The sequence below is a fragment of the Heterodontus francisci genome, chromosome 12, assembly GCF_036365525.1.
Source record: "Heterodontus francisci isolate sHetFra1 chromosome 12, sHetFra1.hap1, whole genome shotgun sequence".
In the NCBI taxonomy this organism is placed as follows: Eukaryota; Metazoa; Chordata; class Chondrichthyes; order Heterodontiformes; family Heterodontidae; genus Heterodontus; species Heterodontus francisci.
Genome location: NC_090382.1, coordinates 14,897,457 through 15,416,335, shown reverse-complemented (window position 1 = coordinate 15,416,335; position 518,879 = coordinate 14,897,457). Strand labels below are relative to the sequence as shown.

General features: G+C 46.6%; 2 protein-coding genes across 3 annotated transcripts; both read right to left on the bottom strand.

Annotated features, from left to right (window-relative positions):
- Positions 1-15,451: 15,451 nt before the first annotated feature.
- Positions 15,452-58,296, bottom strand: LOC137375549 (kazal-type serine protease inhibitor domain-containing protein 1-like). Of its 2 annotated transcripts, none has more exons than XM_068042894.1 (5): positions 58,230-58,296; positions 52,086-52,621; positions 30,109-30,269; positions 25,693-25,840; positions 15,452-17,764 (listed from the first exon to the last, which is right to left on the bottom strand). In XM_068042894.1, exons 2-5 carry the CDS (start codon positions 52,576-52,578, stop codon positions 17,634-17,636), a joined length of 933 nt encoding a protein of 310 aa, XP_067898995.1. In that variant the 5' UTR covers positions 52,579-52,621; positions 58,230-58,296; the 3' UTR covers positions 15,452-17,633. The 2 variants fall into 2 exon arrangements, with proteins under 2 accessions (XP_067898995.1, XP_067898993.1); XM_068042892.1 differs by lacking the exon at positions 58,230-58,296 and adding an exon at positions 52,712-52,922.
- Positions 58,297-214,523: 156,227 nt separating this feature from the next.
- lcp2a (lymphocyte cytosolic protein 2a) lies at positions 214,524-485,246 on the bottom strand. Its single transcript, XM_068043151.1, has 21 exons — positions 484,914-485,246; positions 478,501-478,563; positions 465,330-465,376; positions 289,646-289,711; positions 282,587-282,618; positions 278,312-278,355; positions 277,998-278,199; positions 273,286-273,383; positions 271,547-271,628; positions 267,334-267,414; positions 262,732-262,757; positions 261,300-261,322; positions 256,508-256,606; positions 254,154-254,181; positions 253,989-254,001; positions 243,731-243,866; positions 233,333-233,373; positions 230,772-230,872; positions 224,494-224,568; positions 220,051-220,206; positions 214,524-216,673 (listed from the first exon to the last, which is right to left on the bottom strand). Exons 1-21 carry the CDS (start codon positions 484,989-484,991, stop codon positions 216,548-216,550), a joined length of 1,617 nt encoding a protein of 538 aa, XP_067899252.1. The 5' UTR covers positions 484,992-485,246; the 3' UTR covers positions 214,524-216,547.
- Between the last annotated feature and the right edge of the window lie 33,633 nt (positions 485,247-518,879).

Sequence of the window (518,879 nt, the reverse complement as noted above, 5' to 3'; positions counted from 1 at the left end):
GTGAGAGTGGCCAGATACCTGTACCTGTGTTAGGACACTGAGAGTGGCCAGATACCTGTACCTGTGTTAGTACAGTGAGAGTGCCCAGATACCTGTACCTGTGTTAGGGCAGTGAGAGTGTCCAGATACCTGTACCTGTGTTTGGGCAGTGAGAGTGTCCAGATACCTGTGCCTGTGTTCGGGCAGTGAGAGTGGCCAGATGCCAGTGCCTGTGTTCGGGCAGTAAGATTGCCCAGATACCTGTGCCTGTGTTAGGGCAGTGAGAGTGTCCAGATACCTGTACCTGTGTTTGGGCAGTGAGAGTGTCCAGACACCTGTACCTGTGTTCGGGCAGTGAGAGTGTCCAGATACCTGTGCCTGTGATCGGGCAGTGAGAGTGTCCAGATACCTGTGCCTGTGTTCGGGCAGTGAGAGTGTCCAGATACATGTGCCTGTGTTCGGGCAGTGAGAGTGTCCAGATACCTGTGCCTGTGTTTGGGCAGTGAGAGTGTCCAGATACCTGTACCTGTGTTCGGGCAGTGAGAGTGTCCAGATACCTGTGCCTGTGTTCGGGCAGTGAGATTGCCCAGATACCTGTACCTGTGTTCGGGCAGTGAGAGTGTCCAGTTACCTGTGCCTGTGTTCGGGCAGTGAGATTGCCCAGATACCTGTGCCTGTGTTCGGGCAGTGAGAGTGTCCAGATACCTGTACCTGTGTTCGGGCAGTGAGAGTGCTCAGATGCCCGTAGTTTTGTAAGGACAGTGAGAGTGCTCAGATACCTGTAGCTTTGTAAGGACAGTGAGAGTGTTCAGATACCTGTACCTGTGTTCGGGCAGTGAGAGTGCCCAGACACCTGTACCTGTGTTCGGGCAGTGAGAGTGCCCAGATACCTGTAGCAGTGTTAGGACACTGAGAGTGCTCATATATATGTACCTGTGTTAGGACAGAGAGAGTGGCCAGATACCTGTACCTGTGTTTGGGCAGTGAGAGTGTCCAGATACCTGTACCTGTGTTTGGGCAGTGAGAGTGCCCAGATACCTGTACCTGTGTTAGGGCAGTGAGAGTGCCCAGATACCTGTACCAGTGTTCGGGCAGTGAGAGTACTCAGATACCTGTAGCGTCATTAGGATACTGAGAGTGCCCATATACCTGGAACTTTGTAAGGGCAATGAGAGTGCCCAAATATCTGTACCTTGTGTAACGGCAGTGAGAGTGCCCAGATACCTGTAGCAGTGTTAGGACAGTGAGAGTGCCCATATACCTGTAACTTTGTAAGGACAATGAGTGTGCCCAGATATCTGTACCTTGTGTTAGGGCAGTGAGAGTGCTCAGATACCTGTAGCTGTGTTAGGACACTGAGAGTGCACAGATATCTGTACCTTGTGTTAGGGCAGTGAGAGTGTTCAGATACCTGTGCCTGTGTTTGGGCAGTGAGAGTACCCAGATACCTGTAGCGTCATTAGGATACTGAGAGTGCCCATATACCTGTATCTGTGTTAGGGCAGTGAGAGTGTCCAGATACCTGCACCTGTGTTCGGGCAGTGAGAGTACCCAGATACCTGTAGCGTCATTAGGATACTGAGAGTGCCCATTTACCTGAATCTGTGTTAGGGCAGTGAGAGTGTCCAGATACCTGTACCTGTGTTCGGGCAGTGAGAGTGTCCAGATAACTGTACCTGTGTTCGGGCAGTGAGAGTGTCCAGATTCCTGTACCTGTGTTCGGGCAGTGAGAGTGTCCAGTTACCTGTGCCTGTGTTCGGGCAGTGAGAGTGTCCAGATACCTGCCTGTGTTCGGGCAGTGAGAGTGTCCAGATACCTGTACCTGTGTTCGGGCAGTGAGAGTGTCCAGATTCCTGTACCTGTGTTCGGGCAGTGAGAGTGTCCAGTTACCTGTGCCTGTGTTCGGGCAGTGAGAGTGTCCAGATACCTGCCTGTGTTCGGGCAGTGAGAGTGTCCAGATACCTGTACCTGTGTTCGGGCAGTGAGAGTGTCCAGATAACTGTACCTGTGTTCGGGCAGTGAGAGTACCCAGATACCTGTGGCGTCATTAGGATACTGAGAGTGCCCAGATACCTGTAGCTTGTTAGGACAGTGAGAGTGCTCAGATACCTATAGCTTTGTAAGGACACTGAGAGTGTCCAGATACCTGTAGCTTTGCAAGGACAGTGAGAATGCCCAGATACCTGTACCTGTGTTAGGACAGTGAGAGTGCTCAGATACCTGTAGCTTTGTAAGGACAGTGAGAGTGCCCAGATACCTGTAGCTTTGTAGGGACACTGACTGTGCCCAGATAACTATACCTGTGTTAGGACAGTGAGAGTGCTCATATACCTGTACTTACGTTAGGGCAGTGAGAGTGCCCAGATCCCTGTACCTGTGTTCGGGCAGTGAGAGTGCTCAGATGCCTGTAGTTTTGTAAGGACAGTGAGAGTGCTCAGATACCTGTAGCTTTGTAAGGACAGTGAGAGTGTTCAGATACCTGTAACTGTGTTCGGGCAGTGAGAGTGCCCAGATACCTGTACCTGTGTTCGGGCAGTGAGAGAGCCTAGATACCTGCAGAAGTGTTAGGACACTGAGCGTGGCCAGATACCTGTACCTATGTTAGGGCAGTGAGAGTGCCCAGATACCTGTACCTGAGTTCGGGCAGTGAGAGTGTCCAGATATCTGTACCTGTGTTAGGACAGTGAGAGTGGCCAGATACCAGTGCCTGTGCTCGGGCAGTGAGATTGCCCAGATACCTGTACCTGTGTTCGGGCAGTGAGAGTGTCCAGATTCCTGTACCTGTGTTTGGGCAGTGAGAGTGTCCAGATACCTGTACCTGTGTTCGGGGAGTGAGAGTGTCCAGATACCTGTGCCTGTGTTCGGGCAGTGAGAGTGTCCAGATAACTGTACCTGTGTTCGGGCAGTGAGAGTGTCCAGATTCCTGTACCTGTGTTCGGGCAGTGAGAGTGTCCAGTTACCTGTGCCTGTGTTCGGGCAGTGAGAGTGTCCAGATACCTGCCTGTGTTCGGGCAGTGAGAGTGTCCAGATACCTGTACCTGTGTTCGGGCAGTGAGAGTGTCCAGATAACTGTACCTGTGTTCGGGCAGTGAGAGCGTCCTGATACCTGTACCTGTGTTAGGACAGTGAGAGTGGCCAGATACCAGTGCCTGTGTTCGGGCATTGAGAGTGTCCAGATACCTGTCCCTGTGTTCGGGCAGTGAGAGAGTCCAGATACCTGTACCTGTGTTCGGGCAGTGAGAGTGTCCAGATACCAGTGCCTGTGTTCGGGCAGTGAGATTGCCCAGATACCTGTACCTGTGTTCGGGCAGTGTGATTGTCCAGATACCTGTGCCTGTGTTCGGGAAGTGAGATTGCCCATATACCTGTGCCTGTGTTCGGGCAGTGAGAGTGTCCAGATACCTGTGCCTGTATTCGGGCAGTGAGATTGCCCAGATACCTGTACCTGTGTTCGGGCAGTGAGAGTGTCCAGATACCTGTACCTGTGTTCGGGCAGTGAGAGTGTCCAGATACCTGTGCCTGTGTTTGGGCAGTGAGATTGCCCAGATACCTGTGCCTGTGTTCGGGCAGAGTGTCCAGATACCTGTACCTGTGTTCGGGCATTGAGAGTGCCCATATAACTGCACCTGTGTTCGGAAAGTGAGAGTTTCCAGATATCTGTACCTGGGTTCGGACAGTAAGAGTGTCCAGATACCTGTGCCTGTGTTCGGGCAGTGAGAGTGACCAGATACCTGTACCTGTGTTCGGGCAGTGAGATTGCCCAGATACCTGTACCTGTGTTCTGGCAGTGAGAGTGTCCAGATAACTATACCTGTGTTCGGGTAGTGAGAGGGTCCAGAGACCTGTGCCTGTGTTCGGGCAGTGAGAGTGTCCAGATACCTGTACCTGTGTTCGGGCAGTGAGAGTGCCCAGATACCTGCACCTGTGTTCGGGCAGTGAGAGTTTCCAGATATCTGAACCTGTGTTAGGACGGTAAGAGTGTCCAGATACCTGTCCCTGTGTTAGGACAGTGAGAGTGGCCAGATAACTGTACCTGTGTTCGGGCAGTGAGAGTGCTCATTTAACTGTACCTGTGGTAGGACAGTGAGAGTGGCCAGATACCTGTAAATGTGTTAGGACAGTGAGAGTGCCCAGATACCTGTACCTGTGTTCGTGTAGTGAGAGTGCCCAGATACCTGTACCTGTGTTAGGGCAGTGAGAGTGCTCATATAAACGTACCTGTGTTAGGACAGTGAGAGTGGCCAGATACCAGTGCCTGTGGTCGGGCAGTGAGAGTGTCCAGATACCTGTACCTGTGTTCGGGCAGTGAGAGTGTCCAGATTCCTGTATCTGTGTTCGGGCAGTGAGAGTGTCCAGATACCTGTACCTGTGTTCGGGCAGTGAGAGTGTCCAGATACCTGTACCTGTGTTCGGGCAGTGAGAGTGTCCAGATACCAGTGCCTGTGTTCGGGAAATGAGATTGCCCAGATACCTGTGCCTGTGTTCGGGCAGTGAGAGTGTCCAGATACCTGTGCCTGTATTCGGGCAGTGAGATTGCCCAGATACCTGTACCTGTGTTCGGGCAGTGAGAGTGTCCAGATACCTGTACCTGTGTTCGGGCAGTGAGAGTGTCCAGATACCTGTACCTGTGTTCGGGCAGTGAGATTGTCCAGATACCTGTGCCTGTGTTCGGGAAGTGAGATTGCCCAGATACCTGTGCCTGTGTTCGGGCAGTGAGAGTGTCCAGATACCTGTGCCTGTATTCGGGCAGTGAGATTGCCCAGATACCTATACCTGTGTTCGGGCAGTGAGAGTGTCCAGATACCTGTACCTGTGTTCGGGCAGTGAGAGTGTCCAGATACCTGTGCCTGTGTTCGGGCAGTGAGAGTGTCCAGATACCTGTACCTGTGTCCGGGCAGTGAGAGTGTCCAGATACCTGTGCCTGTGTTCGCGCAGAGAGAGTGTCCAGATACCTGTACCTGTGTTCGGGCAGTGAGAGTGCCTATATAACTGCACCTGTGTTCGGAAAGTGCGAGTTTCCAGATATCTGTACCTGTGTTCGGACAGTAAGAGTGTCCAGATACCTGTGCCTGTGTTCGGGCAGTGAGAGAGTCCAGATACCTGTACCTGTGTTCGGGCAGTGAGATTGCCCAGATACCTGTACCTGTGTTCGGGCACTGAGAGTGTCCAGATACCTATACCTGTGTTCGGGTAGTGAGAGGGTCCAGAGACCTGTGCCTGTGTTCGGGCAGTGAGAGTGTCCAGATACCTGTACCTGTGTTCGGGCAGTGAGAGTACCCAGATACCTGCACCTGTGTTTGGGCAGTGAGAGTTTCCAGATATCTGTACCTGTGTTAAGACGGTAAGAGTGTCCAGATACCTGTACCTGTGTTAGGACAGTGAGAGTGGCCAGATACCTGTACCTGTGTTCGGGCAGTGAGAGTGCTCATATAACTGTACCTGTGTTAGGACAGTGAGAGTGGCCAGATACCTGTAAATGTGTTAGGACAGTGAGAGTGCCCAGATACCTTTACCTGTGTTCGGGCAGTGAGAGTGCCCAGATACCTGTACCTGTGTTAGGGCAGAGAGAGTGCTCATATAACTGTACCTGTGTTAGGACAGTGAGAGTGGCCAGATACCAGTGCCTGTGGTCGGTCAGTGAGATTGCCCAGATACCTGTACCTGTGTTTGGGCAGTGAGAGTGTCCAGATACCTGTACCTGTGTTCGGGCAGTGAGAGTGTCCAGATACCTGTACCTGTGTTCGGGCAGTGAGAGTGCCTATATAACTGCACCTGTGTTCGGAAAGTGCGAGTTTCCAGATATCTGTACCTGTGTTCGGACAGTAAGAGTGTCCAGATACCTGTACCTGTGTTCGGGCAGTGAGATTGCCCAGATACCTGTACCTGTGTTCGGGCAGTGAGAGTGTCCAGATACCTATACCTGTGTTCGGGTAGTGAGTGGGTCCAGAGACCTGTGCCTGTGTTCGGGCAGTGAGAGTGTCCAGATACCTGTACCTGTGTTCGGGCAGTGAGAGTGCCCAGATACCTGCACCTGTGTTTGGGCAGTGAGAGTTTCCAGATATCTGTACCTGTGTTAAGACGGTAAGAGTGTCCAGATACCTGTACCTGTGTTAGGACAGTGAGAGTGCCCAGATACCTGTACCTGTGTTCGGGCAGTGAGAGTGCCCAGATACCTGTACCTGTGTTAGGGCAGAGAGAGTGCTCATATAACTGTACCTGTGTTAGGACAGTGAGAGTGGCCAGATACCAGTGCCTGTGGTCGGGCAGTGAGATTGCCCAGATACCTGTACCTGTGTTTGGGCAGTGAGAGTGTCCAGATACCTGTACCTGTGTTCGGGCAGTGAGAGTGTCCAAAATACCTGTGCCTGTGTTCGGGCAGTGAGAGTGTGCAGACACCTGTACCTGTGTTCGGGCAGTGAGAGTGTCCAGATACCTGCACCTGTGTTTGGGCAGTGAGAGTGTCCAGATACCTGTACCTGTGTTCGGGCAGTGGGAGTGTCCAGATACATGTGCCGGTGTTCGGGCAGTGAGTTTGCCCAAATACCTGTACCTGTGTTCGGGCAGTGAGAGTGTCCAGATACCTGTACCTGTGTTCGGTCAGTGAGAGTGTCCAGATACCTGTGCCTGTGTTTGTGCAGTGAGATTGCCCAGATACCTGTGCCTGTGTTCGGGCAGTGAGATTGTCTAGATACCTGTACCTGTGTTCGGGCAGTGAGATTGCCCAGATGCCTGTGCCTATGTTCGAGCAGTGAGAGTGTCCAGATACCTGTACCTGAGTTCGGGCAGTGAGAGTGCCCAGATACCTGTACTTGTGTTCGGGCAGTGAGAGTGTCCAGATACCTCTACCTGTGTTAGGGCAGTGAGAGTTCCCAGATACCTGCACCTGTGTTCAGGCAGTGAGAGTGTCCAGATACCTGTACCTGTGTTTGGGCAGTGAGAGTGTCCAGATACCTGTACCTGTGTTTGGGCAGTGATAGTGTCCAGATACCTGAGCCTGTGTTTGGGCAGTGAGAGTGTCCAGATACATGTACCTGTGTTCGGGCAGTGACAGTGCCAGATACCTGTACCTGTGTTCGGGCAGTGAGAGTGTCCAGATACCTGTACCTGTGTTCGGGCAGTGAGGTTGTCCAGATACCTGTGCCTGTGTTCGGGCAGTGAGAGTGCCCAGATACCTGTACTTGTGTTCAGGCAGTGAGAGTGCCAGTTACCTGTACCTGTGTTCGGGCAGTGAGAGTGCTCAGATACCTGTGCCTGTGTTCGGGCAGTGAGAGTGTGCAGACACCTGTACCTGTGTTCGGGCAGTGAGAGTGTCCAGATACCTGTACCTGTGTTCGGGCAGTGAGAGTGTCCAGATACCTGTACCTGTGTTCGGGCAGTGAGAGTGTCCAGATACCTGTGCCTGTGTTCGGGCAGTGAGATTGCCCAGATACCTGTACCTGTGTTCGGGGAGTGAGAGTGTCCAGATACCTGTACCTGTGTTACGACAGTGAGAGTGGCCAGATACCAGTGCCTGTGTTCGGGCAGTGAGAGTGTCCAGATACCTGTACCTGTGTTTGGGCAGTGATAGTGTCTAGATACCTGTACCTGTGTTCGGGCTGTGAGAGTGCCCAGATACCTGTACCTGTGTTCGTGCAGTGAGAGTACCCAGATACCTGTACCTGTGTTGGGGCAGTGAGAGTGCCCAGATACCTGTACCTGTGTTCGGGCAGTGAGAGTGCCCAGATACCTGTCCCTTTGTTCGGGCAGTGAGAGTGTCCAGATACCTGTACCTGTGTTCGGGCAGTGAGAGTGTCCAGATACCAGTACCTGTGTTCGGGCATTGAGAGTGTCCAGATACAAGTGCCTGTGTTCGGGCAGTGAGATTGCCCAAATACCTGTACCTGTGTTCGGGCAGTGAGAGTGTCCAGATACCAGTACCTGTGTTCGGGCATTGAGAGTGTCCAGATGCCTGTACCTGTGTTCGGGCAGTGAGAGTGTCCAGATACCTGTACCTGTGTTCGGGCAGTGAGGTTGCCCAGATACCTGTGCCTGTATTCGGGCAGTGCGATTGCCAGATACCTGTACCTGTGTTCGGGCAGTGAGAGTGTCCAGATACCTGTACCTGTGTTCCGTCAGTGAGAGTGTCCAGATACCTGTACCTGTGTTCGGGTAGTGAGAGGGTCCAGAGACCTGTGCCTGTGTTCGGGCAGTGAGATTGACCAGATGCCTGTGCCTGTGTTCGGGCAGTGAGAATGTCCAGATACCTGTACCTGTGTTCGGGCCGTGAGAGTGCCCAGATACCTGCACCTGTGCTCGGACAGTGAGAGTTTCCAAATATCGGTACCTGTGTTAGGACAGTGAGAGTTTCCAGATACCTGTGCTTGTGTTTGGGCAGTGTGATTGCCCAGATACCTGTACCTGTGTTCGGGCTGTGAGAGTGCCCAGATACCTGTACCTGTGTTCGGGCAGTGAGAGTGCCCAGATACCTGTAGCTGTGTTCGGGCAGTGACAGTGCCCACATACCTGTACTTGTGTTCGTGCAGTGAGAGTGTCCAGATACCTTTAACTGTGTTAGGACAGTGAGAGTGGCCAGATACCAGTGCCTGTGTTCGGGCAGTGAGAGAGTCCAGATACCTGTACCTGTGTTCGGGCATTGAGAGTGTCCAGATACCTGTACCTGTGTTCGGGAAGTGAGAGTGTCCAGATACCTGTACCTGTGTTCGGGCATTGAGAGTGCCCAGATACCTGTTCCTGTGTTCGGGCAGTGAGAGTGTCCAGATACCTGTGCCTGTGTTCGGGCAGTGAGAGTGCCCAGATACCTGTACCAGTGTTCGGGCAGTGAGAGTGTCCAGATACCTGTACCTGTGTTCGTGCAGTGAGAGTGCCCTGATACCTGTACTTGTGTTCGGGCAGTGAGAGTGTCCAGATACCTCTACCTGTGTTAGGGCAGTGAGAGTGTCCAGATACCTGTCCCTGTGTTTGGGCACTGAGAGTGTCCAGATACCTGTACCTGCGTTTGGGCAGTGATAGTGTCCAGATACCTGAGCCTGTGTTCGGGCAGTGAGAGTGTCCAGATACCTGTACCTGTGTTCGGGCAGTGAGAGTGCCCAGATACCTATACCTGTGTTCGGGCAGTGAGAGTGTCCACATACCTGTCCCTGTGTTCGGGCAGTGAGAGTGCCCAGATACCTGTACTTGGGTTCGGGCAGTGAGAGTGCCAGTTACCTGTACCTGTATTCGGGCAGTGAGAGTGCGCAGATACCTGTACCTGTGTTCGGGCAGTGAGAGTGTCCAGATACCTGTACCTGTGTTCGGGCAGTGAGAGTATCCAGATACCTGTACCTGTGTTTGGGCAGTTGGAGTGTACAGATACCTGAGCCTGTGTTCCGGCAGTGAGATTGCCCAGATACCTGTACCTGTGTTCGGGCAGTGAGAGTGTCCAGATACCTGTACGTGTGTTCGGGCAGTGAGAGTGTCCAGATACCTGTGCCTGTGTTCGGGCAGTGAGATTGCCCAGATACCTGGACCTGTGTTCGGGCATTGAGAGTGTCCAGATACAAGTGCCTGTGTTCGGGCAGTGAGATTGCCCAAATACCTGTACCTGTGTTAGGACAATGAGAGTGGCCAGATACCAGTGCCTGTGTTCGGGCAGTGTGAGTGTCCAGATACCTGTACCTGTGTTCGGGCAGTGAGAGTGTCCAGATACCTGTACCTGTGTTCGGGCAGTGAGAGTGTCCAGATAGCTGTACCTGTGTTCGGGCAGTGAGTGTGTCCAGATACCTGTGCCTGTGTTCGGGCAGTGAGGTTGCCCAGATACCTGTACCTGTGTTCGGGCAGTGAGTGTGTCCAGATACCTGTGCCTGTGTTCGGGCAGTGAGGTTGCCCAGATACCTGTACCTGTGTTCGGGCAGTGAGAGTGCCCCGATACCTGCACCTGTGTTCGGGCAGTGAGAGTGTCCAGATACCTGTACCTGTGTTCGGGCAGTGAGAGTGTCCAGAGACCTGTGCCTGTGTTCGGGCAGTGAGATTGCCCAGATACCTGAGCCTGTGTTCGGGCAGAGAGTGTCCAGATACCTGTACCTGTGTTCGGGCAGTGAGAGTGCCCAGATACCTGCACCTGTGTTCGGGCAGTGTGAGTTTCCAGATATCTGTACCTGTGTTAGGACAGGAAGAGTGTCCAGATACAAGTGCCTGTGTTTGGGCAGTGAGATTGCCCAGATACCTGTACCTGTGTTCGGGCAGTGAGAGTACCCAGATACCTGTTCCTGTGTTGGGGCAGTCAGAGTGCCCAGATACCTGTACCTGTGTTTGGGCAGTGAGAGTGCCCAGATACCTGTACCTGTGTTCGGGCAGTGAGAGTGTCCAGATACCTGTACCTGTGTTCGGGCAGTGAGAGTGCCCAGATTCCTGTACCTGTGTTCGGGCAGTGAGAGTGCCCCGATACCTGTGCCTGTGTTCGGGCAGTGAGAGTGCCCCGATACCTGTACCTGTGTTCGGGCAGTGAGAGTGTCCAGATACCTGTACCTGTGTTCGGGCAGTGAGAGTGCCCAGATACCTGTACTTGTGTTCGGGCAGTGAGAGTGTCCAGATACCTCTACCTGTGTTCGGGCAGTGAGAGTTCCCAGATACCTGTACCTGTGTTCGGGCAGTGAGAGTGTCCAGATACCTGTACCTGTGTTTGGGCAGTGATAGTGTCCAGATACCTGTACCTGTATTTGGGCAGTGATAGTGTCCAGATACCTGAACCTGTGTTCGGGCAGTGAGAGTGTCCAGATACCTGTACCTGTGTTCGGTCAGTGAGAGTGCCCAGATACCTGTACCTGTGTTCGGGCAGTGAGAGTGTCCAGATACCAGTACCTGTGTTCGGGCAGTGAGAGTGTCCAGATACCTGTCCCTGTGTTCGGGCATTGAGAGTGCCCAGATACCTGTACTTGTGTTCGGGCAGTGAGAGTGCCCAGATACCTGTACTTGTGTTCGGGCAGTGAGAGTTCCCAGATACCTGTACCTTTGTTCAGGTAGTGCGAGTGTCCAGATACCTGTACCTGTGTTTGGGCAGTGAGAGTGTCCAGATACCTGTACCTGTGTTCAGGCAGTGAGAGTGTCCAGATACCTGTACCTGTGTTCGTGCAGTGAGAGTTCCCAGATACCTGTACCTGTGTTCAGGCAGTGCGAGTGTCCTGATACCTGTACTTGTGTTCGGGCAGTGAGAGTGCCAGTTACCTGTACCTGTGTTCGGGCAGTGAGAGTTCCCAGATACCTGTACCTGTGTTCAGGCATTGCGAGTGTCCAGATACATGTACCTGTGTTTGGGCAGTGAGAGTGTCCAGATACCTGTACCTGTGTTGGAGTACCTGCCTCCTGCTGCAGCAAAGTCTGAAATCCTGAAATTTTACACCTTGTGAAAATTCTTGTATGGTTTATGTTTGACTGTGGATAAAGGCATAATTTATGCACGAGGCAAGAGCAAGGCATTTTCCAAATTTCTTGTACTTGCTTGCCGAGTTGAAGATATAGATTCACTGATTCCCCTTCCCCCACCTCCATCCAATACCGTTTGTAGCCAGACTATAACGGCTGAATTTTACGAGGCCTCCGGCATCGTGTGTCGTGGCAGTGAGGCCTTCATTTCAATATGAAAATTATGTTAAAAACATTCAGATGAACCAACCTTGTCTTGGCGGCCGTCCCACCCTGGTATTCCGGCCGCCAGCCAGAATTCCGTTCGGAGTTCCGAGGCGTGACACTGGTGGCGAAGGGGGAGCAGTGAAATCTTCAGGTCGGGAGGGGTGTGGGAGTGGGGTAGACCGCTGCGATTGGTTGTAGGGATGGTGGGAAGGGGCTGAGAGTCAAATGTTCTGAAAGTGGGGGGTTAAAGTTCGTCATTTAAAAATTTGGTTTTCCGGTGGTGTTTTATTTATTGAGAACTCATTTGGGGGGGGTGTGGGGTCGGTGGTCATGGGAGAGGGGATGCAAAGTTTGAATAAAATTTTATTTCTAATATTTGTGTGGCGGGATCTTTAAACATTTAACTTTCCCTGAAGGCTTGAGGTCCTTTAAAAATGGCGCCAGCACCTGCGCAGAGATGCCGGGTGCAGCCGCCCCCTCTACGTCATCTGCCCTCTCCATTTAAATGAGCCCCCATGCGAAATATCGTGGGAGCTCAGCGACAGCACATCTGCGCCTGAAGACCGCTGAGATCAGAGCGTGCCGCTGCGATTTGCGGTTTTCTCCTAAATTTCAGCATTACATATCTGGAAGGTAATAAAAACAGAAAATGTTGGAAATACTCAGCAGGTGTGGTGTGAGAAACAGAATTAACATTTCAGGTCAGTGACCTATTGTCAGAACTTGTTTTGTATCTGCGCAGGAAGGTCACAGTTTGACACAGTCCGTGGAGCAGCAGACTCTGGCCTATGAGCACCCTGATGGTTCAGAAGACAGTGCCAACTGCATGAATTACTACAGCCAACACAATTTACTGAGAGTCATTTTCGTGTTTGTTCATTAGAAATAGTTTTTAATCTGCCACATTTTATTGTAAATGAGGAAAGGGGGGAGTACTTGTGGTTCAATTGTTCTGCATTGCCTCCTGAAGAATTTAGATTCTATGGTCGGAATTTTACGCCACCCCAATGAGCCGGATGGTGGCGGGGAGGTGGCATAAAATGGAGCGAGCAGCTCCGGGAGGCTTTCCCGACCTGCTCCTGCCTCTGTCCCCCTTTACGTAGGGTGGGGGGGTGGTGGTGAAAAACAGCACGTTCGCCCCAGGCCAATCAAGGCCCTTAAGTGGCCACTTTTCCCACCTCCACACAGATTTTATGTGTGGCAAGTTGGCGTCCTGGAGCCGGGATTAGCTGCCAGGGATAAGAAAGCTCGGGGGTGCGGTGGGGGGGGGGGGGGGGGGGCGTGCTTATCGGGCACAGGGGCCCGATGGAGGGCCCACTCCCAAGACCCAACACGCTGACCCTCCCCCCCAAACGACCACTCTTGCCTCACCGGGGCCTGACCGATTATCCTCGGCGAGGCAACCAAAACGTACATGGACTCCCAGATCCATGTCTTCCTCTGCAGTCGGCTGGGCTGCAGTCCCAGCAGTGGCCACCGTTCCCGGCAGGACTAAGAGCTGCTGGTCCACTGATTGGTCGGCAGCTCATTGAGGGAGGACTTCCTCCCTCAAGCGGGTGGAAGTCCTGCCTTGGAACAATTAAAGCCCAGGGACCCACAAAATGCAGTTCGGACCCCCAGGCGAGACGGAAGCGGGTTCGCCACTGACTTTTCAGTCGCTGGCCAGCTCCCATCCGTCCAGCGTGAAATCCTGGCCTATGTTTCAATCCAAATGACATTACCAGGTATTAACTGTTAGATTAGATTAGTTCTTCCTCCTTCGTCCAACTGCTTTTGTTTGGTTTCCATTCATGTACTGACACAAACTCAAACACCGGCATACATTTAAAACTATTCTCAAACATCAGCAATAGCTTTATTACTGTAACCTAACCTTAAATCACTAGAGTAGACCACATTATTAAATTTTAAAAAGTATACACTTGACCCCTTGATACCTTTTTACCATCTGTTCAGTATTATTTATCTGCTCTTTTCTAGTTTAACTTTATTTTTACTAGGTTTTTTTGTTCTACCCATTTAGATGTGAAACACCATCCACTTCTTTTCTTCTGCTCTCCTTCCTGAAATTCCCTGAAAGCTTCACCAGTCTCCAGTTGGAATATTATGGTGGGAGGCCAGGAGAATCTTCATGGAATTTCAGCTTCTATCTGTTTTCGAGATGGAAGCAACTTTGAAACAATTGCTGATTCATAGACCAAATACTGACTCCTGAGGCAGACTCTTACCCCGGCCAAGTGGTGAAGTAGCCAAAAAAAGTCCACATCGGTATTTCAGGCATACACAGAAATACCTAGAAGTTATAACATGGAAACAGGCCATTCGGTCCAACCAGTCCATGTTGGTCATTGCCCTTCACATGTGCTACATTGTTTGGATCGCATTTAACCACCCTGTTCCCAGATCCCTTTTCCTTCATCCATCTATCCAATCTAATCTGGAATGTTGATATAGTTTTTGCCTCAACCACTAATGCTGGAACTGAATATGACAGCCTCACAACTCTGTAAAGAAACTTCTTTTGCCCTCTGTTCTAAAGCTTTTGCATTTAATCTTGTATCAAGGGTTCCTCGTTCTTAAGCCTTCAACTACCCTAGAAACAGACAGCTTCTTCCTACCCAATCCCAACCTTCAATATTTTTAAACACTTCTAGTATATCACCCTGTCATCTACATTGTTTGAATGATAAAAAAACAAATATTTCAAGGCTTTTTTCATATTTGTATTTCCTCCCATCAGCCAGCATCCTACTGAATAGTTTCCCTACAGTGTGAAGTCCAATATGGCTTGCAATACTCCAACTGAGGTCTTATTAAGATTTTCTATAAGCTTATCATTCTCTTGGCATTTCAGTGTATCAAACTGCAGAGGTTGCTGATACATGAGTAATTTTGTCGACAGCCCCTAGAAGAAGATGATGTCCAGATGAATATATTAAAGTGCAGCATGCTATTGGTAAACAAATTGTGGAAAAGGGCACCACAAAATGTATACAGTGTTATGAAAGTGCTTCTGTTTTTTGTTTAAAATATTTTTTGAAGAGGACACTGAAAGAACTTGTTTGGCAACAACATTTACTGGTTGTCACATGACTCAAGTTAAAAATAGAACAGAAACCCCGGTAATTGGGGAAGATGTGTGCAGAGAAGTGACAGGTCAGGAGGTGGACTTCCTGTTTCTGGCTGCACTTTTGAATCGTTTGGAGTTGGGAATGAACTGTTCAAAAGGGGTTGGAGTTTTTTTTAAAAACTAAAGGATAGAACGTCTGCTCAGCCCAGCCTGTTCCATCACTTTAAAAAGCCTGCAGAAAATGGAAGAGAACTTCCCAGAAGAGAAGAGAATTCCCAGGGAAGGAGAGAAGACCACAACCAAGCTCAGCTTTCCAGCACCTCTCTAAAAGACCCTGCGAAATCCACTGTGTCAACTGATCTCGTCTCCTGACTTTGAAAAAAAGCCTGCTAAATTAATTCTCAACACACCTAAAAGATCCCAGTGACCCATCTACATGTACTTGGAGGCCATACTGTATGCCACTTTTGGAACACAATATATCTCATCTGATGAAGGGCCATTGACCTGAAATGTTAACTCTGCTTCTCTCTCCACAGATGTTGCCAGCCCTGCTGAGTATTTCCAGCATTTCTTGTTTTTATTTCAGATTTCCAGCATCTGCAGTATTTTGCTTTTATATTTCATCTGCTGTTTTCTTCAAGAATGAGCAAGTATTCATCCCGTGTTTTTTTTTGTCTGTAACAGAACTCTAAACAAAAATCCATTTTATTTTTCTGGTTAACCAGTGTATGTGTGTGTGCATGTGTGTGTGTATGAGCAGCTAAGGTAAAAAGGGAACTTTAAAATTTCAATCTGTGTGTTTATGCTTTACTTTATTACTGGTTGCAACTTGTTTTACAATAAACTGATAATTTTGTTGTTCATTAAAGAAACCTGGTTAGTGTATTTTAATAGAGTATATGATTGACTGTATCGGTAAGTGGGAAAATTTAAATATATGTTGTGACTTGTGGAGATGCGGAACTAATATAAACAGTGCACTCCTCCCGCCTTGTTCATAACAACAGCGTGAGTGTGGAAATACACTAAGGCTTCACCCTGTATGATTTATTTCTCTTTACAATGTCAACATAAGAGTGGAACTATCACATGGCATTATATTGGTGAACATTTTGAAGGGTTTTGATAATGCTCCACTTGACAAAGAGTTGAACCATTTTATAGAACAAACTGAATATTGGGTTATATAGTGGAAACAGCATAGTGTAAGTTCCAGCAGGTCAAAATAAAGAAAGAATGGGAGAGAAAGAAAGAAATTCCCATTTGCATTGTGCATTATCCTCCTGAACATCCTAAAGCTCTTCATAGTCATTTAATTATCTTTTGAACTGTAGTCACGATTGCAGCAGCCAATTTGCACACAGCAATGTCCCACAAGCATCAAAGAAGATGAATGACCAGCTAATCTATAATTGGTGATGATAGCTGAGGAAGGAACGTTGAGTGTACAGGTCTCTGGAGTACTGTATCTAGTTTTGGATACTGAGAAACAAGGGAGATGTTCAAACCCTGTGGGTAGTGGACGAAAGTGCTGATAAAGAAGGGATCCCTTTGAGTCAGTAGAGTCAGTAAATTGAGAACATACTTCAAGCTAAACCATCATAGTAGGGCAAAGGAAGATAAATTTGGGACTCGTGTCAGGAAGTTCGTCACACAGAGCAATCAAAACTTGGAATGATCTTTGGATAGTTTACTGGGGTGGCACTTGCTCACACTATCTACTCGGACCCAAGTTCTTTGTTCTTGAATGTTTCATATGCAGTGTCATCAGTACAGACCAATAACATATCACCCCAGAGAAGCAATTGCTCAATTTGACAGTATAGAATTATTTGAAGAAAGAACTGTGAGCATTCATAAAAGAATGTGTAATTGATGTGTTTTATGTGACCTCAGTGAAATGGGAAATCCAGCAGGATGTATGACAGGCGGCTGATTCACCCTTGTCTGTTTTCTGTCACCACCAAGAGCTAAAATCAGCCTTATCAGTCAAAATCAGTCATCAAATATCTCAGAGGTTGTGGAGGGTTCCTGATTTGTCAGAGGAGTGGAGGAAAACAAAGTTGTCTGGTGGGCAGCAGGCCAAGATTGAATGGTGAACATGCGAGAATTCTAAATGTTCTGGAGTTTTGCTTCACTACCCTCAAAGATCAAGGGCTGTCCTTCAGAAGGTTGAATGTTTGGGTGTAGAGACCATGATGGGAAGAGTGTACATGGACTGTGGGAGGAGATTAAACGAGTGGGTAGAGTCGAGATAGGGTAGAATGTACATGAACTGAACTGTAGAAGGATATTAAATGAGTCTATGATAGGGTCGAGTGTCCATGGACTGTGGGTTAGGACCTGAGATAGGGTAGAATGTATGTGAACTATGTTAGGAGATTAAATTGATGAGTAGAGTCCATGATAGAATAGCGTGCCTTTGGGTTGTGGGAGGAGATTAAATGTGTGAGTAGAGGTTGTGATAAGGTAGAATGTACATGGACAGTGGAAGGAGATTAGTGGGTGGGTAGAGTCCATGAAAGTATATATGGAGTGTGGAAGAAGCTGGGTTGAAGGCCTAAAAGCCTTCTTGTCATTCTATCTTTCCTTTAGCACTTAGGTTGCCACAGATGATGGTGCCGATTCATTAATCTTACATTAATTGTGAAGGTTTGCACCGATTGAACTATATAGACATTATAGAATTACAGGAAAGTTTACAACAACATTATGTACAATCCAGAGGGAAGGTAAAGTACAGCACATTACTAAGGACTATCAGTGGAACATTTTAAAATTGTTATGTATTGTACAACAATGCAGATAGTGAAATGTTCTACTGATTTCCAGGTACTTTTGAATGACAGTGTTTTAACTATATACAGCTCAAAGCTTTACTCATAGGCCACATGTTATTGTCAAATGGTTAAATGGTTATATAATTATGCTCCACCGCCATTCTGCAAGGCACATTTTCAAGGGATGTTCATGTTTTTCAGTATTCGTAGTCACCAGAGATCTCATCATCATCATCTTCATCATCATAATCCTCCTCATCCTCCTCTTCGCCTGTGTTATATTTTCTACCTTTGCTATGCAAACTCATTTCTGCTGCTAATGGTGAATCTGTAGGTAAAATCACATATAGATTAAACCCATATGAGACTATGAAGAAAGAAACTGCATTTATGTAGGCCCCGATATTAACCCGAGCTGGGATCAGTGCTTGTGAGGGGCTGGGGAGAGTGATAGACTCAATGCCAAGGCCCAGTGGGATTTCACTACTTGACCAGTGGGAGGGAATGGGAATTCACGTGGCAGCAGACAGTCAAATAAGTCTCAGGGAGGGGAATCTCATCAGGGGGCTGTAGGAGAGGTTTGGGGCAGAGGACACCCAAGGTTTCCTTGTGGGGCTCAAAGGAATTCTCCTGTCCTTCCTGGACCACATGGAAACTAATAACAATTGATAAAAGCACACCTTGCTGGGCCTCTGCAGGCTTGGGTAAGGATTGGGTAAGTTCTCACTCCAAGCTTGGGGAGTTAAGATCGAGACCATGATGTTTAAACTCTTCAGGATGTTCCGAAAGTACTTTAAAGATACTCTGGATGTGGTTTTTCAACTTGCCGCCAAAGTGTAAAGCTGATGACGTTGATCAGATGCCTGTTGAAACCGCTCAATTTTGCTTTCCATTTTGGAAGATTATTATTAAAGGAAGCTAATTTGCAATTCGAATCTTATACCCAGGTGACAAGTTAAATATCTACCTCCTGCAGAGCCGTCACTGTTGTTAATGTGGCAACCAAGTTCTGCACAGCAAGATCCTCCAAACCTCCAGTGAATGAATGCCTTCACAGACCTGATGGGAGATGGGACCTCAATTTGATAAATGACAGCACCTGTGACAAAGTAGCACTCCCCAGTACTGCACTGAAGTGTCAGCCTGGTGCTACGACTTCAGTGAAATTGTTAAAAAAAAATATATAGTGAAAAATATGAGATATGAACCCTCAGAACACTTTCAAGAATTACACAAAATTTCATGTTTTAAGACTTTTATTATAACAACTAAGCTAAAAGAAATCCCAAGTTAACTAAATAATATTTTGTAAGTAGCTGAGACTCCAAATTACAAAGGAAGGCATTTTCTTTACCTATTCTTCACATCACACTTATACGTTAATCCTTTGCGGTTAAAAGTCCCAAGCTCTTCCCAGTAGAAATGAGTTGGATTTCTCAGTCCTTTTCAAAAAAATCAATGTCCTCTTTGCTCACGTCTCCAAGCACTTCCAATCTGGATGTCTGTGAATAATGTGTTTCCTGCGAGCTTCAACTTTCAAAACAGGTTCAAGGCTTTGCAACCTTTTGCTGTATCGAGTTTCTGAGAGCAGGTGTTCCCTCCCTCTCTCTCTCTCTCCCTCTCTCGAGCTGCCACTGCTGATTAACTTTCTTTCTCACAGCCTGTAGTGAGGCTGCAACCACTGGGTTCCCTTCTTACAGCCTATCTGCCTTCAAAAAGTCTGTTAAATTTATCTGGACTCAAAAGTCAATAGTTTATTGTTCTATTCCAATATGCAGAGTCCAGAAGTCTGGTTTCATAGAGCCACTTGGGCCCTCTATTGTTCCCAGGTTTAACTGCTGCCTGGTATATTTACATCTGTGGAATTACTGACATCTTGTTTACAACCCGAAAATCTGGGAGGGCAAAATCCATTGTTCTTCAGGTATTAGTCCTGCAGTCTCTGCTTTTCAAAAGAAATTCTTTGATCTCTGTTTGCTGTTGTCCTGGTAACCAATATCTCTGTTTTGTCCTTTTGCAGAGCGTAGGTGAGGTCATCTGACCACCCGGACTCCATCTTGAACTTTTAAAAATCACAATTTTTTAAACATAATCGTGCTACAAAGTCCAGCATTTATAACATTTGGAATGTGCTTGAGTTAGTAGTGGGACCTGAACCCATGACCTTTGGGCTCAGAAGTCAGAGTGCGACCAACTCAAGCAAGCTGACACAATGTAGAACAAAACTTCCACACTAAATTATCACCAGAGTTTAGCCAGTTCTCAAGGATGTCTGATGGCTGGCTGCCCAAGATTAAAGAAGTACTCAATCCATGGCGGTCAGTTCACTTCTGGGGGGAGTCCAAAACCATGGGGTCATATATATGAAAGTCACTAATAAATTCAATAAGGAATTCAGGAAAAACTTCACTCACAGAATGGTGAGAATACAGAGCTTGCTACCACATGGAGTAGTTGAGGCAAAAAGTATAGATGCATTTAAGGAGAAGCTAAATATGTATATGAGGGAGAAAGGAATAGAAACATATACTGATAGAGTTAGTGCTGTAGAGAGAGAGGAGGCTGGTAAGGATCATAAATATTGGCACAGACCTGTTGGGCCAAAGGGCCTGTCTCTGTGCTGTAAATTCTGTGTAAGGTCTAATTGAAAAGGAACCTGAAGAAGTGGAGATCAATATGAATCAAACAATTAGGCAGCAGAACTTTAATAGCCAGTCTAGATGTCACTTTGAGAGACAGTATGCTGAAAGTGCACGGACAAAGACAAAACAAATTCTGACATCAGCTGCCCATTTGACTCTTGCATGTTGGAGCAATAGAGCCACATAAGAACTCTTGAGAGGAGGCACCTAATTTAATATTATGACCTGTCTAAGAATGCATTCAGTTCTGGGCATCACAGCTCAGGAAGGATATATTAGCCCTGGAGTGGGTGCAGCACAGATTCACCAGAACAATACTGGGGGCTAAAAGGATTAAATTATGACGACAGGTTGCATAGACAATGCTTGTATTCCCTTAAGCATAGAAGTGTAAGGGGTGATCTAATTGAAGTATTTAAGATGATTAAAGGATTTGATAGGGGAAATAGAGAGAAGCTATGTCCTCTGTGGTGGGAGAGTCCAAACAAATGGACATAATCTCAAAATTAGAGCTAGGTCATTGAGGGTGAGGTCAGAAAGCACTTCTTCACATAGAAGGCTGGTGGAAATCTGGAACTCTCCCAAAAAAGCTGTTGAGGCTGGGGGTCAATTGAAAACTTCAAAACTGAGATTGATAAAATTTTTGTTAGGTATAGGTATTAAGGGTTACAAAACCGAGATGGATAGATGGAATTAAGATTCAGATTAGCCATGATCTAATAGAATGGCGGAATAGAATCAAGGGGCTAACTGGCTTACAGCTGTTCCTATGTTTCTTCCTATGTTCCTAAGTCATTGCTATTCTGATGGATAGCCAACCATCTTGAGAATGTAGTGGATATTTAGTAGAATGGTGAGGGACTTTAATTACCTGGACAAACTAGAGAAGCTGGGGTTGTTCTCCTTAGAGCAGAGAAGGCTAAGCATAGATTTAATACTGATGTTCAAAATTATGAAGGGCTTTGATAGAGTAAATAAGGAGAAACTGTTTCCACTAGAAGGGATTGGTAACCAGATGACTGAGATTTAAGATAATTGGCAAAAGAACCAGAGGGGAGATGAGGAGAATTTTTTTTATGCAAAGAGTTGTTACAATTTAAAGTGCATGGCTTGAGGGGGTGATGGAAGCAGACTGTTAATTTTAAATTTCAGACTGATGGAAGCAGATTCTATAACAACTTTCAAAAGGTATTGATATATAATGGAAAAGGATAAATTTGCAGGGCTATGCAGAAAGAGTAAGTAGGTAGAGGTTATGCTTCAGCTATACAAATCCCTAGTTAGACCATGCCTGGAGTACTGTGAACAGTTCTGAGCACCACACATTAAGAAGGATATATTAGTCTTGGAGAGAGTGCAGTGTAGATTTACCAGAATGATACCTGAACTCTAAGAGTTAAATTATGAGGAGAAATTATACCAACTTTATTGCAAGGGGAATTGAGTACAAATGTCGGGAGGTTTTACTGCAGCTGTACAGGGCCTTGGTGAGACCACATCTAGAGTACTGTGTACATTTTTGGTCTTCTTATTTGTAAAAGGATATAATGGCATGAGAAGCAGTTCAAAGTAGGTTCACTCGACTAATTCCAGGGATGAAGGGCTTATCTTATGAAGAAAAGTTGAACAGATTGGGCCTATACACATTGGAGTTTAGAAGAATGAGAGGTGATCTTATTGAAACATATAAGATCCTTAGGACACTTGATAGATTGGATAGCAGGAGGTTGTTTCCTCTTGTGGGGGAGACGAGAACTAGGGGACACAGTTTAAGAATGAGGTCTCCCTTTTAAGATGGAGATGAGGAGAATTTTTTTCTCTCAGAGGGTCGTGAGTCTGTGGAATTCTCTTCCACAGAAAGCAGTGGAGGCTGGGTCATTGAATTTATTCATGGCTGAGTAAGATAGATTTTTGATAGACAAAGGAACCAAGGGTTATGGGGGGCAGACAGAAAAGTGGAGTTGAGGCAACAATCAGATCAGCCATGATCTTACCAAATGGTGGAGCAAGCTCGAAGTGCTGAATGGCCTACTCCTGCTCCTAGGTCCTATGTTCCTAGGGTTGTATTCTCTGGAATTTGGAAGGTTGAGGGATGATTTGAGCAAAGTTTTCAAGATACTAAGGGGAACTGATATGTTAGATAAAGAGAAAATATTTCCGGTGGTTGGAGAATTTATGACCGGAGCATAACCTGAAAATTAGAGAAGCCAGTTAGGAAATAGTTCTACGTGCAAAGAGTGGGAGAATTTTGAAACTCTCTTCCACAAACTGCAGTTGATGCTACGTCAGTTGTTAATTTTAAATTTCAGACTGATAGATTTTTATTAACCATAGGTATTAAGGGATGTGGGGCAAAGGTGGGCATATGAGTTAGGTTACAGATGAACCATGAATTCATTGAATGGGCAGAACAGGCTCCAGGGTCTAAATGGCCTCCTTCTTGCTCCTATTTTCCTATGTTTATGAAAGCAGAGAAGTGGGACCAATTGTATAGTTCTTTCAAAGAACTGGCACAGACATGATGGGCTGATATCTTCTGTTGTGTGTGCCCTTTAGTTGCAAGCAGATAGAAAAGGCCACCTGAGTGCCCAGGACAGTGGACATCTCATGTGAGGCTGTGTAGCATGCAGCTACTTGTGTAGCAGGATAATTGTTTGCTGTCACTTGCTATAGGGCAACTGCATTTCCACAGCAACAATGCTGGGTGCCCTTTTAAAATATGTGTTTTCCTTTTTTTGTTCTGGAGATGTGAGTGTTGCTGGTAAGGCCGGCACTTATTTCCTAGTTTCTGTGAGAAGGTAATAGTGAGCTTCCAGCTTGAACTGTGTAAGTGCTTGTGGTGATATGAGATTGGCAATTCCAGGATATTGAGTCAATCATAATGAAGAACTGGCAATAAATAGCCAAGTCAGGATGGTCTGAGCGATGGAGGAAAACTTGTAGGTATTCCGATAACATTGCTTTCCCATCTTTCTTGGTGATAGAGGTGGCAGGAGAGGGAGATGCGTGTGTAACGTTGACGAATTGCTGCAGTGCATCTTTTCTCAGTGCATACTGAAGCCACAGTGAGGTGAAAATACATGAACATTTTTAATGTGCTAAGCATTCTTCCTCTGTGGCGCTGCACCAAGCTTGTAGTGAAGACCTGTTGAGATATCTTATAGTCATAGCATTCTTGCCTCAGATGGTTGTGGGATTGATTCCCATGGCAGTGCTGAGAGAGTGCTGCCCTGCCAGGGGTGCTGTCTTTCAAATAAGACATTAAACTAAAGTGCCATCAGCTCTTTCAGGTGGATATAAAGGAACCCATGGCACTATTGTAAGAAGAGAAAGAGAGTTCACCCTGGTGTCCTGGCCAATACTTCTCAAACAACATCACTAAAAACTAAATAAAAGCAACCTACTGCGGAAGCTGGAAATCTGAAATAAAAACAGGAAACGCTGGAAATACTCAGCAGGTCGGGCAGCATCTGTGGAGAAAGAAACAGAGTTAACGTTTCATGTCAGTGACCTTTCATCAGAACATGATGAAGGGTCACTGACCTGAAACGTTAACTCTGCTTCTCTCTCCACAGATGCTGCCCGACCTGCTGAGTATTTTCAGAGTTTCCTGTTTTTATCACAATAAACAGGTTGTCTTGTCATTATCACACTGCTGTTTGTGGGAGTTTATTGTGTGAAAATTGGCTTCTGTTTTCCTACATTACAACAATGACTACACTTCAAAAGTACATCATTGGTTGGAAAGCGATTTGGGATGTTGAGAGATCGTGAAGGCACTATAGAAATGCAAGTCTTTCTTTTCTTTGTTTTAAGGCAGCACTGTTGGATTAAAAACAATGTGAGCAGCACTTGCTTCTGCTATCTTCCTCAGAGCAGTAGATTTCTTCCTCATCTGATCCAGGTTTGGCATATGGGCGAGTCAGCATTGATTCTGCCACCTCCCTCCAGACTGCAAGATTCAAAAGGAGCTGCCTTTCCTTCTAGTATCTCCCACAGAAATGCCTCTAAAGCAGCTTTGTTGAAAACAACTGTTTGGATTCTACAACTTTTTCCAGATATTTCTCCCCCAGGAAATTTTTTTTGCTGCATCCCCTATTCCCCTCCCACCTCTATCTGCTCCTTTGGACGTTGGGTGCCTTATGCTGTGAGTGCCTAGTTGGGGAGGGCACGTGCACACAGCTCTGGACGAGTAGTGTTCCTGCAGCTTGGACAGTATTAATAACACCCTCTCTTTCAGAAAGCATTTGGCAAGGTGCCTCACTTAGGGAGACCTTGGAGTGGAAATCTAGAAAAAAGGGGGCACGATGTGAAAATAAGTGAAATCAGGAAGCACTCTTTCACACAAAGGGTCATGGAAGTTTGGAACTCTATCCCCCAAAAGGATCTGGATACTGAGACAATTTGAGGTGGGTAGATTTTTATTGGGTAAGAGTATCAAGGTGACATGGAGTTTGGGTACAGAACAGCCATGATCTAATTAAATGGGCTCGAGGGACTGAATGGCCTATTTCTGTTCCTATGTTCTTATATTCCAGGCATGCGATTAAAATGAAAGCTTTGAAAACCCAGTGAGGATTTATTAAGGCAAATCATGTTTGACTAACTTGATCGTGTTTTTGATGGGGTAACAGAAAGGATGGATGATGGCAGTGCAGTTGATGCTGTGTATATAGACTTTCAAAGATGTTTGATACAGTACCACAGGATAGGCTTTCAGCAAAATTGAGCTCTTCTTGTCTTAATAAAATTATCTCATATGGGATCTTTGGCTTTATAATAGAGGAATAGAGTACAAAAGTCAGCAAGTTATGCAAAACCTATATAGAACATTTGTTCAGCCCCAGCTGGAGTATTGTGTCCAATTGTGGGCACAACATTTTAGGAAGGATGTGAAGGCTTTGCATAGGATACTGAAGAGATTTATTAGAATGATTCCAGGGATGAGGGATTACAATTACGTGGATAGATGGAAAAGTTGGGGTTGTTCTCCTTAGAGCAAAGAGGTTAGGAGGAGATTTAATAGAGGCATTTAAAATCACGTAGAGTTTAGACTGAGTAAATAAAGAGAAACTGTTTCCGATGGCTGAAGGGTCAATAACAAGAGGGCACAGATTTAAGTTGATTGGCATAGGAACCAGAAGTGACATGAGGATAAACTTCTTTAGCAGTGAGTGGTTAGGATTTGGAATGCACTACCTGATAGGGTGTTGGAAACAGATTCAATAGTGACTTTCAAAAAGGAATTGGATAAACGCTCAAAGAAAAATAAATTGCAGGGATTTGGGGAAAGTGCCAAGGGATGGGACTAACTAGATTGCTCTTCAAAAGAGTTTGCACAGACTCGATGGTATGAGTGGCCTCTATATGACTTGTAGTATTCTAAGATTCTAGGATTCTTTGATATAGGAAGGAATAATAAGTTGGCGAAAAAAAACAGGAATCAAGGGGGAGTGATTAATGTTCGTGCTAAAGTTCTAATTTGGATAGCAATGATCTGCAGACACCCTAGATTTAGATCTGACAGTTAAATATTCTGTCAAGGATGTTTAAAACTTTAGTAACTGGAAAACTCTTTTGTTAGACTGAATTGGATTCCGTTTCTCCATCTTACCAGGATCGTAGACACTCAAACTTGCAGATGCGAATGCTTCTCCGTATTTGTTCCTTGTGTAACAGGTATAGATTCCCTCATCAGACTTCTTCAGACCCTGAATCTGCAGCCACCCTGTGATACCATATCGTTCCGGCCCACCTCGAGCCTGGAGAAAGAAAGAAAACACGGAATGTGGTACATGTTGTCCTGTGTGGAAATTTGCCTTCCACTGCACTGGCTGCTAAACTACCTCTTCCCTTTGCCTGCTTCCTTCTTCAGTCTTGTGGGTTTTACCAGGCTGGATGCACACTTTGTTGTTTGTGGTCCAGATACTCTGTGATTTTCCTATAGTGAGTGTATTCTACATGACAGGAGGTATTACTGTAGAATGTTTTAGGCATTGTTTTTATGATAATGTTAAGAGTGACACAAGGCCCGTGAGGTATATTTACTGCCTCTCTGTGGAAAATGGAGCTGACTGCCATCTGAGTGCATGTTACAACTCCCCCGAGAACTCTGTGTTCCCCAACTCTGCCCTCTTGTGCAGCTTCCATTCACTTCACCCCAACTTCAACAACCGTGCCATCTGCTGTCTAGGCCATAAGCTTTGGAATTCCTTCCCTAAATTTCTCCACCCTTCTCTCCTTTAAGACCCTCCTTAAAACCTAACTCTTTGACCAAGCTTTTGGTCACCCATCCTCATAGTTCATTCTTTGGTTCAATGCCAATTTTTGTCTGTTTATGCTCCTGTGAAATGCCTTGCAATATTTTACTACATTAAAGGTGCTATATACGTGCAAGTTGTTGTTGCTGTTGCAATTTATTATGGTGTCAGCCTTGGCTCAGTGCTGGCCCTCCACTTTAAGTCAGTAGATCATGAGTTCAAAACCCATTCTAGAGACTTGGGCACATAATCCAGGCTGGCACTCCCAAAAACATAAGAACAGAAGAAATAGGAGCAGGAGCAGACCATATAGCCTATCAAACCTGCTCCGCCATCCAATATGATGATAGATGATCTTAGGCTTCACCTCCACTTTGCCACCTGCTCCCCATATCCCTTGATTCCCTGAGAGACCAAAAATCTGTTTATCTCAGCCTTAAATGTATTTAATGATGGAGTATTAACAACCCTCTGGGGTAGAGAATTCCAAAAATTCACAATCCTTTGAGTGTAGTAATTTCTCCTCATCTCAATCCTAAATGATTAACCCCTTATCCTGAGACTGTACCCCCATGTTTTAGATATCTTGACCAGCAGAAACAATCTCTCAGTGTCTACCTGATCCAGCCCCTTTATGTATGTTTCAATGAGATTGCCTCTCATTCTTCTAAACTCCAGAGAATATAGGCCCAATTTACTCAGCCTCTCATCACAGGACAACCCTCTCATCCCAGGGACCAATTTACCAATTTAGTGAACATTCGCTGTATTGCCTCCAATGCAAGTATATCCTGTCTTAAATGTGGAGACCAAAACTGCACACAATACTCCAGAGGTGGTCTCATCAAAACCCTATACAATTGTAGAAAGACTTCTTTATTCCTGTACTCCAATCCCCTTGCAATAAAGGCCAACATGCCATTTGCCTTCCTAATTGCTTGCGGTACCTGCATGCTAACTTTCTGCATTCCTTGTACAAGCACACCCAAGTCTCATTGAACATCAACTTACAAGTTTCACACCTTTCAAAAAATATTCTGCTTTTCTATTCTTAGGACTAAAGTGCATAATGTCACACTTCCTTAAATTATACTCTATCTGCCATCTTGTTGCCCAATCACTTAACCTGTCTATAGCTCTTTTCAGTCTTGCTGTGTCCACCTCACAGTTTACCTTTCCAGCGACCTTTGTATCATCAGCAAACTTAGATACATTACTCTCTGTCTCTTCATCTAAGTCATTAATATAGAGTGTAAATAGCTGAGGCCCCAGCACTGATCCTTGCAGCACTCCACTATTTACTGCCTGCCAACTTGAAATGCCCTGTTTATGCCCACTGTTTGCATCCTGATCATTAACCAATCCTCTATCCATGCTAATATATTATCCACAACTCTACGAACCCATATTTTGCCTATTAACCTTTTGTGTGGCACCTTATCGAATGCCTTTTGGAAATCCAGGTATACTATATCTACTGGTTTCCCTTCATCTACCCTACCAGTTACATCTTCAAAAAACTCTAATAAATTTGACAAACAGAATATTCCTTGAGTAAAACCATGTTGACTTGTTCTAATCATACTATGCTTTTCCAAGTGCATTGTTAAGACTTCCTTAATAATAGATCCCAGCATTTTCCCAATGACTGATGTTAGGCTAACTGGCCTATAGTTACCTGTTTTCTCTCTCCCTCATTTTTTGAAAAGCAGTGTAACATTTGCCAACTTCCAATCTGATGGGACCATTCTTGAACCTAAGGAATTTTGGAAAGTTATAGCTAATGCATCCACTATCTCTGCAGCTATCTCTTTTAGAACACTAGGATGTAGGGCATCAGGTCCTGGGGATTTGTCAGATTTTAGTTCATTAAGTTTCTCCAATACTTTTTCTCTGCTGATATGAATTTCCTTAATTTCCTCACTCTTTTAGCCCCTAGGTTACCATCTATTTCTGGTATGGAACTTGTGTCTTCTATTGTGAAGACAGACACAAAATAGTTGTTTAACACCTCTGCTATTTCCTCATTCCCCATGATAATTTCTCCTGTCTCTGCTTCCAGGGGACCAATGTTTACTTTAGCTACTCCCTTCCTTTTGATATACCTATAAAAGCTCTTACAATCTGTTTTTATATTACTGGCTAGTTTACTCTCATATTCGATTTTTTCCTTTTTTTATCAACTTTTTGGTGGCACTTTGCTGGTTTCTAAAACACTCCCAATCCTCAGACTTGCTACTCTTTTTTGCAACATTGTAAGCCTCTTTTTTTAATCTAATACTATACTTAACTTCCTGAGTGAGCCACGGATGGGTCTTTCTTGCTGAGTTTTTGTTTTTCAATGGAATGCATTTTTATTGAACATCTTGAATTGTTTCTTTAAATGTTTCCCATTGTTTATTTACCGCCATACGTTTTAGTCTATTTGCCCAATTTACCTTAGCCAGTTCTCCTCTCATACCTAATTGGGTTTGTTTAAGATTCATGTTTGTGATTGGAGTATGTCACTTTCAAACTTAACATGGAATTCAATGGTATTATGATCATTATTTCCCAGTGAATTTTTTTACCATGACATTACTAATTAACCCTACTTCATTACACAATACTAGATTTAAGATAGCTTTATCCCTAATTGGTTCCACAATGTATTGCTCCAAGAAACTGTCCTGAAAACATTCTACAAACTCTTCTAGACCACTTGTGCCAATTTCATTGTCCCAGTCTATATGAAGATTACAGGCCCCCACAAGTATTAAATTGCCTTTGTACTAAGGGAGTGCTGCACTGTGCAAGGTGCTGTCTTTCAGATATGATGTTAAACCGAATTCCTGTCTGCCCTCTAAGGTGAATGCAAAAGATCTTAAGACACAATTTGAAAAAAATCAGGTGTTGGGTGTGGGGCAGGGAGTGTTAGGCATCTTCCAGTGTCCTGACCAACTATTATCCCTCAATTAATATAATTCAAACAGATTATTTGGTCATTTACTCATTGCTGTTTGTGGAATCTTGCTGTGTGCAAATTGGATTTTGTTACAAGCAGTGCACAGAGGAACTCTCTCTGCGTAGTTTGTTCATTTTCCTTTCTCCTTAAGGCCTCCTATCACCCAACCCAATCAGCCCACACACTCAACTTGCGCTCCGAATGTCAGGAAAGATATATTGGGATTCAAGAGGGTACAACACAGATTTACCAGAATGATACGAGGACTTAAAGGCTTTAATTATAAAGACAGGTTGCAAAAATTTGGCTTGTATTCCCTTGAGTTTAGAATCTTTAGAGGTGATATGATACAAGTCTTTAAAATGATAAAAAGAGTAAGAAGGATAAATAGAGAGAAACTATGTCCTCTGGTGGGGGAAACCAGAATGAGGACATAACCGTCAAATTAGAGTTGTTCAGAAGTGAAATCAGGAAGCACTTTTTCACACAAAGGATAGCAGAAATCCAGAACATCTCTTCCCAAAAGTCTGTGGGTGCTGGGTGTATATTGAAAAGTTCAAAACTGGTTGATAGTTTTTATTAGGTAAGTATATCAAAGAACATGAAGCACAGGCGGATAAATGGGGTAGAGGTACAGATCAAGGTGTTGAATGGTCTACTCCTGTTTCTATGTTCCTGTGTTTCACAGGAGCTCAATTTAATCAGCTTTTAAATAAATTTAACATCCATTTAGACAAGTGTAGGAATTGCTCGAAGATTATTCATATTTTTCCCACAAAAACATGTTCCAACTTCCCAACCCTGTCTATAGCAACAGAATCTTTACCTGGATAGAGATATGCGCATCATCCCCAGGCAGGAAGTTATCATTCCCTTTCTTTCTCCATTCCACCAGAGCCATGGGATATGCCAAGGCCTCACAGCCAAAGATGATATCGTTGCCTGTAACATTGCACACATCACGAGGCGGGGTGGTGATCCATGGAGCTGTGTGAATGTGAAGAAGAGTTACTGACACCACAATATCTACAAGGTATTTAACACCCTCTACACTCTCTGACATAATTGTCCCCATCCAGGAGTCAGCCTTGGCTCAGCTGGTCTTACAGCTTAAAGCTCTTGTCTCGAAGTCAGAAGATCTACTCCAGAACTTGATCACATAATCTAGTCAACTCTTTCAGCGTTGCATGTTGGAGTGAGGTGTTAAACTGAGGCCCTCTCAGGTGGATGTAAAAGACCCCATGGCACTATTTTAAGAACAGGGGAGTTCTCCCCATTGTCCTGGCCAACATTTATCACTCACGCAATATCTGTAACAGATTATCTCATTTGCTGTTGTGGGACCTTGTGTGTGAAGATTGTCACATCTGCCTACATAACACTGGTGACTACACTTCACTTTGGTAGGAAGAAGAGAAAGGCATAATATTTTTTAAAAGGCACAAAACTTCTAAAGGGTGATGTTCAGAAGGACTTGAGTGTACTTGTACAGAAAGTTAGCGTGCAGGTAAAGCAAGCAACTAGGAAGGCAAATGGATTGTTGGCTTTTATTGCAAGGGGATTGGAGTACAGAAATAAAGAAGTCTTGCTACAATTTTACAGGGCTTTGGTGAAACCACAACTGGAATACTGTGTGCAGTTTTGGTCTCCATATTTAAGGAAGGATATACTTGCATTGGAGATGGTGCAGTGAATGTTCACCAGATTGGTTCCTTGGAAGAAAGGGTTGTCCTGTGATGAGAGGCTGAGCAAATTGGGCCTATATTATCTGGAGTTTAGAAGAATTAGAGGCGATCTCATTGAGACATATAAGATTCTGAAGGGGCTGGAGAGTATAGACACTGAGAGGTTGTTTCCCCTGGCCGAAGAATCTAGAACACGGGGTCACAGCCTCAGGATAAGGGGCTGATTATTTAGGACTGAGATGAGGAGAAATTTCTTCACTCAAAGGGTTGTGAATCTTTGGAATTCTCTACCCCAGAGGGTTGTGGATGCTCCATTGTTGTATATATTTAAGGCTGGGATAAACAAATTTTCGGGGAATCAAGGGTTATGGGGAGTGGGCAGGAAAGTGGAGTTGAGGCAAAAGATGATTGTATTGAATGGAGCAGCAGGCTCGACAGGCCATTTGGTCTACACCTGCTCCCATTTCTTAGGTTCTTATGTTCTTGTTTTTCAAAAGTAATGAATTGACTGTGAAGAACTTTGGGATGACCTGAGGCTGAGATAGGTGCTCTATAAATGCAAGTTCAATCTTTCTTTGTCACCAGAGATCCATTGTAATCTTCTTGTCATTCCTTATGCATTCCTTATGTATATCAGGAATAAAAGAATGACTAGAGTTAGATTAGGGCCAATCAAGGATAGTAGTGGGAAGTTGTGTGAGGAATCAGAGGAGATAGGGGAAGCGTTAAATGAATATGTTTCGTCAGTATTTACAGTAGAGAAAGAAAATGTTGTCGAGGAGAATACTGAGATTCAGGCTACTAGGCTAGATGGGATTGAGGTTCACAAGGAGGAGGTGTTAGCAATTTTGGAAAGTGTGAAAATAGATAAGTCCCCTGGGCCAGATGGGATTTATCCTAGGATTCTCTGGGAAGCTAGGGAGGAGATTGCAGAGCCTTTGTCCTTGATCTTTATGTCGTCATTGTCGACAGGAATAGTGCCGGAAGACTGGAGGATAGCAAATGTTGTCCCCTTGTTCAAGAAGGGGAGTAGAGACAGCCCTGGTAATTATAGACCTGTGAGCCTTACTTTGGTTGTGGGTAAAATGTTGGAAAAGGTTATAAGAGACAGGATTTATAATCATCTTGAAAAGAATAAGTTCATTAGCGATAGTCAGCATGGTTTTGTGAAGGGTAGGTCGTGCCTCACAAACCTTATTGAGTTTTTCGAGAAGGTGACCAAACAGGTGGATGGGGGTAAAGCAGTGGATGTGGTGTATATGGATTTCAGTAAGGCGTTTGATAAGGTTCCCCACGGTAGGCTATTGCAGAAAATATGGAAGTATGGCGTTGAAGGTGATTTAGAGCTTTGGATCAGAAATTGGCTAGCTGAAAGAAGACAGAGGGTGGTGGTTGATGGCAAATGTTCATCCTGGAGTTTAGTTACTAGTGGTGTACCGCAAGGATCTGTTTTGGGGCCACTGCTGTTTGTCATTTTTATAAATGACCTGGAAGAGGGTGTAGAAGGGTGGGTTAGTAAATTTGCGTATGACACGAAGGTCGGTGGAGTTGTGGATAGTGACGAAGGATGTCGTAGGGTACAGAGGGACATAGGTAGGCTGCAGAGCTGGGCTGAGAGATGGCAAATGGAGTTTAATGCGGAAAAGTGTGAGGTGATTCACTTTGGAAGGAGTAATAGGAATGCAGAGTACTGGACTAATGGGAAGATTCTTGGTAGTGTAGATGAACAGAGAGATCTTGGTGTCCAGGTGCTTAAATCCCTGAAGGTTGCTACCCAGGTTAATAGGGCTGTTAAGAAGGCATATGGTGTGTTAGCTTTTATTAGTAGGGGGATCGAGTTTCGGAGCCACGAGGTCATGCTGCAGCTGTACAAAACTCTGGTGAGACCGCACCTGGAGTATTGCGTGCAGTTCTGGTCACCGCATTATAGGAAGGATGTGGATGCTTTGGAAAGGGTGCAGAGGAGATTTACTAGGATGTTGCCTGGTATGGAGGGAAGGTCTTATGAGGAAAGGCTGAGGGACTTGAGGTTGTTTTCGTTGGAGAGAAGGAGGAGGAGAGGTGACTTAATAGAGACATATAAGATAATCAGAGGGTTAGATAGGGTGGATAGTGAGAGTCTTTTTCCTCGGATGGTGATGGCAAACACGAGGGGACATAGCTTTAAGTTGAGGGGTGATAGATATAGGACAGATGTCAGAGGTAGTTTCTTTACTCAGAGAGTAGTAGGGGCGTGGAACGCCCTGCCTGCAACAGTAGTAGACGCACCAACTTTAAGGGCATTTAAGTGGTCATTGGATAGACATATGGATGAAAATGGAATAGTGTAGGTCAGATGGTTTCACAGGTTGGCGCAACATCGAGGATCGAAGGGCCTGTACTGCGCTGTAATGTTCTAATTCTAATTCTGTTGGAGAATGATATAAAGCAGTGAATAGATTTGCAGGCTGATTAAGTCTGACAATCTGTCACATGAACACACTTTCCACATCCATAGCCAATAGGGTGTTTCGACCTATATGGTGGCTGGGTTTTATGGGCTCCCACAGCAGGGGGTGGTGAGGGTGCAGTGGGGACACCCACCAGATGAAACTATCCTGCCGGACGTCATCTCAGAATTTAGAGATGGAATTCTGATCTTCACTCAGAGTACGAGAGAAAGCTGGCTCGAAATATAAAAACCGATAGTAAGAGTTTCTATAGATATTTTAAAAAAGGAGTTAACAAAGTGAGCGCTGGTCCAATAGAAAGTGAGTCTGGAGAATTATTAAGGGAAAATAAGGAGATGGCAGATGAATCGAACAGATATTTTGCATCGGTCTTCACTATAGAGGATACAAGTAACAACCCAGAAGTAGCTGTAAATCAGGAAATGGAAGGGAGGGAGGAACTCAAGAAAATTACAATCACCAGGGAAGTGGTACTGAGCAAATTGTTGGAGTTGCGGGCTGACAAGACCCCGGGTCCTGCTGAACTTCATCCTAGAGTCTTAAAAGAAATGGATAATGAGATATTTGATGTGTTGGTTTTCATTTTCCAAAATTCCCTAGATTCCGGGAAGGTTCCGTTAGATTGGAAAATAGTGAACGTAACTCCCTTATTCAAAAAGGGAGGGAGACAGAAAGCAGGAAACTACAGGCCAGTTAGCTTAACATCTGTCTTAGGGAAAATGTTCGAAGCTATTATTAAAGATGTTATAGCAGGACACTTAGAAAAAATCAAGGTAATCAGGCAGAGTCAACATGGTTTTATGAAAGGGCAATTATGTTTAACAAATTTAATGGAGTTCTTTGAGGAAGTTACATGTGCTATGGATAAAGGGGAACCGGTGGATGTATTGTACTTAGATTTCCAGAAGGCACTTGATAAGGTGCCACATCAAAGGTTATTGCAGAGAATAAAAGTTCATGGTTTAGGGGTAACATATTGGCATGGATAGATTGGCCAGCGAACAGGAAACAGAAAGTAGGCATAAATGGGTCATTTTCTGGTTGTCAAGATGTAATGAGTGGTATGCCACAGGGATCAGTGCTGGGGCCTCAACATTTTACAATTTATGTAAATGACTTAGATGAAGGCACCAAAGGTATGGTTGCTAAATTTGCTGATGATACAAAGTTAGGTAGGAAAGTAACTTGTAAAGAGGATATAAGGAGGCTACAAAGGGATATAGATTGGTTAAGTGAGTGGGCAAATGGAGTATAATGTGGGAAAGTGTGAAATTGTCCACTTTGACAGGAAGAATAAAAAAGAAGCATATTATCTAAATGGTGAGAGATTGCAGAGCTCTGTGATGCAGAGGGATCTGGGTGTCCTAGTGCATGAATCGCAAAAGGTTAGTATGCAGCTACAGCACGTAATTAGGAAAGCTAATAGAATGTTATCGTTTATCGCGAGGGGAATTGAATACAAAAGTAGGGAGGTTATGCTTCATCTATACAGGGCATTGGTGAGACCACATCTGGAGAGTACAATATTGGTCTCCTTTTTTAAGGAAAGATGTAAATGTGTTGGAGGCAGTACAGAGAAGGTTTACTAGACCAATACCTGGATTGGGTGGGCTGTCTTATGAGAAAAGATTAGACAGGCTAGGCTTGTATCAGCTGGAATTTAAAAGAGTAAGAGGCGACTTGATTGAAACATATAAGATCCTGAGGGGTCTTGACAGGGTAGATGTGGAAAGGATTCTCCCTTGTGGGAGAATCTAGAACTAGGGGTCACTGTTTAAAAATAAGGGGGTCGCCCATTTAAGACAGAGATGAGGAGAAATTTTTTCTCTCAGAGGGTCGTGTGTCTTTGGAATTCTCTTCCTCACAAGACGGTGGAAACAGTCTTTGAATTTTTTTAAGGTAGAGGTAGATAGATTCTTGCTAAGCAAGGGGGTGAAAGGTTATCAGGGGTAGGCGGGAATGTGGAGTAATCAGTTCAGCCATGAACGTATTGAATGGCGGAGCAGGCTCGAAGGGCCGAGTGGCCTATTCCTGCTCCTAATTCATGTGTTCGTATGATTGTATGACTACTCCGTGTTATAGCAAATGCAACATTGTAACCACTCTCCTGAAGTTTCTCTTTTGAATTCTTTATTGAATTTATTAGGAACTATCTTATACTTATGGTCTCCCCCACAAGTGGAAACATCTTCTTTACTTCTATCCTATCAAGCCTCTTCATAATCTTAAAGACCTCTATTAGGTCAGCCCTCAGCATCCTCTTTTCTCGAAAAAAGTTCCCCAGCTTGTTCCGTCTTTCCTGATAATTATAACCTCTCAGTTCTGATATCAACCTTGTAAATATTTTTGCAACTTTTCCAGTGCTTTGATATCCTTTTTATAATATGGAGACCAGAACTGTAGGATAGTACTCCAAGTGTGGTTGAAGCAAAGTTTTTGAATTCTGATGAAAGGTCACGGACCTGAAATGTTAACTCTGCTTCTCTCTCCACAGATGCTGCCAGACCTGCTGAGAATTTCCAGCATTTCTGTTTTTATTTAAGGTTTTCTACAAGTTCAACATTACTTACCTGCCTTTATATTTGATTCCTCCTTAAATAAACCCCAATGCTATGTTTGCATTTTTATGGCCCTCTTAACTTGCATTGCTACGTTTCATGACTTGTGAATATGTAGTCCTGGATCTCTTTGCTCCTCCACCCGATTTTAGGTCCTTTATACTTCCAATTCTCAAATCCAAATCATATATGTAAATGGCAACCAGCAGTGGTCCCAGCACTTATTCCTGTGGAACAGCACGTCCCAACTTATTCCAGTTTGAGTAACTATTTAGCCTCTACTGTTTGATTTCTGTTTTGTATCCAGTTTGCAATCCATTCTGCTACTTGTCCTCTGACTTCTCATGCCCTGACCGTAGTCATGAGTTCACTATATAACATACTGTATATATGGCCATTTGAAAACCCAAGTTTATTACTTCTGCTTCATTACCCTTTTTACTACTTCTTCAGAAAATTCAATAAGATTGGTCAAGCAAGATCTTCCCTTTTGAAATCTGTGTTATCTATTCTTTGTTATATTTTTAATTTCTAGATGTTTTTCTACCACATTTTGAGTAAAGATATCATTATCTTTCCTTCCACAATGTTAATCTAACTGGCCTATAGTTCCCTGAACCTGTTCTAACTCCCATTTTAAATATAGGAATAACATTTGTTGTCCTGCAGTCCTCTGGCACTATACCATTTTCTAATGATTTTTTATAAATATATAGTAGGGCCTCTGCTATCTTTTCCCTAACTTCTTTGAGTCTGTGCAGATATAATCCATTCAGGCCAGAGGTTTTATCCTAAGTTAAACTAATATATCAGATACCTCCTCCCTTTCTATCTTAAAAGTTTTGATATCTTTTTGGATCTCTTCTACTCGCGTCATGTTAGTCTCCCTGGTAAATACTGAGGCAAAGAAATTATTTAATATTTCTGCCATTTCGCTGTGGGTTTATTGTGTATATCCTTATCCCTATCTTGATCTTCCTTTTGTTATTTGTGTCTGTACAATACTTCACTATTTCTCCTTATATTCCTTGATAATTTAATTTTGTAGTTCCTCTTTGCCGTCCTAATAGTTATTTTTCACTTCTTTCGTCATTGTCCTTAGCTTATGCCCTTTTTGTTTTAGTTTTGCCCTTATCTCTTTATTCATCTATACTTTCTCATTATTGGGTAGTTGTTCTTGTTTTTTCGCAGAATATATTTCTTCTAGTAGAGATTTGAAATCCAAACCTTCTGACGTAGAGGTGGGAATGTCACCACTTAGCCAAACGCTCACTCCACCATGATGTTGCACCTCTGAGGCTCATAAAACATTGTTCCTCATTAACCTGCTTAATTTGCCCACCCTCAGCTGATAATAGCTGTAACAAATGAAGGGAAATAAGTTAGAAGAACACCCTTTAGGTAGTCTGATATTCACTAACTTGCTGCAAAATCTGCCATACAATGATGTGAGCAGCTTAATACAGTAGATTTAAGGTTATAAGTAGTTTTTAATATCATACAACGAGAAATGCTGGAATTGCAGGAGCAGGCCTATCAACATCTGAAAAGATGAGAGTGGGCTAATGTTTCATGGGAAGACACTGACCAGGATTTTCCTTGTTTCCTTTGGGGATTTTTCAGTGACTGGGCACATTGTAATGATATTTAAATAACATGAATATATTATCCAATGTAACTTCCCTTTATTGAACCAGCATGGCAGAAGAAGGGATTCTTTTAATTTTGAGCCCCAGAAACCCTGCACAGGTGATGTCAGAGTGATGCATTGTAATCAATCGTGGGACCATGCATTGTAATAGATTGTATGGTTATCCGTTGTAACATTGTATGATCATCCATTGTAATAGATTATAGGATCATCCATTGTAATTGATCATAGGGTCATCCATTGTAATAGATTATAGGGTCATCCATTGTAATTGATCATAGGGTCATCCATTATAATAGATTATAGGATCATCCATTGTAATTGATCATAGGGTCATCCATTGTAATAGATCATAGGGTCATCCATTATAATAGATTATAGGATCATCCATTGTAATTGATCATAGGATCATCCATTGTAATAGATCATAGGATCATCCATTGTAATTGATCATAGGATCATCCATTGTAATAGATCATAGGGCCATCCATTGTAATAGATCATAGGGTCATCCATTGTAATAGATTATAGGATCATCCATTGTAATAGATCATAGGATCATCCATTGTAATTGATCATAGGATCATCCATTGTAATAGATCATAGGGCCATCCATTGTAATAGATTATAGGATCATCCATTGTAATTGATCATAGGATCATCCATTGTAATAGATCATAGGGCCATCCATTGTAATAGATCATAGGGTCATCCATTGTAATAGATCATAGGATCATCCATTGTAATTGATCATAGGATCATCCATTGTAATAGATCATAGGGTCATCCATTGTAATAGATCATAGGATCATCCATTGTAATAGATCATAGGGTCATCCATTGTAATTGATCATAGGGTCATCCATTGTAATAGATTATAGGATCATCCATTGTAATAGATCATAGGATCATCCATTGTAATTGATCATAGGATCATCCATTGTAATAGATCATAGGGCCATCCATTGTAATAGATTATAGGATCATCCATTGTAATAGATCATAGGATCATCCATTGTAATAGATTATAGGATCATCCATTGTAATAGATCATAGGATCATCCATTGTAATTGATCATAGGGCCATCCATTATAATAGATTATAGGATCATCCATTGTAATTGATCATAGGGTCATCCATTGTAATAGATTATAGGGTCATCCATTGTAATTGATCATAGGATCATCCATTGTAATAGATCATAGGATCATCCATTGTAATTGATCATAGGATCATCCATTGTAATTGATCATAGGGTCATCCATTGTAATAGATTATAGGGTCATCCATTGTAATTGATCATAGGATCATCCATTGTAATAGATCATAGGATCATCCATTGTAATAGATCATAGGGTCATCCATTATAATAGATTATAGGATCATCCATTGTAATTGATCATAGGATCATCCATTGTAATAGATCATAGGATCATCCATTGTAATTGATCATAGGATCATCCATTGTAATAGATCATAGGGCCATCCATTGTAATAGATCATAGGGTCATCCATTGTAATAGATTATAGGATCATCCATTGTAATAGATCATAGGATCATCCATTGTAATTGATCATAGGATCATCCATTGTAATAGATCATAGGGCCATCCATTGTAATAGATTATAGGATCATCCATTGTAATTGATCATAGGATCATCCATTGTAATAGATCATAGGGCCATCCATTGTAATAGATCATAGGGTCATCCATTGTAATAGATCATAGGATCATCCATTGTAATTGATCATAGGATCATCCATTGTAATAGATCATAGGGTCATCCATTGTAATAGATCATAGGATCATCCATTGTAATAGATCATAGGGTCATCCATTGTAATTGATCATAGGGTCATCCATTGTAATAGATTATAGGATCATCCATTGTAATAGATCATAGGATCATCCATTGTAATTGATCATAGGATCATCCATTGTAATAGATCATAGGGCCATCCATTGTAATAGATTATAGGATCATCCATTGTAATAGATCATAGGATCATCCATTGTAATAGATTATAGGATCATCCATTGTAATAGATCATAGGATCATCCATTGTAATTGATCATAGGGCCATCCATTATAATAGATTATAGGATCATCCATTGTAATAGATTATAGGGTCATCCATTGTAATAGATCATAGGGTCATCCATTGTAATAGATCATAGGATCATCCACTGTAATAGATCATAGGGTCATCCATTGTAATAGATCATAGGATCATCCATTGTAATTGATCATAGGGTCATCCATTGTAATAGATTATAGGATCATCCATTGTAATAGATCATAGGGTCATCCATTGTAATAGATCATAGGGTCATCCATTGTAATAGATCATAGGATCATCCATTGTAATAGATCATAGGGTCATCCATTGTAATAGATCATAGGGCCATCCATTGTAATAGATCATAGGGTCATCCATTGTAATAGATCATAGGGCCATCCGTTGTAATAGATCATAGGGTCATCCATTGAAATAGATCATAGGGTCATCCATTGTAATAGATCATAGGGCCATCCATTGTAATAGATCATAGGATCATCCATTGTAATAGATCATAGGGTCATCCATTGTAATAGATCATAGGGCCATCCATTGTAATAGATTATAGGATCATCCATTGTAATAGATCATAGGGTCATCCATTGTAATAGATCATAGGGTCATCCATTGTAATAGATCATAGGTCCATCCATTGTAATAGATCATAGGATCATCCATTGTAATAGATCATAGGGTCATCCATTGTAATTGATCACCGGGCTGTCCATGGGGTTAGACCGCAAGGCTGTCCAATAACATTTTGTTACATCTTGATTTTTTGCCAGATCTGATGAAAGATCATCAACCTGAAATGTTATCTCTGTTTCTCTCTCCTGTTACGACCAGGTGAGAAAGAGGTCTAGGGGTCCCTTTCAGCCTTCACCTGGTTTTACTCTAACAGGGTTTAATTTTAAGCACACCGTGTTTTAGCTCCCCTTTGGTGAATCCTTGTTCACCGCTTTCCAATTATAAGGCAAAGAAACCAGCACAAACAGGCTTTCTTAGGTTTAAAGAAGAAAAGTTGAAATGTATTAAACTTAAACTTAAACTCTAATTTGGTTGACGTCTATGGATACACGATGCGCCCATGCTAGCATGCATACGCGATACACATGCAAATAGAGACAGAAAAGAGTAGAAGAAAAATAAAGTGGAAAGGTTTGAGGCAATATCTGAAGAGTTGTTATTATGGTTCTTTGAGCTCACTGAAGAGTCCTTGATTGTAGCTAGATCTTGCTTTTTGTTGGGGCCCAGTATTCTTCTTAAACCTTGTTCACTGTAGGAGACTTTTCTTTCTTGGGATTCATGTGTCTTCAGTGGGTTTTCAAGTTCTGTGAGAAAGATATGGGAGCAGACAGGTGAGGCTGTGGTGAGCCATCCAGGAGAGGGCTTTTCAATCCAGGAGCAAACAGCTTTCTGCAGACTCTCAGTTCAGACTGTACAATTCAGAAACCCCCAGGTTGCCAAGCAGGTTAGCAATGTGACTAACTGGTCTGACCACGTCTTGACTCTGTGTATTGTATTATCTTAGCAGGGAATGGAATGCCCTTCTCTGCCTTCAATGTCTGTTGGTATGTAAATGTTTTTTTTCAGCAATTCCCTGCAACAGGCCTTCTCTTCTTCCCAGCAACAATTTGAAATTTAATGTCCAGGTAGCGAAATGAATATGCCTCATTCTTGGCAGGTGGGGCCTGCATGACACTCCACAAATGCTGACTGACCTGCTGAGTATTCCCAGCATTTTCTGTTTTTATTTCAGATTTCCAGCATCCGCAGTATTTTACTTTTGTTTCAGTGGATGATAACTCACTGACACAGCAGCCACGCTGTCTGAAGCTTCTGACTGAACTCAGCAATCAAAACAAGAGAAAGAAAGCCAGGCATAACATTACGGTTTCTGATCTGCAGCCCAAAAAATGACCTCACTCTTTGTTTACTTAACAAGAATTAGACTTTTGACCTTAAACAGACACAACTTCACCATCACAAAATAATACATTGTGGATTATATAATAATACTTCTGTCCTTATACATAGAATTAGGGATTGTGATACTGAGTCCAAACAGGACTGTATGGGACTTCAGTTACTCTTCTTTGTCTATTGAAAGCTGTAGCCTGAGAGGCACAGGCCAATTTAATAGCTAAACATCACAACTGCGCCTCATTCCCCAGTCTGTGGGTGAACAATGCCATGGGACGATCTGCTAATTATATATAAAATTCATAGCAGGCTGCATTTTGTAAATAGTATCAAGTGCCTCTCAGTATACTTAGGACAATTTCAGGGGAATCAGTTAACAAATCTAAACATCATCTGGTTCACATTGAGCTGATTCCCTTTCCATTTTTGCAGCCATGTTTTACCCAGTCCGTTATCTTCCCAGTGCCTGAAAAGGGTGATCTTTATATTGTATACGTCTTTCTACACTTCCTTCTAGCATTTTATAATCTATTTGCAACCACATCATTCTTTGTGAAAGGAATTGGCATATCCCTGAAGTGAGGGGGCCCATAGAATTGCAATGGGAGGAGGGGCGGAGGGCCCATGGCCTCTCCATCACCAAGTGTTTTTGTTGGGGGCCGGATAGGCCAACGACAGCCTTCCGGATAAAGGACAAGTGAGGCCCTTAAGTGGCCTATTATTGGCCACTTAAGGGCCTCTTTCCCCTGCCACTGGGATTTAACCAGCGGCAGGGGTGCCTCCGCTACATGGGGAGGCCACCCAGTAATACGAGGAGCCCTCCCTGCGTCCTTGTGTGCGGCCCTCCTCCGTGGGTAATCTGTAGCCCACAGAGGACCCCCACCAGGAAAAGTTCCACCTCCCTGGACCCCCTCCCACTGCACTACATACCCACCCTCCCAACCCCCCTTGCCAGGGCTTTCCGGACTAGCCCCAGCAACCATGCCGCACTTACCTGAGGCCCGGATCTCCAGTCCAAGGCCTCTGCAGTACCGCACCAGTAATGGCCACTACTCCCAGTGGCGCTGCCAATCCTGCTGAGCTGCCGGTCCTGTGATTGGTTGGCAGCACTTGGAGGCAGGATCCCTGTCTTTACAGGGACGGAGATCCTGGAGCCAGCCACTTAAGTGCCGGAACAATGCAAGATCCGATGGGGTGGCTTGGAAAGGCCGAGGCAGGGCTGCTCTTGTCTTTTCAGCCCAGTGCCGGGAGCCCTGCCAGTGCCACAAAATCCCGCCCATGGATTGTAAGAGTAAACTTTCCAATTGGGAGCTCCTAATGAGGAGCCACACTCACTGTGAGCACACATCCAGTGACAATGTTGATGTTACCACGCTGTCAGGATGCTAAATCCCTTCTCTCTTTGTTACCTGCATATCCAAACCATTTGGAACATTCATCTGTGAACTGTGATGTCAAGAAATGGCTGAAGGCACTGGATACTGCAAAGACTATGGGCCCTGACAACATTCCAGCAATAGCACTGAAGACTTGTGCTCCAAGCTGTTCCAGTACAGCTACAACACTGGCATCTACCCGACAATGTGGAAAATTGTCCAAGTATATTCTGTGCACAAATGGCAGGACAAATGCAACACAACCAATTACCGCCCTATCAGTCTACTCTCGATCATCAGTAAAGTGATGGAAGGTGTTGTGTACAGTGCTATCAAGCGGTACTTGCTCAGTAATAAGCTGCTCAGTGGCGCTCAGTTTGCGTCCTACCAGGTCCACTCAGCTCCTGACCGCATTACAGCCTTGGTTCAAACATGGGCAAAAGAGCTGAACCCAAGAGGTGAGGTGAGAGTGATTGCCCTTGACATCAAGGCAGCATTTGATCCAGTATGGCATCGAGGAGCCCTCGCAAAACTGAGGTCAATGGCAATTGGGGAAAACTCTCTGCTGGTTGGAGTCATACCTAGCGCAAAGAAAGATGGTTGTAGTTGTTGGAGGTCAATCATTTCAGTCCCAAGACATCACTACAGGAGTTCCTCAGGGTAGTGTCCTAGGCCCAACCATCTTCAGCTGCTTCATCAATGACCTTCCATCCATCATAAGATCAGAAGTGGGGATGTTCACTGATGATTGCACAATGTTCAGCACCATTCGCAACTCCTCAGATACTGAAGCTGTCCGTGTCCAAATGTCGCAAGACTTGGACAACATCCAGGCTTGGCCTGATAAGTGGCAAGTAACATTCACGCCACACATGTGCCAGGCGATGACCATCTCAAACAAAAGAGAATCTAACCATCTCCCCTTGATGTTCAAAGGCATTACCATCGCTGAATCCCCACTGGTCACCATTGACCAGAAACCGAACTGGACCAGCCACATAAATACTGACTCCCCAAAGCCTGTCCACCATCTAGAAGAAACAAGTCAGGAGTGTGATGGAATACCCTCCACTTACCTGGATGGGTGCAGCTCCAAATACACTCAAGAAGCTCGACACCATCCAGGGCAAAACAGCCTGCTTGATTGGCACCACATCCACCATCTTCAACATGCACTCCCTTCACTACTGATGCACAGCGGCAGCAGTGTGTACCATCTACAAAATGCAACACATCAAGGCTCCTTCAAAAGCACCTTCCAAACCCGTGGCCTCTACCTCCGAGAAGGACAAGGGCAGCAGATGCATGGGAACATCACCACCTGCAAGTTCCCCTCCAAGCCACACACCATCCTGATTTGGAACTATATTGTCATTCCTTCACTGTCGCTGGGTCAAAATTCTGTAACTTCTTTCCTAACCACACTGTTTGGTGAATCTACACCCCAAGGACTACAGCAGTTCAAGAAGGCAGCTCACCACCACCTTCTCGAGGGCAATTATGGATGGGCAATAAATGCTGGCCTAGCCAGCGGCACCCACATTCCATGAATGAATAAAAAAAATCCCCCACAGCAGCCTGACAATTCCAATAAGTCACAATTGAATGTTACTTCCTGTCACCGGAGCTTGCAGTAAGTTCTCGGGTTTTCTAACATGTTTTATGAAGTGCTGCATTTGAACCCTCTTTCTTTCTTTACATTAGAAAAGTCAGTTTTTCTCCACATTTTGCAAAGTTTTGTTGGGAACAGTAAAATATCCCATTGTGACAAAGTCTGGAACCAATTCTGATATTTAAAATTCACAAATGTTGTTTCCTATTGTGTATTTGGATCAACTCAACACATCCTTGAGCCTGTCTGTGACTCATGGAGTAAGAATGTATCACAGGGTGCCAAGCGATACAATGCAGGAATATGTTAGGATTGCACAATGAGATAAATCTATGTGTTCAATAGAGTCATCGAATAGCCAGAGGGCAGAAAGTGAACTGTGAGCTGCCACTTTTGCATTGCTGTGAAATGGTTGGTGCTTCACAATGACTCCGAAGCGACAGTACAACTCTGGGTAAGGTCACAGGCTGACCTCAGAAGGGAGCGGTATGAAGGCTCCCTGGAGGAGACAGTCTCATGCTCCTTGGATCCCTGGGCACTGCCACTCTCACTCTGAAGATTTATGCAGAGCAGTATCCTGGCAATGACAATCCAGTTGGGAGTCACAGAGTAAATCAAGGCACTGCAAACAATTCTCTAGTTACTGATCTCAAACTGCACTATAAACATTGTGTTGAACCAGTTAAAAATTAAGTCAGTTAAAACACGGTAATGCTAATCTGAGGAATTATTTTCTGGAGCAGTGCTTTGCTGATCTGATGTGCCTCTCCATCACCAGATGTGGGTTCATGACTCTTGATTCTCATTTCTTGTGAGTTCTGAATCAAGACTGGGGTGCTGAATGGGGACTGGCTGTTTTTGCATGGACAGAGAGGGAAGGAAATACACTCCTGGGTGGATTTAAAGACCTTGGTACAGACCCCAGCCTTCCTTCACACCCAAGCAAGACATGAGGTGCTGCAGAAAGAAAGAAATTGCATTTATAGAGCACCTATAAAGTGCCAAAGCGCCAAGAAGTACTTTTTGAAGTGGAGTGACTGTTGAATGCAAGAAATTAAGCAGCTAATTTGTGCACATGAGGAGCGCTGTAGAAATACAAATCTTTTTTATTTTCTTTAATGTCAAACATCAATGTGCAGCAAAATAGGCCCCATTTGCAAACTAAAATGTGTTTTTTTTCATGTTTTGTTAGCGGGGATGTCAGGGAGGACAGTGCCGAAAAGAAAATTGGCACCATTGTATCATGTACATTGACAAGCAGCTTAGTAAGATTTGTTTTACTGTCTGGTGCAGGGGAGTATAGCTTCTATATACATAGAAAATGAAAATTTACTGGACACATATAAGTATAAACAAAGAGCTGCCAAGCATGACTCATTAGCAATGACAGCCACTCAATCTGCTTTGGAGATGTGACCTGTTTTACAGCGTGCCACTCTTAGACACAAACACAGCTCCATATCTTTAAGTGGATTTGCAATTTGTCTGCCTGTTACTGATCATAAATGTCACTCCTGATATTTGCCTGATTTTGACAGCGACATTTTGGAATGCAGAAGCACTGATCCAAGAACCTCCTGTCAGTGTGTGTGTTACACAAGATGTGAAGATAATGAATCACTGTCTTACCCAAATCCATTTGTGTTGGAATCTCCACAGCTCTTTAACAAACTACACTCATTATGGTTGGAGAAAAATAAAGGAGGTTTCTGATTAGTGGTGAACCACAGAGAATGTACCCTTTAAATGTTGTGAAGACAAAAGGAATGCAGGTTATCAACAACCTAATCACACACAACATGGGCAGTATAGTAAAACAGGCGATAGTGAGTTGGCACCATTTATAACCCGCCTGAGTTTTCATGTTCAATTTTAACCCCACAATACCCTAAAAACATATGCACAGGTTGGGTCAAGGTGTGTATCAATGGTGCTACACAGTTAAAGAGCACACAAGTCTCTCTCCGTATCACCAATCCATTGTTGTATTTTTTTGTGATGAAAATCCTAGGTAAAAAGGCCAAGGCACAGCCCACAGGTTGACAAACAGTTCGAAAGAAGACATGGTCGATCCAGATTAAGTGATATGAAACAGTTTTTTTGTTCAAATCTTGAGCACTGTAGGAGGGAGGCGAGAATGAGGGAAGGGAAACTGAGAGAAGGGAAACTGAGAGGGAGGAAGTGAAGGGCGGAGGAGATGAGCGAGGGGAAACTAGGGGAGGGGAGATTGAGGGAGGAGAAATTGGGGAAGGGGAGACTGAAGGAGGGGAGGCTGAGGGAGAGGAGTCAGGGATGTGTGGATGATGGATGGCAGGCTGAAGGAGAGGAGGCTGAGGGAGGGGACCCTGAGGGAGGGGCGACGAAAGGAGGGGAGACTGAAGAAAGGGAGACTGCAGCAGGTGAGGCTGAGGGTGGGGAGACTGAAGGAGAGAAGACTGAGGTAGGAGACTGAGGGAGGGGAAACGTGGAGGGGAGACTGAGGGAGGAGAGACTGTAGGTGGGGAAACTGAGGAAGGGGAGACTGAGACAGGAGACTGAGGGAGGGGAGGCTGAGGGAGGGGAGACTGATGGAGGTGAGGTGAGTTCATCTCTGGGCACAGCACCTCAGGAAACTAAGGCCACTATTTATCCCTCAAGCAAGATCTCTCAGATTAAGTTCCTTTGAGCTACTCAGGTTTATAGGAGGGAGGCCGAGTGATGGTGCATTCATCCATTGAGCTCCTAGAATTTGAAGGGGAAAGCTGATAGACAAATAAAGACCAAGTAATAAATTGCAAATAATAGTATTTTGTGGCCCCTACTTTTTTAGACGAGAGTTTAAAAATGTTAACAAAAAGGAGAGAGAGCAAATGAGAGACAGGCCAGACTTTCTATGCTGCTGAATAAGTTAATTCCAGACGACATTATTGACTTGGAAAGTTACCTTGGAGCTGGAAGCACTCAAAGCGAATGTATGGTGCTTTAGAATTCATTATAAATGACAGATGAGATTTGTTTGGAACCACTAATGTTGCCCTCCATGAGCATAGGGACAATGACAGCACATCAGACAATCATGATTCAACTTACACTGGTCTTCTGACACTTTCTTAGGCAGCTGGCAACTCTTGTGCCCTTAAGAGGGAAGGGTGAGGAAGTAGAGCAGGGCAAGAGCCAAAATGAATTATGGCTCAATGGGGAATGGGTGAGGTTAGAAATCTGCTTTAATTGCAAAGCTACAGAAAGGTTTCACTCAATTCTTCAATTTGAACCCAGTGGAATTTTTTGACATAGTTTTCCAAATTCAGATGCAGTGGAATTGTTTTTCTGAATTGTTGCCGTACTGGGAGATAATTCACTGAAACCGCCTGGCCAGTGATTCAACACTAGACTCCATTAGACAAATCGAGCATCCATCACTTGCGGTGCAATGGGCTCCCCATAACCAATTACCCTCTCCCTTTACCCTATCTGTTAGGTTAAGAATAAAGAGTGTTGGAAGGACAGCCAGAATGTAGATCATGGGACCTTGGAGCAGGAGGCTGTCCAAAGAGGGGAAGGAGGAGGGGAATGCAATGTGGTTGTCATCGGAGATTCAATAATTAGGGGAAAGATCCTTTGTAAACAGGATTGAGAATCCTGGATGGTTTGTTGCCTACCTGGTGCCAGGGTGAGGGGACATTTTGAACTGGTTTGGAAAAATGTTGGAGAGGGAAGGGGAGGATCAATTCAATTAAATAAATCTGGAATAGTCTCAGTAATGGTGACCTGGTCTGGCCCATATGTGACTCCACACCCACAGCAATGTGGTTGACTCGTAACTGTCTCTGAAATGGCCTAACAAGCCATTCAGTTGTATTCAAGAAGGTGTCGCACTGCCACTTTCTTGAAGGCAGTAAATGCTGGCCTTCTCAGTGAAGCCTACATCTTGTGAAGGAATAAAGGGAAAAAAAAGTTTTCTGTAATAATATAGAGTAGAACTAACAAGGGGGCATGCTACATTAGATTGATTTATCTGATGGCAACCATTATATGATCGGATTCAGCCTAGTGTTTGATGGGGAAAAACAGGAAGCAGTTACTAAGATTCTAGATTTGGGTAAGGTTGACTTCAGTGTAATGACACAGAGACTGTCCACAGTAAACTGGGCAAATCTGCTAATGGTATTCAGCAAAAGGTGACAAAACAGATAACAAGAGCTACAAAAAAGTGTGAAAAGTAACTTGCAAGAGATAACAAAATCAACACAAAGGACAAGATTTTATTCTGGAAAAGGGGGTGCTCTCTATTACACCCACTGTGCTATAATACAGTGTTCTCAATACACCCAATAACTTGTAATGCACAGTGCTCTCTATTACACCCAGTGAGCCATAATACAGTGTTCTCAATACACCCAATAACTTGTAATACACAGTGCTCTCTATTACACCCACTGCGCGATAATAGTGTTCTCAATGCACCCGGTAACTTGTAATACACAGTGCTCTCTATTACACCCAGTGAGCCATAATACAGTGTTCTCAATACACCCAATAACTTGTAATGCACAGTGCTCTCTATTACACCCACTGCGCGATAATAGTGTTCTCAATGCACCCGGTAACTTGTAATACACAGTGCTCTCTATTACACCCAGTGAGCCATAATACAGTGTTCTCAATACACCCAATAACTTGTAATGCACAGTGCTCTCTATTACACCCAGTGAGCCATAATACAGTGTTCTCAATACACCCAGTAACTTGTAATACACAGTGCTCCCTTTTACACCCAGTGAGCCATAATACAGTGTTCTCAATACACCCAGTAACTTGTAATGCACAGTGCTCTCTATTACACCCAGTGAGCCATAATACAGTGTTCTCAATACACCCAGTAACTTGTAATACACAGTGCTCTCTATTACACCCAGTGAGCCATAATACAGTGCTCTCAATACATCCGGTGTCCTGTAATACATGGGGCTCTCCATTACACCTGATGAACTGTAATGCACAGTGCTCTCTATTACACCTGGTCAGCTGTAATGCACTGTGCTCTTTATTACACCTGGTGAGCTGTAATAGATAGTGCTCTCTATTACACATGGTGAACTGTAATATACATTCTCTCTATTTTACGCAGTGGGCTATAATACAGTGCTCTCTACTACACCTAATGACAGGTAATACACAGTGATCTCTATTACATCCAGTGCACTATAATACAGTGCTCTCAATACACCCAGTGACCTATAATATACAGTGCTCTCTATTACATCCAGTGACCTATAATACACAGTGCTCTCTATTACATCCAGTGAGCTGTAATATACAGTGCACTCTATTACAGCTGGTGATCTTTAATACACAGTGCTCTCTATTACATCCAGTAAGCTGTAATACACAGTGCTCTCTATTACACCCACTGCGCTATAATAGTGTTCTCAATACACCCAGTAACTTGTAATGCACAGTGCTCTCTATTACACCCAGTGAGCCATAATACAGTGTTCTCAATACACCCAGTAACTTGTAATACACAGTGCTCCCTTTTACACCCAGTGAGCCATAATACAGTGTTCTCAATACACCCAGTAACTTGTAATACACAGTGCTCTCTATTACACCCAGTGAGCCATAATACAGTGCTCTCAATACATCCGGTGTCCTGTAATACATGGAGCTCTCCATTACACCTGATGAACTGCAATGCACAGTGCTCTCTATTACACCCAATGAGCTGTAATCCATAGTGCTCTACATTACACCCAGCGAGCTGTAATACACACTGCTCTTTATTACACCTGGTCAGCTGTAATGCACTGTGCTCTTTATTACACCTGGTGAGCTGTAATAGATAGTGCTCTCTATTACACCTGGTGAACTGTAATATACATGCTCTCTATTTTACGCAGTGGGCTATAATACAGTGCTCTCTATTACACCCGGTGACCTATAATACACAGTGCTCTCTATTACATCCAGTGAGCTGTAATACACAGTACTCTCTATTACATCCAGTGAGCTGTAATATGCAGTGCTCTCTATTACACCCGGTGACCTATAATACACAGTGCTCTCTATTACACCCAATGAGCTGTAATACACAGTGCTCTCTATTACACCTGATGAACTGTAATACACAGTGCTCTCTCACACCCAATGAGCTGTAATACATAGTGCTCTCTATTACACCTGATGAACTGTAATACACAGTGCTCTCCATTACACCCAGAGAGCTGTAATACTCAGTGCTCTTTATTACACCTCGTGAGCTGTAATGCACTTTGCTCTTTGTTACACTTGGTGAACTGTAATATACAGTGCTCTCTATTACATCCAGCTCTCTATTTTACGCAGTGGGCTATAATACAGTGCTCTCTATTAAACCCGGTGACCTATAATACACAGTGCTCTCTATTACACCCAATGAGCTGTAATACACAGTGCTCTCTATTACACCTGATGAACTGTAATACACAGTGCTCTCTATTACACCCAATGAGCTGTAATACATAGTGCTCTCTATTACACCTGATGAACTGTAATACACAGTGCTCTCCATTACACACAGAGAGCTGTAATACTCAGTGCTCTTTATTACACCTCGTGAGCTGTAATGCACTTTGCTCTTTGTTACACTTGGTGAACTGTAATATACAGTGCTCTCTATTACATCCAGCTCTCTATTTTACGCAGTGGGCTATAATACAGTGCTCTCTATTAAACCCGGTGACCTATAATACACAGTGCTCTCTATTACATCCAGTGAGCTGTGATACACAGTACTCTCTATTACATCCAGTGAGCTGTAATATACAGTGCTCTCTATTACACCCGGTGACCTATAATACACAGTGCTCTCTATTACATCCAGTGAGCTGTAATACACAGTGCCCTCTATTACACCCAGTTGCCTGTAATAAACAGTGCTCTCTATTGCACCTAGTGAGCTGTAATACACAGTGCTCTCTATTATACCCAGTAACCTGTAATACACAGTACACTCTGCTACACCCAGTGAGCTGTAATACACAGTGCTCTATATTACACCCAGTGACCTGTAATACACAGTGCTCTCAATTACACCCAGGGAGCTGTAATACACAGTGGTCTCTATTACACACCCAGTGACGAGTAATACACCATGAAATATTTAATGTGTTGTGCCCTCTGTGCTACACTGTGTATTACACTATTTACTCAGTATTGTAATATGACCTGTGAAATTGTGTTGATAGACCTCAGTTTTAAATTTTTTAAAATGCAGATTAATATACTGGTGTATTTTTGTATGTGCTGGCTCTTTATGTCCAGAATGAATGACACGCTGGCACTCTTTGTGCTGGTAGCATCCTCATACCTAATTAAATCCCACAAGGAATATTGATATCAATGTGTGACAGGAGTATTGTACAATAAATAAATGCAGATGTCGTAAGATGCTGTAAACAGTCCTCAAGAGCACCCTATGTAGAAACATAGTAGGCAATATGGATACTGAAACTAGTAAATGGTTACCTGTCTCACAGGGCCCCCTGTGTGTAAGGCTGAGATTGCTTTCTCTGTTGCTGTAAAAAGCTTCGTTGAATCTGCAGATGTTGCTGTATGTCTTTCCGTTTGATCCGCACACGCTTTCCTGGGAGTGACACATGCACTGAGGTTCTGGGATCTCCCCAAAGAAGGCAGCATCAGCGTCCAGCAGACACTCCAAGTCCTCTCCACACCTCCCGTAGAAGTGGTTGGTGTTATCGAGGTCGCAGATTTGCCCCTCGGCGTTTCCACACTCGGGGCAGCAGTCGCACCTGTCCAGCACTGTCCCAGCCGGGCACCTCCGCAGCTTGGGGCACAGGTCTGGCTGGCACACCCCACAACTGTCCCCTTCCGTCAGCAGCCGCAGCCAGCTCCTGTGGTAAAGGCTGGGGAGAGCTTGTGCTACTTGTGCCAAGAGGAATATCGCTGCTACAGATAGCACGGAATTCATTGCCAGGCTGGAATATGAGGGAGTCATCATCCAATGTGCCTTGAGTCAGGGCCAAGTTCCAGATACCTTCATTCTTTAAAAAAAACACAGTGGTTGAAATATGAATAAAGCAAATAACTTGAATTAAAGTCCTTACAGTATGAATGATCACTGCCCCACATACACTGAAAGAGCAAGGTCAGACCGACGAAAAAAGCAGCTCTCAATGCTACTTTAACACAATTTCCAAGGCCATTCTGACAGCTGCTTGACAGCTTTGTGAAGAAATTGTTTGCCCTTGATGCAATCCTGAGGGAAATTGGAACAGAATTGGCCCTAATTCTCGCAGACGGGCTGTGAGCTGCAGGGAGCTGTGGCTGGGGACTGTGCCTGGAGGAGAGTCCGCCTATCTGTGGCAGAACTTTTGCCTTTTTGTTTCTCTCAGTTATAAAGCACCGTCTGTGTGCCAAATCCCTCGCGTACTCACACACGCAGCAAGCTCACACCCTGTCACAGGAAAATAGGTTGCAGCCAAGACAGAGCTGCCAGATGGAACTTGGTGAGACAAAAACATCGAATTTCCTTGGGTTTTATACTGAAGGGATTCCTGGGTCGTGATGTGTCAACAATGGAAATAATTATCAGGTCACCTTTCAAAGGGGCACTGCCATTTGGTTTAATAAAAGTTTGAGTGGAATACCTCACTGTGACACCAATTGGAACTTCACTGGCCAAGTTTGAAAAAACGATTTTGCACAATTTAACCAAATATCTTTTCTTTCCCCATATTTTAATAACTTTTAATGTTGTGAATTTATCCTCACTTTATTTTTTTTTATTTAGAGATACAGCACTGAAACAGGTCCTTCGACCCATCGAGTCTGTGCCCACCATCATCCACCCATTTATACTAATCCTATTACCCTCTCACATCCCCACCTTCCCTCAATTCCCCTACCTCTACTAGGGGCAACATATAATGGCCAATTTACCTATCAACCTGCAAGTCTTTGGCTGTGGGAGGAAACCGGAGCATCCGGCAGGAAACCCACGCGGTCACAGGGAGAACTTGCAAACTCCACACAGGCAGTACCCAGAATCGAACCCGGGTCGCTGGAGCTGTGAGGCTGCGGTGCTAACCACTGCGCCACTGTGCTACCCAGTAGGAAACATGAGTGAACCAGATGTTTCTTTTAACGACAATTGATGATGGTAATGGTGCCATGAAATGGAGATGAGCTTTCAATTCCAGATCTAATTAATCCTGAAGAATTTAAGGGATGTAAAACCTTTCGCTGCTATCATTAAATGTCAACATCAAGCACTTCCAGGTCACCAGCTGACCTAATTCCAGAACGCACCTTTCCTCCTCACCAAGCACTCTGTGTGAAATTTTCCACTCCTGAATCATCAACACTTCAATGGTTCAATGAAGAGTGTAGGAGGGCATGCCAGGAGCAGCACCAGGCATACCTAAAAATGAGGTGTCAGCCTGGTGAAGCGACAACACAGGACTACTTGCATGCCAAACAGCATAAGCAGCATGCAATAGATGGGACTAAGTGATCCCACAACCAACAGATCAGATCTAAGCTCTGCAGTCCTGCCACATCCAGCCGTGAATCAAAACCTGGCTACCTGACCCGATCCCCACTGAACCCGACTCCCAAGTGTTGGATTCAAGTGGGGTGGGTCTATATTCTGTGTCCAGCATTTGGGCTTGGGTCGGGTCGGGCTGGACTATACTGTTCTGTTTTGTATTGTTTTCTTTTCAATCTACGTTTTGACGCAATTTTTTTCTATTTCTATAACATGTTTGATATTTTCGTGTCGGGTCAGGCATGAAAATATAATAAAGGACTCGGGCTCCAGTCGGGTTCGGGTTGGCTGTGGTCGGGTTGGGTTTAAATTTTCTTTCCGAGCCAGGCTTTATCATGGATGGTGGTGGACAATTAAACAACTGACAGATGGAGGAGGCTCCACAAATATCCCCATCCTCAACAATGCGGCACAGTGGCGCAGTGGTTAGCACCGCAGCCTCACAGCTCCAGGGACCCGGGTTCAATTCTGGGTACTGCCTGTGTGGAGTTTGCAAGTTCTCCCTGTGTCTGCGTGGGTTTCCTCCGGGTGCTCCGGTTTCCTCCCACAAGCCAAAAGACTTGCAGGTTGATAGGTAAATTGGCCATTATAAATTGCCCCTAGTATAGGTAGGTGGTAGGGAAATATAGGGACAGGTGGGGATGTGGTTGGAATATGGGATTAGTGTAGGATTAGTATAAATGGGTGGTTGATGGTTGGCACAAACTCGGTGGGCCGAAGGGCCTGTTTCAGTGCTGTATCTCTAAAAACTAAAAAAAAAACAATGGGGGAGCCCAGCACATCAGTGCAAAAGACAAGGCATTTGCATCCATCTCCAGCCAGAAGTGGTGAGTGGATGATTCATCTCGGCCTCCTCCCGAGGTGCCCAGCATCATAGATGCCAGTCTTCAGCTAATTCAATTCAATCCACGTGATATCAAGAAACAGCTATAGACACTGGATACTGCAAAGGCTGTGGGCCTTGACAATATTCCAGCAATAACAATGCAGACTTGTGCTCCAGAACTTGCCGCGCCCTTAGCCAAGCTGTAAGAACAGATACAAAACTGGCATCTACCCAGCAATGTGGAACATTGCCCAAATATATTCTGCACACAAAAGGCAGGACAAATCCAACAGGACCAATTACCACCCTATCAGTCTACTCTCGATCATCAGTAAAGTGATGGAAAGGGTTGTCGACAATGCTATCAAACGGCATTTGCTCAGCAATAACCTGCTCACTGACGCTCAGTTTGGGTTCTGCCAGTTCCACTCAGCTCCTGACCTTAGTACAGCCTTGGTCCAAACATGGACAAAAGAACTGAACTCCAGTGGTGAGGTGAGAGTGACTGCCTTTGACATCAAGGCAGCATTTGACGAAGCATGGCATCAAGGAGCCCGAGCAAAACTGAAGTCAATGGAAATTGGGGGAAACTCTCTGCTGGTTGGAGTCATACCTAGCGCAAAGAAAGATGGTTGTGGTTGTTGGAGGTCAATCATCTCAGTCCCAGGACATCACTGCAGGACTTCCTCGTGGTAGTTTCCTAGGCCCAACCATCTTCAGCTGTTTCATCCACTATCATAAGGTCAGAAGTGGGGATGATTGCTGATGATTGCAAAATGCTCAGTGCCATCTGTGACTCCTCGGATACTGAAGTAGTCCATGTCAAGATGCAGCAAGACCTGGACAACATTCCGGCTTCGACTGATAAGTGGCAAGTAGCATTCGCGCCAAACAAGTGCCAAGCAATAACCATCTCAAACAAGAGAGAATCTAACCATCTCTCCTTAATGTTCAATGGCATTACCATCGCTGAATCCTCCATGATCAACATCCTGGGGGTTACCATTGTCTAGAAACTGAACTGGAGTAGCCGTATAAATAGTGTGGCTGCAAGAGCAGGTCAGAGGCTGGGAATTCTGTGGCGAGTAACTCACCTCCTGACTCCCCAAAGCCTGTTCACCATCTACAAGGCACAAGTCAGGAGTGTGATGGAATACTCTCCACTTGCTTGGATGTGTGCAGCTCCAGCAACACTCAAGAAGCTCGACACTATCTAGGATAAAGCAGCTCACTTGATTGGCGTACCATCCACCATCTTCAACATTCACTCCCTTCACCACCAACCCACAGTGGCAGCAGTGTGTACCATCTACAAGATGCACTGCAGCAACTCACCAAGGCTCCTTTGACAGCCCCTTCCAAACCCGCATCCTCTACTACCTAGAAGGACAAGGGCAGCAGATGCATGGGAACACCACCACCTGCAAGTTCCCCTCCAAGCCACACACCATCCTGACTTGGAACTATATCACCATTCCTTCACTGTCACTGGATCAAAATTCTGGAATTCCCTTCCTAACAGCACTGTGGGTGTATCTACAACCCAAGGACAGCAGTGGTTTGAGAAGGCAGCTCACCACCAGCTTCTCCAGGGCAATTAGGGATGGGCAATAAATACTGGCCTAGCCAGTGACACCCACATCTCATGAAGGAATAAAAAAAAACTTTTCTGCTAGCTGTTTGGTAATGAGGACACTTCCACCCCACATATTCATCCCATATAGTCCATCCAGATGAGAGGACAGGTCCTGTAGCTGAATGGGGGAGACGGTGAGTGGAGGAGTGGGGGAACAGGGGAGAGGGTGAGTGGAGGAATGGGGGAATGGGGGAATGAAGGAAAGGGGGAGTGGAGGAGTGGGAGAGTCGGGAGATGGTGAGTATAGGAGTGGGGAAATGGGGGAGAGGGTGAGTGGAGGAGTGGTGGAACGGGAGAAAGGGTGAGTAGAGGAATGGGGGAATGGAGGAGAGGGTGGGTGGAGGAATGGGGGAACAGGGGAGAGGGTGAGTGGAGGTGTGGGGGAATGGGTGAGCGGGTGAGTGGAGGAATGGGGGAATGGAGGAGAGGGTGAGTGGAGGAGTGGCGGAACAGGGGAGAGGGTGAGTAGAGGAATGGGGGAATGGAGGAGAGGGTGAGTGGAGGAGCGGTGGAACGGGGGAGAGGGTGAGTGGGGGAATGGGGGAAAAGGGTAGTAGAGGAGCGGGGAAGCTGGGGAGCGTGGGAGTGGAGGATTGGGGGAGCCAGGGAGTGGGGGCGTCGGGGAGTGTGGAAGTGGAGGAGCGGGAGAGTCGGGGAGTTGGGGTGTTGGGGAGCGGGGAATGTGAATGGATGTGAATCAGGGTTCGAGTTCTGAGATTTGCGCTGTTGCTCATTTCAGAAGCTCCGAACACCTTCCACCCCTACCCCTCCCCTATTCCACTGTTACTCCAGTTCGAGCCTTGAGCTTCCACAGCAGGAAGCCTGGTAAAAGATGTTTAAAATATTTATTTTTGGGGTGTACACATCACTTGCAAAGCTGGCATTTATTCCCATCCTTAGTTGCCCTGAGCAGATGGAGATGGGCTCTGTTCTTTAACTGCTGCTGCAGTCATGTTATTCTTTGTAGCAGTTTGCTGGGGAAGTTAAAAGTCAACCAAATTACTGTGAGACTGGAGTCACATATAAGCCCGACAGGGTAAAGACAGCAAATTTCCTTCCCTAAAGGACATTCGTTCTTCTGATAATGCAACAGTTTCACGGTCATTTTTACTGATATCAGTATTTTATTTCCAGAAGTTTTAAAGAACAATTTCAAATTCTCCAACTGCCCTGCTGGGATTTAAATTCCTGTTCCACTGGAATATTCTCCCAGGCCTCCGGATTTCTTGTCCCGTAACATAACCACCCTGCTACCATACCCACTGTGCTGTGCCCACATCAAGTTGCACTGTCAAAGGAAAGGGGAAAATACAGAAGCAAAGATGGAGGTACATCTCAAATACTTCTCCATTGGAAATAATGTTAATGGAACTCCTACATACTCTTGTTTCATTCCAATGTGACCAGACCACAATTATATTGAGCTGGATCAGTGTCCGCTGAATGGAATAGTGCAGTCTTTGCGTGATCCCAGCATCACCCCTTCCTTAACGGGACTTACTATGTGAAGAAAATCCATTGGAAATATTTAATTACTGCACACCGAGGCAGGCTCTGCAACCATATTGCAGGGTTGGGATTGGGAGGGTAGGGGGTGTTTTGGAAAGGAGAATTGGGAAAACAGAAAAGAAAACCACGTACCTTTGACAATCATGGAGTACAGTCACTCTCCGATCTCCGAATGGCACCTACACAAATCCAACTATACAGACACAGTGAGCTGCAGCCTGACTAGCAGGACTGCTTGGGAGAACGATCCGAACAACACTTCTAACAACCAGGCTTGCACGGACTGGCTGTGCAGGCACTCCATGAGCAGGCAGCAAATTAGGACTTGGCAAGGATTTGCTCAGTTCAGGAATTTGCTTATACCAGCAGTGAACACAATCCCTGCACTTGGCTCCCCATCTAATCGAAGCAAGACCTGATATAATTACAGTTCTACTGGGTTCCAGGGCTCCCATTGTTTCAGCGCTGATGGGTCATTCCATTCATAACATGATCAGCAGGAATAATGGCCTGCAAGGTCCAAAAGGTTATAAGAAGATTAACGTTTTTGCAAAAAAAACTTCGATGAGCAACAGCTACGAGTTATTTCAGTATAACCCCGTGAGGCAAATGCTCCACATGCTGGCTGATTGTCTGCATTATTTGCCTGAATGAATAAGTCAACCCAATTAAATAGTTTCAGTTGAATCTCATGGTTCAAACTCAGCCTCCTGCCTTAGCGTCAGATCTACAAGAGAGCAGTCAATGTACCCGTGAACAGTGATTCAACCTGTGAGCATTGAAACTACCTATGAACAGTCAGTGTACCAGAAAACAACGAGTCTACCTGTGAACAGTGAGTCTATCTGTGAACTGAGGTTCTACCTGTGAGTACTGAGTCTACCTGAGAGCAGTGATACCCGTGTACAGTGGGTCTACCTGTGGACTATGAGTCTACCTGTAAATTTTGAGTCTACCTGTGAACAAAGAGTCTACCTGTGATCAGTGGTTCTACCTGTGAATAGTAGTTTCTACAGTGTGTATACCTGTGAGCACTGAGTCTATTTGTGAGCTGAGTTTCTACCTGTGAGTACTGGATCTACCTGAGAGCAGTGATGATACCTGTGAATAGTGGGTCTACCAATGAACAGTCAGTCCACCACTGAACACTGGGTCTACCTGTGAACAGTGGGTCTACCTGTGAACAGTCAGTCCACTACTGAACACTGGGTTTACCTGTAAACAGTGAGTTTACCTGTAAACAGTGAGTCTACCTGTGAACAGTGAGTCTACCAGTGAACAGGGAGTTTATCTGTAAACAGTGAGTCTCTACCTGTGAACAGTGAGTCTCTACCTGTAAACAGTGAGTCTCTACCTGTAAACAGTGAGTTTACCTGTAAATAGTGGGTCTACCTGTGAACAGTGAGTTTATCTGTAAACAGTGAGTCTCTACCTGTGAACAGTGAGTCGACCTGTGAACAGTGAGTTTACCTGTGAACAGTGAGTCGACCTGTGAACAGTGAGTTTATCTGTAAACAGTGAGTCTCTACCTGTAAACAGTGAGTTTATCTGTAAACAGTGAGTCTCTACCTGTAAACAGTGAGTCTACCTGTGAACAGTGAGTTTATCTGTAAACAGTGAGTCTCTACCTGTAAACAGTGAGTCGACCTGTGAACAGTGAGTTTACCTGTAAATAGTGAGTCTCGACCTGTAAACAGTGAGTCGACCTGTGAACAGTGAGTTTACCTGTGAACAGTGAGTCTACCTGTGAACAGTGAGTTTATCTGTAAACAGTGAGTCTCTACCTGTAAACAGTGAGTCGACCTGTGAACAGTGAGTTTACCTGTAAATAGTGAGTCTCTACCTGTAAACAGTGAGTCGACCTGTGAACAGTGAGTTTACCTGTGAACAGTGAGTCGACCTGTGAACAGTGAGTTTACCTGTAAACAGTGAGTCTCTACCTGTGAACAGTGAGTCGACATGTGAACAGTGAGTTTACCTGTGAACAGTGAGTCGACCTGTGAACAGTGAGTTTACCTGTAAACAGTGAGTCTCTACCTGTAAACAGTGAGTCTACCTGTGAACAGTGAATTTACCTGTAAACAGTGAGTCTCTACCTGTAAACAGTGAGTCTACCTGTGAACAGTGAGTTTATCTGTAAACAGTGAGTCTCTACCTGGGAACAGTGAGTCGACCTGTGAACAGTGAGTTTATCTGTAAACAGTGAGTCGACCTGTGAACAGTGAGTTTATCTGTAAACAGTGAGTCTCTACCTGTAAACAGTGAGTCGACCTGTAAACAGTGAGTCTACCTGTGAACAGTGAGTTTATCTGTAAACAGTGAGTCTCTACCTGTAAACAGTGAGTCGAACTGTGAACAGTGAGTTTACCTGTAAATAGTGAGTCTCTACCTGTAAACAGTGAGTTTATCTGTAAACAGTGAGTCTCTACCTGTAAACAGTGAGTTTATCTGTAAACAGTGAGTCTCTACCTGTAAACAGTGAGTCTACCTGTGAACAGTGAGTTTATCTGTAAACAGTGAGTCTCTACCTGTAAACAGTGAGTCGACCTGTGAACAGTGAGTTTACCTGTAAATAGTGAGTCTCTACCTGTAAACAGTGAGTCTCTACCTGTAAACAGTGAGTTTACCTGTAAATAGTGGGTCTACCTGTGAACAGTGAGTTTATCTGTAAACAGTGAGTCTCTACCTGTGAACAGTGAGTCGACCTGTGAACAGTGAGTTTACCTGTGAACAGTGAGTCGACCTGTGAACAGTGAGTTTATCTGTAAACAGTGAGTCTCTACCTGTAAACAGTGAGTTTATCTGTAAACAGTGAGTCTCTACCTGTAAACAGTGAGTCTACCTGTGAACAGTGAGTTTATCTGTAAACAGTGAGTCTCTACCTGTAAACAGTGAGTCGACCTGTGAACAGTGAGTTTACCTGTAAATAGTGAGTCTCTACCTGTAAACAGTGAGTCGACCTGTGAACAGTGAGTTTACCTGTGAACAGTGAGTCTACCTGTGAACAGTGAGTTTATCTGTAAACAGTGAGTCTCTACCTGTAAACAGTGAGTCGACCTGTGAACAGTGAGGTTACCTGTAAATAGTGAGTCTCTACCTGTAAACAGTGAGTCGACCTGTGAACAGTGAGTTTACCTGTGAACAGTGAGTCGACCTGTGAACAGTGAGTTTACCTGTAAACAGTGAGTCTCTACCTGTGAACAGTGAGTCGACCTGTGAACAGTGAGTTTACCTGTGAACAGTAAGTCGACCTGTGAACAGTGAGTTTACCTGTGAACAGTGAGTCGACCTGTGAACAGTGAGTTTACCTGTAAACAGTGAGTCTCTACCTGTAAACAGTGAGTCTACCTGTGAACAGTGAATTTACCTGTAAACAGTGAGTCTCTACCTGTAAACAGTGAGTCTACCTGTGAACAGTGAGTTTATCTGTAAACAGTGAGTCTCTACCTGGGAACAGTGAGTCGACCTGTGAACCGTGAGTTTATCTGTAAATAGTGAGTCTCCACCTGTAAACAGTGAGTTTATCTGTAAACAGTGAGTCTCTACCTGTAAACAGTGAGTCGACCTGTAAACAGTGAGTCTACCTGTGAACAGTGAGTTTATCTGTAAATAGTGAGTCTCTACCTGTAAACAGTGAGTTTATCTGTAAACAGTGAGTCTCTACCTGTAAACAGTGAGTTTATCTGTAAACAGTGAGTCTCTACCTGTAAACAGTGAGTCTACCTGTGAACAGTGAGTTTATCTGTAAACAGTGAGTCTCTACCTGTAAACAGTGAGTCGACCTGTGAACAGTGAGTTTACCTGTAAATAGTGAGTCTCTACCTGTAAACAGTGAGTCGACCTGTGAACAGTGAGTTTACCTGTGAACAGTGAGTCTACCTGTGAACAGTGAGTTTATCTGTAAACAGTGAGTCTCTACCTGTAAACAGTGAGTCGACCTGTGAACAGTGAGTTTACCTGTAAATAATGAGTCTCTACCTGTAAACAGTGAGTCGACCTGTGAACAGTGAGTTTACCTGTGAACAGTGAGTCGACCTGTGAACAGTGAGTTTACCTGTAAACAGTGAGTCTCTACCTGTGAACAGTGAGTCGACCTGTGAACAGTGAGTTTACCTGTGAACAGTGAGTCGACCTGTGAACAGTGAGTTTATCTGTAAACAGTGAGTCTCTACCTGTGAACAGTGAATTTACCTGCAAACAGTGAGTCTCTACCTGTAAACAGTGAGTCTACCTGTGAACAGTGAGTTTATCTGTAAATAGTGAGTCTCCACCTGTAAACAGTGAGTTTATCTGTAAACAGTGAGTCCCTACCTGTAAACAGTGAGTCGACCTGTAAACAGTGAGTCTACCTGTAAACAGTGAGTTTATCTGTAAACAGTGGGTCTCTACCTGTAAACAGTGAGTCTACCTGTGAACAGTGAGTTTATCTGTAAACAGTGAGTCTCTACCTGTAAACAGTGAGTCGACCTGTGAACAGTGAGTTTACCTGTAAATAGTGAGTCTCTACCTGTAAACAGTGAGTCGACCTGTGAACAGTGAGTTTACCTGTGAACAGTGAGTCTACCTGTGAACAGTGAAATTATCTGTAAACAGTGACTCTCTAGCTGTAAACAGTGAGTCGACCTGTGAACTGTGAGTTTACCTGTAAATAGTGAGTCTCTACCTGTAAACAGTGAGTCGACCTGTGAACAGTGAGTTTACCTGTGAACAGTGAGTCTACCTGTGAACAGTGAGTTTACCTGTAAACAGTGAGTCTCTACCTGTGAACAGTGAGTCGACCTGTGAACAGTGTGTTTACCTGTGAACAGTGAGTCGACCTGTGAACAGTGAGTTTACCTGTGAACAGTGAGTCGACCTGTGAACAGTGAGTTTACCTGTAAACAGTGAGTCTCTACCTGTAAACAGTGAGTCTACCTGTGAACAGTGAATTTACCTGTAAACAGTGAGTCTCTACCTGTAAACAGTGAGTCGACCTGTGAACAGTGAGTTTACCTGTGAACAGTGAGTCGACCTGTGAACAGTGAGTTTACCTGTAAACAGTGAGTCTCTACCTGTAAACAGTGAGTCTACCTGTGAACAGTGAATTTACATGTAAACAGTGAGTCTCTACCTGTAAACAGTGAGTCGACCTGTGAACAGTGAGTTTACCTGTGAACAGTGAGTCGACCTGTGAACAGTGAGTTTACCTGTGAACAGTGAGTCGACCTGTGAACAGTGAGTTTACCTGTAAACAGTGAGTCTCTACCTGTAAACAATGAGTCTACCTGTGAACAGTGAATTTACCTGCAAACAGTGAGTCTCTACCTGTAAACAGTGAGTCTACCTGTGAACAGTGAGTTTATCTGTAAACAGTGAGTCTCTACCTGTGAACAGTGAATTTACCTGCAAACAGTGAGTCTCTACCTGTAAACAGTGAGTCTACCTGTGAACAGTGAGTTTATCTGTAAATAGTGAGTCTCCACCTGTAAACAGTGAGTTTATCTGTAAACAGTGAGTCCCTACCTGTAAACAGTGAGTCGACCTGTAAACAGTGAGTCTACCTGTAAACAGTGAGTTTATCTGTAAACAGTGGGTCTCTACCTGTAAACAGTGAGTCTACCTGTGAACAGTGAGTTTATCTGTAAACAGTGAGTCTCTACCTGTAAACAGTGAGTCGACCTGTGAACAGTGAGTTTACCTGTAAATAGTGAGTCTCTACCTGTAAACAGTGAGTCGACCTGTGAACAGTGAGTTTACCTGTGAACAGTGAGTCTACCTGTGAACAGTGAAATTATCTGTAAACAGTGACTCTCTAGCTGTAAACAGTGAGTCGACCTGTGAACTGTGAGTTTACCTGTAAATAGTGAGTCTCTACCTGTAAACAGTGAGTCGACCTGTGAACAGTGAGTTTACCTGTGAACAGTGAGTCGACCTGTGAACAGTGAGTTTACCTGTAAACAGTGAGTCTCTACCTGTGAACAGTGAGTCGACCTGTGAACAGTGTGTTTACCTGTGAACAGTGAGTCGACCTGTGAACAGTGAGTTTACCTGTGAACAGTGAGTCGACCTGTGAACAGTGAGTTTACCTGTAAACAGTGAGTCTCTACCTGTAAACAGTGAGTCTACCTGTGAACAGTGAATTTACCTGTAAACAGTGAGTCTCTACCTGTAAACAGTGAGTCGACCTGTGAACAGTGAGTTTATCTGTAAACAGTGAGTCTCTACCTGTGAACAGTGAGTCGACCTGTGAACAGTGAGTTTATCTGTAAATAGTGAGTCTCCACCTGTAAACAGTGAGTTTATCTGTAAACAGTGAGTTTATCTGTAAACAGTGGGTCTCTACCTGTAAACAGTGAGTCTACCTGTGAACAGTGAGTTTATCTGTAAACAGTGAGTCTCTACCTGTAAACAGTGAGTCGACCTGTGAACAGTGAGTTTACCTGTAAATAGTGAGTCTCGACCTGTAAACAGTGAGTCGACCTGTGAACAGTGAGTTTACCTGTGAACAGTGAGTCAACCTGTGAACAGTGAGTTTACCTATAAACAGTGAGTCTTTACCTGTAAACAGTGAGTCGACCTGTGAACAGTGAGTTTACCTGTAAACAGTGAGTCTCTACCTGTAAACAGTGTGTCTACCTGTGAACAGTGAGTTTATCTGTAAACAGTGAGTCTCTACCTGTGAACAGTGAGTTGACCTGTGAACAGTGAGTTTATCTGTAAACAGTGAGTCTCTACCTGTAAACAGTGAGTTTATCTGTAAACAGTGAGTCTCTACCTGTAAACAGTGAGTCTACCTGTGAACAGTGAGTTTATCTGTAAACAGTGAGTCTCTACCTGTAAACAGTGAGTCTCTACCTGTGAACAGTGAGTTTATCTGTAAACAGTGACTCTCTACCTGTAAACAGTGAGTCTACCTGTGGACAGTGAGTTTACCTGTAAATAGTGAGTCTATCCGTGAACAGTGAGTCTCTACCTGTAAACAGTCAGTCTACCTGTAAACAGTGAGTCTACCTGTGAACAGTGAGTCTCTACCTGTAAACAGTCAGTCTACCTGTAAATAGTGAGTCTACCTGTGAACAGTGAGTTTCTACCTGTAAACAGTCAGTCTACCTGTGAACAGTGAGTCTCTACCTGTAAACAGTGAGTCGACCTGTAAACAGTGAGTCGACCTGTGAACAGTGAGTTTATCTGTAAACAGTGAGTCTCTACCTGTAAACAGTGAGTCTACCTGTGAACAGTGAGTTTATCTGTAAACAGTGAGTCTCTACCTGTAAACAGTGAGTCTACCTGTGAACAGTGAGTTTACCTGTGAACAGTGAGTCGACCTGTGAACAGTGAGTTTATCTGTAAACAGTGAGTCTCTACCTGTAAACAGTGAGTCTACCTGTGAACAGTGAGTTTACCTGTGAACAGTGAGTCGACCTGTGAACAGTGAGTTTATCTGTAAACAGTGAGTCTCTACCTGTAAACAGTGAGTCAACCTGTGAACAGTGAGTTTATCTGTAAACAGTGAGTCTCTACCTGTAAACAGTGAGTCGACCTGTGAACAGTGATTTTATCTGTAAACAGTGAGTTTATCTGTAAACAGTGAGTCTCTACCTGTAAACAGTGAGTCTACCTGTGAACAGTGAGTTTATCTGTAAACAGTGAGTCTCTACCTGTAAACAGTGAGTCTACCTGTGGACAGTGAGTTTATCTGTAAACAGTGAGTCGACCTGTGAACAGTGAGTTTATCTGTAAACAGTTAGTCTACCTGTGGACAGTGAGTTTACCTGTAAATAGTGAGTCTACCTGTGAACAGTGAGTCTCTACCTGTAAACAGTGAGTTTATCTGTAAACAGTGAGTCTCTACCTGTAAACAGTGAGTCTACCTGTGGACAGTGAGTTTACCTGTAAATAGTGAGTCTACCCGTGAACAGTGAGTCTCTACCTGTAAACAGTCAGTCTACCTGTAAACAGTGAGTCTACCTGTGAACAGTGAGTTTCTACCTGTAAACAGTCAGTCGACCTGTAAACAGTGAGTCTACCTGTGAACAGTGAGTCTCTACCTGTAAACAGTGAGTCGACCTGTAAACAGTGAGTCGACCTGTGAACAGTGAGTTTATCTGTAAACAGTGAGTCTGTACCTGTAAACAGTGAGTCTACCTGTGAACAGTGAGTTTATCTGTAAACAGTGAGTCTCTACCTGTAAACAGTGAGTCTACCTGTGAACAGTGAGTTTACCTGTGAACAGTGAGTCGACCTGTGAACAGTGAGTTTATCTGTAAACAGTGAGTCTCTACCTGTAAACAGTGAGTCTACCTGTGAACAGTGAGTTTACCTGTGAACAGTGAGTCGACCTGTGAACAGTGAGTTTATCTGTAAACAGTGAGTCTCTACCTGTAAACAGTGAGTCAACCTGTGAACAGTGAGGTTATCTGTAAACAGTGAGTCTCTACCTGTAAACAGTGAGTCGACCTGTGAACAGTGATTTTATCTGTAAACAGTGAGTCTATCTGTAAACAGTGAGTCTCTACCTGTAAACAGTGAGTCTACCTGTGAACAGTGAGTTTATCTGTAAACAGTGAGTCTCTACCTGTAAACAGTGAGTCGGCCTGTGAACAGTGAGTTTACCTGTGAACAGTGAGTTTATCTGTAAACAGTGAGTCTCTACCTGTAAACAGTGAGTCTACCTGTGAACAGTGAGTTTACCTGTGAACAGTGAGTCAACCTGCGAACAGTGAGTTTATCTGTAAACAGTGAGTCTTTACCTGTAAACAGTGAGTCGACCTGTGAACAGTGAGTTTATCTGTAAACAGTGAGTCTCTACCTGTAAACAGTGAGTCTACCTGTGAACAGTGAGTTTATCTGTAAACAGTGAGTCTCCACCTGTAAACAGTGAGTCGGCCTGTGAACAGTGAGTTTACCTGTGAACAGTGAGTTTATCTGTAAACAGTGAGTCTCTACCTGTAAACAGTGAGTCGACCTGTGAACAGTGAGTTTATCTGTAAACAGTGAGTCTCTACCTGTAAACAGTGAGTCGACCTGTGAACAGTGAGTTTATCTGTAAACAGTGAGTCTCTACCTGTAAACAGTGAGTCGGCCTGTGAACAGTGAGTTTACCTGTGAACAGTGAGTTTATCTGTAAACAGTGAGTCTCGACCTGTAAACAGTGAGTCCACCTGTGGACAGTGAGTTTACCTGTAAACAGTGAGTCTACCTGTGGACAGTGAGTTTATCTGTAAACAGTGAGTCTCTACCTGTAAACAGTGAGTCGACCTGTGAACAGTGAGTTTATCTGTAAACAGTGAGTCTCTACCTGTAAACAGTGAGTCGACCTGTGAACAGTAAGTTTATCTGTAAACAGTGAGTCTCTACCTGTAAACAGTGAGTCTACCTGTGAACAGTGTGTTTATCTGTAAACAGTGAGTCTCTACCTGTAAACAGTGAGTCGGCCTGTGAACAGTGAGTTTACCTGTGAACAGTGAGTTTATCTGTAAACAGTGAGTCTCTACCTGTAAACAGTGAGTCTACCTGTGAACAGTGAGTTTATCTGTGAACAGTGAGTCAACCTGCGAACAGTGAGTTTATCTGTAAACAGTGAGTCTTTACCTGTAAACAGTGAGTCGACCTGTGAACAGTGAGTTTATCTGTAAACAGTGAGTCTCTACCTGTAAACAGTGAGTCTACCTGTGAACAGTGAGTTTATCTGTAAACAGTGAGTCTCCACCTGTAAACAGTGAGTCGGCCTGTGAACAGTGAGTTTACCTGTGAACAGTGAGTTTATCTGTAAACAGTGAGTCTCTACCTGTAAACAGTGAGTCGACCTGTGAACAGTGAGTTTATCTGTAAACAGTGAGTCTCTACCTGTAAACAGTGAGTCTACATGTGAACAGTGAGTTTATCTGTAAACAGTGAGTCTCTACCTGTAAACAGTGAGTCTACCTGTGAACAGTGAGTTTACCTGTGAACAGTGAGTCGACCTGTGAACAGTGAGTTTATCTGTAAACAGTGAGTCTCTACCTGTAAACAGTGAGTCTACCTGTGAACAGTGAGTTTACCTGTGAACAGTGAGTCGACCTGTGAACAGTGAGTTTATCTGTAAACAGTGAGTCTCTACCTGTAAACAGTGAGTCAACCTGTGAACAGTGAGGTTATCTGTAAACAGTGAGTCTCTACCTGTAAACAGTGAGTCGACCTGTGAACAGTGATTTTATCTGTAAACAGTGAGTCTATCTGTAAACAGTGAGTCTCTACCTGTAAACAGTGAGTCTACCTGTGAACAGTGAGTTTATCTGTAAACAGTGAGTCTCTACCTGTAAACAGTGAGTCGGCCTGTGAACAGTGAGTTTACCTGTGAACAGTGAGTTTATCTGTAAACAGTGAGTCTCTACCTGTAAACAGTGAGTCTACCTGTGAACAGTGAGTTTACCTGTGAACAGTGAGTCAACCTGCGAACAGTGAGTTTATCTGTAAACAGTGAGTCTTTACCTGTAAACAGTGAGTCGACCTGTGAACAGTGAGTTTATCTGTAAACAGTGAGTCTCTACCTGTAAACAGTGAGTCTACCTGTGAACAGTGAGTTTATCTGTAAACAGTGAGTCTCCACCTGTAAACAGTGAGTCGGCCTGTGAACAGTGAGTTTACCTGTGAACAGTGAGTTTATCTGTAAACAGTGAGTCTCTACCTGTAAACAGTGAGTCGACCTGTGAACAGTGAGTTTATCTGTAAACAGTGAGTCTCTACCTGTAAACAGTGAGTCGACCTGTGAACAGTGAGTTTATCTGTAAACAGTGAGTCTCTACCTGTAAACAGTGAGTCGGCCTGTGAACAGTGAGTTTACCTGTGAACAGTGAGTTTATCTGTAAACAGTGAGTCTCGACCTGTAAACAGTGAGTCCACCTGTGGACAGTGAGTTTACCTGTAAACAGTGAGTCTACCTGTGGACAGTGAGTTTATCTGTAAACAGTGAGTCTCTACCTGTAAACAGTGAGTCGACCTGTGAACAGTGAGTTTATCTGTAAACAGTGAGTCTCTACCTGTAAACAGTGAGTCGACCTGTGAACAGTAAGTTTATCTGTAAACAGTGAGTCTCTACCTGTAAACAGTGAGTCTACCTGTGAACAGTGTGTTTATCTGTAAACAGTGAGTCTCTACCTGTAAACAGTGAGTCGGCCTGTGAACAGTGAGTTTACCTGTGAACAGTGAGTTTATCTGTAAACAGTGAGTCTCTACCTGTAAACAGTGAGTCTACCTGTGAACAGTGAGTTTACCTGTGAACAGTGAGTCAACCTGCGAACAGTGAGTTTATCTGTAAACAGTGAGTCTTTACCTGTAAACAGTGAGTCGACCTGTGAACAGTGAGTTTATCTGTAAACAGTGAGTCTCTACCTGTAAACAGTGAGTCTACCTGTGAACAGTGAGTTTATCTGTAAACAGTGAGTCTCCACCTGTAAACAGTGAGTCGGCCTGTGAACAGTGAGTTTACCTGTGAACAGTGAGTTTATCTGTAAACAGTGAGTCTCTACCTGTAAACAGTGAGTCGACCTGTGAACAGTGAGTTTATCTGTAAACAGTGAGTCTCTACCTGTAAACAGTGAGTCGACCTGTGAACAGTGAGTTTATCTGTAAACAGTGAGTCTCTACCTGTAAACAGTGAGTCGGCCTGTGAACAGTGAGTTTACCTGTGAACAGTGAGTTTATCTGTAAACAGTGAGTCTCGACCTGTAAACAGTGAGTCCACCTGTGGACAGTGAGTTTACCTGTAAACAGTGAGTCTACCTGTGGACAGTGAGTTTATCTGTAAACAGTGAGTCTCTACCTGTAAACAGTGAGTCGACCTGTGAACAGTGAGTTTATCTGTAAACAGTGAGTCTCTACCTGTAAACAGTGAGTCGACCTGTGAACAGTAAGTTTATCTGTAAACAGTGAGTCTCTACCTGTAAACAGTGAGTCTACCTGTGAACAGTGAGTTTATCTGTAAACAGTGAGTCTCTACCTGTAAACAGTGAGTCGGCCTGTGAACAGTGAGTTTACCTGTGAACAGTGAGTTTATCTGTAAACAGTGAGTCTCTACCTGTAAACAGTGAGTCTACCTGTGAACAGTGAGTTTACCTGTGAACAGTGAGTCAACCTGCGAACAGTGAGTTTATCTGTAAACAGTGAGTCTTTACCTGTAAACAGTGAGTCGACCTGTGAACAGTGAGTTTATCTGTAAACAGTGAGTCTCTACCTGTAAACAGTGAGTCTACCTGTGAACAGTGAGTTTATCTGTAAACAGTGAGTCTCCACCTGTAAACAGTGAGTCGGCCTGTGAACAGTGAGTTTACCTGTGAACAGTGAGTTTATCTGTAAACAGTGAGTCTCTACCTGTAAACAGTGAGTCGACCTGTGAACAGTGAGTTTATCTGTAAACAGTGAGTCTCTACCTGTAAACAGTGAGTCGACCTGTGAACAGTGAGTTTATCTGTAAACAGTGAGTCTCTACCTGTAAACAGTGAGTCGGCCTGTGAACAGTGAGTTTACCTGTGAACAGTGAGTTTATCTGTAAACAGTGAGTCTCGACCTGTAAACAGTGAGTCCACCTGTGGACAGTGAGTTTACCTGTAAACAGTGAGTCTACCTGTGGACAGTGAGTTTATCTGTAAACAGTGAGTCTCTACCTGTAAACAGTGAGTCGACCTGTGAACAGTGAGTTTATCTGTAAACAGTGAGTCTCGACCTGTAAACAGTGAGTCGACCTGTGAACAGTAAGTTTATCTGTAAACAGTGAGTCTCTACCTGTAAACAGTGAGTCTACCTGTGGACAGTGAGTTTACCTGTAAACAGTGAGTCTACCTGTGAACAGTGAGTTTATCTGTAAACAGTGAGTCTCTACCTGAAAACAGTGAGTCTACCTGTGGACAGTGAGTTTACCTGTGAACAGTGAGTCTCTACCTGTAAACAGTGAGTTTATCTGTTAGCAGTGAGTCTCTACCTGTAAACAGTGAGTCGACCTGTGAACAGTGAGTTTATCTGTAAACAGTGAGTCTCTACCTGTAAACAGTGAGTCGACCTGTGAACAGTGAGTTTATCTGTAAACAGTGAGTCTACCTGTGGACAGTGAGTTTATCTGTAAACAGTGAGTCGACCTGTGAACAGTGAGTTTATCTGTAAACAGTTAGTCTACCTGTGGACAGTGAGTTTACCTGTAAATAGTGAGTCTACCTGTGAACAGTGAGTCTCTACCTGTAAACAGTGAGTTTATCTGTAAACAGTGAGTCTCTACCTGTAAACAGTGAGTCTACCTGTGGACAGTGAGTTTACCTGTAAATAGTGAGTCTACCCGTGAACAGTGAGTCTCTACCTGTAAACAGTCAGTCTACCTGTAAATAGTGAGTCTACCTGTGAACAGTGAGTTTCTACCTGTAAACAGTCAGTCGACCTGTAAACAGTGAGTCTACCTGTGAACAGTGAGTCTCTACCTGTAAACAGTGAGTCGACCTGTAAACAGTGAGTCGACCTGTGAACAGTGAGTTTATCTGTAAACAGTGAGTCTCTACCTGTAAACAGTGAGTCTACCTGTGAACAATGAGTTTATCTGTAAACAGTGAGTCTCTACCTGTAAACAGTGAGTCTACCTGTGAACAGTGAGTTTACCTGTGAACAGTGAGTCGACCTGTGAACAGTGAGTTTATCTGTAAACAGTGAGTCTCTACCTGAAAACAGTGAGTCTACCTGTGGACAGTGAGTTTACCTGTGAACAGTGAGTCTCTACCTGTAAACAGTGAGTTTATCTGTTAGCAGTGAGTCTCTACCTGTAAACAGTGAGTCGACCTGTGAACAGTGAGTTTATCTGTAAACAGTGAGTCTACCTGTGGACAGTGAGTTTATCTGTAAACAGTGAGTCGACCTGTGAACAGTGAGTTTATCTGTAAACAGTTAGTCTACCTGTGGACAGTGAGTTTACCTGTAAATAGTGAGTCTACCTGTGAACAGTGAGTCTCTACCTGTAAACAGTGAGTTTATCTGTAAACAGTGAGTCTCTACCTGTAAACAGTGAGTCTACCTGTGGACAGTGAGTTTACCTGTAAATAGTGAGTCTACCCGTGAACAGTGAGTCTCTACCTGTAAACAGTCAGTCTACCTGTAAACAGTGAGTCTACCTGTGAACAGTGAGTTTCTACCTGTAAACAGTCAGTCGACCTGTAAACAGTGAGTCTACCTGTGAACAGTGAGTCTCTACCTGTAAACAGTGAGTCGACCTGTAAACAGTGAGTCTACCTGTGAACAGTGAGTTTATCTGTAAACAGTGAGTCTCTACCTGTAAACAGTGAGTCTACCTGTGAACAGTGAGTTTACCTGTGAACAGTGACTCGACCTGTGAACAGTGAGTTTATCTGTAAACAGTGAGTCTCTACCTGTAAACAGTGAGTCTACCTGTGAACAGTGAGTTTACCTGTGAACAGTGAGTCGACCTGTGAACAGTGAGTTAATCTGTAAACAGTGAGTCTCTACCTGTAAACAGTGAGTCAACCTGTGAACAGTGAGTTTATCTGTAAACAGTGAGTCTCTACCTGTAAACAGTGAGTCGACCTGTGAACAGTGATTTTATCTGTAAACAGTGAGTTTATCTGTAAACAGTGAGTCTCTACCTGTAAACAGTGAGTCTACCTGTGAACAGTGAGTTTATCTGTAAACAGTGAGTCTCTACCTGTAAACAGTGAGTCGGCCTGTGAACAGTGAGTTTACCTGTGAACAGTGAGTTTATCTGTAAACAGTGAGTCTCTACCTGTAAACAGTGAGTCTACCTGTGAACAGTGAGTTTACCTGTGAACAGTGAGTCAACCTGCGAACAGTGAGTTTATCTGTAAACAGTGAGTCTTTACCTGTAAACAGTGAGTCGACCTGTGAACAGTGAGTTTATGTGTAAACAGTGAGTCTCTACCTGTAAACAGTGAGTCTACCTGTGAACAGTGAGTTTATCTGTAAACAGTGAGTCTCCACCTGTAAACAGTGAGTCGGCCTGTGAACAGTGAGTTTACCTGTGAACAGTGAGTTTATCTGTAAACAGTGAGTCTCTACCTGTAAACAGTGAGTCGACCTGTGAACAGTGAGTTTATCTGCAAACAGTGAGTCTCTACCTGTAAACAGTGAGTCGACCTGTGAACAGTGAGTTTATCTGTAAACAGTGAGTCTCTACCTGTAAACAGTGAGTCGGCCTGTGAACAGTGAGTTTACCTGTGAACAGTGAGTTTATCTGTAAACAGTGAGTCTCGACCTGTAAACAGTGAGTCCACCTGTGGACAGTGAGTTTACCTGTAAACAGTGAGTCTACCTGTGGACAGTGAGTTTATCTGTAAACAGTGAGTCTCTACCTGTAAACAGTGAGTCGACCTGTGAACAGTGAGTTTATCTGTAAACAGTGAGTCTCTACCTGTAAACAGTGAGTTTATCTGTTAGCAGTGAGTCTCTACCTGTAAACAGTGAGTCGACCTGTGAACAGTGAGTTTATCTGTAAACAGTGAGTCTCTACCTGTAAACAGTGAGTCGACCTGTGAACAGTAAGTTTATCTGTAAACAGTGAGTCTCTACCTGTAAACAGTGAGTCTACCTGTGGACAGTGAGTTTACCTGTGAACAGTGAGTCTCTACCTGTAAACAGTGAGTTTATCTGTTAGCAGTGAGTCTCTACCTGTAAACAGTGAGTCGACCTGTGAACAGTGAGTTTATCTGTAAACAGTGAGTCTCTACCTGTAAACAGTGAGTCGACCTGTGAACAGTAAGTTTATCTGTAAACAGTGAGTCTCTACCTGTAAACAGTGAGTCTACCTGTGAACAGTGTGTTTATCTGTAAACAGTGAGTCTCTACCTGTAAACAGTGAGTCGGCCTGTGAACAGTGAGTTTACCTGTGAACAGTGAGTTTATCTGTAAACAGTGAGTCTCTACCTGTAAACAGTGAGTCTACCTGTGAACAGTGAGTTTACCTGTGAACAGTGAGTCAACCTGCGAACAGTGAGTTTATCTGTAAACAGTGAGTCTTTACCTGTAAACAGTGAGTCGACCTGTGAACAGTGAGTTTATCTGTAAACAGTGAGTCTCTACCTGTAAACAGTGAGTCTACCTGTGAACAGTGAGTTTATCTGTAAACAGTGAGTCTCCACCTGTAAACAGTGAGTCGGCCTGTGAACAGTGAGTTTACCTGTGAACAGTGAGTTTATCTGTAAACAGTGAGTCTCTACCTGTAAACAGTGAGTCGACCTGTGAACAGTGAGTTTATCTGTAAACAGTGAGTCTCTACCTGTAAACAGTGAGTCGACCTGTGAACAGTGAGTTTATCTGTAAACAGTGAGTCTCTACCTGTAAACAGTGAGTCGGCCTGTGAACAGTGAGTTTACCTGTGAACAGTGAGTTTATCTGTAAACAGTGAGTCTCGACCTGTAAACAGTGAGTCCACCTGTGGACAGTGAGTTTACCTGTAAACAGTGAGTCTACCTGTGGACAGTGAGTTTATCTGTAAACAGTGAGTCTCTACCTGTAAACAGTGAGTCGACCTGTGAACAGTGAGTTTATCTGTAAACAGTGAGTCTCTACCTGTAAACAGTGAGTCGACCTGTGAACAGTAAGTTTATCTGTAAACAGTGAGTCTCTACCTGTAAACAGTGAGTCTACCTGTGGACAGTGAGTTTACCTGTAAACAGTGAGTCTACCTGTGAACAGTGAGTTTATCTGTAAACAGTGAGTCTCTACCTGAAAACAGTGAGTCTACCTGTGGACAGTGAGTTTACCTGTGAACAGTGAGTCTCTACCTGTAAACAGTGAGTTTATCTGTTAGCAGTGAGTCTCTACCTGTAAACAGTGAGTCGACCTGTGAACAGTGAGTTTATCTGTAAACAGTGAGTCTCTACCTGTAAACAGTGAGTCGACCTGTGAACAGTGAGTTTATCTGTAAACAGTGAGTCTACCTGTGGACAGTGAGTTTATCTGTAAACAGTGAGTCGACCTGTGAACAGTGAGTTTATCTGTAAACAGTTAGTCTACCTGTGGACAGTGAGTTTACCTGTAAATAGTGAGTCTACCTGTGAACAGTGAGTCTCTACCTGTAAACAGTGAGTTTATCTGTAAACAGTGAGTCTCTACCTGTAAACAGTGAGTCTACCTGTGGACAGTGAGTTTACCTGTAAATAGTGAGTCTACCCGTGAACAGTGAGTCTCTACCTGTAAACAGTCAGTCTACCTGTAAACAGTGAGTCTACCTGTGAACAGTGAGTCTCTACCTGTAAACAGTCAGTCTACCTGTAAATAGTGAGTCTACCTGTGAACAGTGAGTTTCTACCTGTAAACAGTCAGTCGACCTGTAAACAGTGAGTCTACCTGTGAACAGTGAGTCTCTACCTGTAAACAGTGAGTCGACCTGTAAACAGTGAGTCGACCTGTGAACAGTGAGTTTATCTGTAAACAGTGAGTCTCTACCTGTAAACAGTGAGTCTACCTGTGAACAATGAGTTTATCTGTAAACAGTGAGTCTCTACCTGTAAACAGTGAGTCTACCTGTGAACAGTGAGTTTACCTGTGAACAGTGAGTCGACCTGTGAACAGTGAGTTTATCTGTAAACAGTGAGTCTCTACCTGAAAACAGTGAGTCTACCTGTGGACAGTGAGGTTACCTGTGAACAGTGAGTCTCTACCTGTAAACAGTGAGTTTATCTGTTAGCAGTGAGTCTCTACCTGTAAACAGTGAGTCGACCTGTGAACAGTGAGTTTATCTGTAAACAGTGAGTCTACCTGTGGACAGTGAGTTTATCTGTAAACAGTGAGTCGACCTGTGAACAGTGAGTTTATCTGTAAACAGTTAGTCTACCTGTGGACAGTGAGTTTACCTGTAAATAGTGAGTCTACCTGTGAACAGTGAGTCTCTACCTGTAAACAGTGAGTTTATCTGTAAACAGTGAGTCTCTACCTGTAAACAGTGAGTCTACCTGTGGACAGTGAGTTTACCTGTAAATAGTGAGTCTACCCGTGAACAGTGAGTCTCTACCTGTAAACAGTCAGTCTACCTGTAAACAGTGAGTCTACCTGTGAACAGTGAGTTTCTACCTGTAAACAGTCAGTCGACCTGTAAACAGTGAGTCTACCTGTGAACAGTGAGTCTCTACCTGTAAACAGTGAGTCGACCTGTAAACAGTGAGTCTACCTGTGAACAGTGAGTTTATCTGTAAACAGTGAGTCTCTACCTGTAAACAGTGAGTCTACCTGTGAACAGTGAGTTTACCTGTGAACAGTGACTCGACCTGTGAACAGTGAGTTTATCTGTAAACAGTGAGTCTCTACCTGTAAACAGTGAGTCTACCTGTGAACAGTGAGTTTACCTGTGAACAGTGAGTCGACCTGTGAACAGTGAGTTAATCTGTAAACAGTGAGTCTCTACCTGTAAACAGTGAGTCAACCTGTGAACAGTGAGTTTATCTGTAAACAGTGAGTCTCTACCTGTAAACAGTGAGTCGACCTGTGAACAGTGATTTTATCTGTAAACAGTGAGTTTATCTGTAAACAGTGAGTCTCTACCTGTAAACAGTGAGTCTACCTGTGAACAGTGAGTTTATCTGTAAACAGTGAGTCTCTACCTGTAAACAGTGAGTCGGCCTGTGAACAGTGAGTTTACCTGTGAACAGTGAGTTTATCTGTAAACAGTGAGTCTCTACCTGTAAACAGTGAGTCTACCTGTGAACAGTGAGTTTACCTGTGAACAGTGAGTCAACCTGCGAACAGTGAGTTTATCTGTAAACAGTGAGTCTTTACCTGTAAACAGTGAGTCGACCTGTGAACAGTGAGTTTATCTGTAAACAGTGAGTCTCTACCTGTAAACAGTGAGTCTACCTGTGAACAGTGAGTTTATCTGTAAACAGTGAGTCTCCACCTGTAAACAGTGAGTCGGCCTGTGAACAGTGAGTTTACCTGTGAACAGTGAGTTTATCTGTAAACAGTGAGTCTCTACCTGTAAACAGTGAGTCGACCTGTGAACAGTGAGTTTATCTGTAAACAGTGAGTCTCTACCTGTAAACAGTGAGTCGACCTGTGAACAGTGAGTTTATCTGTAAACAGTGAGTCTCTACCTGTAAACAGTGAGTCGGCCTGTGAACAGTGAGTTTACCTGTGAACAGTGAGTTTATCTGTAAACAGTGAGTCTCGACCTGTAAACAGTGAGTCCACCTGTGGACAGTGAGTTTACCTGTAAACAGTGAGTCTACCTGTGGACAGTGAGTTTATCTGTAAACAGTGAGTCTCTACCTGTAAACAGTGAGTCGACCTGTGAACAGTGAGTTTATCTGTAAACAGTGAGTCTCTACCTGTAAACAGTGAGTCGACCTGTGAACAGTAAGTTTATCTGTAAACAGTGAGTCTCTACCTGTAAACAGTGAGTCTACCTGTGCACAGTGAGTTTACCTGTAAACAGTGAGTCTACCTGTGAACAGTGAGTTTATCTGTAAACAGTGAGTCTCTACCTGTAAACAGTGAGTCTACCTGTGGACAGTGAGTTTACCTGTGAACAGTGAGTCTCTACCTGTAAACAGTGAGTTTATCTGTTAGCAGTGAGTCTCTACCTGTAAACAGTGAGTCGACCTGTGAACAGTGAGTTTATCTGTAAACAGTGAGTCTCTACCTGTAAACAGTGAGTCGACCTGTGAACAGTGAGTTTATCTGTAAACAGTGAGTCTACCTGTGGACAGTGAGTTTATCTGTAAACAGTGAGTCGACCTGTGAACAGTGAGTTTATCTGTAAACAGTTCGTCTACCTGTGGACAGTGAGTTTACCTGTAAATAGTGAGTCTACCTGTGAACAGTGAGTCTCTACCTGTAAACAGTGAGTTTATCTGTAAACAGTGAGTCTCAACCTGTAAACAGTGAGTCTACCTGTGAACAGTGAGTTTATCTGTAAACAGTGAGTCTCTACCTGTAAACAGTGAGTCTACCTGTGGACAGTGAGTTCATCTGTAAACGGTGAGTCTCTACCTGTAAACAGTGAGTCGACCTGTGAACAGTGAGTTTATCTGTAAACAGTGAGTCTCTACCTGTAAACAGTGAGTCTACCTGTGAACAGTGAGTCTACCTGTGAACAGTAAATCTCTACCTGTGAACAGTGAGTTTACCTGTAAACAGTTAATTTTCCTGTAAACAGTGAGTCTACCTGTGAACAGTGAGTCGACCTGTGAACAGTGAGTTTACCTGTGAACAGTTAGTCTACCTGTGAACAGTGAGTCGACCTGTAAACAGTGAGTCTACCTGTAAACAGTGAGTTTACCTGTAAACAGTGAGTCTACCTGTGAACAGTGAGTTTACCTGTAAACAGTGAGTCTACCTGTGAACAGTAATTCTCTACCTGTGAACAGTGAGTTTACCTGTAAACAGTTATTCTTCCTGTAAACAGTGAGTCTACCTGTGAACAGTGAGTTTACCTGTAAACAGTGAGTCTACCTGTGAACAGTGAGTCTCTACCTGTAAACAGTGAGTTTACCTGTGAACAGTGAGTTTACTTGTAAACAGTGAGTTTACCTGTAAACAGTGAGTCTACCTGTGAACAGTGAGTTTACTTGTAAACAGTGGGTCAACCTGTGATCAGTGGGTCTAGCTGTGAACAGTGAGTTTACCTGTGATCAGTGGGTCCAGCTGTGAACAGTGAGTTTACCTGTAAACAGTGGGTCTACCTGTGAACAGTGAGTCTCTGCCTGTGAACAGTGAGTCTACCTGTGAACAATGAGTCTACCTGTGGACGATAGGCTGGATTTTAAGATCTCGCCACCGATCTTGGCGGTAAGCTCCAAAATGGCGGCCCACACGCCAAAGAGCCGCCGCGATCTCACGCGAGGGGGCTCCTTCAAATATCTGGGGCTACCCACCTCCCCCAATCACATGGAGGGGTTGGCTGTCCATCCCCAGCAATTGCATCAGCTGCCTGTGCGCTGACTCTGGTGCCATTTTTAAATGGCAGCCAGACCTTCCGGCATATTTGAATTTTTAAACAAACATCCCCACAAATGTTATTAAATACATTAGTAACACCCCTTTTGCTCCCCCAAAACACTTACCTTTGACATCTGATCTTCTCCCCCTCAGAGTACACAGAGTTTGAAGTTCACATCTTCCCACCATCCCCTACACCCATTACATTGATTTGACACCGTTTCCCCCCGCCAGGGAGCCTCACTGCAGCTGGGAGGATTGGGTCAGGCACACTCAATGTTGGGCTCCGTGGCAGACCACTGCCTGCCCCATCTTTCCGCCCCCGTCACCATGGAGCCCGGCATTGAGGGCTTGGTAAAATCCAGCCCAATGAGTCAACCTGTGAACAGTGGGTCTACCTGTTAACAGTGTGTCTACCTGTGAACTGTGAGTCTACCTGTGAAGAGAGGGTATGTGTGTGAACAATGAGTCTATTTGAAAGCGGTGATTATACCAGTGAATAGTGGGTCTATGAACATAGATTTTACCTGCGAACAGTGAGTCTACCTGTGAACTGTCAGTGTACTTCTGAACAGCAGGTCTGCCTGGGAGCAGGGAGTCTACCTGTTAACAGTGGGTCTACCTGTGAACAATGAGACTACCTGTGGACAGTGAGTAGACCTGTGACTAGTGGGTGTACCAGTGAACATGAAGTCCTGCCACATCCAGCCGTGAATGGTGGTGGACAATTAAACAACTAACTGGAGGAGGTGGCTCCACAAATATCCCCATCCTCAATGATGGGGGAAGCCCAGCACATCAGTGCGAAAGATAAGGCTGAAGCATTTGCAACAATCTTCAGCCAGAAGTGCCGAGTTGATGATCCATCTTGGCCTCCTCCTGAAGTCCCCAGCATTACAGATGCCAGACTTCAGCCAATTCGATTCACTCCGCGTGATATCAACAAACGACTGAAGGCACTGGATACTACAAAGGCTATGGGTCCTGACAATATTCCGGCAATAGTACTGAAGACCTGTGCTCCTGAACTTGCCGCGCCCCTAGCCAAGCTGTTCCAGTACAGCTACAACACTGGCATCTACCCTGCAATGTGGAAAATTGCCCAGGTATGTCCTGTACATAAAAAGCAGGACAAGTCCAACCCGTCCAATTACCGCCCCATCAGCCTACACTCAATCGTCAGTAAAGTGATGGAAGGTGTCATCAACAGTGCCATCAAGCAGCAATCAGCAATAACCTGCTCAGTGACGCTCAGTTTGGGTTCCGCCAGGGCCACTCAGCTCCTGACCTCATTACAGCCTTGGTTCAGACAAGGGCAAAAGAGCTGAACTCAAGAGGTGAGGTGAGAGTGACCGCCCTTGACATCAAGGCAGCATTTGACCGAGTATGGCATCAAGGAGCCCTCGCAAAACTGGAGTCAATGGGAATCGGGGGGAAAACCCTCCGCTGGCTGGAGTCACACCTAGCGCAAAGGAAGATGGTTGTGGTTGTTGGAGGTCAATCATCTGAGCTCCAGGACATCACTGCAGGAGTACCTCAGGGTAGTGTCCTAGGCCCAACCATCTTCAGCTGCTTCATCAATGACCTTCCTTCAATCATAAGGTCAGAAGTGGGGATGTTCGCTGATGATTGCACAATGTTCAGCACCATTCATGACTCCTCAGATACTGAAGCTGTCCGTGTAGAAATGCAGCAAGACCTGGACAATATCCAGGCTTGGGCTGATATGTGTCAAATAACATTCGCGCCACACAAGTGCCAGGCAATGACCATCTCCAACAAGAGAGAATCTAACCATCTCCCCTTGACAGTCAACGGCATTACCATCGCTGAATCCCCCACTATCAACATCCTAGGGGCTACCATTGACCAGAAACTGAACTGGAATAGCCATATAAATACCGTGGCTACAAGAGCAGGTCAGAGGCTAGGAATCCTGAGGCGAGTAACTCACCTCCTGACTCCCCAAAGCCTGTCCACCATCTACAAGGCACAAGTTAGGAGTGTGATGGAATACTCTCCACTTGCTTGGATGGGTGCAGCCCCAACAACACTCAAGAAGCTCGACACCATCCAGGACAAAGCAGCTCGCTTGATTGACACCCCATCTACAAACATTCACTCCCTCCACCACCGATGCACAGTGGCAGCAGTGTGTTTTTCTTCTTCTTTTGGGCCTCCTTATCTCGAGAGACAATGGATACGCGCCTGGAGGTGGTCAGTGGTTTGTGAAGCAGCGCCTGGAGTGGCTATAAAGGCCAATTCTGGAGTGACAGGCTCTTCCACAGGTGCTGCAGAGAAATTTGTTTGTTGGGGCTGTTGCACAGTTGGCTCTCCCCTTGCGCCTCTGTCTTTTTTCCTGCCAACTACGAAGTCTCTTCGACTCGCCACAATTTAGCCCTGTCTTTATGGCTGCCCGCCAGCTCTGGCGAATGCTGGCAACTGACTCCCACGACTTGTGATCAATGTCACACGATTTCATGTCGCGTTTGCAGACGTCTTTATAACGGAGACATGGACGGCCGGTGGGTCTGATACCAGTGGCGAGCTCGCTGTACAATGTGTCTTTGGGGATCCTGCCATCTTCCATGCGGCTCACATGGCCAAGCCACCTCAAGCGCCGCTGACTCAGTAGTGTGTATAAGCTGGGGATGTTGGCCGCTTCAAGGACTTCTGTGTTGGAGATATAGTCCTGCCACCTGATGCCAAGTATTCTCCGAAGGCAGCGAAGATGGAATGAATTGAGACGTCGCTCTTGGCTGGCATACGTTGTCCAGGCCTCGCTGCCGTAGAGCAAGGTACTGAGGTCACAGGCCTGATACACTCGGACTTTTGTGTTCCGTGTCAGTGCGCCATTTTCCCACACTCTCTTGGCCAGTCTGAACATAGCAGTGGAAGCCTTACCCATGCGCTTGTTGATTTCTGCATCTAGAGACAGGTTACTGGTGATAGTTGAGCCTAGGTAGTACCATCTACAAGATGCACTGCAGAAATGCACCAAGGCTCCTTCGACAGCACCTTCCAAACCCGCGACCTCTGCCAACTAGAAGGACAAGGGCAGCAACTACATGGGAACACCACCACCTGCAAGTTCCCCGCCAAGTCACACACTATCCTGACTTGGAACTATATCGCCGTTCCTTCACTGTCGCTAGGTCAAAATCCTGGAACTCCCTTCCTAACAGCACTGTGAGTGTACCTACCCCACATGGACTGCAGCTGTTCAAGAAGGCTGCTCACCACCACCTTCTCAAGGGCAATTAGGGATGGGTAATAAATGCTGGCCTGGCCAGTAACACCCACATCCCTGAATGAATTTTAAAAAAATTTGGTACAAACTTGCAGTAGAAACCACACATCCCCGAAAATCTCCTGATTTCTCGCTTAGTCTTCGGGGTGGGGAACTCCATCAATGCTTGTACTTTTGCTGTTCTTGGCAACACTTGTTCCTGCCCTACAATATGCCTGAGGTAGGTTACCCTCACTTTTGCAAATTCACTTTTGGCAATGCGTATCACCAAATCAGCAACTGTAATTTTCTAAACAGAGCTTCTAGTTGTTCCAAGTGGTTCTTCCATTTCTTCATGCTTGTTTGGGAAGCTTCCAGTCTTCCTGAGCCACTTTGCAGGCTCTTGTGAGCCGCTCCTGCAATATGGATATATTATCCAAAAACAGAAGATTCGTCCCTCTGTACTAAAAACCTTTCTTTGATTAGTTTTAGAGGACCTCTTATCTCATGTCCATAAACTAATTCAAAAGGACTAAAACCCTGTCAACCACAGTGCGGGGGAATCCTCTTTTTCTCTTTGTCCGGTACATTGATGGTTGTATCGGTGCCACTTTCTGCTCTCACTCTGAACTGGAAAACCTCAACAATTTTGCTTCCAATTTCTACCCTTCTCACACCTTCCCATGGTCTGTCTCTGACACTTCCCTTCCTCGCCCTCTCTGTCTCCATCGCTGGGGATAGTCTGTCCACTAGTATTTATTATAAGCCCACCGACTCTCACGGCTACCTTGACTGAGCTTCAGTCCAGTCGAAGCCGTTTTCTTTCATTCAGGACACAGCAGGCGTTCTCCAATTGGGCTCAGTGCCCCTAAGCTGTGGATAGGAAAATAAAGCATCAATAGAGTGCTTTTCCCAACCTGACATCGTCTCTAAACACTGTTGTAATATAGAAATATGACAGCCAATTTACTACAGCACGGTCCCACAAACGCCAATGAGATAAATCACCCAATAACCTCTTTTTGTGCTGTTGTTTGAGGGAGAAATATTGGCCAGAACGTCCCTGCTTTTCTTTGAAATAGTGCCAAGGGATGTTTTACATCTACTTGAGAAGGCAGGAAGGCCTCAGTTTAAATTCTCATCTGCAAGACAGCATCTCTGACAGTGCAGCACTGCAGTGTCATTCTGGATTATGTGCTGTAGGTTTTTTCATATGTTGAGTATTTTAATTTAATTTAATTCTTGATTATGCAATTAACTAACTCAAATTAACCCAATAAAATCAAATTAATGCTTGGTCCATACAAGATATAAGCATAAGCCAAAGATGGGCTCTCAAATAGTAAATTAAAAGAGAAAGTTTATTTGAAAAGGAAGAAGGGTAGATTTATCAATACAAAACACTCTTTTACAGCTTCACTCAGGTGATAGGGCTAAGATGAAATTGTTGCAATCCTCAAGTTGCTTTGTTGACAGCAATTCTTTCAAAGTCTGCCTTTGCAAGGATCTGGTTTGTGACTAGATAGCAAAAATACCGCTCGGAGCCTTTACTTTTATCCCGTAAGTTATTAATACCTCATCTCAGACCATATTTGTGTAATTTCATAATTGGTTAATGTAATTATTGGTTTGCTTTCATTGGAGTTTGACTATCTGTGTATATTGTCCGTTCAAAGGATCATTGTTTCTTTCATTGTGCCTTTTGCTATCTGACTTCATATAATTGTCTATTGTTTGGTTTCATCATTGAGATAGTCAAGGCCAGAGTGATTGGAGTTTCGCACATAATATCTGATATGATGCTCGTTCAAAGGACAGAGTCTTACAGCAGCAAGTTAGTACTTTTAAACTACAAGCTTTTTAACTCAGCCTTAACATAACTACTTGATTATTTTAATATTTCTTCAATTAAAACTTAATTGAGTTACATTACATGGTCAATCATATGTTTCTGGCTGGTTGCTAAGTATGCAATAAAACTTCATTAATACATGGGAGTAATTATAAAACAAAGAATACAAAATAGCTTCAAATTGGCACAGTCTTGGTACAAAATGGAGTCTTGACCTTGGTAGTTTACTACAGTGCATGTAATACGGAATTAATCTAAAGATGGTCTAGTTACACTAAAAATTTACTACCTAGACTTACTTACAGTGCTCAGCAGTCTGGAATGGGATCTGAACCCATAACCTTCTGACACAGAGGCAAGAGAACAAAGAACAAAGAACAAAGAAAATTACAGCACAGGAACAGGCCCTTCGGCCCTCCAAGCCTGCTCCGATCCAGATCCTCTATCTGAACATGTCGCCTATTTTCTAAGCGTCTGTATCTCTTTGCTTCCTGCCCATTCATGTATCTGTTTAGATACATCTTAAAAGACGCTATCGTGCCTGCGTCTACCACCTCCGCTGGCAACGCGTTCCAGGCACCCACCACCCTCTGCGTAAAGAACTTTCCACGCATATCCCCCCTAAACTTTTCCCCTCTCACTTTGAACTCGTGACCCCTAGTAATTGAATCCCCCACTCTGGGAAAAAGCTTCTTGCTATCCACCCTGTCTATACCTCTCATGATTTTGTACACCTCAATTAGGTCCCCCCTCAACCTCCGTCTTTCTAATGAAAATAATCCTAATCTACTCAACCTCTCTTTATAGCTAGCGACCTCCATACCAGGCAACATCCTGGTGAACCTCCTCTGCACCCTCTCCAAAGCATCTACATCCTTTTGGTAATGTGGCGACCAGAACTGCACGCAGTATTCCAAATGTGGCCGAACCAAAGTCTTATACAACTGTAACATGACCTGCCAACCCTTGTACTCAATACCCCGTCCGATGAAGGAAAGCATGCCATATGCCTTCTTGACCACTCTATTGACCTGCGCTGCCACCTTCAGGGAACAATGGACCTGAACACCCAAATCTCTCTGTCCATCAATTTTCCCCAGGACTTTTCCATTTACTGCATAGTTCACTCTTGAATTGGATCTTCCAAAATGCATCACCTCGCATTTGCCCTGATTGAACTCCATCTGCCATTTCTCTGCCCAACTCTCCAATCTATCTATATTCTGCTGTATTCTCTGACAGTCCCCTTCACTATCTGCTACTCCACCAGTCTTAGTGTCGTCTGCAAAGAGTGCTGGGTGTAATGGATTGCTGTTTGTGGGATTTTGCTCTGCGCAAATTAGCTGCTGTATTTTCCTACGTAATAACAGTGACTGTACTTCAAATGCAATTCATTGGCTGTGAAGTGTTTTGGGATGTGAAAGTCACCAGACGAATGAAAGTTCTTCCTTTCTATCAAGAAAAAGAGCAACATCTTATATCTATATTGTGCTTTGAGCACATCACAGGATAGGACACAAACTGACACTGAGCCAAAGACTGAGATATTAGGAGGGGTGATTAAAGTATGGTCAAAGAGGTAGCTTTTTAGAACCATCTTAAAGGAGAGGTTAATGATGCAAAGAGATTTAGGGAGCAAATTGCCGAGCTCAGGGCCCAGGCAGCAGATGGCATGGCCACCAATGGTGTAACAATTAAAGTGAGGGATGAATAAGAAGCCAGAATTAGATGAGCACATGGAGGGATTTGAAAACAAGGATGAGAATTTATAATTTTTTGCATGGTGGACTGGGACCCAGTTTTGGTCAGTGAGCACATGGATGATGGGTGAACGGGACTTGGTGTGAGTTAGGATACAGGAGTTTCTGGAAGGTGGGAGATGGGAGGCCGACCCGGAGAACATTGCAACAATCGAAACTGCAGGTAACAAAGGCATAAGTATGAGGTTTTCAGCAGCAGGTGAGCTGCAGGCACAGTCTGGGGTGGGGAATGGGATGGGTGGCTAGGCAACAGGGTTTGTGTGGGATATCATGGGAAGGAAACTGGAGTTGGGGGATTAATAACAACAACAACTTGCAGTAAACATCCCAAGGGGCTTCACAGGAACATTATCCAACAAAATTTAATACAACTACAGGAGTTAAGGAGGTAGGTTTTAAGGAGAGCCTGAAGAGAGGAACGGGAGGTTAAAGATGCAGAGAGCTGCAGGGAGGGAATTCCAGAGCTTGGGGCCTAGACAACTGAATTCATGGCCACTATTGGTGGAGTGGTTAAAATGGGGATGCTCAAGAGGCCAGAATTAGAGAAGTGCAGATATCTCGGAGGGTTCTGGGGCTGTAAGAGATTACAGAGATAGGGAGGGGCGAGATCATGGAGGGATTTGAAAACAAGGATAAGAATTTTAAAATTGAGGCCAAACTAAATGTTCTTGCTGACATGATATGAAAGATGTGCATGTAAAGATAGAGCAATGGGCATGTATACCAAGCCTACAACATCAAAATATCATAAGGAGCTTCAGGTGAGGATGGTGATGGGAACGGGTGAAGAGAAAACTAAAACTAAAAATAAATTCTGGTGGGGTGAGATTAGGAGGGATGTTATACTTGGCATTCACTTTCCTAGAACATCTCTGGAATCAATGACTGTGCATGTGGGTGATCCTAATCCCAGGGTAACCTACCTTGTACTCTGGGGGAGTTTTCCCAGTCACACACAGCTCCATACCCCCTTTTCTGGGACTGGTATGCAGCGTGTGGCCTCCCAATGGACCACGTGTCAGGCAGTGCAATGGTGGGCCCAGTCTTGCCAACTTGCACAATCTTTTGCTGGTGACCTTCTTGAGGTGGACAACTCCACCCATACTCTGTGACATCACTCCATTGTAGAGGATGCTGTTATAGAAGGTGGGCCAGGGATAGAGAGCCGTGAAGGAAGGGGCCTTTTTAGTCTCTCTCACGATGGGGGCATCATTGGCAAGGTGGGCATTTTATTACCCATTCCAAGTTTCCTAGAGAAGGTGGCCGTACAACAGAGGGCAGTCAAGAGTCAAGCTTGTTCATGCGGGATTGGAGTCACATACAGGCCAGAACTGGTAAGGATGGCAGATTTCCCTCCCTGAAGGATATTAGTGAACCAGTTGAGTTGTTACAACAATCCAACCAATCATGGTTACTTTTACTGATATCAACTTTTATACTCTAAATTTTGTTAATTGAATGATTTGAACTGGTGTTATCTGGATTATTGGCCTAATAACACTCTCACGATGGTACCACCCACATAGATGGTGCTGGAACACCCTGGTCTCTGGGAGGTAGGCTCTGACTGTTATCATGACACATAGTAGGTCTTGCTAGCAACACTCGTATCACATGAATGAATAAATAATTGTTGTTTGAGGCTCTTTGTTCCTCGGGGTTTAATCTCCTTCACAATCTGTCCTTTGTGTTGTGTAATTCAGAAAGGTTTTTAAATTTTGATTTTATTTGTCAATTATCTCGCTACATCCATTAAAGACAATGGCGCTTGTTGGAGCTTGGTGACCATAATACCTCACCCCAATGGGCATTAATCATGTGTGAGCTTCGACACTGAATATCAACAGGCCATTGGACCATCGCAGCATCACTCCTGCCCCTCCAACCCCACCTGACAACCATACATGTAAACTTTCCAATAGGTGTTGCTGTGTTGTGATCGGAACAGGAAACGTGGCTGATTCTCTCCATTATAAGCCAGGAGCCTGAGATTGATTGTAACTCCCCTGTCCCCACCCCAGCTGAGATAACCTGCTCAGCACATACTGGGGATTGAGGCCTGAGCATTCCTGACTAATATGTATCCAGCACCCGCTGGAGAAATTCAATGAGCTACCGATGGAGTGAATCCTGGAAGTGTTCATCACAACTCTAATTTACTCACTGGAGAGAACATTTTACTCTGTACAGTACCCATTAAACAAGCAGCAACACAATTAACTCAAAGAGCAAGGCTGTACTAGGCCCTGCAGCCAGGTCAGACAGACTTGTAAAAACATATCAGTGCACAAAACTAATATGGTGAATGAAATAAGCGCAACTAATCTGACAAAATGAGAATTGTAAAGTAGCTGTAGAATGACTTATCCTCTGTGTCAGAATTTTTATTATGTCCAATAAAATAAGGAATCTTTACTTGGAATCTGTTCACAATTCACCCAAGTTCAAAACAGCCAGACTGCCTCCGATCCAACCTTGTATTTTCTGTTGGCTCTGATTTTCTCCAGTTCTCACACTCCTTTCACCCACCTAAGCCCTAACTCTCCGGAGATCTTTCCCTAAACACCTCCTTCCCTCCATTTTTCTCTCTGTCTTAAATATCCTTCTCAAATACCATCTTAGTACTTGATGTACTGCTCTCCCAAAGTGAAGGGGCGCCGTCAAGGACCTGTTAACTTTAACCAGACACCCTGCGGCAGAGTATACAAGTCAGACGCGGGCCAAAAAATGCAGCCCAAGTCCGAACGTGTGCAGAGTCCTAAAAAAAATTCATGATTCACGATTTAAGGAAGTGGCCCTAGAAATAGTGAATGCATTGGTGGTCATCTTTCAAGGTTCTATAGACTCTGGAACAGTTCCTACAGATTGGAGGGTAGCTAATGTAACCCCACTATTTCAAAAGGGAGGTAGAGTGAAAGCAGGGAATTATAGACCAGTCAGCCTGACGTCGGTAGTGGGGAAAATTCTAGAGTCCATTATCAAAGATGTTATAGCAGAGCACTTAGAGAACAGTGGTAGAATCGGACAGAGTCAGCATGGATTTACGAAAGGGAAATCATGCTTGACAAATCTACTGGAATTCTTTGAGGATGTAACTAGTAGAGTTGATGAGGGGGAGCCAGTGGATGTGGTTTATTTGGACTTTCAGAAGGCTTTTGACAAAGTCCCACATAAGAGATTAGCATGTAAAATTAAAGTGCATGGAATTGGGTGCAGTGTATTGCGATGGATAGAAAATTGGTTGGCGGACAGAAAGACAAGAGTAGGGATAAATGGGTCTTTTTCCGAATGGCAGGCAGTGACTAGTGGGGTACCGCAGGGATCAGTGCTAGGACCCCAGCTATTCACAATATATATTAATGATTTAGATGAGGGAACTAAATGTAATATCTCCAAATTTGCAGATGACACAAAACTGGGTGTGGGAGGGTGAGTTGTGAAGAGGATGCAGAGAGGCTTCAGGGTAATTTGGACAAGTTGAGTGAGTGGGCTAATGCATGGCAGATGCAGTATAATGTGGATAAATGTGAGGTTATCCATTTTGGTAGCAAAAACAGGAAGGCAGATTATTATCTGAAGATCTATAAACTGAGAGAGGGGAATATGCAGTGCGATCTGGGTGTTCTCGTACACCAGTCGCTGAAGGTAAGCATGCAGGTGCAACAGGCGGTAGAAAAGGCAAATGGTGTGTTGGCCTTCATAGCGAGAGGATTCGAGTGCAGGAGCAGGGATGTCTTGCTGCAATTATACAGGGCCTTGATGAGGCCACATCTGGAATATTGTGTGCAGTTTTGGTCTCCTTATCTGAGGAAGGATGTTCTTGCTATAGAGGGAGTGCAGCGAAGGTTTACCAGACTGATTCCTGGGATGGCGGGACTGACTTATGAGGAGAGATTGAGTCCGTTAGGATTATATTAGCTGGAGTTCAGAGAGTGAGGGGGGATCTCATAGAAACCTATAAAATTCCAACAGGACTTGACAGGGTAGATGCAGAAAGGATATTCCCAATGGTGGGGGAGTCCAGAACCAGCAGTCATAGTCTAAGGATACAGGGTAAACCATTCAGGACTGAGATGAGGAGAAATTTCTTCACCCAGAGAGTGGTGAGCCTGTGGAATTTGCTACCACAGAAAGCAGTTGAGGCCAAAACATTGTATGTTTTCAAGAAGGGGTTAGATATAGCTCTTGGGTCTAAAGGGATCAAAGGGTATGGGGCGAAAGCGGGAACGGGCTACTGAGTTGGATGATCAGCCATGATCATAATGAATGACGGAGCAGGCTCAAAGGGCCGAATGGCCTACTCCTGCTCCTATTTTCTATATTTCTATGATCCACCCTGTCAAACGTCTTCTCCTGATCAAGGGAGAGAAAGATGACTGACAGACCAGTCCTCAGGGAAACATGGATCAGGTCCCGGACCAGGTGGTTGTTGTCCTGGATGGACTGGCCCTGGACCATGTATGACTGGTTGGGGTCGATCATATGGGCCAGTACGTAGCCCAGGCAGGTAGACATAACCCGGGCAAAGATCTTATAATCCGTGCTGAGGAGGGAAACCGGATGCCGGTTCTTAAGCAAATGGAGATCGCCCCTCTTCGGCAGCAGAATGATGACTGCCCTGCGCATACGAGAGGGACAGCTGCCCGGTTGCCAGGCCTTCTCCCAGGACCCATGCATCATCGCCACCCCGGACATCCCAGAATGCCCTGAGGAACTCCACGGTCAACTCGTCCAGCCCCAGGGATTTGCCCCTCGGGAGCTGGTGGAGGGCGCCGGTCAGCTCTGCCAACATGAGCAGAGCCTCCAATCCTTTGGCGCCCTCCGGGCTGACCTTCAGCAGGTCCTCTCACAAAACTCTGTGCTTGATGGATCTGGAGAGAACAACATGCTCTCATTGGTATGGCCCAAATGGCCCATTCTCTCAGGATCTGTGATGGAGGACTCCCTGCCATTTTTCCAGTGAGTAGAAGAAGGGTGTGGCGCGGTCCAAATCTTCCATGATCTGGATCTGCGACCTCACGTACATGCCTCGGGACCCTACGAGCTGCAGGTCCCTCAGCGTGTCCTTCTTCTCTTTGTACACCTGCCACAGGACCGGGTCCGCGATGGCATGACTGAGTCAGGACTCCAAGTCAAGTACCTCCCTTTCCAGTGCCTGATCTTGGCTTCCTGCCTATTAGCCTGTTCCCGCTTTCACCCCATACCCTTTGATCCCTTTAGACATCTGGCAGGAGATACGGAAGTGAGTCTTGCCCACATCCCACCATAGCCTCAAGGAAGGGAAGCCCCCCTGCTTCCTTCTCCAGTCGGCCCAGAATCGATGGAACGAGTCCTGGAATCGCTCGTCCTCCAGCAGCTGGTTTTTAAAGTGCCAGTACGTGGACCCCACCCATGTGCGGAGCGGAGTGAACTCCACCCGCACCAGGTGATGGTCCGAGCATGGCACCAGCCGCATGGAGGCTGCCAAGATGCAGGAGACGTATGCCACTGATGCTTGGCCTGGCTGGGGACCGGAGCGATCCCTCACCTTAAGGGTACAGTTAAAACCCCCCTCCGAGGATGATGCACTATCAATAGAGCTCAAGAGAGCAGACACTTCTTTAAAGAAGTGCGCTTGCAATGTGCCGGGCCTGGGCACGTTCACGTTCACAAAGTGGAGCGGCACACTACCCAAGCGAACGGCGAGGTGGAGCAAGCAGCTCAGCACAAGATCTTTGGCCCCCAAGATCTCCAGTGAAAAATCGGGGCCAGCAAGATAGCCACCCCACTAGAAAAGGGGTGAGGTGACTCATGTAGACCCCACCCTGCCACTCCAGGAGCCAGGTGGCTTTGTCTCCCGGAACGGTGTGGGTTTCCTGCAGAAAGCTCACCGCATATCCCCCTTCCCTGAGGACCGAGAGACTGTGAAATCTACGGAGAAATCCCCTGCTGCCGTTGATGTTGAGACTGGCTATGGTTATCTTCATGTCAAAAGTACTCTGAGACTCGTCACCAGGACCACACTGTGAGGGGGGAGCAGAAGTGCACCTCGCCTCCACTCCCTCAGCAACCCTTTGAAGAACGCTTTAATCCGATGCCTCTCAACCAGTTTCACGTCCGCACCCTTCCCTCTGTTCTTGGGGGCAGCACGGACGGACTGGATGATCAGTGCCAAACTCAACCACCAGCCGAGGGCCAGCCAGACTTTATTGAGGCAACCCCTGCATGCCGTAGTGGGGATGAGAGGAGACTCAGTATGAGGCATGAGGGAGTCCACCGCCTCACTGCCGATGGATTCAAGATCGTCCTCTGTGTCCCACACTGAGTCCCCATCCACCTCCAGGTTGTCACCGCTAGCAGCCGACACACCCACCACTCACTGTGGGACGGACATCCCGGCTGCGGCAGCTGGTCCCACCTCCGCCACGATCCCACCCCCAGGATCGATGGTGGCGGAGTTCACTCTGGGCCCAGGGGAGATAGTAGTTCCCGACTCCGGAAATCCTGCCGGGACCAGAGGCGGAGGGAGGAGGCCATCTCCCGCCCTGCCAGCACCCACAGGCCCAACAGATGGGGAAGTACACAACTTCCTCTCTGGTTCAGGTACATCCTGGGTGGCAGCATCAGGCTGCTAGGAGGGCGGACCCTCACAAGTCTCGCCCCATCCAGGACACCCGACCCATTGGCCAAAGGAGTGATTTCTCCCGTGGGGTCCCCAGGCTCCCCCACCATAGGCGGGCCCTTCCCCCCTTGTCGGGAGTTCCCAAAGCTACAGGGGTATCTCTCCCCACTCCATCCCGAGGGACAGAGAGTTCCCGCCCAGGGTGCGAGGTCTTCATGGTGTTGGTGGAAGGGGGAAGCCCGCGGACCCGTGTCTCCTCCTGTTATTCCGGGAGGGGTGCAGAGGCACAGAGTCCTCCATCTCAGTAGACGTCTCCGTTTCTCCCTCCGCACCCCCTGCCCAGATTCCTTGGGCCTGAGCTCAGCCGTGGAGCAGGTGGGCTCCCTTAGATCAGCCGTAGGGCTAAGCACAGGCTCAGGGCCTTTTTCCGTATCCGAGGGGCGCGGCTTTGGGTTTTTTGCCTTGCGCCGTGCTTTCATTTCTCCCGGATGGGTCTCCCCCTCCCCACTGGAGCCTGTGAAAACCATGGCCTCCGGAACCCCCTGAGCGGCAATTGTTGCAGGTGTTGGGCGAGTAGGGGGAGATGCAACGGTGCCACCCTGGGCTGCCGAGGTGGAGTTGACGGCCTGGGGTTTGGGGCAGCTCTTACGAACATGCCCCACCCTCTTGCAGGCATGGCACCGTGCTCCGTCCGAGATTCAGAAGACGTGGTGGGCCGCTCCCTGGAACTCCACATTAAATTGGCCCTCTTGTACTTCCTCCTGCGCCAGCTGCATAAAGAGCTGGCAGCGGAAGGAGTAGACATGCCAGAGGCTGTTCTCCCGAAGACTGAGCAGGACTGGGGTAAGCCCTGTCTTTATCTTCACCAGAAGGTGCAGGTGGGGGAGGAGGAACTCACTAGAAATGAAGGGAGGGCCATTCGGCAAGGTGACCCGCTGAGCTGTGGCCTCCAGGGGGTCCACTGGCAGAAATGTCCCGCTCACAGTCAGCCCCTTGATCAGGGCCAGGGACACCGACCGCCTGTTCGGCATTCCGGAAAAAGACAGCCTTCCCACACATTTTAAAGATAGCAACAATGGTCGACGGGCCGACAACCTCGGCCATTGCTTTCACACATGCCTCGATTGACATGTTTGGGTGGACGTAGCTCTTGACCCCATGCTTACGTGTTATCAGTGCAAACGGTGATGGGGCAACAGGTGCAGCTGCAGCAGCATACACGTGAGAAGGCCCCGCCACTGGCGAAAAGGGGCTTGCCATGGGGTTGCCCACCCCTCAGAAACAAAGCAAAGAACAGTTTTTTTTAAACTTTAACTGATATAATGGACGTCGGGGCGGGGGGGGGAGTGGGAGTAGAGGAGGATAGGGCTGGAAAGGAAAAGGAGACAGTAGGTGGCTGAGTGATGGAAGGGAGAGAAAGGCTGCGAGGCTGTTGCTCTTCGATCGGTGGTTGGAGCACCTTACTGCAGAGTCCAAAGTCCAATCTTCCAGTCAGGGGAGGGTTCTTCGCCCGGGTTGGCTGGAGCCACCCGGTTCTTTCATTTTCCTGCTGTTGTATAAAGACTTTCTTCAGCTGGGCAGCTCTAGCTGTCCCGAGCCACGCAGTTGGGGTGGGGAAGGAGCCCCCTTTGTGCAGGATGGAAGAAAAACACAAGAGCAAATACAAGGGCTCACACCCACCTCTCCAAAATAACTGGTAGGTCTTCTTTGTTCTCACGAAGTAGAAACAATTCCACAGTTGAAGGTGTAAATCTGTCAGCTCTCTCCACTCTCCACTCTCCACTCTCCTCTCCAGTTGCAGCTCCGATCAGCCTGCACAGGAGCAGCGATTTCGCCTAATTGCACACAGGAAGTACTCCAAACTCTCCAGCCAATCCCGTGCTGTACAGGCCCTGGACTCCCACAGCTACCTGGACTACACTTCCTCACACCCTGCTTCCTGCAAGGACTTGATTCCATTCTCTCAGTTTCTCCGTCTTCATTGCATCTTTTCTGATGATGCAACTTTCCATATCAGTGCCTCTGCTATGTCTTCCCTTTTCCTCAATCAAGGATTCACCCCCACCATGGTTGACAAGGCCCTCAACCGTGTCCGATCTATTTCATGCACTACTGCTCCTACTCCTTCCCCTCCCTCCTAGAACTATGACAGGGTTTCCCTTGTCCTCACCTTCCAACCCACCATCCTCCGTATTCAACAGATCATCCTCCGCCATTTCCGCCACCTCCAACATGATGCCACCACCAAACACATTGTCCCCTCCCTTCCCCTTTCAGCATTCCAAAGGGACTGTTCCCTCTGTGACATTCTGGTCCATTCCTCAGTCACCCCCAACACCTTCCCTGTTTTCTACAGCACCTTTCCATGCAAGCACAGGAGATGCAACACCTGCCATTTTACCTCCTCCATCTTCACCGTCCACCACCTCAAACACTCCTTCCCAGTGAAACAGTGATTTACTTGTACTTATTTCAATTTAGTATACCGTATTCACTGCTCACAATGTGGTCTCCTCTACACTGGAGAGACTAAATGCAGACTGGGTGACCGCTTTGTGGAACACCTCCGTTCAGTGCACAAGTGCAACCCCGAGCTCCCTGTCGCCTGTTATTTCAATTCTACACCTTGCTCCCACTCTGACCTTTCTGTCCTTGGTCTGTTGCATAGGAACATAGGAACAGGAGTAGGCCATTCAGCCCATCAAGCCTGCCCCGCCATTCAATACGATCATGGCTGATCATCCACTTCAATGCCTTTTTCCCACACTATCCTCATATCCCCTTATGTCATTTGTATTTAGAAATCTGTCAATCTCTGCTTTAAACATACTCAATGACTGAGCTTCCACAGCCCTCTGGGGTAGAGATTTCCAAAGATTCACAACCCTCTGAGTAAAGAAATTACTCCTCATCTCTGACCTAAGTGGCTTCCCCCTTATTTTGAAATTGTGTCCCCTGGTTCTAGACTCCCCACCCAGGGGAAACATCTTACCTGCATCTACCCTGTCTATCCCTTTAAGTATTTTGTAGGTTCCAATGAGATCATCTCTCATTCTTCGAAAGTCTAGAGAATACAGGCTCAGTTTCCCCAATCTCTCTTCATAAGACAGTCTCACCATCCCAGGAACAAGTCTGGTGAACCTTCGTTGCACTCCCTTTATGGCAATAGTATCCTTCCTAAGGTAAGGGGACCAAAACTGCACACAGTACTCCAGGTGCGGTCTAACCAAGGTTCTTTACAATTAAAGCAAGACTTCACTACTCCTGTACTCAAATCCTCTTGCGATAAAGGCTAACATATCATTAACCTTCTTAATTGCTTGCTGCACCTGCATGTTAGCTTTCAGTGACTTATTGACAAGGACACCCAGGTCCCTTTGTACATCGACACTTTCTAATCTCTTACCATTTAAGAAATACTCTGCACATCTATTCCTCCTAACAAAGTGAATAATCTCACATTTTCGCACATTATATTCCATCTACCACATTCTTGCCCACTCACTAAGTCTGTCCAAATCCCCTTGAAGCCACTTTGCATCTTCCTCACAACACACATTCCTACTTAGTTTTGTGTCATCAGCGAACTTGGAAATACTACGTTTAGTCCCCACATCCAAATCATTGATATATATTGTGAACAGCTGGGGCCCAAGCACTGATCCTGCAGTACCCCACTAGTCACAGTCTGCCAACGCAAGAATGACCCGTTTATTCTTACTCTCTGTTTTCTGCCTGTTAACCAATCCTTAATCCATGCCAGTATATTACCTCCTATCCCATGTGCTATAATTTTGCTAACCAACCTCCGGTGGGGGACTTTATCAAAGGCTTTTTGAAAATCCAAGTATACCACGTCCACCAACTCCCCTTTATCAATTCTGTTAGTTACATCCTCAAAAACTCCAATAGGTTCGTCAAACATGATTTCCCATTCATAAATCCATGTTCACTATGCCCAATCAGATCATTATTATCCAAGTGTCCATTTATCACAACCTTTAGAATAGATTCTAGCATTTACCCAATGACTGATGTCAGACTAACAGGCCTGTAATTCCCTGTTTTCTCTCTCCCTCCCTTCTTAAATAGTCGGGTACATTTGTGACCTTCCAATCTGCAGGAACCGTTCCAGATGTTCCAATGAAGCCCAACACAAGCTCGAGGAACAGCACCTCATCTTTCGACTGGACACTTTACAGCCTTCCGGACTCAACATTGAATTCAATAATTTTAGATAATTTTAGAAGCACTGCCCCTATTTTTTTCTTTTTCTCATTTTTTTTTGCGGGTTCCCTTCCCCCCACTCCCTGTTTCTTTCTTAACCCCTCGACCTTGTGTTTGGATTACTGCTCTCCTGTCATTTACACCTCATTCAGACATATAGAGTCATAGAGTTATACAGCACAGAAACAGGCCCTTCAGCCCATCGTGTCTGTGCTGGCCATCAAGGACCTATCTACTCTAATCCCATTTTCCAGCACTTGGCCCGTAGCCTTGTATGCTATGGCATTTCAAGTGCTCATCTAAATACTTCTTAAATGTTGTGAGGGTTCCTACCTCTACCACCTCTTCAGGCAGTGTGTTCCAGATTCCAAACACCTTCTAGGTGAATTTTTTTCCCTCAAATCCCCTCTAAATCTCCTGCCCCTTACCTTAAATCTATGCCCCCTAGTTATTGACCCCTCCGCTAAGGGAAAAAGTTTCTTCCTATCTATCCTATCAATGCCCCTCATAATTTTGTATACCTCAATCAGGTCCCCCCTCAGCCTTCTCTTCTCTAAGGAAAACAACCCCAGCCAATCCAGTCTCTCTTCATAGCTGAAATGCTCCAGCCCAGGCAACACCCTGGTGAATCTCCTCTGCACCCTCTCCAGTCTCTTCCTATAGTGTGGTGCCCAGAACTGTACACAGTACACCAGCTGTGGCCTAACTCGCGTTTATTACAGCTCCATCATAACCTCCCTGCTCTTATATTCTATGCCTCGGCTAATAAAGGCAAGTATCCCATATGCCTTCCTAACCACCTTATCTTCAGTGATCTGTGGACAAGTACACCAAGGTCCCTCTGACCCTCTGTACTTCCTCGGGTCCTATCATCCATTGTACATTCCCTTGCCTTGTTAGTCCTCCCAAAATGCATCACCTCACACTTCTCAGGATTAAATTCCATTTGCTACTGCTCCACCCATCTTAGCAGCCCATCTTTTGTTTCTTTACTTGGCTTTGTACCATGAAACATTTTGTCATTTAATCTCTCCTGCTCTTCACCCTATCACAGACCTACCCTTTTGTTCTTCTTCCCCCACTCCACCCTTTCATTTGCTCAAAACTTATTACATTTCTAACCAGTTCTGATGAAAGGTCATCAACCTGAAACGTTAACCCTGCTTCTCTCTCCACTGATGCTGCCAGACCTGCTGAGTATTTACAGCACTTTCTGTTTTTGTTTCAGATTTCCAGTATCAACAGTATTTTGCTTTTGTGTAAATGTCACAGTTTATTTGATTACTAAACTTGGCCTTGTCGACACCTCAGATCCAAATTCGAGCTGCCTGTGGTCAGGAGCAGGAACCCTGGCTGACTTTTCCCTTCTGTTGACCAATGACAAATGATGCGACGTTTAGCATCAGAAGAGTTACCATGGATGAATTAGAGTTGTCGCTCTCTACTGATGTGTGTTACCAGCTGCTTCTTGGAGCTGTGTGTGGTGCTGTACCACCACCTGGTGGCTTAAATCAGGAGTGCGGCCAACCTCCTGAAGGTTCAGATAGGACCTCAGCTTAATGCCGCATCCACAAAGACTGATAATGTAAGCAAGAGTACAGGGTATTAAAGAGAATGTGATTGTGTAGATCTAGGGACGGCTAGGGGACTAAGAGCAGACTGCAAGGTAAATGGCTGTGGTCAGTGAGACAATCATATTCTGATTTGTTTGTTTTGTATTTAATTATAGAGTTACATACAGTGTGCTCACCTGTCTCTACTGCAGCTGTGTTACTATGACATATAAAGTAAAAATAATGCAAATGTACACACAGCTAAACAGATAAACCCAAGGCAGATAAAGACCAGGAAACATCACACACACATATTACTCAGTTACATATAACGGTGCACACACAAATCTCGTATTGACAGCTTACAAAAGTGAAAAAGTGCGGATGCTGGAAATCTGTAATAAAATCAGAAAATGCTAGAAATTCTCAGCAGGTCAGACAGCATCTGAGCTGCTAGAAACAGTCAATGACGTTTCATCAGAACTGGGAAAAGTTAGAAATGTAATAAGTTTATGAGCAAGTGAAAGGGGGGAGGGTGGGAAAAAAGACAAAGGGAATAGAGTGGACAGTCGGAGAGATTAAATGACAAAAGAGTTGGTGGTGCAGGGCCAAAGGGAGTGGTAATGGGACAAAAAAAAGCAACAAAAAATGTGTCTAGAGGAGGTGTGAATGGAAGAATGATGAACAACTGCTGTCAAAAAGGAAAAACAAGAGAAAAACGAGACAAACCGAAACCGGCAAAGAAAAGGAAACAAAATGGGGCCAGAGATTAGAGTCTGAAATTGTTGAACTCAATGTTGAGCCTGGAAGGCTGCAAAGTACTTAATTAAACAACGAGATGCTGTTCCTCGACCTTACACTGAGTTTCATTGGAACAAGACCGAGAGCAGCGTGAGAGCAAGGTGGAGAATTAAACTGGCAAGTGACTGGAAGCTCAGTGTCACACTTGCAGACTGAATGGAGGTGTTCCATAAACCGTCACTCAATCTGCGTTTAGTCTCCCCCCTATAGAGGAGAGTGCATTGTGACCAGTGAATACAGTATACTAAATTGAGAGAAGGACACTTAAATCACTGTTTCACCTGGAATGATGAGGAGGGAGGAGGTAAAAGGGCAGGTGTTGTATCTTCTACACTTAAGGTGCTGTAGAAAAGGGTGTTGGGGGTGACTGAGGAGTGGACTAGGGTGCTACAGAGGAAACAGTCCCTTTGGAATGCTGATAGGGGGGTGGGGCGGGAAGATGCGTTTGGTGGCGGCATCGCGCTGGGGTTGGTGGAAATTTGTTGAATACGGAGGCTGGTGGGAGGTGAGGACAAGGGAAACCCTATCATGGTTCGGGGAGTGAGGAGAAAGGGTGAGAGCAGAAGTGAAGGAAATGGGACAGACATGGTCAAGAGCTCTGGTGTTCAATGGATCATCATCAACCATTTTTGCCAGGGTAGCAGGGCCGTTTCAGATCTTAGCGGGTGGTCGTCCATGCCCTTTTTCAAGTTCCCCCGAGACCCAGTTAAGGGTCCCAAGCTCAGGTTTAGGAGCTATGGCCAACAGCGGAACCAATGAATTTTCAGTGATGATGGTGGAAAAGTGAGAACCTTGAGGGATAACGGCTGCTTACAGGTAGAGGATCCTTCAGGAAGAGGACTTGCGTTTCCTTTAAAACACACAGGAGGAAGGCAACGGGAAACCACCTCAGGTACCTTTTCCCCAGTCACGTTGCTCGTTTCTCATGGAGGCTCTTATGAAGAGGACAGGCAGGACCGTGAAGTGTGCAGAAATGAACAGAGGACCTGCTCTCGGGCTGATCACCACTGCTACTTCCAGAAAGCTTTTGACAATGTTCCATGTGAAGGACATTCTAATTCAACTAAAAACAACTGGCATCAAAGGTGGAGCAGGGAACTATATTAAGGGACTGGATTAGAACATGCTCCTGAGAGCTGCCATTATCAGGCAAGAGGGATGTGTAGTGTAGAATCCAGTCATGAACTGTGTCTACTTGTGCAATTTAGGCTGTCTCTCAACACCTTCACCTCAAGCTCACAGGAGATGTAGGCCCCTATCTCATCTGATAGTTATTAGTAACGTGAAGTGAAATGTAGATGGGCTGTCCTGGAGACAACTTGGGGTCCTCAGCACATTTCCCATCGCTTCAACAGGTGGTAAATATCACTGCTCGACCACAGCTAACCGCTGAAAATGGGCGTGCGGATGGCAGTACATGTCGCCTGTTTCTTGTCCTGCAGGCAGCACGTTAAATTTGTGCTGCCTTCTCTTCTAAGTGATTGCTGTGTGCAGCCAGTGTCCCCGTGCTGTTCATTGACTGTACACATTATCAGGGTCCCCAAAGAACAAAGAACAAAGAAACAAAGAACAAAGATAATTACAGCACAGGAACAGGCCCTTCGGCCCTCCAAGCCTGCGCCGATCCAGAGCCTCTCTCTAAACATGTCGCCTATTTTCTAAGCTTCTGTATCTCTTTTCTTCCTGCCCATTCATGTATCTGTCTAGATACATCTTAAAAGACTCCATCGTGCCCGCATCTACCACCTCCGCTGGCAATGCGTTCCAGGTGCCCACCACCCTCTGCGTAAAGAACTTTCCACGCATATCCCCCCTAAACTTTTCCCCTTTCACTTTGAACTCGTGTCCTCTAGTAATTGAAACCCCCACTCTGGGAAAAAGCTTCTTGCTATCCACCCTGTCTATACCTCTCATGATTTTGTACACCTCAATCAGGTCCCCCCTCAACCTCCGTCTTTCTAATGAAAATAATCCTAATCTACTCAACCTCTCTTCATAGCTAGCGCCCTCCATACCAGGCAACATCCTGGTGAACCTCCTCTGCACCCTCTCCAAAGCATCCACATCCTTTTGATAATGTGGCGACCAGAACTGTACGCAGTATTCCAAATGTGGCCGAACCAAAGTCCTATGCAACTGTAACATGACCTGCCAACTCTTGTACTCAATGCCCCGTCCAATGAAGGAAAGCATGCCGTATGCCTTCTTGACCACTCTATTTACCTGCGTTGCCACCTTCAAGGAACAGTGGACCTGAACACCCAAATTTCTCTGTACATCAATTTTCCCCAGGACTTTTCCATTTACTGTATAGTTCACTCTTGAATTGGATCTTCCAAAATGCATCACCTCGCATTTGCCCTGATTGAACTCCATCTGCCATTTCTCTGCCCAACTCTCCAATCTATCTATATTCTGCTGTATTCTCTGACAGTCCCCTTCACTATCTGCTACTCCACCAATCTTAGTGTCGTCTGCAAATTTGCTAATCAGTCCACCTATACTTTCCTCCAAATCATTAATGTATATCACAAACAACAGTGGTCCCAGCACGGATCCCTGTGGAACACCACTGGTCACACGTCTCCATTTTGAGAAACTCCCTTCTACTGCTACTCTCTGTCTCCTGTTGCCCAGCCAGTTCTTTATCCATCTAGCTAGTACACCTTGGACCCCAAGCGCCTTCACTTTTTCCATCAGCCTGCCATGGGGAACCTTATCAAACGCCTTACTGAAGTCCATGTATATGACATCGACAGCCCTTCCGTCATCAATCAACTTTGTCACTTCCTCAAAGAATTCTATTAAGTTGGTAAGACATGACCTTCCCTGCACAAAACCATGTTGCCTATCACTGATGAGCCCATTTTCTTCCAAATGGGAATAGATCCTATCCCTCAGTATCTTCTCCAGCAGCTTCCCTACCACTGATGTCAGGCTCACCGGTCTATAATTACCTGGATTATCCCTGCTACCCTTCTTAAACAAGGGGACAACATTAGCAATTCTCCAGTCCTCCGGGACCTCACCCGTGTTTAAGGATGCTGCAAAGCTATCTGTTAAGGCCCCAGCTATTTCCTGTCTCGCTTCCCTCAGTAACCTGGGATAGATCCCATCCGGACCTGGGGACTTGTCCACCTTAATGCCCTTTAGAATACCCAACACTTCCTCCCTCCTTATGCCGACTTGACCTAGAGTAATCAAACATCTGTTCCTAACCTCAACATCCGTCATGTCCCTCTCCTCGGTGAATACCGATGCAAAGTACTCGTTTAGAATCTCACCCATTTTCTCTGAGTCCAAGCATAACATTCCTCCTTTGTCCTTTAGTGGGCCAATCCTTTCTCTAGATACCCTCTTTCTCCTTATATATGAATAAAAGGCTTTGGGATTTTCCTTCACCCTGTTTGCTAAAGATATTTCATGACCCCTTTTAGCCCTCCCCGTGTCATGTGTGGCTCATGTTGCTTAACTGCAGCCTGCAGCTCTTAGAGGGCAGGGGCATTGTGGCTGCAAGAAGTGGTGGGAGGTTTTTCAGAATTGAATCAGTGCTGTGTTACTTTAAGCAATGGTGAGAGAGAGTGCACCAAACTTTTCAGACTATACACTTGAGGCCTTGATAAAAGAAATGGAATGGAGGAGACGTGTCCTGTATCTTTGGAGATAGTGGAGGGGGCAGTGGGTAACAGGAGGTCCCCAGAAAGATACTCAGGAGACAGTGGGAAGAAGTAGCAGAAGAGTTCAATGCCAAGAGTTTTGTTCCAAGGACATGGGTGCAGTGCAGGAAGAGGTTTAGTGATCTGACATGAGGTGTCAAGATGGACGACTTCATCTTCTAATGGAATATTCTACCAACTGCACAATGAGCCTCATCCATTGCTCAATTCACTACACCCTCATCACCCACCTGCCAACAATCTCTATCAATTCTCATACTTAGCACTGTTGCAAGCCTCACACTCAACTGACAGCTTGCATACACTGGAAGCTATTTAACCATGACAGCCACATCACTCAAAGGTATTGACATGCTTTTCTCTTTCTTGCAGGAGAAGGTGACGTATAACAGGAGGAAATGGTAAAGAACTGGAGGAGGACAAGGGTGCCTGCATGTTTTAACCCACATGGAGGAAACAGTGCTGGCCATCATGTGAAGGCCATGGTATCTGCATAAATAATTCTCCTTCTCTCATTCTACTTCTCCCTCAACACTCAATCTCTTCTGAGAGAGGCTGCACTTCTAACTTTCTCCCTTCCCCTAACCACAACCCAAAACTTGTCCATTGTTCATTTCAGATGTCCAAGAAATGGAAACTTCCCTGTTCGAGGAGGAAGAGGAGGAAGGCAGTGAAAATGAAGAAGACATCGTCACTCGATCTTATTCTCACAGTCACCAGCTGAGGGACTGACTCTGCACATATTTTAGAGGCTCGGAGAGATGAGGGATCTGCATGTGGTGAGGCACCAAGTATAAGCGTGCAGGAGCCAGGGCAGGGGATAAGGATAGCATGGGCATCATGTCACTGCAGGGCAATGCCACACGCTAGTTCTGCTGCAGAGGAGTCAGATGATGACTGATGGGCCAGGCTACCGAAGAAGGCTGATGGGTCTACACGATCATATGATGGGTCTACACGATCATATGATGGGTCTACACAATCATATGATGGGTCTACACGATCATATGATGGGTCTACACGATCATATGATGGGTGCTTGGAATGCCTGCCAGAAAGCCTGCACTCAATGTCATGGAACATGGATGAGTCCAGCACCAATTTGGCACAAAGCTTTACACAGAACTTAGAGCCCATCCTTTCCAATATGTAATGGTTGGTCACTTCCATCAGCAAGTCTGTGGAACCACCGCTATGCAACATCTGATGGCTGATATCAGAGCTTGCACTGCTTCCGTCAAATGTCTGAGTGCTATAGTGGAAGCTCAGATTGCTGAAACTAAGGCCATGGATGACACTGTTCAAAGAACTTCCAGGGTGTCCCAGCATTCCATCAATCTGTTCTCCAACAGATCAGTAGGATTGCTGAGGTCCTGTTCTATTCCAGATAGCTCGTTGGTGAAGGATAGAACTGGAGACAATCGTTTCACACATTTCTACTTATTTTTAGAGTCACATGTTACAAGCATACACCTCCTAAACCCAACAACCACAATTTCAGTCTGTGTCTATTTATAGGTGCTCTAGTGAATCCTTAGTTATTGCCCACTATCTGCATACAATTAAACACAATTAATATATAATTAATAGATTCCTTTCTCTCTCTTTAAATAAAAATTAGAGTTAATTTGCACAATTTCAATTCAGAATGAATTAAATCTAAAGCCCCCATATTCTGTACAAAGTGACCATTGCAAGTCACTCCTCCTTTAGGATCCCCAGGAATTTCTTTGTACATGCATTTCTTTTTGTAAAACAGACAGTTAATGACTTGCATCCACCCATGCACATAGAGATTTTCTGACTCTCCAGCATTTGTTTCAAGCCAGCAAAGGTCAATCTGTAAACTTTTCTTACTTTCACATTTTCTACATATGAACTTACATATTAGGAGCAGGAGTGGGCCACTCAGCCTCTCGAGCCTGCTCCGCCATTCAACAAGATCATGGCTGATCTGATTATAATGTCAACTCCACATTCCAGCCCACCCCAATAACCTTTCACCCCCTTGCTTATCAAGAATCTATCTAACTCTGCCTTAAAGATATTCAAAGACTCTGCTTCCACTGCCTTTTGAGGAAGAGAATTCCAAAGACTCACGACCCTCTGAGAGAAAATATTTCTCCTCATCTCTGTCTTAAATGGGCGACTCCTTATTTTTAAACAGTGACCCCTAGTTCTAGATTCTCCCACAAGGGGAAATGCCCTTTCCACAGCCACCCTCTCAAGACCCCTCAGGATCTTACATGTTTCAATCAAATCACCTCTAACTCATCTAAACTCTAGTGGATGCAAGCCAAGCCTGTCCAACCTTTCCTTATAAGACAATCTGCCCATTCCAGGTATTCATCTAGTAAACCTTCTCTGAACTGCTTCCAATGCATTTACATCCTTCCTGAAATAAGGAGACCAATACTGTACATCGTAATCCAGATGTGGTCTCACCAGTACCCTGTATAACTGAAGTATAACCTCCCTACTTTTGTATTCAATTCCCCTCGCCATAAACGAGAACATTCTATGAGCTTTCCTAATTACGTGTTGTACCTGCACACTAACCTTTTGTGATTCATGCACTAGGACACCCAGATCCCTCTGCACCTCAGAGCTCTGCAATCTCTCACCATTTAGATAATATGCTTCTTTTTTATTCTTTCTGCCAAAGTGGACAATTTCACATTTTCCCACATTATACTCCATTTGTCAGATCTTTGTCCACTCACTTAACCTATCTATATCCCTTTGTAGCCTCCTTATGTCCTCTTCACAACTTACTTTCCTACTTATCTTTGTGTCATCAGCAAATTTAGCAACCATACTTTTGGTCCCTTCATCCAAGCCATTTATATAAAATTGGAAAAAGTTGAGGCCCCAGCACAGATCCCTGTGGCATACCACTCGTTACATCTTGCCAAACAGAAAATGACCCATTTATGCCCACTGTTTCTCGTAGCTAGCCAATCTCCTATCCAAACCAGTGTTACCCCCTACACCATAAGCATTGATTTTCCGCAATAACCTTTGATGTGGCACCTTATCAAATGCCTTCTGGAAATCTAAGTACAGTACACCACTGGTTCCCCTTTATCCATAGTATATGCTACTTCTTCAAAGAACTCCAGTAAATTGGTTAAACATGATTTCCCTTTCACAAAACCATGTTAGAACCATAGAAGAATGGAAACATTATAGCACAGAAGGAGGCCATTCAGCCCATCGTGTCCATGCCGGCAGAAAAATGTAGCTGCCCTATCTAATCCCACCTATCAGCACCTGGTCCATAGCCTTGCAGGTTACAGCACTTCAGGTGCATGTCCAGGTACCTTTTAAATGAGTTGAGGGTTTCCGCCTCCACCACCATTCCTGGCAGTGAATTCCAGACACCCACCACCCTCTGGGTGAAAAGGTTTTTCCTTATGTCCCCTCTAATACTTCTACCAATCACCTTAAATCTGTGTCCCTTGGTGATTGAACTCTCCGCTAGGGGAAACAGGTCCTTCCTGTCTACTCTATCCAGGCCCCTCATAATTTTGTACACCTCAATTAAGTCACCCCCTCAGCCTCCTCTGTTCTAAGGAAAACAACCCCTAGCCTATCCAATCTATCCTCATAACTGCAACTTTCAAGCTCTTGCAACATTCTTGTAAATCTCCTCTGTACTCTCTCCAGAGCAATTACGTTCTTCCTGTAATGTGGTGACCAGAACTACACGCAATATTCCAGCTGTGACCTAACCAGCATTTTATACAGTTCCAGCATTACATCCCTGCTTTTGTATTCTATACCTCGGCCAATAAAGGAAAGCATTCCATATGCCTTCTTCACCGCTCTATCTACCTGTCCTGCCACCTGTGGACATGCTCTCCAAGGTCTCTCACTTCTTCTACTCCTCTCAATATCCTCCTGTTTATTGTGTATTCCCTTGCTTTATTTGACCTCCCCCAGTGCATTACCTCACATTTCTCTGGATTGAATTCCAATTGCCACTTCTCTGCCCACTCAACCAAACCATTGATATCATTCTGGAGTATACAGCTATCGTCTACACTATCAACTACACAGCCAATTTTTGGGTCATCAGCAAATTTCCCAAACATTCCTCCCACATTTAAGTCCAAATCATTTATATATACCACAAACAGCAAGGGAGCCAACACTGAGCCCTGTGGAACCAGCTTTCCATTCATAAAATCATCTATTGACTACTACCCTTTGTCTCCTGTCCCTGAGCCAATTTTAAATCCAACCTGCCACATTCCCTTATATCCCAGGGGCTTTTATGTTGACTCTGCCTGATTCCCTTGACTTTTTCTAAGTGGCCTGCTGTAACATCTCTAATAATAGCTTCTAACATTTTCTCAATGACAGATGTTAAGCTAACTGGCCTGTAGTTTCCTGCTTTCTGTCTCCCTCCCTTTTTGAATAAAGGAGTTACATTATCTATTTTCCAATCTAATGGAACCTTCCCCACACAAGGGCATTTTGGAAAATTAAAACCAATGCATCAACTATCTCATTAGTCACTTCTTTTAAAACCCTAGAACGAAGTCCAACAGGACCTGAGGACTTGTCAGCCTGCAGCTCCAACAATTTGCTCAGTACCACTTCCCCAGTGATTGTAATTTTCTTGAGTTCCTTGCTCCCTTCCATTTCCTGATTTACAACTATTTCTGGGATGTTATTTGTATCTTCTATGGTGAAGACCAATGCAAAATATCTGTTCAATTCATCTGCGATCTCCTTATTTTCCCTTATTAATTCTCCAGACACACTTTCTATTGGACCAGCACTCACTTTTGTTAACTCTTTTCTTTTTGAAATATCGATATAAACTCTTACTATCTGTTTTCATATTTCTAGCTAGCTTTCTCTCGTACTCTAATTTTCCCTCCTTATTACTCTTTTAGTCATTCTTTGCTGCTTTTTATATTCTGTCCAATCTTCTGACCTGCCACCCATCTTTGCGCAATTATATGCTTTTTCTTTAAGTTTGATACTATCTTTAACTTTTTTAGTTAACCACAGATGGTGGGTCATCCTGTTGGAATTTTTCTTTCTTTTTGGAATGTATCTATTCTGTGCATTCTGAAATATTCCCTTAAATGTCTGCCACTGCATCTCTATTGACCTATCCCTTAACCTACTTCACCAGTTCACTTTTGCTTGCTCTGCTTTCATGCCCTCATAATTGCCCTTATTTAATTTTAAAATATAAGTCTTAGACTCACTCTTCTCTCCTTCAAACTGAATGTAAAATTCAAACATATTATGATCACTGCTGCCTAGGGGCGCCTTCACTATGAGATCATTAATTAATTCTATCTTGTTGCACAATACCAGATCTAATAAACCTGCTCTCTGGTTGGCTCCGATTTTGCTGTTCTAAGAAATTATCCTGAAAACATTCTATGAGCTCCTCATCTAGGCTACCTTTGCCCATCTAATTTTTCCAGTCTACCCTGTGGTTACTGTTAGAGGGTCTATATACCACTCCCACAAGTGACTTCTTGCCTTTATCATTTTTCATCTTGACCCAAACCACTTCTACATCCTGGTCTCCTGAACTTAGGTTGTGCTGATATCATCATTAATTAACAGAGCCACTCTTCCACCTTTTCCTAGCTTCCTGTCCTTCCTAAATGTCATCTACCCTTCAATATTCAAGTCCCAATCTATGTCATCCTGCAGCCATGTCTCTGTAATGGCTATCAGAGCGTACTGATTTATTTCTGTTTGCGCTTTCAGTTCATCGGTTTTGTTTCGAATGTTACATGCATTCAGATACAAAGCCTTTAGTTTTGTCCTTTTATTATTTTTGTAACCTCCAGCCTTGTCTGCTGATTTACTCTTACTGTCCTTTCCTGTCACAGTCTGTTTATCTTTTCCCATATTAATATCTTTCTCTCTTGCCTTGTCTCTACTCTTTGATTTACCACCTCTTCCCAAATTTGATCCTTGCCTCCTCTATTTAGTTTAAAACTCTCTCTACTTCCCTAGTTATGCAGCTCGCTAGAACACTGGTCCCAGCACGGTTCAGGTGTAGACTGTCCCAACAGTATAGCCCCCACTTTTCCCAGCATTGGTCCCAGTGCCCCACGAACCGGAAACCACTTCTACCACACCAGGCTTTGAGCCACGCATTCATTTATCTAATCTTATTTGCCCTATGCCAGTTTGCACGTGGCTCAGGTAATAATCCAGAGATTATTACCTTTGAGGTTCTGCTGTACTGTAAGTTCCTTTCCAGCCCTGAGCAGATGTTCCGAACCCTGGCACCAGGCATGAAACACAGCCTTCTGGACTCTTCGCTCTTTGCTGCAGAGAACAGTGTCAATCCCCCTCACTGTAATATCCCCTACTCCAACTACTTTTTTTTTTGCTCCCCCCACTTGAATGGCTTCCTGTACCATGGTGCCATGGTCAGTCTGCTAATCCACACTACAGCCTTCGCTCTTGTCCATACAAGCTGCAAGAACCTTGAATTTGTGGCTCATTTGCTCCTCCACTCCCATCTTCTCAATCCCCTTACTTGCCTGACTCACAGTCACACCTTCCTGTCCCTAACCACTGACCAAAACAGACGGCCTTATCCTAAGGGGTGTGATTGCCTTCTGGAACACACAGTCCAGATCACTTTCCCCTTCCCTGATGCAGTGTTTGTAGCTCAGCCTCCAGCTCAATGACTCTGAGCCAAAGCTCCTCAAGCCACCGACACCTACTACAGACATGGTTGCCATGGATTGCTGTGGCTCCCACATACAGCAGCTACAACACATCACCAGTCCTGCCATGTTTATTATGTTAATTAATTAAGGAGTTCCCCTCCTTACCAAACTCCCTCACTTACCAAACTCCCTTCTCCACACACTGTGCCCTCCAGCAGCAATCAATGCAGACAAGCAGCACTGGGAGTCCCCTGAATTTATACTCACTGAAAACAATGATGTGTCACCTCTGCTAGAGCTCAGAAACCAGTTTAAGCTAGCTACCTAACTAACTAGCTACAGCTACTCTCAGAGAGCTTGAATACCCCTGCTTTGTAGAGTGTACATTATCCCACAATGAACGATTATCTACATAACTTTCAATGGGTATTCCTTTCTTCAGTACACACTTTGTACATAATCTCACTTAAAATAGTTGGCAAATTCTTTGAATCACCTAAACTTAAGTGTGCAATTCTCCAGATTTAATTTTTTCATGGTTTATTTGCCTTTAAAACATTATCAACTTTTGGGTGTTTCATCGTAATACTTAACTTCAACACATCAAAACTAGCATCTGGTCTAGAGTGCCCAACCAATTCAACTGACCAATCAAGCCTCGTAATTGCTCAGTTTCCTCTTTAGTTTTACCAGGATTTTTTTCTATTAAAACTTAGGATTCTGTGTGTTTTAAAAAACTGAAAAAAGGATTTCAGTATTTTTAAGAAACTCTGAATGCTTGTAGAAATCTTGTCTCTTTAAAAAGGACTTTTGCACCGAACATGTAACCGAGAACTGACACCTGTTGCTACACCCCTGATGGAAGACCTATGTGAAGCCTGCTGAATTAAATTTCCTTGAACACCTACCCATCACAGACTGTTCATCAACCTTGCCTGGAACGACTTCGAGAGGCATCCAACTATTCAACTTTGGGACACCTCGGCTAACCGAAGATCTTCCTTCCAGAACATGATAGACTAAAGTTATTTCATTATTCCTTTCATTCCTATGAAACAGCTGTAACCCAACAATCCTTTATTTCCTAGTTAACTGGTTTTTGGATGTATATGTGTGTGTACATGAGGGATCATGAAATAAGGAGCTTTAATATCTCAATTCAGGTATAGATTTACTTCATTATTGGTTAAGACTTGGTTTTATAATAAATAGTTAATGTTGTTGATTAAAGAAGCATGGTTGGTGTGCTTTATTCTGGGGACAAATAGTCTGTCTAATTGGTTGTTTTCAGTAAGTGGGAAAATTGTTGATATGCTGTGACTCGTGGAGAAGTGGGACTGAATTAACAGTGCACTCCTCCCCGCCTCAGTCATAACTTTTAGATATAATATCATCTTTCTGTGATGACCTAGTATTATTTACCAGGATGGCAGTAACATTCTCTAAATAGAATTGTTGATTTAAAGTTATTCCAAACTTACTCCGTTTAGTATCTAAACCAACATATTTTAAAGCCCCACAAGCCTGACTCCCAGTTTTAAATTCCACTCTAATCTTACTAATAACACATTTCTCAAATTCTGTAGTATCGTGCCATAAGAAATCATTAACATGCATCATGAAGATGCCTGGAGGTTTTCCTTTATGATACCAATAAAACATTGCAGGATCTGCTTTTAGTTCAACACAACCGATTTTCAGCAAAACAAATCTCACCAGAAAATACCAAACCCTGGAAGCATTATTCAGGCCATATACACAATTGTTTAGTTTCCATAGTTTTCCTTCTGCCTCTGCTGCCCCTTCCAGCAGTTTCAGAAACACTTCTCTCTGAAAAGTATCACCCTGCAGGAATACAGCTTTTATGCTGATTGATCTACACTCCCAGGAATATGTGGCTAAAAGAGCTAAAAAGATTTAAGATTTATTTTTCCAGCTGTGGGAGAGTCCACTCTAACATCTGTATCATCTAGTGACTCTTTAAGACCCATCACAACTAGCCTCACTTTAGCCTGATAAGTCCCATCTGTCAGGACCTTTTCAGTACAAATCCATCTATATAACAAAGCTGATTGCCCCCTTACCTTGTACCTCAGAAAACACTCCAAACTCTCCAACTCTATAATTCCCTTTGTTTTGCCTCTCTTATTTGGAAGGTGCTTTCTAAGGAGACTTGGTGAGTTGTAGATGGTACACACTCCTTACACTGTGCGTCGAAGGTCGAGGGAGTGAATGTTGAAGGTGGTGATTGGGGTGCCAATCAAGCGGGCTGCTTTGTCCTGGATGGTGTTGAGCTTCTTGAGTGTTGTTGGAGCTGCACCCATCCAGGCAAGTGAAGAGTATTCCATCACACTCCTGACTTGTACCTTGTAGATGGTGGACAGGTATTGGGGAGACAAGAGGTGAGTTACTCGCCACGGAATTCCCAGCCTCTGACCTGCTCTTGTAGCCGCAGTATTTATGTGGCTGGTCCAGTTACGTTTCTGGTCAATGATGACCCCCAGAATATTGATAGTGGGAGATTCAGGTCTTGCTGCATATGGATATGGGCTGCTTCAGTATCTGAGTCGCAAATGGTGCTGAACATTGTGCAATCATCAGCGAACATCCCCACTTCTGACCTTACGATTGAAGGGAAGGTCTTAATGAAGCAGCTGAAGATGGTTGGGCCGAGGACTCTACCCTGAGGAACTCCTGCAGTGATGTCCTGGGACTGAGATGATTGACCTCCAACAACCACAACCATCTTCCTTTGTGCGAGGTATGACTCCAACCTAACGGAGAGTTTTCCCCCCGATTCCCATTGAATCGAGTTTGCTTGGGCTCCTTGATACCATACTCAGTCAAATGCTGCCTTGATATCAAGGGCAGTCACTCTCACCTCACCTCTGGAATTCAACTACTCTTACGAAATCTCCCTTTTGCACTATTGGAAGCTCTTTTTCTGGTACATGACGGTTTTCTGACGGAAGAGTCACTCCCAGACTCAATATCAGTACCTGCGCTGTGCTTTCTTGCTGTCTACCTTCACCCCATTCTGCCAGTCCTTGGACCTCACTTCTTGGCCATCATCCTGCACATTCAACCAAACGTGCTTTTCCTGCACGCCGCACAATTGTTGCATTCCTCCATTCATTGGACCTCACTGGAATATGTCACCTGAATACCTACTCTAGGCAATTAGCCTTTGGGTGCAATAACTCTGTCCTATGTGGCATGATCACTCACATTACCACTGTCCAGCCCTTGATCTACCGTATTCTGTTCCTCAGGACTCACATCACAAAACACATAAGCACTTGAAGTACAAGAAGCCTCATTTACTTCTATCAACTGCTTAGAATCCCAGATTTTGTAACTAATTCCAATTAATTAATTCCAATTAATCGTGTTTGATAACTACTGTCTTACTATCATGACCTATCAGGGCCTTTCCATTCCCTATGGCTCTCCCTTTTATAATACACCAGATCTCCTGAATTAAATTCTGTCTCGGATGTGATGCCTCTGAACTTTCTGAATTTTCTCCAAGACCTCAGCCTTGATGAAAGCCTGTATGGAAAGTATTCAAATGTGCAGAAAAACTGAACTAATTGTCGTACCTTCTAGAGCAGGAGGACTATCATATAGCACAGAAGGCAATTTGGGATTTGGCCCACAGTCTGCCTGCTTCAATGGGTGCTTGGAGCTCAGGGTCATTGCCCGAAAGGTGGACTGATACACCGCACCAAACAACATGAAAAAAGGAAAGAAGGTACCAGCCCTTCGCTTTGCAAGCTGGAACGTCAGAACTATGTGTCCTGGCCTGTCGGAAGACCTTACACAAATCAACGATTCTCGGAAGACCGCCATCATTAACAACGAGCTCAGTAGACTCAATGTGGACATTGCAGCACTTCAGGAGACTCGCCTCCCCGCGAGTGGCTCTCTAGCAGAGCAAGACTACACCTTCTTCTGGCAGGGCAGGGATCCTGAAGAACCAAGACAGCATGGAGTGGGCTTCGCCATCAGAAACTCCTTGCTCAGCATGATAGAGCCTCCCTCAAATGGCTCGGAACGCATACTGTCCATCCGACTGCTCACCACCTCTGGTCCAGTACACCTACTCAGCATCTATGCTCCAACACTCTGTTCCGCACCTGAAGCTAAAGACCAGTTCTATGAACAACTCCATAACATCATTAGCAGCATCCCCAACACCGAACACCTATTCCTGCTGGGGGACTTTAATGCCAGGGTTGGGGCCGACCATGACTCATGGCCCTCCTGCCTTGGGCGCTATGGCGTTGGAAGGATGAATGAGAACGGGCAGAGACTGCTTGAGTTGTGTACCTATCATAACCTCTGCATTACCAACTCGTTCTTTCACACTAAACCCTGTCACCAGGTTTCATGGAGGCACCCAAGATCACGTCGTTGGCACCAGCTAGACCTCATTGTCACAAGGCGAGCCGCCTTAAACAGTGTTCAAATCACACGCAGCTTCCACAGTGCGGACTGCGACACCGACCACTCCCTGGTGTGCAGCAAGGTTAGACTCAGACCAAAGAAGTTGCATCATTCCAAGCAGAAGGGCCACCCGCGCATCAACACGAGCAGAATTTCTCACCCACAGCTGTTAAAAAAATTTCTAAATTCACTTGTAACAGCCCTTCAAAACACTCCCACAGGGGATGCTGAGACCAAGTGGGCCCACATCAGAGACGCCATCTATGAGTCAGCTTTGACCACCTACGGCAAAAGTGCGAAGAGAAATGCAGACTGGTTTCAATCTCATAATGAAGAGCTGGAACCTGTCATAGCCGCTAAGCGCATTGCACTTTTGAACTACAAGAAAGCCCCCAGCGATTTAACATCCGCAGCACTTAAAGCAGCCAGAAGTACTGCACAAAGAACAGCTAGGCGTTGCGCAAACGACTACTGGCAACACCTATGCAGTCATATTCAGCTGGCCTCAGACACCGGAAACATCAGAGGAATGTATGATGGCATGAAGAGAGCTCTTGGGCCAACCATCAAGAAGATCACCCCCCTCAAATCTAAATCGGGGGACATAATCACTGACCAACGCAAACAGATGGACCGCTGGGTTGAGCACTACCTAGAACTGTACTCCAGGGAGAATGCTGTCACTGAGACTGCCCTCAATGCAGCCCAGCCTCTACCAGTCATGGATGAGCTGGACATACAGCCAACCAAATCGGAACTCAGTGATGCCATTGATTCCCTAGCCAGCGGAAAAGCCCCTGGGAAGGACAGCATTACCCCTGAAATAATCAAGAGTGCCAAGCCTGCTATACTCTCAGCACTACATGAACTGCTATGCCTGTGCTGGGACGAGGGAGCAGTACCCCAGGACATGCGCGATGCCAACATCATCACCCTCTATAAAAACAAAGGTGACCGCGGTGACTGCAACAACTACCGTGGAATCTCCCTGCTCAGCATAGTGGGGAAAGTCTTTGCTCGAGTCGCTCTGAACAGGCTCCAGAAGCTGGCCGAGCGCGTCTACCCTGAGGCACAGTGTGGCTTTCGTGCAGAGAGATCGACTATTGACATGCTGTTCTCCCTTCGTCAGATACAGGAGAAATGCCGTGAACAACAGATGCCCCTCTACATTGCTTTCATTGATCTCACCAAAGCCTTTGACCTCGTCAGCAGACGTGGTCTCTTCAGACTACTAGAAAAGATCGGATGTCCACCAAAGCTACTAAGTATCATCACCTCATTCCATGACAATATGAAAGGCACAATTCAACATGGTGGCTCCTCATCAGAGCCCTTTCCTATCCTGAGTGGTGTGAAACAGGGCTGTGTTCTCGCACCCACACTTTTTGGGATTTTCTTCTCCCTGCTGCTTTCACATGCGTTCAAATCCTCTGAAGAAGGAATTTTCCTCCACACAAGATCAGGGGGCAGGTTGTTCAACCTTGCCCGTCTAAGAGCGAAGTCCAAAGTACGGAAAGTCCTCATCAGAGAACTCCTCTTTGCTGACGATGCTGCTTTAACATCTCACACTGAAGAATGCCTGCAGAGTCTCATCGACAGGTTTGCGTCTGCCTGCAATGAATTTGGCCTAACCATCAGCCTCAAGAAAACGAACATCATGGGGCAGGATGTCAGAAATGCTCCATCCATCAATATTGGCGACCACGCTCTGGAAGTGGTTCAAGAGTTCACCTACCTAGGCTCAACTATCACCAGTAACCTGTCTCTAGATGCAGAAATCAACAAGCGCATGGGTAAGGCTTCCACTGCTATGTTCAGACTGGCCAAGAGAGTGTGGGAAAATGGCGCACTGACACGGAACACAAAAGTCCGAGTGTATCAGGCCTGTGTCCTCAGTACCTTGCTCTACGGCAGCGAGGCCTGGACAACGTATGCCAGCCAAGAGCGATGTCTCAATTCATTCCATCTTCGCTGCCTTCGGAGAATACTTGGCATCAGGTGGCAGGACTATATCTCCAACACAGAAGTCCTTGAAGCGGCCAACATCCCCAGCTTATACACACTACTGAGTCAGCGGCGCTTGAGATGGCTTGGCCATGTGAGCCGCATGGAAGATGGCAGGATCCCCAAAGACACATTGTACAGCGAGCTCGCCACTGGTATCAGACCCACCGGCCGTCCATGTCTCCGTTATAAAGACGTCTGCAAACGCGACATGAAATCGTGTGACATTGATCACAAGTCGTGGGAGTCAGTTGCCAGCATTCGCCAGAGCTGGCGGGCAGCCATAAAGACAGGGCTAAATTGTGGCGAGTCGAAGAGACTTAGTAGTTGGCAGGAAAAAAGACAGAGGCGCAAGGGGAGAGCCAACTGTGCAACAGCCCCAACAAACAAATTTCTCTGCAGCACCTGTGGAAGAGCCTGTCACTCCAGAATTGGCCTTTATAGCCACTCTAGGCGCTGCTTCACAAACCACTGACCACCTCCAGGCGCGTATCCATTGTCTCTCGAGATAAGGAGGCCCAAAAGAAAGAAGAATATGCTCCAACCATCTGCAGTGAATTTTCTGCATGAACCATCCACGCCAGGACAGTTGTCAACTTGCAGTCTGGTTGATCAGCTGAAATTTTATGCAGCATTTCAACAATCACCGCATGTTTCCTTTCACAGAGTCCATTGCTGAAAGGACTTTCAGCTGCATTCTTCATGACCATGATGTTCATACATTCACACATGTCTTTGAACTCGTCATTGGCAAAATCCCCTCCATTATTAGTCAGAAACTTTGCTGGTGTCCCAAGTGTGGTCCCTATCCATTTCTCCATGGTTGTGTCTATAATAATCCCCCCTTACTATGTATTATTGTAGAATGACTAAATCTGGTCACCAGGTGTATAAAATATGGGATGAAATCATTCCTTTCTTTGACCCATACTTTTAGATCCAGGGCGACTACCTTGTTAAAGTCACATCCAATGAAAGGCTTACAATAGGATGTGGCAACGTCTGCCGATACCTTTTACAGATTTCACACTTCTCACTAATCTCTTCCATTATCCTCAAATATTCTTCATCAAGCACACCTGCATCTTTCAGCAGGATTTGTAGCCTTTGACAAGTAGAGTGAGCAAATTGTCCCTGCAACTTTCAGAAAATTTGCCTTTTAATCTCTGATTCTTATCAGCTGATGCAATTAATACTTATCTATCACTCTAATGAGAGGGGATACAATAATGTCCTGACTGGGTAAACTGCAGATCCACTGACTTTTCAAAAATAATTGCCTTATCAATGCTCGATGTCAGGTTTCATTTGTGCCTTTTTCATAGACTCTGCCTCTCCTCTTTGGGCAGTTCATTGCATAATGATACTCTGATTCACACCTGAAGCACCTATTAACTGTCCCTTGGCACTCCTTGGATTCGTTTGCCTATTATTGCGAATCCAATTCTGTCTTCTGTTGTTATAACCTTGTCTGCTAAAAGGTTCTTTCTGCCTGCCGTTAATCCTTCCATCGTCGTGATGCCGACGTCCAGTATCTGGACTATTTTGAAATCCAGCAATCGTTGAGTCGTCTATTTTTGGTGTCACTGTGGAATGTCCCATTTGTTCCATGAAGGCTGAAGGAAATGACTGTAATTATATGCGATAATTTACTCTTGCTTTCTGCCATATTCCACACTGGCTACTGGATTGTACTTTTATGTCTGCATTTATTTCTTAGCTTCCAGCCTTCACCTTTAGGCAACCATTCTTTGCTACCATGTTCTATTCCAGAAAACTAGTTGTTGAAGGATAGAACTGGAGCCAATCTTTTCACACTTGTCTATTTATTTACACAGTTGCACATTACAAGCATACACCTCCTAACCCAACAACCACAATTTTATTCAAGTGAATCCCCAGTTAAGGTCCACCACCTGCCTACAATTAAAAACAATTAATATACTTTTAATAGGCTCTGTCCTGGAAGAGTGGCAGTTGCTGCATGGAGCGTGAACCTGCTGTCCTGTCTCAGGATGACAGCATTCCTTCTCCCACCCCTGCCACTCCACTAGTACCCTTACTGTTGTCTGTCAGCCCAGACTGCTGCAGTCTAAGACAAGATGGTACAGTCTGCAACTGAGTGCTCTAGGCCCAGAGCTGCTGAGGTCAACCTCTAAGGCTATCTTCAGTCTCCTCAATTGAAAGTCCGCAGTTTTCCTTACCCATGCTGCACCCATCGGGGAAGCACTCCCCGGGAACACCAGAATAGGCAAAGGCTCACGAAAGATAGGCACTAAGGGAATGTACAAGGATGATGAGTTTGTTTTTGTATGTATTATGTAATGATTTCATTTATATAATTGGAATGTGCATTCTCTAGTGGTTTTTATTTTTGCACTCTCTTAAAGAGGATGGTGTGATGGTCAGTGATAGAGGAAAGGTCAAAAGGTCAGGAGTGTAGGACTGTTGGTGAATGGCGAGGTGTGATTGAGGTTACTGGTATCACTCGTGAATAATGTGATCGCCTAGAGCCTGTGCAGAAAGAGGCTGTCTACTTTGTAGCTTCCCTTCCTCTTACTGTTCCTGCACATCTTGTTGCACTTCCACTTCTCCTCCTCCTCTTCCTCGAGTTCCTGCTCCTCAGCTTCTTGCCTGATAAGGTGCTGGCAGGGCTGCTCCCTCATAATGGCCAGGTTGTGCAGCATGCAGCATCGTACTACAAATCTTGATACTCACTCAACTGAATACTGCAGGGCTCCTCCAGAGTACTCTAAGCAGTGGAGGCATTGCTTGAGGATGCTGATGGTGTGCTCTATAATGTTGCTTGTAGCAATATGGCACTTATTGTAGGCCTGCTTGGGTTCTGGATCAAAGTCATGAGCCATGCCATGAATAGATAACCCTTTGTCGCTCAGTAGCCAGCCTTTAGTTTGCTGTGGTGGGTTTAATACATGTGGTACAGAGGACTGCTGCAAAAATGAAGGAATTGTGACTGGTGCCAAGATAACAGTTTTCGCTTGCAAGATGCGTGACCTGTCATCACACACCAGCTGCATAATGAGGGAGTAGAGTCCCTTTCGGTTCATGAAAATAGCTGAGTTCACATGAGCTGCAAGCAGGCAATGTGCGTGCAGTTAATGGTACCTGGTACCATGGGGAAACCGAAAATCTGTGCAAATACTTGTGCTTGTTCCACCTGCTTGAGTCTAGCAAGAGGGAATGAGAGGAAAGTGTTTCTCTGTATATAAGAAGCCTCAGTGATCTCCCTTATGTAGCACTACAAACTGCAAGATGTTGCTTCTATCTTTAACAGCAGACTGGAAGGAGAAGTAAAGTTAAGAGCACCTTGACAGCTACAGGAAATGTTATTCTTACCCTGTTTCAAGGTTGCAGTTGTGGTTGCAGCATTTGGCAGATTTTAGTCCCAATCTATTTATTGAAGCAAACACATCTTAAACATTGTTTTTTGCTGAAGTTGAGGTAGGAGAATTGTTCCTTAAAGATCCCCAGTGGATTATACGCCTGACTGAGGGTATGTCTCCTCTCCTCCTCCTCCTCCCTCTTCTAGTATCTTGTCCTGCTCTGCTTGCCCTCTCTTCATTCTTCCAAGCATGCTCAACTCCCAGCATTCACTGTCCTGGGCCATCCATGTTTGGAAGCAAGCTGTTTCCGCACAAGTTTTTAAATGAAAAACAAAGATCTTCAACAGCAGCCAGCCCACTCCCTGTAGACTATTCAAGCTTTAGCAAAGTAAAGGAAAGCTCCAAAAACATACACGAAACACAATGTTGATAGTGGGGGATTCAGCGATGGTAATGCCATTGAATGTCAAGGGGAGGTGATTAGATTCTTTCTTGTTGGAGATGGTCATTGCCTGGCACTTTTGTGGCACAAATGTTACTTGCCACTTATCGACCCAAGCCTGGATATTGTCCAGGTCTTGCTGCATATGGACCTGGGCAACTTCAGTATCTGAGGGGTCGCAAATGGTGCTGAACATTGTGCAATCATCAGCGAACATCCCCACTTCTGACCTTGTGATTAAAGGAAGGTCATTGATGAAGCAGCTGAAGATGGTTGGGCCTAGGACACTATCCTGAGGAACTCCTGCAGTGATGTCCTGGAGCTCAGATGATTGACCTCCAACAACCACAGCCATCTTCCTTTGCGCTAGGTATGACTCCAACCAGCGGAGGGTTTTCCCCCTGATTCCCATTGACTCCAGTCTTGCGAGAGCTCCTTGATGTCATACTCTGTCAGATGCTGCCTTGATGTGAAAGGCAGGAGCTCACATTTCCCCTCTGAAGTTCAGCTCTTTTGTCCACGGTTGAACCAAGGCTGTAATGAGGTCAGGAACTGAGTGGTCCAGGCAGAACCCAAACTGAGCATCACTGAGCAGGTTATTGCTGAGCAAGTGCCACATGATAGCACTGTCAATGACACCTTCCATCATTTTGCTGATTCACAATGTGCGGAAGGAGGCACTGAGTGATTCACAGTGTGGGGGAGGGGGAACTGGGTGATTCACAGTGTGGGGGAGGGGGAGGGGCAGTGGGTGATTCACAGTGAGGGGGAAGGGGAGGAGGAGTGGGTGGTTCACAGTGTGGGAGGGGGGCAAAGGGTGATTCACACTGCGGGGGAAGGGGAGGTAAGTGAGTGATTCACAGTGTGGGGGAAGGGGAGGTAAGTGGGTGATTCACAGTGTGGGGCAAGGGGAGGGGCAGTGGGTGATTCACAGTGTGGGGGAAGGGGAGGTGCAGTGGGTGATTCACAGTGTGGGGGAAGGGGAGGGGCACTGGGTGATTCACAGTGTGGGGGAAGGGGAGGGGCAGTGGGTGATTCACAGTGTGGGGCAGTGGGTGATTCACAGTGTGGGGAAAGGGGAGGGGCACTGGTTGATTCACAATGTGGGGAAAGGGGAGGGGCAGTAGGTGATTCACACTGTGGGGGAAGGGGAGGGGCACTGGATGATTCACAGTGTGAGAGAAGCAGAGGGGCAGTGGGTGATTCACAGTGTGGGGGAAGGGGAGGGGCAGTGGGTGATTCACAGTGTGGGGGAAGGAGAGGAGCAGTGGGTGTTTCACAGTGTGGGGGAAGGGGAGGGCAGTGGGTGATTCACAATTTGGGGGGAGGGGAGGGGCACTGAGTGATTCACATTGTGGGGGAAGGGGAGGGGCAGTGGGTGATTCACATTGTGGGGGAAGGAGAGCAGCAGTGGGTGTTTCACAGTGTGGGGGAAGGGGAGGGGCAGTGGGTGATTCACAATTTGGGGGGAGGGGAGGGGCACTGGGTGATTCACAGTGTGGGGGAAGGGGAGGGGCAGTGGGTGATTCACAGTGTGCGGGAGGGGGAGGGGCACTGGGTGATTCACAGTGTGGGGGGAAGGGGAGGGGCAGTGGGTGATTCACAGTGTGCGGGAGGGGGAGGGGCAGTGGGTGAATCACAGTGTGGGGGAAGGGGAGGGGCACTGGGTGATTAACAGCGTGGGGCAAGGGGAGGAGCTGTGGGTGATTCACAGTGTGGGGGAAAGGGAGGGGCACTGGGTGATTCACAGTGTGGGGGAAGGGGAGGAGCTGTGGGTGATTCACAGTGTGGGGGAAAGGGAGGGGCACTGGGTGATTAACAGTGTGGGGGAAGGGGAGGGGCAGTGGGTGATTCACAGTGTGCGGGAGGGGGAGGGGCAGTGGGTGATTCACAATTTGGGGGGAGGGGAGGGGCACTGGGTGATTCACAGTGTGGGGAAAGGGGAGGAGCTGTGGGTGATTCACAGTGTGGGGGAAAGGGAGGGGCACTGGGTGATTAACAGTGTGGGGGAAGGGAAGGGGCAGTGGGTGATTCACAGTGTGCGGGAGGGGGAGGGGCAGTGGGTGATTCACAATTTGGGGGGAGGGGAGGGGCACTGGGTGATTCACAGTGTGGGGAAAGGGGAGGAGCTGTGGGTGATTCACAGTGTGGGGGAAAGGGAGGGGCACTGGGTGATTAACAGTGTGGGGGAAGGGGAGGGGCAGTGGGTGATTCACAGTGTGCGGGAGGGGGAGGGGCAGTGGGTGATTCACAATTTGGGGGGAGGGGAGGGGCACTGGGTGATTCACAGTGTGGGGAAAGGGGAGGAGCTGTGGGTAATTCACAGTGTGGGGGAAAGGGAGGGGCACTGGGTGATTAACAGTGTGGGGGAAGGGGAGGGGCTGTGGGTGATTCACAGTGTGCGGGAGGGGGAGGGGCAGTGGGTGATTCACAATTTGGGGGGAGGGGAGGGGCACTGGGTGATTCACAGTGTGGGGGAAGGGGAGGGGCAGTGGGTGATTCACAGTGTGCGGGAGGGGGAGGGGCAGTGGGTGATTCACAATTTGGGGGGAGGGGAGGGGCACTGGGTGATTCACAGTGTGGGGGAAGGGGAGGGGCAGTGGGTGATTCACAGTGTGGGGGAGGGGGAGGGGCAGTGGGTGATTCACAGTGTGGGGGGAAAGGGAGGGGCACTGGGTGATTCACAGTGTGGGGGAAGGGGAGGGGCAGTGGGTGATTCACAGTGCGGGGGAAGGGGAGGGGCACTGGGTGATTCACAGTGTGGGGGAAGGGGAGGGGCAGTGGGTGATTCACAGTGTGCGGGAGGGGGAGGGGCAGTGGGTGAATCACAGTGTGGGGGAAGGGGAGGGGCACTGGGTGATTAACAGCGTGGGGGAAGGGGAGGAGCTGTGGGTGATTCACAGTGTGGGGGAAAGGGAGGAGCACTGGGTGAATCACAGTGTGGGGGAAGGGGAGGGGCACTGGATGATTAACAGTGTGGGGGATGGGGAGGAGCTGTGGGTGATTCACAGTGTGGGGGAAAGGGAGGGGCACTGGGTGATTAACAGTGTGGGGGAAGGGGAGGGGCACTGGGTGATTCACAGTGTGGGGGAAGCGGAGGAGCTGTGGGTGATTCACAGTGTCGGGGAAGGGGAGGGGAACTGGGTGATTCACAGTGTGGGGGAAGGGGAGGGGCAGTGGGTGATTCACAGTTTGGGGGAAGGGGAGGAGCAGTGGTTGCTTCACAGTGTGGGGGAAGGGGAGGGGCAGTGGGTGATTCACAGTGTGGGGGAAGGGGAGGGGCAGTGGGTGATTCACAGTTTGGGGGAAGGGGAGGAGCAGTGGGTGATTCACAGTGTGGGGGAAGAGGAGGGGCAGTGGGTGATTCACAGTGTGGGGGAAGGGGAGGGGCAGTGGGTTATGCAAAGTGTGGGGGAGGGGGACGGGCACTGGGTGATTCACAGTGTGGGGGAAGGGGAGGGGCAGTGTGTGGTTCACAGTGTGTGGGAGGGGGAGGGGCAGTGGGTGATTCACAGTGTGTGGGGGGGGGGAGCGGCAGTGGGTGATTCACAGTGTGGGGGAGGTGGAGGGGCAGTGGGTGGTTCACAGTGTGGAGGAAGGGGAGGGAAACTGGGTGATTCACAGTGTGTGGGGGGGGGGAGGGGCACTGGACGACTCACATTGTGAGGGAAGGGGAGGGGCAGTGGGTGATTCACAATGTGGTGGAAGGGGAGGGGCAGTGGGTGATTCACAATGTGGGGGAAGGGGAGGGGCAGTGGGTGATTCACAGTGTGGGGGAAGGGGAGGGGCAGTGGGTGATTCACAGTGTGGGGGAAGGGGAGGGGCTGTGGGTGATTCACAGCGTGGGGGAAGGGGAGGGGCAGTGGGTGATTCACAGCGTGGGGGAAGGGGAGGGGCAGTGGGTGATTCACAGTGTGGGGGAAGGGGAGGGGCTGTGGGTGATACACATGGTGGGGGAAGGGGAGGGGCTGTGGGTGATTCACAGCGTGGGGGAAGGGGAGGGGCAGTGGGTGATTCACAGCGTGGGGGAAGGGGAGGGGCAGTGGGTGATTCACAGTGTGTGGGAAGGGGAGGGTCAGTTGGTGATTCACAGTGTGTGCGAAGGGGAGGGGCAGTGGGTGATTCACAGTGTGGGGGAAGGGGAGGAGCAGTGGGTGATTCACAGTGTGGGGGAAGGGGAGGGGCTGTGGGTGATACACATGGTGGGGGAAGGGGAGGGGCAGTGGGTGGTTCACAGTGTGTGGGAAGGGGAGGGTCAGTTGGTGATTCACAGTGTGTGCGAAGGGGAGGGGCAGTGGGTGATTCACAGTGTGGGGGAAGGGGAGGGGCTGTGGGTGATACACATGGTGGGGGAAGGGGAGGGTCAGTTGGTGATTCACAGTGTGTGGGAAGGGGAGGAGCAGTGGGTGCTTCACAGTGTGGGGGAAGGGGAGGGGCACTGGGTGATTCACAGTGTGGGGGAAGGGGAGGGGCAGTGGGTGATTCACAGTGTGGGGGAAGGGGAGGAGCAGTGGGTGCTTCACAGTGTGGGGGAAGGGGAGGGGCACTGGGTGATTCACAGTGTGGGGGAAGGGGAGGGGCAGTGGGTGCTTCACAGTGTGGGGGAAGGGGAGGGGCACTGGGTGATTCACAGTGGGGGAAGGGGAGGGGCAGTGGGTGATTCACAGTGTGGGGGAAGGGGCATTGGATGATTAACAGTGTGGGGGAAGGGGAGGGGCACTGGGTGATTAACAGTGTGGGGGAAGGGGAGGGGCAGTGGGTTATTCAAAGTGTGGGGGAGGGGGACGGGCAAAGAGTGATTCACTGTGTGGGGGAAGGGGAGGGGCAGTGGGTGGTTCACAGTGTGTGGGAGGGGGAGTGGCAGTGGGTGATTCACAGTGTGGGGGAAGGGGAGGGGCTGTGGGTGATACACAGTGTGGGGGAAGGGGAGGGGCAGTGGGTGATTCACAGTGTGGGGGAAGGGGAGGGGAAGTGGGTGATTCACAGTGTGTGGGAAGGGGAGGGGCACTGGGTGATTCACAGTGTGGGGGAAGGGGAGGGGCAGTGGGTGATTCACAGTGTGTGGGAAGGGGAGGGGCACTGGGTGATTCACAGTGTGGTGGAAGGGGAGGGGCAGTGGGTGATTCACAGTGTGTGGGAAGGGGAGGGGCACTGGGTGATTCACAGTGTGGTGGAAGGGGAGGGGCAGTGGGTGATTCACAGTGTGGGGGAAGGGGAGTGGCAGTGGGTGATTCACAGTGTGGGGGAAGGGGTGGAGGAGTGGGTGATACACAGTGTGGGGGAAGGGGAGGGGCACTGGGTGATTCACAGTGTGGGGGAAGGGGAGGGGCAGTGGGTGATTCACAGTGTGGGGGAAGGGGAGGGGCACTGGGTGATTCACAGTGTGGGGGAAGGGGAGGGGCAGTGGGTGATACACAGTGTGGGGGAAGGGGAGGGGCAGTGGGTGATTCACATAGTGGGGGAAGGGGCACTGGATGATTAACTGTGTGGGGAAAGGGGAGGGGCACTGGATGATTCACAGCGTGGGGGAAGGGGAGGGGCAGTGGATGATTCACAGCGTGGGGGAAGGGGAGGGGCAGTGGGTGATTCACAGTGTGGGGGAAGGGGAGGAGCAGTGGGTGATTCACAGTGTGGGGAAAGGGGAGGGGCAGTGGGTGATTCACAGTGTGGGGGAGGGGAGGGGCAGTGGGTGATTCACATAGTGGGGGAAGGGGCACTGGATGATTAACTGTGTGGGGAAAGGGGAGGGGCACTGGATGATTCACAGCGTGGGGGAAGGGGAGGAGCAGTGGGTGATTCACAGTGTGGGGGAAGGGGAGGAGCAGTGGGTGATTCACAGTGTGGGGGAGGGGAGGGGCAGTGGGTGATTCACAGTGTGGGGGGGGAGGGGAGGGGCAGTGGGTGATTCACAGTGTGGGGGAGGGGAGGGGCAGTGGGTGATTCACAGTGTGGGGAAAGGGGAGGGGCAGTGGGTGATTCACAGTGTGGGGGAAGGGGAGGGGCAGTGGGTGATTCACATAGTGGGGGAAGGGGAGGGGCAGTGGGTGATTCACAGTGTGGGGGGGGGAGGAGGGGAACTGGGTGATTCACAGTGTGTGGGAGGGGGAGGGGCACTGGTTGATTCACAGTGTGAGGGAAGGGGAGGGGCACGGGGTGATTCACAGTGTGGGGGGGGGAGGAGGGGAACTGGGTGATTCACAGTGTGAGGGAAGGGGAGGAGCAGTGGGTGCTTCACAGTGTGGGGGAAGGGGAGGGGCAGTGGGTGATTCACAGCGTGGGGGAAGGGGAGGGGCAAAGAGTGATTCACTGTGTGGGGGAAGGGGAGGGGCAGTGGGTGCTTCACAGTGTGGGGGAAGGGGAGGGGCAGTGGGTGTTTCACAGCGTGGGGGAAGGGGAGGGGCAAAGAGTGATTCACTGTGTGGGGGAAGGGGAGGGGCAGTGGGTGGTTCACAGTGTGGGGGAAGTGGAGGGGCAAAGAGTGATTCACTGTGTGGGGGAAGGGGAGGGGCAGTGGGTGATTCACAGCGTGGGGGAAGGGGAGGGGCACTGGGTGATTCACAGTGTGTGGGAGGGGGAGTGGCAGTGGGTGATTCACAGTGTGGGGGAAGGGGAGGGGCAGTGGGTGGTTCACAGTGTGGGGGAAGGGGAGGGGCAAAGAGTGATTCACTGTGTGGGGGAAGGGGAGGGGCAGTGGGTGATTCACAGTGTGGGGGAAGGGGAGGGGCAGTGGGTGGTTCACAGTGTGGTGGAAGGGGAGGGGCAGTGGGTGGTTCACAGTGTGGGGGAAGGGGAGGAGCAGTGGGTGATTCACAGTGTGGGGGAAGGGGAGGGGCAGTGGGTGGTTCACAGTGTGGTGGAAGGGGAGGAGCAGTGGGTGATTCACAGTGTGGGGGAAGGGGAGGGTAAGTGGGTGATTCACAGTGTGGGGGAAGGGGAGGGTAAGTGGGTGATTCACAGTGTGGGGGAAGGGGAGGGTAAGTGGGTGATTCACAGTGTGTGGGAAGGGGAGGGGCAGTGGGTGATTCACAGTGTGTGGGAAGGGGAGGGGCAGTGGGTGATTCACAGTGTGGGGGAAGGGGAGGGGCACTGGGTGATTCACAGTGTGGGGGAAGGGGAGGAGCACTGGGTGATTCACAGTGTGGGGGAAGGGGCACTGGATGATTAACAGTGTGGGGGATGGGGAGGAGCTGTGGGTGATTCACAGTGTGGGGGAAGGGGAGGGGCACTGGGTGATTCACAGTGTGGGGGAAGGGGCACTGGATGATTAACAGTGTGGGGGATGGGGAGGAGCTGTGGGTGATTAACAGTGTGGGGGAAGGGGAGGAGCAGTGGGTGATTCACAGTGTGGGGGAAGGGGTGGAGCAGTGGGTGATTCACAGTGTGGGGGAAGGGGAGGAGCACTGGGTGATTCACAGTGTGGGGGAAGGGGAGGAGCACTGGGTGATTCACAGTGTGGGGGAAGGGGAGGAGCACTGGGTGATTCACAGTGTGGGGGAAAGGGAGGAGCACTGGGTGAATCACAGTGTGGGGGAAGGGGAGGGGCACTGGATGATTAACAGTGTGGGGGATGGGGAGGAGCTGTGGGTGATTCACAGTGTGGGGGAAAGGGAGGGGCACTGGGTGATTAACAGTGTGGGGGAAGGGGAGGGGCACTGGGTGATTCACAGTGTGGGGGAAGCGGAGGAGCTGTGGGTGATTCACAGTGTCGGGGAAGGGGAGGGGAACTGGGTGATTCACAGTGTGGGGGAAGGGGAGGGGCAGTGGGTGATTCACAGTTTGGGGGAAGGGGAGGAGCAGTGGTTGCTTCACAGTGTGGGGGAAGGGGAGGGGCAGTGGGTGATTCACAGTGTGGGGGAAGGGGAGGGGCAGTGGGTGATTCACAGTTTGGGGGAAGGGGAGGAGCAGTGGGTGATTCACAGTGTGGGGGAAGAGGAGGGGCAGTGGGTGATTCACAGTGTGGGGGAAGGGGAGGGGCAGTGGGTTATGCAAAGTGTGGGGGAGGGGGACGGGCACTGGGTGATTCACAGTGTGGGGGAAGGGGAGGGGCAGTGTGTGGTTCACAGTGTGTGGGAGGGGGAGGGGCAGTGGGTGATTCACAGTGTGTGGGGGGGGGGAGCGGCAGTGGGTGATTCACAGTGTGGGGGAGGTGGAGGGGCAGTGGGTGGTTCACAGTGTGGAGGAAGGGGAGGGAAACTGGGTGATTCACAGTGTGTGGGGGGGGGGAGGGGCACTGGACGACTCACATTGTGAGGGAAGGGGAGGGGCAGTGGGTGATTCACAATGTGGTGGAAGGGGAGGGGCAGTGGGTGATTCACAATGTGGGGGAAGGGGAGGGGCAGTGGGTGATTCACAGTGTGTGGGAAGGGGAGGGGCACTGGGTGATTCACAGTGTGGTGGAAGGGGAGGGGCAGTGGGTGATTCACAGTGTGGGGGAAGGGGAGTGGCAGTGGGTGATTCACAGTGTGGGGGAAGGGGTGGAGGAGTGGGTGATACACAGTGTGGGGGAAGGGGAGGGGCACTGGGTGATTCACAGTGTGGGGGAAGGGGAGGGGCAGTGGGTGATTCACAGTGTGGGGGAAGGGGAGGGGCACTGGGTGATTCACAGTGTGGGGGAAGGGGAGGGGCAGTGGGTGATACACAGTGTGGGGGAAGGGGAGGGGCAGTGGGTGATTCACATAGTGGGGGAAGGGGCACTGGATGATTAACTGTGTGGGGAAAGGGGAGGGGCACTGGATGATTCACAGCGTGGGGGAAGGGGAGGGGCAGTGGATGATTCACAGCGTGGGGGAAGGGGAGGGGCAGTGGGTGATTCACAGTGTGGGGGAAGGGGAGGAGCAGTGGGTGATTCACAGTGTGGGGAAAGGGGAGGGGCAGTGGGTGATTCACAGTGTGGGGGAGGGGAGGGGCAGTGGGTGATTCACATAGTGGGGGAAGGGGCACTGGATGATTAACTGTGTGGGGAAAGGGGAGGGGCACTGGATGATTCACAGCGTGGGGGAAGGGGAGGGGCAGTGGGTGGTTCACAGTGTGTGGGAAGGGGAGGGTCAGTTGGTGATTCACAGTGTGTGCGAAGGGGAGGGGCAGTGGGTGATTCACAGTGTGGGGGAAGGGGAGGGGCTGTGGGTGATACACATGGTGGGGGAAGGGGAGGGTCAGTTGGTGATTCACAGTGTGTGGGAAGGGGAGGAGCAGTGGGTGCTTCACAGTGTGGGGGAAGGGGAGGGGCACTGGGTGATTCACAGTGTGGGGGAAGGGGAGGGGCAGTGGGTGATTCACAGTGTGGGGGAAGGGGAGGAGCAGTGGGTGCTTCACAGTGTGGGGGAAGGGGAGGGGCACTGGGTGATTCACAGTGTGGGGGAAGGGGAGGGGCAGTGGGTGCTTCACAGTGTGGGGGAAGGGGAGGGGCACTGGGTGATTCACAGTGGGGGAAGGGGAGGGGCAGTGGGTGATTCACAGTGTGGGGGAAGGGGCATTGGATGATTAACAGTGTGGGGGAAGGGGAGGGGCACTGGGTGATTAACAGTGTGGGGGAAGGGGAGGGGCAGTGGGTTATTCAAAGTGTGGGGGAGGGGGACGGGCAAAGAGTGATTCACTGTGTGGGGGAAGGGGAGGGGCAGTGGGTGGTTCACAGTGTGTGGGAGGGGGAGTGGCAGTGGGTGATTCACAGTGTGGGGGAAGGGGAGGGGCTGTGGGTGATACACAGTGTGGGGGAAGGGGAGGGGCAGTGGGTGATTCACAGTGTGGGGGAAGGGGAGGGGAAGTGGGTGATTCACAGTGTGTGGGAAGGGGAGGGGCACTGGGTGATTCACAGTGTGGGGGAAGGGGAGGGGCAGTGGGTGATTCACAGTGTGTGGGAAGGGGAGGGGCACTGGGTGATTCACAGTGTGGTGGAAGGGGAGGGGCAGTGGGTGATTCACAGTGTGGGGGAAGGGGAGTGGCAGTGGGTGATTCACAGTGTGGGGGAAGGGGTGGAGGAGTGGGTGATACACAGTGTGGGGGAAGGGGAGGGGCACTGGGTGATTCACAGTGTGGGGGAAGGGGAGGGGCAGTGGGTGATTCACAGTGTGGGGGAAGGGGAGGGGCACTGGGTGATTCACAGTGTGGGGGAAGGGGAGGGGCAGTGGGTGATACACAGTGTGGGGGAAGGGGAGGGGCAGTGGGTGATTCACATAGTGGGGGAAGGGGCACTGGATGATTAACTGTGTGGGGAAAGGGGAGGGGCACTGGATGATTCACAGCGTGGGGGAAGGGGAGGGGCAGTGGATGATTCACAGCGTGGGGGAAGGGGAGGGGCAGTGGGTGATTCACAGTGTGGGGGAAGGGGAGGAGCAGTGGGTGATTCACAGTGTGGGGAAAGGGGAGGGGCAGTGGGTGATTCACAGTGTGGGGGAGGGGAGGGGCAGTGGGTGATTCACATAGTGGGGGAAGGGGCACTGGATGATTAACTGTGTGGGGAAAGGGGAGGGGCACTGGATGATTCACAGCGTGGGGGAAGGGGAGGAGCAGTGGGTGATTCACAGTGTGGGGGAAGGGGAGGAGCAGTGGGTGATTCACAGTGTGGGGGAGGGGAGGGGCAGTGGGTGATTCACAGTGTGGGGGGGGAGGGGAGGGGCAGTGGGTGATTCACAGTGTGGGGGAGGGGAGGGGCAGTGGGTGATTCACAGTGTGGGGAAAGGGGAGGGGCAGTGGGTGATTCACAGTGTGGGGGAAGGGGAGGGGCAGTGGGTGATTCACATAGTGGGGGAAGGGGAGGGGCAGTGGGTGATTCACAGTGTGGGGGGGGGAGGAGGGGAACTGGGTGATTCACAGTGTGTGGGAGGGGGAGGGGCACTGGTTGATTCACAGTGTGAGGGAAGGGGAGGGGCACGGGGTGATTCACAGTGTGGGGGGGGGAGGAGGGGAACTGGGTGATTCACAGTGTGAGGGAAGGGGAGGAGCAGTGGGTGCTTCACAGTGTGGGGGAAGGGGAGGGGCAGTGGGTGATTCACAGCGTGGGGGAAGGGGAGGGGCAAAGAGTGATTCACTGTGTGGGGGAAGGGGAGGGGCAGTGGGTGCTTCACAGTGTGGGGGAAGGGGAGGGGCAGTGGGTGTTTCACAGCGTGGGGGAAGGGGAGGGGCAAAGAGTGATTCACTGTGTGGGGGAAGGGGAGGGGCAGTGGGTGGTTCACAGTGTGGGGGAAGTGGAGGGGCAAAGAGTGATTCACTGTGTGGGGGAAGGGGAGGGGCAGTGGGTGATTCACAGCGTGGGGGAAGGGGAGGGGCACTGGGTGATTCACAGTGTGTGGGAGGGGGAGTGGCAGTGGGTGATTCACAGTGTGGGGGAAGGGGAGGGGCAGTGGGTGGTTCACAGTGTGGGGGAAGGGGAGGGGCAAAGAGTGATTCACTGTGTGGGGGAAGGGGAGGGGCAGTGGGTGATTCACAGTGTGGGGGAAGGGGAGGGGCAGTGGGTGGTTCACAGTGTGGTGGAAGGGGAGGGGCAGTGGGTGGTTCACAGTGTGGGGGAAGGGGAGGAGCAGTGGGTGATTCACAGTGTGGGGGAAGGGGAGGGGCAGTGGGTGGTTCACAGTGTGGTGGAAGGGGAGGAGCAGTGGGTGATTCACAGTGTGGGGGAAGGGGAGGGTAAGTGGGTGATTCACAGTGTGGGGGAAGGGGAGGGTAAGTGGGTGATTCACAGTGTGGGGGAAGGGGAGGGTAAGTGGGTGATTCACAGTGTGTGGGAAGGGGAGGGGCAGTGGGTGATTCACAGTGTGTGGGAAGGGGAGGGGCAGTGGGTGATTCACAGTGTGGGGGAAGGGGAGGGGCACTGGGTGATTCACAGTGTGGGGGAAGGGGAGGAGCACTGGGTGATTCACAGTGTGGGGGAAGGGGCACTGGATGATTAACAGTGTGGGGGATGGGGAGGAGCTGTGGGTGATTCACAGTGTGGGGGAAGGGGAGGGGCACTGGGTGATTCACAGTGTGGGGGAAGGGGCACTGGATGATTAACAGTGTGGGGGATGGGGAGGAGCTGTGGGTGATTAACAGTGTGGGGGAAGGGGAGGAGCAGTGGGTGATTCACAGTGTGGGGGAAGGGGTGGAGCAGTGGGTGATTCACAGTGTGGGGGAAGGGGAGGAGCACTGGGTGATTCACAGTGTGGGGGAAGGGGAGGAGCACTGGGTGATTCACAGTGTGGGGGAAGGGGAGGAGCACTGGGTGATTCACAGTGTGGGGGAAAGGGAGGAGCACTGGGTGAATCACAGTGTGGGGGAAGGGGAGGGGCACTGGATGATTAACAGTGTGGGGGATGGGGAGGAGCTGTGGGTGATTCACAGTGTGGGGGAAAGGGAGGGGCACTGGGTGATTAACAGTGTGGGGGAAGGGGAGGGGCACTGGGTGATTCACAGTGTGGGGGAAGCGGAGGAGCTGTGGGTGATTCACAGTGTCGGGGAAGGGGAGGGGAACTGGGTGATTCACAGTGTGGGGGAAGGGGAGGGGCAGTGGGTGATTCACAGTTTGGGGGAAGGGGAGGAGCAGTGGTTGCTTCACAGTGTGGGGGAAGGGGAGGGGCAGTGGGTGATTCACAGTGTGGGGGAAGGGGAGGGGCAGTGGGTGATTCACAGTTTGGGGGAAGGGGAGGAGCAGTGGGTGATTCACAGTGTGGGGGAAGAGGAGGGGCAGTGGGTGATTCACAGTGTGGGGGAAGGGGAGGGGCAGTGGGTTATGCAAAGTGTGGGGGAGGGGGACGGGCACTGGGTGATTCACAGTGTGGGGGAAGGGGAGGGGCAGTGTGTGGTTCACAGTGTGTGGGAGGGGGAGGGGCAGTGGGTGATTCACAGTGTGTGGGGGGGGGGAGCGGCAGTGGGTGATTCACAGTGTGGGGGAGGTGGAGGGGCAGTGGGTGGTTCACAGTGTGGAGGAAGGGGAGGGAAACTGGGTGATTCACAGTGTGTGGGGGGGGGGAGGGGCACTGGACGACTCACATTGTGAGGGAAGGGGAGGGGCAGTGGGTGATTCACAATGTGGTGGAAGGGGAGGGGCAGTGGGTGATTCACAATGTGGGGGAAGGGGAGGGGCAGTGGGTGATTCACAGTGTGGGGGAAGGGGAGGGGCAGTGGGTGATTCACAGCGTGGGGGAAGGGGAGGGGCAGTGGGTGATTCACAGCGTGGGGGAAGGGGAGGGGCAGTGGGTGATTCACAGTGTGGGGGAAGGGGAGGGGCTGTGGGTGATACACATGGTGGGGGAAGGGGAGGGGCTGTGGGTGATTCACAGCGTGGGGGAAGGGGAGGGGCAGTGGGTGATTCACAGCGTGGGGGAAGGGGAGGGGCAGTGGGTGATTCACAGTGTGTGGGAAGGGGAGGGTCAGTTGGTGATTCACAGTGTGTGCGAAGGGGAGGGGCAGTGGGTGATTCACAGTGTGGGGGAAGGGGAGGAGCAGTTGGTGATTCACAGTGTGTGCGAAGGGGAGGGGCAGTGGGTGATTCACAGTGTGGGGGAAGGGGAGGGGCTGTGGGTGATACACATGGTGGGGGAAGGGGAGGGGCAGTGGGTGGTTCACAGTGTGTGGGAAGGGGAGGGTCAGTTGGTGATTCACAGTGTGTGCGAAGGGGAGGGGCAGTGGGTGATTCACAGTGTGGGGGAAGGGGAGGGGCTGTGGGTGATACACATGGTGGGGGAAGGGGAGGGTCAGTTGGTGATTCACAGTGTGTGGGAAGGGGAGGAGCAGTGGGTGCTTCACAGTGTGGGGGAAGGGGAGGGGCACTGGGTGATTCACAGTGTGGGGGAAGGGGAGGGGCAGTGGGTGATTCACAGTGTGGGGGAAGGGGAGGAGCAGTGGGTGCTTCACAGTGTGGGGGAAGGGGAGGGGCACTGGGTGATTCACAGTGTGGGGGAAGGGGAGGGGCAGTGGGTGCTTCACAGTGTGGGGGAAGGGGAGGGGCACTGGGTGATTCACAGTGGGGGAAGGGGAGGGGCAGTGGGTGATTCACAGTGTGGGGGAAGGGGCATTGGATGATTAACAGTGTGGGGGAAGGGGAGGGGCACTGGGTGATTAACAGTGTGGGGGAAGGGGAGGGGCAGTGGGTTATTCAAAGTGTGGGGGAGGGGGACGGGCAAAGAGTGATTCACTGTGTGGGGGAAGGGGAGGGGCAGTGGGTGGTTCACAGTGTGTGGGAGGGGGAGTGGCAGTGGGTGATTCACAGTGTGGGGGAAGGGGAGGGGCTGTGGGTGATACACAGTGTGGGGGAAGGGGAGGGGCAGTGGGTGATTCACAGTGTGGGGGAAGGGGAGGGGAAGTGGGTGATTCACAGTGTGTGGGAAGGGGAGGGGCACTGGGTGATTCACAGTGTGGGGGAAGGGGAGGGGCAGTGGGTGATTCACAGTGTGTGGGAAGGGGAGGGGCACTGGGTGATTCACAGTGTGGTGGAAGGGGAGGGGCAGTGGGTGATTCACAGTGTGTGGGAAGGGGAGGGGCACTGGGTGATTCACAGTGTGGTGGAAGGGGAGGGGCAGTGGGTGATTCACAGTGTGGGGGAAGGGGAGTGGCAGTGGGTGATTCACAGTGTGGGGGAAGGGGTGGAGGAGTGGGTGATACACAGTGTGGGGGAAGGGGAGGGGCACTGGGTGATTCACAGTGTGGGGGAAGGGGAGGGGCAGTGGGTGATTCACAGTGTGGGGGAAGGGGAGGGGCACTGGGTGATTCACAGTGTGGGGGAAGGGGAGGGGCAGTGGGTGATACACAGTGTGGGGGAAGGGGAGGGGCAGTGGGTGATTCACATAGTGGGGGAAGGGGCACTGGATGATTAACTGTGTGGGGAAAGGGGAGGGGCACTGGATGATTCACAGCGTGGGGGAAGGGGAGGGGCAGTGGATGATTCACAGCGTGGGGGAAGGGGAGGGGCAGTGGGTGATTCACAGTGTGGGGGAAGGGGAGGAGCAGTGGGTGATTCACAGTGTGGGGAAAGGGGAGGGGCAGTGGGTGATTCACAGTGTGGGGGAGGGGAGGGGCAGTGGGTGATTCACATAGTGGGGGAAGGGGCACTGGATGATTAACTGTGTGGGGAAAGGGGAGGGGCACTGGATGATTCACAGCGTGGGGGAAGGGGAGGAGCAGTGGGTGATTCACAGTGTGGGGGAAGGGGAGGAGCAGTGGGTGATTCACAGTGTGGGGGAGGGGAGGGGCAGTGGGTGATTCACAGTGTGGGGGGGAGGGGAGGGGCAGTGGGTGATTCACAGTGTGGGGGAGGGGAGGGGCAGTGGGTGATTCACAGTGTGGGGAAAGGGGAGGGGCAGTGGGTGATTCACAGTGTGGGGGAAGGGGAGGGGCAGTGGGTGATTCACATAGTGGGGGAAGGGGAGGGGCAGTGGGTGATTCACAGTGTGGGGGGGGGAGGAGGGGAACTGGGTGATTCACAGTGTGTGGGAGGGGGAGGGGCACTGGTTGATTCACAGTGTGAGGGAAGGGGAGGGGCACGGGGTGATTCACAGTGTGGGGGGGGGAGGAGGGGAACTGGGTGATTCACAGTGTGAGGGAAGGGGAGGAGCAGTGGGTGCTTCACAGTGTGGGGGAAGGGGAGGGGCAGTGGGTGATTCACAGCGTGGGGGAAGGGGAGGGGCAAAGAGTGATTCACTGTGTGGGGGAAGGGGAGGGGCAGTGGGTGCTTCACAGTGTGGGGGAAGGGGAGGGGCAGTGGGTGTTTCACAGCGTGGGGGAAGGGGAGGGGCAAAGAGTGATTCACTGTGTGGGGGAAGGGGAGGGGCAGTGGGTGGTTCACAGTGTGGGGGAAGTGGAGGGGCAAAGAGTGATTCACTGTGTGGGGGAAGGGGAGGGGCAGTGGGTGATTCACAGCGTGGGGGAAGGGGAGGGGCACTGGGTGATTCACAGTGTGTGGGAGGGGGAGTGGCAGTGGGTGATTCACAGTGTGGGGGAAGGGGAGGGGCAGTGGGTGGTTCACAGTGTGGGGGAAGGGGAGGGGCAAAGAGTGATTCACTGTGTGGGGGAAGGGGAGGGGCAGTGGGTGATTCACAGTGTGGGGGAAGGGGAGGGGCAGTGGGTGGTTCACAGTGTGGTGGAAGGGGAGGGGCAGTGGGTGGTTCACAGTGTGGGGGAAGGGGAGGAGCAGTGGGTGATTCACAGTGTGGGGGAAGGGGAGGGGCAGTGGGTGGTTCACAGTGTGGTGGAAGGGGAGGAGCAGTGGGTGATTCACAGTGTGGGGGAAGGGGAGGGTAAGTGGGTGATTCACAGTGTGGGGGAAGGGGAGGGTAAGTGGGTGATTCACAGTGTGGGGGAAGGGGAGGGTAAGTGGGTGATTCACAGTGTGTGGGAAGGGGAGGGGCAGTGGGTGATTCACAGTGTGTGGGAAGGGGAGGGGCAGTGGGTGATTCACAGTGTGGGGGAAGGGGAGGGGCACTGGGTGATTCACAGTGTGGGGGAAGGGGAGGAGCACTGGGTGATTCACAGTGTGGGGGAAGGGGCACTGGATGATTAACAGTGTGGGGGATGGGGAGGAGCTGTGGGTGATTCACAGTGTGGGGGAAGGGGAGGGGCACTGGGTGATTCACAGTGTGGGGGAAGGGGCACTGGATGATTAACAGTGTGGGGGATGGGGAGGAGCTGTGGGTGATTAACAGTGTGGGGGAAGGGGAGGAGCAGTGGGTGATTCACAGTGTGGGGGAAGGGGTGGAGCAGTGGGTGATTCACAGTGTGGGGGAAGGGGAGGAGCACTGGGTGATTCACAGTGTGGGGGAAGGGGAGGAGCACTGGGTGATTCACAGTGTGGGGGAAGGGGAGGAGCACTGGGTGATTCACAGTGTGGGGGAAGGGGCACTGGATGATTAACAGTGTGGGGGATGGGGAGGAGCTGTGGGTGATTCACAGTGTGGGGGAAGGGGAGGGGCACTGGGTGATTCACAGTGTGGGGGAAGGGGAGGGGCAGTGGGTGATTCACAGTGTGGGGGAAGGGGAGGAGCACTGGGTGATTCACAGTGTGGGGGAAGGGGCACTGGATGATTAACAGTGTGGGGGAAGGGGAGGAGCTGTGGGTGATTCACAGTGTGGGGGAAGGGGAGGGGCAGTGGGTTATGCAAAGTGTGGGGGAGGGGGACGGGCACTGGGTGATTCACAGTGTGGGGGAAGGGGAGGCGCAGTGGGTGATTCACAGTGTGGGGGAAGGGGAGGGGAACTGGGTGATTCACAGTGTGGGGGAAGGGGAGGGGCAGTGGGTGCTTCACAGTGTGGGGGAAGAGGAGGGGCAGTGGGTGATTCACAGTGTGGGGGAAGGGGAGGGGCAGTGGGTTATGCAAAGTGTGGGGGAGGGGGACGGGCACTGGGTGATTCACAGTGTGGGGGAAGGGGAGGGGCAGTGGGTGATTCACAGTGTGGGGGAGGTGGAGGGGCAGTGGGTGGTTCACAGTGTGGAGGAAGGGGAGGGAAACTGGGTGATTCACAGTGTGTGGGGGGGGAGGGGCAGTGGGTGATTCACAGTGTGGGGGAAGGGGAGGGGCAGTGGGTGATTCACAGTGTGGGGGAAGGGGAGGGGCAGTGGGTGATTCACAGTGTGGGGGAAGGGGAGGGGCAGTGGGTGATTCACAGTGTGGGGGAAGGGGAGGGGCAGTGGGTGATTCACAGTGTGGGGGAAGGGGAGGGGCTGTGGGTGATACACATGGTGGGGGAAGGGGAGGGGCAGTGGGTGATTCACAGTGTGGGGGAAAGGGGGGGCATTGGGTGGTTCACAGTGTGTGGGAAGGGGAGTGTCAGTTGGTGATTCACAGTGTGTGCGAAGGGGAGGGGTAGTGGGTGATTCACAGTGTGGGGGAAGGGGAGGGGCAGTGGGTGATTCACAGTGGGGGAAGGGGAGGGGAAGTGGGTGATTCACAGTGTGTGGGAAGGGGAGGGGCAGTGGGTGATTCACAGTGGGGGAAGGGGAGGGGAAGTGGGTGATTCACAGTGTGTGGGAGGGGGAGGGGCACTGGGTGATTCACAGTGTGGGGGAAGGGGAGGGGAAGTGGGTGATTCACAGTGTGGGGGAAGGGGAGGGGCAGTGGGTGATTCACAGTGTGGGGGAAGGGGAGGGGCAGTGGGTGATTCACAGTGTGGGGGAAGGGGAGGGGCAGTGGGTGATTCACAGTGTGGGGGAAGGGGAGGGGCAGTGGGTGATTCACAGTGTGGGGGAAGGGGTGGAGCAGTGGGTGATACACAGTGTGGGGGAAGGGGAGGGGCACTGGGTGATTCACAGTGTGGGGGAAGGGGAGGGGCAGTGGGTGATTCACAGTGTGGGGGAAGGGGAGGGGCAGTGGGTGATTCACAGTGTGGGGGAAGGGGAGTGGCAGTGGGTGATTCACAGTGTGGGGGAAGGGGAGGGGCACTGGGTGATTCACAGTGTGGGGGAAGGGGAGGGGCAGTGGGTGATTCACAGTGTGGGGGAAGGGGAGGGGCAGTGGGTGATTCACAGTGTGGGGGAAGGGGAGTGGCAGTGGGTGATTCACAGTGTGGGGGAAGGGGTGGAGCAGTGGGTGATACACAGTGTGGGGGAAGGGGAGGGGCACTGGATGATTCTCAGTCTGGGGGAAGGGGAGGGGCAGTGGGTGATTCACAGTGTGGGGGAAGGGGAGGGGCACTGGGTGATTCACAGTGTGGGGGAAGGGGAGGGGCAGTGGGTGATACACAGTGTGGGGGAAGGGGAGGGGCAGTGGGTGATTCACATAGTGGGGGAAGGGGCACTGGATGATTAACTGTGTGGGGAAAGGGGAGGGGCACTGGATGATTCACAGCGTGGGGGAAGGGGAGGGGCAGTGGGTGATTCACAGTGTGGGGGAAGGGGAGGGGCAGTGGGTGATTCACAGTGTGGGGGAAGGGGAGTGGCAGTGGGTGATTCACAGTGTGGGGGAAGGGGTGGAGCAGTGGGTGATACACAGTGTGGGGGAAGGGGAGGGGCACTGGATGATTCTCAGTGTGGGGGAAGGGGAGGGGCAGTGGGTGATTCACAGTGTGGGGGAAGGGGAGGGGCACTGGGTGATTCACAGTGTGGGGGAAGGGGAGGGGCAGTGGGTGATACACAGTGTGGGGGAAGGGGAGGGGCAGTGGGTGATTCACATAGTGGGGGAAGGGGCACTGGATGATTCTCAGTGTGGGGGAAGGGGAGGGGCAGTGGGTGATTCACAGTGTGGGGGAAGGGGAGGGGCACTGGGTGATTCACAGTGTGGGGGAAGGGGAGGGGCAGTGGGTGATTCACAGCGTGGGGGAAGGGGAGGGGCAGTGGGTGATTCACAGTGTGGGGGAAGGGGAGGGGCACTGGGTGATTCACAGTGTGGGGAAAGGGGAGGGGCAGTGGGTGATTCACAGTTTGGGGAAAGGGGAGGGGCAGTGGGTGATTCACAGTGTGGGGGAAGGGGAGGGGCACTGGGTGATTCACATTGTGGGGGAAGGGGAGGAGCAGTGGGTGATTCACAGTTTGGGGAAAGGGGAGGGGCAGTGGGTGATTCACAGTTTGGGGAAAGGGGAGGGGCAGTGGGTGATTCACAGTGTGGGGGAAGGGGAGGGGCACTGGGTGATTCACAGTGTGGGGGAAGGGGAGGGGCACTGGGTGATTCACATTGTGGGGGAAGGGGAGGGGCACTGGGTGAATCACAGTGTGAGGGAAGGGGAGGGGCAGTGGGTGATTCACAGTGTGGGGGAAGGGGAGGGGCACTGGGTGATTAACAGTGTGGGGGAAGGGGAGGGGCAGTGGGTTATTCAAAGTGTGGGGGAGGGGGACGGGCAAAGAGTGATTCACTGTGTGGGGGAAGGGGAGGGGCAGTGGGTGATTCACAGTGTGGGGGAAGGGGAGGGGCACTGGGTGATTCACAGTGTGGGGGAAGGGGAGGGGCAGTGGGTGATTCACAATGTGGTGGAAGGGGAGGGGCACTGGGTGATTCACAGTGTGGGGGAAGGGGAGGGGCAGTGGGTGATTCACAGTGTGGGGGAAGGGGAGGGGCACTGGGTGATTCACAGTGTGGGGGAAGGGGAGGGGCACTGGGTGAATCACAGTGAGGGGGAAGGGGAGGGGCACTGGGTGATTCACAGTGTGGGGGAAGGGGAGGGGCAGTGGGTGATTCACAATGTGGTGGAAGGGGAGGGGCACTGGGTGATTCACAGTGTGGGGGAAGGGGAGGGGCAGTGGGTGATTCACAGTGTGGGGGAAGGGGAGGGGCACTGGGTGATTCACAGTGTGGGGGAAGGGGAGGGGCACTGGGTGAATCACAGTGTGGGGGAAGGGGCGGAGCAGTGGGTGCTTCACATTGTGGGGGAAGGGGAGGGGCACTGGGTGATTCACAGCGTGGGGGAAGGGGAGGGGCAGTGGGTGATTCACAGCGTGGGGGAAGGGGAGGGGCACTGGGTGATTAACAGTGTGGGGGAAGGGGAGGGGCAGTGGGTTATTCAAAGTGTGGGGGAGGGGGACGGGCAAAGAGTGATTCACTGTGTGGGGGAAGGGGAGGGGCAGTGGGTGATTCACAGTGTGGGGGAAGGGGAGGGGCACTGGGTGATTCACAGTGTGGGGGAAGGGGAGGGGCAGTGGGTTATTCACAGTGTGGGGGAAGGGGAGGGGCACTGGGTGATTCACAGCGTGGGGGAAGGGGAGGGGCAGTGGGTGATTCACAGTGTGGGGGAAGGGGAGGGGCACTGGGTGATTAACAGTGTGGGGGAAGGGGAGGGGCAGTGGGTTATTCAAAGTGTGGGGGAGGGGGACGGGCAAAGAGTGATTCACTGTGTGGGGGAAGGGGAGGGGCAGTGGGTGATTCACAGTGTGGGGGAAGGGGAGGGGCACTGGGTGATTCACAGTGTGGGGGAAGGGGAGGGGCAGTGGGTGATTCACAATGTGGTGGAAGGGGAGGGGCAGTGGGTGATTCACAGTATGGGGGAAGGGGACGGGCAAAGAGTGATTCACTGTGTGGGGGAAGGGGAGGGGCAGTGGGTGATTCACAGTGTGTGGGAGGGGGAGTGGCAGTGGGTGATTCACAGTGTGGGGGAAGGGGAGGGGCAGTGGGTGATTCACAGTGTGGGGAAGGGGAGGGGCAGTGGGTGATTCACAGTGTGGGGGAAGGGGAGGGGCAGTGGGTGATTCACAGTGTGTGGGAGGGGGAGTGGCAGTGGGTGATTCACAGTGTGGGGGAAGGGAGGGGCAGTGGGTGATTCACAGTGTGGGGGAAGGGGAGGGGCAGTGGGTGATTCACAGTTTGGGGGAAGGTGAGGGGAAGTGGGTGATTCACAGTGTGGGGGGAGGGGAGTGGCAGTGGGTGATTCACAGTGTGGGGGAAGGGGAGGGGCAGAGGGTGATTCACAGTGTGTGGGAAGGGGAGGGGCACTGGGTGATTCACAGTGTGGGGGAAGGGGAGGGGCAGTGGGTGATTCACAATGTGGTGGAAGGGGAGGGGCAGTGGGTGATTCACAGTGTGGGGGAAGGGGAGGGGCAGTGGGTGATTCACAGTGGGGGAAGGGGAGGGGCAGTGGGTGGTTCACAGTGTGTGGGAAGGGGAGGGTCAGTTGGTGATTCACAGTGTGGGGGAAGGGGAGGGGCAGTGGGTGATTCACAGTGGGGGAAGGGGAGGGGCAGTGGGTGATTCACAGTGTGGGGGAAGGGGAGGGGCAGTGGGTGGTTCACAGTGTGTGGAAAGGGGAGGGTCAGTTGGTGATTCACAGTGTGTGGGAAGGGGAGGGGAAGTGGGTGATTCACAGTGGGGGAAGGGGAGGGGCAGTGGGTGATTCACAGTGTGTGGGAAGGGGAGGGGAAGTGGGTGATTCACAGTGTGTGGGAAGGGGAGGGGCAGTGGGTGATTCACAGTGTGGGGGAAGGGGAGGGGCAGTGGGTGATTCACAGTGGGGGAAGGGGAGGGGCAGTGGGTGGTTCACAGTGTGTGGGAAGGGGAGGGTCAGTTGGTGATTCACAGTGTGGGGGAAGGGGAGGGGCAGTGGGTGATTCACAGTGGGGGAAGGGGAGGGGCAGTGGGTGATTCACAGTGTGGGGGAAGGGGAGGGGCAGTGGGTGGTTCACAGTGTGTGGGAAGGGGAGGGTCAGTGGGTGGTTCACAGTGTGTGGGAAGGGGAGGGTCAGTTGGTGATTCACAGTGTGGGGGAAGGGGAGGGGCAGTGGGTGATTCACAGTGGGGGAAGGGGAGGGGCAGTGGGTGATTCACAGTGTGTGGGAAGGGGAGGGGAAGTGGGTGATTCACAGTGTGTGGGAAGGGGAGGGGAAGTGGGTGATTCACAGTGTGGGGGAAGGGGAGGGGCAGTGGGTGATTCACAGTGTGGGGGAAGGGGAGGGGAAGTGGGTGATTCACAGTGTGGGGGAAGGGGAGGGGCAGTGGGTGATTCACAGTGTGTGGGAAGGGGAGGGGCAGTGGGTGATTCACAGTGTGGGGGAGGGGAGGGGCAGTGGGTGATTCACAGTGTGGGGAAAGGGGAGGGGCAGTGGGTGATTCACAGTGTGGGGGAAGGGGAGGGGCAGTGGGTGATTCACAGTGTGTGGGAAGGGGAGGGGCAGTGGGTGATTCACAGTGTGGGGGAGGGGAGGGGCAGTGGGTGATTCACAGTGTGGGGAAAGGGGAGGGGCAGTGGGTGATTCACAGTGTGGGGGAAGGGGAGGGGCAGTGGGTGATTCACATAGTGGGGGAAGGGGAGGGGCAGTGGGTGCTTCACATAGTGGGGGAAGGGGCACTGGATGATTAACTGTGTGGGGAAAGGGGAGGGGCACTGGATGATTCACAGCGTGGGGGAAGGGGAGGGGCAGTGGGTGCTTCACAGTGTGGGGGAAGGGGAGGGGCAGTGGGTGATTCACAGTGTGGGGGAAGGGGAGGGGCAGTGGGTGATTCACAGTGTGGGGGAAGGGGAGGGGCAGTGGGTGATTCACAGTGTGTGGGAAGGGGAGGGGCAGTGGGTGATTCACAGTGTGGGGGAGGGGAGGAGCAGTGGGTGATTCACATAGTGGGGGAAGGGGCACTGGATGATTAACTGTGTGGGGAAAGGGGAGGGGCACTGGATGATTCACAGCGTGGGGGAAGGGGAGGGGCAGTGGGTGCTTCACAGTGTGGGGGAAGGGGAGGGGCAGTGGGTGATTCACAGTGTGGGGGAAGGGGAGGGGCAGTGGGTGATTCACAGTGTGGGGGAAGGGGAGGGGCAGTGGGTGCTTCACAGTGTGGGGGAAGGGGAGGGGCAGTGGGTGATTCACAGTGTGGGGGAAGGGGAGGGGCACTGGGTGATTCACAGTGTGAGGGAAGGGGAGGGGCACGGGGTGATTCACAGTGTGGGGGGGGGAGGAGGGGAACTGGGTGATTCACAGTGTGTGGGAGGGGCACGGGGTGATTCACAGTGTGGGGGAGGGGAGGGGCAGTGGGTGATTCACATAGTGGGGGAAGGGGCACTGGATGATTAACTGTGTGGGGAAAGGGGAGGGGCACTGGATGATTCACAGCGTGGGGGAAGGGGAGGGGCAGTGGGTGATTCACAGTGTGGGGGAGGGGAGGGGCAGTGGGTGATTCACATAGTGGGGGAAGGGGCACTGGATGATTAACTGTGTGGGGAAAGGGGAGGGGCACTGGATGATTCACAGCGTGGGGGAAGGGGAGGGGCAGTGGGTGATTCTCGGTGTGGGGGAAGGGGAGGGGCACTGGGTGATTCACAGTGTGAGGAAAGGGGAGGGGCAGTGGGTGATTCACAGCGTGGGGGAAGGGGAGGGGCACTGGGTGATTCACAGTGTGAGGAAAGGGGAGGGGCACTGGGTGATTCACAGCGTGGGGGAAGGGGAGGGGCACTGGGTGATTCACAGCGTGGGGGAAGGGGAGGGGCAGTGGGTGATTCACAGTGTGAGGAAAGGGGAGGGGCAGTGGGTGATTCACAGCGTGGGGGAAGGGGAGGGGCACTGGGTGATTCACAATGTGAGGGAATGGGAGGGGCACTGGGTGATTCACAGCGTGGGGGAAGGGGAGGGGCAGTGGGTGATTCACAGTGTGGGGAAAGGGGAGGGGCAGTGGGTGATTCACAGTGTGGGGGAAGGGGCACTGGATGATTAACAGTGTGGGGGAAGGGGAGGGGCAGTGGGTGATTCACAGTGTGGGGAAAGGGGAGGGGCAGTGGGTGATTCACAGTGTGGGGGAAGGGGCACTGGATGATTAACAGTGTGGGGAAAGGGGAGGGGCAGTGGGTGATTCACAGTGTGGGGGAAGGGGCAGTGGATGATTAACAGTGTGGGGGAAGGGGAGGGGCACTGGGTGATTAACAGTGTGGGGGAAGGGGAGGGGCAGTGGGTTATTCAAAGTGTGGGGGAGGGGGACGGGCAAAGAGTGATTCACTGTGTGGGGGAAGGGGAGGGGCAGTGGGTGATTCACAGTGTGGGGAAAGGGGAGGGGCAGTGGGTGATTCACAGTGTGGGGGAAGGGGCACTGGATGATTAACAGTGTGGGGGAAGGGGAGGGGCAGTGGGTGATTCACAGTGTGGGGAAAGGGGAGGGGCAGTGGGTGATTCACAGTGTGGGGGAAGGGGCACTGGATGATTAACAGTGTGGGGAAAGGGGAGGGGCAGTGGGTGATTCACAGTGTGGGGGAAGGGGCAGTGGATGATTAACAGTGTGGGGGAAGGGGAGGGGCACTGGGTGATTCACATTGTGGGGGAAGGGGAGGGGCACTGGGTGAATCACAGTGTGAGGAAAGGGGAGGAGCAGTGGGTGATTCACAGCGTGGGGGAAGGGGAGGGGCAGTGGGTGATTCACAGTGTGGGGAAAGTGGAGGGGCAGTGGGTGATTCACAGTGTGGGGGAAGGGGCACTGGATGATTAACAGTGTGGGGGAAGGGGAGGGGCAGTGGGTGATTCACAGTGTGGGGAAAGGGGAGGGGCAGTGGGTGATTCACAGTGTGGGGGAAGGGGCAGTGGGTGATTAACAGTGTGGGGGAAGGGGAGGGGCAGTGGGTTATTCAAAGTGTGGGGGAGGGGGACGGGCAAAGAGTGATTCACTGTGTGGGGGAAGGGGAGGGGCAGTGGGTGATTCACAGTGTGGGGGAAGGGGAGGGGCAGTGGGTGATTCACAGTGTGGGGGAAGGGGAGGGGCTGTGGGTGATTCACAATGTGGTGGAAGGGGAGGGGCAGTGGGTGATTCACAGTGTGTGGGAGGGGGAGTGGCAGTGGGTGATTCACAGTGTGGGGGAAGGGGAGGGGCAGTGGGTGATTCACAATGTGGTGGAAGGGGAGGGGCAGTGGGTGATTCACAGTGTGGGGGAAGGGGAGGGGCAGTGGGTGATTCACAGTGTGGGGGAAGGGGAGGGGCAGTGGGTGATTCACAGTGTGGGGGAAGGGGAGGGGCAGTGGGTGATTCACAGTGTGGGGGAAGGGGAGGGGCTGTGGGTGATACACATGGTGGGGGAAGGGGAGGGGCAGTGGGTGATTCACAGTGTGGGGGAAAGGGGGGGCAGTGGGTGGTTCACAGTGTGTGGGAAGGGGAGGGTCAGTTGGTGATTCACAGTGTGTGCGAAGGGGAGGGGTCGTGGGTGATTCACAGTGTGGGGGAAGGGGAGGGGCAGTGGGTGATTCACACTGGGGGAAGGGGAGGGGCAGTGGGTGATTCACAGTGTGGGGGAAGGGGAGGGGAAGTGGGTGATTCACAGTGTGTGGGAAGGGGAGGGGCACTGGGTGATTCACAGTGTGGGGGAAGGGGAGGGTCAGTGGGTGATTCACAGTGTGGGGGAAGGGGAGGGGCAGTGGGTGATTCACAGTGTGTGGGAAGGGGAGGGGCACTGGGCGATTCACAGTGTGGGGGAAGGGGAGGGGCAGTGGGTGATTCACAGTGTGGGGGAAGGGGTGGAGCAGTGGGTGATTCACAGTGTGGGGGAAGGGGAGGGGCACTGGGTGATTCACAGTGTGGGGGAAGGGGAGGGGCAGTGGGTGATTCACAGTGTGGGGGAAGGGGTGGAGCAGTGGGTGATACACAGTGTGGGGGAAGGGGAGGGGCACTGGGTGATACACAGTGTGGGGGAAGGGGAGGGGCAGTGGGTGATTCACAGTGTGGGGGAAGGGGAGGGGCAGTGGGTGATTCACAGTGTGGGGGAAGGGGAGGGGCAGTGGGTGAATCACAGTGTGAGGGAAGGGGAGGGGAACTGGGTGATACACGGTGTGGGGGAAGGGGAGGGGCAGTGGGTGATACACAGTGTGGGGAAAGGGGAGGGGCAGTGGGTGATTCACAGTGTGGGGGAAGGGGCACTGGATGATTAACTGTGTGGGGAAAGGGGAGGGGCACTGGATGATTCACAGCGTGGGGGAAGGGGAGGGGCAGTGGGTGATTCACAGTGTGGGGGAAGGGGAGGGGCAGTGGGTGATTCACAGTGTGGGGGAAGGGGAGGAGCAGTGGGTGATTCACAGTGTGGGGAAAGGGGAGGGGCAGTGGGTGATTCACAGTGTGGGGGAAGGGGAGGGGCACTGGGTGATTCACAATGTGAGGGAATGGGAGGGGCACTGGGTGATTCACAGTGTGGGGGAAGGGGAGGGGCAGTGGGTGATTCACAGCGTGGGGGAAGGGGAGGGGCACTGGGTGATTCACAATGTGAGGGAATGGGAGGGGCACTGGGTGATTCACAGTGTGGGGGAAGGGGAGGGGCACTGGTTGATTCACAGTGTGAGGGAAGGGGAGGGGCACGGGGTGATTCACAGTGTGGGGGGGGGAGGAGGGGAACTGGGTGATTCACAGTGTGTGGGAAGGGGAGGGGCACTGGGTGAATCACAGTGTGAGGGAAGGGGAGGGGAACTGGGTGATACACGGTGTGGGGGAAGGGGAGGGGCAGTGGGTGATTCACAGTGTGGGGGAAGGGGCACTGGATGATTAACAGTGTGGGGGAAGGGGAGGGGCACTGGGTGATTAACAGTGTGGGGGAAGGGGAGGAGCAGTGGTTGCTTCACAGTGTGGGGGAAGGGGATGGGCAGTGGGTGATTCACAGTGTCAGGGAAGGGGAGGGGAACTGGGTGATTCACAGTGTGGGGGAAGGGGAGGGGCAGTGGGTGATTCACAGTTTGGGGCAAGGGGAGGAGCAGTGGTTGCTTCACAGTGTGGGGGAAGGGGAGGGGCAGTGGGTTATTCTAAGTGTGCGGGAGGGGGACGGGCACTGGGTGATTCACAGTGTGGGGGAGGCGGAGGGGCAGTGGGTGATTCTCAGTGTGGGGGAGGCGGAGGGGCAGTGGGTGATTCACAGTGTGTGGGAAGGGGAGGGGTAGTGGGTGATTCACAGTGTGGGGGAAGGGGTGGAGCAGTGGGTGATACACAGTGTGTGGGGGGGGGGGGGAGCGGCAGTGAGTGATTCACAGTGTGGGGGAGGTGGAGGGAAACTGGGTGATTCACAGTGTGGGGGAAGGGGAGGGGCAGTGGGTTATTCAAAGTGTGGGGGAGGGGGACGGGCAGTGGGTGATACACGGTGTGGGGGAAGGGGAGGGGCAGTGGGTGATTCACAGTGGGGGAAGGGGAGGGGCTGTGGGTGATTCACAGTGTGTGGGAAGGGGAGGGGTAGTGGGTGATTCACAGTGGGGGAAGGGGAGGGGCAGTGGGTGATTCACAGTGTGGGGGAAGGGGAGGGGCAGTGGGTGATTCACAGTGGGGGAAGGGGAGGGGCAGTGGGTGATTCACAGTGTGTGGGAAGGGGAGGGGCAGTGGGTGATTCACAGTGTGGGGGAAGGGGAGGGGCAGTGGGTGATTCACAGTGTGGGGGAAGGGGAGGGGCAGTGGGTGATACACAGTGTTGGGGAAGGGGAGGGGCACTGGGTGATTCTCAGTGTGGGGGAAGGGGTGGAGCAGTGGGTGATTCACAGTGTGGGGGAAGGGGAGGGGCACTGGGTGATTCACATAGTGGGGGAAGGGGAGGGGCAGTGGGTGATTCTCAGTGTGTGGGAGGGGGAGTGGCAGTGGGTGATTCACAGTGTGGGGGAAGGGGTGGAGCAGTGGGTGATTCACAGTGTGGGGGAAGGGGAGGGGCACTGGGTGATTCACAGTGTGGGGGAAGGGGAGGGGCAGTGGGTGATTCACAGTGTGGGGGAAGGGGAGGGGCACTGGATGATTCACAGTGTGGGGGAAGGGGAGGGGCAGTGGGTGATTCACAGTGTGGGGGAAGGGGAGGGGCAGTGGGTGATTCACAGTGTGGGGGAAGGGGAGGGGCAGTGGGTGATTGACATAGTGGGGGAAGGGGCACTGGATGATTAACTGTGTGGGGAAAGGGGAGGGGCACTGGATGATTCACAGCGTGGGGGAAGGGGAGGAGCAGTGGGTGATTCACAGTGTGGGGGAAGGGGAGGGGCAGTGGGTGATTCACAGTGGGGGAAGGGGAGGAGCAGTGGGTGATTCACAGTGTGGGGAAAGGGGAGGGGCAGTGGGTGATTCACAGTGTGGGGGAGGGGAGGGGCAGTGGGTGATTCACAGTGTGGGGGAAGGGGAGGAGCAGTGGGTGATTCACAGTGTGGGGAAAGGGGAGGGGCACTGGTTGAACCACAGTGTGGGGGGGGAGGAGGGGAACTGGGTGATTCACAGTGTGCCGGAAGGGGAGGGGCAGTGGGTGATTCACAGCGTGGGGGAAGGGGAGGGGCACTGGGTGATTCACAGTGTGGGGGAAGGGGAGGGGCAGTGGGTGATTCACAGTGTGGGGGAAGGGGAGGGGCAGTGGGTGATTGACATAGTGGGGGAAGGGGCACTGGATGATTAACTGTGTGGGGAAAGGGGAGGGGCACTGGATGATTCACAGTGTGGGGGAAGGGGAGGAGCAGTGGGTGATTCACAGTGTGGGGAAAGGGGAGGGGCACTGGATGATTAACAATGTGGGGGAAGGGGAGGAGCTGTGGGTGATTCACAGCGTGGGGGAAGGGGAGGGGCACTGGGTGATTCACAGTGTGGGGGAAGGGGCACTGGATGATTAACAGTGTGGGGGAAGGGGAGGAGCTGTGGGTGAATCACAGCGTGGGGGAAGGGGTGGGGCACTGGGTGATTCACAGTGTGGGGGAAAGGGAGGGGCACTGGGTGATTAACAGTGTGGGGGAAGGGGAGGAGCAGTGGTTGCTTCACAGTGTGGGGGAAGGGGAGGGGCAGTGGGTGATTCACAGTGTGGGGGACGGGGAGGGGCAGTGGGTTATTCAAAGTGTGCGGGAGGGGGACGGGCACTGGGTGATTCACAGTGTGGGGGAAGGGGAGGGGCAGTGTGTGGTTCACAGTGTGTGGGAGGGGGAGGGGCAGTGGGTGATTCACAGTGTGTGGGAAGGGGAGGGGTAGTGGGTGATTCACAGTGTGGGGGAAGGGGAGGGGCAGTGGGTGATGCACAGTGTGGGGGAAGGGGAGTGGCAGTGGGTGATTCACAGTGGGGGAAGGGGAGGGGCAGTGGGTGATTCACAGTGTGGGGGAAGGGGAGGAGCAGTGGGTGATTCACAGTGTGGGGGAAGAGGAGGGGCAGTGGGTGATTCACAGTGTGGGGGAAGGGGAGGGGCAGTGGGTGATTCACAGTGTGGGGGAAGGGGAGTGGCAGTGGGTGATTCACAGCGGGGGAAGGGGAGGGGCAGTGGGTGATTCACAGTGTGGGGGAAGGGGAGGAGCAGTGGGTGATTCACAGTGTGGGGGAAGAGGAGGGGCAGTGGGTGATTCACAGTGTGGGGGAAGGGGAGGGGCAGTGGGTGATTCACAGTGTGGGGGAAGGGGAGGAGCAGTGGGTGAAACACAGTGTGGGGGAAGAGGAGGGGCAGTGGGTGATTCACAGTGTGGGGGAAGGGGAGGGGCAGTGGGTGATTCACAGTGTGGGGGAAGGGGAGGGGCACTGGGTGATTCACAGTGTGGGGGAAGGGGAGGGGCAGTGGGTGATTCACAGTGTGGGGGAAGGGGAGGAGCAGTGGGTGATTCAGTGTGGGGGAAGGGGAGGAGCAGTGGGTGATTCACAGTGTGGGGGAAGGGGAGGGGCAGTGGGTGGTTCACAGTGTGGGGGAAGGGGAGGGGCAGTGGGTGATTCACAGTGTGGGGGAAGGGGAGGAGCAGTGGGTGAAACACAGTGTGGGGGAAGAGGAGGGGCAGTGGGTGATTCACAGTGTGGGGGAAGGGGAGGGGCAGTGGGTGATTCACAGCGTGGGGGAAGGGGAGGAGCAGTGGGTGATTCACAGTGTGGGGAAAGGGGAGGGACAGTGGGTGATTCACAGTGTGGGGGAAGGGGAGGGGCAGTGGGTGATTCACAGCGTGGGGGAAGGGGAGGAGCAGTGGGTGATTCACAGTGTGGGGGAAGGGGAGGGGCAGTGGGTGATTCACATAGTGGGGGAAGGGGCACTGGATGATTAACTGTGTGGGGAAAGGGGAGGGGCACTGGATGATTCACAGCGTGGGGGAAGGGGAGGAGCAGTGGGTGATTCACAGTGTGGGGAAAGGGGAGGGACAGTGGGTGATTCACAGTGTGGGGGAAGGGGAGGGGCAGTGGGTGATTCACATAGTGGGGGAAGGGGCACTGGATGATTAACTGTGTGGGGAAATGGGAGGAGCAGTGGGTGATTCACAGTGTGGGGAAAGGGGAGGGGCAGTGGGTGATTCACAGTGTGGGGGAAGGGGAGGGGCAGTGGGTGGTTCACAGTGTGGGGAAAGGGGAGGGGCAGTGGGTGATTCACAGCGTGGGGGAAGGGGAGGGGCAGTGTGTGATTCACAGTGTGGGGGGGGAGGAGGGGAACTGGGTGATTCACAGTGTGTGGGAGGGGGAGGGGCAGTGGGTGATTCTCGGTGTGGGGGAAGGGGAGGGGCAGTGGGTGATTCACAGTGTGGGGGGGGAGGAGGGGAACTGGGTGATTCACAGTGTGTGGGAGGGGGAGGGGCAGTGGGTGATTCTCGGTGTGGGGGAGGTGGAGGGGCAGTGGGTGATTCACAGTGTGGGGGAAGGGGAGGGGTAGTGGGTGATTCACAGTGTGGGGGAAGGGGAGGGGCAGTGGGTGATTCACAGAGTGGGGGAAGGGGAGGGGCACTGGATGATTCACAGTGTGGGGGAAGGGGAGGGGCAGTGTGTGATTCACAGTGTGGGGGAACGGGAGGGGCAGTGGGTTATTCACATAGTGGGGGAAGGGGAGGGGCAGTGGGTGCTTCACAGTGTGGGGGAAGGGGAGGGGCAGTGGGTGAATCAAAGTGAGGGGGGAGAGGGGAGGGGCAGTGGGTGATTCACAGTATGGGGGAAGGGGAGGGGCAGTGGGTGATTCACAGTATGGGGGAAGGGGAGGGGCAGTGGGTGATTCACAGCGTGGGGGAAGGGGAGGGGCAGTGGGTGATTCACAGTATGGGGGAAGGGGAGGGGCAGTGGGTGATTCACAGCGTGGGGGAAGGGGAGGGGCAGTGGGTGATTCACATAGTGGGGGAAGGGGCACTGGATGATTAACTGTGTGGGGAAAGGGGAGGGGCACTGGATGATTCAGAGCGTGGGGGAAGGGGAGGAGCAGTGGGTGATTCACAGTGTGGGGGGGGGAAGGAGGGGAACTGGGTGATTCACAGTGTGGGGGAAGGGGAGGGGCACTGGGTGATTCACAGTCTGAGGGAAGGGGAGGAGCAGTGGGTGATTCACAGCGTGGGGGAAGGGGAGGGGCAGTGGGTAATTCACAGTGTGGGGAAAGGGGAGGGGCAGTGGGTGATTCACCGTGTGGGGGAAGGGGAGGGGCAGTGGGTGATTCACAGTGTGGGGAAAGGGGAGGGGCAGTGGGTGATTCACCGTGTGGGGGAAGGGGAGGGGCAGTGGGTGATTCACAGTGTGGGGAAAGAGGAGGGGCAGTGGGTAATTCACAGTGTGGGGAAAGGGGAGGGGCAGTGGGTGATTCACAGTGTGGGGAAAGGGGAGGGGCAGTGGGTGATTCACCGTGTGGGGGAAGGGGAGGGGCAGTGGGTGATTCACAGTGTGTGGAAAGGGGAGGGGCAGTGGGTGATTCACCGTGTGGGGTAAGGGGAGGGGCAGTGGGTGATTCACAGTGTGGGGAAAGAGGAGGGGCAGTGGGTAATTCACAGTGTGGGGAAAGGGGAGGGGCAGTGGGTGATTCACAGTGTGGGGAAAGGGGAGGGGCAGTGGGTGATTCACCGTGTGGGGGAAGGGGAGGGGCAGTGGGTGATTCACAGTGTGGGGAAAGGGGAGGGGCAGTGGGTGATTCACAGTGTGGGGAAAGGGGAGGGGCAGTGGGTCATTCACCGTGTGGGGGAAGGGGAGGGGCAGTGGGTGATTCACAGTGTGGGGAAAGAGGAGGGGCAGTGGGTAATTCACAGTGTGGGGAAAGGGGAGGGGCAGTGGGTGATTCACAGTGTGGGGAAAGGGGAGGGGCAGTGGGTGATTCACCGTGTGGGGGAAGGGGAGGGGCAGTGGGTGATTCACAGTGTGGGGAAAGGGGAGGGGCAGTGGGTGATTCACAGTGTGGGGAAAGGGGAGGGGCAGTGGGTGATTCACAGTGTGGGGAAAGGGGAGGGGCAGTGGGTGATTCACAGTGTGGGGGAGGGGAGGGGCAGTGGGTGATTCACAGTGTGGGGAAAGGGGAGGAGCAGTGGGTGCTTCACAGTGTGGGGGAAGGGGAGGGGCACTGTGTGAATCACAGTGAGGGGGGAGAGAGGCCGTGGGTGATTCACAGTGTGAGGGAAGGGGAGGAGCAGTGGGTGCTTCACAGTGTGGGGGAAGGGGAGGGGCAGTGGGTGATTCACAGCGTGGGGGAAGGGGAGGGGCAGTGGGTAATTCACAGTGTGGGGAAAGGGGAGGGGCAGTGGGTGATTCACAGTGTGGGGGAAGGGGAGGGGCAGTGGGTAATTCACAGTGTGGGGAAAGGGGAGGGGCAGTGGGTGATTCACAGTGTGGGGAAAGGGGAGGGGCAGTGGGTGATTCACAGAGTGGGGGAAGGGGAGGGGCACTGGGTGATTCACAGTGTGGGGGAAGGGGAGGGGCAGTGTGTGATTCACAGTGTGGGGGAAGGGGAGGGGCAGTCGGTGATACACAGTGTGGGGGAACGGGAGGGGCAGTGGGTGCTTCACAGTGTGGGGGAAGGTGAGGGGCAGTGGGTGATTCACATAGTGGGGGAAGGGGAGGGGCAGTGGGTGATTCACAGCGTGGGGGAAGGGGAGGGGCAGTGGGTGATTCACAGTGTGGGGGAAGGGGAGGGGCAGTGGGTGATTCACAGCGTGGGGGAAGGGGAGGGGCAGTGGGTGATTCACAGTGTGGGGGAAGGGGAGGGGCAGTGGGTGATTCACAGCGTGGGGGAAGGGGAGGGGCAGTGGGTGATTCACAGTGTGGGGGAAGGGGAGGGGCAGTGGGTGATTCACAGCGTGGGGGAAGGGGAGGGGCAGTGGGTGATTCACAGCGTGGGGGAAGGGGAGGAGCAGTGGGTGATTCACAGTGTGGGGAAAGGGGAGGGGCAGTGGGTGATTCACAGTGTGGGGAAAGGGGAGGGGCAGTGGGTGATTCACAGTGTGGGGGAGGGGAGGGGCAGTGGGTGATTCACAGTGTGGGGAAAGGGGAGGGGCAGTGGGTGATTCACAGTGTGGGGGAGGGGAGGGGCAGTGGGTGATTCACAGTGTGGGGGAAGGGGAGGGGCAGTGGGTGATTCACAGTGTGGGGAAAGGGGAGGGGCAGTGGGTGATTCACAGCGTGGGGCAAGGGGAGGGGCACTGGGTGATTCACAGTGTGAGGGAAAGGGGAGGGGCAGTGGGTGATTCACAGTGTGGGGAAAGGGGAGGGGCAGTGGGTGATTCACAGTGTGGGGAAAGGGGAGGGGCAGTGGGTGATTCACAGCGTGGGGCAAGGGGAGGGGCACTGGGTGATTCACAGTGTGAGGGAAGGGGAGGGGCAGTGGGTGATTCACAGTGTGGGGGAAGGGGAGGGGCAGTGGGTGATTCACAGTGTGGGGAAAGGGGAGGGGCAGTGGGTGATTCACAGCGTGGGGCAAGGGGAGGGGCACTGGGTGATTCACAGTGTGGGGAAAGGGGAGGGGCAGTGGGTGATTCACAGTGTGGGGAAAGGGGAGGGGCAGTGGGTGATTCACAGCGTGGGGGAAGGCGAGGGGCACTGGGTGATTCACAGTGTGCCGGAAGGGGAGGGGCAGTGGGTGGTTCACAGTGTGTGGGAGGGGGAGGGGCAGTGGGTGATTCACAGTGTGGGGGAAGGTGAGGGGCACTGGGTGATTCACAGTGTGGGGGGCGAGGAGGGGAACTGGGTGATTCACAGTGTGCCGGAAGGGGAGGGGCAGTGGGTGATTCTCGGTGTGGGGGAGGCGGAGGGGCAGTGGGTGATTCACAGTGTGGGGGAAGGGGAGGGGCACTGGGTGATTCACAGTGTGGGGGAAGGGGAGGGGCAGTCGGTGATACACAGTGTGGGGGAACGGGAGGGGCAGTGGGTGATTCACAGCGTGGGGGAAGGGGAGGGGTAGTGGGTGATTCGCAGTGTGGGGGAAGGGGAGGGGTAGTGGGTGATTCACAGTGTGGGGGAACGGGAGGGGCAGTGGGTGATTCACAGCGTGGGGGAAGGGGAGGGGTAGTGGGTGATTCGCAGTGTGGGGGAAGGGGAGGGGTAGTGGGTGATTCACAGCGTGGGGGAAGGGGAGGGGCAGTGGGTGATTCACAGCGTGGGGGAAGGGGAGGAGCAGTGGGTGATTCACAGTGTGGTGGAAGGGGAGGGGCACTGGGTGATTCGCAGTGTGGGGGAAGGGGAGGAGCAGTGGGTGATTCACAGTGTGGGGGAAGGGGAGGGGCACTGGGTGATTCACAGTGTGGGGGAAGGGGAGGGGCAGTCGGTGATACACAGTGTGGGGGAACGGGAGGGGCAGTGGGTGATTCACAGTGTGGGGGAAGGGGAGGAGCAGTGGGTGATTCACAGTGTGGGGGAAGGGGAGGGGCAGTCGGTGATACACAGTGTGGGGGAACGGGAGGGGCAGTGGGTGATTCACAGCGTGGGGGAAGGGGAGGGGTAGTGGGTGATTCGCAGTGTGGGGGAAGGGGAGGGGTAGTGGGTGCTTCACAGTGTGGGGGAAGGGGAGGGGCAGTCGGTGATACACAGTGTGGGGGAACAGGAGGGGCAGTGGGTGATTCACAGCGTGGGGGAAGGGGAGGGGTAGTGGGTGATTCGCAGTGTGGGGGAAGGGGAGGGGTAGTGGGTGATTCACAGCGTGGGGGAAGGGGAGGGGCAGTGGGTGATTCACATAGTGGGGGAAGGGGAGGGGCAGTGGGTGATTCACAGTGTGGGGGAAGGGGAGGGGCATTGGGTGATTCACAGTGTGGGGGAAGGGGAGGGGTAGTGGGTGATTCACAGTGTGGGGGAAGGGGAGGGGCATTGGGTGATTCACAGTGTGGGGGAAGGGGAGGGGCAGTGGGTGATTCACAGCGTGGGGGAAGGGGAGGGGCAGTGGGTGAATCACAGTGAGGGGGGAGAGAGGCTGTGGGTGATTCACAGTGTGAGGGAAGGGGAGGAGGGGAACTGGGTGATTCACAGTGTGAGGGAAGGGGAGGGGCAGTGGGTGATTCACAGTGTGGAGGAAGGGGAGGGGCAGTGGGTGATTCACAGTGTGGGGGAAGGGGAGGGGCAGTGGGTGCTTCACAGCGTGGGGGAAGGGGAGGGGCAGTGGGTGCTTCACAGTGTGGGGCAAGGGGAGGGGCAGTGGGTGATTCACAGTGTGGGGGAAGGGGAGGAGCAGTGGGTGATTCACAGTGTGGGGGAAGGGGAGGAGCAGTGGGTGATTCACAGTGTGGGGCAAGGGGAGGGGCAGTGGGTGCTTCACAGTGTGGGGGAAGGGGAGGGGCAGTGGGTGAATCACAGTGTGGGGAAAGGGGAGGAGCAGTGGGTGATTCACAGTGTGGGGGAAGGGGAGGGGCAGTGGGTGAATCACAGTGTGGGGAAAGGGGAGGAGCAGTGGGTGATTCACAGTGTGGGGGAAGGGGAGGGGCAGTGGGTGAATCACAGTGTGGGGAAAGGGGAGGAGCAGTGGGTGATTCACAGTGTGGGGGAAGGGGAGGGGCAGTGGGTGCTTCACAGTGTGGGGGAAGGGGAGGGGCAGTGGGTGCTTCACAGTGTGGGGGAAGGGGAGGGGCAGTGGGTGCTTCACAGTGTGGGGGAAGGGGAGGAGCAGTGGGTGATTCACAGTGTGGGGGAAGGGGAGGGGCAGTGGGTGATTCACAGTGTGGGGGAAGGGGAGGAGCAGTGGGTGATTCACAGTGTGGGGGAAGGGGAGGGGCAGTGGGTGATTCACAGTGTGGGGCAAGGGGAGGGGCAGTGGGTGCTTCACAGTGTGGGGGAAGGGGAGGAGCAGTGGGTGATTCACAGTGTGGGGGAAGGGGAGGGGCAGTGGGTGATTCACAGTGTGGGGGAAGGGGAGGAGCAGTGGGTGATTCACAGTGTGGGGCAAGGGGAGGGGCAGTGGGTGATTCACAGTGTGGGGGAAGGGGAGGAGCAGTGGGTGATTCACAGTGTGGGGGAAGGGGAGGAGCAGTGGGTGATTCACAGTGTGGGGCAAGGGGAGGGGCAGTGGGTGATTCACAGTGTGGGTGGGTGATTCACAGTGTGGGGGAAGGGGAGGGGCAGTGGGTGATTCACAGTGTGGGGGAAGGGGAGGAGCAGTGGGTGATTCACAGTGTGGGGCAAGGGGAGGGGCAGTGGGTGATTCACAGTGTGGGGGAAGGGGAGGAGCAGTGGGTGATTCACAGTGTGGGGGAAGGGGAGGAGCAGTGGGTGATTCACAGTGTGGGGCAAGGGGAGGGGCAGTGGGTGATTCACAGTGTGGGGGAAGGGGAGGAGCAGTGGGTGATTCACAGTGTGGGGGAAGGGGAGGGGCACTGTGTGAATCACAGTGTGTGGGAAGGGGAGGGGCAGTGGGTGATTCACAGTGTGGGGGAAGGGGAGGAGCAGTGGGTGATTCACAGTGTGGGGGAAGGGGAGGGGCAGTGGGTGCTTCACAGTGTGGGGGAAGGGGAGGGGCAGTGGGTGATTCACAGCGTGGGGGAAGGGGAGGGGCAGTGGGTGCTTCACAGTGTGGGGAAAGGGGAGGGGCAGTGGGTGATTCACAGTGTGGGGAAAGGGGAGGGGCAGTGGGTGATTCACAGTGTGGGGAAAGGGGAGGAGCAGTGGGTGATTCACAGTGTGGGGGAAGGGGAGGGGCAGTGGGTGCTTCACAGTGTGGGGAAAGGGGTGGGGCAGTGGGTGATTCACAGTGTGGGGAAAGGGGAGGGGCAGTGGGTGATTCACAGTGTGGGGAAAGGGGAGGAGCAGTGGGTGATTCACAGTGTGGGGGAAGGGGAGGGGCAGTGGGTGCTTCACAGTGTGGGGGAAGGGGAGGGGCAGTGGGTGCTTCACAGTGTGGGGGAAGGGGAGGGGCAGTGGGTGCTTCACAGTGTGGGGGAAGGGGAGGGGCAGTGGGTGCTTCACAGTGTGGGGGAAGGGGAGGGGCAGTGGGTGATTCACAGTGTGGGGGAAGGGGAGGAGCAGTGGGTGCTTCACAGTGTGGGGGAAGGGGAGGGGCAGTGGGTGCTTCACAGTGTGGGGGAAGGGGAGGGGCAGTGGGTGCTTCACAGTGTGGGGGAAGGGGAGGGGCAGTGGGTGCTTCACAGTGTGAGGGAAGGGGAGGGGCAGTGGGTGATTCACAGTGTGGGGGAAGGGGAGGAGCAGTGGGTGATTCACAGTGTGGGGGAAGGGGAGGGGCAGTGGGTGATTCACAGTGTGGGGGAGGGGAGGGGCAGTGGGTGATTCACAGTGTGGGGGAAGGGGAGGGGCAGTGGGTGATTCACAGTGTGGGGGAGGGGAGGGGCAGTGGGTGATTCACAGCGTGGGGGAAGGGGAGGGGCAGTGGGTGATTCACAGTGTGGGGGAAGGGGAGGGGCAGTGGGTGAATCACAGTGAGGGGGGAGAGAGGCCGTGGGTGATTCACAGTGTGGGGAAAGGGGAGGGGCAGTGGGTGATTCACAGAGTGGGGGAAGGGGAGGGGCAGTGGGTGAATCACAGTGAGGGGGGAGAGAGGCCGTGGGTGATTCACAGTGTGGGGAAAGGGGAGGGGCAGTGGGTGATTCACAGTGTGGGGAAAGGGGAGGGGCAGTGGGTGATTCACAGTGTGGGGAAAGGGGAGGAGCAGTGGGTGATTCACAGTGTGGGGGGAGAGAGGCCGTGGGTGATTCACAGTGTGGGGAAAGGGGAGGGGCAGTGGGTGATTCACAGAGTGGGGGAAGGGGAGGGGCAGTGGGTGAATCACAGTGAGGGGGGAGAGAGGCCGTGGGTGATTCACAGTGTGGGGAAAGGGGAGGGGCAGTGGGTGATTCACAGTGTGGGGAAAGGGGAGGAGCAGTGGGTGATTCACAGTGTGGGGGAAGGGGAGGAGCAGTGGGTGATTCACAGTGTGGGGGAAGGGGAGGGGCAGTGGGTGATTCACAGTGTGGGGGAGGGGAGGGGCAGTGGGTGATTCACAGTGTGGGGGAAGGGGAGGGGCAGTGGGTGATTCACAGTGTGGGGAAAGGGGAGGAGCAGTGGGTGATTCACAGTGTGGGGGAGAGAGGCCGTGGGTGATTCACAGTGTGGGGAAAGGGGAGGGGCAGTGGGTGATTCACAGAGTGGGGGAAGGGGAGGGGCAGTGGGTGAATCACAGTGAGGGGGGAGAGAGGCCGTGGGTGATTCACAGTGTGGGGAAAGGGGAGGGGCAGTGGGTGATTCACAGTGTGGGGAAAGGGGAGGAGCAGTGGGTGATTCACAGTGTGGGGAAGGGGAGGAGCAGTGGGTGATTCACAGTGTGGGGGAAGGGGAGGGGCAGTGGGTGATTCACAGTGTGGGGGAGGGGAGGGGCAGTGGGTGATTCACAGTGTGGGGGAAGGGGAGGGGCAGTGGGTGATTCACAGTGTGGGGGAGGGGAGGGGCAGTGGGTGATTCACAGCGTGGGGGAAGGGGAGGGGCAGTGGGTGATTCACAGTGTGGGGGAAGGGGAGGGGCAGTGGGTGAATCACAGTGAGGGGGGAGAGAGGCCGTGGGTGATTCACAGTGTGGGGAAAGGGGAGGGGCAGTGGGTGATTCACAGAGTGGGGGAAGGGGAGGGGCAGTGGGTGAATCACAGTGAGGGGGGAGAGAGGCCGTGGGTGATTCACAGTGTGGGGAAAGGGGAGGGGCAGTGGGTGATTCACAGTGTGGGGAAAGGGGAGGGGCAGTGGGTGATTCACAGTGTGGGGAAAGGGGAGGAGCAGTGGGTGATTCACAGTGTGGGGGGAGAGAGGCCGTGGGTGATTCACAGTGTGGGGAAAGGGGAGGGGCAGTGGGTGATTCACAGAGTGGGGGAAGGGGAGGGGCAGTGGGTGAATCACAGTGAGGGGGGAGAGAGGCCGTGGGTGATTCACAGTGTGGGGAAAGGGGAGGGGCAGTGGGTGATTCACAGTGTGGGGAAAGGGGAGGAGCAGTGGGTGATTCACAGTGTGGGGAAAGGGGAGGGGCAGTGGGTGATTCACAGTGTGGGGAAAGGGGAGGAGCAGTGGGTGATTCACAGTGTGGGGAAAGGGGAGGGGCAGTGGGTGATTCACAGTGTGGGGAAAGGGGAGGAGCAGTGGGTGATTCACAGTGTGGGGGAAGGGGAGGGGCAGTGGGTGATTCACAGCGTGGGGGAAGGGGAGGGGCAGTGGGTGATTCACAGTGTGGGGGAGGGGAGGGGCAGTGGGTGATTCACAGCGTGGGGGAAGGGGAGGGGCAGTGGGTGATTCACAGTGTGGGGGAAGGGGAGGAGCAATGGGTGATTCACAGCGTGGGGGAAGGGGAGGGGCAGTGGGTGAATCACAGAGTGGGGGAAGGGGAGGGGCAGTGGGTGAATCACAGTGAGGGGGGAGAGAGGCCGTGGGTGATTCACAGTGTGGGGAAAGGGGAGGGGCAGTGGGTGATTCACAGAGTGGGGGAAGGGGAGGGGCAGTGGGTGAATCACAGTGAGGGGGGAGAGAGGCCGTGGGTGATTCACAGTGTGGGGAAAGGGGAGGGGCAGTGGGTGATTCACAGTGTGGGGAAAGGGGAGGAGCAGTGGGTGCTTCACAGTGTGTGGGGGAAGGGGAGGGGCAGTGGGTGATTCACAGTGTGGGGGAGGGGAGGGGCAGTGGGTGATTCACAGTGTGGGGAAAGGGGAGGGGCAGTGGGTGATTCACAGCGTGGGGCAAGGGGAGGGGCACTGGGTGATTCACAGTGTGAGGGAAAGGGGAGGGGCAGTGGGTGATTCACAGTGTGGGGAAAGGGGAGGGGCAGTGGGTGATTCACAGTGTGGGGAAAGGGGAGGGGCAGTGGGTGATTCACAGCGTGGGGCAAGGGGAGGGGCACTGGGTGATTCACAGCGTGAGGGAAGGGGAGGGGCAGTGGGTGATTCACAGTGTGGGGGAAGGGGAGGGGCAGTGGGTGATTCACAGTGTGGGGGAAGGGGAGGGGCAGTGGGTGATTCACAGTGTGGGGAAAGGGGAGGGGCAGTGGGTGATTCACAGCGTGGGGCAAGGGGAGGGGCACTGGGTGATTCACAGTGTGGGGAAAGGGGAGGGGCAGTGGGTGATTCACAGTGTGGGGAAAGGGGAGGGGCAGTGGGTGATTCACAGTGTGCCGGAAGGGGAGGGGCAGTGGGTGGTTCACAGTGTGTGGGAGGGGGAGGGGCAGTGGGTGATTCACAGTGTGGGGGAAGGTGAGGGGCACTGGGTGATTCACAGTGTGGGGGGCGAGGAGGGGAACTGGGTGATTCACAGTGTGCCGGAAGGGGAGGGGCAGTGGGTGGTTCAAAGTGTGTGCGAGGCGGAGGGGCAGTGGGTGATTCTCGGTGTGGGGGAGGCGGAGGGGCAGTGGGTGATTCACAGTGTGGGGGAAGGGGAGGGGCACTGGGTGATTCACAGTGTGGGGGAACGGGAGGGGCAGTGGGTGATTCACAGCATGGGGGAAGGGGAGGGGCAGTGGGTGCTTCACAGTGTGGGGGAAGGGGTGGGGCAGTGGGTGATTCACAGTGTGGGGGAAGGGGAGGGGCAGTGGGTGATTCACAGTGTGGGGGAAGGGGAGGGGCAGTGGGTGATTCACATTGTGGGGGAAGGGGAGGGGCACTGGGTGAATCAAAGTGAGGGGGGAGAGGGGCCGTGGGTGATTCACAGTGTGAGGGAAGGGGAGGAGCAGTGGGTGATTCAGCGTGGGGCAACGGGAGGGGAAGTGGGTGATTCACAGTGTGGGGGAAGGGGAGGGGCAGTGGGTGATTCACAGTGTGGGGGAAGGGGAGGGGCACTGGGTGATTCACATTGTGGGGGAAGGGGAGGGGCACTGGGTGAATCAAAGTGAGGGGGGAGAGGGGCCGTGGGTGATTCACAGTGTGAGGGAAGGGGAGGAGCAGTGGGTGATTCAGCGTGGGGCAACGGGAGGGGAAGTGGGTGATTCACAGTGTGGGGGAAGGGGAGGGGCAGTGGGTGATTCACAGTGTGGGGGAAGGGGAGGGGCAGTGGGTGATTCAGCGTGGGGCAACGGGAGGGGAAGTGGGTGATTCACAGTGTGGGGGAAGCGGAGGGGCAGTGGGTGATTCACAGCGTGGGGGAAGGGGAGGGGCAGTGGGTGATTCACAGTGTGGGGGAAGGGGAGGGGCAGTGGGTGATTCACAGTGTGGGGGAAGGGGAGGGGCAGTGGGTGATTCACAGTGTGGGGGAAGGGGAGGGGCAGTGGGTGATTCAGCGTGGGGCAACGGGAGGGGAAGTGGGTGATTCACAGTGTGGGGTAAGGGGAGGGGCACTGGGTGATTCACAGTGTGAGGGAAGGGGAGGGGCACTGGGTGATTCACAGTGTGGGGGAAGGGGAGGGGCAGTGGGTGATTCACAGCGTGGGGGAAGGGGAGGGGCAGTGGGTGATTCACAGCGTGGGGGAAGGGGAGGGGCAGTGGGTGATTCACAGTTTGGGGGAAGGGGAGGGGCAGTGGGTGATTCACAGCGTGGGGGAAGCGGAGGGGCAGTGGGTGATTCACAGCGTGGGGGAAGGGGAGGGGCAGTGGGTGATTCACAGTGTGGGGGAAGGGGAGGGGCAGTGGGTGATTCAGCGTGGGGCAACGGGAGGGGAAGTGGGTGATTCACAGTGTGGGGTAAGGGGAGGGGCACTGGGTGATTCACAGTGTGAGGGAAGGGGAGGGGCACTGGGTGATTCACAGTGTGGGGCAACGGGAGGGGAACTGGGTGATTCACAGTGTGGGGGAAGGGGAGGGGCACTGGGTGGTTCACAGTGTGTGGGAGGGGGAGGGGCAGTGAGTGATTCTCAGTGTGGGGGAGGCGGAGGGGCAGTGGGTGGTTCACAGTGGGTGGCGGGGGGGTGCGGCAGTGGGTGATTCACAGTGTGTGGGAAGGGGAGGGGTAGAGGGTGATTCACACTGTGGGGGAAGGGGAGGGGCAGTGGGTGATTCACAATGTGGTGGAAGGGGAGGGGTAGAGGGTGATTCACAGTGTGTGGGAGGGGGAGGGGCAGTGGGTGATTCTCAGTGTGGGGGAGGGGGAGGGGCAGTGGGTGATTCACAGTGTGGGGGAAGGGGAGGGGCACGGGGTGATTCACAGTGTGGGGGAAGGGGAGGGGCAGTGGGTGAGTCACAGTGTGGGGGAAGGGGAGGGGCAGTGGGTGATTCACAGCGTGGGGGAAGGGGAGGGGCACTGGGTGATTCACAGTGTGGGGGAAGGGGAGGGGCACTGGGTGATTCACAGTGTGAGGGAAGGGGAGTGGCACTGGGTGATTCACTGTGTGGGAAGGGGAGGGGCACTGGGTGATTCACAGCGTGGGGGAAGGGGAGTGGCACTGGGTGATTCACAGTGTGACGGAAGGGGAGGGGCACTGGGTGATTCACAGCGTGGGGGAAGGGGAGGGGCAGTGGGTGAATCACAGTGTGGGGAAAGGGGAGGGGCACTGGGTGATTCACTGTGTGAGGGAAGGGGAGGGGCACTGGGTGATTCACAGTGTGGGGGAAGGGGAGGGGCACTGGGTGATTCACAGTGTGGGGGGGGAGGAGGGGAACTGGGTGATTCACAGTGTGCCGGAAGGGGAGGGGCAGTGGGTGATTCACAGTGTGTGGGAGGGGGAGGGGCACTGGGTGATTCACAGTGTGGGGGAAGGGGAGTGGCAGTGGGTGATTCACAGAGTGGGGGAAGGGGAGGGGCAGTGGGTGATTCTCGGTGTGGGGGAGGCGGAGTGGCAGCGGGTGATTCACAGTGTGGGGGAAGGGGAGGGGCACTGGGTGATTCACAGTGTGGGGGAAGGGGAGTGGCAGTGGGTGATTCACAGTGTGGGGGAAGGGGAGGGGCAGTGGGTGATTCACAGTGTGGGGGAAGGGGAGGGGCAGTGGGTGATACACAGTGTGGGGGAAGGGGAGGGGCAGTCGGTGATACACAGTGTGGGGGAACGGGAGGGGCAGTGGGTGATTCACATAGTGGGGGAAGGGGCACTGGATGATTAACTGTGTGGGGAAAGGGGAGGGGCACTGGATGATTCACAGCGTGGGGGAAGGGGAGGGGTAGTGGGTGATTCACAGCGTGGGGGAAGGGGAGGGGCACTGGGTGATTCACAGTGTGCCGGAAGGGGAGGGGCAGTGGGTGGTTCACAGTGTGTGGGAGGGGGAGGGGCAGTGGGTGATTCACAGTGTGGGGGAAGGTGAGGGGCACTGGGTGATTCACAGTGTGGGGGGCGAGGAGGGGAACTGGGTGATTCACAGTGTGCCGGAAGGGGAGGGGCAGTGGGTGGTTCAAAGTGTGTGCGAGGCGGAGGGGCAGTGGGTGATTCTCGGTGTGGGGGAGGCGGAGGGGCAGTGGGTGATTCACAGTGTGGGGGTAGGGGAGGGGCACTGGGTGATTCACAGTGTGGGGGAAGGGGAGGGGCAGTGTGTGATTCACAGTGTGGGGGAACGGGAGGGGCAGTGGGTGATTCTCGGTGTGGGGGAGGCGGAGGGGCAGTGGGTGATTCACAGTGTGGGGGAAGGGGAGGGGCAGTGGGTGATTCACAGTGTGGGGGAAGGGGAGGGGCAGTGTGTGATTCACAGTGTGGGGGAACGGGAGGGGCAGTGGGTGATTCACAGCGTGGGGGAAGGGGAGGGGTAGTGGGTGATTCACAGTGTGGGGGAAGGGGAGGAGCAGTGGGTGCTTCACAGTGTGGGGGAAGGGGTGGGGCAGTGGGTGATTCACAGTGTGGGCGAAGGGGAGGAGCAGTGGGTGATTCACAGCGTGGGGGAAGGGGAGGGGCAGTGGGTGATTCAGCGTGGGGCAACGGGAGGGGAAGTGGGTGATTCACAGTGTGGGGTAAGGGGAGGGGCAGTGGGTGATTCACAGTGTGGGGGAAGGGGAGGGGCACTGGGTGAATCAAAGTGAGGGGGGAGAGGGGCCGTGGGTGATTCACAGTGTGAGGGAAGGGGAGGAGCAGTGGGTGATTCACAGCGTGGGGGAAGGGGAGGGGCAGTGGGTGATTCAGCGTGGGGCAACGGGAGGGGAAGTGGGTGATTCACAGTGTGGGGTAAGGGGAGGGGCACTGGGTGATTCACAGTGTGGGGGAAGGGGAGGGGCACTGGGTGATTCACAGTGTGAGGGAAGGGGAGGGGCACTGGGTGATTCACAATGTGGGGGAAGGGGAGGGGCAGTGGGTGATTCACAGCGTGGGGGAAGGGGAGGGGCAGTGGGTGATTCAGCGTGGGGCAACGGGAGGGGAAGTGGGTGATTCACAGTGTGGGGGAAGGGGAGGGGCAGTGGGTGGTTCACAGTGTGTGGGGGGGGGGGGGTGCGGCAGTGGGTGATTCACAGTGTGTGGGAAGGGGAGGGGTAGAGGGTGATTCACAATGTGGGGGAAGGGGAGGGGCACGGGGTGATTCACAGTGTGGGGGAAGGGGAGGGGCAGTGGGTGATTCACAGCGTGGGGGAAGGGGAGGGGCACGGGGTGATTCACAGTGTGGGGGAAGGGGAGGGGCAGTGGGTGATTCACAATGTGGGGGAAGGGGAGGGGCACGGGGTGATTCACAGTGTGGGGGAAGGGGAGGGGCAGTGGGTGATTCACAGTGTGGGGGAAGGGGAGGGGCAGTGGGTGATTCACAGCGTGGGGGAAGGGGAGGGGCACGGGGTGATTCACAGCGTGGGGGAAGGGGAGGGGCAGTGGGTGAATCACAGTGTGGGGGAAGGGGAGGGGCAGTGGGTGATACACAGTGTGGGGGAACGGGAGGGGCAGTGGGTGATTCACAGTGTGGGGGAGGCGGAGTGGCAGCGGGTGATTCACAGTGTGGGGGAAGGGGAGGGGCAGTGGGTGATTCACAGAGTGGGGGAAGGGGAGGGGCAGTGGGTGATTCACAGTGTGGGGGAAGGGGAGGGGCAGTCGGTGATTCACATAGTCGGGGAAGGGGCACTGGATGATTAACTGTGTGGGGAAAGGGGAGGGGCACTGGGTGAATCACAGTGTGAGGGAAGGGGAGGGGCAGTGGGTGATTCACAGTGTGGGGGAAGGGGAGGGGCAGTGGGTGATTCACAGTGTGGGGGAAGGGGAGGGGCAGTGGGTGATTCACAGTGTGTGGGAAGGGGAGGGGTAGAGGGTGATTCACAGTGTGGGGGAAGGGGAGGGGCAGTGGGTGATTCACAGTGTGTGGGAAGGGGAGGGGCAGTGGGTGATTCTCAGTGTGTGGGAAGGGGAGGGGTAGAGGGTGATTCACAGTGTGGGGGAAGGGGAGGGGTAGAGGGTGATTCACAGTGTGGGGGAAGGGGAGGGGCAGTGGGTGATTCACAGTGTGTGGGAAGGGGAGGGGCAGTGGGTGATTCTCAGTGTGTGGGAAGGGGAGGGTCAGTGGGTGATTCACAGTGTGGGGGAAGGGGAGGGGCAGTGGGTGATTCACAGTGTGGGGGAATGGGAGGGGCAGTGGGTGATTCACAGTGTGTGGGAAGGGGAGGGGTAGAGGGTGATTCACAGTGTGGGGGAAGGGGAGGGGCAGTGGGTGATTCACAGTGTGGGGGAAGGGGAGGGGCAGTGGGTGATTCACAGTGTGGGGGAATGGGAGGGGCAGTGGGTGATTCACAGCGTGGGGGAAGGGGAGGGGCAGTGGGTGATTCACAGTGTGGGGGAATGGGAGGGGCAGTGGGTGATTCACAGTGTGTGGGAAGGGGAGGGGCAGTGGGTGATTCACAGTGTGGGGGAATGGGAGGGGCAGTGGGTGATTCACAGTGTGTGGGAAGGGGAGGGGTAGAGGGTGATTCACAGTGTGGGGGAAGGGGAGGGGCAGTGGGTGATTCACAGTGTGGGGGAAGGGGAGGGGCAGTGGGTGATTCACAGTGTGTGGGAAGGGGAGGGGCAGTGGGTGGATCACAGTGTGTAGGAGGGGGAGGGGCAGTGGGTGATTCTCAATGTGGGGGGGGGAGGGGCAGTGGGTGATTCACAGTGTGAGGGAAGGGGAGGGGCAGTGGGTGATTCACAGTGTGAGGGAAGGGGAGGGGCACTGGGTGCTTCACAGTGTGGGGGAAGGGGAGGGGCACTGGGTGATTCACAGTGTGAGGGAAGGGGAGGGGCACTGGGTGATTCACAGTGTGAGGGAAGGGGAGGGGCACTGGGTGATTCACAGTGTGGGGGAAGGGGAGGGGCAGTGGGTGATTCACAGTGTGGGGGAAGGGGAGGGGCACTGGGTGATTCACAGTGTGGGGGAAGGGGAGGGGCAGTGGGTGATTCACAGCGTGGGGGAAGGGGAGGGGCACTGGGTGATTCACAGTGTGAGGGAAGGGGAGGGGCACTGGGTGATTCACAGTGTGGTGGAAGGGGAGGGGCACTGGGTGATTCACAGTGTGAGGGAAGGGGAGGGGCACTGGGTGATTCACAGTGTGGGGGGGGGGGGGGAGGAGGGGAACTGGGTGATTCACAGTGTGCCGGAAGGGGGAGGAGCAGTGGGTGATTCACAGCGTGGGGGAAGGGGAGGGTCAGTGGGTGAATCACAGTGTGGGGAAAGGGGAGGGGCAGTGGGTGATTCACAGCGTGGGGGAAGGGGAGGGGCACTGGGTGATTCACAGTGTGGGGGGGGAGGAGGGGCACTGGGTGATTCACAGTGTGGGGGGGGAGGAGGGGCACTGGGTGATTCACAGTGTGGGGGGGGGAGGAGGGGAACTGGGTGATTCACAGTGTGGGGGAAGGGGAGGGGCAGTGGGTGATTCACAGTGTGGGGGAAGGGGAGGGGCAGTGGGTAATTCACAGTGTGGGTGAAGGGGAGGGGCACTGGGTGATTCACAGTGTGGGGGAATGGGAGGGGCAGTCGGTGATTCACAGTGTGGGGGAAGGGGAGGGGCACTGGGTGATTCACAGTGTGGGGGAAGGGGAGGGGCAGTGGGTGATTCACAGTGTGGGGGAAGTGGAGGGGCAGTGGGTGATTCACAGTGTGGGGGAAGGGGAGGGGCACTGGGTGAATCACAGTGAGGGGGGAGAGGGGCCGTGGGTGATTCACAGTGTGAGGGAGGGGGAGGGGCAGTGGGTGATTCACATGGTAGGGGAAGGGGAGGGGCAGTGGGTGATTCTCAGTGTGTGGGAGGGGGAGGGGCACTGGTTGATTCAGCGTGGGGCAACGGGAGGGGAAGTGGGTGATTCACAGTGTGAGGGAAGGGGAGGGGCACTGGGTGATTCACAGTGTGGAGGAAGGGGAGGGGCAGTGGGTGATTCACAGCGTGGGGGAAGGGGAGGGGCAGTGGGTGATTCAGCGTGGGGCAACGGGAGGGGAACTGGGTGATTCACAGTGTGCGGGAAGGGGAGGGGCAGTGGGTGGTTCACAGTGTGTGGGAGGGAGAGGGGCAGTGAGTGATTCTCAGTGTGGGGGAGGCGGAGGGGCAGTGGGTGATTCACAGTGTGGGGAAGGGGCACTGGATGATTAACAGTGTGTGGGAAGGGGAGGGGCAGTGGGTGATTCACATGGTAGGGGAAGGGGAGGGGCAGTGGGTGGTTCACAGTGTGTGGGAGGGGGAGGGGCAGTGGGTGATTCACATGGTAGGGGAAGGGGAGGGGCAGTGGGTGATTCTCAGTGTGTGGGAGGGGGAGGGGTTGTGGGTGATTCACAATTTGGGGGAAGGGGAGGGGCACTGGGTGATTCACAGTGTGTGACAAAAGGGAGGGGCAGTGGGTGATTCACAGTGCGGGGGAAGGGGCACTGGCTGATTCACAGTGTGGGGGAAGGGGAGGGGCAGTGGGTGATTCACAGTGTGGGGGAAGGGGAGGAGCAGTGGGTGATTCACAGTGTGGGGAAGGGGCACTGGATGATTAACAGTGTGGGGGAAGGGGAGGGGCAGTGGGTGATTCACAGTTTGGGGGAAGGGGAGGAGCAGTGGGTGATTCACAGTGTGGGGGAAGGGGAGGGGCAGTGGGTGATTCACAGTTTGGGGGAAGGGGAGGGGCAGTGGGTTATTCAACGTGTGGGGGAGGGGGACGGGCACTGAGTGATTCACAGTGTGGGGGAAGGGGAGGGGCAGTGGGTGATTCTCAGTGTGGGGGAGGCGGAGGGGCAGTGGGTGATTCACAGTGTGGGGGAAGGGGAGGGGCAGTGGGTGGTTCACAGTGTGGGGGAAGGGGAGGGGCAGTGGGTGATTCACAGTGTGGGGGAAGGGGAGGGGCAGTGGGTGGTTCACAGTGTGGGGGTGGGGGACGGGCACAGGGTGATTCACAGTGTGGGGGAAGGGGAGGAGCAGTGGGTGATTCACAGTGTGGGGAAGGGGCACTGGATGATTAACAGTGTGGGGGAAGGGGAGGGGCAGTGGGAGATTCACAGTTTGGGGGAAGGGGAGGAGCAGTGGGTGATTCACAGTTTGGGGGAAGGGGAGGAGCAGTGGGTGATCACAGTGTGGGGGAAGGGGAGGGGCAGTGGGTGATTACAGTGTCGGGGAAGGGGAGGGGCAGTGGGTTATTCAACGTGTGGGGGAGGGGGATGGGCACTGGGTGATTCACAGTGTGGGGGAAGGGGAGGGTAAGTGGGTGATTCACAGTGTGGGGGAGGTGGAGGGGCAGTGGGTGATTCACAGTGTGGGGGAAGTGGAGGGGCAGTGGGTGGTTCACAGTGTGGGGGAAGGGGAGGGGCAGTGGGTGATTCACAGTGTGGGGGAAGGGGAGGGGCAGTGGGTTATTCATAGTGTGGGGGTGGGGGACGGGCACAGGGTGATTCACAGTGTGGGGGAAGGGGAGGGGCACTGGGTGATTCACAGTTTGGGGGAAGGGGAGGAGCAGTGGGAGATTCACAGTGTGGGGGAAGGGGAGGGGCAGTGGGTTATTCAAAGTGTGGGGGAAGGGGAGGGGCAGTGGGTGATTCACAGTGTGGGGGAAGGGGAGGAGCAGTGGGAGATTCACAGTTTGGGGGAAGGGGAGGGGCAGTGGGTGATTCACAGTGTGGGGGAAGGGGAGGGGCAGTGGGAGATTCACAGTTTGGGGGAAGGGGAGGGGCAGTGGGTGATTCACAGTGTGGGGGAAGGGGAGGAGCAGTGGGTTATTCAACGTGTGGGGGAGGGGGATGGGCACTGGGTGATTAACAGTGTGGGGGAAGGGGAGGGGCAGTGGGTGATTCACAGTGTGGGGAAGGGGCACTGGATGATTAACAGTGTGGGGGAAGGGGAGGGGCAGTGGGAGATTCACAGTGTGGGGGAGGTGGAGGGGCAGTGGGTGATTCACAGTGTGGGGGAAGGGGAGGGGCAGTGGGTTATTCAAAGTGTGGGGGAAGGGGAGGGGCAGTGGGTGATTCACAGTGTGGGGAAGGGGCACTGGATGATTAACAGTGTGGGGGAAGGGGAGGAGCAGTGGGTTATTCAACGTGTGGGGGAGGGGGATGGGCACTGGGTGATTAACAGTGTCGGGGAAGGGGAGGGGCAGTGGGAGATTCACAGTTTGGGGGAAGGGGAGGGGCAGTGGGTGATTCACAGTGTGGGGGAAGGGGAGGAGCAGTGGGTTATTCAACGTGTGGGGGAGGGGGATGGGCACTGGGTGATTAACAGTGTGGGGGAAGGGGAGGGGCAGTGGGTGATTCACAGTGTGGGGGAAGGGGAGCGGCAGTGGGTGATTCACAGTGTGGGGGAGGTGGAGGGGCAGTGGGTGGTTCACAGTGTGGGGGAAGGGGAGGGGCAGTGGGTGATACACAGTGAGTGGGAGGGGGAGGGGCAGTGGGTGATACACAGTGAGTGGGAGGGGGAGGGGCAGTGGGTGATTCTCAGTGTGGGGGAGGCGGAGGGGCAGTGGGTGATTCACAGTGTGGGGGAAGGGGAGCGCCAGTGGGTGATTCACAGTGTGGGGGAAGGGGAGCGGCAGTGGGTGATTCACAGTGTGGGGGAAGGGGAGCGGCAGTGGGTGATTCACAGTGTGGGGGAAGGGGAGCGGCAGTGGGTGGTTCACAGTGTGGGGGAAGGGGAGGGGCAGTGGGTGATTCACAGTGTGGGGGAAGGGGAGCGGCAGTGGGTGATTCACAGTGTGGGGGAAGGGGAGCGGCAGTGGGTGATTCACAGTGTGGGGGAAGGGGAGGGGCAGTGGGTGATTCACAGTGTGGGGGAAGGGGAGGGGCAGTGGGTGATTCACAGTGTGGGGGAAGGGGAGGGGCAGTGGGTGATTCACAGTGTGGGGGAAGGGGAGGGGCAGTGGGTGGTTCACAGTGTGGGGGAAGGGGAGGGGCAGTGGGTGATTCACAGTGTGGGGGGGGAGGGGCAGTGGGTGATTCACAGTGTGGGGGAAGGGGAGGGGCAGTGGGTGATTCACAGTGTGGGGGAAGGGGAGCGGCAGTGGGTGATTCACAGTGTGGGGTAAGGGGAGGGGCAGTGGGTGATTCACAGTGTGTGGGAGGTGGAGGGGCAGTGGGCGATTCACAGTGTGGGGTAAGGGGAGGGGCAGTGGGTGATTCACAGTGTCGGGGAAGGGAAGGGGCACTGGACGACTCACATTGTGAGGGAAGGGGAGGGGCAGTGGGTGATTCACAGTGTGTGGGGGGGGAGGGGCAGTGGGTGGTTCACAGTGTGGGGGGGAGGGGCAGTTGGTGATTCACAGTGTGGGGGAAGGGGAGGGGCAGTGGGTGATTCACAGTGTGTGGGGGGGGGAGGGGCAGTGGGTGATTCACAGTGTGTGGGGGGGGGAGGGGCAGTGGGTGATTCACAGAGTGGGGGAAGGGCAGGGGCAGTGGGTGATTCACAGTGTGGGGGAAGGGGAGCGGCAGTTGGTGATTCACAGAGTGGGGGAAGGGGAGGGGCAGTTGGTGATTCACCGTGTGCGGGAAGGGGAGGGGCAGTGGGTGATTCACAGTGTGGGGGAAGGGGAGGGGCAGTGGGTGATTCACAGTCTGTGGGAAGGGGAGGGGCAGTGGGTGATTCACAGTGTGCGGGAAGGGGAGGGGCAGTGGGTGATTCACAGAGTGGGGGAAGGGGAGGGGCAGTGGGTGATTCACAGAGTGGGGGAAGGGGTGGAGCAGTGGGTGATTCACAGTGTGTGGGAAGGGGAGGGGCACTGGGTGAATCACTGTGTGCGGGAAGGGGAGGGGCAGTGGGTGATTCACAGTGTGCGGGAAGGGGAGGGGCAGTGGGTGATTCACAGTGTGCGGGAAGGGGAGGGGCAGTGGGTGATTCACAGAGTGGGGGAAGGGGAGGGGCAGTGGGTGATTCACAGAGTGGGGGAAGGGGTGGAGCAGTGGGTGATTCACAGTGTGTGGGAAGGGGAGGGGCACTGGGTGATTAACTGTGTGGGGAAAGGGGAGGGGCAGTGGGTTATTCAACGTGTGGGGGAGGGGGATGGGCACTGGGTGATTCACAGTGTGGGGGAAGGGGAGGGTAAGTGGGTGATTCACAGTGTGGGGGAAGGGGAGGGGCAGTGGGTGATTCACAGAGTGGGGGAAGGGGAGGGGCAGTGGGTGATTCACAGTGTGGGGGAAGGGGAGGGGCACTGGGTGATTCACAGAGTGGGGGAAGGGGAGGGGCAGTGGGTGATTCACAGTCTGTGGGAAGGGGAGGGGCAGTTGGTGCTTCACAGTTTGGGGGAAGGGGAGGAGCAGTGGGTGCTTCACAGTGTGGGGGATGGGGACGGGCAGTGGGTGATTCACAGTGTGGGGGAAGGGGAGGGGCAGTGGGTGATTCACAGTGTGGGGGAAGGGGAGGGGCACTGGGTGATTCACAGTGTGGGGGAGGGGGAGGAGCAGTGGGTGCTTCACAGTGTGGGGGAAGGGAAGGGGCAGTGGGTGATTCATAGTGTGGGGGAAGGGGAGGGGCACTGGGTGATTCACAGTGTGGGGGAAGGGGAGGAGCAGTGGGTGCTTCACAGTGTGGGGGATGGGGACGGGCAGTGGGTGATTCACAGTGTGGGGGAAGGGGAGGGGCAGTGGGTGATTCACAGTGTGGGGGAAGGGAAGGGGCAGTGGGTGATTCATAGTGTGGGGGAAGGGGAGGGGCAGTGGGTGATTAACTGTGGGGAAAGGGGAGGGGCAGTGGGTGATTCATAGTGTGGGGGAAGGGGAGGGGCACTGGGTGATTCACAGTGTGGGGGAGGGGGAGGAGCAGTGGGTGCTTCACAGTGTGGGGGAAGGGAAGGGGCAGTGGGTGATTCATAGTGTGGGGGAAGGGGAGGGGCAGTGGGTGATTAACTGTGGGGAAAGGGGAGGGGCACTGGTTGATTCACAGTGTGGGGGAAGGGAAGGGGCAGTGGGTGATTCATAGTGTGGGGGAAGGGGAGGGGCAGTGGGTGATTAACTGTGGGGAAAGGGGAGGGGCACTGGTTGATTCACAGTGTGGGGGAAGGGGAGGAGCAGTGGGTGCTTCACAGTGTGGGGGAAGGGAAGGGGCAGTGGGTGATTCATAGTGTGGGGGAAGGGGAGGGGCAGTGGGTGATTAACTGTGGGGAAAGGGGAGGGGCACTGGTTGATTCACAGTGTGGGGGAAGGGAAGGGGCAGTGGGTGATTCATAGTGTGGGGGAAGGGGAGGGGCAGTGGGTGATTAACTGTGGGGAAAGGGGAGGGGCACTGGTTGATTCACAGTGTGGGGGAAGGGAAGGGGCAGTGGGTGATTCATAGTGTGGGGGAAGGGGAGGAGCAGTGGGTGATTAACTGTGTGGGGGAAGGGGAGGAGCAGTGGGTGATTCACAGTGTGGGGGAAGGGGAGGAGCAGTGGGTGCTTCACAGTGTGGGGGAAGGGAAGGGGCAGTGGGTGATTCATAGTGTGGGGGAAGGGGAGGGGCAGTGGGTGATTCACAGTGTGGGGGAAGGGGAGGGGCAGTGGGTGATTCATAGTGTGGGGGAAGGGGAGGGGCACTGGGTGATTCACATAGTGGGGGAAGGGAAGGGGCACTGGATGATTAACTGTGTGGGGAAAGGGATGGAGCAGTGGTTGCTTCACAGTGTGGGGAAGGGGCACTGGATGATTAACAGTGTGGGGGAAGGGGAGGAGCAGTGGGTGATTAACTGTGGGGAAAGGGGAGGAGCAGTGGGTGATTCACAGTGTGGGGGAAGGGAAGGGGCAGTGGGTGATTCATAGTGTGGGGGAAGGGGAGGGGCACTGGGTGATTCACAGTGTGGGGGAAGGGGAGGGGCAGTGGGTGATTCACAGTGTGGGGAAGGGGCACTGGATGATTAACAGTGTGGGGGAAGGGGAGGAGCAGTGGGTGATTCACAGTGTGGGGGAAGGGGAGGGGCAGTGGGTGATTCACAGTGTGGGGAAGGGGCACTGGATGATTAACAGTGTGGGGGAGGGGAGGAGCAGTGGGTGATTCACAGTGTGGGGAAGGGGCACTGGATGATTAACAGTGTGGGGGAAGGGGAGGGGCAGTGGGTGATTCACAGTGTGTGGGGGGGGAGGGGCAGTGGGTGATTCACAGTGTGTGGGGGGGGAGGGGCAGTGGGTGCTTCACAGTGTGGGGGAAGGGGAGGGGCAGTGGGTGATTCACAGTGTGGGGGAAGGGGAGCGGCAGTGGGTGATTCACAGTGTGGGGGAGGTGGAGGGGCAGTGGGTGGTTCACAGTGTGGGGGAAGGGGAGGGGCAGTGGGTGATTCACAGTGTGGGGGAGGTGGAGGGGCAGTGGGTGGTTCACAGTGTGGGGGAAGGGGAGGGGCAGTGGGTGATTCACAGTGTGGGGGAGGTGGAGGGGCAGTGGGTGATTCACAGTGTGGGGGAGGTGGAGGGGCAGTGGGTGATTCACAGTGTGGGGGAAGGGGAGCGGCAGTGGGTGATTCACAGTGTGGGGGAGGTGGAGGGGCACTGGGTGATTCACAGTGTGGGGGAAGGGGAGGGGCAGTGGGTGATTCACAGTGTGGGGGAAGGGGAGGGGCAGTGGGTGATTCACAGTGTGGGGGAGGTGGAGGGGCAGTGGGTGATTCACAGTGTGTGGGGGGGGGAGGGGCAGTGGGTGATTCACAGAGTGGGGGAGGTGGAGGGGCAGTGGGTGATTCACAGTGTGTGGGGGGGGAGGGGCAGTGGGTGCTTCACAGTGTGGGGGAAGGGGAGGGGCAGTGGGTGATTCACAGTGTGGGGGAAGGGGAGCGGCAGTGGGTGATTCACAGTGTGGGGGAAGGGGAGGGGCACTGGACGACTCACATTGTGAGGGAAGGGGAGGGGCAGTGGGTTATTCAAAGTGTGTGGGAGGGGGACGGGCACTGGGTGATTCACAGTGTGTGGGAGGGGGAGGGGCAGTGGGTGATTCACCGTGTGCGGGAAGGGGAGGGGCAGTGGGTGATTCTCAGTGTGGGGGAAGGGGAGGGGCACTGGGTGATTCACAGTGTGGGGGAAGGGGAGGGGAAGTGGGTGATTCACAGTGTGGGGGAAGGGGAGGGGCAGTGGGTGATTCACAGTGTGTGGGAGGGGGAGGGGCAGTGGGTGATTCACCGTGTGCGGGAAGGGGAGGGGCAGTGGGTGATTCTCAGTGTGGGGGAAGGGGAGGGGCACTGGGTGATTCACAGTGTGGGGGAAGGGGAGGGGAAGTGGGTGATTCACAGTGTGGGGGAAGGGGAGGGGCAGTGGGTGATTCACAGTGTGTGGGAGGGGGAGGGGCAGTGGGTGATTCTCAGTGTGGGGGAAGGGGAGGGGCAGTGGGTGATTCACAGTGTGTGGGAGGGGGAGGGGCAGTGGGTGATTCTCAGTGTGGGGGAAGGGGAGGGTCAGTGGGTGATTCACAGTGTGGGGGAAGGGGAGGGGCAGTGGGTGATTCACAGTGTGGGGGAGGTGGAGGGGCAGTGGGTGGTTCACAGTGTGGGGGAAGGGGAGGGGCAGTGGGTGATTCACATAGTGGGGGTAGGGGAGGGGCAGTGGGTGATTCACAGTGTGTGGGAGGGGGAGGGGCAGTGGGTGATTCTCAGTGTGGGGGAAGGGGAGGGGCAGTGGGTGATTCACAGTGTGTGGGAGGGGGAGGGGCAGTGGGTGATTCTCAGTGTGGGGGAAGGGGAGGGGCAGTGGGTGATTCACAGTGTGGGGGAGGTGGAGGGGCAGTGGGTGGTTCACAGTGTGGGGGAAGGGGAGGGGCAGTGGGTGATTCACAGTGTGGGGGAAGGGGAGGGGCAGTGGGTGATTCACATAGTGGGGGTAGGGGAGGGGCAGTGGGTGATTCACAGTGTGGGGGAAGGGGAGGGGCACTGGGTGATTCACAGTGTGGGGGAGGTGGAGGGGCAGTGGGTGGTTCACAGTGTGGGGGAAGGGGAGGGGCAGTGGGTGATTCACAGTGTGGGGGAAGGGGAGGGGCAGTGGGTGATTCACATAGTGGGGGTAGGGGAGGAGCAGTGGGTGATTCACAGTGTGGGGGAAGGGGAGGGGCAGTGGGTGATTCTCAGTGTGGGGGAAGGGGAGGGGCACTGGGTGATTCACAGTGTGGGGGAAGGGGAGGGGCACTGGGTGATTCACAGTGTGGGGGAGGTGGAGGGGCAGTGGGTGGTTCACAGTGTGGGGGAAGGGGAGGGGCAGTGGGTGATTCACATAGTGGGGGTAGGGGAGGAGCAGTGGGTGATTCACAGTGTGGGGGAAGGGGAGGGGCAGTGGGTGATTCACAGTGTGGGGGAAGGGGAGGGGCAGTGGGTGGTTCACAGTGTGGGGGAAGGGGAGGGGCAGTGGGTGATTCACAATGTGGGGGAAGGGGAGGGTCAGTGGGTGATTCTCAGTGTGTGGGGGGGGAGGGGCAGTGGGTGATTCACAATGTGGGGGAAGGGGAGGGGCAGTGGGTGATTCACAGTGTGAGGGAAGGGGAGGGGCAGTGGGTGATTCTCAGTGTGTGGGGGGGGAGGGGCAGTGGGTGATTCACAATGTGGGGGAAGGGGAGGGGCAGTGGGTGATTCACAATGTGGGGGAAGGGGAGGGGCAGTGGGTGATTCACAGTGTGTGGGAAGGGGAGGGGCAGTGGGTGATTCTCAGTGTGTGGGGGGGGAGGGGCAGTGGGTGATTCACCGTGTGCGGGAAGGGGAGGGGCAGTGGGTGATTCTCAGTGTGTGGGGGGGGAGGGGCAGTGGGTGATTCACCGTGTGCGGGAAGGGGAGGGGCAGTGGGTGATTCACCGTGTGCGGGAAGGGGAGGGGCCGTGGGTGATTCACAGAGTGGGGAAGAGGAGGGGCACTGGACGACTCACATTGTGAGGGAAGGGGAGGGGCAGTGGGTTATTCAAAGTGTGGGGGAAGGGGAGGGGCACTGGGTGATTCACAGTGTGGGGGAAGGGGAGGGGCAGTGGGTGATTCTCAGTGTGGGGAAGAGGAGGGGCAGTGGGTGATTCTCAGTGTGGGGGAAGGGGAGGGGCACTGGGTGATTCACAGTGTGGGGGAAGGGGAGGGGCAGTGGGTGATTCTCAGTGTGGGGGAAGGGGAGGGGCAGTGGGTGATTCACAGTGTGGGGGAAGGGGAGGGGCAGTGGGTGATTCACAGTGTGTGGGAGGGGGAGGGGCAGTGGGTGATTCTCAGTGTGGGGGAAGGGGAGGGGCAGTGGGTGATTCACAGTGTGGGGGAAGGGGAGGGGCAGTGGGTGATTCACAGTGTGTGGGAGGGGGAGGGGCACTGGGTGATTCACAGTGTGGGGGAAGGGGAGGGGCACTGGGTGATTCACAGTGTGGGGGAAGGGGAGGGGCACTGGGTGATTCACAGTGTGTGGGAGGGGGAGGGGCAGTGGGTGATTCTCAGTGTGGGGGAAGGGGAGGGGCACTGGGTGATTCACAGTGTGGGGGAAGGGGAGGGGCAGTGGGTGATTCACAGTGTGGGGGAAGGGGAGGGGCACTGGGTGATTCACAGTGTGTGGGAGGGGGATGGGCAGTGGGTGATTCTCAGTGTGGGGGAAGGGGAGGGGCACTGGGTGATTCACAGTGTGGGGGAAGGGGAGGGGCAGTGGGTGATTCACAGTGTGGGGGAAGGGGAGGGGCAGTGGGTGATTCACATAGTGGGGGTAGGGGAGGAGCAGTGGGTGATTCACAGTGTGGGGGAAGGGGAGGGGCAGTGGGTGATTCACAGTGTGGGGGAAGGGGAGGGGCAGTGGGTGATTCACAGTGTGGGGGAAGGGGAGGGGCAGTGGGTGATTCACATAGTGGGGGTAGGGGAGGAGCAGTGGGTGATTCACAGTGTGGGGGAAGGGGAGGGGCAGTGGGTGATTCACAGTGTGGGGGAAGGGGAGGGGCAGTGGGTGATTCACAGTGTGGGGGAAGGGGAGGGGCAGTGGGTGATTCACAGTGTGGGGGAAGGGGAGGGGCCGTGGGTGATTCACAGTGTGGGGGAAGGGGAGGGGCAGTGGGTGATTCACATAGTGGGGGTAGGGGAGGAGCAGTGGGTGATTCACAGTGTGGGGGAAGGGGAGGGGCAGTGGGTGATTCACAGTGTGGGGGAAGGGGAGGGGCCGTGGGTGATTCACAGTGTGTGGGAGGGGGAGGGGCAGTGGGTGATTCTCAGTGTGTGGGGGGGGAGGGGCAGTGGGTGATTCACCGTGTGTGCGAAGGGGAGGGGCAGTGGGTGATTCACAGTGTGCGGGAAGGGGAGGGGCAGTGGGTGATTCTCAGTGTGTGGGGGGGGAGGGGCAGTGGGTGATTCTCAGTGTGTGGGGGGGGAGGGGCAGTGGGTGATTCACAGTGTGCGGGAAGGGGAGGGGCAGTGGGTGATTCTCAGTGTGTGGGGGGGAGGGGCAGTGGGTGATTCTCAGTGTGGGGGAAGGGGAGGGGCAGTGGGTGATTCACAGTGTGTGGGAGGGGGAGGGGCAGTGGGTGCTTCACAGTGTGGGGGAAGGGGAGGGGCAGTCGGTGATTCACAGAGTGGGGGAAGGGGAGGGGCACTGGGTGATTCACAGTGTGTGGGAAGGGGAGTGGCAGTAGGTGTTTCACAGTGTGTGGGAAGGGGAGGGGCAGTGGGTGATTCACAGTGTGGGGGAAGGGGAGGGGCAGTGGGTGATTCACAGAGTGGGGGAAGGGGAGGGGCACTGGGTGATTCACAGTGTGGGGGAAGGGGAGGGGCAGTGGGTGATTCACAGTGTGGGGGAAGGGGTGGAGCAGTGGGTGATACACAGTGTGTGGGAAGGGGAGGGGCACTGGGTGATTCACATAGTGGGGGAAGGGGCACTGGATGATTAACTGTGTGGGGAAAGGGGAGGGGCACTGGATGATTCACAGCGTGGGGGAAGGGGAGGGGCAGTGGGTGATTCACAGTGTGTGGGAGGGGGAGGGGCACTGGGTGATTCACAGTGTGGGGGAAGGGGAGGGGCACTGGGTGATTCACAGTGTGGGGGAAGGGGAGGGGCACTGGGTGATTCACAGTGTGTGGGAGGGGGAGGGGCAGTGGGTGATTCTCAGTGTGGGGGAAGGGGAGGGGCACTGGGTGATTCACAGTGTGGGGGAAGGGGAGGGGCAGTGGGTGATTCACAGTGTGGGGGAAGGGGAGGGGCACTGGGTGATTCACAGTGTGTGGGAGGGGGATGGGCAGTGGGTGATTCTCAGTGTGGGGGAAGGGGAGGGGCACTGGGTGATTCACAGTGTGGGGGAAGGGGAGGGGCAGTGGGTGATTCACAGTGTGGGGGAAGGGGAGGGGCAGTGGGTGATTCACATAGTGGGGGTAGGGGAGGAGCAGTGGGTGATTCACAGTGTGGGGGAAGGGGAGGGGCAGTGGGTGATTCACAGTGTGGGGGAAGGGGAGGGGCAGTGGGTGATTCACAGTGTGGGGGAAGGGGAGGGGCAGTGGGTGATTCACATAGTGGGGGTAGGGGAGGAGCAGTGGGTGATTCACAGTGTGGGGGAAGGGGAGGGGCAGTGGGTGATTCACAGTGTGGGGGAAGGGGAGGGGCAGTGGGTGATTCACAGTGTGGGGGAAGGGGAGGGGCAGTGGGTGATTCACAGTGTGGGGGAAGGGGAGGGGCCGTGGGTGATTCACAGTGTGGGGGAAGGGGAGGGGCAGTGGGTGATTCACATAGTGGGGGTAGGGGAGGAGCAGTGGGTGATTCACAGTGTGGGGGAAGGGGAGGGGCAGTGGGTGATTCACAGTGTGGGGGAAGGGGAGGGGCCGTGGGTGATTCACAGTGTGTGGGAGGGGGAGGGGCAGTGGGTGATTCTCAGTGTGTGGGGGGGGAGGGGCAGTGGGTGATTCACCGTGTGTGCGAATGGGAGGGGCAGTGGGTGATTCACAGTGTGCGGGAAGGGGAGGGGCAGTGGGTGATTCTCAGTGTGTGGGGGGGGAGGGGCAGTGGGTGATTCTCAGTGTGTGGGGGGGGAGGGGCAGTGGGTGATTCACAGTGTGCGGGAAGGGGAGGGGCAGTGGGTGATTCTCAGTGTGTGGGGGGGAGGGGCAGTGGGTGATTCACAGAGTGGGGGAAGGGGAGGGGCACTGGGTGATTCACAGTGTGTGGGAAGGGGAGTGGCAGTAGGTGTTTCACAGTGTGTGGGAAGGGGAGGGGCAGTGGGTGATTCACAGTGTGGGGGAAGGGGAGGGGCAGTGGGTGATTCACAGCGTGAGGGAAGGGGAGGGGCAGTCGGTGATTCACAGAGTGGGGGAAGGGGAGGGGCACTGGGTGATTCACAGTGTGTGGGAAGGGGAGTGGCAGTAGGTGTTTCACAGTGTGTGGGAAGGGGAGGGGCAGTGGGTGATTCACAGTGTGGGGGAAGGGGAGGGGCAGTGGGTGATTCACAGAGTGGGGGAAGGGGAGGGGCACTGGGTGATTCACAGTGTGGGGGAAGGGGAGGGGCAGTGGGTGATTCACAGTGTGGGGGAAGGGGTGGAGCAGTGGGTGATACACAGTGTGTGGGAAGGGGAGGGGCACTGGGTGATTCACATAGTGGGGGAAGGGGCACTGGATGATTAACTGTGTGGGGAAAGGGGAGGGGCACTGGATGATTCACAGCGTGGGGGAAGGGGAGGGGCAGTGGGTGATTCACAGTGTGGGGGAAGGGGAGGGGCAGTGGGTGATTCACAGTGTGGGGGAAGGGGAGGGGCAGTGGGTGATTCACAGTGTGGGGGAAGGGGAGGGGCAGTGGGTGATTCACAGTGTGGGGGAAGGGGAGGGGCAGTGGGTGATTCACAGTGTGGGGGAAGGGGAGGGGCAGTGGGTGATTCACAGTGTGGGGGAAGGGGAGGGGCAGTGGGTGATTCACCGTGTGCGGGAAGGGGAGGGGCAGTGGGTGATTCACAGTGTGTGGGAAGGGGAGGGGCAGTGGGTGATTCACCGTGTGCGGGAAGGGGAGGGGCAGTGGGTGATTCACCGTGTGCGGGAAGGGGAGGAGCAGTGGGTGATTCACAGTGTGTGGAAAGGGGAGGGGCAGTGGGTGATTCACAGTGTGGGGGAAGGGGAGGGGCCGTGGGTGATTCACAGTGTGGGAGGGGGAGGGGCAGTGGGTGATTCTCAGTGTGTGGGGGGGGAGGGGCAGTGGGTGATTCACAGTGTGCGGGAAGGGGAGGGGCAGTGGGTGATTCACCGTGTGCGGGAAGGGGAGGGGCACTGGACGACTCACATTGTGGGGGAAGGGGAGGGGCAGTGGGTGATTCTCAGTGTGGGGGAAGAGGAGGGGCCGTGGGTGATTCACAGTGTGGGAGGGGGAGGGGCAGTGGGTGATTCTCAGTGTGTGGGGGGGGAGGGGCAGTGGGTGATTCACAGTGTGCGGGAAGGGGAGGGGCAGTGGGTGATTCACCGTGTGCGGGAAGGGGAGGGGCACTGGACGACTCACATTGTGAGGGAAGGGGAGGAGCAGTGGGTGCTTCACAGTGTGGGGGAAGGGGAGGGGCACTGGGTGATTCACAGTGTGTGGGGGGGGAGGGGCAGTGGGTGATTCACAGTGTGGGGGAAGGGGAGGGGCAGTGGGTGATTCACAGTGTGTGGGGGGGGAGGGGCAGTGGGTGATTCACCGTGTGCGGGAAGGGGAGGGGCAGTGGGTGATTCACAGTGTGGGGGAAGGGGAGGGGCAGTGGGTGATTCACAGTGTGGGGGAAGGGGAGGGGCTGTGGGTGATTCACAGTGTGTGGGGTGGGAGGGGCAGTGGGTGATTCACAGTGTGGGGGAAGGGGAGGGGCAGTGGGTGATTCTCAGTGTGGGGGAAGGGGAGGGGCAGTGGGTGATTCTCAGTGTGGGGGAAGGGGAGGGGCAGTGGGTGATTCACAGTGTGGGGGAAGGGGAGGGGCAGTGGGTGATTCACAGTGTGGGGGAACGGGAGGGGCAGTGGGTGATTCACAGTGTGGGGGAAGGGGAGGGGCAGTGGGTGATTCACAGTGTGGGGGAAGGGGAGGGGCAGTGGGTGATTCACAGTGTGGGGGAAGGGGAGGGGCAGTGGGTGATTCACAGTGTGGGGGAAGGGGAGGGGCAGTGGGTGATTCACAGCGTGGGGGAAGGGGAGGGGCAGTGGGTGATTCACAGTGTGGGGGAAGGGGAGGAGCAGTGGGTGATTCACAGTGTGGGGGAAGGGGAGGGGCAGTGGGTGATTCACAGTGTGGGGCAAGGGGAGGGGCAGTGGGTGATTCTCAGTGTGGGGGAAGGGGAGGAGCAGTGGGTGATTCACAGTGTGGGGCAAGGGGAGGGGCAGTGGGTGATTCACCGTGTGCGGGAAGGGGAGGGTCAGTTGGTGATTCACAGTGTGGGGGAAGGGGAGGGGCAGTGGGTGATTCACCGTGTGCGGGAAGGGGAGGGGCAGTGGGTGATTCACAGTGTGGGGGAAGGGGAGGGGCAGTGGGTGATTCACCGTGTGCGGGAAGGGGAGGGGCAGTGGGTGATTCACAGTGTGGGGCAAGGGGAGGGGCAGTGGGTGATTCACAGTGTGGGGCAAGGGGAGGGGCAGTGGGTGATTCTCAGTGTGGGGGAAGGGGAGGAGCAGTGGGTGATTCACAGTGTGGGGGAAGGGGAGGGGCAGTGGGTGATTCACCGTGTGCGGGAAGGGGAGGGGCAGTGGGTGATTCACAGTGTGGGGCAAGGGGAGGGGCAGTGGGTGATTCACAGTGTGGGGGAAGGGGAGGGGCAGTGGGTGATTCACAGTGTGTGGGAGGGGGAGGGGCAGTGGGTGATTCTCAGTGTGGGGGAAGGGGAGGGGCAGTGGGTGATTCACAGTGTGGGGGAAGGGGAGGGGCAGTGGGTGATTCACAGTGTGGGGGAAGGGGTGGAGCAGTGGGTGATTCACAGTGTGGGGGAAGGGGAGGGGCAGTGGGTGATTCACAGCGTGGGGGAAGGGGAGGGGCAGTGGGTGATTCACAGTGTGGGGGAAGGGGAGGAGCAGTGGGTGATTCACAGTGTGGGGGAAGGGGAGGGGCAGTGGGTGATTCACAGCGTGGGTGAACGGGAGGGGCAGTGGGTGATTCACAGCGTGGGGGAAGGGGAGGGGCAGTGGGTGATTCACAGCGTGGGGGAAGGGGAGGAGCAGTGGGTGATTCACAGTGTGGGGGGAGGGGAGTGGCAGTGGGTGATTCACAGTGTGGGGGAAGGGGAGGGGCAGTGGGTGATTCACAGTGTGGGGGGAGGGGAGTGGCTGTGGGTGATTCACAGTGTGGGGGAAGGGGAGGGGCAGTGGGTGATTCACAGTGTGGGGGAAGGGGAGGGGCAGTGGGTGATTCACAGTGTGGGGGAAGGGGAGGGGCAGTGGGTGATTCACAGCGTGGGGGAAGGGGAGGGGCAGTGGGTGATTCACAGTGTGGGGGAAGGGGAGGGGCAGTGGGTGATTCACAGTGTGGGGGAAGGGGAGGGGCAGTGGGTGATTCACAGTGTGGGGGGAGGGGAGTGGCAGTGGGTGATTCACAGTGTGGGGGAAGGGGAGGGGCAGTGGGTGATTCACAGCGTGGGGGAAGGGGAGGAGCAGTGGGTGATTCACAGTGTGGGGGAAGGGGAGGGGCAGTGGGTGATTCACAGCGTGGGGGAAGGGGAGGAGCAGTGGGTGATTCACAGCATGGGGAAGGGGAGGGGCAGTGGGTGATTCACAGCGTGGGGGAAGGGGAGGGGCAGTGGGTGATTCACAGCGTGGGGGAAGGGGAGGAGCAGTGGGTGATTCACAGTGTGGGGGAAGGGGAGGGGCAGTGGGTGATTCACAGTGTGGGTGAACGGGAGGGGCACTCTGTGAATCACAGTGTGGGGGAAGGGGAGGAGCAGTGGGTGTTTAACAGTGTGGGGGAAGGGGAGGGGCCGTGGGTGATTCACAGAGTGGGGGAAGGGGAGGGTCAGTGGGTGATTCACAGAGTGGGGGAAGGGGAGGGTCAGTGGGTGATTCACAGTGTGTGGGAAGGGGAGGGGCAGTGGGTGATTCACAGTGTGGGGGAAGGGGAGGGGCAGTGGGTGATTCACAGAGTGGGGGAAGGGGAGGGGCAGTGGGTGATTCACAGTGTGGGGGAAGGGGTGGAGCAGTGGGTGATACACAGTGTGGGGGAAGGGGAGGGGCACTGGGTGATTCACATAGTGGGGGAAGGGGCACTGGATGATTCACAGCGTGGGGGAAGGGGAGGGGCAGTGGGTGATTCACAGTGTGGGGGAAGGGGAGGGGCAGTGGGTGATTCACAGTGTGGGGGAAGGGGAGGGGCAGTGGGTGATTCACAGTGTGTGGGAAGGGGAGGGGCAGTGGGTGATTCACAGTGTGGGGGAAGGGGAGGGGCAGTGGGTGATTCACAGTGTGGGGGAAGGGGAGGGGCAGTGGGTGATTCACAGTGTGGGGGAGGTGGAGGGGCAGTGGGTGGTTCACAGTGTGGGGGAAGGGGAGGGGCAGTGGGTGATTCACATAGTGGGGGTAGGGGAGGAGCAGTGGGTGATTCACAGTGTGGGGGAAGGGGAGGGGCAGTGGGTGATTCACAGTGTGGGGGAAGGGGAGGGGCAGTGGGTGGTTCACAGTGTGGGGGAAGGGGAAGGGCAGTGGGTGATTCACAATGTGGGGGAAGGGGAGGGGCAGTGGGTGATTCACAGTGTGTGGGAGGGGGAGGGGCAGTGGGTGATTCTCAGTGTGTGGGGGGGGAGGGGCAGTGGGTGATTCACCGTGTGTGCGAAGGGGAGGGGCAGTGGGTGATTCACCGTGTGCGGGAAGGGGAGGGGCAGTCGGTGATTCACAGTGTGTGGGAAGGGGAGGGGCAGTGGGTGATTCACCGTGTGCGGGAAGGGGAGGGGCAGTGGGTGATTCACAGTGTGTGGGAAGGGGAGGGGCAGTGGGTGATTCACCGTGTGCGGGAAGGGGAGGGGCAGTGGGTGATTCACAGTGTGTGGGAAGGGGAGGGGCAGTGGGTGATTCACAGTGTGTGGGAAGGGGAGGGGCAGTGGGTGATTCACAGTGTGCGGGAAGGGGAGGGGCAGTGGGTGATTCACAGTGTGCGGGAAGGGGAGGGGCAGTGGGTGATTCACAGTGTGTGGGAAGGGGAGGGGCAGTGGGTGATTCACAGTGTGTGGGAAGGGGAGGGGCACTGGACGACTCACATTGTGAGGGAAGGGGAGGGGCAGTGGGTGATTCACAGTGTGTGGGAGGGGGAGGGGCAGTGGGTGATTCTCAGTGTGTGGGGGGGGAGGGGCAGTGGGTGATTCACAGTGTGTGCGAAGGGGAGGGGCAGTGGGTGATTCACCGTGTGCGGGAAGGGGAGGGGCAGTGGGTGATTCACCGTGTGCGGGAAGGGGAGGGGCAGTGGGTGATTCACCGTGTGCGGGAAGGGGAGGGGCACTGGGTGATTCACAGTGTGGGGGAAGGGGAGGGGCACTGGGTGATTCACAGTGTGGGGGAAGGGGAGGGGCAGTGGGTGATTCACAGTGTGTGGGAGGGGGAGGGGCAGTGGGTGATTCTCAGTGTGGGGGAAGGGGAGGGGCAGTGGGTGATTCACAGTGTGGGGGAAGGGATGGAGCAGTGGGTGCTTCACGGTGTGGGGGAAGGGGAGGGGCCGTGGGTGATTCACATAGTGGGGGTAGGGGAGGAGCAGTGGGTGCTTCACAGTGTGGGGGAAGGGGAGGGGCAGTGGGTGATTCACAGCGTGGGGGAAGGGGAGGGGCAGTGGGTGATTCACAGTGTGGGGGAAGGGGAGGGTCAGTGGGTGATTCACAGAGTGGGGGAAGGGGAGTGGCAGTGGGTGATTCACAGAGTGGGGGAAGGGGAGGGTCAGTGGGTGATTCACAGTGTGGGGGAAGGGGAGGGGCAGTGGGTGATTCACAGTGTGGGGGAAGGGGAGGGGCCGTGGGTGATTCACAGTGTGAGGGAAGGGGAGGGTCAGTGGGTGATTCACAGCGTGGGGGAAGGGGAGGGTCAGTGGGTGATTCACAGTGTGTGGGAAGGGGAGGGTCAGTGGGTGATTCACAGAGTGGGGGAAGGGGAGTGGCAGTGGGTGATTCACAGAGTGGGGGAAGGGGAGGGTCAGTGGGTGATTCACAGTGTGGGGGAAGGGGAGGGGCAGTGGGTGATTCACAGTGTGTGGGAAGGGGAGGGTCAGTGGGTGATTCACAGTGTGTGGGAAGGGGAGGGTCAGTGGGTGATTCACAGTGTGTGGGAAGGGGACGGTCAGTGGGTGATTCACAGTGTGGGGAAGGGGAGGGGCAGTGGGTGATTCACAGTGTGTGGGAAGGGGAGGGTCAGTGGGTGATTCACAGAGTGGGGGAAGGGGAGGGTCAGTGGGTGATTCACAGTGTGTGGGAAGGGGAGGGTCAGTGGGTGATTCACAGAGTGGGGGAAGGGGAGGGTCAGTGGGTGATTCACAGTGTGGGGGAAGGGGAGGGGCAGTGGGTGATTCACAGTGTGTGGGAAGGGGAGGGTCAGTGGGTGATTCACAGAGTGGGGGAAGGGGAGGGGCAGTGGGTGATTCACAGTGTGTGGGAAGGGGAGGGTCAGTGGGTGATTCACAGAGTGGGGGAAGGGGAGGGGCAGTGGGTGATTCACAGTGTGGGGGAAGGGGAGGGGCAGTGGGTGATTCACAGAGTGGGGGAAGGGGAGGGTCAGTGGGTGATTCACAGTGTGGGGGAAGGGGAGGGGCAGTGGGTGATTCACAGTGTGTGGGAAGGGGAGGGTCAGTGGGTGATTCACAGAGTGGGGGAAGGGGAGGGTCAGTGGGTGATTCACAGTGTGTGGGAAGGGGATGGGTCAGTGGGTGATTCACAGAGTGGGGGAAGGGGAGGGTCAGTGGGTGATTCACAGTGTGGGGGAAGGGGAGGGGCAGTGGGTGATTCACAGTGTGGGGGGGGGAGGAGGGGAACTGGGTGATTCACAGTGTGGGGAAGGGCAGGAGCAGTGGTTGCTTCACAGTGTGGGGGAAGGGGAGGGGCAGTGGGTGATTCACAGTGTGTGGGAAGGGGAGTGGCACTGGGTGATTCACAGTGTGTGGGAAGGGGAGGGGCAGTCGGTGATTCACAGTGTGGGGGAAGGGGAGGGGCAGTGGGTGATTCACAGTGTGTGGGAAGGGGAGGGGCAGTCGGTGATTCACAGAGTGGGGGAAGGGGAGGGGCAGTGGTTCATTCACAGAGTGGGGGAAGGGGAGGGTCAGTGGGTGATTCACAGTGTGGGGGAAGGGGAGGGGCAGTGGGTGATTCACAGTGTGTGGGAAGGGGAGGGTCAGTGGGTGATTCACAGAGTGGGGGAAGGGGAGGGTCAGTGGTTGATTCACAGTGTGAGGGAAGGGGAGGGGCAGTGGGTGATTCACAGTGTGTGGGAAGGGGAGGGGCAGTGGGTGATTCACAGCATGGGGGAAGGGGAGGGGCAGTGGGTGATTCACAGCGTGGGGGAAGGGGAGGGGCAGTGGGTGATTCACAGCGTGGGGGAAGGGGAGGAGCAGTGGGTGATTCACAGTGTGGGGGAAGGGGAGGGGCAGTGGGTGATTCACAGTGTGGGTGAACGGGAGGGGCACTGGGTGAATCACAGTGTGGGGGAAGGGGAGGAGCAGTGGGTGTTTAACAGTGTGGGGGAAGGGGAGGGGCCGTGGGTGATTCACAGAGTGGGGGAAGGGGAGGGTCAGTGGGTGATTCACAGAGTGGGGGAAGGGGAGGGTCAGTGGGTGATTCACAGTGTGTGGGAAGGGGAGGGGCAGTGGGTGATTCACAGTGTGGGGGAAGGGGAGGGGCAGTGGGTGATTCACAGAGTGGGGGAAGGGGAGGGGCAGTGGGTGATTCACAGTGTGGGGGAAGGGGTGGAGCAGTGGGTGATACACAGTGTGGGGGAAGGGGAGGGGCACTGGGTGATTCACATAGTGGGGGAAGGGGCACTGGATGATTCACAGCGTGGGGGAAGGGGAGGGGCAGTGGGTGATTCACAGTGTGGGGGAAGGGGAGGGGCAGTGGGTGATTCACAGTGTGGGGGAAGGGGAGGGGCAGTGGGTGATTCACAGTGTGTGGGAAGGGGAGGGGCAGTGGGTGATTCACAGTGTGGGGGAAGGGGAGGGGCAGTGGGTGATTCACAGTGTGGGGGAAGGGGAGGGGCAGTGGGTGATTCACAGTGTGGGGGAGGTGGAGGGGCAGTGGGTGGTTCACAGTGTGGGGGAAGGGGAGGGGCAGTGGGTGATTCACATAGTGGGGGTAGGGGAGGAGCAGTGGGTGATTCACAGTGTGGGGGAAGGGGAGGGGCAGTGGGTGATTCACAGTGTGGGGGAAGGGGAGGGGCAGTGGGTGGTTCACAGTGTGGGGGAAGGGGAAGGGCAGTGGGTGATTCACAATGTGGGGGAAGGGGAGGGGCAGTGGGTGATTCACAGTGTGTGGGAGGGGGAGGGGCAGTGGGTGATTCTCAGTGTGTGGGGGGGGAGGGGCAGTGGGTGATTCACCGTGTGTGCGAAGGGGAGGGGCAGTGGGTGATTCACCGTGTGCGGGAAGGGGAGGGGCAGTCGGTGATTCACAGTGTGTGGGAAGGGGAGGGGCAGTGGGTGATTCACCGTGTGCGGGAAGGGGAGGGGCAGTGGGTGATTCACAGTGTGTGGGAAGGGGAGGGGCAGTGGGTGATTCACCGTGTGCGGGAAGGGGAGGGGCAGTGGGTGATTCACAGTGTGTGGGAAGGGGAGGGGCAGTGGGTGATTCACAGTGTGTGGGAAGGGGAGGGGCAGTGGGTGATTCACAGTGTGCGGGAAGGGGAGGGGCAGTGGGTGATTCACAGTGTGCGGGAAGGGGAGGGGCAGTGGGTGATTCACAGTGTGTGGGAAGGGGAGGGGCAGTGGGTGATTCACAGTGTGTGGGAAGGGGAGGGGCACTGGACGACTCACATTGTGAGGGAAGGGGAGGGGCAGTGGGTGATTCACAGTGTGTGGGAGGGGGAGGGGCAGTGGGTGATTCTCAGTGTGTGGGGGGGGAGGGGCAGTGGGTGATTCACAGTGTGTGCGAAGGGGAGGGGCAGTGGGTGATTCACCGTGTGCGGGAAGGGGAGGGGCAGTGGGTGATTCACCGTGTGCGGGAAGGGGAGGGGCAGTGGGTGATTCACCGTGTGCGGGAAGGGGAGGGGCACTGGGTGATTCACAGTGTGGGGGAAGGGGAGGGGCACTGGGTGATTCACAGTGTGGGGGAAGGGGAGGGGCAGTGGGTGATTCACAGTGTGTGGGAGGGGGAGGGGCAGTGGGTGATTCTCAGTGTGGGGGAAGGGGAGGGGCAGTGGGTGATTCACAGTGTGGGGGAAGGGATGGAGCAGTGGGTGCTTCACGGTGTGGGGGAAGGGGAGGGGCCGTGGGTGATTCACATAGTGGGGGTAGGGGAGGAGCAGTGGGTGCTTCACAGTGTGGGGGAAGGGGAGGGGCAGTGGGTGATTCACAGCGTGGGGGAAGGGGAGGGGCAGTGGGTGATTCACAGTGTGGGGGAAGGGGAGGGTCAGTGGGTGATTCACAGAGTGGGGGAAGGGGAGTGGCAGTGGGTGATTCACAGAGTGGGGGAAGGGGAGGGTCAGTGGGTGATTCACAGTGTGGGGGAAGGGGAGGGGCAGTGGGTGATTCACAGTGTGGGGGAAGGGGAGGGGCCGTGGGTGATTCACAGTGTGAGGGAAGGGGAGGGTCAGTGGGTGATTCACAGCGTGGGGGAAGGGGAGGGTCAGTGGGTGATTCACAGTGTGTGGGAAGGGGAGGGTCAGTGGGTGATTCACAGAGTGGGGGAAGGGGAGTGGCAGTGGGTGATTCACAGAGTGGGGGAAGGGGAGGGTCAGTGGGTGATTCACAGTGTGGGGGAAGGGGAGGGGCAGTGGGTGATTCACAGTGTGGGGGAAGGGGAGGGTCAGTGGGTGATTCACAGTGTGTGGGAAGGGGAGGGTCAGTGGGTGATTCACAGTGTGTGGGAAGGGGACGGTCAGTGGGTGATTCACAGTGTGGGGGAAGGGGAGGGGCAGTGGGTGATTCACAGTGTGTGGGAAGGGGAGGGTCAGTGGGTGATTCACAGAGTGGGGGAAGGGGAGGGTCAGTGGGTGATTCACAGTGTGTGGGAAGGGGAGGGTCAGTGGGTGATTCACAGAGTGGGGGAAGGGGAGGGTCAGTGGGTGATTCACAGTGTGGGGGAAGGGGAGGGGCAGTGGGTGATTCACAGTGTGTGGGAAGGGGAGGGTCAGTGGGTGATTCACAGAGTGGGGGAAGGGGAGGGGCAGTGGGTGATTCACAGTGTGTGGGAAGGGGAGGGTCAGTGGGTGATTCACAGAGTGGGGGAAGGGGAGGGGCAGTGGGTGATTCACAGTGTGGGGGAAGGGGAGGGGCAGTGGGTGATTCACAGAGTGGGGGAAGGGGAGGGTCAGTGGGTGATTCACTGTGTGGGGGAAGGGGAGGGGCAGTGGGTGATTCACAGTGTGTGGGAAGGGGAGGGTCAGTGGGTGATTCACAGAGTGGGGGAAGGGGAGGGTCAGTGGGTGATTCACAGTGTGTGGGAAGGGGAGGGTCAGTGGGTGATTCACAGAGTGGGGGAAGGGGAGGGTCAGTGGGTGATTCACAGTGTGGGGGAAGGGGAGGGGCAGTGGGTGATTCACAGTGTGGGGGGGGAGGAGGGGAACTGGGTGATTCACAGTGTGGGGGAAGGGCAGGAGCAGTGGTTGCTTCACAGTGTGGGGGAAGGGGAGGGGCAGTGGGTGATTCACAGTGTGTGGGAAGGGGAGTGGCACTGGGTGATTCACAGTGTGTGGGAAGGGGAGGGGCAGTCGGTGATTCACAGTGTGGGGGAAGGGGAGGGGCAGTGGGTGATTCACAGTGTGTGGGAAGGGGAGGGGCAGTCGGTGATTCACAGAGTGGGGGAAGGGGAGGGGCAGTGGTTGATTCACAGAGTGGGGGAAGGGGAGGGTCAGTGGGTGATTCACAGTGTGGGGGAAGGGGAGGGGCAGTGGGTGATTCACAGTGTGTGGGAAGGGGAGGGTCAGTGGGTGATTCACAGAGTGGGGGAAGGGGAGGGTCAGTGGTTGATTCACAGTGTGAGGGAAGGGGAGGGGCACGGGGTGATTCACAGTGTGGGGGGGGGAGGAGGGGAACTGGGTGATTCACAGTGTGGGGGAAGGGCAGGAGCAGTGGTTGCTTCACAGAGTGGGGGAAGGGGAGGGTCAGTGGGTGATTCACAGTGTGTGGGAAGGGGAGGGGCAGTGGGTGATTCACAGTGTGTGGGAAGGGGAGGGGCAGTGGGTGATTCACCGTGTGCGGGAAGGGGAGGGGCAGTGGGTGATTCACCGTGTGCGGGAAGGGGAGGGGCAGTGGGTGATTCACAGTGTGTGGGAAGGGGCACTGGATGATTAACTGTGTGGGGAAAGGGGAGGGGCACTGGATGATTCACAGAGTGGGGGAAGGGGAGGGGCAGTGGGTGATTCACAGTGTGTGCGAAGGGGAGGGGCAGTGGGTGATTCACCGTGTGCGGGAAGGGGAGGGGCAGTGGGTGATTCACCGTGTGCGGGAAGGGGAGGGGCAGTGGGTGATTCACCGTGTGCGGGAAGGGGAGGGGCAGTGGGTGATTCACCGTGTGCGGGAAGGGGAGGGGCCGTGGGTGATTCACCGTGTGCGGGAAAGGGAGGGGCAGTGGGTGATTCACCGTGTGCGGGAAGGGGAGGGGCACTGGGTGATTCACAGTGTGGGGGAAGGGGAGGGGCAGTGGGTGATTCACAGTGTGTGGGAGGGGGAGGGGCAGTGGGTGATTCTCAGTGTGGGGGAAGGGGAGGGGCAGTGGGTGATTCACAGTGTGGGGGAAGGGGAGGGGCAGTGGGTGATTCACAGTGTGTGGGAGGGGGAGGGGCAGTGGGTGATTCTCAGTGTGGGGGAAGGGATGGAGCAGTGGGTGATTCACAGTGTGTGGGAAGGGGAGGGGCAGTGGGTGATTCACAGTGTGTGGGAAGGGGAGGGGCAGTGGGTGATTCACAGTGTGTGGGAAGGGGAGGGGCAGTCGGTGATTCACAGTGTGGGGGAAGGGGAGGGGCAGTGGGTGATTCACAGTGTGTGGGAAGGGGAGGGGCAGTGGGTGATTCTCAGTGTGGGGGAAGGGGAGGGGCAGTGGGTGATTCACAGTGTGTGGGAGGGGGAGGGGCAGTGGGTGATTCTCAGTGTGGGGGAAGGGGAGGGTCAGTGGGTGATTCACAGTGTGGGGGAAGGGGAGGGTCAGTGGGTGATTCACAGTGTGGGGGAAGGGGAGGGGCAGTGGGTGATTCACAGTGTGTGGGAAGGGGAGGGGCAGTGGGTGATTCACAGTGTGGGGGAAGGGATGGAGCAGTGGGTGATTCACAGTGTGTGGGAAGGGGAGGGTCAGTGGGTGATTCACAGTGTGTGGGAAGGGGAGGGGCAGTGGGTGATTCACAGTGTGTGGGAAGGGGAGGGTCAGTGGGTGATTCACAGTGTGGGGGAAGGGGAGGGGCAGTGGGTGATTCACAGTGTGTGGGAAGGGGAGGGTCAGTGGGTGATTCACAGAGTGGGGGAAGGGGAGGGGCAGTGGGTGATTCACAGTGTGTGGGAGGGGGAGGGGCAGTGGGTGATTCACAGTGTGTGGGAAGGGGAGGGTCAGTGGGTGATTCACAGTGTGTGGGAAGGGGAGGGGCAGTGGGTGATTCACAGTGTGTGGGAAGGGGAGGGGCAGTGGGTGATTCTCAGTGTGGGGGAAGGGGAGGGGCAGTGGGTGATTCACAGTGTGTGGGAGGGGGAGGGGCAGTGGGTGATTCTCAGTGTGGGGGAAGGGGAGGGTCAGTGGGTGATTCACAGTGTGGGGGAAGGGGAGGGGCAGTGGGTGATTCACAGTGTGTGGGAAGGGGAGGGGCAGTGGGTGATTCACAGTGTGGGGGAAGGGGAGGGTCAGTGGGTGATTCACAGTGTGGGGGAAGGGGAGGGGCAGTGGGTGATTCACAGTGTGTGGGAAGGGGAGGGTCAGTGGGTGATTCACAGTGTGGGGGAAGGGGAGGGGCAGTGGGTGATTCACAGTGTGTGGGAAGGGGAGGGTCAGTGGGTGATTCACAGTGTGGGGGAAGGGGAGGGTCAGTGGGTGATTCACAGTGTGGGGGAAGGGGAGGGGCAGTGGGTGATTCACAGTGTGTGGGAAGGGGAGGGGCAGTGGGTGATTCACAGTGTGGGGGAAGGGATGGAGCAGTGGGTGATTCACAGTGTGTGGGAAGGGGAGGGTCAGTGGGTGATTCACAGTGTGTGGGAAGGGGAGGGGCAGTGGGTGATTCACAGTGTGTGGGAAGGGGAGGGTCAGTGGGTGATTCACAGTGTGGGGGAAGGGGAGGGGCAGTGGGTGATTCACAGTGTGTGGGAAGGGGAGGGTCAGTGGGTGATTCACAGAGTGGGGGAAGGGGAGGGGCAGTGGGTGATTCACAGTGTGTGGGAGGGGGAGGGGCAGTGGGTGATTCACAGTGTGTGGGAAGGGGAGGGTCAGTGGGTGATTCACAGTGTGTGGGAAGGGGAGGGGCAGTGGGTGATTCACAGTGTGGGGGAAGGGGAGGGGCAGTGGGTGATTCACAGTGTGTGGGAAGGGGAGGGTCAGTGGGTGATTCACAGAGTGGGGGAAGGGGAGGGGCAGTGGGTGATTCACAGTGTGTGGGAGGGGGAGGGGCAGTGGGTGATTCTCAGTGTGGGGGAAGGGGAGGGGCAGTGGGTGATTCACAGTGTGTGGGAGGGGGAGGGGCAGTGGGTGATTCACAGAGTGGGGGAAGGGGAGGGGCAGTGGGTGATTCACAGTGTGTGGGAGGGGGAGGGGCAGTGGGTGATTCTCAGTGTGGGGGAAGGGGAGGGGCAGTGGGTGATTCACAGTGTGTGGGAGGGGGTGGGGCAGTGGGTGATTCTCAGTGTGGGGGAAGGGGAGGGGCAGTGGGTGATTCACAGTGTGTGGGAAGGGGAGGGGCAGTCGGTGATTCACAGTGTGTGGGAAGGGGAGGGGCAGTGGGTGATTCACAGTGTGAGGGAAGGGGAGGGGCAGTCGGTGATTCACAGTGTGGGGGAAGGGGAGGGGCAGTGGGTGATTCAGTGTGTGGGAAGGGGAGGGGCAGTCGGTGATTCACAGAGTGGGGGAAGGGGAGGGGCAGTGGGTGATTCACAGTGTGTGGGAAGGGGCACTGGATGATTAACTGTGTGGGGAAAGGGGAGGGGCACTGGATGATTCACAGAGTGGGGGAAGGGGAGGGGCAGTGGGTGATTCACAGTGTGGGGGAAGGGATGGGGCAGTGGGTGATTCACAGTGTGGGGGAAGGGGCACTGGATGATTAACTGTGTGGGGAAAGGGGAGGGGCAGTTGGTGATTCACAGTGTGTGGGAAGGGGAGGGGCAGTGGGTGATTCACAGCGTGGGGGAAGGGGAGGGGCAGTGGGTGATTCACAGTGTGGGGGAAGGGATGGGGCAGTGGGTGATTCACAGTGTGGGCGAAGGGGAGGGGCAGTGGGTGATTCACAGTGTGGGGGAAGGGATGGGGCAGTGGGTGATTCACAGTGTGGGCGAAGGGGAGGGGCACTGGGTGAATCACAGTGAGGGGGGAGAGGGGCCGTGGGTGATTCACAGTGTGAGGGAAGGGGAGGAGCAGTGAGTGATTCACAGCGTGGGGGAAGGGGAGGGGCAGTGGGTGATTCACAGTGTGGGGGAAGGGGAGGGGCAGTGGGTGATTCACAGTGTGTGGGATGGGGAGGGGCAGTGGGTGATTCACAGTGTGGGGGAAGGGGAGGGGCAGTGGGTGTTTCACAGTGTGTGGGAGGGGAGGGGCAGTGGGTGATTCACAGCGTGAGGGAAGGGGAGGGGCAGTGGGTGTTTCACAGTGTGGGGGAAGGGGAGGGGCACTGGGTGATTCACAGCGTGGGGGAAGGGGAGGGGCAGTGGGTAATTCACAGTGTGGGGGAAGGGGAGGGGCAGTGGGTGAATCACAGTGAGGGGGGAGAGGGGCCGTGGGTGATTCACAGTGTGAAGGAAGGGGAGGAGCAGTGGGTGCTTCACAGAGTAGGCGAAGGGGAGGGGGACTGGGTGATTCACATTGTGGGGGAAGGGGAGGGGCACTGGGTGAATCACAGTGAGGGGGGAGAGGGGCCGTGGGTGATTCACAGTGTGAAGGAAGGGGAGGAGCAGTGGGTGATACACAGTGTGGGGGAAGGGGAGGGGCAGTGGGTGATTCACATAGTGGGGGAAGGGGCACTGGATGATTAACTGTGTGGGGAAAGGGGAGGGGCACTGGATGATTCACAGCGTGGGGGAAGGGGAGGGGCAGTGGGTAATTCACAGTGTGGGGGAAGGGGAGGAGCAGTGGGTGATTCACAGTGTGAGGGAAGGGAAGGGGCACTGGGTGATTCACAGCGTGGGGGAAGGGGAGGGGCAGTGGGTGATTCAGCGTGGGGGAAGGGGAGGGTCAGTGGGTGATTCACAGAGTGGGGGAAGGGGAGGGGCAGTGGGTGATTCACAGTGTGTGGGAAGGGGAGGGTCAGTGGGTGATTCACAGAGTGGGGGAAGGGGAGGGGCAGTGGGTGATTCACAGTGTGGGGGAAGGGGAGGGGCAGTGGGTGATTCACAGAGTGGGGGAAGGGGAGGGTCAGTGGGTGATTCACAGTGTGGGGGAAGGGGAGGGGCAGTGGGTGATTCACAGTGTGTGGGAAGGGGAGGGTCAGTGGGTGATTCACAGAGTGGGGGAAGGGGAGGGTCAGTGGGTGATTCACAGTGTGTGGGAAGGGGAGGGTCAGTGGGTGATTCACAGAGTGGGGGAAGGGGAGGGTCAGTGGGTGATTCACAGTGTGGGGGGGGGAGGAGGGGAACTGGGTGATTCACAGTGTGGGGGAAGGGCAGGAGCAGTGGTTGCTTCACAGTGTGGGGGAAGGGGAGGGGCAGTGGGTGATTCACAGTGTGTGGGAAGGGGAGTGGCACTGGGTGATTCACAGTGTGTGGGAAGGGGAGGGGCAGTGGGTGATTCACAGTGTGTGGGAAGGGGAGGGGCAGTCGGTGATTCACAGAGTGGGGGAAGGGGAGGGGCAGTGGTTGATTCACAGAGTGGGGGAAGGGGAGGGTCAGTGGGTGATTCACAGTGTGGGGGAAGGGGAGGGGCAGTGGGTGATTCACAGTGTGTGGGAAGGGGAGGGTCAGTGGGTGATTCACAGAGTGGGGGAAGGGGAGGGTCAGTGGTTGATTCACAGTGTGAGGGAAGGGGAGGGGCACGGGGTGATTCACAGTGTGGGGGGGGGAGGAGGGGAACTGGGTGATTCACAGTGTGGGGGAAGGGCAGGAGCAGTGGTTGCTTCACAGAGTGGGGGAAGGGGAGGGTCAGTGGGTGATTCACAGTGTGGGGGAAGGGGAGGGGCAGTGGGTGATTCACAGTGTGTGGGAAGGGGAGGGGCAGTGGGTGATTCACCGTGTGCGGGAAGGGGAGGGGCAGTGGGTGATTCACAGTGTGTGGGAAGGGGCACTGGATGATTAACTGTGTGGGGAAAGGGGAGGGGCACTGGATGATTCACAGAGTGGGGGAAGGGGAGGGGCAGTGGGTGATTCACAGTGTGTGCGAAGGGGAGGGGCAGTGGGTGATTCACCGTGTGCGGGAAGGGGAGGGGCAGTGGGTGATTCACCGTGTGCGGGAAGGGGAGGGGCAGTGGGTGATTCACCGTGTGCGGGAAGGGGAGGGGCAGTGGGTGATTCACCGTGTGCGGGAAGGGGAGGGGCCGTGGGTGATTCACCGTGTGCGGGAAAGGGAGGGGCAGTGGGTGATTCACCGTGTGCGGGAAGGGGAGGGGCACTGGGTGATTCACAGTGTGGGGGAAGGGGAGGGGCAGTGGGTGATTCACAGTGTGTGGGAGGGGGAGGGGCAGTGGGTGATTCTCAGTGTGGGGGAAGGGATGGAGCAGTGGGTGATTCACAGTGTGTGGGAAGGGGAGGGGCAGTGGGTGATTCACAGTGTGTGGGAAGGGGAGGGGCAGTGGGTGATTCACAGTGTGTGGGAAGGGGAGGGGCAGTCGGTGATTCACAGTGTGGGGGAAGGGGAGGGGCAGTGGGTGATTCACAGTGTGTGGGAAGGGGAGGGGCAGTCGGTGATTCACAGAGTGGGGGAAGGGGAGGGGCAGTGGGTGATTCACAGTGTGTGGGAAGGGGCACTGGATGATTAACTGTGTGGGGAAAGGGGAGGGGCACTGGATGATTCACAGAGTGGGGGAAGGGGAGGGGCAGTGGGTGATTCACAGTGTGGGGGAAGGGATGGGGCAGTGGGTGATTCACAGTGTGGGGGAAGGGGCACTGGATGATTAACTGTGTGGGGAAAGGGGAGGGGCAGTTGGTGATTCTCGGTGTGGGGGAAGGGGAGGGGCAGTGGGTGATTCACAGCGTGGGGGAAGGGGAGGGGCAGTGGGTGATTCACAGTGTGGGCGAAGGGGAGGGGCAGTGGGTGATTCACAGTGTGGGGGAAGGGGAGGGGCAGTGGGTGATTCACAGTGTGGGCGAAGGGGAGGGGCACTGGGTGATTCACATTGTGGGGGAATGGGAGGGGCAGTGGGTGCTTCACAGTGTGGGGGAAGGGATGGGGCAGTGGGTGATTCACAGTGTGGGCGAAGGGGAGGGGCACTGGGTGAATCACAGTGAGGGGGGAGAGGGGCCGTGGGTGATTCACAGTGTGAGGGAAGGGGAGGAGCAGTGGGTGATTCACAGTGTGGGGGAAGGGGAGGGGCAGTGGGTGATTCACAGTGTGGGGGAAGGGGAGGGGCAGTGGGTGATTCACAGTGTGGGGGAAGGGGAGGGGCAGTGGGTGATTCACAGTGTGGGGGAAGGGGAGGGGCAGTGGGTGATTCACAGTGTGGGGGAAGGGGAGGGGCAGTGGGTGTTTCACAGCGTGAGGGAAGGGGAGGGGCAGTGGGTGTTTCACAGTGTGTGGGATGGGGAGGGACAGTGGGTGATTCACAGTGTGGGGGAAGGGGAGGGGCAGTGGGTGATTCACAGTGTGGGGGAAGGGGAGGGGCAGTGGGTGATTCACAGTGTGGGGGAAGGGGAGGGGCAGTGGGTGATTCACAGCGTGAGGGAAGGGGAGGGGCAGTGGGTGTTTCACAGTGTGTGGGATGGGGAGGGACAGTGGGTGATTCACAGTGTGGGGGAAGGGGAGGGGCAGTGGGTGTTTCACAGTGTGTGGGAGGGGAGGGGCAGTGGGTGATTCACAGCGTGAGGGAAGGGGAGGGGCAGTGGGTGTTTCACAGTGTGGGGGAAGGGGAGGGGCACTGGGTGATTCACAGCGTGGGGGAAGGGGAGGGGCAGTGGGTAATTCACAGTGTGGGGGAAGGGGAGGGGGACTGGGTGATTCACAGAGTAGGCGAAGGGGAGGGGGACTGGGTGATTCACATTGTGGGGGAAGGGGAGGGGCACTGGGTGAATCACAGTGAGGGGGGAGAGGGGCCATGGGTGATTCACAGTGTGAAGGAAGGGGAGGAGCAGTGGGTGATACACAGTGTGGGGGAAGGGGAGGGGCAGTGGGTGATTCACATAGTGGGGGAAGGGGCACTGGATGATTAACTGTGTGGGGAAAGGGGAGGGGCACTGGATGATTCACAGCGTGGGGGAAGGGGAGGGGCAGTGGGTAATTCACAGTGTGGGGGAAGGGGAGGAGCAGTGGGTGATTCACAGTGTGAGGGAAGGGAAGGGGCACTGGGTGATTCACAGTGTGGGGGGGGAGGAGGGGAACTGGGTGAATCACAGTGAGGGGGGAGAGGGGCCGTGGGTGATTCACAGTGTGAAGGAAGGGGAGGAGCAGTGGGTGATTCACAGCGTGGGGGAAGGGGAGGGGCAGTGGGTGATTCAGCGTGGGGGAAGGGGAGGGGCACTGGGTGATTTACAGTGTGAGGGAAGGGAAGGGGCACTGGGTGATTCACAGTGTGGGGGGGGAGGAGGGGAACTGGGTAATTCACAGTGTGCGGGAAGGGGAGGGGCACTGGGTGATTCACAGTGTGGGGGGGGAGGAGGGGAACTGGGTAATTCACAGTGTGCGGGAAGGGGAGGGGCACTGGGTGATTCACAGTGTGCGGGAAGGGGAGGGGCACTGGGTAATTCACAGTGTGCGGGAAGGGGAGGGGCAGTGGGTGGTTCACAGTGTGTGGGAGGGGGAGTGGCAGTGGGTGATACACGGTGTGGGGGAAGGGGAGGGGCACTGGGTGATTCACAGTGTGGGGGAAGGGGAGGGGCAGTGGGTGGTTCACAGTGTGTGGGAGGGGGAGGGGCAGTGGGTGATTCTCTGTGTGGGGGAGGCGGAGGGGCAGTGGGTGATTCACAGTGTGTGGGGGGGAGCGGCAGTGGGTGATTCACAGTGTGGGGGAAGGGGAGGGGCAGTGGGTGGTTCACAGTGGGGGAAGGGGCGGGGCAGTGGGTGATTCACAGTGTGGGGGAAGGGGAGGGGCAGTGGGTGATTCAGTGTGGGGGAAGGGGAGGGGCAGTGGGTGATTCACAGTGTGGGGGAAGGGGAGGGGCAGTGGGTGATTCACAGTGTGTGGGAAGGGGAGTGGCAGTGGGTGATTCACTGTGTGGGGGAAGGGGAGGGGCACTGGGTGATTCACAGTGTGGGGGAAGGGGAGCGGCAGTGGGTGATTCACAGTGTGGGGGAAGGGGAGGGGCAGTGGGTGGTTCACAGTGGGGGAAGGGGCGGGGCAGTGGGTGATTCACAGAGCGGTGGAAGTGGAGTGGCAGTGGGTGATTCACAGTGGGGGAAGGGGCGGGGCAGTGGGTGATTCACAGTGTGTGGGAAGGGGAGTGGCAGTGGGTGATTCACTGTGTGGGGGAAGGGGAGGGGCACTGGGTGATTCACAGTGTGGGGGAAGGGGAGGGGCAGTGGGTGATTCACAGTGTGGGGGAAGGGGAGGGGCAGTGGGTGATTCACAGTGTGGGGGAAGGGGTGGTGCAGTGGTTGATACACAGTGTGGGGGAAGGGGAGGGGCAGTGGGTGATTCACATAGTGGGGGAGGGGGCACTGGATGATTCACAGCGTGGGGGAAGGGGAGGGGCTGTGGGTAATTCACAGTGTGGGGGAAGGGGAGGGGCAGTGGGTGATTCACAGTGTGGGGGAAGGGGAGGAGCAGTGGGTGATTCACAGAGTGGGCGAAGGGGAGGGGCACTGTGTGAATCACAGTGAGGGGGGAGAGGGGCCGTGGGTGATTCACAGTGTGAGGGAAGGGGAGGAGCAGTGGGTGATTCACAGCGTGGGGGAAGGGGAGGGGCAGTGGGTGATTCACAGTGTGGGGGAAGGGGAGGGGCAGTGGGTGATACATGGTGTGGGGGAAGGGGAGGGGCACTGGGTGATTCACAGTGTGGGGGAAGTGGAGGGGCACTGGGTGATTCACAGTGTGAGGGAAGGGAAGGGGCAGTGGGTGATTAACTGTGTGGGGAATGGAGAGGGGCACTGGATGATTTACAGTGTGGGGGAAGGGGACGGGTAGTGGGTGATTCACAGTGTGGGGGAAGGGGAGGGGCAGTGGGTGATTCACAGTGTGGGGGAAGGGGAGGGGCAGTGGGTGATTCACAGTGTGGGGGAAGGGGAGGGGCAGTGGGTGATTCACAGTGTGGGGGAAGGGGAGGGGCAGTGGGTGATTCACAGTGTGGGGGAAGGGGAGGGGCAGTGGGTGATTCACAGAGTGGGGGAAGGGGAGGGTCAGTGGGTGATTCACAGTGTGGGGGAAGGGGAGGGGCATTGGGTGATTCACAGTGTGTGGGAAGGGGAGGGTCAGTGGGTGATTCACAGAGTGGGGGAAGGGGAGGGTCAGTGGGTGATTCACAGTGTGTGGGAAGGGGAGGGTCAGTGGGTGATTCACAGAGTGGGGGAAGGGGAGGGTCAGTGGGTGATTCACAGTGTGGGGGGGGGAGGAGGGGAACTGGGTGATTCACAGTGTGGGGGAAGGGCAGGAGCAGTGGTTGCTTCACAGTGTGGGTGAAGGGGAGGGGCAGTGGGTGATTCACAGTGTGTGGGAAGGGGAGTGGCACTGGGTGATTCACAGTGTGTGGGAAGGGGAGGGGCAGTGGGTGATTCACAGTGTGTGGGAAGGGGAGGGGCAGTCGGTGATTCACAGAGTGGGGGAAGGGGAGGGGCAGTGGTTGATTCACAGAGTGGGGGAAGGGGAGGGTCAGTGGGTGATTCACAGTGTGGGGGAAGGGGAGGGGCAGTGGGTGATTCACAGTGTGTGGGAAGGGGAGGGTCAGTGGGTGATTCACAGAGTGGGGGAAGGGGAGGGTCAGTGGTTGATTCACAGTGTGAGGGAAGGGGAGGGGCACGGGGTGATTCACAGTGTGGGGGGGGGAGGAGGGGAACTGGGTGATTCACAGTGTGGGGGAAGGGCAGGAGCAGTGGTTGCTTCACAGAGTGGGGGAAGGGGAGGGTCAGTGGGTGATTCACAGTGTGGGGGAAGGGGAGGGGCAGTGGGTGATTCACAGTGTGTGGGAAGGGGAGGGGCAGTGGGTGATTCACCGTGTGCGGGAAGGGGAGGGGCAGTGGGTGATTCACAGTGTGTGGGAAGGGGCACTGGATGATTAACTGTGTGGGGAAAGGGGAGGGGCACTGGATGATTCACAGAGTGGGGGAAGGGGAGGGGCAGTGGGTGATTCACAGTGTGTGCGAAGGGGAGGGGCAGTGGGTGATTCACCGTGTGCGGGAAGGGGAGGGGCAGTGGGTGATTCACCGTGTGCGGGAAGGGGAGGGGCAGTGGGTGATTCACCGTGTGCGGGAAGGGGAGGGGCAGTGGGTGATTCACCGTGTGCGGGAAGGGGAGGGGCCGTGGGTGATTCACCGTGTGCGGGAAAGGGAGGGGCAGTGGGTGATTCACCGTGTGCGGGAAGGGGAGGGGCACTGGGTGATTCACAGTGTGGGGGAAGGGGAGGGGCAGTGGGTGATTCACAGTGTGTGGGAGGGGGAGGGGCAGTGGGTGATTCTCAGTGTGGGGGAAGGGATGGAGCAGTGGGTGATTCACAGTGTGTGGGAAGGGGAGGGGCAGTGGGTGATTCACAGTGTGTGGGAAGGGGAGGGGCAGTGGGTGATTCACAGTGTGTGGGAAGGGGAGGGGCAGTCGGTGATTCACAGTGTGGGGGAAGGGGAGGGGCAGTGGGTGATTCACAGTGTGTGGGAAGGGGAGGGGCAGTCGGTGATTCACAGAGTGGGGGAAGGGGAGGGGCAGTGGGTGATTCACAGTGTGTGGGAAGGGGCACTGGATGATTAACTGTGTGGGGAAAGGGGAGGGGCACTGGATGATTCACAGAGTGGGGGAAGGGGAGGGGCAGTGGGTGATTCACAGTGTGGGGGAAGGGATGGGGCAGTGGGTGATTCACAGTGTGGGGGAAGGGGCACTGGATGATTAACTGTGTGGGGAAAGGGGAGGGGCAGTTGGTGATTCTCGGTGTGGGGGAAGGGGAGGGGCAGTGGGTGATTCACAGCGTGGGGGAAGGGGAGGGGCAGTGGGTGATTCACAGTGTGGGCGAAGGGGAGGGGCAGTGGGTGATTCACAGTGTGGGGGAAGGGGAGGGGCAGTGGGTGATTCACAGTGTGGGCGAAGGGGAGGGGCACTGGGTGATTCACATTGTGGGGGAATGGGAGGGGCAGTGGGTGCTTCACAGTGTGGGGGAAGGGATGGGGCAGTGGGTGATTCACAGTGTGGGCGAAGGGGAGGGGCACTGGGTGAATCACAGTGAGGGGGGAGAGGGGCCGTGGGTGATTCACAGTGTGAGGGAAGGGGAGGAGCAGTGGGTGATTCACAGTGTGGGGGAAGGGGAGGGGCAGTGGGTGATTCACAGTGTGGGGGAAGGGGAGGGGCAGTGGGTGATTCACAGTGTGGGGGAAGGGGAGGGGCAGTGGGTGATTCACAGTGTGGGGGAAGGGGAGGGGCAGTGGGTGATTCACAGTGTGGGGGAAGGGGAGGGGCAGTGGGTGTTTCACAGCGTGAGGGAAGGGGAGGGGCAGTGGGTGTTTCACAGTGTGTGGGATGGGGAGGGACAGTGGGTGATTCACAGTGTGGGGGAAGGGGAGGGGCAGTGGGTGATTCACAGTGTGGGGGAAGGGGAGGGGCAGTGGGTGATTCACAGTGTGGGGGAAGGGGAGGGGCAGTGGGTGATTCACAGCGTGAGGGAAGGGGAGGGGCAGTGGGTGTTTCACAGTGTGTGGGATGGGGAGGGACAGTGGGTGATTCACAGTGTGGGGGAAGGGGAGGGGCAGTGGGTGTTTCACAGTGTGTGGGAGGGGAGGGGCAGTGGGTGATTCACAGCGTGAGGGAAGGGGAGGGGCAGTGGGTGTTTCACAGTGTGGGGGAAGGGGAGGGGCACTGGGTGATTCACAGCGTGGGGGAAGGGGAGGGGCAGTGGGTAATTCACAGTGTGGGGGAAGGGGAGGGGGACTGGGTGATTCACAGAGTAGGCGAAGGGGAGGGGGACTGGGTGATTCACATTGTGGGGGAAGGGGAGGGGCACTGGGTGAATCACAGTGAGGGGGGAGAGGGGCCATGGGTGATTCACAGTGTGAAGGAAGGGGAGGAGCAGTGGGTGATACACAGTGTGGGGGAAGGGGAGGGGCAGTGGGTGATTCACATAGTGGGGGAAGGGGCACTGGATGATTAACTGTGTGGGGAAAGGGGAGGGGCACTGGATGATTCACAGCGTGGGGGAAGGGGAGGGGCAGTGGGTAATTCACAGTGTGGGGGAAGGGGAGGAGCAGTGGGTGATTCACAGTGTGAGGGAAGGGAAGGGGCACTGGGTGATTCACAGTGTGGGGGGGGAGGAGGGGAACTGGGTGAATCACAGTGAGGGGGGAGAGGGGCCGTGGGTGATTCACAGTGTGAAGGAAGGGGAGGAGCAGTGGGTGATTCACAGCGTGGGGGAAGGGGAGGGGCAGTGGGTGATTCAGCGTGGGGGAAGGGGAGGGGCACTGGGTGATTTACAGTGTGAGGGAAGGGAAGGGGCACTGGGTGATTCACAGTGTGGGGGGGGAGGAGGGGAACTGGGTAATTCACAGTGTGCGGGAAGGGGAGGGGCACTGGGTGATTCACAGTGTGGGGGGGGAGGAGGGGAACTGGGTAATTCACAGTGTGCGGGAAGGGGAGGGGCACTGGGTGATTCACAGTGTGCGGGAAGGGGAGGGGCACTGGGTAATTCACAGTGTGCGGGAAGGGGAGGGGCAGTGGGTGGTTCACAGTGTGTGGGAGGGGGAGTGGCAGTGGGTGATACACGGTGTGGGGGAAGGGGAGGGGCACTGGGTGATTCACAGTGTGGGGGAAGGGGAGGGGCAGTGGGTGGTTCACAGTGTGTGGGAGGGGGAGGGGCAGTGGGTGATTCTCTGTGTGGGGGAGGCGGAGGGGCAGTGGGTGATTCACAGTGTGTGGGGGGGAGCGGCAGTGGGTGATTCACAGTGTGGGGGAAGGGGAGGGGCAGTGGGTGGTTCACAGTGGGGGAAGGGGCGGGGCAGTGGGTGATTCACAGTGTGGGGGAAGGGGAGGGGCAGTGGGTGATTCACAGTGTGGGGGAAGGGGAGGGGCAGTGGGTGATTCACAGTGTGGGGGAAGGGGAGGGGCAGTGGGTGATTCACAGTGTGTGGGAAGGGGAGTGGCAGTGGGTGATTCACTGTGTGGGGGAAGGGGAGGGGCACTGGGTGATTCACAGTGTGGGGGAAGGGGAGCGGCAGTGGGTGATTCACAGTGTGGGGGAAGGGGAGGGGCAGTGGGTGGTTCACAGTGGGGGAAGGGGCGGGGCAGTGGGTGATTCACAGAGCGGTGGAAGTGGAGTGGCAGTGGGTGATTCACAGTGGGGGAAGGGGCGGGGCAGTGGGTGATTCACAGTGTGTGGGAAGGGGAGTGGCAGTGGGTGATTCACTGTGTGGGGGAAGGGGAGGGGCACTGGGTGATTCACAGTGTGGGGGAAGGGGAGGGGCAGTGGGTGATTCACAGTGTGGGGGAAGGGGCGGGGCAGTGGGTGATTCACAGTGTGGGGGAAGGGGTGGTGCAGTGGTTGATACACAGTGTGGGGGAAGGGGAGGGGCAGTGGGTGATTCACATAGTGGGGGAGGGGGCACTGGATGATTCACAGCGTGGGGGAAGGGGAGGGGCTGTGGGTAATTCACAGTGTGGGGGAAGGGGAGGGGCAGTGGGTGATTCACAGTGTGGGGGAAGGGGAGGAGCAGTGGGTGATTCACAGAGTGGGCGAAGGGGAGGGGCACTGTGTGAATCACAGTGAGGGGGGAGAGGGGCCGTGGGTGATTCACAGTGTGAGGGAAGGGGAGGAGCAGTGGGTGATTCACAGCGTGGGGGAAGGGGAGGGGCAGTGGGTGATTCACAGTGTGGGGGAAGGGGAGGGGCAGTGGGTGATACATGGTGTGGGGGAAGGGGAGGGGCACTGGGTGATTCACAGTGTGGGGGAAGTGGAGGGGCACTGGGTGATTCACAGTGTGAGGGAAGGGAAGGGGCAGTGGGTGATTAACTGTGTGGGGAATGGAGAGGGGCACTGGATGATTTACAGTGTGGGGGAAGGGGACGGGTAGTGGGTGATTCACAGTGTGGGGGAAGGGGAGGGGCAGTGGGTGATTCACAGTGTGGGGGACGGGGAGGAGCAGTGGGTGCTTCACAGTGTGGGGGAAGGGGAGGGGCAGTGGGTGATTCACAGTGTGGGCGAAGGGGAGGGGCACTGGGCGTTCACATTGTGGGGGAAGGGGAGGGGCACTGGGTGATTCAGCGTGGGGCAACAGAAGGGGAAGTAGGTGATTCACAGTGTGGGGGAAGGGGAGGGGCACTGGGTGATTCACAGTGTGAGGGAAGGGGAGGGGCACTGGGTGATTCACAGTGTGGGGGGGGGAGTAGGGGAACTGGGTGATTCAGAGTGTGCGGGAAGGGGAGGGGCAGTGGGTGGTTCACAGTGTGTGGGAGGGGGAGTGGCAGTGGGTGATACACGGTGTGGGGGAAGGGGAGGGGCACTGGGTGATTCACAGTGTGGGGGAAGGGAAGGGGCAGTGGGTGGTTCACAGTGTGTGGGAGGGGGAGGGTCAGTGAGTGATTCTCAGTGTGGGGGAGGCGGAGGGTCAGTGGGTGATTCACAGTGTGTGGGGGGGGGAGCGGCAGTGGGTGATTCACAGTGTGTGGGAAGGGGAGGGGTAGTGGGTGATTCACAGTGTGGGGGAAGGGGAGGGGCAGTGGGTGATTCACAGTGTGAGGGAAGGGGAGGGGCAGTGGGTGATTCACAGTGGGGGAAGGGGAGGGGCAGTGGGTGATTCACAGTCTGGGGGAAGGGGAGGGGCAGTGGGTGGTTCACAGTGTGTGGGAGGGGGAGGGGCAGTTGGTGATTCACAGTGTGCGGGAAGGGGAGGGGCAGTTGGGGATTCACAGTGTGTGGGAAGGGGAGGGGTAGTGGGTGATTCACTGTGTGCGGGAAGGGGAGGGGCAGTGGGTGATTCACAGTGTGTGGGAAGGGGAGGGGTAGTGGGTGATTCACAGTGCGCGGGAAGGGGAGGGGCAGTGGGTGATTCACAGTGTGGGGGAAGGGGCACTGGATGATTAACTGTGTGGGGAAAGGGGAGGGGCACTGGATGATTCACAGCGTGGGGGAAGGGGAGGGGCAGTGGGTGATTCACAGTGTGTGGGAAGGGGAGTGGCAGTGGGTGATTCACAGAGTGGGGGAAGGGGCACTGGATGATTAACTGTGTGGGGAAAGGGGAGGGGCACTGGATGATTCACAGCGTGGGGGAAGGGGAGGGGCAGTGGGTGATTCACAGTGTGGGGGAAGCGGAGGGGCAGTGGGTGATTCACATAGTGGGGGAAGGGGCACTGGATGATTAACTGTGTGGGGAAAGGGGAGGGGCACTGGATGATTCACAGCGTGGGGGAAGGGGAGGGGCAGTGGGTGATTCACAGTGTGGGGGAAGGGGAGGGGCAATGGGTGATTCACAGTGTGGGGGAAGGGGAGGGGCAGTGGGTTATTCACAGTGTGGGCGAAGGGGAGGGGCACTGGGTGATTCACATTGTGGGGGAAGGGGAGGGGCACTGGGTGAATCACAGTGAGGGGGAAGGGGAGGGGCACTGGGTGATTCATAGTGTGGGGGAAGGGAAGGGGCACTGGGTGGTTCACAGTGTGGGGGAAGGGGCGCTGGGATTCACAGTGTGGGGGAAGGGGTACTGGGTGGTTCACAGTGTGGGGGAAGGGGAGGGGCAGTGGGTGATTCACAGTGTGGGGGAAGGGGAGGGGCACTGGGTGATTCACAGTGTGGGGGAAGGGGAGGGGCTGTGGGTGTTTCACAGTGTGGGGGAAGGGGAGGGGCAGTGGGTGATTCACAGTGTGGGGGAAGGGGAGCGGCTGTGGGTGTTTCACAGTGTGGGGGAAGGGGAGGGGCAGTGGGTGATTCACAGTGTGGGGGAAGGGGAGGGGCAGTGGGTGATTCACCTTGTGGGGGGAAGGGGGGGCAGTGGGTGATTCACAGTGTGGTGGAAGGGGAGGGGCACTGGGTGCTTCAGAGTGTGGAAGGGGGGCACAGGTTGATTCACCATGTGGGGGAGGGGGAGTGGCATTGGGTGTGGGGAAATGGATTGGCACTGGACCATTCACACTTTGGCGTAGTGGGAGGGCCACTGGGTGGTTCACAGTGTGAGGGGAGGGGCAGGGGCATTGGGTGTGGGGAAGCGGGAGGGGCACTGAATGATTCACTGTGGGGAAGGGGGAGGGGCACTGGATGATTCACAGTGTGGGGGTAGGGAAGGTCATTGATGCAGCAGCTGAAGATGTTTGGCCTTAAGACAGTCCCCTGAGGAACCCCTGCAACAATATCCTGGGGCTGAGCTGATTGGCCTCCAACAACCACAACCATCCTCCGAATAGAAGTGTTCCAGGTCTATCTTGGTCCAATAGTCTGCCTGCGAGCACCTAATGACCACGGCAGCATGCAGACCAGGCAGATCATGATGTGACCATTGTGCAACACTGATTGGACAATCCAGCATTCACTCTCTCTCAACCTCTCACACTGAACACATGTTCAACAGCAGAAAGAACCCCTCAGTAGTGATGTTTAAAGGGATCATTAACTATTCATATGCTAGTTTCCGAATTATTTCTTCTTGGTGCCCATGTTGTTACGAACAACCGCTCAAGTAAAAGCCCCCAAATCAAAATATACTATTCTGATTGTGGTGGGAGAAACGTACTGTTAATTCAATCCTGTCCCTCCACAGATCGCCTAACATATCATTTTAAACTTTCCAAATTAAAGAAAGACCCAGCCAAATTGTACCATCTATTAACCCCTGAATGAGGCTAACCAAAGCAGGTGACTTTACATCAACAAATCAACTGTTTAATTCGAAAAACTAAATTCTTAAACATTACTAAGATATAAACAACATTTAAAGTAGAAAAAAATAGTGTCCTTGCATATTTATGCTCCTGCCGAAGTGAAATCTTCCAATGTGAAACAGTCCAAGGTTATTTGAAGTCCTCACAGCTATCCAATAGCGGGGGGGGCGGGGTGGGGGGGGGATGGTTCTTCAACAGTAGAACAGTCCACTGTCTAGTTCAGCAGTTGAATTGATGCTCTTTTCCAGTGATAAATTTCAACAATTACAGTTCAGTAGTTAAAGGAATTTGATTATTTTCTTTTAAGAAATTAATCTGGCTTGACATCAGAATTATGAGAGTATAATAAATAGGGTTTAAATAAACCAAGAGAGAGCTCTCTTTTCCTTCAGTATTTGCTGGTCCAGCTGTCTGTGTGCACATCTGTTAACTGTGTCTCAAAATCTAGTTTTTCAACTAGTTTCAAATGTCACTTGGCAACAATGTATCTCTCGATTCTCAGTCTCTGAGTGGCTGTATCCCGGGGCAACTAGAATGCACTCTTTGAATCACAGTCTCTGAGTGGCTATATCCCAGGGCAACGAGAATGCATTCTTTGACTCAGTCTCTGGACCTTGTTGCCTTAAAGCAATATTACTCCTTTGCCAGCCTTAAAGGCACACTGGATTCTTCCCAGAAAAAAAACTACAGTATCATAATAATATGCAGCAAGATCTGGGCAACATCCAAGCTTGAGCTGATAAGTGGTAACATTCGCACCACACAAGTGCCAGGCAATGACCATCCCCAGTAAGAGAGAATCTAACCATCTCCCCTTGATGTTCAGTGGCTTTATCATTGCTGAATCCCCCATTAGCAGCATCCTGGGGGTCACCATTGACCAGAAACTGAACTGGATCAGCCACATAAATACTGTGGCTACAAAAGCAGGCCAGAGACTGGGAATTCTGCGGTGTGTAACTCACCTCCTGTCTCCTCAATGCTCGTCCACCATCTACAAGGCACAAGTCAGGAGCATGATGGAATACTCTTCACTTGCCTGGATGGGTGCAGCCCCGACAACACTCAAGAAGTTCGATATCATCCAGGAACAAGCAGCCACTTGATTGGCACCCGATCCACCACCTTCAACATTCACTCCTTCCACCATCGTCGCACAGTGGCAGCAGTGTGTACCATCTACAAGATGCACTGCAGCAACACACCAAGCCTCCTTTGACAGTACCTTCCAAACCCGCGACCTCTACCACCTAGAAGGACAAGAGCAGCAGGTGCATGGGAACACCACCAGCTGCAAGTTCCCCTCCAAGTCACACACCATCCTGACTTGGAACTATATCGCCGTTCCGTCATTGTCACTGGGTAAAAATCCTGAAATTTCCTTCTGAACAGCACTGTGGGTGTACCTACCCCACATGGACTGCAGTGGTGCAAGAAGGCAGCTCACCACCACCTTCTCAAGGGCAATTAGGAATGGGTAATAAATGCTGGCCTTGCCAGCGATGTCCACATCCCATGAACAAATATAAAAAGAACAATAAAAAACACCCAGTGCCAACCCCACACACTGTGAATCACCCAGTGCCCCCTTCCCCTCCCTCACACTGTGAATCATCCAGTGCCCCCACCCCTGCACTGTGAACTGCCCACTGCCCCCTCGCCCACCCCTGCACTGTGAATCAAACCGTGCCCCCTCCCCTCACCCACACTGTGAATCACCCAATGCCCCTTCCCCCTTCTCCACACGATGAATCATCCAGTACCCCCTGTTAATATGCTAAATGTGTGTCAATGGTTTGATTATATGCAGGTGAAGGGTGTTAATTGGGGTCTTAGTTGAGCACTTATAAGTAGACACTCACTGAGATTGGTGGAGGGTTTGAGTGAGAACTACATGTTTGCAATTCTTTTATTCTTCACAATAAATATGAAACTGAGTAAATATATGCTCCAGTGTTATCCTTCCATAACAAGCTTTCTGGAATTTAACATGGAAGCCGAAGGTTGGAAAATAGGATTTTTCCTTTGTATAGAAAACTAAAACCTCACAGGCTGTTGTGGAAAATATGGCAGAAAGCAAGTGTAAATTGTCCGAGTATGATTACTGTCCGATGTTCTCTGAGTCTGAACCATATGACCAGTGGAAGAATGAAGTGGATATGTGGACACTGGTTACATCTCTACCAAAGACGAAACAAGGTATGACCTTAGCGTCGTCACTTCCTACCAAAAGTAAAATCAGAAATAAAGTGTTTTGTGAATAGGATACTTGTCAGTTGGATACTGATGAAGGGTTGGATCTTTGGTGAGAATTCTTGGATGAAATTTACAAGAAAGATGACCTATTGAATGCATATGAGGTGTAGTCAGACTTTGATAAGTGTCAGAAATCAGATGGTTATTCAATGGAGGAATATATTATGAACTTTAAAGACTATATAGAAGATTGAGGAAATTCAATTTGGAGATCCCTGGTTCAGTGCTGACTTTTAAATTGCTAGATTCTGATAACTGGGGTTCGGTTCTTGGACAAAGACTCCCTGTTGGATCAAATGTCTGCAGCCTGAAAAGAAATTCCCGGGGAGACAATAATTTCTTCCAGTCCTGGTAGAACAAGCGGGGCATTCTGCGGTGACACAAAGAATGGAGGACTCAATGTTTACTAGATTTAGAAATAATCCAGATACTGGAAGCAGGCATAAGTACTATAGCAGAGTTAAATACAGGAGGAATGAGGATGAAAGTACCTTTAGCAGGTCTATTACAGTGGAAGACAGAATTGGAAGAGTAATCATAGGTGGATGAATCCCAGGAACACCCGAGGCACAGTTAATAGGTGCTTCAGATGTTATTTAAAGTACCACTATGCAATGAACTGCTCCAAATGGAGGGGCAGAGTCTTCGAAATAACACAGGACGCAGAGAATTCTGAGGAAGAAGAGGAAGTTACTGATGAATCTGAACCAATTGTAATAGTCACAAGGAGTTTTACTCCCGTGATGAAAGTGCGAGTTGCGGATTCTTTCAACTGTGCTGTACTGGATAGTGCTTGAACGTCGACAGTATGTGGAACTGATTGTTTACAATGTCATCTGGATTCACTCAGTAATGAGGATTGATGCAATATTAAGGAGTATAAAAGTATTATCAGCTTTATGTTTGGTGATGCCAACACAGTGAAGTCAGTGAAGAGAGTAATAATTCCATGTAAAACAGGTGGGGTAAGCCATTTAATCAGTACTGATGTAATCTCTAGTGAGATACCTTTACTGTTGAGTAAGCCTTTAATGAAAAGGCACAAATGAAACTTGATATGGAGCATGATAAGGTAATTGTTTTTGGGAAGTCAGTGAATTTGCAGTTTCCCCAGTCAGGGCATTATTGTATATACCCTTAACAAAACCTAATATTTCTCGTCAGAGTGTTAGAACAGTATTAATGACATCAGGTGTTAAGAATCAGAGATAAAAGGCAAATTGTCTTAAAGTTACACAGGCAATTTGCTCACCTTTCTTGTCAGCGATGAAAACCCCTGCTAAAGGATGCAGGTGTAATTAATGAGGAGTATACGAGGATAATAGAAGAGATTAGTGAAAAGTGTGAAATTTGTAAAAAGTATCGGACGACACCATCACATCCTGTTGTCAGCCTTCCATTGGCACATGACTTTAACGAGGTAGCTGGCATGGATTTAAAGGTATACGACAAAGACCAGAATATTTTCATTCTACATTTTATAAACCTAGCAACTAGATTTAGTCTTTCTACAATAATAAATAAATAAAAGGGTGATTAGAGACAAAATTTTGGAGAAATGGATAGGGACTGGACTTGGGGAACCAGCTAAGTTTCTGACTGATAATGGAGGGAATTTGCCAATGATGAGTTCAGAGACATGTGTGAAAACATAAGCATTGCAGTTATGAATTCTGCAGCTGAAAGTCCTTTCAGCAATGGACTCTGTGAAAGAAATCACACAGTGGTTGATGAAATGCTCATAAAACCTTAGCTGACCAGCCAAACTGCAAGTTGACAACTGCCCTGGCATGGGCGGTTCATGCGAAGAATTTGCTTCAAATGATTGGAGAATATTGTCCCTATCAATTGGTCTATGGGCAGAATCCCGAATTGCCTTCTGTATTGTGTGACAGTCCTCCTGCTGTAGAATGTAATATAATTAGTTAAATTTTTTCTGCATATTTGAATGCTTTACATGCAGGGAGACAGGCTTACATCAAGGCTGAGGTCTCTGAGAAAATGTAGAGAGTTCTGAGGCATCGTATAAGGCCATCTGAGGTGGAATTTAATTCAGGAGATTTGATGTATTTTAAAAGAGAGGGCCATAAGGAATGGAAGGGCCCTGGTTAGATAATCGGTCGTGATGGTAAGTCAGTAGTTATCAAGATTGGAAATCAAACTGTTCAAGTTAATTTCTCATGATTAAACGTGATTGATTACAAAATCTCAGAATCTGAGCAGCTGATAGAGGGAAATGATGCACCTTGTACCTCAAATACTCATGTGTTTTGTGATGAAAGTCCTGAGGAACAGAATATAGTAGATCAAGGGTTGGATTATAATGTGAGCGAGTATGATGCTCAGGAAAGAGCTATCACATCCAAAGGCCAGTTGCCCCGAGTAGTTACCCTGGTGACATATATTCCAGAGGGGTCTAATAGATGGAGGGATGCAATAATTGTGGGATGTGCAGGAAAATCTACAGACAAGTTTAAATATTGGTTAAATGGTCAAGATGATGGCCAAGAAGCAAGATCCATGGACTGGCAGAATCGGGTGAAAGAGTGGAGGGTAAGAAAACGCAGTGCCAAGTTCTAATAATGGGTCTGGAAGTGACTCTTGCATAAGGAAGCGAACATGTACTGGAGAAAGAGCCTCTGAAAGTGCGCGGGAGATCTTCTAGCAGTAGTCCCGAAAGACATCTACGTGCTAATAGAGGCTGTAGTTTGAGCAGATTCCACAATGAAACGAAGGCGAGGGAGCAGTCTCGGAATAGAACTAGAAGCTAAAGTCCTCGTGATTGTGAAGTTTTAGTGGCTGCCAATATGGAATTTAGAGAGTTTGGAGTTTATTCTTAGTTACTAGATAGGGGAGAGCCAGCCTTGTCACATAGATGGATTTGTACTGAAAAAGTCCTTCCTGCAACTTGTAAGGCTAAAGCGAGGCTAGTTGTGAGAGGTTTTGAAGAGCGACTGGGTGCTACCGGTGTTAGAGTGGACTCTCCCACAGCTGAAAAAGTAACCTTGAAAATCTTTTTGACTCTTTTGGCCACATATTCATGGGAATGTAGATCCATAGACATAAAAGCTGCATTTCTGCAGGGTGATACACTTCTCTCTGAAAAGTATCTGAAACCGTCTAAAGAGGCAAAAGGAAAACTATGGAAACTGAACAAATGTGTCTATGGCCTGAATGATGTTTCCAGGATGTGGTATTTCTCAGTGAGGTCTGCTTTGTGAAAATTGATTATGTTCAAATAGAAGCAGTTCGTGCAATGTTTTATTGGTATCGTAAAGGGAAACTTTCAGACATCTTCATGATGCACATTGATGATTTCTTATGGGGTGGTACTGCAGATTTTGAGAAATAAGTTAATAAGATTAAGGCAGAATTTAAGATTGGGAGTCAGGCTTGTGGGGCCTTTAAATATATTGATTTAGATATTAAGCAGACTAAGTCGGGAATAAGTTTAAATTAACAATCCTATTTAGGGAGTGTTACTCCCATCCTGAGTAATCGTGTTAGGTCATCACAGAAAGATGATGATCTATCCAAAGTAGAGACTGATCAATTGCGAAGCTTGATTGGTCAATTAAACTGGTTGTGCTCTCAGACCAGGCCTGATACTAGTTTTGACGTGCTGCAGTTAAGCACAATGGCGAAACATCCGAAAGTTGAGAATGTTTTAAGGGCAAATAAAACGTTGAAAAAACTAAATCCGGAGAAATGTGTACTGAAGTTCCCGTCCTTAGGTGATCCAAAGAACATGCTAATCTTTCTGATGGGTATTGGAGTGCAGCTGGCTTTTATTTGTCAAATATTTTGAGTGAAATTCTGAACAAGGGACATCCTGAAGATAGGATACCCATTAAATGTTATGTGGATAATCATTCTTTGTGGGACAATGTACACTCTACAAAAAGTGTGAATGAGAAAAGACTACGTATTGACCTTGCTGGATTGAAGCAAATGCTGGAGAGAAAGGAAATCTCCAAACTTAAAAGGGTAGATGCAAGTCATCAGCTATCCGATTGTACTCTCATTTCTTTTTGTGAAACAAAGAAATTGTTGGGGTGCTAGAGCAGGGGCATCTCACAATGTAATACCTCGTACCAATATGGAATTTATTTTGATTTATTCTGAAATGTTTTTTGATGAAGTTAATACTTTGTGAATAATATGGAGTTTATTTTGAAATATTGTTTGAGCATCTTAACCCAAGTTATATTATAAAAGAAGGGAATCTGTTAATCTGTTAATTGTGTGTCAATGGTTTGATTATATGAAGGGTATTAATTGGGGTCATAGTTGAACAAATATAAGCAGACACTCACTGAGACTGGTGGAGGGTTCAAGTGAGGAGCTACAGGTTTGTAATCCTTTTATTCTGCACAATAAATGTAAAACTGAGTATATGCTCCAGCATTATCCTTCCTTAAGAAACTTTCTGAAATTTAACTCCCCCTCCCCCACACTGTGAACCACCCAGTGCCCCCAACCCTTCCCGCACACTGGTCCGGGTTTGTTCCCCGGGGACTTTGGCTCTGACGTGCATGCTGCCAGTTCCCTCTATTGAAGGGATTGATTGTCACAGCAGAAAATGCTGGAAAGGAACAAAATGTTCCTTAAAATCCACCATCCTGACACCTCTTTCTCTGATATAACAACAGATGCCCTGGGAATAACCATTCCATTCCGATATGAAGATTATCACTCGGGAGTGTTTCTAATGATGGTTTAAGAATGAATTTACTTCCATATGTTTGTACAGTTTTTTAGACCTGAATATCAGTCTAGAGACAATCTGAAAGTCACTAGTTTTGTACAGATCTACAGGCAGCTGAAATGCAGTAACTCATGTTTATTATAATTCTCAGAATTATTTTGTTTCCAACAATGATATGGTGAGACTAATCTGTTTATGTGGCAGTCTGACCCTAGTTTAATCTCCTTAATATCAAAAACTATTTGCAGATTGTTATAATACCATGGGCCAGTTGTATTCACAAGATAGCCCAGTTAAAAAAACAAGAGTTTTATCAGTTGAATTTTTAGCCATTGTGACAGGTTTCTAACAGGATTCATCAGACCAAATGCTCTGAATGTAACATCTATTTATAATTCGTAGTCGAGGCAGCCTCCATCACCTCAGTGTCATTCTCAGTTGTCCTGTGAAGTTATGGAAATTGACACTTGAAGCAATATCTTACTGGCACATTCTCAGCTGGCATTTAATTAAGGTAAACTTTACAGTAAAAAGTGTAAATCAGAAATGATTTGCTTCGCGTGACATATTTATTGCTATTCAACATGATAAATGAAACCAGTTGCGCCCAGAGGTTTTTGCATTTGTTGTTGTGACACTGACAAGGCTGTATTTACTGTCCATGCCGAGTAGCCCTGATTTATTAAATGAGTGCTGCACCGATGAACATTTTTACAGTGAAAGGACAGTGGGAGTGTGAGATAAGCATTAGGCCAGATAAATGTTCTCTTATCCTGCACACTGCGGTTAATTTTACCAAAGTGCTCCCAGTTTGCACTGTCCAGGGATGGAGGTTCTCCTGGGAGCATGCTTCTGTAAAATTTAGTTATGCATTTTTCTAAAATATGAATTGTTACCTATATAGGCTGATAAGGTCAGTTTTTTACATATGGCACAATTTTTGACATCCTCTCAAATCTCCTGACAGTATCTGTACTCAGCTGAAATACTCTAAACTCAGACTGCAGAATGAATAGAAGGAAGCAAAGAGACAATTAAATCTACAACACCAAAATTAACAGGAGAAGTAGAATTGCTGGAAGCTGCGAGAGAAAGCACGGCATAGTCTGTCATTTGAAAGATGCCGTCACAGCAGTATTAGATAGTAAAGAGCCAGTATAGCAAAGCAATGTGGAAGAGCAGAGATATACCAGACCTGGGTGGGTGTAGACACCATTAACTAATCCCACCTCAATGTCAGGTCCCCAGAGATAGACATGACACTAGTGCCCCAATTAATATTCTTCTATCTTGGAGTTAAAACATTTGTCTCTGGATTTACATTTTCCTTCGGTATTTTACAAGTGATTTTTATATGTTTAAATGTTATAATCTGAGCCCTCAGTTGTCCCCTTGTGATTTAGGATGCCCCAACATTAAGCAGTACAATTTGGGCATGTGTCACCAATGCACATGACTGCCCAACTGGCAGGGACGAGCTGAGACACTGCTCCGACTGAAAACCCCAATCCCAGCCTAAACGCCAGCAATCCCTGCCAACACATTCCAGATGGAGGGGTGTGTTATAATGTTACACAGAAAGTGTAGCATTAGGTGGACATCAGCAAGAAATCTTTCTCAAATAGTTCTGTGCTTAGTTGTTTTTTGGTAGACCTGGTCCCTTAAACTGACCTCCCTTTGTGTTTCTTCGTGAACAACATTCACCAGGAATTTAAGCTCAATAAAGTGTTAGAACAGCCGAGATCAAATGTACAGTATTTAAATCTAGTCCACTTTTTAACCTCTCATGCTCGAAGGGGCAGTGTGTTGGGGGGTGGGGGTGGGGGGGGGGGGGGGGTGGGGTCGGTGTGCTGCGGGGGGTGGCGGGGTATAATGGCGGACATGATGTTGGGGTACCGTATATTGGTGGCCAATTGCTACTTCCAGGAAGTGGCAACTGCACTCATCAATGTTGTGCTACTGGCAAAGTAAAAAGACAAACCATGTAACATCTTTAGCATATTACAGTACACAGAGCACATCAGGGCACACTTATGAGACCACACACACTTTCCTTCCCGATGAAGAATCTGACAGTTCCCCGCAGACTGCACTCTGAGTTGGCTGTAATTCAGGTCTGTCTGAAGTGAATCGCAGTATCTATTGTCCTGCTGGATATATCAACACACACTGATTCCTGTGCCCTGCGCTCCTGTCTTTCCCATCTATCAGTAGAAGAGGTGTCTGTGTGTGGTACTCGACAATCTCGGTCACCGATTTGAAATTCTGTGGAAAGAATCAAAACATTTGAATGTCATCTCCATTTTGCAACAGTGAAAAGCTTGGGAATTAGATTAGAATCATGCAGCCTTGTGTTGTAATGTTTAAAGCTTCTAGCAAGAAGTCAAACTAAATACTTATAAATCACAGGTTAGACCTCAGCTGGAGTATTGTGTCCGATTCTCAGCATCACACTTTCAGAAGGATGGCAAAGCTTTGGAGAGGGTGCAGAGGAGATTTAGTACAGGGTTGTCCAACCTTTTCGGGCGGAATGCCGCATTACAATTTTTGCTGGGCCCCGGGTCCAGTGAGCAAATTTCGAAAGATAAAGGCATAAAAGCGTGGGTTTCCTCCGGGTGCTCCGGTTTCCTCCCACAAGCCAAAAGACTTGCAGGTTGGTAGGTAAATTGGCCATTATAAATTGCCCCTAGTATAGGTAGGTGGTAGGGAAATATAGGGACAGGTGGGGATGTGGTAGGAATGTGGGATTAGTGTAGGATTAGTATAAATGGGTGGTTGATGGTCGGCACAGACTCGGTGGGCCGAAGGGCCTGTTTCAGTGCTGTATCTCTAAACTAAACTAAAAAGATTTATCTTACTAATAAAAAAAACAACAAATGTGCATTTTTGTGAAGAAGCTTTAAATGCAAAGACTAATTTATTGATTTACTTTCTCGTCACTATATTGAAAACAGATTTAGTGATGTACCTGGCATTATTTTTGCTTGCATAAGTCGTCAATCTCTGCTCACACACTTGATGTAGCGATGCAGAGTATTCTGGATAGATGTGTGTCTCATTCTCTCTTCCCCGCCCCCTCTAGGAGTAGGGGGACACTGAAAGTTTTTGTGCAAAAGATGCAGGGGGAATATGAGGAAGCACTTTTTTATGCAGTGGGAGGTAATGACCTGGAACTCGTTGTCCACAAGGGTGGTGGAAGTGGAGACTTCAAATGACTTCAAAAGGAAGTTGGATGGCTACCTGTGAGAAATAGACTTGCAGGGCTACAGGGATTCAGCCAGGGAGTGGGACTGACTGCATAGCTCTGTGGAGAGACAGCATGGACTCGATGGGCCGACTGTCCTCCTTCAGCGCTGTAAGTAAATGTCTCTTTGACTTTCTCTCTTCCCCTGTCCCCTCTCTGATTGTTTTTCTCTCTCTCACTCTCTTCCTCTGCCTGTCTCCCTGTCTCCTTCTCCCCCCTCTCCTTGTCCCTCTCCACCCCCACTCTGTACCTCTCCTGCCCCCCTCTCCACATCCCATGTCTCCAGTGTTCCCCGCATCTCTCGCTCTCTCTCTCCATTTCCCTTTCTCTCTCTCTCTCCCTGTTTGCCTCTCTCTCTCTCCCTCTGTTAACTTGTCTGTTTGTCTCTCTCTGTTTCCCTCTCTCTGTTTCCCTCTCAGTTTCCCTCTCTCTCTGTCTGTCTGTTTCTCTCTCCCTCTCTCTCTCTCTGTTTCCTCCTCTCTCGCACCCTCTCTCTTAGTTTCCCCCTCTCTCGTGCACTCTCTCTCTCTTAGTGTCCCCCTCTCACTGCCCTCTTTTAGTTTCCCCCTGTCTCGTGCCCTCTCTCTCTGTTTCCCCTTCTCTCGTGCCCTCTCTCTCTGTTTCCCACTCTCTCATGCCCTCTCTCGATGTTTTGCCCACTCTCGTGCCCCCTCCATCTGTTTCCCCCTCTCTCATGCCCTCTCTCTCTCTGTTTCCCCCTCTCTCACGCCCTCTCTCTCTTTTAGTTTCCCCCTCTCTTGCACCCTCTCTCTCTCTTAGTTTCCCCCTCTCTTGCACCCCCTCTCTCTCTTAGTTCCCCCTCTCTTAAACCCTCTCTCGCTCTTAGTTTCCCCTGCTCTCGTGCCCTCTCTCTCTCTGTTTTCCCCTCTCTCATGCCCTCTCTCTCTCTTAGGTTCCCCCTCTCTTGCACCCTCTCTCTCTCTTAGTTTCCCCCTCTCTTGCACCCTCTCTCTCTCTTAGTTTCCCCCTCTCTTGCACCCTCTCTCTCTCTTAGTTACCCCCTCTCTTGCACCCTCTCTCTCTGTGTTTGCCCCTCTCTCCTGCCCTCTCTCTCTTAGTTTCCCCCTCTCTTGCACCCTCTCTCTCTCTTAGTTTCACCCTATCTCGTGCCTTCTCTCTCTGTTTCCCCCTCTCTGCGCCCTCTCTCTCTGTTTCGCCCTCTCTCTCTCTCAGTTTCCCCTTCTCTCGTGCCCTCTTTCTCTCTCTGTTTCCCCCTCTCTCCTGCCCTCTCTCTCTCTGTTTCCCCCTCCCTCGTGTGCTTTCTCTCTCAGTTCCCCCCCTCTCGCAAGCTCTCTCTCTCTTTTTCCCCACTCTCTCACTTGCTCTGTCTCTCTGTTCCCCCCCTCCGCATGCTCTCTCTCTGTTTCCCCACCCTCTCACACTCTCTCTCTCTCTGTTTCCCCACCCTCTTGCACCTGCTCTCTCCCTCTCTCTGTTTCCCCACCCTCTCACTTGCTCTGTCTCTCTGTTCACCCCCCCCGCATGCTCTCTCTCTGTTTCCCCACCCTCTCACACTCTCCCTCTCTCTGTTTCCCCACCCTCTCACTTGCTCTCTCTCTCTCTGTTTGTTTCCCCCCACTCGCACGCGCTCTCTCTCTCTCTGTTCCGTCCCCCTCTCACATGGTCTCTCTGTTCTGACCCCTTCTTGCGCGCTCTCTCTCTGTTTCCCCCCGCGCTCTCTCTTTCTGTCTCTCTGTTCCCCCCCTCGCACGCACTCTCTTTTTCCTCCTCTCTCCCCTCTCACAGTTGCAGCAGTTGGTTGGTCAGTTCTTTTAAAAAAGATCGCTGTCAGCTGTGAAACTGACGGTGCAATAGTTTAAAAGCCAGTCTGACAAAGGCAAATTTCTCATCTCCAGCCACGGTGAGGATGAGGAACGGCCCCGGGAACAATTTACATCCGCGGGCCTGATCGAAATGTTTGGCGGGCTGGATTCTGGCCTGCAGGTCGTATGTTGGACAACCCCAAATTAGTAAAATGGCACCAGGTTTGGCGCACTTCAGTTCTGTGGAGAAATAGGAGAAGCTGGGGTTGTTCTGCTTGGAGCAGAGATGTTTAAGAAGAGATTTAAAGTGTTCAAAATCAGAAGTATTTTTGATGTAGTAGATTGAGAGAAACTGTTTCCCAGTACCAGGAAGGTTGGTAACCAGAGGACACAGGTTTAAGGAGAGAAGGAGGGGGACGCTGAGGAGGATTTGTTTACACAGTGAGTTGTTATGAGTGGAATGCGCTGCCTGAAAGGGCAGTGAAGGCAGAGTCAACAGGAACTTCCAAATGGGAATTGGATAAATAAATGATGAGGAAAAGTTTGCAGTTTACAATCATGTAAATATTCATGATTGAAAAAAAATCTAATTTCTCAGAAACTGTTAAACTCACTTCCTTTCCTCTCAGGCCCGTTCCCAACAAGAAGACTTCTGTGTCCTCCTGATAGCGAATCTGAATGTTGTATACTTTATGTCCGTACAATACCATCAGGACATAGGGTTGCGCATTGCTTCTCCGTGAGCTGTCTCTCACTAAGAAAGTACCGTCCTGAAAGACAGAGTTATCATTGTGTGAATTGCAGGTTCATCACTGTATAATACTGTAACATTGTGGTATTACTGAGGGTGACAGCAGGTTGTAACACTTTGTGCAAGGGTTGGAATATTTACCAATAAAGTCATTGTGAATTGTGGTATCGGACGTATTGCAGCCTTTACTTTTTGTTGCCAGGGACCTTAACCTTCTCACTTCTTCTCCAGGTTATTTGGGTGAGGAAGAGAAAGAGATCCCTTCCTGTATTATGACGTGCTTTGTCATATGCCTGAGTTGTGACCCTCACTGGCAACATCCATGGCAAATTCCACAGTGGGGATCATCCCACTCTCTCAGCCTGGGCTGATTGACTTGCATTTCTATAGCACCTTTCACAAGAATATCCCAAAGCATTTTACAGCCAGTGAAGTACTTTTGAAGTGGAGTCACTGTTGTAATTTAGGAAAAGTGGGATCCAACTTGCACACAGCAAGCTCCCACAATCAACAATGAGAATGTTTTTACCTCTGACAGTGCAACACTCCCTCAGTACTGCACTGGATGTCAACCTGGATTATACGCGTGGGACTTGAACCCACAACCTTCTGTCTCAGAGGTGAGAACACTAACCACAGCTGACAACACAGGAAGAAAGTAGTGCTGTGGTGGAAATTGTAAATCATCTTTTCTGTAAAAGTTATTTTAGAGAATGTGGCCGCTGTCTCAGTACAAGTAATTCCAAAGTGTGAGACATTTCATCATGTTTCGAAAACATTATAATTATACACAAGCTCGTTCAAATTGTTTTACTCCATTTCCTGCCCAGCAGCTGGTCGGATTGGAGGCTGAGCACTGCCAGGCAGGAATTCCTGCAGGACAAGGCGGGAGCCGGGGAACGCTGGGGATGGTCCATGGCAATTGAGAAGATTGGATGTCAGTATGGGGGTGGTTGCTCGGAGCATGGCAGAGAGAGCTGGTGGGGAGAAAGAGAGAGATCATGGTGGGTTTGTCTGCAGGGCACGGGGAAGCTCTCCTACTCCTCCTCGCCCACAAGGAGTGCTGGAAAAACTCTTAGCTGCCGGGTCTGGCTGTTCCTACCTACCTCCAGCCGAAGCCCAGAAACAGCCTGCAGCTGTTAAATTCTAATGGCTGCCAAAATTTGTGGCACGGAGCATCATTTAAGGTTTCCCTGCTTACACCAAACCCACCACGGTTAAACCGGAAGGATGCGTGGTGACAGCAGGCTGGGGTCAGGTTTCACATATTTAATTCCGTCACACCCACCCCCACCTCCACCCCCCCCCCCCCCCCCCCCCCCACCCCCCAACAACACTCTTGCCCATTGCGGGGGTTAACGTTAATTCCGACATTTCAGATCAATGACCTTTTATCAGAATATTAGAAATGTAACAGTCTTTCAGCCTGTGGGTGGGGGGGGGGGGGGGGGGGGGGGGGAGGAGGGGAGAAAAGAACAAAAGGGAAGGTCTGTAATAGAGTGGAGGGCAGGAGAGATTAAATGGTGCAAGACCAAAAGGAGATGGTAATGGGACAAGTAAAGGAACAGAAGATGGGTCTAAAGGAGGTGTAAATGGGAAAGCAGAATAGTACAGGGGAAATATTCTCTGGAGTTTAGAAGAATGAGAGGCGATCTAATTGAGACATACAAGATTCTGAAAGGGTTTGATAGGGTAGAAGCTGAGAGATTGTTCCCACTGGTCAGGGAATCTAGAACACAGGGACACAGTCTCAGGATAAGGGGCCAATCATTCAGGACTGAGATGAGCAGAAATTACTCCACTCAAAGGGTTGTGAATCTTTGGAATTCTCTACCTCAGAGGGTTGTGGATACTCCATCATTGAATACATTTAATGGTGGGATAGATGGATTTTTGGTCTCTCAGGGAATCAAGGTATATGGGGAGCGGGCAGGAAAGTTGCAGCCCAAGATCAGCCATGATCGTATTGAATTGTGGAGCAGGCTCGATGGGCTGTATGGTCTACTCCTGCTCCTATTTCTTGTGTTCTTGTGAATAGAAGCATTGACAATCTGACAAAGATGAGGAGACTGCCATGGTCTGGCAATGTGGCAGGGAAAGCGGTGGAGACTGCAGGACCTGGATATTGTGGAGGAGGAGGGGCTCTCGGTGCCAGGCCGAAACGATGGTGGGAACCCTGCCTTCGTCTTGTTGTGTCCTCCTCCCGGAGCGATCCTCCATTGTTTTTCTGCCTAAGTGTCCCACCCCAGGATCCCTTTAAAGATAAGGATCTCACCTCCAAGAGCTGCCGGCCAATCACAGGGCTGGCAGCTCAGCAGTATCAGCAGCGCCACTGGGAGCAGTGGCCACTGCTGGTACTGCAGAGGCCCCAGACCCAGGCCCAGTGCTGGAACCGCAGGCAGGAGGTAGGTGAGATGGTGTCACTGGAGCCAGTCTGGAAGGCCCTGGTGTGGGGGTTTGGGGGAATAGCATGAAGCTCAGGGGGAGGGGGTCCTGGGAAGTACATTGTTTCCTGGTTCGGGTCCTTTGTGGGCAGCAGGTTGTCCACGGAGGAGGGACCATACCCAAGCTCCCAGGGAGGGCAACTCATTTTACAAGGTGCCCTCCCCACATGGCCGAGACAACTCCCACTGTTGGTTAGAGCCCAGTGGTGGCGTGAAGAGGCCCTGAAGTGGCCTATTCCACCCCCGGCAAGATTGCTTGGCATGGGGTGGCGATGGGCCCTTCGCCCCCTGCCACCTGTCGTGATTCTACGGACACCCCGGCTTCCGACCTCACCTCAGGGGGTTCCCTTAAAATCCAGTCTCAGGGGCACAGAGCACTCTGCCAGCCGTGTACCTATAGGGCAACCCAGCACAGAGTTTTCCAGCCTTTTGGTCAGATTTCAGCAATCAAATAAAGTGAAAAGATTGGCAGCCTGAGGGAAAGATGAAAATGAATCTCCATTCTATTGTGTTTCTGTCCCTCCTGCTGATTGGAGGGAGTGAAGGATGGAAGTGGGAACACTGCAGTTTGCCTGCTGAGAGTTGGTGCTGGTCAGCTTGTCTCTCCCAAACGTTCCACCCACATCCCAACATTCCCGAGATCCCCAAAAAATCAATCCGACTGCGAGCTCCTGACATGACACCCTTGCTTTGGAATCATCCAGCAAAAATGTTTTTCCTCAGCAGGACATGTCTGGTTTTGAGGTGAACTAAATTTCTACATTGTCAGGCTGCTGACAGATTTGTCATTGAGTTCAGTCGACTTGAGTGAGCGCGATTACTTCAGAGGCTCATTGGGGTGGATCCTGCGCAGTCGAGTAAATGGCTGATATCAGATCAGCTGCCCCTTACAGACCTCTCCTCATTGAAGTCCATGGAAGTTACACCAGCATCAAGAGTCACAATGGCTCCCAAAGAGGCTCCATCCCAGCACTGTGACTGTAGAAAGGTCGAATGTACTCTGTGCAGCTTCTCAGCATTCCCAATCCCACTCCCATTCGCCCCCCCCACCACACACCCCTCCCCCCCACCGCTCACCCAGATCGGAGCTACCCCTCAAGGTTGGGGATTCGCCCTACCTGGTTCTGTGGCCTCCTGCAGAGTGCTCACCACCCGACAGGAAGCAAAGCCGGACAATACGGCTGAGGGAGGCCGGGGAATCTGTCAGGGTCAAAAGATGCAACGCTGAGGATTTAAAATCAGACCCAAACTTCACTCTCACCCTGCAACCCCCACACCCCACCACTGTCTCTGTCAATATCCAAACCGGAGGGAGAGACAGAGGGAGGGATAGAGGGAGTGAAGGAGGGAGAGACAGAGCGATTGACAGAGAGAGTGATAGGGAGAGAGAGAGAACTCATCAGAACAGCACAGATTACAGGATGATATAATAGTATTTAAAATGATGGAAGTGTGGGACAGGGTAGATAGAAGCAGACTGTTTCCAGTAGCTGAGGGGTCAAGATTGAGGGGTCATACATTAAATGTAAGTGATTTCGAGCAGACTGCAGGAGAAACGTCTTCCTACAGAGAGTTGAGAGACTGTGGAATTCAGTTCCAGAATTCGTGGTTGACGCAGAAACCATGTTAACATTCAAGATTAGATTGGATAGATGGATGAAGGAAAAGAAATCTGGGAACAGGGTGGGTAAATGTGATTAAAACCATTTGCTCGGCTGAAGGGTAAACACCAATACAGACTGGTTGGCCTGAATGGCCTGTTTCCATGTTATAACTTTTATGTATTTCTATATACAATGATGGCTAAGGCTGATATAAGTGTTAGAGTTGGTTGTTATTAAAGAAACAGTAGCTCTTAGTACCTCATTAATACTTCGAAGAGCTTCTTCAGCTTCTGATCGACCAATATCACCTGCATACCATTCCCTGGACAGACCCTGAAACACAAGAATCCTGCTGAGAAATGTTCTCTGAGCTGTGAAACTGATGGTTTATAAACGTTCAATCACCCAGAGATGAGACACAAACATCACAGTATTGCACCAGTAAAGTGTTCCAGTGCTAGCAAGAGGAATTTCAATCCAATTGGATGCTGCAAGGAGACACCCACAATTGATGCTATGAAGCACAGTAGCTAAGAGAATAGCTGTAGCTGAAGCGGAAGAGAGTAGCTAAAGTGAATGTGGGGCCCTGGGAGGATGCGACTAGAAAACTGATAATAGGGAACAGGGAAATGGCAGATAATTTAAACCAATATTTTGCATCGGTCTTCATGATGGAGGACACTATAAACATCCCACAGATATCAGATAAACAAGGAGCTAATGGGAGGAAAGATCTTGTAACAGTCTCTATCACGAGGGACAAAGCGTTCGACAAACTAAAGGGACCAAAGGCAGACAAGTCCCCAGGACCTGATGGCCTGCATCCAAGGGTTTTAAAGGAAGTGGCTGCAGAGATAGTGGAGGTATTGGTCGAAATATTCCAGAACTCACTGGATTCCGGGAGGGTCCCAGCGGATTGGAAAACTGTGAATGTGACGCCCCTGTTCAAGAAGGGAGGGAGACAAAAAGCAGGAAACTATAGGCCAGTCAGTCTAACATCAGTCGTTGGGAAACTGCTAGAGTCCAGTATTAAGGAAGAAATAGCAGGACATTTAGAAAAGCTTAATGCAATCAAACAGAGTCAACATGGTTTTGTGAAGGGGGATATCATGTTTGACAAATTTGCTCGAGTTCTTTGAGGATATAACAAGCAGAGTTGATAAAGGGGGAACCGGTAGATGTAGTGTATTTAGATTTCCAGAAGGCATTCGATAAGGTGCCACATATAAGATTATTGCACAAGATAGGAGCTCACGGTACTGGGGGTAATGTATTAGCATGGATTGAGGATTGGTTAACTCACTGAAGACAGAGAGTCGGGATTAATGAGTCTTTTTCAGATTGGAAAGACATAACTAGTGGAGTGCCACAAGGATCAGTCCTAGGGCCTCAATTATTTACTATCCATATTAATGACTTGGAGGAGGGGGCAGAGTGTAATATATCCAAATTTGCTGACAATACAAAAATAGGTGGGAGGGCATGTTGTGATGACAACATAAGGAATCTGCAAGGGGATATAGATAGGTTGTGTGAGTGGGCAAAAACCTGGCAGATTGAGTTTAATGTAGGAAAGTATGAGGTCATGCACTTTGGTAGGAAGAATCAAAAGGCAGACTATTATTTAAATGGAGAGGGACTTCAAAAAAGTGCAGCACAGAGTGATCTGGGTGTTCTTGTGTATGAAACACAAAAAGTTAGCATCCAGGTACAGCAAATAATTAAGAATACAAATGGAATTTTGGCCTTTATTGTTAGGGGGTTGGAGTTTAAAAATAGCGAAGTCTTGTTACAACTGTACAGGGTGTTGGTGAGGCTACACCTGGAGTACTGTGTACGGTTTTGGTCCCCGTATTTAAGAAAGGATAGACTGGCATTGGAGGCAGTTCAAAAGAGATTCACTCAGCTGATTCCTGGGATGAAGGGGTTGACTTATCAAGAATGGCTAAACAGGATAGGCCTTTATTCATTAGAGTTTAGAAGAATGAGGGGTGATCTTATTGAAACGTACAAGATTCTGAGGGGGCTTGACAGGGTAGATGTTGAGAAGATGTTTCCATAAGTGGGGGAATCTCAAACTAGGGGACATAGTTACAAAATAAGGGGTCACACATTTAAAACTGAGATGTGAAGGAATTTCTTCTCTTGGAGGGTAGTGACTGTCTGGAATTCTCTACCTCAGAGAGTTGTGGAGGCTAGATCACTAAAGAGAAATGGGCAGCACAGTGGTGCAGTGGTTAGCACTGTAGCCTCACAGCTCCAGTGACCCGGGTTCGATTCTGGGTACTGCCTGTGTGGAGTTTGCACGTTCTCCCTGTGACCGTGTGGGTTTCCGCCGGGTGCTCCGGTTTCCTCCCACAGCCAAAGACTTGCAGGTTGATAGGTAAATTGACCATTGTAGATTGCCCCTAGTGTAGGTAGGTGGTAGGAAAATTGAGGTAAGGTGAGGATGTGGTGGGGGACATGGAATTAATGTAGCATTAGTATAAATGGGTGGTTAATGGTCAGCACAGGCTCGGTGGGCCAAAAGGCCTGTTTCAGTGCTGTATCTCTCTATGAGGAGGTACAAAGAACAACAAAGAACAGTACAGCACAGGAACAGGCCATTCAGCCCTCCAAGCCTGCGCCAATCATGATGCCTGCCGAAACTAACACCTTCTGCACTTCCGGGGCCCATATCCCTCTATTCCATTACTATTCATATATTTGTCAAGATGTCTCTTAAATGTCGCTATCGTACCTGCTTCCACAACCTCCCCTGGCAGCAAGTTCCAGGCACTCACCACCCTCTGTAAAAAACTTGCCTCGCACTTCCCCTCTAAACTTTGCCCCTCACACCTTAAACCTATGTCCCCTAGTAACTGACTCTTCCACCCTGGGAAAAAGCTTCTGACTATCCACTCTGTCCATGCCGCCCATAACTTTGTAAACCTCTATCATGTCTCCCCTCCACCTCCGTCGTTCCAGTGAAAACAATCAGAGTTTTTCCAACCTCTCCTCATAGCTAATGCCCTCTAGACCAGGCAACATCCTGGTAAACCTCCTCTGTACCCTTTCCAAAGCCTCCACATCCTTCTGGTAGTGTGGCGACCAGAATTGCACGCAATATTCTAAGTGTGGCCTAACTAAAGTAGATAGATTTTTTTAAATATTGGGGAGTTGAGGGCTATGGCCTACTCCTGCTCCTAGTTATGTTTTCAGATATAAGAGGTGCTCTGTGCAGTCACAGGCAGTAACGACATTCAGTTACAACTGAGCTACAAATATACCAATTAGGAGCAGGAGTAGGCCACTTGTCTCCTCGAGCGTGCTCCGCCATTCAACAAGATCATGGCTGATCTGATTGTAATTTCAACTCCACATTTCCACCTACCCTCAATAACCTTTCACCCCCTTGCTTATCAAGAATCTATCGAATCTGCCTTAAAAATATTCAAAGACTCTGCTTCCACTGCCTTTTGAGGAAGAAAATTCCAAAGACTCACGACTCACTGAGAGACAAAAATTCTCCTCATCTCTGTCTTAAATCGGCGACCCCTTATTTTTAAACAGTGACCCATGGTTCTAGATTCTTCCACAAGAGGAAACATCCTTTCCACATCCACCCTGTCAAGACCCCTGAGAATCTTTTAAGTTTCACTCAAGTCACCTCTTCTCTTCTAAACTCCAGCAAATACAAGCCAAGCCTGTCCAACCTTTCCTCATAAGACAACCTGCCCATTCTAGGAATTAGTCTAGTAAACCTTCTCCGAACTGCTTCCAATGCATTTACATCCTTCCTTAAATAAGGAGACCAATACTGTACACAGTACTCCAGATGTGGTCGCAACAATGCCCTGTATAACTGAAGCATAAACTCCCTACTTATTTATTTATTCAATTCCCCTCACAATAAATGATAACATTCTATTAGTTTTCCCAATTACTTGCTGTGCCTGCAGACTAACCTTTTGTGATTCATGCACTAGGACACCCAGATCCCTCTGCACCTCAGAGCTCTGAAATCTCTCACCATTTAGATAATATGCTTCTTTATTATTCTTCCTGTTAAAATGGACAATTTCCCATTTTCCCACATTATACTCCATTTTCCAGATCTTTGCCCACTCACTTAACCTATCTATATCCTTTTGTAGCTTCCTTATGTCCTCTTCACAACTTACTTTCCTACTTATCTTTGTGTCATCAGCAAATTTAGCAACTATACGTTTGGTCCCTTTATCCAAGCCATTTATATAAAATTGTAAAAGTTGAGGCCTCAGCACTGATCCCTGTGGCACACCACTCGTTACATCTTGCCAACCAGAAAATGACCCATTTATGCCCATTGTTTCCTGTTAGCTAGCCAATCTTCTATCCATGGCAAAATATTACCCACTACACCATGAGCTTTGATTTTCCACAATAGCCTTTGATGTGGCACCTTATCAAATGCCTTCTGGAAATCTAAGTACAGTACACCCACCAGTTCCCCTTTATCCACAGCACAGGTTACTTCTTCAAAGAACTCCAGTAAATTGGTTAAACATGATATCCCTTTCACAAAACCATGTTGACTCTGCCTGATTACCTTGAATTTTTCTAAGTGCCCTGCCATAACTTCTTTAATAATAGCTTCTAACATTTTCCCTAAGACAAATGTTAAGCTAACTGTGTTGTAGTTTTCTGTCTCCCTACCTTTTTGAATAAAGGAGTTGCAGTCGCTGTTTTCCAATCTCATGGAACCTTCTCTGAATCTGGGGAATTTTGGAAAATTAAAATCAACACATCAACTATCTCACTACCACTTCATTTAAGACCCTAGGATGAAGTCCATCAGGACCTAGGGACCTGTTAGAGTTCCTCCCTCTCCTCCATTTCCTGATTGACAACTATTTCTGGAATGTTACTTGTATCCTCTATGGTGAAGACCGATGCAAAATACCTGTTCAGTTCATCTGCCATCTCTTTATTTTCCAAATAGTCATTTAGTAGTTCAGAACTTGAGTATTGCTGAAAATAGAGATATGTTGTTGAAGCTTTTCTTCTTGCACTCATTAGGTCAATCCGCAAGAATACCAATGTAAGGGAAAACAACAACTTTATACTGCATGGGAAGAGAGTTCCGATTGGTTGGCAAGTGAACTCTGATTGCTAGAGGCGTTGCCATGGAGAATGCACCAGTTTATGCTGACTGGCAGTTAACTGCCAAGCTTTGTTTGAAATTTAAACCAGGCAGCTTGACTTTGGTCAAGGCATTGCCCTGAGGAATGAGCCAACGAATGGCTGTCACTTATTTTGTTTAGCTCAAACAGGCGCAGTGTTTGTACATGTTCTTTCTGTCTGCAAAGAACAGGGCCCTGTGTATTAACATATGTAGCTTCCTGTACGTGCAAATGTGCCACACGGTGAGCCCTACTGACAATCTTAAATTTGTTGTCAGCATAATTCTTAGCACACTGAGGATTATTTAGCAAAGGTTGTCCAATCGCAGAATCACATCAAATGTTGGACACTGTTTGAGTTTTGCAAGCACAGGCTGGTTGGGTACGGCCTGTACCTTGTTGTTTTCCCTTGCATTGGTATTCTTGCGGATTGTCCCGATGAGTGTAAGACAAAAAACTTCGACAACATGTCTCCATTTTCAGCAATACTCCTTATTTTCCCTTATTTTCTATTTCTATTGGACTTTCTATTGGACCAACACTCACTTTGTTAACTCTTTTCTTTTTTAGATACCTATGGAAACTCTTACTCTCTGTTTTTATATTTCTAGCTAGCTTTCTCTCATACTCTAATTTTTTCTGCCTTATTGATCTTTTAATCATTCTTTGCTGCTTTTTATATTCAGTCCAATCTTCTGACCTGCCACCCATCTTAGTGCAATTCTATGCTTTTTCTTTAAGTTTGATACTGTCTTTAATTTTTTTAGTTAACCACGGATGGTGGGTCCTCTCCTTGGAAAGCAATGCTATTTCCTGTTCCTCTGCGGAGTGAGATTTTGCCAGTGGTCATTTAAGTCACCTGACCACAGGGCACTGGCAGCAATCGCTGGTAAATGAGGCTTTCAGAAAACACTGGATTGATTCTCCGGGCTAATGCCACAGACACGAGCCTCCGCTGCCAGCTTGTGCGTATCAGGATATTGTGAAAAGCAAAAAAACAAGGAAGAACCTGCATTTATTTTGAAGGTTTCACAACCTCAGGAGGTTACAAAGTGCTTCACACCAAGAAGTACTTTTGAAGTGTCGACAGCAATGAGATATTTGATCAGATGATCTGTTTTAGTGATTGATTGAGAGATAAATGTTGGTCATGTCACTGGGAAACTCCCGTGCTCTTCGTCAAATAGTGCCATGGGATCTTTTACAGCCACCTCAGAGAGCAGCCACAGTTTAATATCTTATCCAAAAGACGGCACCTCTGACAGTGCACCAGGTTTAATTCAGCTGGTGGAAGCAGGCAATAAAGGGCTGCTGTTGATGCTGTTTGGAGTGATTATAATAAATGTAAAAATATAAGTCAACAACCATCTAGAAATCGCAGTATTTCCTTACCTGTTCTTGTGGTGCGGGTGGTATGGGTCGGCCTTTATTAACTGGTAAAGGCAGGGGTGGTCTGGAATCACCGGGGCCTCTTGAGAAAGACTGCCTGACCTCTGTGTGTACAAAGCATAGTCAGCTGATTTCATAGTGTCGGCAACATCACACGCCAACTGTTAAGCAGATGCACGTCACAACATCTGCTCAGGTGTGTTTTTCATAGAATATTGGAATAATACAGCACAGAAGGAGCCCATTCGGCCCAGAATGCCTGTTCCAGCACACTGGAAAAGCTATCCAGTTATCCCCATTCACTTGCTCTTTCCCCATAGCAATGAAAATTTTTCCTTTCTAAGCATCCAATTTCCATTTGAAAGTGACACCACCCGTTCAGGCAGTGCATTTCAGATCATTAACAACTCACTGCATCAAAAAATTCTCATCTCTCCCTCTGGTTCATTTGTCAAATGTGAGTAGCTTAAATGTATTTAAGGGAAAACTAGGAAAACACCTAACCAAGAAAGGAAGAGAAGGATATGTTGACAGGGTGAGCTGAAGAAGGGTGGGAAGAGGCTTGTGTGAAGCATAAACACTGACAAAGACCTGTTGGGCCGAATGGCCTGTTTCTATATTCTATACAATTCTATATAATGACGTTAAATATGTGACCCTTGGTTACTGACTCTCCTGCCAGTGGAAAGTTTCTCCTTATCTACTCTATCAAACCCCTTCATCATTTTGAACACCTCCATTCATTCTCCCCTTAATCATTTCTGCTGTAAGGAGAACAACCCTAGCTTCTCCACTCACTCCGCATAAATAAAGTTCCTCATGCTTGGTACCATTCTAGTAAATCTCTTTTGTACCCTCTCCAAGGCATTGACGTCCCTCCTAATGTATGGTGCCCAGAATTGTACACAATACTCCAGCTGAGGCTTAACCAGTGTTTGGAGGAGTATTTTTAACATACTTCTGAATTTCATATAAAACTGTTAATAGTGCGGGTGGTGGGAGGGAGGTTTTGGCAGCTATTTTTACTCACTTCTTAAAGTAAATTTCCTTTTAAAGCAGCTCATTGTGGAGCTGCTACAAGATCAAAGTTTTGGGGAGATCAATGAACTAATCTGCAATCATTGGTAGTTGTACTTGCAAATTACACAGTGCAACTATCTACAAGATGCACTGCAGCAACACACCAAGGCTCCTTCGACAGCTCCTTCCAAACCCAAAACCTCTACCACCTAGAAGAACAAGGACAGCAGATGCATGGGAACATCATCACCTGCAAGTTCCCCTCCAAGTCACACACCATCCTGACTTGGAAATATATCGCCGTTCCTTCACTGTCGTTGGGTCAAAGTCCTAGAACTCCCTTACTAACAGTATTTTTGGTGTACCTAGCCCACATGGACTGCAGCGGTTCAAGAAGGCAGCTCACCACCACCTTCTCAAGGGCAATTAGGGATGGACAACAAATGCTGGTCTTGCCAGCATTGGCCATATTACAAGAATGAACTTTTAAAAAATCGCTATTTTACCTTTTCCTGCCCCTCCTTTACATACACTACTCAGCCATTTCCCTAAGCTAGATCTGATAGACCCCTGGGTTTGGATAAAGCTTCATTGATATAGTTATAAAAAGGACTTTCCATGTTGTGGTATTTCTTGCTCACTTGTTCTTTTCCACCCTCCCCTGACCGTGTTGTCTCTTTGTTGGGTTATGTTTCCCTCGGCAGCCTTCAACACCTCACCCAAATTGTTATTATTCATATAATCACTGTGATAACATTAACTGGCTATTTGGCCACAAGAAGCATCACTGATAAGCCTGATTCTTTCCACAGTTGTCCACAGTTGCACTGCTAGCAAGGGATTGATGGAGAGCGATTGTATAAATGCAAGTTGTTGCTAGGTCATTGAAAGGAGCTTCTCACAATACAATTTCTAGATGTTTTCTAAAAGTAGAGTCAATGGAATTGTAGATCAGGTGAGGTGTACACTGGGACGGCCAATCTGATATTGCCTTTTGTAAACTAATAGTTAAAATGACCCCCAACCTTTCACTTTGCTTTACTTTAAGACAGGGACCAAACAGCACTAAAAAGGAAGCAGTTTAGTTGGCAGTGACCAGTCCTGATTTTTATGATGATTTACAAGAGTTTTCATATTTTCAGCATGACTAACTCTCCAAGAATCTTCCCGCCCCACCCCCCACCAATAAAACTACAATTCCAGCTATTAGATAAAACATCCTGGTGCTAATGACTTTCTCCAAATGACAGCTTTCCACTCCACACAGCAACACAGTCCAAATCAGAATGAACTTTGTCTCAAATAGATGTCTGAATTGCTGAATAATCTGTTTAAATTAGGTTCCCTTTTAAATCCTGGAGTTTGTCCAACTTAAAATAAAGAACTTGCATTTATTTAGTGTTTTCACAATCTCAGGACATCCCAAATCGCTTTGATACAGGTGTCCCTCAGTTCTGCACTGAATAAACGAGGAATTAATTTCTTGGCAAATCAATTAAGATTTTATACAAGAAGCGAACGAGAAACCGACAAAGAGTTTGTACCTTGTTGAAAACGTGGTGGTAAAGACCCGCTTGCTGAAAGACTTGCCATAGGAGGGGAGAAAAAGAAATGATAAAGAATGTTAATGAGATAACAGCAAACAAATTGAAGATCTGACATGATAATGTGCAAAAGAGAGAATTGACTTAACTGTGTACCAGCAGGAGCCAGACCTAAAGCTGTTTTCACAAGGTTAGGAGAGGAATGAATGGCTCCACACACACACATGTACACATGGAGAGAATGATGAAGGGGTAAGGGTGATTCCCATTGTAAATGCTGGATGTCGTATGATCCCAAGGTGGGATTACTTTCACTGTAAGGGTGTCACCACAGGCTTTCTGGAGCTGCAGGAGGAACAAGGTACACAGCACACATCTGCAGATAATCCACTGAAGAGGAGGAAGAGGAGGAGGAAGAGGGGAGGAGGAGGAAGAGGGGAGGAGGAGGAAGAGGAGGATGAGGTAGATGGTGACCCCAACACAGCACCAGTCACTCCCATTGCTGCGTGTGATGCCCGGGATTCCCTTACAGCTGTAAGGTTCAGTTAGTCACTGCCACTGGACTGAGGTAACATGACATCCAGTGGCCATTGTCCCATCCCCAATCCCACTGACACAAAACTGTCCTGTAACCAATCACCCTTTACACATCCCCGCATTGATCCCCATCAACTCATGTCTTCCCATTTTACCAACAAATAACTAGAAAGTCAGTCTGTCACCCAGCAACCAAGAATGGGCAACACAGGAAACGGATGCAAAGTCATACAGTTTATGTGATTCTACTAAAGAATAGAAACTTAACAACAAAACATTTGCACGAACACCCATGTACATATCTTTGTACAACTACAAAGCTTTATTCTTCCTTTTCCTACTGCTCTGATATGAGGCAGCCCCAGTGGTTTCAGCAGAGGTAGAGACAGTTGGCTCAGATCCTGCTCTGAGATGCTCTTGGCCGACAACCGCTGTGTGCTGGAGCCTGTGGGAGCCCTGCCCCGTGCAGGGGCAGACTCGGCCATCGGGGCATGAGGCAGCGTGTTGGGTACTGGCTGAGGGGGCAATGGGTATGAAGTGGAAGTGCATTGAGTGGAGTCCCCACTTTCCTTCCCCCCTTTGCCATCATTCCTCTCATGAGCCTTTGCACATCACTGCTGTCACTCTGCTGGACAGCAGCTTGGGACAGATCAATGAGGCACGGTAAGGCTAACACTAAAGCATCTGTCGTTCTATTTAAGGTGCCAGACATGTTTCTATCCAGACTTTGCACGGCTATAGTCAAGAGGTGCATAGACTCATTAGATTGCAGTGATCGATGCTCCACGGAGCTGGCCACTCAATTCATAGAAGAAGACATTGTCACAGTGCTCTGCGACTTTGTCCCACTCATTCCTAAGGTGGAATCCTCCATTCTCCCTACAATTGTGGACAGTGTACTTGCAAGGCTAGTCAGTACATGTTGTGGGGGAGGGGGATGATGGGGGTGATGGGGGTGTCTAACACCTGTTTCAGAGTCTCTCTGCTAAATTGGGAAATGTATTAAGGAGGCATTTCGCCTGCTCCGCTCTGGAACCTTCAGCATTCGCTGCGGCCAAACACAAACAAAAATGAATAGATTGAAAATAAAACATTTGATGTGGAACCTGGAGGAGCAGAACTCTACCCATTGTCGTTCCCCAACCATCACCTCTGGCCACCTCCCCCTCCCCATCCCCAGCCAGGGACTTACCTGAGAGCTGGTGACCCAAAATCTACTCCCTTAAAACAGGCAAGCGGCCTGAGGTGGCATGATTGGCACTAGCAGCTGGCTCAGTGATTGAAAAGAGGCCTGAGGCCCAGCTTTGGTGGAGCCTCAGGCCTCCTTTTGAAAAGGGAAAGGGGATACAAAGAATACTTGGAGTTTCAGCAGACTGTTATTTGTGCTAATCAAGGTCGCAAGGTAAATAGATCCACAGGGCCCAAAATTCCTGGAGTCCTTCTCCACCAGGGGAAGTAGGCTGGACCTCTGCCTACCTACATCCAGGGATATGGACCTCATCCTACATGGAACACGTGGCCTGAACCAACTGGAATATCGGAGACATCTTAGGCCGCAGAACAGTATTGAAGCTATTTTTTAAATGACAATGATGGGAAACATTACATTTTATTTTAAATCAATTGATGTCCTCTGGAACTGAATACCTTGACTGGCAAACCTTTCTGGTGCCTTCGTAACGGGATCATCCAGCTGGTGTAGATCTCACTGAGCCTACTGGATGGAACTCCTGGAGTAGCCTAGGAATGTACCCCAGACTCGCACCCTAAGCAGTGCTTTGATGTTGGGGTGGGCAGAGGGAAGATTGATCTCCTCTGTACTCCCTTCTGGAAATTGTATCAATTTGTACATGGGGCGAAAACCCGATGGATACCGGGTCTACTGAGACTGTGCCCCCTCCCTGTACCACTGTGGGCACTCCTCCTGATTTCTGCCCTCAAACGCCATCAGAGTTTCAGGGCCACGGAGTGCATCAAAAATGGAAGCAGAACTCCGATGAGGAGGTCAGGCACTGGATACACTGGGGAATATAAATTCGCTAATCCTGTCAAAGGAAGGCCACTTGGAATCTTGAACATTTTGTAAAGCACTCAATAAAATCCGAATGAGAACATGCTTTGCCTACTAGGATTCTGTATGGAAAGAGAACTAAACTTCTCTCTCTGGTACTCCCAGCAACTTCTCATTTAAAATTATTGTTGGGTATTTTGTAACAACCTTTTACAACTTTCTGACTGTGACCAGTAGTGGGAGTGGTAGCATAGTGATATCTTACTAGGCTAGTAACACTGAGGCCTAGACTAATGCTCAGCAAGAAATGTGTTCAAATCTCATCAACAAAACTGGAGGAATTTAAATTCAATTAATTAATAAATCTGGACTAAAAGTCTCATCTTAGTAATAATGACTAGGAAACTACCAGATTGTCGTAAAAACTCATTTGGTTCACTCATACCCTTCAGGGAAAATAATCTGCTATCCTTACCCAGTCTGGCCTACATGTGACCCAAAGCAATGTGGTTGACTCTTAACTATCCTCTGAAATGGGCTACCAAGCTGCTCAATAAAATTGGATGGACCACTGTGGGGACAGAATAATATGGGGACATTTAAGGTGAAATAATTAATCATGTACTACTAACAAACTAACCTCGGAGCTGCAGAGACAGCTTATCAGAATTGACTTCATAGTTTCAGGGCTGCACAGACAGCTCATCAGTAGAAGTAGACTAACAAGCAAAAACTAACAGGACAGCTGCAAGCTGCTTCATAGTAGCCCATTGTATAGCAATCAGCCTAACGGTCCAAGGAGATAGGGGGGGATAAGAAACTGCTAGAGGGGAAGGTGACAAGGCAGTACCCCAATTAGGCCATGACACCAAGAAACTGCAGAGTTTGTAAACCAATTGGGAACATAAAGGGGGTGTCACTGATTTGTATGAAGAACTATAAGAAAGGCTTGATTTCCCTGCTCAGGCAGGAGAGGAGAGAAGAGCCCAGGTGTTGTTGTTGTTTGCTTTGCTGATGAAGTAACCAAGAAGTACTGCAATAAAGTTTCTTAAAGATACAGTCGGACTTCGTCTCTCTTTGTGTAACTAATGGGATCCAACAAATTGGCGTAGTCTGCAGGATCGCTGGAGGATAAAGACTGAAGCCACAGACATCGGACCTATCGGCGCCCCCAGAGGTAAGGACTCCTCTTTATGTTAAAAGTCCTTGGTCATTGTCTAAATTTCGGTTCCCTGCCACGCGATCCCGAACTTGGCGGTATTTGACGGAAATACCCTTTCTTGTGCGGCTCGAGACCCCCTTTCTAGACGTCTAACTTGGCGGTATTTGACGAAATACCTATTTGGTGAAAAGCCTGACGGCTCGAGACCTACTTCCCTACCTGAATGGATAAAATGACAGACGAAGGCAACTGACAGTTACCAACTACCGTCAAAGGTGGGCGGGCCCCACCTGACGTTCCCGAAGATGAAATACTTCAGCAGTTGAAAGAATATGTAGAGCAACAGTTTAATCTGGCTAAAGCATACACCGAAATTGGGCAAAAATATGGCACCTCCACGGGACAGTGGTCCCTAGAAGATATAAAGAGAGTCTGGGGAAAAACAACCCGTTTAAAGGATAAAGAACGGACCCAATGGTCCCTAGCCGTAATGGGCCAGATTCGGCAGCGCAATGAGATTATGTGACAAGCCCAATGTGATCGCGACCTAACGAGTGCAAAGGATCAATTGAAGGCGGTCTGCGAACAACTGAAAATTGAAAAGCTTGCAAAGGAAAAGCTAGAGGCTGAAAAACAATCTGAAAAGGAAAGGCTAGAGATTGAAATTAAAGAGCTTAAAAAACAACTACAAGACCAGCAGACGACCCAACTGAAGGAACCGGGACAGCTCTGCGAACCCCGCCGACCACCTCCAACTAACTTGTATCTGAGTTTGAAGTCGTTACAAACGGAACAACGGAAGATGCAACTGCGTGAAGCAGGTCTAGCCGAGTCTTCCAGTGAAGAAAGTGACAATGATGATGGGTTACCGTTTCCGCGACTAGCTTCCCTTAAACAGAAACGCATTAAGGTCAAGACGGAAAAGAAGACTGTGGACGGTAGCGAGGTCACCACGGCCGAGCACAACACGTACTGGACACACGTCCCGGCTTCCCCTGAGAAAATCGACAAGTGGTCCACAAGATTGCCCGACCCGAAGAAAGGGGGTCTGAAAACGTGGGAGCAGCTGGAACGATTGAAGGGAATTTACGATCTCCACCCATGGGACGGGGTACAGATTCTGACCGTAATGGTGCCCGGGCGAGCGAGCCGAAAGCTAAGGAGAGAGGTCCAAATTGCTTTGGGTGAAGATGGACAGCTACTAGACGCCGGATGGACTGCGATTAGCAAGTGGTTGCGAGAGTTTTGTCCTGTAAATACGGACTGAGGCAAAGTCGCAGCCTGTCAGCAGAAGAACTCAGAGGAGGTGCGGGAGTATGAAGAGAGGTTCAGGTCCACCTGGGTGGAATACTCAGGGATAGTAGACCCTGCTCCAGAGGAGCTGGACAACACCAGCTTTGGACCCTTAAAAACCGCTTTTGTTGATGGACTAAAGCCAGAACTGTCTAAAATACTGAAGGTCACTCCACCGGAGTGGGACGCGGTAAGAGTGAAATACTCAGAGTTAATTGACAGATGCGCTCAGCTGGACAGGGATATGGGAGTCAAGCTTCGAGCCCTGCAGACAGATCCAGCACCGAAAGAGCCTGACAAAGAGCAAGATAGGCGACCCGGCCCCTGTTACTACTGCGGGAAGGAAGGCCATTGGGCTAAGGCGTGTAGAGCGAGAGGATGAGGAAGAGGACGCCAAGGACGCAACCCGGTACCCAAACCAGCTCCCTCTCCTGATGCCAACGACCTCTTTGAGAAGTTCAAACGGTTGACGTCCCAGCAACAGAAGGAGATGTCCTCCTTACTCGATGCGACAAAAAACTAGAGGAGCCCTCCCTCGCGCTTTCGGCGCCTCTCCTAGCGCTAATAGAAAATAGAAAAGATGGATTGTATGTAACTGCGAGGGTGGGCGATCAAGACATTGACTGCTTATTGGATACTGGAGCCGAATTAACGTGTCTACCTCAACGATACGGAAACTCCCTACCAATGGACGGTAAAACTAAAAGAGCTTACGCAGCTGGGGGCCATGGTTTGGTAATTAAGAGGACCCAGCCCATACGCATCAGTCTTGGTCCGCACGAATTGATAACACCGGTCTGGGTAGGTCCGGTGGACCAAGCACTCCTCGGTATGGACGTTCTCACTCAGCTGAACTCCTCGTTGCAAATTGAAGGCGGCCAGGTAACTTGGTCTATCAGAAGTTTGAAGAAAGAGCAGCTGAGGGAGCACCCAATATGGGCCCAGGATAAGAACGATTGTGGGCTACTTCAGATGGAACCGGCAACATTTACGGGATCCGCTCCGCCCAGTACTAAGCAATACCGCATCAGTTAAACATCTATTGCAGGAATCCTACCCGTAATTAGACAGCTAGAGGAGCGAGGCATGATGGTTAAAACACACAGTACCTCAAACAGCCCTGTGTGGCCAGTACGGAAACCAAACGGGACCTGGCGGCTTACTGTCAACTATAGAAAGGCTAACCAGTGTATTAATCAAAAGGCCCCTCTGGTAGCTGACCCCTCTACGGTATTTAATGCCCTGAAGCCAGAACACGAATGGTTCTCTGTTATCGATACGGCCAACGGATTTTGGTCGGTGCCACTGGCACCCGAAGTCCAACCGTGGTTCGCCTTTACTGTACAACAACAACAGCACACCTGGACTCACCTGCCGCAGGGTTTCCACAACAGCCCTACGGTATTTCATATGGCCCTACAAAACCATTTGAGGGAGTTACCTTCCATGTACTCCACGGTCATTCAGTACGTGGACGACATTCTGTTAGCCTCGGAGACAGAAGAACAGCACGAACAAGATCTGCGTACCCTGCTGGACCACCTTCATCAGAGAGGACATAAGGCCAGTATCGACAAAGCACAGATAGCAGAAGGAGAGGTCGTGTACCTGGGACAAAAGATTTCGAAAGGAAAGAGAGAACTCACCCAGGACAGGACCGCCACCATTCGAGCTGCCAAACTGCCCACCACTATCCAGGAGCTTCGGTCCTTTCTGGGTTTGTGTAACTTCAACAGAAACTGGATCAACTCCTACACACAGCTGGCTCAACCATTACCTGATCTCTTGAAGGGAAAGTGGGCCTCTAAAGAATCAGTTACCCTAACCAAAGAACAAGAAGAAGCGGCACAGTGGCGCAGTGGTTAGCACTGCAGTCTCACAGCTCCAGGGACCCGGGTTCGATTCTGGGTACTGCCTGTGCGGAGTTTGCAAGTTCTCCCTGTGTCTGCGTGGGTTTCCTCCGGGTGCTCCGGTTTCCTCCCACATGCCAAAGACTTGCAGGTTGATAGGTTAATTGGCCATTATAAATTGCCCCTAGTATAGGTAGGTGGTAAAGAAATATATAGGGACCGGTGGGGATGTTATTGGAATATGGGATTCGTGTAGGATTAGTATAAATTGGTGGTTGATGGTCGGCACAGACTCGGTGGGCCGAAGGGCCTGTTTCAGTGCTGTATCTCTAAACTAAACTAAAACTAAAATTTAAAGAGGGCTCTGTGCTCAGAGCCAGTCCTGGGAATCCCCGACAACGGGAAACCGTTTACCCTGTTTGTACACGAAAAAGAAGGATATATGACTGCCGTACTGACACAGGAACAAGGGGACAAACAGAGACCTATTGGATACTATTCGAAAAGACTGGACACCATCGCCGTAGGATGGGGCAGTTGTTTAAGAGCCGTGGAAGCTACATGTCAAACAGTAATGGCTACTGCAGGTCTGGTATTAGATCAAATGTTAACCGCTAAGTGTCCACACACAGTCCACAAATTGCTATCTATGAACAGAGTATCCCAAGTGACAGCAGCCAGATGGACAACAGTCCTAGAGGCTCCCAATCTCCACATTGTCCGGGCCAGCCCGGTAAAGCCGGCGACTATGCTCCCGTGGCCTGGAGAGATGGAGGAAGAAGAACATGATTGCGTGGAGATCATGGAGGAAACAGAGGAGGTAACCCTAGCGGCAGAGGAAGCATTGCTCAACCCAGATTTAATCCTTTTCACAGACGGATGCTCCTTTGTTGACAACGGTACACGGAAAGCAGGATGGGCAGTTACAACCCTACATGAAGTTGTGGAAGTGCCTGCCTTCAGGGACATCGGCCCAACAAGCCGAACTGCGAGCCCTGTCGGAAGCATGTCGAATAGCAGAGGGGAAGACAGCTAATATTTACACAGACTCACGGTATGCTTTCGGAGTCGCTCACGACTTTGGTCAGCTGTGGCGCAAAAGAGGATTTCTCACTGCTGCTGGTACACCTATTCGAAATGGGAAAGAGGTCCGAGACTTACTGGAGGCGATGCAATTGCCACAAAAGGTATCCATATTGAAATGTAAAGCCCATACGAAAGACAACACCATAGAGGCAAAGGGGAAGGCCCTGGCCGACAAGGCAGCCAAGGAAGCTGCCTGGCAAGGTGATCCCCCGGACGCACGGACGCAAATATGTAAACTGAATGCGTCCCATCTGACACAAGACCTACAAGTGATGCAGAGTGAATGTTCCAAAGATGAAAAATGGACCTGGATAGAAGCAGGGATTAAGGTATCGGCAGCTTGGGGTGACCCACCAGAAGGAGGGCACGACATCGTCCTGGGAGTCTGAGTCTATGTTAAGAAAATACACAAAGAACCTTTGGGCGCCAAGTGGGAGGGACCTTTCCAAGTGCTACTGACTACCCAGTCAGCAGTTAAGGTGGAAGGAAAGAAAGCCTGGATACACACCTCTCACGTAAAACGAGCGACCCGTGATTGAACACCGAATTATTAATTGCTGATATATTTAGAATTTGTAATATCTTCTTTGCATGTAACTTAAGTAGTTGCTCACTTTTGACTTGTAATTCTGTATTTGATGTTTTTGCTTATTAAGTGTTGTTGTAAACAAGTAACTGAAGCCCCTGCAAAACGTATGCCTTTACAGAGTTCCGCGGGCCTCTCTTGTGGCACAAGCAGGCAACGTATTGAGTGTGAACCCTCCGGGTGTTGAAGGCTGTTTCTAGACAAGTAGAGACCATTAAAGGCACCTAGGTGGGATCAAGGGAATGATTCTTAAAAGTGTTTGAAGAATCAAAGGGGGGGACTGTGGGGACAGAATAATATGGGGACATTTAAGGTGAAATAATTAATCATGTACTACTAACAAACTAACCTCGGAGCTGCAGAGACAGCTTATCAGAATTGACTTCATAGTTTCAGGGCTGCACAGACAGCTCATCAGTAGAAGTAGACTAACAAGCAAAAACTAACAGGACAGCTGCAAGCTGCTTCATAGTAGCCCATTGTATAGCAATCAGCCTAACAGTCCAAGGAGATAGGGGGGGATGAGAAACTGCTAGAGGGGAAGGTGACAAGGCAGTACCCCAATTAGGCCATGACACCACGAAACTGCAGAGTTTGTAAACCAATTGGGAACATAAAGGGGGTGTCACTGATTTGTATGAAGAACTATAAGAAGGGCTTGATTTCCCTGCTCAGGCAGGAGAGGAGAGAAGAGCCCAGGTATTGTTGTTGTTTGCTTTGCTGATGAAGTAACCAAGAAGTACTGCAATAAAGTTTTTTAAAGCTACAGTCGGACTTTGTCTCTCTTTGTGTAACTAATGGGATCCAACAACCTGCCATCAGCCTAGGCACTAGAACTGACAAAAGCACTGCCTAGCCAGTTGACCCTGCAACATCCTCATGATTAACATATAGGGACTTGTGCTAAAATTGGGAGTGCTGTCTCACAGACTAGTCAAGCAACAGATTGACATAGTCATACTCATCAAATCATACCTTACAGTGAATGTCCCAGACTCTTCCATCACCATCCCTGGGTCTGTCCTGTTCCACCAACAGAGGTGGTAGCATGGTGGTACACAGTCACCAGGGAGCAGGGCCCTGGGAGTCCTCAACATTAATTCCAGACCCAAAGAAGTTTCATGGCATCAGATAAAACATGGGCAAGGAAACCTCCCTCCACCACTGGTGCACAGTGCCTCCAATGTGTACCAACTCAAAGATATACTGCAGCAACTTGCCAATGCTCCTTTGACAGCACCTTCCAAACCCATGACTACCACCTCAAAGGACAAGGGCAGCAGATGCATGGGAAAGCCACCAGCTTCAAGTTCCCCTCCAAGTTACACACCATCTTGACTTGGAAATATAGCACTGTCACAAGGTCAAAAACCTGGGATTCCCTCCCGAACTGCACTTGGGTGTATCTACACCAGATGGACTGCAGAGGTTCAAGAAGGCTGCTCATAGGGAATGAGGGCTGGGCAGTAAATGCTGGCCTTGCCAGCGACACTCACATCCCATGGACAAACAAATATTTAAAAAAACTACTCCCAGCTACATGGGCCTGTGGTTAGTCTGACAGTATTGTTGCTTCATGTGATTCTACTGTTAGTCTTTTTGAAAGGTTTCTATGATATACATTCCTTTCATCTATCTGCGGTGATGACTGGACTGTGGCAATCTAGGTTCATCCATAAATGGAGGAGACATGATGCAAATTTACCAAAAGCCACATTTCCTGTTTCACCTGTTGCTTGGGTTACCGACCCTCCAGGATTGTCCTGGACTTTCCAGGAATTAAAAATTAATCACATATATATCAATAACCTATTTTATACAATACAGGGCATGGAAGTTGGTCACATGTAGTTACTCTGCGAGGGGGAAGTACCTTTCTGCATTGGAAAGTGGCAGCTGGCTTCCTCCAGAGAAGCTCGGCTTTGGTCCCGGTCGAGGAGTTCTGTATGGGAATGTATTGGCATTCAAAGCAGAGTCAACCGGTCGAGGAAAAGGCCGCTGGGAAAAATCTGAAGGGGAATTGGATAAAACAACTTCAGTATCGACAAGTAGACTCTACATGCTGGAACTTAGCACTTATACTTCTAATGAGAAAGTCCCAATTATTTTCTTTCCAAAATGTACTTTTCCGAAGTAAAATAGTCAGGAAGGGTAAGGAAGGATTATTTTATGGGGTATATTTTCCAACCAACCCTGTGTCTGTGCAGATACTTAACGCCAAACCAGGCAGGTTAAACTGCTATGTTAATAAAGTGCAAAGGAGGATTTAATACAAGTGTGTTAATGTTCACAGGTGTTGACGATGTATTTCTGGCAGTAGTACCTTGGAACAAGTTGGGTTTCAGTAAAAATACAGCCGATGTATGGTTGTTTAAGAGCCTGTGACTTACACTGTGTCCTATTGGAAAAGGGCATGCACTAAACAGAGGATTACAGCTGCCATTTAACATCATAAATAATTGCTCATCATCCCAGCCGTGTGCCTCAGATCAGGTTATTCTCAAAAAGAAAATCAATGGTGTGGATTCGACGCCAGTGTCTGAACCATCAACTGTTTAATTATCGTCTGATAAGAGGAGCATTAATTTATGTTAAAGAACAATGAATAAGTCAAAAATAAAAACAACAAGAACATAGGAGCAAGAGGAGACCATTCAGCCCCTCAAGCCTGTTCTGCCTTTCAGTTAGATCATGGCGATCTGTACCTCAACTACATCTACCCACCTTGGTTCCGTAACCCTTAATACTCTTGCCTAATAAAAAATCTCTCAGCCTTTAAATGTTCAATTGATGTAGCCTCAGCAGCTTTTTGAGGTTGTTGGGAAAGAGTTCCAGATTTCCGTGACCCTTTGGGCTGAATTTTACACTGCCCCAGTGGGTCGAATGTGGGTGTGGAGGTGGATGGGGGCGGCGTAAAATTGAGCAGGAGGCTTCGGGAGGCCTTCCCGCACCAGTCCCGCCTCCGGCCAACATTAAGGCGGTCGGGTGGCGGGGGCGGTGGGAGGGTGGAGTGGGAAACAGCCCGCCCGCCCAAGGCCAATCAAGGCCCTTAAGTGGCCACTCAATGGCCACTTAAGGGCCCTTGCCCGCCTCCACGGGTATTTTACCTGTGGCTAGTGGGTGTGCTGGGGACATGAAAGGCTGCCCAGCGACAGCCGCCCGCCTTTCCGTGCGCCGGGGGTGTGCTATGGCAGTCAGGCACAGGGTGCCTGATTGAGGGCCGCCCCGCCTCCCAACCCATCCCCGAGACCCAAGTCGCACCCCCCCTCTTCCCCCCAAACGACCACCCTTGCCTCGCCGGGGCACACCCAATTCCCTCAGTGAGGCATCGATAACCTACCTTGGATCCCTGCTCCAGGGCATCCTCCTCAGTTGGCTGGGCTGCAGTCTCAGCAGTGGTCATTGCTCCAGGTCCACCGATTGACCAGCAGCTCACTGAGGCGGGACCTCCTCCCTCAGGCGGGTGGAAGTCCTGCCTCGGGCCAATTAAAGCTCGGGGATCTGTAAACTGCGGGTCAGATCGCCAAGCTTGGCGGAAGCGGGTTCGCCACTGACTTTTACGTCGGTGGCCAAGTCCCGTCCGCATATGGTAAAATCCAGCCCAAATTGTGTGAAGAAGTGCTTCCTGACATCACACCTGAATGGCCCCCTTGTTCTGAATTCACCCTCCAGAGGTAATAGTTTCTCACTATCTACCCTATCAGATCCTTTAATTATCTTCCATTCTACTTTATAATGGTGGCTACATTTCAAAAGTATTTAACTGGCTGTTTTGGGGTGTCCTGAGGTCATGAAAGGCACTATATAAATGCAATTTTTTTTCTTCTCTTAAACACCTCAATTAATCCTCTAGGGAATACAAGCCTAGTCGATGTAACCTCCTAATTTAACCCTTTCAGCCCCAGAGTAATTCTGGTGAATCTGCGCTGCACCTCCTCCAAGGCCGATATATCCTTCCTGAGATGGGGTGGCCAGAACTGAATGCAGTGCCCCAGATATGGCCGAACCAGAGCTTTCATTACAATAAGGAGCCCTGCATTTATGGAGTGTTATCATGTTTAAACATCTCAAGATACTTCACACAAAAAACTAATTTCACTGTAATTACTGTAGTGTGGGAAATAGCATTCTCTATAACACGTACCAATTCAGGGTTTTGTTTTCATATTAATACCAGACTTGCATATTGAAAGAGGTTCGCTTTGCAATGTGTGGCAACACAGGTCAACAGTGTATTGTCTGATGGTTCACTTGTTCAAACTTGACATACAAATAGGAATTCCCATTATTCCATAGGGGAGTGACAAAATCACATCTCGAGAAGATTTCGTATCATGTGACATCATGAGTCATGTGACATCCCCCCCCCCAACCCCCACCCCCACACAACTCGTGTCCTTTCTCCCTTAGATGGCAGGAACTTTGAGTGTTACTCACTGGGTTCATTTTCACCTCTAGCTGAGGGCACAAAGCAGGTGAGAGAGAATCAACATCCCTTTTACACCTTGTCCAATTTCCATTTTCCTTTGAGACAGTGCATTCCGGAACATAATAGCTCAGTCGGTAAAACATCTTTCCACGGCTTCCTTCTGACTCTTCTGCCGATTACCAACCTACCCACTAGTGGAAACAGTCTTCTCCTTATTTACTGTATCAATATCCCTTATTATTTTGAATACTTCTATCAAATAGTCTCTGCTCAAAGGTGAACAACTCCAGCTTCTGCAGTCTTTCCACATAACTGACGTCTCTCATCCTTGGTTATGATTCTATTTTAACTCAGAATATTTATGTATCTGCAGTCTAGGAACTTTGCTGCCGAACACATGGTATTAGATTTATGTAGGTGTCGGCTAAAATTTGTTTCAAATGGAGTAAGAATAAACCTACTATTAAATAGATTTTAAATAACTGGGTACAAGACTATACCTCCTTTTGTTTCTTTCTAGTAGGACTCACCAGGAAACATCTGCACTTGCTCTACCTGATAATAACCATGAAAGGAGCTACTACATGGAGGATTCCATCTGAAGGAAGCTACCTGAAGCAGTTTGCAAAGCAATATGGCCTTGACTGTACAGCATTTTAGTTCTATTGACTCCCTAAGCCAGCCTAAAAATAAAGGGTCGAGTGTCTGTTTGGAATAGGAAAAAATGGAGAAGAGTATTAGTCCATCTACTCTATGTGCGCACTTCCTCAATCTTTGAAAGAGCTGTGGGCTCTACTTACAAATCTCGAAGTGGCTGCGTCTTGATACCCCTTCTAAGAGCTCATTGAGAAACAGAGAGGAGCGGAGCCCGAGGAGCAGCAGGACCAGAGGATTGTGTGGGAGAGTGACAGAGAGGAGAGAGACAGAGAGGAGAGAGACAGAAAGGAGTGGAGCCCGAGGAGCAGTGGGACCGGAGGTTTGTGCGGGAGGGAGGCAGAGAGGAGCGGAGCCCAAGGAGCAGCAGGACCAGAGGATTGTGTGGGAGAGTGACAGAGAGGAGAGAGACAGAGAGGAGAGAGACAGAGAGGAGAGAGACAGAGAGGAGCAGTGGGACCGGAGGTTTGTGCGGGAGGGAGGCAGAGAGGAGCGGAGCCCAAGGAGCAGCAGGACCAGAGGATTGTGTGGGAGAGTGAAAGAGAGGAGAGAGACAGAGAGGAGAGAGACAGAGAGGAGAGCGATAGAGAGGAGAGAGACAGAGAGGAGAGAGACTGAGAGGAGCGGAGCCCGAGGAGCAGTGGGACCGGAGGTTTGTGCGGGAGGGAGGCAGAGAGGAGCGGAGCCCAAGGAGCAGCAGGACCAGAGGATTGTGTGGGAGAGTGACAGAGAGGAGAGAGACAGAGAGGAGAGAGACAGAGAGGAGCGGAGCCCAAGGAGCAGCAGGACCGGAGGTTTGTGTGGGAGAGTGACAGAGAGGAGAGAGACAGAGAGGAGAGAGACAGAGAGGAGAGAGACAGAGAGGAGCGGAGCCCAAGGAGCAGCAGGACCGGAGGTTTGTGTGGGAGAGAGACAGAGAGGAGAGAAACAGAGTGGAGAGAGACAGAGAGGAGAGAGACGGAGAGGAGAGAGACAGAGAGGAGAAAGACTGAGAGGAGCGGAGCCCGAGGAGCAGCAGGACCGGAGGTTTGTGTGGGAGAGAGACAGAGAGGAGAGAAACAGAGTGGAGAGAGACAGAGAGGAGAGAGACGGAGAGGAGAGAGACAGAGAGGAGAGAGACAGAGAGGAGAGAGACGGAGAGGAGAGAGACAGAGAGGAGAGAGACAGAGAGGAGAGAGACAGAGAGGAGAGAGACAGAGAGGAGAGAGACGGAGAGGAGAGAGACAGAGAGGAGAGAGACAGAGAGGAGAGAGACGGAGAGGAGAGAGACGGAGAGGAGAGAGACGGAGAGGAGAGAGACAGAGAGGAGAGAGACAGAGAGGAGAGAGACAGAGAGGAGAGAGACTGAGAGGAGAGAGACGGAGAGGAGAGAAACAGAGAGGAGAGAGACAGAGAGGAGAGAGACGGAGAGGAGAGAGACGGAGAGGAGAGAGACAGAGAGGAGAGAGACAGAGAGGAGAGAGACGGAGAGGAGAGAGACGGAGAGGAGAAAGACGGAGAGGAGAGAGAGAGAGAGGAGAGAGACAGAGAGGAGAGAGACGGAGAGGAGAGAGACAGAGAGGAGAGAGACAGAGAGGAGAGAGACAGAGAGGAGAGAGACAGAGAGGAGAGAGACGGAGAGGAGAGAGACGGAGAGGAGAGAGATGGAGAGGAGAGAGACAGAGAGGAGAGAGACGGAGAGGAGAGAGACGGAGAGGAGAGAGACGGAGAGGAGAGAGATGGAGAGGAGAGAGACAGAGAGGAGAGAGACTGAGAGGAGAGAGACGGAGAGGAGAGAGACGGAGAGGAGAGAGATGGAGAGGAGAGAGACAGAGAGGAGAGAGACAGAGAGGAGAGAGACAGAGAGGAGAGAGACGGAGAGGAGAGAGACGGAGAGGAGAGAGACAGAGAGGAGAGAGACGGAGAGGAGAGAGACAGAGAGGAGAGAGACAGAGAGGAGAGAGACAGAGAGGAGAGAGATGGAGAGGAGAGAGACAGAGAGGAGAGAGACTGAGAGGAGAGAGACGGAGAGGAGAGAGACGGAGAGGAGAGAGACGGAGAGGAGAGAGACGGAGAGGAGAGAGATGGAGAGGAGAGAGACAGAGAGGAGAGAGACAGAGAGGAGAGAGACGGAGAGGAGAGAGACAGAGAGGAGAGAGACGGAGAGGAGAGAGACAGAGAGGAGAGAGACAGAGAGGAGAGAGACAGAGAGGAGAGAGACAGAGAGGAGAGAGACGGAGAGGAGAGAGACGGAGAGGAGAGAGACAGAGAGGAGAGAGACGGAGAGGAGAGAGACGGAGAGGAGAGAGACAGAGAGGAGAGAGACAGAGAGGAGAGAGACAGAGAGGAGAGAGACAGAGAGGAGAGAGACAGAGAGGAGCGGAGCCCGAGGAGCTGAGGAAAAAATCAAAAAGTGACATCAGAATGATGTCATATTGAAGAATGAGAGCAGGGAAACAGAGAGCAGCTGAGGTGAGTATACAGGGAAGTTTTTAATTTAATTTAATTGAATCAACATAGAGTAAGACTTGATTGATTTATAAATATATAAACTAAAGACTAAAGCAGATTAAAAAAACTAAAGACCAGTCGGAAATTTAAATAACAAATTAAAATCTAATTATATAAAATCGAGATGCAGGGCCACGCGATGTGTTGTACCTGCATGATGTGGGAGCTGGTTGACCCCATTGTAGTTCCTAGTGACCACATCTGTAGCAAGTGTTGGCTGCTCAAGGAACTCCGGCTCAGAGTTGATGAGCTGGAGTCTGACCTTCGGACACTGCGACACATCAGGGAGGGGGAGAGTTACCTGGACACTGTGTTTCAGGAGGCAGTCACACCCCTTAGATTAACTACCTTGAATTCGGCCAGTGGTCAGGGACAGGAGGGTGTGACTATGAGTGAGGCAGGTAGAGGGATTCAGGAGATAGTGTTGCAGGAGCCTCAGTCCTTGTCCTTGTCCAACAGGTTCGAGATTCTTGCTCCCTGAGTGGACGAGAGAAGGGACTGTAGGGAGGATCAGCAAACTAACCACAGCACCGTGGTACAGGGAGCCACTCAAGTGAGGGGAGAAAAGAGTCGTAATCGGGGATAGTATAGTTAGGGGCATAGACACTGTTCTTTGTGGCCAGGATCGAGAGTCCCGAAGACTGTGTTGCCTACCTGGTGCCAGAGTTCTGGATATCTCATCTGGGCTGCAGAGGAATGTGGAGTGGGAGGGGAAAGATCCAGTTGTCGTGGTCCACCAACGATATAGGTAGAACGAGGATAAAGGTTCTGCTGAGGGAATATGAGCAGCTAGGGGCTAAATTAAAAAGCAGAACCAAAAAGGTAGTAATCTCTGGATTACTACCTGAGCCACGAGCTAATTGGCACAGGGTCAATAAGATTAAAGAGGTAAATGCGTGGCTCAAAGATTGGTGTGGGAGAAATGGGTTCGAATTCGTGGGACATTGGCAACAGTACTGGGGAAGGAGGGAGCTGTTCCCATGGGATGGGTTCCACCTGAATCAGGCTGGGACCAGAGTCCTGGGGAATTGTATAACTAGGGCTGTAGGGCTTTAAACGAAATAATGGGGGGAGGGTTCAGTTGCATGGAAAAACAGAAAGTTAAAGGGTTCTGAAGAAGGGTCACTGACCCGAAACGTTAACTCTGCTTCTCTTTCCACAGATGCTGCCAGACCTGCTGAGTGGTTCCAGCATTTCTTGTTTTTATTTCAGATTTCCAGCATCCGCAGTATTTTGCTTTTAAGTTAAAGGAGAAGGTAGGAGTGCAGGTTAGTGGTGAGGCTGATTATTACCAGAAAATGAAAGGAAAGGGCAGAACGTGTGAACATCATATTGCACCAAGGAATCGTACAAGAGTAAGGAAATTTAATAATAGAACAAACTTAAAGGCTTTGTATCTGAATGCACGAAGCATTCGGAATAAAATTAATGAGTTAACAGCGCAAATAGAAACAAATGGGTATGATCTTAGTGGCGATTACTGAGATGTGGTTACAGGGAAACCAGGTTTGGCAATTGAATATCCAAGAGTACTCAGTATTTCGGAAGGATAGGCATGAAGGAAAAGGAGGTGGTGTAGCTTTGTTCGTAAAGGAAGAGATCAGTGATGTAGTGAGAAGCGATATAAGCACTGGAGATCAAGATGTAGAATCAATCTGGGTAGAAAAAAGAAATAGCAAGGGAAAGAAATCACTGGTGGGAGTAATCTATAGGTCTCCAAACAGTAATTCCACAGTGGGGCACAGTATAAACCAGGAAATATTGGGGGCTTGTGAGAAAGGTACGGCAATAATCATGGGTGATTTTAATATGCATATAGACTGAATTAGTCAAATTGGCAAAGGTAGCCTCGAGGGAGAGTTCATTGAATGTATTAGAGATTGTTTTTTGGAGCAATATGTTGTGGAACCAACCAGGGAGCAGGTTATTCTAGATTTGATATTGTGTAATGAGGTGGGATTAATTGATGATCTCAAAGTTAAGGATCCTCTAGGGAAAAGTGATCATAGCATGCTAGAATTTCAAATTCAGTTTGAGGGCGAGAAACTGGAGTCCCACACTAGCATTCTGGAGTTAAACAAAGGTAATTACATAGGCATGAGGACAGATTTGGTCCTCGTGGACTGGGCAGGAAGACTAAAAGGTAGGACAGTTGATGAGCAGTGGCAGATGTTTAAGGAGATATTCAATTCCTCCCAACTAAAATATATTCCAGAGAGGAAGAAAGATTCTAGGAGGGGAAAAAACCATCCATGGCTAAGCAAGGAAGTTAAGGATAACACAAAGGCAAAAACTAAGGCATACCATATTGCAAAGGCCAGTGGCAGGCTGGAAGATTGGGAAACTGTTAAAGATCAACAAAGGGTTACCAAAAAAGTAATAAAAAGACCAAAGGTAAATTATGAAAGAAAACTAGTGCAAAATATAAAAATGGATAGCAAAACCTTCTATAAGTATATAAAAAGAGAGTAACTAAGTGAATGTTGGTCTGTTGGAGGATGAGACTGGGGAGTTAATAGAAGGGAACACAGAAATGGCGGAGACACTAAATCAGTATTTTGCCTCAGTTTTCACGGTGGAGGACACTAGTACCATCCCAATAGTAACAGGTAATGCAGAGGTTATAGAAAGGGAGGAACTTAGAACAATCAGCATCACTAGGGAAAAAGTACTGAGCAAACTATTGGGATTGAAGACAGACAAGTCCCCAGGGCCTGATGGCCTACATCCTAGGGTCTGAAAGGAAGTGGCAGCGGAGATAGTGGATCCATTGGTTATAATATTCCAAAATTCTCTGGATACAGGAAAGGTTCCAGTGGATTGGAAAAAAGCTAATGTAACGCCCTTATTCAAAAAGGGAGGGAGGCAGAAAGCAGGAAACAATAGACCGGTTAGTTTAACATCTGTCATTGGGAAATTGTTGGAATCCATTATTAAGGAAGTAAAAACAGGACATTTAGAAAGTCAAAACGCAATCCATCAGAGTCAGCATGGTTTTATGAAGTGTAAATCGTGTTTGACTAATTTGCGAGAGTTCTTTGAAGCTGTAACAAGTAAAGTGGATAATGGGGATCCTGTAGATGTAGTTTATCTGGACTTCTAGAAGGCATTTGATAAGGTTCCACACAAAAGGTTAATACACAAGGTAAGATCACATGGGGTTAGGGGCAATTTATTAGCTTGGATAGAGGATTGGCTAACCAACAGAAAACAGAGAGTCGGGATAAATGGGTCTTTTCTGATTGGCAGGATGTAACTAGTGGGGTGCTACAGGGTTCGGTCCTCAGGCCCCAACTAGTTACAATTTATATAAATGATGCAGGGATAGAAGGTACTATAGCCAACTTTGCAGATGACACTAAAATAGGTGAGACAGTAAGTTGCAATAAAGAAATTAGAAATCTACAAATGGATATGGACAGATTAGATAAATGGGCCAAAATTTGGCAGATGGATTTTAACGTGGATAAGTGTGAGGTTATCCATTTTGGTCGGAAGAATAGAAAGGCAAATTATTATCTAAATGGAGAGAAACTTCAGAGTGCTTCGGTGCAGAGGGATCTGGGTGTCCTTGTGCAAGAATTGCAGAAAACTAGTGTGCAGGTACAGCAGGTAATAAGGAAGGCAAATGGAATTTTGGCATTTATTGCTAAAGGAATAGAGTATAAAAGTAGGGAAGTGTTGCTCAACTGTACAAGGCATTGGTGAGACCGCACCTGGAGTATTACATACGGTTTTGGTCCCTTTACTTGAGAAAGGATGTAGTTGCATTGGAGGCAGTTCAGAGGAGGTTCACTAGATTGATTCCAGAGATGGAGGGCTTTAAATATGAAGAGAGATTGAGCAGTTTAGGTCTTTACTCTCTGGAGTTTAGAAGAATGAGAGGAGATCTAATTGAGGTATATAAGATGATTAAGGGGATTGACAAAGTAGACATAGAGATGATGTTTATCTGGTGGGGCAATCTAGAACGAGAGGTCATAGCTTTAGGATAAGGGGTAGCAGATTTAAAACAGAGATGAGGAGAAATAACTTCTCTCAAAGAGTCGTGAGTCTGTGGAATTCACTACCCCAGAGTGCCGTGGATGCCGGGACATTGAGTAAATTTAAGGAGGAGATAGACAGATTTTTGATTAGCAATGGGTTGAAGGGTTATGGAGAACGGGCAGGAAAGTGGAGTTGAGGCAAGATGAGATCAGCCATGTTCGTATTGAATGGCGGAGCAGGCTCCAGGGGCTGAATTTCCTATTCCTGCTCCTAGTTCTTATGTTCTTATGAGTGACCCAATTTTTGAATATGTTACAATGCTCTTGTTTTATGAATCCCATGGGATTCTTGCCCAGCGAGTTAGGTTAAAATTATACCTAGAAGATTTTCTGAAAGTTGACAGTACTGCTGCTTGGAGCAGGGTGATAGGAGTGCCACATCTTCATAAATCAAATGTCACATTTACAATAATGAAGATCCTGCAATCTTGTTCTTATAAAGAATAAACAGACATACCACAGCACAAATACAGACAGAAGACAAGAGATATGTATGATGAATGTTTACTCACTATCTTCTTCTTCCTTAGAATAAAAAAAAATACTGTCAGAGGACATCCTTTAAATTCAATTTAGAGATTTAAAAAATCTGAAATTATGTCCAAGTCTACATTTTTATTTATGATTTATTTTAATTTGTTTTATTAAGCAATAAAACACATCTGGACCATACTTACGTCAAACCTTCTGTCTGGTATACTTGGTCTGAATAAAGAAAACAAACAGAGATTAATATTTCTTTAAATATTGAAAGGGCTTGTCTGAAAGGCAGTGCTCCAGACTAGATCAATAACCTGTCACCAGTGGGGTTCAGGTTTTAATCCAATTTGGGTTTAACTCTATGGCATCTGGTAGGGATCATTGTGGAGTGGGTTTAGCCCTGCCAATCTAGTAACCAGTCAGTGCAAGTCCACAGCACAAGACTGAACAATTCTCTGTTTACTGCTTCTTATTAATCAGGAACTGCACAACAATGATTATCCATTCAAATATAAAGCTAAGTTCTTCTAAGCGTGGATTCAGAAACCAATGTCAGCTTATTTACCAATTGAACATTGAGGTGTTTAAAAAACACTATTTGTTAACCTTCTGTTAATTAGGCATCTTAAAATGTGATGGACCAAAATATATTCCGCCTCCATTTGAAGTGTATTTCTCTTCCTTTGTGACACCCTGGGATGAGAGGCTGGACATGACATCTGTTCTTTGACAGCTGCCCAAATCAGGCCTGTGACCCTGTCTCTAGGAAATTCAACTAGAACACTATTGATAGATGTGACCGGTGTGGCAAAGTATTGGTCAGCTCAACAGCTCCCTTGAGGCCTGAAATCAGGAAGTCTGGTGAATCAAATAAACCCACATCTTTTATCCTGTCGTTCCATGATGCAACATAGTTGGACATCATTTATTGCGTCACTTGTTTTCCTTTGGCAAGGACATTCTAAAACAAGGGGCCATAAGTATAAGATGGACAGTATTAAATCCAACAGGACAGTTACCCAGAGAGTGGTGAGAATGTGGAACTCACTACCACAAGGAGTGCTTGAGGCAAATAGTATTTAAGGGAAAGCTAGGTAAACATCTCAGGGAGAAAGGAACAGATCGGGTTAGATGAAGTCTGGTTTTTATTATTTCCTTGAAATCGGGTCTTAAGAATAAGACGAGCAAATACCTGCTTTTCAAGAAATTTTTTTTTTAAATCTTCATTATGAGAAAATGTTGCACTCAGACTTATCCAATCTTAAAGCAGACAGAGCCCATTCCATCACTTGTACTTACTCCAGTTGTTTGAAAGAGTTACCCAATCAATCTTATTCCCCTGCTCTTTCCCCAATGTCCTGCAAATATTTCCTTTACAAGAATATATTAACTAAGGAATCCTAGGGAATTCATTGAGACTTCTTTACCAAGAGAGTGGTGAGAATGTGGAACTCTCTACCACAGCAATAGTCGAGATGAATAGTGGAAGATCTGAGGGAGAACGGAACTGAGGGTAATGCTAATGGAGTTAGATGAAGAAGAATGGAAGGAGGCTCGAGTGGGGCATGAACACCTGAATAGACTGGTCAGGCTGAATGGTCTGTTTCTGCTGAGTGATTCCAGCATTTCTTGTTTTTATTTCAGATTTCCAGCATCCGCAGTATTTTGCTTTTATTCCAAATATTTATTGCTTTTAGTATCTGTTCTGAATTTACTTTTCACTATCAGGCCTCTTGTCCTAAATATCTGATTTACTCCAAGGGAATGATGTGAGTTTTCTGAACAGTCAGTTCATATTGTACCTTGCTCTGTTGGGTGGAGAATGGGGTTGGATGCAGTCGTGAGAGTGCTAGTGTATTGCTGAGATGAGCTCATGGCTCCACTGGTTCTTGTTTTCAGCCTCATACATTATCGCCCCATGGCAACAGATCACTGAAAGCATTGGTTTGGAAGCATAAACCCATGAGGGTAATTTTGATTGTGTGATAATGTAAACGGGGTGTTAGCAAATCAGCACCGGGTTTACATCTCCCCCATTTATATTTCCATTGATGGGAGCAATGTAAAACAGGCTGATGAATCATTTTACACATTGTACAGGATCTACCCTCATGTACATAAACCCACCAGCACAGAGCTCTCACACACACCCACTGTACAAACTGTAATTAATCAATTAGATCACTAGCATTTGGACAGATATGAAAACTTGATTGTGCAGTCGAAGAGTTTTACAATACCTACTGACAGAAGAAACTGTTCCATGGGGTAATCATTACTGTAACCACCCATTTTATAGGTAAGGTTTGGGTGAGCTTTCACTGAATACTTGCACAGATTTGAATTTTCCATTCAACCTGCTCCAAAAACTGTGAACTCATATTTCTCTAGAAGGGAGTACAATTTCAGGTACATAGTCAATTTAGATCATTCTTTTGAAATTACTACTATGATTACTGTACTATGTGGTTAACACCCTCCCCACCCCATCCGCACCAACACAAGTATGTGCTGGAGTAATTAGGTTTGGGAGTTGATCATCAGCTCATACCTTGGAGACCTCCATCCTAATGTTGAATTACTTCTGTCCACTGCCGTGCTTGGTTTCGGCATCCTAAAGGACGGATCGGGTCTGTTGGCAAAAGGCGGTCTACACAAATTGAAAGGAATTATTTACAAAGTGAAGGATAACTGACAGAAGAACTTACGGCTATTACTATTGTGTCAGCTTGGTTCAGTAACAGCACTCTCGCCTCATTCATTTCCGCTCCACTGCAGGACTTGAGAACCAATCTAGGCTGACACTTCACCGCAGTACTGTGGGGATGCGGCACTGTTGGAGGTGCCGTCATTTGGTTGAGATGTTAAACTGAGGCCCTGTCTGCCCATTCAGGTGGGCGTAAAAGATCTCAATGCACTATTTGAAGAAGAGCTGGGGGGTTGTCCCGGCCAACATTTATCCAACAGACCAAAACTGAATAATTGGTCACTTATCTCATTGCTGTTTGTGGGATCTTGCTGTGCAACATTTGGTTTCACAATAGTGACAACACTTTAAAAGTACTTCATTGATGTTAGGACTCTCTGAGGCCATGACAGGAGCTTTATAAAAGTTCTTCTTCTTGAGTTATACAGACCAGGAAAGATCCGAGGATGACTCCTGGTCTGTGTTGATCTGAGTCTAGTTGACAATAGAAATTGGCCTCAATGTTTCTCAGATAATGAGGGCAGGAAAAAACCAGCAAAGATTTCTGCTCTTGATCACAATTTCCCTGCTTGAGACATGGTTAGTGAGTGAAGACAGGATCAGGCCCTTCAGTGATGCCCATTCTGGTAGGATAGCTGGTGGGCACTCAGTGTGAAGGGTGCCTACCCAGGTTAGGTATGAGAGGGCTTTCAGCAAATGGGGGAATGTATCCCTTCATAATTTATGGGCTTTGGACAAAGACTAGAATATACAACTAAAAAACAGCTGTTTAGATTACTCTGGTGTCCCTTTTGTATTTCACGAGCAATCCTGACCAATTCTTGAGGTTTCTAAAATTTATAAACGGGTCCTGCGACTCTATCATCCTGGGCAATTCCTTCATTGTTTAATGTGTTTGAATGAGATTGCCCACTGTCAGGCAAGCCCCCCCCCCCCCCCACCCCCGCCACGTGCCATGATTTCACCACATGAACATTAAAACTTAAAATTGCAAGCCCCTGACTGGAAAGACATTTGCATAGTAACTGACATGTTGGAACAATGGGGACCCAGTCTTTTGCTTCCCCAATACACAGAAGAAGTGGTCAGACCAGTTTTAGTCACATGACTGACTGACTGTTGGAGTTTTTTTGAATTTGAACTTCCAACAGGGAAAGAACTCAGAAAGCACTTTTCTCCTGGACTGAGAAGACCTCTCTCCTGTCTGCTCTCATCTCCCTCTCACCAATATCGGAAACCATTGAAGACATATGAACCCCAAGAGAGAAAAGTATCTTACAGTGAACAAAGTTTAAGAAGAATATTGTGCCCCAACAAGAAGTAAAAGCTGTCTACAATCAAGGACTCTACGGCGAGCTGGACACAGAAGCTGTAACAAGAAACCCCCTTTAGAGACTGCCTCAAACCTCTCCATTTTAATTTTCTTCTACTCTTTTCTGTCCCTATTTGCATGTGTGTATCGTGTGTGCATGCTAGCGTGGGCGTGTCATATATCCGTAGGCGTTAACCATATTAAAGTTTAAGTTTAAGGTTTAATAAATTTCACTTTTCTCCTTTAAACTGAAGAAAGTCTGCTTATGCTCATTTCTTTGCCTAAGACCAGGTGAAGATAGTAAAAGACCCGTAGACCACCTTTCCCACCTGGTCGTAACATGACCATCATGTTTTCTAAATTCTGCAATCATCTTTGTCAACATTCTTTCAGCCAATGGAATAATAGATCATAGATAGCCCCAACAATCATAGTTAAAGGGATGGGAGAATCTCTCGAGCACTTTTATTCAAAGGAAGAATATATCAGGATTGTGAAAAATCTGATTTTTCTTACCAACTTGGAAACTGCTGTTGTTGGGTTTCCTTTTCACACCTTATCAAATGTACCTAGGACATGTGTTCACCCGTTCTTTACATTCACCAGCTGGGATAGGCGCACAGCATCCTCCTTTACCCTACCCGCTTTTCCTCTTGAAGAAAGATTTGCATTTCTGTAGCACCTTTCACAACCTCGGGATATCCCAAAGCACATCAAGGCCAATGAAAAGTTTTTGAAGTGTAGTCACTGTTTTAATGTAGGAAACAGAGGAGCCAATTTGTGCACAGCAAGCTCCCACAGTGATAATGACGAGATAATCTGTTTTATTGATGTTGGTTGAGTTATAAGTAGTGGCATGAGATCTTTTACATCCAATAGAGAGGGCAGATGGAGCCTTAGCTTAATGCCTCATCTGAACTCTGGCATCTCCAACAGTGCAGCACTCCCTCAGTACTGCACTGGAGTGTGAACTGGATTAGGTGCTCATGTCTCTGGAGTGGGTCTTGAAGTCAATTTAGGCTACAAGTCTCTCCTCATGGTGTCTTTTGGAGGGTTGGGGTGATGTGCAACAGTGCTTCCACATTCGGGATGGCAGAAAACAATGTGTAAGCTTGAACTGGTCTGAATACACAGCCTACAGTTCAACTGGACAGTGATCTCAATTGCTGCACCACCTAATCCCAAATATAGTTCATTCAACTAACCACACAGGTCGTTCAAAACAGAATTAAAAACACACATTTCTCATTCATGTTAATGATTCTATTTTAGAAGCTGAAGCCAAAGGTCAAATTCACAGATGATTCAAGTATGCAACAACAGTCATTGAAATTTAATGCAGACAAGTGTGACATAAGAAGAAAGTACTGAGTAACTTAAGTACTCCGTGAATTATGTTGTAATGACCAAGGATGATTTTGAGAACTAGCAGTTTTACAAAACTTAGCACAGGAGTTGCAACACCTGTTCTTTTACCTCTTCCCTTCCTACCATCCAGGGCCCCAAACACTCCTTCCAAGTGAGACAGCGATTTACTTGTACTTCTTTCAATTTATTATACTGTATTTGCTGCTCACAATATGGTTTCCTCTACACTTGGGAGACTAAACGCAGTCTGGGAGACCACTTTGTGGAACACCTCCGCTCAGTCCACGATTGCAATCCCGGGCTTCCGTCAGCCTGTCATTTTAATTCTCTACCTTGCTCTCACACTGACCTCTCTGTCCTTGGCCTCCTGCAATGTTCATTGAAGCTCAATGCGAGCTTGAGGAACAGAAGCTCATCTTTCGATTAAGCACTTTACAGCTTTCCGGACTCAAAATTGAGTTCAACAATTTCAGTGCACAATCTCTGCACCCCCCCCCCCCCCCCCCCGGTTTTGTTTCCTTTTCTTTGTGTGTTTCGGTCTTAATCTTATTTTTGCTTTTGGGTGGCAGCACACCTCCTCCAAGAATATCTTTTGTTTCTGCGTTTCTTTTCTTGCCCCATCACCACACCCTTTGACCCTGCATGATTAACTCATCTGTCATTTAATCTCTCCTGTCTTCCACCCTATCACTGACCTTCACTTTTGTTCCCCCCCACCACCCCACCCCCCCAACAACCCAATTCACTTGTTTAAAACCTATTATATTTCTAACTTTTCCCAATTTTGATGAAAGGTCATTGACCTGAAGTGTAAACTCCGTTTCTCTCTCCACAGATACTACCAGACCTGCTGAGTATTTCCAGCATTTTCTGGCTTTATTTCAGATTTCCAGCACCTGCAGTATTTTTCTCTTGTTTTGGTCATCAACATGTCCGATAGTTGTCGATCAGTAATCAGCTTATCAAATAGAATGGTTAACTATCTAGACAATACAGTAAAATACAAGTGCGAGGAAGTCATGCTTAAACTGGTCAGACTACACACCGAGAGCCATGTTCATGAAGACACAAAGTATTCGAGTCCTGGTGTTGGAGTAGAGGAACCATGAGATTTGATCCCTCATATTGGGAAGCTGAGTTATGAGGAATGACTGGAACACCTGGGCTTTATAGACTTCACAGATGCAGATTCACCAGAGTGACACCAGAGTTTGTGTGGTTAAATTTTGAGGACAGGGTGTATACATTTTGCTTGTATTCCCTTGAGTACAGATTGAGGGGTGATCTGATCAACGTGTTCATAGTATCATAGAATAGATACAGGACAAAAGGAGGCCATTTGACCCATCGTGTCTCTGCCGGGTCTCTAGGGTCAGCTAATCTCACTCCCCTAATCTCATTATAGGGTATCTACAGAGAAACAATCTCCTCTGGTGGAGGAAACCAGAATAAGGGGACATGACCTTAAAATTAGAGCCAGGCCATTCAGTGGTAATGTCAAAAAGCACTCACTCATACAAAAGGTAGAGAAAATCTGGAACTCTCTCCCCAAAAAGGCTGTGCGCAATGGATCAAATGGAAATTTCAAGACTGGGATTGATAGATTTTTGCTGGGCAAGGGTATCAAGGGATATGGAGCAATGTTGGGAAGATGGAACGGAGGTGTAGACCAACCACGGTCTAACTGAATGGTGAAACAGACTTGAGGGGCTGAATGGCCTCCTCTGTTCCTATGAAAGCAAGTGACTGACAGGCGGCCTTGTGGGCTTTCCTCTGCTTTGTGCACAGTGCTAACTGAGCTCACAGGTGCAAAGCACAGGGGAAATTGGTGGAGACCTGGGCATAGGACCTGAACCTGGATATCCTGGTTCATGTGGGCCCCAGCTGACCAGTGCTCAAGCGGAGGAGGGAAGGTGAGTTGGTCGAGTGAAGAGATAAATCTGGAACACTGCTTACCTGGGTGGTCCTGGCATGGCAGGCTGAGAAAACAGAAAAACACATTGATAATAAAGCTACCTTGAATGTTTATAATGAAACATTGAACAGATGAGGTGATGGTCAAACCCAATTTACTTTGTGAAATGGTCAGTTGTAAATGTTATTAAGTGTGTTCTCTCCCCTCCTTCTTGACTGGATTGTCTTGTCTGACATCTTCTTGTTTGGTGGGCAGAAGGAATGGGAAATGGGCTTGCTGGAGAAACTTTGAGTCTGGGCTATTTTAACTCTCACGCCTTTCCTTGTGGGACATGGTCTTCTTCGTCTTCCCAGCAGGTCCTGGGTCGCTTCAGCTTGAAGGGAAAAATATTGCAGCTTCCCTTGCTCAGAGGTTAAAATCGTAGTTGGGGGCCCACAATATCATCAAAATTCTCTGCCTGAATAAAAACCGTGTCCAGTAGGATCTGGGTGACTTTTGGTAACCAAAGGGAATTTTAATTGCCCACCTGAGCGGAAAGGATTAAACTAGCCCCCAAAGTGATAGTAAGTCACCAGATACAAAAAATATAGATACCTGATGACCTATTAATAGTCAGATGGAGTAGCTGGACCCCAATCTGGTAACTTACATGTCTTACAGTCACATATTTATTGCCCTTGCTACCATACAGTCCTATGCTTCCACACCTCAACATGTAAATGGCTTTCACTCATGTTGGCCACACCAATCATTGTCAGAGTGCTCAGTCACATATGACGATCAAACAGACACTGCCTGTAACTTGCCTTTCTCCTCATTTTTTGTTTCACATTTCTAAACCTTTGCCGACTTTCTTTTTGGATGAGACTCAGTCTCAATGTGATCTGGGATCAGTTGCTTTTCCATTATGAATTTTGGCATTGCATTGGCTCAAATGGAACTGCTCTAAGTGAATCTTACCTAGACAATTTACCCAACAAATCCCTCCTCCCATTCCACACTGGCACATCCACTGCAGGCTCTCCTGCACCTATGATTTTGTGGATGAGTGTGAAAGGCAGAAATCAAATTCACCAGAAGTCCAATTTTATATTAACACAACAATAAAATAAGGCTCATGGGCTTTGATGTTATAGCAGTACAAACGAATTCAGCACTATTGTCTCATTAATACAATTTTCATCATTTGACTTCATTGAAGGCAAGCCAGGATTACATAATGTTTATATACATTAAAAAAATCTCTGAAATTAATGAAAAGGTTCTTAATATTTAGGGAAATATTTCAGGAATTATTTATAGAAAATAAAGTGTTTTCTTTCTGCATTACCCTTACTTTCTTTATAAAAGGAAAGCATACCTCATGCTTATTCTTGAAGATAAATGACTCAGGTTTGCCCCTGAGACACACACACAATGAAATGGAGACAAATGGGGGTTTCACTCAGATAATGCGATGAAACATTTTCTTACCTTGTCTAGAAATGGAGATTTCTTTGCTGTAAAAATAAAGCAATTCAGAAATAAGATGTATTAATATTCCACATGATACATAAATTACAGATCGGAAGATGGAAGTTTTCAGATATCAGACAAATAGATATTTCTGCATGAGCGAACAGCACAGAGTTTGGTAATTAGGTATGTATTATGTGTATATGTTCATTGCATGTTTGTTGAAAGGCAAGTGATCACAATTCATATCAAGCATGCCAAATCTCATGTCACCATTATAATGGGACTGACTAGCCAGTTGTGACACAGCATTGGTAATAAAGCACACCATACAATTGCTGCTACAAAACAGAACAGGTATATTTCCTGCAATCTGGCAAACACGTTCTTAATATGGAATTCATGAGTGAAGTGATGGACCTACTTAACAGTTAGTGATTGACAAACTGGCAATGATGCTCCGTGTTCTTACTGTGGGTTGAAATGGCCTTTGGTCAATCTGAAATCAAGCTATACTTGGTCAATCTGAATCCACAATCATCCCCAGACATTCAATTCAACAAAATTAATCAGAAGAATCAACACTTAACTCAGATTTATTCCAATTTCTTTGTAACTACAGGCTAATGGCTGGTGTACAACTTTCTGCAGGTGTTCCTATAAATGACTAAAATTCAAAGCTCGGAATTGCCAACAGACGCAATGACTTTAAGCTTACACACCAGTGCCATTTTGGACATTTACAGTTATACAGAAGCATAAACTGGCAGTTGGACTTGAAGTCTGTATCTCTCTGTTCACCAACACATCTCAGAATTTAATCCTCCCTTGGACAAAGTAAGACAAAACAAATTTAGGAAACTACATGAAAAGGTAAAGTGCAGCTTTAGAGCACCTTCAATATCAGTTGTTGCATCAAACAGTAAACATGGACACCACAGCTTTCATCAGCTCCTTCCTATAGAAGTGAGCATTCATATGTACATATTGAAGCTGCTGCTGTCTTTGGACCAGAGCCCATCATGCTGCTGTGTCTACTCTGAAGGTGCACGGAGGATTAGTGAAACATTAATGATCATCACCTCCCTTCAGGAGTCCTGTCTCATGTGAGATAGAAAATATAGTTGCTGTTTTTTTCCTTTAGAAGTTATTTTGCAAAGTGGATTACAGTTGTTCTTCTCTAATGATCTTATCAGTAGTCCATGTTTACTTCACAGGTCTGTGGTCTGTGTTCCTCCCAGAGCTCATTTGGAGACCACATTTCCTTAATCAGTCACACACAGCTTGAACAGTAAGTGGAGTGTTTTTAAAATGTGTTTTTTCTCTTTAGACCATATGAATACTCCCTCCCAAGAGACAGAGCGATGCAATGGGTCAGCACACTGCCCATTGAAATTCACTCAAACACAAAATAAATTTGACTTGTGTCATGAAGATGCTATGCTGAACGATGATTTTAAATTCATCGGTTGGAAACCTAAATTCAACTTTTAAAAAGAAAGCAGCGAAGATGGCCACCACAATTTGCATTGAAATACCACACATTCCATAGGTATCGAGGTGGAGATGCATGTCTGAAAGCCCTCATCCAGAACAATGTCTTGAACAGTTTGATTGAGCTACTTGGTATCACCTTCATGAGCAAGATATTCCAAGCCATCTCGGAATATTAACATGAGTGGAGACAAAACTTCAAAGAGTAAACACTGAAACAATGAAACCTGAGAGAGATTGGAATTTTTAGACTTGGATCTCATTAAAGTGCAAAAGGGAATACACTGTGGCCACCTCTACGAGCCAGAAACTTCAGGGCCACGAGTTCATCAGGAAGACAACTGAATTACCAGACTCTACAGACTGTATGTTCTTTAATTTGTTCTGGACTCTAATCGAACCAATCTATCTCACTTCACACTAACCTGTTTGTGTGTGTGTGATTCTCACGTGGGTGTGTGTGTGAAAGTTAATTATTACTTTACATAATTTGGGTTTTGATTTTAATTACATTCTTGTTTAAACTCAAGAAAACCTCTCTGATTGGTTCTTCTATGATCGTAGCACCTGAAAGGGTTAAACACTCACTGAATTGGTAAGCACATCCACAATTTAAAAGAAATAAACCCTATTGTGGTCAAACAAGGAGAGGGACAAGAGGGGAGCCTTTCGACCCCTCCTCACTTGATTGTAACACTTGTGATATTCTGCTGAGATGCCGTCTTTCAGATGAGACATTAAATCAAGGTCCGCCAGCCCTCTCAGATGGATGCAAAAGATCCCACGGCACTACTTCAAAGAAGAGCAGGGGAATATTGACCAATATTTATCCCTCAACTAACATCATTGTCCAAACATGGAAAAAAGAGCTGAACTCAAGAGTGAGGTGAAAGTAATTGCCTTGGATATCAAGGCAGCATTTGACCAAAAGTGACATCAAGGAGCCCCAGTCAAATTGAATTCAATGGGAAACAGGGGGAAAACTCACCACTGGTTGGAGTCATACCTAGCACAAATAAAGATGGATGTGATTGTTGGAGGCCAATCACCTCAGCCCCAAGACATCACTGCAGGAGTCTCTCGGGATAGTGTCCTAGGCCCAACCATCTTCAGCTGCTTTATCAATGACCTTCCCTTCATTATAAAGTCAGAAGTGGGGATGTTCGCTGATTGTACAATATTCAGCACCATTTGTTACTCCTCAGATACTGAAGCAGTCCATGTCCATGCGCAGCAAGACCAGGACAATATCCAGGCTTCGTCTGATAAGTGGCAAGCAATATTCATGTCATACAAGTGCCAGGCAATGACTATCTCCAACAAGAGAGAATCTAACCATCTCCCCTTGACATTCAACAGAATTACCATCATTAAATCCCCCACCATTCTGAGGGTTACCATTGACCAGAAACTGAACTAGACCAGCCATATAAATACTGTGGCTACAAGAGCAGGTCAGAGGCTGGGTATTCTGAGGAGAGTGACTCACCTCCTGACTCCCAAAGTGTGTCCACCATCTCCAAGGCACAAGTCAGGAGTGTGATGGAATACTCTCCGCTTGCCTGGATGAGTGCAGCTCCAACAACACTCAAGAAGCTCGACACCATCCAGAACAAAACAGCCCGCTTGATCGGCACCCTATCCATCACCTTCAACATTCTCTCCCTCCACCACTGATTCACAGCAACAGCAGTGTGTACCATCTACAAGGTGCACTGCAGCAATTCGCCAAGCCTCCTTCAACAGCACCTTCCAAACCCATGACCTCTACCACCTAGAAGGGCCAGGGAAGCAAGCACATGGGAACACTCTCAAAGCTCAGATCTGCTCAAGGTCATCCTGCAAGTCCCTCTGCAGTCTCCCTGACTGAAAGTCAGCAGCCTTCCACCAAGTTCCGCTTCAAGTCCTACATCATCATCCTGAATCGGAACGATATCGCTGTTCCATCACTGTCATTGAGTCAACATCCAGGAATTCCCTCCCTTGCACCTACACCAGATGGGCTGCACCATCTTTTCAAGGGAAATTAGGATGGGCATTAAATGGTGGCCTTGTCAATGTTGTTCACATCCCATGAAGGAATAAAAAAAAGTCTGTTACTCACTATTTTGAATGGGCTGACAGCTGCACTATAATAGAAGCTGCGATCCAGGCACATTGTTTTAAGAAAATTGGAAAAAGAACCAGTGGGAAGATGATGAAAATTTTTTTTTTTACAAAGCATTCTGTTGTGATCTGGAATGCAGTGCCTGCAAGGGTGGTAGAAGCAGATTCAGTACTAACTTTCAAAAGGGAATCGGATATGTACCTGAAAAGGAAACATTTACAGGGCTGTGGGGAAAGGGTGGGGAAGTGGGACTAATTGGATAGCTCTTTTGGGCTAAACAATTCTATAAAATAAGAGGCGAAAAGATTTTATACCAATGCATGTGGGTGTTAATAAGGAGGTACAACTTCACCTCACAATAAACATGTTCAAGCAGACAGACATTAGAATGGATGTTTGCAATTGCAACGTTTAAAGAGTCAGTTCATAAAAAAGCTTATTTTAGTGGAAGATAGGGAAAAGCGATGTGTAATTTTCATCATGATGACATGACTTATGCTTGCTGATGTGATAAAGAAGGTTTGTTACATTAATGTAATTAATTTAAATGCCTATATTATAATGAACATTGCTCACTGCTGTTACTTTACCCAACCTTGTCAACAGCGCCTTACCCAGGTAACGGGAGCTATAACAACAACGTGCATTTATACAGTGCTCTTAAAGTCCCAAGGTGCTTTACAGCAGCGTAATCAGACAGGAGTTAACACCCGGCCACAAAAGGAGATATTTGGACAGGTGACCAAATGCCTGGCCAAGGAGGTGGGTTGTAAGGAAGGTTTTAAAGGAGGAGAGAGAGGTGAAGAGATGGAGAGGCTTTGGGAGGAAATTTCAGAAATTAGAGTCAGACTGTTGAAGCCACGGCTGCCAATGGTGTGGTGAATTAAGTGGGGCCCTCATTAATTTGCTACTGGGAGCGTAGTCCAGTGGAGGTATGTAGTGCTGCTGCAGCATTAAAGTGGATGCAGTTTCAAGTACAGAAAAAGATTTGAGAGGAAATATCTATGAATAACACTTACCCATTGAAGGGGAATCTTTTTCACTGTGTCCGGAGCCTGGCTGGTCTAAAGCAGGTTTCCTACTTCTGTCAACCATGGGAGCTGCAAGGAAATAGTTAACATGACTGAAGAACTGCTGAAACCCAAAGATACTTTCAAACTTAGTGTGAATGCCAATAAAGCGTGACTCATTGGAACGGTAGGCTTTGTGTTGTAACCCAAGGAACTAGCAAAATAATTCTGCGTGCATTTTTCTTCAGATGGGCTTCCCAGTCTCACTGAGAGCAAGAAGTGAAGGACAAGAAGGAGGATCAGAACACAAGCTTACCTAAAGGGATGATCTAATTGAGGTGTTTAAGAGGATTAAAGGAATTGATTGGGTAGATAGAGAGAAATTATTTCCTCTGGTGGAGAGTCCATCCAGAACAAGGGGGCAGAACCTTCAAATTAGAGCTAGTTTGTTAGGGGTGGTGTTAAGAAGCACTTCTTCAGTCAAAGGATTGCGGATAACTGGAACTCTTCTCTAAAATCTTTTGAGGTGGGGGTCAATTGAAAATTCCATAACTGAGGTAGGTTTTGTTAGGGCATTATGGGTTATGGAACCAAGGTTATGGAGTTATGATACAGATTAATCATGATCCAATTGAATGTGAACTAGCTCGAGGGGCTGAATGGCCTCCGTTCCAATGTTCTTTCCAGTGTTCCTATGCAATTTTCACATCCGTGGATCAATGTACAAATCAGTGGATCAATGTACAGATTTTTATAACACCATAACTTGGTGAAGCTGGTTGATTTTAGGAACAAATAAGAAAGGTTCTTTGTTTTATTTCTGCAACGAAACACTAAAAGTTGTATGATAAATGGGCTACGTTTAGGTTTCTAAGTAATAATTGTAAGAGACTTTAATCGGTGATCTGAGCACAAATTGTACCCAAATTTTCACTAATCCTGAGAAACTTTGTTCCTCAAGCTTCCGCTCAAATTTATTCATCTGCCATGAACCACCACAATCAGGCAGAATTTTAAAATGTATTTAAAAAAATTGCTTTCAAAACTATTTCTTCAAGAATGGTAACTTGGTGCAGCTTATTTCAGACAGCTGAAAAGGGGTTTTTCACAAAAAAATAAGCATTTTACTCTATACACTGAGTGTATTGTAGGCAAATTTGTGGACAATACAAAGTTAGGTAGGAAAACAAGCTGTGGGAACACAGGGCATGATTTTGTGTAGGAGGTGAGGTTCCCAGTGTGTGCCAAAAAGGCCGGAGTCCCACCTCAGCCTTTTCCTGCCCCCGGCCACCACTCCGCAGAGTGATCCTCCAGTCTTTTTCCATAAAAATTTCACGATCAGGGATCCAACCCTTTAAAGATGGGGATTCCACTTCCAGGAGGGCCAGTAGTATCAGCAGCGCCATCAGGAGAGATGGCCATTACTAGTACTGCAGAGGCCTTAGACCCAGGCCCAGCACTGGAACCCCAGAGCAGAAGTGTGTGAGGCAGGTTCGTCGGGTCCAGTCCAAAAGGCCCCAGCAATGTGGGGGGAGGGTGCGGGTAGTCATGCAGTCCAGGGGCAGGGGGGCCCCGGTCCCGTAGGGTGAAGTGGTTCCTGGTGGGGGTCATCCGTGGGCCACGGATTGCCCACGGAGGAGGGAACCTCCCAACGGCTACAGACAGGGCGCTTTGTGTTCTAAGGCGACCTCCCTGCATGTCAGAGGGCCTCAATTGGCCTCTGGGTGGAAGGCTATCGTCAGCCTTACCCAACCTCGGGAGGATCGCTTGATAACAGGCCCTCTGCCCCCCGCCACCTCAAAACTCCATGCCCCTAAGATTCCAACCTCTGCCTCAGTGGGGGAACCAATAAAATCCCGGCCACAAAGTGTCTGCAAAGAGATCTGGATAGGTTAAGTGAGTGGGCAAAAGTTTGGCAGATGGAGTATAATGTGGCAAAGTGTGAGGTTGTCCACTTTGGCAGGAAAATAGAAAAGCAGAATATTACTTAAATGGAGAGAGATTGCAGAATACTGCGGTACAGAGGGATTTGGGTGTCCTTGTATGTGAATGACAAAAAGTGAGCATGCAGGTACAGCAAGTAGGAAGGCAAATGGAATGTTGACCTTTATTGCAAGGGGAATGGAGTATAAAAGTAGGAAAGTCTTGCTACAACTGTACAGGGTATTGGTGAGACCACACCTAGAGTACTGCATTCATTTTGGTCTCCTTACTTAAGGAGGGATATTCAGAGGAGTTTCACTAGGCTGATTCCTGGGATGAAGGGGTTATTTTCTGGGAAAGGTTTGAGCAGGTTGGGCACATACTCATTGGAGTTTAGAAGAATGAAAGGTGATCTTATTGAAACATATAAAATTCTTAGGGGTCTTGACAGCGTAGATGCTGAGAGGATGTTTCCCTTTGGGGGGAATCTAAAACGGGGGTGGGGGGGCATAGTTTCAAAATAAGGGGTCTCTCTTTAAAGATGGGTTTGAGGAGGAATTCCTTCTCTCAGAGGGTTATTAATCTTTGGAATTCTCTTCTCCAGAGAGCAGTGGAGGCTGGGTCATTGAATATATTCAAGACTGAATTAGACAGATTTTTGATCTACAAGGGAGTGAAGGGTCATGGGGAGCAGGCAGGAAAGTGGAGTTAAGGCCACAATCAGATCAGCTATGATCTTATTGAATGGCGGAGCAGGCTCGAAGGGCCTCCTACTTCTTGTGATCTTATGATCTTACTCAGCATTTGTGTGTAACTCAACTTTAACAAATATACCATTTACCAGCTGTATTGGTGTACTGTAGTAAGTTTCTTAGTAAATTAAAAAGAAATTAAATTCAAAAGCTTTAAAAATGGCACAGAAAGGATGGGTCGAATTCTATAATTCTATGAAAATGTGCCTAGTAGTTTCCGTGCACCTGAAAATATGACCATACGACCATACGAATTAGGAGCAGATGTAGGCCATTCAGCCCGTCGAGCCTGGCTGATCTGTTTGTCTCTCGAATTCCACACTCTCATCTACCCCTGATAATCTTTGATTCCCCTACCTAACAAGAATCGATCTACCGCTACCTTAAAATTTTTCAATGACCCCGCCTCCACCACCTTCTAAGGCAGAGAGTTCCAAAGTCACACAACCCTTTGAGAGAAAAAAATTCTCCTCATCTCTGTCCTAACAGGGCAAACCCTAATTTTAAAAGACTGCCTCCTAGTTCTGGACTCACCCACAAGAGGAACCATCCTCTCCACATCCATGTCAAGTCCATTCAGGATTTTATAAACTTCAATCAAGTCTCTCCTCACTCTTCTAAACTCCAGTGAAAACAAGCCCAGTTTGTCCAACCTTTCCTCATAAGACAACCCGTTCATTCCAGGTATCAATCAAGTAAACGTTCTCTGAACCGCCTCCAACGCATTTACATCCTTCCTTAAATAAGGAGACCAAAACTGCACACAGTATTCGAGATGTGGTCTTACCAATGCCCTGTATAAACTAAAGCATAACATCCTTACTTTTTTCAATTTCTCTCGTAATAAATGATAGCGTTCCATTAGCCTTCTTTATTACTTGCTGTAACTGCATACTAACCTTTTGCGACTCCTGCATTTGAAAACCTAGATCCTCTGCACTTCGGAATTCTGCAGTTGTTCCCTGTTTAAGTAATACTCTGCTTTTTTATTCTTCCTTTTATTTTTCCCACAATATACTTCATCTGTCAGATTTTTGCCCACTCACTCAACTATCTATATCAGTGTGCAACCTCCTTATGTCCTCTTCACAACGTACTTTCCTACCTATCTTTGTGTTACCTGTGATTTTGCCTCCTTGATGGCTCACAAACAAGCGCAATTAGCGGAAATGTGTATTGGTGATTAATTTGATTGGGGGCGTGGCCAATTTTGAGGGTGGGGCCAGCTCCTAGCATAATGTTTTCTGAACTAGTGCAAAAGATCACGGAAACTCGAATTGCACTGGGTGTAATTGGTGTTACAGTTCCCCGATATTTTAGGCGCTGGTTTGGCCAACATAAGGCAAGTTATGCCGAAAGAATCAGCATATCTGAGCGGAAACTCCTGGCCTTAAAATCTACAATGTTTACCCTGACAGAAATAGAGGAGTTTCACAATGACTAGAAAAAGCTGTAAGGCTTTTATGTTAATCTTGATATCAGTTAAAACAAACTGAATGTCGAGAATACATAAACGTAAGACAAATACCCGGTTAGTATGAAAGTACCTCTGTAACCTGGTGATGTGAAGCCCCGATCCTTGTTGTGACCTGGATCCTCATTGACCGACAGATTGGAAAACATGCTTGACTGGAAAAGAGCAACTGTATTAATATTATGCTAGTAAACAGACGGAATACTTGTTCTTCATCTATCCACACCAATTTTAACATGCATGTGTGTGAGATTGGTGAATGTTTGATCTTATCCAGCTCCCAAGTGTTAGTGCTGAAGAATGAAACATTTTCCATTTCTGTCTCTAACAATATAGCGGTCAATATTCACTGTGCCTCGTCTGGTCTTAAGGGGGCTTCAACATGGGGTCGGAAGCTTTACTGTCATGTTACCACTGGCAATGGAGCAGGTACCATCTTGAAAGGTGCCTATCAGCAGGTGTTCAAAGTGGCTGGCTGATTCGGGCAATAAATCATTTTAAATATAGAAATGAGGGCCCTGTGATGTAACTAGGGCCAACTTTAGATCGCAACTGGTAGGGGACTGCAGAGAGCACACTTCGCTCAGACCACAGTGGATGTGAAAGAAGAGACCCACCAACTTGCCCTATAGCTTGCCTGGTGAATGTTAATGAGACAGGAGCTTCAGAATCGTGGGGTTGCTGGGGTCATTGCGGGGGTTGGGGGTGCAGGGTGGTGGGGAGGGTCTCCTCACTGGTTGAAAGGATGGCTGACCATTGCACTCAATCCAAAAGTTAAAATGGATGGAAAGCACTTGCACGTCAAATATGACACAGGTTGATGCAGGGCAAAGCTCCCTCTAAGTTGCCCTGGTAACCACTCTCAGGTTCAAATTGAGCAAAATCAGTTGCAGACTGCACTGTGCTAACAACATGGCTCATGCAGCTGCCCACATCTCCCCAATGTGGCACCTCAATTCCCCACACCATCAATAGTGGTCTCTCAGAGTAATATGATTCATTTGGTGCCAATTTGTATGGAGTTATGGGCAGCCTGTGCAGTGGAAACACTGTCTCTAAGAACTGGATTGAGGCCTAAGAACATGGCACTGTGCACTAGCAATGCTGGAGTGTAGCCTTGCTTGACACGAAGGTAAATTGACCATTGGGAGTAATTCAAGGCTATCGTGAGTTTAGTCATTAAAATAAATATTGGGACATTGTGAATCAGAAGCACTGACCTCAGCTCTCCCATCAAACAAGGCTCTGAAGCACTAACTTGTGAACTTTACTCCATAAAGTATTGGAATAAGAGAGGCATAAGTCAGGAGTGTGATGGAATACTCTCCACTTGCCTGGATGAGTGAAGGAAGCTCCAACAACACTCAGGAAGCTCGATACTATCTAGGACAAAGCAGTCTGCTTGGTTGGCACCTCATCCACCAGCTTATGTTGGCACCTCATCCACCAGTCAGGATCCCCTCTTGCTATTTTCATGTCAATCAGCACTTCCAGTATCACCTCAACCCACCCATAGACTGTGAGGATACATAGGTAGCCATGACAGTTCTATTTAAAGGGATGCTTAGCTGCTGTCTGAGAAAGCTGGGAGAAGGAGAAAATGTTCAACAATATTTAATGAATGATTCCCTACTCTCCCAGGAGGATTGAAAAAAATCAGACCAGTTGGCTCATTTTGAGTTTACTATGCTGTGCTTGTTCAGAGTGTGCAGTCACCCTGTAAATCTCTTATGTCGCAAAGAGCAGGGGGAGAATGAAGCAGATAAGATGGGTTTATGGTGGCACGCAACCCTTTTGCCAATAGACACTTACAATATTAGCCTTGTTTGCAGATGGCCCAATTGGCACTGACCCTGGACGTTGAGGGGGGATGGGTGGGTGGTTACCCGATTTTAGTGTTGACCGTTTATCTAAGAAGAAATAAGAAATGTTGATTAGCGAGTTTCTAAATTGTTTCACAGCTAAATTATATCTAATGTACAGAGCTAAACGTGTTCAGGTCATCTGTTGCAGTAACCCCCATTCATGCCTCTAGACTTAACTATTCTAATGCTCTACTGGCTGCCCTCCTATCTCATTGCCAGCTGCACCTGAAAATACAAAGGAGGAAAACTCCACACTTCTGCTGGCAATGAGGGGTTAAATGTTTTTGGATTTATAAAGCCATTGTAACAGACAAAGATGCTTTTGTTACCCTACACTTGACTATTCCAAAGTTCTCCTAGCCAACTTCCCGCCTTTCACCCGTTGTCAACTTCAGCTCATCCAAATCATTGCTTTCCATATCCTAACTTGTACCAGTCCTGTTCTCCCATCACCCCTGCGCTTGCTGGCTTCTCCCATCACCCCTGCGCTTGCTGGCTTCTCCCATCACCCCTGTGCTTGCTGGTTTCTCCCATCACTCCCTGAGCTTGCTGGCTTCTCCCATCACCCCTGTGCTTGCTGGCTTCTCCCATCACCCCTGCGCTTGCTGGCTTCTCCCATCACCCCTGCACTTGCTGGCTTCTCCCATCACCCCTGTGATTGCTGGCTTCTCCCATCACCCCTGTACTTGCTGGCTTCTCCCATCACCCTGTGTTTGCTGGCTTCTCCCATCACTCCCTGTGCTTGCTGGCTTCTCCCATCACCCCTGTGCTTGCTGGCTTCTCCCATCACCCCTGTGTTTGCTGGTTTCTCCCATCACTCCCTGAGCTTGCTGGCTTCTCCCATCACCCCTGCGCTTGCTGGCTTCTCCCATCACCCCTGTACTTGCTGGCTTCTCCCATCACCCCTGTGCTTGCTGGCTTCTCCCATCACCCCTGTACTTGCTGGCTTCTCCCATCACCCCTGCGCTTGCTGGCTTCTCCCATCACCCCTGTGCTTGCTGGTTTCTCCCATCACTCCCTGAGCTTGCTGGCTTCTCCCATCACCCCTGCGCTTGCTGGCTTCTCCCATCACCCCTGTACTTGCTGGCTTCTCCCATCACCCCTGTGCTTGCTGGCTTCTCCCATCACCCCTGTGCTTGCTGGTTTCTCCCATCACTCCCTGAGCTTGCTGGCTTCTCCCATCACCCCTGTGCTTGCTGGCTTCTCCCATCACCCCTGTGCTTGCTGGCCTACATCAGCTCTCCCAACAGTGCCTCAATTTTAAAATCCTCATCTTGCGTTTGTCATCTGCCCTATCATCATCTTGCATGGCTTGCTGTCAACTTGGCACTGAGCTCCTTTACCCTCTGAGATTCAACATCTTCTCAGTAAAAACCCATAACATGTCACCACTTCCATCAACATTCTGGGGGTCACCATTGACCAGAAACTGAACTGGAGTAGCCATATAAATACTGTGGCTACAAGAGCAGGTCGGAGGCTGGGAATCCTGCAGTGAGTAACTCACCTCCTGACTCCCCAAAGCCTGTCCACCATTTACAAGGCACAAGTCAGGAGTGTGATGGAATACTCTCCACTTGCCTGGATGGGTGCAGCTCCAACAACGCTCAAGAAGCTCGACACCATCCAGGTCAAAGCAACCCATTTGATCAGCACCCCATCTATCACCTTCAACATCCACTCCCTCCACCACCAGTACACAGTGGCAGCAGTGTGTACCATCTACAAGGTGCACAATAGCAACTCGGCAAGACTTCTTTGACAGCACCTTCCAAACCTGTGACCTCTACCACCTAGAAGAACGAGGGCAGCAAGCATATGGGAACACCACCAACTGCAAGTGCCCCTCCAAGTCACATACCATCCTGAATTGGAACTATATTGCTGTTCTTTCACTGTCATTGGGTCAAAATCCTGGAACCCCGCTCCCTAACAGCACTGTTTGTGTACGTACACCAGATGGACGGCAGTAGTTCAAGAATGCAGCTCACTACCACCTTCTCAAGGGCAATTAGGGATGGGCAACAAATGCTGGCCTTGCCAGCGATGCCCACATCCCATGAAACAAATTGAACAAATGGGAACTGGGGTATGTGAACGGGAGCTTAGACATGTGTATGGGAGTGTGGACATGCCAACATTCTGTACACATGCCCACATTCTACACTAGGGAATTATAGACCAATTAGCCTAACATCTATTGTCTGTAATTACTAAAGTTTATAATTAAGGATAGGTTGACTGAACACCTTGAAAAGTTTTAGCTGATCGGAGAGAGCCATTTGTAAGGACTAGGTCATGCCTGATGGACCTGATTGAATTTTTTGAAGAGGTGATTAAAGTAGTGGACAGAGAATGTCTATGGATAGTATTTCTGTGGATTTCCAGAAGGCATTTGCTAATGTTCCTCACAAGAGACTGTTAGCTAAAGTTCAAGCAAATTATTGATCTGGTTAGAAAATTGGCTGAGTGGCAGGAAGAGAGAGTGGGGATAACGGGCAAGTATTCGAATTGGCAGGGTGTAACTAGTGGTATCCTGTAAGGATCTGTATGGGCCCACAACTATTCACTGTATTTATTAATGACTTGGACGATGGGATAGAGAGCGACATGTTCAAATTTGCTGGTGATACAAAGATAGATGGCATCGTAAGAAGTGTAGATGGAAGCATAAAATTACAGAGAAATATAGATAGGTTAAGTGAATGGGCAAAACTGTGGCAAATGGATTTCAATATAGAGAAATGTGAGGTCATCCACTTTGGACTTAAACATGACAGAACAAAATGGTTTCTAAATGATAAAAAGCTTGAAAGAGTGGAGATCTACAGAGACTTGAGGGTCCAGGTACACAGCTCATTAAAGTGTCACAAACAGGTACAGAAAATAATTAAAAAGACTAAAGGAATGCTGACATTTATGTCGAGAGGACTAGAAGACAAAGGAGTAGAAGCCATGCTTCAGCTATACAAAGCCCTGATTAGACCACACCTAAGGCACTGTGAGCAATTCTGGGCACCAAACCTTAGGAAGGATATATGGTCTTTGAAGCAGTGCAGCATAGATTTACCAGAATGATAGCTGGACTCCAAGGGTAAAATTACAAGGAGAGGTTACACAAACTAGGGCTGTATTCACTGGAATTTAGAAGGTTAAGGGCGATTTGATTGAAGTTTCAAGCTATTAAGGGAAACAGATAGGGTAGATAGAAACTATTTCCACTGGAACAGTGGCAGATGGAATTTAACGCTGAAAAGTGTGAGGTGATACACTTTGGAAGGAGTAATGTGACACGGAAGTATTATGCCCCTTAGTTGAAGGGTCAGTTACGAGGGGTCACAAGTTTAAGGTGCGGGGCGGGAGGTTTAAGGGGGATTTGAGGAAGAACTTTTTTACCCAGAGGGTGGTGACAGTCTGCAATGCCCTGCCTCGGAGGGTAGTAGAGGCAGGTTGCCTCACATCCTTTAAAAAGTACCTGGATGAGCACTTGGCATGTCATAACATTCAAGGCTATGGGCCAAGTGCTGGCAAATGGGATTAGGTAGATAGGTCAGGTGTTTTAATGTATCAGTGCAGACTCGATGGGCCGAAGAGCCTCTTCACTGTATTATTCTGTGATTCTGTGATTCTGTGGTTGTTGTGTCTAGGACTAGGGGGCATAGTCTAGACCTTTCAGGAGTGATATTAGGTAACAATTCTATACACAAAGGAGAAGTTTGGAACCCTCTTCCGCAAATGGCAATTGATGCTTGATCAATCATTAATTTTAATTCTGAGATTGGGAAATTTTTGTTAACCATAGGCATTAAGGAACAAGGGGCAATGGTATATGGTCACAGTTCAGTCATGATCTCATTGAATGGCGGAAAAGGTTCAAGGGGCTAACTAACCTACCCCCGTTGCTATGTTCCTACAACAATATCCACACACAATTAATTGTCTGATTATAAACCCACTGTCTCTCATTCACACTCACACACGCATCACTACCACACATACAAATGCAGACATCGACACAAGCCACACACTCATGCAGACACAAGCCAAATACATACACACTCACATGCACAGACACACACACACACACACCATGCACACCACATTTCCACATACACATGCACTCACACACAGACTCTCACACACACATTAACAGACACATACACATCATTCACACATGCACACACATGCCACACACACACACACAGCACGCATACAAGCACACTGTGTACAATCACCTGACTATCACACACACAAACCTCAGCATATACAAAGTTCACATATACACACGGGGCAAGTTTTCCTTTATCACCATATTTCATTTCAGAAACCAGAAATAAACTTGTAATAAAACAATAGTTGGAGAAGTGGGCAATTCCACAGTGAGGCTGCTCTCGGCCTTGTTCCTCTGATAAAAAACTGAAGACTTGTCTTGACAGATTCAACAGCTACTTGGTACCCGAGGGAGCTGCTCAGATTAGTTATCATCATCTATCTACCTTCCTCCTTGATTTGTACCCTACTGTTCTGACTATATATTAAAGAGTCTTAATAGATCCAAGCCATCTGTCTCTGTGAACTTGCTCAGGCCTGAACTGTCTGCTATTTGTGACAGGCAACTCTTATAAATCACCAATCTATGTGCTGAGTTTGGGAAGGTACCTGCATAGTCTGAGTCATTGGAGATTGGTTTTGCTGCACATATCTTCATTTGATGGGCTTCTTCATCATTTGAAGGAGGCGGTTCATAGTCATTGTCACTGTTGTGTCCTTCAGCATCTTCATTTGGGGATTCATAATCTCCACCATCATCCTCAGAGCCTTGCTCTTGGTCTGGATCCTCATAGTCATCATCATCCTCTGTCTGAATCACATTTACTTTTAATATCAAACCTCTACAGGAAGCATGAGTGAAAATATTTCAGTTGCGTTTTTCAGGGGAATAACGTTGTGAAAAGGCAAATGAGATTACTTACAAACTCATCTGAATCCCATCCTATGTCCTCATCGGGTCTGTAATCTGTAATAACAGAGTAACGATGAACAAGTGTGGATCTGAACTCTCATTTTCTGCCCTACCTTCTCTGGCCCAGGCCACAACTGTGTGCAATAGAGTTGGGCAAAGTGCCTTTTCTAAATTTTTCACCATTGCAACTCTGAAACAGAGCATTAGCTGCAACCCTGGGATGGCACTTCTTCCAACTGCTCCTCCAACAGCAACAACATGCATTTATATAGCATCTTTAACATAGTAAAATGTCCCAAAACACGTCATAGGAGCAGTGATCAGACGCTGAGCTAAATACGGAGTCATTAGGACAGGTGGCCAAAAGCTTGAAAACATTGAGTAAAGGTGGTGAAACAATTGGATGCAGAAAATATTTCAAGGTCAGTGTTGTTCATCTCCTAACAGCCGACATTCAGGCCTTCCCCAATGGTCAAGTGCCTGAAGTTGGAAACTTGGTCGACCTTCACGCGTCGTGACCAGGGCACCTCAATCACCCCTCATGGTTATACTCATTGTTGGCAGTCTGTTCTGGGTAACATTACTAGTGCCCCAAACCTACTGTGTTACCACACAATTGAAAGGAGAAATGAATTTTAATGCATTTATAGTGTCCACCCATGCTCGATGATAGCATTCTCACTTCTGAGTCTGGGGGTTGAGACCCATTCCAGAAACTTGAGCAGGCTGACACTCCAGTGCAGTATTGAGGGAGTGCTGCACCATCAGAGGTGCCATCTTTCAGATAAAGTGTTAAATTAATTATTTAGACTTTAATTAATGTATGATATAATATATGATAGAATTCTTCATCAAGGTGCAGAGTGACGTAGTTGATTTGCTGAGACTGGGGTTCTGAATCTTAGTAAAGGAAACTACGAAGGTATGAGGCGTGAGTTGGCCATGACGGATTGAGAAATGTTACTTAAAGGGATGATGTTGGATAGGCAATGGCAAACATTTAAAGAGTGCATGGATGAATTGCAACAATTGTTTATACCTGTCTGGCGCAAAAGTAAAACGGGAAAGGTAGCCAAACCATGGCTTACAAGGGGAATTAGAGATAGCATTAGATCCAAGGAAGAGGGATATACATTTGCCAGGAAAAACAACAGACCTGAGGATTGGGAGCAATTTAGAATTCAGCAAAGGAGGACCAAAGGATTGATTAAGAAGGGGAAAATAGAGTACGAGAGCAAGCTTGCGGAGAACATAAAAACTGACTGTAAACATTTCTATAGGTATGTGAAGAGGAAAAGATTGTTGAAGAAAAATGTAGGTCCCTTACAGTCAGAAACAGGGGAATTTATTATGGGGAATAAAGAAACGGCTGACCAACTAAATGCATACTTTGGTTTTGTCTTCACAAAGGAGGACACAAATATCATACCAGAAATGTTGGGGAACACAGGGTTAGTGAGAGAGAGGAACTGAAAGAAATTAGTATTAGTAGAGAAATGGTGTTGGGGAAATTGATGGGATTGAAGGTCGATAAATCCCCAGGGCCAGATGGTATGCATCCCAGAGTACTTAAGGAAGTGGCCCTAGAAATAGTGAATGCATTGGTGGTCATCTTCCAAGATTCTATAGACTCTGGAACAGTTCCTACGGATTGGAGGGTAGCTAATGTAACCCCACTATTTCAAAAGGGAGGTAGAGAGAAAGCAGGGAATTATAGACCAGTCAGCCTGACGTCGGTAGTGGGGAAAATTCTAGAGTCCATTATCAAAGATTTTATAGCAGAGCACTTAGAGAACAGTGGTAGAATCGGGCAGAGTCAGCATGGATTTACGAAAGGGAAATCATGCTTGATAAATCTACTAGAATTCTTCGAGGATGTAACTAGTAGAGTTGATGAGGGGGAGCCAGTGGATGTGGTTTATTTGGACTTTCAGAAGGCTTTTGACAAAGTCCCACATAAGAGATTAGCATGTAAAATTAAAGCGCATGGGATTGGGGGTAGTGTATTGCGATAGATAGAAAATTGGTTGGCGGACAGGAAACAAAGAGTAGGGATGAATGGGTCTTTTTCCGAATGGCAGGCAGTGACTAGTGGGGTACTGCAGGGATCAGTGCTAGGACCCCAGCTATTCACAATATACATTCATGATTTAGATGAGGGAGCTAAATGTAATATCTCCAAATCTGCAGATGACACAAAACTGGGTGGGAGGGTGAGTTGTGAGGAGGATGCAGAGAGGCTTCAGGGTGATTTGGACAAGTTGAGTGAGTGGGCTAATGCATGACAGATGAAGTATAATGTGGATAAATGTGAGGTTATCCACTTTGGTGGCAAAATCAGGAAGGCAGATTATTATCTGTAAGGCTATAAACTGAGAGAGGGGAATTTACAGCAAGACCTGGGTGTTCTCGTACACCAGTTACTGAAGGTAAGCATGCAGGTGCAACAGGCAGTAAAAAAGGCAAATGGTATGTTGGCCCTCATAGTGAGAGGATTTGAGTACAGGAGCAGAGGCGGCTTGCTGCAATTATCCAGGGCCTTGGTGAGGCCACATCTGGAATATTGTGTGCAGTTTTGGTCTCCTTATCTGAGGAACTTTCAAAAGCGAATTGGATTAATACTGAAAAGGAAGAAAGCAATTGTTCTTGCTTTAGAGGGAGTGCAGCGAAGGTTTACCAGACTGATTCCTGGGATGGTGGGACTGATGTATGAGGAGAGATTGAGTCGGTTAGGATTATATTTGCTGGAGTTCAGAAGAGTGAGGGGGGATCTCATAGAAACCAATAAAATTCTAACAGGACTTGACAGGGTAGATGCAAGAAGGATGTTCCCGATGGTGGGGGAGTCCAGAACCAGGGGTCATAGTCTAAGGATACGGGGTAAACCTTTCAGGACTGAGATGAGGAGAAATTTCTTCACCCAGAGAGTGGTGAGCCTGTGGAATTCGTTACCACAGAAAGCAGTTGAGGCCAAAACATTGTATGTTTTCAAGAAGGAGTTAGATAGAGCTCTTGGAGCGAAAGGGATCAAAGGGTATGGGGCGAAAGCGGGAAAAGTTACTGAGTTGGATGATCAGCCATGATCATAATGAATTGCAGAGCAGGCTCGAAGGACCGAATGGCCTACTCCTGCTCCTATTTTCTATGTATGTTTCTATGTATGTTTCTATGTATGACTACTCACCATGGACTCTGAAAGCTGGTAACAAAAGGGAAGGTTTGGGGACCGTGGGTGGAAGATGGTAAAAAGGTAGAATAGGGACACTTGGGTAAGGTATGAGTGAGAAGGCAAGAGAAAACTGGGAGAAGGATAGCAGAACAGGAAGAAAGGAATGGTAAGTGGATGGGCGACAATGGAAAGCAGTTTTAGGGGGGACAAAGCCAAGTACAAGGGTAAGGGGTGCATAGCAAGAGGCAAAAACTACAACCAGAAACCAACAAATAGGAGAGCAGATAGAGACACCATCAGCAACGTGAAAAATGACATGGAAGGTAAGATGTGAGAAATCCCATGGGACATCGATACACAATAACACAGACTTTTAGATTCTGTATAAAACAGAACTAAACTGATGGCTTTTGAGTAGAAAATTGGGTATTTTGAATTGTTTGAAAGCACTTTAGGGTGTTAAGTCACTAAGTTCCCGGCAATAGCTGCCATTAAAGAGCGAGCTACCTAACCTGGTCATTCACTACTATAACCTGTATTCTAAATTGGGATGGCATCACTCAGGATTTGCGACTTCTCGGTCCGCATACATTTCATAACTTGCACATTTATCTGTTAAACTGGATTCATGACATCTGCAATACCACCCGATCAAAGAGAGTTTAGACCTCGTCCAATTCATATTTTAGAATCTTAGAAACAGACAACACAATAGGAGGCCATTCATCCCGTTGTGCCAGTGCTGGCTCTTTGAAAGAGCTATCCAATTAGTTCCATTCCTTTGGCCCTTCATTTTTACCTTTTCAGTATTAATCCAATTCCCTTTTGAAAGTTGCCAGTAAATCTACTTCCACTGCCCTTTCCAGATCATAGTAATTTCCCACCATGCTGCATTTCCTATTCCATTGAAGTCAGTACGCGTGGTGTAATAATGGCTGCCGATTCACTATCGCTCATTTTGTATTGTCATGCTGGAGGAAGCTGGATCAGAGCCTAGAGCTCCGAGCTTAATCATACTCAATCCTGTTAGTATTTTCCACATATCCAATTATAATTGCATTTAAATTCAGAAAAGGCTATCTGACAGCAGAGATCGATCTCCTCACACTGCCTTACCTGTAGATTCATGGATGATTTCATGCTGAGGCCTAAAGACAAAAAATAATAAATTACATGAAAATGACTAACTGGAGCACCATCACCTGTTAATAATGACATTTGCTGCACTGGGGTTGCAATACAACATTGATAAAGACACAAATTAGATGGTAGCAAATTGGTGACAGTCATATTATATACTCACCTGTTGTACACCTGCCTGTTATACACGCACCTGTTATCCACCCGCCTGTTATACACTTGCCCGCTATACACCCGTCTGTTATACACTCATCTGCCTGTTATACACCCGCCTGTTATACACTCACCTGTTATACAGCTGCCTGTTATACACCGACCTGCTATACACCTCTGTTATACACTCACCTGCTATACACACGCCTGTTATACAGCTACCTGTTATACACTCACCTGCTATACACTCACCTGTTATACAGCTGCCTGTTATACACCGACCTGCTATACACCTCTGTTATACACTCACCTGCTATACACCTGCCTGTTATACAGCTACCTGTTATCCACCCACCTGTTATACACTTGCCCGCTATACACCCGTCTGCTATACACCTGTCTGTTATACACTCGTCTGCTATACACCTGCCTGTTATACACTCACCTGCTATACACCTGCCTGTTATACACCCACCTGCTATACACCTGCCTGTTCTACACTTGCCTGTTATACACCCGCCTGTTATACACTCACCTGCTATACAGCTACCTGTTATACACTCGCCTGTTATACACCCACCAGTTATACATTCACCTGCTATACACCTGCCTGTTATACACTCACCTGCTATACAGCTACCTGTTATACACTCGCCTGTTATACACCCGCCTGTTATACACTCACCTGCTATACACCTGCTTGTTATACACTCGCCTGTGATACACCTGCCTGTTATACACTCACCTGCTATACACCCGCCTGTTCTACACTCACCTGCTATACACCCGCCTGTTATACACCCACCTGCTATACACCTGCCTGTTCTACACTTGCCTGTTATACACCCGCCTGTTATACACTCACCTGCTATACAGCTACCTGTTATACACTCGCCTGTTATACACCCACCAGTTATACATTCACCTGCTATACACCTGCCTGTTATACACTCACCCGCTATACAGCTACCTGTTATACACTCGCCTGTTATACACCCGCCTGTTATACACTCACCTGCTATACACCTGCTTGTTATACACTCGCCTGTGATACACCTGCCTGTTATACACTCACCTGCTATACACCCGCCTGTTCTACACTCACCTGCTATACACCCGCCTGTTATACACCCACCTGCTATACACCTGCCTGTTCTACACTTGCCTGTTATACACCCGCCTGTTATACACTCACCTGCTATACAGCTACCTGTTATACACTCGCCTGTTATACACCCACCAGTTATACATTCACCTGCTATACACCTGCCTGTTATACACTCACCCGCTATACAGCTACCTGTTATACACTCGCCTGTTATACACCCGCCTGTTATACACTCACCTGCTATACACCTGCTTGTTATACACTCGCCTGTGATACACCTGCCTGTTATACACTCACCTGCTATACACCCGCCTGTTATACACTCACCTGCTATACACCCGCCTGTTATACACCCACCTGCTATACACCTGCTTGTTATACACTCGCCTGTGATACACCCGCCTGTTATACACTCACCTGCTATACAGCTACCTGTTATACGCCCACCTGTTATACACCCACCTGCAATATACCTGTCTGTTATACACTTGTCTGCTATACACCTGCCTGTTATACACCCACCTGCTATACACCTGCCTGTTATACACTTGCCTGTATACAGCTACCTGTTATACACTCGCCTGTTATACACCCACCAGTTATACATTCACCTGCTATACACCTGCCTGTTATACACTCACCTGCTATACAGCTACCTGTTATACACTCGCCTGTTATACACCCACCAGTTATACATTCACCTGCTATACACCTGCCTGTTATACACTCACCTGCTATACAGCTACCTGTTATACACTCGCCTGTTATACACCTGCCTGTTATACACTCACCTGCTATACACCTGCTTGTTATACACTCGCCTGTGATACACCTGCCTGTTATACACTCACCTGCTATACACCCGCCTGTTCTACACTCACCTGCTATACACCCGCCTGTTATACACTCACCTGCTATACACCCGCCTGTTATACACCCACCTGCTATACACCTGCTTGTTATACACTCGCCTGTGATACACCCGCCTGTTATACACTCACCTGCTATACAGCTACCTGTTATACGCCCACCTGTTATACACCCACCTGCAATATACCTGTCTGTTATACACTTGTCTGCTATACACCTGCCTGTTATACACCCACCTGCTATACACCTGCCTGTTATACACTTGCCTGTTCTACACCCGTCCGTTATACACTTACCTGCTATACACCTGCCTGTTATACACTCGCCTGTTATACACCCGCCTGTTATACAGCTACCTGTTATACACCCACCTGCTATACACATGCCTGTTATACACCCACCTGCAATATACCTGTCTGTTATACACTCATCTGCTATACACTTGCCTGTTATACACCCACCTGCTATACACCTGCCTGTTATACACTCGCCTGTTATACACCCGTCTGTCATACACCTACCTGCTATACACCTGCCTGTTACACACTTGCCTGTTATACACTCGTCTGCTATATACCTGCTCGTTATACCCTCGCCTGTTATATACCCGTCCGTTATACACCCATCCATTATACGCTCACCTGCAATACACCTGCCCGTTATACCCTCGCCTGTTATACACCCATCCGTTATACACCCGCCCATTGTACACTCACCTGATACACACCTGCCTGTTACACACTCACCTGCTATACACCTGCCTGTTATACATCTGCCCATTATACACTTGCCTATTATATACCTGTCCATTATACACCTGCCCGTTATAAACTCACCTGCTATGAATCTGCCGTTATACACCCGCTTTCTACACACTCGCTGGTTAAACAGCCCACTTGTTGTTCACCTGCCCATTATAAACCTGCCTGTTACAAACCCGCCCATTAAACACACACCACTTACAGACCCGCCTGTTGCACACCAGCCTGTTTTGAAACTCCAGATGTACTTGAAGAAGACTAATTTGCTGGGTTATGTGGTAAAAGATGGGGTGCGGGACAAATTTAACAGCTTTTTCAAAGAATCAGTTCAGGTATGATGGGCTGAATAGCCTCCTTCTGTGCTGTATAATTATTATGATTAGTTTGAAGATGAGCAGGGGAGTTCCCCCCATTGTCCTGGTCAATAAACTCGCACCACAAAAGACAGATTATCTAGTCATTATTACATTGTTGTTTGTGGGAGCTTGCTCTGTGTAAACTGGCTCATGTATTTCCTGCATCACAACTGTGTCTACATTTCAAAAGTACTCCACTGGTTGGAAAGTGCTTTGAAATATCCTGAGCCTGTGAAAGGTGTTATATAAATGCAAGTCTTTCTTCTTTCTTTTAAGATAGTAACGGTAGAACACTCAGATTGAGGAGAAATTCAAAGCAATCGGAAGCCGCTACACTGGGGACATTCCAATCAGGATTTCCTCTTTTCCTGGAACAGATACCACACCCCATGCAGCTCCCCTTCCACTTCCTACATCCAGCTAATGTACCTTCACAAGTCTGCTCTACCTTTACAGATATCTGTCTCTTCCTCTTTTTCAAGTGCTTTCCTTCTTTAGGCTGTTTCTGACCGAACTACGAATCAATAGGCCAAGGAGCTTTGAACGCTAACCTTTTAACTCTGCCCCACCATGCTGTGGAGTCAGATGCTTAGGGTCAGGAAGGGTTAAGTTGTCACCTTGATGTTCTTTTACTTGCCATGGGCATATGGTACGTCGATTGGACCCAGCTCTTTGCTTGGAGGTGTCATGCCGATAACAGTATGAGGCGTTGTCCGATAACTCAGGAGAAATACAACTCATTTCTGATGAATGGTTCCGAGATCTTGGAACACCTTCTTTATAGAGCAGTTTGGAATGTGTGCACGAACCTCTCATTTCCCCAATTGAACTACCATGTCCAGTTGCAGAAGTAAAATGAGACAGACAATTCCGGCTCACAAAGAGAGAAATGTCACATGACTGAAAATGTCACTGTCAAAGACCAACATGACAGGAACTCCACACCAGGCAGACAAATACCGTAACACGGCAATCGTCACCGTTACATCTGTTAATGACATCAGAACCACTCCAAGACTTTAGAAATTAAAATCCAAAAGCAAGTCAAAGTTTCTGCACTTTCAGCTTGGTGAAATTGGCGTGGTTTTGCCTCCATAGTTTCGTTAGCTTTTGCTAAGTCCTGGTTTCCAGAGAGTTTACAGGTAGTGGATCTGATGCTCGTCAACTGCATCTTCTCTGTTACTATCTGTAGAAGTTGCATGTGTATTGTAGTTAACCCTTTCATTCTCACTTTAACAGGATGTAGTTGCTGGATCAGATGGGTTTGGAGTTTAGGTGGGATAACAGCACAAAGCCCATGAAGTAAACTGATGATTCATCTCGATGTCTACCACATAATCATTGTTATGCTGGGAAAGATCCACCATCGGGCCAGCCATCCAGCACACAGTAAGTAACACAGGATATTACAGCAAACAAAACTATCCATCACTGCATCATCAGGAAACCCACCAAAGTCACATTTTTTGGGCAGCTTTCTCAGCTCTGTCATGAATTGACCAACATTTTCACCGTCTCTTTGACTTCTCTGGTTCAGAGTGAACTAGTCCACATTAATGAGTGCCTTCAGCCTCAGGCATTCTTTGGCCACTTGGATCACCTCCTCCTATAATTCTGAGCTAGTCAGCAGAAAATCTGAGCAGGGCGGGATTGGGGCAGTGTTTGCTGATTACTATCCAGTGACTGTGACTGGAAATTGTGAACTTGGTGTACTTCTCTGTCATGACCTCTGTGGCCAAATATTCTTCTTTTGGAAAGCACAGATGAGGAATGGCCACATTACAACAGCAACTTTTTATATATCACCTTTAATGTAATAAAGCATCCCAATGTGCTTCACAGGAGTGCCTTGACACTCAGAGACTTAAGGAGATACAAGGACAGATGAACAAAAGATTGGTCAAAGAGTTAGGTTTTAAGTGTCTTAAAGTGAAGTTGAGAGGTTTAGGAAGAGAATTCCAGAGCTTAGGGCCTTGGCAGCTGAAGGCATGGCGGCTAATGGTGGAAAAAAATTAAAATTGGGGATTTGCAAGAATTGAATGAGTGTGGAGATCTCAAAGTCTTGGAGGGCTGGAGGAGATTCCAGAGATAGGGATGGGCCAGGCCATGGAGGGATTTGAAAACAAGGATGAGAAATTTAAAACTAAGCTGCTGCCAGACTGGGATCCAATGTAAGTCAGTGAGCACAGGGTAATGTATGAATGGGACTTGATGAGAGTTAAAACACAGCCACACATTTACAAGGTATCAGAGGCTGCTTAGCAGTTATGTAGCTCAAGAGCAGTCGATGCTTTCAGGGAGGAAGTGAGGAGCTTGAGGGAAATCGTGGAGTTCGCCGTAAGCATAACGGAAAATGAGGAAGCTGCTAATGTGCAGGTAAAGAAGGAGAAAGCTTTATTTTGTGTAAAATCTGCATAAAATGTCCATTTGCACCTGAACCAAAGTACATTGGTGCTCTTCCCTTAGGCTGTTTGTGCTCCTCAAAATTGAGGAAATCATTCTTTAAAAAAAAAACAAATTAATAACCAATATAATTCTCGTTTCCACCACAAAACATTAACAATATAAAATGCCAATAACTCATTAGAGTATCAGCTCAGTGGGTAGTGCTCTCACCTTTGAGTCCGAAGATTGTGCATTTAAGACCAAATCCAGAGACTTGGGCATAAAATCTGGCTGACACTTCAGTGCTGTAGTGCCGCACTGTCAGAGATACTATCTTTCAGGTGTGATGTTCAACTGAGACCCAATCTGCCCTCTCAGGAGGTGAAAGATCCCATGACACTATTCTGGAGATGCACAGGTGAGTTCTCCCTTGTGTCCTGGCTAATATTTATCTCTCAACCAAAATCACTAAAACAGATTTACTGGTCATTTATTTCATTGCTATTTGTAGGATCTTGCTGTGTACAAATTGGCTGTTGCATTTCCTACAACAGTGACTACACTTAAATATTACTTCATTGGTTATAAAATGTTATTGCCAGGTTAATTATTTCTGTGCTTTCAGAGCAGCTTATGATGCTCCCCTTCAGCACTGCTGAGTTCAGATGGACAAATAGTGCACCCCAGCCAATGGGAACAGTCGGAAAGTCTTACATACAGCAAGGACTCCAATTTGCATGTTTAAGTTAACTCGCGTCTGTTTTGGGATAGGAGTGCTGCTTCACCTGTTACCTAGCCCTCTTCAGAATCGGGCAGGCTGAGTGTTGGTGGGAACGGGTTAGTAACATGCTGTGCCATGATTAGCATCTGGCTTCTGCTTAATCCCCACCCCAGCCCTGTAATGTTCAAGTCTTTCTTCACCCGAAGGCTCTCCCTGATCATTAATGGTGGGCAGTGGGAGTACAGGTAATGGAGGCTGCATATTAACATTAGGTTAAAATAGCTCCACTCCACCCTGATAAATGAAACTGATGCTTCAGGTCAAGAAGATCCCACTGTGCTCAGTCTGCTGATCTCTGATTGGATAGCTGTAATTGGCACCAGCGCCCCTGGGGTAGGGAGCGGTAAAATCAGCCAATAGCACACTTCCTTTCCCTTTTTGCACTCTTGATGGCATCTGTAGTATGACCGGTTCAAAGCCAGGTGAACAGAAATGGGCAGATGTACACAGTCGTAGTCAGTATCAGAAGCAGAGAGAAGCAGAACCTTTGATCATTAGAACCTGAAATGTGAACCTATCTTTGCCCTCTCACATGCTGAGTGACCTCCTGTGTGTTTCCAGCTTTCCTCAATCCTATATTTCCTGCATTTTTTCATTGTCACATTAATTTTGCCATTTTACCTCTTCTGGAAGAAGCTCCTTTTTCCGTCCCTTTTGTTGATCTCCTGACATAGCTGATGAATCTGTCTGTAAACCAGAAAATAAAACATTTTACATGGAGAATACGCCAAATGGATCACAAGTATCATTGGTAAAGTTTCATATAAAGCAACATAGATTCTCCAAATTGATAACACAAATTTTTGCAATCATATTCGAGCAGTTTTTACAGTGAAAATTTTCCTACTTTTGGAACCCAGTATCACACCTGGTAGGTTGTGAAATAGGCCTTCATTTCCTTGATCTGCCCCAACAAAAACTCCCAGGTCAGTTTTAGCACAGTTTGGATGTTGCCTTTGTGTTGTACCATCAACCAATCTCAGGTCAGATAAAGCCCAATGGGATGAGGTGTAAAGCTCTCTCCACGTGAGCAATCAAATCCTCTCAGATAAAGTATAGCATAGATTAGCTGTAAGATTTATTCAGGCCTATACAATGTACCCTACCTCCAGCACTTGGAAGAGCACCCACTACTGCACCATTGTGACATTTCCTTTTCTCACACCAGCCATCCTGGGGCCTCTCTATTTATTGGCCAATTCTGTCCACTTTTGTGTTGGTGGCCCTCACTCAGTGAATAGAGATTTCTATCCTGATAATTGGGCTGTATTCCAAAAATGCTAACTGTCCAATCACAAACCCTTACTGGAGTGGTTTAAAGCATTGCTTAAAAACTTTATGATAAGGTTTTTAATGTGTCTCCTTGAAATATGCATCTCTAAGGCAATCTGTTCAAGCATTCTTTAAATTATTATTTTATTTGTAAGGTGAATTTGAATTTTACAGGCATAATGAAAGTGGAAGGCAAATTATTGAAGGTGTTGTATTTTGGAAGGTCTATGAAAGGAAAGCAACATCAGAAACAACAAAGGTTGGAAGGTCATTCATAGTTTTTCAGCTATACTCTGAGTACATCATGAAACCTTTGTCCCAATCTTTCCTCTTCTTTCCTGGATGTACTGATCCGTTGGTGGGAATGTAATTCCACAAGCACCTACTATCCTCTAGTACCTCACCCAAATAGCCACTCTACAATTGCAAGCATTCTCCAACCTGTCTAAGTGGCAGGAGGAGACCATTAACCCCCTTGAGTCTGTTTCATCATTCAAATAGATCAAAGCTGACCTTTATTTTAGCTCCATCATATGCCTTGGGTTCCATCATCCTTAATACCAATATCTATGAATCTCAGTTTGGAAATTTTCAACTGACCAACAGCTTCAACAGCTTTCTTGGGGGAGAGAGTTCCAGATTTCCACAACCCTATTGTGTGAAAAACACCTTCCTAACATCACCCCTGAATGGCCTAGCTCTAATTTTAAGATTATGCCACCTTGTTCTGGACTCCCAACCAGATGAAATAGTTTCTCTTTATCGACCTTATGAGCTCCTTATTCTGCACAGTTTTTTCACTCGTGAGCAGTTTTAGGTGTTCTATTGAGGCAAATGGTGGAGGTACAATAAAGGCACAGAGCTAGGTTGCAACGGTTAGATTGTGACTGTGTGACAGTATGAATCGAGTGATAGCAATACAGCAGTTTGAGCTCATACGAACATAGGAATTAGGAGCAGAAGTAGGCCGTTTGGCCCCTCAAGCCTGCTCTGCCATTCAATAAGATCATGGTTGATCTGTTTGTGTTTCGAATTCCACACCCTCTACCCCCAATAACCTTTGATTCCCTTACCTAACAAACTATCTGCCTCCGCCTTAAAAATATTCAATGACGCCGCTTCCACCATCTTCTGAGGCAGACGGTTTCAAAGTTGCACAATCCTCTGAGAGAAAAATGTTCTCCTCTTCTCTGTCCTAAAAGGGCGACCCCGAATTTTAAAACAGTGCCCACTAGTTCTGGACTCACCCACAAGATTAAACATCCTTTCCACATCTACCTTGTCAAGACCATTCAGGATCTTATATACTTCAATCAAGTCTCCCCTCACTCTTCTAAACTTCAGTGAAAACTAGCCCAGTTTGTTCAACCTTTCCTCATAAGACAACCCAGGTATCGATCTAGTATACCTCCTCTGAACCACCTCCAATGAATTTACATTCTTCCTTAAATAAGGAGACCAAAACTGCACACAGTATTCGAGATGTGGCCTCACCAATGCCCTGTATAACTGAAGCATAACATCCTTACTTTTATTTTCAATTTGTCTCGTAATAAAGGATAACATTCTATTATCCTTCTTTAATACTTGCTGCATACTAACCTTTTGAGACTCCTACACTAGAACACCTGGATCCCTCTGCATCTTGGAATTCTGCAGTTGTTCTCCGTTTAAGTAATACTCTGCTTTTTTATTCTTCCTGCCAAAGTGCACAACTTCACATTTTCCCACATTATACTCCATCTGCCAGATTTTTGCCCACTCACTCAACCTATCTATATCGGTCTGCAACCTCCTTATGTCCTCTTCACAACATACTTTCCTCCCTATCTTCATGTCATCTGCAAATTTAGCTACCATGCCATCGCTCCCCTCATCTAATTCATTGATATAAATTGTAAAAAGTTGTGACCCCAGCACAGACCCCTGCGGGACTCCACTGGTCACATCCTGCCAATCAGAAAAGGACCCATTGATGCATACTCTCTGTTTTCTGACAGTCAGCCAATCTCTATCCATGCTAATATGTTACCCTTTACACCATGAGCTCCTACTTTGTGCAATAACCTTTTACATGACCCCGTGTTAAATGCCTTCTGGAAATTCAAGTACAATACTTTACCGGGCTCCCCTTTATCCACAGTGCATGTTGCTCCTTCAAAGAACTCCAATAAATTGGTTAAACATGATTTCCTTTTCACAAAACCATGCTGACTATTCCCAATTACTGACAGTTTTTCTAAATGCCCAGCTATAACCTCCTTAATGATCGATTCTAACACCTTCCCCACTTGGCCTATAGTTACCTGTTTTCTGCCTCCCCCCGTTCTTGAATAGAGGGTTATATTTGCGACTTTCCAGTCTGATGGAACATTTCCACAGCTAGTGTGACATCTCTCCCCATTGATTCAATGGACACATCAAACAGGCTGGCGATTCTCCAACTCCCCGGATTCACACTGCCTGTGTCATGTTGCAACACACACTTAAAAAGTTCACAAATGCTTTCAGTAAAATGTTTGGAACCTTTCTAAATGAAGTTTTAATATTCAGAGAGAGTCATCAGCAAGGTCAGCTGCTAGCCAATGTCAATATTCAATCTAGATTCTTATGAGCAGAGCATTTATGTACCAGGAGACACATGCAGAATTTCTTTAACCCTGGCAGGTGAAGTATTATTGAGCTGTTCACTTGTGTTGGCAGTATAACCCGGATTGCCAGCCCATACATCACCTTCAGCAGCTTAAACACAAAATTCAGACTGACAATCCAGTGTTGTGCTGTGGGAGTACTGCACAGTCGGAGATGCTGACTTTCATTTGAGATGTTCAACCAAACTCCATCTGACCTCGAAGGTGGGTGTAAAAGATTCAATGGCACTATTTCGAAGAGGAGCAAGGGAGTTCTCCCTGATCTCCTGGTCAATATTTATCCCTCAACCAACATCACTAAAACAGATGATCTGATCATTATCACACTGCTGTTTGTGAGTGTTTGCTGTGCATGAATTGGAACATTATGAGGTTATGAAAAGTGCTACATAAAGCCAAATCTTTTTTTCCTTTCTGTTATCCTTTAGGGATAAACAAGAGCTGTACAGATTTCATCAGAATAATGAGGAATGACTCAAATGAATTAACCTAGACAATTAATATGTTCAACAAACAGTTTTGACTTTACAGATCCTCTTGTGGCTATCTCAGCAAAACAGCAAGGAACTGAAGAGGTTTCGTTCTGGGCATGTTACAACTTCCTCTGGATTGGTTCAATTTTTGAAAAACCTCTATCAGTACCTTTTAAAAATATTATTTAACACTGAGAAATGTAGACGAACAGAGGGACCTTGGTGTGCATGCCCAGAGACCCCTGAAGGTAGCTGGACAGGTAAGTAAGATGCTTAAGTAGGCATAAGGGATACTTTCCTTTATTAACTGAGGCACAGAGCATAACAGAAAGGAAGTTATGCTAGAACTGTATAAAATGCTAGTTAGAGCACAACTATACTGCATTCAGTTCTGGTCACCACATTTCAGGAAGGATGTGATCTCATTTGAGGGGATGCAGAGGAGATTTTCGAGGCTGCTAACAGGACTGAAAAATTTTAGCTTTGAAGGAAGATTGCATAGGTTGGGCCTGTTTTCTTTGGAACAGAGGAGGCTGAGGGGAGATTTAATTGAAGTGTATAAATATATGAGGGGTCTAGACAGAGTGGATAGGAAGGACCTATTTCCCTTAGCAGATATGTCAATAAGCAAGGGTCATAGATTTAAAGTAATTGGTAGAAGGATTAAAGGGAAGTTGGGGAGAAATTGTTTAATCTAGAGAATGATGGGGGTCTGTATATGACTACCTGAAAGGGTGGTAGAGGAAGAAACCCTCATTGCATTTAAAAAACACATGGATATTCACTTGAAGTGTAACCCTGAGGTGTAACCAACAGGGCTACAGACCAAGAGCTGGAAAGTGGGATTAGGTGGGAAAGCTCTTTTTCAGACAGCACAGACATGATGGGCCAAATGGCCTCCTTCTATGCTGTAAATTTCTATGATTCTATGACTATCACAAAGACTGATCATTAATACTCACAGGCTTTTATTGATTTGTTTTCTTTTTACTTTAGCACTAATTGTTGATTAACTTCCACTGCTCTGTCCAGACTGGCCAAGAGAGTGTGGGAAAATGATGCACTGACACGGAACACAAAAGTCCGAGTGTATCAAGCCTGTGTCCTCAGTACCTTGCTCTATGGCAGCGACGCCTGGACAACGTATGTCAGCCAAGAGTGACGTCTCAATTCATTCCATCTTCGCTGCCTCCGGAGAATACTTGGTATCAGGTGGCAGGACCGTATCTCCAACACAGAAGTCCTCGAGGTGGCCAACATCCCCAGCTTATACACACTACTGAGTCAGCGGCGCTTGAGATGGCTTGGCCATGTGAGCCGCATGGAAGATGGCAAGATCCCCAAAGATACATTGTACAGCGAGCTCGCCACTGGTATCAGACCCACCGGCCGTCCATGTCTCCGCTTTAAAGACGTCTGCAAACACGACATGAAATCCTGTGACATTGATCACAAGTCGTGGGAGTCAATTGCCAGCGTTCGCCAGAGCTGGCGGACAGCTATAAAGGCGGGGCTAAAGTGTGGCGAGTCAAAGAGACTTAGCAGTTGGCAGGAAAAAAGACAGAGGCGCAAGGGAAGAGCCAACTGTGTAACAGCCCCGACAATCAAATTTTTCTGCAGCACCTGTGGAAGAGCCTGTCACTTTAGGATTGGCCTTTATAGCCACTCCAGGCGCTGCTCCACACACCACTGACCACCTCCAGGCGCTTACCCATTGTCTCTCGAGATAAGGAGGCCAAAGACTCAATTGTTGATAATAAGATCCAAACAGTTAGATGTTGTTGCTGAATCCTACAGTATTGGTTAGCTTATAGCACCTTTCATGACCTCAACATATCCCAGAATGCTTGATCACCACTGAAGTATATTTGAAGAGTAATCTTTTTTGTTTCTTTCACAGGATTTGGGTGTTGCTGGCAAGGCCAGAATTTATTGCCCATTCCTAATCACCCTTGAGAAGGTGGTGGTGTGCCACCTTCTTGAACTGCTGCAGTCCTTGGTGTAGGTACACCAACAGTGCTGTTAGGAAGGGAGTTCCAGGATTGTGACTCAGTGACAGTGAAGGAACGATGATATAGTTCCAAGTCAGGATGGTGTGTGGCTTGGAGGGAAACTTGCAAGTGGTGGTGTTCCCATACATCTGCTGCCCTTGACCTTCAAGGTGATAATGGTCATGGGTTTGGAAGGTGCTATCGAAAGAGCCTTGGTGAGTTGCTGGAATGCATCTTGTGGATGGTATACACTGCTGCCACTGTGCACTGGTGGTGGAGGGAGTGAATGTTTAAGTTGCTGCATGGGGTGCCGATCAAGGACTGCTTTGTCCTGGATGGTGTTGGGTTTCTTGAGTGTTTTTGGATCTGCACTCATCCAGGCAAGTAGAGTGTATTCCATCACATTCCTTACTTGTGCACTGTAGATGGTGGACTAGCATTGGGGAGTCAGGAGGTGAGTTACTCGTCATAGAATTCCCAGTCTTTGACCTGCTCTTGTAGTCACAGGATTTATATGGCTGGTCCAGTTCAGTTTCTGGTCAATGGTAACCCCCAGGATGTTGAAGTGGGAGATTCAGCGATAGTACTGCCATTGAACGTCAATGGGAGATGGTCAGATTCTCTCTCGTTGGAGATGGTCATTGCCTGGCACTTTTGTGGCATGAATGTTACTTGTATTACAAAAGTGTCTCTGTAATTTGTTAAATCTATTTTTTGAGGATTCATTTTAAAAGATTGAAGAAATGTTAAACTTTGTGGTTTCAAAGGGAGTCATGTAAAGGTCACTTGACTTTGAAAAAACTCTCCTTGGAAATGTTTTAAAAAGGGGCACTGAGAGGTCTTGTGAGGAAAACAAGCCTTTCTGGGAAATTCCTTGACTTCTAGCAACAACAACAACAACAGGCCTTTCTGGGAAACCACCTAACTTCCAGCTCAATAAACACCAGAGAACTTTGGATACCCAGAGAAGTTGTTTCCAAAGAAGTGACAGGTCAAGATTGATGGAGATCAAAATGTTGACCTGTTGTCGGTTTCGCTTTTGAATTATTTTGAGTTAGGGTTGAACTGCATAAAAAGGGAGAGAACATCCAAGGAGAGAAGAGAACTTCCAAGGAGAGAAGAGAATTCCCAAGAAAGGAGAGAAGACTACAACCCAACTAAGCTTTCCAGCATGCCTCTAAAAGACCCTGAGAAGTCCATTGTGTTAACTCATCTCGTCTCCTGTCTTGAGGAAAAGGCTACCAAATTAATACTCAATGCTGCCTGAAAAGATCCCACTGACCTGTCTATGTGTACTTGGAGGCCAGACTCTATGCCAGTTTTGGAACACAACATATCTCATCTGCTGTTTCTTCAAGAATGAGCAAGTATTCAGTCCACATGTTTTTTTGTCTGTAATAGAGCTCTAAGAACAAAAATCCCTTTATTTTTCTGGTTAACAGGTATATGTCTATGTGTGTGAGTGTGAGGGGCTAAGGTAAAAAGGGAACTTTAATATTTCAATCCGTGTGTTTATGCTTTACTTTATTACTGGTTAAGACTTGTTTAATTATAAACTAATAATTTTGCTGTTTATTAAAGAAACCTGGTTGGTGTGTTTTATTCTGGGATAAAAATAGAGTCTATGACTGACCTTATCGATAAGTGACCTGTGGAGAAGTGGAACTAGAATAAACAGTACACCCGTCCCACCTGACTCATAACACTTGCCACTTATCAGCTCAAGCCTGAATGTTGTCCAGGTCTTGCTGCATATGGACACGGACTGCTTCAGTATCTGAGGAGTTGCGAAGGGTACTGAACATTGTGCAATCTTTAGCGAACATCCCCACTTCTGACCTTATGATAGAAGGAAGGTCATTGATGAAAGAGCTGAAGATGGTTTGGTCTGGGATACTATCCTGAGGAACCCCTGCAGTAAAGTCCTGAGACCGAAATGATTGACCTCCAACAACCGCAACCATTTTCCTTTGAACAAGGTATGACTCTAACGAGTGGAGAATTTTCCCCTGATTCCCATTGACTTCAGTTTTACCAGGGCTCTTTGATGCCACACTCAGTCAAAAGCTGCCTTGATGTCAAGGGCAGTCACTCCATCTCACCTCTGGAGTTCAGCTCTTTTTTCTATGTTTGAACCAAGGGCGTAATGAAGTCAACATCTGAATGGCCCTGGCGAAACCGAAACTGAGCATCAGCGAGTAGGTTATTGCTGTGTAAGTGCCACTTGCTAGCACTGTCAACAACACCTTCCATCACTTTGCTGATAATTAAGAGTAGACTGATGGGGCGGTAATTGGCTGGGTTGGACTTGTCCTGCTTTTTGTGGATAGGACATACCTGGGCAATTTTCCACATTGTGGGGAGGATGCCAGTGTTGTAGGTGTACTGGAACAGCTTGGCTAGGGGCGTGGCTAGGTCTGGTGTACAAATCTTAAGTACTATTGCCAGGATGTTGTCAGGGACCATAGCATTTGCAGTAACCGGTGCCTTCAGGCGTTTCTTGATATCGCTTGGAGTGAATCGAAGTGCTCAGGATTGGCATTGGTGCTGCTGGGGACCTTAGGAGGAGGCCGAGATGGATCATTCACTTGGCATTTATCGCTGAAGCTGGATGCAAATGCTTCAGTCTTATCTTTTGCACTGATGTGCTGGGCTCCCCCCATCATTGAGGCTGGGGATATTTGTGGAGCCTCCTCCTCCTGTTAGTTGTTTAATTGTCCACCATCATTCAGGACACGGGGAGATCATTACGTAGTGGTAATGTCACTGGACTAGTGATCCAGAGGCCTGGGCTAATGTCCTGAGGACCTGGGTTCAAATCCCACGATGGCAGTTGGCAGAATTTATTTCAATTAATTAATAAATTCAATTAATTAATAAAAATCTGGAATTGAAAGCGAGTCTCATAATGGTGCCATGAAACTGTTACTGATTGCTGTAAAAACCCATCTGGTTCACAAATGTATTAGAGAAGGGAATCTGCCATCTTTGCCTGCTCTGGCCTCCATGTGACTGCAGACCCATAGCCCCCTGCCCTCTGAAATAGCCTAGCAAGCCAGTCAGTTGTACCAACCACTACAGAAAAATCAGAAAGGAATGCAACCAAATGGGCCACTCAGTGTTGTATGTAGGAGTTCCCAGAAACAGCAATGTGATCAGGACCAGATGAGCTAGTTCAGTGATGTTGGTTAGGGGGTGGGTTCAAGTGGACAGAGCCTCTTGATGATGCTGTTGGGTGGATGTGTCGATTGTTCAACCCAATGCTTGGTGTAGGCTGGGGACCAGCATTGAGCTTCATGGGAGGTTGTCACCACCTTAGTAATATATTTAGTTGTCAGACCCTTTTCTGTGTGATATATTTATTGTGTCAGCAACAGTTTGGCAATATCAGCACTTGCCCGCTTCTATCAGCAGATCTATATCTCATTTCTCTTGCTATTTTTGAGTGTTCCTTTAGATTCTTTGTCGGGGACTCACAAACCCTTTAAGAAATAAGCACTGTTCAGATCAAACTATTCAGTTGTGGAATAGCAGCATTCAGTACAACGCCTGTGGACGTGATGGTACCACCCACACAAGAACAATGTGATCAATGTACTGTTCAGGTCCTTTTCCTGGACTTCAGCGATGGTGAACACTACGTGGACTGAAAGGACTTTTTATAATATTGCCTTACATTCTTTAGCTATTTACAGGCCCATCACTATGCATTTAGGAGGTGTAAGACAGTAATTGGCTTTACTAAAAATTGGCTTTAGTAAAATTAACCTCATGCGGAAGCCTAACCATTCATACCCAGCACCAAACTGTGGACAGTGCTGAAAGCATCAATTTTTTCTTCTTTTGGCCTTTTAATGTCAAATTTGCTGAACTGTAAAACAGCAAGAAATCAGACAGCATTGTCAGAATGAAACAAAGACCTGTGTCTAAAGTAATGAAGGCCGAGGCCTTGAGAGACCTTTGAGAAGTGTGATAACACCGAACTTGATCGTCTTCTCTGTAAACATCCTTATCCGGAAGTTGTCCAGGTCAATGGATGGGTCTTGTAACCAATCTATGAGCCCCCCAAACCGTTACAGCTGATTCTTCACATGGTAGAAAATTACCGAAAGAAGCCCAAATAAGATGAACAGCACTGGGATGGACTTCCTCAAACAATGAGGTCAGCATTTGGTTGGACATTTTGACCTACGTCTAATACCAATCGAACAATAAGCCATTGTCAGTATGATGTTGTGTCCCTCCCTAATATTAAGGATAAAATAAACTGTTAGTGAAACTTTAGTGTTGTAACCGGAGGGGAAGGAGTGATTGGTCAGTCACTAGAAGACTACAATCAATGTGAAGTGACTGTTCTTGGGTGATTGTATGTATTTCACTTGTTTCATACTGCGGGAATGAATAATTATAAGTGTTAATTAGTCCATAGTGGGGTAGAGCATTGTATTGCATGATTTTTGGATATCTGGAGTAACTCAATAAAATTTGCCTTCTGACTCAGTATGTTGAGTGTATTCCATTATTCCTGTAATTCCCGTGTCTGAACCAGAGTAAGTAGACTAAAAATTTCTACAGAGGACTTTATTGAGCACTGTTACTGTGAGTCATTGGGCGTCAGCTGTGGCTTGGTGGTAGCTTACGTCCACTCCAGAGATTTGAGCATATAATCTAAGTTGACACTCCAGTGCACTACTGAGGGGGTGCTGCACTGCTGGAGATGCTGCCTTTTAGATGAGGTGTTAAAACAATGTTCTGTCTGCCCATAAAAGATCCCATGGCACTATCTGAAGAAGAGCAGGGGAGTTTGTCCCAATGTCCCGGTGAATATTTATCCTTCAATCAACACCCAAAGCAAATGATCTGGTCATTTATTTCTGTTTGTGCTGTTTGTGGGAGCTTGCTGTGCACAAACAGGTTCATGTTTCTTACATTATCACAGTGACTACATCTCAGAATATCTTTATTGGCTGTGAAGTGCATTGGAAGGTCCTGAAACTGTGAAAGATGCTATATAAATGAAAGACTTTCTTTTCCTTTTACACTGTTGTGGCTCTATCTCTGACCCATGTTATTGTTGAGCCAAGCTTCTCTAATGGGGATGTGGGATCACTGAATCAGCCTTTAATATCTGTGTCTGTGCCTGGAACTGGCACACAAATGAAATTTACAACATGCCAATATGTGAACTAGATTTGAAATCTGAAAAATAAAAAAAAGTAATGAAGATATAATTACATTCCTGACTTGACCACAAAGCGGGAATACTGGAATTGATCCCCAACATTCTAACATTCCAATCCCACCAGGGTTACTACATGGAAAAATGACTGAATAATAGTGACGGCTTCATTCACAATTACTTCACACCATAACTGTAGAATCGGCATAAAGCGTTTTCATTTCATAACACAGTGATTGTTGAAAGTTAATCCTCAGTCAGAACCTGATCTGGCACTGGAACAAAGATTCATGAGAATCCTTGAAGGACAGAGTCTTCCTCTGTTTCAATTCAGAGGAATGTAGGAACAGGAGAAGAACATTGAGCCCCTTGAGCCTGTTCCGCTATTCAAATAGATCATGATTGATCTGTTTCATAACTCTATCTACACACCTGTGTTCCATACTCTTGTCTAACAAAAGTCGATCCATTTCAGTTTTGAAATTTTCAATTGATTCCCAGCCTTAACAGCTTTTTGGGGGGGAGAGAGTTCCAGATTTCCACTCCCCTTTGTGTGAAAAAGTGTTTCCTGACATCACCCCTGAACATCCTAGCTCTAATTTGGTTCTGCCCCCTTATTCTGGACTTCTCACCAGAGGAAACAATTTCTCTCTATCAATGTGATCAATTTCTTTAATCATCTTAAATATCAGGATTGTCTCACCCTTAATCTTCTAAAGTCAAGAGGATACAAGCCCAATCGATGCAACCATTCCTCACAATTTGACCTTTTTAATCCTGGTATCATTCTGAATGCAGCATGACAAAGGAACAGGAGTAGGCCATTCAGCCCATCAAGCCTATTCAATTATATCATGGCTGATTGTCTACCTCAATGCCAGTTTCCCATGTAATCCCCATGTCCCTTGATGTCATTCGTATCCAAAAATTTATCGATTTGAGTCTTGAGCATGCTCACTGATTGAGCTTCCACAGCCCTCTGGGGTACATACGAACATACGAATTAGGAGCAGGAGTCGGCCACTTGGCCTATCGAGCCTGCTCCGCCATTCAATAAGTTCAAGGCTGAATTGATTACTCCACATTCCCGCCTAGCCCCGATAACCTTTCACCCCCTTGCTTATCAAGAATCTATCTATCTCTGCCTTAAAAAATATTCAAAGACTCTGCTTCCACCACCTTTTGAGGATGAGAGTTCCAAAGACTCACGACCCTCTGAGAGAAAATATTTCTCCTCATCTCGGTCTTAAATGGGCATCCTCTTATTTTTACATAGTGGCTCGTAGTTCCAAATTCTCCCACAAGAGGAAACATCCTTTCCACATCCACCCTGTCAAGACCCCTCAGGATCTTATATGTTTCAATCAAGTCACCTCTTACTTTTCTAAACTCCAGTGGATACAAGCCTAGCCTGTCCAACCTTTCCTCACAAGACAACCCGCCCATTCCAGGTATTTAGTCTAGTAAACCTTCTCCGAACTGCTTCCAACACATTTAGATCCTTCCTTAAATAAGGAGACCAATACGGTACATAGTATTCCAGATGTGGTCCAGAGATTTCCAAAGATTCACCACCCTCTGAGTGAAGAAATTCCTCCTCATTTCAGTCTTAAATGGCCTACTCCTTATTCTGAGACTGTGTCCCCTGGTTCTAGACTCACCAGCCAGAGGAAACATCCTATCGACATCCACTCTGCCACACCCTGTAAAATGTTGTAAGTTTCAATGAGATCACCTCTCATTCTTTGAAACACTAGAGAATACAGGCCCAGTTTCCTCAATCTCTCCTCGTAAGATAATTCTGCTATCCCAGTGATTAGTCTGGTGAACCATTTTGTTTGAAACCCAAATTACACCAGTTGATTACACAAGCTGTTGTACACCCGAGTGGATTTGTACTAACACAACATTTCTTTTTCAAATTAGTAAGTTTATATGAAGAGCCATTGGATTTGCAAAAATAAAAATGTGGAACTTAGTAGAAGCGGGGAATTTCGTTTTCTTTGAATTCTTTATTTTGGTGTGACAAAATAACAGGGTAGCAGGTCACTTGAACTTAAGGTCAGAAGTAGGGGTGTTTGCTGATGATTGCACAGTGTTCAGGATCATTTATGACTTGTCATATAGTAAAGCAGTCCGTATTCAAATGCAACGAGCCCTGAACAACATTCAGGCTTGGGCTGATAAGTGGCAAGTAACATTCGTGCCACACAAGTTCCAGGCAATGGCCATTTCCAACAAGAGAAAATCTAACCATCTCCCTTTGATATTTAATGGCATTACCATCGCTGAATCCCAACTTTCAACATCCTGGGGGTTACCATTGACCAGAAACTGAACTAGACCAGCCATATAAATATTAGTTCTGCAAGAACAGGTCAGAAACTGGGAATTCTGCAGTGAGCAACTCATCTCCTGACTCCCCACAGCCTATCCACCACCTACAAAGCAAAAATTGAGAATGTGATGAAATACTCTCCACTTGCCTGAATGAGTGCAGCTCCAACAACATTCAAGAAGCTCGACACCATCCAGGACAAAGCAGCCCACTCGATTGGTACCCCATTCACCACAAGCACACAGTGGCAGCAGTGTGTACCATCTAGAAGAAGCACTGCAGCAATTTGCCAAGCCTCCTTTGACAGCACCTTCCAAACCCACTATCTCTACCACCTAAAAGAACAAGGGCAGCAGATGCAAGGGGACACCACCACCTGCAAATTCCCCTCCAAGCCACACACCATCCTGACTTGAAAATATATATCACCATCCCTTCACTGTCACTGGGTCAAAATGCTGGAACTCCCTTCCTAGCAGCACTGTGGGTGTACCTACAACACAAGGACTGCAGCGGTTCAAGAAGGCGGCTCACCACCACCTTCTCAAGGGTGATTAGGAGTGGCCAACCAATGCTGGCCTCGCCAGTGATGCTCACATCCCATGAACGAATAGAACAAACAAAAAAACATAATCAAATACCCCCTTACAGTTTCACACAATTCAGCGGAATCAGAAAACATTGCTAATGTTTCCATCACTGGTAACTGCAAGTTGTACCATTTTTATATCACCTTTTGCACAGGAAGACTGAACCGCCACAGACTCAAATATTAGTCTACCTTTATTTCCTTCACAATGAGTCTCCGATAGTCACTGATCTCACTAGAAGTCTAGCAGACGGAGACCTGCGGTCATGCCCAGTAAAAGCATGTCTCATTCATAACTTTAAACATGGACTGTATTCAGTATAGAATTTTCTAGAACTGAATGTTCTTTTTAAATGAAGCACAATTGACATTAAAATGGGGCATAAGATGGCTGCCGAGGGTCAGGTGTAATTTCAGTGCAGACACAAAAGTATCTTAAGCATCCGGAAAGTTCCTAATATAATGACCATGGGTGGAGTGCCTCCCTTGGATGGACACACCAAGATACAAGCACTTGTGGAAGTCGCAGCTCCTATTATCTGTGGTCTGACCCAAAACTCAATATCTATGGAGTCCTAGACTCACTGTCTCCGAGCTCGAAACTTAACAAAGATAGTTGTAAGAAAACAGTTAAATCATAAGTAGGTGTGAATGGCCAACATCCACATCCACTGTGTAGCAATGGCTTCAACCTTCAAATCATTCTGGGTGGACAATAAAAATATTGATCAGGTGGCTACCTGACCGAAACTAATCACAAGTAATCAATCTTATTACTCCAAGCACCAGGGAAAAACTGGTTAATCTTCAAGCAACAAAGGCAGAACACCTATGCCTAAAACTGGAGACCACAACATTGTAAGGTTTCCAAGCCTGTTCCTTTTCAAGTTGACCAGTACAGAAACCAACCTCCTGGTAATGAGATTACAAGCAACTCACTTTGCAACCTCCTGAAAATCCAACTCTTCAAGAGAATCCTGCAGCAACTTTGATATATGACTCCGGTTATCGCACCACCTAACTACATTTCAGGAGTGGAAACGCCGTCTTCACTGGACCCGCAGCACATGCCTTTACCCCAGGACAAGCCAAAATCATGTGACTTACGAACTATTGTAATTTGTAAAAGTGCACTATCCTCTTTAATGGTTCTCTTTCTCAAGTGAGTGTGTGTCTGTGTGTCTATGTGTGTGCGTGTGTGAGAGTGAGTGGCATAGCATTAGACTTTCGGGATGAACCTGTGAATAAAGAAAAATAATCCTCTTTATTTAAACCCACAAAAAGCGTACTGTTGGCTATCCAAATTGATCACATTCTCAGGGGTTAAGAAACACACTCGGCTTCCTTTTCAAAAAGAAAACAAGCATTATGGACAGTAAAGGCAAGAGAACTGGGGTTTGGGTCCTCTCTCATCTCTGTCCGTAACACCTGCATGTACTTGTATTTATAAAGCACCTTTAATGTAGTAAAACGTCCATGTATCAGACAAAATTTGACATCAGTCCGTGTAATGTGATATTACAGTCTAACAACCAAAAACTTGGTCAAAGAAGTAGGTTTCAAGGAGCGTTTTAAAGGAGGAAAGAGAGGTAGAGAGATGGGGAGGTTCAGGGTGGAAATTCTAGAGCTTAGGTCCTCGGCAGCTGAAGACACTGCCACCAATGGTGGAGCAATTAAAATCGGGGATGCTGAAGAGACTAGAATTGGAGGAACGCAGGTATCTCGGTGAGTTTTGGGGCTGGAGGACATTACAGAGATGATGGTGGTGGGGAAGGTGTGGGGCAGGGGCAATGAGGGATGGAGGTTGGGGAGGGATTTAATGTGGTTGAGAATTTAAAATTTGAGGTGTTGCTGGACTGGGAGCCAATGTGGGCCAGCAAGCATAGAGGTGATGGGTGAACGAGTCTTGTGTTTGGAAAGCAGAAATTTGGATGAGCTGATGTATATGGAGGGTGCGAAGTGGGAGGCCGGCCAGGAAAGCATTGGAATAGTCGAGTCTAGACGTACCAAATGCACTCCTGTCTCTTACGTTAGTTTTAGAAACCCACAATCATTCAATGTCTCGTTGCCACCAGAGCTATGGAGTTTGCCTCAGATGAAGCTGGCAGTGAGAGTGCTATGGAAACACATTATCGGAGTAAAACCATCCTAGCTGCTTGTTCCTTTGAGGGGAAGTATCTGGAACTGATCTCGTGGTTATTAATTGTATATTAATTGTATACAGGTGGCTGGTCTTATTGGGGATTCACTTGTGCTCCTATAAATAGGAACAGGCTGAAACTGTGGTGATTGGGTTAGGAGGTGCATGCTTGTAATGTGTGACTCTGTAAATAAATGCTTATAGAATTGTGTATAGATTGGCTCCAGTTCTATCCTTCAACACCTGGCTCTCTGGAGTATAATAATGGTTATTTAATGACTCTGTTCAGGTGCTACAATTGGCCCAATACTCTTGGGTGAGTAAGAAGAAATAACGCAGCCAGGGATCAACCACTGCAATATGTTGGTAGTAAACTATCCCCTATTTAGTTCCTCAAACTTAGTGACATGGAAGCGCAGTTGGTAGTGTTTGTTGGAGTGAAGCATTGAGCAGCCTCAGTTGTAGACAATGGTTTCTAGGTTTCTAGGATCATGTGCTGATGGGAGTGAGTTAATGTTTTCTAAAGGTCAACCAAAGTATCCTATCACCAACCAAAGTTGACAAAACATCAGTGCCAGGGACTTCTTCATGGCATCTCTTGCTCCTTGCCACCGTAACTTTGGCAGAAATCCAATCATGCACTAAGGTTTCACCAGCACAGCGGGAGAGATCCCAGGAAATATCCCAGTGCAGATCTCGCACATGGACTGAAATATCAGTTCAACTGTTTTCATCAGCTGAATTAAAAACTAGTGGACAAAAAAGAGCAACATTAATCAACTTCATGTAAAGAGTCATTCAGAGGAATTAATTTCAATTCATTTCTGCAAAAATCTAAAAACCCAACTAATATGGTAATTTGAAAATGGATGAAAATGAAAATTGAAGGTAAATCCACATTTGATATGTGGGAGGCTTTTAAAGAGAGGTTGATTAGCGTGCAGGAGAAACATGTTCCTGTGAAAATGAGGGGTAGAAATGGCAAGATTAGGGAACCATGGATGACAGGTGAAATTGTGAGACTAGCTAAGAGGAAAAAGGAAGCATACATAAGGTCTAGGCGGCTGCAGAAAGACGAAGCTTTGAAAGAATATCGGGATTGTAGGCACAATCTGAAACGAGGAATTAAGAGGGCTAAAAGGGGTCATGAAATATCTTTAGCAAACAGGGTTAAGGAAAATCCCAAAGCCTTTTATTCATATATAAGGAGCAAGAGAATAACTAGAGAAAGGATTGGCCCACTCAAGGACAAAGGAGGAAAGTTATGCGTGGAGTCAGAGAAAATGGGTGAGATTCTAAACGAGTACTTTGCATCGGTATTCACCGAGGAGAGGGACATGACGGATGTTGAGGTTAGGGACAGATGTTTGATTACTCTAGGTCAAGTCGGCATAAGGAGGGAGGAAGTGTTGGGTATTCTAAAAGGCATTAAGGTGGACAAGTCCCCAGGTCCGGATGGAATCTATCCCAGGTTACTGTGGGAAGCGAGAGAGGAAATAGTTGGGGCCTTAACAGATATCTTTGCAGCATCCTTAAACACGGGTGAGGTCCCGGAGGACTGGAGAATTGCTAATGTTGTCCCCTTGTTTAAGAAGGGTAGCAGGGATAATCCAGGTAATTATAGACCGGTGAGCCTGACGTCAGTGGTAGGGAAGCTGCTGGAGAAGATACTGAGGGATAGGATCTATTCCCATCTGGAAGAAAATGGGCTTATCAGTGATAGGCAACATGGTTTTGTGCAGGGAAGGTCATGTCTTACCAACTTAATAGAATTCTTTGAGGAAGTGACAAAGTTGATTGATGAGGGAAGGGCTGTAGATGTCATATACATGGACTTCAGTAAGGCGTTTGATAAGGTTCCCCATGGTAGGCTGATGGAGAAAGTGAAGGCGCATGGGGTCCAAGGTGCACTAGCTAGATGGATAAAGAACTGGCTGGGCAACAGGAGACAGAGAGTAGCAGTGGAAGGGAGTTTCTCAAAATGGAGACGTGTGACCAGTGGTGTTCCACAGGGATCCGTGCTGGGACCACTGTTGTTTGTGATATCCATAAATGATTTGGAGGAAAGTATAGGTGGTCTGATTAGCAAGTTTGCAGACGACACTAAGATTGGTGGAGTAGCAGATACTGAAGGGGACTGTCAGAGAATACAGCAGAATATAGATAGACTGGAGAGTTGGGCAGAGAAATGGCAGATGGAGTTCAATCAGGGCAAATGCGAGGTGATGCATTTTGGAAGATCCAATTCAAGAGTGAACTATACAGTAAATGGAAAAGTCCTGGGGAAAATTGATGTACAGAGAGATTTGGGTGTTCAGGTCCATTGTTCCCTGTAGGTGGCAACGCAGGTCAATAGAGTGGTCAAGAAGGCATACGGCATGCTTTCCTTCATCGGACGGGGTATTGAGTACAAGAGTTGGCAGGTCATGTTACAGTTGTATAGGACTTTGGTTCGGCCACATTTGGAATACTGCGTGCAGTTCTGGTCGCCACATTACCAAAAGGATGTGGATGCTTTGGAGAGGGTGCAGAGGAGATTCACCAGGATGTTGCCTGGTATGGAGGGCGCTAGCTATGAAGAGAGGTTGAGTAGATTAGGATTATTTTCATTAGAAAGACGGAGGTTGAGGGGGGACCTGATTGAGGTGTACAAAATCATGAGAGGTATAGACAGGGTGGATAGCAAGAAGCTTTTTGCCAGAGTGGGGGATTCAATTACAAGGGGACACGAGTTCAACGTGAAAGGGGAAAAGTTTAGGGGGGATATGCGTGGAAATTTCTTTACGCAGAGGGTGGTGGGTGCCTGGAACGCTTTGCCAGCGGAGGTGGTAGACGCGGGCACGATAGCGTCTTTTAAGATGTATCTAGACAGATACATGAATGGGCAGGAAGTAAAGAGATACAGACCCTTAGAAAATAGGCGACAGGTTTAGATAGAGGATTTGGATCGGCGTAGGCTTGGAGGGCCGAAGGGCCTGTTCCTGTGCTGTAATTTTCTTTGTTCTTTGTTCTTTGATGATTGCAGAGCAGTTTGTGCTGAATTAAGTGATATCCACGAGTCACAATACGTTGGAACTGTTATTAAAAACTTCCTCATGTTTTCAGACCCTCTGGATGAGATTCCCCTCTTCCCATGAACTCCAAATGTGGGGAAGCCTTCCTGCATCATGTGATAACACATGGTGTAAAAGGTATGTTACTGGCTCACAAAGTGGTCAAGATATACAAATCAAGAAGTTCCAAGGTTTGATTCCTGCCTTGTTACTGCATTCTGAGGCTGGATAAAACTTAGTGGACGAGAAACTAGTACAAATCTAGTGGCATTAATTGACTTATTGGTTACTGTATTTAAATGATGCTGAGTTATTTTTCCAATTCAATTGAACCAGTCAAAGCCGCAGAAGTCATACTGGAGCTGCACAGTATCCTGGAGTTCTACAAACATTTCTGGTCCTCACGACAAAGGATCACATCAGTCCTTAGAGGCAGTACACAGATGACTGGTTTCTGATTAGATGGATGTGCAATTACTTGCTGAACTAGGGTACCTTCCACTTTAAAAGAAATATCTGAGAGGAAACCGAATACAACTTCATAACTCACTGACAAGGATCGAAAAAGAAACCAAGATCATACTTTCAGCTAGCTTACAGCAGCAGGACTGGTGGGCACGGGGCAGATATAGGGTAGGTGTTAGGAAGTATTTCCTTACACTGAGGGTAATCAGCAACTGAAATGAGCTGCCAGGGGTGGGGATCGAGTCTTGGACACCGGAATCATTTCAGATGCAGCAATGGATTGATATTCTGGAAGGGTGATATCAGATTGCCTGAAGGGCCTTGTGTCTTGTGATTTATATGATCACAGACATTGAAATAGTTGAAGCATTACAATCAGTTGCAGTGAGCCTGGGCTGGGGAGAGGGAGGAAACCTACCAAGCAACCTACTCCAGATTGCTGTCCAGTGACACCCTCCTGGAGAGTGACTGTATGAAGACTGGGTAAGGACTGAGTCAGTCACAACTGTGACATCTCTTCAGCGGACTCAACGAGCAATGCTCCCTTTCTAGGCCATGTTTGGGTGGCAGTAACAGAGGGCAGGTACTCTCAGAACCTAACCAAAGCAAGAGTCAGTACCCTCAGGAAAGATGAAAGGTAATGGACCTGAAACATAAGGATCATTGACCTGAAACTCTAGGCCATCGACCTGAAACGTGAACTTTGTTTCTCTCTCCACAGATGCTGTCAGACCTGCTGAGCACTTCCAGAATTTCCTGTTTTCTTCCAGGAAAGGATTGGACAAAACTAACATGAATAAACTTGCATTGTTGTTATCAGGCTGAAACACTCAAAAACACTGAGGCAACGGTTAACTACTCATGACAATATTTTTCTCACCAAAACATCATTGAGTCATTGGAAACTTCAACACATAACACCTACTCTCTGGGAAAATCTCATTCCTAATAATCTTTTATTTTTAATACAATTCACAATGCTGAATTAAAACTCCATTGATGTCAACATGCTCCTTTAGGTTTAAGCCGTGGCTCAGTGGTAGCACAGAGGCCCCGTCTGACCTCTCAGATCCCCAATTTCGAGAGCAGGGGAATTCTCCCCAGTGTCCCGGTCAATATTCATCCCAGAACCAACATCAGTAAAACAGATTATCTAGTCTCAATCATGTTGCTGTTTGTGGGAGCTTGCTGTGCGCAAATAGGCTGCTGTGTTTCCTATATTACAACAGTGATTACACTGCAAAAAGTAGTTCATTAGCTGTGAAATGCTTTGGGACATCCTGAGGTCATAAAAGGTGCTATAGAAATGCAACAAGTTCTTTACTTCTTTACATTTGGCTTGGAGGAGCAGTAGGAGTTTCTGTCAGGTTTCTGCCGCAAACACCACACTACCAACCCCCCTCCCCCTCCCCACCAGTACCCAATCTTCCAAACCTGAATTATGCTGAATTGGCAGATGTCAGCAGTCAGGCAGCAGTCAGGTGACTGCAATTGGTCTCAACACCCCTGGGCTAAGGTGTAGAAAAAGCTAGTCAGCAATCTCCATTCATGATGACCATCCACGCTGTATATCTCTTTGCACAAAATTTTAAACGCTGCTTTTAGTTCCTGCCATCTAGGACACTTCGAAAGGAAGCTGTCATAACTCTTTGATCACTTTATTTCCAGAGAAAGGATTTGGAAAAGTTACATTTGAATGTAGGGATTTAAATCAAAGTGTATTCACATCAGTTTTTTTTTAAAAAGGCACTTAGGCAAAAGTTGGTTAAAATGCTAATTAGCTAGAGATTGATGTTGTATCCCTATTACGGTTAAACCAAGCAAAGGCTAAGAGGGAACCCCTGGACCCTTCTCACTTGGTCATAACACCAGGAAGGTTGTCAACTTGCAGTCTGGTTGATCAGCTAAAATTTTGTGCAGCATTTCAACAATCACCGCATGTTTCCTTTCAGACTCCATTGCTGAAAGGACTTTCAGCTGTGTTATTCATGACCATGATGTTTATATTTTCACACATGTCTCTGAACTCATCATTGACAAAGTCTCCTCCATTATAAGTCAGAAACTTCACTCTCCAAGTTCGGTCCCTATCCATTTCTCCATGATTTTGTCTACAACAACTCTTTTCTCCTGCAAAATATTATTGTAGAAAGATTAAATCTGTTTGCCCGATCCAGAAAATGTAGCTTGAACATATTTCTGTCTTTGGCCTATACCTTTAGAACGATGGCAACTACCTCATTAAAGTCACGTGCCAATGGAAGGTTCAGAATAGAAAATGTTGGTGTCCTCTGATATATTTTACACTTCTCACTAATCTCTTCTATTATCCTTGTATACTCTTCATCAAACACACCTGCGTCTTTTAGCAGGATTTTTAGCCTGTGACAAGTAGGGTGAGCAAATTGTCCGTGTAACTTTCAGACAATTTAATTTTCTTCTCTCTGATTCTTATCACTTGATACCTTTAATACTTGTCTAACACTCTGATGAGAGACATCAGATTTTGTTAAGGAGATACAATAATGTCCTGACTGGGTAAACTGCAGATCAACTGTCTTTCCAAAAATATAATTGCCCTATCATGTTCCATGTCAAGTTTCATTTGTGCTTTTTCCATCGAAGGTTTACTCAGCAGCCTAGGTATATCATTGGAGACGATGGGCAGGATTTTGCATTTGGTTTCGGACCCCAATGACAGGGTCAAATAAGGGTCCTGACCATGCACTATGTTGGGAGCAGTCACCCAGCAATGATTTTCCCTTGACTGACCAATTACTGGCCAGAGGGCGTGCTCACCATCCAATTAGGGACAACAGGCAGGTTATCAATAAAAGCAAAATACTGCGGATGCTGGAAATCTGAAATAAAAACAAGAAATGTTGGAAATACTCAGCAGATCTGGCAACATCTGTGGAGAGAGAAGCAGAGTTAACGTTTCAGGTCAGTGACCCTTCATCAGAACTGTGACTTGATGAAAATAACTTGATCTTTTAATTGAAAACTGTCGGCGAGACATTGCTCATCTCAATTTCTCTGCCCCCCTCTCTCACTCTAACCTGTTCCCCTCTGAACTTGAGGCACTCCGTTCTCTCAGGTCTAACCCCGATATGGTCATCAAAACCTGCAGACAAGGGCGGTGCTGTTGTTGTCTGGCGTACCGACCTCTACCTTGCAGAGGCTCAGCGCCAACTCTCAGAAACTTCTTCCTACTTCCCCCTGGACCATGACCCCTGAACATCAAGCTACTGTCCACAGGACTGTCACTGACCTCATCTTCTCTGGAGATCTTCCCTCTACAGCTTCCAACCTCATAGTCCCACAACCCCGGATAGCCCACTTCTACCTCCTTCCCAAAATCCACAAACAGGACTGTCCCGGCAGACCCATTGTGTCAGCCTGCTCCTGCCCCACTGAATTTAGTTCTTCCTATCTTGATTCTATCTTTTCTCCGCTGGTCCAGTCTCTTCCCACCTATATCCGTGACTCTTCTGACGCCCTATGTCATTTTGACAATTTCCAGTTTCCTGGCCCCAACTGCCGCCTCTTCACTATGGACGTCCAATCTCTCTACACCTCCATCACCCCGCCCCCCCCCACCGCCCACAGGACGGTTTGAGGGCTCTCCGCTTCTTCCTTGAACTGAGGCCCAACCAGTCCCCATCCACCACCACCCTCCTCCGCCTGGCTGAACTTGTTCTCACATTGAACAACTTCTCCTTCAACTCCACTCATATCCTTCAAGTAAAAGGTGTTGCTATGGGTACCCGCATGGGTCCTAGTTATGCCTGTCTTTTTGTGGGATATATCGAACATTCCTTGTTCCAGTCCTACTCAGGCCCCCTCCCCCAACTCTTTTTCTGGTACATTGATGACTGTATCAGTGCCGTTTCCTGCTCCCGCCCCGAACTGGAAAACTTTATCAACTTTGCTTATAATTTCCACCCTTCTCTCAACTTTACATGGTTCATCTCCAACACTTCCCTTCCCTTCCTCGACTTCTCTATCTCTATCTCTGCCTTCACACCCTGCCTTCTGTAAGGATTCCATTCCATTCTCCCAGTTTCTCCGTCTCTGACGCATCTGCTCTGATGATGCTACCTTCCATGACAGTTCTGAAGAAGGGTCACTGACCTGAAACGTTAACTCTGCTTCTCTCTCCACAGATGCTGCCAGACTTGCTGAGTATTTCCAGCATTTTTTGTTATTATTATGGGAAGACTATCAAAGCTGGAGGGCCTATAGGAGGCCTTCCAGTATGAAAGGAGCCGCAGCCTGACATTGCAGGAAAGGGAGACAGAGGGTATCTCCATCTTGAGGTGCTTTCTCAGCAACTTTAACCTGTGGCTGCAGCTATAACCAGGTAGGCGGGGAGGGCCTCGAAGACATCCTGGAGCACTGCCACCCCACCCCTCACCTCTGCCACCGGGAGGCTGCCTCCAGGCAGCTGGCCTGTTCTAGTTGGCCTCTGATAATTGTCCTTAATTGGCCTCTAACTTACCTCACTCGAATAACAACCGCCACTTGTGAATGGGTAGCTCTTCCGCCCTGGATCCTGCTCTGGGAAGATGGCCCGAGGGCAGGATGGTACTGGCAAACCGGCACTTTGGCCAGTGATGGGAAATTACATGTCCGCCTGCCACCATTCCCAATCCCATTGGTCTGCAAAAGTCTTGCCAACAGCAGTGCTTATAAAATAGCTTGCTCTGGCTATTTCACTTGGAATTAATTTTTAACTAATCTCGGATAGATACTGTTGAAGTATAAACATGACCTAGTAATGCATTACAACAGCGACTACACTCCAAAAATAGTACTTAATTGGCTGTAAAGCATTTTGAGATGTCTGGTGGTCATGAAAGGTGCTATATAAATGCAAGTCTTTTTGAATGCACAATGGAAGGAGTCCGTGACTTAACATATTCATCACAGGATTAAAAGTCCTAGGGTTGAATTTTGTGCTTGAGGCGGGGCTTCCACCACCCTGCCGAAAAGATCGGGGGGGGGGGGGGGTGGGGGGGAACCCACCTCTGCAAGCTTCGACTCTCAAAACAGATTTGCGTGTTCACAGGCTTTCACTGTATATCTTCATAGAGCAGGCGTTTACTCTCTCTCTCTCTCTCTCTCTCTCTCTCTCTCTCTCTGCTGGGTGTCTTCATTTACAGCTTTCCCTGAGGCTGCACCCTGGTGTGTTCAGAAGACACAAAACTGAGTGGGAGGGTGAGTTGTGAGGAGGATGCAGAGAGGCTTCAAGGTGATTTGGACAAGTTGAGTGAGTGGGCAAATGCATGGCAGATGCAGTATAATGTGGATAAATGTGAGGTTATCCACTTTGGTAGCAAAAACAGGAAGGCAGAATATTATCTGAACGGCTATAAACTGAGAGGGGGGAATATGCAGCGAGACCTGGGTGTTCTCATACACCAGTCGCTGAAGGTAAGTATGCAGGTGCAACAGGCGGTAAAAAAGGCAAATGGTATGCTGGCCTTCATAGCAAGAGGATTTAAGTACAGGAGCAGGGATGTCTTGCTGCAATTATACAGGGCCTTGGTGAGGCCACACCTGGAATATTGTGTGCAGTTTTGGTCTCCTTATCTGAGCAAGGATGTTCTTGCTATAGAGGGAGTGCAGCGAAGGTTTACCAGACTGATTCCTGGGATGGCAGGACTGACGTATGAGGAGAGATTGAGTCGGTTAGGATTATATTTGCTGGAGTTCAGAAGAGTGAGGGGGGAAATCTCATAGAAACCTATAAAATTCTAACAGGACTTGACAGGGTAGATGCAGGAAGGATCTTCCTGATGGTGGGGGAGTCCAGAACCAGGGGTCATAGTCTAAGGATACGGGGTAAACCTTTCAGGACTGAGATGAGGAGAAATTTCTTCACCCAGACAGTGGTGAGCCTGTGGAATTCGCTACCACAGAAAGCAATTGAGGCCAAAACATTGTATGTTTTCAAGAAGGAGTTAGATATAGCTCTTGGGTCTAAAGGGATCAAAGGGTATGGGGCGAAAGCGGGAACCGGCTACTGAGTTGGATGATCAGCCATGATCATAATGAATGGCGGAGCAGGCTTGAAGGGCCGAATGGCCTACTCCTGCTCCTATTTTCTATATTTCTATGTTTCTTACAGACTGCGTGAGGCCACAATCCGATGGCTCCTTCCATACAGCCTGTTTTTCTCCAGCAAGTCTGCTAAATTTACCTGAACTCAATTCAATAGCTCATTGTTCTGTTCCAAGATGCAGAGAATAGTAGCCTGAGTTCCACAAAGTTACTCGGTCTTTCCGTTGTGCCAGATGCTAACACCTGCCTGGTTAGTTAGCATATTCTCAATTGCTGACTCTTTGTTTTATGATCCAAAAGTCTGGGAAGGCAAAACCCATTGCTCTTTAGGTGTTAGTGCTATAGTCTCTGTTCTTCAGAAGACAGTCTTTGATCTGTTCTCCCTGTGGTCCTGGTAACATTTTACAGAGTGGAAGTGATGTCAGCTGACCTTCTGGACTCCATCTTGAACTATCTTGAACAATCTTTAAGACATAATCATGTTACAAAGTCCAGCATTCATATCATCGAGAGCCAAATACCTGTTAGAACCAGTTGCTTGTCCATACGAGACACCTTACCACAATTCAGCAATTTAAATGCTTGTACTCGCCAAACTGAATTTGTCAATCTATTATACCACCAGTTAAAGTCCATGATATATTCTTGCATGGAATGAACGTCTGTTTTCCGAAATCTCTCAAATTCTGACTATGCCTCATCGGCATTTTAACAGATCATCTTACTTGTAAATTTCATTCAGGAGCTCTGATAGAAAGTCCAAACCTTCATCACGATCCAACTGACTGGCATCTTTACTTTTGATTTTGTTTCTTGTAGAATGAGACAATGCCAAGGCCATATGTTGTTTCCTCTTTGGTAGGAACCTAACCGTGTCCACATATCCACTTCATTCTTCCATAAAGTTCAGACTCAGAACATCAGAGGGTATCCTGAAAATTTAAACTTGCTTTCTGCCATTTTCCACAATGGCCACTCGGATTTTAGTTTTTTATCTGAAAAAGAAATTCATAGTTTCCAAGCTTCACCTTTCGGCAATCATTCTTTGCTACCAGGTTCTATTCCAGATGGCTAGGCTAATCATATGGTTAGAAGTGGGGATGCTTGTGAATGATTGCAAATTATCCAGTACCATTTGCAACTCCTCAGATACTGAAGCAGTCCTTGTCTAGATGCAGCAAGACCTGGACAACATCCAGGCTTGGGCCACACAAGTGCCAAGCAATGACAATCTCCAACAAGAGAGAATCTAACCATCTCTCCTTACTGTTCAACGGCATAACCATCGCGGAATTCCCCGCCATTAACATTCTGGGGGTTATCATTGACCAGAAACTGAACTGGACCAGCCATATAAATACTGTGGCTACAAGAGCAGGTCAGAGGCTGGGAACCCTGCAGCGGGTAACTCACCTCCTGACTCCCCAAAGCCTGTCCACCATCTAAAAGGCACAAGTCAGGAATGTGATGGACTACTCCCCACTTGCCTGGATGAGTTCAGCTCCAACAACAGTCAAGAAATTCGACACCATCCAGTCAAAGCAGCCCACTTGATCGACACCCCATCCACCACCTTAAACATCCAGTCCCTCCAACATCAGTGCACAGTGGCAGCAGAGTGTACCATATACAAGATGCACTGCAGCAACTCACCAAGGCTCTTCCAGCAGCACCTTCCAAACCAGCGGCCTCTACCACCTAGAAGAACAAGAGTAGCAGATGTATGGGAACACCACCACCTGCAAGTTCCCCTCCAAGCCACACACCATCCTGACTTGGAAATATATCGCCATTCCTTCACTGTCTCTGGATCAAAATCCTGGAACTCCCTTCCGAACAGCACTGTGAGTGTACCTGCACCAGATGGACTGCAGCAGCTTAAGAAGGCAGCTCACCACCACCTTCTCAAGGACAATTAGGGATGGGCAATAAATGCTGGCCTAGCCAGTGACGCCCACATCCCAAGAAAGAACAACAAAAAGAACTGGAGGCTAGTCTTTATACATTGCTAAGCCTTTATTTACAGAGGCACACATTACAACCAAAAACCTCCAAACCACAGTTTCAATCTGCTGCTAAATGTAGCAGCACAAGTGAATCTCCAGTTAATGTCCCCTAGCTGATTACAATTAAACACTTAGTATTGTACAATTAACACCTTCTGCCACTTTGTTTACTCTATCAAAACCCTTCATAATTTTGACCACTTCTATCAAATTTCCTTCTAATCTTCTCTGCTCTGAGGAGACAAATCCCAGCTTCTCCAGTCTCTCCACATAGCTGAAGTCCTTCATCCCTGGTACCATTCTAGTAAATTTCATCTGCATTCTCTCCAAGGCCTGGACATCCTTCCTAAAACATTGTTCCCTGAACGAGATGCAATCCTCCATCTGGGGCCTAACCAGTGTTTTAGAAAGGATTAACATTTTCAGCATCTGTAGTATTTAGGTCAATTTTCCACTCCTTTCTGTCCTTGTGGCAAATTCAAAGCTGCTGTTTATCCTCATTTCCTGGTGGCCTCAGTCAGGTAGGAGCCTTATATATTTATGCAAATCGGGCTCTTATGACATACATAAAGAAAAAGAACTGATGTAGCACCTTTCATGACCTAAGGATATCCCAGTGCGCTTTACAGCCAATGAAGTAGTTTTGAAGTGTAGCCACTGTTGTAATGCAGCAAACATGACAGTCTATCTGTGCACAGCAAGATCCCACAATCAGCAATATGATAATGTCCAGGTAATCTGTTTCTTTGATGTTGATTGAAGAATAAATGTCACCTAGGCAACCGAAGAAAACTCCCCGGCTTTTCATATTCTGCCGTGGCATCTTTCACATCCATCGAGAGGGCAGACTGGGCCTAAGTTTACCATTTCCTCCAAAAGATGGCACTTCTGTTTTGTAGTGCTCCCTCAGTACTGGGAGTGTTGGCCTCAATTTTGTGCTCCACACCCTGGAGTGGGACTTGAAGCCACAACCTTGTGACTCAGAGGTGATTATTCTGTTATTGAACTCTGGGACAAGCAAGATAGATCAAAGCATTAGTTCTGGTTTTAGAATAATGAAAATGTCTTTGTATGACCTGGGGGAAATTCCCCAGATTACAACTATATCAATGTCTGTGACCTTACAGTGAAGTGATAAGATCTCCAACAGAGCTCAATGCTCGTAAGTTACATTTACTGATTGTGATTTGAATATCTAAAGGTTACTGCAGTATTTTGCTATCATAGTTCCTACATCGGGGCTTCTTTACAAATTCACAAATCAAACAACATAATCAAATTTCCTGTATTAACCAATCCACAAACTAAAGTGCTGACAGCCTGTGTACGTTTGCCTTTTACAAATGGCGATGTTTAAGCTACTGTGCTCTTTTAGGAACAGCAAGACTTTTAACTAGGGCTGCACTCGTGTTTACTTAAAGTTAACACTTCAACAGTAACCACTACACATAGCTGAGATTGTTCTCCTTAGAGCAGAGAATGTTAAGGTGAACTTAAAGAGGTTTTCAAAATCATGATTGGTTTTGATAGTGTAGACAGTGAGAAACCATTTCCACTGACAGGAGTGTTGGTAAGCAGAGGACACAGAGTTAAGGTGATTGACCAGACGGGAACTGAGGAGTTTTTTTTTGCCCACAATGAATTGTTATGATTTGAAATGCACTGCCTGAAAGGGAGGTGGAAGCAGATTCAATAATAACTTGAAAGGGAATTGTATAAACACATGAAAAGGAAAAAATTGCAGGGCAGTAGGGAAAGAGCTGGGGACTGGAACAATTTGGATAGTTCTTTCACAATGGGCTGAATGGCCTCCTTTTGCTCTGTAAGATTCTCTGATTCTATGATCTGCAATGCTGCACCAGAACAACATAAAAAGTGGTTAAAAACAGAAAGTGCTGGAAATACTCAGCAGGTCTGGGCAGCATCTGTGGAGAGAGAAAGAGAGTTAACGTTTCAGGTCTGTGACCTTTCATCTGCTTCTCTCTCTACAGATGCTGAGCATTTCCAGCGCTTTCTGTTTTTATTTCAGATTTCCAACATCTGCAGTATTTTGCTTTTATTTTATAAAAACTGGTTATTTCTGTGACTTAGTGTCAGTAAACAATTAAAATTGCCTTAATAGCGTCAGCTACTCTCAAAATATTTCTTCTTGAGGGACAAAGTAGTCCCAGAAAAAACCCCAACACTGAAGGGTACAGGAATTAGGCAGTACACAGTCTCGAACAAGCCCTGCGACGGAGTGTTTGTGCAAGAACTGCATATTTTGCAATTTCTTTGTTGAAGTTTGCAACATTCAGCCAATCAGGATTCCTCTGAAATTACATCATATTCTCAGCACCATTGGCCCAAAACTTCATTTCAAGATTCGCACAAAAACCACACACTGTGCAAAAAAAACTATACTGAGTATTAGGGCCACCCGTTGGAGCGGAATTTTTAAAACATTTTTAACATTACTTTTAACAACTGGAAATAGGTGACATTTATTTTGTTATTACAGTTTCTCATTCTATGCCAGTCATTAAATAACCAAAATTAAAATAAATTAAAATAAAACCCTGCAGACAAGGGTGGTGCTGTTGTTGCATGGCGTACCAACCTCTGCCTTGCAGAAGCTCAACGTCAACTCACAGACACTTCTTCCTACCTCCCTCTGGACCATGACCCCATCACCGAACATCAAGCCACTGTCCAAACGACTGTCACTGACCTCATCTCCTCTGGAGATCTTCCGTCTACAGCTTCCAACCTCATAGTCCCGCAACCCCGGACAGCCTGCTTCTACCTCCTTCCCAAAATCCATATACTGCACTGTCCCGACAGACCCATTGTGTCAGCCTGCTCCTGCCCCACTGAACTTATTTCTTCCGATCTTGACTCTATCTTTTCTCCGCTGGTCCAGTCTCTTCCCACCTACATCCGTGACTCTTCTGATGCCCTATGTCATTTTGACAATTTCCAGTTTCCTGGTCCCAACCGCCTCCTCTTCACTATGGACATCCGATTGCTCCACACCTCCATCCCCCACCAGGATGGTTTCAGGGCTCTCCGCTTCTTCCTTGAACAGAGGCCCAACCAGTCCCCATCCACCACCACCCTCCTTCACCTTTCTGAACTTGTTCTCACATTGAACAACTTCTCCTTCAACTCCACTCATATCCTTCAAGTAAAAGGTGTTGCTATGGGTACCCACATGGGTCCTAGTTATGCCTGTCGTTTTGTGGAATATGTCGAGCATTCTTTGTTCCAGTCCTACTCAGGCCCCCTCCCCCAACTCTTTTTCTGGTACATTGATGACTGTATCAGTGCCAATTCCTGCTCCCGCTCTGAACTGGAAAACTTTATCAACTTTGCTTCCAATTTCCACCCTTCTCTCACCTTTACATTGTCCATCTCTGACACTTCCCTTCCCTTCCTCGACTTCTCTGTCTCCATCTCTGGGGATAGGTTGTCTACCAATATCTATTATAAGCCCACCGACTCCCACAGCTACCTCGACTACATTTCTTCACACCCTACCTCCTGTAACGACTCCATTCCATTCTTCCAGTTTCTCCGTCTCCGACGCATCTGCTCTGATGATGCTACCTTCCATGACGGTGCTTCTGATATGACCTCCTTTTTCCTCAACCGAGGATTCCCCCCCACTGTTGTTGACAGGGCCCTCAACTGTGGCCGGCCCATATCCCGCACATCTACCCTCACCCCTTCCCCTCCCTCCCAGAACTGTGACAGGGTTCCCCTTGTCCTCACTTTCCACCCCACCAGCCTCCATATCCAAAGGATCATCCTCCGCCATTTCCACCATCTCCAGCGTGATGCCACTACCAGTCGCATCTTCCCCTCCCTTCCCCTGTCAGCATTCAGAAGGGATCGTTCCCTCCGCAACACCCTGGTCCACTCCTCCATTAACCCCACCACCTCGTCCCCGTCCCATGGCACCTTCCCCTGCCCATTTACCTCCTCTCTCCTCACTATCTCAGGCCCTAAACACTCCTTTCAGGTGAAGCAGCGATTTACTTGTACTTCTTTCAATGTAGTATACTGTATTTGTTGCTCACAATGTGGTCTCCTCTACATTGGGGAGACCAAATGCAGACTGGGTGACCACTTTGCGGAACACCTCCGCTCAGTCCGCAAGCAGGACCCTGAGCTTCCGGTTGCTTGCCATTTCAACACTCCCCCCTGCTCTCATGCTCACATCTCTGTCCTGGGATTGCTGCAGTGTTCCAGTGAACATCAACGCAAGCTCGAGGAACAGCATCTCATCTACTGATTAGGCACACTACAGCCTGCCGGGCTGAACATTGAGTTTAATAATTTCAGAGCATGACGGGCCCCCCATTTTACTTTTATTTTTAGTTATTTTTTCTTTTTTACATTTTTTACAATTTTTTTTCTTTTGTTCATTTCATTTCATTGTAGTTTGTTCAGTTTGCTTACCCACTGTTTTTTTTTCATGTTTGTACTTGCTGCTGCTCAATCTTCAGTTCGTTAACACCCTATCTGTACTAATGCTTTGTCTTTCAACACACCATTAACATATTGTTTGCCTTTGCTCCATGACATCTTGGTCAGCTATGTGGCCTTGTCCAATCTACACCTTCTCCTTTGTTATCTCTTGCCCCACCCCCAGCTCACTTGCTTATAACCTTTGACATTTCTTATATTTGCTAGTTCCGAAGAAGGGTCACTGACCCGAAACGTTAACTCTGCTTCTCTTTCCACAGATGCTGCCAGGCCTGCTGAGTGGTTCCAGCATTTCTTGTTTTTATTTTATATTAAATAACCAAAGACACCTAAAAGTATTGAATATTTAAGAACCATGGGTGAAAGGTATTAGCAGTATGAGCTTCATTGCTATGTTCATTCAGGTAAATGATTCCCTGATCAAGGATTTCATTGGCCCTCAGTACAGCATGACACTAACATCATGCCTTCCAACTGACAGACAAGGGTACAAGTGTAGTGGTCATGTTACTGCACCAGCCAGTACAGGGTAATAAAGTTATCCCCTACTCCAAACAATAAATGTACTTCTACATCAGGTAATAGAGGCACCACCCTACAGCAGGTAATTTAGTTAAACTTTACAACAGGTAATAAACGTATCGCTTACACTAGGTAATAAAGTTATCCCATACACCAGGTAATAAAGGTATCACCTATACTAGATAATAAAGGTATCAATCTACAACAAGTAATAAATGAAGTTTCCACCCAAGGTAATAAAGGTATCCCCATAATAGGTTATAAAGCTATGCCTCACACTAACTGATAAAGGTATCTCCTACACCAGGTAATAAAGATATTTCTTACACCAGGTAATAAAGGTATCCCGTAGGCTAGGTAATAAAGATACCACTATACCAGATAAGAATGTTATCCCTCTACACCAGGTAATAAAGTTATCTCGGAGAGCAGGTAATGAAGGGATCCCCTACACTGGGTAATAAAGCTAACCCTAACCCAGGTAATAAAGCTATCCTTCTAAATAAGGTAATAATGTTATTCCCTACACCAGGCAATAACGATAAAACAGGCAATAAAGATCCCCCTCCACTAGGCAATAAAGGTATCCAGGTAATAAAGATAATGTTAAAGATAGTAATAAAGACACTCCTACCACAGCTAATAAAGGTATACCTTAAAGTATAAAGGTATATTTTAGGGAGTAACCCATAAAACCAGGTAATAGAGAAAACCCTACACCTTGTAATAAAGTTATCTCCTCCACCAGGTAATAAAGGTCTGCCCTACACCAGGTAAGAAGTTATCCATTAAACCGGGTAACAAAAGAATCCCCTAAACCAGGTAACAAAGTTATCACTTACACTAGGTAATACAATTAGCCCTTACACCGGGTAATATAGTTATTACCAACATCAACTGAATGTAGGCCCCACACTGGGTAAAAAAGGAAACCTTTAAGCCAAGTAAAAAAGAAACTACTACACCAGGTAATAAAGTTATTATCTGCACCAGGTAATACAGGCATTGCCTACACCAGGTATAAAATTTCCCTTACGCCCAGTAATAAAGGTATCTCATAAACCAAGTAATAGAGACATACTTACATGAGTTAATAAAGATATCCATTACACCAGGTAATAAATGTACAACAGTTAATAAACTTGTCCCCGAGATCAGGTAAACCAGGTACCCCTATATCAGGTAATAATCTTAACCCCTACATAAGGTAATAAAGATACCTCTACCACAGGTAGTAAATGTATCTCTACACCAGGTAATAAAGGTATCTCTTTTTTTGATTCTTTCATGGGATGTGAGCATCACTGACAAGGCTGATATTTGTTGCCTATCCCTAATTGCCCTTGAGAAGGTGGTGGTGTACTGCCTTCTTGAATAGCTGCAGTCCATGTCGGGTAGATACACTCACAGTGCTGTTAGAAAAGGAGTTCCAGGATTTTGATCCAGCAACAGTGAAGGAACAGTGATATATTTCCAATTCCAGTGGAGTGCGACTTGGAGGGGAACTTGCAGGTGGTGGTATTCCAATGTGCCTGCTGCCCTTGTCCCTCTAGGTGGTACAGGTCACAGGTTTGGAAGGTTCTGTTGAAGGAAGCTTGGTGAGTTGTTGCAGTGCATCTTGTAGACGGTACACACTGCTGCCACTGTGTGCTGGTGGTGGAGGGGGTGAATGTTTAAGGTAATGGATGGGGTGTCGATTAAGTGGACTGCTTTGTCCTGGATGGTGTTGAGTTTCCTGAGTGTTGTTGGAGCCACACCCATCCAGGCAAGTGGAAAGTATTCCATCACACTCCTAACTTGTGCCTTTTAGATGGCGAACAGGCTTTGAGGAGTCAGGAGGTGAGTTACTCATCTCAGAATTCCCAGCCTCTGGTCCAGTTAAGCTTCTGGTCAATGGTAATCCTCCCCATGATGTTGATGATGGAGATTCAGCAATGGTAATGCCTTGACTGTCAAGGGGAGATGGTTAGATTCTCTTTTGCTGGAGATGATCATTGCCAGGCACTTGTGTGGCGCGAATGTTACTTGCCACTTATCAGCCCAAGCCTGGATATTGTCCAGGTCTTGCTGCATTTCTACACGGACTGCTTCAGTATCTGAGGAGTCGTGAATGGTGCTGCACATTGTGCAATCATCAGCGAACATCCCCACTTCAGACCTTATGATTGAAGGAAGGTCATTGATGAAGTAGCTGAAGATAGTTGTGCCTAGGACACTACCCTCAGGAACTCCTGCAGTGATGTCCTAGGACTGAGATGATTGACCTCCAATAACCACAACCATCTTCCTGTGTACATGGTATGACTCTAACCAGTGGAGAGTTTCCCCCTGATTCCCATTGACTTCCATTTTGCCAGGGCTCCTTAATGCCATACTTGATTAAATGCTGCCTTGTCAAGGGCGGTCATTCTCATCTCACCTCTGGAATTCAGCTCTTTTGTCCATGTTTGGACCAAGACTGTAATGATGTCAGGAACTAAGTGGCCCTGGAGAAACACAAACTGAGAAGGTTATTGCAGTGTAAGTGCTGCTTGCTAGCACTGTAGTCGACCACTTCCATCACTTTGCTGATGATCGAGAGGAGGCTGATGGGGCGGTAATTGGTTAGATTGGATTAGTCCTGCTTTTTGTGTACAGGACATACCTGGGCAATTTTCCAGATTGCCGGGTTGATGCCGATGTTGCAGCTGTACTGGAACAGCTTGACTAGGGATGCGGGTAGTTCTGATGCGATTGCCAGAATGCTTTCAGGGCCCAGAGCCTTTGCAGTATCCGGTGCCTTCAACCATTTCTTGATGTCTTGTGCAGTGAATCGGATTGGCTGAAGACTGGCATCTGTGATGTTGGGGGCCTCAGGAGAGGCCGAAATGGATCATACACTCGCCACTTCTGGCGACAGTAAGTAATACAGATACCCATACACCAGGTAATAACGTTTTCCCATTTAACCAGGTAAAAAAAGGTATCAAAAACACGAGGCAATGAAGGTAAAATCTTACACCGGGTAAAGAAAATTCCCTACAACAGGTAATAAAGACAGCCCTAACCCAGATAATAAATATATCCCCATACACCAAGTAATAAAGTTATCCCTTAAACCAGGTAATACAGTCTCCCTTACACCAGGTAATAGTTTACCCTGCATCAGGTCATAAATGTATCAATTACACCAGGTAATAGAGCCAAACCTACACCAGGTAATAAATGTATCCATGACACCAGGTAATAGAGTAAAACCTACACCAGGTAATAAATGTACCCATTACACCAGGTAATAGAGTCAAACCTACCCCAGGTAATAAATTTATCCATCATATCAGGGAATAGAGTCAAACCGACACCAGGTAATAAATGTATCCATTACACCAGGTAATAGAGTCAAACCTACACCAGGTAATAAATGTATCCATCATACCAGGTAATAGAGTCAAACCAACACCAGGTAATAAATGTATCCATCATACCAGGTAATAGAGTCAAACCTACACCAGGTAATAAATGTATCCATCATACCAGGTAATAGAGTCAAACCTACACCAGGTAATAAATGTATCCATCATACCAGGTAATAGAGTCAAACCTGCACCAGGTAATAACTTTATCCATCATACCAGGTAATAGAGTCAAACCTACACCAGGTAATAAATGTATCCATCATACCAGGTAATAGAGTCAAACCTACACCAGGTAATAAATGTATCCATCATACCAGGTAATAGAGTCAAACCTACACCAGGTAATAAATGTATCCATTACACCAGCTAATAGAGTCAAACCTGCACCAGGTAATAAATTTATCCATCATACCAGGTAATAGAGTCAAACCAACACCAGGTAATAAATGTATCCATCATACCAGGTAATAGAGTCAAACCAACACCAGGTAATAAATGTATCCATCATACCAGGTAATAGAGTCAAACCTACACCAGGTAATAAATGTATCCATCATACCAGGTAATAGAGTCAAACCTACACCAGGTAATAAATGTATCCATCGTACCAGGTAATAGAGTCAAACCTACACCAGGTAATAAATGTATCCATCGTACCAGGTAATAGAGTCAAACCTACACCAGGTAATAAATGTATCCATCATACCAGGTAATAGAGTCAAACCTACACCAGGTAATAAATTTATCCATTACACCAGCTAATAGAGTCAAACCAACACCAGGTAATAAATGTATCCATCATACCAGGTAACAGAGTCAAACCAACACCAGGTAATAAATGTATCCATCATACCAGGTAATAGAGTCAAACCAACACCAGGTAATAAATGTATCCATCATACCAGGTAATAGAGTCAAACCAACACCAGGTAATAAATTTATCCATTACACCAGCTAATAGAGTCAAACCAACACCAGGAAATAAATGTATCCATCATACCAGGTAATAGAGTCAAACCTACACCAGGTAATAAATTTATCCATTACACCAGATAATAGAGTCAAACCTACACCAGGTAATAAATGTATCCATCATACCAGGTAATAGAGTCAAACCAACACCAGGTAATAAATGTATCCATCATACCAGGTAATAGAGTCAAACCTACACCAGGTAATAAATTTATCCATTACACCAGCTAATAGAGTCAAACCTACACCAGGTAATAAATGTATCCATCATACCAGGTAATAGAGTCAACCAACACCAGGTAATAAACTTATCCATTACACCAGCTAATAGAGTCAAACCTACACCAGGTAACAAATGTATCCATCATATCAGGTAATAGAGTCAAACCAACACCAGGTAATAAATGTATCCATCATGCCAGGTAATAGAGTCAAAGCAACACCAGGTAATAAATGTATCCATCATATCAGGTAATAGAGTCAAACCAACACCAGGTAATAAATGTATCCATCATACCAGGTAATAGAGTCAAACCAACACCAGGTAATAAATGTATCCATCATACCCGGTAATAGAGTCAAACCAGCACCAGGTAATAAATGTATCCATCATACCAGGTAATAGAGTCAAACCTACACCAGGTAATAAATGTACCCATCAGACCAGGTAATAGAGTCAAACCTACACCAGGTAATAAATGTATCTATCAGACCAGGTAATAGAGTCAAACCTACACCAGGTAATAAATGTATCCATCATATCAGGTAATAGAGTCAAACCAACACCAGGTAATAAATGTATCCATCATACCAGGTAATAAAGTCAAACCAACACCAGGTAATAAATGTATCCATCATACCAGGTAATAGAGTCAAACCTACACCAGGTAATAAATGTATCCATCAGACCAGGTAATAGAGTCAAACCTACACCAGGTAATAAATGTATCCATCAGACCAGGTAATAGAGTCAAACCTACACCAGGTAATAAATGTATCTATCAGACCAGGTAATAGAGTCAAACCTACACCAGGTAATAAATGTATCCATCATATCAGGTAATAGAGTCAAACCAACACCAGGTAATAAATGTATCCATCATACCAGGTAATAAAGTCAAACCAACACCAGGTAATAAATGTATCCATCATACCAGGTAATAGAGTCAAACCTACACCAGGTAATAAATGTATCCATCAGACCAGGTAATAGAGTCAAACATACACCAGGTAATAAATGTATCCATCAGACCAGGTAATAGAGTCAAACCTACACCAGGTAATAAATGTATCCATCAGACCAGGTAATAGAGTCAAACCAACACCAGGTAATAAATGTATCCATCAGACCAGGTAATAGAGTCAAACCTACACCAGGTAATAAATGTATCCATCATATCAGGTAATAGAGTCAAACCAACACCAGGTAATAAATTTATCCATTACACCAGCTAATAGAGTCAAACCGACACCAGGTAATAAATGTATCCATTACACCAGCTAATAGAGTCAAACCTACACCAGGTAATAAATGTATCCATTACACCAGCTAATAGAGTCAAACCTGCACCAGGTAATAAATTTATCCATCATACCAGGTAATAGAGTCAAACCAACACCAGGTAATAAATGTATCCATCATACCAGGTAATAGAGTCAAACCTACACCAGGGAATAAATGTATCCATCATACCAGGTAATAGAGTCAAACCAACACCAGGTAATAAATGTATCCATCATACCAGGTAATAGAGTCAAACCAAAACCAGGTAATAAATGTATCCATCATACCAGGTAATAGAGTCAAACCTACACCAGGTAATAAATGTATCCATCATACCAGGTAATAGAGTCAAACCTACACCAGGTAATAAATGTATCCATCGTACCAGGTAATAGAGTCAAACCTACACCAGGTAATAAATGTATCCATCATACCAGGTAATAGAGTCAAACCTACACCAGGTAATAAATGTATCCATCATACCAGGTAATAGAGTCAAACCTACACCAGGTAATAAATTTATCCATTACACCAGCTAATAGAGTCAAACCAACACCAGGTAATAAATGTATCCATCATACCAGGTAACAGAGTCAAACCAACACCAGGTAATAAATGTATCCATCATACCAGGTAATAGAGTCAAACCAACACCAGGTAATAAATGTATCCATCATACCAGGTAATAGAGTCAAACCAACACCAGGTAATAAATTTATCCATTACACCAGCTAATAGAGTCAAACCAACACCAGGAAATAAATGTATCCATCATACCAGGTAATAGAGTCAAACCTACACCAGGTAATAAATTTATCCATTACACCAGCTAATAGAGTCAAACCTACACCAGGTAATAAATGTATCCATCATACCAGGTAATAGAGTCAAACCAACACCAGGTAATAAATGTATCCATCATACCAGGTAATAGAGTCAAACCTACACCAGGTAATAAATTTATCCATTACACCAGCTAATAGAGTCAAACCTACACCAGGTAATAAATGTATCCATCATACCAGGTAATAGAGTCAACCAACACCAGGTAATAAACTTATCCATTACACCAGCTAATAGAGTCAAACCTACACCAGGTAATAAATGTATCCATCATATCAGGTAATAGAGTCAAACCAACACCAGGTAATAAATGTATCCATCATGCCAGGTAATAGAGTCAAAGCAACACCAGGTAATAAATGTATCCATCATACCAGGTAATAGAGTCAAACCAACACCAGGTAATAAATGTATCCATCATATCAGGTAATAGAGTCAAACCAACACCAGGTAATAAATGTATCCATCATACCAGGTAATAGAGTCAAACCAACACCAGGTAATAAATGTATCCATCATACCCGGTAATAGAGTCAAACCAACACCAGGTAATAAATGTATCCATCATACCAGGTAATAGAGTCAAACCTACACCAGGTAATAAATGTATCCATCAGACCAGGTAATAGAGTCAAACCTACACCAGGTAATAAATGTATCTATCAGACCAGGTAATAGAGTCAAACCTACACCAGGTAATAAATGTATCCATCATATCAGGTAATAGAGTCAAACCAACACCAGGTAATAAATGTATCCATCATACCAGGTAATAAAGTCAAACCAACACCAGGTAATAAATGTATCCATCATACCAGGTAATAGAGTCAAACCTACACCAGGTAATAAATGTATCCATCAGACCAGGTAATAGAGTCAAACCTACACCAGGTAATAAATGTATCCATCATACCAGGTAATAGAGTCAAACCTACACCAGGTAATAAATGTATCCATCAGACCAGGTAATAGAGTCAAACCTACACCAGGTAATAAATGTATCTATCAGACCAGGTAATAGAGTCAAACCTACACCAGGTAATAAATGTATCCATCATATCAGGTAATAGAGTCAAACCTACACCAGGTAATAAATGTATCCATCATATCAGGTAATAGAGTCAAACCAACACCAGGTAATAAATGTATCCATTATACCAGGTAATAGAGTCAAACCAGCACTAGGTAATAAATGTATCCATCATACCAGGTAATAGAGTCAAACCAACACCAGGTAATAAATGTATCCATCATTCCAGGTAATAGAGTCAAACCTACACCAGGTAATAAATGTCTCCATCATACCAGGTAATAGAGTCAAACCTACACCAGGTAATAAATGTCTCCATCATACCAGGTAATAGAGTCAAACCAACACCAGGTAATAAATGTATCCATCATTCCAGGTAATAGAGTCAAACCTACACCAGGTAATAAATTGATCCATTACACCAGCTAATAGAGTCAAACATACACCAGGTAATAAATGTATCCATCATACCAGGTAATAGAGTCAAACCAACACCAGGTAATAAATGTATCCATCATACCAGGTAATAGAGTCAAACCTACACCAGGTAATAAATGTATCCATCATACCAGGTAATAGAGTCAAACCAACACCAGGTAATAAATTTATCCATTACACCAGCTAATAGAGTCAAACCTACACCAGGTAATAAATGTATCCATCATACCAGGTAATAGAGTCAAACTTACACCACGTAATAAATTTATCCATTACACCAGCTAATAGAGTCAAACCTACACCAGGTAATAAATGTATCCATCATACCAGGTAATAGAGTCAAACCTACACCAGGTAATAAATTTATCCATTACACCAGCTAATAGAGTCAAACCAACACCAGGTAATAAATTTATCCATTACACCAGCTAATAGAGTCAAACCTACACCAGGTAATAAATGTATCCATCAGACCAGGTAATAGAGTCAAACCTACACCAGGTAATAAATGTATCTATCAGACCAGGTAATAGAGTCAAACCTACACCAGGTAATAAATGTATCCATCATATCAGGTAATAGAGTCAAACCTACACCAGGTAATAAATGTATCCATCATATCAGGTAATAGAGTCAAACCAACACCAGGTAATAAATGTATCCATTATACCAGGTAATAGAGTCAAACCAGCACTAGGTAATAAATGTATCCATCATACCAGGTAATAGAGTCAAACCAACACCAGGTAATAAATGTATCCATCATTCCAGGTAATAGAGTCAAACCTACACCAGGTAATAAATGTCTCCATCATACCAGGTAATAGAGTCAAACCTACACCAGGTAATAAATGTCTCCATCATACCAGGTAATAGAGTCAAACCAACACCAGGTAATAAATGTATCCATCATTCCAGGTAATAGAGTCAAACCTACACCAGGTAATAAATTGATCCATTACACCAGCTAATAGAGTCAAACATACACCAGGTAATAAATGTATCCATCATACCAGGTAATAGAGTCAAACCAACACCAGGTAATAAATGTATCCATCATACCAGGTAATAGAGTCAAACCTACACCAGGTAATAAATGTATCCATCATACCAGGTAATAGAGTCAAACCAACACCAGGTAATAAATTTATCCATTACACCAGCTAATAGAGTCAAACCTACACCAGGTAATAAATGTATCCATCATACCAGGTAATAGAGTCAAACTTACACCACGTAATAAATTTATCCATTACACCAGCTAATAGAGTCAAACCTACACCAGGTAATAAATGTATCCATCATACCAGGTAATAGAGTCAAACCTACACCAGGTAATAAATGTATCCATTACACCAGCTAATAGAGTCAAACCAACACCAGGTAATACATTTATCCATTACACCAGCTAATAGAGTCAAACCTACACCAGGTAATAAATGTATCCATCATACCAGGTAATAGAGTCAAACCTACACCAGGTAATAAATGTATCCATCATACCAGGTAATAGAGTCAAACCTACACCAGGTAATAAATGTATCCATCATACCAGGTACTGGAGTCAAACCAACACCAGGTAATAAATTTATCCATTACACCAGCTAATAGAGTCAAACCAACACCAGGTAATAAATGTATCCATCATACCAGGTAATAGAGTCAAACCTACACCAGGTAATAAATGTATCCATCATACCAGGTAATAGAGTCAAACCAACACCAGGTAATAAATGTATCCATCATACCAGGTAATAGAGTCAAACCTACACCAGGTAATAAATGTATCCATCATACCAGGTACTGGAGTCAAACCAACACCAGGTAATAAATTTATCCATTACACCAGCTAATAGAGTCAAACCAACACCAGGTAATAAATTTATCCATTACACCAGCTAATAGAGTCAAACCGACCCCAGGTAATAAATTTATTAATTACACCAGCTAATAGAGTCAAACCAACACCAGGTAATAAATTTATCCATTACACCAGCTAATAGAGTCAAACCGACACCAGGTAATAAATGTATCCATCATACCAGGTAATAGAGTCAAACCTACACCAGGTAATAAATGTATCCATCATACCAGGTAATAGAGTCAAACCTACACCAGGTAATAAATGTATCCATCATACCAGGTAATAGAGTCAAACCAACACCATGTAATAAATGTATCCATCATACCAGGTAATAGAGTCAAACCAACACCAGGTAATAAATGTATCCATCATACCAGGTAATAGAGTCAAACCTACACCAGGTAATAAATGTATCCATCAGACCAGGTAATAGAGTCAAACCTACACCAGGTAATAAATGTATCCATCATACCAGGTAATAGAGTCAAACCTACACCAGGTAATAAATGTATCCATCATATCAGGTAATAGAGTCAAACCAACACCAGGTAATAAATGTATCCATCATACCAGGTAATAGAGTCAAACCAGCACTAGGTAATAAATGTATCCATCATACCAGGTAATAGAGTCAAACCTACACCAGGTAATAAATGTATCCATCAGACCAGGTAATAGAGTCAAACCAACACCAGGTAATAAATTTATCCATTACACCAGCTAATAGAGTCAAACCGACACAGGTAATAAATGTATCCATCATACCAGGTAATAGAGTCAAACCTACACCAGGTAATAAATGTATCCATCATATCAGGTAACAGAGTCAAACCAACACCAGGTAATAAATGTATCCATCATACCAGGTAATAAAGTCAAACCAACACCAGGTAATAAATGTATCCATCATACCAGGTAATAGAGTCAAACCTACACCAGGTAATAAATGTATCCATCAGACCAGGTAATAGAGTCAAACCTACACCAGGTAATAAATGTATCCATCATACCAGGTAATAGAGTCAAACCAACACCAGGTAATAAATGTATCCATCATACCAGGTAATAGAGTCAAACCAACACCAGGTAATAAATGTATCCATCATACCAGGTAATAGAGTGAAACCTACACCAGGTAATAAATGTATCCATCAGACCAGGTAATAGAGTCAAACCTACACCAGGTAATAAATGTATCCATCATACCAGGTAATAGAGTCAAACCTACACCAGGTAATAAATGTATCCATCATATCAGGTAATAGAGTCAAACCAGCACCAGGTAATAAATGTATCCATCATACCAGGTAATAGAGTCAAACCAGCACTAGGTAATAAATGTATCCATCATACCAGGTAATAGAGTCAAACCTACACCAGGTAATAAATGTATCCATCAGACCAGGTAATAGAGTCAAACCTACACCAGGTAATAAATGTATCCATCATACCAGGTAATAGAGTCAAACCTACACCAGGTAATAAATGTATCCATCAGACCAGCTAATAGAGTGAAACCAACACCAGGTAATAAATGTATCCATCATACCAAGTAACAGAGTCAAACCAACACCAGGTAATAAATGTATCCATCATACCAGGTAATAGAGTCAAACCTACACCAGGTAATAAATGTATCCATCATACCAGGTAATAGAGTCAAATCTACACCAGGTAATAAATGTATCCATCATACCAGGTAATAGAGTCAAACCAACACCAGGTAATAAATGTATCCATCATACCAGGTAATAGAGTCAAACCTACACCAGGTAATAAATGTATCCATCATACCAGGTAATAGAGTCAAACCTACACCAGGTAATAAATGTATCCATCATACCAGGTAATAGAGTCAAACCAACACCAGGTAATAAATGTATCCATCATTCCAGGTAATAGAGTCAAACCAACACCAGGTAATAAATGTCTCCATCATACCAGGTAATAGAGTCAAACCTACACCAGGTAATAAATGTCTCCATCATACCAGGTAATAGAGTCAAACCAACACCAGGTAATAAATGTATCCATCATACCAGGTAATAGAGTCAAACCAACACCAGGTAATAAATTTATCCATTACACCAGCTAATAGAGTCAAACCTACACCAGGTAATAAATGTATCCATCATACCAGGTAATAGAGTCAAACTTGCACCACGTAATAAATTTATCCATTACACCAGCTAATAGAGTCAAACCTACACCAGGTAATAAATGTATCCATCATACCAGGTAATAGAGTCAAACCTACACCAGGTAATAAATTTATCCATTACACCAGCTAATAGAGTCAAACCAACACCAGGTAATAAATTTATCCATTACACCAGCTAATAGAGTCAAACCTACACAAGGTAATAAATGTATCCATCATACCAGGTACTGGAGTCAAACCAACACCAGGTAATAAATTTATCCATTACACCAGCTAATAGAGTCAAACCAACACCAGGTAATAAATTTATCCATTACACCAGCTAATAGAGTCAAACCGACCCCAGGTAATAAATTTATTAATTACACCAGCTAATAGAGTCAAACCAACACCAGGTAATAAATTTATCCATTACACCAGCTAATAGAGTCAAACCGACACCAGGTAATAAATGTATCCATCATACCAGGTAATAGAGTCAAACCTACACCAGGTAATAAATGTATCCATCATACCAGGTAATAGAGTCAAACCTACACCAGGTAATAAATGTATCCATCATACCAGGTAATAGAGTCAAACCAACACCATGTAATAAATGTATCCATCATACCAGGTAATAGAGTCAAACCAACACCAGGTAATAAATGTATCCATCATACCAGGTAATAGAGTCAAACCTACACCAGGTAATAAATGTATCCATCAGACCAGGTAATAGAGTCAAACCTACACCAGGTAATAAATGTATCCATCATACCAGGTAATAGAGTCAAACCTACACCAGGTAATAAATGTATCCATCATATCAGGTAATAGAGTCAAACCAACACCAGGTAATAAATGTATCCATCATACCAGGTAATAGAGTCAAACCAGCACTAGGTAATAAATGTATCCATCATACCAGGTAATAGAGTCAAACCTACACCAGGTAATAAATGTATCCATCAGACCAGGTAATAGAGTCAAACCAACACCAGGTAATAAATTTATCCATTACACCAGCTAATAGAGTCAAACCGACACAGGTAATAAATGTATCCATCATACCAGGTAATAGAGTCAAACCTACACCAGGTAATAAATGTATCCATCATATCAGGTAACAGAGTCAAACCAACACCAGGTAATAAATGTATCCATCATACCAGGTAATAAAGTCAAACCAACACCAGGTAATAAATGTATCCATCATACCAGGTAATAGAGTCAAACCTACACCAGGTAATAAATGTATCCATCAGACCAGGTAATAGAGTCAAACCTACACCAGGTAATAAATGTATCCATCATACCAGGTAATAGAGTCAAACCAACACCAGGTAATAAATGTATCCATCATACCAGGTAATAGAGTCAAACCAACACCAGGTAATAAATGTATCCATCATACCAGGTAATAGAGTCAAACCTACACCAGGTAATAAATGTATCCATCAGACCAGGTAATAGAGTCAAACCTACACCAGGTAATAAATGTATCCATCATACCAGGTAATAGAGTCAAACCTACACCAGGTAATAAATGTATCCATCATATCAGGTAATAGAGTCAAACCAGCACCAGGTAATAAATGTATCCATCATACCAGGTAATAGAGTCAAACCAGCACTAGGTAATAAATGTATCCATCATACCAGGTAATAGAGTCAAACCTACACCAGGTAATAAATGTATCCATCAGACCAGGTAATAGAGTCAAACCTACACCAGGTAATAAATGTATCCATCATACCAGGTAATAGAGTCAAACCTACACCAGGTAATAAATGTATCCATCAGACCAGCTAATAGAGTGAAACCAACACCAGGTAATAAATGTATCCATCATACCAAGTAACAGAGTCAAACCAACACCAGGTAATAAATGTATCCATCATACCAGGTAATAGAGTCAAACCTACACCAGGTAATAAATGTATCCATCATACCAGGTAATAGAGTCAAATCTACACCAGGTAATAAATGTATCCATCATACCAGGTAATAGAGTCAAACCAACACCAGATAATAAATGTATCCATCATACCAGGTAATAGAGTCAAACCTACACCAGGTAATAAATGTATCCATCATACCAGGTAATAGAGTCAAACCTACACCAGGTAATAAATGTATCCATCATACCAGGTAATAGAGTCAAACCAACACCAGGTAATAAATGTATCCATCATTCCAGGTAATAGAGTCAAACCAACACCAGGTAATAAATGTCTCCATCATACCAGGTAATAGAGTCAAACCTACACCAGGTAATAAATGTCTCCATCATACCAGGTAATAGAGTCAAACCAACACCAGGTAATAAATGTATCCATCATACCAGGTAATAGAGTCAAACCAACACCAGGTAATAAATTTATCCATTACACCAGCTAATAGAGTCAAACCTACACCAGGTAATAAATGTATCCATCATACCAGGTAATAGAGTCAAACTTGCACCACGTAATAAATTTATCCATTACACCAGCTAATAGAGTCAAACCTACACCAGGTAATAAATGTATCCATCATACCAGGTAATAGAGTCAAACCTACACCAGGTAATAAATTTATCCATTACACCAGCTAATAGAGTCAAACCAACACCAGGTAATAAATTTATCCATTACACCAGCTAATAGAGTCAAACCAACACCAGGTAATAAATGTATCCATCATACCAGGTAATAGAGTCAAACCTACACCAGGTAATAAATGTATCCATCATACCAGGTAATAGAGTCAAACCTACACCAGGTAATAAATGTATCCATCATACCAGGTACTGGAGTCAAACCAACACCAGGTAATAAATTTATCCATTACACCAGCTAATAGAGTCAAACCAACACCAGGTAATAAATGTATCCATCATACCAGGTAATAGAGTCAAACCTACACCAGGTAATAAATGTATCCATCATACCAGGTAATAGAGTCAAACCAACACCAGGTAATAAATGTATCCATCATACCAGGTAATAGAGTCAAACCTACACCAGGTAATAAATGTATCCATCATACCAGGTACTGGAGTCAAACCAACACCAGGTAATAAATTTATCCATTACACCAGCTAATAGAGTCAAACCAACACCAGGTAATAAATTTATCCATTACACCAGCTAATAGAGTCAAACCGACCCCAGGTAATAAATTTATCCATTACACCAGCTAATAGAGTCAAACCAACACCAGGTAATAAATTTATCCATTACACCAGCTAATAGAGTCAAACCAACACCAGGTAATAAATTTATCCATTACACCAGCTAATTGAGTCAAACCGACACCAGGTAATAAATGTATCCATCATACCAGGTAATAGAGTCAAACCTACACCAGGTAATAAATGTATCCATCATACCAGGTAATAGAGTCAACCAACACCAGGTAATAAATTTATCCATTACACCAGCTGATAGAGTCAAACCGACACCAGGTAATAAATGTATCCATCATACCAGGTAATAGAGTCAAACCTACACCAGGTAATAAATGTATCCATCATACCAGGTAATAGAGTCAAACCTACACCAGGTAATAAATGTATCCATTATACCAGGAAATAGAGTCAAACCTACACCAAGTAATAAATGTCTCCATCATACCAGGTAATAGAGTCAAACCTACACCAGGTAATAAATGTCTCCATCATACCAGGTAATAGAGTCAAACCAACACCAGGTAATAAATGTATCCATCATACCAGGTAATAGAGTCAAACCAACACCAGGTAATAAATTTATCCATTACACCAGCTAATAGAGTCAAACCTACACCAGGTAATAAATGTATCCATCATACCAGGTAATAGAGTCAAACTTGCACCACGTAATAAATTTATCCATTACACCAGCTAATAGAGTCAAACCTACACCAGGTAATAAATGTATCCATCATACCAGGTAATAGAGTCAAACCTACACCAGGTAATAAATTTATCCATTACACCAGCTAATAGAGTCAAACCAACACCAGGTAATAAATTTATCCATTACACCAGCTAATAGAGTCAAACCAACACCAGGTAATAAATGTATCCATCATACCAGGTAATAGAGTCAAACCTACACCAGGTAATAAATGTATCCATCATACCAGGTAATAGAGTCAAACCTACACCAGGTAATAAATGTATCCATCATACCAGGTACTGGAGTCAAACCAACACCAGGTAATAAATTTATCCATTACACCAGCTAATAGAGTCAAACCAACACCAGGTAATAAATGTATCCATCATACCAGGTAATAGAGTCAAACCTACACCAGGTAATAAATGTATCCATCATACCAGGTAATAGAGTCAAACCAACACCAGGTAATAAATGTATCCATCATACCAGGTAATAGAGTCAAACCTACACCAGGTAATAAATGTATCCATCATACCAGGTACTGGAGTCAAACCAACACCAGGTAATAAATTTATCCATTACACCAGCTAATAGAGTCAAACCAACACCAGGTAATAAATTTATCCATTACACCAGCTAATAGAGTCAAACCGACCCCAGGTAATAAATGTATCCATTACACCAGCTAATAGAGTCAAACCAACACCAGGTAATAAATTTATCCATTACACCAGCTAATAGAGTCAAACCAACACCAGGTAATAAATTTATCCATTACACCAGCTAATTGAGTCAAACCGACACCAGGTAATAAATGTATCCATCATACCAGGTAATAGAGTCAAACCTACACCAGGTAATAAATGTATCCATCATACCAGGTAATAGAGTCAACCAACACCAGGTAATAAATTTATCCATTACACCAGCTAATAGAGTCAAACCGACACCAGGTAATAAATGTATCCATCATACCAGGTAATAGAGTCAAACCTACACCAGGTAATAAATGTATCCATCATACCAGGTAATAGAGTCAAACCTACACCAGGTAATAAATGTATCCATTATACCAGGAAATAGAGTCAAACCTACACCAAGTAATAAATGTATCCATTACACCAGGTAATAGAGTCAAACCTACACCAGGTAATAAATGTATCCATCATACCAGGTAATAGAGTCAAACCTACACCAGGTAATAAATGTATCCATTATACCAGGAAATAGAGTCAAACCTACACCAGGTAATAAATGTATCCATCACACCAGGTAATAGAGTCAAAAATACACCAGGTAATAAATGTATCCATCATACCAGCTAATAGAGTCAAACCTACACCAGGTAATAAATGTATCGATCATAACAGCTAATAGAGTCAAACCTACACCAGGTAATAAATGTATCCATCATACCAGGTAATAGAGTCAAACCTACACCAGGTAATAAATGTATCGATCATACCAGGTAATAGAGTCAAACCGACACCAGGTAATAAATGTATCCAGCATCCAAGGTAAGAGAGTCAAACCAACACCAGGTAATAAATGTATCCATCATACCAGGTAATAGAGTCAAACCAACACCAGGTAATAAATTTATCCATTACACCAGCTAATAGAGTCAAACCGACACCAGGTAATAAATGTATCCATTACACCAGCTAATAGAGTCAAACCTCCACCAGGTAATAAATGTATCCATTACACCAGCTAATAGAGTCAAACCTGCACCAGGTAATAAATTTATCCATCATACCAGGTAATAGAGTCAAACCAACACCAGGTAATAAATGTATCCATCATACCAGGTAATAGAGTCAAACCTACACCAGGTAATAAATGTATCCATCATACCAGGTAATCGAGTCAAACCTGCACCAGGTAATAAATGTATCCATTACACCAGCTAATAGAGTCAAACCAACACCAGGTAATAAATTTATCCATTACACCAGCTAATAGAGTCAAACCAACACCAGGTAATAAATTTATCCATTACACCAGCTAATAGAGTCAAACCGACACCAGGTAATAAATGTATCCATCATACCAGGTAATAGAGTCAAACCTACACCAGGTAATAAATGTATCCATCATACCAGGTAATAGAGTCAACCAACACCAGGTAATAAATTTATCCATTACACCAGCTAATAGAGTCAAACCTACACCAGGTAATAAATGTATCCATCATACCAGGTAATAGAGTCAAACCTACACCAGGTAATAAATGTATCCATCATACCAGGTAATAGAGTCAAACCTACACCAGGTAATAAATGTATCCATTATACCAGGAAATAGAGTCAAACCTACACCAAGTAATAAATGTATCCATTACACCAGGTAATAGAGTCAAACCTACACCAGGTAATAAATGTATCCATCATACCAGGTAATAGAGTCAAACCTACACCAGGTAATAAATGTATCCATTATACCAGGAAATAGAGTCAAACCTACACCAGGTAATAAATGTATCCATTACACCAGCTAATAGAGTCAAACCTACACCAGGTAATAAATGTATCCATTACACCAGCTAATAGAGTCAAACCTGCACCAGGTAATAGATTTATCCATCATACCAGGTAATAGAGTCAAACCAACACCAGGTAATAAATGTATCCATCATACCAGGTAATAGAGTCAAACCTACACCAGGTAATAAATGTATCCATCATACCAGGTAATCGAGTCAAACCTGCACCAGGTAATAAATGTATCCATCATACCAGGTAATAGAGTCAAACCAACACCAGGTAATAAATGTATCCATTACACCAGCTAATAGAGTCAAACCAACACCAGGTAATAAATGTATCCATCATACCAGGTAATAGAGTCAAACCGACACCAGGTAATAAATGTATCCATTACACCAGCTAATAGAGTCAAACCTACACCAGGTAATAAATGTATCCATTACACCAGCTAATAGAGTCAAACCTGCACCAGGTAATAAATGTATCCATCATACCAGGTAATAGAGTCAAACCTACACCAGGTAATAAATGTATCCATCATACCAGGTAATAGAGTCAAACCAACACCAGGTAATAAATGTATCCATCATACCAGGTAATAGAGTCAAACCTACACCAGGTAATAAATGTATCCATCATACCAGGTAATAGAGTCAAACCAACACCAGGTAATAAATTTATCCATTACACCAGCTAATAGAGTCAAACCAACACCAGGTAATAAATTTATCCATTACACCAGCTAATAGAGTCAAACCGACACCAGGTAATAAATGTATCCATCATACCAGGAAATAGAGTCAAACCTACACCAGGTAATAAATGTATCCATCATACCAGGTAATAGAGTCAAACCAACACCAGGTAATAAATGTATCCATCATACCAGGTAATAGAGTCAAACCTACACCAGGTAATAAATGTATCCATCATACCAGGTAATAGAGTCAAACCTACACCAGGTAATAAATGTATCCATCATATCAGGTAATAGAGTCAAACCAGCACCAGGTAATAAATGTATCCATCATACCAGGTAATAGAGTCAAACCAGCACTAGGTAATAAATGTATCCATCATACCAGGTAATAGAGTCAAACCTACACCAGGTAATAAATGTATCCATCAGACCAGGTAATAGAGTCAAACCTACACCAGGTAATAAATGTATCCATCATACCAGGTAATAGAGTCAAACCTACACCAGGTAATAAATGTATCCATCAGACCAGCTAATAGAGTGAAACCAACACCAGGTAATAAATGTATCCATCATACCAAGTAACAGAGTCAAACCAACACCAGGTAATAAATGTATCCATCATACCAGGTAATAGAGTCAAACCTACACCAGGTAATAAATGTATCCATCATACCAGGTAATAGAGTCAAATCTACACCAGGTAATAAATGTATCCATCATACCAGGTAATAGAGTCAAACCAACACCAGGTAATAAATGTATCCATCATACCAGGTAATAGAGTCAAACCTACACCAGGTAATAAATGTATCCATCATACCAGGTAATAGAGTCAAACCTACACCAGGTAATAAATGTATCCATCATACCAGGTAATAGAGTCAAACCAACACCAGGTAATAAATGTATCCATCATTCCAGGTAATAGAGTCAAACCAACACCAGGTAATAAATGTCTCCATCATACCAGGTAATAGAGTCAAACCTACACCAGGTAATAAATGTCTCCATCATACCAGGTAATAGAGTCAAACCAACACCAGGTAATAAATGTATCCATCATACCAGGTAATAGAGTCAAACCAACACCAGGTAATAAATTTATCCATTACACCAGCTAATAGAGTCAAACCTACACCAGGTAATAAATGTATCCATCATACCAGGTAATAGAGTCAAACTTGCACCACGTAATAAATTTATCCATTACACCAGCTAATAGAGTCAAACCTACACCAGGTAATAAATGTATCCATCATACCAGGTAATAGAGTCAAACCTACACCAGGTAATAAATTTATCCATTACACCAGCTAATAGAGTCAAACCAACACCAGGTAATAAATTTATCCATTACACCAGCTAATAGAGTCAAACCAACACCAGGTAATAAATGTATCCATCATACCAGGTAATAGAGTCAAACCTACACCAGGTAATAAATGTATCCATCATACCAGGTAATAGAGTCAAACCTACACCAGGTAATAAATGTATCCATCATACCAGGTACTGGAGTCAAACCAACACCAGGTAATAAATTTATCCATTACACCAGCTAATAGAGTCAAACCAACACCAGGTAATAAATGGATCCATCATACCAGGTAATAGAGTCAAACCTACACCAGGTAATAAATGTATCCATCATACCAGGTAATAGAGTCAAACCAACACCAGGTAATAAATGTATCCATCATACCAGGTAATAGAGTCAAACCTACACCAGGTAATAAATGTATCCATCATACCAGGTACTGGAGTCAAACCAACACCAGGTAATAAATTTATCCATTACACCAGCTAATAGAGTCAAACCAACACCAGGTAATAAATTTATCCATTACACCAGCTAATAGAGTCAAACCGACCCCAGGTAATAAATTTATCCATTACACCAGCTAATAGAGTCAAACCAACACCAGGTAATAAATTTATCCATTACACCAGCTAATAGAGTCAAACCAACACCAGGTAATAAATTTATCCATTACACCAGCTAATTGAGTCAAACCGACACCAGGTAATAAATGTATCCATCATACCAGGTAATAGAGTCAAACCTACACCAGGTAATAAATGTATCCATCATACCAGGTAATAGAGTCAAACCTACACCAGGTAATAAATTTATCCATTACACCAGGTAATAGAGTCAAACCTACACCAGGTAATAAATGTATCCATCATACCAGGTAATAGAGTCAAACCTACACCAGGTAATAAATGTATCCATTATACCGGGTAATAGAGTCAAACCTACACCAGGTAATAAATGTATCCATTATACCAGGAAATAGAGTCAAACCTACACCAAGTAATAAATGTATCCATTACACCAGGTAATAGAGTCAAACCTACACCAGGTAATAAATGTATCCATCATACCAGGTAATAGAGTCAAACCTACACCAGGTAATAAATGTATCCATTATACCAGGAAATAGAGTCAAACCTACACCAGGTAATAAATGTATCCATCACACCAGGTAATAGAGTCAAAAATACACCAGGTAATAAATGTATCCATCATACCAGCTAATAGAGTCAAACCTACACCAGGTAATAAATGTATCGATCATAACAGCTAATAGAGTCAAACCTACACCAGGTAATAAATGTATCCATCATACCAGGTAATAGAGTCAAACCTACACCAGGTAATAAATGTATCGATCATACCAGGTAATAGAGTCAAACCGACACCAGGTAATAAATGTATCCATCATCCAAGGTAAGAGAGTCAAACCAACACCAGGTAATAAATGTATCCATCATACCAGGTAATAGAGTCAAACCAACACCAGGTAATAAATTTATCCATTACACCAGCTAATAGAGTCAAACCGACACCAGGTAATAAATGTATCCATTACACCAGCTAATAGAGTCAAACCTCCACCAGGTAATAAATGTATCCATTACACCAGCTAATAGAGTCAAACCTGCACCAGGTAATAAATTTATCCATTATACCAGGTAATAGAGTCAAACCAACACCAGGTAATAAATGTATCCATCATACCAGGTAATAGAGTCAAACCTACACCAGGTAATAAATGTATCCATCATACCAGGTAATCGAGTCAAACCTGCACCAGGTAATAAATGTATCCATTACACCAGCTAATAGAGTCAAACCAACACCAGGTAATAAATTTATCCATTACACCAGCTAATAGAGTCAAACCAACACCAGGTAATAAATTTATCCATTACACCAGCTAATAGAGTCAAACCGACACCAGGTAATAAATGTATCCATCATACCAGGTAATAGAGTCAAACCTACACCAGGTAATAAATGTATCCATCATACCAGGTAATAGAGTCAACCAACACCAGGTAATAAATTTATCCATTACACCAGCTAATAGAGTCAAACCTACACCAGGTAATAAATGTATCCATCATACCAGGTAATAGAGTCAAACCTACACCAGGTAATAAATGTATCCATCATACCAGGTAATAGAGTCAAACCTACACCAGGTAATAAATGTATCCATTATACCAGGAAATAGAGTCAAACCTACACCAAGTAATAAATGTATCCATTACACCAGGTAATAGAGTCAAACCTACACCAGGTAATAAATGTATCCATCATACCAGGTAATAGAGTCAAACTTGCACCACGTAATAAATTTATCCATTACACCAGCTAATAGAGTCAAACCTACACCAGGTAATAAATGTATCCATCATACCAGGTAATAGAGTCAAACCTACACCAGGTAATAAATTTATCCATTACACCAGCTAATAGAGTCAAACCAACACCAGGTAATAAATTTATCCATTACACCAGCTAATAGAGTCAAACCAACACCAGGTAATAAATGTATCCATCATACCAGGTAATAGAGTCAAACCTACACCAGGTAATAAATGTATCCATCATACCAGGTAATAGAGTCAAACCTACACCAGGTAATAAATGTATCCATCATACCAGGTACTGGAGTCAAACCAACACCAGGTAATAAATTTATCCATTACACCAGCTAATAGAGTCAAACCAACACCAGGTAATAAATGTATCCATCATACCAGGTAATAGAGTCAAACCTACACCAGGTAATAAATGTATCCATCATACCAGGTAATAGAGTCAAACCAACACCAGGTAATAAATGTATCCATCATACCAGGTAATAGAGTCAAACCTACACCAGGTAATAAATGTATCCATCATACCAGGTACTGGAGTCAAACCAACACCAGGTAATAAATTTATCCATTACACCAGCTAATAGAGTCAAACCAACACCAGGTAATAAATTTATCCATTACACCAGCTAATAGAGTCAAACCGACCCCAGGTAATAAATTTATCCATTACACCAGCTAATAGAGTCAAACCAACACCAGGTAATAAATTTATCCATTACACCAGCTAATAGAGTCAAACCAACACCAGGTAATAAATTTATCCATTACACCAGCTAATTGAGTCAAACCGACACCAGGTAATAAATGTATCCATCATACCAGGTAATAGAGTCAAACCTACACCAGGTAATAAATGTATCCATCATACCAGGTAATAGAGTCAACCAACACCAGGTAATAAATTTATCCATTACACCAGCTAATAGAGTCAAACCGACACCAGGTAATAAATGTATCCATCATACCAGGTAATAGAGTCAAACCTACACCAGGTAATAAATGTATCCATCATACCAGGTAATAGAGTCAAACCTACACCAGGTAATAAATGTATCCATTATACCAGGAAATAGCGTCAAACCTACACCAAGTAATAAATGTATCCATTACACCAGGTAATAGAGTCAAACCTACACCAGGTAATAAATGTATCCATCATACCAGGTAATAGAGTCAAACCTACACCAGGTAATAAATGTATCCATTATACCAGGAAATAGAGTCAAACCTACACCAGGTAATAAATGTATCCATCACACCAGGTAATAGAGTCAAAAATACACCAGGTAATAAATGTATCCATCATACCAGCTAATAGAGTCAAACCTACACCAGGTAATAAATGTATCGATCATAACAGCTAATAGAGTCAAACCTACACCAGGTAATAAATGTATCCATCATACCAGGTAATAGAGTCAAACCTACACCAGGTAATAAATGTATCGATCATACCAGGTAATAGAGTCAAACCGACACCAGGTAATAAATGTATCCATCATCCAAGGTAAGAGAGTCAAACCAACACCAGGTAATAAATGTATCCATCATACCAGGTAATAGAGTCAAACCAACACCAGGTAATAAATTTATCCATTACACCAGCTAATAGAGTCAAACCGACACCAGGTAATAAATGTATCCATTACACCAGCTAATAGAGTCAAACCTCCACCAGGTAATAAATGTATCCATTACACCAGCTAATAGAGTCAAACCTGCACCAGGTAATAAATTTATCCATCATACCAGGTAATAGAGTCAAACCAACACCAGGTAATAAATGTATCCATCATACCAGGTAATAGAGTCAAACCTACACCAGGTAATAAATGTATCCATCATACCAGGTAATCGAGTCAAACCTGCACCAGGTAATAAATGTATCCATTACACCAGCTAATAGAGTCAAACCAACACCAGGTAATAAATTTATCCATTACACCAGCTAATAGAGTCAAACCAACACCAGGTAATAAATTTATCCATTACACCAGCTAATAGAGTCAAACCGACACCAGGTAATAAATGTATCCATCATACCAGGTAATAGAGTCAAACCTACACCAGGTAATAAATGTATCCATCATACCAGGTAATAGAGTCAACCAACACCAGGTAATAAATTTATCCATTACACCAGCTAATAGAGTCAAACCTACACCAGGTAATAAATGTATCCATCATACCAGGTAATAGAGTCAAACCTACACCAGGTAATAAATGTATCCATCATACCAGGTAATAGAGTCAAACCTACACCAGGTAATAAATGTATCCATTATACCAGGAAATAGAGTCAAACCTACACCAAGTAATAAATGTATCCATTACACCAGGTAATAGAGTCAAACCTACACCAGGTAATAAATGTATCCATCATACCAGGTAATAGAGTCAAACCTACACCAGGTAATAAATGTATCCATTATACCAGGAAATAGAGTCAAACCTACACCAGGTAATAAATGTATCCATTACACCAGCTAATAGAGTCAAACCTACACCAGGTAATAAATGTATCCATTACACCAGCTAATAGAGTCAAACCTGCACCAGGTAATAAATTTATCCATCATACCAGGTAATAGAGTCAAACCAACACCAGGTAATAAATGTATCCATCATACCAGGTAATAGAGTCAAACCTACACCAGGTAATAAATGTATCCATCATACCAGGTAATCGAGTCAAACCTGCACCAGGTAATAAATGTATCCATCATACCAGGTAATAGAGTCAAACCAACACCAGGTAATAAATGTATCCATTACACCAGCTAATAGAGTCAAACCTGCACCAGGTAATAAATGTATCCATCATACCAGGTAATAGAGTCAAACCAACACCAGGTAATAAATTTATCCATTACACCAGCTAATAGAGTCAAACCAACACCAGGTAATAAATGTATCCATCATACAAGGTAATAGAGTCAAACCGACACCAGGTAATAAATGTATCCATTACACCAGCTAATAGAGTCAAACCTACACCAGGTAATAAATGTATCCATTACACCAGCTAATAGAGTCAAACCTGCACCAGGTAATAAATGTATCCATCATACCAGGTAATAGAGTCAAACCTACACCAGGTAATAAATGTATCCATCATACCAGGTAATAGAGTCAAACCAACACCAAGTAATAAATGTATCCATCATACCAGGTAATAGAGTCAAACCTACACCAGGTAATAAATGTATCCATCATACCAGGTAATAGAGTCAAACCAACACCAGGTAATAAATTTATCCATTACACCAGCTAATAGAGTCAAACCAACACCAGGTAATAAATTTATCCATTACACCAGCTAATAGAGTCAAACCGACACCAGGTAATAAATGTATCCATCATACCAGGAAATAGAGTCAAACCTACACCAGGTAATAAATGTATCCATCATACCAGGTAATAGAGTCAAACCAACACCAGGTAATAAATGTATCCATCATACCAGGTAATAGAGTCAAACCTACACCAGGTAATAAATGTATCCATCATACCAGGTAATAGAGTCAAACCAACACCAGGTAATAAATTTATCCATTACACCAGCTAATAGAGTCAAACCAACACCAGGTAATAAATTTATCCATTACACCAGCTAATCGAGTCAAACCAACACCAGGTAATAAATTTATCCATTACACCAGCTAATAGAGTCAAACCGACACCAGGTAATAAATGTATCCATCATACCAGGTAATAGAGTCAAACCTACACCAGGTAATAAATGTATCCATCATACCAGGTAATAGAGTCAACCAACACCAGGTAATAAATTTATCCATTACACCAGCTAATAGAGTCAAACCAACACCAGGTAATAAATGTATCCATCATACCAGGTAATAGAGTCAAACCTACACCAGGTAATAAATGTATCCATCATACCAGGTAATAGAGTCAAAACAACACCAGGTAATAAATGTATCCATTACACCAGCTAATAGAGTCAAACCAACACCAGGTAATAAATGTATCCATTACACCAGCTAATAGAGTCAAACCTGCACCAGGTAATAAATGTATCCATCATACCAGGTAATAGAGTCAAACCTACACCAGGTAATAAATGTATCCATCATACCAGGTAATAGAGTCAAACCAACACCAGGTAATAAATGTATCCATCATACCAGGTAATAGAGTCAAACCTACACCAGGTAATAAATGTATCCATCATACCAGGTAATAGAGTCAAACCAACACCAGGTAATAAATTTATCCATTACACCAGCTAATAGAGTCAAACCAACACCAGGTAATAAATTTATCCATTACACCAGCTAATAGAGTCAAACCGACACCAGGTAATAAATGTATCCATCATACCAGGAAATAGAGTCAAACCTACACCAGGTAATAAATGTATCCATCATACCAGGTAATAGAGTCAAACCAACACCAGGTAATAAATGTATCCATCATACCAGGTAATAGAGTCAAACCTACACCAGGTAATAAATGTATCCATCATACCAGGTAATAGAGTCAAACCAACACCAGGTAATAAATTTATCCATTACACCAGCTAATAGAGTCAAACCAACACCAGGTAATAAATTTATCCATTACACCAGCTAATAGAGTCAAACCGACCCCAGGTAATAAATTTATCCATGACACCAGCTATTAGAGTCAAACCAACACCAGGTAATAAATTTATCCATTACACCAGCTAATCGAGTCAAACCAACACCAGGTAATAAATTTATCCATTACACCAGCTAATAGAGTCAAACCGACACCAGGTAATAAATGTATCCATCATACCAGGTAATAGAGTCAAACCTACACCAGGTAATAAATGTATCCATCATACCAGGTAATAGAGTCAACCAACACCAGGTAATAAATTTATCCATTACACCAGCTAATAGAGTCAAACCAACACCAGGTAATAAATGTATCCATCATACCAGGTAATAGAGTCAAACCTACACCAGGTAATAAATGTATCCATCATACCAGGTAATAGAGTCAAAACAACACCAGGTAATAAATGTATCCATTACACCAGCTAATAGAGTCAAACCAACACCAGGTAATAAATTTATCCATTACACCAGCTAATAGAGTCAAACCGACACCAGGTAATAAATGTATCCATCATACCAGGTAATAGAGTCAAACCTACACCAGGTAATAAATGTATCCATCATACCAGGTAATAGAGTCAAACCAACACCAGGTAATAAATGTATCCATCATATCAGGTAATAGAGTCAAACCTACACCAGGTAATAAATGTATCCATCATACCAGGTAATAGAGTCAAACCAACACCAGGTAATAAATTTATCCATTACACCAGCTAATAGAGTCAAACCAACACCAGGTAATAAATTTATCCATTACACCAGCTAATAGAGTCAAACCGACCCCAGGTAATAAATTTATCCATTACACCAGCTAATAGAGTCAAACCAACACCAGGTAATAAATTTATCCATTACACCAGCTAATAGAGTCAAACCAACACCAGGTAATAAATTTATCCATTACACCAGCTAATAGAGTCAAACCGACACCAGGTAATAAATGTATCCATCATACCAGGTAATAGAGTCAAACCTACACCAGGTAATAAATGTATCCATCATACCAGGTAATAGAGTCAACCAACACCAGGTAATAAATTTATCCATTACACCAGCTAACAGAGTCAAACCTACACCAGGTAATAAATGTATCCATCATACCAGGTAATAGAGTCAAACCAACACCAGGTAATAAATGTATCCATCATACCAGGTAATAGAGTCAACCAACACCAGGTAATAAATTTATCCATTACACCAGCTAATAGAGTCAAACCTACACCAGGTAATAAATGTATCCATCATACCAGGTAATAGAGTCAAACCAACACCAGGTAATAAATGTATCCATCATACCAGGTAATAGAGTCAAACCTACACCAGGTAATAAATGTATCCATCATACCAGGTAATAGAGTCAAACCTACACCAGGTAATAAATGTATCTATCATACCAGGTAATAGAGTCAAACCTACACCAGGTAATAAATGTATCCATCATACCAGGTAAGAGAGTCAAACCTACACCAGGTAATAAATGTATCTATCATACCAGGTAATAGAGTCAAACCTACACCAGGTAATAAATGTATCCATTACACAAGGTAATTGAGTCTCCCCTACACAAGCTAATAAATATATCCATTACACCAGGTAACAGAGTCATCCCTACACCAGGTCAGAAATGTATCAATTAAAGCAGGTAATAGAGCAATCCCGACACCAACTCATAAATGAATCCATTACACCAGGTAATAGAGTCACCCCTTCACCAGGTCAAAAATGTATCCATTACATCAGGTAATAGAGTCTCCCCTGCAACAAGTCATAAAAGTATTCCTTAAATCAGGTAACAGAGTCTCCCCTTCACCAGGTCAGAAATGTATCCATTACACATGGTAATAGAGTCACTCCGACACCAGGTAACAAATGTATCCATTCCATCAGGTAATAGAGTCTCCCCTGCAACAAGTCATAAAAGTATCCTTTACACCAGGTAATGGAGTCTCCCCTACACAAGTTCAGAAATTTATCCATTACACCAGGTAATAGAGTCACTCCGACACCAGGTAATAAATGTATCCATCATACCAGGTAATAGAGTCTCCCCCACACGAGGTCATAAATGTATCCATTATAAGAGGTAATAGAGTCACCCCAACACCAGGTAATAAATGTATCCATCATACCAGGTAATAGAGTCAAACCAACACCAGATAATAAATGTATCCATCGTACCAGGTAATACAGTCAAACCTACACCAGGTAATAAATGTATCCATCATACCAGGTAATAGAGTCAAACCAACACCAGGTAATAAATGTATCCATCATACCAGGTAATAGAGTCAAACCAACACCAGGTAATAAGTTTATCCATTACACCAGCTAATAGAGTCAAACCTACACCAGGTAATAAATGTATCCATCATACCAGGTAATAGAGTCAAACCAACATCAGGTAATAAATGTATCCATCATACCAGGTAATAGAGTCAAACCTACACCAGGTAAGAAATTTATCCATTACACCAGCTAATAGAGTCAAACCTACACCAGGTAATAAATGTATCCATCATACCAGGTAATAGAGTCAAACCAACACCAGGTAATAAATTTATCCATTACACCAGCTAATAGAGTCAAACCTACACCAGGTATAAATGTATCCATCATACCAGGAAATAGAGTCAAACCTACACCAGGTAATAAATGTATCCATTACACCAGCTAATAGAGTCAAACCTACACCAGGTAATAAATTTATCCATTACACCAGCTAATAGAGTCAAACCTACACCAGGTCATAAATGTATCCATCATACCAGGTAATAGAGTCAAACCAACATCAGGTAATAAATGTATCCATCATACCAGGTAATAGAGTCAAACCTACACCAGGTAATAAATGTATCCATTCTTTCTTTCTTTTGGGCCTCCTTATCTCGAGAGACAATGGATACGCGCCTGGAGGTGGTCAGTGGTATCCATTACACCAGCTAATAGAGTCAAACCTACACCAGGTAATAAATGTATCCATCATACCAGGTAATAGAGTCAAACCAACACCAGGTAATAAATTTATCCATTACACCAGCTAATAGAGTCAAACCTACACCAGGTAATAAATGTATCCATCATACCAGGTAATAGAGTCAAACCTACACCAGGTAATAAATTTATCCATTACACCAGCTAATAGAGTCAAACCTACACCAGGTAATAAATGTATCCATCATACCAGGTAATAGAGTCAAACCAACACCATGTAATAAATTTATCCATTACACCAGGTAATAGAGTCAAACCTACACCAGGTAATAAATGTATCCATCATACCAGGTAATAGAGTCAAACCAACATCAGGTAATAAATGTATCCATCATACCAGGTAATAGAGTCAAACCAACATCAGGTAATAAATGTATCCATCAGACCAGGTAATAGAGTCAAACCAACACCAGGTAATAAATGTATCCATCATACCAGGTAATAGAGTCAAACCAACATCATGTAATAAATGTATCCATCAGACCAGGTAATAGAGTCAAACCAACACCAGGTAATAAATGTATCCATCATATCAGGAAATAGAGTCAAAACTACACCAGGTAATAAATGTATCCATTACACCAGCTAATAGAGTCAAACCTACACCAGGTAATAAATGTATCCATCATACCAGGTAATAGAGTCAAACCAACACCAGGTAATAAGTTTATCCATTACACCAGCTAATAGAGTCAAACCTACACCAGGTAATAAATGTATCCATCATACCAGGTAATAGAGTCAAACCAACATCAGGTAATAAATGTATCCATCATACCAGGTAATAGAGTCAAACCTACACCAGGTAAGAAATTTATCCATTACACCAGCTAATAGAGTCAAACCTACACCAGGTAATAAATGTATCCATCATACCAGGTAATAGAGTCAAACCAACACCAGGTAATAAATTTATCCATTACACCAGCTAATAGAGTCAAACCTACACCAGGTATAAATGTATCCATCATACCAGGAAATAGAGTCAAACCTACACCAGGTAATAAATGTATCCATTACACCAGCTAATAGAGTCAAACCTACACCAGGTAATAAATTTATCCATTACACCAGCTAATAGAGTCAAACCTACACCAGGTCATAAATGTATCCATCATACCAGGTAATAGAGTCAAACCAACATCAGGTAATAAATGTATCCATCATACCAGGTAATAGAGTCAAACCTACACCAGGTAATAAATGTATCCATTCTTTCTTTCTTTTGGGCCTCCTTATCTCGAGAGACAATGGATACGCGCCTGGAGGTGGTCAGTGGTATCCATTACACCAGCTAATAGAGTCAAACCTACACCAGGTAATAAATGTATCCATCATACCAGGTAATAGAGTCAAACCAACACCAGGTAATAAATTTATCCATTACACCAGCTAATAGAGTCAAACCTACACCAGGTAATAAATGTATCCATCATACCAGGTAATAGAGTCAAACCTACACCAGGTAATAAATTTATCCATTACACCAGCTAATAGAGTCAAACCTACACCAGGTAATAAATGTATCCATCATACCAGGTAATAGAGTCAAACCAACACCATGTAATAAATTTATCCATTACACCAGGTAATAGAGTCAAACCTACACCAGGTAATAAATGTATCCATCATACCAGGTAATAGAGTCAAACCAACATCAGGTAATAAATGTATCCATCATACCAGGTAATAGAGTCAAACCAACATCAGGTAATAAATGTATCCATCAGACCAGGTAATAGAGTCAAACCAACACCAGGTAATAAATGTATCCATCATACCAGGTAATAGAGTCAAACCAACATCATGTAATAAATGTATCCATCAGACCAGGTAATAGAGTCAAACCAACACCAGGTAATAAATGTATCCATCATATCAGGAAATAGAGTCAAAACTACACCAGGTAATAAATGTATCCATGACACCAGCTAATAGAGTCAAACCTACACCAGGTAGTAAATGTATCCATCATACCAGGAAATAGAGTCAAACCTACACCAGGTAATAAATGTATCCATTACACTAGCTAATGGAGTCACCCTTACACGAGGTCAAAAATGTATCCCTTAAACCTGGTAATAGAGTGTCCCCTTCACCAGGTCAGAAATGTATCCATTACACCAGGTAATAGAGTCACTCCGACACCAGGTAACAAATGTATCCATTACATCAGGTAATAGAGACTCCCCTGCAACAAGTCATAAAAGTATCCCTTAAATCAGGTAACAGAGTCACCCCTGCACAGGTCATAAATGTATCCTTTACACCAGGTAATAGAGTCTCCCCTACACCAGTTCAGAAATTTATCCATTACACCAGTTAATAGAGTCACTCCGAGACCAGGTAACAAATGTATCCATGCCACCAGGTAATAGAGTCTCCCCTACACGAGGTCATAAATGTATCCATTATAACAGGTAATAGAGTCACCCCAACACCAGGTCATAAATGTATCCATTACACCAGGTAATAGAGTCACCCCAACACCAGGTAATAAATGTATCCCTGAAGCCAGGTGATAGAGTCTCCCCTGCAACAAGTCATAAAAGTATTCCTTAAATCAGGTAACAGAGTCTCCCCTACACCAGGTCAGAAATGTATCCATTACACCGGGTAATAGAGTCACTCCGGCACCAGGTAACAAATGTATCCATGGCACCAGGTAACAGAGTCTCCCCGACAACAAGTCATAAAAGTATCCATTACACCAGGTTATAGAGTCACCCTTACACGAGGTCATAAAAGTATCCATTATAACAGGTAATAGAGTCTCCCCAACACCAGGTCATAAATGTTTCCATTATAACAGGTAATAGAGTCACCCCAACACCAGGTCATAAAAGTATCCATTATAACAGGTAATAGAGTCTCCCCAACACCAGGTCATAAATGTTTCCATTATAACAGGTAATAGAGTCACCCCAACACCAGGTCATAAATGTTTCCATCATAACAGGTAATAGAGTCACCCCAACACCGGGTCATAAATGTATCCATTAAAACAGGTCATAGAGTCACCCCTACACCAGGTCATAAATGTATCCATGAAAACAGGTAATAGAGTCACCCCAACACCAGGTCATAAATGTATCCATCATAACAGGTAATAGAGTCACCCCTACACCAGGTCATAAATGTATCCATCATAACAGGAAATAGAGTCACCCCTACACCAGGTCATAAATGTATCCATTATAACAGGTAATAGAGTCACCCCTACACAGGTCATAAATGTATCCATCATAACAGGTAATAGAGTCACCCCTACACCAGGTCATAAATGTATCCATTATAACAGGTAATAGAGTCACCCCTACACCAGGTCATAAATGTATCCATTATAACAGGTAATAGAGTCACCCCAACACCAGGTCATAAATGTATCCATGATAACAGGTAATAGAGTCACCCCGACACCAGGTCATAAATGTCTCCATTATAACAGGTAATCGAGTCTCCCCTCCACCAGGTCATAAATGTATCCATTATAACAGGTAACAGAGTCACCCAAACACCAGGTCATAAATGTATCCATTACACCAGGATATAGAGTCACCCCTACACCAGGTCATAAATGTATCCATTATAACAGGTAATAGAGTCACCCCAACACCAGGTCATAAATGTATCCATTATAACAGGTAATCGAGTCACCCCGACACCAGGTATTAAATGTATCCATTATAACAGGTAATAGAGTCACCCCTACACCAGGTCATAAATGTATCCATTATAACAGGAAAAAGAGTCTCCCCAACACCAGGTCATAAATGTTTCCATTATAACAGGTAATAGAGTCACCCCAACACCAGGTCATAAATGTTTCCATTATAACAGGTAATAGAGTCACCTCTACACCAGGTCATAAAAGTATCCATCATAACAGGTGATAGAGTCACCCCAACACCGGGTCATAAATGTATCCATTAAAACAGGTCACAGAGTCACCCCTACACCAGGTCATAAATGTATCCATCATAACATGTAATAGAGTCACCCCAACACCAGGTCATAAATGTATCCATCATAACAGGTAATAGAGACAGCCCTACACCAGGTCATAAATGTATCCATCATAACATGTAATAGAGTCACCCCAACACCAGGTCATAAATTTATCCATCATAACAGGTAATAGAGTCACCACTACACCAGGTCATAAATGTATCCATCATAACAGGTAATAGAGTCACTCCTGCACCAGGTCATAAATGTATCCATCATAACAGGTAATAGAGTCACCCCCACACCAGGTCATAAATGTATCCATCATAACAGGTAATAGAGTCACGCCTACACCAGGTCATAAATGTATCCATCATAACAGGTAATAGAGTCACCCCTACACCAGGTCATAAACGTATCCATCATAACAGGTAATAGAGTCACCCCAACACCAGGTCATAAATGTATCCATTATTACAGGTAATAGAGTCACCCCAACACCAGGTCATAAATGTATCCGTTACACCAGGATATAGAGTCACCCCAACACCAGGTCATAAATGTATCCATTATAACAGGTAATAGAGTCACCCCTACACCAGGTATTAAATGTATCCATTATAACAGGTAAAAGAGTCACCCCAACACCAGGTGATAAATGTATCCATTATAACAGGTAATAGAGTCACCCCAACACCAGGTCATAAATGTATCCAACATAACAGGTAATAGAGTCACCCCAACACCAGGTCATAAATGTATCCATTACACCAGGTAATAGAGACACCCCAACACCAGGTCATAAATGTATCCATTATAACAGGTAATAGAGTGACCCCAACACCAGGTCATAAATGTATCCATTATAACAGGTAATAGAGTCACCCCTTCACCAGGTATTAAATGTATCCATTATAACAGGTAAAAGAGTCACCCCAACACCAGGTCATAAATGTATCCATTATAACAGGTAATAGAGTCACCCCAACACCAGGTCATAAATGTATCCAACATAACAGGTAATAGAGTCACCCCAACACCAGGTCATAAATGTATCCATTACACCAGGTAATAGAGACACCCCAACACCAGGTCATAAATGTATCCATTATAACAGGTAATAGAGTGACCCCAACACCAGGTCATAAATGTATCCATTATACCAGGTAATAGAGTCACCCCAACACCAGGTCATAAATGTATCCATTATCATAGGTAATAGAGACACCCCAACACCAGGTCATAAATGTATCCATTACATCAGGTAATAGAGTCTCCCATGCAACAAGTCATAAAAGTATTCCTTAAATCAGGTAACAGAGTCTCCCCTTCACCAGGTCAGAAATGTATCCATTACACATGGTAATAGAGTCACTCCGACACCAGGTAACAAATGTATCCATTCCATCAGGTAATAGAGTCTCCCCTGCAACAAGTCATAAAAGTATCCTTTACACCAGGTAATGGAGTCTCCCCTACACAAGTTCAGAAATTTATCCATTACACCAGGTAATAGAGTCACTCCGACACCAGGTAATAAATGTATCCATCATACCAGGTAATAGAGTCTCCCCTACACGAGGTCATAAATGTATCCATTATAAGAGGTAATAGAGTCACCCCAACACCAGGTAATAAATGTATCCATCATACCAGGTAATAGAGTCACCCCAACACCAGGTAATAAATGTATCCATCATACCAGGTAATAGAGTCAAACCAACACCAGGTAATAAATGTATCCATCGTACCAGGTAATACAGTCAAACCTACACCAGGTAATAAATGTATCCATCATACCAGGTAATAGAGTCAAACCAACACCAGGTAATAAATGTATCCATCATACCAGGTAATAGAGTCAAACCAACACCAGGTAATAAGTTTATCCATTACACCAGCTAATAGAGCCACCCCTACACCAGGTCATAAATGTATCCATTAAAACAGGTAATAGAGTCACCCCAACACCAGGTCATAAATGTATCCATCATAACAGGTAATAGAGTCACCCCAACACCAGGTCATAAATGTATCCAACATAACAGGTAATAGAGTCACCACTACACCAGGTCATAAATGTATCCATCATAACAGGTAATAGAGTCACTCCTGCACCAGGTCATAAATGTATCCATCATAACAGGTAATAGAGTCACCCCCACACCAGGTCATAAATGTATCCATCATAACAGGTAATAGAGTCACGCCTACACCAGGTCATAAATGTATCCATCATAACAGGTAATAGAGTCACCCCTACACCAGGTCATAAACGTATCCATCATAACAGGTAATAGAGTCACCCCAACACCAGGTCATAAATGTATCCATTATTACAGGTAATAGAGTCACCCCAACACCAGGTCATAAATGTATCCGTTACACCAGGATATAGAGTCACCCCAACACCAGGTCATAAATGTATCCATTATAACAGGTAATAGAGTCACCCCTACACCAAGTATTAAATGTATCCATTATAACAGGTAAAAGAGTCACCCCAACACCAGGTGATAAATGTATCCATTATAACAGGTAATAGAGTCACCCCAACACCAGGTCATAAATGTATCCAACATAACAGGTAATAGAGTCACCCCAACACCAGGTCATAAATGTATCCATTACACCAGGTAATAGAGACACCCCAACACCAGGTCATAAATGTATCCATTATAACAGGTAATAGAGTGACCCCAACACCAGGTCATAAATGTATCCATTATAACAGGTAATAGAGTCACCCCTTCACCAGGTATTAAATGTATCCATTATAACAGGTAAAAGAGTCACCCCAACACCAGGTCATAAATGTATCCATTATAACAGGTAATAGAGTCACCCCAACACCAGGTCATAAATGTATCCAACATAACAGGTAATAGAGTCACCCCAACACCAGGTCATAAATGTATCCATTACACCAGGTAATAGAGACACCCCAACACCAGGTCATAAATGTATCCATTATAACAGGTAATAGAGTGACCCCAACACCAGGTCATAAATGTATCCATTATACCAGGTAATAGAGTCACCCCAACACCAGGTCATAAATGTATCCATTATCATAGGTAATAGAGACACCCCAACACCAGGTCATAAATGTATCCATTACATCAGGTAATAGAGTCTCCCATGCAACAAGTCATAAAAGTATTCCTTAAATCAGGTAACAGAGTCTCCCCTTCACCAGGTCAGAAATGTATCCATTACACATGGTAATAGAGTCACTCCGACACCAGGTAACAAATGTATCCATTCCATCAGGTAATAGAGTCTCCCCTGCAACAAGTCATAAAAGTATCCTTTACACCAGGTAATGGAGTCTCCCCTACACAAGTTCAGAAATTTATCCATTACACCAGGTAATAGAGTCACTCCGACACCAGGTAATAAATGTATCCATCATACCAGGTAATAGAGTCTCCCCTACACGAGGTCATAAATGTATCCATTATAAGAGGTAATAGAGTCACCCCAACACCAGGTAATAAATGTATCCATCATACCAGGTAATAGAGTCACCCCAACACCAGGTAATAAATGTATCCATCATACCAGGTAATAGAGTCAAACCAACACCAGGTAATAAATGTATCCATCGTACCAGGTAATACAGTCAAACCTACACCAGGTAATAAATGTATCCATCATACCAGGTAATAGAGTCAAACCAACACCAGGTAATAAATGTATCCATCATACCAGGTAATAGAGTCAAACCAACACCAGGTAATAAGTTTATCCATTACACCAGCTAATAGAGTCAAACCTACACCAGATAATAAATGTATCCATCATACCAGGTAATAGAGTCAAACCAACATCAGGTAATAAATGTATCCATCATACCAGGTAATAGAGTCAAACCTACACCAGGTAAGAAATTTATCCATTACACCAGCTAATAGAGTCAAACCTACACCAGGTAATAAATGTATCCATCATACCAGGTAATAGAGTCAAACCAACACCAGGTAATAAATTTATCCATTACACCAGCTAATAGAGTCAAACCTACACCAGGTATAAATGTATCCATCATACCAGGAAATAGAGTCAAACCTACACCAGGTAATAAATGTATCCATTACACCAGCTAATAGAGTCAAACCTACACCAGGTAATAAATTTATCCATTACACCAGCTAATAGAGTCAAACCTACACCAGGTCATAAATGTATCCATCATACCAGGTAATAGAGTCAAACCAACATCAGGTAATAAATGTATCCATCATACCAGGTAATAGAGTCAAACCTACACCAGGTAATAAATGTATCCATTCTTTCTTTCTTTTGGGCCTCCTTATCTCGAGAGACAATGGATACGCGCCTGGAGGTGGTCAGTGGTATCCATTACACCAGCTAATAGAGTCAAACCTACACCAGGTAATAAATGTATCCATCATACCAGGTAATAGAGTCAAACCAACACCAGGTAATAAATTTATCCATTACACCAGCTAATAGAGTCAAACCTACACCAGGTAATAAATGTATCCATCATACCAGGTAATAGAGTCAAACCAACACCAGGTAATAAATTTATCCATTACACCAGCTAATAGAGTCAAACCTACACCAGGTAATAAATGTATCCATCATACCAGGTAATAGAGTCAAACCTACACCAGGTAATAAATTTATCCATTACACCAGCTAATAGAGTCAAACCTACACCAGGTAATAAATGTATCCATCATACCAGGTAATAGAGTCAAACCAACACCATGTAATAAATTTATCCATTACACCAGGTAATAGAGTCAAACCTACACCAGGTAATAAATGTATCCATCATACCAGGTAATAGAGTCAAACCAACATCAGGTAATAAATGTATCCATCATACCAGGTAATAGAGTCAAACCAACATCAGGTAATAAATGTATCCATCAGACCAGGTAATAGAGTCAAACCAACACCAGGTAATAAATGTATCCATCATACCAGGTAATAGAGTCAAACCAACATCATGTAATAAATGTATCCATCAGACCAGGTAATAGAGTCAAACCAACACCAGGTAATAAATGTATCCATCATATCAGGAAATAGAGTCAAAACTACACCAGGTAATAAATGTATCCATTACACCAGCTAATAGAGTCAAACCTACACCAGGTAATAAATGTATCCATCATACCAGGTAATAGAGTCAAACCAACACCAGGTAATAAGTTTATCCATTACACCAGCTAATAGAGTCAAACCTACACCAGGTAATAAATGTATCCATCATACCAGGTAATAGAGTCAAACCAACATCAGGTAATAAATGTATCCATCATACCAGGTAATAGAGTCAAACCTACACCAGGTAAGAAATTTATCCATTACACCAGCTAATAGAGTCAAACCTACACCAGGTAATAAATGTATCCATCATACCAGGTAATAGAGTCAAACCAACACCAGGTAATAAATTTATCCATTACACCAGCTAATAGAGTCAAACCTACACCAGGTATAAATGCATCCATCATACCAGGAAATAGAGTCAAACCTACACCAGGTAATAAATGTATCCATTACACCAGCTAATAGAGTCAAACCTACACCAGGTAATAAATTTATCCATTACACCAGCTAATAGAGTCAAACCTACACCAGGTCATAAATGTATCCATCATACCAGGTAATAGAGTCAAACCAACATCAGGTAATAAATGTATCCATCATACCAGGTAATAGAGTCAAACCTACACCAGGTAGTAAATGTATCCATCATACCAGGAAATAGAGTCAAACCTACACCAGGTAATAAATGTATCCATTACACTAGCTAATGGAGTCACCCTTACACGAGGTCAAAAATGTATCCCTTAAACCTGGTAATAGAGTGTCCCCTTCACCAGGTCAGAAATGTATCCATTACACCAGGTAATAGAGTCACTCCGACACCAGGTAACAAATGTATCCATTACATCAGGTAATAGAGACTCCCCTGCAACAAGTCATAAAAGTATCCCTTAAATCAGGTAACAGAGTCACCCCTGCACAGGTCATAAATGTATCCTTTACACCAGGTAATAGAGTCTCCCCTACACCAGTTCAGAAATTTATCCATTACACCAGTTAATAGAGTCACTCCGAGACCAGGTAACAAATGTATCCATGCCACCAGGTAATAGAGTCTCCCCTACACGAGGTCATAAATGTATCCATTATAACAGGTAATAGAGTCACCCCAACACCAGGTCATAAATGTATCCATTACACCAGGTAATAGAGTCACCCCAACACCAGGTAATAAATGTATCCCTGAAGCCAGGTGATAGAGTCTCCCCTGCAACAAGTCATAAAAGTATTCCTTAAATCAGGTAACAGAGTCTCCCCTACACCAGGTCAGAAATGTATCCATTACACCGGGTAATAGAGTCACTCCGGCACCAGGTAACAAATGTATCCATGGCACCATGTAACAGAGTCTCCCCGACAACAAGTCATAAAAGTATCCATTACACCAGGTTATAGAGTCACCCTTACACGAGGTCATAAAAGTATCCATTATAACAGGTAATAGAGTCTCCCCAACACCAGGTCATAAATGTTTCCATTATAACAGGTAATAGAGTCACCCCAACACCAGGTCATAAATGTTTCCATTATAACAGGTAATAGAGTCACCCCTACACCAGGTCATAAATGTATCCATCATAACAGGTAATAGAGGCACCCCAACACCGGGTCATAAATGTATCCATTAAAACAGGTCATAGAGTCACCCCTACACCAGGTCATAAATGTATCCATGAAAACAGGTAATAGAGTCACCCCAACACCAGGTCATAAATGTATCCATCATAACAGGTAATAGAGTCACCCCTACACCAGGTCATAAATGTATCCATCATAACAGGTAATAGAGTCACCCCTACACCAGGTCATAAATGTATCCATTATAACAGGTAATAGAGTCACCCCTACACAGGTCATAAATGTATCCATCATAACAGGTAATAGAGTCACCCCTACACCAGGTCATAAATGTATCCATTATAACAGGTAATAGAGTCACCCCTACACCAGGTCATAAATGTATCCATTATAACAGGTAATAGAGTCTCCCCTACACCAGGTCATAAATGTATCCATTATAACAGGTAATAGAGTCACCCCAACACCAGGTCATAAATGTATCCATGATAACAGGTAATAGAGTCACCCCGACACCAGGTCATAAATGTCTCCATTATAACAGGTAATCGAGTCTCCCCTCCACCAGGTCATAAATGTATCCATTATAACAGGTAACAGAGTCACCCAAACACCAGGTCATAAATGTATCCATTACACCAGGATATAGAGTCACCCCTACACCAGGTCATAAATGTATCCATTATAACAGGTAATAGAGTCACCCCAACACCAGGTCATAAATGTATCCATTATAACAGGTAATCGAGTCACCCCGACACCAGGTATTAAATGTATCCATTATAACAGGTAATAGAGTCACCCCAACACCAGGTAATAAATGTATCCCTGAAGCCAGGTGATAGAGTCTCCCCTGCAACAAGTCATAAAAGTATTCCTTAAATCAGGTAACAGAGTCTCCCCTACACCAGGTCAGAAATGTATCCATTACACCGGGTAATAGAGTCACTCCGGCACCAGGTAACAAATGTATCCATGGCACCATGTAACAGAGTCTCCCCGACAACAAGTCATAAAAGTATCCATTACACCAGGTTATAGAGTCACCCTTACACGAGGTCATAAAAGTATCCATTATAACAGGTAATAGAGTCTCCCCAACACCAGGTCATAAATGTTTCCATTATAACAGGTAATAGAGTCACCCCAACACCAGGTCATAAATGTTTCCATTATAACAGGTAATAGAGTCACCCCTACACCAGGTCATAAATGTATCCATCATAACAGGTAATAGAGTCACCCCAACACCGGGTCATAAATGTATCCATTAAAACAGGTCATAGAGTCACCCCTACACCAGGTCATAAATGTATCCATGAAAACAGGTAATAGAGTCACCCCAACACCAGGTCATAAATGTATCCATCATAACAGGTAATAGAGTCACCCCTACACCAGGTCATAAATGTATCCATCATAACAGGTAATAGAGTCACCCCTACACCAGGTCATAAATGTATCCATTATAACAGGTAATAGAGTCACCCCTACACAGGTCATAAATGTATCCATCATAACAGGTAATAGAGTCACCCCTACACCAGGTCATAAATGTATCCATTATAACAGGTAATAGAGTCACCCCTACACCAGGTCATAAATGTATCCATTATAACAGGTAATAGAGTCTCCCCTACACCAGGTCATAAATGTATCCATTATAACAGGTAATAGAGTCACCCCAACACCAGGTCATAAATGTATCCATGATAACAGGTAATAGAGTCACCCCGACACCAGGTCATAAATGTCTCCATTATAACAGGTAATCGAGTCTCCCCTCCACCAGGTCATAAATGTATCCATTATAACAGGTAACAGAGTCACCCAAACACCAGGTCATAAATGTATCCATTACACCAGGATATAGAGTCACCCCTACACCAGGTCATAAATGTATCCATTATAACAGGTAATAGAGTCACCCCAACACCAGGTCATAAATGTATCCATTATAACAGGTAATCGAGTCACCCCGACACCAGGTATTAAATGTATCCATTATAACAGGTAATAGAGTCACCCCTACACCAGGTCATAAATGTATCCATTATAACAGGAAAAAGAGTCTCCCCAACACCAGGTCATAAATGTTTCCATTATAACAGGTAATAGAGTCACCCCAACACCAGGTCATAAATGTTTCCATTATAACAGGTAATAGAGTCACCTCTACACCAGGTCATAAAAGTATCCATCATAACAGGTGATAGAGTCACCCCAACACCGGGTCATAAATGTATCCATTAAAACAGGTCACAGAGTCACCCCTACACCAGGTCATAAATGTATCCATCATAACATGTAATAGAGTCACCCCAACACCAGGTCATAAATGTATCCATCATAACAGGTAATAGAGACAGCCCTACACCAGGTCATAAATGTATCCATCATAACATGTAATAGAGTCACCCCAACACCAGGTCATAAATTTATCCATCATAACAGGTAATAGAGTCACCACTACACCAGGTCATAAATGTATCCATCATAACAGGTAATAGAGTCACTCCTACACCAGGTCATAAATGTATCCATCATAACAGGTAATAGAGTCACCCCCACACCAGGTCATAAATGTATCCATCATAACAGGTAATAGAGTCACGCCTACACCAGGTCATAAATGTATCCATCATAACAGGTAATAGAGTCACCCCTACACCAGGTCATAAACGTATCCATCATAACAGGTAATAGAGTCACCCCAACACCAGGTCATAAATGTATCCATTATTACAGGTAATAGAGTCACCCCAACACCAGGTCATAAATGTATCCGTTACACCAGGATATAGAGTCACCCCAACACCAGGTCATAAATGTATCCATTATAACAGGTAATAGAGTCACCCCTACACCAGGTATTAAATGTATCCATTATAACAGGTAAAAGAGTCACCCCAACACCAGGTCATAAATGTATCCATTATAACAGGTAATAGAGTCACCCCAACACCAGGTCATAAATGTATCCAACATAACAGGTAATAGAGTCACCCCAACACCAGGTCATAAATGTATCCATTACACCAGGTAATAGAGACACCCCAACACCAGGTCATAAATGTATCCATTATAACAGGTAATAGAGTGACCCCAACACCAGGTCATAAATGTATCCATTATAACAGGTAATAGAGTCACCCCTACACCAGGTATTAAATGTATCCATTATAACAGGTAAAAGAGTCACCCCAACACCAGGTCATAAATGTATCCATTATAACAGGTAATAGAGTCACCCCAACACCAGGTCATAAATGTATCCAACATAACAGGTAATAGAGTCACCCCAACACCAGGTCATAAATGTATCCATTACACCAGGTAATAGAGACACCCCAACACCAGGTCATAAATGTATCCATGATAACAGGTAATAGAGTGTCCCCAACACCAGGTCATAAATGTATCCATTATACCAGGTAATAGAGTCACCCCAACACCAGGTCATAAATGTATCCATTATCATAGGTAATAGAGACACCCCAACACCAGGTCATAAATGTATCCATTAAAACAGGTAATAGAGTCACCCCAACACCAGGTCATAAATGTATCCATTAAAACAGGTAATAGAGTCACCCCTACACCAGGTCATAAATGTATCCATTAAAACAGGTAATAGAGTCACCCCAACACCAGGTCATAAATGTATCCATCATAACAGGTAATAGAGTCACCCCAACACCAGGTCATAAATGTATCCATCAGAACAGGTAATAGAGTCACCCCAACACCAGGTCAGAAATGTATCCATCATAACAGGTAATAGAGTCATCCCGACACCAGGTCAAAAATGTATCCATCATAACAGGTAATAGAGTCACCCCAACATCAGGTCATAAATGTATCCATTAAAACAGGTCATAGAGCCACCCCTACACCAGGTCATAAATGTATCCATTAAAACAGGTAATAGAGTCACCCCAACACCAGGTCATAAATGTATCCATCATAACAGGTAATAGAGTCACCCCAACACCAGGTCATAAATGTATCCAACATAACAGGTAATAGAAACACCCCAACACCAGGTCATAAATGTATCCATCATAACAGGTAACAGAGTCACCACTACACCAGGTCATAAATGTATCCATTATGACAGGTAATGGAGTCACCCCTACACCAGGTCATAAATGTATCCATCATAACAGGTAATAGAGTGACCCCAACACCAGGTCATAAATGTATCCATTATAACAGGTAATAGAGTCACCCCTGCACCAGGTCATAAATGTATCCATTATAACAGGTAATAGAGTCTCCCCTACACCAGGTCATAAATGTATCCATTATAACAGGTAATAGAGTCACCCCAACACCAGGTCATAAATGTATCCATGATAACAGGTAATAGAGTCACCCCCACACCAGGTCATAAATGTCTCCATTATATCAGGTAATCGAGTCTCCCCTACACCAGGTCGTAAATGTATCCATGATAACAGGTAATAGAGTCACCCCAACACCAGGTCATAAATGTATCCATTACACCAGGATATAGAGTCACCCCTACACCAGGTCATAAATGTATCCATTATAACAGGTAATAGAGTCACCCCAACACCAGGTCATAAATGTATCCATTATAACAGGTAATAGAGTCACCCCAACACCAGGTCATAAATGTATCCAACATAACAGGTAATAGAGTCACCCCAACACCAGGTCATAAAGGTATCCATGATAACAGGTAATAGCGTCACCACAACACAGGGTCATAAATGTATCTATTGTAACAGGTAATAGAGTCACCCCAACACCAGGTCATAAATGTATCCATTACACCAGGTGATAGAGACACCCTAAGACCAGGTCATAAATGTATCCATTATAACAGGTAATAGAGTCACCCCAACACCAGGTCATAAATGTATCCATTATAACAGGTAATAGAGTCACCCCAACACCAGGTCATAAATGTATCCATTATAACAGGTAATAGAGTCACCCCAACACCAGGTCATAAATGTCTCCATTATAACAGGTAATAAAGTCACCCCAACACCAGGTCATAAATGTATCCATTAAACAGGTAATAGAGTCACCCCTACACCAGGTCATAAATGTATCCATTATAACAGGTAATAGAGTCACCCCTACACCAGGTCATAAATGTATCCATTATCATAGGTTATAGAGTCACCCCAACACAAGGTCATAAATGTATCCATTAAAACAGGTAATGGAGTCACCCCAACACCAGGTCATAAATGTATCCATTAAAACAGGTAATAGAGTCACCCCGACACCAGGTCATAAATGTATCCATTAAAACAGGTACTAGAGTCACCCCTACACCAGGTCATAAATGTATCCATTATAACAGGTAATAGAGTCACCCCTACACCAGGTCATAAATGTATCCATTATAACAGGTAATAGAGTCACCCCAACACCAGGTCATAAATGTATCCATTAAAACAGGTACTAGAGTCACCCCTACACCAGGTCATAAATGTATCCATTATAACAGGTAATAGAGTCACCCCTACACCAGGTCATAAATGTATCCATTAAAACAGGTACTAGAGTCACCCCAACACCAGGTCATAAAAGTATCCATTAAAACAGGTAATGTAGTCACCCCAACACCAGGTCATAAAAGTATCCATTAAAACAGGTAATAGAGTCTCCCCTACACCAGGTCATAAATGTGTCCATTAAAACAGATAATAGAGTCACCCCTACACCAGGTCATAAATGTATCCATTAAAACAGGTACTAGACTCACCCCAACACCAGGTCATAAATGTATCGATCATAACAGGTAATAGAGTCACCCCGACACCAGGTCAAAATGTATCCATCATGACAGGTAATAGAGTCACCCCAACACCAGGTCAGAAATGTATCCATCATAACAGGTAATAGAGTCATCCCGACACCAGGTCATAAATGTATCAATTATCACAGGTAATAGAGTCACCCCTACACCAGGTCATAAATGTATCCAATATAACAGGTAACAGAGTCACCCCTACACCAGGTCATAAATTTATCAATCATAACAGGTAATAGAGTCACCCCAACACCAGGTCATAAATGTATCCATTAAAACAGGTAATAGTGTCACCCCAACACCAGGTAATAAATGTATCCATTATAACTGGTAATAGAGTCACCCCAACACCAGGTCATAAATGTATCCATTATAACAGGTAATAGAGTCACCCCAACACCAGGTCATAAATGTATCCATTATAACAGGTAATAGAGTCACCCCAACAACAGGTCATAAATGTATCCATTATAACAGGTAATAGAGTCACCCAAACACCAGGTCATAAATGTATCCATTATAACAGGTAATAAAGTCACCCCAACACCAGGTCATAAATGTATCCATTATACCAGGTAATAGAGGCACCCCAACACCAGGTCATAAATTTATCCATTATAACAGGTAAAAGAGTCACCCCTACACCAGGTAATAAATGTATCCATTACAACAGGTAATAGAGTCACCCCAACACCAGGTCATAAATGTATCCATTATAACAGGTAATAGAGTCACCCCAACACCAGGTCATAAATTTATCCATTATAACAGGTAATAGAGTCACCCCAACACCAGGTTATAAATGTATCCATTATACCAGGTAACACAGTCACCCCTACACCAGGTAATAAATGTATCCATTATAACAGGTAATAGAGTCACCCCTACACCAGGTATTAAATGTATCCATTATAACAGGTAAAAGAGTCACCCCAACACCAGGTCATAAATGTATCCATTATAACAGGTAAAAGATTCACCCCAACACCAGGTCATAAATGTATCCATTATAACAGGTAATAGAGTCACCCCAACACCAGGTCATAAATGTATCCAACATAACAGGTAATAGAGTCACCCCAACACCAGGTCATAAATGTATCCATTACACCAGGTAATAGAGACACCCCAACACCAGGTCATAAATGTATCCATTATAACAGGTAATAGAGTGACCCCAACACCAGGTCATAAATGTATCCATTATACCAGGTAATAGAGTCACCCCAACACCAGGTCATAAATGTATCCATTATCATAGGTAATAGAGACACCCCAACACCAGGTCATAAATGTATCCATCAGAACAGGTAATAGAGTCACCCCAACACCAGGTCAGAAATGTATCCATCATAACAGGTAATAGAGTCATCCCGACACCAGGTCAAAAATGTATCCATCATAACAGGTAATAGAGTCACCCCAACATCAGGTCATAAATGTATCCATTAAAACAGGTCATAGAGCCACCCCTACACCAGGTCATAAATGTATCCATTAAAACAGGTAATAGAGTCACCCCAACACCAGGTCATAAATGTATCCATCATAACAGGTAATAGAGTCACCCCAACACCAGGTCATAAATGTATCCAACATAACAGGTAATAGAAACACCCCAACACCAGGTCATAAATGTATCCATGATAACAGGTAATAGAGTCACCCCCACACCAGGTCATAAATGTATCCATTATGACAGGTAATGGAGTCACCCCTACACCAGGTCATAAATGTATCCATCATAACAGGTAATAGAGTGACCCCAACACCAGGTCATAAATGTATCCATTATAACAGGTAATAGAGTCACCCCTGCACCAGGTCATAAATGTATCCATTATAACAGGTAATAGAGTCTCCCCTACACCAGGTCATAAATGTATCCATTATAACAGGTAATAGAGTCACCCCAACACCAGGTCATAAATGTATCCATGATAACAGGTAATAGAGTCACCCCCACACCAGGTCATAAATGTCTCCATTATATCAGGTAATCGAGTCTCCCCTACACCAGGTCGTAAATGTATCCATGATAACAGGTAATAGAGTCACCCCAACACCAGGTCATAAATGTATCCATTACACCAGGATATAGAGTCACCCCTACACCAGGTCATAAATGTATCCATTATAACAGGTAATAGAGTCACCCCAACACCAGGTCATAAATGTATCCATTATAACAGGTAATAGAGTCACCCCAACACCAGGTCATAAATGTCTCCATTATAACAGGTAATAAAGTCACCCCAACACCAGGTCATAAATGTATCCATTAAACAGGTAATAGAGTCACCCCTACACCAGGTCATAAATGTATCCATTATAACAGGTAATAGAGTCACCCAAGCACCAGGTCATAAATGTATCCATTATCATAGGTTATAGAGTCACCCCAACACAAGGTCATAAATGTATCCATTATAACAGGTAATAGAGTCACCCCCACACCAGGTCATAAATGTCTCCATTATATCAGGTAATCGAGTCTCCCCTACACCAGGTCGTAAATGTATCCATGATAACAGGTAATAGAGTCACCCCAACACCAGGTCATAAATGTATCCATTACACCAGGATATAGAGTCACCCCTACACCAGGTCATAAATGTATCCATTATAACAGGTAATAGAGTCACCCCAACACCAGGTCATAAATGTATCCATTATAACAGGTAATAGAGTCACCCCAACACCAGGTCATAAATGTCTCCATTATAACAGGTAATAAAGTCACCCCAACACCAGGTCATAAATGTATCCATTAAACAGGTAATAGAGTCACCCCTACACCAGGTCATAAATGTATCCATTATAACAGGTAAAAGAGTCACCCAAGCACCAGGTCATAAATGTATCCATTATCATAGGTTATAGAGTCACCCCAACACAAGGTCATAAATGTATCCATTAAAACAGGTAATGGAGTCACCCCAACACCAGGTCATAAATGTATCCATTAAAACAGGTAATAGAGTCACCCCGACACCAGGTCATAAATGTATCCATTAAAACAGGTACTAGAGTCACCCCTACACCAGGTCATAAATGTATCCATTATAACAGGTAATAGAGTCACCCCTACACCAGGTCATAAATGTATCCATTATAACAGGTAATAGAGTCACCCCAACACCAGGTCATAAATGTATCCATTAAAACAGGTACTAGAGTCACCCCTACACCAGGTCATAAATGTATCCATTATAACAGGTAATAGAGTCACCCAAACACCAGGTCATAAATGTATCCATTATAACAGGTAATAGAGTCACCCCTACACCAGGTCATAAATGTATCCATTAAAACAGGTACTAGAGTCACCCCAACACCAGGTCATAAAAGTATCCATTAAAACAGGTAATGGAGTCACCCCAACACCAGGTCATAAAAGTATCCATTAAAACAGGTAATAGAGTCTCCCCTACACCAGGTCATAAATGTATCCATTAAAACAGGTACTAGACTCACCCCAACACCAGGTCATAAATGCATCGATCATAACAGGTAATAGAGTCACCCCGACACCAGGCCAAAATGTATCCATCATGACAGGTAATAGAGTCACCCCAACACCAGGTCAGAAATGTATCCATCATAACAGGTAATAGAGTCATCCCGACACCAGGTCATAAATGTATCAATTATCACAGGTAATAGAGTCACCCCTACACCAGGTCATAAATGTATCCAATATAACAGGTAACAGAGTCACCCCGACACCAGGTCATAAATTTATCAATCATAACAGGTAATAGAGTCACCCCAACACCAGGTCATAAATGTATCCATTAAAACAGGTAATAGTGTCACCCCAACACCAGGTAATAAATGTATCCATTATAACTGGTAATAGAGTCACCCCAACACCAGGTCATAAATGTATCCATTATAACAGGTAATAGAGTCACCCCAACACCAGGTCATAAATGTATCCATTATAACAGGTAATAGAGTCACCCCAACACCACGTCATAAATGTATCCATTATAACAGGTAATAGAGTCACCCCAACACCACGTCATAAATGTATCCTTTATAACAGGTAATAGAGTCACCCCAACACCAGGTAATAGTTGTATCCATTATAACAGGTAATAGAGTCATACCAACACCAAGTAATAAAGCTATCCCTTAAAGCAAGTAATAGAGTCACCCCAACACCACGTCATAAATGTATCCATTATAACAGGTAATAGAGTCATCCCTACACCAGGTAATAAATGTATCCATTATAACAGGTAATAGAGTCACCCCAACACCTGGTAATAGTTGTATCCATTATAACAGGTAATAGAGTCTCCCCTACACCAGGACATAAATGAATCCATTACAACAGGTAACAGAGTCTCCCAGACACCAGGTCATAAATGTAACCATTACACCAGGTAATAGAGTCACCCCTACACCAAGTAATAAATCTATCCCTTATAGCAGGTAATAGAGTCTCCCCAACACCAGGACATGAATGAATCCATTACACCAAGTAATGGAGTCACCCCTACACCAAGTAATAAATTTATCCCTTAAAGCAGGTAATAGAGTGTCCCCAACACCAGGACTTAAATGAATCCATTACACCAGGTAATAGAGTCACCCCTACACCAGGTCATAATGTATCCATTACACCGGGAAATAGAGTGTCCCCGACACCAGGTCATAAATGTATCCATTACACCAGGTAATAGAGTCACTTCTGCACCAGGTCATAAATGTATCCATTATACCAGGCAATAGAGTCTCCCCTACACCAGGTCATAAATGTATCCATTACACCAGGTAATAGAGTCACCCCTGCACCAGGTCAGAAATGTATCCATTATACCAGGCAATAGTGTCTCCCCTACACCAGGTCATAAATGTATCCAATATACCAGGCAATAGAGTCTCCCCTACACCAGGTCATAAATGTATCCATTACACCAGGTAATAGAGTCACTTCTGCACCAGGTCATAAATGTATCCATTATACCAGGCAATAGAGTCTCCCCTACACCAGGTCATAAATGTATCCATTACACCAGGTAATAGAGTCACCCCTGCACCAGGTCATAAATGTATCCATTACACCAGGTAATAGAGTCACCCCAGCACCAGGTCATAAATGTATCCATCACACCAGGTTATAGAGTCACCCCTGCACCAGGTCATAAATGTATCCATTATACAAGGCAATATAGTCTCCCCTACACCAGGTCATAAATGTATCCATTACATCAGGTGATAGAGTCTCCTGACACCAGGTCATAAATGTATCCATTACACCAGGTAATAGAGACACCCCTGCACCAGGTCATAACTGTATCCATTACACCAGGTAATAGAGTCACCCCTGCACCAGGTCATAAATGTATCCATTATAACAGGTAATAGAGTCACCCCTGCACCAGGTCAGAAATGTATCCATTACACCAGGTAATAGATTCTCCCCTACACCAGGTCAGAAATGTATCCATTACACCAGGTAATAGAGTCACCCCTACACCAGGTCAGAAATGTATCCATTACACCAGGTTATAGAGTCACCCCTACACCAAGTAATAAATCTATCCCTTAAAGCAGGTAATAGAGTCTCCCCTACACCAGGACATAAATGAATCCATTACAACAGGTAACAGAGTCTCCCAGACACCAGGTCATAAATGTAACCATTACACCAGGTAATAGAGTCACCCCTACATTAAGTAATAAGTCTATCCCTTATAGCAGGTAATAGAGTCTCCCCAACACCAGGACATGAATGAATCCATTACACCAGGTAATGGAGTCACCCCTACACCAAGTAATAAATTTATCCCTTAAAGCAGGTAATAGAGTCTCCCCAACACCAGGACTTAAATGAATCCATTACACCAGGTTATAGAGTCACCCCTACACCAGGTCATAAATGTATCCATTATAACAGGTAATAGACTCACCCCAACACCAGGTCAGAAATGTATCCATTACACCAGGTAATAGAGTCACCCCAACACCAGGTCATAAAAGTATCCATTAAAACAGGTAATAGAGTCTCCCCTACACCAGGTCATAAATGTATCCATTAAAACAGGTACTAGACTCACCCCAACACCAGGTCATAAATGTATCGATCATAACAGGTAATAGAGTCACCCCGACACCAGGCCAAAATGTATCCATCATGACAGGTAATAGAGTCACCCCAACACCAGGTCAGAAATGTATCCATCATAACAGGTAATAGAGTCATCCCGACACCAGGTCATAAATGTATCAATTATCACAGGTAATAGAGTCACCCCTACACCAGGTCATAAATGTATCCAATATAACAGGTAACAGAGTCACCCCGACACCAGGTCATAAATTTATCAATCATAACAGGTAATAGAGTCACCCCAACACCAGGTCATAAATGTATCCATTAAAACAGGTAATAGTGTCACCCCAACACCAGGTAATAAATGTATCCATTATAACTGGTAATAGAGTCACCCCAACACCAGGTCATAAATGTATCCATTATAACAGGTAATAGAGTCACCCCAACACCAGGTCATAAATGTATCCATTATAACAGGTAATAGAGTCACCCCAACACCACGTCATAAATGTATCCATTATAACAGGTAATAGAGTCACCCCAACACCACGTCATAAATGTATCCTTTATAACAGGTAATAGAGTCACCCCAACACCAGGTAATAGTTGTATCCATTATAACAGGTAATAGAGTCATACCAACACCAAGTAATAAAGCTATCCCTTAAAGCAAGTAATAGAGTCACCCCAACACCACGTCATAAATGTATCCATTATAACAGGTAATAGAGTCATCCCTACACCAGGTAATAAATGTATCCATTATAACAGGTAATAGAGTCACCCCAACACCTGGTAATAGTTGTATCCATTATAACAGGTAATAGAGTCTCCCCTACACCAGGACATAAATGAATCCATTACAACAGGTAACAGAGTCTCCCAGACACCAGGTCATAAATGAATCCATTACACCAAGTAATGGAGTCACCCCTACACCAAGTAATAAATTTATCCCTTAAAGCAGGTAATAGAGTGTCCCCAACACCAGGACTTAAATGAATCCATTACACCAGGTAATAGAGTCACCCCTACACCAGGTCATAATGTATCCATTACACCGGGAAATAGAGTGTCCCCGACACCAGGTCATAAATGTATCCATTACACCAGGTAATAGAGTCACTTCTGCACCAGGTCATAAATGTATCCATTATACCAGGCAATAGAGTCTCCCCTACACCAGGTCATAAATGTATCCATTACACCAGGTAATAGAGTCACCCCTGCACCAGGTCAGAAATGTATCCATTATACCAGGCAATAGTGTCTCCCCTACACCAGGTCATAAATGTATCCAATATACCAGGCAATAGAGTCTCCCCTACACCAGGTCATAAATGTATCCATTACACCAGGTAATAGAGTCACTTCTGCACCAGGTCATAAATGTATCCATTATACCAGGCAATAGAGTCTCCCCTACACCAGGTCATAAATGTATCCATTACACCAGGTAATAGAGTCACCCCTGCACCAGGTCATAAATGTATCCATTACACCAGGTAATAGAGTCACCCCAGCACCAGGTCATAAATGTATCCATCACACCAGGTTATAGAGTCACCCCTGCACCAGGTCATAAATGTATCCATTATACAAGGCAATATAGTCTCCCCTACACCAGGTCATAAATGTATCCATTACATCAGGTGATAGAGTCTCCTGACACCAGGTCATAAATGTATCCATTACACCAGGTAATAGAGACACCCCTGCACCAGGTCATAACTGTATCCATTACACCAGGTAATAGAGTCACCCCTGCACCAGGTCATAAATGTATCCATTATAACAGGTAATAGAGTCACCCCTGCACCAGGTCAGAAATGTATCCATTACACCAGGTAATAGATTCTCCCCTACACCAGGTCAGAAATGTATCCATTACACCAGGTAATAGAGTCACCCCTACACCAGGTCAGAAATGTATCCATTACACCAGGTTATAGAGTCACCCCTACACCAAGTAATAAATCTATCCCTTAAAGCAGGTAATAGAGTCTCCCCTACACCAGGACATAAATGAATCCATTACAACAGGTAACAGAGTCTCCCAGACACCAGGTCATAAATGTAACCATTACACCAGGTAATAGAGTCACCCCTACATTAAGTAATAAGTCTATCCCTTATAGCAGGTAATAGAGTCTCCCCAACACCAGGACATGAATGAATCCATTACACCAGGTAATGGAGTCACCCCTACACCAAGTAATAAATTTATCCCTTAAAGCAGGTAATAGAGTCTCCCCAACACCAGGACTTAAATGAATCCATTACACCAGGTTATAGAGTCACCCCTACACCAGGTCATAAATGTATCCATTATAACAGGTAATAGACTCACCCCAACACCAGGTCAGAAATGTATCCATTACACCAGGTAATAGAGTCACCCCAACACCAGGTCATAATGTATCCATTACACCAGGTAAGAGAGTCTCCCCTGCACCAGGTCATAAATGTATCCAATATAACAGGTAATAGAGTCACCCCAACACCAGGTCATAAATGTATCCATTAAAACAGGTACTAGAGTCACCCCTACACCAGGTCATAAATGTATCCATTATAACAGGTAATAGAGTCACCCCTACACCAGGTCATAAATGTATCCATTATAACAGGTAATAGAGTCACCCCAACACCAGGTCATAAATGTATCCATTAAAACAGGTACTAGAGTCACCCCTACACCAGGTCATAAATGTATCCATTATAACAGGTAATAGAGTCACCCAAACACCAGGTCATAAATGTATCCATTATAACAGGTAATAGAGTCACCCCTACACCAGGTCATAAATGTATCCATTAAAACAGGTACTAGAGTCACCCCAACACCAGGTCATAAAAGTATCCATTAAAACAGGTAATGGAGTCACCCCAACACCAGGTCATAAAAGTATCCATTAAAACAGGTAATAGAGTCTCCCCTACACCAGGTCATAAATGTATCCATTAAAACAGGTACTAGACTCACCCCAACACCAGGTCATAAATGTATCCATTAAAACAGGTACTAGAGTCACCCCTACACCAGGTCATAAATGTATCCATTATAACAGGTAATAGAGTCACCCAAACACCAGGTCATAAATGTATCCATTATAACAGGTAATAGAGTCACCCCTACACCAGGTCATAAATGTATCCATTAAACAGGTAATAGAGTCACCCCTACACCAGGTCATAAATGTATCCATTATAACAGGTAAAAGAGTCACCCAAGCACCAGGTCATAAATGTATCCATTATCATAGGTTATAGAGTCACCCCAACACAAGGTCATAAATGTATCCATTAAAACAGGTAATGGAGTCACCCCAACACCAGGTCATAAATGTATCCATTAAAACAGGTAATAGAGTCACCCCGACACCAGGTCATAAATGTATCCATTAAAACAGGTACTAGAGTCACCCCTACACCAGGTCATAAATGTATCCATTATAACAGGTAATAGAGTCACCCCTACACCAGGTCATAAATGTATCCATTATAACAGGTAATAGAGTCACCCCAACACCAGGTCATAAATGTATCCATTAAAACAGGTACTAGAGTCACCCCTACACCAGGTCATAAATGTATCCATTATAACAGGTAATAGAGTCACCCAAACACCAGGTCATAAATGTATCCATTATAACAGGTAATAGAGTCACCCCTACACCAGGTCATAAATGTATCCATTAAAACAGGTACTAGAGTCACCCCAACACCAGGTCATAAAAGTATCCATTAAAACAGGTAATGGAGTCACCCCAACACCAGGTCATAAAAGTATCCATTAAAACAGGTAATAGAGTCTCCCCTACACCAGGTCATAAATGTATCCATTAAAACAGGTACTAGACTCACCCCAACACCAGGTCATAAATGTATCGATCATAACAGGTAATAGAGTCACCCCGACACCAGGCCAAAATGTATCCATCATGACAGGTAATAGAGTCACCCCAACACCAGGTCAGAAATGTATCCATCATAACAGGTAATAGAGTCATCCCGACACCAGGTCATAAATGTATCAATTATCACAGGTAATAGAGTCACCCCTACACCAGGTCATAAATGTATCCAATATAACAGGTAACAGAGTCACCCCGACACCAGGTCATAAATTTATCAATCATAACAGGTAATAGAGTCACCCCAACACCAGGTCATAAATGTATCCATTAAAACAGGTAATAGTGTCACCCCAACACCAGGTAATAAATGTATCCATTATAACTGGTAATAGAGTCACCCCAACACCAGGTCATAAATGTATCCATTATAACAGGTAATAGAGTCACCCCAACACCAGGTCATAAATGTATCCATTATAACAGGTAATAGAGTCACCCCAACACCACGTCATAAATGTATCCATTATAACAGGTAATAGAGTCACCCCAACACCACGTCATAAATGTATCCTTTATAACAGGTAATAGAGTCACCCCAACACCAGGTAATAGTTGTATCCATTATAACAGGTAATAGAGTCATACCAACACCAAGTAATAAAGCTATCCCTTAAAGCAAGTAATAGAGTCACCCCAACACCACGTCATAAATGTATCCATTATAACAGGTAATAGAGTCATCCCTACACCAGGTAATAAATGTATCCATTATAACAGGTAATAGAGTCACCCCAACACCTGGTAATAGTTGTATCCATTATAACAGGTAATAGAGTCTCCCCTACACCAGGACATAAATGAATCCATTACAACAGGTAACAGAGTCTCCCAGACACCAGGTCATAAATGTAACCATTACACCAGGTAATAGAGTCACCCCTACACCAAGTAATAAATCTATCCCTTATAGCAGGTAATAGAGTCTCCCCAACACCAGGACATGAATGAATCCATTACACCAAGTAATGGAGTCACCCCTACACCAAGTAATAAATTTATCCCTTAAAGCAGGTAATAGAGTGTCCCCAACACCAGGACTTAAATGAATCCATTACACCAGGTAATAGAGTCACCCCTACACCAGGTCATAATGTATCCATTACACCGGGAAATAGAGTGTCCCCGACACCAGGTCATAAATGTATCCATTACACCAGGTAATAGAGTCACTTCTGCACCAGGTCATAAATGTATCCATTATACCAGGCAATAGAGTCTCCCCTACACCAGGTCATAAATGTATCCATTACACCAGGTAATAGAGTCACCCCTGCACCAGGTCAGAAATGTATCCATTATACCAGGCAATAGTGTCTCCCCTACACCAGGTCATAAATGTATCCAATATACCAGGCAATAGAGTCTCCCCTACACCAGGTCATAAATGTATCCATTACACCAGGTAATAGAGTCACTTCTGCACCAGGTCATAAATGTATCCATTATACCAGGCAATAGAGTCTCCCCTACACCAGGTCATAAATGTATCCATTACACCAGGTAATAGAGTCACCCCTGCACCAGGTCATAAATGTATCCATTACACCAGGTAATAGAGTCACCCCAGCACCAGGTCATAAATGTATCCATCACACCAGGTTATAGAGTCACCCCTGCACCAGGTCATAAATGTATCCATTATACAAGGCAATATAGTCTCCCCTACACCAGGTCATAAATGTATCCATTACATCAGGTGATAGAGTCTCCTGACACCAGGTCATAAATGTATCCATTACACCAGGTAATAGAGACACCCCTGCACCAGGTCATAACTGTATCCATTACACCAGGTAATAGAGTCACCCCTGCACCAGGTCATAAATGTATCCATTATAACAGGTAATAGAGTCACCCCTGCACCAGGTCAGAAATGTATCCATTACACCAGGTAATAGATTCTCCCCTACACCAGGTCAGAAATGTATCCATTACACCAGGTAATAGAGTCACCCCTACACCAGGTCAGAAATGTATCCATTACACCAGGTTATAGAGTCACCCCTACACCAAGTAATAAATCTATCCCTTAAAGCAGGTAATAGAGTCTCCCCTACACCAGGACATAAATGAATCCATTACAACAGGTAACAGAGTCTCCCAGACACCAGGTCATAAATGTAACCATTACACCAGGTAATAGAGTCACCCCTACATTAAGTAATAAGTCTATCCCTTATAGCAGGTAATAGAGTCTCCCCAACACCAGGACATGAATGAATCCATTACACCAGGTAATGGAGTCACCCCTACACCAAGTAATAAATTTATCCCTTAAAGCAGGTAATAGAGTCTCCCCAACACCAGGACTTAAATGAATCCATTACACCAGGTTATAGAGTCACCCCTACACCAGGTCATAAATGTATCCATTATAACAGGTAATAGACTCACCCCAACACCAGGTCAGAAATGTATCCATTACACCAGGTAATAGAGTCACCCCAACACCAGGTCATAAAAGTATCCATTAAAACAGGTAATAGAGTCTCCCCTACACCAGGTCATAAATGTATCCATTAAAACAGGTACTAGACTCACCCCAACACCAGGTCATAAATGTATCGATCATAACAGGTAATAGAGTCACCCCGACACCAGGCCAAAATGTATCCATCATGACAGGTAATAGAGTCACCCCAACACCAGGTCAGAAATGTATCCATCATAACAGGTAATAGAGTCATCCCGACACCAGGTCATAAATGTATCAATTATCACAGGTAATAGAGTCACCCCTACACCAGGTCATAAATGTATCCAATATAACAGGTAACAGAGTCACCCCGACACCAGGTCATAAATTTATCAATCATAACAGGTAATAGAGTCACCCCAACACCAGGTCATAAATGTATCCATTAAAACAGGTAATAGTGTCACCCCAACACCAGGTAATAAATGTATCCATTATAACTGGTAATAGAGTCACCCCAACACCAGGTCATAAATGTATCCATTATAACAGGTAATAGAGTCACCCCAACACCAGGTCATAAATGTATCCATTATAACAGGTAATAGAGTCACCCCAACACCACGTCATAAATGTATCCATTATAACAGGTAATAGAGTCACCCCAACACCACGTCATAAATGTATCCTTTATAACAGGTAATAGAGTCACCCCAACACCAGGTAATAGTTGTATCCATTATAACAGGTAATAGAGTCATACCAACACCAAGTAATAAAGCTATCCCTTAAAGCAAGTAATAGAGTCACCCCAACACCACGTCATAAATGTATCCATTATAACAGGTAATAGAGTCATCCCTACACCAGGTAATAAATGTATCCATTATAACAGGTAATAGAGTCACCCCAACACCTGGTAATAGTTGTATCCATTATAACAGGTAATAGAGTCTCCCCTACACCAGGACATAAATGAATCCATTACAACAGGTAACAGAGTCTCCCAGACACCAGGTCATAAATGAATCCATTACACCAAGTAATGGAGTCACCCCTACACCAAGTAATAAATTTATCCCTTAAAGCAGGTAATAGAGTGTCCCCAACACCAGGACTTAAATGAATCCATTACACCAGGTAATAGAGTCACCCCTACACCAGGTCATAATGTATCCATTACACCGGGAAATAGAGTGTCCCCGACACCAGGTCATAAATGTATCCATTACACCAGGTAATAGAGTCACTTCTGCACCAGGTCATAAATGTATCCATTATACCAGGCAATAGAGTCTCCCCTACACCAGGTCATAAATGTATCCATTACACCAGGTAATAGAGTCACCCCTGCACCAGGTCAGAAATGTATCCATTATACCAGGCAATAGTGTCTCCCCTACACCAGGTCATAAATGTATCCAATATACCAGGCAATAGAGTCTCCCCTACACCAGGTCATAAATGTATCCATTACACCAGGTAATAGAGTCACTTCTGCACCAGGTCATAAATGTATCCATTATACCAGGCAATAGAGTCTCCCCTACACCAGGTCATAAATGTATCCATTACACCAGGTAATAGAGTCACCCCTGCACCAGGTCATAAATGTATCCATTACACCAGGTAATAGAGTCACCCCAGCACCAGGTCATAAATGTATCCATCACACCAGGTTATAGAGTCACCCCTGCACCAGGTCATAAATGTATCCATTATACAAGGCAATATAGTCTCCCCTACACCAGGTCATAAATGTATCCATTACATCAGGTGATAGAGTCTCCTGACACCAGGTCATAAATGTATCCATTACACCAGGTAATAGAGACACCCCTGCACCAGGTCATAACTGTATCCATTACACCAGGTAATAGAGTCACCCCTGCACCAGGTCATAAATGTATCCATTATAACAGGTAATAGAGTCACCCCTGCACCAGGTCAGAAATGTATCCATTACACCAGGTAATAGATTCTCCCCTACACCAGGTCAGAAATGTATCCATTACACCAGGTAATAGAGTCACCCCTACACCAGGTCAGAAATGTATCCATTACACCAGGTTATAGAGTCACCCCTACACCAAGTAATAAATCTATCCCTTAAAGCAGGTAATAGAGTCTCCCCTACACCAGGACATAAATGAATCCATTACAACAGGTAACAGAGTCTCCCAGACACCAGGTCATAAATGTAACCATTACACCAGGTAATAGAGTCACCCCTACATTAAGTAATAAGTCTATCCCTTATAGCAGGTAATAGAGTCTCCCCAACACCAGGACATGAATGAATCCATTACACCAGGTAATGGAGTCACCCCTACACCAAGTAATAAATTTATCCCTTAAAGCAGGTAATAGAGTCTCCCCAACACCAGGACTTAAATGAATCCATTACACCAGGTTATAGAGTCACCCCTACACCAGGTCATAAATGTATCCATTATAACAGGTAATAGACTCACCCCAACACCAGGTCAGAAATGTATCCATTACACCAGGTAATAGAGTCACCCCAACACCAGGTCATAATGTATCCATTACACCAGGTAAGAGAGTCTCCCCTGCACCAGGTCATAAATGTATCCAATATAACAGGTAATAGAGTCACCCCAACACCAGGTAGTAAATGTATCCATTATACCAGGTAACAGAGTCACCCCTACACCAGGTAATAAATGTATCCATTATAACAGGTAATAGAGTCACCCAAACACCAGGTCATAAATGTATCCATTATTACAGGTAATAGTGTCACCCCAACACCAGGTCATAAATGTATCCATTATAACAGGTAATAGAGTCACCCCTACACCAGGTAATAAATGTATCCATTATAACAGGTAATAGAGTCACCCCAACACCACGTCATAAATGTATCCTTTATAACAGGTAATAGAGTCACCCCAACACCACGTCATAAATGTATCCATTATAACAGGTAATAGTGTCACCCCTACACCAGGTAATAAATGTATCCATTATAACAGGTAATAGAGTCACCCAAACACCAGGTCATAAATGTATCCATTATAACAGGTAATAGAGTCATCCCTACACCAGGTAATAAATGTATCCATTATAACAGGTAATAGAGTCACCCCTACACCAGGTAATAAATGTATCCATTATAACAGGTAATAGAGTCACCCCAACACCAGGTCATAAATGTAACCATTACACCAGGTAATAGAGTCACCCCTACACCAAGTAATAAATCTATCCCTTATAGCAGGTAATACAGTCTCCCCAACACCAGGAAATGAATGAATCCATTACACCAGGTAATGGAGTCACCCCTACACCAAGTAATAAATTTATCCCTTAAAGCAGGTAATAGAGTCTCCCCAACACCAGGACTTAAATGAATCCATCACACCAGGTAATAGAGTCACCCCTGCACCAGGTCATAAATGTATCCATTACACCAGGTAATAGAGTCACTCCGACACCAGGTCATAATGTATCCATTACACCGGGAAATAGAGTGTCCCCGACACCAGGTCATAAATGTATCCATTATAACAGGTAATAGAGTCACCCCTACACCAGGTCATAAATGTATCTATATAACAGGTGATAGAGTCACCCCTACACCCGGTCATAAATGTATCCATTACACCAGGTAATAGAGTCTCCCCTCCACCAGGTCATAAATGTATCCATTACACCAGGTAATAGAGTCACTCCTACACCAGGTCATAAATGTATCCATTACACCAGGTAATAGAGTCACTCCTACACCAGGTCATAATGTATCCATTACACCGGGTAAGAGAGTCACTCCTACACCAGGTCATAATGTATCAATTAAAACAGGTAATAGAGTCACCCCATCACCAGGTCATAAATGTATCCATCAGAACAGGTAATAGAGTCACCCCAACACCAGGTCATAAATGTATCTATCATAACAGGTAATAGAGTCACCCCGACACCAGGTCATAAATGTATCTATCATAACAGGTAATAGAGTCACCCCTAAACCAGGTCATAAATGTATCCATCATAACAGGTAATAGAGTCATCCCAGCACCATGTCATAAATGTATCCATTACAGCAGGTAATAGAGTCACCCCTGCACCAGGTCATAAATGTATCCATTATAACAGGTAAGAGAGTCACCCCAACACCAGGTCATAAATGTATCCATTACACCAGGTAATAAAGTCTCCTGACACCAGGTCATAAATGTATCCATTACACCAGGTAATAGAGTCACCCCTGCACCAGGTCATAAATGTATCCATTATACCAGGCAATAGAGTCTCCCCTACACCAGGTCATAAATGTATCCATTACACCAGGTAATAGAGTCTCCTGACACCAGGTCATAAATGTATCCATTACACCAGGTAATAGAGTCACCCCTTCACCAGGTCATAAATGTATCCATTATACCACGCAATAGAGTCTCCCCTACACCAGGTCATAAATGTATCCATTACACCAGGTAATAGAGTCACCCCTGCACCAGGTCATAAATGTATCCATTATACCAGGCAATAGAGTCTCCCCTGCACCAGGTCATAAATGTATCCATTACACCAGGTAATAGAGTCACCCCTGCACCAGGTCATAAATGTATCCATTATACCAGGCAATAGAGTCTCCCCTACACCAGGTCATAAATGTATCCATTACACCAGGTAATAGAGTCACCCCTGCACCAGGTCATAAATGTATCCATTATACCAGGCAATAGAGTCTCCCCTACACCAGGTCATAAATGTATCCATTACAGCAGGTAATAGAGTCACCCCTGCACCAGGTCATAAATGTATCCATTATAACAGGTAAGAGAGTCACCCCAACACCAGGTCATAAATGTATCCATTACGCCAGGTAATAAAGTCTCCTGACACCAGGTCATAAATGTATCCATTACACCAGGTAATAGAGTCACCCCTTCACCAGGTCATAAATGTATCCATTATACCACGCAATAGAGTCTCCCCTACACCAGGTCATAAATGTATCCATTACACCAGGTAATAGAGTCACCCCTGCACCAGGTCATAAATGTATCCATTATACCAGGTAATAGAGTCACCCCTGCACCAGGTCATAAGTAGTGGCAGGACTATATCTCCAACACAGAAGTCCTTGAAGCGGCCAACATCCCCAGCTTATACACACTACTGAGTCAGCGGCGCTTGAGATGGCTTGGCCATGTGAGCCGCATGGAAGATGGCAGGATCCCCAAAGACACATTGTACAGCGAGCTCGCCACTGGTATCAGACCCACCGGCCGTCCATGTCTCCGTTATAAAGACGTCTGCAAACGCGACATGAAATCGTGTGACATTGATCACAAGTCGTGGGAGTCAGTTGCCAGCATTCGCCAGAGCTGGCGGGCAGCCATAAAGACAGGGCTAAATTGTGGCGAGTCGAAGAGACTTAGTAGTTGGCAGGAAAAAAGACAGAGGCGCAAGGGGAGAGCCAACTGTGCAACAGCCCCAACAAACAAATTTCTCTGCAGCACCTGTGGAAGAGCCTGTTACTCCAGAATTGGCCTTTATAGCCACTCCAGGCGCTGCTTCACAAACCACTGACCACCTCCAGGCGCGTATCCATTGTCTCTCGAGATAAGGAGGCCCAAAAGAAAGAGTCACCCCTGCACCAGGTCATAAATGTATCCATTATACCAGGCAATAGAGTCTCCCCTGCACCAGGTCATAAATGTATCCATTACACCAGGTAATAGAGTCACCCCTGCACCAGGTCATAAATGTATCCATTATACCAGGCAATAGAGTCTCCCCTACACCAGGTCATAAATGTATCCATTACACCAGGTAATAGAGTCACCCCTGCACCAGGTCATAAATGTATCCATTATACCAGGCAATAGAGTCTCCCCTACACCAGGTCATAAATGTATCCATTATACTAGGCAATAGAGTCTCCCGACACCAGGGAATAAATGTATCCATTACACCAGGTAATAGTGTCACCCCTGCACCAGGTAATAAATGTATCCATTATACCAGGCAATAGAGTCTCCTGACACCAGGTCATAAATGTATCCATTACACCAGGTAATAGAGTCTCTTCTGCACAAGGTCATAAATGTATCCATTATACCAGGTAATAGAGTCACCCCTGCACCAGGTCATAAATGTATCCATTACACCAGGTAATAGAGTCTCCCGACACCAGGGAATAAATGTATCCATTACACCAGGTAATAGTGTCACCCCTGCACCAGGTAATAAATGTATCCATTATACCAGGCAATAGAGTCTGCTAACACCAGGGAATAAATGTATCCATGACACCAGGTAATAGTGTCACCCCTGCACCAGGTCATAAATGTATCCATTGCACCAGGTAATAGAGTCTCCCGACACCAGGGAATAAATGTATCCATTGCACCAGGTAATAGTGTCACCCCTGCACCAGGTAATAAATGTATCCATTATACCAGGCAATAGAGTCTCCTGACACCAGGTCATAAATGTATCCATTACACCAGGTCATCGAGTCACCCCTGCACCAGGTCATAAATGTATCCATTATACCAGGCAATAGAGTCTCCCGACACCAGGGAATAAATGTATCCATTACACCAGGTAATAGAGTCACCCCTACACCATGTCAGAAATTTTTGTTTTATTTTATTTATATTTTATCTGGAGATACAGGACACAAACAGTCCGTTCGGCCCAACGGGTCTTCGCCGCCCATCAACCACACATTTTTAAACTCCTCCTACACTAATTCCATTTTCCTACCTCATCCCCACCTGTCCCTCCATTTCCCGACTGCCTACCTATACTAGGGGCAATTTACAATGGCCAATTTAGCCATCAACCAGCAAGTCTTTGGCATGTATCAATTACACCAGGTAATAGAGTCACCCTTACTCGAGGTCATAAATGTATCCCTTTAACCTGGTAATAGAGTCACTCCTACACCAGGTCAGAAATGTATCCATTATCCCAGGTAACAGAGTCACCCCTAAACCAGGTAATAAATGTATCCGTTACAGCATGTAATACAGTCCCCCCTACACCAGGACATAAATGTATCCATTACACCAGGTAATAGAGTCTCCGCTACATAAAGTCATAAAAGTATCCCTTAAAACAGGGAATAGAGTCTCCCCTACACCTGGTCAAAAATGAATCCATTATAGCAGGTAATAGAGTCTCCCCTACACCAGGTCATAAATGAATCCATTATACCAGGTAATAGATTCTCCCCTACACCTGGTCAAAAATGAATCCATTATACCAGGTAATAGAGTCTCCCGTACACCAGGTCATAAATGAATCCATTATACCAGGTAATAGAGTCTCCCCTACACCAGGTCATAAATGAATCCATTATACCAGGTAATAGAGTCACCCCGACACCAGGTCATAAATGAATCCATTATACCAGGTAATAGAGTCTCCCCTACATAAAGTCATAAAAGTATCCCTGAAAACAGGGAATAGAGTATCCCCTACACCAGGTCATAAATGAATCCATTATACCAGGTAACAGAGTCTTCCCTACATAAAGTCATAAAAGTATCCCTTAAAACAAGGAATGGAGTCTCACCTACACCAGGTCATAAATGATTCCATTATACCAGGTAATAGAGTCTCCCCGACACCAGGTCATAAATGAATCCATTATACCAGGTAATAGAGTCACCCCGACACCAGGTCATAAATGAATCCATTATACCAGGTAATAGAGTCTCCCCTACATAAAGTCATAAAAGTATCCCTGAAAACAGGGAATAGAGTATCCCCTACACCAGGTCATAAATGAATCCATTATACCAGATAATTGAGTCTCCCCTACATAAAGTCATAAAAGTATCCCTTAAAACAGGGAATAGAGTCTCCCCTACACCAGGTCATAAATGAATCCAATATACGAGGTAATAGAGTCTCCCCGACACCAGGTCATAAATGAATCCATTGTACCAGGTAAAAGAGTCACCCCGACACCAGGTCATAAATGAATCCATTATACCAGGTAATAGAGTCTCCCCTACATAAAGTCATAAAAGTATCCCTTAAAACAGGGAATGGAGTCTCCCCTACACCAGGTCATAAATGAATCCATTATACCAGGTAATAGAGTCTCCCCTACACCAGGTCATAAATGAATCCATTATACCAGGTAATAGAGTCACCCCGACACCAGGTCATAAATGAATCCATTATACCAGGTAATAGAGTCTCCCCTACACCAGGTCATAAAAGTATCCCTTAAAACAGGGAATAGAGTCTCCCCTACACCAGGTCATAAATGAATCCATTACACCAGGTAATAGAGTCTCCCCTACATCAAGTCATAAAAGTATCCCTTAAAACAGTTAATAGAGTCTCCCCGACACCAGGTCATAAATGAATCCATTATACCAGGTAATAGAGTCTCCCCTACATCAAGTCATAAAAGTATCCCTTAAAACAGGGAATAGAGTCTCCCCAACACCAGGTCATAAATGAATACATTATACCAGGTAAGAGAGTCTCCCCTCCATCAAGTCATAAAAGTATCACTTAAAACAGGTAATAGAGTCTCCCCTACACCAGGTCATAAATGAATCCATTATACCAGGTAATAGAGTCTCCCCTACACCAGGTCATAAATGAATCCATTATCCCAGGTAATAGAGTCTCCTGACACCAGGTCATAAATGTATCCATTACACCAGGTAATCGAGTCTCCCGACACCAGGTAATAAATGTATCCATTACACCAGGTAATAGAGTCACCCCTGCACCAGGTCATAAATGTATCCATTATACCAGGCAATAGAGTCTCCCCTACACCAGTTCATAAATGTATCCATTATACCAGGTAATAGAGTCACCCCTGCACCAGGTCATAAATGTATCCATTATACCAGGTAATAGAGTCACCCCTGCACCAGGTCATAAATGTATCCATTATACCAGGCAATAGAGTCTCCCCTACACCAGGTCATAAATGTATCCATTATACCAGGTAATAGAGTCACCCCTGCACCAGGTCATAAATGTATCCATTATACGAGGTAATAGAGTCACCCCAGCACCAGGTCATAAATGTATCCATTATACCAGGCAATAGAGTCTCCCCTGCACCAGGTCATAAATGTATCCATTATACCAGGCAATAGAGTCTCCCCTACACCAGGTCATAAATGTATCCATTACACCAGGTAATAGATTCACCCCTGCACCAGGTCATAAATGTATCCATTATACCAGGCAATAGAGTCTCCCCTACACCAGGTCATAAATGTATCCATTATACCAGGTAATAGAGTCACCCCTGCACCAGGTCATAAATGTATCCATTATACGAGGTAATAGAGTCACCCCAGCACCAGGTCATAAATGTATCCATTATACCAGGCAATAGAGTCTCCCCTGCACCAGGTCATAAATGTATCCATTATACCAGGCAATAGAGTCTCCCCTACACCAGGTCATAAATGTATCCATTACACCAGGTAATAGATTCACCCCTGCACCAGGTAATAAATGTATCCATTACACCAGGCAATCGAGTCTCCCCTACAACAGGGAACAAATGAATCCATTACACCAGGTAATAGTGTCACCCCTGCACCAGGTAATAAATGTATCCATTACACCAGGTAATAGAGTCACCCCTGCACCAGGTCATAAATGTATCTATTATACGAGGTAATAGAGTCACCTCAGCATCAGGTCATAAATGTATCCATTATACCAGGTAATAGAGTCACCCCTGCACCAGGTCATAAATGTATCCATTATACCAGGCAATAGAGTCTCCCCTACACCAGGTCTTAAATGTATCCATTAAACCAGGTAATAGATTCACCCCTGCACCAGGTAATAAATGTATCCATTACACCAGGTAATCGAGTCTCCCCTACACCAGGTCATAAATGTATCCATTACACCAGGTAAGAGAGTCTCCCGACAGCAGGGAATAAATGTATCCATTACACCAGGTAATAGTGTCACACCTGCACCAGGTAATAAATGTATCCATTACACCAGGCAATAGAGTCTCCCCGACACCAGGTCATAAATGTATCCATTACACCAGGTAATAGAGTCACCCCTGCACCAGGTCATAAATTTATCCATTATACCAGGCAATAGAGTCTCCCCTACACCAGGTCATAAATGTATCCATTACACCAGGTAATAGAGTCTCCCGACACCAGGGAATAAATGTATCCATTACACCAGGTAATAGTGTCACCCCTGCACCAGGTAATAAATGTATCCATTGCACCAGGTAATCGAGTCACCCCTGCACCAGGACATAAATGTATCCATTATACCAGGCAATAGAGTCTCCCCGACACCAGGTCATAAATGTATCCATTACACCAGGTAATAGAGTCACCCCTGCACCAGGTCATAAATTTATCCATTATACCAGGCAATAGAGTCTCCCCTACACCAGGTCATAAATGTATCCATTACAACAGGTAATAGAGTCTCCCGACACCAGGGAATAAATGTATCCATTACACCAGGTAATAGTGTCACCCCTGCACCAGGTAATAAATGTATCCATTGCACCAGGTAATCGAGTCACCCCTGCACCAGGACATAAATGTATCCATTATACCAGGCAATAGAGTCTCCCCGACACCAGGTCATAAATGTATCCATTCCACCAGGTAATAGAGTCACCCCTGCACCAGGTAATAAATGTATCCATTACACCAGGTAATAGAGTCACCCCTACACCATGTCAGAAATTTTTGTTTTATTTTATTTATATTTTATCTGGAGATACAGCATGAAACAGGCCCTTCGGCCCAACGAGTCTGCGCCGCCCATCAACCACTCATTTTTATACTAATCCTACACTAATTCCATTTTCCTACCACATCCCCACCTGTCCCTATATTTCCCGACTGACTACCTATACTAGGGGCAATTTACAATGGCCAATTTAGCCATCAACCAGCAAGTCTTTGGCATGTATCCATTACACCAGGTAATAGAGTCACCCTGACTCGAGGTCATAAATGTATCCCTTAAACCTGGTAATAGAGTCACTCCTACACCAGGTCAGAAATGTATCCATTATACCAGGTAACAGAGTCACCCCTAAAACAGGTAATAAATGTATCCATTACAGCATGTAATACAGTCCCCCCTACACCAGGACATAAATGTATCCATTACACCAGGTAATAGAGTCTCCGCTACATAAAGTCATAAAATTATCCCTTAAAACAGGGAATAGAGTCTCCCCTACACCTGGTCATAAATGACTCCATTACACCAGGTAATAGAGTCTCCTGACACCAGGTCATAAATGTATCCATTACAACAGGTAATAGAGTCTCCCCTACACCTGGTCATAAATGAATCCATTATACCAGGTAACAGAGTCTCTGCTACATAAAGTCATAAAAGTATCCCTTAAAACAGGGAATGGAGTCTCCCCTACACCAGGTCATAAATGAATCCATTACACCAGGTAATCGAGTCTCCCGACACCAGGTAATAAATGTATCCATTACACCAGGTAATAGAGTCACCCCTGCACCAGGTCATAAATGTATCCATTATACCAGGTAATAGAGTCTCCCCTACACCAGGTCATAAATGTATCCATTATACCAGGCAATAGAGTCTCCCCTACACCAGGTCATAAATGTATCCATTACACCAGGTAATAGAGTCACCCCTGCACCAGGTCATAAATGTATCCATTATACCAGGCAATAGAGTCTCCCCTACACCAGGTCATAAATGTATCCATTATATCAGGCAATAGAGTCTCCCCGACACCAGGTCATTAATGTATCCATTATACCAGGCAATAGTGTCACCCCTGCACCAGGTCATAAATGTATCCATTACACCAGGTAATAGAGTCACCCCTGCACCAGTTCATAAATGTATCCATTATACCAGGCAATAGAGTCACCCCTACACCAGGTCATAAATGTATCCATTACACCAGGTAATAGAGTCACCCCTGCTCCAGGTCATAAATGTATCCATTATACCAGGCAATAGAGTCTCCCCTACACCAGGTCATAAATGTATCCATTACACCAGGTAATAGAGTCACCCCTGCACCAGGTCATAAATGTATCCATTATACCAGGCAATAGAGTCTCCCCTTCACCAGGTCATAAATGTATCCATTATACCAGGTAATAGAGTCTCCCCTACACCAGGTCATAAATGAATCCATTATACCAGGTAATCGAGTCTCCCCTACACCAGGTCATAAAAGAATCAATTATACCAGGTAATAGAGTCTCCCCTACATCAAGTCATGAAAGTATCCCTTAAAACAGGGAATAGTGTCTCCCCTACACCAGGTCATAAATGAATCCATTACACCAGGTAATAGAGTCTCCCCTACATCAAGTCATGAAAGTATCCCTTAAAACAGTTAATAGAGTCTCCCCTACACCAGGTCATAAATGAATCCATTACACCAGGTAATAGAGTCTCCCCTACATCAAGTCATAAAAGTATCCCTTAAAACAGGTAATCGAGTCTCCCCTACACCAGGTCATAAATGAATCCATTATACCAGGTAATAGAGTCTCCCCAACACCAGGTCATAAATGAATCAATTATACCAGGTAATAGAGTCTCCCCTACACCAGGTCATAAATGAATCCATTATACCAGGTAATAGAGTCTCCTGACACCAGGTCATAAATGTATCCATTACACCAGGTAATCGAGTCTCCCGACACCAGGTAATAAATGTATCCATTATACCAGGTAATAGAGTCTCCCCTGCACCAGGTCATAAATGTATCCATCATACCAGGCAATAGAGTCTCCCCTACACCAGGTCATAAATGTATCCATTATACCAGGTAATAGAGTCACCCCTGCACCAGGTCATAAATGTATCCATTATACGAGGTAATAGAGTCACCCCAGCACCAGGTCATAAATGTATCCATTGCACCAGGTAATAGAGTCACCCCTGCACCAGGTCATAAATGTATCCATTATACCAGGCAATAGAGTCACCCCAGCACCAGGTAATAAATGTATCCATTATACCAGGCAATAGATTCACCCCAGCACCAGGTCATAAATGTATCCATTACACCAGGTAATAGAGTCTCCCCTACACCAGGTCATAAATGTATCCATTACACCAGGTAATAGATTCACCCCTGCACCAGGTAATAAATGTATCCATTATACCAGGCAATAGATTCACCCCAGCACCAGGTCATAAATGTATCCATTACACCAGGTAATAGAGTCTCCCCTACACCAGGTCATAAATGTATCCATTACACCAGGTAATAGAGTCTCCCGACAGCAGGGAATAAATGTATCCATTACACCAGGTAATAGTGTCACACCTGCACCAGGTAATAACAGTATCCATTATACCAGGCAATAGAGTCTCCCCGACACCAGGTCATAAATGTATCCATTACACCAGGTAATAGAGTCACCCCGCACCAGGTCATAAATGTATCCATTATACCAGGCAATAGAGTCTCCCCTACACCAGGTCATAAATGTATCCATTATACCAGGCAATAGAGTCACCCCTACACCAGGTCATAAATGTATCCATTACACCAGGTAATAGAGTCACCCCTGCTCCAGGTCATAAATGTATCCATGAGACCAGGCAATAGAGTCTCCCCTACACCAGGTCATAAATGTATCCATTACACCAGGTAATAGAGTCACCCCTGCACCAGGTCATAAATGTATCCATTATACCAGGCAATAGAGTCTCCCCTACACCAGGTCATAAATGTATCCATTATACCAGGTAATAGAGTCTCCCCTACACCAGGTCATAAATGAATCCATTATACCAGGTAATCGAGTCTCCCCTACACCAGGTCATAAAAGTATCCCTTAAAACAGGGAATAGTGTCTCCCCTACACCAGGTCATAAATGAATCCTTTACACCAGGTAATAGAGTCTCCCCTACATCAAGTCATGAAAGTATCCCTTAAAACAGTTAATAGAGTCTCCCCTACACCAGGTCATAAATGAATCCATTACACCAGGTAATAGAGTCTCCCCTACATCAAGTCATAAAAGTATCCCTTAAAACAGGGAATAGAGTCTGCCCTACACCAGGTCACAAATGAATCCATAATACCAGGTAAGAGAGTCTCCCCTCCATCAAGTCATAAAAGTATCCCTTAAAACAGGTAATCGAGTCTCCCCTACACCAGGTCATAAATGAATCCATTATACCAGGTAATAGAGTCTCCCCTACACCAGGTCATAAATGAATCCATTATACCAGGTAATAGAGTCTCCTGACACCAGGTCATAAATGTATCCATTACACCGGGTAATCGAGTCTCCCGACACCAGGGAATAAATGTATCCATTACACCAGGTAATAGTGTCACACCTGCACCAGGTAATAAATGTATCCATTATACCAGGTAATAGAGTCACCCCTGCACCAGGTCATAAATGTATCCATTATACCAGGTAATAGAGTCACCCCTGCACCAGGTCATAAATGTATCCATTGTACGAGGTAATAGAGTCACCCCAGCACCAGGTCATAAATGTATCCATTGCACCAGGTAATAGAGTCACCCCTGCACCAGGTCATAAATGTATCCATTATACCAGGCAATAGAGTCACCCCAGCACCAGGTCATAAATGTATCCATTACACCAGGTAATAGAGTCTCCCCTACACCAGGTCATAAATGTATCCATTACACCAGGTAATAGATTCACCCCTGCACCAGGTAATAAATGTATCCATTGCACCAGGTAATAGAGTCACCCCTGCACCAGGTCATAAATGTATCCATTATACCAGGCAATACATTCACCCCAGCACCAGGTCATAAATGTATCCATTACACCAGGTACTAGAGTCTCCCCTACACCAGGTCATAAATGTATCCATTACACCAGGTAATAGATTCACCCCTACACCAGGTCATACATGTATCCATTACACCAGGTAATAGAGTCTCCCGACAGCAGGGAATAAATGTATCCATTACACCAGGCAATAGTGTCACACCTGCACCAGGTAATAAATGTATCCATTATACCAGGCAATAGAGTCTTCCCTGCACCAGGTCATAAATGTATCCATTACACCAGGTAATAGAGTCACCCCGCACCAGGTCATAAATGTATCCATTATACCAGGCAATAGAGAATCCCCTACACCAGGTCATAAATGTATCCATTACACCAGGTAATAGAGTCTCCCGACACCAGGGAATAAATGTATCCATTACACCAGGTAATAGTGTCACCCCTGCACCAGGTAATAAATGTATCCATTACACCAGGTAATCGAGTCACCCCTACACCAGGGAATAAATGTATCCATTGCACCAGGTAATAGAGTCACCCCTACACCAGGTCATAAATGTATCCATTACACCAGGTAATAGAGTCACCCCTGCACCAGGTCATAAATGTATCCATTACACCAGATAATAGAGTCACCCCTGCACCAGGTAATAAATGTATCCATTGCACCAGGTAATAGAGTCACCCCTACACCAGGTCATAAATGTATCCATTACACCAGGTAATAGAGTCACCCCTGCACCAGGTCATAAATGTATCCATTACACCAGATAATAGAGTCACCCCTGCACCAGGTAATAAATGTATCCATTACACCAGATAATAGAGTCACCCCTGCACCAGGTAATAAATGTATCCATTACACCAGGTAATAGAGTCACCCCTACACCATGTCAGAAATTTTTGTTTTATTTTATTTATATTTTATCTGGAGATACAGGACTGAAAGAGGCCCTTCGGCCCAACGATTCTGCGCCGCACATCAACCAATCATTTTTATACTAATCCTACACGAATTCCATTTTCCTACCACATCCCCACCTGTCCCTATATTTCCCGACTGACTACCTATACTCGGGGCAATTTACAATGGCCAATTTAGCCATCAACCAGCAAGTCTTTGGCATGTATCCATTACACCAGGTAATAGAGTCCCCCTTACTCGAGGTCATAAATGTATCCCTTAAACCTCGTAATAGAGTCACCCCTAAAACAGGTAATAAATGTATCCATTCCAGCATGTAATACAGTCCCCCCTACACCAGGACATAAATGAATCCATTATACCAGGTAATAGAGTCTCCTGACACCAGGTCATAAATGTATCCATTACAACAGGTAATAGAGTCTCCCCTACACCTGGTCATAAATGAATCCATTACACAAGGTAATCGAGTCTCCCGACACCAGGTAATAAATGTATCCATTACACCAGGTAATAGAGTCACCCCTGCAGCAGGTCATAAATGTATCCATTATACCAGGTAATAGAGTCTCCCCTACACCAGGTCATAAATTTATCCATTACACCAGGTAATCGAGTCTCCCGACATCAGGTAATAAATGTATCCATTACACCAGGTAATAGAGTCACCCCTGCACCAGGTCATAAATGTATCCATTATACCAGGCAATGGAGTCTCCTGACACCAGGTCATAAATGTATCCATTACACCAGGTAATAGAGTCACCCCTGCACCAGGTCATAAATGTATCCATTATACCAGGCAATAGAGTCTCCCCTACACCAGGTCATAAATGTATCCATTATACCAGGTAATAGAGTCTCCCCTACACCAGGTCATAAATGTATCCATTACACCAGGCAATAGAGTCTCCCCGAAACCAGGTCATAAATGTATCCATTATACCAGGTAATAGAGTCTCCCCTACACCAGGTCATAAATGTATCCATTATACCAGGCAATAGAGTCTCCCCTACACCAGGTCATAAATGTATCCATTACATCAGGTAATAGAGTCACCCCTGCACCAGGTCATAAATGTATCCATTATACCAGGCAATAGAGTCTCCCCTACACCAGGTCATAAATGTATCCATTATACCAGGTAATAGAGTCTCCCCTACACCAGGTCATAAATGTATCCATTACACCAGGCAACAGAGTCTCCCCTACACCAGGTCATAAATGTATCCATTACACCAGGTAATAGAGTCACCCCTGCACCAGGTCATAAATGTATCCATTATACCAGGGAATAGAGTCTCCCCGACACCAGGTCATAAATGTATCCATTATACCAGGCAATAGAGTCACCCCTGCACCAGGTCATAAATGTATCCATTATACCAGGCAATAGAGTCTCCTGACACCAGGTCATAAATATATCCATTAAAGCAGGTAATAGAGTCACCCCTGCACCAGGTCATAAATGTATCCATTATACCAGGCAATAGAGTCTCCCCTACACCAGGTCATAAATGTATCCATTACACCAGGTAATAGAGTCACCCCTGCACCAGGTCACAAATGTATCCTTTATACCAGGCAATAAAGTCTCCTGACACCAGGTCATAAATGTATCCATTATACCAGGCAATAGAGTCTCCTGACACCAGGTCATAAATGTATCCATTACACCAGGTAATAGAGTCACCCCTGCACCAGGTCATAAATGTATCCATTATACCAGGCAATAGAGTCTCCCCTACACCAGGTCATAAATGTATCCATTATACCAGGTAATAGAGTCTCCTGACACCAGGTCATAAATGTATCCATTGCACCAGGTAATAGAGTCATCCCTGCACCAGGTCATAAGTGTATGCATTATACCAGGCAATAGAGTCTCTTGACACCAGGTCATAAATGTATCCATTACACCAGGTAATAGAGTCACCCCTGCACCAGGTCATAAATGTATCCATTATACCAGGCAATAGAGTCTCCTGACACCAGGTCATAAATGTATCCATTAAACCAGGCAAAAGAGTCTCCCCTACACCAGGTCATAAATGTATCCATTACACCAGGTAATAGAGTCACCCCTGCACCAGGTCATAAATGTATCCTTTATACCAGGCAATAAAGTCTCCTGACACCAGGTCATAAATGTATTCATTATACCAGGCAATAGAGTCTCCTGACACCAGGCCATAAATGTATCCATTACACCAGGTAATAGAGTCACCCCTGCACCAGGTCATAAATGTATCCATTATACCAGGCAATAGAGTCTCCCGACACCAGGGAATAAATGTATCCATTATACCAGGCAATAGAGTCTCCCCGACACCAGGTCATTAATGTATCCATTACACCAGGCAATAGAGTCTCCCCGACACCAGGTCATAAATGTATCCATTACACCAGGTAATAGAGTCACCCCTGCACCAGGTCATAAATTTATCCATTATACCAGGCAATAGAGTCTCCCCTACACCAGGTCATAAATGTATCCATTACACCAGGTAATAGAGTCTCCCGACACCAGGGAATAAATGTATCCATTACACCAGGTAATAGTGTCACCCCTGCACCAGGTAATAAATGTATCCATTGCACCAGGTAATCGAGTCACCCCTGCACCAGGACATAAATGTATCCATTATACCAGGCAATAGAGTCTCCCCGACACCAGGTCATAAATGTATCCATTACACCAGGTAATAGAGTCACCCCTGCACCAGGTCATAAATTTATCCATTATACCAGGCAATAGAGTCTCCCCTACACCAGGTCATAAATGTATCCATTACAACAGGTAATAGAGTCTCCCGACACCAGGGAATAAATGTATCCATTACACCAGGTAATAGTGTCACCCCTGCACCAGGTAATAAATGTATCCATTGCACCAGGTAATCGAGTCACCCCTGCACCAGGACATAAATGTATCCATTATACCAGGCAATAGAGTCTCCCCGACACCAGGTCATAAATGTATCCATTCCACCAGGTAATAGAGTCACCCCTGCACCAGGTAATAAATGTATCCATTACACCAGGTAATAGAGTCACCCCTACACCATGTCAGAAATTTTTGTTTTATTTTATTTATATTTTATCTGGAGATACAGCATGAAACAGGCCCTTCGGCCCAACGAGTCTGCGCCGCCCATCAACCACTCATTTTTATACTAATCCTACACTAATTCCATTTTCCTACCACATCCCCACCTGTCCCTATATTTCCCGACTGACTACCTATACTAGGGGCAATTTACAATGGCCAATTTAGCCATCAACCAGCAAGTCTTTGGCATGTATCCATTACACCAGGTAATAGAGTCACCCTGACTCGAGGTCATAAATGTATCCCTTAAACCTGGTAATAGAGTCACTCCTACACCAGGTCAGAAATGTATCCATTATACCAGGTAACAGAGTCACCCCTAAAACAGGTAATAAATGTATCCATTACAGCATGTAATACAGTCCCCCCTACACCAGGACATAAATGTATCCATTACACCAGGTAATAGAGTCTCCGCTACATAAAGTCATAAAATTATCCCTTAAAACAGGGAATAGAGTCTCCCCTACACCTGGTCATAAATGACTCCATTACACCAGGTAATAGAGTCTCCTGACACCAGGTCATAAATGTATCCATTACAACAGGTAATAGAGTCTCCCCTACACCTGGTCATAAATGAATCCATTATACCAGGTAACAGAGTCTCTGCTACATAAAGTCATAAAAGTATCCCTTAAAACAGGGAATGGAGTCTCCCCTACACCAGGTCATAAATGAATCCATTACACCAGGTAATCGAGTCTCCCGACACCAGGTAATAAATGTATCCATTACACCAGGTAATAGAGTCACCCCTGCACCAGGTCATAAATGTATCCATTATACCAGGTAATAGAGTCTCCCCTACACCAGGTCATAAATGTATCCATTATACCAGGCAATAGAGTCTCCCCTACACCAGGTCATAAATGTATCCATTACACCAGGTAATAGAGTCACCCCTGCACCAGGTCATAAATGTATCCATTATACCAGGCAATAGAGTCTCCCCTACACCAGGTCATAAATGTATCCATTATATCAGGCAATAGAGTCTCCCCGACACCAGGTCATTAATGTATCCATTATACCAGGCAATAGTGTCACCCCTGCACCAGGTCATAAATGTATCCATTACACCAGGTAATAGAGTCACCCCTGCACCAGTTCATAAATGTATCCATTATACCAGGCAATAGAGTCACCCCTACACCAGGTCATAAATGTATCCATTACACCAGGTAATAGAGTCACCCCTGCTCCAGGTCATAAATGTATCCATTATACCAGGCAATAGAGTCTCCCCTACACCAGGTCATAAATGTATCCATTACACCAGGTAATAGAGTCACCCCTGCACCAGGTCATAAATGTATCCATTATACCAGGCAATAGAGTCTCCCCTTCACCAGGTCATAAATGTATCCATTATACCAGGTAATAGAGTCTCCCCTACACCAGGTCATAAATGAATCCATTATACCAGGTAATCGAGTCTCCCCTACACCAGGTCATAAAAGAATCAATTATACCAGGTAATAGAGTCTCCCCTACATCAAGTCATGAAAGTATCCCTTAAAACAGGGAATAGTGTCTCCCCTACACCAGGTCATAAATGAATCCATTACACCAGGTAATAGAGTCTCCCCTACATCAAGTCATGAAAGTATCCCTTAAAACAGTTAATAGAGTCTCCCCTACACCAGGTCATAAATGAATCCATTACACCAGGTAATAGAGTCTCCCCTACATCAAGTCATAAAAGTATCCCTTAAAACAGGTAATCGAGTCTCCCCTACACCAGGTCATAAATGAATCCATTATACCAGGTAATAGAGTCTCCCCAACACCAGGTCATAAATGAATCAATTATACCAGGTAATAGAGTCTCCCCTACACCAGGTCATAAATGAATCCATTATACCAGGTAATAGAGTCTCCTGACACCAGGTCATAAATGTATCCATTACACCAGGTAATCGAGTCTCCCGACACCAGGTAATAAATGTATCCATTATACCAGGTAATAGAGTCTCCCCTGCACCAGGTCATAAATGTATCCATCATACCAGGCAATAGAGTCTCCCCTACACCAGGTCATAAATGTATCCATTATACCAGGTAATAGAGTCACCCCTGCACCAGGTCATAAATGTATCCATTATACGAGGTAATAGAGTCACCCCAGCACCAGGTCATAAATGTATCCATTGCACCAGGTAATAGAGTCACCCCTGCACCAGGTCATAAATGTATCCATTATACCAGGCAATAGAGTCACCCCAGCACCAGGTAATAAATGTATCCATTATACCAGGCAATAGATTCACCCCAGCACCAGGTCATAAATGTATCCATTACACCAGGTAATAGAGTCTCCCCTACACCAGGTCATAAATGTATCCATTACACCAGGTAATAGATTCACCCCTGCACCAGGTAATAAATGTATCCATTATACCAGGCAATAGATTCACCCCAGCACCAGGTCATAAATGTATCCATTACACCAGGTAATAGAGTCTCCCCTACACCAGGTCATAAATGTATCCATTACACCAGGTAATAGAGTCTCCCGACAGCAGGGAATAAATGTATCCATTACACCAGGTAATAGTGTCACACCTGCACCAGGTAATAACAGTATCCATTATACCAGGCAATAGAGTCTCCCCGACACCAGGTCATAAATGTATCCATTACACCAGGTAATAGAGTCACCCCGCACCAGGTCATAAATGTATCCATTATACCAGGCAATAGAGTCTCCCCTACACCAGGTCATAAATGTATCCATTATACCAGGCAATAGAGTCACCCCTACACCAGGTCATAAATGTATCCATTACACCAGGTAATAGAGTCACCCCTGCTCCAGGTCATAAATGTATCCATGAGACCAGGCAATAGAGTCTCCCCTACACCAGGTCATAAATGTATCCATTACACCAGGTAATAGAGTCACCCCTGCACCAGGTCATAAATGTATCCATTATACCAGGCAATAGAGTCTCCCCTACACCAGGTCATAAATGTATCCATTATACCAGGTAATAGAGTCTCCCCTACACCAGGTCATAAATGAATCCATTATACCAGGTAATCGAGTCTCCCCTACACCAGGTCATAAAAGTATCCCTTAAAACAGGGAATAGTGTCTCCCCTACACCAGGTCATAAATGAATCCTTTACACCAGGTAATAGAGTCTCCCCTACATCAAGTCATGAAAGTATCCCTTAAAACAGTTAATAGAGTCTCCCCTACACCAGGTCATAAATGAATCCATTACACCAGGTAATAGAGTCTCCCCTACATCAAGTCATAAAAGTATCCCTTAAAACAGGGAATAGAGTCTGCCCTACACCAGGTCACAAATGAATCCATAATACCAGGTAAGAGAGTCTCCCCTCCATCAAGTCATAAAAGTATCCCTTAAAACAGGTAATCGAGTCTCCCCTACACCAGGTCATAAATGAATCCATTATACCAGGTAATAGAGTCTCCCCTACACCAGGTCATAAATGAATCCATTATACCAGGTAATAGAGTCTCCTGACACCAGGTCATAAATGTATCCATTACACCGGGTAATCGAGTCTCCCGACACCAGGGAATAAATGTATCCATTACACCAGGTAATAGTGTCACACCTGCACCAGGTAATAAATGTATCCATTATACCAGGTAATAGAGTCACCCCTGCACCAGGTCATAAATGTATCCATTATACCAGGTAATAGAGTCACCCCTGCACCAGGTCATAAATGTATCCATTGTACGAGGTAATAGAGTCACCCCAGCACCAGGTCATAAATGTATCCATTGCACCAGGTAATAGAGTCACCCCTGCACCAGGTCATAAATGTATCCATTATACCAGGCAATAGAGTCACCCCAGCACCAGGTCATAAATGTATCCATTACACCAGGTAATAGAGTCTCCCCTACACCAGGTCATAAATGTATCCATTACACCAGGTAATAGATTCACCCCTGCACCAGGTAATAAATGTATCCATTGCACCAGGTAATAGAGTCACCCCTGCACCAGGTCATAAATGTATCCATTATACCAGGCAATACATTCACCCCAGCACCAGGTCATAAATGTATCCATTACACCAGGTACTAGAGTCTCCCCTACACCAGGTCATAAATGTATCCATTACACCAGGTAATAGATTCACCCCTACACCAGGTCATACATGTATCCATTACACCAGGTAATAGAGTCTCCCGACAGCAGGGAATAAATGTATCCATTACACCAGGCAATAGTGTCACACCTGCACCAGGTAATAAATGTATCCATTATACCAGGCAATAGAGTCTTCCCTGCACCAGGTCATAAATGTATCCATTACACCAGGTAATAGAGTCACCCCGCACCAGGTCATAAATGTATCCATTATACCAGGCAATAGAGAATCCCCTACACCAGGTCATAAATGTATCCATTACACCAGGTAATAGAGTCTCCCGACACCAGGGAATAAATGTATCCATTACACCAGGTAATAGTGTCACCCCTGCACCAGGTAATAAATGTATCCATTACACCAGGTAATCGAGTCACCCCTACACCAGGGAATAAATGTATCCATTGCACCAGGTAATAGAGTCACCCCTACACCAGGTCATAAATGTATCCATTACACCAGGTAATAGAGTCACCCCTGCACCAGGTCATAAATGTATCCATTACACCAGATAATAGAGTCACCCCTGCACCAGGTAATAAATGTATCCATTGCACCAGGTAATAGAGTCACCCCTACACCAGGTCATAAATGTATCCATTACACCAGGTAATAGAGTCACCCCTGCACCAGGTCATAAATGTATCCATTACACCAGATAATAGAGTCACCCCTGCACCAGGTAATAAATGTATCCATTACACCAGATAATAGAGTCACCCCTGCACCAGGTAATAAATGTATCCATTACACCAGGTAATAGAGTCACCCCTACACCATGTCAGAAATTTTTGTTTTATTTTATTTATATTTTATCTGGAGATACAGGACTGAAAGAGGCCCTTCGGCCCAACGATTCTGCGCCGCACATCAACCAATCATTTTTATACTAATCCTACACGAATTCCATTTTCCTACCACATCCCCACCTGTCCCTATATTTCCCGACTGACTACCTATACTCGGGGCAATTTACAATGGCCAATTTAGCCATCAACCAGCAAGTCTTTGGCATGTATCCATTACACCAGGTAATAGAGTCCCCCTTACTCGAGGTCATAAATGTATCCCTTAAACCTCGTAATAGAGTCACCCCTAAAACAGGTAATAAATGTATCCATTCCAGCATGTAATACAGTCCCCCCTACACCAGGACATAAATGAATCCATTATACCAGGTAATAGAGTCTCCTGACACCAGGTCATAAATGTATCCATTACAACAGGTAATAGAGTCTCCCCTACACCTGGTCATAAATGAATCCATTACACAAGGTAATCGAGTCTCCCGACACCAGGTAATAAATGTATCCATTACACCAGGTAATAGAGTCACCCCTGCAGCAGGTCATAAATGTATCCATTATACCAGGTAATAGAGTCTCCCCTACACCAGGTCATAAATTTATCCATTACACCAGGTAATCGAGTCTCCCGACACCAGGTAATAAATGTATCCATTACACCAGGTAATAGAGTCACCCCTGCACCAGGTCATAAATGTATCCATTATACCAGGCAATGGAGTCTCCTGACACCAGGTCATAAATGTATCCATTACACCAGGTAATAGAGTCACCCCTGCACCAGGTCATAAATGTATCCATTATACCAGGCAATAGAGTCTCCCCTACACCAGGTCATAAATGTATCCATTATACCAGGTAATAGAGTCTCCCCTACACCAGGTCATAAATGTATCCATTACACCAGGCAATAGAGTCTCCCCGAAACCAGGTCATAAATGTATCCATTATACCAGGTAATAGAGTCTCCCCTACACCAGGTCATAAATGTATCCATTATACCAGGCAATAGAGTCTCCCCTACACCAGGTCATAAATGTATCCATTACATCAGGTAATAGAGTCACCCCTGCACCAGGTCATAAATGTATCCATTATACCAGGCAATAGAGTCTCCCCTACACCAGGTCATAAATGTATCCATTATACCAGGTAATAGAGTCTCCCCTACACCAGGTCATAAATGTATCCATTACACCAGGCAACAGAGTCTCCCCTACACCAGGTCATAAATGTATCCATTACACCAGGTAATAGAGTCACCCCTGCACCAGGTCATAAATGTATCCATTATACCAGGGAATAGAGTCTCCCCGACACCAGGTCATAAATGTATCCATTATACCAGGCAATAGAGTCACCCCTGCACCAGGTCATAAATGTATCCATTATACCAGGCAATAGAGTCTCCTGACACCAGGTCATAAATATATCCATTAAAGCAGGTAATAGAGTCACCCCTGCACCAGGTCATAAATGTATCCATTATACCAGGCAATAGAGTCTCCCCTACACCAGGTCATAAATGTATCCATTACACCAGGTAATAGAGTCACCCCTGCACCAGGTCACAAATGTATCCTTTATACCAGGCAATAAAGTCTCCTGACACCAGGTCATAAATGTATCCATTATACCAGGCAATAGAGTCTCCTGACACCAGGTCATAAATGTATCCATTACACCAGGTAATAGAGTCACCCCTGCACCAGGTCATAAATGTATCCATTATACCAGGCAATAGAGTCTCCCCTACACCAGGTCATAAATGTATCCATTATACCAGGTAATAGAGTCTCCTGACACCAGGTCATAAATGTATCCATTGCACCAGGTAATAGAGTCATCCCTGCACCAGGTCATAAGTGTATGCATTATACCAGGCAATAGAGTCTCTTGACACCAGGTCATAAATGTATCCATTACACCAGGTAATAGAGTCACCCCTGCACCAGGTCATAAATGTATCCATTATACCAGGCAATAGAGTCTCCTGACACCAGGTCATAAATGTATCCATTAAACCAGGCAAAAGAGTCTCCCCTACACCAGGTCATAAATGTATCCATTACACCAGGTAATAGAGTCACCCCTGCACCAGGTCATAAATGTATCCTTTATACCAGGCAATAAAGTCTCCTGACACCAGGTCATAAATGTATTCATTATACCAGGCAATAGAGTCTCCTGACACCAGGCCATAAATGTATCCATTACACCAGGTAATAGAGTCACCCCTGCACCAGGTCATAAATGTATCCATTATACCAGGCAATAGAGTCTCCCGACACCAGGGAATAAATGTATCCATTATACCAGGCAATAGAGTCTCCCCGACACCAGGTCATTAATGTATCCATTATACCAGGCAATAGTGTCACCCCTGCACCAGGTCATAAATGTATCCATTACACCAGGTAATAGAGTCACCCCTGCACCAGTTCATAAATGTATCCATTATACCAGGCAATAGAGTCACCCCTACACCAGGTCATAAATGTATCCATTACACCAGGTAATAGAGTCACCCCTGCTCCAGGTCATAAATGTATCCATTATACCAGGCAATAGAGTCTCCCATACACCAGGTCATAAATGTATCCATTACACCAGGTAATAGAGTCACTCCTGCACCAGGTCATAAATGTATCCATTATACCAGGCAATAGAGTCTCCCCTACACCAGGTCATAAATGTATCCATTATACCAGGTAATAGAGTCTCCCCTACACCAGGTCATAAATGTATCCATTACACCAGGCAACAGAGTCTCCCCTACACCAGGTCATAAATGTATCCATTACACCAGGTAATAGAGTCACCCCTGCACCAGGTCATAAATGTATCCATTATACCAGGGAATAGAGTCTCCCCGACACCAGGTCATAAATGTATCCATTATACCAGGCAATAGAGTCACCCCTGCACCAGGCGATAAATGTATCCATTATACCAGGCAATAGAGTCTCCTGACACCAGGTCATAAATGTATCCATTACACCAGGTAATAGAGTCACCCCTGCACCAGGTCATAAATGTATCCATTATACCAGGCAATAGAGTCTCCTGACACCAGGTCATAAATGTATCCATTACACCAGGTAATAGAGTCACCCCTGCACCAGGTCATAAATGTATCCATTATACCAGGCAATAGAGTCTCCTGACACCAGGTCATAAATGTATCCATTACACCAGGTAATAGAGTCACCCCTGCACCAGGTCATAAATGTATCCATTATACCAGGCAATAGAGTCTCCCCGACACCAGATCATAAATGTATCCATTATACCAGGTAATAGAGTCACCCCTGCACCAGGTCATAAATGTATCCATTATACCAGGCAATAGAGTCTCCTGACACCAGGTCATAAATGTATCTATTACACCAGGTAATAGAGTCATCCCTGCACCAGGTCATAAGTGTATCCATTATACCAGGCAATAGAGTCTCTTGACACCAGGTCATAAATGTATCCATTACACCAGGTAATAGAGTCACCCCTGCACCAGGTCATAAATGTATCCATTATACCAGGTAATAGAGTCTCCCCTGCACCAGGTCATAAATGTATCCATTATACCAGGCAATAGAGTCTCCTGACACCAGGTCATAAATGTATCCATCACACCAGGTAATAGAGTCATCCCTGCACCAGGTCATAAGTGTATCCATTATACCAGGCAATAGAGTCTCCTGACACCAGGTCATAAATGTATCCATTACACCAGGTAATAGAGTCACCCCTGCACCAGATCATAAATGTATCCATTATACCAGGCAATAGAGTCTCCTGACACCAGGTCATAAATGTATCCATTATACCAAGCAATAGAGTCTCCCCTACACCAGGTCATAAATGTATCCATTACACCAGGTAATAGAGTCACCCCTGCACCAGGTCACAAATGTATCCTTTATACCAGGCAATAAAGTCTCCTGACACCAGGTCATAAATGTATCCATTATACCAGGCAATAGAGTCTCCTGACACCAGGTCATAAATGTATCCATTACACCAGGTAATAGAGTCACCCCTGCACCAGGTCATAAATGTCTCCATTATACCAGGCAATAGAGTCTCCCCTACACCAGGTCATAAATGTATCCATTATACCAGGTAATAGAGTCTCCTGACACCAGGTCATAAATGTATCCATTGCACCAGGTAATAGAGTCATCCCTGCACCAGGTCATAAGTGTATGCATTATACCAGGCAATAGAGTCTCTTGACACCAGGTCATAAATGTATCCATTACACCAGGTAATAGAGTCACCCCTGCACCAGGTCATAAATGTATCCATTATACCAGGCAATAGAGTCTCCTGACACCAGGTCATAAATGTATCCATTAAACCAGGCAAAAGAGTCTCCCCTACACCAGGTCATAAATGTATCCATTACACCAGGTAATAGAGTCACCCCTGCACCAGGTCATAAATGTATCCTTTATACCAGGCAATAAAGTCGCCTGACACCAGGTCATAAATGTATTCATTATACCAGGCAATAGAGTCTCCTGACACCAGGCCATAAATGTATCCATTACACCAGGTAATAGAGTCACCCCTGCACCAGGTCATAAATGTATCCATTATACCAGGCAATAGAGTCTCCCGACACCAGGGAATAAATGTATCCATTATACCAGGCAATAGAGTCTCCCCGACACCAGGTCATTAATGTATCCATTATACCAGGCAATAGTGTCACCCCTGCACCAGGTCATAAATGTATCCATTACACCAGGTAATAGAGTCACCCCTGCACCAGTTCATAAATGTATCCATTATACCAGGCAATAGAGTCACCCCTACACCAGTTCATAAATGTATCCATTACACCAGGTAATAGAGTCACGCCTGCTCCAGGTCATAAATGTATCCATTATACCAGGCAATAGAGTCTCCCATACACCAGGTCATAAATGTATCCATTACACCAGGTAATAGAGTCACTCCTGCACCAGGTCATAAATGTATCCATTATACCAGGCAATAGAGTCTCCCCTACACCAGGTCATAAATGTATCCATTATACCAGGTAATAGAGTCTCCCCTACACCAGGTCATAAATGTATCCATTACACCAGGCAACAGAGTCTCCCCTACACCAGGTCATAAATGTATCCATTACACCAGGTAATAGAGTCACCCCTGCACCAGGTCATAAATGTATCCATTATACCAGGGAATAGAGTCTCCCCGACATCAGGTCATAAATGTATCCATTATACCAGGCAATAGAGTCACCCCTGCACCAGGTCATAAATGTATCCATTATACCAGGCAATAGAGTCTCCTGACACCAGGTCATAAATATATCCATTAAAGCAGGTAATAGAGTCACCCCTGCACCAGGTCATAAATGTATCCATTATACCAGGCAATAGAGTCTCCTGACACCAGGTCATAAATATATCCATTAAAGCAGGTAATAGAGTCACCCCTGCACCAGGTCATAAATGTATCCATTATATGAGGCAATAGAGTCTCCTGACACCAGGTCATAAATGTATCCATTACACCAGGTAATAGAGTCACCCCTGCACCAGGTCATAAATGTATCCATTATACCAGGCAATAGAGTCTCCTGACACCAGGTCATAAATGTATCCATTACACAAGGTAATAGAGTCACCCCTGCACCAGGTCATAAATGTATCCATTATACCAGGCAATAGAGTCTCCTGACACCAGGTCATAAATGTATCCATTACACCAGGTAATAGAGTCACCCCTGCACCAGGTCATAAATGTATCCATTATACCAGGCAATAGAGTCTCCCCGACACCAGGTCATAAATGTATCCATTATACCAGGTAATAGAGTCACCCCTGCACCAGGTCATAAATGTATCCATTATACCAGGCAATAGAGTCTCCTGACACCAGGTCATAAATGTATCTATTACACCAGGTAATAGAGTCATCCCTGCACCAGGTCATAAGTGTATCCATTGTACCAGGCAATAGAGTCTCTTGACACCAGGTCATAAATGTATCCATTGCACCAGGTAATAGAGTCACCCCTGCACCAGGTCATAAATGTATCCATTATACCAGGTAATAGAGTCTCCCCTGCACCAGGTCATAAATGTATCCATTATACCAGGCAATAGAGTCTCCTGACACCAGGTCATAAATGTATCCATCACACCAGGTAATAGAGTCATCCCTGCACCAGGTCATAAGTGTATCCATTATACCAGGCAATAGAGTCTCCTGACACCAGGTCATAAATGTATCCATTACACCAGGTAATAGAGTCACCCCTGCACCAGATCATAAATGTATCCATTATACCAGGCAATAGAGTCTCCTGACACCAGGTCATAAATGTATCCATTATACCAGGCAATAGAGTCTCCCCTACACCAGGTCATAAATGTATCCATTACACCAGGTAATAGAGTCACCCCTGCACCAGGTCACAAATGTATCCTTTATACCAGGCAATAAAGTCTCCTGACACCAGGTCATAAATGTATCCATTATACCAGGCAATTGAGTCTCCTGACACCAGGTCATAAATGTATCCATTACACCAGGTAATAGAGTCACCCCTGCACCAGGTCATAAATGTATCCATTATACCAGGCAATAGAGTCTCCCCTACACCAGGTCATAAATGTATCCATTATACCAGGTAATAGAGTCTCCTGACACCAGGTCATAAATGTATCCATTGCACCAGGTAATAGAGTCATCCCTGCACCAGGTCATAAGTGTATGCATTATACCAGGCAATAGAGTCTCTTGACACCAGGTCATAAATGTATCCATTACACCAGGTAATAGAGTCACCCCTGCACCAGGTCATAAATGTATCCATTATACCAGGCAATAGAGTCTCCTGACACCAGGTCATAAATGTATCCATTAAACCAGGCAAAAGAGTCTCCCCTACACCAGGTCATAAATGTATCCATTACACCAGGTAATAGAGTCACCCCTGCACCAGGTCATAAATGTATCCTTTATACCAGGCAATAAAGTCGCCTGACACCAGGTCATAAATGTATTCATTATACCAGGCAATAGAGTCTCCTGACACCAGGCCATAAATGTATCCATTACACCAGGTAATAGAGTCACCCCTGCACCAGGTCATAAATGTATCCATTATACCAGGCAATAGAGTCTCCCGACACCAGGGAATAAATGTATCCATTATACCAGGCAATAGAGTCTCCCCGACACCAGGTCATTAATGTATCCATTATACCAGGCAATAGTGTCACCCCTGCACCAGGTCATAAATGTATCCATTACACCAGGTAATAGAGTCACCCCTGCACCAGTTCATAAATGTATCCATTATACCAGGCAATAGAGTCACCCCTACACCAGGTCATAAATGTATCCATTACACCAGGTAATAGAGTCACCCCTGCTCCAGGTCATAAATGTATCCATTATACCAGGCAATAGAGTCTCCCATACACCAGGTCATAAATGTATCCATTACACCAGGTAATAGAGTCACTCCTGCACCAGGTCATAAATGTATCCATTATACCAGGCAATAGAGTCTCCCCTACACCAGGTCATAAATGTATCCATTATACCAGGTAATAGAGTCTCCCCTACACCAGGTCATAAATGTATCCATTACACCAGGCAACAGAGTCTCCCCTACACCAGGTCATAAATGTATCCATTACACCAGGTAATAGAGTCACCCCTGCACCAGGTCATAAATGTATCCATTATACCAGGGAATAGAGTCTCCCCGACACCAGGTCATAAATGTATCCATTATACCAGGCAATAGAGTCACCTCTGCACCAGGTCATAAATGTATCCATTATACCAGGCAATAGAGTCTCCTGACACCAGGTCAGAAATATATCCATTAAAGCAGATAATAGAGTCACCCCTGCACCAGGTCATAAATGTATCCATTATACCAGGCAATAGAGTCTCCTGACACCAGGTCATAAATATATCCATTAAAGCAGGTAATAGAGTCACCCCTGCACCAGGTCATAAATGTATCCATTATACCAGGCAATAGAGTCTCCTGACACCAGGTCATAAATGTATCCATTACACCAGGTAATAGAGTCACCCCTGCACCAGGTCATAAATGTATCCATTATACCAGGCAATAGAGTCTCCTGACACCAGGTCATAAATGTATCCATTACACCAGGTAATAGAGTCACCCCTGCACCAGGTCATAAATGTATCCATTATACCAGGCAATAGAGTCTCCTGACACCAGGTCATAAATGTATCCATTACACCAGGTAATAGAGTCACCCCTGCACCAGGTCATAAATGTATCCATTATACCAGGCAATAGAGTCTCCTCGACACCAGGTCATAAATGTATCCATTATACCAGTTAATAGAGTCACCCCTGCACCAGGTCATAAATGTATCCATTATACCAGGCAATAGAGTCTCCTGACACCAGGTCATAAATGTATCTATTACACCAGGTAATAGAGTCATCCCTGCACCAGGTCATAAGTGTATCCATTGTACCAGGCAATAGAGTCTCTTGACACCAGGTCATAAATGTATCCATTGCACCAGGTAATAGAGTCACCCCTGCACCAGGTCATAAATGTATCCATTATACCAGGTAATAGAGTCTCCCCTGCACCAGGTCATAAATGTATCCATTATACCAGGCAATAGAGTCTCCTGACACCAGGTCATAAATGTATCCATCACACCAGGTAATAGAGTCATCCCTGCACCAGGTCATAAGTGTATCCATTATACCAGGCAATAGAGTCTCCTGACACCAGGTCATAAATGTATCCATTACACCAGGTAATAGAGTCACCCCTGCACCAGATCATAAATGTATCCATTATACCAGGCAATAGAGTCTCCTGACACCAGGTCATAAATGTATCCATTATACCAGGCAATAGAGTCTCCCCTACACCAGGTCATAAATGTATCCATTACACCAGGTAATAGAGTCACCCCTGCATCAGGTCACAAATGTATCCTTTATACCAGGCAATAAAGTCTCCTGACACCAGGTCATAAATGTATCCATTATACCAGGCAATTGAGTCTCCTGACACCAGGTCATAAATGTATCCATTACACCAGGTAATAGAGTCACCCCTGCACCAGGTCATAAATGTATCCATTATACCAGGCAATAGAGTCTCCCCTACACCAGGTCATAAATGTATCCATTATACCAGGCAATAGAGTCTCCCCGACACCAGGTCATAAATGTATCCATTGCACCAGGTAATAGAGTCATCCCTGCACCAGGTCATAAGTGTATGCATTATACCAGGCAATAGAGTCTCTTGACATCAGGTCATAAATGTATCCATTACACCAGGTAATACAGTCACCCCTGCACCAGGTCATAAATGTATCCATTATACCAGGCAATAGAGTCTCCTGACACCAGGTCATAAATGTATCCATTAAACCAGGCAAAAGAGTGTCCCCTACACCAGGTCATAAATGTATCCATTACACCAGGTAATAGAGTCACCCCTGCACCAGGTCATAAATGTATCCTTTATACCAGGCAATAAAGTCTCCTGACACCAGGCCATAAATGTATCCATTACACCAGGTAATAGAGTCACCCCTGCACCAGGTCATAAATGTATCCATTATACCAGGCAATAGAGTCTCCCGACACCAGGGAATAAATGTATCCATTATACCAGGCAATAGAGTCTCCCCGACACCAGGTCATTAATGTATCCATTATACCAGGCAATAGTGTCACCCCTGCACCAGGTCATAAATGTATCCATTACACCAGGTAATAGAGTCACCCCTGCACCAGTTCATAAATGTATCCATTATACCAGGCAATAGAGTCACCCCTACACCAGGTCATAAATGTATCCATTACACCAGGTAATAGAGTCACCCCTGCTCCAGGTCATAAATGTATCCATTATACCAGGCAATAGAGTCTCCCATACACCAGGTCATAAATGTATCCATTACACCAGGTAATAGAGTCACTCCTGCACCAGGTCATAAATGTATCCATTATACCAGGCAATAGAGTCTCCCCTACACCAGGTCATAAATGTATCCATTATACCAGGTAATAGAGTCTCCCCTACACCAGGTCATAAATGTATCCATTACACCAGGCAACAGAGTCTCCCCTACACCAGGTCATAAATGTATCCATTACACCAGGTAATAGAGTCACCCCTGCACCAGGTCATAAATGTATCCATTATACCAGGGAATAGAGTCTCCCCGACACCAGGTCATAAATGTATCCATTATACCAGGCAATAGAGTCACCCCTGCACCAGGTCATAAATGTATCCATTATACCAGGCAATAGAGTCTCCTGACACCAGGTCATAAATATATCCATTAAAGCAGATAATAGAGTCACCCCTGCACCAGGTCATAAATGTATCCATTATACCAGGCAATAGAGTCTCCTGACACCAGGTCATAAATATATCCATTAAAGCAGGTAATAGAGTCACCCCTGCACCAGGTCATAAATGTATCCATTATACCAGGCAATAGAGTCTCCTGACACCAGGTCATAAATGTATCCATTACACCAGGTAATAGAGTCACCCCTGCACCAGGTCATAAATGTATCCATTATACCAGGCAATAGAGTCTCCTGACACCAGGTCATAAATGTATCCATTACACCAGGTAATAGAGTCACCCCTGCACCAGGTCATAAATGTATCCATTATACCAGGCAATAGAGTCTCCTGACACCAGGTCATAAATGTATCCATTACACCAGGTAATAGAGTCACCCCTGCACCAGGTCATAAATGTATCCATTATACCAGGCAATAGAGTCTCCCCGACACCAGGTCATAAATGTATCCATTATACCAGGTAATAGAGTCACCCCTGCACCAGGTCATAAATGTATCCATTATACCAGGCAATAGAGTCTCCTGACACCAGGTCATAAATGTATCTATTACACCAGGTAATAGAGTCATCCCTGCACCAGGTCATAAGTGTATCCATTGTACCAGGCAATAGAGTCTCTTGACACCAGGTCATAAATGTATCCATTGCACCAGGTAATAGAGTCACCCCTGCACCAGGTCATAAATGTATCCATTATACCAGGTAATAGAGTCTCCCCTGCACCAGGTCATAAATGTATCCATTATACCAGGCAATAGAGTCTCCTGACACCAGGTCATAAATGTATCCATCACACCAGGTAATAGAGTCATCCCTGCACCAGGTCATAAGTGTATCCATTATACCAGGCAATAGAGTCTCCTGACACCAGGTCATAAATGTGTCCATTACACCAGGTAATAGAGTCACCCCTGCACCAGATCATAAATGTATCCATTATACCAGGCAATAGAGTCTCCTGACACCAGGTCATAAATGTATCCATTATACCAGGCAATAGAGTCTCCCCTACACCAGGTCATAAATGTATCCATTACACCAGGTAATAGAGTCACCCCTGCACCAGGTCACAAATGTATCCTTTATACCAGGCAATAAAGTCTCCTGACACCAGGTCATAAATGTATCCATTATACCAGGCAATTGAGTCTCCCCTACACCATGTCATAAATGTATCCATTACACCAGGTAATAGAGTCACCCCTGCACCAGGTCATAAATGTATCCATTACACCAGGTAATAGAGTCACCCCTACACCATGTCAGAAATTTTTGTTTTATTTTATTTATATTTTATCTGGAGATACAGGACTGAAACAGGCCCTTCGGCCCAACGATTCTGCGCCGCCCATCAACCACTCATTTTTATACTAATCCTACACTAATTCCATTTTCCTACCACATCCCCACCTGTCCCTATATTTCCCGACTGACTACCTATACTCGGGGCAATTTACAATGGCCAATTTAGCCATCAACCAGCAAGTCTTTGGCATGTATCCATTACACCAGGTAATAGAGTCCCCCTTACTCGAGGTCATAAATGTATCCCTTAAACCTCGTAATAGAGTCACCCCTAAAACAGGTAATAAATGTATCCATTACAGCATGTAATACAGTCCCCCCTACACCAGGACATAAATGTATCCATTGCACCAGGTAATAGAGTCTCCGCTACATAAAGTCATAAAAGTATCCCTTAAAACAGGGAATAGAGTCTCCCCTACACCTGGTCATAAATGAATCCATTATACCAGGTAATAGAGTCTCCTGACACCAGGTCATAAATGTATCCATTACAACAGGTAATAGAGTCACCCCTGCACCAGGTCATAAATGTATCCATTATACCAGGCAATAGAGTCTCCTGACACCAGGTCATAAATGTATCCATTACACCAGGTAATAGAGTCACCCCTGCACCAGGTCATAAATGTATCCATTATACCAGGCAATAGAGTCTCCTCGACACCAGGTCATAAATGTATCCATTATACCAGTTAATAGAGTCACCCCTGCACCAGGTCATAAATGTATCCATTATACCAGGCAATAGAGTCTCCTGACACCAGGTCATAAATGTATCTATTACACCAGGTAATAGAGTCATCCCTGCACCAGGTCATAAGTGTATCCATTGTACCAGGCAATAGAGTCTCTTGACACCAGGTCATAAATGTATCCATTGCACCAGGTAATAGAGTCACCCCTGCACCAGGTCATAAATGTATCCATTATACCAGGTAATAGAGTCTCCCCTGCACCAGGTCATAAATGTATCCATTATACCAGGCAATAGAGTCTCCTGACACCAGGTCATAAATGTATCCATCACACCAGGTAATAGAGTCATCCCTGCACCAGGTCATAAGTGTATCCATTATACCAGGCAATAGAGTCTCCTGACACCAGGTCATAAATGTATCCATTACACCAGGTAATAGAGTCACCCCTGCACCAGATCATAAATGTATCCATTATACCAGGCAATAGAGTCTCCTGACACCAGGTCATAAATGTATCCATTATACCAGGCAATAGAGTCTCCCCTACACCAGGTCATAAATGTATCCATTACACCAGGTAATAGAGTCACCCCTGCATCAGGTCACAAATGTATCCTTTATACCAGGCAATAAAGTCTCCTGACACCAGGTCATAAATGTATCCATTATACCAGGCAATTGAGTCTCCTGACACCAGGTCATAAATGTATCCATTACACCAGGTAATAGAGTCACCCCTGCACCAGGTCATAAATGTATCCATTATACCAGGCAATAGAGTCTCCCCTACACCAGGTCATAAATGTATCCATTATACCAGGCAATAGAGTCTCCCCGACACCAGGTCATAAATGTATCCATTGCACCAGGTAATAGAGTCATCCCTGCACCAGGTCATAAGTGTATGCATTATACCAGGCAATAGAGTCTCTTGACATCAGGTCATAAATGTATCCATTACACCAGGTAATACAGTCACCCCTGCACCAGGTCATAAATGTATCCATTATACCAGGCAATAGAGTCTCCTGACACCAGGTCATAAATGTATCCATTAAACCAGGCAAAAGAGTGTCCCCTACACCAGGTCATAAATGTATCCATTACACCAGGTAATAGAGTCACCCCTGCACCAGGTCATAAATGTATCCTTTATACCAGGCAATAAAGTCTCCTGACACCAGGCCATAAATGTATCCATTACACCAGGTAATAGAGTCACCCCTGCACCAGGTCATAAATGTATCCATTATACCAGGCAATAGAGTCTCCCGACACCAGGGAATAAATGTATCCATTATACCAGGCAATAGAGTCTCCCCGACACCAGGTCATTAATGTATCCATTATACCAGGCAATAGTGTCACCCCTGCACCAGGTCATAAATGTATCCATTACACCAGGTAATAGAGTCACCCCTGCACCAGTTCATAAATGTATCCATTATACCAGGCAATAGAGTCACCCCTACACCAGGTCATAAATGTATCCATTACACCAGGTAATAGAGTCACCCCTGCTCCAGGTCATAAATGTATCCATTATACCAGGCAATAGAGTCTCCCATACACCAGGTCATAAATGTATCCATTACACCAGGTAATAGAGTCACTCCTGCACCAGGTCATAAATGTATCCATTATACCAGGCAATAGAGTCTCCCCTACACCAGGTCATAAATGTATCCATTATACCAGGTAATAGAGTCTCCCCTACACCAGGTCATAAATGTATCCATTACACCAGGCAACAGAGTCTCCCCTACACCAGGTCATAAATGTATCCATTACACCAGGTAATAGAGTCACCCCTGCACCAGGTCATAAATGTATCCATTATACCAGGGAATAGAGTCTCCCCGACACCAGGTCATAAATGTATCCATTATACCAGGCAATAGAGTCACCCCTGCACCAGGTCATAAATGTATCCATTATACCAGGCAATAGAGTCTCCTGACACCAGGTCATAAATATATCCATTAAAGCAGATAATAGAGTCACCCCTGCACCAGGTCATAAATGTATCCATTATACCAGGCAATAGAGTCTCCTGACACCAGGTCATAAATATATCCATTAAAGCAGGTAATAGAGTCACCCCTGCACCAGGTCATAAATGTATCCATTATACCAGGCAATAGAGTCTCCTGACACCAGGTCATAAATGTATCCATTACACCAGGTAATAGAGTCACCCCTGCACCAGGTCATAAATGTATCCATTATACCAGGCAATAGAGTCTCCTGACACCAGGTCATAAATGTATCCATTACACCAGGTAATAGAGTCACCCCTGCACCAGGTCATAAATGTATCCATTATACCAGGCAATAGAGTCTCCTGACACCAGGTCATAAATGTATCCATTACACCAGGTAATAGAGTCACCCCTGCACCAGGTCATAAATGTATCCATTATACCAGGCAATAGAGTCTCCCCGACACCAGGTCATAAATGTATCCATTATACCAGGTAATAGAGTCACCCCTGCACCAGGTCATAAATGTATCCATTATACCAGGCAATAGAGTCTCCTGACACCAGGTCATAAATGTATCTATTACACCAGGTAATAGAGTCATCCCTGCACCAGGTCATAAGTGTATCCATTGTACCAGGCAATAGAGTCTCTTGACACCAGGTCATAAATGTATCCATTGCACCAGGTAATAGAGTCACCCCTGCACCAGGTCATAAATGTATCCATTATACCAGGTAATAGAGTCTCCCCTGCACCAGGTCATAAATGTATCCATTATACCAGGCAATAGAGTCTCCTGACACCAGGTCATAAATGTATCCATCACACCAGGTAATAGAGTCATCCCTGCACCAGGTCATAAGTGTATCCATTATACCAGGCAATAGAGTCTCCTGACACCAGGTCATAAATGTGTCCATTACACCAGGTAATAGAGTCACCCCTGCACCAGATCATAAATGTATCCATTATACCAGGCAATAGAGTCTCCTGACACCAGGTCATAAATGTATCCATTATACCAGGCAATAGAGTCTCCCCTACACCAGGTCATAAATGTATCCATTACACCAGGTAATAGAGTCACCCCTGCACCAGGTCACAAATGTATCCTTTATACCAGGCAATAAAGTCTCCTGACACCAGGTCATAAATGTATCCATTATACCAGGCAATTGAGTCTCCCCTACACCAGGTCATAAATGTATCCATTACACCAGGTAATAGAGTCACCCCTGCACCAGGTCATAAATGTATCCATTACACCAGGTAATAGAGTCACCCCTACACCATGTCAGAAATTTTTGTTTTATTTTATTTATATTTTATCTGGAGATACAGGACTGAAACAGGCCCTTCGGCCCAACGATTCTGCGCCGCCCATCAACCACTCATTTTTATACTAATCCTACACTAATTCCATTTTCCTACCACATCCCCACCTGTCCCTATATTTCCCGACTGACTACCTATACTCGGGGCAATTTACAATGGCCAATTTAGCCATCAACCAGCAAGTCTTTGGCATGTATCCATTACACCAGGTAATAGAGTCCCCCTTACTCGAGGTCATAAATGTATCCCTTAAACCTCGTAATAGAGTCACCCCTAAAACAGGTAATAAATGTATCCATTACAGCATGTAATACAGTCCCCCCTACACCAGGACATAAATGTATCCATTGCACCAGGTAATAGAGTCTCCGCTACATAAAGTCATAAAAGTATCCCTTAAAACAGGGAATAGAGTCTCCCCTACACCTGGTCATAAATGAATCCATTATACCAGGTAATAGAGTCTCCTGACACCAGGTCATAAATGTATCCATTACAACAGGTAATAGAGTCTCCCCTACACCTGGTCATAAATGAATCCATTACACAAGGTAATCGAGTCTCCCGACACCAGGTAATAAATGTATCCATTACACCAGGTGACAGAGTCACCCCTGCACCAGGTCATAAATGTATCCATTATACCAGGTAATAGAGTCTCCCCTACACCAGGTCATAAATGTATCCATTACACCAGGTAATCGAGTCTCCCGACACCAGGTAATAAATGTATCCATTACACCAGGTAATAGAGTCACCCCTGCACCAGGTCATAAATGTATCCATTGTACCAGGCAATAGAGTCTCCTGACACCAGGTCATAAATGTATCCATTACACCAGGTAATAGAGTCACCCCTGCACCAGGTCATAAATGTATCCATTATACCAGGCAATAGAGTCTCCCCTACACCAGGTCATAAATGTATCCATTATACCAGGTAATAGAGTCTCCCCTACACCAGGTCATAAATGTATCCATTACACCAGGCACTAGAGTCTCCTCGAAACCAGGTCATAAATGTATCCATTATACCAGGTAATAGAGTCTCCCCTACACCAGGTCATAAATGTATCCATTATACCAGGCAATAGAGTCTCCCCTACACCAGGTCATAAATGTATCCATTACACCAGGTAATAGAGTCACCCCTGCACCAGGTCATAAATGTATCCATTATACCAGGCAATAGAGTCACCCCTACACCAGGTCATAAATGTATCCATTATACCAGGTAATAGAGTCTCCCCTACACCAGGTCATAAATGTATCCATTACACCAGGCAACAGAGTCTCCCCTACACCAGGTCATAAATGCATCCATTACACCAGGTAATAGGGACACCCATGCACCAGGTCATAAATGTATCCATTATACCAGGGAATATAATCTCCCCGACACCAGGTCATAAATGTATCCATTATACCAGGCAATAGAGTCACCCCTGCACCAGGTCATAAATGTATCCATTATACCAGGCAATAGAGTCTCCTGACACCAGGTCATAAATATATCCATTAAAGCAGGTAATAGAGTCACCCCTGCACCAGGTCATAAATGTATCCATTATACCAGGCAATAGAGTCTCCTGACACCAGGTCATAAATATATCCATTAAAGCAGGTAATAGAGTCACCCCTGCACCAGGTCATAAATGTATCCATTATACCAGGCAATAGAGTCTCCTGACACCAGGTCATAAATGTATCCATTACACCAGGTAATAGAGTCACCCCTGCACCAGGTCATACATGTATCCATTATACCAGGCAATAGAGTCTCCTGACACCAGGTCATAAATGTATCCATTACACCAGGTAATAGAGTCACCCCTGCACCAGGTCATAAATGTATCCATTATACCAGGCAATAGAGTCTCCTGACACCAGGTCATAAATGTATCCATTACACCAGGTAATAGAGTCACCCCTGCACCAGGTCATAAATGTATCCATTATACCAGGCAATAGAGTCTCCCCTACACCAGGTCATAAATGTATCCATCATACCAGGTAATAGAGTCACCCCTGCACCAGGTCATAAATGTATCCATTATACCAGGCAATAGAGTCTCCTGACACCAGGTCATAAATGTATCCATTACACCAGGTAATAGAGTCATCCCTGCACCAGGTCATAAGTGTATCCATTATACCAGGCAATAGAGTCTCTTGACACCAGGTCATAAATGTATCCATTACACCAGGGAATAGAGTCTCCCCTGCACCAGGTCATAAATGTATCCATTATACCAGGCAATAGAGTCTCCTGACACCAGGTCATAAATGTATCCATTACACCAGGTAATAGAGTCACACCTGCACCAGGTCATAAATGTATCCTTTATACCAGGCAATAAAGTCTCCTGACACCAGGTCATAAATGTATTCATTATAACAGGCAATAGAGTCACCCCTGCACCAGGTCATAAATGTATCCATTATACCAGGCAATAGAGTCTCCCCTACACCAGGTCATAAATGTATCCATTACAACAGGTAATAGAGTCATCCCTGCACCAGGTCATAAGTGTATGCATTATACCAGGCAATAGAGTCTCTTGACACCAGGTCATAAATGTATCCATTACACCAGGTAATACAGTCACCCCTGCACCAGGTCATAAATGTATCCATTATACCAGGCAATAGAGTCTCCTGACACCAGGTCATAAATGTATCCATTAAACCAGGCAAAAGAGTCTCCCCTACACCAGGTCATAAATGTATCCATTACACCAGGTAATAGAGTCACCCCTGCACCAGGTCATAAATGTATCCTTTATACCAGGCAATAAAGTCTCCTGACACCAGGCCATAAATGTATCCATTACACCAGGTAATAGAGTCACCCCTGCACCAGGTCATAAATGTATCCATTATACCAGGCAATAGAGTCTCCCGACACCAGGGAATAAATGTATCCATTATACCAGGCAATAGAGTCTCCCCGACACCAGGTCATTAATGTATCCATTATACCAGGCAATAGTGTCACCCCTGCACCAGGTCATAAATGTATCCATTACACCAGGTAATAGAGTCACCCCTGCACCAGTTCATAAATGTATCCATTATACCAGGCAATAGAGTCTCCCCTACACCAGGTCATAAATGTATCCATTACACCAGGTAATAGAGTCACCCCTGCTCCAGGTGATAAATGTATCCATTATACCAGGTAATAGAGTCTCCCCTACACCAGGTCATAAATGAATCCATTATACCAGGTAATCGAGTCTCCCCTACACCAGGTCATAAAAGAATCAATTATACCAGGTAATAGAGTCTCCCCTACACCAGGTCATAAAAGTATCCCTTAAAACAGGGAATAGTGTCTCCCCGACACCAGGTCATAAATGAATCCATTACACCAGGTAATAGAGTCTCCACTACATCAAGTCATGAAAGTATCCCTTAAAACAGTTAATAGAGTCTCCCCTACACCAGGTCATAAATGAATCCATTACACCAGGTAATAGAGTCTCCCCTACATCAAGTCATAAAAGTATCCCTTAAAACAGGGAATAGAGTCTCCCCTACACCAGGTCACAAATGAATCCATAATACCAGGTAAGAGAGTCTCCCCTCCATCAAGTCATAAAAGTATCCCTTAAAACAGGTAATCGAGTCTCCCCTACACCAGGTCATAAATGAATCAATTATACCAGGTAATAGAGTCTCCCCTACACCAGGTCATAAATGAATCCATTATACCAGGTAATAGAGTCTCCTGACACCAGGTCATAAATGTATCCATTACACCAGGTAATCGAGTCTCCCGACACCAGGGAATAAATGTATCCATTACACCAGGTAATAGTGTCACACCTGCACCAGGTAATAAATGTATCCATTATACCAGGTAATAGAGTCACCCCTGCACCAGGTCATAAATGTATCCATTATACCAGGCAATAGAGTCTCCCCTACACCAGGTCATAAATGTATCCATTATACCAGGTAATAGAGTCACCCCTGCACCAGGTCATAAATGTATCCATTATACGAGGTAATAGAGTCACCCCAGCACCAGGTCATAAATGTATCCATTGCACCAGGTAATAGAGTCACCCCAGCACCAGGTCATAAATGTATCCATTACACCAGGTAATAGAGTCTCCCCGACACCAGGTCATAAATGTATCCATTACACCAGGTCATAGATTCACCCCTGCACCAGGTAATAAATGTATCCATTGCACCAGGTAATAGAGTCACCCCTGCACCAGGTCATAAATGTATCCATTATACCAGGCAATAGATTCACCCCAGCACCAGGTCATAAATGTATCCATTACACCAGGTAATAGAGTCTCCCCTACACCAGGTCATAAATGTATCCATTACACCAGGTAATAGATTCACCCCTACACCAGGTCATAAATGTATCCATTACACCAGGTAATAGAGTCACCCCGCACCAGGTCATAAATGTATCCATTATACCAGGCAATAGAGTCTCCCCTACACCAGGTCATAAATGTATCCATTACACCAGGTAATAGAGTCTCCCGACACCAGGGAATAAATGTATCCATTACACCAGGTAATAGTGTCACCCCTGCACCAGGTAATAAATGTATCCATTACACCAGGTAATCGAGTCACCCCTACACCAGGGAATAAATGTATCCATTACACCAGGTAATGGAGTCACCCCTACACCAGGTCATAAATGTATCCATTACACCAGGTAATAGAGTCACCCCTGCACCAGGTAATAAATGTATCCATTACACCAGGTAATAGAGTCACCCCTGCACCAGGTAATAAATGTATCCATTACACCAGGTAATAGAGTCACCCCTACACCATGTCAGAAATTTTTGTTTTATTTTATTTATATTTTATCTGGAGATACAGGACTGAAACAGGCCCTTCGGCCCAACGATTCTGCGCCGCCCATCAACCACTCATTTTTATACTAATCCTACACTAATTCCATTTTCCTACCACATCCCCACCTGTCCCTATATTTCCCGACTGACAACCTATACTCGGGGCAATTTACAATGGCCAATTTAGCCATCAACCAGCAAGTCTTTGGCATGTATCCATTACACCAGGTAATAGAGTCCCCCTTACTCGAGGTCATAAATGTATCCCTTAAACCTCGTAATAGAGTCACCCCTAAAACAGGTAATAAATGTATCCATTACAGCATGTAATACAGTCCCCCCTACACCAGGACATAAATGTATCCATTGCACCAGGTAATAGAGTCTCCGCTACATAAAGTCATAAAAGTATCCCTTAAAACAGGGAATAGAGTCTCCCCTACACCTGGTCATAAATGAATCCATTATACCAGGTAATAGAGTCTCCTGACACCAGGTCATAAATGTATCCATTACAACAGGTAATAGAGTCTCCCCTACACCTGGTCATAAATGAATCCATTACACAAGGTAATCGAGTCTCCCGACACCAGGTAATAAATGTATCCATTACACCAGGTGACAGAGTCACCCCTGCACCAGGTCATAAATGTATCCATTATACCAGGTAATAGAGTCTCCCCTACACCAGGTCATAAATGTATCCATTACACCAGGTAATCGAGTCTCCCGACACCAGGTAATAAATGTATCCATTACACCAGGTAATAGAGTCACCCCTGCACCAGGTCATAAATGTATCCATTGTACCAGGCAATAGAGTCTCCTGACACCAGGTCATAAATGTATCCATTACACCAGGTAATAGAGTCACCCCTGCACCAGGTCATAAATGTATCCATTATACCAGGCAATAGAGTCTCCCCTACACCAGGTCATAAATGTATCCATTATACCAGGTAATAGAGTCTCCCCTACACCAGGTCATAAATGTATCCATTACACCAGGCACTAGAGTCTCCTCGAAACCAGGTCATAAATGTATCCATTATACCAGGTAATAGAGTCACCCCTACACCAGGTCATAAATGTATCAATTATACCAGGCAATAGAGTCTCCCCTACACCAGGTCATAAATGTATCCATTACACCAGGTAATAGAGTCACCCCTGCACCAGGTCATAAATGTATCCATTATACCAGGCAATAGAGTCTCCCCTACACCAGGTCATAAATGTATCCATTATACCAGGTAATAGAGTCTCCCCTACACCAGGTCATAAATGTATCCATTACACCAGGCAACAGAGTCTCCCCTACACCAGGTCATAAATGCATCCATTACACCAGGTAATAGAGACACCCATGCACCAGGTCATAAATGTATCCATTATACCAGGGAATATAATCTCCCCGACACCAGGTCATAAATGTATCCATTATACCAGGCAATAGAGTCACCCCTGCACCAGGTCATAAATGTATCCATTATACCAGGCAATAGAGTCTCCTGACACCAGGTCATAAATATATCCATTAAAGCAGGTAATAGAGTCACCCCTGCACCATGTCATAAATGTATCCATTATACCAGGCAATAGAGTCTCCTGACACCAGGTCATAAATATATCCATTAAAGCAGGTAATAGAGTCACCCCTGCACCAGGTCATAAATGTATCCATTATACCAGGCAATAGAGTCTCCTGACACCAGGTCATAAATGTATCCATTACACCAGGTAATAGAGTCACCCCTGCACCAGGTCATAAATGTATCCATTATACCAGGCAATAGAGTCTCCTGACACCAGGTCATAAATGTATCCATTACACCAGGTAATAGAGTCACCCCTGCACCAGGTCATAAATGTATCCATTATACCAGGCAATAGAGTCTCCTGACACCAGGTCATAAATGTATCCATTACACCAGGTAATAGAGTCACCCCTGCACCAGGTCATAAATGTATCCATTATACCAGGCAATAGAGTCTCCCCTACACCAGGTCATAAATGTATCCATCATACCAGGTAATAGAGTCACCCCTGCACCAGGTCATAAATGTATCCATTATACCAGGCAATAGAGTCTCCTGACACCAGGTCATAAATGTATCCATTACACCAGGTAATAGAGTCATCCCTGCACCAGGTCATAAGTGTATCCATTATACCAGGCAATAGAGTCTCTTGACACCAGGTCATAAATGTATCCATTACACCAGGGAATAGAGTCTCCCCTGCACCAGGTCATAAATGTATCCATTATACCAGGCAATAGAGTCTCCTGACACCAGGTCATAAATGTATCCATTACACCAGGTAATAGAGTCACACCTGCACCAGGTCATAAATGTATCCTTTATACCAGGCAATAAAGTCTCCTGACACCAGGTCATAAATGTATTCATTATAACAGGCAATAGAGTCACCCCTGCACCAGGTCATAAATGTATCCATTATACCAGGCAATAGAGTCTCCCCTACACCAGGTCATAAATGTATCCATTACAACAGGTAATAGAGACACCCCTGCACCAGGTCATAAATGTATCCATTACACCAGGTAATAGAGTCTCCCCTACACCAGGTCATAAATGTATCCATTACACCAGGTAATAGAGTCACCCCTGCACCAGGTCATAAATGTATCCATTATACCAGGCAATAGAGTCTCCTGACACCAGGTCATAAATGTATCCATTATACCAGGCAATAGAGTCTCCCCTGCACCAGGTCATAAATGTATCCATTACACCAGGTAATAGAGTCACCCCTGCACCAGGTCATAAATGTATCCATTATACCAGGCAATAGAGTCTCCTGACATCAGGTCATAAATGTATCCATTACACCAGGTAATAGAGTCACCCCTGCACCAGGTCATAAATGTATCCATTATACCAGGCAATAGAGTCTCCCCTACACCAGGTGATAAATGTATCCATTATACCAGGCAATAGAGTCTCCTGACACCAGGTCATAAATGTATCCATTACACCAGGTAATAGAGTCACCCCTGCACCAGGTCATAAATGTATCCATTATACCAGGCAATAGAGTCTCCCCTACACCAGGTCATAAATGTATCCAAAACCAGGCAATAGAGTCTCCCCTACACCAGGTCATAAATGTGTCCATTATACCAGTCAATAGAGTCTCCCCTACACCAGGTCATAAATGTATCCATTATACCAGGCAATAGAGTCTCCTGACACCATGTCATAAATGTATCCATTATACCAGGCAATAGAGTCTCCTGACACCAGGTCATAAATGTATCCATTCTACCAGGCAATAGAGTCTCCCCTACACCAGGTCATAAATGTATCCATTATACCAGGCAATAGAGTCTCCTGACACCAGGTCATAAATGTATCCATTATACCAGGCAATAGAGTCTCCTGACACCAGGTCATAAATGTATTCATTATACCAGTCAATAGAGTCTCCTGACACCAGGCCATAAATGTATCCATTACACCAGGTAATAGAGTCACCCCTGCACCAGGTCATAAATGTATCCATTATACCAGGCAATAGAGTCTCCCCTACACCAGGTCATAAATGTATCCATTACAACAGGTAATAGAGACACCCCTGCACCAGGTCATAAATGTATCCATTACACCAGGTAATAGAGTCTCCCCTACACCAGGTCATAAATGTATCCATTACACCAGGTAATAGAGTCACCCCTGCACCAGGTCATAAATGTATCCATTATACCAGGCAATAGAGTCTCCTGACACCAGGTCATAAATGTATCCATTACACCAGGTAATAGAGTCATCCCTGCACCAGGTCATAAATGTATCCATTATACCAGGCAATAGAGTCTCTTGACACCAGGTCATAAATGTATCCATTCCACCAGGTAATACAGTCTCCCCTGCACCAGGTCATAAATGTATCCATTATACCAGGCAATAGAGTCTCCTGACACCAGGTCATAAATGTATCCATCACACCAGGTAATAGAGTCATCCCTGCACCAGGTCATAAGTGTATCCATTATACCAGGCAATAGAGTCTCCCGACACCAGGTCATAAATGTATCCATTACACCAGGTAATAGAGTCACCCCTGCACCAGATCATAAATGTATCCATTATACCAGGCAATAGAGTCTCCTGACACCAGGTCATAAATGTATCCATTATACCAGGCAATAGAGTCTCCCCTACACCAGGTCATAAATGTATCCATTACACCAGGTAATAGAGTCACCCCTGCACCAGGTCACAAATGTATCCTTTATACCAGGCAATAAAGTCTCCTGACACCAGGTCATAAATGTATCCATTATACCAGGCAATAGAGTCTCCTGACACCAGATCATAAATGTATCCATTAAACCAGGTAATAGAGTCACCCCTGCACCAGGTCATAAATGTATCCATTATACCAGGCAATAGAGTCTCCCCTACACCAGGTCATAAATGTATCCATTATACCAGGTAATAGAGTCTCCTGACACCAGGTCATAAATGTATCCATTACACCAGGTAATAGAGTCATCCCTGCACCAGGTCATAAGTGTATGCATTATACCAGGCAATAGAGTCTCTTGACACCAGGTCATAAATGTATCCATTACACCAGGTAATAGAGTCACCCCTGCACCAGGTCATAAATGTATCCATTATACCAGGCAATAGAGTCTCCTGACACCAGGTCATAAATGTATCTATTAAACCAGGCAAAAGAGTCTCCCCTACACCAGGTCATAAATGTATCCATTACACCAGGTAATAGAGTCACACCTGCACCAGGTCATAAATGTATCCTTTATACCAGGCAATAAAGTCTCCTGACACCAGGTCATAAATGTATTCATTATACCAGGCAATAGAGTCTCCTGACACCAGGCCATAAATGTATCCATTACACCAGGCAATAGAGTCACCCCTGCACCAGGTCATAAATGTATCCATTATACCAGGCAATAGAGTCTCCCCTACACCAGGTCATAAATGTATCCATTACAACAGGTAATAGAGACACCCCTGCACCAGGTCATAAATGTATCCATTACACCAGGTAATAGAGTCTCCCCTACACCAGGTCATAAATGTATCCATTACACCAGGTAATAGAGTCACCCCTGCACCAGGTCATAAATGTATCCATTATACCAGGCAATAGAGTCTCCTGACACCAGGTCATAAATGTATCCATTATACCAGGCAATAGAGTCTCCCCGACACCAGGTCATAAATGTATCCATTACACCAGGTGATAGAGTCACCCCTGCACCAGGTCATAAATGTATCCATTATACCAGGCAATAGAGTCTCCTGACACCAGGTCATAAATGTATCCATTACACCAGGTAATAGAGTCACCCCTGCACCAGGTCATAAATGTATCCATTATACCAGGCAATAGAGTCTCCCCTACACCAGGTGATAAATGTATCCATTATACCAGGCAATAGAGTCTCCTGACACCAGGTCATAAATGTATCCATTACACCAGGTAATAGAGTCACCCCTGCACCAGGTCATAAATGTATCCATTATACCAGGCAATAGAGTCTCCCCTACACCAGGTCATAAATGTATCCAAAACCAGGCAATAGAGTCTCCCCTACACCAGGTCATAAATGTGTCCATTATACCAGTCAATAGAGTCTCCCCTACACCAGGTCATAAATGTATCCATTATACCAGGCAATAGAGTCTCCCCTACACCAGGTCATAAATGTATCCATTATACCAGGCAATAGAGTCTCCTGACACCAGGTCAGAAATGTATCCATTATACCAGGCAATAGAGTCTCCCCTACACCAGGTCATAAATGTATCCATTATACCAGGCAATAGAGTCTCCTGACACCAGGTCATAAATGTATCCATTACACCAGGTAATAGAGTCACCCCTGCACCAGGTCATAAATGTATCCATTACACCAGGCAATAGAGTCTCCCCTACACCAGGTCATAAATGTATCCATTACACCAGGTAATAGAGTCACCCCAGCACCAGGTCATAAATGTATCCATTATACCAGGCAATAGAGTCTCCTGACACCATGTCGTAAATGTATCCATTATACCAGGCAATAGAGTCTCCTGACACCAGGTCATAAATGTATCCATTCTACCAGGCAATAGAGTCTCCCCTACACCAGGTCATAAATGTATCCATTATACCAGGCAATAGAGTCTCCTGACACCAGGTCATAAATGTATCCATTATACCAGGCAATAGAGTCTCCTGACACCAGGTCATAAATGTATTCATTTTACCAGGCAATAGAGTCTCCTGACACCAGGCCATAAATGTATCCATTACACCAGGTAATAGAGTCACCCCTGCACCAGGTCATAAATGTATCCATTATACCAGGCAATAGAGTCTCCCCTACACCAGGTCATAAATGTATCCATTACAACAGGTAATAGAGACACCCCTGCACCAGGTCATAAATGTATCCATTACACCAGGTAATAGAGTCTCCCCTACACCAGGTCATAAATGTATCCATTACACCAGGTAATAGAGTCACCCCTGCACCAGGTCATAAATGTATCCATTATACCAGGCAATAGAGTCTCCTGACACCAGGTCATAAATGTATCCATTATACCAGGCAATAGAGTCTCCCCTACACCAGGTCATAAATGTATCCATTACACCAGGTAATAGAGTCACCCCTGCACCAGGTCATAAATGTATCCATTATACCAGGCAATAGAGTCTCCTGACACCAGGTCATAAATGTATCCATTACACCAGGTAATAGAGTCACCCCTGCACCAGGTCATAAATGTATCCATTATACCAGGCAATAGAGTCTCCCCTACACCAGGTGATAAATGTATCCATTATACCAGGCAATAGAGTCTCCTGACACCAGGTCATAAATGTATCCATTACACCAGGTAATAGAGTCACCCCTGCACCAGGTCATAAATGTATCCATTATACCAGGCAATAGAGTCTCCCCTACACCAGGTCATAAATGTATCCAAAACCAGGCAATAGAGTATCCCCTACACCAGGTCATAAATGTGTCCATTATACCAGTCAATAGAGTCTCCCCTACACCAGGTCATAAATGTATCCATTATATCAGGCAATAGAGTCTCCCCTACACCAAATCATAAATGTATCCATTATACCAGGCAATAGAGTCTCCTGACACAAGGTCAGAAATGTTTCCATTATACCAGGCAATAGAGTCTCCCCTACACCAGGTCATAAATGTATCCATTATACCAGGCAATAGAGTCTCCTGACACCAGGTCATAAATGTATCCATTATACCAGGCAATAGAGTCTCCTGACACCAGGTCATAAATGTATCCATTCTACCAGGCAATAGAGTCTCCCCGACACCAGGTCATAAATGTATCCATTATACCAGGCAATAGAGTCTCCTGACACCAGGTCATAAATGTATCCATTATACCAGGCAATAGAGTCTCCTGACACCAGGTCATAAATGTATCCATTATACCAGGCAATAGAGTCTCCCCTACACCAGGTCATAAATGTATCCATTACACCAGGTAATAGAGTCACCCCTGCACCAGGTCATAAATGTATCCATTATACCAGGCAATAGAGTCTCCCCTACACCAGGTCATAAATGTATCCATTATAACAGGTAATAGAGTCTCCCCTACACCAGGTCATAAATGTATCCATTATAACAGGTAATAGAGTCTCCCCTACACCAGGTCATAAATGTATCCATTACACCAGGTAATAGAGTCTCCCCTACACCAGGTCATAAATGTATCCATTATACCAGGCAATAGAGTCACCCCTGCACCAGGTCATAAATGTATCCATTATGCCAGGCAATAGAGTCTCCTGACACCAGGTCATAAATGTATCCATTAAAGCAGGTACTAGAGTCACATCTGCACCAGGTCATAAATGTATCCATTATGCCAGGCAATAGAGTCTCCTGACACCAGGTCAGAAATGTATCCATTGCACCAGGTAATAGAGTCACCCCTGCACCAGGTCATAAATGTATCCATTATACCAGGCAATAGAGTCTCCTGACACCAGGTCATATATGTATCCATTACACCAGTTAATAGAGTCAACCCTGCACCAGGTCATAAATGTATCCATTATACCAGGCAATAGAGTCTCCTGACACCAGGTCATAAATGTATCCATTACACCAGGTAATAGAGTCACCCCTGCACCAGGTCATAAATGTATCCATTATACCAGGCAATAGAGTCTCCTGACACCAGGTCATAAATGTTTCCATTATACCAGGCAATAGAGTCTCCCCTACACCAGGTCATAAATGTATCCATTACACCAGGTAATAGAGTCACCCCTGCACCAGGTCATAAATGTATCCATTATACCAGGCAATAGAGTCTCCCCTACACCAGGTCATAAATGTATTCATTATACCAGGTAATAGAGTCTCCCCTACACCAGGTCATAAATGTATCCATTACACCAGGCAATAGAGTCTCCCCTACACCAGGTCATAAATGTATCCATTACACCAGGTAATAGAGTCACCCCTGCACCAGGTCATAAATGTATCCATTATACCAGGCAATAGAGTCACCCCTGCACCAGGTCATAAATGTATCCATTATGCCAGGCAATAGAGTCTCCTGACACCAGGTCAGAAATGTATCCATTGCACCAGGTAATAGAGTCACCCCTGCACCAGGTCATAAATGTATCCATTATACCAGGCAATAGAGTCGCCTGACACCAGGTCATAAATGTATCCATTATACCAGGCAATAGAGTCTCCTGACACCAGGTCATAAATGTATCCATTACACCAGGTAATAGAGTCACCCCTGCATCAGGTCATAAATGTATCCATTATACCAGGTAATAGAGTCTCCTGACACCAGGTCATAAATGTATCCATTACACCATGTCATAGAGTCACCCTTGCACCAGGTCATAAATGTATCCATTATACCAGGCAATAGAGTCTCCCCTACACCAGGTCATAAATGTATCCATTATACCAGGTAATAGAGTCACCCCTGCACCAGGTCATAAATGTATCCATTATACCAGGCAATAGAGTCTCCTGACACCAGGTCATAAATGTATCCATTACACCAGGTAATAGAGTCATCCCTGCACCAGGTCATAAGTGTATCCATTATCCCAGGCAATAGAGTCTCTTGACACCAGGTCATAAATGTATCCATTACAGCAGGTAATAGAGTCACCCCTGCACCAGGTCATAAATGTATCCATTATACCAGGTAATAGAGTTTCCCCGACACCAGGTCATAAATGTATCCATTATACCAGGTAATAGAGTCATCCCTGCAACAGGTCATAAGTGTCTCCATTATACCAGGTAATAGAGTCACCCCTGCACCAGGTCATAAATGTATCCTTTATACCAGGCAATAAAGTCTCCTGACACCAGGTCATAAATGTATCCATTATACCAGGCAATAGAGTCTCCTGACACCAGGTCATAAATGTATCCATTATACCAGGCAATAGAGTCTCCTGACATCAGCTCATAAATGTATCCATTACACCAGGTAATAGAGTCACCCCTGCACCAGGTCATAAATGTATCCATTATACCAGGCAATAGAGTTTCCTGACACCAGGTCATAAATGTATCCATTATACCAGGCAATCGAGTCTCCCCTACACCAGGTCATAAATGTATCCATTACACCAGGTAATAGAGTCACCCCTGCACCAGGTCATAAATGTATCCTTTATACAAGGCAATAAAGTCTCCTGACACTAGGTCATAAATGTATCCATTATACCAGGCAATGGAGTCTCCTGACAGAAGGTCATAAATGTATCCATTACACCAGGTAATAGAGTCACCCCTACACCAGGTCATAAATGTATCCATTATACCAGGCAATAGAGTCTCCCCTACACCAGGTCATAAATGCATCCATTACACCAGGTAATAGAGTCACCCCTGCACCAGGTCATAAATGTATCCATTAAACTAGGCAATAAAGTCTCCTGACACCAGGTCATAAATGTATCCATTACACCAGGTAATAGAGTCACCCCTGCACCAGGTCATAAATGTATCCATTATACCAGGCAATAGAGTCTCCTGACACCAGGTCATAAATGTATCCATTACACCAGGTAATAGAGTCACCCCTACACCAGGTCATAAATGTATCCATTATACCAGGCAATAGAGTCTCCTGACACCAGGTCATAAATGTATCCATTACACCAGGTAATAGAGTCACCCCTGCACCAGGTCATAAATGTATCCATTATCCCAGGCAATAGAGTCTCCTGACACCAGGTCATAAATGTATCCATTATACCAGGCAATCGAGTCTCCCCTACACCAGGTCATAAATGTATCCATTACACCAGGTAATAGAGTCACCCCTGCACCAGGTCATAAATGTATCCTTTATACAAGGCAATAAAGTCTCCTGATACTAGGTCATAAATGTATCCATTATACCAGGCAATAGAGTCTCCTGACACCAGGTCATAAATGTATCCATTACACCAGGTAATAGAGTAACCCCTGCACCAGGTCATAAATGCATCCATTACACCAGGTAATAGAGTCACCCCTACACCAGGTCATAAATGTATCCATTATACCAGGCAATAGAGTCTCCTGACACCAGGTCATAAATGTATCCATTACACCAGGTAATAGAGTCACCCCTGCACCAGGTCATAAATGTATCCATTATACCAGGCAATAGAGTCTCCTGACACCAGGTCATAAATGTATCCATTACACCAGGTAATAGAGTCACCCCTGCACCAGGTCATAAATGTATCCATTATCCCAGGCAATAGAGTCTCCCGACACCAGGTCATAAATGTATCCATTACACCAGGTAATAGAGTCACCCCTGCACCAGGTCATAAATGTATCCATTATACCAGGCAATAGAGTCTCCTGACACCAGGTCATAAATGTATCCATTACACCAGGTAATAGAGTCACCCCTGCACCAGGTCATAAATGTATCCATTATACCAGGCAATAGAGTCTCCCCTACACCAGGTCATAAATGTATCCATTATACCAGGCAATAGAGTCTCCTGACACCAGGTCATAAATGTATCCATTACACCAGGTAATAGAGTCACCCCTGCACCAGGTCATAAATGTATCCATTATACCAGGCAATAGAGTCTCCTGACACCAGGTCATAAATGTATCCATTATACCAGGCAATAGAGTCAAACCTGCACCAGGTCATAAATGTATCCATTATACCAGGCAATAGAGTCTCCTGACACCAGGTCATAAATGTATCCATTATACCAGGCAATAGAGTCTCCTGACACTAGGTCATAAATGTATCCATTATACCAGGCAATAGAGTCTCCCCTACACCAGGTCATAAATGTATCCATTATACCAGTCAATAGAGTCTGCCCTACACCAGGTCATAAATGTATCCATTATACCAGGCAATAGAGTCTCCCCTACACCAGGTCATAAATGTATCCATTATACCAGGCAATAGAGTCTCCTGACACCAGGTCATAAATGTATCCATTATACCAGGCAATAGAGTCACCCCTGCACCAGGTCATAAATGTATCCATTATACCAGGCAATAGAGTCTCCCCTACACCAGGTCATAAATGTATCCATTACACCAGGTAATAGAGTCACCCCAGCACCAGGTCATAAATGTATCCATTATACCAGGCAATAGAGTCTCCTGACACCAGGTCATAAATGTATCCATTATACCAGGCAATAGAGTCACCCCTGCACCAGGTCATAAATGAATCCATTACACCAGGTAATAGAGTCACCCCTGCACCAGGTCATAAATGAATCCATTATACCAGGTAATAGAGTCTCCCCTACACCAGGTCATAAATGAATCCATTATACCAGGTAATAGAGTCTCCCTCCACCAGGTCATAAATGAATCCATTATGCCAGGTAATAGAGTCTCCCTTACATCAAGTCATAAAAGTATCCCTTAAAACAGGGAATAGAGTCTGCCCTACGCCAGGTCATAAATGAAGCCATTATGGCAGGTAATAGAGTCTCCCCTACACCAGGTCATAAATGAATCCATTATACCAGGTAATAGAGTCTCCCCTACATCAAGTCATAAAAGTATCCCTGAAAACAGGGAATAGAGTCTCCCCTACACCAGGTCATAAATGAATCCATTATACCAGGTAATAGAGTCTCCCCTACACCAGGTCATAAATGAATCCATTATACCCGGTAATAGAGTCTCCCCTACACCAGGTCATAAATGAATCCATTATGGCAGGTAATAGAGTCTCCCCTACACCAGGTCATAAATGTATCCATTATACCAGGTAATAGAGTCTCCCCTACATCAGGTCATAAATGAATCCATTATACCAGGTAATAGAGTCTCCCCTACATCAGGTCATAAATGAATCCATTCTCCCAGGTAATAGAGTCTCCCCTACACCAGGTCGTAAATGAATCCATTATACCAGATAATAGAGTCTCCCCGACACCAGGTCATAAATGAATCCATTATACCAGGTAATAGAGTCTCCCCTACATCAAGTCAGAAACGTATCCCTTAAAACAGGGAATAGCGTCTCCCCTACACCAGGTCATAAATGAATCCATTATACCAGGTAATAGAGTCTCCCCTACACCAGGTCATAAATGAATATATTATACCAGGTAATAGAGTCTCCCCTACATCAAGTCATAAACGTATCCCTTAAAACAGGGAATAGAGTCTCCCCTACACAGGTCATAAATGAATCCATTATACCAGGTAATAGTGTCTCCCCGACATCAAGTCATAAAAGTATCCCTTAAAACAGGTAATAGAGTCTCCCCTACACCAGGTCATAAATGAATCCATTATGCCAGGTAATAGTGTCTCCCCGACATCAATTCATAAAAGTATCCCTTAAAACAGGTAATAGAGTCTCCCCGACAAAAAGTCATAAAATTATCCCTGAAAACAGGGAATAGAGTCTCCCCTACACCAGGTCATAAATGAATCCATTATACCAGGTAATAGAGTCACCCCTACATAAAGTCATAAAAGTATCCCTTAAAACAGGGAATAGAGTCTCCCCTACACCAGGTCATAAATGAATCCATTGTACCAGGTAATAGAGTCTCCCTACACCAGATCATAAATGTATCCATTACACCAGGTAATAGAGTCACCCTTCCACGAGGTCATAAATGTATCCCTTAAACCTGGTAATAGAGTCACTCCTACACCAGGTCATAATGTACCCATATCATCGTGTAAGAGAGTCTCCCCTACACCAGGTAAAAAATGTATCCATTACACCAGGTAATAGAGTCACCCCTACAACAGGTAATCAATGTATCCATTACACCAGGGAATAGAGTCTCCCCTGCATCAGGTCATAAATGAATCCATTATACGAGGTAATAGAGTCTCCCCGACACCAGGTCATAAATGAATCCATTATACCAGGTAATAGAGTCTCCCCTACAGCAGGTCATAAATGAATCCATTATACCAGAGAAGAGAGTCTCCCCTACATCAAGTCATAAAAGTATCCCTTAAAACAGGGAATAGAGTCTCCCCTACACCAGGTCATAAATGAATCCATTATACCAGGTAATAGAGTCTCCCCTACACCAGGTCATAAATGAATATATTACACCAGGTAATAGAGTCTCCCTACACCAGGTCATAAATGAATCCATTATGCCAGGTAATAGAGTCTCCCCTACATCAAGTCATAAAAGTATCCCTTAAAACAGGTAATAGAGTCTCCCCTACACCAGGTCATAAATGAATCCATTATACCAGGTAATAGAGTCTCCCCCTTCACCAGGTCATAAATGTATCCATTATACCAGGCAATAGACTCTCCTGACACCAGGTCATAAATGTATCCATTATACCAGGCATGAGAGTCTCCCCTACATCAGGTCATAAATGTATCCATTATACCAGGCAATAGAGTCTCCCCTGCACCAGGTCATAAATGTATCCATTATACCAGGCAATAGAGTCTCCTGACACCAGGTCATAAATGAATCCATTATACCAGGCAATAGAGTCTCCCCTACACCAGGTCATAAATGTATGCATTATACCAGGCAATAGAGTCTCCTGACACCAGGTCATAAATGTATCCATTATACCAGGCAACAGAGTCTCCACTGCACCAGGTCATAAATGTATCCATTATACCAGGCAATCGAGTCTCCCCTACACCAGGTCATAAATGTATCCATTACACCAAGTAATAGAGTCACCCCTGCACCAGGTCATAAATGTATCCATTATACCAGGCAATAGAGTCTCCCCTACACCAGGTCATAAATGTCTCCATTATACCAGGCAATAGAGTCTCCTGACACCAGGTCATAAATGTATCCATTATACCAGGCAATAGAGTCTCCTGACACCAGGTCATAAATGTATGCATTACACCAGGTAATAGAGTCACCCCTGCACCAGGTCATAAATGTATCCATTATACCAGGCAATAGAGTCTCCTGACACCAGGTCATAAATGTATCCATTACACCAGGTAATAGAGTCACCCCTGCACCAGGTCCTAAATGTATCCATTATACCAGGCAATAGAGTCTCCTGACACCAGGTCATAAATGTATCCATTACACCAGGTAATAGAGTCACCCCTGCAACAGGTCATAAATGTATCCATTATACCAGGCAATAGAGACTCCTGACACCAGGTCAGAAATGTATCCATTATACCAGGCAATAGAGTCTCCCCTACACCAGGTCATAAATGTATCCATTATACCAGGCAATAGAGTCTCCTGACACCAGGTCATAAATGTATCCAAAACCAGGCAATAGAGTCTCCCCTACACCAGGTCATAAATGTATCCATTATACCAGGCAATAGAGTCTCCCCTACACCAGGTCATAAATGTATCCATTACACCAGGTAATAGAGTCACCCCTGCACCAGGTCATAAATGTATCCATTATACCAGGCAATAGAGTCTCCCTTACACCAGGTCATAAATGTATCCATTATACCAGGCAATAGAGTCTCCTGACACCAGGTCATAAATGTATCCATTTTCCCAGGCAATAGAGTCTCCACTGCACCAGGTCATAAATGTATCCATTATACCAGGCAATCGAGTCTCCCCTACACCAGGTCATAAATGTATCCATTACACCAAGTAATAGAGTCACCCCTGCACCAGGTCATAAATGTATCCATTATACCAGGCAATAGAGTCTCCCCTACACCAGGTCATAAATGTCTCCATTATACCAGGCAATAGAGTCTCCTGACACCAGGTCATAAATGTATCCATTATACCAGGCAATAGAGTCTCCTGACACCAGGTCATAAATGTATGCATTACACCAGTTAATAGAGTCATCCCTGCACCAGGTCATAAATGTATCCATTATACCAGGCAATAGAGTCTCCTGACACCAGGTCATAAATGTATCCATTACACCAGGTAATAGAGTCACCCCTGCACCAGGTCCTAAATGTATCCATTATACCAGGCAATAGAGTCTCCTGACACCAGGTCATAAATGTATCCATTACACCAGGTAATAGAGTCACCCCTGCAACAGGTCATAAATGTATCCATTATACCAGGCAATAGAGACTCCTGACACCAGGTCAGAAATGTATCCATTATACCAGGCAATAGAGTCTCCCCTACACCAGGTCATAAATGTATCCATTATACCAGGCAATAGAGTCTCCTGACACCAGGTCATAAATGTATCCAAAACCAGGCAATAGAGTCTCCCCTACACCAGGTCATAAATGTATCCATTATACCAGGCAATAGAGTCTCCCCTACACCAGGTCATAAATGTATCCATTACACCAGGTAATAGAGTCACCCCTGCACCAGGTCATAAATGTATCCATTATACCAGGCAATAGAGTCTCCCTTACACCAGGTCATAAATGTATCCATTATACCAGGCAATAGAGTCTCCTGACACCAGGTCATAAATGTATCCATTACACCAGGTAATAGAGTCACCCCTGCACCAGGTCATAAATGTATCCATTACACCAGGTAATAGAGTCACCGCTGCATCAGGTCATAAATGTATCCATTATACCAGGCAATAGAGTCTCCTGACACCAGGTCATAAATGTATCCATTATACCAGGCAATAGAGTCTCCTGACATCAGGTCATAAATGTATCCATTATACCAGGCAATAGAGTCTCCTGACACCAGGTCATAAATGTATCCATTACACCAGTTAATAGAGTCACCCCTGCACCAAGTCATAAATGTATCCATTATACCAGGCAATAGAGTCTTCCCTGCACCAGGTCATCAATGTATCCATTATACCAGGCAATAGAGTCACCCCTGCACCAGGTCATAAATGTATCCATTATACCATGCAATAGAGTCTCCCCTGCACCAGGTCATCAATGTATCCATTATACCAGGCAATAGAGTCTCCTGACACCAGGTCATAAATGTATCCATTATACCAGGCAATAGAGTCTCCCCTACACCAGGTCATAAATGTATCCATTATACCAGTCAATAGAGCTTCCCCTACACCAGGTCATAAATGTATCCATTATACCAGGGAATAGAGTCACCCCTGACACCAGGTCATAAATGTATCCATTATACCAGGCAATAGAGTCACCCCTGCACCAGGTCATAAATGAATCCATTACACCAGGTAATAGAGTCACCCCTGCACCAGGTCATAAATGAATCCATTATACCAGGTAATAGAGTCTCCCCTACACCAGGTCATAAATGAATCCATTATACCAGGTAATAGAGTCTCCCTCCACCAGGTCATAAATGAATCCATTATGCCAGGTAATAGAGTCTCCCCTACATCAAGTCATAAAAGTATCCCTTAAAACAGGGAATAGAGTCTGCCCTACACCAGGTCATAAATGAAGCCATTATGGCAGGTAATAGAGTCTCCCCTACACCAGGTCATAAATGAATCCATTATACCAGGTAATAAAGTCTCCCCTACATCAAGTCATAAAAGTATCCCTGAAAACAGGGAATAGAGTCTCCCCTACACCAGGTCATAAATGAATCCATTATACCAGGTAATAGAGTCTCCCCTACACCAGGTCATAAATGAATCCATTATACCCGGTAATAGAGTCTCCCCTACACCAGGTCATAAATGAATCCATTATGGCAGGTAATAGAGTCTCCCCTACACCAGGTCATAAATGTATCCATTATACCAGGTAATAGAGTCTCCCCTACATCAGGTCATAAATGAATCCATTATACCAGGTAATAGAGTCTCCCCTACATCAGGTCATAAATGAATCCATTATACCAGGTAATAGAGTCTCCCCTACACCAGGTCGTAAATGAATCCATTATACCAGATAATAGAGTCTCCCCGACACCAGGTCATAAATGAATCCATTATACCAGGTAATAGAGTCTCCCCTACATCAAGTCAGAAACGTATCCCTTAAAACAGGGAATAGCGTCTCCCCTACACCAGGTCATAAATGAATCCATTATACCAGGTAATAGAGTCTCCCCTACACCAGGTCATAAATGAATATATTATACCAGGTAATAGAGTCTCCCCTACATCAAGTCATAAACGTATCCCTTAAAACAGGGAATAGAGTCTCCCCTACACAAGTCATAAATGAATCCATTATACCAGGTAATAGTGTCTCCCCGACATCAAGTCATAAAAGTATCCCTTAAAACAGGTAATAGAGTCTCCCCGACAAAAAGTCATAAAATTATCCCTGAAAACAGGGAATAGAGTCTCCCCTACACCAGGTCATAAATGAATCCATTATGCCAGGTAATAGTGTCTCCCCGACATCAATTCATAAAAGTATCCCTTAAAACAGGTAATAGAGTCTCCCCGACAAAAAGTCATAAAATTATCCCTGAAAACAGGGAATAGAGTCTCCCCTACACCAGGTCATAAATGAATCCATTATACCAGGTAATAGAGTCACCCCTACATAAAGTCATAAAAGTATCCCTTAAAACAGGGAATAGAGTCTCCCCTACACCAGGTCATAAATGAATCCATTGTACCAGGTAATAGAGTCTCCCTACACCAGGTCATAAATGTATCCATTACACCAGGTAATAGAGTCACCCTTCCACGAGGTCATAAATGTATCCCTTAAACCTGGTAATAGAGTCACTCCTACACCAGGTCATAATGTACCCATATCATCATGTAAGAGAGTCTCCCCTACACCAGGTAAAAAATGTATCCATTACACCAGGTAATAGAGTCACACCTACAACAGGTCATCAATGTATCCATTACACCAGGGAATAGAGTCTCCCCTGCATCAGGTCATAAATGAATCCATTATACGAGGTAATAGAGTCTCCCCGACACCAGGTCATAAATGAATCCATTATACCAGAGAAGAGAGTCTCCCCTACATCAAGTCATAAAAGTATCCCTTAAAACAGGGAATAGAGTCTCCCCTACACCAGGTCATAAATGAATCCATTATACCAGGTAATAGAGTCTCCCCTACACCAGGTCATAAATGAATATATTACACCAGGTAATAGAGTCTCCCTACACCAGGTCATAAATGAATCCATTATGCCAGGTAATAGAGTCTCCCCTACATCAAGTCATAAAAGTATCCCTTAAAACAGGTAATAGAGTCTCCCCTACACCAGGTCATAAATGAATCCATTATACCAGGGAATAGAGTCTCCCCCTTCACCAGGTCACAAATGTATCCATTATACCAGGCAATAGACTCTCCTGACACCAGGTCATAAATGTATCCATTATACCAGGCAATAGAGTCTCCCCTACATCAGGTCATAAATGTATCCATTATACCAGGCAATAGAGTCTCCCCTGCACCAGGTCATAAATGTATCCATTATACCAGGCAATAGAGTCTCCTGACACCAGGTCATAAATGAATCCATTATACCAGGCAATAGAGTCTCCCCTACACCAGGTCATAAATGTATGCATTATACCAGGCAATAGAGTCTCCTGACACCAGGTCATAAATGTATCCATTATACCAGGCAATAGAGTCTCCACTGCACCAGGTCATAAATGTATCCATTATACCAGGCAATCGAGTCTCCCCAACACCAGGTCATAAATGTATCCATTACACCAAGTAATAGAGTCACCGCTGCACCAGGTCATAAATGTATCCATTATACCAGGCAATAGAGTCTCCCCTACACCAGGTCATAAATGTCTCCATTATACCAGGCAATAGAGTCTCCTGACACCAGGTCATAAATGTATCCATTATACCAGGCAATAGAGTCTCCTGACACCAGGTCATAAATGTATGCATTACACCAGGTAATAGAGTCACCCCTGCACCAGGTCATAAATGTATCCATTATACCAGGCAATAGAGTCTCCTGACACCAGGTCATAAATGTATCCATTACACCAGGTAATAGAGTCACCCCTGCACCAGGTCCTAAATGTATCCATTATACCAGGCAATAGAGTCTCCTGACACCAGGTCATAAATGTATCCATTACACCAGGTAATAGAGTCACCCCTGCAACAGGTCATAAATGTATCCATTATACCAGGCAATAGAGACTCCTGACACCAGGTCAGAAATGTATCCATTATACCAGGCAATAGAGTCTCCCCTACACCAGGTCATAAATGTATCCATTATACCAGGCAATAGAGTCTCCTGACACCAGGTCATAAATGTATCCAAAACCAGGCAATAGAGTCTCCCCTACACCAGGTCATAAATGTATCCATTATACCAGGCAATAGAGTCTCCCCTACACCAGGTCATAAATGTATCCATTACACCAGGTAATAGAGTCACCCCTGCACCAGGTCATAAATGTATCCATTATACCAGGCAATAGAGTCTCCCTTACACCAGGTCATAAATGTATCCATTATACCAGGCAATAGAGTCTCCTGACACCAGGTCATAAATGTATCCATTACACCAGGTAATAGAGTCACCCCTGCACCAGGTCATAAATGTATCCATTACACCAGGTAATAGAGTCACCCCTGCACCAGGTCATAAATGTATCCATTATACCAGGCAATAGAGTCTCCTGACACCAGGTCATAAATATATCCATTATACCAGGCAATAGAGTCTCCTGACATCAGGTCATAAATGTATCCATTATACCAGGCAATAGAGTCTCCTGACACCAGGTCATAAATGTATCCATTACACCAGTTAATAGAGTCACCCCTGCACCAGGTCATAAATGTATCCATTATACCAGGCAATAGAGTCTCCCCTGCACCAGGTCATCAATGTATCCATTATACCAGGCAATAGAGTCACCCCTGCACCAGGGCATAAATGTATCCATTATACCATGCAATAGAGTCTCCCCTGCACCAGGTCATCAATGTATCCATTATACCAGGCAATAGAGTCTCCTGACACCAGGTCATAAATGTATCCATTATACCAGGCAATAGAGTCTCCCCTACACCAGGTCATAAATGTATCCATTATACCATTCAATAGAGTTTCCCCTACACCAGGTCATAAATGTATCCATTATACCAGGCAATAGAGTCTCCTCTACACCAGGTCATAAATGTATCCATTACACCAGGTAATAGAGTCACCCCAGCACCAGGTCATAAATGTATCCATTATACCAGGCAATAGAGTCTCCTGACACCAGGTCATAAATGTATCCATTACACCAGGCAACAGAGTCACCCCTGCACCAGGTCATAAATGTATCCATTATACCAGGTAATAGAGTCTCCCCTACACCAGGTCATAAATGTATCCATTACACCAGGTAATAGAGTCACCCCAGCACCAGGTCATAAATGTATCCATTATACCAGGCAACAGAGTCTCCTGACACCAGGTCATAAATGTATCCATTATACCAGGCAATAGAGTCTCCGCTACACCAGGTCATAAATGTATCCATTATACCAGGCAATAGAGTCTCCTGACACCAGGTCATAAATGTATCCATTACACCAGGTAATAGAGTCTCCCCGACACCAGGTCATAAATGTATCCTTTATACCAGGCAATAGAGTCTCCTGACACCAGTTCATAAATGTATCCATTATACCAGGCAATAGAGTCTCCTGACACCAGGTCATAAATGTATCCATTACACCAGGTAATAGAGTCACCCCTGCACCAGGTCATAAATGTATCCATTATACCAGGCAATAGAGTCTCCCCTACACCAGGTCATAAATGTATCCATTACACCAGGTAATAGAGTCACCCCTGCACCAGGTCATAAATGTATCCATTATACCAGGTAATAGAGTCTCCCCTACACCAGGTCATAAATGTATCCATTACACCAGGTAATAGAGTCACCCCTGCACCAGGTCATAAGTGTATCCATTACACCAGGTAATAGAGTCACCCCTACACCAGGTCATAAATGTATCCATTATACCAGGCAATAGAGTCTCCCCGACACCAGGTCATAAACGTATCCATTACACCAGGTAATAGAGTCACCCCTGCACCAGGTCATAAATGTATCCATTATACCAGGCAATAGAGTCTCCTGACACCAGGTCATAAATGTATCCATTATACCAGGCAATAGAGTCTCCTGACACCAGGTCATAAATGTATCCATTATACCAGGCAATAGAGTCTCCTGACACCAGGTCATAAATGTATCCAAAACCAGGCAATAGAGTCTCCCCTACACCAGGTCATAAATGTATCCATTATACCAGTCAATAGAGTCTCCCCTACACCAGGTCATAAATGTATCCATTATACCAGGCAATAGAGTCTCCCCTACACCAGGTCATAACTGTATCCATTATACCAGGCAATAGAGTCTCCCCTGCACCAGGTCAGAAATGTATCCATTATACCAGGTAAAAGAGTCACTCCTGCACCAGGTCAGAAATGTATTCAATATAACAGGTAATAGAGTCACCCCTGCACCAGGTCATAAATGTATCCAATATAACAGGTAATAGAGTCTCCCCTGCACCAGGTCATAAATGTATCCAATATAACAGGTAATAGAGTCTCCCTCGCACCAGGTCATAAATGTATCCAATATAACAGGGAATAGAGTCACCCCTGCACCAGGTCATAAATGTATCCATTACACCAGGTAATAGAGTCTCCCCTGCACCAGGTCAGAAATGTATCCATCATACCAGGTAATAGAGTCACCCCTGCACCAGGTCATAAATGTATCCAATATAACAGGTAATAGAGTCTCCCGACACCAGGTCATAAATGTATCCATTACACCAGGTAATAGAGTCACCCCAACACCAGGTCATAAATGTATCCATTGCACCAGGTAATAGAGTCTCCCCTGCACCAGGTCAGAAATGTATCCATTAAACCAGGTAATAGAGTCACCCTTGCACCAGGTCATAAATGTATCCATTATACCAGGCAATAGAGTCTCCTGACACCAGGTCAGAAATGTATTCATTATACCAGGTAATAGAGTCACCCCTGCACCAGGTCATAAATGTATCCAATATAACAGGTAATAGAGTCACCCCTGCACCAGGTCATAAATGTATCCATTATCCCAGGCAATAGAGTCCCCTGACACCAGGTCAGAAATGTATCCATTACACCAGGTAATAGAGTCTCCCCTGCACCAGGTCAGAAATGTATCCATTACACCAGGTAATAGAGTCTCCCGACATCAGGTCATAAATGTATCCATTATAACAGGTAATGGAGTCTCCCCTGCACCAGGTCAGAAATGTATCCATTATACCAGGTAATAGAGTCTCCCCTGCACCAGGTCAGAAATGTATCCATTATACCAGGTAATAGAGTCACCCCTGCACCAGGTCATAAATGTATCCAATATAACAGGTAAAAGAGTCACCCCTGCACCAGGTCAGAAATGTATCCATTATACCAGGTAATAGAGTCACTCCTGCACCAGGTCATAAATGTATCCAATATAACAGGTAATAGAGTCTCCCCTGCACCAGCTCATAAATGTATCCAATATAACAGGTAATAGAGTCACGCCTGCACCAGGTCATAAATGTATCCATTATAACATGTAATAGAGTCTCCCCTGCACCAGGTCAGAAATGTATCCATTATAACAGGTAATAGAGTCTCTTCTGCACCAGGTCATAAATGTATCCAATATAACAGGTAATAGAGTCATCCCTGCACCAGGTCATAAATGTATCCATTACACCAGGTAATAGAGTCTCCCACTGCACCAGGTCATAAATGTATCCATTACACCAGGTAATAGAGTCTCCGACACCAGGTCATAAATGTATCCATTACACCAGGTAATAGAGTTTCCCCTGCACCAGGTCATAAATGTATCCAATATAACAGGTAATAGAGTCACGCCTGCACCAGGTCATAAATGTATCCATTATAACATGTAATAGAGTCATCCCTGCACCAGGTCAGAAATGTATCCATTGTACCAGGTAATAGATTTACCCCTACACCAGGTCAGAAAAGTATCCATTACACCAGGTAATCGAGTCTCCCCGACAGCAGGTAATAAATGTATCCCTTAAAGCAGGTAATGGTGTCTCCCTGACACCAAGTCATAAAAGTATCCCTTTAAACAGGTCATCGAGTCTCCCCTACACCAGGTCATAAATGAATCCCTTAAACTATTTAATAGAGTCACCCCTACTTCAGGTAATAAATGTATCCCTTAAAACAGGTAATAGACTCACCCCTACACCAGGTAATAAATGTATCCCTTAAACCAGGAATAGAGTCACCCCTACACCAGATCATAAAGGTATCCAGTACACCCGGTAATAGAGTCACCCCTGCACCAGGTAATAAATGTATCCCTTAAATCAGGTAATCGAGTCACCCCTGCACCAGGTCACAAATGTATCCATTACACCAGGTAATAGAGTCTCCCCGACAGCAGGTAATAAGTGTATCCCTTAAATCAGGTAATAGAGTCACCCCTGCACCAGGTCACAAATGTATCCATTACACCAGGTAATAGAGTCTCCCCGACAGCAGGTAATAAATGTATCCCTTAAATCAGGTAATAGAGTCTCCCCTACACCAGGTCATAAATGAATCCCTTAAACTATTTAATAGAGTCACCCCTACATCAGGTAATAAATGTATCCCTTAAAACAGGTAATAGACTCACCCCTACACCAGATCATAAAGGTATCCAGTACACCAGGTAATAGAGTCTCCCCTACAGCAGGTTTAAATGTATCCATTGCACCACGTAATAGAGTCACCCCTGCACCAGGTCACAAATGTATCCATTACACCAGGTAATAGAGTCTCCCCAACAGCAGGTAATAAATGTATCCCTTAAATCAGGTAATAGAGTCACCCCTGCACGAGGTCACAAATGTATCCATTACACCAGGTAATAGAGTCTCCCCGACAGCAGGTAATAAATGTATCCCTTAAATCAGGTAATAGAGTCACCCCTGCACCAGGTCATAAAAGTATCCCTTTAAACAGGTCATAGAGTCTCCCGTACACCAGGTCATAAATGAATCCCTTAAACTATTTAATAGAGTCACCCCTACATCAGGTAATAAATGTATCCCTTCAAACAGGTAATAGACTCACCCCTACACCAGGTAATAAATGTATCCCTTAAACCAGGAATAGCGTCACCCCTACACCAGATCATAAAGGTATCCAGTACACCTGGTAATAGAGTCTCCCCTACAGCAGGTAATAAATGTATCCATTGCACCACGTAATAGAGTCACCCCTGCACCAGGTCATAAATGTATCCCTTAAACCAAGTAATAGAGTCTCCCCTACACCAGGTCATAAATTTATCCATTACACCAGATGATAGAGTCTCCCCGACATCAGGTAATAAATGTATCCCTTAAATCAGGTAATAGAGTCTCCCCTACACCAGGTCATAAATGTATCCATTACACCAGGTAATAGAGTCTCCCTACACCAGGTCATAAATTTATCCATTACACCAGATGATAGAGTCTCCCCGACATCAGGTAATAAATGGATCCATTACACCAGGTAATAGAGTCACCCCTACACCAGGTAATAAATGGATCCATTACACCAGGTAATAGAGTCACCCCTACACCAGGTAATAAATGGATCCATTACACCAGGTTATAGAGTTACCCCTACACCAGGTAATAAAAGTATCCCCTACACTAAGTAGTAAATATATCCATACACGAGGAAATAAACGTATCCCTTAAAACAGGTGATTAAATGTATCCCATACACCAGTTAATAAAGTTATCCTTTACATCAAATGATAAAGGAATCCCCTATCCCAGGTAAAAAGAAAACTCGCCCCTACAAAAGGTAATAAATGTCTCCCCTACACCAACTAATAACATTATCCTTTACCCCATATAATAAAGAAATCCCTTATGCCAGTTAAAAGACTAGTCCCTACATCAGGTGATAACACTTTCCCTTACACCATGTAATAACAGTATCTCCTACACCAGGTGATAATGGTAGGCCCTACCGTAGGTTACAAATGTATTCCTCACACCAAACCAGAGACATGAGCTCATAATCCTGGTTGACACTCCAGTGCAGTAGAGGTAGTGCTGCACTGTTAAAGATGCTGTGTTTCAGATGAGACGCCAGCCCAAGACCGCATGTCCCTTCCATATTGACCTGGCTAATATTTATCCCTCAACCAAATCTCTAAAATAGTTTATCTGATCACTTATCTGATTGTTGTCTGTGGGACCCTGCTGTGTGCAATTTGGTTGTGCGTTTCCTACATTACAATAGTGATTACACTTCAAAACCAGTTCATTGGCTGTAGAGAGCGTTAGGATGTCGTTAGGTCATGAAAATCACCATAGAAATACAAATTATTTCCTCTTTTTATTTTAATGGACGACATGGCCTGTTCAATGTTGGGCATGGTTGGGGAGGGGGGAGGGGCAAAGGGGTTACGATCATTCTTTTCCTCTTTCACTTTGATGGCCTGGAAGTGAGACAGCCATCAAGAAGCCTTTAATAAAAGAAAGGCAATGGGTGACGAGAACAAACGAAAGTCGACACCAAAGAGAAAATCCATAATTAAAGAAGACTTGGTGATGGATTGTATAGAAACCTGCCGCTTCATATACTATGCTGCTGTTCAACAGAGTACAAGTCCAGTTCAAATGTAGCAAGACACCAGAAGGTTCTGACCTCTGCCAACAAGGCATCTGCCCAACTAAGTTCCATCAAGACTAGAGGGAGAAGAACCTATAACTTAGAGATTTTCATTGGCATTTTCCTACTCTGTTACATCTTATGATAAATGGATAAAAATAGCAACTTGTACTGGGGCTGCATTACTTAGCTCTCTGCAACATTTATCTGATATACTGATGATATCGGCCTAATCAGGAAGCGCAGGGCAGCAGCATGTTGCACTTGTGCTGTAGTGTGCTGTGTTTTTCAGTTTCTTTTATTGCAGAGAGACTGTTTGAGATAGTTATCTCTCTCACTTACCTAAAATAACCTGCATGCTTGATGGTGCTTTCACCCTTTTCTGTTGGAAATCCAACTTGCGCACAGTCGTTATAACATTGTTCCATTGCCTGTCAGTTGAGACTCATTCACCTCACTGAACCAGCTTTTCTGGCAGGCACTGATCCGGGAGGTTTTATTCAAAACCCAGCTTGCTGTTTCCAGGTTTCGCTGCTTTTCTAATTCTCTGTTATTTAGCGAACTTTCACTGTTGCGTGAGAATCAGACTGACATTCGCATCTTGGTCACTTTCAGTTTGGTGTAGTCTAACTTATGTTTCCTGCTCAGTCTTCTGATCAGTCTCGGTGTTGTTTGGTCAGTCTTGTGGTCAGTATCAGTGATATTTGATCAGTTTTGGATGTGTCTGGTCAGTCTTGTGGTCAGTCCCGGTGTTGTTTGGTCAGTCTCAGTGATATTTGGTCAGACTCAGTTTTGTTTGGCCAATCACAGTAATGTTTGGTCAGTCTTAGTGATGTTTAGTCAGACTCAGTTTTGTTTCGTCAATCTCAGTGTTGTTTGGTCAGCCGCAGTGATATTTGGTCAGTCTCAGTGATGTTTGGTCAGACTCAGTTTTGTTTGGTCACTCTCAGTAATGTTTGGTCAGTCTCAGTGTTGTTTGGTCAGTCTCAGTGATGTTTGGTCAGACTCAGTTTTGTTTAGTCACTCTCAGTGATGTTTGGTCAGTCTCAGTGATGTTTGGTCAGTCTCAGTGATGTTTGGTCAGACTCAGTTTTGTTTAGTCACTCTCAGTGATGTTTGGTCAGACTCAGTTTTGTTTAGTCACTCTCAGTGATGTTTGGTCAGTCTCAGTGATGTTTGGTCAGACTCAGTTTTGTTTGGTCAGTCTCAGTGATGTTTGATCAGCCGCAGTGATATTTGGTCAGTCTCAGTGATGTTTGGTCAGACTCAGTTTTGTTTAGTCACTCTCAGTAATGTTTGGTCAGTCTCAGTGTTGTTTGGTCAGTCTCAGTGGTGTTTGGTCAGACTCAGTTTTGTTTGGTCACTCTCAGTGATGTTTGGTCAGACTCAGTTTTGTTTGGTTAATCTCAGTGATGTTTGGTCAGACTCAGTTTTGTTTGCTCAATCTCAGTGATGTTTGGTCAGTCTCAGTAATGTTTGGTCAGTCTCAGTGATGTTTGGTCAATCTCAGTGATGTTTGGTCAGTCTCAGTGATGTTTGGTCAGTCTCAGTAATGTTTGTTCAATCTCAGTGATGTTTGGTCAGTCTCAGTAATGTTTGGTCAGTCTCAGTGATGTTTGGTCAATCTCAGTGATGTTTGGTCAGTCTCAGTGATGATTGCTCAGTCTCAGTGATGTTTGGTCAGTCTCAGTGATGTTTGGTCAGTCTCTGTGATGTTTGGTCAGTCTCAGTGATGATTGCTCAGTCTCAGTGTTGTTTGGTTAGTCTCAATGATGTTTGATCAGTCTCAGTGTTGTTTGGTCAGTCTCAGTGACGTTTGGTTAGTATTGATGATGTTTGGTCAGTCTCAGTGTTGTTTGGTTAGTATTGGTGATGATTGCTCAGTCTCAGTGTTGTTTGGTCAGTCTCAGTGATGTTTGGTCAATCTCAGTGATGTTTGGTCAGTCTCAGTGATGATTGCTCAGTCTCAGTGATGTTTGGTCAATCTCAGTGATGTTTGGTCAGTCTCAGTGACGTTTGGTTAGTATTGATGATGTTTGGTCAGTCTCAGTGATGTTTGGTCAGTCTCAGTGTTGTTTGGTTAGTGTCAGTGATGTTTGGTCAGTCTCAGTGTTGTTTGGTCAGTCTCAGTGTTGTTTGGTTAATGTCAGTGATGTTTGGTCAGTCTCAGTGTTGTTTGGTTAGTGTCAGTGATGTTTGGTCAGTCTCAGTGATGTTTGGTCAGTCTCAGTGTTGTTTGGTTAGTGTCAGTGATGTTTGGTCAGTCTCAGTGATGTTTGGTCAGTCTCAGTGACGTTTGGTTAGTATTGATGATGTTTGGTCAGTCTCAGTGATGTTTGGTCAGTCTGAGTGTTGTTTGGTCAGTCTCAGTGATGATTGCTCAGTCTCAGTGATGTTTGGTCAGTCTCAGTGATGATTGCTCAGTCTCAGTGATGTTTGGTCAGTCTCAGTGATGTTTGGTCAGTCTCAGTGACGTTTGGTTAGTATTGATGATGTTTGGTCAGTCTCAGTGATGATTGCTCAGTCTCAGTGATGTTTGGTCAGTCTTAGTGATGTTTGGTCAGTCTCAGTGATTTTATTCTCAGTCTCAGTGTTGTTTGGTCAGTCTCAGTGATGTTTGGTTAGTATTGGTGATGTTTGTTCACTCTCAGTGTTCTTTGGTCAGTCTCAGTGATGTTTGGTCAGTCTCAGTGATGTTTGCTCAGTCTCCGTGATGTTTGGTCAGTCTCAGTGATGATTGCTCAGTCTCAGTGATGTTTGGTCAGTCTCAGTGATGTTTGCTCATTCTCAGTGTTGTTTGGTCAGTCTCAGTGATGTTTGGTCAGTCTCAGTGATGTTTGCTCAGTCTCAGTGATGTTTGGTCAGTTTCAGTGATGATTGCTCAGTCTCAGTGATGTTTGGTCAGTCTCAGTGATGTTTGGTTTTTACTGGTGATGTTTGGTCAGTCTGAGTGTTGTTTGGTCAGTCTCAGTGATGATTGCTCAGTCTCAGTGATGTTTGGTCAGTCTCAGTGATGTTTGGTTAGTATTGGTGATGTTTGATCAGTCTCAGTGTTGTTTGGTCAGTCTCAGTGATGTTTGGTCAATCTCAGTGATGTTTGGTCAGTCTCAGTGATGTTTGGTCAGTCTCAGTGATGTTTGGTTAGTATTGGTGATGTTTGGTCAGTCTCAGCGTTGTGTGGTCAGTCTCAGTGATGTTTGGTTAGTATTGGTGATGTTTGGTCAGTCTCAGCGTTGTTTGGTCAGTCTCAGTGATGTTTGGTCAATCTCAGTGATGTTTGGTCAGTCTCAGTGATGTTTGGTCAATCTCAGTGATGTTTGGTCAGTCTCAGTGATGTTTGGTCAGTCTCAGTGATGTTTGGTTAGTATTGGTGATGTTTGGTCAGTCTCAGTGTTCTTTGGTCAGTCTCAGTGATGTTTGGTCAGTCTCAGTGATGTTTGGTCAATCTCAGTGATGTTTGGTCAGTCTCAGTGATGTTTGGTCAGTCTCAGTGATGTTTGGTTAGTATTGGTGATGTTTGGTCAGTCTCAGTGATGTTTGGTCAGTCTCAGTGATGTTTGGTTAGTATTGGTGATGTTTGTTCACTCTCAGTGTTCTTTGGTCAGTCTCAGTGATGTTTGGTCAGTCTCAGTGATGTTTGGTCAATCTCAGTGATGTTTGGTCAGTCTCAGTGATGTTTGGTCAGTCTCAGTGATGTTTGATCAGTCGCAGTGATGTTTGGTCAATTTCAGTGATGTTTGGTCAGTTTCAATTATGTTTGGTCAATCTCAGTGATGTTTGGTCAGTCTCAGTGTTGTTTGGTCAGTCTCAGTGATGTTTGGTCAATCTCAGTGATGTTTGGTCAGTCTCAGTGATGTTTGGTCAGTCTCAGTGATGTTTGGTTAGTATTGGTGATGTTTGGTCAGTCTCAGTGATGTTTGGTCAGTCTCAGTGATGTTTGGTTAGTATTGGTGATGTTTGGTCAGTCTCAGTGTTCTTTGGTCAGTCTCAGTGATGTTTGGTCAGTCGCAGTGATGTTTGGTCAATTTCAGTGTTGTTTGTTCAGTCTCGGAGATGTTTGGTCAGTTTTGGTGATGTTTGGTCAGTCTTGGTGATGTTTGGTCAATCTCGGTGATGTTTGGTCAATTTCAGTGTTGTTTGTTCAGTCGCGGTGATGTTTGGTCAGTATTGGTGATATTTCGTCAGTCTTGGTGATGTTTGGTCAATCTCAATGATTTTTGGTCATTCTCAGTGATGCATGGTCAGTCTTTGTGATGTTTGGTTCGTCTCAGTGTTGTTTGGTCAATGAGACTAATCAAACATCATTGAGATTGACCAAACAACACTGAGACTGTTCGGTGAGTCTCAGTGATGCTTAGTGGACTGAATGTTATCAGCCTAATGGGGACGTGCTTGGAGGCGGGAAGGCTGCAAAATGGCGTGGAATGACATCAGACAGTGTGCCCATTGTCTACCTGCCGCCATGCCATCTCACCAGTGGGAGGAAAAGTGTCCTAGAGTCATAGAGTTAGACAGCACAGAAACAGGCCCTTCGGCCCATTGTGTCTGTGCCGGCCATCAAGCACCTATCTAATCTAATCCCATTTTCCAGCGCTTGGCCCGTAGCCTTGTATGCTATGGCGTTTCAAGTGCTCATCTCAATACCTCTTAAATGTTGTGAGGGTTCCTGCCTCTACCACCTCTTCAGGCAGTGTGTTCCAGATTCCAACCACCCTCTGAGCGAAAAAATGTTTCCTCAAATCCCCTCTAAACCACCTGCCCCTTACCTTAAAGCTTTGCCCCTGGTTATTGACCCCTCCGCTAAGAGAAAACGTTTCTTGCTACCTATCCTATCAATGCCCCTCATAATTTTGTACAACTCAATCAGGTCCCCCCTCAGCCTTCTCTTCTCTAAGGAAAACAACCCTAGCCTATCCAGTCTCTCTTCATAGCTGAAATGTTCCAGCCCAGGCAACATCCAAGTGAATCTCCTCTGCACTCTCTCCTGTGCATTCACATCCTTCCTATAGTGTGGTGCCCAGAACCGTACGCAGTACTCCAGCTGTGGCCTAACTAGCATTTTATACAGCTCCATCATAACCTCCTTGCTCTTATATTCTATGCCTCGGCTAATAAGGGCAAGTATCCCATATGCCTTCCTAACCAGCTCATCTGCCTGTGCTGCTGCCTTCAGTGATCTATGGACAAATACACCAAGGTCCCTCTGACCCTCTGTACTTCCTAGGGTCCTACCATTCAATGTACATTCCATTGTCTTGTTAGTCCTCTCAAAATGCATCGCCTCACACTTCTCAGGATTAAATTCCATTTGCCACTGCTCTGCCCATCTTACCAGGCCATCTATATCGTCAGATCCTGGTCAGATCTCCCACCCGCCCGGAGCCTAATTGAGCCCCTTAAGTGGCCAATTTAGGGCCTTTTCCTGCCTCTGCTGGTATTTTACCAGCTGCTGTGAAGCTGCTGCCATGTGGGGAGACCTCCATATGAACCCTGGTGCCCTACCAGTGGGCTCCCTGTGGGCGAGGCCATCTTTTTGGGCACTCCATAGCCCACGGAGCTACCACCCAGCAGCAATGACTGCTCGAATCATTTTAAACAGGCTCCAGAAGCTGGCTGAGCGTGTCTACCTTGAGGCACAGTGTGGCTTTCAAGCAGAGAAATCCACCAGTAACATGCTGTTCTCCCTTCGCCAGCTACAGGAGAAATGCCACGAACAACAGATGCCCCTCTACGTTGCTTTCATTGATCTCACGAAAGCCTTTGACCTCGTCAGCAGACGTGGTCTCTTCAGACTACTAGCAAAGATTGGATGTCCACCAAAGCTACTAAGTATCATCACCTCATTCCATGACAATATGAAAGGAACAATTCAGCATAGCGGCGCCTCATCAGACCCCTTTCCTATCCTGAGTGGTGTGAAACAGGGCTGTGTTCTCTCACCGACACTGTTTGGGATCTTCTTCTCCCTGCTGCTCTCACATGCGTTCAAGTCTTCAGAAGAAGGAATTTTCATCCACACAAGATCAGATGGCAGGTTGTTCAACCTTGCCCGTCTAAGAGCAAAGACCAAAGTACAGAAGGTCCTCATCAGGGAACTCCTCTTTGCTGACGATGCTGCATTAACATCCCACACAGAAGAGTGTCTGCAGAGACTCATCGACAGGATTGCGGCTGCCTGCAACTAATTTGGCCTAACCATCAGCCTCAGGAAAACGAACATCATGGGACAGAAATGTCAGAAATGCTCCATCCATCAATATCGGCGACCACGCTCTGGAAGTGGTTCAAGAGTTCACCTACCTAGGCTCAACTATCACCAGTAACCTGTCTCTAGATACAGAAATCAACAAGCGCATGGGAAAGGCTTCCACTGCTATGTCCAGACTGGCCAAGAGAGTGTGAGAAAATGGTGCACTGACACAGAACACAAAAGTCTGAGTAGTATCAAGCCTGTGTCCTCAGTACCTTGCTCTATGGCAGCGAGGCCTGGACAATGTATGTCAGGCAGGAGCGACGTCTCAATTCATTCCATTTTCGCTGCCTCCGGAGAATCCTTGGCATCAGGTGGCAGGACCGTATCTCCAACGCAGAAGTCCTCGAGGCGGCCAACATCCCCAGCATATACACCCTACTGAGCCAGCGGCGCTTGAGATGGCTTGGCCATGTGAGCCACATGGAAGATGGCAGGATCCCCAAGAACACATTGTACAGCGAGCTCGCCACTGGTATCAGACCCACCGGCCATCCATGTCTCCGCTTTAAAGACGTCTGCAAACGCGACATGAAGTCCTGTGACATTGACCACAAGTTGCCAGTGATCAGCAGAGCTGGTGGGCAGTCATAAAGGCGGGGCGAAAGAGTGGCGAGTCGAAGAGTCTTAGAAGTTGGCTGGAAAAAAGAGAAGCGCAAGGGGAGAGCCAACTGTGTAACAGCCCCGACAAACAATTTTATCTGCAGCACCTGTGGAAGAGTCTGTCACTCTAGAATTGGCCTTTATAGCCACTCCAGGCATTGCTTCACAAACCACTGACCACCTCTGGGCACTTACCCATTGTCTCATGAGACAAGGAGGCCAAAGAAGAAGAAGAAGATATTCCTTTGCCCTGTTAGTCCTCCCAAAATGCATCACCTCACACTTCTCAGGATTAAATTCCATTTGCCACTGCTCTGCCCATTTTACCAGCCTCTCTATATCGTCAGATCTTGGTCAGATTGCCCACCTGCCCGGAGCCCAATTGAGCCACTTAAGTGGCCAATTTAGGGCCTCTTCCTGCCTCTGCTGGTATTTTACCAGCTGCTGTGGAGCCGCTGCCATGTGGGGAAACCGCCATATGAACCCTGGTGCCCTCCCAGTGGGCTCCCTGTGGGCGATGCCTCCTTTTTGGGCATTCCATAGCCCACGGAGCTACCACCCGGCAGCAATGACTGCCCCGTGGCAAAGGCGCCACCTGTCCTTCTTCGCCCCCCCCCTCATGGGAGTGACTGACTAGCCCTGATGCCCCCAGAGCCCACTTACCTGACTTTGAGGGCACATGGCTATCAATGTGTCCTCATCCTCCAGATGTAGACCCAGTCATGGCACTGCTGAGGCTGCTGAGCTTCTGGCCCTCTGATTGGGCCAGCAGCTCTTGAGGGTGGGCCATTGTCCTTAATAAGGACATCAGCCTTGCTGGCAGCCAATTAATTGGCTTCCAATGGCAAAATAGGACCGCTGATCCCACGCGTTTGGCCCCTATAGTGGAAACCCTGTGGCCTACAATAAATCCAGCCCAGTGTAATTTAGTCAGTTGCAGTGATGTTTGGTCAGTTTCAACATCAATTGGTCGTCTCAGTGATGTTTGGTCAGTCTTGGTGTTGTTTAGTCAGTCTCAGTGTTGTGTGGTCAGTCTCAGTATCAATTGGTCAGTTTCAGGGATGTTTTGTTAGTTTCAGTGTTGTTTGGTCAGTCTCAGTGTTGTTTGTCAGTTTTGGTGTTTTTTGATCTGTTTCAGTGTTGTTTGGTCAGTCTCAGTGTTGTTTGGTCAGTCTCAGCGCTGTTTGGTCAGTTTCATTGTTGTTTGTCAGTTTTGGTGTTTTTTGGTCTGTTTCGGTGTTGTTTGGTCTGTTTCGGTGTTGTTTGGTCAGCCTTGATATTGTTTGATCAGTCTCAGTGTTGTTTGGTCAGTTTCAGTGTTGCTTGGTCAGTCTTTGTGTTGTTCTCCCATAAAATTCAGATCACTCAAAACTCTGCTGCCCTTATTCTAACATGCACCTAGTCCCGCTCACCCACCTCTGTCCTTGCTAACTTATATCAGCTCCCGGTCTGGTAGTGACTCTATTTTAAAATTTTCATCCTTGTTTTCGAATCCCTCCATGGTCTTGTCCCTCGCCATCTCTGCATCCTGCTCCAACTGTACAAGACTTTGAGATGTGCCCTCCTCGAATTCTGGCCTCGTGCCCCTCCCCAATTATCATTATTCCATTATTGACATCCGTGCCTTCAGCTTCCGGAGCCCTAAGGTCTGGAATTTCCTCCCGAAACCCACCTGCCATCTGTCCTCCTTTAAGACCTCTTTGACCAAGCTTTTGGTTACCTGTCTTAATATCTCTTTAGGTCAAAACTGTGCACCATTCCAAGATCATCCTAGAGAGTAAGGATCATCCCAGGCTCCTTTCTTTTCTTCAGCCAATCAAGCACCTCCTCCACTCTCACCTCATATAGAAAAATGTGAGGAGCTCTTTATCATCAGGTGGAGATCACTCATGGAGCTGCCTCTGCTGCAGCTTCTTCTTGATTTGAGTCCTTTGCTCATGTTAGCCTTTAATCCCCATTTCTGTAGTATCTCTCCTTTCTTCCCTCTCCAAGCTCATCTCATTCATGAAACCCATTTTCTTCCTTCCTCAATTTTATTTCCAATTAATTTCATCTCCTGGGGCCTCAGCTAACTAACAGTACCAATGGCACTCCGAAAGGATCGTTCCCTCTGCGACACCCTGGTCTTTACCCCCACCACCTCGTCCCCTTCCCATGCCACCTTCCCCTGCAATCGCAGGAGGTGTAATACCTGCCCATTTACCTCCTCTCTCCTCACTATCCAAGGCCCCAAACACTCCTTTCAGGTGAAGCAGCGATTTACTTGTACTTCTTTCAATGTAGTATACTGTATTCGCTGCTCACAGTGTGGTCTCCTCTACATTGGGGAGACCAAGCGCAGACTGGGTGACCGCTTTGCGGAACATCTCCGCTCAGTCCGTAAGCAGGACCCTGAGCTTCCGGTTGCTTGCCATTTCAAAACACCCCCCTGCTCTCATGCTCACATCTCTGTCCTGAGTTTGCTGCAGTGTCCCAGTGAACATCAACGCAAGCTCGAGGAACAGCATCTCATCTACCGATTAGGCACACTACAGCCTGCCAGACTGAACATTGAGTTCAATAATTTCAGAGCATGACGGCCCCCCCTTTTTATTTTTTGTTATTTTTTCTTTTTTATTTGTTTATTTTATTTTAGTTTGTTCAGTTTGTTTCTACTGCTCCGACCCACTGTTTTTTTAATGTTTGTGCTTGGAGCCAGGGCTGTTCATTTTACAGTCAATTGACACCCTCTCTGTACTGCTTTGTCTTTCACCACACCATTAACATACCATTTGCCTTTGTTGCATGACCTTCTGGTCAGTTATTCTCTGTGACCTTGTCCTATCAACACCTTCTCTTCTGTTATCTCTTGCCCCACCCCCGCTTTACTTGCTTAAAATCTTATACATTTCTAATATTTCTCAGTTGCGAAGAAGGATCACTGACCTGAAACGTTAACTCTGCTTCTCTTTCCACAGATGCTGCCAGACCTGCTGAGTATTTCCAGCATTTCTTGTTTTTATTTTAGCATCAATGGCTCCTCAGACACTCTCATTCTGACCTTCAAAACCACCAATGTTAATCCAACTGCTCCCAAAAAATACACCTTTAACACTTCCATCATTTTACCATCTAGTGTTATAACTCTACAGGGTAGAACCTCCAATTGGCAAGACTAACACTATCTTACTACATTCCTATTTTCATATGGACATTTAAAATAAATGGCACCTGCAAACAGGCCTGTCGTTGCAATGCATTAATCATTTCTATATGAACTTTATCCACTTATCTTCTGTGTCATCTATGTTTTGTTTTGATGCATAAAATCTCACAATGTCACCATAGAAGGCACCCAATTAATCAGCAGTCATCTGAAGACTGCTCATGTGGAAGGCAAGTGAGGTGATGTTGAGGTTTGCTCCACCTCATAGATCAGGCCACACCTAGAATACAGTGGTACTTTAACAACAACAACAATGTGCATTTCTATAGTGCCTTCAATGTAGTAAAAATCCCAAGGCTCTTCACAGGAGCATAACTCAAACAAAAATTGACACTGAGCCAAAGAAGTAGTCTTTCAGCATCATCTTGAAGGAGCAGAGCGAGGTGGAGAGGTTCAGAGGAGGGGGCAGAAATTCTAGAGTTTAGGGTCTTGACAGCTGAGCTCACAGCTGCCAATGGTGAAGTGATGAAAATTAGTGATTTGCAGGAAGCCATTATTGGAGGAGTGTCGTTCTCAGAAGGTTGCAGGGCTGGAAGAGGTCACCATCCCACATCAAAGATATAAGGGTCGACTTTACGAGTTTCGGTTTTGGGGATGTGGGGCAGACCTTGCCAGCCAGAAGCATTAATGGACTGAAAGCCATGGGGACTGTTCCTGATATGCATTCCTAGGGTAGGGGCAAACCCTTCACCAGAGGTGATAGAGTTGACTCTACACCATCCGATCCAAGTAGAGGAAAGAGCACAGACAGCAGCAGCAAATCTGACTTCAAGTGGGAAAAGGTTGTGTTCTGAGCAAAGTGTTTAATCTCTGTCTTTGAAAAGAATGCTGTTAAAGGGGGAAGGATCCCAATGATATATATTAAATATTAAATGACATGGATATGGCAAACTCGGAACATTACTTTAAATTAAAACAGCAAAGTAGGGACAGGGAACAGAAATTTACATTAATGCGAATTAGTTTGAAAGCTGATATTAGGCAGAATTCCATTACTCAAGAGTGAAAAATATTTGGAAAAGATGTGAAATAGGGTAACAATGACATTGAAAGTGAGACTGAGAACTATGGTGGGAGAGTTAAGTACCAGAAGGATGAATTTTATTGAGCCGACTGACCTTTTCTTACCTTCGATGTCTGAACTTATGTTATTGTGTAAATCCTGAAACGTCAGAGTGCGAGTGCTTTTACACCACTCTATTCTGCACACTAAGCATCACCGCGCAGTGGCTAGCACTGCAGCCACCCCATTTTAATCTCCATTGAAGTCAGTCCTCTGGGTTGCTTCGTGTACCATTAAATGTAGATGTAAATCAGGACCCGGCCTGAACCTGTCCTGCTCTTGACAGTTGACTGAGGCTAAAATCAGGGCTAATTCTTCGTAAATGTTAAACCATAAAGCAAAAAGACTGTAGGTGTTTTTTCTCTAACACCAGTTATGTCAGGAGTCAATATTGACTGATTTATCAAGTGCATTGGTCTTTTTCTGAGTAGAATTAATTAGGTAAAGGGATAATTTCTCTGCTTCTGTTAGGGACTAGTATCCTATTGATAAATTACAAATGTGTTCTCAAGAATCAATAATTGAGGCTAAAAGAAAATATCAGAGGTTGGGGCCTGGGTTGGGGGTCAGTAGGAGGGCATGGGTCGGGGTCAGCACCTGGGTTGGGGGTAGGAACGGGGACATGGACCAGGGCTGGGGCCTACATTCAGGTAAATTACTTACCTTCCTTGTTGAAGCCGATCTTTCGGGCTGGTTTCCCTAAGTGAAGCCAGCTTCTGGCATGGGTAAAGGATGCCTATTGTTCTTCCTTACCCAATATGGCTGGTGGCAGACTTCCCGTCTGCCATAGTGAGGTCTGAGCAGTCAGAGTGGTGGCCGAAAAACAGGCAGCGCGCCGATCTCGTTCTAGGACGGGACTATGGGACTGCATGTAGGGCCTAATGCTCACTCCATCTTGGACTGGTGCTGATGGGTGAGGTGGGAGGGACAAGGCACATCAGCTCTCACCTCATTTACATATCAGCACCCCCATCCGCCACCCCCCCCCCCCCCCCCCATACACTCCCACCTCCTCCATCCTTGTTGGAAGATCCATTTGTCATGGGATTCTGTCCCTTTTCCTGACATTAAGAATTCTCAGGTCCAAATCACAGGTAAATCAGCCCCATTGCCATGTGTTCAACCAACAACCTCATTTGCTGCAAATCTATGGCTTTAGTTTAAAATAATTGATGAAAATTACCAAGAAAAATAACTTGCACTCTAATAACTAAAATGGGTTGAAACTAAACAGTATGATAAGCGTTAGTGAAATTAACAGTTTGATCAGTAATGGAGAATGGAAATACATCAGCAGCTGCCTACATGACCAACATTGCAGAGGGATCTCAACCCAAGGCCCTCTGGCCTGTATTGAGGCCGGCTCTGGATCTGGGCTCCCAGCACAGTCTATTCTCACATATTCCAATATCTAAGTGTGCTGAAATGCTCCCTGAACACCTTCGCAACACCCCTTTATTATCGCAGACTATTTTTCATGTAATATTATGACAATGAGCACAGGATCCACAGTTACTGAGCTCGGCACAAACACTTCTGGACCTTCTGGGATCCTATTCAAAACTGCAAATTCTATCTCACCTGTCACAAAGACTACAGTGGTGAACTCTACAATCCTGACAGCCACTTGTAAGGCTGTTCCTTTATGCTTGGTCAATTAAACTTCATTGTTCTCGGGTATGTTAAACAAAGCTGCTATTGAAATGCCCTGGACATTTAAGCCCGTTACAGCACTTTAAGCTGCAGGCTTACCAGGATTTGCTAACCTGAGACTAAGCAGATAATTTTATAGAAATGATAAAAATAGCAATATATAATGATGTAAATAAAGCACCATTGTTGGGTTGTGTGTACACCTGTGAGAAATTTAGGGATGCCTCTGTAAAAAAAAAATACAAAAAGTAGCATTTAATGGGTGGAGCAACGACTTTTGAGTTTGGAATAGTCACGTTTTTTCAGTCCAGGCAGGAGCAGGGAGTGGGCTGCTTAAAAAATTGCTACATATTTGCACTAATAGGGGTAGATCTTGACTTTGTGCAAGTGTAAAATGTCTATCAAAGTCAGTGAGAGATGTAACATGGCTGCTGATTTGCGATCACCTGATTTATAGGTGTGACTTTTCAATAGTCACGTACAGCCTGCAATTTATTCCATACATAGCTTTCAATGCACTGTACTACAATGCAGAGCCACACTCGAGCTTAACGTGGTTGGTCAGTATGAATCAGTCCAGTTCCTACACAATCCTCGTGACACACAAATCATCTCTGTAACTACTTACGGCACCCGTAGTGTAGGGAACCTTTGGATGTCATTTTCTGACATGTTCTGTAAAACAAAAAAACACTAGCTTAGTTTAGAAGAATAATGTTTTCACTTGAGCATAGATATACAAGAATCAAACTAGTGTACAAATACAATGAAGGAATCTAACGCAGATACATAAAGATACGACAAACAGCAACAGAAACCGGGTAGGATTTTGTAATTTTGCACCAGACACATTAAAACCTAATTAATGAAAAAACTGAAGGCTAGTTTAAACCACACAGGAAAAGATTGAATGGAGGAGAACAGTTGGTCCATTGAGTCTGTCATAGAAACATAGAAAATAGTAGCAGGAGTAGGCCATTCAGCCCTTCGATCCTGCTCCGCCATTCATTATGATCATGGCTGATCATCCAGCTCAGTAACCTGTTCCCGCTTTCGCCCCATATCCTTTGATCCCTTTAAACCCAAAAGCGATATCTAACTCCTTCTTGAAAACATACAATGTTTTGGCCTCAACTGCTTTCTGTAGTAGCGAATTCCACAGGCTCACCACTCTCTGGGCGAAGAAATTTCTCCTCATCTCAGTCCTGAAAGGTTTACCCCGTATCCTTAGACTATGACCCCTGGTTCTGGACTCCCCCACCATCGGGAACATCCTTCCTGCATCTACCCTGTCAAGTCCTGTTCGAATTTTCTTGGTTTCTATGAGATCCCCCCTCACTCTTCTGAACTCCAGCGAATATAATCCTAACCGACTCAATCTCTCCTCATACGTCAGTCCCGCCATCCCAGGAATCAGTCTGGTAAACCTTCGCTACACTCCCTCTATAGCAAGAACATCCTTCCGCACATAAGGAGACCAAAACTGCACACAATAATCCAGGTGTGACCTCACCAAGGCCCTGTATAATTGCAGCAAGACATCCCTGCTCCTGTACTCGAATCCTCTCGCTATGAAGGCCAACATACCATTTGCCTTTTTACCGCTTATTGCACCTGCATGCTTACCTTCAACGTTTGGTGTACGAGAACACCCAGGTCTCGCTGCATATTCCCCTCTCTCAGTTTATAGCCGTTCAGATAATAATCTGCCTTCCTGTTTTTGCTACCAAAGTGGATAACCTCACATTTATCCACATTATACTGCATTTGCCATGCATTTGCCCACTCACTCAACTTGTCCAAATCACCCTGAAGCCTCTCTGCATCCTCCTCACAACTAACCCTCCCACCCAGTTTTGTGTCATCTGCAAATTTGGAGATATTGCATTTTGTTCCCTCATATAAATCATTAATATATATTGTGAATAGCTGGGGTCCTAGCACTGATCCCTGCGGTACCCCACTAGTCACTGCCTGCCATTCGGAAAAAGACCCATTTATCCCTACTCTTTGTTTCCTGTCTGCCAACCAATTTTCTATCCATTGCAATACACTAACCCCAATCCCATGCACTTTAATTTTACACGCTAATCTCTTATGTGGGACTTTTCGAAAACCTTCTGAAAGTCCAAATAAACCACATCCACTGGCTCCCCCTCATCAACTCTACTAGTTACATCCTCGAAGAATTCACATTCAGCCATGTTGTAACTAAGCAATATGATGAGTGACCCAGCACTGGGAAAGTGGGGGCCAGCTGAGAGCCTCCCCCGACCTTGCTGCCAACCCCCCTACACCCCCGTCTCCGCCACAACCCCAATCCTGCGAGACCCCTCCCCATGACCTACATGTGGCCAGGGTCCAGCTCCATTCCTAGGCCTTGGGTGGGTGCTCCACTGGTAGCAGCCACCGCCTCCGTGGTGGAGCTGCTCAGTTAAAGAGCTGCCGGCCTCTGATTGGCTGCCAGCTCTCAGAGGGCAGGACTTCCATCGCCAGGGTCCCCAATCCTGTGGAAGGCCCGCCGCTGTCCTGTTCAGTGCCTAATTGGCACTTGATTCAGCATGCCTCCCACAGAAGAGGTGACGCGGGTTCTCGCCAGCACTTTTGCCAGAGGTTGGGATCCCATCGCCCAGATAAAATCCCTGCCCAAGTCGTTATAGAATAACTTTACTAGATTCCAGGCAACACTGAATCTGAATGCATCTTGAAGGATTCTTTCACAACCCTGTGCTACCCTTTATCACCGTCTGACCACAAAAGGAACGGTCAAAGATTTTACTATTGGCACAGCAGTTCTCCATGCCTGTCCTTATTCGCTGGAGCTGGGGTTTTTTAAACTGTAAAATATTTCTGTTCATGTCTGATTTAAGATTGCACATGATAACCTCTTCCATTTGTCTCTTGTTAAATGTAAATGATTTAATGCCTGCATTTAAAAAGCACAAAGGAATTTGGCTCAAGCACATTAAACATTCAAATGGGAACAGCACATTGTTGGATAGGATATCGCTCATTGGCTCTTGAATGATTCCCGAGTTCTTGCCTGTACCATAGAGGTTTCCTGTACAGAAGGAGGCCATTCAGTCCATCATGTCTCTGCTGGCTCTATTCCCCATAACTCTATATTAATCCAAAACTAATTCCATTGCCCTGCTCTCTCCCCATTGTCCTGGATCAATCCCAAACAAATCCCACTGTCCCATTCTCTCCCCATTGCCCTGTACCAATCCCAGACAAATCCCACTGTCCCATTCTCTCCCCATTGCCCTGTACCAATCCCAAACAAATCCCACTGTCCCATTCTCTCCCCATTGCCCTGTACCAATCCCAAACAAATCCCACTGTCCCATTCTCTCCCCATTGCCCTGTATCAATCCCAAACAAATCCCACTGTCCCATTCTCTCCCCATTTCCCTGTACCAATCCTAGACAAATCCCACTGTCCCATTTTCTCCCCATTGCCCTGTATCAATACCAAACTAATTCTACTGCCCCACTTTCTGCCCATCACCCCGCTATCTCCCCATAGATCTGTATCAATCCCAAATTTATCCCACTTCCCCTCTCTCTCCCCATTGTCCTGTATCAATGCAAAATGAATCCCACTGTTCAAGCATTACCCATGGGGTTGCTTGTTTGGAAGCATTCCCTGTTTTGGGGTGTTGGATAAGCCGGCAGAGGGTTTGGGTCTCTTTGTGAGGCCAGGAGGAGCTACTCTTACTTCCTTTCATTCAACTAATAAAAATTGAACATTTATGGGGCCATCTTCAGAGTGGGCTCCCAGAGGCCCCCTTACTGACCACTGATTAGGCCGCTCAGTACCTGGTATAAGAGGGCGGAGCATTTGTGACACACACTCTGCCTGTTTTATCTCAAAATTACAATTACAGCACCTCAATCTGCATTATTCCAAGTGACATTCATGTGCTCTGGCTGTCCATCTCAGCACCCAATCCATGTTAGTGATGGCAAAGGGGCATTTTAGGGGAAGCTGGTCAAATATATAATAGAAGAGGAATAGATGGATATGCTAATAGGGTGAGATGAAGTGGGGTGGGAGGAGACTTGTGAGGAGCATAAACACTGGCATATATCAATTGGGCCAAATGGTCCATTTCTGTGCTGTATGTTCTATTTATTTATGCTTTCAATGGGATATGGGCATCGCTAGCAAGGCAAACATTTGTTGCTCATCTCTACTTGCCCTGGAACTGAATGGCTTGCTAGGCCATTTAAGAGGGCAGTTAAGAGTTAACCACATTGCTGTGGGTCTGGCTTCGCATCTAGGCTAGATCAGGCCTGGAGCATTTCAGCTATGAAGGGAGACTGAATAGAGTCATTAGAGTCGGAAAGTCATAGAGTTATACAGCACAGAAACAGGCCCTTCAGCCCATTATGTCTGTGCTGGCCATCAAGCACCTAACTATTCTAATCCCATTTTCCAGCACTTGGCCTGTAGCCTTGTATGCTATGGCGTTTCAAGTGCTCACTCAATGCTTCTTAAATGTTGTGAGGGTTCCTGCCTCTACCAGCCCTCCAGGCAGTGTGTTCCAGATTCTAACCACCATCTGAGTCAAAAAATGTTTCCTCAAATCCCCTCTAAACCTCCTGCCCCTTACCTTAAATCTATGCCCTCTGGTTACTGACCCCTCAGCTAAGGGAAAACGTTTCTTCCTACCTGTCCTATCAATGCCCCTCATAATTTTGTACAGTTCAATCAGATCCCCCCTCAGCCTTCTCTGCTCTAAGGAAAACAACCCTAGCCTATCCAGTCTCTCTTCATAGCTGAAATGCGCTTTCCTCCTCAATATTTACGACACCACCAATTTTCGTGTCATCTGCGAACTTACTGATCATACTGGGGAGAGAAGGCTGAGGGGGGACCTGATTGAGGTATACAAAATTATGAGGGACATTGATAGGATAGATAGGAAGAAACTTTTTCCGTTAGCAGAGGGATCAATAACCAGGGGGCATAGATTTAAGGTAAGGGGCAGGAGGTTTAGAGGGGATTTGAGGAAATATTTTTTCACCCAGAGGGTGGTTGGAATCTGGAACACACTGCCTGAAGGGCTGGTAGAGGCAGGAACCCTCACAACATTTAAGAAGTATTTAGATGAGCACTTGAAATGCCATAGCGTACAAGGCTACACGCCAAGTGCTGGAAAATGGGATTAGAATAGATAGGTGCTTGATGGCTGGCACAGACATGATGGGCCGAAGGGTCTGTTTCTGTGCTGTATAACTCTATGACTCTATGACCAGGTAAAGATAGAAGATTTCTTTCCGTAAAGGACATTAGTGAACCAGATGTGTTTTTATGACAATTAATGATAGTTTCATGGCACCATTACTGAGACTAGCTTTCAATTCCAGACTGTGTTAATTAATTGTATTTAAATTCCACCAGCTGTTGTGGTGGGATTTGAACCTGTGTCTCCAGGGCATTAGCCTGGGCCTAGTCTGGCAAATATATCTTACAAAAGTAATTCATTGACTATGAAGTGCCTGAGATGGTGAAAAGTGCTACATAAATACAAGCTGATTATTTCAGGAGATTATATGAATTAATTAGAGCTGTTGATTGGGTAGATTGTACATGAACTGCTTGATGGAATACCTTTCCACATTGCCTGGGCCTCTGGATTACTAGTTCAGTGACATTACCATCACCATCATCTCCCCCAATTCTATGTAAGTGACCTGACTCCATTTTTGTGATGCTACTTCCCCAATTATATTGGGTAGTGAGTTAAAATCAATCATGCCTTTCCCCAGTTTGTACCTATGTCCCCCTGTCTTGGACCATCTTGAGAAACTGTGCAGGATTGACCTTTTCTAACCTATGGAGTACCTGATATACCTTCAGACATCCTTTCACATTCACCTCCTCTCAAGGTCCATTTGGATCTAAGCCTTTGCACATAAATGATCATACCAGTGAGCCTCTCAGTCCTTCTCTGCAACACTTCTGGGCTTAGCTGTTTCCCTTGGGCTTCAGTGAACAGAACTGAATGCATAACAAACTAATCCACTGGCCTACTCTCTCACTACTGCCCTGTATCAATCCCAAACTAAGCACAAGATGGATATAAATTCCTTCAAAATGAAGTTGGGTAAGTTCCTGCTTGGGAACGGGTATGAGTATTGACTGAAATGATTAAATATTCTATGGAACACCATGATTTTGGTATTTCTGTCATTGCTGCCCTGGTCTCTGAGAAAGGCAACAGTCAAGGCTTTTAACAAATGGCTTATTTCAAACAGGCAACATGTGCACATCAAATAATACTATAATATTCTCACCTCCATCTTACCAATGAATAGGTTTATAAACATAGCATTGTGGAAAGGTATTCCATCAAGCAGTTCATGTACAATCTACCCAATCAACAGCTCTAATTAATTCATATAATCTCCTAAAATAATCAGCTTGTATTTATGTAGCACCTTTCACCATCTCAAGCACTTCATAGTCGATGAATTACTTTTGTAAGATATATTTGCCAGACTAGGCCCACAGCAGATGGTGAAAGAACCAACAAGAGGGAAAAATCTACTTGACCACGTCCTCACCAATCTACCTGTTGCAGATGCATCTGTCCATGACAGTATTGGTAGGAGTGACTACTACAAAGTTCTGTCTTCACAATATGGATATCCTCCATCATGTTGTGTGGCACTACCACTGTGCTAAATGGGATTGATTCAGAACAGAGCTAGCAGCTCAAAACTGGGCATCCATGAGGTGCTGTGGGCCATCAGCAGCAACAGAATTGTATTCAAACACAATCTGTAACCTTATGGTCCGGCATATCCCCCACTCTACCATTACCATCAAGTTAGGGGATCAACCCTGTTTCAATGAAGACCGTGGAAGAGCATGCCAGGAGCAGCACCAGGCATAGCTAAAAATGAGGTGCCATCCTGGTGAAGCTACAACACAGGACTACATGTTTGCTAGACAGCGGAAGCAGCATGTGATAGAGTTCAGCGACCCCACAACCAATGGATCAGATCAAAGCTCTGCAGTCCTGCCACATCCAGTCATAAATGGTTGTGGGCAATTAAACCACTAAAGAGAAGTGAAGGCTCCACAAATATCCCCATCCTCAATGATGGGGGAGCCCAGCACATCAGTGCAAAATACAAGGCTGCAGCATTTGCAACCATCTTCAGCCAGAAGTGCCAAGTGGATGATCCATCTCTGCCTCTTCCTGAGGTCCCCAGTATAACAGATGCCAGTCTTCAGCCAATTTGATTCACTCCACATGATGTTAAGAAACAGCTGAAGCTACTGGATACTGCGAAGGCTATGAGCCCCAACAGCATGATGGTGGTAGTACTGAAGACTTGTGCTCCAGAATAAGCTGCACCCCTAGCCAAGTTGTTCCAGCACAGCTACAAAACTGGTATCTGATAAACAATGTTTCTCATTGGAGCGAAGAAGGATGAGAAGTGACTTGATAGAGGTGTACAAGATGATGAGAGGCATAGATAGAGTGGATAGCCTGAGACTTTTTCCCAGGGCGGAAAGAGTTATCACCAGGGGGCATAATTTTAAGGTGATTGGAGGAAGGTTTCAGGGAGATGTCAGAGGTAGGTTCTTTACACAGAGAGTGGTGGGTGCGTGGAATGCGCTGCCAGCGGTGGTAGTAGAAGCAGATACATTAGGGGCATTTAAGCGACTCTTGGATAGGTACATGGATGATAGTAGAATGAAGGGTATGTAGGTAGTTTGATCTTAGAGTAGGTTAAAGGGTCGGCACAACATTGTGGGCCGAAGGGCCTGTACTGTGCTGTACTGTTCTATGTTCTATGTTTTGAGTTCTAATGTGGAAAATTGCTCAGGTATGTCCTGTCCACAAAAAGCAGGACAAATCCAATCCAGACAACTACTATCCCATCAATCTACTCTCAATCATCAGCAAAGTGATGGAAGATATTGTTGACAGTGCTATCAAGTGGCACTTTCTCAGCAATAACCTGCTCACCAATGCTCAGTTTGGGTTCAATCAGGACCACTTGGCTCCAGTCCTCATTTCAGTCTTGGTCCAAACATGAGAAAGGAGTTGAACTAAGGAGGTAAGGTGAGAGTGACTGCCCTTGACATTAAGGCAGCATTTTACTGAGTATGGCATCAAGGAGCCCTAGCTTTGGTTCCCCTCCCTTTCCCTCTTGTTGGAATGTACCTAGCCTGTACCTGAAACATCTCTTCCTTAAAGATCACCCATTCCTCTGTTACAGTTTTTCCTGCCAATATTTGGTTCCATTTTATTCTGGCTAGATTCCCTCTCATTCCATTGAAGTTAGCCCTCTTCCAATTATGAAGATCTACTTTAGATAGTTCCTTGCACTTCTCCATTGCTAATCTAAACCTTATGATACAATGCTCACTCTTACCCAAGTGTACCCCCACAGGCACTCGGTCCAACTTGGCCCACCTCATTCCCCAGCACAAGATCTCACAATGTCTCCTTCCAAGTTGGACCAAAAACATACTGGTCAAGGAAGTTCACCTGAACATATTTCAGAAATTCTTCCCTCTCCTTTCCCTATCCCAATTGATATTTGGGTAATGAAAGTCCCCCAATATCATCCTCTGTAGCTCTTGCACACCTCTGCCATTTCCCTGCAGATGTGATCCTTTATCTCTCTCATTATTTGGAGGCCTATAGAATACCCCCAGTAGCGAGATCATAACATTTTTGCTGGTTAACTTTAACCAAATGAATTTTGTCTTTGTCCCTCAAGGACATCCTCTTACTCTAATACTACCACGTTTTCCCTAATCAGTACTGCCGCCCCACCTCCCTTTTGTCCTTCCTTATCTTTTCCGAACATATTTTATCCTTGAATATTAAATGCCCTGTCCTCAGAATTATAAGGCACATTTCTGTTATTGTCATAACACAATATAACCACAAGGCTATTTGTGCTTGTAGCTCACCAAGCTTATTCACTACACTTTGTGCATTTACTTACATGCATTGTAATCCTGGCTTTGTATTCCTCATAGTCCTTCTTAGTCTGCTCCTATCTAATATGGTACTACCTCCTTTTCGAGCACTATTTAACACTCTCACTCTTTTATGCACCTTATTCTTCTTTCCTACATCTCTATGCTGGTGCCCACCCCCCTGCCAATTTCATTTAAACCCTCCTCAACCATACAAGTGAACCTCCTCATGAGGACATTGGTTCCTGTCCTGTTGAGGTGCAACCCATCCTTTTTGAGTAGGTGCCTCCCGTACCAGAACTGGCCCCAAATGTCCCAAGAATCTGAAGCCCTCCTTCCTGCACCATGCTTCGAGCCATGCATTGATCCTTGCTATTTCTACTCTCACTGGCACATGGCACTGGGAGTAATCCAGTGATTACTACCCTCGAAGTCCCACTCTTTAACTTCTTCCCTAGCTCCTGAGAATCTGACCGTAGGACCTCAATACCTGCTCTCTCTATGTCGTAGGTACTGATGTGTACCACAACTTCTGGCTCATTCCCTTCCCCCTGCAGAATATCCTGCACCCTCTTCGTGATGGCACCAGGGAGGCAACACACCATGCAGGATTCACGATGATGGACATAAATGCCTATCTGTCCCCCTAACTGTGGAATCTCCTATAATGACTGCATTTCTGCTGTTTGCTGTTCCCTCCTGTGCAGTCCCTTACCCATTGGTGACATGGTCTGGACTGCACTCTTTCAAGGTGTCATCACTCCCAGCAGTCTCCAATGATGAGTACCAGGTTGAGAGTAGCACACACCCTGAAGACTCCTGCACTTCCTGCCTTTTCCTACTCTTCTGGATGGCCATCATCTACCATCCTGAACTCTCACTGCCTGTGGGGTGACCACCTCCTGGAACACACAATCCAGGAAACTCTCAGGCTCTCAGATGCTCTGCAGTGACTTCAGCTGCCCCTCGAACTCAAGCAGCTGGAGACAATTTCTACACATATGGCTTCCAAGACACATGACGTGCCCTGAAGTTCCGACATGGAATTGCAAAGAATTGGTCTCAGCTACCCATCCATGGTCTAAAAAATCTCTATTCCCCCTTTCGGAATCTAGCTAGTACCTTGCTTAAACTATTAATTTTAATTAATTTTAATGAATGTGTCGAGACCTCAGCTCTCAAGCTGTCTCCCACTCCCTCTTTTGGACCGCTCCATATTTTTATGAAAATACCGGAACAACATCTCTTCCCTCACTCACCAAATTCCTTGAGTTTAGTACTCTGTAGAAGAAGTACTCTGTAGAACTGAAGTTTGTGATAATTACTCAAGGAGCATTAGCAAAATTAAAGTCAATGGGAATTAGGAGGAAAACTCTCTCCTGGTTGGAATCAAACCTAGCACAAAGGAAGATGTTTATGGTTGTTGGAGGTCAATCATCTCAGTCCCAGAACATCACTGCAGGAGCTCTTCAGGGTAATGTCCCAGGCCCAACCATCCTCAGATGCTTCATCAATGATTTTCCATCCAACAAAAGGTCTGAAGTTGAGATGTTTGCTGATGATTGCACAATGATTAGTACCATTCGCAACTCCTCAGATACTGAAGTAGTCTGTACCCGCATATAGCAAGACCTGGACAACATTCAGACTTGGGCTGATAAGTGACAAGTACCACTCATACCACACAAGTGCCAGGCAATGATCATCTCCAACAAGAGAGAATGTAACCATCTCCCTTGACGTTCAATGGCATTGCAATCACTGAATGCCACACCATCAACATCCTGGGGGGTTACCATTGACCAGAAACTGAACAGAACCAGCCATATATATATTGTGGCTGCAAGAGCAGGTCAGAGGCTGGGAATTCTGTGCTGAACACCTCCTGTCTCCCCAAAGCCTGTCCAGCAGCTACAAGGCACAAGTCAGGAGTGTGATGGAATACTCTCCACTTGCCTGGATGAGTGCAGCTCCAACAACACTCAAGAAGCTCGACACCATCCAGGACAAAGCAGCCCGTTTGATCAGCAACCCATCCACACAATGTAAGCATTCAGTCCCTCCACCAGTGACGCACAGTGCCAGCAGTGTGTACCATTTACAAGATACACAGCAGCAACTCGTCAAGGCTCCTTTGACAGCACCTTCCAAACTTGCAAATCTCTGTCACCTAGATGTACAAGGGCAGTTGATGCATGGGAACACCACCAACTGCAAGCTCCCTTCTAAGCTATATACCATCCTGACTTGGAATTATATTGCCACTGTTGCTGGGTCAAAATCCTGGAACTACTTTCCTAACAGCATTGTTGGTGTACCTACACCAAATGGACTGCAAAGGTTCAAGGAGGCGGCTCATCAAGGACAATTAGGGATGGGAAATAAATACTTACCTTGCCAGTGCTGCCCATATCCCATGGACAAATAAAAAATATGTAGGGAAGTGAGATAGTGTTCCTGCAGATTTTGATTGAGTCAGGTTAACTGGGTGTGAAGGCAGGTCAACCCAAAATTTTGTGAATCAGAGGTAAAAGTGCTACCTCTGAGCTCCAGCTGATGTTTCTAAAGAAATACTGCATGTACACTTGTTGATTCCCAAAGGTTACCAAGCAAACAAAGGAACTTAAAAGGGCTATTCAGCCCCCTGAGCGTGCTCCACCCTGCAATCTAGGCATGGCTGATCTGTATCTCAACTATATTTACCTGCCTTTGATCCGTACCACTTGATACATTTACCTAACAAAACTCTATCCATCTCAGTCTTGAATGTTTCAATGAGTTTCACTTTCCGTTATATAAAAAAAGATCAAAGAACAGTACAGCACAGGAACAGGCCCTCCAAGCCTGCGCCGATCTTGATGCCTGCCGAAACTAACACCTTCTGCACTTCCGGGGCCCATATCCCTCTATTCCCTTCCTATTCATATATTTGCCAAGATGTCTCTTAAACGTCGCTATCGTATCTGCTTCCACCACCTCCCCTGGCAGCAAGTTCCAGGCACTCACCACCCTCTACATAAAAAACTTGCCTCGCACATCCCTTCTAAACTTTGCCCCTCGCACCTTAAACCTATGTCCCCTAGTAACGGACTCTTCCACACTGGGAAAAAGCTTCTGACTATCCACTCTGTCCATGCCGCTCTTAACTTTGTAAACCTCTATCATGTCGCCCCTCCACCTCCGTCGTTCCAGTGAAAACAATCCGGGTTTTTCCAGCTTCTTCTCATAGCTAATGCCCTCCAGACCAGGCAACATCCTGGTCAACCTCCTCTGTACCCTCTCCAAAGCCTCCACGTCCTTCTGGTAGTGTGGCGACCAGAATTGCACGCAATATTCTAAGTGTGGCCTAACTAAGGTTCTGTACAGCTGCAACATGACTTGCCAATTTTTATACTCTATGCCCCGACCGATGAAGGCAAGCATGCCGTATGCCATCTTGACTACCTTATCCACCTGCGTTGCCACTTTCAGTGACCTGTGGACCTGTACGCCCAGATCTCTCTGCCTGTCAATACTCCTAAGGGTTCTGCCATTTACTGTATACCTCCCACCTGCATTAGACCTTCCAAAATGCATTACCTCACATTTGTCCGGATTAAACTCCATCTGCCATTTCTCCGCCCAAGTCTCCAACCGATCTAGATCCTGCTGTATCCTCTGACAATCCTCATCACTATCCGCAACTCTACCAACCTTAGTGTCGTCCGCAAACTTACTAATCAAACCAGCTACATTTTCCTCCAAATCATTTATATATACTACAAAGAGCAAAGGTCCCAGCACTGATCCCTGCGGAACACCACTAGTCACATGTATGTTGATATCTGCATTTTCAATGTTAAGTGCTGACATTAAAAAGTGTAGACAAAATTAAAGCTTGGGATGAGGAATCAGATTTTGCTGTGTAATGCATTTCAGGTACATTACTTTCCTGTGTCAGCATTTTACTACAATATTCATATTTTCTTTGGCCAGTGATGTATAAGGATAAGATTACCTTTCCTTTTGCTCGTATACTTTTTCTTGACTTTGTTCTGTTGTGACTTAACATTGTTTGCTGCATGTAGCATGTGAGAAATTGAAGTGCAAGGGTCAAAGGTCAGCATCTAACCCGAGTCAGCAGCCTTTATTTTCAGTTGGTTTTACAATGAAATGTTTGCATTTCAGTCTCAGGAAATCTGACGGCAGGGGTGAACTTCAGACATATTTTGAATTGAGTCGCAAAAAAAAATCTTATCAAACCTAACATGCACTTTTGTGCGCATTGAGAAATGTTCAATGAGTCTAAACACAATGATCTTGTAGTTTTTGTGTTTCTTCAGGTATAAACACCAGGAGCAAACTGGTGATGGCCACTCCTGGGCCATCCAGGGCACCCCAGAGGTTGCAAACTGCAGTGGACGTGTGGTTGGCTAGGGAAGGCGGTAATAGGGCATGTCCCATCCCCAGATAGACAGCACCATGGCACCCACTCTATAATTTTAATAATCCCTATTTTTTCAGGTCTTCAGACTGCAATCCTGCCTACTCAGCCCCCGTCCAGTCCCACCGATGATGCAGCATGCGCCTGTGAAGCCATGGACAATCCCCTGGCTCCAATTCTGCTTATACCATTGATCTTGTAAGGGGTAAATGAAAGCCTAACCCCTTATCTAACGTATCCAAGTTCTGGCCTAATTTCGAGCTCACTTCCTTCCCTTCCCTGCCTGAGGATCCTCTGCTGCAACTTAGCATAGAGCCACTTAGTCATTGGAACAGCTCAAGACAAGAGATTTAATAGCAGAGGGAATATTTACCATGACACCTCAAAAGAGTTCCAAAAAATAATCCAAGTACTTACCAGAAATCTCTGTCCACTAATACTGTTTTTTCTTACAACTTTTTCACAGTCTTTCCAGTCCAGCTGTTGAACACAAACAAAATGATAAAATTAGCTTTCATGCATTTTAAAATAATATGAGGCTTAAGAAATTCATTCAGCTGGTGTCAATTATATCTCAGTTGGTTGCATTCTAGCCTCTGAGTCAGAAGGTTGTAGCTTCAGGTCCCACTCCAGAGGCTTGAGCACATAATCTAGGCTGAGACACTCCAGTGCAGTACTGAGGGAGTGCTGTACTGCCAGAGCCGCCATCTCAGGTGGATGTAAAAATTTCCATAGCATTGTTTTGAAGAAAAGCAGAGGAATTCTCCTGATATTGTGGACAATATTTATCTCTCAAGCAACATCAATAAACCAGATTAATATGATAATTGTCACACTGCTGATTGTGGGATGTTGATGTGTACAAATTGGCAGTGACTGAACTTCAAAAATACTTGATTGTCTGAAAAGCACTTTTGGGCATCCATCGACTGTGAAAGGTGCTATATAAATGCATGTCTTTCTTTCTTTAGACTATGTCATAAGACTTTACCTTAAAGGAGTGGGATGTTAAGAGGGACTTTGTCAATGCAATTCAGGAAACTTCAACAGTACTGTAACAGGATATAGCAGAGGCAGTGAGGGGCCTTAATGACATAGAAGAGCCTGGGTGATGGAAATGAAGAGTTCCACTGAAGGGCTAGGCTAGAGCAAAGGCTTCAGCAGGTAAGTGCTTGGGGTCGCCTGAAGAAGGAGGAGGTTGCTACATGGCTCTGTCCCTCCACTGGGGTCCTTGGGCCTACCTCCCGCATGGCAGGCCTGGGAAGCAGTTGTGAGTGAGGCAGACTGGAGGTTAGATCTTCCGGGAACCAGGAACCTTGCCTTTCATTCCCCCACCCTACCTGCGGGTAGGCAAGGAGAGGCAAGTGGGGATCCAGACGGGGGTGAAGTGAGGGAATTCCAGTGGTAGGGCAGTTGGCCTTATCACCTGAGCGTCTTGCCATTCTCCACCGTGATCCTAGCCAAAATTAGACAGGAATAAAAAGGATACTCCCAGAGAGTAGCAGTCATGTGATGATGCAATGGTATTTTGAGGCACTTTTGTAACGAACAGACTATCACTGAACTGAAAATTAAATTATTATATTGTGCATGTATTTTAGCAAAAGAAGCCAAATAGTTATTATAATAATGTGACTGCTTGATGTTGGGAGTTGGGGTAGAGGGAGTGCAGCACAGATTCACCAGAATGATTCTGGGCCTTATAGGGTTACATTATGAGGACAAGTTGCATAATCTTGTCTTTTAGCCCCTTGAGCTTCGAAGATTGAGTTGATTGAGATATTTAAAATAATAATGGGATTCACCACCACCTTCTCAGATGGGCAATAAATGCTGGCCTAGCCAGCAACACTCACATCCCATGAATGAATTAAAAAATATATCGTAGATATGCAGACACTAGTTCTTCAGGTGGGGGAATCAAGAACACAATAGAGTCATAGAGAGATACAGCACTGAAACAGGCCCTTCGGCCCACCGAGTCTGTGCTGACCAACAACCACCCATTTATACTAATCCTACATTAATACCACATTCCCTACCACATTCCCACCTTCCCTCAATTCTCCTACCACCTACATACACTAGGGGCAACTTACAATGGCCAATTTACTTATCAACCTGCAAGTCTTTGGCTGTGGGAGGAAACCGGAGCATCCGGCAGGAAACCCATGAGGTCACAGGGAGAACTTACAAACTCCGCACAGGCAGTACCCAGAATCAAAGCCGGACCGCTGGAGCTGTGAGGCTGTGGTGCTAACCACTGTGCCACTGTGCCGCCCATAAGGTGGTTGACTCTTAAAATGCCCTCTGAAATGGCTGAGCAAGCCACTCAGTTCAAGGGCAATTAGGGATGGGCAACAAATGCTGGCCTGGCCAGTGACGCCCAGATCCCACAAATGAATAAAAAAAAGTATTAAAGCCAAGTCAATTCGCAGTGAAATCAGGAAGCATTTTCTACACAAAGGGTAGCAGAAATCTCTCTCCCCTAAAAGGCTGTGGATGCTAAGGGTCAATTGGGGCTTTCAAGAACAGGATAAATATACAAGGGGATATGGAGCAAAGGTGGGAATATGAAGTTAAGGTGCAGGTAAACCATGAACTAAATGGATGGCAGAGCAGGCTTCAGGGGTTGAATGTGCTCCTCATATTCCTATTTTAGTATGGTCCTATGTCACTATGTTACTGCAGCATTCTTCTATCCGCTAATTTAAGTATAACAACAACTCACATTTATATAACGTCTCGAAAAATCATCCAAGATGGTTCACAGATGTGTAATCAGACAAAAATGGACCCTGAGTCAGAGCAGGGTGGCATGATATTTTAAGGTGGGAGAGGGGTGGTGAGACAAGAGAGTTTAGGAAAGAAATTACAGAGCGTGAGACCTGAGATGCTGAAGACATGGCTGCCAATTGTGTGGTGAAAGGGGTGGGGAAATGCACAAGAGGCCAGAGCCAAAGAAATGGAGAGTTTGGGTTGGGGTGCGGGTGTGGATGGTGAGGAGGTTACGGACATAATGAGGGAGAAGACCATGAAAGGAATTAAACATGAAAATATTAAATCATTGGGACATTGGGAACCAAGGACAGATGTGATGAGTGAACAATCTTGGTGTGGGATAGCATAAGGGCTGGAGAATTTTGAATCAGCTGAAGTTGCTGGAGGAGACAGAATGGGAGGTTGGCCAGGAGAGCCTTGGAATTGTTGTGTCTGGAGATGACAAAGGCATGAATGAGAGTTTCAGTGGCAGATGGGCTGTGACAGGGGCAGAGGTAGACAATAGTAATAAGGAAGTAGGTGACGGTTTTGATGGAGAATAGATGTTGTTGGAAGCTCAGCTCAGGTTGAAAGAGGGCCCCCAGGATACAAGTAGTCTGGTTCAGCCTAAAGCAGTGGCCAGGGTGGAGGATAGAATCAGTGGTTCAGGAACAGAATTTGTGGCAGTGACTGAAGACAATGGCTTTGGACATCCCAATGTTTAACTGGAGGACATTGTAGCTCATCCAAGGAGCCTGACAACACAGAGACAATGGAGATGTTGAGAGTGATGGTGGAGATGTAGAGCCATGCATTGTGTACATATGGAACTGACTTCATGACATCATGTGGTTGGATGATGTCACCAAGGGGCAGAAGACAATCCAGGAAAGATCATCGGGGAACTCCAGAAGTAATGGTGCAGGAGTGCGAAGAAAAGTCATTTCTGGAGATGGATTGTCTACGATTGGCTAGGTAAAAGCAGAACCAAGTGAAGGTAATCCCACTCTGGAGGGGAAGGACTTGGAGGATGGTGTGGTTCACAATGTTAATGGCTGGTGAGATATCCAGGAGGATGAAGAGGGATAGTTTACCATGGTCAAAGTCACAGGGGGTGTAATTTGTGGTTTTGGAAGGGGATAGAGGATGTGGATGGTGAGAGATACAAGGAGATGGCCTTGCCTGTGTCCATCAACATAGGAACAGAGAGGCTATGTGAGGTGGCAATTCTGTGAGGGTGGCCATGAATATGGGTAGCAGAGTTTATATGGAGGAAGAGGTTAAGGGATAACAGGAGAGCAGTAAAATCAGAGGATAGAGAGCATGGGGAGTTCACAGAATCACAGAATCATTACAGCGTAGAAGGAGGCCATTCGGCCCAGCATGTCTACACCGGCTCTCTGAAAGAGCAACTCCCGCAGTTCCATTCCCCTGCTTTCTCCTCGTAATCCTGCACATTCTTCCTTTTCATATAACTGTCTAATTCCCTTTTGAATGCTTCAATTGGACCTGCCTCCACCACGTTCTCAGGCAGCGCATTCCAGACCTTAACCACTCGCTGCGTGAAAAATCTTTTCCTTATGTCACTTTTGCTTCTCTTACCAAATACAGGGGTGGAATTCTTGAATCATAAACTCAAGCCTGAAGAGCATTCCCTTAAAAGGTCAAACAATAAGCAGTCACGTCACTTCGGCATAGATAGCATTCTGAGTACAATAAACTGCAGACTAATTCGCAGTGGTTCTAGTCCTGCTCATACCAGCATTGCCCCAGGAGAGGGAGGCATCAATCAGCCTAATAGGAGTTCCACTCATACCCATTCTTGAGACATAAATTGAAATCATTGAGGATGAGGAGTTGCTCAGTGCAGAGACTGAGGGAGGGAATAGAGTAAAAAGATAATGGATCAAGTATCAGGCAGATAGCTCAACTTGAGCAGATTGGATAGCACAATTGTCCAGAAAGTTTTGACCTTTGAACTAGAGTTCATGCTGTACACATGACTAGACTTTTGGCCTATTCCTTTCTGACTAGGTGCATAGTATTCATTTGGAAGAGAGACAGAGTATAAGGATCAGGAAGACTCCAGGATAGAGGGAGGAGGAGAAGACATCAGTGAAGGAGGAAACTTCGAATACTTCCCAAGACAAAGAAGCCTGGACACCCTAAGGGTTTGAGCTCCATTTCAGAGTCAAATGTTGTAAAAATGCTTTTCTGTAAATTGTTCTGTAATTAAAGTCAGTTTTATAATAATCTCACTTCTCTACAACTTATTGGTTGAGTCAAAGATATATGCTTTAAGAGTCCACCAGAACCAGCCCTCAAAATGTACCAGGCCGATCATCGACATGATCAGAAACCAGCTGGCACACTCAAATCATCAACCGTCCAATAGTTAAAATCTCCTCCCATGAAATCATTTAAGAATAGGTTTGATAGGTGATTGAACGTAAGTGGGTAAAGGGATATGGGGACAGGTTGGGCACATGGGATTAAGATCACTGCTCATGTGGAGAATAAACAGCAACACAGGGCTGATTGGGCTGAAAGGCCTGTTTCTCGGTCGCAATTTCTGCTTAATTCACGAAGCATTATTTCTGTATTACTGGTATAAAATTGATAATTATTCACTCGGAATATCCATGTGTAACTAGTAGAGAAATCTCGCTCACGAAATCCAAATTGGACATGAGATTTTAAAAAAATATTCAAAAACAAAATGCCGCAACTTAAATTAAAGCCGCATTTTTCATATTCGAACAGATGAAATATAGTGGGGCTAGGTGAGTTGCTCTTGCAGAGAGCAGGCACGGACACAGTGGTCTGAATGGCCTCCTTTTGTGCATTAACTACTCTATGTAGGAAACACTTATCTCTGGGTGATAGCAGGACAAGCATCATTAACTTAAAGCAATTTTAAAGACATTTTTTCATGGAACAGTTTCATTTTGCAATAGCTTTCAAAATCCATTTCACAATATATCACTGTGTGTGGTTATTGGAAAACAAGCTGCTGATTTAAGCATTTTTATTGCAAAACATTTTGGTTGACACAATGGTTTGACACAGGATTTAAAATGATAATGTTTCTAAATGCTCAATTCAGTTAAAATCTTGGAAAACAAAAAAAGAAGACTGTCTTTAGTGAAACTGGATATTTTATCTTTTTAATCATCTTGGCAGGGCCATGCAACAACAACAATTTGCATTTACGTAACTCCTTTAACATAGTAAAACATCCCAAGTTGCTTCATAGCAGCATTATCAAACAAAATTTGCCAGTGTGATCATAAAGAAATATTAGGACAGGTAACTCAAAGCTTGCTCAAAGATTTGAGGAGTGTCTTAATGGAGGAGAGAGATGTCGAGCGGTAGAGAGGTTTAGGGAGGGAATTCCAGAGCTTAGGGCCTAGACAGCTGAAGGCACTTTTGCCAATAGTTAAGCAATGAAAGTCAGAGGTACTCAAGAGGTCAGAATTGGAGGAATGCTGAGATCGCAAAGGTTTGTGGAGCTGGAGGAATTTACAGAGATAGGGAGGGGCTAACCCATGGAGGAATTTGAAAACAAGAATGAGAATTCTAAAATCGAGCTATTGCTGGACTGGATGCTCACGTAGGGCAGTGAACACAGGGGTGATAGGTTATTGGAACTTGGTGTGAGTTAGGATACAGGCAGCAGAGTTTTGGATGAGCTCAAGTTTATGAAGTGTGGAGGACGGGAGACCAGCTAGGAGAGTATTGGAATAGTTGAGGCTAGAACAAACGCACGGACAAATTTGATGATCAAATTAATATGATAATAAATGATATATAAACAAAGAACCTTTTGGACTTTAAGGAAAGTACAGTTTCATGACACTGGTGGTGAAAAGTTTGTGTTACCACGTTTTAAAAATGATGCAACGTTTTAAAACTAAACTTTGAAGCAATCGTTGCCAGCTCATTGAACTGTTTTTAGTTTTACTTTGCTTGTCAGCCAGATAATCAGCCTGTACAATTGAAGGCACATTGTTACATGGAGATTGGTAGAGCAGGAGGAAGAACAAAAAATAGTCTACAGTTCGACCTACCATTCTGAAATAGTCAGCCAAATGATTTGGGGACCACTGAAGTACATCACCGCGATTTGGAAGGTTTCTGAAAGCCATCTTTTTGCGACCAAGTCTCCCTTTATTTTTCACTTGATTTCATATTATAAGATACAGCTGAAAAGAATAACTGCTCTTTTCTCTTCCTGTCGCACACCACAGCCTCCACAATACCTAGAAAGGAAGTGCGTAGGGTGCAGATCGATGAATAAAATGAATAAGATACTTTATACGGTAAATGCTTGGCTTGCTCTTTAAAGTAATAAAATATAAGCTGAAAAGTTAGTGCCAACGGTAAGCCTTGAAGTGAAACTGTACCCGAACCTCCTTCTAAATGTTATTTTGGGAAAATCTGCACCGAAGTGGACTCGACTAATTTCCTTTGTTACTTCCTCTCCTTATTCTAAAGTAGTTTAGCAGAAACGGTCCTTCCATAATAATACCAAACTTCAGTGACAGCAAGGCCCTTGCTTAAATAAGCTGAATAATTCAGCACTGCGATTTAAACATCACAGGCTTAACTAAGTGGTATTCTGCCCAATAGCGCAAAAAAGGCCAACTCTATTGAGATCACATCCTAGTCATAATTTTTCACTACACACTGTAATGAAGAATTAATTTCAGTTAATTTCAAACTGGAATTTAGGATAGTAGTGTCCTGATTATGTTGCTGACCCAGTCATCCAGAGACCTGGCACAATAATTCAGAGAATGAGAGGTCAAATCCCACCATGGCAGCTTGACAATTTGAATTCAGTTTCAAAAAGCTAGTATCAGTAAAAGTGATCATGAATCTGGCAGATTGTCGTTAAAAACCCGACTAATATTCTTTCAGAAAGGTAATTGTGTGTGCTTACACAGTCTGGCCTAAAAGTGACTCCAGTTTCACATATAACTCTACTAACTCATTCAATTGTATCAAAGCACTCAGGTTCATGAAGATGGCTCACCACTAGCTTTTCAGGGCAACTAGGAATGGACAATAAGTGCTGCCCTTGACAGGGACACCCATGCCCCAAGAATGAATTCTGAAAAATCAAGGGGCTCAGTAGATTTACAACAGAAATGAGTGATAGATTGGATTCTACTTGGGGCTTCTGTTGGTTTCTGTATAGAACATGCTGGTCATTGTTTATTGGCTTTGGACATGGGGAGTCAAGTAGCTTTCAGGTCAAGCAAGGTTAAAGGTCACGGGCACACAACCACAATTCAGTCCCCATTTTGAAGTCATACATTCTGTTTTTATGATATTTTTAAAAACTTGTGTCTACATGTCATTTCTGCCAACCTTTTCCATTATAAAATCTTATGTCTGCATTTATAGTGAGAAATGCCTATGTAAACATGTCACTTTGTAATTACACTCTCTAACCAGTGGTGGCACTTCAGCACCTCCACTAGTGGAAAGGTATAATTACAGTGAGGCAGTTTACACAGCGGTCTTCTATTATAAATGGGGACAGAGGAATTTATAACAGGAAAAGATGACAGGAATTGCTTGGAGATGTAAGATTGTAATGTATTATAGATTATATTGCCAAGAATGTGTTACATACTACAATCTAAGAAGGTGGTTTATACAAACTACAGCTAATAATCTAGTTAAGGGGTTCAGATGGTTTATGTACAGAGAAACGGATTCCTGGAGTGAGGCTGAAAGTTATTTATATATAGAATAACCGACACCCAACAGAGCTATAGACTAGAATAAGTTTAAGTGTTCCAATGTTTTTGGGCACCTGACCATTAGTCACTCCATAGGTGAGCCAGGCAAGGTTAAAAAAAGGAGGTATAACTGGTGGGAGTTCTAGTAGGTGTGATTCTCACCTCCTGGGGGGAAGGAGGACATGAGAAGCACCCACTGGTTCCTGCCCCAGATTCCTTTGCCCGCCCAGCTAACTGACACTTTGGTTCAGCAGAGACCAGGAAGTTCTGTCCCAGCCTTACTCAGACAGCAGAAGAAACCTCTCCACCCCTATTGGCATGTCATTCCTGAATAACACATATGATTTGAAAAGACATCGGTTAAACATACTTCTGAGCCCGAGCCTTTAACTGTGACCAAAACAAATTTCCAAAGTTGGAACTATCTGGCCTTTAGAAATGGGTGTGGGGGCAGGGGTGGAAAACAGTGACATCAATATAAAGCAAATACACATATCTGGGTGAGTTACCTTTACTGCAATAAATACAAGTTTCTGTTGTTCTTGTAAGCTTTAGATATTAGTTGCAACTGAAAGGGAAATGGCTTGAAAGATGTTTTTCAGGGCAATAGCTGTGTTACCATGCTGGTTCAGTTCAGTGCTGGAACAATATATGTATCAGCAAAAGGGTCATTGAAAACCTGCACACTTTTGAAGATATTTCTTCTTTGGAGAATGCGTAGCTTCATTTTTTTTCACAGGTGTACAGTCTGCCAAGCTGCAGAGGGATGTGTCACTCAAAGGATCCGCCATGGCATTCCAAACTGGAGGCAGTCACTATCTAAAATGAATGTTGTCCCATGAACCCTACATTAAAGACATTTAATACACTTGAGGGGGGCTCAAAATGGCAGCCTCCCAGAACTATGGCAGGGTGGGGGACTAACTGCACAGTAGTTTATCTTGAGGCATAATCTGTTCCATCAACTATGCCGACTCTAAGATGTAGGAATGCACCCTGTGCGGTAGCAAAGTAAGATGATTTCTCATTGATTACATGTTATATGACCCGCCTGATAGTTGTAGGATGGCCACCTTAAGCGAGGACTATCTTAAGAGGTGCAAGTGACGTCGCGTCACACATGAGCAGTTAGCAGTGGGTGGCGCCAGATGGGGCAAACATGTTTAGATGTAGCTTGTACAGTAACTGTTTGTATATATATATATATATACATATATATATATATATTTATGTTCCAGTTAAAGTACAATAAAACCCACGTTTACTGCAGATATTACTTGTAGTCCTGTGAGTCTTACAATAGATCACACACAAAAAGAACAAGTAATATTATATGGTGGCAGTGTCTGGGATATATTTTTTCTGAAAACCACCAAATATTACACGGTGGCAACATTGGGAATTTTATTTTCCTAAAGACTGCCAAAAATTACACCGTGACAATGTTGGATTTTTTTTGAAGATCACACCAACAAAGGGAAAAGAAAGAACAGCAGTGGCTGAAGAGACTGGACAGCAGTCAGCAGGAAACCCCACAATGCCTCAACAAGTTAGACTACAGACAGGACCCCCCAAGAGGTGTTGAAAACTCTGAGAGTACAGCAGACAATTTGCCAGTGGTAAATCTGCCAGAGGGTCGAAAAATTTGAAAAGCAGGGTAGCTGAAGCCATTATTGTTTTAACTTTACCCATTTTTTGCTTCATGGGTGGGGCTGAAGCTAAAAAGAATGGGAGAACTTGACAATGCCACTGGAGGTCCAGCACAAAGTGAAAGGTTGGTAGTGGCAGCTGCCAGTACTGCAAGCTCCAGCCCTCTTAAAAAAAAAACGCTCCCAGTTTAAAGCAGTTTGAAATAAATTGAACAGCTGTGTCAACAAAAAGATGCTCTCTCTCATTCAAAAAAAACACCAAACTGTGTAAACAATGAAGGCTGTAGTCTCTCACTCTTAAAAGGTGGCAGGCCTGCAAAAGCGAATCTGTCTTAAAAAGGAAACAGAAAGAAATGTGCCTGTGAAAATGTCTGTATTTATAAAAAAATCAGGATCATTAAGACAATAGCTTTCAGATATCCAGTTATAGACCGGAAGGTGTTGGACACAGGGGTCGGTCACCAGTGTCCATGGTAAAAATGTTGATATTCGTGGTAATTTGAAATGTCTTGCCCCAAGCCTTTAAACTTGTGTTTTAAAATAACCTAGCGGCTAGGTTATTTTAAAACACAAGTTTAAAGGCTTGGAACAAAACATTTAAAATTACCAGGAGTGAAAGTAATTTGAAAGGATTGGCTCATCAGTCTGGATCCTGGAACATGAAACGGCGATGTAACAAGTGATAGTGGGAAATGGCCCCCAAACATCCTTCTCCAGTTTCTCCATGCTGGGAATCAATCAAACAATAACCATTTTAAATGAATCTCCACTATCACTTTAGGTAAAAGTGCCTCGTCCCCTCCAGTGAGAGATGAAAGATCAGCTTTCAAATATAAAAAAAAAACTCCAGCGCAGATCCGGTGCCTGCTTAATCCAGGACACCAGTTCGAGAATAAGGAAACATACATTTAATGATTTCGTGAACTTGGTTGACCTGATGAATACTGTCATTTCTTTGAAAAAGTCAGCTCTCCTTATTTTCGGAATCAATTTTAAAACTAATCCCTATGGAAAGAATGATATTACTATGTTAAAGCAATGAAGTCTAGTTGGTGATTGAAAAGTCCTGGGACCTGAATACTCGGGAGGGTTAAAGAGGCAGGGTTCAAAGCAGAGACACCCAAGCTTGCATGAAACATATCCTAGCAGTCAGACAGGTGTTGCGTGAAGGGTGAGGGTGGGCTCTTTAAGAAGTTGAGTGGTTGGGTTCCCTTATATGATTATTAATCTGTCCATCAGTTTGTCGGTGTGATGTTCACTGAGAAATTCCAACTGACGTCAGTGCGGAGGAGAGACTCCACTTGGAACAAACAACACAAATTGACCGTCATTCATTTCTCTAGTAATCCCACTGAGAAGTAAATTATTTAAAAGGACTTCAAAAAAGAAAAACAACCCAATCCTAAGTTTTCTTTTCTCAAGCGCAAATCCATTGATGTTTTATTGACAGCTTTTGTCCAGCTTGCGACGGTAATTCTTCCCCCAGCTGAAGAGTTGATGACCACGATGATGGCTACATGGATTAAGAGATGGGCAGACAGGTTGATGTGCATTTAATGTTTTATACTTAGAGCAATCCATGTCTTTCCTAACTCCCCATCCCTCCCTACCTGAGCACATACATTGAAAATACTGAAAATAAATGTCTAAATGAACACTTCAGCAATTATCAGGGAGTGTTTTTGCAGGTTAATTTTAGATCCTACTAGATTTATGAGAGATGTATTAGCCCCCAGTGAGAAGCCATTGCAGAAGTGCCGTTCCAGCACAGTTGTGCTGCTCTCCATTGATGTTTGTACGCTCAACTACTTTATTTATAGGGAGAAATGTGTTTTAAATCACTATGTTTTGATAGCATTAGATTAGCTATAGAGTTTATATACAGATTAATTGCCCCCATGTCCGTGGCTGAGTCAATAATTATGTCAAATGTCCGTGGTGCAACATGTCGGTGGCTTTCCCTTGTCGGACATAGCGTCTGAATTTAAACTGTTTCAACAGAGAATGGAGCTGTGTTTCCTCGATCAAGAAGTGAGCGAACCAGAGAAACAAGCTACCAAACCTAAGATCGCTTTGGGCAACAAGGGCCTGAAACAGATCAATATATCAGAATTGTCAGCTGAAGATCTGAAGGACCCCAGCAATTCCTAGAACAACAAAATGAAGGTAAATTTCCAAGTACATAGGCTTGAGATTATGACCTACCAGCAAAGGCAAGTTGAGTCCATTAACCAGTTTGTTGTAAGGTGCTGAGTCAAAGCTCAATATTGTGACTTCGCAGGTATTGAACAGTCGGAATGAGTTACAGAGCTAGTAATCACGCCTACCCCACTAGATGCCTTTCAGAAAGATCTGCTAGAAAAGAAGAAAGGGCCCTATTCAATGATGGAAGGAAATTTGAAGCCATTATGACTGGGTGGCAACAGTTACAAGCATTGGGAGTGGCTACAACAATTGGTATGGTTACCAAGGCTCAGGAGTCTGCTAAGCCTTATGGCAAATGAGACTTGACTCATGCAATTTGCAATTTTCTGGCATACCAGGATAGTTGCAAAGCTTGTAGAATGTGAGGACATTGGGCAAGGCAGTGCAGAAGGCCAAGCTCAGTTACTGCACATGGGATTGGTGGCAAATCACATGCAAAGAGAACGCTTGCAAGACAGGATGGCAAACGCAATCAAAGCTACACCCACACAAAACAAAAGCCCAAGTAGGTACATCAGGTCAGCAGGGAGACAGATTGTCAGGCAGACACATATGAAGAGTGCACTCGTGTGAACAGTGAACATGCATTTCACATAGTTAATTTGGATCAACATGTCAATGTTATCGTGCAATCTGAGGCATTCACCATGATCGGGATTATATGTCCGAAGAAGAGTGACAAGCATATGCTCAGAGTAAAAATCGACACCAGAACAAGTGCAAATACTCTGCCCATCGGTATACTGAAGGACATGTATCTAAAGAAATGGGAATCGATGGTGCAACCCACCATGGCTAGGCTGACTGCTGACAATGACTCTCCAATCAAGTGTATTGGAACGATAACCTTGCTCCAGCTATAGGAGTTCCGAATGGCTACCACAAATGTTTTATATTGTAAACACAACTCAGCCATCTGTCACAGGACTTCCAGTATGCCACAGCTTACAAAAAATTGTCACAATACGAGGTCAGCACCTCACTGAAAGGTACAGAAAGTTGCAACATGGAATGCATTGAGTCAGTTAAAGAACTAAAGACTTTATGCAGACAGGGTTTGATACAATCAGTGATTTCAAGGATGATGCCATATTGCACATGAGGGAGGATGCTACTATCAACATGCCAAGGAAGTGCAGCAGCACATTCAAGAGAAGCTGAAAGTGGAGCTGGATGAGATGGAGCACAATGGAATCATCTGCCGAGCGTACCAGCATTCCGATTGGTGCAGCTCCGTTACCTGTGCGCTGAAGAAAGATGGCAACCTCAGCATTCCGATTGGTGCAGCTCCGTTACCTGTGCGCTGAAGAAAGATGGCAACCTCAGGATTTGCTTAGACCCACGATGACTGAATTTAGCCTCAAGAGATGCCCGCAGAAAATCCCCAGCCTGGAGGAGCTGAATCCTAAGTTTACTGGTGCTAAGTATTTTTCAAAACAACGCAGAGCATGGCTACTGATCTGTCGGCTTAGCCAAGAAGTCCCAGCTACTCACAATTTTTAGAATACCATTCGGGAGATACTGTTTCAGACAGTTATTGTCTGGTCTGTGCGTCAGCCAGGACATTTTCCAGCAATATATGAACAAGATAATGGAAAATGACCTGGCTGTATCTGTATAGCCGACGATATTGTGGCGAATAGGTGGGCCAAGGCACAGCATAGCAAGAAGTGCCAGGTCAGCGTTGGGCACATCAACTTCTTTGGGTTGATATGTCCTGCCACAGGAAAATGCCCAGACCCAGATATGATCGAAGATGTCAGAGCCATGTCAATACCTCAGGACTGGGAAGACCTACAATGGTGTCCAGGTCTGTTCAATCTTTTGGCCCCATACATACTCAATTTCACTGAGCGAGCAGCACAGCTTAGGGAACTGCTGCATAAAGATACCCCCTACTTGTGGCAGGAAGACCAACAGCAGGTGTTTGAGTCCTTAAAGTTAGCTCTGTCAAGCCAAGACAGCGTGTTACAGTATTATGACTCGACCAAAGAGACCATGCTCGAGGGCGAGGCATCCCAAAACGGATTAGGCGCCTCCATCTTGCAGAAAGGGAAGCCAATTGCCTTCACATAGAAGAGTTTGTCACAAACCCAATCCAATTATTCTAACATCCAACGTGAAATCTTAGCTCTGGCTTTTGGTATCGCTAAGTTTAACACCTACTTGCTCGGAAAACATTTTACCATGGAGGCTGATCACAGCCACTTGAAACCATATGGTGCAAGTCACTTACGAGTGCCCCTCCGCGGTTGCAGAGGCTTTTGATGAAGGTCCAGATCTATGATTGTGATATCCAATATAAACCGGGCAGCAAAATGGTCACATTGGTCCTCCTGAGCAGCTTGCCCATCCCGAATAAAGATGCAGATGTCTCGCTAGATTTACGTGTCCACAGTGTAGATACTGAGATTGAGGATGCTCTGAAGATTGACGTCATGAGTTATGCACCCCACAAATGTGAGCAACTATGAGTTGAGACAGCACGTGACCCTACCCTATCATTGTTGTGGAAGGTGATTGTGGAAGGATGGCCTGACAGCATACAGGAAGTAACTGAATGTCTACGCTGTTTCTGGCCGTATTGAGATGAACTCGATGTATAACAGGGGGTGATTTTCAAAGGGAAACAAGTCCGAAGCTCTGTGTTCTGATATCCCTTGATTCCACATGAAACATCCTCACATCCATGGGTGAAGATTAACACAGATTTATTTCATGTTCAAGGTAATGATTTCCTCCTTGTTACAGATTACTTCATCAAGTTTCCAATCATCAGGTGGCTATGAGATATATCAAGTGCAGTGGTTGCTAACACTGTTCAGCCTATTTGGCATGCCGAAGGAAATCATCTCTGATAATGGGCTGCTATATAGAGGAAGACCATTCCAAGACATGTGTGCCAGGTGGAGAGACCATCACGTGACATCATCACCACATTATCCAAAGTCTAACAGCATGGCTGAATACATGGTGCGCACCATCAAATCACTAATTTTAAAATGTAGGCAGACAGGACAAGATCTCAAGGTTGCAATGCTGCACCTCCGAGCTACTCCATCAGACATGGGCTTACCATCGCATTGATGTTCGGAAGACAGGTAAGAACTACCCTGCCCAGTCATCATCTCTCTAAGATTCCACAGTAAAGAATATACTTCTGTCTAAACAAGGAAGATGAAGGCATCACATGACAGGCAAGCAGGAACAGAATTAGCTCGATTGCAAGGAGGACAGATGGTCAGCATTCTCAATCATGTGTCAGGAACTTGGTATCCTGCAGAGGTTGTTAGGATATGTGACCAGCCCAGATCGTATGAGTTCCAGACACCCAATGGTGTGATTCTCAGGTGGAACTGAAGTCAACTCAGAGACCTGTACAACAACAATACATGTGACAACCCTGTGGCATCATGGACACGTTCAAAGACAAAGTCCGAAGATGAACATACAGCAGCTACGAGCACAGAGGCAGAACATCCTAACCAGAGTTCTGAGTCTCAGAGGAGTCATCAAGACGAGTTCAGCTCTGGGAAGAGGTTTACGATAACAAGGTTGGGATGAATATGCAAACTTTCTCTATGTTTTAGGGAGTGTTAAATTTGCTTACCTGTAAATAATGTTTTGTTTTCATTGTGCATAGTTAGTCTGAACCACAACATAATTGCTTATTGTACATATGTTTTTGTCTTTGGAAAAAAGGGGATGTTGTGGGACAGCCTGAAGATAGGTTCATCTTAAGAGCTGCAAGTGAGGATCACCAGAGGAAGTGGTCATGCCACACATGACCAGTTAGTTATGGATGGAGCCCGACATGTTTAGATGTAGCTCATGCAGAACTGTTTGTATACATATGTTCTAGTTTATTTATTTAGAGATACAGCACTGAAACAGGCCCTTCGGTTCACCGAGTCTGTGCTGACCATCAACCACCCATTTATACTAATCCTACATTAATCCCATATTCCTACCACATCCCCACCTTCCCTCAATTCCCCTACCAATACTAGGAGCAATTTATAATGGCCAATTTACCTATCAATCTGCAAGTCTTTGGCTGTGGGAGGAAACCGGAGCACCTGGCGAAAACCTACGCAACTTGCAAACTCCGCACAGGCAGTACCCAGAATCAAATCTGGGTCGCTGGAGCTGTGAGGCTGCGGTGCTAACCACTGCACCACTGTGCCACCCGTTTACTTTAAATATTACTTGTAGTCCTGTAAGTCTTACAACAGATCACACATTAAAGGCACAAGTAATATTACACTGATATCCAGTTCCATTACAGTGAATATCAGACAGGGAGAATAAGAGTCAGTCGATTCAATCTTGACCGTTTCATATGACAGCCCAGGATGGGTTTCTCTCCCTAATTGTTTCATATATGCAATCAATTTCCTTTAATGTTGAACACAGTGGGGTGGTGGGCATCAATTTTTGTCTCGAAATTTTGTAATTTTTCTGCATGCAAAAGGATGCAAATTGAGCTAGAAAAGAGGTTACTGTTGAGCTGTGATTTTCGAGTATGTGCCGATTTAGGTGGCCAGTGCTCTTGCCAGAAGCAGGGTCAAAACCTCATGCGTTTATCATAATCAGGGTTTTAAGATGCACTTGGGACCTCAGTGCAACTTAGGTTTTCAGTTACACAAGGCCCATCTTGTGGAACTGAGTGTAGAGCTGCCAAATCCACAATCCTGAAAGTGACCAGTGAAAACTATTCTGAAATTATGACAGTAATGTTCTTTTAACCATTTGTGGAACACAAGAATTGTCTCTCTGTCTCCTCTGGGGCCCCTCCCACTGCTATTACCTGCACTCTCCTCTCCATTAAGATCACCCAGCTGCTTTGCTTTGCAAAATTGTCCCCCTTCGACCCTGCCATCTTTAGTCCTGGCAATCTCACCAATTTTATTTAAATAAGGCCCAATCACCAAAATTGATTGACATAAATGTCACCTTCAGTGAGTCAAGGTTTATACAATCTGAAGATGTCCTGTCTCAGTGCTCCATTAAAAGGAATGCAATGACAATACACCCAAAAACAATGGACAAGAGAAGCTGCTACACCAAGGAGACTGAATAGCACAATAAACTGCAAAACTTAACGGAAAACAAAATGTGTTATTGAATCTTTTTGACATCACAGAATTGTAACAGGAAAACTGAGCCCACAGAAACCAGCATGAATCACGTGTGCCAAGATCACGGCACTGATGAGATGAATAAAAGATGCTGTTAAACACTGCAGCGCAGCTAAATCGACCAGCAAGATATTAGAGGGTGGAAGCCTTGGGTCAATGACTCTCATTTCACAGTGACAGTTAATCTTGCCTCTGAGTCAGAAACTTTGTGGGTTCAAGTCCCACTCCAGAGATTTGAGCACAAAATCCAGGCTGACACTTCAATTGCAGTATTGGGGGAGTGCTGTACTGGTGGAATTTTATTTTTGTGGCTTAGCTCCCAGACAAAACATGAGGTACTGGTAAGTAATGGAGTGTGGGACGGCAATGGAAGAGAGGAAACGGTGCGGGTCAGAGTTCAGTAATCATAGTGAGGCCAGAGATCACTTGCCACATTGGGATGGTATCACAGGTTGTGATGTGGCTGAGGTTCAAGGCCCAAGGTGGCAGTCTTGAGACCAGCTACTCCATTGCTAAGGAAAGGAAACAGGTGGGAAGGCCAATTGGGCAGCCTGCCAATATATCATCAGGGGAAGCACACAGGCTGGGTGGGACATGGACAGGATCCAACAAGAAATGTGAAGCTGGAAATGCTAAAAGAAGCCAGCAAATGAAGAAATGGTCCGAAATGTTCCATTTTTTATGTAAAAAAATATAATTGAAGTTATAAACACCTGACAAAATCTAAAAGTTGAATGAACAAAATGGCTGACAGAGTTGGGGAAAATGTAATTGTGAATCTCACACCACTGCATCAGCTAGTGGTCAGTACCTACAAACTGCATTAGGACAGTTAACCATTATTCCCAAGCGCAGAGGCACCTGCAATAAATATCATACTGTTTAAATGTCATTTGAGTAAGTAGATTCATATAATCCTAGTGAATATATATATATATATACACACACTCATATACAAGTTGAAAGTATAGCCACATATTATAAAATGGAGTACTCATCCAAAGCACTGTGAGAACAAGATTGGCTAAGTCATATCCCTGGGAATGGTACCGTGAGACCCAGAGAGTTAGGCTGACCAAGGAGGCCCCTCATATCTGTGTATAAGACAGTTGCTTTGTGTAACTGCAGACTGCACGAAGCAATCAGGAATGTAAGTTTGATAAAGGTAGAAGGATTCATTGTGAAGACTCAAGGATAGTTGATAAGGGGGTCTGGGAAACATCACAAGATGATCAGGGGGCTTGCTATGAGCTGATCACGTAGCCATATGATGCCTAATGAGTAATCTAATTGGTAATATGTGTAATGTATGTAATCAATAACCGTTATGATTGGATCATGTCCAGCCAGGATGGGCTGAGTAACTGTTTGAAAAATGTATAAGTATGCATGATTTTCCTTTGTTCGGTGGAGAGGCATCTGGACAGCCCAGTGACCTGCTCCCCGCTGGCGTAACTAAATAAACTGTTTGACATTGGAGCAGACCTGAGTGTCGAGTGATTCTTCTAGATTCATTCCCGCTAACATAAACACCTGACAAAATCTAAAAGTTGAATGAACAAAATGGCTGACAGAGTTGGGGAAAATGTAATTGTGAATCTCACACCACTGCATCAGCTAGTGGTCAGTGCCTACAAACTGCATTAGGACAGTTAACCATTTAGATACAGGATTCCTGTTATAAAATGTTTAAATATGGATTTGTATTATAAATGTTTACATAGGACGTTTCCATTATAATTGTTGGCATGAAAAGCATCACAAGGAATAATATTCTGGGCAGGGACTGCATAACACATGGAGAATATTTAATAATAGATAGATAATAATACAGTAATAATCATGGAATGCAACCATGACAGTGAACATGGGAGTGTTCTTAGAAAGCACAATGCTCCTGAAAACAGCTAGACACCCTTCTTGGTTAAAGGTTGATGATAGGGAAGTGAAAGAGTTAACAATAGTCTTGGGCAGCTAGTCTGTTCCCCGATCTTGTTTTGCATATCTATTAACTTGTCTTCGAGATTTAGGGCAGGAATGCAGTTGCATAGCTTGCTTCTAAAGGTGCCACAAAGGCCTACCTGAGTTTTCCATGCGATTGACCGCTGGCTACTTCACGCTTCCTGCGCAGCCCATGTGGCTTTAATGGAGTGGCACTTGCAAGTGGCACTGCCTATGCCCAAAGACATTAAATGTGCGATATCATGGCATAATTAGCCTGAAGGGGCTGATGCAATGCCAGATGTGGTCAATGCGTGTGCAAGCAACATCTTCATTAATCAATCCTGAAACAACAAGCGTTAAGAAGAAAAATGGGCCCTGCTGTGTTTAAAGAACCACTCAACAATTTGCAGTTGAGCTGTTTTTGACTTACTTGTGCTGAGGCAAAGTTTGTGGAAGCACTGTGGTGAACTGATGGAGCAATTTGGATGTTTTTTCTGGCCACAGAAAGGCAGGAAATAAAAATGCCTTGCATAGGTATGGGTGCAGTAGTTGCAGTGCCATTGCTGTGCAACAAGAGCAGGACAGGCGGAGGAGGAAGCAGAGAGGGTTGTTATGTTTTGTACCCCAAGCATGAAGAAACTTGACTCATGATTTCTATGTGCGTAGCCTTTATTCAGATGGCTGCCTGGACCTGTCTTAGTTTCACTTTTGGAACCACGCCCCCTCAGGGTTGACTGACTGCACAGTGAACAGTCTTACAAACACAGCACAGAGCAATCAATCACTGAGCAATCCAAAACACAACATATTTTCCCCCTCGTAGACTAAGGAGCTTTTTTTGCATTAAACCTTCATAAGCATCAAACAGGTATATATATACTGAGTCATCTCTTAGATCCGTTTGTTCCTCTAAGTACACAAATAATCTTTGAGATATGGAGGTCTCCTATAATGCCATCGAGATTGATGAAGATGTGATTGTGGTTCAGCACAGTCATCTTGATGAGGTAGATGATCAACAACACGATCGCTAATCAGAAAAGGAAATGTATCCTCGTAGTGATGAATGTTGAAATCTCCAGGTCTGCTCACAATCAAGCATCTCGCGTTCCACTTGGTGTTGCCATCCAAGAGATAAGAATTGGTACTGAGCATGCTCCGTGGGCCTCCCACGACAACGGGGAGTGATACTGTAACCAAGAAAGCTTCCACTCAGTCAATGTGCAGTTGGTGAAAGACCATACCAAGAAATTCATCTTGTGAATGCCCGCTATCCTGGCAGCACCCATGATGCTTTCATCCTATGCTCATCCATAATACCCATTATCTTCAGGCCTCCAAGACACATCGCAAGATGGTTACTCAATGACAAGGGATACGCTGTCCACCCCCTTCGGCCATCCCACCACGCGAGGTCAGAGGGCCTTCAATGAGAGCCATGGAGGCACCCACAACACGGTGAAACAGACCATCGGGTTCTGAAGCACAGGTTTTGCTGCTTAGATTGTTCAAGGGGAATCTCTGCAGTACACACCTGAGGGGGTCTCCGTGTTTGTGGTGGTGTATTGTGTACTCCACAATCTTGCAATACTGAGGGATCAGACACTCCCTCCTGGGATCTGGAGGCCACCTGGGGACAAAGAGGAGGAGGAGGATCAGTAGGAAGAGGAAGAGGAGGGAGGAGACCACATCCACCATGTGTAACTGAACAGGGTGAGAAGGGATCCTGTAATGAGGCTTCACTTCAGTTAAAATGAATTTCCTCACCCCCAACATGGGCCCACTATTTCCTAACTGTGTATCCATTTCAGACTACCCATTACAAAGTCCCCTTCGCCAACATTACTCAATAAAGGCCAACACAACATATTTATCCAGCAATACATTAATAATACAAGATAAACTCAGAACTATTGTGCATCCCCTCAGTGCCTGTCTGGTGGGTACCGTTGCCTGTCCTAGTGATCCTACACTGTGTTACCCCAGTGGCTGCATCATGGCTAGTGGAAGGTTGCTGACTTTCACTGGGAGAGACTTCAAATGGCCTTTGAGGAGACCCTTGAGAAGCTCTAGAACTTGAGGCCCAGTTTTGGACTGCATCATTTTGGCATGGAGGACAGCAGACAGGGCCGGCTGCCTGACAAGCACCAGCAGGGATACTGGCAGAGTGGCAGTGATGGGAAGATGAACAAACCTTGAGAGGGGACAGCAAGTTTGTACTGCATAGAGCCACTGTCACACCCACGGGCGTGCCTCAATAATCCTAGTACTCTGCTAGAGCACAAATTTTTGGACTGTTTTGAGAGCCTGCATGCCCAGTTGAACACTGATATCTGCACCCACACTGGCAGCAGCCAGGGATCTCATAACCTCCATCTGAGCTTCCACTGCAGCACTAGGACATCAGGGGGTCTTTGCCTCAGCTGAATGGAAGCTGAGACAGCAGATAACAGAACCTCCATCATGCGCCAGTCTGGCTGTTCTACCAAGGAGCTGCCCATGCTGGAAAGGACAGGTTCAAGCTCCGTGCAATGTCCTGTGCCATGGTGGAGCTGGACTCCAGTGACTGGAGGCTGGTCAATGTACCAGCTTCTTAGTGTGTATCATCATCTGCATTTTCCTATAGTCTGCTCCAACAAGGTCATCATCATAGTCCCATGCAGAAGAACTCATCTGCAACCTTGCCCTCTATGGAGTTGGCACACAAACTGATCTATCCCCCTGTATTGGCTGCAGCCCATGCATGCCCAGTGACTCACTACATGCAGATCCCCGCTCAATACTAGCCTGGAGGGTACGCACAGTGCCACTGTCTGAGCTGATGGCTGCAAAGCCAAGAATGTTAGGACAAGTGAAAAGTCATCTTCCTCAGGCGTCTGCTCTTGCCCTTTGATGTGAGGCTCCAGGGGCTGAGCAGCCGGCAGGTGTGGACTATCTGAATGCACAAATGCATAAGGAGAGGGGAGGGGTAAGGGAAGGGGGTGTGGGGAGGAAATCAGAAGGTCTATGATCACTCCATCAGAAGTTTCTATTTCATGGCATCTTTCAGGGTGAGGGTGAGGAGTGAATGGAGAAGACGTGTAAGGCAGCAACTTACCATCAGCCTTGATGGCTTCGGCTGGGTGCCACTGGCTCTGTGACATCTGTCCTGATGATTCTATTGACCATTTCCCTGAGGGTGCTGAGGGGATGCAGGTGTGCTGGTCCTTCATTGGTCCTCTGGCTTTCCCACTTGTTGTGTTCCACCTTCTCCTTCAAGAGAGAGAGGGCAGTATGTCAGTGACTATGTGTCAGTGTGTTTGGGTGATGTGCCTGCTATAGCTGAATAGTTGTAGGTTTGAAGAGGTGGGGAGGCGTGTGCGCGCTTCTGTGTGTGTGCGTGCGTGCGTGCATGCGTGGCTGGCACATTTGGAAGATGTGTACGTGAGGTGCAGAATAAGGATGTTTGGGGTGAGTACTGAGTGCCTGGGAGTGCTGCTGGGTGAGTGATAGGAGTCTGGTGCATTGAGCAGTATGACAGGTGGGTGGTGTGGTGGATTTAGAATGTGATGTATAGATTCACTCACCTTGACTACCCGAGCGAGGTCATTAAACTTTGTTCTGCACTGCTGCTATATCCTGGATGTGGCACTTTGGGTATTAGCCACCCTTACCACCTGCCCCCATTCCTTTCTGAGGCTCATTCGTGAGGGCTTCCCGCTCCCTGGTGGAAACATGGCCTCTTTCCTGGCCTCCACCTGCCTGACCAGTTCCTCCAGGATGATGTCACTCAAGTGGGGAACACTTTCCCTGACATTGTGTTCCATCTCCTTGTGATTGTCTCAAAGTGATGTTGGCCAGGGGCTGCAAGAAGTATAGAGTCTGTTACAAACTGCTGGATAGTTCATGAACTATAGTAACCTGAGCTCAGACACTGGCCTGTGCTGGTAAAAACCAGTTTGAACTAATTAATTTATGTGACAAGACAAGGGAGAGATCACAGGAATAGAGCCTTATTTGGACACGGTGTGATACCAGGGTCTTTGGGCCTGGGCCAATAAGGAGAAGATACGAACGAGGTGAGCAGGCCTAAACCATCCGGCAAGAAACAGCACAGTTTGAAGAGATAAGAAAGAGAATAAGTATGGAAAATCTCGGGCATACAGCCAGCGAGAAACTCCGGAGACCAACCATCGCGGAGGTGGAAGACCCTGCGTCAGCAACGCGGCGACGACGTAAAAGAGAGAGAGAACGGAACGCCTGGCCAGCATCAGCTCTCCCCTTTTTCGGGTATTATCCTTTGTCTTCTATGACGAGGTCAGGGAAAGGTCAGAGGAACCTAGTGGGTGTGCTTATCAATTCTAGCTAGCTTTGTTATTAACTGTATAACCCAGTTTGAGTTGCATGCTTTTGTCTAACCAAGTGTATAAGCCTTATTCTTACATTGTACAACAATGTGAATAAAGTAAGTTGATAGTTAAAGAAAGGACTGAGTTTCCTCCTCTTTGTACTAAGCCATTAACTCTAGCCGGTGGATTAGATGGAGGGTGACTCGCCTGTAACCCCGCTATCCCAAACACCCAGCCTGAGCATGAATTAAGAGGACTTAGTCCCACGTGATGGCCAGGATCAAGTGGGTGAAGGGAATAAAGGGGCCAAGGGGGAGTTGACTCCGCGCCACGGTTTACAGTGATTATCCAGCAGCTTGCAGTGCCTTTTATAGAAACTGGGCCTTTAAAACGGAAAGCCTCCTGGAGAATGTGGTTTCTTCAGAATGATACGTGGCCCCCTGCATTGTGCAGAGACCACCAGCAGCGCTACAGAGATTACTGCAGCATGGGAGATGCTCAGGGCCACACTACAATCATGGTGTTGAGGTGGGTACACAAATTTTATATGCTGTCCACCTTATTTTGAACCAGCCTGGGCAGGTCACAAATCATGGTCACAAAATAGGGCTATCTGATTTCTAGCCCTTAAAGTTTTTGATCAACATTATTTTTTACTGTTCTTTTAATTTTCCTTTCTGTCGCTTTTAATCCAATCCTTCCCTCTCTTTATTTCCATCTCAGTGTCTAATTTGACTCTAATTCACTCTATTTCCTTCACTGTCATACTTCTGTTTTTTTTCTCAATCTTTAAATCTCATTGAGTAAGGAGACACATGTTAGTCCCATCGTTCACTGAGGTCTCAGATGCCCTGGTGACTTTGTTGCATCATTTTCAGTTCGTACTTTCAGCAATTCACTGAGCAAACTCTTTTTGAGCTGAGAGCTGAGGGAAAACGTCTGAATAATGGGGCACACCACTCCAGGAATTTCTGAGCCACAGTGAACAATCATTCATGCAATGCATAACAATTAGTCTTGTCAGCCACCTCCATGCCATGATTCTGAAAGGTGATGTGGTCTTCCTTCACTGTAACAACTATATGACTATTATCATTATGACCAGTACTTTACAATACTTATATAGTTTAAAAAGTGACCTGTACAATATAGATGAAAGCAAGATGCTTAATTTAAATCTCCCAGTGCCAGGAAGAAAAGGTGAGGGGAACTCCCACCTCAGCCCTGCTGAGACTCCAGGCATGATTCAATGACGCTCAGGCAACTGAGAGCCTGGTGTTAGGATCCCCATCCCTTTAAGGAAAGATTGCCGCCTCCAAGAGCTGCTAGTCAATCAGAGGGCCGACACCTCAGTAGCATCAGCAGCGTCACTAGGAGCGGTGGCCACTGCTGATACTACAAGAGGCCTGAAACCAGGACCAGCACTGGAGGCCCGAACCAAAGGTAAATGTGGCAGGGCCACTGGGGCCAGTCCGGCAGTGGGGGAGGTGTTAACGTAGGGGTGGCCTTTGCCATTGGGGGGGGCCCTCCATGGGCCACAAATTTCTCATGGAGGAGACCCTCCCCAAGCCCGCAGGGAGGCTGCCTTGTTTTACTGGGAGATCTTCCTGGGTGATAGAGCCACATTCCACCCACCCTCCACCCGAATCGGCTAGTGACAGCAGGAAGAGGCTTTTAAGTGGTTAGTGATTGGCCACCTAAGGACCTCAATTGGCATCTGGGTGGGAAGGCTGTCTTTGATCTTTCCCGCCCCCAATTTAATTACAGGGCGATAGGAAGGTGACAGATCCTCCGTGCCCCTCCCACCTACCCCACTGTCTTCCATCGCAATTTTATGGGCTCCCCATGCCTCCTAGTCCGTCTCCCGGGGGCCCAATAGATTCCATCCATGAGTGCAAATTATAAGACATAAGATCAAAACTAATAAGCCTGAAGGAAGAACTTGCACTTATATAGTGCCTTTTTAATGTCCCAAAGAGCTTTACAACCAATGAAGAGCTTTCTGAAGCTTCATCACTGTTGTAATATTGTAATTTGTGCACAGCAAGTTCCCACAAACAGCAATGAGATAATTACCAGATAATCTGTTTTAGTGATGTTGGTTGAGAGATAAATATTGGCCAGGACACTAGGGAGATACTTTGTTCTTCTTCAGGTAGAACCATGGGATCTTTTACATGCAGATGAGAGAGCAGAGCTGGCCTCAGTTTAACCTCTCTCTGAAAGATAGCTCCAGTCAATAATATTGCACTCCCTAAGTACTGCACTGAAGTGTCAGTCTAGATTTTGTGCTCAATTCTTTTGAGTGAGACTTGAACCCATAACCTTCTGACTCAGAGATAAGTGTGCTACTCACTGATCTCATATCAGGAAATGCAAAGAAACTGTTTTACCACATAAGGAGTGTTTAAAATCCATTTAAACACAACCCAATAATCATTTACTCAATAAATCCATCAACAAAGTTGGATATTAGTTGATTACCTTGCAGGACTGATCAAATACTTTGGCCCCTTGAGCTATTGGAACCAAAGAAAGTGTAATGCTCTAAATCATAACCAGTCCTGGATCATGAAACTAAGTGTAAATTTGGATAGTCTTGTGGTTTTGTGGAGCTGATGGGAATACTCCAGAGCTCTTCCTCAGGACATTAGCAAAGATCGTGAAGGACATGTTGAGAGCTCCTTTGTTCCTGGCAAGGCCTCACCTGCAGCTGATGGCTCATAGGGATTTTGTGGCAGTGCACTCGCAATTCCCCAATAAGCTGCCGACTATGCATAAGGCCCTGTCAGTGGTCCTCTGAATATGGTGCATATTCACATCTGGAGTGTGGGGCTTAATCACCTCTGGAGTATGGTTCTTAATCGCATCTGGAGTGTGGGGCTTAATCACATCTGGAGTATGGTTCTTAATCACATCTGGAGTATGGTGTTTAATCACCTCTGGAGTATGGGGCTTTATCACATCTGGAGTGTGGTGTTGAATCACATCTGGAGTATGGGGCTTAATCACATCTGGAGTATGGTGTTGAATCACCTCTGGAGTATGGGGCTTTATCACATCTGGAGTGTGGTGTTTAATCACATCTGGAGTATGGGGCTTATTCACATTCAGAGTTTGGGTCAGAGAGATTAACAATAAAAAAGTATTTTTTTTATCATTTATTCACAAGTGATGATTATCACTAACAAGGCTGGCACTTATTGTCCATCCTTAGCTGCTTGCTGGGCCATTTCAGAGGGCAATTACGAGTCAACCCTGTTGGCTGGGAACTGGAGTCACATATAGGCCAGATCAGGTAAGGACTGTAGATTTCCTTCCCTTATAGGACATTAGTGAACCAGTTGGATGTTCAGAATAATCTGACAGCTTCAGTCACTTTTACTGAGGCCAGCTTTTTGTTAAAATGGAATTCAAATTTGCAAATTGTCATGGTGAGATTGGAGTGCACATTCTCTGAATTATAGTCTGGTAACATAAGCATGACACTACCACGCCCCGGTTGCTAGGACACACTGTGCTTGGTATTTTGTATTATGAAGTTGTGGTCACCTTTGCTGTTTTGGACCTTATTTGTGCACAGTTTTCAGCAAAAGGCCGAGAGCCAGAATGTCATGCTAGATAGGGTTTTGTGAGTTTTTGGGGTTTTTTTTTAATGTAGGTCAGGGTAAAGAAATTTCCAGTCACTACAGGAGGCCTTTTCTGTTATAGGCAGGTATTTATAGATCTGTGGTGGCAGGAGTTTGTGCTTTCACCAAGCCTAGGGTCCCTGAGGCAAGTGGGCCTGCGAATTGTGTCTCAACTGATTGGTGCCGATTAGAGATGCTTGTGAAACAACTGCAGTAACGTTTCGGAAATGTAGTGGTGGCATCTTTGTTTAAAATGAAAGCATACACAGGAAAATGTTGCCACATATCAGGGAGGAAGGGGGAGGAGATTGCTTATTTGCAGAATATGAGGCAGACTAACAAAAGTTAGGAAACCCTTGAATGTCCTCCTTTCTTAAGTTAATCTTTGGTACAAGCCCTGCACTGTCAAGTAAATGACCCAATTGATTCATCAATTCAACATTCTTTTAGCCAGCCAAACTCCAGTGGCACTGTTGGTGGAAATCTTCAGTTTATGTTTTAGTGGGCCAAGGAGAATCAGAAATGCTGCTCCTGGGTCCACAGGAAAACTCTGGCCTGCTGCCGATGTGTTTGAGGTCCCCACCAGGATCGCCTCCCTTCCCCACTTCACCCGCACCCCACCACCCCACAAGAGTTGCCCTACTAGCCAACCATTTTCCTGCCTTCTCAACCGGCGAGCTGAAGCCATGCATCCTTTTGGCACCCACTTGATGGCAGGATCTAGGTGAGGTTCAAAGCTGAATTTGGCTTGGGGCCTCAGCCCATTGTGGACTAGGGCACAGAGTAGCTGTTTCACCAACTTTATACCCGTTTTAGCCACGAGTGGATTTTACCCCAGAGCAAGGTGAAGATTGCAGCCTTTTCAGCAGCTTTCCACTGGCCCTCTGGAGGACCTTTACTTTCTATGTTTTCCAGAATCAGTTCCTTATAGTTGATATCAGTTTATTAAATTATAACCTTTAATTATACAGAGAGACTGGTGCACAGCAGCATAAGGTGAGAACTCGATATCTGGATATTAAATTGAGATTAACACTTGCATGTGAGAGCTAATCATTTCAGTCACATTACCGAAAGGCACCAAGAGGAAGACAAGAATTATCACACCACAAGGTTGAAGAGAAGAGTAGATCGGGAATGGCCTTTCCCTCCGTAGGAGAATCCAGAACAAGATTGCAGTCTTAAACGTAGAACTGAACCAACTGGAAGGGAAGCTACAAAACTCTCCATACAAAGAGCTGTGAAAATATGGACTACAGTGTCCCAGAAGACCAACTGTGCAGAATCAATTCAGATGTTTCAAAGAGCGATAACTACTTCCTTATCTGGTGAGTAGAATGGGAATAGGAACTTAGGAACAGGAGTGGACCCTTCTTCCCCTCGACCCTGCTTCACGATTCAGTTAGATCATGGCTGACTTGTAGGAAGATCGTTGGCAAAATAACCAGAGGGGAGAAGAGGAGAATTTGTTTTACACAGTGAGTTGTTGTGATCTGGAATTGCTGTCTGAAAGGGTGTTAGAAGCAGATTCAACAGAAACTTTCAGAAGGGAATTGGACAGATGCTTGAAAAGGAAGAAAATGCAGGGCCACAGAGTAAGATAAGGGGAATGGGACTGATTGTTTGCTCTTTCAAAGAGGCAGTACAGGCATGATGGGCCAAATGGCCTCCTTCTGCACTGAAATCGTGCCAAAATAGTCAAATACAGCAGTAAATTTGCCTTGAAGATTGTGCCCATTATGAGAAGCATTTACCCACCCCAGCACCATATCTCTTGAGATCCTGACCTACCAAAAATCTATCGACCTCAATCTTGAAAGCTCAAATTAGCCCAGCATCCACAGCCTTTGTGGGAAGAGAATTGTGGATATTAAGGACTATGGAGAAAGGGCAGGGAATGTGAATTGTAAAGATTAAAAAGCAGTTAAGTAGAATAAAATGATGGAGCAGGCTGAATAGCCATTCCTGTTCCTTAGTGATCATTAATCTTTGAATCTGAAAGTGCTTCTTATAATGGGCACAATATTCAAGGCAATTTTACTGCAGCATTCCACTATTTTAGCATGATTCCACTTGCAATTGTACAATCTTACAGCACAGATAGAGGCCATTCAGCCCATCGTGCTTTGAGAAATTGGGTGATAGTATAAATGCTGCTGAGGAGGAGGGTAAGTTAGGCAAGAGAGGGATCAGTACAAAGTTGCACTGCAGCCTCTGATGACTTTAACCATCACTAAATTATTAGAATTGAGAATAACTAAAAATTATGTGAATTAACAAAAACAATGATCACTGCTTCTGTGAAGAGGAAGGAAATTTAAGGTGAGCTACTGTTTAAGATACATGCTCAAGGATCACTTCCATGTGCTTTGCCTCCCCTTATGCGTTATGTTTCAGTTTTGGTAATGTTGGCTGTACCTGACTGAGTCGATATTTCCTCTGAATGAAATCAGTATCTGTTAGCAGTCATACAGTACAGTGCTTATTCTGCCCACGAGTACCAATAATGGTGCATAACTGTAGTCGTAACGCTACCTCTGACATTTCAGGGCACTGTAAGCATGGGGTAACTCAGACACTCTCCTAGCCTGGACTCAAATGCAGGGATACTGCTCGCTAAAATGGGATTTCCCCTGCAACTACAGCAAAGGGAGCTGCTGAAATGAAGGGATCTGGGGCTGAAGTCAATGTATCGTGAAGTTTCACTGTCTGAAATTGCTGAAATAAAGCATGTGGCCAATTTCATTGAAGACTTTATTGAGTCTGCAGTTTCCCAGGTGGATCCTATTTGAGTGATAACGATTTTTTTGTGCACCACATACAGCTGCCTGTGGTTTGCAGCTGCAAAGTAGACTTCATGGTGCTACTGAGCTGTGTTGTAGCTGTGTTCATCTTAGGCTGGGATCTCAAGATGTCAGCTGTGGCTCAATGGTAGCACTTTCACCTCAGGCGGTCATAGATTCAAGTCTTGCTTCAGAGATTTGAGCACAAATTCTAGTGCTGGATTTTGTGGAGGAGGTGAGGCTCCTGGCGCCAGGCCAATAAAATGGGGAAAACTTTGCTCAGCCTTTTCACACCTGCCCACCCACCCCCTGCCCCCCCCCCCCCCCACTCCCAGTGCGATCCTCTGTGGTTCCGGAGGCGGTTTCCGGTGCCTGGATCTCTGTCCCTTTAAAGACGGGGATGCTGCCTCCAAGAGCTGCTAGCCAATCACTGGGCCGACAGCTCAGCAGTATCGGCAGCACCACTGGGATAGGGACCACTGCCGGTACAGCAGAGCCCTCGGAGCCAGGCCCAGCGCTGGAACCCTGGACCTCAGGTAAGTGAAGCGGGATCGCCGGGCCCAGGCTGGAAAGCCCTGGGATGGAGGGATGGTCATAAAGTCCAGCAGGAGGGGTGTCCTGGGACGTGCATTGTTTCCCGGCCGTAGCCAACAGATTGCCCACAGAAGAGGGACCCCCATCCCCAAGACTGCAGGGAGGGTGCCCCGTTTTATAAGATGCCTTCCCTGTGTAGCAGAAGACCACCCCACCGCTAGTCAAATCCCAGCGGCGAGGGGAAGAGGTCATTAAGTGGCCATTCATAGGCCACTTAAGGGCTTCAATTGGTCTCTGGACAGGAAGGCCATCGTCAGCTTATCCTTCCCCCGGGGAAATTGCTGGGCAAAGGGGCAGTGACTAGCCCTCTGCTCCCCCACCACCCTTTGTGATTCTATGGGCCTCTGACACCGCCTCAGGGGGCCCATAAAATCAAGTCCCTTGGGTGATACCTGAGTAAAGTACTCAGGGAGTGCCCAACTGTCTAGGTTGCTGTCGTTTTGGGTGAGACATTAAACTAAGCGCCTGGCTGCCCTCTCAGCTTGACACAAATGATCCGGTGACATGATTTCGAAGTTAAGCAAAGGGTTCTCCCTGGCGTCCTGTATTAATTGTATATTAATTGAGTGTTTAATTGTATCCAGTTGGTGGGCATTTATCGGGGACTTGCCTGTGCTCATATATGTAGGAGCAGACTGAAACTGTAGTTGTTGGGTTGGGGGTGCACGATATGTAATGTGTATCTCTTGTAAATAAAATCTTGTAAGTGTATAAAGATTAGGCTTCAGTTCTATCCTTCAGAGGATCCATCTCAGTTCTAACATCCTGCCCATTTTTATCCCTCAACCAACATCACTAAAACAGATTATCTGGTCATTAACTTGTTGCTGTTTGTGGGAGCTTGCTGTGCACAAATTGGCTGTCGCGTTTCCTATATTACAACAGTGATGACACTTCAAAAGTACTTCATTGGTTGTAATGCACTTTGGGAAGTCCTGAGGTCATGAAAGGTGCTATACAAATGCAATCACCTTATGAGATTCTATTAGATGCAAGTGCCTGACATGCACAGTGTGCTTAACGTTAACAGCTGTCACCTTGTAATAGGCCACTAGGCAAACTCATTGTCATTCCAGCATTACATTCCACATTATGGGTGTGCCTACACACCAGTAACCTGTCTCTAGATGCAGAAATCAACAAGCGCATGGGTAAGGCTTCCACTGCTATGTCCAGACTGGCCAAGAGAGTGTGGGGAAATGGCGCACTGACACGGAACACAAAAGTCCGAGTGTATCAGGCCTGTGTCCTCAGTACCTTGCTCTACGGCAGCGAGGCCTGGACAACGTATGCCAGCCAAGAGCGATGTCTCAATTCATTCCATCTTCGCTGCCTCCGGAGAATACTTGGCATCAGGTGGCAGGACTATATCTCCAACACAGAAGTCCTTGAAGCGGCCAACACCCCCAGCTTATACACACTACTGAGTCAGCGGCGCTTGAGATGGCTTGGCCATGTGAGCCGCATGGAAGATGGCAGGATCCCCAAAGACACATTGTACAGCGAGCTCGCCACTGGTATCAGACCCACCGGCCGTCCATGTCTCCGTTATAAAGACGTCTGCAAACGCGACATGAAATCGTGTGACATTGATCACAAGTCGTGGGAGTCAGTTGCCAGCATTCGCCAGAGCTGGCGGGCAGCCATAAAGACAGGGCTAAATTGTGGCGAGTCGAAGAGACTTAGTAGTTGGCAGGAAAAAAGACAGAGGCGCAAGGGGAGAGCCAACTGTGCAACAGCCCCAACAAACAAATTTCTCTGCAGCACCTGTGGAAGAGCCTGTCACTCCAGAATTGGCCTTTATAGCCACTCCAGGCGCTGCTTCACAAACCACTGACCACCTCCAGGCGCGTATCCATTGTCTCTCGAGATAAGGAGGCCCAAAAGAAAAAGAAACACATTTGGAAAGTATATGTAGTGTTCTCCCAATATGATACGGACCCGAACTTAAACTGAAGTACTGTTAAGCTGTCTTGGTAAGTGGTGTTATAAAATTAAATTATATGTGAGGAGAAGCTCCCTTGATAATCTTCCTGAGGCAAGCATGTTTCTGCCACATCTGCTCCCAGTCCCAGTGAGTCAGCATTCAGTCTTTCAGCTGCCTTCATTCAAGTTGCTGGAGGTTGACGACAAAGTATTACAAAATATTTACCATGCAGAAACAGGTCATTCAGCCCAACAAGGTCCATGCCAGTGTTTGTGCTCCACATGAGCCTCCTCCCACCCTCTTCATCTAACCCCATGAACATATCATTCTATTCCTCACCAATACGAAAGCAAAATTCTGCAGATACTGGAAATCTGAAATAAAAACGGAATATACTCAGCAGGTCTGGTAACATCTGTGTAGCGAGAAACAGAATTAACGTTTCAGGTCGATGACCTTTCATCAGAACTGAGAAAAGTTAGAAATGAAATGTAATGTAAGGAATTGAAAGGATGGGGAAGGGGTGTGAAAAGAACAAAAGGGAAGGTCAATGATAAGGCAGAGTGCAGGAGAGATTAAATGACAAAAGAGTCGGTGGGACCAAAAGGAATGGCCCAAGATCAGCCATGATTGTATAGAGTAGCAGACTAAGCTCGACAGGCTGTATGGTCTACTTCTGGCCCTATTTGTAATGAGTTCTTTATGTTGTCTGATGCAACATCAATGAGATGCATGGAGTCCAGTTGTTGAAGATCTCAAACAGGTTTATTACAACTAAACTCTTATGTACAGTACAGAGCTAACTATTTACAGGAATAAAAACAAGAAATGCTGGAAACACTCAGCAGGTCTGGCAGCATCTGTGGAGAGAGAAGCGGAGTTAACGTTTCAGGTCAGTGACGCTTCTTCAGAACTAGCAGATATTAGAAATGTGAAAGGTTTTAAGCAAGTAAAGCGGGGGTGGGGCAAGAGATAACAAAGGAGAAGGTGTAGATAGGACAAGGTCACAGAGAATAACCGACCAGAAGGTCATGGAGCAAAGGCAAACAATGTGTTAATGGTGTGTTGAAAAACAAAGCATTAGTACAGATAGGGTGTTAATGGACTGAATATTGAATAGCCACAAGTACAAACATGAAAAAAAAAGTGGGTAGGCAAACTGAACAAACTAAGATAAAATAAAACAAAATAAATACACAAAAAAAGAAAAAATAACTAAAAATAAAAGTAAAAGTAAAATGGGGGGCCCATCATGCTCTGAAATTATTGAACTCAATGTTCAGTCCGGCAGGCTGCAGTGTGCCTAATCGGTAAATGAGATGCCGTTCGTCGAGCTTACGTTGATGTTCACTGGAACACTGCAGCAATCCCAGGACACAGATGTGAGCATGAGAGCAGGAAGGAGTGTTGAAATGGCAAGCAACTGGAAGCTCGGGGTCATACTTTCGGACTGAGCAGAGGTGTTCCGCAAAGCGGTCACCCAGTCTGCGTTTGGTCTCCTCAATGTAGAGGAGACCACATTGTGAGCAGCGAATACAGTAGACTACATTGAAAGAAGTACAAGTAAATCGCTGTTTCACCTGAAAGGAGTGTTTGGCAGGTATTACACCTGTTTACAGGACCTGCCTCGAGGTGTTACAATTGCAGGGTAACTAAAAGTCACATGACTGCATCCTGGTACTTAGCTCATGAGCATACTAAGATCTTAAAGGGACATCATTCTTAAAGGCAATCATACAACTCTTTCTTTTTAAAGAGAAGTCTCGTATGCTAAAAAGAAATACATATAAAATTAGATAACATCAAAATGACTTACACATGGATAGAGATATGAAATTTACAAATATAGAAGTTTAAAGTCTATATATCATTTTGGTGGTTTGACAACTCTTCGAGATCTGGTGATGGTATAACCTTCTGGGAATGTGGATTTCACCTTTGGCTGTCCTGGGTTGTCAATGCGTTGGTTGCAATCCTGTTATTCTGTCACACCCCCCTCAGAGTGTGCTCCCTCGGCTCCGCTGTGCACAATTGGAGTACTGCACACCTCTCTCAGATGTCTTTGGTTCCTTCCCAACACCGCTCCGCTAGATGTTGTAATCTTGTAGGATCTAGGCTCACTGCATATATTGGATACCTCTGCAGGTAACCATCTTCTCATTGTGGGGTGTATAACCCTGACCTTTTGTCCTACATGTAGCTGAGGTAGTTCCGCCCCTGCATGTCGGTATGCACCATCTTCATTCTCCCCTGTTTCCCGAGCAGTGTCTCCTGCATCTCAGAGAATTTGGACAGACGATGGCTTGGCAGAGTCCTCCGCACTTGTCTGCCAAACATGATCTCTGCTGGGGACTAAGATAAAGTTGTCTCCATTAATGGAAAATAGGTCAGTGGCAATTTTGGACCAAGAGACTGACGAAATCTCATGAGGGTGTAGAGGTTCTTTGTGTTGTTGTGGCTGGTGGCTCTGGCATGCCTCGCACATCTTCACTGATCTTTAGATGCCATTATTGATCCCTGGCCAATAAACAGTGTCTTGTTTCAGTTGTCTTGTTCGCTCTATGCCCATTTGATCTTGGTGAAGTTGTGACAAGGTGTCCTGTCAGAGAGCTTTGGAACTATCACTTGTCTTCTCTGGAAGGTGACACCTCTTGAGACACCGAGTTCATCTTAATAAGGCCAAAAGCATCTGAGGTTTTCTGATACATCTTTCACGGTGTCAGGCCAACCTTCTATGATGACTCTCCACAGAATCTTCAGTTGTGGTCATGGGCTGTTTCTGATTGTAGTTGGTCACATTTGTGCTGACCAAATTGCAATAAATCGATTTTGAGCACATCTTCCACCTCGATGTCCATGCTGTCCATTTGTAGATCCAGTGGAACTTCTTCATTCTTGCTCAGGTTTGGCAATCTGCTCAGCGTATCCAAGGTGACCATTTTGGCACCCGTTTTGTTGCAGACGTCAAAGTCGTACCCCTGTATGTTTACTAAAAGCCGTCAATGGTTTGCGCCGGATCATCTCCAGTGGTTTGTGGTCAGTTTCTACAGTGAACTGTGAATCAAACAGGTAGGTGTGGAACCCTGTGATCCCAAACACCAGAGTAAGTGTTTCACAGAATCAGAATCACAGAATCACAGAATACAGTGCAGAAGAGGCCCTTCGGCCCATCGAGTCTGCACCGATGCATTAAAACATCTGACCTGTCCACCTAATCCCATTTGCCAGCACTTGGCCCATAGCCTTGAATGTTATGCCGTGCCAAGTGCTCATCCAGGTACTTTTTAAAGGATGTGAGGCAACCTGTCTCTACCACCCTCCCAGGCAGGGCATTCCAGACCGTCACCACCCTCTGGGTAAAAAAGTTCTTCCTCAAATCCCCCTTAAACCTCCCGCCCCTCACCTTAAACCTGTGACCCCTCGTAACTGACCCTTCAACTAAGGGGAACAGCTGCTCCCTATCCACCCTGTCCATGCCCCTCATAATCTTGTACACCTCTACCAGGTCACTCCTCAGTCTTCTCTGCTCCAGTGAAAACAACCCAAGCCTATCCAACCTCTCTTCATAGCTTAAATGTTCCATCCCAGGCAACATCCTGGTGAATCAGCTCTGCACCCCCTCCAATGCAATCACATCCTTCCTATAATATGGCGACAAGAATTGCACACAGTGCTCCAGCTGTGGCCTTACCAAAGTTCTGTACAACTCCAACATGACCTCCCTGCTTTTGTAATCTATGCCTCGATTGATAAAGGCAAGTGTCCCATATGCCTTTTTCACCACCCTATTAACCTGCCCTTCTGCCTTCAGAGATCTATGGACAAACACGCCAAGGTCCCTTTGTTCCTTGGAACTTCCCAGTGTCAGGCCATTCATTGAATACTTCCGTGTCACATTACTCCTTCCAAAGTGTATCACCTCACACTTTTCAGAGTTAAATTCCATCTGCCACTTTTCTGCCCATTTGACCATCCCGTCCATATCTTCTTGTAACCTAAGACACTCCACCTCACTGTTAACCACTCGGCCAATCTTTGTGTCATCTGCGAATTTACTGATCCTACCCCCCACATAGTCATCTATGTCGTTTATATAAATGACAAACAATAGGGGACCCAGCACAGATCCGTGTGGTACGCCACTGGACACTGGCTTCCAGTCACTAAAACAGCCGTCTGTCATCACTCTGTCTCCTACAGCGAAGCCAATTTTGAATCCACTTTATCAAGTTACCTTCTATCCCATGTGCATTTGCTTTCTTGATAAGTCTCCCATGTGGGACCTTGTCAAAGGCTTTGCTGAAATCCATGTAAACTACATCAACTGCACAACCCTCATCTCCACACCTGGTCACATGCTCAAAAAATTCAATCAAATTTGTTAGGCATGACCTCCCTCTGACAAAGCCATGCTGACTATTTCTAATCAAATTTTGCCTCTCCAAGTGGAGATAGATTCTCTCCTTCAGAATTTTCTCCAATAGTTTCCCTGTCACTGACGTGAGCCTCACAGGTCTGTAGTTCCCTGGCTTATCGCTACAACCTTTCTTAAATAGTGGGACCACATTAGCTGTTCTCCTGTCCTCTGGCACCTCCCCTGTGGCCAGAGAGGAATTAAAAATTAGGGTCAGAGCCCCTGCAATCTCCACCCTCGCCTCCCACAGCATCCTGGGACACAAATCGTCCGGACCTGGAGATTTGTCCACCTTTAAGCCTTCCAAAACCTCCAATACCTTGTCACTCCCTATGACAATTTGCTCAAGGACCTCACAGTCTCTCTCTCTCAGTTCCAATACTACATCCTCTTTCTCTTGGGTGAAGACAGATGTGAAGTATTCGTTCAACACCCTACCAATGTCCTCTGGCTCCACCCACAAATTTCCCCCTTGGTACCTATTGGGTCCTACTGTTTCCCTGTTTATCCACTTCCCATTGATATACTTACAGAATATCTTGGGATTTTCCCTACTTTTACCAGCCAGAGCTTTCTCATATCCCCTCTTTGCTCTCCTAATTGCTTTCTTAAGCTCCATCCTACACTTTCTATACTCCACTAATGCTTCCATTGATTTGCTCTCCTTGTATTTGCTAAAAGCCTCTCTTTTCCTTCTCATTGTACCCTGAATGTTTCTGGTCATCCATGGTTCTCTGGGCTTGTTGTTCCTACCTATTACCCTAGAGGGAACATGTTGGGCCTGTACGCTCCCCATTTCCTTTTTGAATGCCCCCCACTGCTCTTCTGTAGATCTCCTGACAAGTAACTCTTTCCAGTCTACCTTGGCCAGATCCTGCCTTATTTTACTAAAATTCGCTCTCCCCCAATCCAAAATCCTTTTTTGCAACTTGTCTATTTCTTTCTCCATAACAAGCTTAAATTGTACCATGTTGTGGTCGCTATCACCAAAATGCTCCACACCAACACATCAACCACCTGTCCGGCTTCATTCCCCAGAATTAGGTCCAGCACTGCACCCTCCTTTGTTGGATCCTCTACATATTGAGCTAAAAGGTTCTCCTGTATACATTTTAAGAACTCCAGTCCATCTAAGCCCTTAACACGATGACTATCCCAATTAATGTTGGGAAAGTTGAAATCACCTAATATAATTACCCTATTATTTTTACACACCTCTGCAAATTGCGCACATATTTGTTCCTCAATTTCCCGCTGACTATCTGGGGGTCTATAATAAACACCTAGCAATGTGGCTGTCCCTTTTTTATTCCTAAACTCTACTTCATTTGATGCCCCCTCCAAGAAATATTCTCTCCTTACTGCAGTAACTGACTCCTTAACTAATATTGCAATGCCCCCTCCTCTTTCTGAAGATTCTATATCCCGGGATATTGAGCTGCCAATCCTGCCCCTCCCTCAACCATGTCTCCGTGATGGCTACTATATCACAATTCCACGTGTCAATCATTGCCCTTAACTCATCCGTTTTACCTGCAATACTCCTGGCAATAAAGTAGAGGCCTTCCATCCTGGTCTTACTCCCTTGAAACTTACTTCCGCTTTATTCCCTCTGACTTGTTCGCTTTCCTGTGTTTAGCTGTGTCCCTATTCTGCTAGGAGTCTGCATCCCCTCCCCCTGCCAAATTAGTTTAAACTCCTCCCAACAGCACTAGCAAACCCGCCGGCAAGGATGTTAGTCCCCCTCTGGTTCAGATGTGGACCGTCGCGCTTGTACAGGTCTCACCTTTCCCAGAAACGGTCCCAGTGTTCCAGGAATCTAAAACCCTCCCTCCTGCACCAACTCTTAAGCCACGCATTCATCTGTGCTATTCTCCTATTTCTATACTCGCTCACACGTGGCACTGGGAGTAATCCAGAGATTACAACCTGAGATGTCCTGCTTTTTAGTCTACTGCCTAACTCCCTGAATTCTTGATGCAAGACCTCATCCCTCTTTCTACCTATGTCATTGGTACCAACATGTACCATGACCTCTGCCTTATCGCCCTCCCCCTTCAGGATGACCTGCAGCCGTTCAGTGACATCCCAGACCCCGGCACCCAGGAGGCAACACACCATCCTGGAGTCACATTGACGGCCACAGTAGTGCCTATCTGTTCCCCTGACTGTGGAATCCCCTATTACTATTGCTCTTCCTCTCTTTCCCCCTTCCTGTGCAGACAGGCTGCTGGCGGTGCCAGAAGCTTGGCTCTGTCCGCACTCCCTGGAGGAACCAGCCTCATCAGCCTCCAAAATGGAATACCGATTTGCAAGCGGGACCCCAGGGGACTCCCGAACTACCTGCCTGATTATCTTGGACTGCCTGGTGGTCACCCATTCCCTGCCTTCCTCAAGTCCCTTCAGCTGCGGTGTGACCACCTCTCTACACGTGCTATCCACAATGCTCTCAGACTCGCGGATGCTCCACAGTGTTTCCAGCCGCCGTTCCAGCTCTGAAACCTGAGCTTCCAGAAGCTGCAGCTGGACACACTTCCTGCACACCTGCTGGTCCCGGGGACTGGAAATGTTCCCGGATTCCCACCTGCAGCAAGAGGAGCAAACCACGGCTTCAAGCTCTCCTGCCATGACTAAACCCTTTAAATTTAAAACTTTAGAAAATTATAATTGCAAAGAAACAATTAAGTCTTGCTAAAACAATGACTTACAATTCAACCCACTTTGAAAAATACCCACCAGGACTTACTCACCAGTCAGCTGTGCTCTTTGGAAACTCTCAGCTCCCCTCACTCTGAGGACAGGTAGGAAATGTTCCTCGCTCCCTCCTCACCGAACTTCCTCAGTCACCAAACTTCCACTTTAACACTCTAATGCAACTCAAGTCAGCACTCCAGTGCAAACACGCTCTTTGTTTGAGCAACTGGATTGCGCTGAGGATCAACATTTGTACCCGAATGCAATTGGTTTGGCATCCTGTAGGATGCACGCTCCTAGCCATTTACTGTGAGGTGTCCACTTCCAGGGTTTTCTTCTTCCTTGGAGCATCATACTGCAAGGTACAGGTTGCTGCTGACAATGCTTGTTTGAGAGACTCAGACATATACTGAAGGTCCTCCTGCCATACAAATGGTATGTCTTTCTTTAAGAGCTCTCTCAGTGATGCCGCTTTGTCAGAACAATTTGGAATGTATGGTGTCAAGAAGTTGAAAAATCCAAGACATCTCTGAAGGTCTTCCTTGTCTTGTGGGGTGGGCATATGTCTTACATCTTTGATTTTGCCTGGGTCAGGACGGATTCCGCAACCTGAATAGATGGACCCAAAGAAATTGATCTGACTTACGTTCATCTGGCACTTCTTGCTGTTAAAAACAATCCGTTCACGACAAGCTAATGCCATCAGTGAATGAAGATTTTGATCATGCTCTTCTTTGGTTTCGCCCATTACCTCAATATCATCGGCAATGCATATCTAGCCAGGCACGTTTTCTATACTTCTGTCAATAAGTTGCTACAACAGATCTTGACTGACAGATAAAAGCCAAAGTGTAGTGTCTGGAAGCAGCATCTTCCAAACGGTGTCCTGAAGGTGGTGACTTCTTAAGATTCCTTAGCTAGGTGTACCGACCAATATCTATATTTAGCATCCAACTTGGAAGAGAATTTGGCTCC

What these genes read in the sequence shown, in the direction of transcription:
- LOC137375549 (XM_068042894.1), bottom strand. Translation starts at nt 52,578, where the DNA reads ATGATGACTCCCTCATATTCCAGCCTGGCAATGAATTCCGTGCTATCT. An exon ending in CAGGGGGCCCTGTGAGACAG is followed by an intron (nt 30,270 to 52,085) that starts GTAACCATTTAC and finishes ACATTCACACAG; the next exon opens with CTCCATGGATCACCACCCCG. An exon ending in ATGCGCATATCTCTATCCAG is followed by an intron (nt 25,841 to 30,108) that starts GTAAAGATTCTG and finishes TTCTTTCTCCAG; the next exon opens with GCTCGAGGTGGGCCGGAACG.
- lcp2a (XM_068043151.1), bottom strand. Translation starts at nt 484,991, where the DNA reads ATGGCTTTCAGAAACCTTCCAAATCGCGGTGATGTACTTCAGTGGTCC. An exon ending in GCCATGCCAGGACCACCCAG is followed by an intron (nt 256,607 to 261,299) that starts GTAAGCAGTGTT and finishes CAATTTGTGTAG; the next exon opens with ACCGCCTTTTGCCAACAGAC. An exon ending in CGGGCCTGAGAGGAAAGGAA is followed by an intron (nt 216,674 to 220,050) that starts GTGAGTTTAACA and finishes TTCTTTCCACAG; the next exon opens with AATTTCAAATCGGTGACCGA.